The sequence below is a fragment of the Antechinus flavipes genome, chromosome 2 (assembly GCF_016432865.1).
Source record: "Antechinus flavipes isolate AdamAnt ecotype Samford, QLD, Australia chromosome 2, AdamAnt_v2, whole genome shotgun sequence".
Taxonomy (NCBI): domain Eukaryota; kingdom Metazoa; phylum Chordata; class Mammalia; order Dasyuromorphia; family Dasyuridae; genus Antechinus; species Antechinus flavipes.
Genome location: NC_067399.1, coordinates 60808042 through 61322943, shown reverse-complemented (window position 1 = coordinate 61322943; position 514902 = coordinate 60808042). Strand labels below are relative to the sequence as shown.

Genomic DNA, 514902 nt, shown 5'->3' with positions numbered 1-514902 from the left:
GGTGTGGAGGTGGGAGTTGGTAGAATGGAATCCTTTCGCCACCTGATGTGAAGACCGGGTCTTGTGAGCCTTGGGACTGCAGGGACGTGACCTCGCCTTTATGATCCCGCTCTCTCAGGTGCTGTACAAAGTGTATAACTCTTTCGTGGAGATGGGTTCCGTCAATGTTCAGGCCATTGACTACGTCAAAGGCGTCGGTCAGTACCTCCCTCCCCTTTGCCGCCCTCTTGGGTCCTCTGCCCGCTCCTCCCCCGGGGGGCCAGGCCCTTGCTCAGAGCCGGGACGCAGCGAAGCCTCTGCTCGGGTCCCTCCCCCTTTCCCGCGAGAGCCGCCCCCCTCAGCCTCTAGCCGCTGGCCAGCTCCCGAGGCCCTGAGCCCCCCGTGGAGGGCAGCGGCCGTGGCCCTTCCCCTCTTTGCTGCTGGTTTGGGGGGGGAGGAAGGGGGTCCATGCTGACAGCCCGGCCTCCTTCCCAGCCTCCCTCTTTGTGGTCAGTCTGGGCGGGGCAGCCGTGGGCTTAGTTTTTGCCTTCCTCCTGGCCCTGACCACACGGTTCACCAAGCGGGTCCGTATCATCGAGCCTCTGCTGGTCTTCCTCTTGGCGTACGCGGCTTACCTCACCGCGGAGATGGCCTCGCTCTCCGCCATCCTTGCGTGAGTCCTTGGGGCCCAAGGCGGAAGCCTGGGGGGGGGTCCCTGCCCTGGGGCTTCGGACAGCCTTCCTCTGCCCCCGGGAATGACAGCTCCGGGGCCGGGCCGGGGAGGGACGGGGGGAGCCGGAGGCGATGGCTCTGGCGGCTGCTGTCCAAGGTGAGCTGCAAGTGTCAAGGCTGGAGGGAGACGTCGCCGTTGCACGGGGGAGAAGCTCAGACTGGGTCTCGGGCGGAGTCGGGACAGTGGGACCAGTTGTTGAGGGAGGTCCCTTTAGACACCTTGAGGCAAAACTGCTTTCTGACCCCAAAGAGAAATGGGGTTGCTTCGGGAAGAAATAAGCTCCAGGTCACCAGAAGCTTCGGGCGGAAGCGCAGTGAGCGCCCGATGGAGATGCAGAAGGGCTTCCTCCTCAGTTATGGGCCGCGCCAGGTGGCCTTGGGGAGCCCAGCTAACTCTCCCACCCCTGAGCTCTACGATCCTGAAAACAACGTGGCGGGAGTCTTTTAAGTGGCCAGACCCTCTGCTGTGAGGCGGGGGCAACGTGAGCTGGCGGGCCTGGGGCTAGGAGAGACGGGTCCCTGCCCTGGGGCCACAGCCAAACTAGCTTCTGTCCTGGAGCCTCAGTTTTCTTATTTGTGAATTAGGGATAAGGGAGCTTGTGCTGCCTCAAAAGATTATTAATATCTCATTTGATCCTGGCAACAATCTATTGTTGTATTATCTATTATATGTATCTTATCTATTATATATATATATATCTATAATCTATTATTATCCTCATTTTATAGATGAGGAAACTGAGACAGACAGAGGCTAAGTGACTTGCCGAGGATGCTGCTGCTCATTAGATTTAAATTCAGTCTCTCCTGATTCCAGATCCACCATTCCTTCTACTGCTTCGCCTACCTGCCTTTTAAAACTTGGGGTACTCTAGAGATAGCCCTTATTGTTGCCATCATTATAATTTCTGTGGGAATAATAATAATCATTATTATTATATTTAGGAATAGCTGAGGCTTAGTTGGTACAGGAATGTGCTTCCTTGTTAACCTGTCCAGTTACAAATGAATATTCTGATAGGCCCAGGGAAAATTTGGTATCCCTGGACCAAAGCTGGCAGCTGTCTTTGGGATTTGTGCTGGTCCAGAGGATTCAGGGAATTCTGAGGTTTTGTGCTCATTGCTTTTGTTTAACTTTTCCCAGAAAACTTGAATTGTTGTCTGGGGGCACCCTCTAATTAGACCCTTTGGGGCTCCCTTGGTCTGATTGCTGTTTCCTTCTGATGGTGTAAGAAAAAAACTCTGACTTTAGGGTCAGGAGCCTGAGCTCTGTCGCCCACCCACTTGGGACTTGGAGGGAAATTCCTTCCCTTCTATGGGCCTTATTTTTCTGTCTTTATAAAATATTGGTGTGGATTGGGAGTTGATGTGTCTTTCAGCTTATGGACCCCTTCTCAGAAATATGTTTTTAAGTGAATAAAATAAAACACCTAGGATTACAGAGGCAACCGATTGTATTGAAATATAATTATCAAAATATTACTTATTTACTTAAAAATTTCAATAGTATTTTATTTTTCCAAATACATGTAAAGATACTTTTCAACATTCATTTTTTTGTAAAACTTTGTGTTCCAATTTTTTCTCCTTCCCTTCCTCACTTTCCCCCCTCCCCAAACCAGCAAGTAATCTAATATAGGTTAAATATATGCAATTGTTTTAAATATTTCCATATTTTTCATGTTGTACAACAAAAATCAGACCACAGGGAAAATGAGAAAGAAAAAGCAAACAACAACAATAACAAGAAAAAAGTGATAATGCTATGCTTTAATCCATTTCCAGTCTCCCTATTTCCCCCTCTGGATGCGGGTGGCATTTTCCATTGGAATTGCCTTGAATCACCACATTGAACAAAATATTTTAAAAAACCACACCAATCCAAGTTCATTGACCCCAGGCTAAGAACCAGGACCAGAGAATCTCAGGCTGCTCCAGTAATTATGACTCTTCCCCTTGAGGCCCAATTTCCTTCCTGCCAGCTCAAACCCCAGAGACTGTGGGAGAAGGATGCCCTAGCATTGTTCTCCTCGGCCCCTGAGGACAGATGTGGGACAAATGGGAGGAAGCTGCAGATGCGGCTCCCTAGGAAGTCCCCGCCATTGGAAGGTGGGCCAGTTGTTGGGGGCGGTGGGCCCCACTGCTGGGCTGGGGACGGCGGCCCACCCCTCCCGGGCGGGACGCCTCTGGTTTCTGGGGGGCCCGTCTAACATCCCCGTCCCCCTCAGAGTGACCATGTGCGGGGTGGGCTGTAAGAAGTACGTGGAGGCCAACATCTCACACAAGTCCCGCACGGCTGTCAAGTACACCATGAAGACTCTGGCCAGCTGCGCCGAGACCGTCATCTTCATGCTGCTGGGCATCTCGGCTGTGGACTCCTCCAAGTGGGCCTGGGACACCGGGCTGGTGCTTGGGACCCTGTTCTTCATCCTGCTCTTCCGGGCCCTCGGTACTGCCCTGTCCCTGGCCGCCTTCCCACATCACCCTGCCCCCGCCCCGCCCATCTCCCACTGCCTCCTTCCCTCGGTCAGTCCCCGTCCGGACCTTGCTTGCTCCTCACCCTTCTAGCCCTTGTCAGACCCTAACCTGGGCCCTTCCTCCCCTGCCCTGACCTCTCACTCCACCTGGCTTCCCCGCCCCCGCCCCTCCTCCCACCCGGCCTCCCTCCCCTGCAGGCGTAGTCCTGCAGACATGGGTGCTGAACCAGTTCCGGCTGGTCCCTTTGGACAAGATTGACCAGGTGGTGATGTCCTATGGGGGCCTGCGAGGGGCTGTGGCCTTTGCTCTCGTCATCCTTCTGGATAAGACCAAGGTCCCTGCCAAGGACTACTTTGTGGCTACGACCATTGTGGTGGTCTTCTTCACAGTCATCGTGCAGGTGGGAGGGGCTGCCGGGAAGGGAGGAGGGGGCTACGTAGGGGTAACCACAGAGTTTGTCCCAGAACTCCCAAAATGGGACCTCGTAGGGATCTAAGGTCAAGGACCCTGCTCTATAAGAGCCTCCCACAAACCCCACATCGAGGCTCCACTTGGAGCATTCCAGAGAGGGGAGCCCATCATTTCCTTAATCAGTGACTCCCATTTTTGAACAACTCTAATGGTTAGGAGAGTTTCCTGACAGTCATTCTAAATCTGTTTTTCTGTAGTGTCCATTCTCTTCTCCCTCCACTAAGCTCTGTTGCTTCCAATTCCATTCATCAGGGCTTCAGGAACCATCTAATTCATTGAGCTCATGGTGGGGAACTGGAAGTCAGGAGATGTGGATTCCAGTCCTGGTCCACTGTCCAGCTTGCTATGGGACTATGGGGAAAGTTCTTTTCTTTCTGGGCCTCCAAGCCCCTCCCATGAAAAATGGAAACTGGACTCAATGATCCATCTCCAGAACATTCAAACCTTGACATTTTGATTCATTGATTCTCTATCCAACTCTTTCCAATTCTCCCATGGCTATGAAGGGGAACTCTAGCATTATGTGAAGTCAGAGAAGAACTTAGTCTCATCCCATGGGGGAAAGGGGCAATATCAGGGCATAGTGAGGATAGTAAATGGCTTGCATTCCTAGTTGTACTTGTCTCCTCCTCATCTCTCTTCCTGTTCCCCAGGGTCTAACCATAAAGCCTCTCGTCAAGTGGCTGAAAGTGAAGCGAAGTGATCACCACAAGCCCACCTTAAACCAGGAACTACACGAACATGTGGGTATCAGAGACATTTGGGCCCCAAAGGAACAGTTCTTCTCCGGGACTAGAAGGGACTATGACCAGACTCTTCCAGATACAAAATTTTAATTTCATGTCCAAATTCTGGGCCTTCTTAAGCAGTAGGATCAGTGTCATGACTGTACTTTCCTGTCCCTTCTATAGACCTTTGACCATATTTTGGCAGCTGTGGAAGATGTAGTTGGCCACCATGGCTACCACTACTGGAGGGACAGGTGAGCATGTCTCCCTCTCCCCACTTTCTGAAAAGACCACCTCAGCAGCTTCCTAGGGGCAGAGATGGGCTGAATGCTATTATTCAGGCCTAGCAAGCTGGGAAGAGAGCTCCTAGAGAAGGAGAACACCTTATACTTTGAAGTTTACACATATCCCACATACCATTTTACAAATGAGGAAAATGAGGCTGATCTAGTGACTTGCTTAGCCAGTAAATGTAGGGGTCTAGATTTGAACTCAGATCTTCAGTTTAGACCAGTGCTTTTTATCCCAACCCTTATTGCCCAGAGACAGATCTTGAAAAGTCTTTCTAGAGCCCTTAGGGAATTTAAGGGGGGGGGGAAATCTATCCCCTTTCTAGGTGGGAACAATTTGACAAGAAATACCTGAGTCAACTATTGATGCGTCGATCTGCCTACCGTATCCGGGACCAGATCTGGGATGTGTACTATAAACTCAACATCCGAGATGCCATCAGTTTTGTGGATCAGGTAAGCCTTATCAGGGTGCATAAAACAAAATTGGGCTTGCAAGGGTTCTTAACCTGGGGTCTATGAACTTGTTTTTTTAATTTTATTTTTAATAATATTTTTTCTTTTCAAAATACATACAAAGATAGTTTTCAGCATTCACCTTGGCAAAACCTTGTATTCCAAATTTTTCTCCCTCTCTTCTTCCCACCTCCCTCTTCTAATCCAATATAGGTTAAACACGTGTAATTCTTCTAAATATATTTCCACATTTACCATGTTGCATTAAAAAATCAGATTAAAAAGGAAAAAATTGAGAAAGAAAAAAAAGCAAGCAAACAACAAAAAAGTTGAAAATATTATGTTGTGATCCCTATTCAATCCCCATAATTTTCTCTTTAGATGCAGATGGCTCTCTTCACAAGTTTATTGAAATTGACCTGAGTCATCTCATTGTTGATGAGAGCCACGTCTATCACAGTTAATCATCACATGATCTTGTTGTTGCTGGGTATAGTGTTTTCTTCATTTTACTCATTTCACTTAGCATTAATTTATGTCGGTCTTTCTAGGCCTTTCCGTTACATTCATATATCATAACTTTTTCAGCCATTCCTCAATTAATGGGCATCCACTCGGTTTCCATTTCCTTGGCACTATTAAAACAGTTGCTACAAACATTTTTGCACATGTGGGTCCTTTTCTCTCCCTTATAATCTTTCTGGGATACAGATACAGTAGAGATACTGCTGGATCAAAGGTATGCACAGTTTGATAGCCCTTTGGGCATATGAACTTTTAAAAAAAATTTTGATAACTGTATTTCATTATGTTCCACCAATTAGTAAGCATTTCTTAAGTGCCAACTATATGTCAGACCTTATGCTAAGCATTGGGAATACAAAGAAAAGTGAAAGACAACTCCTGCCCTCAAGGAGTTTACAATCTAATGTTGTATTATATATTACATATAAATATATATTATGCATAATAATTGGTTTTCTTGGCAATCCTGCGTATTTTATTTTTGTGCTTTTAAAAATATAATTCTGAGAAAGAGTCCACAGTTTTTACAAGACAGCCAAACAGAATCCACAATATATGTAAAAAAATTAAGAACTGTTAATCTGGTGCAATGGCTAGAACTAGAGTAGGTGATTGACAAGCTTTGGACCCTGGATGAATAATTCATGGTGTCTGGAAACTGTTGACTGTTTTTTAAAATAGTGTTTTATTTCTTCCAATTTTATGAAAACAACACAACAACAATATTTAACATTTATTTTTACAAAATTTTGAGTTCCAGATTTTTCTTTTTCCCTCTCCTCCCTTCTTTTTAAAACAGTAAACAATTTGGTATAGGCTGTGTATCATATGATCATGTAAAACATATTTCCATATTATTCGTGTTGTAAAAGAAAAAAACAAAAACAAAGGAAAAAACTCACACACAGAAAGGGAAAATGACAGTACTTTGCTTTGATTTGCATTCAGAGTCCATCAATCTGTTCTCTGGATGCAGGTTAACATTTTTTATTCCCAGTCCTTGGAAATTTTCCTGGATCATAGTATTGCTGAGAGGAGCTAAGCCATTTGTAGCTGATCATCATACAGTATTGCTTAAACTAGTAATTGTGATGGAGTGTTGGGGAAAGGATGTCCAGCATCTCTGGTCTTGGAGTTCAGAGTTGAAATATTTACTCTAGGCAGTAAGCGTCCATCTGAGATTCATCTTTATACCCTTAGGGAGGCCACATCTTATCCTCAGCAGGGCTCACTCTACCCTCGATGCCCAGCCGCAACTCTACAGCAGAGACCTCTGTCACCAACCTACTGTAAGTATCACAGTGCTTGCCTCCCCAAGCTAGGTTCCTTTTTATCCAAGTTAGCCTCTTCTCCCTCTCAAGGCTTCTCCATTTCTATATCAGGCTCTTTATCCAACCCCAACTTCCTTCTCTTCACTGTCCCCTGAAGAGTTGTACTAAGGTTATTGTGGTTCCCTCTGCAATTTACCCTCTTGGCTTACTTCCTTCCCATAGGCGGGAGAGTGGCAGTGGTGCCTGCCTGGATCTACAGGTGATCGACACAGTTCGAAGTGGCAGGGACCGAGAAGATGCCATCATGCACCATCTGCTCAGTGGAGGCCTCTACAAACCCCGTAGGAGGGTGAGATGCACATAGGTGGGGAGAGAGTCCTTCCTCAATGGCCTTTGGCCTGGAGGAAACCAAGATTCAGGGCTGGGGGGCAAATAATAAAAAGCAAAACCAAAATCATTTGCCAAGAGCTGCTATATGGGAGGCTACAGAGAGTAATGGGAAAAACATTGGACTTGGTACTAAAAAACCTGGATATCAATTCTGGCTCTCTTCTCTTAATCTGTAAATGCATAGAAAGGCCTTTTACTAATTACCTGAAATTTAGAACTGAAAGAGAGTAAGGCTCAAAGAGGAAAGATATGTTCAGGTAAGTAGCAAAGCTGGGATTTGAACTCAGGTTCTTTGACTACACTTTCCACTAAAGCATCATCATCATCATCATCATCATCATCATCATCGCAAATGAAAGCATTATATTTAGTGCTTTAAATTTTGAAAAGTGACTTACACATATTATTATTATTTTGCTGAGGCAATTGGGGTTAAGTGACTTACCCAGGGTCACAGCTAGGAAGTATTAAGTATCTGAGGCCCAATTTGAACACAGGTCCTTCTGACTTCAGGTTTGGTGCTATATCTACTGTGCCATCTACTGCCCCATTTTAAAAATGATTTTTTTTTTTTTTGGCTAGGCAGTTGGGATTAAGTGACTTGCCTAGGGTCACACAGCTAGGAAGTTTTAAATGTCTGAGGTCAAATTTGAATTCAGATCCTCCTGATTCCAGAACTAGCTACCCCAAATATCATCCCATTTGATCCTCATAACAATCCTGGGAGGTAGGTGTTATTAGTTATACATTATACATTATGAAATTATACATTATACAAATTAAAAAACTGAGGGCAGAGAAGAAATGACATACTCAGTCACATAGCTGGCAAGTATTTGTGGTCAATTTTGAATTCAGGTCTTCCTAATTCCTGCTCTAATGCTCTCTCCACTCTGCTATCTGATTTGCCACAAGGAAAACAATTTGTAAACCTGTAAATACTCTAGGCATGGTAAATTTTTATGATTCTGAATATATTCATAGCATTACACTGTAAGATGCAAAGGGGAAGGAAACAGCATGGTTCCTGCCTTGAGGAGTTCAGAATTTAGCTGAAGAGGTGCCATAAGTAGGTAGAAAATGAAGTGATTGAATTGGGCAACAGGTGACAAAAGCCAGATGGGCTGAAAAGCCAGCCAGTATGGTGAATGAGAACAAGGAGAACTCACTGGGAGGTGGAGTTCAAAACGAGGCCTTTGGAGCAGAGGTGAGAAAAGAGTATTTGATAGGGTAACTGATATTTGTAACAGGGCATTTTCAGTCCAGGAGCAAAAGAAAAAGAAATAGCAAATTTTAGATGAGGACCAGGAAAATAGAGATAATTTTCAACTTGAAACATCACAGAATGCTTCCTGAAGAAGGTGGCATTTGAAGACTAGGATGGTCAGGATTTTACCTGGGGGGAGGTGTGTGTGTGTGTGTGTGTGTGTGTGTGTGTGTGTGTGTGTAAGTTTTGTATGTGCATAAGGAAGGGAGGGGAAAATAGAGAAAAAATTTTAATTTTTGAAATATGAGAAAGAATAAGATATGTTTGATGCAAATAGTAAGCACTACATACATAAATGTTAGCTGTCTTTCTTATTATTTTGAAAGAAGGCAATCAGTGTCTGGAATAAAGTGGACATAATATAAAATGGGGCAATTAAGTTAGTCACAGAGTGATGAGTGTTTTGACCATGGCACTTTATGGAGATTATCCTGTAAGGCATAGAGAAACCATAATTTTCACTGGTGGAAGAAGTAGCTACCTAGAGAAAATCATAGATTCTTGAAGTACTAGATGAAGGATTTATAGATTTAGGGTTAGCTGAGACTTCAGAGGTCATCTCATCTAACTTTCTCTTTTTATATATGAGAAAACTGAGGTCATCTCATTTAACCCTCTCATTTTATAAATGAGAAAAGTGATGTCATCTCATTTAAATAGCTCATTTTATAGATGTGTAAACTGAGGTTTGGTGATATATAGCACTTGGAGACCTCATCTACATAGGCCTCCAGAAATGTTCCCCATATTTGAGGCATTTTGATGGTCAGCAAACTTCTAAGACTATCAGTCATGAGCCTCCATCCATGGGTTTACTTTTATTTGTCCAATCAGATTGCATATTAATTCAGAGCAAAAGATATTTGATCAAACAAGAAACAAAATCACGGAATCTGAAAATTTTTTTATTGAAGCTTTTTATTTACAAAACATATGCATAGGTAATTTTTCATCATTGACCTTTGCAAAACCTTCTGTTCCAAATTTTCCCCTCCTTTCCCCCACTCCCTCCCCTAGATGGCAGGTAGTTCAATACATGTTAACTATTTTACAATATATCTTAAATACAATATCTGTATACATAGTTATACAGTTATCTTGCTGCACAAGAAAAATCAGAACAAGAAAAAAACTCAGAAAAAAACCAAAAATGCAAGCAAACAACAACAAAAAGAATGAGAATGCTATGTTATGTTCTACCCTCAGTTCCCACAGTCCTCTCTCTAGGTGTAGATAGCTCTCTTCATCACTGAACATTTGGAACTAGTTTAAATCATCTCAGTGTTAAAGAGAGCCACGTCCACCAGAATTAATCATTGTAGTCTTGTTGTTGCTGTGTTTAATGATCTGGTTCTGCTCATTTCACTCAGCCTCAGTTCATGTAAGTCTCTCCAAGCCTCTCTGAAATCATCCTGCGGATTGTTTCTTATAGAACAATGATATTCCATAACATTCATATACCGTAACTTATTCAGCCATTCCCCAATTGATGGGCATCCATTCAGTTTTCACTTTCAGAATCTGAAAATTGTAAGGGAATTCAGAGACTGTATATTTCAACCAAAACACAAGAAGGATCTTTACTATACCACACCTGGTAAGGGGGAAAAGCTCATAAACTATTTAGTTTATAGCTATAGGGCTAACCTTAGTGCTTCTATACTGTCAACTGTATCCATTTAGCTAGAGAAGCCCTTGGGAATTTTAAAGTTTATCATCAGAAAAAGGAAAAACAAAAAACAAAAATAAAAAAATTAAGTTTACCATTTATTTGAATTATTTTTCCTTCTGATGAATTCAGGTTCCTTGCTCCTATCTTCCATCCTCTAGTTTGTGTTCTTTCAAAACATCCCTGGGGCTCCACTTAGTGAAAAGTGCAAAAGGAGTCACCATAACTGGTTCTTTTCAATCCCCATCATGGCCCTGCTTGCCATGCAAATCAACTTGGGACAAGATTGAAAAAGCCAAGTTGAAATCAGGATTGCTGGTGTTCTCTAACCCAGTTTCTATATTCTGGAATCTCTGGGCTCACTATCATTGATGTAGCCAAGGACACACAGGGAGTAAGTAGCAGGTATAGGATTGGAACTCAGGCCCACAGATTCCAGAGCCAGTTGTTTGTATCGCATCCTACTCCCTACTTTGAAAAGTTATGGTTAGTAAAAGGTGAGCGAAATGGGAATTATTATCAGAGAAAAAATACAAGAGATTGAAAGACTAATGAGCAACCTATTGTAGTAGCAGGAGATGTTTGTACCTATACCTACATGGTCAGGTATTAGAATAGAAAGCTGGGGACAGATATAATGTGATACAGGGAAAGAGCTTTCAATTTTGAATTAGATTATTTTACTTAACTTCACTTTGCCTTCTCAATGGGGGAGGAGGTGGGGAGGGAGGAAAAGAGAGGATCTGAAACTCAAAGTTTTAAAAACAAACATTACAATTTGTTTTGCATGTAACTGGGAAAAATAAAATATCAAATAAATATTTTAAATGAAGATCCAGATTTGAATCCTATTTCTCCTATTTAGTATGTATGGTTTTAGGCAAGTCACTTATGCCTCAACTCCTGGCTTCATTTTTATCCCCTGAAAAATAAAGGGTTTGAATTAGATCAGGGGCACTTAACTTAGGATCCATGAACTTCTAAAAAATATTTAGATTTTACATATGTGTGTATATTAGTATATTACATATACTAATATATAAGATATGTATAATATGTGTAATATATTATATTAGCCAATATATAGATATAAACATATATACTAATATATGTATATGCTAATATATAGTATGTATGCTTAAATACTATATATTAGTATATTAATTCTATCATGTATGTATGTATATATAATAGCATACATATAGATATATATGCATATGTAGTATATAGATACATATACATATACTAATATATATAAGCTATCTATTATACATATGTACACACCTATATATACGAATGTATAGGTCTTATGTATAACACATATACTTATATAAAACATATATGTTATACTTATATATTAGCATATATAAGTTTTATATAAATAGAGAGAGAGAGAGAGCATATAGGTATATGTATATATCTGTATCATGTATTGTATCATATTATATATACTCCAGTATATATACTATACTAATGTATAGTATAAATGTATATATACTAATATATGCTAATATAAATAGTATATATACTTATATTAGTATACTAATATACAAGTATAATATATAATATAAGCATTATACATTATATATAAATATATTTTATATGTAATTATATAATATATATAATTAAACAATTATCATATATAAGTATATGATAATATATTAATATACTATCATGTATGTGTGTGTATATATACATGGACTATATTTTAGTAGCATTTGTTTCCTTTGTAATTCTGTATATTTTATGCATTTAAAAACATGATTCTAAGAAGGGGTTCATCAGCTTCAGATTGCTGCCTGAGGCGTCCAGGATGCACAAAAAAGGTTAAGAATACCTGGCCTGGGCGAGATGACCCCTAAACTCCTTTCTAGCTCTAGTTCTGGGATCGTAGGACTTGGCAGCTGAGGGGGGAGAAGTGATGACCACAAGGGCTCTCATGGAGGCTTCGGGGTGGCGGTGACCAGAGCCTCACTGAGGGCCGTTGTTTGTAGTACAAGGCCAGCTGTAGCCGTCATTTTATCTCAGAGGATGCCCAGGCCCGTCAGGACAAGGAAGTATTTCAGCAGAACATGAAACGGAGATTGGAGTCTTTCAAGTCCACCAAACACAACGTGTGTCTCTCTAAGAGCAAGCTGCGGCTCCGGAAGGCCGGCCGGAAGGTGAGACCCTCCCTGGTTGTCTCTGTGCTCCGGATTCTCCCATCCCCTTTAGCGCGCCAGACATCATCCTTTCCCTTTGTGGCTTCTGGTTGAGGCTGATGCTTGTGGGGAGTTCTGGGCAATCCGCCCTTCCCTGCCTGGAGCCAGCCCCGGAGAGCCGGAGAGTCCTGGAAAACAGGCGATCCAGATTGGACCGCTGTGAGGAAATGACAGACCACGAAGTGCTATATAAATGTGTGATGATGATTTCGGGGACCCAGATGACCTCTTGGGCAGCCCTACTTTTTTTAAGGACTCCAGATTATAGCTTGTGTATGTATCCCCTTAACCCAAGGTCATCCCATAATCCATTCTCTAGTGGAGCTAGATGAATAGATGGACAGACAGACAGAAGGATAGGTAGAAGGATAAATAGAAAGATAGATGGAGAGACGATTGATACACTGATAGATGAGATCAATAAATGAGATAGATGGATTTACTTAGACATAGCTGGATGATAGTTACAAATAAATGTAAATAGATGATAGATAAGATTGAGGAAATGAATAGATGAGATAGTGGGGTTGATAACAGATTTAGATATAAATTGATATACAAATAGATATGAATAGATGATTGACATACATAAAATAGAGGGACTGATGATAGATTTAAATAGAAATAGATGATATATATATAAATAAAAATCAGTTATGGATAAGTAGATTGTAGATATTTGAGACTGATGACTGGTGATTGATTTACATATAATTTGGTAGTTATAAATAAATAGATGATAGATATAGATAGCTAGAGGACAGATAGATAGAGAGAACATTTATCAAATGTTTACAATGTGCCAAGAGATGTGCTAAGTACTAGGAATACAAACACAAGTAGAGACCAGACAGTTCCTGTCCTAAAGGAGGTGAATCTTCTAATAAGTGAAGACAATGCATAAAAGGGAGCTGCAAAGTAGAGGTTGTGTATGGAAGGGATGGAAGTGGAAAATCCAAGGCACAGACAAGGTGAAGAGGAATCCTGGCGATCATGGGCTGGGCTGGAGTTAAAGTCAGCCAGGCTGGCACCGGTGCTTCCTCAATGGCGATTCTGAGGAGTAGAAGGATGACAGCCAAGATGGCCAAGGGATGGAGGTGGAGAATTCATCTAGGGAGTCATAGGCTAAACTGGGTTGAAAACATTGGATTTGGGATCAAGGGTCTAGGAGTGAATTCCAATCCAGCTACTAGCTTGACTTTAGACCAATCCCTTACTCTCTGGACCTCAGTGTCCCTTATCTAATCATGAGATGATTAGAATAAATTACCCCTAAGGTTCCTTCCAGGTCCAAATCCTATGATCTTATTTATGATTGGGAGTAAATTGGGGATCTAGGAAGCAGCATACAACATCTTAGTTGTTAGCTATGGAATAAACATGCTTAAGTTCTGGAGACTGGGATTTGGGGAAAGAAAACCAGAGACCCTGATTATCTGCCCTCAGGCCAGAGCCATGTTTGCATCTTCGCCCACTTCGGCAGCACCCAGAGACCCAGGTGGGGACTTATTTCACACCTGAGAAGGTCACCCTCTGGGCTGAGGATATGGATTACTGCCTGCCATCTGCTTGCCTTGCAGCTTGGTACCCTACCAGGGTAGGAAATTGGAATTTGGGAGCCAAGTTCCAAGGGTGACTCGGGTTTTTTCCCTTTTTGTCTCCAGAAGGATGGTTCAGCAGACAAAGAGACTCCGAATGGGAAACCTCATCGAGCTGCAAATTTACCGGACACAGGCAAGCTGAGGGAAAAGGAAGTGGGTGGAGGGGAAATACAGTGCTGCCCAGTGAGGCAACTCATCAACCAACTTACTGTGTGCCCAGTTCTGTGCTAAGTGTAAGAGGAGCCTGGCATGTTGGGAAACTGCTGGATGTAAGGAGATTGGAAAAGGGGCCATGTCGAGAGGGGCTTTTAAAGCCAAACAGAGGCTTGGAGGTCACAGGGAGCCACTGAAATTTATTAAGTTGGGGGGAATGGCATGGTCATATCCACCCTTGGGGAATTTCCCTAGGATAGGTGAATGGAGGTTGGATTATGGTGGGGAGAGACTTGAGGCAGGGGGATGCGATCAGCAGCCTATTGCAGCAGTCCAGCTGTGGGATGATACAAGTCGGTGCCTGCCGTTATGAGGGGAGGAAGGGGACGTATACGAAAGATGCTATCAAGGTAGAAAAGACTTGACAACACATTGGTTACACTTTGAGAACTTGAGGGCGACCCTGAAGTCACAAGCCTGGGTAACTGGGTGGATGCTGCTGCCCTCTCCAGAAACATGGACATTTGGAAGCAGAGAAGATTTGGAAGGAAAAGACGGTAGGTTTTGTTTTGGGCTTGTTGAGTTTGAGACCTCTGCACCAGGATGCGGTGCCATGTTAGGAACTAGGACTCAGGCACGAGATGTCATGAAGGGAAAAATCATGGGATGACAACAGATTGGACAGGGTGGGGGATGAGACTGGACTGCCCAGTTGACACAGCGCAGAGCTGACATTGGAGACTCTTAATTGAGTGCCTTCCCATTGTGTCAAAGCTGCCTCTCATTTGATGGACTCATGTACCATGCCCTGCTGCCTTGCTGCCTCCTGGAAGAATGAAGCTCTTTCCATAATGCATTTATTTGTATCTTTTCTCCATGTGAGACCCAGGAGCGGTCCCAGGCTGACCCAGATTCCCCGGGGAGTTATCCTCGGGCTTTGGAGTAGAGAGGTTTTCATGACTAAAAGCTCAGTTTAAATTATGTGTGACACAGCATGCAGATCAGCTAATAATCACAGAGGGCATTAATGGGGGGACTGTCTACAGGAGGGAGATGCCTGCCCCAGCATCTTTGCCTCTGGGTTATCCACATGCAGACTCTCGTGTTCCTCTTTGGGTACCCAATTTTAGGGAGCATACCGGCGGGGGAAAGAGTATGGGATTTGAAATCAGATGTTAGAATAATAGCTTTATTCCTTTATTTACCTCTGTGACCTTCGGCACATTCCAGAAAAAACTAAGGGATGGGAATAGATGATGTTGGAGAATTTCTCTAGCTCTAAACTCTTGAATCCTATGGCAAGCTAGGACTCTTCCAGGAGATGGAGTGGGTGCAACAGCTAGGTGGTCCAGTGGATAGAGCACCAGCCCAGGTCAGAAGGACCTGCCTTAGATACTAGCTCTGTGACCCCAGGCAAGTCACTTAACCCCAATTGTCTCCCCCCAAAATGACGGGGAAAACAAACCAACTCACTGGTGGAAAAGAGTCCTTTGTGAGAGGAGGAGTTTAGCTGAACCAGCTTCCCAGAGACGATAAGACGCCACGCCCACTTCACAGCAGGCTTGGAATAGATGCCCACTGAGCGTCCCCTGCCCTGCTTCTGTCTGGCCAGCTGCAGTGATCTTAGCCGTGGAGTCCGAGGAGGAGAGCGACAGCTCGGACACAGAAAAGGAGGACGACGAGGGCATTGTCTTTGTGGCCCGGGCCACCAATGAGGTTTTCCAAGAACACAAGGTGCCAGGTAATGGGATGTCTCCCCTTTTCCCCAGGAAGTTCCAGGATGTATCCTCATTCCCTTCTCTTTTTAGGGAGCTGACCCCAATTGACTCTCTTTCCCCAAGCATGCCTGAGGCCGGATAGAGAGAGGGAGGGAGGCCAGTTTGGCTGAACAGAAGAACCTGGATCCACTGGGCCCCGATAATTTAATCTTTCACTTTCAGTAAATAAGCTGTCCTGCATGGGAGTCTGATAGATTTGGAACAGCACTGGACAAAGGGGGGCATGTAGGGTAGTGGGGAGATCCCTGGGCTTGGAGGCATAAATCCCTCCCCAGGCACTTATTAGTCATATGATCCTGGATAATGCATCACCTCTCTCAGTTTCTTCCCCTATAAAACAAAGAGGCTGGCTCCACGCCCCTGAGGTCCCTCCCCAGTTACAGGTGATGTGGGCATTGTTCCCAGCTCTGCAAATCGATACCCATCTCTGTGAAAGGAAAGAGTCGAGTCCAAGTAGCTAACGTCCCTTCTAAGTAACAATCTAAGATTCTGTGGCCGTCTACAGCCTTTTGGCCCAAATGCCAAATGTAATACCACTCTCAGCTTTTCGGCAGATGTAACATCACTTTTAATCATAGTGTCAAATCCACTGGGAACAGCCGTGGTTTTTCTTCCTGCTTGTCCAAGCGGCTGCTTATGGGTCAGTCATTTCACAAGTATGCACTGAGCCTCTGCTGTGTTCCAGGTACATGAGCTGGGCTTGGACAAGCTACACTGGTTCCAGCTCTCTGGGTGGGTTGGCTATTCCTCCCCAGGACTCACTCATTCCAGAACTATTGCTCATTTCATCTGTCATTTTCCCTCTTCTCAACCCACCTCAATTAATTCACAATTTGTCTCCATTGCAGCTCGCCCCAAAATAAACAGGGACAGAGAGTTAGAGAGAGACAGAGAGACAGAGATAGAGAGACAAGGACAGAGAGAGAGAGTGAGAGAGACAGAGAAACAGAGACAGAGAGAGACAGAGATAGAGACAGAGACAGAGAGAGACAGACAGAGAGAGAGACAGAGAGAGATAGAGACAGACAGAGAGAGAGAGAGATAGAGAGAGACAGAAAGAGAGACAGACAGAGAGACAGAGAGAGAGAGACAGAGAGACAGAAAGAGAGAGACAGAGAGACAGAGATAGAGAGACAAGGACAGAGAGAGAGAGTGAGAGAGACAGAGACAGAGAAACAGAGACAGAGACAGAGATAGAGACAGAGAGAGACAGAGAGAGAGAGAGAGACAGACAGAGAGAGAGAGAGAGACAGAGACAGAGAGAGAGAGAGAGACAGAGAGAGAGACAGACAGAGAGACACAGAGAGAGACAGAGAGAGATAGAGACAGACAGAGAGAGAGAGACAGAGAGACAGAGAAAGACAGAGAGAGATAGAGAGAGACAGAGAGAAAGAGAGAGAGAGACACAGAGACACAGAGAGGGAGACAGAGAGAGAGGGAGAAAGAGAGAGAGAGACAGAGAGACAGAGAGACAGACAGAGAGACAGAGAGAGAGAGACAGAGAGACAGAGAGAGAGAGAGATACAGAGAGAGAGACAGAGAGACAGACAGAGAGACAGAAAGAGACAGAGAGAGAGAGACAGACAGAGAGACAAACAGAGACAGAGAGAGAGAGAGAGAGACAGAGACAGAAATAGACAAAATAAATGGAGTTTTCCTTAAAACTACTTTTTTGTAGCATCTATTTAAAACCACCAGCAAGCATCATATCTAAAGGGGACAAACTAGAAGCATTTTCAGTAAGATCAGGGGTAATAGTTGCCCACTATCACCGTTACTATTCAATATTGTATTAGAAACATTAGCTTCGGCAATAAGAGTTGAGAAAGAGATTAAAGGAATTAGAGTAGGCAATGAGGAAACCAAATTGTCACTCTTTGCTGATGATATGATGGTATACTTAGAGAATCCTAGAGAATTAACTAAAATCCACAACTTTAGCAAAGTTGCAGGATACAAAATAAACCCACACAAGTCATCAGCATTTTTATATATTGCCAACAAAGTCCAACAGCAAGAGATACAAAGAGAAATTCCATTCAAAATAATCGTTGGTAATCTAAAATATTTGGGAGTCTACCTGCCAAGGTAAAGTCAGGAGCTATAGCAGCACAATTACAAAACACTTCCCACACAAAGGCAGATCGAATCAATTGGAAAAATATCAAGAGGCAGAAAGAGAAACACACACAGAGAGACAGAAAGACGGAGGTCTTAAAACGTTTATTATGTGCCAAAAGCAAATAAGGCCCCCCCTTAAGGCACCACTCCCATTTTACAGCTAGGAAAGCAGAGCTCAGAGGTGCGGGACTCCTGTGTGGTGACCCAGCTAAGTCAGCATCAGTGAAGAGATGACAAGGACAGAGTCTGGGTCACAGACTTTCTCCATTCTAAAGCCCTATTTAAGCAGCGAGGCATGAATCAGGCGGGGGGCAGCGCTCCCTCTGGGTTCGGTCCCCCCATCCAGGGCCGCCGGGGTCTAGGCCTGAGCCCCGGGGCCTGCGCTCTGTCCCCCCCACTCAGGCCGGGCCGGGCTCAGGGGCATTGCCCGCTACCGGGGAGCGCTTCCTGCCCCTGCCCCAGCTGGTCCCTCTGCCGGACCGGAGAACAGGGTCTGAGAGGGCCTGGTGCCACCTCATTTGATAGGGGAGAACCCGAGGCTCGGAGAGATGCCCCTTTAAGTCACACGGGGTTGAATGGTACCAGGCAAACTGCCACCTTTGCCCCAAGTCCCGCGTTCTTCTCTGGTCCCGCGCAGTAATGTGCTAGAACGCAGTCCGGGAAAATAGGCCCTTCCCAGGGACAGGTGACCTGGGCGTGGCTCCCAGCTGGCAAACGAGCCCCGCCGCTGGGCCAGACTAGCTAAGCCCCGCGGCCCCTTCTGGGGGAGGAGCCGGCGGCGGCGGTTGGGCCCAGGGCCGTCCCCTCCCTGGCGGAGCCCGAGCACCGGCCCTCCTGGCCTGCTGTCCCCAAGCCCCGGGGCCGGTGGGCGACGGGCGCGCGATCCTGAGCCGCCCACTGTGTCCCCAGGGAGCGTGGAGGTGTGCCCGAGCCCGCGGATCATCCCGCCCTCACCGACCTGCGCCGAGAAGGAGCTGCCCTGGAAGAGCGGGCAGGGGGACCTGGCGGTCTACGTGTCCTCGGAGACCACCAAGATCGTGCCTGTGGACATGCAGACGGGCTGGAATCAGAGCATCTCGTCCCTGGAGAGCCTGGCCTCCCCGCCCTGTGCCCAGGCCGCCCTGAGAGCTGCCCGCCCTCTGGCCTGCGCCCCGCCCCGGGCAAGCGAGCTCCGGGACCCGCTGGCCGCTCTGGTTACTCCGTCTCCCGAGCCCCACGCCGGCTTCACCTTCAACCCCAGTCTCGCCAAGGCCGGCCGCTCCCGCAGCGAGAGCAGCGCCGACGCCCCCGAGCAGCCGGAACTGCAGCCGCTGATGGCCCCCGAGGGCCACGGGTGCCCCAGTCCGGGCACTGCCAACGCCCGGTGGCTTATCCAGTTCAACCGATCCGGTCGGCTGTAGCCTTGAGACCCAGGGGTGAGAGGGAGGGGGAAGGGAGGGAAAGGAGAGAAGAAAGGGCGGTGTGGCGGCTGCTACTCAGGGTCCAGAGACCGCTCGGGCCAGGGTCAAGGTCACTGCCCAGCTTGCCCCCAGAGACGGGGAGCAGAGCGCAGGGAACCCTCCTCCCCCACCCTGACCTTCTCCATCACGGAGGCTAAGCGACTCTGCGGATGAAGACTACAAAAAGGAACGGGAAGCAGAGCATCCCGAGGCCTGGCGGATGGGAGCTTTCCCTCGTGTTCCCCTGGGTGATCCCTACCCGAGGGCTTCCGGTGGCTGCTCCCCACCAGCCGCCCTTTGCTTCTGTCCCTTCCTCCGGGGTCACCAGTATCCCCAAACCCGCTACCGAGGAGACCCGTGAAGAATCCTTCAACTCCCCGCCAGCTTGGGAGGGGTCAGAGGTGGGGCTGGGGACCCTCGCGCCCCTGCAGGTTGGGGTGTCTCAGCATCTGGGAACCGGAGGCCTCCTGCACCCGCCTTCATCCCCCTCAACTGCTTTGGACCGTGTGAGTGAGTGTGTGCTTGTACATGTGTGCACACGGCACATACATGTGCGTATGATGTGTTACTGTGTGTGTACATTTCTATGTGTGTATGTGGGGGGCCGAGGTGGAAGGGTGAAAGAGCTGCCCCCACCCCCTCCACAGCACAGACTGGCCCTGGTACCTAGAATAAGGGTCCCACCGTCTCTGAGAAGCCTGATGGGGACATTCCTCAGGTGGGCAAATGAGGAAACCCGAGGGGCCAGGGGTGGGGAGCTTGGTGCCGCCCTCACAGACACCTTGGTTCCCGAGACAAATAGCTGCTTCCTTCCCCTGCCTTCTTCCAGCCTGCTCCCCCCCCCCACCTTGTTTTTTTCTCTTTTCTACTTCTCTGCATTTGATTGCTGATGTACTCCCAGACCCTCTTGTACCCCAAGGCCTCCAGGCTGGGCCTAGGCCTTCGGCTGGGGCTGCCCCAGACACAGGATCACTCCTGCGAGGGAGAACAGGCTTTCTCTGTCCAAAGGGCCATTTGTCATCCCAGATCGGGGCTCTCTATGGGGGCATCTTCTCGAGGAGGTTCCGCCCATGAGGAAGGGAGCCCCCCCAGATTATTGTTTGGATCTGCTGCTGGGGGACGGTCTGGTTGTATAACAATTAAGTTGGGGCTGTCAGGCTGGACAGTCAGTGATCCTTCTTTTGGGCTAGTCTCTGCATTTTCTTCTGTCCCCTATTCAGTCTTTTGTATCTCAAACCTGAGAAACATTAAATCTCTCTCAGATGGATACGTAGCCTTTCTCCATGTGTCTGGTGGTCATCGGGGAAGGGAAAAGGGAGGCATCCTCAAGACTGTGTGAGGCTCCTTCCCATACAAAAGGTGGCAGAAATGAGGGGGGCATAGACTGAGGGGGGCAGCCCCTGTTGGGGAAAGGAGGCCACAGGTTGGGGGCACCCTGCAGTGTCTCATGCCTCCCCCCCCACTCCCAATGCTTCCAGGACCTCTGGTGAGGGTCTCTCCGTGGTAAGGACTGAGGTGGCTGTGGTGGATGCTAGGGAGTCTGGGCTCTTACAGCTGCTGGGGATCAAGAGCTAGGCCAGATGGGATATTCCCAGGATGTTCCTCATGGGGACTCCTTCCACCCCCATCCAAGATGGAAGCATCCTCAGCCTGCTCCCAATGTGTTCCAGAAAGAATTCAAAAGATGAGGGTGTGAAGGAAATAACTCCTAACTGGGGCCTAGATCCAAACTCAGAAAACTTCAAGGGACCCCCTGAAAACTGCTGGCAGGAGGCTTCCAGGGAGCCAAAGAGCCTTCTAAGCCAGAGTCTGAGCAGATCACTCCCTCCTCAGAAAACTTCTCAGAGGGCCTGTCGTCTTATTGGGGGGAGGGAGGGATGTCCAGACCTGTGATATTGTGCAAACTCCCAGTGTGGAAGTTCCTTCCTCTAATCTGATGTGAAGTAATTCACCTGTGGTTTACAGTAAGATTTGAACCCAGGTCTTCAGAAGGACAAATCCACCACCACAATGGGCTCTCTTGGAGCCCTGGATTGAGAATCAGAAAGATTTCTTTTTGGGCCCTGCCTTTGAGACTCAATAGTTGTGTGATCCTGGGCAGGTCATTTAACTACTCTCTGCCTCAGTTCCCTCATCTGCCAAATGGAACTGCCAACAACACTTCACAGGGCTGTTAGGAAAATTAAATGAAATAATGTTAATTATTACTATTTTTACATAAAAACCCAATCCTTAATCTGGCACTTAGGGACCTTTTTAATCAGTCTCCCACCTCCTTTTCTAGCCCTATTTCACTGCCCTATCTTCCACAGACACATTCTCTGTCTCTGTCTCTTTTTCTCTGTCTCTCTGCTCCTGTCTGTCTCTCTGTCCGAGGGAAGCCCCGTGTCTCTGGATCACCAGCATTGAGCACAAAGCCTTGCACAGTTAAAGAGTGTCACATTTTGGTTGGATTGAACAAAAGAGAGGGAGGTCTAGGAAGTAAACTTTAGGCCTTTGTTTTTCTAGGGAGTGATACATAATAAAAAGAAGGGGAATGTAGTAGGGTGATGAGACCTACAAAGTTAGATTATCTTATCAACTACTACAAATCAATTAGCCAATAAATACTTATTAAACATCTGCCACCTGCTGGGCCACCAGCTAAGCCCTGGAGACACAAAGAAAGATAAAAGACCATCTTTACTTTTGAGAAGTTTACAATTTTTGGGAGTGATAAGATGCAAACAGTAATTACCAGCAAAATGTTTTTATTTTATTTATAAACTCTTAGGGTTTTCTTGGCAAAGTGGTTTGCCATTTCCTTCTCCAGCTCATTTTACAGATAAGGAAACTGAGGCAGACAGGATGAAGTGACTTGCTCAGGGTCACATAGCTAGTAAATGCCTGAGGTAGGATTCGAACTCACTAAGATGAGATTTCCTGACTCCAGCCCCGGCACTCTATCCACTGTGCTCCTGCTAGCAGCTCAAAAGCCAGAATATACAGGATAAATTGGGAGATCATCTCAGAGGGAAGACACTAGAATTAAGTGGGATCAAGGAAGTCTTTAAAAGGAACATATGTCACAGAGGTCCCTGTTGTGATGACTAACTAAAAATATAACTAAATTTAGTCTGTTATCATCTCCTCTATATGATAACAAAGACTGCCCTGAACTTGCCTGCCCTACAAAAGTAACCTTAAAGATTGAGCTTAAAAAGAACTAATCTTCAGTGATCACTTCAATAGATCCAGTAGATTTAGGATCTGGGATGTCTTCAATACTTCCATTAGTTCCAATTTCAACCTGTCCATACCGTCCCACTAAGTTTGACTTTTGTCCATGGCCATTTACAAGTCTACTACTAGCAGTCCTCTCAATGAGCTTTAAGGCTTTCTGACATTCTTTTGAAATTAGGTAGATACCAATTGGAAACTGTGGGATATCTCTCATTATGTCTCACTCTTTCTACTATTTATAGATTTTCTCAATCACTATTTCTTTGATCACTTTTTTATGCAGATTTTTCTGTTCACATCCTCCTCTGTTAAGTGTTATAGTCTGCTCATGTCTAACATGCTTCTTTATTAAAACCCTTAAATAAATCTAAGTTGAGAGAAAATATAAAGTCCTCACAAAGACTATCTCTGAAAGTTTTAAATATATATATGTATTTTTATTATATTACTTCCAAATAACACATAAATTGTTTTTAACATTCTTTTTTTAATTTTGAATTCCAAATTCTTTCACTTCCTCCTGTTCCTTTCCCTTCTTTCTGAGAAGGCAAGGGATTTGATGTTGATAGTACATGTGACAATCATGGAAAATATTTCCATATTAGTCATGTTGCAAAAAAAGAAAAATAAAGAAATTTTATAAAGTATGTTTCAATCTGCATTCAAATTCATCTGAATCTGTTTTGCTTTATGCAGGTTTCTCTGGGTTATCTAAAAATTCATTGTTTAACAAAACTAATGCAACTAAGATTAGAAGAAAAGCAAAAAGCTGGAAAAAGAATTTTTATAGCCAGTGTTTCTGATAAAGGTCTCATTTCTAATATATATATATATAATATAGAGAGAATTGACTCAAATGTATAAGGATCCAATATAGAGAGAATTGACTCAAATGTATAAGGATCCAAGCCATTCACTAACTGATAAATTGTCAAAAGATATAAGCAATTTTCAGACAAAGACATTAGTTATTTCTAGTTATATGAAAAAATGCTCTAAATAACTATTGATTAGAGAAATGCAGATCAAGACAACTCTAAGGCAACACTTTTCACCTCTCAAATTGGCTAAGATGACAGGAAAAGATAATGATAAATGTTGGAAGGAATGTGGGAAAACTGGGATACTAATGCATTATTGGTGGAATAGTGTATGAATGGATCCAGCCAATCTGGAGAACAATTTGGAACTATGCCCAAAGGGCTATAAAATTGTCCAGAAATCCAGCAATGTTTCTACTGGACCTGTATCCCAAAGAGATCATAAAAGACAGAAAAGGACCTACATGTGCAAAAATGTTTGTAGCAGACTTTTTTTAAAGTGACAGGGAACTGGAAATTGAGTGGATGCCCATCAATTGGAGAATGATTGAGTAAGTTATGTTTATATGGATATTATTGTTCTATAAGAAATGATCAGGAGGATGATTTTAGAGAGGCCTGGAGAGATTTACATGAACTGATGCTGAGTGAAATGAGCAGAACTAAGAAATGCTTTATATGGCAACAACAGGATTGTGTGATAATCAACTGTGATAGACTTGGTTCTTTTTAACAATGATATGATTCAAGGCAATTCCAATAGACGTTTTGGAGAGAGCTATCTGCATCTAGAGAGACCAGAGGGACTGAATGTGGATCAAATCATAGTATTTTCACTTTTTTGTTGCTGCTATTGGTTTATTTGCTTGTTTTTTTCTTTCTCATATTTTTTCCCTTTTGATCTGATTTTTCTTATGCAGCATGACAAATATGGAAATATACTTAGAAGAATTGCCCATATGTAATCTATAGTGAATTGCTTGCTGTTTTGGGGAAATATGAGGGGGAAGAGGGAGAACAATTTGAAACACAAGGTTTTGCAAAGGTAAATATTTAATAACTCTCTTGGCATGTATTTATAAAAAGAAAATACTATTAAAATTCATTGCTTGTCATTAGAAATATTATATTCAACCATTGCATATTTTCAGCATAGAGTTTCTGCTTTACTTTGTTTTCTTAGGGGTGATTTGTGTATTCTTTTAATGAGGCTTTTGATTTCTATGTTCAGTCTTGAGTGGTTTTCTCATATTATTTATTGTATTATGGTAATCAGCTTCTTTGACTTAACATATTGTTCTTAGAGAACTGCAAAATCCTTAAGTTGCTCCATCTTAGAAATAAATATTTTGTTCAAAGCAATCGCAATAGACTTGCGACAGAAAATGCCATCTGCATCCAGAAAAAGAACTAAGGAGACTGAATGTAAATTAACACATGCTATGTTCATTTCTTTTTTCTGTTTTTTTTTTTAATCTCTCCCATGGTTTTTCCCTTTTGCTCTGATTTTTTTTTCTCCCAACATGATTTGTAAAGCAATGATTTAAGAAAAAGCAAAGAAAAGAAATAAGTATTTTGCTTGTATAGATTTTAAAAAGAAAGAAAGGCTTCTTGAAGAAGATGGAATTTTAAGGAAGTCACAGAAACTTGGAAGTGGAGATGAGGAGATAAAGCATTCCAGGCATGACATCATAGTCAGTGAAAATGACCAGAATCCAGAAATGCCTTGTATGAAAAATAGTGTGGAGGCTGATACATACACACACATTTAATCTATCTCTCCATCTCTCTCTGTGTGTCTATCATCTATCTCTCCACCTACTTTTTCTATCTCTTCCTCCATCTATATATCTATCTATTTTCTCTATCCATTTATCTCTCCACCTATCTCTATCTCTCCTTCCATATATCTCTATCTATCCATCCATCCATCATCTATCATCTATCTATCATCTCTATCCATTTATCTTTCCACCTATCTCTATCTCTTCTTCCATGTATCTCTCTCTCTGTCTCTCTTTCTCTGTCTCTCTCTGTCTCTTTCGTCTCTCTCTCTCTCTGTTTCTGTCTCTCTGTTTCTGTCTCTCTCCTTTCTCTCTCTCTGCCTCTCTGTCTGTCTGTCTCTGTCTGTCTCTGTCTCTGTCTCTCTGTCTCTGTCTCTCTGTCTGTCTGTCTGTCTCTCTCTCTCTTTCTCTCTGTCTCTCTCTCTTTCTCTCTGTCTCTGTCTCTGTCTCTGTCTCTGTCTCTCTCTGCAAGGCTATCCACAACAGATAAAATTTTTTAAAAGCTAAAATGTGCCTTAGAATTATCTGGTCCAAACCTCTTATTTTACAGATGGGGAAACTGAGACCCGGTCGACCTCCAGGAAGGAAAGAGCAAGCTCTCCTATGCTTGCTACCCGCCCGGGCCTCTTCCTCCCAGTACCCCCTCCTATATTCCATTCCTGAAGGAGGGACACTGGGGGCCTGTGCCCTATGTGAGGGCACACTCTTGCTCTGCAGCCCCCTGAAGGAGGTGGGAACACCAGCAGATTGCAGGGGAGAAAAGGGCCGAGATTTGGTGAAATTTCTCGGAAGGGCACAAAGGGTGGAAGGAGAAAAAGGACTCCCGGGGCGGGGAGAAGCGGGGGCTGAGGGGGCATGGGGAAAGCGCTCTCCTTAGCTGGCTGGGCTGCGGGCTGTGGTTGGAGATCCCGGCGCGGCTCCGGCGCTGCTGGGGTAGGGATGGAGAAGGAGGCCCAGCCCCACTTCTGTGGTCTCCGTGGAACATGCTGCCCCATGCAGACTCAGCTGCCAGCCCGGCCACAGCATCTGGCTCTCCTGAGTCATTGCTTAACTCTTCCCCATCTTCCCAACAGAAGCCGGCTCCCTGAGCGCTCCCCCCGGCCCCCCCTACCCCCTAGCTCCTGGGAGCCCCCGAAGCGTTTTCGGTGTTTTTGTCCCCACAAGCATTTTCCCGTCCTGTCTCTGCCCTTTTCCGTCCCTGCCTCTGCCTCTGTCCCGGTGCTCCTGGGACTGGAGCCCGGCAGGGCTGTGCTTGGAGCTGTGCCCCAGCTGTGCCCCATGTCTGCCTCCCCCTCGGGGGGCTAAGGCAGAGAAGGGACGCCCTGTGGGCTGGCCATGGCCCCCGGGAGGAAGGACAGAGGCCGGGACTGGCGGGCGATGGAGAAGCCACTGAAGGAGAGCAGAAGAGGAGGGAGAAGAGGGTGATGACTCATCTGGACGTCCTGGGACAAAGCCTGGGGGAAGGCTGGGCTGGAGGATGGAGAATGGGCAAGGCTGGGGGTCTGGGTAGGGAGAGCGAGCCGGCCCTGGTTCCCCCCAACCCCAACCCAAGGAGCTGGCAGGCAGCCTTTGGCCGGGTGAGTGTGCTCGGCTCCCCCAGGGCTGCTGGGGCGGACTCCGAGTCCGGGATTTGAGTTATCTATGTGGCAGCCGCACCCTCGGGGCAGAGGTGGAGGGTCCTGGCCAAGGGGTCCAGCAGAGCCGAGTGCTGGGCTCGGACTTCTTGATTCCCCATCATTTGAAAGGGTGAGAAAGGGGCTAGGAGAGGTCCTCTTCCGTTCCTCGCGGTCTAGTGCCCATTTAACGGGCCCCCTCCCCAGACTGGTTTCTCTAGGTGGGAGAGGGTGTGTGCATGTGGGGAGTTGCTCTGACTGACCCCCATCATTTGTCCCAATCACCCCCCCCGGTCCCAGATGACCCGTGGGCTCGGAAGCAGGAGACGTGTCAGCCCCCTCCCTGCCATGTTACTGCTTGGGTGACCGGCTCTCAGTCTCCTATCCCTGGGAAGTCCCTGCTCTCTACACCGTGGGCCCTGCTCCTGTCTTGGCTAAGTAAGGCTCTTCTTGTCTTCTGTGGGGGTTGTGGGGTCACCCATGGGGCCCCTTTGTCCTGCTCTGGTGCCAGCTTCCCTCCAGCTGCCCACGCAGTGATGGCTTAGGGAGGAACAAAGGGGAAGGCTGAGGAGACGGACCCTGGACCCGAGCATCCTCCCTGCCCTGTCTAGAACAGAGTTAAGGTGGGGGTGAGGTCAGGGGGACCTGGACACTCCAATCTCCAAATTTTTTCAATTGCTTAAACTTATTTTTTCAGTTAAATATTTATTTTCCCTCCTTCCTACTCTCTCCTGTTGGAAAAAGAAAAAAAAAATTATGAAAACTTGCATAGTCAAGCAAGACAGAGCCCACATCGGCCACGTCCAAAAACATGTGTCCCGCTCTGCTGGGGTCTCTCCGACGGGGAGGGGGGTGGGCACGGGAATGCTTCCTCCCTCCGGAGCCGCGGCCGGACGCTTTGTTGACCAGTTCTCGCCTTTATACGAGGTTTTCACTGCGTTACGTGGGCTCCAGGGGCTGCTGACGACCAGCCCCAGCCTCCTTTTGTCTGAGCATCCCCAGCCTTTACTCCACCTGGGATTTGGGGAAGGGGATTTCTGTGGGACCCGGAAGTCTGGAGGGGAAGGGGCAGGGCTCAGATATCTTGGGGAATGAGACGTAGGATCGCGGGATGGTGGAGAGAGAACCCAGGCTCAGGACTGGGGATGTGCCCATCCTCGGCCCTCGATCCCCCCGATGGAGAGCAATGGAAGACCGCACTTTGGGGGCTATAAGGGGCCCATGCAGGCCGGGGAACCCCATCTCTTAATTTTACAAATGAGGAAACTGAGGTTAAGTGGTTGAGTGACTTACCTGATGTCACACAGAGAGTGAATTGCAGAGGCCCGGCCCAGGCACCCTGAGACTGCCCCCCTCTGATGCAGGGGCCTCGGAGGTCTGGAGACAAGTGCCCACCATGTGCCAGGCTGGCGCTGTGCCAGCTCTCATTGCCCACAAACGGGCAACAATTCCCGTCCACGAGAAGTCTGCCTCCTAGGGGAGAGACATTGTCTCACAGAAATGCTGGATTAAAATCCCTGTCCTGGCATCTGCGCTCTGGGTTTACTTGGCTCTGGGTTAGGAGCTGGGACTCTGGATCTTTGGGGACTGGGCAGGAGAGTGTGTGTGTGTGTGTGAGGAAGGGGAGAAAGAGAGAGAGAGAGAGACAGAGAGACAGAGACAGAGACAGAGAAAAAGAGACAGAGAGAGACAGACAGAGACAGAGAGACAGAGACACAGAGAGACAGAGACACAGAGAGACAGAGACAGAGAGAGACAGAGAGACAGAGACAGAGAGAGACAGAGAGACAGAGACAGAGAGACAGAGAAAGACAGAGAGAGACAGAGAGAGACAGAGACAGAGAGAGACAGAGAGACAGAGACAGAGACAGAGACACAGAGAGAGACAGAGACAGAGAGACAGAGAAAGACAGAGACACACAGAGACACACAGAGAGAGACAGAGAAAGAGACACAGAGAGACAGAGACAGAGAGACAGAGACAGATAGAGAGACAGAGACAGAGACACAGAGAGACAGAGAGAGAGAGAGAGAGACAGAGACAGAGAGAGAGAGAGAGAAAGAGAAACAAAGACACACACACACAGAGGGAAGAGAGGGCAGGAGTGTGTTAGTAGCAGGCCCTGCCATGTCCAGACCCTCCTTCGGGATATAGCCTCCAGCCCCGCCCTGTCCCCACCAGGATCCTGGGGTATGAAGGGCCTGTCCCAGGGGGCCTGCAGCCTCTGCTTGGCTGGGATCATGGGGGCAGAGACACAGGCCCGCCCCCCCCCATCCCCTCAGAACCCTGGGCCCAGACCATCTGTTTCCGCTCTCCTTAAGCACTTTCTTTTCTTCCCCTTGTGGTAGAACAGGAGGAGTCCTGGGTTTGGAGCTTGAGCTCTGGATTCGAATCGCACCTTCTGCCTCTTACACTGAGGCTGCACGGCCCCCCTCTCCCCCAGCAGCATGGGGGGCGGCTGGATTTTCTGTGTAGACCCTGATCCCTGCGACTCCTCTCCTTTCTCCTCCCCTCCCCTGCCTCTCCTTCCCCTCCCTCCCTTCCCTCCCACCCACATTGCCCGTCAGCTGAGCCTGGTGGGCAGTGCCCAGAGTCTCCAGTTGGAGCTGGCCGGGCTGGGATCGCTCTGTGCTGGGGTGGGAGCGGGGGCTGCTGCCGGGGGTCTGTGCTGGTGGGGGCCGGGGCACCGGAGGCCAGAGAAGAGGACCCGACTCCGAGGGCTTTATGGTGAGTGGGGGTGGCTGGCGGATGCTCATTGGTCGTGCGCCCCTCCCACAGGGCACCGTCACCTTCCCAGCTATGGCAGGAGCAGCCCGTGCCAGCCTGGGGGGCGGGGTGGCAGGAGTCCCTCCCTCAGCTTCCAGAGCCTTCCTGGGGGGCAGCTTCCCCGGGGTGGGAAGGGGGCAGAGCCAGGCTCCTTGACAGCTGCAGGGAGGAAGGGGTTATTGTAGCCTCTTGCCCCCCTGCCCCCCCACTCCCCTGCGGTTGGTTCATGGGAAGGGGTTTCTTCTGTGTTCTCGGAAGCTGCCGCAGCTCCAGCCCTGAGTCCGTGATCAGGGAAGGGCAGCGGTTTGGGGTAGAGGAGCCTGAGAAGGGAGGCTTGGATGGGGCAGAGGAGCCCCCGAGAAAGGCGCCCTTTTCTGGGGGATCCGGACTTGCCTCCCCTCCTCCTTCCTGGGCAGGACCTCCAGGGCCCGCCTCCCTCTTCCTCTCTCCCTGCCCCCTGGGCCGGCGCACAATGCCCCTTTCACAGCTGCCAGGGACCCCGCCTGCCCGTTTGGGGACCTCGGGCATGTAGGAAACAATATATGGGGGCCCGTGGCAATCTGGTGGGGGTTGTCCCTGCTGGCTCTGAGGGAGGGCCTCGGGGAGACTGAGAGCCCAGAGCTTCCTCTTCCCCCCCCAGCCCGGGCCGCGGAGATCCGGAGTCAGTCACTGCCGCTGGGATCCCGGGCCCATCACCGGAGAAAGGCCGTGTGGGACCAAGCCGTCCCCAAGGCATCCCGGGCTAGAGCTCCGCCCCTCGGAGCCGGTACCCTTGGTCCGAGGGAGTGCTCCCTCCTCCTCCTGCCTCCTCCTCCTCCCCCCTCCCCCTCCCCCCGCCCCGGGACCCTTGGGAGACACAACGGGACCCGGCAGGAGAGAGCGCCGGCTCTGAAGCGCAGGGCGCTGGACCCGAGGCGAGGAGCGGGAGCAAATCCCATTCAGTACTTAGAAACTCAGGGCAACCTCCCAGTGCTTCAGTCCCAGTCTGTAAGGCGGGGGAGGGGCTCGGGGCCGGCGGCCTCCGGCCCTTTCTGACCAAACCGCCCTCCCGGGGCGGCGCGCCTGCCCTTGGGGTCCCGGGTGGTCACAGCCTAGGCGCTTCTCGGGGCCTGTTTCCCGACCTGTGAAACACACGGGCTGTCCCACGGTCTCCCCCCCCCCCCCCAGCGACACGTGACGGGGCAGAATCCTAGCGGCGCGGGCCTTGGCGGGGCTCCCGGCAGCTCTCGCGATAGCCGGCCGCAGAGGTACAAGCACGCGGCGGCGGGATTATACGGGGCCGCCACGTACGGCGAGGCGCGATTGGGCGCCTTGGAGAAGCCTGACGTCACCCCTGAAAATATGGTCCCTTATAAAAAGCAAGGGACCTGGCAATCTCTGAATTTCCCCTCCAGCCTAGTTGAACTACAAGGGTCCCCATTTCATAGACAGAGAAACTGAGGTCTAGCAATTAGAAGTGACCTTCTGAGGAAAGGGAAAAAATGGAAAGGGACGGAGGGCTGGAGAGAGTCCCGCCCTGAGTCAGGAGGAGCTCAGTCCAAATCCCGGCTCAGACACTTCTCAGCTCCCGGCGGTGGGACCCGGGGCAAGTCCCTTAACCCTGACTGCCTCAGGGGAAAAAGGGAAAAAAGAAAAGGGAAGGAAGGAAGGAAGGAAGGAAGGACGGACGGAAGGAAGGAAGGACGGAAGGAAGGAAGGAAGGACGGAAGGAAGGAAGGAAGGAAGGACGGAAGGAAGGAAGGAAGGACGGAAGGAAGGAAGGACGGAAGGAAGGAAGGAAGGACGGAAGGAAGGAAGGAAGGACGGAAGGAAGGAAGGAAGGAAGGACGGAAGGAAGGACGGAAGGATGGAAGGAAGGGAGGGAGGGAGGGAGGGAGGAAGGAAGGAAGGAAGGACGGAAGGAAGGAAGGAAGGAACGAAGGAAGGAAGGAAGGATGGAAGGAAGGAAGGACGGAAGGAAGGAAGGAAGGAAGGACGGAAGGAAGGAAGGACGGAAGGAAGGAAGGACGGAAGGAAGGACGGAAGGAAGGAAGGAAGGAAGGAAGGACGGAAGGAAGGAAGTAAGGACGGAAGGACGGAAGGAAGGAAGGACGGAAGGAAGGAAGGAAGGACGGAAGGAAGGAAGGAAGGAGGGAAGGAAGGAAGGATGGACGGAAGGAAGGAAGGAAGGAGGAAGGAAGGAAGGAAGGAAGGAAGGAAGGAAGGAAGGAAGGAAGGAAGGAAGGAAAGATAGAAGGACGGAAGGAAGGAAGGAAAGAAGGAAGGAAGGAAGGAAGGAGGGAAGGAAGGAGGGAAGGAAGGAGGGAAGGAAGGAAGAAAGGAAGGAAGGAAGGAGGGAAGGAAGGAAGGAGGAAGGAAGGAAGGAGGAAGGAAGGAAGGAAGGAAGGACGGAAGGAAGGACAGAAGCAAGGAAAGAAGGAAGGAAGGAAGAAGGAAGGAAGGAAGGAAGGAAGGAAGGAAAGATAGAAGGATGGAAGGAAGGAAGGAAGGAAGGAAGGAAGGAAGGAAGGAAGGAAGAAAAAGAGAGAGGGAGGGAGGAACAGAGAGAGGGAGGAAGGAACAGAGAGAGGGAGGGAGGAAGGAACAGAGAGAGAGGGAGGAGGAACAGAGAGAGGGAGGGAGGAAGGAACAGAGAGAGGGAGGGAGGAAGGAACAGAGAGAGGGAGGGAGGAACAGAGAGAGGGAGGAGGAAGGAACAGAGAGAGGGAGGGAGGAACAGAGAGAGGGAGGGAGGAACAGAGAGAGGGAGGGAGGAACAGAGAGAGGGAGGGAGGAAGGAACAGAGAGAGGAGGGAGGAAGGAACAGAGAGAGGGAGGGAGGAACAGAGAGAGGGAGGGAGGAGGAACAGAGAGAGGGAGGGAGGAACAGAGAGAGGGAGGGAGGAACAGAGAGAGGAGGGAGGAACAGAGAGAGGGAGGGAGGAACAGAGAGAGGGAGGGAGGAACAGAGAGAGGGAGGGAGGAAGGAACAGAGAGAGGGAGGGAGGAAGGAACAGAGAGAGGGAGGGAGGAACAGAGAGAGGGAGGGAGGAACAGAGAGAGGGAGGAAGAAAAAATGGGAGGCAGGGTGGGAGGAAGAAGGGAGAGAGGGAAAGGAAAAAGGGGGGGAGGGGGGAAAGGAGGGAAGGAAGGGGGGTGGGCTGACCTGCAGGTCCCAGGAGAGCCAGGCCCCTCCCCAGGTCAGGGGGTCAGAGGACAGAGGGCCGGTGCAGAGTGAGTGCACTCCAACCCCCGCCGCCCCCTCCCCCAGCGGGAGGCCATTTGCAGCAGGGCAGGGGAGCTGCAGGGCTGGGGGCCGGGCCTGAGCCGGGCTGCCTCCCGCAGGACTCGAGCTCCTTGGACACCTGCCTGCAGGCCACCCTGTCGGCCCTGTACCCGCCCTTCGGGGGCTCGGCGGGGGCGCTGCTGGGCCAGGTGCTGGCCGTGGTCGAGAGGGCCTACGCGGGCGACGGGCTGCGCTACCTGCTGGACTTCCTGCTGCCCGCCCGGCACATCCTGCACTGCGTCCAGCTGCACGCCTGTGTGAGGGACCCCGGGGGCCCCTGGGGGCAGTTGTGGGGTGGGGGGTGGGGCCAGGCAGCCCAGTCTCCTTCCTACTCCCCTCCCCCTCAGCCTGAGCCACCTGGGCAGTCGCTGGCCTCTCTAGGGGGCATCTGCAAGGTGAAAGGTTAGAGAGATGACCTCTAGGCCCTCTGACCTCTCTGGGGTCATCTGTAAGGTGAGGGGTTAGATCAGGTGACTTCCAAGTCCCTTCCTGCTCCCTTCCCCCCAGCCTGGGTATCCTGGGCAGCCACTGACCTTTCTGGAGGTTATCTGCAAGGTGAGAGGTTAGAGGAAATGACCTCTAGGCCCTTTGACCTCTCTGGGGTCATCTGTAAGGTGAGGGGTTAGGTGGGATGACCTCTAGACTACTTCCTGCTAGAATCTTCTCTGCTGGCCCAAGTCCCTCCAGCCTCCCGCGGTGAGGGGCCGGCTCGGGCCCCGCCTCAGGGCCGTTGCCCCTCCCGTTTCAGGCTCAGTACCCCGGCCGCCGCTTTGCCCACGCGGGGTGGTGCAGCTGGCCTCCCTGGACTGGCGGCTGCTGGAGCCCAGACTTCTACCTGCAGCTGGTGCCCTTCCTGCGGCGCCGGCCCCGCCTGGTGCTCACCTGCCTGGCGCCCGGCGGCTGCCCCTGCCCGAGGCCGGCCGCTCGGCCATCTTCACCGCCCGGCGGGTGCCCGGGCCCCGCGGGGGCTGCCATGGCTTCCGACCCGCCCCCAGGGGGCGCCCACGCCACCGACTGGAGGTACGCCGTGTGCAGCTTGGCCGACGCCTGGGCCGAGGAAGACCCCGCGGAGGCCCCCCCGGGCGCCTGTGCCCCAGAGCCCCCCGGGGCCGCTGAGCCTCCGCCGGAAGGGGGCCGGGGCCCGGAGGGGGGAGCTGGCCCCCGTGCCCACGAGGGCCCTCCGGCTCTGGGGCCACCCCCGGATGAGGGGGGAGAGGGGCGGCCCGGGGGCCCCGCTCCCTCTGCCCTGGAGGACGCCCAGAGGAGGAGAGGTGCCAGGGAGCCCGCCGAGGATCTGGGGCCGGTGCCCCCCCGGGGAGGTGAGCGGGGCCGCCGGGCAGAGGAAGCCCCGGGGACAGGGGGCTCATGGAGGTCCCCCGGGCTCAGATCTCCCCCCATGCCCCCGCCCTGAATTAGGAGTCCCGGGGCCCTGGCCCAATGTCCCCGGGGGCCCAGACCCCAGAGCTCGGGCTCCTTCCTCCAGCGGAGTGGAAGTAGCCCCCAAGCCCCTCTCCCCAGGTGAGCCCGAAGAGCCCGCGGCCTCCCAGGGCCCCCCCGCCCTGCCTGGGGCCCGGAGGCCCATCCTGGCCCAGGACTTGTCACCCCAGCTGCTGGCCAGCGGCATGGCAGCCTTGCCTGGTAAGGAGCCGGGGGCAGAGCAGGTGGGCGGGGGGGGGCAGGGCGGGGGCAGGGCGGGGGCAGGGGCCGGGGGCAGGGGCAGGGCGGGGGCAGGGGCCGGGGGGCAGGGCGGGGGCAGGGGCCGGGGGCAGGGCGGGGGCAGGGCCGGGGGCAGGGGCCGGGGGCAGGGCGGGGGCAGGGGCCGGGGGCAGGGCCGGGGGCAGGGCCGGGGGGCAGGGGCCAGGGGGCAGGAGTTGGGGGCAGGGGCCGAGGGGCAGGGCCGGGGGGCAGGGCCGGGGGGCAGGAGTTGGGGGCAGGGGCCGAGGGGCAGGGGCCGGGGGCAGGGCCAGGGGCAGGGGCCGGGGGCAGGGCCGGGGGCTGGCCGGCCACCGAGGAGGCAGGGTAGAGAGGAGCAGGGGAGCCCCATGGTGAGCCCTCCCTTCCTGCAGGGACCAGGGATGCCCAGGGCCGGGCGGTGCTGCTGGTCTGTACCCGGAACCTGGCCTGGCTGGGCCCTCACTGCAGCGTCCGGGAGCTTGCGGGCCTCTTCCTTTACCTGCACGGCATCCCCAGGTGGGAGCGGGGCCCTTCGGGAGGGGAGGAGCAGGGCTGGGGGAGAGGGTGCCCCGAGTCAGCCCCTCTCTGCTCCTACTTTGACAGGCCCGAGGACCAGGCCCGGGGACTGACTGTGCTGGTGGACGCCCGGCACTGCCTGCCCAGCCCCAGCCTCTTCCTGGGGCTCAGCCAGATGCAGGTGACCTGGGCCGGGAGAAGCCCCTCGGGGGAGGCCGGGCCCGCGAGGGAGGGCTCGGGGTTCAGGGCGAGGCCTGAGGGCCCCGGGAGGCGCTGGCGCTGAGGGCTGTGGCCGTGGCCGTTTCAGAAAATCGTCCCGGGCTCCGTGCACCAGGTGCTGCTGCTGGGGAAGATGGCGGGGACGCTCCCTCCAGGACTGAAGGTAGCGGGCTGGGCTGAGGGTGCCCGCTGGGGCCCTGCCCTCGGCGCTCCCCCTTCCCTCCCGGGCCCCCTCCGGCCCATGCCCTCCTTGCCGCCTGCCCCAGCTCCCTCTCCCTCCCCAGCTGGAGCTGCTGCCCTCCCGCCAAGCTCTGCTCTCCTTCATCCCGAGCTCCCAGCTGCCCCTCGCCCTGGAAGGCTGCCTGCCCTACAGCCACGGCGCCTGGCTGGCTTTCCGAAAGGTCAGTGGTGGGAGCGGGGGCGGCAGGGAGAGGGAGAGCCCCCCGAGGGCCGCCGGCCGACCGCGCTCCCTGTCCTTCAGCGGCTGGAAGCCTTGCAGCAGAGCTGCCTGGAGGCCTGCACCCTGCTCCGAGGGGCCATCAAGAGTGTAGCGGCTGCCCCTGAGCCAGAGGGCCGTGGGGTGAGTACGGCTGCCGGCGACCGGGAGCACGGGCACGGCCCCCCTCCAGCCTCCTCGCCCCGCTCACCCCCGTGTCTGTGCCCCGCAGGGAGCTGGGCAGGACCCCCGCGAGCTGATGCAGCAGGTGCTGGACTACCCTGTGCTGGCCCGGCTCCAGCGGGAGGGGGGCACGGCCCTGGCGCAGCTGCAGTGGGAAGATCCGGCTGTGACTCAGAGCCCGGATTACAGGTGGGCGCCGGGGAGCGGGCGCCGGGCTTGGCCCAGCTTCCCGCCCCGTGGCGCCCGGCTCAGGAGGGCCGCCTGTTTGTCGCGCCAGGTCGGCGGTGGACGAGGCGGGAAAGCTGTATGCTCAGGTGGACGGGCTGCTGCACCAGCTAGTCACTCTGTGCAACCAACGGATGCGCGCGCTGGAGCTGGGAAGGATGCTGGAGGCCCAGGCGGGAACGCTGAGCGAGGTGGGCGCGCCTCTCCCCTCCCTGCCCCTGCCCGTGCCCCAGACACCCCGGGTCACAGGTGCTGCTAGCGGGGGTGGCCGCCCTCCGCCCAAGGCCCCGGCTCCCACCCCCCCGGGCAGCTCCGCCCTCTCATCCCCTCCAGATTCAGGCCTGGCTGCAGAACGTGGGCTGGCCAGGACTGAAGGAGCCAGAGGAGCCTTCGCTGGACGCGCTGCTCCAGGCTCGGGACGCTTTCTGGGAGCTCGACCAGGCTGGCCAGGTGGGGGTGGGCCCAGGAAGGGGGGCGGCTTTGGGGGCTCACGGGAGGGGGAGGCCACTGGGCCAGAGGGGCCTCCTGGGCGGGGGGTGGCAGGGCGGCAGGCCTGGGGCCGGGCTTGAGCAGGCCCTTCCCCTCCCAGGAGCAGGCCCGTCGGGGCGAGGCGATTCTGGCTGGCTGGGAGGCCCCGGAGTTGGGCCGGCTGGGGGCTGCCGGGGCCCGCCTCCTCTCCCTGCGGGCCCAGCTGTCGGAGTTCTCGAGGGCGCTCTCGCGGCGCCGGCGGCAGCTCATGGATGCGCACCAGCTTTCTCAGCTGCTGGACCAGGTGCGCCCGGGGCTGGCCCGCACTCCGGCTTCTCCTGCAGAGGGCTCGGGCAGCGGGGCGGGCGGCCTGGGTGGTCCTGGCGTGCCCCCCGGGCCCCTCTTTTGGGAGAATGTTGGCGGCTCTTCCGGTTCTCAGTCCTGCGTTAGGCCCCAAAGGCTCCGGCTGCTGCTGAGCTCTTCGCTTCTCCACCGGGCCCTGCCCCGCTCCTCCCGGGCTCGCTGTGTCCCCTCCCCAGCCTAGGCCGGGGCCGGGCTGCAGCGGACCCTGGCGCCTCGCCCTCAGCGCTGCCGTGCTCACTGACCATCCTCCCCAGCGAGGTTGGCCCTGGCTGGGCATTGTGTCCTTCCTGCCAGCGTGTGCAGAGGGACCCTGGGGGGGACTGCTGGCAGAGCCGGGCCCCGTGCCCTCCGTCCCCTGGCACTTCCCGAGGCCTGGGCAGCCCGAGTCTTCGGCCCTGGGGTTTGTGTGGCCTGGGGGTGTGGGGAAGGCAGGGCCGGGGCAGAGAGGAAGCCAGGAGCCCTGAGAAGGGAGTGGGCGCTTGGGGTCAGCAAGTGACTGGGCAGGTCCCTCCCTCCTCTGCAGAAGAGGGGTAATGTCGACGCCCACTCTCGGGCCGTTCCCCACAGACAGGCGTGTCCCTGGGCGGGGGGGCACCGCTTTACCCAGAGAGTGCCGTTATTTGGGGGCAAACACGTCACGTCCCAGGACCCCGGGATGTAAGAGTCCGGCCGCCTCGTTTTATAGCCGGGGAAGCCGAGGCCCAGGGTCCAGACGGAGCCTCTCTGCTGTCTGGGAGCAAGCCCAGAGGCGGGCTCGGGAGCCTGTGACCCAGGGCCCCTCAGCTCCGCCGTCTGTGGGCCGGGGCCAGTGGGGCCCTCCCTCCTTTCCCTGAGCAGACCAGGGGAGGGGGATGCCCGCGGAGAAGAGCATCCTCTTGGCCCTCCTTAGCCCAGGTCTGGGGAGGGGAGTTTCCTTCTGAAAGCAAGCGGGTTTTCTCCCTCCGTTGCAGGCCCTGATATGGGCACGGGACGGGCAGAAGGCCCTGGCCACGCTCGCGGAGGAGGAGTGTGAGTCCCCAGAGGGGGTGCTGCGCCACCTGGAGGGGCACCGAGCCCTGCACCCCGACCTGGCGCCCTCCCACTTCCAGGAGATGCGGGCGCTGGCTGCGGGGCTGGGCTCCAGGCTCCCCGTCCAGCAGTGCCACCTGGTGTGGGCCCAGTGCCAGGACACCCAGCTGGCACTGGACAGGAAGCTGGAGGCCGCGCTCAGGGCCCGGCAGGTGCTGCCCGCCTTCGTGGTGGGCCCGCAGAGGTCTCCGGGCGGCGGCAGCAGCGGCAGCAGCTCCTCCGAACAGGCCTCCCAGGCCCCCGGCAGGAAGGTCAGAGAGAGGAGCCGGCACAGCGTCTCCTTGGGCTCCGTCGCCTCCCAGCCCCCGAAGAGGACGCACCCCGCCGAGATGAGGGTAAAGCAGAGCCTGTGGGGCTCGGTGTGCCGGCTCAGCCTGGGCGAGCCCTCGGCCGCGGCCTCCCCCCTGTCGCCCCCCCGTCGCCCCTCGGGCGCTTCCGTGGGGGCTGCCGGCAGCCAGGAGGCGGGGCCCCCCTCCCAGAGAGCCCCGGGGGCCCCGAAGGCATCGCCCAGCAGTCCCACCCTGGAGGCCAGCACCCAGAACAGGTAAAGGACATCTAGAGCTGGGCAGAAACCCTGGGCCGGGGCTTCCGCAGAGCGGTCCGAGCTTGCAGGCCCCCGGGGCTCAGCCTCTCCCTTCTGTGACTGGGAGGGTACCTCCTGCAGCCCCCAATGACAGGCTTGTTGCGGGATTCTCAGGTGGAAGGGGCGGGGTGCAGTGGGAGGGTGACCCGGCCGTCGGCGCAGAGACCAGAGGGCCCGGTGTGGGGCTGGCCCTGAGCCCCGCCCACTGGGCAGGCTGCACTTGATACTAGGCGAGATGGTGGCCACGGAGCAGGAGTACGTGCGGGCCCTGGACTACGTGGTGGAGAGCTACTTCCCCGAGCTGGAGCGGGCGGACGTGCCCCAGGGCCTGCGGGGACAGCGAGCCCGGCTCTTCGGCAACCTGGAGAAGCTCCGCGACTTCCACCGCCACTTTTTCCTGCGGGAGCTGGAGAGCTGCAGCCAGCACCCGCTCCGAGTCGCCCACGCTTTCCTGCGCCACGTGAGGCTCGCCCCCTCCCCTGGGCCTCGGCAGCCCCTCTCCGCTGCCCCCTTAGACAGGCTCTCCAGCCGGGGTGCCCGGACCGGGGGGCGAGCTCAGGGGGCCCCTCCCTTTCTTGGGGACAAGCCACCGCTTTGCCACGTGAATGCTTGGGGGCCGGCTGTGGGCGCGCCCCTGGTTAGCTGAGTCTGGAAGCGGGGCCTTGTGCTTCGGGTGGGTTTGAGTGTGCCCCTGTGCGCAGGCGCTCCTTGGGGGGCTTTAGCAGGAGTGGCTCCCGGGGAGGGCGCCTGGGAGAAGGGCCCTTTGTCTTCCTGGGACGGTCTGGCCTGTGGGGGCTGGGCAGCGCCAGCCCTGGGTGAGCCTTTTACCTCCACAGAGGGAGCAGTTTGCGATGTACGCCCTCTACAGCAAGAACAAGCCCCGATCGGACGCGCTGCTGGCCAGCCACGGCAACGCCTTCTTTAAGGTGGGCGCCCCTCGGCCCCTCGCACTTATTAGGGGCCCGAGGGGAGGGAGGTCCCTGCCCTGGCTCTCCCGCCTTGGACAAGAAGCTGGGGCTGGCGCACCAGCTCTGCCGCTCGCTGTGCTGGGCCGGCGCCGTCCTGCCCGTGGGCCTTAGTTTCCCAACCTCTAAAGGGAAGGGCTGAAAGACCAGTCTCAGAGGCCTTTCTCAGCCCCACAGCCCTCCCGGACTCCCAGTGGCCAAGGGGCGGGGCGGCCCTGCACGTGCAGCGCCAGCCTGCTCTCTGCTCTTCCTCCCTGGGGGACCCGGGCCGGCAGCCCCCGCCCGGGCCTCGCTTCCCCCTCACCTGGAACCTCGCTCTTCCCTGCCCCGGCCGGGCCCAGGACAAACAGCGGCGGCTGGGGGACCACCTGGACCTGGCTTCTTACCTGCTGAAGCCCATTCAGCGGATGAGCAAGTACGCGCTGCTGCTGCAGGAACTGTCCCGCACCTGCGAGGAAGGGCCGGGGCCGGGCTGGGCCCGAGAGCCTGACCTCGCCGCCCTGCACGCTGCCTGTCACCTCGTTCGCTTCCAGCTGAGACACGGCAACGACCTGCTGGCTATGGACGCCATCCGTGGCTGCGACGTGAGTGGGCACGGGGATGGGGTCTGGTGGCTCTGAGCTGGCACCTGCATGGCACAGGCAGGCTCGTGGGTATGGGCCGGTGCCCCATGGCACAGGCAGGCTCGTGGGTATGGACTGGTGCCCCGTGGCACGGGCGGGCTCATGGGTATGGGCCAGTGCCCGTGTGGCACAGGGTGTCTCCTGGCTCAGGGCTGGCCCTCTGGGAGTCTGCTGGTCCTGGGATGGTGCCTGCCAGGCATCCCTCACTAAAGCTGAGAAATCCGTGCCAGGTGAACCTCAAGGAGCAGGGCCAGCTGGTTCGCCAGGACGAGTTCACAGTGTGGTCCGGGCGGAAGAAGTGCCAGCGCCGCGTCTTCCTGTTCGAGGAGCTCATCCTCTTCAGTAAATCTCGGCACGGACCCAGGGGTGTTGACTCCTTCGTCTACAAGCACTCCTTTAAGGTAGGCCCTTCCCCCCGGGGGCCCGGCCAGACTGGGCTGCCACAGCCCACAGCCAGGTCCTTGCCCCCGTCCCGGTCCCGCCTGTGACCTTGGCTCTGCCTGCGGAGGCTGCCAGCTCTCAGCCTTTGCCCCGCCGCACATCCCTACTTACCCCGGCCCCGCCTGTCTCTCTGGGCAGACGGCAGACATCGGTCTCACGGAGAACTGCGGAGAGAGCGGGCTGCGCTTCGAGATCTGGTTCCGGCGCCGCAAGGCCGGCGACACGTTTGTGCTGCAGGCCCTCACCCCCGAGAACAAGCAGGCCTGGACGGCTGACATCGCCAGCCTGCTCTGGAGGCAGGCCACCCGCAATAAGGGTACCATCTGCCCCAGCACCCGTGCCGAGTGTCGGGGGGTCCGGACTCAGGGGGCCCCACGGGCCTGTTTTCTCAGCTGTAAAAGTCAGGGGGCTTGAGCCGGTCTCTCAAGTGCCTCCTAACCCCAAGCCTGCCGCCCTTTGTGGCCTCCCCATCCTCTGATAGACGCCCGTTAGCCTGCCAGCAGCCCCCGTGCAAAATGAAGACTCCCCAGGGACTATGGCTCTGAAGTTCGAGGGGCTGGGAAGGGGCGGGATGTGGTGCCTTTGGTTACCCCGGGCCTCTCTCCCCAGAGCTCCGGATGGCTGAGATGGTATCTATGGGGGTAGGGAACAAACCCTTCCTGGACATTACTCCCAGTGAAGCCGCCATCAATGACCGCGCCATCAACTATATCATGAAGGGGCGAGGTACTGGGGGGTGCAGGGGGTCCTGGACTGCTGGAAGCAGGGGTCCTTATTGGGAAGGGGAGAGGGAGAGAGATGGGGAAGCAGCAGAGAGGACAGAAGTCACCGCATACGCGGGCAGGTGGACGGGGTGTTGTGTGCTCCCCTCACGAGGCTGATCTCAAGTTGTCTGTCCGGGACAGGAGCTCGCACTCGGGCCTCCATTGCGGTGTCTCTGTTTGACCACGCCAACCCCTTTCCCGGGCCTCCAGCAACACTTTCCACTGGTCCTTCCTCCTGTTCCTTGCTGGGGCCTCTCAACCTGCACCTGTGCGGAGACCCAGCTCGACTGGGACTCTGCTGGCCCCTGTACCCCACTGCTTACTTGGAGGAGGAGCTGGATCCAGAGGCTGAGACAGGCAGCCAGCCTTCACTGAGTATGTCTGCCTCGAGGGTGGGGACGGGGGGACTAAGGGGGAAGTGGGGGGGGGGCCCTGGAGGAGGGTGGCTCACGGCCGCTTCCCTGTGGCTCCCTCAGCCCCCGAGAGCTCCGAGGCCTCCTCCCAGTGCCCATCAGCTAGCTCCAGTGGTTCGGATAGCGGCTGTGTGCCCAGCCCCAACCTGGCCGGCGGCTGCGAAGACCAGCCCGTGCCACCGGTGGAGGACAAGCCCCACTGTGGTCAGAGTCAGTACGTCTCCTCAGTGAGTATCCTGGGGTGTGTGCCAGGCCTTGCCATTCCCTTGGGGGGTCCTCATTTAGATCCTCTGGCTTGGGGAACTTGGGGAGCCTGGGCCTGACCTCTCTCGGGCTTCCACAGGTCTGAGCGCAGGGGCGCTGCTGGATGCTGGCCGCTGGGCCCCGGGGGCCTCCCCTCAGTCGGAGGCCTCGAGCTTGGGGAGTTCCCACCCTGGCCCAGGGCAGGGCCCGGGGTAGGGGGACCCCGTGTGGTTGCTCCAGTTATCCAAGCCGACGTCCTGCATCCTGACATTGTCAGCCCCACCTCGCTATCTTAACCATTTGGAATGTCTGGGTTAGCGCTATTTGCTCCTGCTAAGGGGGAAGAGGTGAGGAGGGGCAAAGAGATGCCTAATCTCCATGGTTGCTTTTGACAAAGGGCCCGTCCCAGGGTGGCCCAAAATGGCCGTGTAGTCTGAAGGGCTCCCTGCCTCTCTCCTGGCCATCTGCGTGGAGACTCTGAGGGACAGTTGGACAGCCAGCTGGGCCCAGCTTTTAAGTTATAATTAGACTAGAGGGAAGTGTGTTGTGTTTCATGTTTTATTTTAGCCAGACTGACAGAACTTGGAGATGTGCAGGAGTAGGTGGTGGGGTGGAGGGCGTTATTGGGCACAGAATTGGTGTCTCGCCTGCAGCAGTCAGTGACAAAGGTGGCAGTCCGTCAGTCTCCTGGGACTTGGGGAAAGGATTTCCGAGGATGTGCTTCCTCCTTTGGCTAGGTCCCACCAGTGTCCTAGGACTGGCCTGGCTCCTTAGCCTCCAATCTCAGGGACAAAGACCCCGGCGTGGTCTTGTGGCTTACCTGCCCTTTTCTATGTTTCTGAGTTCCCTTCTGGGATCTCAATAGTATTTTAGTTTCTACAACACCCGGGAAAGAATAAGTTGGGTGGCCCTGGGCATTTGGGGAGATAAGAGGCAGGGTGGAGTGGACAAGACTAGGCGGAAGCTGTCATCTTCTTCCCACTCCACCCCAAGCCTGCTGCAGATTGCCCTCCACGCCAACCAGGTCCTGAGCTCACCAGGATCCCACCCTAGCCTTCTTCCTGGATTCACATTGTAACCTTGACCTGGCGCCTTTTTTTGAACTGTTTCTCTAATAAAGGTTTATCTATTTGGATGTTACTTAGCCTTTTGCCTTCTTGAAGAGGGAAGCTTGCCACCTTGCTCTGCTTTAGAACTTTATTTGTTTACAAAAGGACAGGCTCTGCTGCACACATACACAAGCATGCCCACGTGGGCCCACAGGTTCTCGGGCACCCTCACGCACAAGGACCTATGCCCACGAGCTCTGGCCGTGGCTGGCTGCTGCACTCAACACTCCTGCAGGTACTTCCCCAGGACTGAGTAGGAGACAGACCTGGACAAACCTTTCTTGATGAGCAGGTCCACACAGCGGCTATATTTTCTGGCAAACGGCAGTGTGAGCTGAAAGGCAAGCCGGGCCAGTGCTGCCCTCAGTGCAGGCCCTTCTGAGGCCATGGGTGCTAGTCCCCAGGAGGCTCTGAGCTGGGCACGGGGCTGGGCTGGCCCTTTCTCACCTGGGGCTTGGACTTGCTGCCCCTCCCTTAGGAGTGCTTCTTCAAGGCTGATGGGGGAGGGCAGGGGAGCTAGGGTGACCGCAGAACCCCAGCATTGATGGGAAACTCACAGATCGTCTTGGGCAGGCCCTACTTGAAGAGGAATGACCTCTCTTGGGACTCCTGACTAGAGGTTTCCTTGACTTTGTTTGAAGGCCTCCTGTGATGGGAAAGCCATTTCATTTGAGGATCACTCATGGGGAGTGCTTTCTCCTAACTGGTCCATGATCTCCTAAAGTGGGTCCTCTCTCCTGTGATACCGATCACAACCATCCTTCGGAACTCTTGTCTGCTTTTCTAAAGAACTGGCCACAGATGACAATTCCGCTACCGACTAGAGGGCCTTCCTCTTTTTGATGTTGTGTGGACATTGCAGTAGCACCCGGGCTGTCTGCTGTTCACACCTGCCTGGCCCATCTTCTTCCTGATCAAACATATCTAGGCTGACATCCTTCCCACTGCTTTTTGTTAATTCCTCATCTGTAACGTGCTGCAGCCTGCTCACAGCAGCCCTCAAACTCGCCTTTCCACCCCTTTCTCTTGTTTCCAACTTCTCCTATGTGGGCACCCACCGAATTGTCCTTCACCATTCCACCTCTCCTCCAGGCTGACCTTTCCTACTTTCTTGAGCCAGACGTCACAAGGAATGGCCCTGTGAGGCCTCCCACCATCCTAATTGTCACAAGGCAACTTGCCAACACACTTTCAAGATACTGTGCCCAGAACATGGCCCAGTTCCCTAGTGTGATGCACAGGGAGACATGGGCCTTCTCTCACTTCATGCTCCTTGAACTCTGCAGCCTTTGGCCCTTAGCCACTCTCTCAATACTCTTCTTTCTAGCATTTATGAGTCTTTCTCTCCTGTTTCTTCTGTCTGGCAGCTCCTTCTTAGTCTCCTTTGCTCCAGATTATGCCCTCTAACCACAGGTGTCCCTTGGGGTTCTGTCATGGGCTCTCTGCCCTTCTCCCTCTCTACTACTTCACTTGGTGATATCAACTGGATTTAGTTACCATCTCTGTGCTGGTGATCTACTGATCTCCAATCTTATATTTTCAATTGATTTACAAATGTCAACTGGACATCCGGTGAACATCTCAAACCAAATATGTTTAGAGCAGAACTCATCATTTTCCCACCTAACTCCTCCCTACTTCGTACCTCCCATGTTACTCTAAAGAGTAACACTAGCCTCTCAGTTTCTCAGGCTTATAACTTAGGAGTCATCTCTCACTCTTTTCCAAGCTGTTGCCAAGACCTGCTGATTCTACCATTGCAACATCTGCCCCTTCTCTCCTCTGGCACAGCCTCCTTACCTCACACCCATGTGCCTGTCTCAGGTCTCTCCTCAGTCCAACCTGTCTTCCAGTCAGTCACCCAAGTGATTTTCCTAAAGCATAAGTCTAACCATGTTACCCCCTCCTCACTAAACTCCTGTGATTCCCTGTTGCCTCCAGGATCAAATACTAAATACTGACTTAACCTCCACCTACCTTTTCAGTCTTCTTGCGCCTTACTCCTTACCATATACTCTTCCATCCAATGATAACTGGTCTCGGCTGCTCCATCTTTCCACCCCAGGCATTTTCTCTGGCTGTTCCCCATGTCCAGAAAGCTCTTTCCTCAAGTCTACCTTCTGCAATACTTGGTTTCCTTTACATCACAACTAAGATTTCACTTCCTTCAGGAAGCCTTCCTCAACCTGTCAATTCCAATGCCTTCCCTGTGTTATTGTTTTCTATTTATTTTGTATATAGCTTGCTGGTACATATCTGTGTGTATGTTGTCTCCTCCATTAGATTTTAACTCCCTGAGGCAGGGCTTGTCCATTGTCTCTATGCATCCCTAGGACTCATTTAACCCAGTTCTCATATATAGAAGGTGCTTAATAAATGCTGACTATCATCTCATGCTGGACAGTTTTTCTATCGAGTCAAAGACCACATTAGCCTTCTTAGTTGCTATGCCCACTGTCAATTCACCCTAAGTTTTCTGTGCCTCTCTTTTCCCAAGTTTTTCCCAAAAAGGGTGGCCCAATTTCCTATTGGGCCACCCCTAGATCCAATGCTTGTGCAACTGTCTTTTTTGACCCAGTGTAGGACTTAATAATTTATTTTCTTATGTTTGGCCCATCATTTTAGTTCATTGAGATGCTTAGGAATTTTGACTATTGTTCAATGTATTGGCTATTCCAGCTTTTGCTGCTTTTTTCTGAGGTGACCACTTAAGTCAATTTGAGGGCTTTTCTGTCAGGTGAGGAGAACCAACTCCAATCACTTCCATCCCTAATAATCTACTCAAAGAACTTTGGGCATTTTAATTGAAAGAACACTCTCCTGTGCTAGGTTCTTCTAAGCCCAGGTACTCAAGTGGCTGTACTGCAAAGAAAATATAACCTGGGCCTTTACTCCTTCTGCTTCCCCTCCATTTCCTTCCTCTTCTCCACACAGTCCCCCCCTCCCCAATCCCTGTGGAGCTGTTTAATGTTAGTTTTGCTGACCCTCTGGAAGCTCAGCCCAGCAATGAACAAGAACCCACTGGGCTCTAAGCCAGAGAGAAATGTATTTTGCCAGCCAGGCCATCTTACTAGATTATGAACTCCTGAGGCCCATGACCTTGTCTTGTACCCATGGTGCCTCCAAAGCTGGAGTCTGAAGCCTGGCCCAGAACTACCAGATTTCAATATCTTAAGCAAGCACTCACCTGTAACTTAGAGAGATCATACCTGACCTAGAGAAGGCGCCATCTAGATAAGTGCTATTGGGGATTCAGAATGAGCGATGGCCAGGGCGCCTTAGTCCAGGACTTCTGGCTTTGCCCCAGGATGGAGCATTGCAAAGAAAATGCTGGAGGTGGAAGGGATCTTTAGAACAACTTTGTCCAACCGCCTCAGTTTGCAGAGGAAGAAAGTGAGGGTCAGTGACTTCATGCATGAAGTGGACAAGTGAATAGGTCTGGTCCTCCCATTCCACATCCAGCTATCTTTCCACCTTGTGAGGTTGCCTGTCCATTGTAGGCCCTTAATTTGTCTAATTAATATGCACCTAGAGGCCTGTCCCCCTGGAATGGCACAGGAGATGAGTGAGTGTGAGAGGAAGGCCCAGGATTCATGTCTGTGGCCATCCCGGACTCTCTCACTTGTTTCTATCCTGTGTGGATCTCAACTCCACTAGCCAGTAGAAATGGCAGGATGTCGATTCCTGCCCACTTGGACATTTCCCCTCAGCAGATGAGGGGCAGGGAAGTTACAGAGAACTCTCTCACACAGATGTTGATGGGTCCCCTTTGCCTACCTGCCCCTTCAGTGGTTTTTCAAAGCTTCCCTGGGGAGCCCCTAGCACGGCCTGGCCCAACTCTGGGAGAATCTTACCTCTACCCAGCTGTGCAGCCGCTCTTGGGTATGCCTGTCGTCCTTAAAGCCTGTGATGGTCAGCAAATCTGCCACAAACTGTTTGGGAGTGATGTGGAGGGTCTGCAAGAAAAGCACAGCTCAACATCTGTCCCTCACTCCCCATTACCACCAGGGAGCCATTCAGAGGGGGAGGGAGCACTGGGTTACCACCCTGAGGTCTGTGTTTCACTTCCTTTTAGAGCTAATGTTCCATCTTCTAAGGCTTACTATTCCCAGCTCACAGACACTCTGCTTCTTCCCTTTTCCTCCTTGCCAAGGAATCTCCTCCCTAATAAATGCTCCACTTGTTCTCCTACTCCCCTATTGCATGTCACATATTTCTCCCAGGCCCAAATGTGGTGTCCACTCCTGGCTTGGATTCTCTTACTGTTTCTGGGTAAAGAGGATAGAAAAATTAGAGATTTCTCAACCCAAGTGATCTCCCCAGACACTTCTCCCAGGACTATGGGTAACATTCCTAGACTAAAGCTAATAGAGATCCTAGACTTGCCTCTAGCCCTAGCCCAAGGTCCAAGGACAGAGGGAAGGTCACACATACCCACAGCCTGTTGGCCAGGGATACCACCTTGGCCGTCACTGCTTTGGGATCCTTCTGTCTAATGGAATCCAAGATGATATCGGTCAGGAAACAGTGGCATTTTCGGGCATAAAACATCTCCTCCCGGGACAGAGAGAAACTCAGGAAAGTCACCTCTACAGAAAAAGGTTAAGGCCAGTGTTAGATCATATGATAACCAACAGATTCTTATGCAGTCCCAGTCTTCATATGAAGCCTGGAATAAGGCTCTTTTAAGGGGGACCAGTTAGAAAAGACTGTGTGGCCATGTTTCCCAGCCCGTCTTCTGCCTGCCGTTTCTACTTAATATAATGGAACAAGGCTCCTAAACATGCCTCCCAAGTCCCAGGCTATACTTAGCCCTCTATCTACAAGTCTCCATCTCTAAAGGCCATTCTTTGTCCTGAAAGTTCTTGATCTCCAAGAAGAAACCTGGTATGGGAGGAGAAGAAGAGCACTGGACTTAGAGCAGAATAAGCTGGATGCGAACCCTGCTTCTGCTCAGTCCTATCTGTGCAACCCAGGACAAGTCACCAGACTTGTAATTGCCCAGTGTCCTCCTCTACAAAATGGGGAGGGGGCTCTGAGTCATTTCTACTTTTCAGCTTTGATTCCCTCCTAATGCAATCCTAGGACGAGGCTGGTCTCCCTGCCTGGGAGCGGACACGGGAAGGGCCCCGGCGGTCCTCTCCTCACCTCTGGACAGAGTGCTGGTCTTGGAGGGGGCCAGTCTGACATCCTCGAGCTGGGTGGTGTACACCACACTGTCCTCAAAGAAGGTGCAGGAGCCATCACTCCCAACCACGGGGGGGTGGGTCACTTGGAGAATGATCCCCACGTCGTCCAGCTCATCAGCTTCCAGGGCAGGTGGCTCAGAGAGGGAGGTTTCTGTGGAGGAAACAGAGGCCTTAGTTTCCACAGGGAAGTGAAGTATCACTGCTTGGAGATTCAACAATCTTTGTGGGAGCTAGTCCTGTTTTCTAAGGAAAAATAAACGGACAGTGTCTAGGAAACCAGGGTTCTCTTCCTGGCTAATCCCTTTCCTTCTTGGAGCTTCAGTTCCTTCATCTATACAATGAATATGTTGAACTAGGAGATTTCTAAGGTTCCTCCACCTTTATTATTACGTCAATGTATCCTACTGCTCGATTCACACAGGTTCCTATTAGCTCTAACACTTAATCTATGTCGATGAAGTGGAGACTCTCCTCCGGAGAGGCAGCCTCAAGGGGACAGACACTGTCAATATGCTCCCAGTTCTATGGCTGGCACCAGTTTCCCTCCCCTGGATTCCAGGGCCAACATTTCTTATAGATGCCAAAACGTGGGACTCTTAGATGCACTTTTGCTTCCACAGATGGCCAGACCACTATGGCGGATGTCTGGTTGAAACTCTGGCTATCTTGGAGACATGAATTTAGAGGCTGGGTAAAGTGGACCAGAAGCAAGAATTGAATAGAGGGAGAAATTATTTGGAAACATGTGAGGCACTGGAATGTGACGGGGAGGGAAGAGGGAAAAGCAAATCTCATTAAAAATTAGGGAACTAATGATGAATGTTGGAGGGGATGCGGAAAAACAGGGTCACTGATGCATTGTTGGTGGAGTTGTGAATGAATCTAACCATTCTGGAGAGCAATCTGGAATTATGTCCAAAAAATTATCAAATTGTGCATACCCTTTGATCCAGCAGTGTTTCTACTGGGCTTATACCCCAAAGAGATACTAAAAAAGGGAAAGGGACCTGTATGTGCCAAAATGTTTGTAGCAGCCCTGTTTGTAGTGGCTAGAAACTGGAAAATGAAAGGATATCCATCAATTGGAGAATGGCTGGGTAAATTGTGGTATATGAATGTTATGGAATATTATTGCTCTGTAAGGAATGACCAGCAAGATGAATACAGAGAGGACTGGAGAGACCTACATGGACTGATGCTAAGTGAGATGAGCAGAACCAGGAGGTCATTATACACTTCGACAACAATATTGTATGAGGATGTATTCTGATGGAAGTGGATTTCTATGACAAAGAGACCTGAGTTTCAATGGATAAATGATGGACAGAAACAGCTACACTTAAAGAAGGAATACTGGGAAATGAATGTGAACTATTTGCATTTTTGATTTTCTTCCTGAGTTATTTTTACCTTCTGAATCCAATTCTCCCTGTGCAGTGGGAGAACTGTTCGGTTCTGCAAATATGTATTGTATCTAGGATATACTGCAACATATTTAACATATATAGGACTGCTTGCCATCTTGGGGGGGGGTGGAGGGAGGGAGGGGAAAAAACGAAACATAAGCGAGTGCAAGGGATAATGTTGTAAAAAATTACCCTGGCATGGATTCTGTCAATACAAAGTTATTATTAAATAAAATAAAATTAAAATTAAAAAAAAAAAGAAAAAAAATTAGGGAACTAATGAGTGGAGAGCTTTTTGATATGGAGACATCTGGGTTGGGGTGAACTTAACCTTTCTTCCTGTGACTTCTGGCTACTTTGTATCTATCTTGCAGGGTTCATCTGACCATCTAACAGGATAATGTGGTAGAAAATAATAATATTGAATTGGGGATCAAGACACTTGGATTCTAATCTTGATTAGATTATCTTGATTTTTCCATTAACTTGTTATATAATTTTAGATAAGTCACTTCTTGCCCCGGGCCCTTATTCTTCCTCTATAGAAGACAGTTTGAAATATATGGGTGAGAACCAGAAATATTGATCCAGGAAGACATATTGTGAATACAGAGGAATTTGGGGGCTATTTGGACCAATATAGAAGTAAAGCTATTTTCATGCCCCATGTGCCAGCCTTCAGATGTAGAATTTCACATTTCATTGTTTGGGGGGTGATATGGCTGATGTTCCAGTTTCCTCAAGGACTCCTCTATCTCCATCTCCCATCTCCCAGAACCCTGTAGATCCACACAGTATTCTCTGGGTAATGCCTGAACAAAATGATTACTAAAGTTCCTTTTGGCTCTAACTTTCTGAAAACTCTTAACTGAGAGAATTCCTTGGTTACTCTCATTATATTTCCTAAGTTTTGCAAGAAAAGTATGCCTGAGGACCTTACTAAACTGTAAGCTTCTTGAGGGCTCATGTACATTTTGTGCCTCTGCCAATGCTCACTGAGTGTTCTATCTACAACAGACACTTTAATAAATTGTGGTTTTGTTGGTACTTGCCTTTCTCCTTTGCTCCCTGCCTTGCCCAGTCTTTCAAGGCAACTGCTCTTTTTATTGGGAGATATGGCCTGAATATTTGCTCTGAGCCCTTTTCCTTGGCAATGGTCACTGCCTGGGGACTCGGAGTCTTCTCTGTGGAAGTTGGTCGAGTTTTCCAAGAAGCAATGGCTGGACTGAGCTGACAAGCTGCCTCACTCCCTGAGAGGGGCCGTGGAGTGGGTTCCTCTAGGCTTGCACTTCTTGAAGGTGCCACGGGTGGGAATTCCCATTGCTTGCAGTTGACCATGTCCCATTCTCGAACTAGGGAGATCAGTTTCTGCATGGGGGTGACAGGAGGTTCTGTAGTTTCTGGTTTGGGGATGATATTGACTGTGGAGCACTTCTTCTTCGGAGGGCTCTCAGGATGGCTCCAGTGCCTGGGGTTGGCAAACAGGCCGGGACACTGAGGATACACCCCGGGGTTGCTGGCTCTCTTGACGCCTCTGCATAGAGACAAGTGGATTGTTCGGGTGTACTGCTCATTCTCCTCTGTCAGGGCTGGCCTGGCCGGCACTCCCTTCATTTTGCTCCACGGAGTCCCACAGCAGTCTCTAAATTCCACAGGCACACAGGGAGCAGTCTGGAAAAGGAAAAAGCAGACTAGTCTTGGTCTATTCCCAAGTTCACCAGAGTTTGAACAATGTAAGAGAACCAGTCCTGACTTGGAATCCCAAGCCTTGGGCTCAGACCTGGACTCAGATGTCCTGTAGATAACCCTAAGCAAGTTACCTCTCCTCTCACCATCATTTTCCTCATCCATAATGTGGTAGTGATGCTCCTTGTACTACCTGCTTCAGGGGGTATATCAGGAAACTTTGAAGACAATGCAGAACTCCTCTCGTTTTACAGAGGAGAAAGCTGAGGCCCTGAAACTTTACTGACTTATTCAGGGTAAGGGGGGGGGAAGCAAAGTGAGGATTTGAAACTGGGTCCTCTGACTTCAGATCCAGTGCTCACAAAGCATTCTAGAAGTGAGCCATTTGAGCCATTATTATTCCACAGTGCCTCTCAATCCAAGGACTAATGAATTGGTCCAGTCCCCCAAGGAGCTCATACTTGATAAGTTACCCTAATCTATGCTCTGGTCACTCATCTGGTTTTCTCCAACAGCGGCAGTGATATTAATAGGTATTATTCACAAGCACAGAGCAAATCTAAAAGGGTCCTTACCCAGAAATGATCCCTGTCCATAAGAGACAAAGTTTTCTGAAGTCTCTAATTAATCATAAATCACAATTTAGTCAAAATTGGAGGGACCTGCCAAAGAACAGGTGTTGCTGAGGCATTTAGGTGGACAGAGCTTGGGACTAGATTCAGGAAGACCTTGAGTCCAAACCTGGCCTTGGCTACTTACTAGCTCTGGGATCCCTGAACATGTCACTTAATCTTTCTTTGCCTCAGTTTCCTCATCAGTAAAATGGGGATAATAATACCTATCTCCAGGGCTTCTGGAACAAGTGAGCAGATAATTGTAAATCACTTAATACAATGTCTGGAACATAAATAGTAAGTGCTGTATAAATGTTAGCTATTGTTGTTATTGTGATAGTACTTTGCCAACCTTAAAGTGCTATATAAATTCTACCTGCTATGATGACAATAATGAATATTTTAATCCAAACAGGGTACTTTGCTTCTAGCATCTGTGAAATCTGTAGTGCACATATCTTTATTTCACACATGAAGACATTGAAACTCAGAAATTAAGTGACTGACCCAGAATTGCATAGCTGTCAGGCCCAGGAGCGGAAGGAGATCTCTGGCTCTCCATGGCTGGAAAGAACTCTGTGTGCCTCCCGTACTTACTTCCTTAGAGCCACGGTTGAGCTCAACAGGTGGACCTTCAGTCACTACATGCAGTCTCCGGATGGGAAAAGCTGCTTCACTCTCTGACTCCTTCTCCTGGGTCCAGGATCTGCAAAACCCAACTAGGGCCCAGTTAGTGAGCAGACGTCCCCCATCACCCCACCCATGAGAATGCCCACGGCACTCAAGAAGGTGAGAAGCAGGGATGGCAGAGGCCACATATGAGCCCAGGGCTGGCTGGTAGTGGGGCTGTGGGAGGCGTGGCAGACGTCACCACTATGGCAGCACTTGGCCAGAACCCGGTGAGGGGGGGAGCTCAAGGAATCTTAACAAGAATGAATCTGATCCAGACTTGACTGATTCAGACAAACATTTTTTCCATGGTATGTCCTACACTCTTGATTTCCTGATCTTGTCTAATTGCTGACTACTCAAGTGTCTTCAAAGCATGAGAATCCTAGGGCTGAGGCACTTGTGGGAGGGAGTCTCTTTAGGTCTTATCCCAGTTTCACTTTTTTTTTTTTTTGTGCTTGGTCTCCTTCCAGCTGGGATCTCATCTCCTTTTCCCTAAGTGGAAAATTGCAGTTCCTCTTTTCCAGGATGTTTGCTTACTCAATGGGCATGTGTTGAGCCTGGTCACACATAAGACTTTATGGTACAAAATAGCCTAAAGAGCACTGGATAAAGAATGTGAAGACAAAGGTTCTGGTCCTAGCTTTGCCTAAAGTCTCACTAGGTAAATCTGGGCACATGATTTACTCTGACTGGGACTCAGTTTCCATATCAGTCAAATGAAATAGATTGATTGTCTCTAAGTCCTCATCAATATAAGTGATTTACCACCTACCTCACAGGGTTTCTTTGAAGAAAGTGCTTTGTAAACCATAAAAATGCCAAAGGAATATGAGTTATTATTTTTAAACATGTTATAGAAGAATTTATTAGTATCTCAGCAGTATTGTTCCCCATTAGATATTTTTCTGCATTGGTTCTAGGTCTATATCATATAGAACAAATATGTTTTGGAGATTAGGGAACTCTGCCTAAAGGGACGCAATAGAAATCCCTCACTTCTATTTCCTGAAAAGATTTTCCTTACCTGTAAGCCTCACACTGAGAAAGGGCTTCTGATAGAGAGGGAATGTGGTACTCCTCAACCTCTTGACAGAAGAGAGGCCATTCTCTGAAAATAATAATAGGAGTGTCAGTTTGGCGATGGTTCCAATCCTAGGCTGGACAGGGACTGTGCTTATGAATTTTGAGTTCATTTTGGCACCTATGACACTAAGATCCTGATATGACAATCAAAGAAGCATTAAGTGCCCAGGGATTAAAGGTAAGATCCACATACAGGCTTTAGTCAAATTTGGAAAGGTAGATATTCTATCTCCCTGGTCTTTGATACAACTTTGCTCTTGGGGTTTCATATTTCACTATGGCTCCCTATCCAGACATTCCCCACCCCTACTCCATACTATCAATGCTACAGCATCAATAGCATTTTGTAGTAAACCCAATAGGGACCAAATGCCAGAAAATCTCATTTCTAATCTCAGTTCTCTGCATCTTATTATGTGGCCGTAGGTAAGTAAGTCTCTCAGTATCTGTTGGATTCAGAAGCATTCAGCTATAAAATAGAGATTTGATTATCTCTTTGGTCCCTTTTCGTTAGAAAAGTTTAAATTTTCCTACTATAATGAAACCAGAATGCTTATTTCATCTCTTTTAGAGACTACCTCAGTTCACATCTGAGAAAAAATTTATCCTTCCCAATGTCCTCTAAGAGATTGATTGCCTTTGGATAGAACCAATATCACTCTAGACAATCTTCTCTAGGTGCCTTTCCTTTTATTTCACTTACTTAAATTCAGTTGGTAAAAACAGTTTGCCAAGTCTAAGGAAGTTGAGAATATGTCTGAATATTTGTCCATCTCCATGAATTAGAAGTGTCTGTCCATATGTAATCCAATATGCTCTTTGTGGGTTAGACAGCAGTTCTGGATACTGGAGAAGGAAACCAACCTTAGTTCCAAGAGTTAGTTCTCTTAGTAAGACACAGATCTTTTCTGGGTTCCCTAGTTTCCCATGTCATGTTCCTGCATCATCCTCTACTAGAAGATACTTTAAGATCTTCTACTTATCCTTTCAGCCAGACTAGATTGGCAGGAAGACAAAGAGTCAAGAGATCTTTCCTACTAACATCTCAACGTGTTGTCTTTGTGGGGCTTCTAACTTTCTCCCTGTTCCCTAGATCAGCTCTTATTTGATGGTATCTGAAAATCACACTTGACCCAGTATTCTCAATCCTAAACCAAACACAGAGGGATCCTCCCTACTCAGTCCCTCATCCTACTTCTCAGTGCCACTGGATTTTGGCAGAAAAAGCATGTAGGTAGACTCTTGTTTATTATAATTGTCCATGAATGGCATAATGTGATAAGCAGTGTACTTAAGAGTCAGAAAACTTCAGTTTGAATCAGATATCTGGGATGAAGGGAGGAAAAGTTATTAGCCTCTAAGCCTTGTCTAGAAAATGGGAATAATAATAATATTTACAGAATCTATTTCAGTGTTGTAGAAATCAAATGAAATAATATAAAGTACTTTATGAACCTTAAAGCCCTTTGTAAAATTTAAACTATTATTATTATGAACCATAGTCATTGGTTCTAATGAAGTATGTAAACAAGTCGGAAAGGAAGAAGAGAAAGACAAAGCCATAGAGAGTGGTACCTTCAGAAGGGTCTGTAGGGAGGTTGCATACCAGTGACTTCCTACATAAACCTTCACAATCTGATGAGGTGAATAGACTGTGATCTCTGCTGTCCAAGCTTCATCTAAGGAAAACCAATTAAAATGGAGATATCATGGAACCTGAAGAAGAATGAGTTCAGGAACTTCTAGAATCTATACAGTGAGTACCCTGAGATACAGCCCACAGAATCAGTCACCATTGTAGAGGGCTGAAACTCTTGAGTCGATGCACTGAGATCAGAACTGCCGAGCACTTGAGGCTAATTACCGATTGGACAATATTCTATTTGCATATGTTTGGAAAATGGCCCTTCTCACTATTCTGTGCTGGTTCGGTGATTGGTGTATACAGAGGATTGTAGGAGGGATGAGGGGGTGGAATAAGACGAGCCAGAGTCACTTTGGCAGTGGATGAGGAAGGAGGAGGTGGAGATTCTGCCTCCATCCAATTCACTTCTACCCCTAAAGACCAAGAATAAAGACTGAGGACTTTTGCTTATCCTGACTCTGGCTGATTCTAAGATATCCTGGGTGCTAGCAGGTCATCACACACTTCTCTGCTTTCTAACATGCTACACATGCCATGGAGAGGGCATAGAAGCTAAGACTCTGAGGACCCGCACACAAACCCAGTCCACACACAAGTCATTTCATCTCTCTGTACTTTGGCTTCCTTATCCATTAAAGTGACCTTCGATGCTCCTCAGAGACAATGCTCCAGCCACATTTCTTTCTACAGATTTCTTTTAGTGAATAAGATTTGGATATATCAATATAGTGGACATTTGGTCATTTCTAATGTGTAAAATAGGGATATCTTCATATTTCATAGGGTTTATGTGAAAAAAGTGCTCTGTAAGTAATAAACATCAAACAAATGTGATTTAGTATTGTTTTGGAGAAAGTGGCAGGGAACTAAGGAGGCCTGGTCCCTTCAGAAAGCATTGTCTGTAAAGCAATCTACTCTATTCAAGTGGACATTTGAGGTAAATGGTTTTCCAACTTCATCTCAGGGGCTGAGTCTGTTTTTTTAAGTGGCTACTTTAAGTGTCTGGGACATTTCATAGGACTTGGTAAAAAGAAATCTAACTGTGAATGACTTAGAGTATTCTCAATAATATTATGATTCAAGACAGTTCTGCAGAACTTATGATGAAAAATGCTATCCACCTCTAGAGAAAGAACTGATGAATTTTGAATGCAGATCAAAGCATTCTTTTTTTTTAAAAACCTTTATATTTCCTTTTTTTGGTCTATGTTTCTTTCACAACATGACTCTATATGAAAATGCATTTTTTGTATGACTGCACTTACATAACCTATATCAAATAGCTTGCCTTACCAATGAAAAGAAAGGGGAAGGATAGCAGGAGGAGAGAAGGGAGAGAATTTGGAACTCAAAAATTTTTAAGATGTTAAAAATTGTTTTTGCATGTAATTGGTATTAACTAAAATATTAGATTTTTAAAAATTAAAAAATTAAAAAAAAAGAATAAGCATTATCTGAGGATTTGTGGTTGTAGTAACAGTTATGTTACTATATAACTAGAACCATCAAACTAGAGCCACTATAAAAATTTCTACAAAGAGAAGATATTTGGAGAATAGTAAATTCTTTATGGGCAGCTAGTTGGCACAATAGATAGGGCACAGATGTTAAGAGTCAGAAGATCCTAAGTTCGAATCTGACTTCAGATATGTGCTAGCTGTGTGATCTAGGCAAGTCATTTCTCCCTGTTAGCCTCAGCTTCCTCATCTATAAAATGAACTGGAGAAGGAAATGACAAACTATTCCAGTATCTTTGCCGAGAAAACCCCAAATGGGTTCATAAAGAGTTGGACACAACTGGTCAACTAAACAACAACCAAAAGTTTATTCCATAGAAATGAATGTATAACCCCTAGTTCTTGGGATAAGTGTATTAAGGTTCCATTTGCATGTTTGGAAACTAGTTTCAGTAGAATCTCCAGCTTTAATTGAGGAACAGATTGCACTAGATGTGTAAAAGAAATTGATGCATACATTTAATACAGCTGCAACCAAACTAAATTATTTACTTTACACTTGAGGTCAATTGGGGTGCTCAATAATATGAGGAAGGATAATATGAGCCTAAGAGCAGATATGGTTGCTTCCCATGTCCTCTAGTATGTCCAGGACCTTATGATTGCTTGACAGATGTTATTTTATAATAATATCAACTATTTGCTACCTGTAGTTGTTTGGGTAACATAGGGAGCTCTGACCTCAAGCTACACAGAGATTTTTATTTCTGATCAAAACACCAAGGGGTTTTTGTTTCTTTCATATACTGTCCTAGGCCCATCTGTGTTTCATATTACTTATCATATCTTTACAATCATTAACACTCTTACTCTTGCTGTTAAATTACAGATTCATTAATATACTCATTTACCAAGCAACTTATGAGTTGGAGTTTTGGGTTCAAGATGTGTTTTCAGAGCAACTTTCATAGGTTCATAGGTGATGTCTCTCTTGTCTAAGAAGGCACAGAGCTCATATACCTCTGAAATTGTCTCTGTTAGGGGCAGTCTGCAGGTTCCCAGCCAATTCCTATCCAAAAGAGAAACTTTGTCATGGAGAGCTTGAGCCCTTTCCCCTCTCCCCCAAACCCTCAATTTTGAGGATATTGATTCTTTAAACAAATAGCACTAAGAATATAGCACTAATTCTAATCTATTGTATCCAATATATTCTTCCCTGATTAAAATTTAAGAAATTCTGGTTATGTTTTTTATAAAAATACTCTAGAAATCAGGATCTCCTTCCAATTTCTTCCAATTCCTGACTCTCTGGTGCTGCTATTCTGAATATTATCCTTCTAAGAGTTTAGGGAGCTAGAAAGATAACATTAGAACCCATGTTAAAACAGAGGTCCTTTACATGATTCTAATGTTACATTGGCCAAACTTGTTAAAAGCAAGAAAATGGAAGTTATCTCATTCCTCTGCAGTTTAGGGACTCTTTCCTGGCAGCTTAAGGTTTTATTTGTAATAAAACTAAAAGCTAAAATCAGATTTTCAATGGTATACCTTTCTCAAAGGGGAAATCTTTAGGGATTTACCTGACATGCTGAAAGAGAACACCATTCCCTGTAATATACAGTTTGCTTCCATCTAAAGTGCTTTCAATATGGAGCTGTCCCAGTGCTGAATCAGGATATTTGACTAGCAGGCCAAGGGCCATCATATATAGGGGCTTCACAGATTCCAGGTTGGCTGCTCTTCCCCCCTTTCCAGGACTTGGAAGGTGACAGGTGGTTCGGGAACAGTTACCTGCATGGAAGAAAAATGTAAGGGAAGCATCCCTAAGTAGCTAATAGCAGCTTACTGAAGCTTCCATGAATTGAGTTTAGTTCTGCCATTTTTTTACTTGTCAGAGGACTCTAACCAAGTATTACTTGTTGACAAAATGTTATTGGATAAATGCTGTTTCCTGCGATAAACCCCAATTTGTTTAGTCACTCAATATTTACCAAATATTTACCACATATACGAACAGTGCATTTCCCTTATAATAACCATGTAAAGTCACACAGGTCAAAAAAGAATAATTGTCACCATTTTACAGATGAAGAATGAGGCTTATAGAAATGATGTCATTTGTCAATGGTTCTACAGCTACTAAGTACAATTCATTGTGTCTGAGACTAGAGGAAATACAGAATTAAATAAGACATTGTCCCTATCCTCAAGGAAGTTACAATCTAATGAAAGGAAGACATGTAAGCAAACAAATTAGAATATGACAAATTCATTAAAGAAGAATCAGTTCTGAGGTAAGATGGACCAATTAGAGGAACGAGATAGGAGTTCATAAAGGGTTCATATTTTAGCTCACCTATCACTATAGATAGCATATTATTTCAAATTAGAGACCAAAACTTTTTTTTACAACTTATTTTGTCAATTGTGTTTTTCACTCAGAAATGACCACAGAAAACACCTAGTTCCATCACTGCATTGTACCTTGTGCCTTCTAGTTCAACTCAAAACTTGAACTCAACAGTTTCCTAAGCAAAGCTGGATACCAATATTATCAGTTGACTCCTAACTCAGAAGCAGCCACTGTGAAAAATGGGAGCTCTCTGGATTCATATGATCTATCTGAGACACAGGTAGAAAATTCCAATGGAACATGATGCTCTTCTGTGGTAAAGATCAATATGGTTATTTGGGTTAAACTCCTTTCTGGGGCATATAGATCCCTCTTGCATACTGCTATTTAATAATTATGTGATTTGGAAAATGACTACCTCTCTGGGCTATAAGTTTCCTCAAATGTAAAAGAAGAGGTGGAGATTATCTGTTTTTTCAGCTCTATACTTTGATGATGAATCTATGATCAACATGATATAATTTCTCCAGGATGGTAGTTAAAATCTATTCTTCCCTTTTTCATCTAGTCCAACATTTGTCCATATCCTTCCCTAAATCTTCCATAATGGGTTCACCAAATGTGCCTGGGGCCTTTCTTTGGCTCTCTTGATATTGCTTGGATCCCAGTGAAGCAGATGGACTATCCATCCTTCAAATTTGATCCATGACCAACCACCTATTTTCAGTAATGCATTTGATTTTATACCATTTTTGCGTAATTTTTTTGTTAGTAATATTTTGTAGTCTGTTCATATCCACTTTGCGCCTTTCCATTTTCTTTTCTGTGACCTGAAACTTTTTGAAACTGTGGTACTTCATTACTAGAATACTGACTTTTTAAAATGATGGACCTATATTTCAAGAAAAAGCTTGGAGTCAATAAAAGTGCTACACAACTTTCCACATATAACCCAGTCTCATTTCTTCCTATTCAATTCTTCACCCAACTCATTATCTATCTGTAATGTCTGTCCAAGATGGATATACTGGTGGATCAGTTCTAACAGCTATCCATTCAATTATATATTACAGCCTGAACAACAGGTATTCGTCCTGTATTTCTCCCCTGAGTGGATAGTTAAGACTGAATTCTCTTGCATAATTATCTCACTTAGCAAGCTCTGCAGTGTTTCAGGGCTTGGTGCCATGAGCACATTCATATAGAAACAAGAGCATATGTGGAATATCATCATCTATCAGCAATGTGTCTTCTATTTTGGACTTTGTGGGAATCATTCATGACAGTGACAAGCACCCTTTTCAGACATACCTATTTTATGCTTTCCTTGATATTAATATCGCTGTTACAGAACAAAGTTCTGTAGTTGTGGTCATCTTTTAGTTGTGACATCTTTCCAGGAATCATCTATAATTATAACAGATGAGAGACATGGAAGATATCTCCTTGAAGGAGAGCATTTAAGGTAGTATTTTGCTATATTGAATCAAAAAATGTTATAGTACAAAACTAAATACAGAGGAGTCTTGCATTTGCTGCCCTTTTTAATTGTATGTCTTAAGACATAGTTTATTATAGAACACTGTATGAAAGGCTATAACCTTCTAAGACCATTTCAGTGACAACCTCTATTCGTGTGTTAATTATTTTCACAAGGATTTGTAGATGGGAAAGTAGGTAACGTGACATAATAAATAGAACAAGGAAAATCTGAGAATACACTTAGTAGCTGTGTAACTCTGGGTAAATTAATCTTTCTGGGCCTCAGTTTCCTCTTCTGTAAAATGGGGAGAATAATACTTGTGTTCTGCCAAAGCATTGTTGTAAAACTCACATTAGATAATCTATGAAAAGTACTTTGCAAATATTTAAAAGTAATACAAAAATGTCATTTATTCTACAGGTTAACAGTTATTAAATTTTCTTGATCTTTTTGTAATGAGTCATTATTTTTTTCTCCCAATACCTGTTATTATTACTTTTCAGATATATTTAAAATGATCCCTTAATGACAAAAAAAATTGATTGCCTCCAGCATAGGGCTCATTTGTGTGCTCTTGGCCTCGTCCAGCTATTTTTCCCATATTTATTTTTTTTAGCAAAATTTCCATTTCCTAATGCAGTATACCAGGGGGTATGTTAAGAATGCAATTAGGACAAGTAATTCCACTGTTCATTAATGGAGAACTTAATTTTTTGTAGAGATCATAACAGATACTTTTCATTTTTCATGTTGTCCTCTTGGCACTTTTTATCCTTCAATGATCTTGGTGATCTGCTTAATTGGGCCTCTTGTCAAGCTTTCTGTAAATCTGTTTTTTTTCCTTTACTGGCTCTATTTTATAAGGTGATACAGCTTATAACTTTTACCATCTTCTTCCATAAGATTCTATAAATGAAGTTTTATTCTAAATCATAGTTTTCTTTAGCTGCCAGTTATCTTTATTTGCCAAAAAATCATGTGCTTGTTGCCCAAGACAATTTTTGGGTTTTTTAAAAACTCCATATTATGGTAATTGATTTATATTGGTTAAGCATTTCAAGAAAATAGTAACAGCCTGAGTTATATCTGTTCTTTTAACCATTTTTAGTGTCAACAGCTTAAAAAATATAAAGAGTTAGAATTTCCTCAATTTTGATCCTTATTTTTATGGTATTATCTTTGCTTTAACAAGTTGTTGTACTGACTATACAAAGTTAATTTGAAAATGGCTCCTATACTGGTAACCAGTTGTTTCCTGTATGGTAGATTGTAATCACTTTCCTTTTTTTGTGATGTTATTAAGGTCCTTGCTGTGTCCAGTGCCCACCCCAATTCATGTGTGTATATATACATACACACACATACAAACATATTACATATGTATGCACACATATATACATATGAATTTATAAGTCTTTGGCCTGATTCATTTTTTTAAACTTATGAATCATGTTTTTAGCATGTTGTTTTTTTTTAGCTCCTTTGGCCCCACCTTAGCATCAAAGGTATAAAATATTAAAAGCATGATTTGGAAGATCATGTCGAGTTCTTCATGAAATTTCTCTAACTTCTCATACCCTGCAACAGATGTTGATATATAGGTTGCAATAATCTTTTTGTAAATACTTACCATAAGCACTGCAATAAAAGAAGACCAAGGATCTCATGGAATGAATGATGTTTCTTCTTGCCTTTGGAAACATGACAAAATCAGTTTCTTTATTTGCCTATCCAAGAAGAAGCTCTATGAAGATCATCTTTCCATGTAGCTGGACCTTCTTTTTTCTTTTCTGGTCTCATTTATAGTGAGAATGTCAAGGTCAACATGAATCATTTCCTTTAGGTCCATTTGTCCATTTTTGGGCCACTGGACAAAGATGTCACATATAGAGTATTAAGAGTTAAATTCTTGAGTATACTCAAGACAGTCCCAAAACTCTGTGATTCAAATTATTTGCTTCTCTACTACTTTGCCCTCATCACTGTAGAACTGAAAGAGGGATGGTTAGGTAGATCTGAAGGCCATTTAAATTTTTTCTTTGTTTCTAATATTGTCGTGATCAAAGAATTCATTACCAACCAGCAAGCCTACTAGTGATGAGCTTTCCTTTATTTAACTAAGTTCTAGCTTACAAGTTAGCTAGTGGACATAGTCTATTGTCTAGACTATACTTAAAGTATCTCAACTGGCATACTCCATACCATGATTAGTATTGGAGTAGAACTTTATTGAATCTTGAGACCCATTATTAGAGTTAATGCTCTAATTAAGGTAATAGAAAATATTTGTGGGATTGCTGCTCAGTATTTAGAGGTGAACTTTGTGAAATATTTATTAATAGCAACAATCTATTTACATAATGATTCAAAGATTAAATAAGATTTAGTACTCACTGTTGTGGAGCCCATGATATAGTAGAATACAAGACATACAAAAATAACTGTAACAGGGATTATATCTATGCACTAATGTCAAGGACTTAACTCCTTTTTAAATCAGTTTTTCTTGTAAAGCTTCCAAAAGTGACCATGCTCACCCAGTGCTGACTGATATGGAAAGAACCAAAAGGTGTGGCCTAGACACAACCTTGAAAAGGAGAAAGAGAGAGAGAAAAGGAAGATATCTGACACAAAGAACAGCTGCTTTTGGTTCTGCTTTTCTATTAGGAGATTAGGATGCCAAAGTTATGCCTCTGAGAAAGAGAATTATGAGTTGAGCAGTGATGTGGGAAAAATTGAAGGAGTGTCACTAGAAGAAAAATCAGATGACCAGGCTGCCCTTAAAGAGAAGACAAACTCCAGCTAAGGAACCCTGATTCCAAATTTCCCCAAGTGGACTTATTTTGGGAAACTCAATGGAAGACACTAGTAGATCTTGGTCTTAAGCACTTAGAATAGAATCAGAATTCCTGGGTTGTGAGCACACCTGTAAGTTGTGGGCTGATTAAATCTCAGAAAAATACATGGAAATATTGTAGTATTTATTTAATATATATTGTTTTATTACTTTTGATTCTATGGTAATAAGTAAAACACTGTAATATATATGTATGTAAAATGCCACATCATAATGTTTTGACTATATGTATGTATATATTTTATATATGCATACATGTATATATGTGTAATATATACATAAATGTATATATAGTCAAACCTGATCATACAATCAATTCTATTATGTCATATTCATAAGCTTAGAATCCTTTGAAATGTAACATAAAGGAAAAGAACTAGAAAACAAGTATTTATTATTGTTATATGTCAGATATTACATTCACCTCTGAGATACAAAGAAAAGAACGCACATGATTACTGCCTTCATAGAGTTCACATTCTAATGGAGGAGACAACATGTAAATATCTATGAATATACAAGACATATATAGGTAACTTCAGAAGGAAGGTCCTGGAGGAATATGGGGAAGTAGAGGAATGGGAGAGAGGGTTAGAAAAGACTTCCTACAGAAACTGAGATTTGACTTGTCTCTTGATAGAAGCCAAGGATGCCAGGAAGCAAAGGAAGGGAGGGACAGCATTCCAAGAATTGAGTGGGGGAGAGCTGTTAGTGAAAAGACAGTTGGAACAGTATTATGTGAAACAGTAAAACTAGTGTGGCTAAATTGTAAAATATTTAGAGGAGAGTAAAATGTAAGAAGACTAGAAAGATAAAAAGGGGCATATTGTGAGGGTCAGGGGATCTTAAATTTGATCCTGAAAGTGATAGGGAGTCACTGTAATTTATTGAATGAGGGAAAGGGTAATTAGGATGATGACATGTCCAGACCTGTGCTTTAGGAAGAGTGATTTCACAGCTAAGTGAAGGATGATTTGGAGTGAGGAGAGACTAGTGGCAGAGAGCTTCCCAGTAGACTATTTTAATAGTCTAAGTAGGAAGTCATAAGGACCTGTACCAGAATGCTGGCAATGTGTGAGGAGAGAAGGAGACATTTGTGACATGTTCCAGAGGTAAACCAACAGTTTTGGCAGCAGATTGGATGTGAGAGGTGAAAGAATGAGAAATTGAGGACAATGTCTACGTTGTAAGCCTGGGAAACTGAAAAGATGTTGGTACCCTTGATGATAATATGGAATTAGGACAAAAAGAGGTTTTGGAGAGAAAAAGAATTAGTTCAGTTTTGGATATGCAGAATTTAAGATATCTACTGGACAACCAACTCGGAGATGTCTGATGAACAGTTGGAAACATGAGACTGGAGTTCAGCAGAGACTTTGGGTTGTATAAATAGATTTCAGAATCATCACCATAACAAAGATAACTGAATGCATGGGAGCTGATGAGATCAGAAAGTAAAATGGTATATCAATGTAATGAAGGGCCAAAAAGAAGGTAACCAAAAGTAACAAAGGTTACAGAGAAGTCAAGATGGATAAGGATCAAGAAAGGGCCATGAGAAGAAATTAGGCATGGACCCACACTTAACACCATATACCAAGATAAGATCAAAATGGGTCCATGACCTAGGCATAAAGAATGAGATTATAAATAAATTAGAGGAACACAGGATAGTTTATCTCTCAGACTTGTGGAGGAGAAAGAAATTTGTGACCAAAGATGAACTAGAGACCATTACTGATCACAAAATAGAAAATTTTGATTACATCAAATTAAAAAGCCTTTGTACAAACAAAACTAATGCAAACAAGATTAGAAGGGAAGCAACAAACTGGGAAAACATCTTCACAGTTAAAGGTTCTGATAAAGGTCTCATTTCCAAAATATATAGAGAACTGACCCAAATTTATAAGAAATCAAGCCATTCTCCAATTGATAAATGGTCAAAGGATATGAACAGACAATTTTCAGAGGATGAAATTGAAACTATTACTACTCATATGAAAGAGTGTTCCAAATCATTATTGATCAGAGAAATGCAAATTAAGACAACTCTGAGATACCACTACACACCTGTCAGATTGGCTAAGATGACAGGAAAAAAATGATGAATGTTGGAGGGGATGCGGGAAAATTGGGACACTAATGCATTGTTGGTGGAGTTGTGAACGAATCCAACCATTCTGGAGAGCAATCTGGAATTATGCCCAAAAAGTTATCAAATTGTGCATACCCTTTGACCCAGCAGTGTTTCTATTGGGCTTATATCCCAAAGAAATACTAAAGAAGGGAAAGGGACCTGTATGTGCCAAAATGTTTGTGGCAGCCCTATTTGTAGTGGCTAGAAACTGGAAAATGAATGGATGCCCATCAATTGGAGAATGGCTGGGTAAATTGTGGTATATGAATGTTATGGAATATTATTGTTCTGTAAGGAATGACCAGCAGGATGAATACAGAGAGGACTGGCGAGACTTACATGAACTGATGCTAAGTGAAATGAGCAGAACCAGGAGATCATTATACACTTCGACAACGATATTGTATGAGGACATATTTTGATGGAAGTGGATTTCTTTGACAAAGAGACCTGAGTTTCAATTGATAAATGATGGACAGAAGCAGCTACACCCAAAGAAAGAACACTGGGAAACGAATATGAACTATTTGCATTTTTGTTTTTCTTCCCGGGTTATTTTTACCTTTTGAATCCAATTCTCCCTGTGCAACAAGAGAACTGTTCGGTTCTGCAAACATATATTGTATCTAGGATATACTGCAACATATCCAACATATATAGGACTGTTTGCCATCTAGGGGAGGGGGTGGAGGGAGGGAGGGGAAAAATCGGAACAGAAATGAGTGCAAGGGATAATGTTGTAAAAAAATTACCCTGACATGGATTCTGTCAATATAAAGTAATTATTAAATAAAAATTTAAAAAAAAAAAGAAAGAAAATGACATAAAATGGAAAAAAAAAAGGGCCATGAGAGTTTGCAATGATAACTAGGAGAGAGTATTTTCATTTGAATAAGGTCAAAAGCTAGTTTGGAGAGGGTCTAGAATTGAATAAGAACAGAAAGTAGAAGCCAGGGATTGTTTTCTCAAGAGTTTAATCAAGAAGGAGAGAATCAGTATAGGAGCTAACAAGGACAGTAGGTTTGAGAGTTTTTGTTTTGTTGTGTTTTTCTTAATGATGAGAGAGACATAGGCCTGTGTGTACACAGTAAGGAAGAAGCAGAGAAAGACACTGAAGACTGACGGGTGGATTTTTCCAGTTAGTGTCCAATTGAGACAAGAATTTAATTGCATAAATCCACATAGGCGATACTCCTCAATCAAGGGTTCTTGAAGGGATTCAGAAACTCTTCTCAAAGGATCCAAAAGTTTTTTAAACTTCACAATACTACAAAAATGTTATCTGCCTATTCTCTTTCTTTCTCAAATGTGTATCTGTATAAGGCTAGATTTCCTCCATATACTTAAACCAAAATAATATACTTCAACAGATTAAAAGCAGAAAGAGAGATGAGAATTTGTCTTCTATTAAACCAGAGACTAAAGAGATTTATAAAATATGTAAAACAATGCCAATCATCTCATCAAGTTTTTTTTTTTGTTGTTGTTGTTTTGGAAAATACAGCTTTTTCCTAAAACCATCTTATTTATGCTAAGATAATGGGCTTTTATTACTTTAAAATGAATTAATATTTTTAAAGTTATCAGTTATAATTTCCAATAAGGAAAATGTCAACAGTTATAAACCATGTAAACAAAAGCTCTTTGGCATTCTCAATAATTTTAAACAATGGTAAAGTTGTTCTGAGACCAAAAAAGTTTAAGAACCTTTGTTCTATACTAATGAAGAAGCCCATACATACACTTACAAAAGGGTGGAGATAGGTATAGAGGTCATTTTGTCTTTGAGAATTATTTGGTTTAGCATTTTTTCTGATTTCTCTTTGGTGTTGGGTGAAGTATATAACTGCTGGAGTAAAGACGAGACTGCCCACACGTAGAGTCTTCATTGCTAAAAAGGGTGAATCTCATTGAGTTGTAATGCCCTCTGGTGGTTAAATAACTACCTATCTAACGATCGGTACACACCCAAAGTTACCCCAACTGAGATTTGGACATCTTTGGTGACAGCCAGAGATAAGAGATGGCTTGATGAAGGAGGTGGCCTTTGAACAGGGCAATAGACCAGAAGGAGTAAGATATCAATTGGTGGAAGAGGGGCAGTGGAAGAGTGCTTATCATCCGGAATAAAGTGAGCCAAGTGAGATTTGTTTTGTGCATTTATAGGCTGGGAAATGCTGCTACAGGTATCTGGAGGAGAAGGCAAATCATCTTCACCAAACATCTTCAAGACGGAGACAAAACAAATAGAAATACGTTTGCTCAGCTTAGAATGGATAGTGGTGTGGTGGAAAGAGCACTAGACTGGGGGACCAGAGTTAGAATCTCAGTTTTGCTCCCTACTGCCTGTGGAACTTTGGGTAATCACTTCCCTTCTGGGCCTTGGTTTCCTTATTTGTAAAATGAAAGGGAAGAATGAGACAGTGTCTAAAGTTCCAGCCTCAAACCCATGATCTGACATCCTGGCAACCTTTTTTTCCATTAATGTATGTGTATTCATTATATATATATATAACTTATATCAAACTGCTTACCATCTTAAAGAAGGGGGAGGAAGAGAGATGGAGGGAGAAAATCTAGAATTCAAAATTTTACTTAAAAATATTTAAAACTGCTTTTACATAAAACTGGAAAAAATGAAATACTATTTTTAAAAGGGTATTGTATGCAAAACCTTATAAAGATGGAATGTTTACATCATTTCCAAATTAGATGGCTTTTTATATCACAAACTCCTTAAGAATAAAGACAATAAGTAGTTCCAATAACCCATGGCACCTGGGAGCTGGCATACTGAAGGCAGAGAGCTTAGAGCAGCAGCAAACTGGAATGGGAAGGGAATGAGAAGGTGATAGTGGGGCTGGAACTACATAAGAGTTGGGACCAGGTCAGGCAAGCAAATGAGAAAAAGGCCAGAGCCAGAGCACAGGAGGATAGACAGCAGATGTGGGAGGATCTGCCCCCAGTCATGTTGCTAGACCTAGGGGGAGAGGCACAAGTGAACTCATCAAACCTGCTTCTCTCCGAGTCACAAAGAAAGAAGGGGACAAGTTTCCTTTCACAACACACTTTTTCTAGACAGCTTTTCATCATTTGTCACTTGATCCCTAAAGACATTTAGCTCTGTTTCTGCTAGATTTTCCTTCAGTCTCTGGATCTTTTGTCTTATATCCATTCCTCATTCATTCATCCATGCATTTAACAAATAATTTTATTAAACACACTCTATGCTCATGTTAATATCCATCCACTACAAACTCTCCCATGGAAGAATCCTAGGATGGTGCTTAACATGCTCTGTATAGCACTGTGGGCATTTCTGGTATCCCAATACATGGCCAGTAACATGGATAGCACATTATGCTGAGTACGGTGGAAAGAAGAGAAAAGAAGGAGGGTTCCAAAGAAGTTTTTGATTGTTTAAATTTGACTTCTTCATTTGAGTCCAAGTCATGTTAGAATCCAGTTTCCCATTACCTAGTTTCTTCTTTTCACTCTTGCTTAAACCAAAGTGCCAGATGGCTATCTGGCATGTGGGAGAAAGGCAAACTTTTTAGTTCTTTTTTTCTCTTCTAATTAATAACAATTCATTTTTAATGCTTTGAGGTTTATGAAACCTTTTCTCACAATATGCAAATTAAGAAATGAAAATAACTTTATCCCCTATTTTACAGATAAAAAACCTGAGGCTCAAGGAAGTCATTGAACTTGTCTCTAGATCTACAGCTTGTAGAGCTGAAGGTTTATCTTCTGATTTTTAAGGCTAGCACTCTTTCCAAACACATGGTGTCTCTCATGTAACATTCGCAACTCCCAGCTATATAGCACTTGAAGGTTTAAAAAAATGCCCAAGCCTTTGTCATCCTAGAATGAGAGTGGGGAAGTGTTGGAATTTCCCCTGGAGGACATACCCATGTTCATCCTGTGTACCCTCACTGCCTCCGTGAGCTCTGGAATTTCCAAAATGTCCACTTCTGCTTCCAAAATATCAATGTTGGCAAAATTATCAGGTAACAAAATCTTCTGTGAGCGGAGAAAGTTCACTTGAAAAGCAAAAGAAAATATAGTGAGTTAATGAATTTGTTTTTAATCTTGTGTTTGTTCTTTTCATCTTCTATACTTTTCCCCAATTTTCTAATGTTGATGATTCTCCTAGATGAACCAATTTATGATTACTTTTGATCATATTTTAATTTTGAAGTTTTAAATGAGATAAATGTTCAAAATTACTTTCTTTTCCTGTGCAAAAGTATGATGGGCTGGGCCTAGTTTGGTCAGGTTTGGGGCTCCCAAGCCTATGCCTAACAGGGCATAACATATCCTGCCCTGGCACTTACCATTTTAATCCCTTGGCAAAAGGTTGGGTCATTCCAGAAAGAGGCAGTTCTCTTGCCAGTTAGAGAAGAGTTGGCTGGATGAGAAGCCTTGGTTGGCATGTTGTACTTGCAGGTTGCCCCTGCCTGAACTGGAATATGTTTGGCAGAAATGAAGTCAACTCTAAAATCCCATATGAATTAATCAGGAGGTTCGAAACATATAACTGATGGCTCTGTAATTGCTATATTGAATAATATCTGGAATTCTAATCATACTTTATACTACAACCGCAGTTCAACTATTATTTCATCTAACTATATATAATCAAGAAGCTAGATGAGTATTTATTTCACTTGTTTATATTCTCTAAGAATGCTGAATAGGATGGGGAAAGATGAGATTCCTATCAGATAGGAAGGGACATTCTTTTTTAAAACCCATGGGAAGGTGAATTCATCTTCTGCCAGCTAATCTCATAGGCAATCCTTCTCTTCTCTTCTGTGGAAAATGTTAAGAGTTGGACGAGATAATTGCTAAGGCATCTTGCAGCTCTAACATTCTCTGTTCTGAGGAGGTGGGATAGGACCTGAATGATCAGAGGAGTCACTGATCATTCAGTGAGCTCTTTAAATCAATTCCTATTTGATAAGGTTCCTCCCACCCTTATGTTCTATGATTCTAAAGATGACCCCTAGCCTTTATGTTCTATTATTCTATTTAACTCATTTTAATTTAAAGCCTCTTTTTCTCACTTAATCATTAGCAAAGGTTGAGAACAGCTTGCATATAATCATTTGAGACTCATCTCACAGTGAGAAAAATTGAGCAGCAAAAAACTTTCAAGTTCTGCTTCCAAGAAGACAGTAAGACCACTACAAAAGTGATAGTTCTTGACATTCAGAGTAAATTGTTTCTTGTTAAGCTGTTCTGCCTCTCCAGAAACACTTGACAACAAAACTCAGAGCTGCAACTTTTGTTCATGAAATAAAGCAATAAAGGCAATCACAAAATAAAGATGCAAAGAGAGTCTTTAGGACGACACACAGGGAGGCCAGTACTGAATCATTTCCAAATCACTGGGTTCTGCCATGACTTACATGCTCACTTCCACTGAATAAGGATATTGTATAACTTTGGCTACCATATTTTCAAAATGAACATTAAGTAGGATCAGAATCATAGAAATCTCAGAAATTCGAAGGGACTTCAGAAGTCGTCTTGTCTAAGTGAATTTGAATAGGAATACCTTCTGCATAATCCCAGATACTTGGTCACCCTCTTTAATATCTCAAATCCTGGAGAACTCTATTTCATTTTTAGGAAGTTATTCTTTTATCCTACCTGAATTTTCCTTTCTGAAAGTTAGACTTATTGTTTCCTATTCTGCTCTCAGGGGCCATTAGCTACTATGTGCCCTCTCTTTCATTTTGTGAGGTTTCTAAGGTTAGGAGTCTAATAAGGAGGGAAAGAAACAAAGAATTTAAAAAACAAAATACAAGTGACAGATGTGAAAAAATATGCAAATATGTTTGTAAATCTGGAGGAGTACAGCCCAGCCCAGCCCTTTTTGGCACTGCCTGAAAATCTTTCCAATCACCTATGAAACGGAACTCGCTACATTCGCACTCTATCAGAGCCACATTTTCAGCCAGCCACAGCAAATTGTCTTCTGTCACCAGTGTAGGGTACTTTGCAATCAAGTCCAGTGGCAGGAAGCAGTAATGTACTTCCTCTTCAGTGTCCAGGAGTGGGGTGTCCATGAGTCCCAGGGGAGCTTTATCATGTAGCCCTGGAGTAGAAAACACAAAGAAGAATTGGAACAGAAGTTAAGAAAAGACTATAAGTTTCTAGCATTGCTTTTACTCCTATACCAGAAGTCCTTGCAAAGCTTGGGAACTCAAGGGAACCAGTCCCTGCAAGGGAACTTTTTTCTCTCTGCAGATAAAACATAAGTAGCTCATTAATAGCCAGGTAATATGGCAAAGCTCAGCAATAGAATTGTCTTTACTTAGCAATCAATGAAAGATGATAGGACATCCTTTATTATGTCTTTGGACCCCAGTTACTGTTGTGAGTTTTCAGGTAAGTTTTGGGCTTAGCATTTTTTTAAGCTGTCAAAATAACTTATGACATAAAGATTCTTAGCCATTAATGTAGTTGTAATATTCCTAACTGATAATAACTATTCAGATTTCTATAGTTTTATATACTTTTAAGGTTTGTGAAACCTTTTGCTTTAAGCAACTACAAGAAGCAGGATATTACAAGTATTATTGTAGGGATGAATCATTTTACAGATGAGGAAACTGAGGCTTAGAGCAGTAAGAAGAAATGAATAGAAAAAAGGGGGACAGACACAAGAAATGTTATGGAGGTAGAATTGTTAAGATCCTAGAAGATGATAACCTAGACATCAGAGAAATGTGAAGTAAAGAAAACCTATAGGATTAACATAGGAATGGGGACAGTTGAAGATTGCATAGAAACTCTGATCAAGATAACAGCTGGGGAGAATATGACTGAACAACAAAACAGTCAGTTGCTTCCAAGGGGGTTATACCAGTGAAAGCTGGGCTTTTCATTGGAAACTCTGAAGGTTTGCTGATGCACTTCCAAGTCCTCCAGTAGTTGAGAGATGCTCTCTCAGCAACAGGGATATCTGCAGGCCTTACACGTAAATGGTGTTTCCCTTCCTTCAAATTATCTAGAGTCTGTTGGAAAGAAAAGATTATTGATTTGGTAATATTTAAGCATCGGAGTTCCCCTAATGTAAAAAAATAAAATAAATAAAATCCAACTTATTGGGGAAAGTGTTTTGATAATTATATCATCAAAAAGTAATAATTTCCAGGAATATAACATACCATGATGAGAGCATTCTAAAATACCTTTTCATCTCTTTATTTTTGATTTTTAAAAAATTTTATGCCATTTCCTACTAAGTAATATATTATTGATGAATAATAGTAATACATTTACAAAGTATTCTTACTAATTGGAGGCTGATTTATAGCCTCACTAAAAAAATTTGACTGGTTATTTACATAAGTGTGTATGTGTATATATACATATATGTGTCTAATGGTAGTCATTTCTAGAGTGGGAAGGAGGGAAAGAGAAAAAAGAAAGGAAATACAACATTATGTATTTCAAAGGAAAAGCAAGTTAAATATAATTAACTTGCAATTTTATGTGCAATTCTCTTTTTTCTGTTCTACTTTGTCATGGAAATGTGTGTTTTATTTCTTAAGTTCAGAATAAAAAAATAAAAAATAAAAAGATTTGGCATCTTCTCATTTTCCCTCAAAGAGTACATGAGAGTCCTGAGATATAGTCCACATTATATCTAAACTAACATTTCTAACTGAACTTGTATCTATTAAGTGAAATACTGTTTTTTTAAAGTTCTTTCAAATACAGTAATGTTATTTGATCATTTTTATTTGAATGTTAGTGATTTACTTTTTAGCTATCTGTGATTTCATTGGTATAGAAAACCTTTTTTTCGTATTATCTACAGTTATTTTATTTTTTTACTTTATAGTTTTTATTTTTTCTAATTATATGTAAAAATTATTTTCAACATTCTTTTTGTAAGATTTTGAATTCCAGATTTTTGTCCCTCTCTCCCTTCATTCCCCTCTCCCCAAGAGAACAAGTAATTTGACACAAGTATTACATGTACAATCATGTTGAAAATATTTCCATATTAATCACATTATAAGAGAAAATTCAGAACCAAAGGGAAAAACCACAAGCAAGAAGAGAAAATAATATGCTTTAATCTGCATTCAGTTTCCATAGTGCTGTGGATGTAAATGGCATCATACAATGTTGACAATGTTGCTATTACTATGTACAGCTCTTCTGGTTCTGCTAACTTCACTCAGTATCAGTTCACATAAATCTTTGCAGATTTTTCTGAAATCAGCCTGCTCATTATTTCTTACAGAACAATAATATTATTCCATTACATTCATATGTAACAATTTGTTCAATCATTCACCAATTGATAGGCATCTCCTCAATTTCCAATTTTTTGCTACCACAAAAAGAGCTGCTATAAATATTTTTGTACATATAGGTCCTTTCCCTTTCCCTTTTTGGGACACAGACCCAGTATTGGTATTGCTGGATCAAAGGGTATGCAGAATTTTATAGTCTTTTAGGCTACATAGTTTGAAAAATAATTCCAAATGGTCTCCAGAATGGCTGAATCAGTCCACAACTCTTTATCAACAATATACCAGTGTCTAAAGTTTTCCCACATTTATCCTTTAACATTTATCATTTTCTTTTTCTGTCATCTAAGAGGTATGAGGTTGTACCTCAAGAGTTGTTTTTAATTTGCATTTGTCTAATCAATAATGGTTTAGAACATTTTTCATATGTCATTTGGTCTTTATGACAGTTCTAAAATAGTCAGAATTGATATTGTTGTCCCCATTTTACAAATATGGAAATTAAGGCTCAACAAGATTATGAGTCTTGTGGGAATCAATTCTCTGGGTATCAATTTTCTCAAAGATAAAATGAAGGAGATGAATTAGATAACTTCTCAGACCCCTTCTATTTCTAAATCTATGACAGTGATGCTATGGTTAAGAATAGACCATTTGACCTACCAATTATGAAATCATGGGTAACTCTTGAAAGGTTTTGTTTTCCCCACCAAAGAAATTTACTCCCTGAGAACATCGAATGCTTTCTAGTAAATAATAATCTTTCCCCCAAAATCTGAACATAAAACAAATTTATCACAAATCATGTAAAGAATAGTAGATCACATCCTTATAGTTACACAGTTGACTAAAAGGTAGAAAAAACACAAAATCAAACCCTCCCCCATTTCTGAACTTCCCTGTTACTGCTGAAGTGTCACCTTCCACCTCTCACTCTCTATCATACTTCATATCTCATCTGTTATCAAGGCCCAGAGATCTCACCTTTACCACATCTTTTGAATATTCCCTTTCTCTTCTCTGATACCACCCCTCCTCCAGGGCAGGCCCCCATCACCTCCTACCTGTCTTATTGCAGGAGCCTGGTGTTAGGTCTGCCTGCCTCAAGTCTCTCCCTTTTTCAATCTGCACCCCCTCTGGGCTGTCAAGTTTATCTTTCTAGGGCTTAAGTCTGACCATGATCTCCACCTATTCAAAGATTCCAGTGGCTCCCTATCCCCTCCAGGATCAAATATAAATTCCTTTGGATTCAAAGCCTTTCACACTGTGGTCCCATTGACCTTCTCCATCTTCTCAGCCTTCCTCAACCCTATCCTCTGTGCTCTGATGACACTGGTCCCCTGCTGTTCCTCACACAAGCAGCACAAGATGTCCAATCTCCCAACTGCCTGTCTTTTTACTGACTGTGCCTAAAATTCGCTATCACCAGCTTCCTCCAAATCCCAGATAAAATCTCCCTTTCTATGGGAAAGGTTTTCTTTATTTCCCTTAATGTTAGTCCTTGTCTTTTGTTGATTATCTGCAATGTATCCTGTATAAGGCTTGTTTATACATAGTTGCCCATGGGTTCTCCCATTAGAGGAGCTCTGTGAGATACTCGAGGGCCGGTTTTTTGGTTTTTTTGTTTTTTGTATTCCGAGAAATTAAGAAGGAGAGAAAGGGGTAGAGAAGAATAATCTTTGCTTTGGTGTAGAGAGGGGCATTCTCTTTCTAAGGAGACTGGAACCTGAGAGAAAAGAAAGGAGAATTAAAGATTTGAAATTTTTGAGGTACAAACTGCAAAGGAAGAGTTCCCAACTGATGGTTTCTGTTTTCTCAGATAAGAATAAGAAAAAATCCTTTGTTGAGAAGGAGCAGGTTTTTAGGGGAAAATGAGAAGGTTTGCAACAGCTATTGTAGAGATTGTGATAAGGAGCTAGTTAAGAATAAAAGGATTCTGATGTGATAATGAGGGATCAGTAGACATTTGATAACATAACTTGGTCTTAGAACTAGCTGGCACTGTAGCATGCCTTTTTCCATTAGCAAATCAGTAGTATCTGGGTAGGATTGGAGAAGATGAGTAACCCAGGATTACGGACTGGCAATCTGTGAATAGTGATGACAAGGAACAAGAGATTCAAAGGTACAGAACAATGTATAGTTGAATTGATCAATCATAATTAAGACTGTGAAAGAAAAAAGTGAAGCTTCAGTAATGAGGGAGAACAGGGAGTTGTGGAGGGAACGTAGGTCACAATAAGACAAAGAATAATCTTAGAAAGGACATAGAAGATTCAAATGGAGGGTTTTCAGATTTCATGATCCTAGGGCTTTAGAATCATGGAGGTGGAACTGGAAAGAACGAAGCTGAGGTCTCAGAGTCACATAGGGACAAATTATTAAAATACCAATGCACATCATGATGGGATTTAAGATGTCACAATCTTTGTGAAGATTATGAGACTCAAGGAGACTGAGTACTAGGAGGCCCAAGGTGAAGACTCAAGGGCTGCTTCCACAATGAAGCCCTCCCTAGCTATCCTGGGATCCACCTGCCCCTCTCTACCTTGTATTCTTTGTGGCACCTTAGCTCTTCCAGGGCAGACCTGTTTGTTTCTGTATTTCCAGATCGCAATGACAATTTGTTGAATTGAAAAGCAGAAGCAGAATCAAAGCATGAAGGGATGAAGGAAATTTTACAGATCATCCAGTCCGATATATTCATATTATAGATGAAGAAACTGAGAGCTAGAGAAATTAAGTGACTTTTTCAATGCCCCATAGCTGGTAACACTAGTAAAGGATATGATAGAACCTTGGGCTTGAGTCAGGGCAACTTGAGTTCAAATCCAGCCTTGGATACTAGCTTCCTTAACAGGAAAATAGAGATAATAATAGCCCCTACCTTCTAGGTGTTTTGTAAAGATTGAATGAGAATATTCGTAAAGTGTCTGGCACATAATAGGTGCTTAATCAATCTTTGTTCTCTTGTTCCCCTGATAAGTGACAGAAACTATTTTTAATCTCAGGTCTTTGGACTCCAAATTCAATGTTCTTTCTACTACACCATTCTGCTTTACACCAAATACTTAAGGTTCATGGGGTCTGAGATTTAGAATTTGGAAAAAACTTTTAAGTGATCTAGCTCAACCTGAATTTTACATGAAAGGGAAAACTGTGTCCCTAAAATTTATTTCCCTTAGCCTAGATGTCAATCAGTCAAGATTTATTAAATGATTAGTAGGTGCCAAACACTGTGGCAAGTGTTGGGGATTCAAAGAAAAGCAAAAACATATTCTCTGCTTTTAAGGAATTCTTATTTTTAATGGGATGTCATGAATATAACTAGACAGTAGCATGTTAACAAAATAAAAAAATGTGTTAACACAATGTTATCATTTTGCAAAGGGTGAAAAAGCTCTGATTGAATTGGAAGAGAAGCCTGGCTGTTATCTGGGAAAAGATTTGCCATCATGGATGGCCCTTAAAAAGCTAGCTTGTAGACTCCGGAGTTATTCAGGCAGAAGCCTAAAGTTAAGGAAAAAGCTAGCTTCTGAGAGGAATCACTCCATGTTTTCCTATCTCCTTCTTCCATCACCCATGGCATCTGAACTGTGAAGCCACATTAATAGGTAAATATATTACATCTATTGATATTTGGGAAAGTGGGTAAAAGATCAGACAAATCAAATTCAAGGTATAATTGTCTTCACCTAGGAGCAGACGCACATACTCTATGAAGGCATAGACAGAGAGGAACAACATTCAAGTCAGGAGTAGCTGTCTGGCAACAGAGAAAAGAACCATGATTTCAAGAAAGCATTGGCCCAGACAGAGTTGAGGTGAAAAACAAAAACATAACCAGGGAGTCCAACAGAAATGTTGCATCCAATGGAGGAAAAAAAGTTTAGTTGGGAGCTGTCTTAGCTTTGTATACTCTCTACATATGTGCTATTGTACTTCACTCTTCTCACATGAGTGTGCCCTAAGTTTATGTATAAATCTGGGAACATTTGTTAACTAATTTCTCATGTTTTTGTCATGCTTTTGAACTAATTGTATCTGGCTAGCTGTTAAAGGAAATCTCCCTGATGGGAAAACTAATAAGTAACCTCTCTGAACTTGTAAGAATAGTCACTCTCTGAGGGAGCCAATGTTCAAGCTCAAGTATGACGTGGAGAGGTGCTGCAGAGGAGGTACTATACACTGATGAAGAAACTGAGATCCATAGGTGTGAAATGACTTTTTCTAAGTCACCCAGCTGGAAGAGCAGGGATTTGAGCCTAAATTTTCTAACTCCTAGTCCAATGCTCTCCCCCCCCCCCCCACCCCACATTATGCTGTAATGTTTGTTTTGGACTTTGTCCTCTAAGAAAAAGATGTTTGGTTACCATACTATATTTAAAATAAAACAAAATAAGATACATTTCAGTCCTTGTCTATTGGAATGTACCAATCAAAACAGTGAATTCTTAGCCATACTCAGGACTAACAAACTGGCTTTGCCTGCATGTTGCAGATTGGTTCTTTAAAACTGCTAGAGGGAGAATTCCTCAAAAAATTGCAAATTTGGGTTGGTGTGGCTAAATGTTAGTCTGAGGACTTACTACTTAGTTCTGAGTGGAATTATCCTTTATGATTCCAGCAGGCCAGAATCATTATCTTGAGCAGTTATGAATTTATGAAAATTCACAAACAAGTTATGTCAAAAGGGAAAAGATTTATTTTGGCTTTATTCATGAAATCTCATTGTATTTAAGAGCTAGAAGAGGGCTTGAAATGATCTCATTTTACAGGTGAAGAAATTGTGGCACAGAAAGGGAAGGGATCTTTGAAATCAGTTTCTTATATTAGAGTTGAAAGAATTAAAACCTAAGTGGGAAAATAACTGATCCAAAATCACGATGAGTAGTAAATCATAGTAGTCAATAGCAGAGAGAGTACTCAAACGTAGGTCACAATGGGAGTTGCAAAAATCTTGGAGGTTATTTACTCTCCCCCCTTCATTTTACAGAGAAATTGGAGCGGCAGAGCCAAATCTTTAGATTGCAAATCCTTTGCTCTTGGCACCATGTTATGCTGCTTCATTTCTAAGAAAAGCTTGGTTCCAACACCATGAAGGATGAGAGACTGCTGCTCATCTTTTCCCATGCTGGCATCCTTTATGATAAACACAAGAACAGGCTCCAATGAGCACATGGAAAGCAGGCGTATTTGGGCAGCTGGCTGATAGTGTATTGCTTGCTCACAAGTGCAGCAGTGACAGACTCCAAGCTTGGCATTCCTTAGGAGGCAGCAAGAAAGGAAATATAAGCTTTATATGGGCTATAAACACACTTTCCCTGTGGATTTCACAGGATGGCACAAGAGTTCCTCTGCTGTGACTCTTTGTTGGAGGCCAAAACTGTTTTGCAGTTAGTTTTAGTGGTCATTGTTTAGGCCCAGAGAGAAATGAATTGCCCAAGACCACATAGGCACAAAGTAGCAAAACCAGGATTCCAAGCCGGGTCCTCTGACTCCAAATCCACAACGATTTTCATCATGTCACACTGATTGTCCCAAATATTTTTGATAGTAGTGATGCTGAGAGATTCAATTGCAGACAGAAAAGAAATAGCTAAGGGATTTTTCCATGAATATATTCAAGTTTAGGAAATGTTGGGATTACAATGTAGAGTACCTAAGTAACTAAATTTTAGCTTACACGTGATATGCCAAGACCATAGTATTAGTTATTGTTAGCCCAATGAACTCAGAGAAAATGAATGCAAAATGGCCAATAGTAGTAATAATATACAGACATGCACACACACACACAACTTTTAAGATATTTTTGAACTGTGGCTGAGATTTCCTCAGTATTAGGAATGCCTTCTGTTAAGTCAGTCTGATATTTGTGGGATGGTTTCTGGCCTTGGAGAGTTGCTTGGGGTACTAAGAAATGAAGTGGCTTTCCTGAGGTCATGTAGCATGTGGTCTGAGGCATAACTCTTACCTGTTTTCCCAATTCCAAAACTGGCTCTCCATCTATTATGACTTGGTCCCTCCCCACTTATAAAGTATTTCCCCCTTCTTCCCATCCATTCCCTTTCTCAGCAGATTGCCCTCACGATTATCCTCACTCTTTCTCTTTCTTAGCTTTAATTCTTCTTATCCACTGTTTTTTTTCCCTTTGCTTTCTACAAACATACCTATCTCCCCCATTCTTAAAAAAAAACAAACAAAATCTCCCAATATTGTAATTTTACATCTCTCTTCTTCTTCAGCATTAAACTCCTTGAGAAAAACACCTACATTTAATGCCTTCACTTCCTTTCCTGACATTGGCTTCTAAACCTTTGTAATCTTGTATCACCAATTACCTTTTTGACACCTTAAACTGGACGTTTCATAAGCATTTTAAATTCAACATATTTGAAATAGAACTCATCTTACCCTCCCCCCAAAAAACTTCCCAAACTTTCCCTTTTCTGAATTTCTCTATTGGTATAGAAAACATTACTATTCTCTCAGTCATCCTGGCTCATAACCCATTCTAGTGTCATCCTCAACTTCCATTCTCACTCTTCTCACATTCAATCCAATCCAAATCCTGTCATTTGTTCCTTTACAAAGTATCTTAGATACATGTCCCATCTCTTGACCTATACAGCAGCCATACCATATAGTTCCTTATCACTCTTCTCCTGGAATATTGCAATAGCCTTCTAATTAATCTCTCTGCCTCAAGTCTTTTCCATTCAAATTCATTTTCAATTCAGTTGCCATAGTGATTTTTCTAAAATGTAAATTTAATGTTGCTGAACTGATCTCTAGATCTCTGGAGGCTGCCTGTTATCTCTAAGATCAACTATAAACTATGTTTGGTATTTAAAGCTCTTTGTAACCTGGGCCTTTCCTACCTTTTCAGTCTTCTTACACTTATTCTTTCCCAAATATCCTGTGATTTGACTATCCTGGCCCACTGACAGGAAACTCATTTCCTGTCTCTACATCTTCATACTGTCATCTCTTTCATGCTTCTTGCCCCTCATTTCTCTCTCTTAGTTTCCTTGACGTTTTCTGATATCTCTCCCCCTCCAGCTATGAATTTCTTTCCTAAAAAAATATTGTCTTCCATCTATTCTGTATATATCTTGTTTCATTTATTTAATGCTGTCTTCTCCATTAGAGCAGAAACTTCTTAGGGGTAGGAACTGTTTTTACCTTTTTATTACCAGTTCTTAGCATAGTGCCTGGAAACAGTAGTTAGTAAATGCTATGGAAAGACTGCTATCTAGAAATAGATTATCAAACCTAGATTGGAAATGGGGTTTAAGCTAAGTGTGTCTCTCACAGACAAATGAGGGAATGAGGAAAAGTATGTGGATTTTACAGGATTAAAAGAATTAAATAAGCAAATTTTATTGGATGCCATTCTTATGGTAGTTAGAAATGAAAAAAAAGTCAGTCTTCATTCTCATGGAGTTTACAATCTAGCATCTACCATCCCCCTTCATTCTACATATCTTTGTGAAAGATTTCTCTACATTGCATATACTCTTGATATGACATACTTACACTACATCCTGATAAACTAGGATCTTTAAAGAACGAAATGAGCCTGAAAGATGGAAGATTTTAACCATGGCGAGGGGAAGGGGGGGAGGGGGGAGAGGAAATGGAATTTCTTTAACTAGAAGCAAAAAAATCCTATCTTCATTGTTATTTGCTGAATTTGAGGGAAATTCACTGTTTTTAAAATAGAAACTCTAGATTCTCATCTCATCAGGGAGACTGATTCCTGCCAAAAGGAAAATTGGGAGGATGAGACCTGAGGATGGACTGCTTTTCTCAGAAAAAGGAGTTAGACTTATATTTATCTGCTCCTCATAATATAATCAAGTTTATGACAAATAGTTTAGATTAAAGCTGAGCTCCTGATCACTATCATTTTTTGGGGACAGAGGCAGTTGAGGTTAAGTGACTTACCCAGGATCACCCAGCTAGGAAGTAGTAAGTGTCTGAGGCTAGATTTGAACTCACTCCTCCTGACTCCAGGGCCAGTGTTCTATCCATCTAGCTGCTCTGATTACTATCTTTTAATAAGGGAATTAGTGCCTCAAGCTATATATATATATATATATATATATACACACACACACATCCATATCCATATCCTTATATATGACTCTATTCCCATCAAAGACCAGTTCTACAAAGAACATATGCGACAAATAGCAAATACACTCATTTATCCAAGCTGATAGCAAAGAGAAATCAGAGAAGTTTCAGAGATGAGCAATACTGACAATTCTGAATGAATAAGTTCTCCCATTGGGATCCAGATATCTTTGCTCAAAGAAGAGAATAGCAAATCTTACACAAGGAATAATTCCTTGAAATCTCTAGTGTAGTAAGCGCTGATTCCTCTATATGTCAGCTTCCTAGAGTCTTGATTTCCCTTTAAGGACCTAAAAATAATCTGGAACTATGTGTCTTTTATCTTGAAGCTAGAAGTCTGAAGATCAGTATCTTACTTCTTCCAGTTCTTGCTATCTTTGCCCCTTAAGCAGTGAGAAACATTGAGTAATCTAGCTCTACTTGTATGGACAACTTCATGCAAATGGGCTTTAAGCCACAGTCAAAGTGTCATGCTGCCACTAAGGTCACTTAATAAATCTAAGGCCAAGATTTGAAGCTGGTCCTCTGATTTCAGATATAGTTCCTTGTATTATAACATATTGTTTCTATTTGTGAGTTTTTTTTTCCCTTATGAGACTGTAATCAAATGATGACAGTGACCACATCTTATGAAATAATGGTGTTATAAATTTAGAATTGGAATATCAAATTCCAATTCCTCCTTTTCTTTTAGGATGGTGCCTGTTAAGAGCTTGTATGATTCTGATAGTGGTTCTTCAGAACTTGAATTCTTTCTAGTAGCTTGCAGTATTTTCTCCTTGAATTAAGAACTCTGAATTTTGCCTAAAGCATTCCTGAGAATTTTCATTTGCAAATTTCTTAGATGTGATCAGTGGGTTCTTTAAATTTCTACTTTGCCCGCTGGTTCCAAGATATTTGGGCAGTTTTCCTTTATAATGTATTGAAGTATGATATTTAGGCTCTTTTTTGTTGTTGTTCATAAGTTTCAAGTAGTCCAATGATTTTTAAAATATCTTTCCTTGATCTGTTTTTCAGGTCAATTGTTTTTCCTATATTTTAATTTTTTTTTTTTTTTTTTTTTTTTTTTAGTTTTTTGACCTTGTTTTATGACTTTTTTGTTGTCTTTGGAGTAATTACCTTCTATTTGGCCAATTCTAATTTTCAAAGGATTATTTTCTTTAAATAAGGTTTTCTACCTCTTTTACCAAGTTGTTCATTCTTCCATATTTTTAATATGGAATTAATTTAATTAATTATTTTCTTCCATTGTTCACTCTTGGTTTTTGAAATTATTTTTAGCTTCTTATTTAATTCTGATTATCCTTTCTGGAGGGGCTTTTCCCAATCTGCATTTTTCTTTTGAGGCTTTCCTTGCAGATGTTTCAAAGTCATTTTCTTCTTTTGTGTTTAAGTCTTGAGCCTCCCTGTCATCAGAGTAGTTTTTTATGGTTGGATTATTCCTTGACTTTGGACTTTAGTGTTAGGATCTGCTCACTTCTGGGGGAAAAGAAGGATATTTGACTTGGATTTTTGTCTTTTATGCCCTTTTGCAGCTCTCATAGCTCAGGATAGGGGTCTGCAAGTTTTGGTTATTTTTTAAGTGGTGTGATCTGGGGAGAGGCCTGTTTATGGCCTTCCTAGTCTGAGCTCTGCAAGTTGGGTCTGTTGGCTTGTGTATAGTTGAATTTCTGTAGATTGGTGTACTCAGTCACTATTAGCCAACTGGGAAGTTTTGGTTCTGAATGAATTGCAGGCTTAGTATTCTACCCTAGTTATTCTATTGAAGGTTTATGTGCTGAGCTAAAGTTTGGAATTGAATCACTTCCCTGCTCTTGGCTTCAGTCATACAGATATAGTTCTAGAACTTGTTTATTTCTTGCTCAGTATTCAGATAGATTTTGTGCTTACTTATGACCTCTCTTCTCTACCTTGCGTCTATAACCCAGAATTGGATAATAGGCAAAATATGGCACCTATTCCTGAACCCAGTGCTAGTCCAAGAATTTCCCAAGATCTCTTTCTGTCCTGATGCTTCCTGCCCTAGTGCTCTGTCTTGACTCTTTTTCTGAGTGTTAGAATGCTCTCCATCCCAACTGCTGCTACCTCCCTGTGCTACTGAACACAGATTTCTCAGTCTTCCTATGCTGTCCTGGAGTGGAAAGATGACTGAGTTTTGCTTGGCTTTCCTGATCAGAATTTGTGCTGGCACATTTTCTAGGTTGTTGTAGCTGGGCAAAATGGACAAACATGCTTCTTCTCATGTACCATTCTGACTTTGTAGCCTAGATAAAGAATTGGAAGAAACTTTAGAGGTGATCTTAATCCAATCTCCCCATTTTGCAAAGGAGGAAACTGAGGCCCACATGGGTTGTGACTTGATCAAAGTCACACAAGCAGGGAAGGGCAGAGGCAGAATTTGAACTTAGATCCTCAAAAATTCCAAATCTTGCACTTTCTCCTGTGCTGTGCATGCTGCCCCATTATTATTACTATTATTATTTCCCCTAAGTAGGCTATAGTTAAGCACAGATATATATATACACATACCCACATATAAACATGCACCTACACATACACATATCTACCCATATATAAACATTCATATAAAATAATATTTACTATGCCTGATATATAATGTAAATTTGTCTCTTGATTGAATCTTTTAAGTTTGATTTTGTCTAGGATCTGTGATTACTAGCCATACTTTTTTTCCTAATAAATTCAACTCCTAATCCTTGTAGTGTTTGTATATATCTCTTTATTATTTCTGCTAATTCTACTTTAATTTTGCTCTTTAACTTGCCTTGTTAATACTAAACTTCCCCATACCCATGGATCTCTTCTTATCTTCTGCCCCTACCCTTTGCTTCCTTCTCTGCCCAAACCTCCCCTTTTATTTCATTATAGATTCTGGAGGGTGCTATACCCTTCATAGTATCCCCTTGTTATTTTAAAGAGTATCATATGTACTGTGAAAGGAACTCAATAGTTGTTAAATTTCAATAAAAAATTGAAAGCAGCATTCTCTGATATTTTGTAGCATATAATTAGAATTACATTTTACCATAAGTGGAACAGAGCTCATAGATTACTTTAATGTGGAGGCCAAAATCTTGTTTAAAATATCATGAAGCGTGTTTAGGTTAATGAGAATAAAGAAGAAACAACACACATGTATGTTTATGTGTGTGTGTATGTATATTTGGAAGACTATAAAACAAGAGGGCAATGGGAAAGAGTGGGGAAGAAGGATAAAGAAAAGATTCTGGAAGGTAAGGCTAACTAAGGGTGGTTAAGGTAGCAGGCAGAAGTAATAGGAAATAAGAATACACAAATATAAAATAAAGATCAGGAGTAGTATTAGGTTAAAAAATTGAGTGGTAATCATAATCTTTGACAAAATTCAAAAATAGAGTTAATAATAATTAATAATAATAATTAATAATTAATTAATAGATTTAATCAAAAGGGAAAAATAGGGAAAGTACATTACATCAGCCATATTAGTCAATATTGTTTTAGACTATTTAAAATAACTAGACAATGTAAGGTTGGAATATTGCAGTGGTATAAGAAATGATGAGGTTTTGGATTTAGAAAAACATGAAAAGACTTGAACTTCTGAAAGAAGATGTTACCCATGTTCAGAGAAACAGGGGTTAAACAAACATAGTATGGTCTTACATATTTGTATATGATATATGATTATACAATTATACAGTGATTATAGATATTTATGTATATGTGTATGTATATGGTATATATGTGTGTGCATATACATACATGATTAATTGTAGGTTTTTTGGTGGAAGTGAGGAGAAAAAGGGAAAAAAAAGTGAAAAGTCTACAGCAGTGACAAAAGAAAACCTGTGAGGAATCAAAGAAAAGATGGATAGCTCTGAACACAATGTATAGTATTCTTTATATAGGCTTTCTTGAAATGGAAATTTATTATTTCATATTTTGAATTCTCTCATCTTCTGCTGTGCACATGACAATGGCTTTTAAAAATTCTTTTCTTATTTTGTATTTCAATTTTAAAAAATTAAAATTTTAATATTATAATTGGCTTCCATTGTAATTCCATGTATTTTGTTTTATATATTTAAAAACATTCTTTTGATAAGAGTCCCATTGGCTTCACTAGACTAGATTGTCCAAGATATTCATGACACAAAAAGGTAAAGAACTTCTGATATAAACCAACCCTCTCATTTTATACAAAGAAAAAGAAGCCCAAGAAAGGGACATGTGGGTATTCAGATTCATAATTTCTTTGGCACCACTATTCTATGAAATCAATCTATTTTCTTTCAGAGCCACAGAGCAAAGACAAAGCAAAGCTTCTGGATTTTTTTTTTTCCTGTTCTTACTGGTGAATGTTTTGTTAGAGGACTTAATTTCAATATTTTCAAAGACCTGTGATTTCATCAGTATGGACACTTCCAGTCACCAAAGCAGATTGTAATCCCTCTATGCCTCTATCTTTTAAAAAATATTATCATTTGATTTTATATCATCTTCCCGTCCCAAGCAGACAATCTTTATGAGTTTCTGTATCAAAATAAAATAAAATAAAACTCCACTTCCCTGCAGTCAACCTAGTAATAAGCCTTTCCAACCTAAGTAGGTTGGTTCTTGGATGACTGAGTTGTGGTGCACAGTTGAGGACTTTCTAGCTTGATAAAATATACCAGAATTCTGATTTTGTTGGCATAATCTTTGAAAATTCTTGAGTCTAATGAAACATTGGAGTAGATTATGGGGGTGGAAAGGAGCTATTGGAGGAAAATAAGTGAATTCTCAGTACAACTATCAAAGAAAAAAAATACTAGATGTGTGTATGATCCAATTCAATAAAAATTAAGTTCCAACTATGTTCAAGGCATTTAATTTACACAGCTTTGGCTGTGTAACATTACACAGCATAAAACAGTGTTAGTAAGTTTTACTAACGCCAAACTTTTCATTTTTTTAAAAAACAATTTTAGTTTCAGAAAAAAGCCTAATATAGCATTTGAGGGAGCTATCAGTGCCTTCTGAGATATCAGAATGGATGAGAAACAATGCTTGTCTTAAGGCCTTTACTGACTGTACTCATGGAACAAGATCGTATTTAATCAAGCAACTTGTAAGGAAAAAAATCCTACATCTTCTATATTAATTTCATGTAATGAATTATTCATCGCATTTTCCCATTAAGACATGTCAAATCATTGGCTTCTGCTCTGTTCTATGTAAAAATAATACACATAAACACATCTAGATGGAAACCCACATGTTAATTGAATGCTAATGTCTAAAGGGACTTACCTGTAATAAAGGTGTCAACTGCAAACCCAATGCTTGCTCATAAAGCAAATTTAATTCTGCACAACTGGAAAAGGAGAGTTTGGAGGTATGGAGGTAATAATGCACATGTCGAAATGTGAATCCATCTCTGTCGATGAATAACCGTTGGCTGTCTGAGGGCGTCAAAGCAGATGCCTCTTTCCACAGGAGGGAGTCTGGGAACTGAGCGAGTTTGCTTCTAGGAACTGAAAAGTGCCAACCCCCTACATTAAAATGAAACAAATCCTCTGCTGATTCATGAGACATCCCAGGTTCCTCCTAAATGGAAAATGAAGAGATTTATGACCTGGAGCACTGGAATACATTAAATTAATGCAAGCCTCTCTGGAGATCCTATCTATAAAGAAATGAGTTCATTGTTTGTTCTGCACTCTTTCAGTCCCATTGGTGGTTATTATTGTGGACCAAAGAACACTAAGCGATGAGCCCATTAAGTTAATAAACCCTACCATTAAAAACATAAGTTCACATTCATAATTCAATTTTCCTCTCTAACCCACTTTTTGCTTTATTAAACCTTGGACTGATGCAGCAAAGAAACAAGTTGGAAAAATAGGACATCTACAAATGCAAATGTTCAACTAAAAACACAAAATCGACTATTCATATAAAACAAGGTGAAAGAAGAAAAATCATCTTTCCCAAGTCTTACCATCAAAACTAATTACTCAGACCTGTCACTTTTCTTCCAGGGGCCTAGGACATCTCTTTGCATGATTTAAACCAAGGGGAATCCGGGGCTTTTGCTACATACAGTATTCTGTAGTGGGAAGAGTCTTGACCCTGAAGTGAGCAACCTGAGTCTGAATCCTGATTCTGACATTTCCTGTAAGATCACAGGCAAATCTCTGCATCTTTTTTTTTTTTTTTTTAATGTGTAAAATGAATGGGTTAAGTCTCTATTGTATTATCACAAGGCTGTGAAGAAATCATGTTGCAAACCTATTCTATTTCACAATTTAGCAATTTAACAGCTCAGTGCTCTGGAGAGCAATCTCAGATTTAAATGGCAGATATTGCCATTCTGCTTTGGGAGGGAAGCACCTTCCATCACTGAAATTTTGGTCAGATCTCTTCCAGAACAGCCCAGGTTACAAGAAGAAGTCCATACACAGGTGGACTAAGATAGTTTACGAGTAAGATCCGCATATTAGAAAAGAGTGTCCAAAGTGGAGATCATTCCATCATCTGCCTAAGCTATCAGGAACCATAAAATGGACACTTTCCACTCTTCTTCCCTTTCCCGTTCTGCAGTGATGGGATGGGGGGCGGGGTCCTGAGGGTAGCTTGCTGGGTGCCCAGGAGCAATGCCCCCCCAACTGGAGGGGGGTGGGGTGTGTTCCTTATTGCTCCCCTCCTTCCCTCGAAGGGCTAGAGCACTACCAGAGCGTCCGGTGGGTGGGGCCGCAAGGATGCGCTGCTCGGGGCGCCCCACTCCAGGCCTTCACCGTCAGGGGCACGCCATCGCTGTTAGCTGCAATGGGGAAACTGAGGCCCAGGGGCACGAGGCCACTCTTCCCACACATCCCACCCCAGGGCACCCTTTCCTCATCAAGCCTCCCTCCCTTCGTGGGTCCTGCCATCGCAGAGATGCTTCCCACCCAGAGGGTCGGGCCTTTCTCCACACGGATCTTCCAGTCACGGGGCGCCCCCCGCCAGGGCTGGCTCCATACCATGGTCGTGGCGGCCTCGGGGCGAGGGGCTGCCTACGACTAACGGCCCGCGAGAGCACGCGGAGCTGTGGGGGTTGGGGGTTGGGTCGAATGGGGTGGCAGGTGAGCAAGATCGGGGTAGGTGAGGGAGTGGGGCTAGGGGAGAGCAGCGCGTGGCGGCCCGGGAGGGAGCGCTGAAGTCACGGGGAAGAGTGTGTGAGATCAAAGGAGAGCAGCGCCGGCAGGTCTGGGAGGGGGCATAAAGGAAGGGGGGGAGGGAAACCTAAAGAGTGCAGCGCGTTCAAGTCTGGGAGGGGGCACGAGGTGATGGGGGAGGGGAACCTAAAGTGCAGTGCGTGCAGGTGTAGGAAGGGGGCACGAGGTGATGAGGGAGGGAACCTGGTGGATGAGATTAAAGGAGAGCAGCACGTGGGGTTCTCGGAGGGTGCTCGAGGTGATGAAGGTGCGATGTTAGGGGAGAGTAGCACGTGGCCCGGGAGGGTGTGCGAGGTGATGAGCTGGGGTGACAAGATAGAGGAGAGCACGCAAGGGGGCGCCAGAAGCAGAGACAAGGTGTGAGAGGAGATCAACCAGTAATGGTCTTTGCAGGGGCTTGAGATATCGGGAAAAGGGAGGGGGGGAAGATTAGAGGAGGAGCTCAAAGTGATGGGCTTGGGGGTGTTGGGGAAGGTCCAGATTGGCTGAGGGGAGACCGAGGACGTCGTCAAGTGCTGCGATACAAAGGTGTAAGGTGAGGGATTGAGGGAAAAGGCGGCTCCTGAGAGTAGGGGGAGGGGAGTGGGGAGCGGAGCTCGAGGCACTGGGGTGGGCGTCGGGAGGGGGAGGGGGCACAGGAGTCCCGGCGTCGGGGTGGGGGGAGGAGCTGGGGGGGAGACCTCGCCGGTTTCCCGGCATCCCCCGAGGCTGTCTCCTTGGCCTCGACAGCCAGGCCGGGGCCAGGCTGGACTGCCCTGGGATGGCGGAGCAGTGGAGCCTGGACGAGGAAGTGCTCCGCCGCATGGGGGCGCTGACCCAGGAGGAGCCGGGTGCGGCCCGAGAGAAGGGCGGGGCCGACAGAGGGTGGAGGGGGAGGCTCGGGTAGGAGAAACGGCAGCCCCCCTCGGGGAGCAGCAGGCAAGTCTGTGCGGTCCCTTATCAGCCTCCAATGTTTCCTTTTCGGGGGCTCTTTTAAGGCCCAGGGACATGGGGGAAGGGAAGCCGATTCTCCAGCGACTGATGGAGGCCTGCTGCTGCTCCCCTTGGAGTGGACATTTGGGTTTGAAGCTTGGGTTCTTCCCATTGAAGAAGGGCTGGGCTGCTAGCCCGAGCCCGCTGCTTGGGGTGAGGCGTGAATTAAAGTGCTGACCATGGGGTGGGCTCCTCTTAAACTTCATTTGTTTTCTTAATTTGTCAGATGCGGAGGGGGCGTGAATAGGGAGGATAGGAGATAGTGACCGCAGGACCTCTTTTTGGCGGGGAAAATAGAAAGTTACTACTTCCTGGAGTTTCCACTGCTACATTGAATATAGATATGGTTTGCTTTAGAAATTAATTGTCTAAGGGATCCTGGGATCACAGAATTGGTAGGGACTTAGTGCATCTTCTTCGTTTTTATAGATATGGCTCAAAAAAGTAAAGGGATCCACACAAATTATAAGTAGCAGCTCAGAACTAATCCAGGTCTCTTGGGTATCTGATGATAATTTAGAGATTCCGAATCGCTTTACTGTTATTCCCCATCTTCCCCCCCCCATTTTATAGGAATCCTCCCTCCCCATTTTATAGGAATAACTTTCTTGCTTTTTTCTGAAAGATGACATTATTATTGGTTGAATTTTGTAATCCATCCCTAAAGTGCAGTGTGCTTTTAAAAATAGTTGAAGTCAATTAAGATTTTGTTTTTAAAATTTTTGAAAAATTGTACATGATCTTTTGATGTTGTTTTCAAATAGCCATTTCACTTTGACGGGCTTCTCTCTCTTTGGACTTTAGAGACTTGATTGGAAGGGAACCTAGAGATCATTTGGTTCAATCCACTTATTTTACAGATGGAAAAATTGAAGCCCAAGAGAGGAAATTATTTGCTAAAAGTTACAACTTAAGCAAAAAAGCTGAAATTCGAACCCTCCAGCTCCAATTTAGTACCTTTTCCATTACAGCAACATTTCTCAAACTTTTTTGCTCTTGGGATCTCTCTATATACTTAAAAATTATTGGGGAGTTCAAAGAGTTTTCTTGTGTGAATTACCTATCTCAATAATTACCATATTTGAAATTAAAACTGATAAGATAAAAAAAAACAAATCTTTGAAAGAGAACTTTTTCAAAACAAAAAAAATTAGAAGACATGTTGTTGTTGCATATATTTTTTTAAACATTTTTTATTATAGCTTTTTATTTACAAGATATATACATAGGTAGTTTTTCAGCATTGACAGTTGCAAATCCTTTTGTTCCAACTTTTTCCCTCCTTCCCGCCATCCCTTTCCCCAGATGGCAGGTAGACCAATACATGTTAAATATGTTAAAGTTTAAGTTAAATACAATATGTGTATACATGTCCAAACAGTTATTTTGCTGTACGGATTTTGAAATAGTGTACAGTTAGCCTGTGAAGGAAATCAAAAATACAGGCGGACAAAAATAGAGGGATTGGGAATTCTATGTGGTCGTTCATAGTCATCTCCCAGAGTTCTTTCACTGGGTGTAGCTGGTTCAGTTCATTACTGCTCTGTTGGAACTGATTTGGTTCATCTCATTGTTGAAGATGGCCACGTCCATCAGAATTGATCATCATATAGTATTGTTGTTGAAGTATATAATGATCTTCTGGTCCTTTTGCATATTTTTCTAAGTATCTTTAATATCTGGCTAATAGAAGATATCTAGTTTCTCCTTATCTGAATCTATATTCAATATGTTGAATTATGTTGTTTTGAAGTATATAAAGAAAATCCAGCTTCACACAGATGTATAGTTGGAAAGGGGAAAACTATTTTAATAGTTAAATGATGTCTTAGTATTATTATGAAAATAATTTGACCTCACATGCACCTTGTCATTGTCTCAGGGATTCCCAGGGGTCCTCTTGCTACATTTCGATAATTGCTACATTATCCCCAGCTTCCTTTCTTGAAATTCTCAGGGAACACTCAAAACCATGGCTAAGAGCTAGGGGAGGAAGGAAGGTCCATTTTCACTAACTCAACTATTCATCTGAACATTTACTGAGAAAGAACATAATACATTTGCTAATGATCTCTTTTCAGAGTTGGTGGAGTCTCTTTCACTGCAGGGATCCTATGTAGGAAAAATTCATTCCATTGGTGAGACCTTCAAAAAATTTAAAAATCTCCGATCCTTAGATCTATCAAGAAATTTAATCTCTAGTCTGCAGGTAAGTTCTATGTGATAAGAGGATAGTAGACCATGCTGTAGACTTGTGTGCAAGACCTGAGTATAGTTAATCTTGAGAAAAAGGAAGGAGATAAGCATTTATATAACACCTATTGTATGCCACAGGTATTTTGCTAGGTAGGGGCTTTACTACAAATATTTTTTATGCCCTCACAACAGCTCTACAAGGTAGGTACTATTATCCATATTTTGACACTTGAGGAAACTGAGGCAAGCAGGTTAAATGACTTGCTCTGTTTGAGGTCAAATTCAAATTTAGATCTTCCTGACTCTAGGCTTAAGACTAATCTATAAATAGCTTTCTCTGAAGGCAGAAAAAACTTAAGGAGAGATATGGTTGTCTTCAAATATTTAAAGGACTGGCATATAGAAGAAGGTTCTGTATTCTTCTTGATATATTGTGTCTAGTGCCAGAAGACAGAAATAAGAGCATTCTGGGGAAGTTGCAAAGTAGCAGATTTTAACTCATTGTAGGTAAAAACCTCCTAATTATTAAAGATGCCTAAAGGTAGAATGAGCTGCTTCATGAAGCTGTGGATTCCTCATCATTGGAAGTATTCAAATAGAGGATGGATATCTGAAGATTCTGGAAAAAAAGATTCTTGATCAGATTTGAAGTTAGAGCTCTAAAGACCTATGCAACTCTGAGAATCTGATTTTGTGATATTCTGTGGCAAATGAGGAAAACATAGCAAATATTGAGCATCAACTTTATTTTTAGAAGTGTTTTTGAGAGGAAATAAAGCATAGAGAATGCCTGCTAAAAGAAGAGAAGGCCTTTTCGTTTTTGTCATTTAGATCTTGGATTTACTGGCATTTATTAATGTCTCTTCCTAATTAGGGGGAAAGTACATTGAGGCCTACAGGTTCCCCCTAAAAGATGAATTTCTAGGGGGATTTGAAAAAGTTAGGTGACAGGCTGGAAATCAGGAAAACATTCCAGACCTGGTAGTGTAGAAAAAAAAGCTTGGGCATGAAAGCAAAAAGGAGCAGGCCTGGACAGAGCAAAGGAAATAAGGATTAACTAATAAACACAAGAGTTCTCTAAATACACACACATACAGAATTTCTGTTCTTTCCCCTTGTGTCCAAAATGCCATACAAAAGGTAACATTTGCCCCACATATTCCCAATGCAAAAAACTTTTTCTCTGTACTTTTCCAGATACTCCCCAGTGTCTTCTCACTTTGATATTTCAGGGCATATCTGCTTACTTGAATAAATCATACTTTCAATCAGAGGTCTAAATAATTTCCAGGCTGTATCCTTAGTACATCTCTCTATTACCTCCTAAAACAAAGCCTACATAGGATCTAGTCAATCTGAAGCTTACCAGCTTAATTTTCTAGCCTCCTGTTGGAGGCTATCCAAGGAAACCTTCTGAAAAGAAAGACTAATTTTCTAACAGGAATCTTGCTTCTTTGATCTCAAAAAACTGTTGGATTAGATTTCTCATTGCTCTTATTTACTTTGCAATCATGATACTTACTTAATATTATTGTTCTGTATATATTCATCTCTCCAGTACCAAGAAGCACTTTACTTAATTGCTTTAGGGAAAACAAAATGACGTGATAATTGCTAATGCATCTTTAGGGAATACATGAACCATTAAGAGATAGAAAAGTAGAAAGAAGATGGAAACTATTCACTTGACATTCACAACATAAGGAATTAAAAGTTACCTGAGATTGAGCATAAAACTTGCCAAGTGATTGTAATACCCAAAAGGTATTGATAACAGACTCAGCAGTTGTAATTTTGGGATTATTCAGTGACAGTCAATGAAAAATTATTTTACTTCCCAAAAAACCCTCTTTATAGTAAATGTATTATTTGAGGTCAAAGGGGAAAGGATATTACTTTTTTTTTAATCTTTATTTAATAATTACTTTATATTGACACTCGTTTCTGTTCCGATTTTTTTTCCCTCCCTCCCTCCACCCCCTCCCCTAGATGGCAAGCAGTCCTTTATATGTTGGATATGTTGCAGTATATCCTAGATACAGTATATGTTTGCAGAACCGAACAGTTCTCTTGTTGCATAGGGAGAATTGGATTCAGAAGGTATAAATAACCCGGGAAGAATAACAAAAATGCAGATAGTTCACATTCGTTTCCCAGTGTTCTTTCTTTGGGTGTAGCTGCTTTTGTCTGTCATTTATCAATTGAAACTCAGGTCTCTTTGTCAAAGAAATCCACTTCCATCAAAATATGTCCTCATACAATATCGTTGTCGAAGTGTATAATGATCTCCTGGTTCTGCTCATTTCACTTAGCATCAGTTCATGTAAGTCTCGCCAGTCCTCTCTGTATTCATCCTGCTGGTCATTTCTTACAGAACAATAATATTCCATAACATTCATATATCACAATTTACCCAGCCATTCTCCAATTGATGGGCATCCATTCATTTTCCAGTTTCTAGCCACTACAAACAGGGCTGCTACAAACATTTTGGCACATATAGGTCCCTTTCCCTTCTTTAGTATTTCTTTGGGATATAAGCCCAATAGAAACACTGCTGGATCAAAGGGTATGCACAATTTGATAATTTTTTGGGCATAATTCCAGATTGCTCTCCAGAATGGTTGGATTCGTTCACAACTCCACCAACAATGCATTAGTGTCCCAGTTTTCCCGCATCCCCTCCAACATTCATCATTATTTTTTCCTGTCATCTTAGCCAATCTGACAGGTGTGTAGTGGTATCACAGAGTTGTCTTAATTTGCATTTCTCTGATCAATAATGATTTGGAACACTCTTTCATATGAGTGGTAATAGTTTCAATTTCATCCTCTGAAAATTGTCTGTTCGTATCCTTTGACCATTTATCAATTGGAGAATGGCTTGATTTCTTATAAATTTGAGTCAGTTCTCTATATATTTCGGAAATGAGGCCTTTATCAGAACCTTTAACTGTGAAAATGTTTCCCCAGTTTGTTGCTTCTCTTCTAATCTTGTTTGCATTAGTTTTATTTGTACAAAGGCTTTTTAATTTGATGTAATCAAAATTTTCTATTTTGTGATCAGTAATGGTCTCTAGTTCATCTTTGGTCACAAATTTCTTTCTCCTCCACAAGTCTGAGAGATAAACTATTCTATATTCCTCTAATTTATTTATAATCTCGTTCTTTATGCCTAGGTCATGGACCCATTTTGATCTTATCTTGGTATATGGTGTTAAGTGTGGGTCCATGCCTAATTTCTGCCATACTAATTTCCAATTATCCCAGCAGTTTTTATCAAATAATGAATTCTTTTCCCAGAAGTTAGGGGCTTTGGGTTTGTCAAACACTAGATTGCTATAGTTGACTATTCTGTCTTGTGAACCTAGCCTGGAAAGGATATTACTAATAAGAAAAATCAGGGAAAGTTTTAGGGCAGAAGACAGGATTTAAGATGAGTTTTACAGGAAGAATAGGAATAAAATAGATGAACAGGAGAGAACAATTCTAGTTGTAGGGAATAGCATGAGCTAAGGCAGGGAGGCTGGTGAAAAGCATCATTCTAGTTTGCTGGGTGAAGAAGAGGAATATGAAACAAGTCTGAAAAGGTATATTAATACCCAATTGTAGAGGGCTTTTATATAGATCTTGAAAAATTTTACACAAATGGGGCAAAATGCCTGATTTATTCAACAAATCTATATTAAGCACCTACTAAACCTGACCCTCTAATAAAATAGCTATGAAAAATTGAAAGCAGTTACAGTCAATTGTCTGCAGAGGAGAGAACTATTGCATTCAGAAGATATATATTCAAATTCCAATTCTGCCAAATATTACTTGGGTAATTTTGTTTTCTTAATTGTAAAATTGGTATAGATGTTCTCCTACATTGAAATTCCACAGTCCTTATGATCTCCATACTCGATAGATAGATGTTAAAGGTACTCATGAGAACTGACCTAGAAGGTAGTAGTTCTATTTTCCAGGCTTGGCTCTGCTCTCTCCTAGATGCATATCTTTGGTTTTTGGAATTGATTTAATCTCTCTGTGCCTCAATTTCTCCATCTATAAAATGAAGAAGTTTAAATTGGGTGGTCTCTAATGTCCCTTTCAGCTTTGTGGCTCACACTGTATATTAAAGAGTTTACCCCAGAACTAGTAGTTCTAGTAGTAGTAGTAATGCGAAAGTGGCAGTGATAAGGCATGTCTAAAAAGTTATAACTTCAGGAATAATACCATTCTGATAAATGGCAATAACAATTCTAAAAGGTAAAGGAACAACAATAGAGGAAAAAAACTGAAGTCCTGACTTAGGAAATTCATTTGTATCTTTTCATTTTAGTGAACTATTAAATTTATAAAGGATAATAACCTTATAGTTGTTAGCCCTGTAAATTAAAAGGATGGCCCAGGTACTATTCATATTAGATGCAATGGAAGTTGAAAGGTATTGAAGGCTTAAGATAAGCACTGAATGACCATATTAGAGATAAAGGTTATTTTATGCTTTAAAAATGCATAATCATAATGTAGTAATAATTTTATACCATTTTACCAATATCACAACCACAAAAAAGAATTGAGATAATTGTTAGGATCAGTTTTGCTGCTTTCTTTTCTTCTTTTTCTATTTCTTTCTTTTAAAAATATTCTTTTGCTGTATGATCCTAGGCAAGGATCACTTAATGATGACTAGGCAAGTCACTTAACCCCAATTGCCTCAGCAAAAAAAAAAAAAATTTTTGTTATGTGGGATAGAGAAAGGATAGCAGAAGAAATGTGAACCAAGTAAATAAAAATTTATTTTAAAAGACAGGAGAATTCCAGCCCTGAAGTCAGGAGGACCTGAGTTCAAATGTGGTCTCAGACATTTAACACTTCCTGGCTGTGTGACTCTGGGCAAGTCACTTAACCCCATTTACTTCAGAAAAAAAAAAAAAAAAGGAGTTTATGTATGTATGTGTGTATATGTGTGTGTATAAAACTTTCCCAGTTTCCTAGGGCATACAGCCATATATCCATTAAGAATTTTTTTTTAAATGTACCTTTCCACTAAAAGTGGAGTAGCAGTTAGAATTCAGGAATGCGGTTGGGACTAAATTATGATAGAAGGTGTGCTAAAGGTAATTTGTTTCCCTTCCACAAGGCAGGGTCGGAATGGAAACATAGAGATTGGGCATGACTGAAAAAGAGAAATTGACAACCTCCATTGGCAATTATTTATCCCAATTTAAATGTCAGATTTTATAAATTGCTTTGAGTTTCTTGAAAGAAACAAAATCTTTAAGTGATTTATTATAGGCTTAAAATCTTATAAGACTCTACCTGTAGCTTTTCAAGGAGAAAATAGTGTGAGAGAAAGAACGAGAAAGACTTGAGATAAATAAGATGAAATAATCATGAAGATGATTTGGAGGGCCTTAGAATTGTGGAGAAGGCCAGAGATTGAGTTAGGAAGATTTGAGAAGTTGAAAGCTAGAGGAGAATTCAATTTAAAGGAAAAAAGGGGAAAGGTTCATCTCAAAGAGAAGGATTTAGTGAAAAGGACCCATAGAGGAGCAGAAGGAAGAACAAAAGATAGGGCAGAGGAAGAAGTAGGAGGAGGAGAGGAAAAGGAAAAAGCAGTAAGAAAAGTTAAATTAAAGAAAAGAAGTTAGTGAGAGAAGGAAAAGAAAGTTCATGATAGATGTCAAGGTTTACTAAACAATTGAGAGTGACAACTTGAATTAATAATCTTCTAAACTTGAGGTGCTCATTGCTAATAACTAAGGAGAGCATGGTGAATTTTGCAGTGATTTGCATCAAGTACCCAAAATTTGTAATTTTTGCCACAGACATACTATTTACACTGCAAATGGTGCAAATCATGCTATTATTACTATAAGGCAGAGCTCCTTTCTAGGAAAAAAAGTGATATCTCCCATATCCCAGGTCATCAAGCTTAGTGAAACATTCCCTTAAAAGTAGAAAAAGAAAAACAAGTAAGCCTCCAGTGTAAAAACCAAGAAGGATCCAAAGAAGCAAAAATGAAGCCTGATCTGTGTCAGGAGATTGGAAGGTAAAAGAATGTTACAAAGAGAAGGAAGGGAAGGGAGGCCCATTGAACACTTGGAACTAAGAGAAAAATGAGGCTGTTTTTGAAGAGGGGAACATGGATACTCTGAAGAAGCAGCATCTGCATGTCCTCAGGGGAATGAAATAGTAGATCCATCAGAACTCTCTGGTGAGAATTTATCCATTAAGGATTAAAAGGAAAGAAAGGAAAGTTGTGGTGGTTGGTGTTTCCTCACCAAACTGTACTCCAGACTTCTTTGATCATGCCTTCATTCTCAAACCTCACTCCAGACTTAGAATTTATACATTAAAAGTATTCTCCACTGTTTCTGCCCCTCCCTCTGGAGGGATGATGTGATGGCTCTGCCAAGAAACTCCATTTATGGAGGGTATACAGGCCAGCCTAGTTGTCTTTCTTCCCAAGGTTGCACTTCAGATTTTCTGTTCTATCTAGTATAGTCCTCCCCCTTTTTCATTTTCATCTTCCTTCCTTAATGTAGTGGCTTCCTCCCTTGATGTGTTAAATTCTTGAGAGCAGGAATTGTTTTTCTTTATATTTGTAGTATTGTGCCTGGCCCATGGTAAGTATTTAATGAATACTTGTTGCTTGAATGAAGCCATTTGTCAACTTGATAATAGTAACAGAGAGGTCTATTGTCTTCCTGCTACATGTATCTAAACTGTGGCAGTGAATCTTCCAAAAGTTTTCTAAATGGATGATTAATACCAACTTCTGGTGATTTCACAAAGTACAAATGATACTGCCAGAAGGAATTTAGAAAGCATTGCCAAAGATTATGAAGTATTAGGCAAGAAACTGAAGACCTTTGAGGCATAAACAAGGGTGTTTTCATCACTGCTACCCATCAAGGATTAAGGACGAGAAGAGAAAAATTTGGGAAATGAAGCTGTTTAAGAAGATGGTGTTCTATTGGGCAGCTAGGTGGTGCAGTGGATAGAGCACCACCCCTGAATTCAGGAGGACCTGAGTTTAAATCTGATCTCAGACACTTAACACTTCCTAGCTTTGTGACCCTGAGCAAGTCTCTTCACCCCACTTGCCTCAGCAAAAAAAAAAAAAAAAAAAAAAAAAGGTGTTCTACTCAGCGCAATAGCAGCCCTTTCTTCTCCACAGTAGTCAGCTATGATTCCTGATTCCTCAGCAGTCATGTTGAAAGGACCCACAATTGGCATTGATCTTGGCACTACTTGTTCCTGTGTGGGAATCTTCCAACATGGAAAAGTGGAGATCATTGCTAATGAACAAGGAAACAGGACCACCCCCAGCTATGTTGTCTTCATTGACACAGAATGATTAATCCATGATGTTGCAAAGAATCAAGTTGCAACGGATCCTACCAACACAGTTTTTGATGCCAAATGTCTGATTGGTCAAAGATTTGATGATGCAGTTGTATAGTCATATATGAAGCATTAGCATTTTGTGGCAGGCCTCTGTACAAAAGGAAGACCAAAAGTTTCTATCCAAAAGAAGTATCTTCTATGGTCTTTTCAAAAATTAAAGAAATTGCTGAATCTTACCTTGGGAACAATGTTATAAATGCTGTGGTCACAGTATCAGCCTATTTCAATGATTCCCAATGACAGACCACAAAAGATGCTGACACCATGGCTGGTCTCAATGTGTTCTAATCATCAATGAGCCAACAGACGTTGCCATTGCTAATGCCTTGGACAAAAAGAGGGAAATATGTTGATATTTGATCTTGGAAATGGTAGTTCCGAGTTTCCATTTTTACTATTGAAGTTGGTATTTCTGAGGTCAGGTCCATGCTGGGGACACCCACTTGGGTGAGAAGGACTTTTGACAATCACACGGTCAACCACTCGTTTCATTGCTAAGTTCAAATGAAAGCACAAGAAGGACATCAGTGAAAACAAGAGATCTGTTTGTTGTCTGTGCACTGCTTGTGAATGTGCAAAGTATACCTTTTCTTCCAGTACCCAGACCAGTATTGAAATTGACTCCCTTTATGAAGGTGTTGACTTCTATACATCAATCACCTGAGCCTATTTTGAAGAGCTGAATGGTAATCTTTTCCATGGCAGACTGGATCCTGTGGAAAAGGCCTTAAGAGATGCCAACCTAGATAATTCACAGATTCATGACATCATCTTGGGAGGTCCATTAAAATCCCCAAAATCTAGAAGCTTCTGCAAGATTTCTTCCATGGCAAGAAGCTCCACAAGAGCATCAATCCTGATGAGGCTATTGCTTAGGGTGCACCTTCCAGGCTGCCATTTTGTCTGGAGATAAATCTAAAAATGTGCAGGACTTGCTGCTGTTGGCTGTTACTCCTCTTTTTCTTGGAATTGAAACTGCTGGAGGAGTTATGATAGTTCTGTTCAAGTATAATACCATCATCCCCATCAAGCAGACACAGACCTTTACAAAGCACTTAATCTAACAACAAGTCTGGTATGCTTATCCAGGTTTATGAAGATGAGAGAGCAATGACAAAAGATAACCTACTTGGCAAGTTTGACCTCATAGGAATCCCCCTAAAACCCAGAGATGTTCCTCAAATTAAAGTAACATTTGGCATTGATGCAAATAGCATCCTCAATGTTTCTGCTATGCATGAGAGCACAGGTAAGGAGAACAAGATCATCATCACCAATGACAAAGTTCATTTGATCAAAGAAGATATTGAATGTATGGTCCAAGAGGCTGAGAAATACAAGGCAGAATCTTAATCTTTCAACATGAAGGCTACTGTGAGGATGAAAAACTGCAGGGCAAAATTGGTGGTGAAGACAAAAGATCCTTGACAAATAAGAACCAGACTGCTTAAAAGGAAGAATTTTAACATCAGCAAAAAGAATTGGAGAAGGGCTACAACCCCATCATTACTGTTATATCTGAGTGCAGGGGATATATCAGGAGTTTTTATCCAGTGGGTTCCTAAGTGCTAAAGGAGCCCCATCTGGAGGTGCTTCTGGACCAACCATTGAAGAGATTGATTAAAGGCACCTGAAGGAAGAGCATTCCACACAGTCTTCCAAAAACTGAAGGATTCAAATTTGTAGCTGAGGCAGTAACAGTTCAAAAGTAACATTTAAGCTACTGTGTAAATGTGGGCATTCTGAATACATGAATGTGTGCAGAGAGAGAAAAGTAAACAACATTGTACTTTATCGATATTGTAATAAACAAGTGAAAATACAATTCTTGCCCGTAGAATAAAATTGTTTAAAATTGGCACCATATACAAAAGAAGATGGTATCTAAGAATGAAATTTTTTTTTGTACTACAGCTTATGACAGGCACTCCACAGATGGAGTGGAGTCTTAGAATTGCCTTTGCCTGGTATCTTTTTTCTTGCTATTCAAAGCTTTTAACCTGAAAAGAAAGCAAGAAACGAATTAGATACCATATGTAACAGTAATATAGAAGAATGGATCCAGAAGTTCATAGAAGACAAAATCCAAGAAAAAAGCAAGTGTTAAAAACCCATGACCTCAGGTATCTGCACGTAAATGTGCAAAGTGCAGCTGACAATCAAGAATTAGAAATCAGTCGACAAATATTTAAGCACATGTGACATTCTAGACACTGGGGATAGAAAGGAAAAAATGAAATATTTTCTCCACTTTCAAGGAACTTTAATTTTATTGGGGAAAAATGACATGTAGATCTATACTGAGAAGCGAAATATATTCAAATTAATATAAGGTAATTGAGAGAAGGGAGGCACTAGTAATTAAGCTATAAGAAAAACTTCAAGTAATAAAAAAAATAGGAGATGGAATTTGAACTGAACTTTGAAGGAAAGTAGAGAATTAGGGAGACAGGGAAAGGAAATATGTTGCAGGCCTGGAAAGCACATATATAAGCAAAGCATGATAATTGATGATCAACAAAAGGCAAGGATGCTTAATTATCATTTTGTTTCTGTTTTCTCTGCCTATGAGGATTATTTTTGGACTAGAAGGAACAGAATAAATATGTCTAATTGGAAATTGATAGCTAAAATAAGTAAGGAGATAAGAGCTCCTGGTGAATTCAGATCACTTGGCTCAGATGATTTACATCCTTGGGTAATGGAAGAATAGGCAAGATGAAGATACTGCCAAAGACCCTTGAAAAATTTTAGAGAATGAGAGAGAGATTGCAGTTTAAAGAAGGACAAATGTATCATGTTATCCAAAAGTGAAAGAGAATGAAATCTGTAGACCTTAGGTCAGGTAGCTTGACTTTGTTATCTGGCAAAATCCTGAAACATCAAAGGGATAGTTAGTGGGCATCAGAAAAGTGACCAGCATTGAGTTCATTAAGAATAGGTCAGGTGAGATTAAATTTATTTCTTTTTTTGATAAGATTACTAAGGTAGATAAGAGCAATGCTGTAAATATAGCTTATGAAGATTAAGATTCTTTTTAGTAATATTTTTTCTTCCAAATACATGCAAAGATAGTTTTCAACATTCACTTTTGCCAAGCCTTGTGTTCCAAATTTTTCTCCCTCTTTCCCTTCTACTTGCCCAAGACAGCAAGTAATCCAATATACATTAAACATGTGCAGTTCTTTTAAAGATATTTCCATATTCCTCGTGCTGCACAAGAAAAATCAGCTCAAAAAGAAAAAAAGAACATGAAAGAAAAAATAAGCAAATAATAACAAAAGGTGAAAAGAGATCAAGATTCTTAAACTGGGGGCTACAGATATGTCCATGGAGAGATTTTAACAAATCTCTAAACAAAAATTTGGCATTTCCTTTAAGAAGTTAAAAAAACCCCATTATTTTAAGAAGTTCACACACTTGTGTCAACAAATTGCCAGTGAGATTCAGGACCAAAGAAAGGTCAAGAGCCTTTGATCTAGATTTTATTTAGCAAAGCATTTGATAAACTATTTTATATTGTTCTTGTAGCAAAGATGAAGAGATTCAGGTTAGGCAATTAGATTCAGAACTGGTTCAATGAGGGGACCTAAAAGATCAATATAATCAGTTTAATAGCCTAGAAGGGGGATTTCTAGTGAGAAATCCCAGTTTAATCAGTGATTTAGATGAAAGCAGGCAAAGTGTACTTCTCTAGTTTGCAGATGACACAAAACTAAATTACATATTGGATGTCAGAATTCAAAAACATCTTTACAACTTGCATCAAATTGAATTAAACAAAATTTAATAAAAATTAAATGTAAATCCTTGCACATGACTTCAAAAAATCAACTTCACAAGTATGTGGCTGGACAAATTTATTTAGAAAAGATCTGAGGATTTGAATGGAGGGCTTAATGAGTGTAGCAGATGTCTGTTATAGCAGACCAGAAAACACATGTAATTATAGGCTGCATTAAGAGGCAGATAGGAGCTTCTTTGCCCTCTGCCTTTGCATGTCTAGTCAAAGTATATCTGGAATGTTGTATACAGTTCTAGATGCCTCATTTTAGGAAGAACACTGAGAAGCTCCAAAAGGTAAACTGTTTCAAGTTTATGCTGTAGGAAGAAGCTGCTGATGTAAGACCTGGGAATGTTTAAGATGTTAAAGATTTAAGAGCAGTCTGGTGTTTGTAATTAGGGATTAAAAGGGTTGTTGCAAGAAAAAGATGTGAGACTTGTTCTGATTGACCTAGAGCAAGAAATAGAAATAGATAATTGAAGTGTCATCTAAGGGAAAACTCTCTACCTGTGACCGCTGTGCAAAAGTGGGATGGACTGCCACGTGAGGGAGGGGCTTCTACTCTGTCCTTAGGGGTCCTAAGGCTGGATGACCAATTGCTAGGCATGTTGGAATCACATTATGTTTTGGATTAGATGATCATGGACATCTATTTCAATTCTGAAATCTGTGATCGTGACTTAGAACTAGGAAGAACCTTAGAGAACACAATGCCCAAGCTCCTTGTTTTATAAAGGAGAAAACTGAGACCTAGATGAGTGATTTGCCCAAGATGACAGCTGAACTAGAGAGGAGATTTGAAATGAGGGCCTTTGATTCCAAATTTAGAGTTCCTGCTACAACCTCAAGTGGTTAGGACAATTTAGCTCCTTCTGAAAGGCTGCTTTTTTTTGCTTCATCGTACAACTGAGTGGCATTCAAGCCCTGCCCTCTATTATATGATATGTAGCAAGTATATTCCCACTTTTAGCTGTGGGACTTAGCTCTTCCAATAGGCATCTTTTAACAGTTTTTTTTTTCCTTAATAGGGTATCGAATATTTATCTTCACTCCAAGATCTGAATTTATATTACAACAACATTCCTTCATTAGCAGAGGTGTCTCGCCTGCAGGCTTTACCTTGTCTAAAAGAGCTAGATTTGAGACTCAATCCTGTTGTCAGGAAAGATACAGACTATAGACTCTTTGCTGTACATGTACTACAAAATCTGGAAAAGTTGGGTGAGAGCTTCTCCCTCCCACATCCCATCCTTTCAAAGACCTTGCTTAACAGCAAAGTTTATTGTTAATTTATTGCCTTTTACTATCTCAGAAGCTGATTCAGGGTATAAAACTGTCAAGAGTGCATTATTTGTTGTATTTATATAGATTTTTTTTGGCAATATATAAGCTTTTTTTTTTTTAGTGTTTTTAATGATAATCTTTTATTTTTTTCTGTTACTTCATTCTCTCTAGTTTGACCTTATTTTATTGTTCAGGGAAAACCCCAACACATTTTAAAAAATGCTTCCAGGCTGATAAGACCTCTGGGACTTTTAGAGATCAATATCAAGAAAAATATATCTCTTCCAATATTGTACATCCTTATCCTTTAATTAATGAGTTAATTACATTGTCTTTTTTGTGGGAAAGGAATTTTTGAATCAGTAACATGGGCAAAACAAAAGTATTTGAGACAATTCTTTCCAAATAGGGTTCACTAATTTCAACCCTTAGACTTGGCTCTTTGGACCTCTAGACGTTAAGCACATGTCTTAACTGAGGACAGAATACTTTAGTTATTTACCATCCAAACTTCCTTTCCTTAGATTTGGTTGCACGTGTGTACTAATTGTTGTTGCTATGATATTCTTAGTGTCTCTAAGAGTTTCTGCTAGTCCCAGTGACAACATAATAGCGCTGTTCTGTTACCTGTCTCTGCCCACAGCACAAAAGAATATGAAATCTCTTCCTGGTATTCACTTTGTGAATTTGTGTTGATGTCATAGGAAATAATTAGCATGCTCAGATCATCTTTTTTGTCTTTAGATGACCGAGTAGTCCGGGACAGTGAGCGGAAAGCTGCCAAACTTCATTTTAGTCAACTGGGCAGCAATGAAAATTTCCTCTTTGATGTGGAAAATAAGAGGTAAGGAGTTTTATCTTATTTTATTTGGTTCTTGATTGTGTGAGCTTCCAATCAAAGTTCTTTAATTCCCAGCAGAAATCACAATCCCGAAATCTTGTTATTGGCATAAGTAGCTAAAGAATTATCTCACATGAGTATCTGGACCCTCCACGTGAACATTACTGTCATCTTGAACATTTGTGTCCCATGTGTAATATATTGTCATGGAAAGAGTGATAGATTTAAGTTTGAATCTAGGTTCTGGAATTTACTTGCTATATGACCTCAGTTTCATCGTCTATAAAATGGGGATATATTTGCAAATTAACTGACTTGTGATGGAGAAAACCATCTGCGTCCAGAAAGAAGATTATGGGGACTGAATATGGATCACAACAAGTATTTTCCCCTTTTTTATTGTTTGCTTGCTTGCTTTCTTCTCATTCTTTCTCTTTTTGATCTGATTTTTCTTGTGCAATATGATAAATGTGGAAATGTTAAGAAGATTTGCACATATTTAACTTAGATTACCTGCTGTGGGAGAAAAATATGGAACACAAGGTTTTGCAAGGGTCAATATTGAAAACTATCTTTGCATGTATTTTGAAAAATAAAAAGCTATATTAAAAATTTAAAAATCATTGAAAACTAGAAAAATTTTTGCATTAACCAGTAAAAAGCTGATGAAACATTTCTTTCCTCTCAATAGGGAAAAAGTAGGTTTGGACAGTTGCATATGCTTCTGTGAGGAAAAAAACAAAAACCAGGATCATTTCAATTTCATATATTGATGGGCTAAAAATGTAGAAATGCTTCAATCGTTTGGAGTCATAATAATGAAAAATAAAAAGAAATAAAACTTTATAAGGACAAAGATGAATAGTCTCACTTCAACAACTGCCAACCAATATTTAGAATTGTTTAACAATTTTTTATGAGAAAATGACTAGTATAAAAACAAAAGGTAGCAACAAAAGAAAAAAAAACACTTGCCATATCTCTTATATACTGTTGTAAAAGCTCTTTGTGAATTTTTTTTAATGTTACATAAAGTGGCTATTATTTTAGAATCAATTTTGATACAATCTATCATCTCTATTATCTCCTTGAAGAGAACATAATGGCCACATTTCTTTCTTCTTAGTTATTATCTTTATGTGGCTGTGAATCTGTGTGGCTGATAACTACTATTTAGTCAGGCAAGGCTATAAGTAAACTTTTCTGTCTAGTTTGGTATTAAAGAAAAAAAACCAAAGGAAAAATTATTTCTCCATGAAGCAAATAACTGACAAAGTTCCAAAGTTGTGAAGTCTAAATGGTCCAATCAATCTTCTTTTTTTAGTTAATATTTATGTTCAAATAGGTCTCATGCATTTTGTATCTCAACATGAAGCCTAAGAACTCAATCTTTAGAGTGGCTTTAAATAAATATTAGGCGACCGTAAGGTCAGGATTCAAAATACAATTTTCTTTTCTCTCAGATGCTTTTTTTTTTTTTTTTTTTTTTTTTGGTAATAGGATATACTTCTGCCCGGAAAACAGTGGTTCTTCAGTCAAATCTAGATCATCTAATGCCAAGGTTCCTATAGGAGTAAATAACCAAAAGAAATGGAATAGCTTGCTAAATCAAATTCTTCTTTCTGTCTCTGTCTCTGTCATACTGTCTCTCTGTCTCTCCCACTCCACACACATATATATTTTTGTCAAGGCAAAACTCTATGCTGGCTTTTTCCAAAGGAAATTTCACATATATGTCACTAATTTGCTGAATCCTACCCCTTAATCATTAAGTAAAATATTATTTATATTTCTTAGTAAATATATGACCCTGCTACTCTCTACTAGCTGATATAAATTGCCATCTGAGAGAATTTAGAGTTACACAATTTAAGCTTACTTTTATATAACTTTAAAAATTATGTTTGACCAAAACTTAGCAATTTTTTAAAGCAACGTTATAAAATGTTTTGACCATAAGATTAATTAGGGATTGGGGAACAATAACAAAATGTCACAATTATAGCAAGTTTCTGTTTAAATGGCATAAAATGAAATAGAGATTTGGCTGTTATTAATTTGATTATTGTAGATAATCAAATTAGTAATATGTCTAAAATGGACTTTTGGGGCCCAAATCATCTATTCCTTCATTCAGATTTGATTTCAAATAACAAAAGAATTAATGAAATAGTTGCCAAAGCTGTATTTTACTGTATATTATGAAAAGTTTGGGATTAGAAAATAGGAATTCTTATTTGAATGAGATTGCCTTTCTGACTGCAAAATGTAGAAGTTTTAGTACTTGAAGCTTTTGTAAGCTAGGTGCAGGTGACATCCAAAAAACTGTTATTTTCTTTTCATCCTGCTTCTTGTGACAGTAAGATAATTATCTTAAAAGTTCCAAATTATTAAAACAAGACAATACATTTTTACATTTGTATTTTCATGCTCACCATTTTTCACTGATAACCCTGCCACTTTTCTTACACTTTTCTCTGAATGTTGTCATGTGAAAATATTTTTATAAGCTTTATTCCATCCCATAACTATTGTCATTAAAATGCAATTGATCTAACAATCCCAATAGGAAAATTAACTGGACAGAGAATTCATATTATCCAGATAATGATATGGAATTGATAATGGACAATTCATTTAGTTTTATTACATTGGAAAATATACCTTGGATAAGCATGATAGATGGTGATAAACTGGGCTCAGAATGAAATAATCAGAAAAGTCTAAATCGCCTTCTATCAATTAATAAATTAACAAGCATTTAAAAGTACTTCCTAGATGCCAGTTACTGTGCTAGGAACTGGGTTACTTGGGAAACTGAGGTACTTTTCAGTGATAACATGCTGCTTGTTTGTTACCAAAGCTACATTCCCTCCCACTGCCTTTCTTTAAAAAAATTTCCCTATTATCTTGGTGATATTGTATAACATTGCTTGTGTCATGTGGAATACAAAGTCTCTGAGGTATACTAATCATAAATGATGCAGAAAGCAGTGATCACATTTTTATCCTAAGGCTATATAGCATATTGTCAGCAATTGCTAGTGGTGCATAAGAAATGTCATAGACACTATTACCAAGGACATGTAAACCCCAAAGCAGGGAGTTGAATATAGAAGTAATGAGAGATAACTGATGGAATGGCTGCCATGTTCAAAGGTGTCCATGAAATGGTAGAAAGCTGAAGGCTTCCAACATTTGAGTAGATTCTCCACAGAGGATTTATGGTTTCGCACAAGATGAGAAGATGTGAGGAAGGGCTGTAACACACCCTGGTAAGAGGGAGTCCCTAGATTTATGAGATGAAGGATCCATTGAAATAGCAGAACAGTTACAATTCCCAGATTTCTGTTTGTTGATCAGATTCTAATGGTTTCACCCTACAACAAGTCCATAGATGAAAAACACTATTCATTGTTTGGGGCTTCTAAATATGCAGCTTTGTAATGGCAGAATAAATCCCAAGAGAACAATTGTTGTCAGCTTTACTTCTCTGGGAAAAACTTTTCATTGCCAATTAAAAATTCCTGTAAATAGGAAAAAACTTGCACTGAGCAGAAATGTATCAGTGAATAAAATGAATATCAAAAAGATTGTCAATCATATTTCTGGGAGGGGCCAACACATGACACATATACATATCAATCCCTTCCTTTGGGTATGTTTGCAAAGTTTTGTTCAGACAGATAAGCTTCTCGTGGTTTTTTGGCTTGTGCATGTTCTAAGCATTTGTCAGTTTTCTACAGGTTGTGGACATTAAGTTCACTCCTCTCCTACTTCACTCTCTCCTGCTTTATCCTGGGATTTGGGGCTTTGCAATTTAAAAAAAAAAACATTCTGAATAACATATGCTTTTTTGTCTATTTCTGAAACCAGTAATTTTTTTTGAATTTGATAGGTTTGTTCCTGAAAACTTTTATGTATTTATATTTTTGTAAATAAAATCCCTGTGATGAATCTTTTTGTAAAATGATTTATCATCTTTTAGATTTATCTCTTTTGTGGATTCAGATTTTCATATCTGGGATTTATGTGAAGCAGGGATACATATACATTATAAAAAATTGCTTTCATTCCAATATCATAAGTGATTACAAAACATTTATCATGAGGGAAAAATATTATCCAGGTATAGGGTTATATTTAGAAATGATTTTATTAATGGACTTAAGAAATATTCACGGTATACATTAAAACGTAACTGGAGGTAGGAAATTTTCCCCCCAAAACCTTAGTGTCCCCAAATAGATAGTGCTCCTCCAAAATCCCAACCTGACTACATCCTTGGCCAGATGCTTAGTATTAATGTTAATATTAGCTTTCTAACATTCCCTTGCTTTTATTTTCATGAAAATACATGAAAAACAAAATATTTTCTTTATTTCTCTAAACTAATAACTACAAATTGTCTTTTCTTTGGATAATATTTCAGTTTTTAGACATCAACTCTTTTTCTTTCTATAAATTGAGTGTTTGTTTATATTCTAACTATACCACTCTTTTAGAACCTTTGTCTCTATAGCAGAACCATGGTGGAATGAAAAGAGGCTTGGAGACTTTGAGGTCTTGAACCCTGATTCTGCTAGTTGTTTGCATTACATACCACATAGGATAACTGCCTGCTTCTTAACTTCCTTATTTCTGTCAAGGGTGGCACCTAGTCCTTCAGGTTTGCCATACTAGAGCCTTCCTCCACTCCTCATACTTCCACATCCTGCCAATCTAGGCAGTTGCCAAGCTTTATTACTTTCACCTGTGCAGCCTTTCTCCCATTCATCCATCCATCCATGCATCCATCCATTCCCCTCTTCTTCAGCTATTAGAACACCATTCTAGTTCATGCCCTCATCACCTCTTATTGTTTCTACCTCTACAGCAAGGTATTGTGTGTGTGTGTGTGTGTGTGTGTGTGTGTGTGTGTGGGCGTGGGCATAAAATATATTTTGAAGGTAATCAGGGATTCCAAAAAGTTGAGATGTGGAAGGAGGGCATTCCAGACTTGGAAAATAGCCCGTGTCCAAGCATGGTGACAGAACATGAAGTGTAACAGCAAGAACATGGGTTTGGCTGGACTATAGAATTTATGGGAAGGGGGGGGGGGGAGAAAGAATACAGTTATCCCTTTCATATCTAGTGGGGGAAAGTCCATGTACAATTTTTTGACTCTCCCTTTGTACCAAAGAAATCTGAATTATTAAAGATGAATATGTTGATATGATATAGTACTATATCTATTTTTTATGTATTTCTGAATTTCTAAATTTTTTCTGTGTCATCTGATGACTTTTGAGTGCTGTCTGTGGCTTCTGCAACACCCCCTCTCCCCATAATTCTCATTTAATTTTCTATGTTGACTCACAATATATCAAAACTATGATAGGGAAAGTCTTGATGGGAAAAGGATAACTGAAATGTGTCCAAAGTGGAAAGACCAGGTAATGAAGTTTTAAAGGCCAAATAAATGTTTATGTTTGATCTTAGAAATCAGTAGAGACACTAGGTGGCGCCTTAAAGTGCCACAATATGTGATTGGTTAACCCTGTTTGCTTCCGTTTCCTCATCTATTGAATGAGCTGGAGGAGACAATGGCAATCCCTTCAGTATCTTTGCCAAGAAAACTCCAAATGCGGTCATGAAGAGTTGTACGTGACTGAAAAATGGCTCAAAAACAACAAAGAGGTCAATAAACTTCTGGTCTATATAACATAAGTGGATCTGGGTTTTTCAAAAACACTGGCAGCTGGGTAGAAGATAGATTAGAGAGGGGAGAAACTAATAAGAGCCAAAATTATAAAAGTGGGGAGGGGGGGGAAAGAGCAAAAAGATTATCTGTGAAAGATAGCCTCTGTAGGGAAATAGAAATAATATCTGATGACTGCATATGTGGAATGAGAGTGAGTTTTCAAAAATTTGATGATCATGAATTCATATGTATTTTTGTTAGAAATTCTTTTTTACTTTAGAAACCTCTTTTGTGATTTTTAAAGCATTATAATATGGCAACTCTAGGGAGAAAACCTTGAAAAACTGTGTGATGGATGAAAGGTCACCAACAAAACTTGAAACAGATGTTGATAACCGGATTGAAACAGGTATGTTTCTCTCTGAAGTTAAAAAGTAATAAATCTTATTTAGTTTGAATAGGTTTGGTTTTGAAAAGTTTGAAATTCTCAGTCTGTAACATATTTTTAATATTTCTTGCTGCCTGTTTGTCTGGGAAAATGGCCATGAATTGAAGTCAGTGAGCATCTAGCATCTTATTGTATAGTTTTGATTTCAAGTTCATAATATTTTATGCAAGATAAATCATATCTGATCTCTCCTGCTTTTAGGCTGATATGTGGAAAAAAATTTAGTGTATAGTCCTGGAAATTAGATTTCTATACATATTAAGATATAATGTAATTGCTTTTACTTGGCTGAGCTAAACTGCTGCTCTCAGAAATTTCCTCCATGAACTAATGAAGCATTCCAAAGTGCTCAAGCTATTGGGAAGTAATTGCTTTACTGGACAAAGTGCCATTTCTGGAGGCCCTGAGAAGCTTTAATTGTTGACTTGGTTTTACTTCTTTTAAACGAATTCACATTGTTGCTTTGAAAGGTTTTCTTTCCGCTGAAAATCATATTTGTGCCAAATCCCTGGAGTAGGCTCACTGCAAGCACTATTAGTAATCAGACATGGCTAACAAAGTTATAAACTATTACTGCCATGTCATAGAGTTAACAGTATTGTCTGGAGAATAGTTCTTGTTAGTCTGGTGGTTTCTATAGAGTTTTATTTCCCCCTACACTGCATAAGGAAGCACTGTGATCCTGGTTTATTTCTTGCTTTTCTTAAAGACTCACTTATTTTTATATCTATTGCTAATCCTGTCCTTTCTCCTAATGTCTCAGTATGCACACTTCATAGGAACTGGTTTTCAGATCTCTTCTCTCTCCACTCTTGTAACTTCAACTATGATTTCTGTGTGAATGATAGCCAAATCTCCCAAGCCCTGATCTCTCCTGAACTTTAGTGCCATATTCCTAATGGAATTTTCCCATATTCCTGCTGCATAACTCCAGTTCAACATCTTGTCAGCACTTTGGTGTTCAATGTACATAAAATCCAATCAATTTTTTCCAATCTGTACTATAAGAAGTTTACCCTGGGATGACCTATTATTTTTTTTAATTTAATAATACTTTATATTGACAGAATCCATGCCAGGGTAATTTTTTTACAACATTATCCCTTGCACTCATTTCTGTTCCGATTTTTCCCCTCCCTCCCTCCACCCCCTCCCCTAGATGGCAAGCAGTCCTATATATGTTGGATATGTTGCAGTATATCCTAGATACAATATATGTTTGCAGAACCGAACAGTTCTCTTGTTGCATAGGGAGAATTGGATTCAGAAGGTAAAAATAACCCGGGAAGAAAAACAAAAATGCAGATAGTTCACATTCGTTTCCCAGTGTTCTTTCTTTGGGTGTAGCTGCTTCTGTCCATCATTTATCAATTGAAACTCAGTTAGGTCTCTTTGTCTAAGAAATCCACTTCCATCAGAATACATCCTCATACAGTATCATTGTTTTTTTTTTTTTTTTTTTTTTTTTGTTGTCAATGTATTTTTTTTTTATTTTTTTTTTAAATTTTATTTTATTTAATAATAACTTTGTATTGACAGAATCCATGCCAGGATAATTTTTACACGACATTATCCCTTGCAATCACTTATGTTTCGTTTTTTCCCCTCCCTCCCTCCTCCCCCCCCCAAGATGGCAAGCAGTCCTATATATGTTAAATATGTTGCAGTATATCCTAGATACAATACATATTTGCAGAACCGAACAGTTCTCCCGTTGCACAGGGAGAATTGGATTCAGAAGGTAAAAATAACTCAGGAAGAAAATCAAAAATGCAAATAGTTCACATTCATTTCCCAGTATTCCTTCTTTGGGTGTAGCTGTTTCTGTCCATCATTTCTCCAATGAAACTCAGTTAAGTCTCTTTGTCAGAGAAATCCACTTCCATCAGAATACATCCTCATACAATATCGTTGTCAAAGTGTATAATGACCTCCTGGTTCTGCTCATCTCACTTAGCATCAGTCCATGTAGGTCTCTCCAAGCCTCTCTGTATTCATCCTGCTGGTCATTCCTTACAGAGCAATAATATTCCATAACATTCATATACCACAATTTACCCAGCCATTCTCCAATTGATGGGCATCCATTCATTTTCCAGTTTCTAGCCACTACAAACAGGGCTGCTACAAACATTTTGGCACATACAGGTCCCCTTCCCTTTTTTAGTATCTCTTTGGGGTATAAGCCCAATAGAAACACTGCTGGATCAAAGGGTATGTACAGTTTGATAACTTTTTGGGCATAATTCCAGATCGCTCTCCAGAATGGCTGGATTCGTTCACAACTCCACCAACAATGCATCAGTGTCCCCGTTTTCCCGCATCCCTTCCAACATTCATCATTATTTTTTCCTGTCATCTTAGCCAATCTGACAGGTGTGTAGTGATATCTCAGAGTTGTCTTAATTTGCATTTCTCTGATCAATAGTGATTTGGAACACTCTTTCATGTGAGTGGTAATAGTTTCAATTTCTTCATCTGAAAATTGTCTATTCATATCCTTTGACCATTTATCAATTGGAGAATGGCTTGATTTTTTATAAATTTGAGTCAGTTCTCTATATATTTTGGAAATGAGGCCTTTATCAGAACCTTTAATTGTAAAGATGTTTTCCCAGTTTGTTACTTCCCTACTAATCTTGTTTGCATTCGTTCTGTTTGTACAAAGGCTTTTTAATTTGATATAATCAAAATTTTCTATTTTGTGATCGGTAATGGTCTCTAGTTCATCTTTGGTCACAAATTTCTTTCTCCTCCACAAGTCTGAGAGATAAACTATCCTATGTTCCTCTAATTTATTTATAATCTCGTTCTTTATGCCTAGGTCATGGACCCATTTTGATCTTATCTTGGTATGTGGTGTTAAGTGTGGGTCCTTGCCTAATTTCTGCCATACTAATTTCCAGTTATCCCAGCAGTTTTTATCAAATAATGAAATCTTATCCCAAAATTTAGAATCTTTGGGTTTGTCAAACACTAGATTGCTATAGTTGACTATTCTGTCTTGTGAACCTAACCTTTTCCACTGATCAACTAATCTATTTCTAAGCCAATACCAAATGGTTTTGGTGACTGCTGCTTTATAATATAATTTTAGATCAGGTACAGCTAGACCACCTTCATTTGATTTTTTTTTCATTAATTCCCTTGAGATTCTCGACTTTTTATTGTTCCATATGAATTTTGTTGTTATTTTTTCTAAATCATTAAAATATTTTCTTGGAAGTCTGATTGGTATAGCACTAAATAAATAGATTAGTTTAGGGAGTATTGTCATCTTTATTATATTTGCTCGGCCTATCCAAGAGCACTTAATATTTTTCCAATTATTTAAGTCTGACTTTATTTGTGTGAAAACTTTTTTGTAATTTTGCTCATATAATTCCTGACTTTCCTTTGGTAGGTAGATTCCCAAATATTTTATGCTATCAACAGTTATTTTGAATGGAATTTCTCTTTGTATCTCTTGCTCTTGGATTTTGTTGGTGGTGTATAAGAATGCTGAGGATTTATGGGGATTTATTTTGTATCCTGCTACTTTGCTAAAATTATGAATTATTTCTAATAGCTTTTTAGTAGAATCTCTGGGGTTTTCTAGGATACAGTATCATTGTTGAAGTGTATAATGATCTCCTGGTTCTGCTCATTTCACTCAGCATCAGTTCATGTAAGTCTCGCCAGTCCTTTCTGTATTCATCCTGTTGGTCATTTCTTACAGAACAAAAATATTCCATAACATTCATATACCGCAATTTACCCAGCCATTCTCCAATTGATGGGCATGGGATGACCTATTATTAAGAAATTTTGCTGACTCTTTGTAATCACTTTTTATATTCTCATCAACCATTCTGTTCATTATAGAAACATAAATTTAGATATAAATTAGAGGTGGAAGGGATCTTACTTAAGTAAGCACCATCTAGTACAACTCTCTCTTCCAAAGTTGAGAGAGCACAGGCTGAGTTTAGTGACTTGCTTATGGTCACACAGCTAAAAAGTGTTTGAACCACTAGAATCAAAGTTTTGCTCACTGGCCAGTTAATACTACTTAGAACTATTCTTTTCCCTTTTTTTTTGTTGTTGAAGACTCTGGCTGTCTCTCCTCCTTTGATTTTGTGGTACCTCTCCCATATTCTAGGATCTTTTAGGTATTCTTGGAAGTAATTCAGTGTTCAAAAATGCAGCTCAACAGGTGATTAGCTTGTCATCCCTAAGTCATTCTCTTACTGTTCGTTTACTTGTCTTCGATCTCATGCCCCCAGTAACCATTTTTGTTCTGTCACCTTCCTGTCTTCCCAGAGCAGAAGTCCCTCCTTGATGTTCCTCTTCTTCCCCCTGCATTTCCCTCAGCCTTCTTTTCCAATCCCCATGCCCATTATTAGTCTTTTTCTGCACCCCACTGTGGGTTAATGTATTGTATCAGCATTGCTCCTGGGAGGATTGGTATTTGGGAGGGAGGTGAATACTGAAGCTTGGGAGTCTTCTGGAACTTTCTCTCTACAGGGTCTCACTCTTGTTTTCTATCCCTAAACATATCTTGTTATCTTCACAATCTGACACTTGTCTGCTTTTCCAGGCTCATTCCAGGCTTTTTACACATTCTGGGTTCCAATCAAACTGATCTATTGGTTGTTTTCCAGACTTGGCATCATTACAGTGATCTTTCATCTGCACGTCTGGACAGACAGCCCACTATACCTAGAATATACTTGCTCCTTTAAAGTTCTGCTCAACTCTACTAGCTACAGGAAATCTTTCTTGATCCCCTAGTTATCAATGCTCTATTGCTGCTCAATTAATCCTGTATAAACTTTTTGTCTGTTTACTTGAGTTATGTAGAATGCAGACCTTTTCAGGTCAGGGACTATTCCTCAGTTTTGCTGTTGAATCCCCAGCACCTGGCATAGTACTTCACAAGCAATCGGCAATCAATAAATACTTTGGAATTGGGTGAGAATATTGACCCGTTCTATCATAAGGCTGTGAAGAAAGCACTTTGTAATCCTTAAAACACTATGAAAATTAGTGTTATTTACTGAGTATCTACTATCTATCACCTGGCAGGATAAGTTACCAGACACTGACATCCTTTCTCTAATTAAACTACCAAGCATTCCAACTCTACTGCAGAGAGCACAACTCTACTGGACTGGCCACATTTTTCAAGTGACAAATGTCCATTTGTCAAAAAAGTATTTTATGAAGAACTCACACAGGGTAAGCACTCACAAGATGGTCAGAAAAAGTAATATAAGGACACTCTCAAAGTCTCTCTTAGAATTTTAGAATCAATTGGATGACATGGGAGACATCCAATATGGTGTACTCTCATTAGAGAAGGTGCTGTGCTCTATGAACAAAGCAGAATTGAATTAGCCCAAAAGAAAAGTGAGATGTGCACAATTAAAGAAGTTACCCCAAATGTTCAAAGGGTCTATTTGTGTCCAACCTGAGGTGGAGCATTCCAAGCTAATGTTGGTCTAATCAGCCACAGTCAGACACTGTAACTCAACTGCGGCCTCAGAGATGTCCTTGGGTTGCTGCCAGGCTCATTCCTTGTGCTCTTGATTCCATCCTTCTCTTGTTACCTTTGAGAGTTTTTCCAGTAGATCATTCCCCTCTCATCTTCTGTCTCTTTCTGTCTTTTGGTTTCTTCCCTCTAGCCTGTGAACACACTTAAGTCTTCTACATCCTTTAAAAAAGACAGACCACTTCATCTGAGCCTGCTGTCCTCTCAAGCTATTGTCTTTTCTCTTTCATCATTTATTTTTAGAAACAGGCCATCTCTCTGCCTTCACTTACCCATTACCTACTTCCTTCTTAACTTCCTGAAAACTGCCTTACCTCTTTTCTCCATTATAAAGTCTGAAAAGTAACCAAAGAGCTCTATTGCTAAATACAAAGGCCCTGTCTTATTGGCCCTTGGCATTGTTGAGGCCAGTGGCCTCCTCCTCTTCCTGGCCACTTTCTTGTACTGAGACGTCTATAATATTCTTCTAGATTCTGCTGCTAGTCACATCCTATTTCTTTGCATCCCTGATACACAGTGCCCTGAACATAGTAGATAATTAATGTTATTTATATTGAATACCAAACCATTATGGGGGGAAAAAGCAGCAGAACAATATGCACAAGCTTGAGTCAGTTGAATGACACAGATGTCAAGAGTGGTTCAGAAAGTTAAATGTGTTGGAATCTTTACAAAGTGTTAACTCATTAGAGTTGGTAGAGACAATAATTATCTAATTTAGCATAGTTCGATATCATTGATCTGATCTTACAAGGAGGTGTTATGGGCCAGAACTTGAAACAAGATACTAAGTGGAACTGATAGAAACAATGCTTGTGTTCACACCTTTAGAGAGCTCATATAAGCAAGAAGCTCTTAGGGCCAAAGAGCACTCTGGGACAGACACAGAGCACTCTGGGAGGAAGCCCACAAGCCCACTCTTGGAGGTGGAATCAGATTCATTCCAACTTTCACCTTGGTGCTGACTGGAGACGTTCGGAGTTGAGCTAGAGGCAAAAGACTAGCAAAGAGAGCTCTCAGAACCAAGGAAAGCTGAGGCCTCTAAGAAAGCTACCCGGACCCAAGGAAAGAGAAAATAAACGTTTGGATTTTATCAGCTGGCTGCATTTGGAGTTATTATACTCTGAGCTGAAACAAAGGCTGCCTCCAGAAAACCTCCCCAAGAAACCTGCTCTCAGAGAGAACCATCTTATATTTTAAAAAAGAAGAGAACACCACATAAATGGGTGGGAAAGGTCTCTAAGAGGAGGTGAGACTGGAGCTGGGTATTGGAAGGCTGCCAGGCAGGTCTTGGACAGAAAGGAGGGATGAACAAGGGATATAGGGGGAAGGAGTCCAGAAGGTCAAGGGCAAAGTTTTACAGATACCTAGAAGGTAACATATAATAATTCTTGTAAGAAATTATTAGGAGATGAGAAATGTTGACTGGAGTCAGGGTCTTGGGATGTCTCAAACACCAAGCTAAGGAGTGTGGAACAAGAATTTGTAAAGATGATGAAAAGTTAACCAATGTTTTGGTGTAATCTCTTGAGTTTAAAAGGAGTTTAGGTGGCTCTTATTTCCTCATTTCTAAATATTACCACTTCAGCCATCTTAGAAAACAAAGATGCCCTACATGCTTACTCAGTAACTCATTCCCAAGTCTGATCTTTATTATCAGAGAATTATTCCTTTATTTTGAAATCTAAATGCCTTTTTCTATAATTTGTATGTTTTCCCCGATATATATACGAAACACTATTTGTAAGCTTCTAAACGCTTAGAATAACCAGTGGTTGCTATCCTGCTTTTTTTCTTCATTTCTTTCCTTAGGTAGTAGAGTTCAGTGACAGTTTATACTGATAGACAGGACAAGGAAACAATTCATTTTTTTCTTTAGCTGATTCCCTAATCTTGAACTAAAATGTTAGGCAACTGAAAGATTTAGTTCTTCTCCCTATAAGAATAGATCTTGATTATTCTTAATATTAGTGACCCAGGATTATTAAGTGAATCAAGGTTTATATATATATATATATATTGTTATAGATTATTTCCATGTTTCTCACCCAACCACTATTTGTGTCTAGAGGCCTCCTACTTGGCAGTCAAAATTTATAGCATATTTTCTTGGGAATGGTGCTTTTGAAGTGTGGTCAGTGTTTCACTGGGTGCCTTTCCTTTTAACACAGAATTAAGCAAAGGGCTTTTTCTTCCTCTCCCCAACCGGGAAATAAAGGATTCACTAACAAGTGTTTCTTCAATTCAAGCCAGTGATCAAGATGATCAGAAGCTAGACACTTTCCCACTGGGAACCCAGGTAATGTGTTCATCTTTCTGTTCTAATAAATTAATCACTGCAAACTCAAATATTAAAATATCTCAAATATCTATGAAGGAGCTGAGAGATAAATGAATCATTTTTATCAGGCATTTATTTCTGAAAGCAGTTCATGTCAAACTGTGAGTCAGCATTGTGATGCAGCTGCCAAGAAAGATAACATGATCATAAATTACCATAACAGAAATCTGATATTCAAGACAAGAGAGGTGATTCTCCCACCAGTATGCTACTCCAGTCAGATCACTAGGGTTCATCTCTGAGCACCACACTGGAAGGGGGATGTTGTTAAGTTGTACTGCAACCAGGTCATCAGGGACTCAAAACCATGACTTAAGAGGGATTGTGGGGGAAAACTTGGGGTATATAATCTTGGAAAGGCATAATAGTTTTAAGTTGGGAGCATGTTAGCTTTATGTAGTTGTAGGATTATGATGTATACAGAATGATGCAAGAAGACACAAGAATCTGAGACTGATTCAGTATAAGAACTTCCCAATATTTAGAACTCTCAAAGTGTTTGTTGCTTTCTGAGATAGTTACTTCCTTAGAAGACTATAAGGCTGGCTGTAAAAGATACTTATAGAAAAATATTCCAACAGATGGTTCCAACTTTTAAGATTGATTCTATGATTCTTGTAGATGGAAAAGATAGTAGTATCACATCTGTTCATCTCAACCTTTCATCACCTAACCTGCCACTAGAGCCACAAGCTTCATGAACATAACTAGTACTTTTATAAGTTAGTTCCTACATCTTGCTTTTCACCTCATCTCCAGTTCTTTTCAATTCCAATCTTCTGGGTCCTTATGGTAAAAACTACTCTAGGTCTTTCTGTAATGGAGCAGAGAAAGAGAAAAAAGAAGATGGTATATGTGGTGAGCAAAAGGTAGTGACCATATGAGATTGAAGAGAAGAAAAGTCACTATTTTCCTTTGAGCAGTGAGGAGGGGGGTGAGGAGGCAATCATTAAGTGATACGCTTGAACAAATATGGTAAAAGGGTCAGTGTTTACTCAAGTGGGTTTGAAGTTCTCTCTTTGTTTATATTCCCTTAGGTATTGATGAGTTGAATGGTCAACTCCTGATGAATCAAAATGGATTGTAATAATAATATTTTTTCTCAGTTTGAGGATGGCATCTCATTAGACTTACAGCTGGACAGAACCTTAAAGATCATCTACTTCAATTTATTTTTTAGATGAGGAAACAGAGGCTTGCCCATAATCACACAGGTAGCAGGTTGCAGAACTTAAGATTCAAACCCAAGATCTTTGACTTGAAAGCCTAAGGTCCTTCCTACAATAACACATGACTTCCTTAGTGGTGATTGATAGAAAAGTACATATTTGGTATCATCTCTGAGGAAATCTTTGAAGATTTTAATTGGAAACTCTGGGAAATGTCTTTAACATTTGTTTTACCTTTGAATTGACTTTGTATTAAGAAATTGACTTAAAAGACTTCAAAATTTTCACTTTAGAATTTAATTTCAATTTCAAAGTCAGAGTTAGAATTTGAATTAGAATTGAGGAAACAGGAAGGAATTGAGGAATTTGAAGTAATATTACTTCAAATTGATAAATAGATTATGTTAAGTTTATCCACCATTCATCCTTGGAAGGAAGCTGTGTGGTTTCAGATTCTCCCAAAAAGAAGTAAGATGATATATCCCAACCTTATCTTGCCTCACTTCAGTCTACCTCAGTAGATTTCAAGTCACTTTGGAAGATGATAAAATTTATGTGTGTCCCTCCTCCCACCTTTTTTTTTTTTCTTTTTTCTTTTTGGTCAAGAGAAGCATTTCATGCCTTATCTCTATGCTAAAGTATTCAAAACAAAGAATATATGTTTTTCGCAGCTTTATTAACACATTCTTACCTTTTCTAATACTTTTTAACTTATTAATATTTATTTAACTTTTGTCTTCACTGAAACAGTTCTTTGAATTTCTTGTAGACTTAAAACTGGACCTTTACCTCGATCTGTTTCTTTTCAAGTATTTCTTCTTTAACAAAGGGTACTTAACTAATATATGTACTTTATATTCTTTTGCTTTCTATAACCTTCCATGTCTCACGTTTACCTTTTCAAAATTTTTTAGCTACAAGAGGTGGCAAGAAGGGAGCTACCGGGTGATGGTCACCAGGAAGATGGTAAATATTTTGCATTCAGAGTCTACAGGTCATGAAGTTTCAAAAGAATTGGATGATAATTCTCAATCCTAGATGCCTACATTGGAAATCCTTTTGTGGGGGATTCTTATTAGTACTTGGGGTAGTTCCTTCTTTAAGATGGAATATTTCTAATCTCTTTGGTTATGCTTAGATTTTTGTTATGTTCATTCAAAAATATTATCACTTATATGTAATGAATACATCATGTTTGAAACTAGGAAGGTACAAAGATAAATAAGGAAAAATTCTCTTTATTATTGAAATGTGCCATAACGTCATGACTTGCCTGTATTATTCTAGGCTAAAAACTTATGAATAAGTACAAATACAATATCTACTTAATAATATTTGCCTCAAAGGATATACTTCCAGTGCTTTGAGTTCCATTTTCAATATTCAACATGTCTAATTGAGTTGTTGCATCTTTTGCATTTGCTAAAGAGATCTTTTGAGTCTTGGAATTCCTGAAAATATCTAACTGAATAGAGACTGTGTCTTTTGTGCTCTCATGGCCTTAAAAAGTTGTTCCCATTGTTGGTCTTAGCTTTTATTTCTAGAGGAGAGCCACAGTTCTCTTAGTAAAGAATTTCTCTAAATCTGAGCAAATGGGATAATCCAAGCCTGGCTGTCCCACCAGAGATGAGAGAGTAGATATTATGATGTAGGAGGAAAAGGGCACAATTTGGAATTAGAAGACCTGAGCCTGAATCTTGACTATCACACATTTGATGTGGGATTATGGGCAAATCACTTGATCTGTATGAGTGTCAGTAATTTCACCCATAAATTGAGGATAATACCATTGGTGCTATCCAAGGAAGTCCCTGATAAATCAAATAGAAGTTGGTTCCCATCTGGCCTATGGCAAATTCTTTTCACAGGCCCTTAGCATGGTTTGATGGCACTATAGTGGAGGGACAAATACAACAAGCTTGGGGTTAGAAGACTTGGGTGTGAGTTTTATTTCTGTTACTGAGTGAATTATTGCTCTCTTCTCTGTCTCTATTTCCTTATCAGTAAAATGGAATAAAGAGATAAGGACTGGATAAGATAACCATCTTTCTATCTATTAATATTCTATTATTGTAATTCCTTTTGCTAAAAACCTCAGTTTCCTCATCTGTGAAATGAGAGTAGTCATTCTAGAGAATCCCTAAGCTCCCTTTCAACTCTTAATATTATGACCCTCTAATTTTTGAGTCCTTTGATTCTGTGTTCCCTTCCATCTAAACCTCCTTAACTTGATAGCCTTCTCTGCTAAAGAGGAAATGTGCCCTGGGCACAGTGATACTCCTCTGGTCCATGAGAAATTCTCATTCTTGTTTTTCTTTTCTTTGCCATGGTTGTATTATTAGAATTCAGATGCTACCCATCTCTCCAATCTTCAGTCCGATCTCCAGACAAGATGGCTAAAGAAGCATACCGACTAACATTTTCAGATGATAAATCTATAGGTTCTTCTCCAGAAAAAGAGTTGATATCAAAGACTGATGTTTATCAGCTTAGCCATGAAGCCTTATCAAGTAAACGCTTGGATGTGGGTGATTCAAGCCAGATCCATCCCTACCAGTTACCTAAAGATATTAATCTAGATAATTATAATAGTCACTATCCTCATTCCATAACCTCACATGGAAGTTATAGCAAGAAATCCCAGACTCATCATAGAAGCAAGAATTACCAAGATTATAGTACAAAATCTTTGAATGACACAAAGTCCCCTTCATCCTATTCCTGTGGAGATATAATGACTTCTTTGAGTGACTCAGATTCTGCCACTGGAAGACTGCTGAAGCTTAGTTCAGGTAATAAACCTTTTGATTTGTATAAGAGCCCTTTTCAAAGCAGGGAGAGTAGAGGTCTACATCAAGGAAATTTTGAACATCTAGAACAATATATCTTGAGTTGTGATTCAGGGATCATCAGTGATCCATGGAATCTCTAGCTTAGAATGATTGTGAATTGGTACATAATATGGTTTAAAAAAGTAGTTTTCATTGTTGAAATTTGGGATCCCTGATCATATAATTTTGTAATTCACCAATTAAAATCTAGTAGAAATAATGCCAGCAGCTTTCTGGTAATCCTAAACCTTCAAAGATGATAACTGACAAGTTCTAGTTGGGTCTGTCAGGCTATGGATATGGGTACACACACACATACACTGGCTGAGGGTGAGGGTCATCACCAACAAATTGTCCATATTAATAGACCCCGAGTTCTGGTTGTCGAATAAGTGATGGATCCTGCTCCTGAAAGTTTTCATTTTCTGGTATGTTCCTTCCACAGATCTGTACAACACAAGCCATTTTAACAATGAGTCATCTCTGCTGGCCAGCATTGAACAGCAGTTATCTATGGGTCTTGCTGATTTAACACAAACACATGGTTCCTTTACAAGTAATGCTGCTATGGGAAATTCTCTACGGACATTTCTGTCTCAAGGGACTCAAGAAGACAGGGGACTTTTGGCCAAAAGGTCCATAAGCCCAACTAGAAGAGGATTTAAGAGGAAGGACAATCTTCTTTCAAGCATGGTGCCAAATCATGGTCTTAAAGATGTTACCAACAATGAGGCAAGTGTTTGTTTGTTTGTGCTCTTAATAAAAACTCTTCATTAGGACCATGTTCCTTTTTATAGGGATAAATTCTTAAATAGTGTAACCAGAAACATACAGGTGACTTTGATGTCAGAAGTTAAAGAGGAAAGGCCAAAGTTTGTGAATTTTCCTGTGATCTCTCTTTGTCTCAGGTAGTTCTTTCAGCCCTTTAGTGGAGTGAATTCTACTGATTCTTCCACTACAAATGTGGGAGAAAAAAACAGGAAACAGTGGGGAAGCTACTCTGGGGCTAGACTTGTTAATGTAGTATAAAGGGGAGAACACTAGATTTGAAATCATAGCTGAGTAGATTGAAATCTCAGTTTTACTACTAACTTCCTCCTTGTGTTAATTTGGGCAAAGCACTTTCCTCTCCCATACTTTTTTCCTTTGACATAAAATGAAGGCATCAGATTGGAGTTTAATTAAGTCCCCATTGAATTGAGTCTTCTTGGCTCTAGTCTTGCTTATCTCCAGACTATTCTTTCTATGGTTGTGCCCTACCACTCCTTTTCTCAGAAATCTTCAGTGGGTAAAATATAAACTTTTTAGCTTTGCATTTAAGGCCTTCCAAGCCTAAGTCCCAACTTATTTTAAATCTATAGTGTATTTCACATTAATCTCATTTTTTGTTGCTTTAAAAGTGGAATTTGACACAGCCGAATTTAAAATATGCCTTCTCTCATTTAAAATGGGTTCAAATTCAGTCTCTGTCACTTATATCTCTGAGACCACCTTGGGCAAGTCTGTCTCAGTTTCCTTATCTGTACAATGAGGGGCTTGACTGAATTCTATCTCTAACTCTATAATCCTCTGACTTTATGTATTTGTTCATGACACCCTCCATGCCAAGTATGGCTATTCCCTCTACCTCTGCCTTTCAGAACTCTTATCTTCCAGACCTAGGTCAGATGCCACTCTCCTTATAACTTGTCATTGATTCTTGCCAGCTGCTTTTTCTCCCTATTCACATTTCCCCTGGAGCTTTTCTGATCACTTCTTTGCATTCATCACTTTCTACTCTTCCTTGTACTTAATCTGTTGATGAGTCATATTCTGCATGTAGATTGAGACTGGAACCTCTGTAAGGGAAGGCACTGGGTAATTTTTATCTTTTTTTCATCAGTGCCAAGCACCCTTGATAAATATCTATTGAATAAATATGTAGGCCACTGTGACCAACACACACAAGAGATAAAAAGTGGCATAAAAGGCAGCCAGGAGACAGAGATGAGGAAAAGTATCCTAGATATGGGAGAGAGTCAGGAAAAAAAAAAACAAAAACCTGTGTATTAGGGAGTTTTGGAATATCTTGCATTTTCAAGGACAGTGTGGGGGGTAAGGTAAAAAAAAGATTGGAAAAGAAGAAAATTATGACGAACTTTAAAAACTGAATGGAGGTTCATGTATGTGATCTTGTATGTGATAGGAAGCTACTGGAGGACTTATGTGGTCAGGCGTGTACTTTTATAGGCAAATGGAGGATGGACACAAAATGACTACCCAGAAAAACCATCATCCAGGTATAAAGTGAGCAGAACCTGTATCAGGGTGATGGTAGTGTCAAAGGAAACACAGGGTGCTGCTTAGATGATAAAAAGGTAGAATTGGCAGAATCTGGCAACAAATTAAATGGAGAGTGAGAAGTTAAGTCTGAAATCTCAGCTATGAACCTGGTACTTGGCAGCATGGTGGTTTTCTCCCCAGTGTTAGGTGAGTTAGAGAAGGAAGAAGTACTAAAGAAAAGATAATGAGTTCAGTTTTGGACATGTTGAGTTTAAGATGCTTACTGTTCATCTAGTTTAAAATGTGCAATCAGCAATTGGAGATGCAAGACTGGAGGTCTGATGCAAGGTTAAGACTGGACAGATAGAATTGAGATCAGTTGCAGAGAGCTGATGAAAGCACCAAGCTAAATAAGAAGAGAAGAGAAGAGGACCTAGGACAGAACCCTGCAGAACATGCATGTAAGCAGGAGAATGGAGCAAAGGAGAAGGGGAAAGTATTGCTAAATGGGTCAGAGGAGAACTAGGAGAGAGTGGGGCAATGAAAACTTGGACAATAGAGTCAAAAGCAAGAGAGCTTAAGAAGGATGAGGACTGAAAAAAATATTTGTCAAGCAAGAAATCAATGGTAACTTTGGAAGGAGCAGATTTGGTACACGATGAGGTCAGAGACCAGATTGTAAAGAACTAAAAAACTGTGAAAGAAAAGAAGTGGAGGCACTGGTATAGACAGCTTAATCAAGGAGCTGAACCATAAAAGATTGAGGGATTTCAATGTAAGGAGCTACAGGATGATAGATTGGGGGCTAGGGGCTGGATTTTGTGAGAATGGGAGAAACATGTCATCATATGCTTTTGGGTTTTTTGGTTTTTTCTGCCTATTTCCTCATCTGCTACTCCTGAATACTGCGCCTCTTGAATACAGTGTCACTTGCTTTCTGGAGCTCACCTCCTGAACTGCTTGGCTTCTGTTTTCCCTCTCTTCCAAAGGCCTTTCTCACTTTTTCTTCATTGTCAAACCTCTCCTGTCACCACACATCTGAATCTGGTCCTCCAGGCTCCCTACAATCTCCATAGTCTCCAATGTTATGTCACACTGTTTGTCATCTGATCTGTCTTTTCCCATAATGTACTTTTCTTACATTTTTGTGCTCTTGACTTTGCTTGCACCTCAGTTTCTCATATCTTCAACCTTCTTCACATTCTTCAAGGCTAATTTTTAGTCCTATCTCCTCCAGTTTTCTCTTGAGTTCTCCAACCCACAGAAATTGCTCCTTATTTCTGAATCCCTGCAGCACTTTTCATTGACACTGATTTTAGACTCAATCACATACTGCTCTGTATCAGTTCAATTTTTCATATGTGTTTTGCTTTGACTTCCTATTGATTTTCTATTCCTATTACTATTTCTGTAACTTCCATACACTCCTCAAGAACAGGAACTGTGACGTCTATTTCCTTGTATCTCTTCAGTTCCTAGCATGGTGCATTTTCTATAGAAATGTTGCTCAAGGATTATTACTGAAATAATAATAATGTCAGTTTTCTTGTACCTATCACTCTAGTATATGTATAGTGTAGGTCACAGATGCAAAACAATGTGGAAGGCACAGGATGTAGAAAGAGCCCTGGAATTGGGGGTGGGAGAGCTAGCTCTGACACTAAGTGGGTGACATTCTTTCCTAGTCAATAACTTCTCAGGATCTATTTGTTCATTGCCCTGAGGATAATGATTCTGACATTAACTTCCTAAGCATGGTTATCATAATAAAAGTGCTTTATAAATTTCAGTTGCTGTAAATTGTAGTTTTTGTCTTATATAGTCATTATTGTTTTTTTCCTTAATTTTTTTTAGGTATGATAGGTTTAGAGCTTATGATCTATAGTTTAAAAAAGTATTATAGACTGAAAAATTTATGGGAGTGGTCAGCAGGATATTGAACTAAAAAGGTATATTTTTTTCCTTGAAAACTATCCAAAGGTATCAGTATAGCAGATAGTGAATTGTATCTTTGCATCTTTCCTAGAACAGTGATTCTTATACCTGAGTTATTGATAAATGTAATATATTGGATCTTGACTTGAAAAATAAGGCCACAGATTCTGTGATGGTGCGTCTTTAACCTCTGGATCTTTGCTGCCCCTTCTGAGTAAGAATGACATTGGTTGGTATGCTTTCTTCCTTTCTTGAGCCTCTCTCTAGTGACCTGGGCAGTTTGCATGGTTTGCAAGGAAACCATAGTCCCCCACCTATTGCCAGGACTTCCCATGTGGCCAGGGTGCTCCGGCAGCTGTTGGAACTAGTAGACAAGCACTGGAACGGCTCAGGGTCTCTGATTATCAACAAGAAGTTCCTGGGTGAGTGATCATTTCTCCTTTCAGTCCAAGAATGGCTCTACTCTGGCATCTGAGCCCTTCCCAATAGAATCTGTATGCTCAGATACCACAGGATCTCTTTTCCCCATTCCACTTCAGCAGGGGTTTTGAAAAACTCTAGGGAGACAAGTGAACTACAAACCCAGTGTGGGTCATGATGGGATATGGTACCCTTCAAAATCTACAGCAGTGGTTCTCAAGCCTTTGTTCTCAGTATTTTTATGTTGTTAAAAAAAACTATCGAGGATCCATTCAAAGAGTTTTTGTTCACTTGGGTTATATTTATAGCTATTTATTATATTAGAAATAAAAAATAATTTTGAATTTGTAGACTCTCTAAAAGGGTTTCAGAGACCCCAACAATTCTTTGGACTACACTTTGAGGACCACTGGTCTACAGGATGCAGCTTCAGATGCTTTGGGTAGGCCGAGGACTAGGGAGCTGATGGTGCTGTTTGACATAGCCCAGTAAGAGTTCATTAGGGACCTTGTGTTTCATTCTGGGTGTCGTATCTTAGGAAAGATGTTCCTTTCTGAAAGAAGCTGGAAGGGCAACCAGAGTGGTGAAAGGCCTCAGATGTCATGCTGCATTAATGGAGGATGATTTAAGGGGAAACCCAAGTTGTTCAATTTAGAGAAGGGAAAACTTAGGAAAGGGGATGTGAGAACTGTTCTGTAGAAAAGGAATTGCATTCCTTTATTTCTAGAGATCAAAGCTGGGCTGAGTCGATGAAGATTTCATCAAGACAAATATACAGGCATCCTAAAAGCTTGGGTATAGTTTTGAGTATTAAACTTTAACCCTGTAGAGGCCTTCTGTGAGGAAAAGCTTTCTGACAAGGAGGGCTGTCCAAAAGAAGGAAGGGTGTGCATTTCCTGGAAGGGTTGGGCTCCTCTTCCCTTACTTAAAGAAAAGGTTGGATGACCAATTGTGGGTTAAATTATAGACAGAACTCTTGTTCATAGAACTCAAAAGTTGGGAGGGAGGGGAGAGAGTGCCCTGCTCAGTCTGTGCCTGATCTCCAGTGAAGAGGAGGAAAACTGTTAATTTCGGAGCATTCAATGAACTCAAATCTGTTTCAACCTAGAGAAAGCTGTTTTCACAATTTTTTAACCAGTCCTCTTCTGGAACACTATTGTTAACAAATCTCTGAGTTTCTTTTTTTATATGAATTTTACTAGGTCATAGTGGTGTAATAGAAAGAAATGAATTAAAAATCAGAAAAAATAGATGCAACACTAGCCCTACTATTTAAAAGATAGTATGATGATGGATGGATGAATCACAAGAGCCATCTGGTGTAATGGAGAGAGTGCTAAAGTACCAGTGAGAAAAACTCAGTTTCAAATTCTTCCTTACATGTGATAGCTGTATGACCCAATCAACATGTCCATGCCTCAGTCTTTTCATCTGTAAAATGGCAATAATAATAGGACCTACTTTTCATAGTTGTTGTAGTAAATCAGATAACAATACAAAGTGTTTTGTTAACTTTGAAGTTCTATATAAATTATATTCTATATAAATTATTACTATAGTCATTATTGTTACTATTACTACCACTCAGTTCTCTTTTTAGGGGAGAGAATAATGTCTGTACCATTCACCACACAGGTTGTTTTGGTATAAGTGCTTTGTAAACCTTAAAAAGGTATTATTATAAATGTGAATTATTTATTTTACTTTCTGACTTTCTTCATCTATGTTATGCTGAATATATTACATAATATATAATATATTCCATCTACCTCATAGGATGATTGAGAAAATCAAATAATATATATGAAAGTACTTTATGAAATTCAAGATGCCATGTAATTATCAGTTGTTATTATTATCATGATTTTCCTCAGATATCTAGATAATGCATTCTTTCCTACTGATATGGTTGTTTATTCATAAAATAACATTATTTTTCATTCCTAATGCTTAGTTTTATATAGGAAATCATCAGGTTTACAAAATGGAGAAAGTTGATTATGGGAGTCAAAAGATAATTTGCATAAATGTTGCAGCATTATGCAGCTGTTAACTAGTATACTTGTTAGCTACTCTCAGGACCTTTAAAAAGGTACAAAGAATAAGTATTATCCTGTTCCCAATACCATAAATCTGGGATATCTTACAAAACACTATAGTTTGTGAAAAATAGAAGAGCAAAAACATTCTTCAAAGAGTTTTTTGGTTCCTGTTAGTTGGAAAAAGGAGACAATTAATTACTTACCAATATCCCACTAAGACTTGTTGAAATCATGGGATTAAGTCTTTAAAGGGGAATATGTATTTGATGACTTTACAAAACAAATTGTAAGTCAGTGCTGCTGCTTGTAGGCCTTAATCTTTCTTCCCTACTCAATTTTCTGTAGGTCCTGCCCGAGATATGCTTCTGAGTTTGGTGGTTCCCAATCCTTCTCCACAGTGGACCCGTTCACTGCCTGAAGAAAGCCTGAAAGCCTCACGAAGAAGAGACCTTGACTTAAAGGATATAGGGCAGTTCCCTGGTATCCCGAATGATCTGGTATACTTCCCATCCCTCTTTTGTGCCTTGGTAGTGAAGGATAAAGTATGGAACATAGAACAGCTTTATAACCAAAGAGAAAAGTCAGACCAAATCTCTGATACTAACTTTTCCCAAAGCTACCTGGTAGATAAGGTACATTTGACCTTGAGACCTGTCTAAAAGCACAATAACCCTGAAGCAGGGCAGAAAAATCCTCCAGTGGACAAAGTGAGATGCTGTTCAGGAGAGGTTGGTGTCTGATGAGAGGAGGAAGATCTCTAAATTCTTTCTCCTTCTGTTGGATCCAGGAATCCTGGTGGAATTATTAAGGCCTTAAGCTCTCATCTGTAGGTTTAGTTAAGAACCATTTCTAACTCTTCCTAGGGTTTTCTCCATTGAGAATTCTATCATGTCAAGGAAACTTCAGTCATCGTGGGGTTTTTAAGGGTTTTAATTGTAGAAACTTCAGAGAAATGCTTCAGATTATCATGTTTCCAGACAAAAGATAGAAATGGAAACTCATTTGTTCTTTGCCAGCTCTTGCCTATAACCAGAAATTGTCAAGCAAGAAACTGAATAACTATTTGTCAAGGATATTGTAGAGGACAGTGGTAACTCTTTGTTTCTGTTTTTGTTTTTTAACCTAAGGAAGCATTGAAGCAGAAGATGGTCAGGGTACTGGAGGAAAATCTCTTTTTGTCTGAAAAAGTACAGCTGTTGGAGGAAAATGCATCCAACTCTGGTGTGGGTGGGCACCAGTCTCACAGTTATGGTAAGTCCATCCATATGTTTATACAGATTCAGATGTATCTGTCTAGAAGCCTCTCCCCCTCCCCAGCTACTTTAACTCTTAATAAGCCCTAGCATTTAAGAGTCAAAGCAAGCATTGTCTTTCCCTACCACCATACACAGTTTATTTCTTAGAGAATTCATCAACTAGCATTTTTCATAGAGCTTTTCATTTATCTTAATCCTGAAGGCCCAATACCCTCCCTGTGTTTGATTTCAGGAGACAGTTACTTTTTTCTTTTCTTATTTTTTTTATTTTATTTTTTGTTGAGGCAATTGGGGTTAAGTGACTTTCCCAGAGTCACACAGCCAGGAAGTGCTAAGTGTCTGAGGTCAGATTTGAACTCAGGTCCTCCTGACTTCAAGACTGGTGCTATCTACTGGATCACTAACCCAACAGTTACTTTTTTCTTTTTTTTTTTTTTTTTTTTTTAATTTTTTATTTAATAATTACATTATATTGACACTCATTTCTGTTCCGATTTTTTTTTTCCCCTCCCTCCCTCCACCCCCTCCCCTAGATGGCAAGCAGTCCTTTATATGTTGGATATGTTGCAGTATATCCTAGATACAATATATGTTTGCAGAACCGAACAGTTCTCTTGTTGCGTAGGGAGAATTGGATTCAGAAGGTATAAATAATCCGGGAAGAAAAAACAAAAATGCAGATAGATCACATTCGTTTCCCAGTGTTCTTTCTTTGGGTGTAGCTGCTTTTGTCCGTCATTTATCAATTGAAACTCAGGTCTCTTTGTCAAAGAAATCCACTTCCATCAAAATATGTCCTCATACAATATCGTTGTCGAAGTGTATAATGATCTCCTGGTTCTGCTCATTTCACTTAGCATCAGTTCATGTAGGTCTCTCCAAGCCTCTCTGTATTCATCCTGCTGGTCATTTCTTACAGAACAATAATATTCCATAACATTCATATACCACAATTTACCCAGCCATTCTCCAATTGATGGGCATCCATTCATTTTCCAGTTTCTAGCCACTACAAACAGGGCTGCTACAAACATTTTGGCACATACAGGTCCCTTTCCCTTCTTTAGTATTTCTTTGGGATATAAGCCCAATAGAAGCACTGCTGGGTCAAAGGATATGCACATTTTGATAATTTTTTGGGCATAATTCCAGATTGCTCTCCAGAATGGTTGGATTCGTTCACAACTCCACCAACAATGCATTAGTGTCCCAGTTTTCCCGCATCCCCTCCAACATTCATCATTATTTTTTCCTGTCATCTTAGCCAATCTGACAGGTGTGTAGTGGTATCTCAGAGTTGTCTTAATTTGCATTTCTCTGATCAATAATGATTTGGAACACTCTTTCATATGAGTGGTAATAGTTTCAATCTCATCCTCTGAAAATTGTCTGTTCATATCCTTTGACCATTTATCAATTGGAGAATGGCTTGATTTCTTATAAATTTGAGTCAGTTCTCTATATATTTTGGAAATGAGGCCTTTATCAGAACCTTTAACTGTGAAAATGTTTTCCCAGTTTGTTGCTTCCCTTCTAATCTTGTTTGCATTAGTTTTATTTGTACAAAGGCTTTTTAATTTGATGTAATCGAAATTTTCTATTCTGTGATCAGTAATGGTCTCTAGTTCATCTTTGGTCACAAATTTCTTTCTCCTCCACAAGTCTGAGAGATAAATTATTCTATGTTCCTCTAATTTATTTATAATCTCGTTCTTTATGCCTAGGTCATAGACCCATTTTGATCTTATCTTGGTATATGGTGTTAAGTGTGGGTCCATGCCTAATTTCTGCCATACTAATTTCCAATTATCCCAGCAGTTTTTATCAAATAATGAATTCTTTTCCCAGAAGTTAGGGGCTTTGGGTTTGTCAAACACTAGATTGCTATAATTGACTATTCTGTCTTGTGAGCCTAGCCTTTTCCACTGATCCACTAATCTATTTCTTAGCCAATACCAAATGGTTTTGGTGACTGCTGCTTTATAATATAATTTTAGATCAGGTACAGCTAGGCCACCTTCATTTGATTTTTTTTTCATTAATTCCCTTGAGATTCTCGACTTTTTATTGTTCCATATGAATTTTGTTGTTATTTTTTCTAGATCAATAAAATATTTTCTTGGAAGTCTGATTGGTATAGCACTAAATAAATAGATTAGTTTAGGGAGTATTGTCATCTTTATTATGTTCGCTCGGCCGATCCAAGAGCACTTAATATTTTTCCAATTATTTAAGTCTGACTTTATTTGTGTGGAGACTTTTTTATAATTTTGCTCATATAATTCCTGACTTTCCTTTGGTAGATAGATTCCCAAATATTTTATGGTATCAACAGTTATTCTGAATGGAATTTCTCTTTGTATCTCTTGCTGTTGGGTTTTGTTGGTGATGTATAAAAATGCTGAGGATTTATGGGGATTTATTTTGTAGCCAGCTACTTTGCTAAAATTATGAATTATTTCCAATAGCTTTTTGGTAGAATCTCTGGGGTTCTCTAGGTATACCATCATATCATCTGCAAAGAGTGATAGTTTGGTTTCCTCATTGCCTACTCTAATTCCTTTTATATCTTTCTCGACTCTTATTGCCGAGGCTAGTGTTTCTAATACGATATTAAATAATAATGGTGATAGTGGGCAACCTTGCTTCACTCCAGATCTTACTGGGAAAGGTTCCAGTTTTTCCCCATTGCATATGATGCTTACTGATGGTTTTAAATATATGCTCCTGACTATTTTAAGGAAAAGTCCATTTATTCCTATGCTCTCAAGTGTTTTTATTAGGAATGGATGTTGGATTTTATCAAATGCTTTTTCTGCATCTATTGAGATGATCATGTGGTTTTTGTTTGTTTGGTTATTGATATAGTCAATTATGCTAATAGTTTTCCTAATATTGAACCAGCCCTGCATTCCTGGTATAAATCCTACTTGGTCATAGTGTATTATCCTGGTGACAATTTTCTGTAATCTTTTTGCTAATATTTTATTTAAGATTTTAGCATCAATATTCATTAGGGAGATTGGTCTATAATTTTCTTTCTCTGTTTTCAGCCTACCTGGTTTAGGTATCAGTACCATATCTGTGTCATAAAAGGAGTTTGGTAGGACTCCTTCAATCCCTATTTTTTCAAATAGTTTATATAACATTGGAGTTAATTGTTCTTTAAATGTTTGGTAGAATTCACATGTAAATCCATCTGGTCCTGGGGATTTTTTCTTAGGGAGTTGATTGATAGTTTGTTCTATTTCTTTTTCTGAGATGGGACTGTTTAGGATATTTACTTCTTCCTCTGTTAGTTTGGGCAAGCTGTATTTTTGGAGGTATTTTTCTATTTCATTTAAGTTGTCGAATTTATTGGCATAAAGTTGGGCAAAGTAACTCCTAATTATTGCTCTAATTTCCTCTTCGTTAGTGGTGAGTTCTCCCTTTTCATTTTTAAGACTAACAATTTGATTTTCCTCTTTCCTTTTTTTAATCAGATTTACTAAGGGTTTGTCTATTTTGTTGGTTTTTTCATAGAACCAACTCTTAGTTTTATTAATCAATTCAATAGTTTTTTTACTTTCAATTTTATTGATCTCACCTTTTACTTTTAGAATTTCAAGTTTAGTGTTTGACTGGGGGTTTTTAATTTGTTCCTTTTCTAGCATTTTTAATTGCAAACCCAATTCATTGACCTTCTCTTTCTCTATTTTATACAAATAGGCCTCTAGAGATATGAAATTTCCCCTTATTACCGCTTTGGCTGCATCCCATACATTTTGGTATGATGTCTCATTATTATCGTTTTCTTGGGTGAAGTTATTAATTATGTCTATGATTTGCTGTTTTACCCAATCATTCTTTAGTATGAGATTATTTAGTTTCCAATTATTTTTTGGTCTACTTCCCCCTGCTTTTTTGTTGAACGTAATTTTCATTGCATCGTGGTCTGAAAAGGATGCATTTACTATTTCTGCCTTACTACATTTGAGTTTGAGGTTTTTATGTCCTAATATATGGTCAATTTTTGTATAGGTTCCATGAACTGCTGAAAAGAAAGTGTATTCCTTTCTGTCTCCATTACATTTTCTCCAGAGATCTATCATATCTAGCTTTTCTAGTATTCTGTTTACCTCTTTGACTTCTTTCTTATTTATTTTCTGGTTTGATTTATCTAATTCTGAGAGTGCAAGGTTAAGATCTCCCACTATTATAGTTTTACTGTCTATTTCTTCTTGCAGCTCTCTTAGTTTCTCTTTTAAGAATTTAGATGCTACTCCACTTGGTGCATATATGTTTAATATAGATAGTGCTTCATTATCCATGCTACCCTTTAGCAAGATATAGTGTCCTTCCTTATCTCTTTTAATTAGGTCAATTTTTGCTTTAGCTTGATCTGAGATCAGGATGGCTACCCCTGCTTTTTTGACTTCACCTGAAGCATAGTAGATTTTGCTCCAACCTTTTACCTTTAACCTGCATGTATCTCCCCGCTTCAGGTGTGTTTCCTGTAAACAACATATTGTAGGATTCTGGCTTTTAATCCATTCTGCTAACCGCTTCCTCTTTATGGGGGAGTTTACCCCGTTCACGTTTATGGTTAGAATGACCAATTCTGTATTACTTGCCATCTTGTTAACCCCGGTTTATGCTTTTCTCCCTTCTTTCCCCTTTCCCCCCCTTCCAAGTATTAAGCTTGTGAGCACCCCTTGCTTCTCACAGCCCTCCCTTTTTAGTGTCCCTCCCCCCGCCTTAGAGTTCCTCCCCCTATCTTACCCCTTTCCCTCCCAGTTCCCGTATTCCCTTCCGCTTAGCTTATTCCTTCCCTTTCCACTTTTCCCTTCTCACTTTTCAATGAGATGGGAGAAGTTTCACCATAGATTGAATATGTCTTAAGATTTTTCACTTAAAGCCAATTCTGAAGGCAGTAAGATACCCACTATATTCATCCCCCTCCATTCTTTCTCTCAGATATAATAGGTTTCCTATGCCTCTTCATGAGATGTACTACCCCCACTTTACCCTTTTTCTGGTACAATGTCCTTTCCACATCAATTTCTAGAACAAGGTATACATGTATTCTTTATACATCTATATAGTCAAAATATAGTTCCCAAGATTAATCTTTACCTTTTTAGATTTCTCTTGAGTTCTATATTTGTAGATCAAACTTTTTGTTAAGTTCTGGTTTTTTCATCAGAAATAGATGAAATTCGCTTACTTCGTTGAATGTCCATCTTCTTCCCTGGAAAAAGATGCTCATTCTCGCTGGGTAAGTTATTTTTGGTTGCATACCAAGTTCCTTAGCCTTTCGGAATATCATATTCCAGGCCCTTCGATCTTTTAATGTGGATGCTGCCAGATCCTGGGTGATCCTTATTGTGGCTCCTTGATACTTGAATTGGGTTTTTCTAGCCGCTTGCAATATTTTTTCTTTCATCTGAGGGTTCTGGCATTTGGCCACTATATTCCTTGGTGTTTTGATTTTAGGATCCCTTTCAGTGGGTGATCGATGAATCCTTTCAATGTTTATTTTTTCCTCTGTTCCTATGACTTCTGGGCAGTTCTCTTTGATTATTTCCTGGAAGACAGTGTCCAGGCTCTTTTTTTCATCATGTTTTTCTGGGAGTCCAATGATTCTCAGATTGTCTCTCCTGGATCTGTTTTCCAGGTCTGTTGTCTTCCCCAGAAGGTATTTCACATTTTTCTCCATTGTTTGATTTTTTTGGATTTGCTTGACTGATTCTTCTTGTCTCCTCGAGTCATTCAATTCCACTTGTTCAATTCTGATTTTCAGTGAAGTATTCTCTTCACTCACTTTTTTAAAATCTTTCTCTAATTGTCCAATTGAGTTCTTTTGTTCTGTGGAATTTTTTTCCATTTCGCCAATTTTGTTTTTTAGAGAGCTGTTTTCTGTTTCCAGTTCACTAATCCTATTTTTCAAGGATTTTACTTCTTTATCCACTCTCTCTTTAACTTTCTCCAGGCTCTTTTCCCATTTTTCTTCTAGCTCCCTTGTGAGAGCCTTTTTAATCACTTCTATGAGGTTCATCTGTGCTGAGGAACAGACAATCTCCTCCTTTGGGGAATCACCTGGGGACTGCCTGTTTTTAGTCTCCTCAGGATTTAGAGTCTGCTCTCTATCTGTATAGAAGCTGTCAAGGGTTAAAGTCCTCTTCAGCTTCTTGCTCATTCTGTCTATTAATCAGAGACAAACTACCAAAGAAAAACAGAAAAAACTGGAGTCTTTCTTTGGGGGGGGGGGGGCTGGGTGTGTTATCGAGCTTCCTCTACAGACTGCAGGGGGCAGCAGTGAGGCACTAGCAGGACTGTGCTGCGCCTGCGCTCTGAGATCCCAAAGCGTGCTGAGTCACTGAGGGGGGGGAAGGGGGGGGTGGCCAAGTCCTGAGAGACTCCAGCTGTTTGGGGTTGTATTCTTCAGCCCCGGTGTTTTTAGCTTCTCTGCTGGGTTGTTGACTGGCTGCAGGTTCCAAACCTGTAGCGAAGCTCTCCCCGCAGAGACGGCTGCGATCACTCTCCACCCCCTCTCCAGTCTGCTCCCGTGCTCTCACTGCTGCTGCCCGCCGCCTGCGCCCGATCTAAAACCGCCCCAGCCCTCCAGTAAAGACAGACCTTTCTTGGCGGATCTCAAGGATGGCTTCTCTTGGTAACTATTTGTGGGTTTTTTTCAGTCAAGCATTGATTCAGAGGCTTGTAATGAAGTGGATAGTGAGAGAAAGCGCGGAGCTTATGCAACTGTGAGCCTCCTCTCCGCCATCTTAACCGGAAGTCCCCAGTTACTTTTTCAAAGGGAATCTTGGAACAACATAATAACAAAATCAATATAAAATAGAGACTCAGGGCCCTGCTTATTTGTCATGAAAATGAAAAGGTTCTACTTAACATTCACATTTTGTCACTCATCTACTTTGGGGCCAGATAGAGTATGTCTCAACTAAAATATTGACCCCTTCTAAACTGATGTCTTATCATTTTTTTCATATCTGTATTGGTAAGCAGCAGAAAAACATTAAGATAGGCTAACTCTAGGATGTTAGATGTGAGTACAAGGGCCACAGCACTGAATGGTAGGTGGCCAGAGACCTACTTATCCCTATGAATTAAAAGGAAGGACAGGTGAGAGAGGACAGTTCCTTTCTGGCTCTCTAAGATCTATCATCTTAGTTAAAGCAAGAGCACATACTCATTTGTCATTTTTGGTGGAATGCTGCTAACCTAGAAATATTATGTCCCTTATAGATGAATTACTTCGTAAAAATCAACAGCTGAATTTGCAGGTGGCTTGTCTAAATCAGGAACTTAACCAGCTGAAGAAAGTAGAGGAGACAGTGCACCTTCTTCAGGAAAGTCAGAGGTAAAGGAGAACGCCATGTCTTCTGAAGGGGGAGGGAGGAGAACCTTTTACTGTCTTTTAGTGAAGCAGCACAGTATATTGTAAAGAACACACCCACACTAGAGCACACTAACGTCGGGAACTGAGTCTTTGTTCATCTATAGATCTCTAGCATCTAGCACCACAAGCTTTTCAACCTAGAAGAAGGTGCTTTGTTGAAAGAATAAATGAGGATATCCTAAGATCATTGTCATATTTCAAAATAAATTCTCGTGATTATGATTTACAAAATAACTTTGGTGAGAATGTAAGGGATAACAGCTGTGTGGCAGCACACTGTAAGGTCTTTCTTATACCCTCTCTTAGAAATATTAATAAATATTTCACCTGTCTGAAGTTCTTTCCAGCCTTATCTGAATGAAGAAAATTTTATCAGTACTTAATCAGATTTCTAGGAAGAAAAAATGTCCTGCACCAAATCTTTTCCCCAGCCCTTACCAAAGGGGACGGGAACAAATATTTATTAAGTACCCACTATGTGCTAGGTTACTGAGTTAAGTACTTTACAAATATTATCTCAATCATAATGCAATAAAAACTATATTCAATAAAAAGCCTTGGCAGTGTAGACTAAAAATTAATTGGAAACTAAATCTAATTCTAAAGAATGAGTGGATCAAAGAACTAATTATAGAAACAATTATTTCGTTAAAGATAAATGACAACAATAAGACAACATACCAACATAGGGGAAAATTTATATCTCTAAACCCATCAGTGAAAAAGAAAAAGAGCGAATTAATGAATTGGGCAATTAAAAAAACCAGGAAAAGAACAAATTAAAACTCATCAAATATCAAAATAGAAAGTCAAAATATCACAGGAAAGATTAATAAAATTGAAAGTTCTAAAAAGTCATTGAATTAATAAAGCTAGGAGATTATTTTATTTTTAAAAATCAATAAAATAAACCATAGGTTAAATTGATTAAGAAAAAGAAAGAGGAAAACACAGTTATCAGTATCTAAAATGAAAGAGATGAATATACCATTAGTGAAATTGAAAAAGATTATATCAAAACATTTATGAGGAACTATTTTGTCCAATTATATGCCAATAAATATGATAATCTGAGTTAAATTGATGAATATTTACAAAAATATAAATTACAAATATTAATAGAAGAGGGAATAGAATACTTAAGTAAATCCTATCATAGAAAAAAAATTAAATTATAAGTGAATGTAAAAAAAATCTCCAAGACCAGATGGATTTATAAGTGAATTCTATAAAATGTTTAAAAACAATTTCAATATTTGGGGTAAATATAAGCTATATATATATAATTTATTCATTTATTTATTTATTTATATTTATATATAAACTATTTGGAAAAATAGGTAAAGAAAGAGTCCTATCAAATTCCTTCTGTGACATAAATAACAGATTTGATACCTAAACCAGGAAGAACAAAAACAGAGAAAGAAAACTATAAACCAATTTCCATAATATTGATGCAAAAATGCTAAAATAAAATACTAACAAGGAGATTACAGAAATATATTAGAAAGATCATATACTATGACCAGGTGGGATTTTTCTCAGGAATGCAGAACTGATTATTGATCATTTCAATAATAAAATCAATAAAAATTATGATTATCTCAATAGATAAGAGAAATATGTAGAATAGAATAGAAAAGTCTTTTTGGCAAAACACAATATTAATTGCTATTAAAAACACTAGAAAGCATAGAAATAAATGGAGCTTTCCTTAAAATGATAGTGTCTACCTAAAATCAAGAGCAAGCATTATCGATAGTGGGAATAAACTTGAAGCCTTCCCAATAAGATCAGTAGTGAAGCAAGGAAGTCCATTATTATCTGTTATTCAGGTAATTGTGCTAGAAATGCTAGCGGTAGCAATAAGACAAAAAAAAAGAAAAGAAAAGAAAAAGAAATCAAAGGAATAAGAATAGACATATTGAGGAAACAATATTATCACTCTGCAGATAATATTGTGGTATACTTAGAAAATCAACTAAAAAAACTATTTAAAACAGTCAACTTTAGCAAAATTGCAGCTACTCCAAAAAGTAATGTTAAATAGCTCTCTGCTCAGAGAAAATTTATAAAATAACAAAGTTGCAGGATATAAAATAAATCCATATAAATCATTAGCATTTTTATATATTGTCAACAACATGCAGGAGAAAGATATAAAGAAATTCCATTTAAACCAACACAGAAAACTGAGTCTGTCTACCAAGATATACTGAGGAACTATACGAACAAAATTACAAAACACTCTTCACACATATGAAGATATATTTAAAACAATCAGAGAAATCATGAGGAGGTTGAGCCAATATAAATGACATTTCTACCTAAATTAATTTATTCAAATAATTATTTTATGGAACTTAAAAAAAGCTCACAAAATTCATCTGGATGAACAAAAGATCAAGAATATCAAGGTAATCAATGAATAAAATGTAAAAGAAAGAAGCCTGATAGTATCAGATTTCAAGTTATGATACAAAGTGATAATCATTAAAAGAATCTGGCACTAGCCAAGAAACAGAGTGGTGGATCAGTGGAATAGATTAAGTACATAATATATAGTAGTAAATGATAAATCCAAAGATCCACATTTGTGGGGCAAGAACTCACTATTTGACAAAAATTACTGGAAAAATTGAAAATCGGTGTGGCAGAAACTAGGTATGGAACAATATCTCACATTTTATAACAAGATAAGGTCAAAATAATTATGTAATTTACACATAAAGGGTGATATAAGCTAATTAAAAACCATGGAAAATCTTACCTGTCAGATCTATGGGTAAAGGATTAGAAGAAAAGTAGAAAACTGGGGAAAAATTTATAGCAACTTACTCTTATTCTTCAAATACATAATGTTTATATTCAAATATCAACAATAAGAACCTTGGAGGATTCTGGGAAGATAGTGGAGTAGGTTAGTAAATTTCAAGTTTTCCCTTACAAATAGAACAAATTTGTGCCTAACATAAACTGGTGAAAAATCAAGTAGACTTGGGGCAGAACAGGGATCCTGCTGGGACAACTGGAGAAGATTGGGAGAAAGACCCTGAGCTGGGAATTAATCCAAGAGAAGTGCAAATACCTCCAGGCTAGCTCTGCAGAAACATCAAGTGGGGAGGCCAGAGGGCTGAGCTGGGCTTGGTTGTAGCCTCAGCAGGAACCACAGAAACTTTCATCTCCTGGACAGTGTGAAGTTGGGGTCTGACTCTGGGAAGACTGGGTGAACCTTGGCTGATTGGAAACCCAGACCCAGCTGTGCTACAGGGACTCAGTCCTGGGTAAGAAGAAGCCATCACACCTGTGAGTGCAGAAGCAGGGGGGCAGAAATGCTGCTGGCTACGGGCACTTGCGGGAGGGTTGGTCTTTTGGAGGTTCCAATCAGAGAGGAGAGATGAAAGAAGTCAAAGGCACCAACCCTCCACCCCAGGATTAGAGGTGCTTATTATAATACCCCTTATTTAAAAAATGAACTGGCAAAGAAGAATGAACCCCACCATAGAAACACTATGGGAACAAGGAAGACCCGGGAGTTCATCTTCAGAGGAACACACTGAAGTGAAAAAAAAAAAAAAAAAGCTTCTATCCCAAAGAATAATGTGAAATGGCTTCCTGCTTAGAGAGAATTTATAGAAGAACTCAAAAAAGAATTTTTAAATCAAATGAGAGTCAATGAGGGGAAAAAAAATTAAAATCATCTAAAACTATTAATCCTAAGAGAAACATACTGCAAGCCGTTGGACAAAAACAATTCAAATATCAAGGAGCAACAGTCAGGATCAAGATCTGGCAACTTCTACAGAATACCTATTTCATATGGCCTAGAATACCATATTTCAGAAGGCATTGGAGGTTACAACCAAGAATTAACCACCCACAGAGACTCAGCATCTTTCAGGAGAGGTGATGGAACTTCAATAAAATAAGATATTTTCAATCATTTTTATTGAAAAAAACAGAACTAAACAGAATTTTTTTTAACATTTTATTTTTTTTATTATAACTTTTTATTGACAGAGCCCATGCCTGGGTAATTTTTTTACATTACACCTTGCACTCACTTCTGTTTCAACTTCCCCTCCTTCCCTTCACTCCCTCCCCCAGATGGCAAGCAGTCCTATACAAGTTAAATATGTCAATGTGTATCCTAGATACAATATATATGTGTGCAGAACCGAATAGTTCTCTTTAAACAGAAAATTTTAATCCTAAATCACAGATCACAGTACTCAAGAGAAGGGGGGGGAAATATATATATATAATATTTAAAGGTAAAGCTAGTTATATCCCTAGATAGGAAAAGTATATCTGTAACTCTTGAGAATTGTATCTGTCAACTGGAGCAGACATGGACTCTGATGTGATGACATTAAAGAAAAAGATATTACAGGATGGAAGATTGACATAAAATAGGACAGTTCAAAAGAAAGAGTTAAGATAAAAATATGTTCTACAAATGAGATGCAGAGGAAGAATAGACACATAGACATTAGAGAGGGGAAATGGGCTCATAGTTCTGAAAACCTCCTCACATTGGTAATGGGTTAAATAGGCAATACTACATATATACCGTGAAGGATATAGCACCCTCCAAAATCTATAAAGAAATAATGGGCGGACAGGGAAGCAAAGGGTGAGGGAAGAAGACGAGAAAGATTCATGGGTAGGAGGAGGTTAAGTAATAGCAAATAATAAGTAATAGCAAGGATATACACATAGTTTTCAGAAGAAGAAATCAAAGCTATCAATAGTCACATAAAAATGCTCTAAATCACTACTGAGTACAAATACAAATACAATACAAATTAAAACAACTCAGAGGTACCATCTCATACTTATCAGACATGTCAAGTGCTGGAGGGGATGTGGAAAAATAGGGACACCAATACACTATTAATGAAGTTGTGAACTTGTCTAACCAAATTGGAGAACAATTAAAACTCGCCCCAAAGGGGAGATACAAGAAAAAAAAAAGGAAAATATATGTACAAATATATTTGTGGTGGCAAAGATTGGGAATTGAGGGGATGACTATCAATTGAGGAATGGTTGAACAAGTTGTGGCATATGATAGTGATGGAATACTGTTATGCTCTAAGAAATTACAAGCAAGATGTCTTCAGCAAAACCCAAAGACTTATGTGAACTGATGCAAAGTGAAGTGAGCCCAAGAGAACACCGTACACAGTAATAGCAATATTGTAATAATTATCAACTGTGAAAGCCTTAGTCATTCTAATCAAGAAAATGATCTAAGACAATGCTAATGCTGTCTACCTCCAGAAAGAGAACAGACAAACTCTGAGTGTAGATGAAGTGTCATTTTTCACTTTAATTTTCTTGGGTTTTTTTGTAATGTGACTAATATGGAAATATATTGTGTATGGATTAACATGTATAATTGATAACATATTGCTTACTTTCTCAATGGGCTGGGGAGAAAATAGGGGAGAGAGAGAATTTGGAACTCAAATTAAAAAAATAATAATAAAAAATTTAAAAAAATAAGTATTATCTCACTTGATCCTTATGACAACTCTGTGAGGTAGGTGCTTTCTGGCAGTTGAAGAAATCAAATCAGAGATTAAGTGACTTGCCCAGGATCTCACAGCTAGGAAATGTCTCAGGCCACATGTGAACTGAATTCAAGTGTAACACTCTATTCACTATCTACCCAAGCTATTTCTAAACTATTTTTTTTTGTTTTTAAATTCAATATTTTACTTTTTCCCCCAATTACATGTAAAAACAATTTTTAACATTGGTTTTCTAAAATGTTTGAGTTCAGATTCTTTCCCTCCCTCCTTCCTTCCTCCTTTCATTGAGAAAAAGCAATTCTATATAAATTATAATTGTATAGTTATGCAAAACATATATCCATGTAAACTAACTACTCTCTAAAAAGAAACTAAATTCAAGTTGAAAGAGGAATTCTGTTATCCTAAAAGACAAAAATTATGTCAGGGACATGAGAAAGCCAGGGAAATCTTGGCTAATCCACTTTCAAGCAGACCTCTCCCCATTTCTTGACAGGATTAAGGTGATGATCATACAAAAAGGAAGAGTCTTTGATTAATTAATTTTTAATAGGGTTATCTCTCACATTTACCTTGACCAGGAAGAAAAGAGAATTCTTAGAAGTAGTGATTAAAGAAGGTTTGAATGATTTAAGGAAATTATTCCCCAAAGTGTGTCAATTCTCTGAATATCTATTATTCTGTTTAATGTATAAAAATATTACTTGAATTTTGTTATTATATTTTTATCTGACTGTAGAATTTTTGCCTGTTATTTGGGAATATTGCTATCATAATTCAAAAGTGGATTAGTCAGAGTTCTTCAAAGGCAAGATTTCTTTCACTTTGGAAACTCTAAGCAGAGATGTTAAGAATTAGAATAATTTAATTAATAAATATGTTTGTCAGGCTTAGGCTTTAAATGCCTAAGATTTTTTTTTCTTTGACATGTGAGAACTACACTCCCAAAACTCCAAAACTTAATCTTGTATTTCCTATTAGTGGGAAATCTGCAAACTCAGAACTACATTCCAGTTCTATTTGGATTTTAATGGCCAGGCAAGAGTACCATAAAAATTATCAGGACATTTCCTCCTCATATTTCACCGGCATGAATTCTAGGGGCAGATTAGCCAGTGGAACAGCATTATAGTTTAGCAGGAATACTGAATTCGTGTTAGAAAAACTGATTTCAAATCACTTAACCTCTTTGGGCTTCTTTTTCCACTAGAAAATGAGAGACTTGGGCTCAGTGGCCTTAAAGCAGTGGTAAACCCAGATCTAAATCCATAATTTAACCCATACTCAAAGTTTTTCTAGTTTGAGAGGATCTGAAAGCTTAAATTATTTTCCTTAGCCATTAGGGCACACCCATGAGGTACTTTCAGGATACCACAAAGCACAAGAGGAGGACTTTAACTTTTGCTGGCCTAATTATATAATTGATGATGACTTTCCCTTATAATTTAGGTCCCTGGTTACAACCAATGAGTATCTGCTACAACAATTGAATAAAGAACAAAAAAATTATCCGGGAAAAGCAGTCCTGCCTCCTGAGAAGAGTCACCGAGTAGGGAGAACATCACCTTTTGGGAAAACCTTACAGTCTTCCTTATCTCAGACAACTCATGATGGCGGTCAGTACTGTTACCCCAAATGATCTGGTAGATGATTTCCTCAGGGCTGGTAGCTCCAGCAGGGCTGCTCAGCTGTGTTCCTGTACTACTGTCAGTAATAGTACCACCATTGCTTTTTATAGTTGATTAAACTAGTTGGGATTATAGTTGGGATATATTGTGATGATTTGTTTTTTTTTTTTTAAGACTAGTTTTTTTTTAAATTTTAAACAATTGTATTTCTATGCCTTTCACTTTCTTACGACAAGAAAAGTTCTGTCCTTAGAAATTCAATTTAATTTAACAAACATTAAGAAGTTTCTATGTATAAGGTGCTATGCCAGAGGCTGGGTAAAGAAAATAAAAAAGAAAAATCCCCTTCCTTTGGTGAGTTTACATTCTACTGAGAAGGTACAGATGTGCACAGTAAAGGCATCAAGTGAAGGAGACCAATGTTAGACAGAGAGGCTTAGGAATATTTGAAGTGGGGAGAGAAGAGGGACCTCTGAGAAACCAAATTGTCAGACCATATGCTGGGTATCAAGACAAAAACAAAACAGTACATGTAATAATTAAAAGGTTAGGAAGACAATTTCTGGATTATTAGTCATTTTAATAATAATGCCGGCATTTTAATAAAAGAAATCAGCAGTGCTGTCAGATGCCAAAAATCCCTCATGTTAGAAGAGTGGATATTCCTGAGGTTATCAATCAATTCTGATTAATTAACAGTTAATGAAAGAATGAATATTATAATGAGAGATGGGCTATATTCCCTTGAAGGTCTTGAGGGGAACTTGGATCACCCCAGCCTTGGTCAAAGAGACTTATCATTTCTATATCACCTGTCTGACAAAGGCACATTTTCCTGGATCTATTTGAGCAGGAATCCACCCATTAGAGAATACTAAGCAAAACAAAACAAAAAAACAACTTGTTTGTAATGCAATAATTAGTTATTAAATATCAGAAAGAAATAATCATTTTTCTCATTGTCTTCCAGTTTAAATTCTGAGGAGACAAAATACATTTTAATGTACATATATGCATGTACATACATATTGAGCTATATTTGTGTACATAGACAAAAAACATAACAAAACAATTATTATAAGATCACCTTGGAAGGGAAATGAGGATACAAGGAATGACCTCATGTAGAAAGTGGTACTTGAACTGAATCTTGGAGAAAACTGAGGATTCTGAGAGGCAGATGTGAAGGAATAGGGGAGGGAGAAACATTCCAGGATTCATAGAGGAAGTAGCACCTTATCTGAACCTTGAACTAAGAGAAGAAGTTGTGAAAGGCAGAGATGAGGAGAATGTGTATTCCCAGACATAGGAATGGCTTGCACAAAAGCATGGAGGTAGGAAATGATATGTTCTCAAGTTTGGGTAATAGTTGGTAGTTCAGTTTGGCTGGATAGAAAGGTACTTGAAGAGTATCATCAGCATTGTAGACATCTGGTCTTACATGCCAAATCAAGAAGTTAGTATTTTCCCGTAGAAGTAATGGAAAGTTTTTAAACAGTCAAGGAACATGAGTCAGACCAGTGCCATAAATACTTTGGCTGTATTGTGGAGTAATGATTAAAAAAAAAAAGACTAGAGCTTGGGGGACCTGTTAGGAAGCTATTAAAATTATCCAGGTAAGTAGTGATGAGGGCCCAAATAATAATATAGATGAAAAAAATGATGTGGAAGTAGAATTGATGACATGGCAGCTAGTTGGATGTGGGAGGTGAAGGAGAGTAGAAAAATCCAGGGTATCCTATATGACTTGAGAAGATACTGAGCATGAGCTGGGCAGAAATAAGGGGATGTGGAGCTGGGCAGATTGGGGGTATGGGACAGTGAGAGCTGATTCGACTTGTCCACTCTTCAGAGTGGGATTAAAGTTTAGAAGAGAGATTAGGAAATCTCCTACATAAAGATAACTGAAGATAATCTTGAAGCATGTGAGCAGATGAAATCATGAAGGGAAAGAATATAGAGAGGAAGGAATCACAAGCAGAACCTGGTGGACCCAAGGAGATGGAGAGAAGATGGAGGATGGGAAAAAGAAACAAGGAAGGAGAGAAGCAGGAGATGCAGAGTAATGGGCAATGCTCAGGCAGATGAAGTGTCTAGCATGGCCAAAAGGAGGTCATTTGAAATGTGAAGGAAGGAAAAAATGACTAAGGCCAGCTGGTCTCTCTTTGGGTTGATGCTGAGTAATCTTTGAGGGAAAAATTATTTACAAAGTGTCAGGAGTGTGTGAGGGGGTTGAATTTTTACCTGAGGATGCTAGTTTTGGGCTCTGACTATCTTTTGGGCTCTATTGAAAATACAGGAAAAATTCTCTCTCCCAGCTCCTGAATTAACTTGATACTTCGCTAGCTTTGAATAATGAAGGGAAGATTAATGGGGAATGACAGAAATGAGGGGGGAAAAAGAACATCAATCAAGCATTCAGGAAAACAAAAGAAGGAGGGATCACAGCCCCCATGGCCTGGCTGCCCCATCCCAGCTGTTAAAGCCTCTAACTCTGTAGGGCCCATTGTGTCTCAGCCAGGCAGGGGCAGGGACAGAAGAGGCGCTTGCTTCAAAGGCTCTGGGGCTGAGGAGTTGTTTTAGTTTAACATGGTTTTCATTGTCTTTTCCTTAATCTTCAGAGTCAAGTCAAAGAGAAAGGCTTAGCGAAGGATTAGAAACTTACATGCTTCGCTGATTTGGAGGCAGCCTGTGTGGAAGAGAAAGGAAAGCAGTGGCAGTAAAGAAGAAGATCGCACCCCAGATACAATGTATTTGAGTTATAAATAAATCCATGGACCACTTTGGGCGTTATGCTGGATCGGATTGTCACTTGAGTTCCCAGAGTGCTTAAGACAGAAGCCAAAGGTTATCTGGTACCAGCTGCAACTGAGTCTTCAGTAAGGTCTTCTAACCATGAAGGTTTGGACTCTGTTAGGAAAACCTTTCCCTTAATTAGAGCTGGCCTGAAGAGGAATACACTGTCATGAGACATAAGGAGTTTACTGCCAGTGGAGGGCATCAGGCAGAGACTTGATGACCATTATGGGGTATGTTGTAGAAGGAATTTGTGCTTCAGATATGGGTTGCACTTGATGGCTTCTGAAGTCCCATCCAGCTTTGGAATTTTGTGATTCTGTGGCTGATTGGAAACCTAAACCAAATTAGGAGATGCATCCATCTACAACTCTTTGTGTACTGTCATGTGGTCCAGTTGAGGATAGACTCCTGTCCATAAGATTGACATTGGTCTTGTAGTAGACACTGGTTGCAAGGGACCTTAGAAAAGCTACTAACCCCACTCATTTTATATCTGAAAAACAGACCTGGAGAAGTTCAGGGATTTGTACTTGGTTAAGTAGTTAATGAGTAGCAGAGCTGGAATCTGCACTTAGCTCCCTGATGCTCAGTTCACCACTCTTTTCCCTGTACTACAATGCCTCCTATCTGTACCTTCCATTTTAGAGATGTCTCAATGTCCTTGGTCCAAACTCTGGCCAGCTTCTCTCCTTCTTGCTGATAGACCTCTTCCTGTCCTGTGATTTTATGAGTTCCTAAACACCACCTGGGAGCTTTGGCAGTGGGTGAAATGGCTTAGTCCTACTGTGAGCTTGTGGTTTCCTGCCAGCTATAAGAATCTGTTGTTTGTGAGAATTTCTGTGAGAATTTCCAAGCAGATTGATTAACGGCTTCCAGAGGAACCATGAGAGCAATACCAGACTGTTTCCTTGGAGAAGAGCATTCTTTCCTCCCAGGAATGCTCAGAAGGGGGCAGTGGATTGATGGTAAGAAGACCTGTTCCTGGCCTACCTCCTCTATTACCTGTATGCCTAAAGCCACTCTTCTCCTGGCTCCAGTGTCCTCTCCTCCAAAGAGGAGAAAGGTGGATTGACATGTGATCTCTAAGAGTCCATCCAACTTTTAAATCGTTGAACTCTTTTTATGGTATGAATAACACCCAGATGTGTAGAGACCAATGTGAATGGGAAAGGAGCCTTGCCCACGATCTGATAGCTCACCACTTGTAGGGGTGGGATTTTGCGGCAGCCCTTTGCTGGGGGCAGCAGGGAAAGGGGATAATGAGGCCTCCAAATCTCTCAGCTCATTCCCCTCCCTCCAACTGTGCAGATTCCCATTCCCCCTTTGCACCGGCTGCCAAGCATTTATGCAGCACTCACCTTGTGCCTGGCATTGTGCTAGGCCCCGGGAATACATAGAGCAAAATGAATCTGCTTCCTAGGAGCGTATAGTCTTGGGAGATGTAGCATGTACCCAAATAGCCATATGGAAAATAAATTCAAGGCAGTAAATGGGCTGCCAGGGCAGGGAGGCCTGCTGGAGCTGAGCTGTAGAGAAAAGCTGGGCTCTGAGAAGGGGAGGTGAACAGGATGGTAGAGACAGGTTCTTGTTGGAGAAGCGCCGTTGGAGGGAAATACTGAGACTGCAATAGAGATTGGAGAATCCCCAAGAGCCAATGAGGTCCCCCAGCAAAATAGTGTAGCCCTGAGGACCCGAGAAGCTCCATGCGCCGGTTTCCTGCTAAACACTCAGACCCAAGACCGTAGGGGTCCCTGTTCTCACCAAGCTTCCTCTCTTGATAGGGAAAAGGAGAAGGAAAAGGAGGAAGAGGGAGAAGGGAGGAGGAGGAAGAGGGAGAAGGGAGGAAGAGGAAGGAGGGGAAGGAGGAAGATAAGGGGGAGGGGGAAGAGGAAGGAGGGGGAGGAGAGAATGAGGAGGAGGGGAACAAGATCGAGGAAGGGAATCATGAGAGCCGTGGTCACACCCAAGGGGGTTCATCGAAAATGAGCCCTGAGACAAAGCTCCTAATGACAGCTCAGGCTTCAGGAATTCAAAAGTGGAGCCCCAGGGGAGCCTGTTTAAGATAGGAAGGCGCTGAGAAAAGGCACTCTTCAAAACTTAGCCCCAGCGGTCCGAAAGAGGCACCGACTGGATGTGAGCAAGTGTTTTGTCTTCAAGGAACCCTGAGTGACAGCTTGTCAGCACAGTGACCCTGCTGGGTGTCTTCCCAAAGAAGTGGCTCAGTACCATCCCCAGAAATCTTGGGCTGGCTCCATCTTCACAAGACTTTAGGAGCAGCCCTGAGGAATTGAGGGGAGGCGGTATTCTCGAATGTTACAAGCTCCTGTCTAGCCTCTTCATGCTCCCACTGTCATTATCATTCCCCAATGTATGCATTTTAACATTAGGAATACTTACTGAAAAACCTAGCATACAAACATCCCTCCATCACTTGAGTCCCAAGAGAGTGTAGCACTCAAATCTAAAAAGCATTTGCCTCACTGAGGTCATTTGCAAATGCCAATAATGCTGAAGGAGGGGCTCCATTCCGATTCTATCCTTGGATTCGGTGGGCAGCAAACTCTGGCGTGGAGCCCATCCCCAGTTCTCTGGCTGCTCGCTTGGACTTTCAGATTTTGCAGGCTTGAAGCCTCTTCTGTTCTCTCTTCAATATGCCCTCATCTAGGACAGGAAGAATTGGTATAATGGGATTATTCACATTATATATAGGGCCAAGTGCCCATGGCTTCATATCAGCCATGGTAGGGAAAGTGAGCCCGGGGAACCTGCCACAGGCAGAGTATACCATGCCTGATCTGGGAAGGGGGCTCCTATTGGGCAGTTCCCTGTTCTAGAGAGAAAACCCTTGTCTAGAAGCCCGGATTCCCACTACTAGAGGCTACATTGCCATTAGTCTTTATGACTACTATTTCAGAAAGTACTTTGACCTACTATTAGCAATGGCAGGTGTTTGCCATCTCTGTTGAACACACTTTTCTGAAATAGCATAATCATGAATACATTTTAACATAATTATGTGATACATATGTTTAATATTAAAACATGGTTCATTGTTAAGAAATGGATGAATTAGAATCATTGTGTTCATGGTAGTACATATGTACATATATCTCAGATGCCTCCATTAAGAATTTCCACGAAAATTCTGAAGGGAAGATATATAAGCTATCTTTAGCCATATTGCTTGGTACCATTACTCTGGAAAGTCCATTGGAACTATGCCCCTAAAGTTAGCAAACTCGGCATACCCTTTGACTCACTGTTACTACTAGGACTATATACATCAAAGAAAAAAAAGATCTAAGTATGAAAATATATCTGCTCTTTTGGTGGTGACTAAACCAGAAACCAAGGAGGCGCCCACCAGTTAGGTAATTCATTGTCATTGTTCAGTCATGTCCAACACTTCATGACCCCATTCTGGGTTTTCTTGGCAAACGTTTGACAAAAATGGTTTGCCATTTCCTTCTCCAGCTCATTTTACAAATGAGACAGTTCAGGCAAACAGGTGATTTGCCCAGGGTCACATAGCTAGTCAGGGTCTGGGGAGTCCAAGTCCAGCATTCTTTCCATTGGGCTACCTAGAACAAATTGTAGTATATAAATGTAATAGAACACCATTATGCTGTAAGAAATAAAAAGGATAGTTTCAAAGGAAAGACTGGTATGCAATAATGCAGAATGAAGTGAGCAGAACTAGGAAAAATTTATACTGTAACAGCACATTATTTTTAAAAGATTTTTGAAAGATTTAATAATTGATTTATGTAGGCACCAACCATAATTACAGAGGGTTGACGAGACATTCTCTTCCTCCTGGCAGAGAGGTGATTGAGGAAACACAACGCATTTCTGGACATAGGATGGGAATTTGTTTTGCTTTATTGTGCAAATTTGTTAACAAAAAATGACTTTTTGTTTATAACAGTGAGAGTGGGAGAGAGAACAAACACTTGTTAATGGGAAAAAATAAAATTTAGTTTAGAAGAGAAACAGATTAAGATGATGTTGCCAAAATTTCATGTGCTGAGATCTTTTTCATACTGAACTGTTAATAAAGGGAAATGTATTGATAGATAAGGTAAGGAAATATTTTTGTTTACACGAGAATGGTGCCATACCAAGAGTGCAATGAAGTCACTGATTAGCATTGTTCTGCATTTGGCCAAAGATGGAGACCATCCTGGGATTTATAGTGGGGAAAAAAAGCTGACAATTTTGAGAAAGGTTTATAAATCTAGTCAATATGCTCTAAAGTGTGATTATGTAATAGCAAAATGTGTGGCAATTTACTCAAGAGTAATCACATTCCAAAATGGTCTTGCACCTAGTAGGCACTTAATAAACAGTAACTGATTGACCAAAAAAAAAAAAAAAAAAAAGATCGTGTCTCTACTCAATGGAAAAATACTTGCAAAAATGGCCAATGACACTTCTGTGGACACCTTAAGGAGATTATTGCAATGAGACATTTTGACAATGAAAAAAACTCAGTTAAACCTTCTGTCTCTGTTCATAAACTAGGAATAATAGAGTTGATTTTTGACCAGTTTAGCATTCAAAAAATAGACTGCTCATAGCACATCTACCCTGTTTGAATGGAGCACTGAAATCCAAATGAAGTGTTTAACAACAGAGAAAGAAAAAAAGAAAGTAAGAGAAAGGAGGGAGGGAGGGAAGAAAGAAGGAAGGAAGGAAGGAAATAACTGCCATATGGATTCTCAGAGCAAAAGAATGGCTGCCATAAAATGGAACTACTACAATCCCCACTCAGACTGTCATTTCCACTTCTCCGTGTTTGCCACATTATCCTCTATAATAATGATTTAATGAGGTACCACCTCACATTTAACAGAATTGCTAATATGACAAAAAAGGAAAATGACTGATGTTGGAGGGCATGTGGGAAAATAGGGACACTAATGTGTTGTTACTGGAGTTGTGAACTGATCCAACAATTCTGGAGAGCAGTTTGGAATCCTGCCCAAAGTGCTATAGAATTATGCATACCCTTTGATTCAGTAATACTACTGCTAAATATATCCCCAAAACATCAAAAACAAGGGGAAAGAACCTATTTATATAAAAATCTTTATAGCAGCTCTTTTTGTAGTGACTAAAAATTGTAAATCAAAGAGAAGTCCATCAACTGGAGAATATCTGAACAAGCTGTGGTATATGATTGTAATGGAATGTTATTGTGCTATAAGAAATCCCAAACAGAATGGTTTCAGAAAAACCTGGAAAGACTTAACATAAGCTGATGCATAGTGAAATGAACAGAATGAGAACATTGGACACAGGAACAGCAATATTGTTCAATGAAGCACTGTGAATGATTGGGCCATTCTCAGCAATACAATGACCCAAGACCACGACAAAGTTCTAATGAGGAAGCATACTATCTGCCTCTAGACAAAGAACTGATATTGTTTGAATATAGACTGAAGCATGCTATTTTTCACTTTCTTTGAGTCTTCTGGTACAAAATGACTAATGTGGAAATAGTTTACATGACTGCACATGTGTAACCTATATCTGATTGATTACCATCTTAAGAAAGGGGGAGGGGAAGGAGAGAATTTAAAACTCATGACTTTTAAAAGTAACCTAAATGTTTAAAATTATTTTAGGATGTAATGGGGGAGAATATATATACACATACACCCATGTATATCTATATAACTATATATATATATATATATATATATATATATATATATATATATATATATATGTATGTATGTATAGACAGAGAGATAGTGACTTCGAGAAGAGAGACAGAATATTCCAAGTTTTCATTACCCAGCTGGTTCTCCTCCTGCCTAACATCTCCAAACAGCCTCCTTGACTGGATTCTCCTGATAACAGTGGGTGTTCCCTGGGGCTCTGTCCTGGGCTATCCTTTTCTATAATATTTAGTGCTCTCATCAGCTTCTCAGGAAGCCCTCATTCGTAGGGCTGTGAATCTCTTGGATTCAGTGACAATCTCTCTACAATCGATCCTCAGATCTATTTATTTAGCCCTAACTTCTCTCCTGACCTCTAGTCTTGCATCTCAAATTGCTCATTGGGCATCCCAAGATGGATATTCTGTAGACAGATGTCTTAAATTCAACATGTCTAAAATAGAACTTATTTTCTTCACCCAAATCAACTCCTCTTCCTAACTTCCCTATTGCTGTGAGGGGACCACCATCTTCCTAGTCACTCAGGCTTAACAACCTCACTCTCCCTACTTGCCAATATCTAATCCATTGCCAAGTCCGCTTAATTCTACCTTTGAAAAGTCTTTTGAATAGGACCCTTTCCCTCCTCTGCCTCTGCCATCATCCAGGTTAAGCCCCTCTCCAATTCTATCTGATTCATCTCTCCTTATCCCAATCTTTCATCCACACAGCTGTTAAAGTGACCTTAAAGCACAAGTCTGACTTTACTCCCCTCAACCCCATTCCTATTCAACAAACTTGCTGTCACTTCCAGCATCAAATGTAAAATGCTGTTTGATTTCTTAAGCCCTTCATAATCGAATTCCCCCCCTGACTTTTCCAGTCTTCTTTTCCTTTGCTCCCCCACCATGTGTTCTTGGATCCAATAACTCAGCTGGTCCCCATGCTGTTGCTTAAAGAAGACACTGTTGGTTCCCTCTGTCTCTGTCTCCTTCTCTCTGTCTCTCCTTTTATCTCTTTCTCCCTCTCTCTCCCCCCTCTTTCTAAGAAATAGCTTACTAATGCTAAAATAAAAGCTATGGGCATTGCCCATGAACTAAATTTGTTGCAGTTCAACTTCATCTTACATAAGATACCCTATTCTCTCCAGACGGTGGTAAAAGTGAGTGTCAGGCTCTTCTGCCCTCAACTTGCTAAGGTCATGAAGAGTCAGACATGAAGTGAAACAACTGAACAACAACATTATATGGTTAAAAAGAAAAACCTTTTTATGCTCCTAGTTATGACTACAAGCAAATATTTGGAATTTTGTATTTCATTTTAAAGGTAAACCTTAGTTGGTAGAAAGTTTTAGCTTGGTGAATAAAACAATCTTATGACTAAGTATTTAACAAATGTTCACCCCTAAAAAAATTTCCCTGGGGGCTCACCCTAATGAAGTATGCTGCTAACCCTTTTATTCAGTCATCTCCAGTCTCCCTACTGTTCTCAGGATCAATATATAGTGCTCTATTTAGCTTTCAAAGCCCTCCATGACCTTTTCACTTTACTAGTGTTCTTGTATCTTAGGCTACCCCACCCTGTGGATCTACCATCCAGGGACCTGGCCTCCTTGCTGCTCCCCTTACAAGCTATTGCATCTGCCAACTCCAGATGTTCTCCCAGACCGCCTGGAATGACTTCCCTCATTTCTGCTTTCTGGCTTTCTTCAAGACTTAGCCAAAGTTTTATTCCTTTTCTTCCTCAATCATAATGCCTTTTCTCTGAGAGTATCTCCAAATTTTATATATGTATAAATAAGATCTGTATTTGTAAGTATATTTTATACCTTTCTATTTGTATTATAAATATATTTTATATTCATATCTGTATATATCTGCTGTGTTTATATGAATATATACATACACATATATATGCATATATACATACATATTATTATAATATATATGTATACACCCCAGTCCCAAAGCTTTCGAGTATGGGATGTTCTCTTTATTGGAGACCCGTACCCTCAGAGTTGTTGAAGAAAAGAAAGAAGGAGCTCTCTTCATTTCTCCCCAAGCTTTGAGTTGCTTCAAGTTGCTTTGGGCACTTCCAGCTTTAAAAGGGAAAAGGCCAGGCCCACTTCAGGTTGCTGAGACTCTGAGAAGAGGGCCGGGAAGTGTCCATCACACCCCTCCCCATGACTTGCTGCACTGGAGACTTGGAGAATTTTCCTCTGGGTGAGACTGGGGACTCTTTCCTGAGCTGAATTAGCTGGCTCTGAATGGGAGAGCTCCTTCCCTCTGGATGGTCTGCTAGATATCCTCCTCTGTTCTAATTTTACTCATTTATGTTTTGCTACCAATTTGGATAAATGGGTTTCTTGGCTAAATGTGCTACATATTTATTACGGACTGGAATTTAGTGGGAACAGAGTCACGTGTCGGCCATAAAACATAGCATCCTGCTTCCTCAATAATGTAACTGCAAGCAGAAGTTAAAGTGAACCTGAAAATCACATCTCCAAGCTGACAGTTCCAAGGGAGGCTGTCCTACTCTTGTGCTACTCTTTAGGCCGTCATTCGGGTTTTCTTGGCAAAGATACTAGAGTGATTTTCCACATCCTTCTCTGGCTCATTTAGCAGATAAGAAAATTAAGGCAAACAGAGAACATACAGCTAGAAAGCTTCTGGAACCTCATTTGATCTCAGGTCTTCCTTACTTCAGCCCAGCACTCTATCTGCTCACGGCACCACCTTGTTGCCCATCCAAGGGGACAGAAACAGTTCCAGCCCAGGACCCCTCTCTGAGAACCAAGTGCTGGCCCCTGGCCAACGCTCTGCGCCCCCCCTTTCATTCATAAGAATGAAAATCTCTCTTAGAACCACGTAATAACTCTCCCATGCAACATGCGGGGTCTCCGTGAGTATACACACACCAACCCTATCTGTCCATAGTTGTTTGCATGTTGTTGCCCCGATAAGTTAGGAGCTTCTTGAAGTCAAGCTGTCTTTTGCCTTGTTCCCTGTATCCCAGTACTTAGCAAAGAGCCCTGAACACAATAGATGCTTAAAATGTTTTCTAGCTGACTAACCCCTTTTTCAGGTGTGATGAGATAAGGAACTTATCTGGTTAGATATCACATTGACAGCTGCAAAGTACCTTAACTACCATTCTGTGAACTCTGGGCCTGCTTTCTCATCAATGAAATGTGAATTGGGGGTTGGATTTAAAGATTTCCCTCCCTTTCTTCCTCCCTCCCTCCCCTCTTTTCCTTCCCTCCTTCCTTCCTTGTAAAGGGCCGAAGATAGTAGGGGAATTCTGGGTGAGATATAAGACCCTTCAGCCCAGAGGAAACTTGCTGACAATGTCTGGTTTGACTCCCCATCTCCCTCTAGTGCTCTCACTGAGAAGTCAGGGAGGATGTGACTACCTGGGTTCTACTTGAAGCAAGGGACACTTACAGTAAGGGGAATTTACATATCAATAGCAGGGTGCTTCTAGTTAGCACTTGTGTGCTGGGATGCTGTGGGGATGTAATGCTACTACAGTTAGGACATGTTCAGTGTGCTGTGATGATGTAAGCATACTAAGGTATTTAGGAGCTGAGAGGACTGGAAATAAAGGACTCCATCTTTGACCAGCCTTGTGGGTCTCACTCCCCCACTAAGACCAAGGATTCCAGCTGGCCCCGAGGTCCTCCAGAAGCTAGCCTGTAGAGCTGGGGTACATTTTGGCATCCTAGCGTGGGGGCTCTAGAAAGCACACTACACTTCCTTCCCTTCCTTCTTCCCTCCTTTTCTCCCTTTCTTTCTTCCCTGATACTTGACTTATCCAAGATATGTGGGCCATTTCTAATTTTTAAAAAGATGGGCCCAATGTCCTGGATTGGGAGTCAGGAACCCTAGCTACAATCGTAGCTTTGCTTCTAATCAGCTGGATGGCCTCAAATGGTTTTACCTCCTGGATCTCGGTTTCCTTCTATATAAAGGGGAGGGCTAAATAGTAGAGTGGTGGAGAAATGAGTTCAGATTTGGCCTTGGACATTTAGTAGCTGTGTAACTCTGGGCACTTAAGCCATCTGGCCTCAGTTTCTTTATCTGTTAAATAGGATAATAGTAGCACTTACTTCCCAGAGTTTTTAAAAGAAAATGAGATAACATTGATAGAGTGCTTTTCAATCCTTAAAGCGCTTTTATAAACACCAGCTATAAGGCTTGGGTTGAGAAAGAATTCAATATGTGATTCATAAAGAAATGTGTATTAACAGAAATTAATGCACATGTATAACCAGAAAAAAGAAAACAAAAAAGGAAAAAATAATAAATCATCCTGCTGAAAAAAAGCTATCTTTTAAAAAACATTTTCTGGTTTTATTTATTACTTAAATGGGTGTTTTTGTTTTATTTTGTTTTGAATTTTGTTCATCTCTTTAATTTTCAAAATTACTACCTTAGTGGTTACTGTATGTAGGTGTGTTAATTTCTTGATTTTCTAGTTTTTAAATAAAGTTGCATGGTATAATATTTCTCTTTTATTCATGAAAGTGATTTGAAATTTTAATTTTCTTTAAAGAATGCTTTTACTGTATCTAAAATATTGTGATGATGTCTTATTGTTGTCATTATCTTTAATGAAATGATTGGTTCTAGCTTTGACTTTTTTTTTTGACCATCCCTCAAATTCTTTAGGATTAAATTTAGTCTCCAATTAATTTTAATCATTTCTTCCATATTCCTTTTTTGGATGTGTTTTTATTTATTTCAACCTTGTTCATAAGAGATATGTTTGATATTTCTACTTTAATGCCTTTGGTTTTTTTTCAATTAATGCCCAAGTATATGATTTAAAAAAAAATAAACATGACATATGCAGTTAGGAAAAAAAATTCAATGTGAATTAGGATGAAGCTTTCCACTAGGACTTGTGGTTTGTTCTTATTCTAACACAGTAAGTCTCAAATTTAATAAATCATCACCTGCCATGTGCAAAGTCCTGTTCATGGGAAGGGCCTTAAGGTCATTAGGTCCAGTCCAGGACTGTTTGTTTAGTGCGTTTGGCCTGACTTCAGTCACTGGGGCACTGCGGATGGGACAGAGTTGGCCATTTATAAGGAAATCCCCAAGGTGAGGGTGTTTTAGTATAGTCCCTCCCTAGGATTCCTCCAGCCTCCATGGTCCTAGGGGCTGGAGGGCCCTGCCAGCCAGAGCAGAAGAGCAGCAGCCACCTCCCAGCCTAACCCTGAGGGCTGAGGGCTGAGGGCTGTAGGGAAGCTGGTGGTTCCACCCTATTTCCAGCAGCCTCCTGGACCTTCAGCTGTCAAACCCACAGGATGAGCTAGGATTGGGAGTTGTTTTGAAGGGGATCCGATGTAAGGGCTCACGGAAGGCCTTCTCAGCAGACAATGGGGAGGATTATCAACTCATTCGCTCCTGGTTTCTAAAGATGGGGGCTCCCAATGGGGCAAGGAAACACTGGCAAGCCAGAGAGGACCCTGTGAAAGTGAAATGACTGGGACTCCCACTTGAGACAAATTATCCCCCTCACTCCCTCAAGGCTCCAAGCCAAGGTGAGTACAAAAGGCTTTCTTTATTGGGTTCTGAGTACAGAGCAGGTACTGATCCAGGGTCAGCGGTTTAAATATGGGGTAAGCTGATGAGGGGCGGCCGGACGGGCCAGTCATTTCCCTTTGGGTTGGGAATCTTGCTACAGGGCCTGGGCCCCATGCTTTGCCCAGAAGGTTAGTGAGGAGGGGGCAATGGGACCAGCCTGGGTTAGGGCCCTGGCAGGCCCACGGGGCGCCCCACACCTGGGCAGGAAATGGAAGGCACGGGACACAAAGTCAGGGCAGCCTGGGGCGTGCTGGGGGCGGGGCCTGGCCACGGAGGCGGGAGACAGGTGGTCAGCGCCTCCCTCCCGCCTTTCCTGTGCCCTTCGGGCCTGGGCCTGGCCCCTCAGGCAGGGGGGAGGCAGCGCGGGACCTCACTTTTTCACCTTGGAGTCGTAGGTTCCCGCGTGCTTGTAGGCGCTGACGTAGCCACTGTCATCGAGGATGTCCTGGCGGCCCGCGATGCCCTTTCCTTTGCCGCTCTCGTCGAAGCGCTCCTTGTGGGAGCCCGTGTACTTGCTGGTGTCCGTCAGCCGTTCCACGGCCCCTCCCGTTTTGGCTTTCTACCCAGAGTCAAACACGAGGTGCTCAGTGCAGGTGACGGGGAGGGGAGCACCCCCGAGCTCCGGCCAAACCCTCCCCTCCCCCCCTCCCGGCCCCCCAGGCCCGAGGGCGCCTGACCCCCAGCCCGGAGGCCTCTCGGGCCCCCAGGGAAGGCAGCCTTCCCCTCAGGCAGCACACTCACAGTCACGCCCACGTTGGCCGGCTCTTTGCCCGCCACCAGCTTGCAGATGGCGTCGAACGCCTCCTCCTTGGGCTTGCCCTTAAATCTCTTTGCGGCCAGCTCCTCCAGGGCCTTCTTAAACTCCTCGTAATTGATGACTCGGGCAGTCTTCCCCCTGATGGCAACACAAGACATCGTGAGTCCCTCCCTTCCTCATCCTTTTCCACCTACTGGACAGCCTCTCTTGAAGCCCCCTCACGCCCACACGCCACAGGATTGGGGAGGGGTCAGGAGAAGCCCGAGAAGAGCCTTGTCTGTACCCGACTGCCCCCCAAAGTAGCTGTCTGGCCTCCGCCTAAGGACCCAGGGCACCCCCACTGCCCACAGATGGCGTGCCCCTCGTTCCCATGCAACAAAGCGAGATCTCGCCTCTATTCCTCTTCAGGGGAGACCAAGTGGAAGGACTCGAATCCCTCTTCCGAGGGAAGCCCCTGCCCCAACTTCTCTGAAAACGCCTCCTCAAGGGCTCGCGGGGCGTGGCGGTCTCCCCATTCCGCTGTGAGCAGCTGGGGGCGGGGCGCCTTCTACCTGCCCTTGTATCCCCAGGGCCGGCCCCCCCTGAGCGTTTCCACTCACTAACTTCTGCCCTTCAAAACACTTGAGTTCAGCTACAATCCCCCATAAAGCTTCTCCCCGCTGAGTCAGAACAGCCCGTCCCCCTCCAACAGTGACTGTCCTCCGAGGGCTTCTCGGAGCTGCTCTCATTTAGTCGTTCTTCAGTTCCGCCCGACTCTTCACGAGGTTTCCTTGGCAGACACTGGACAGGTTGGCCATGTCCTTCCCCAGGGTGGAGTGACCTGCCCAGAGTCACGCGGTGGAAGTGTCGCGGGCGGCGTTTGAACTTGGGAAGACTGAGTTGGCCTGGCTCTCTCAGCCCACGTGCCCCCCAATCTGTCAGTATTCTCCCTAAACACTCTTCTCAGCAGGACCACTGCCGCCCCCTCTTCTGCAGCACTTTGCAGCCCCATGGAGCTTCAGCTCCGGTTAGTTTGGGGACCACCCAATACACTGAGTTTGATTCATGCAGAGATTGTGGTCCCCTAAATCCCCCAGATCTTTTTTCCCACAGGAATTGTGGAATCACTCCCCATCCTGTTCTTGTGAATCCTGATGTGGGCTAGGTAGGAAAGAAGGAACCCCACTCCTACCTGTCGCATGGAATAACCGCAGGCCCCCTTCTCTCCCCTTCCCCTCCTCCTCCTCCCTCTCCCTCCCCCCCCCACGCCCTCAGGCTCACTTGACTTTAGAGAAGACGATGTCGACATCTGTGCCGGTGACATTCTTGCCATCGGCAACCTTGCAGTCCTTACAGAGTTTGGCCCAGTTCTTGCCATTCATCTCCTGCCCCGTGGCCTTGGTGTCTCCATGGATGGCAAACTTTCGGAAGCTCTCCTCCAGGCCTTCCACGTCTGGGTGCTCCGCCATGCTGACCTGAAGAGCACCACACACACGGCTCACTCTGGGGCCCTTCCAGCTGGGCCCAGCTAAGGTGCCAACCCAGGGACATCAAGCCCACCCCTCCCCCTGCCATGACTGCCCCCAGCTGCCAAATAGCAGCCCCATGTGCTGGGAAGGAACTGGGCGACGGGCACACCTACTGGCCGGGCGTCCCTGGGTGGGCAGTCAGTCCATTTCTCCTCTGCCCTCATCCGCCCTACCACTGAGGTCCTTCTAGCTCTGAACTTGTGATGCTGTTAATGCCAGGCCCGGGAGGGACTAGCACATGGAATGCCAGGCCCGGGATGGGCTTAGAACGAGGAATGCCAGAGTTGGGAGGGACATTAGAACAGGGAATACCAGGCTGGGAGGAGCCTTCGATGTTTTCTGGTACTGAAGCTACCCATCGTAGTCGGTGCTGGGCTGAGGAGCTATCCACTTTGGCAAATCCCTTGTTGCCGTGCCAGTTCCTTCCAGCTCCTCTCCCTTGTCTCCTCAGGGAATATGGACCACCTTCCTAGTAAGCTACAGGAACCCAAGGTCTACTGTCTATGTATCACTGGAGATGGCACTGGCCGTGCCGGGCTCCCTATTGTTCTGAAAAGGCTCCTCACAATCTGACTGTGACCAACTTTCCCAGCCTCATTTCTCCTTTATACACTCAGCCTTCTGGCCAAACTGGACTCCTGGATATTCCAGGATAGGGGGTCTCCCTTCCTACCTTCACGCTGTGACTCAAGCTGTGCTCCCTACCTGGAACACTATCCTCTCCTGAATTCTGACTCTAACTCAGGGGTCTTAACTTATGGTCTTCGGACTCGTTTTTTAATGGTGTCTTACATCTTTTGTTTCATGCCTTTAAAAGTCATATTCTGAGAAGGGGGCGGGGCCCTCATCAGCCATCTTGACTGCTGCCTTGCCCCTGGACTCAGATGACCCTGGAGGAGAGAGGAGGGCTGATGACTTTGCACAGTTCTGCCTCACTTAAATCTAATTCGCAGGAAAGTCAGGTCATCACCCTTATGATGTCATCGATCCTTCTTCCAGAAGAAAAGAACAACAATAACAATCTGAGAAGGGAGCTGCGGGCTTCAGCAGACTGACAGCTAAAGAGGTCCCTGGCAGAAAAAAAGGTTAAGAACCCTACATCTCCCACAGTGACTTCTTGTTTTTCCCCACCCTCATCCCCCCATTAAGGAGAGAAGTAGGAGGGAAAACAATCAAATACTTGATAATTACATTTTTTTGCAATTATTTTCAACTAAAAATAACACTTGTTCTAAATCTTTATCTTCATTTGAGGCTTAGCTTAGGAAGGGCCTTCTAATTGTTAGCCCTTCATTCTATTCAAATTCCTGTACAGTTCTTTATGGATGTATGTTGTCTTCTTCCCAGGAGAGTAAACTCCTTAAAGGCAAGAAATAATTGATGTCTGACTGAGTCCTGGGCTAGGCTTTTTGCACAGAGTAAGCATTTAACACATTTTGTGAAGTGGATTGAAGTAAATTGGATTTATACAACATTTAGAATCCTCCAGTCTGAGTTAAAATTTTGAGTCTGCTATTTATGACCTGACTGACTAGGGGTAAGTTTTTGAGGGTCTCAGTTTACTTATCTCTAAAATGGAAGGATCTCCCTGGGTCATCTCTGAGGTCCTTCCCAGGGCTGCCCCTGCCCCCCTCGAGTGCCACCCTCTGACCTGTCCCTGCAACATCTGATCAGGAGGGGCCACGGGTGTCGCTGCCCTGCGTAAGGACCCCTTGGTGCAGCCCTACCCTTTTGCCAGGCTGCAGCAGTGCCATACTTAGGGCCTGGGCGCTGTCAGTAGGCATGGGGGAGGGGTGAGGCATGGGGACTGTGGCTGATGAGAGAAGCAGAAGACCCTTCCCTCTGGACCTGACCAGTGCTGCCCCCTACTGGGCTTCCAGCTGGGTGGCTACCCCTAGTTTGGGTGGAACACCCTTGTTACTATTAAACAAAAACACAAGGGGTGGGCGGGGAGGCGGGGATTGGCCCTAGGCTGGCCACAGTTTGTACTACTAGGAGACAGTTGCCAAGGGAGGGTGGTGCTGCTTGGAGATGGTTGCTAAGGGAGGGATGGTGTCTGGGCAGCTTTGAGAGAAGTTCTCGATGCTGCTGGGCTAGGCTGGGCTGGGCTGGGCTGGGCTTGGCTGGGCTGGGCTGGGCTGGGCTGGGCTGGGCTGGGGGCAGAGCTGGATTGGGTGAGGGGCTGAGATGGGCTGGCCCAAGTGAATTGGCAACCAGGTTAAGAACTCAAGGAGTGAGGTTGCTGTTGGAGTCCCAGGCACAAGTCAATATCCCCCCCCCCAATAAATAAAAGTCAATAACCAGAATGTCGGGGTCTCGGGGGCTGTGGGATGGGAGGTTGGAGTAAGACAGGGCTGCTGAGGGAGGAGGGGGACAGACATGGAGCAGCAAGGCTGAGTGTGAGGGATGTCTGACCCACTCTGCAGTACATGTCCCGGGTCTGAGACTGCAGTGGGCCGCACCCTTTTAGGCTGGGAGGAAGGTGACTGCCCAAGGGAGGCAGTTCTGAGACCCTGCAAAACCAGCCACCCAGTCCCCGCCCAAGCTCAGGCTAGGGGACGAAGGACAAAGAAAGGACTGGGATCCTTGCTCCCCCTGACTAGACTAACGGGTCCTTCGGTGGACTGTTGGCCACTTGTCATCCCTCCGGCTTCTCGAGGCCTTCCTCTTGTTCTCCTAAGACACCACCATCTCCACTCCGACCAGTGAACACCCCAGGGGTGGGCAGAGGGGCATTAGTAAGAAGGACTGCAGAGACCCTCCCCTCAATATGGGACTGAGCACTAACATCAAGGGCCCTGGTTCTCTGGGGACACGGAGAAAGGGACAGGGTGGGGCTGGTCACTCCCAGTTGGCCATGTCCACTGGCTCGATGGCAGTGCAGACAGCTGGAGTCATTAATCAGCTGGAGGACAGGCCTTTCCCTGCCCCCTTCCCAACCCAGATCGGGGACTGGGGAGGGGGAAGATCTTGGGAACGGCAGCCTAGACTGGTCCGTGTCCACTGGAAGGGCAGGCATTGTTCGCAGGGCGGCCCCGAGTTTCGATCTCTGCAGCAATCTCGAAGCTGCGGACTAGCCCCCGGGCTGCCCACTCCATCACCGAAGCCGGGCAATAAATGACCTTTGCCAGCGCCGGAGGCAGCCTGTCACTACTTGGGCACGGTCCTACTTCCTGCCCCATGCCCGCTCCGCACCCTCTGCCTCGGCCCCGGGTTCCCCCCGCAGAAGCGAGGCTGTAGGAACGGGCACGGGGCAGTTACAGGACCGAGGAGCCCCCATAGTGCCACTCCCCGTCCGATCGGAGGCAGGGCGGTGCTCTGCCAGGGAAGCCCTTCAATCCCTGCCCCCCCCCCCCAGGTCCCGGTCCGTTCCCAGCCTCCGGTCCCTGCCCTGGGACGGACTAGGATGCGGCTGTGCAGTCGGGGGCCGGCCCCGGTCAGTCCCCGAAGCTCCCACCTCACCTCTGGGGCTGTCCCTGCTGCGCGCAGATCGGGCTGAGCGGAGGGCGCCGGCACAGACGGACGGACGGACGGACGCACGGACCGGGCGGCGGCTCCCCTGCTCCGCTCCCTGCCGGCAGCTCGGCGGGAATGCGCTCGGGCGGCGCTGGCTTATTATCCCTTGTTTCTCCGGGTCTCCATAGAGACATCCTGTCCCACCCCCGGGGCGGGGGGGGGGGGGAAGAGGGGGGATGTTCTTTTGCTGAGAGTGACCAAGGTCACAGGGAAGTCCCACCCCTCGCAGGGCTCCGCCCCCGGGACAAGTGTTCCTCGTCCGGACCCCAGGCCCTGGCTCCCCCTCACGCCCTTTTTCTGCAGCTCCGCTCCTGCGCGCGCCAGAACCCCCTAGTCCTCGCCACTGCACCCCAACTTCACAGCCCCAGTCGAGCCAAGAAGGAGCAGGGTGGAGCACGGCGAGGATGCGGCGGCCTCCTCTTCCTCCGCTCCTCCTCGGCCAGCCACACCCAGCATCCCCAAGCCCTAAGCCCCCTCCCCCGAATACCCCCCGCCCCTCCCCAGCCGCGTCCGGAAGGCTCCGGAACAAATGAACCAACTCGGGAGGCGGCGAGATTGGGAAGCAAGAGCGGGTGAGGACCCCGCAGGATGGCGCCGAGCTCCCTGTCGTCCCCTCCCTCTACATCCCTTTTGCACTCCCCGTCAGATCCCCCCAGACTCTCCGACCCTGGTACCCCTAAATGCCTAGGTCTTTGTGTGCGCACGCCAGGAGGCATCCCACACGCACCGTGTCCCCACGGGTTCTGCATTGGGAAGCTTCGGACACCAAGCTTCCCTCTTCGGGGCAGTCGGGACTCAGGAGCGGCCAGGGAGCTGCCCGGGTGCTCCCGGGGTAGACGCCTCCCCTCCTGCCGATCTCCCCACTAATAGCAGACGGCTTGCTGGCCTTGGGGTTCCGGCGAATTACCCGTCAGACCCTACACCTTGGGGAAGCGCATTCCGCCGCTTTTCCACTCCCCATCATCCCCGATCCCGGGATCCCCGGGGGCTTGGGCGGACCTCGGCTATTGGCCGCTTCCCATCATCATCATCTCCCCAGCCCCTTAGCACCCCCCCCCATAATCTTCCCACTCCTCTTATAACCCGCTTTTAGATAACTCGGGATTGGTCCAGCCGGGAAAAGGTTAGCCTAGGTTAGCCCTGTGGCCAGTTTGAGAAAGAAAGCCATAACAAGCATTAGCAAAGGCATAAAAAATTTATATTGTGACATGATTAATTCACAGGAGAAAGGATGCTGCTGCTCATGATTAAAGGGGGGAGGAGTACAGCCCCAGGAAAGGGGGAGAAAGGAGGGTTGAAGTCCCAAGTGCTCACCCACCCCATCCCATCCCCGGGGGCATCCCCCTAAAGTGAATTCTGTGCTGTTGTAAGGTGCTGGGCTAGCCTGGCCTTCATGGGTGTGGCTCCTGGGATCTCCCTCCCTTCCTGGGGGCCTCGCTGGCCAGCTTCCCAGCAGCCCTGCAGTCTTTTCCCGAAGGTGGAAACAGTTCGTGGCCCTGGGCTCAGCTCTCCATTGGGGAGGAGGTTGCATAGACTGGAGGTGGGAATGGTGGGGATAGGTAGCTACATGGCTGCCAGGGAGCTTTGGCCAGGAGCTCAGGGAACCAGGGTCCCATCAGCCCACCCCCCACAAGGAACCGCTAGCTCCTCTGGGGGGGGGGCGCGCTGCTTGGCTTAGTGTGGGAAGTTACCCACTCGGTGGGATCAGCCTTAAGACCTGGCTCCCCCTGCACTTGGGGAGAGCAAGCTTGGCTCGCTCACCCCCCTCCCCATTTAGAGGGGAGAGCAGGGGTCTGCCAGCCCCCCAGCCCTCACTAGCATGGTTCAGCGCAGGCTTTGCCTCAGATATCCCTTTGGGGGAGCCACTCACTTCACCATTTGCCTCAGTCCTTCTAGGGTGAGGTGGCCAAGTCTGGGGCGGGTGCTGTGGTGGGCCCAAACCCCAGTCCTTGGAGAGCCCAATCCTTGGAGAGTCCTTGCAGGCAGGGTGGCCTCCTGCAGCCACTGCACCTCTGCCCTGCCCTCCATTCTACCCCTCACTCCACTGCGTTTGCCTCAGGCCCAGTTTCAGCCAGTCAGGCCCGGTTTCAGCCAGTCAGGCCGGTTTCAGCTTGTCAGGCCCAGGCCAGTCTCCCAGGGCAGAAGGCAAAGCCCGGTTCGAGGCCCTGGGCTAGCGCCCCTTTTGTCAGCCGTGGCAGCAGCAGGGCTCCTAGGCCATGCTCACCTCCGGCCGGGGCTCCAGCCTGGCACCACTGCACTGCTGCCCCCTGGAGGGCCCGGGGGGCTCCCCACTGCTTTGGCTCACAAACACAGTGGTCACCTTGGCCACGATTTCCAGCTCCTGCTCATAGTCCCGGACCTCAGGGCAGCTCTTGCCCAGGCTGGGAGCCTGGGGGAGGTGATGGCGGGAAAGGCCTAGGCCGCTGTAAGGGGGCGGCCGGCCAGCTTCGGCCGGGGTGCTGCTGCCCAGGCGAGTCTGGGCCACGGGGATCTCCTCCATGGACTCGGCCGACTCAGAGTGGTATTCGGCGGGAGGGCCGGCTGCCTGGACGGAACTGGCGGGGCCCAGGAAGGCCGGCACGGGGAGGTGAAGGCTGGAGTTGGAGGAGTGGGATGAGGAGCTCGCAGCGCCAGCCTCGGGGAGCTCTGCAGGAAGGGGGGAGGGTCAGAATTTGCTGGGGGGCCCCCAGGACTGGCGTGTCTGGGGAGGGCAGGCAGACCTGCCTTAGTGGTTATAACATTTCCCTTTCCCACTCTGAAATTAGGCTGAGATGACCGGGGGGTGGGGCTAGGCAGGAGAAAGGGGGTGGCGGAATGGTTGGGGGGAGGCAACAGGAACTGTGACCCTACTGAAAGAAAGGCTCAGGCTGAGGAAAATGGCCGTCTTTGGGCCCCTCCGCCTGGGACAGAGAGATCTTACCGGCGTGGGGGGCGGGCAGCCCGGGCCGGGGTGGGGGGCGGCTCTGAGACTTGTCACTGGCCACCAGGGCTGGCACCTTGTACACTTTCCTCTTCTTCTTCTTCCTCTTCTGTCAAGATAAGAAAAGAAGGCTCCTGGTGCCTCCTCCGACTCCCCTTGCCCTCCCCCATGAGGCCGGCCAGAGTGAGGGATGAGATGGGAGGACCTTGTGGCTCGAGGTCACAGGTTCAAGCAGTGAAGGCTGGGCAGGAAGTGCAGGGTCCCAGGGCTCTTAGGGCCCTCCCAGGGAGGGAGGGCGGGACTCGAGGAGAGCACAAGGGCCGGGGTGGCCAGCAGCCTTGGGGGGGGGGGGGCGGACACTGCCCAGTGCCTACCTGGGGCTGGATCTTGGGGGGCAGCACTGGGGTGTCCGGCTTGGAGGACAGCGCAGCCTCTGCACTGGTGACGAAGAGTGAAGAATGGCTTCGAGCAGAAGGAAGGGGACGAATGTCAATGCTGGCCCCAGGCCTTCTCCCCTCCCCTTCCCCAATCTCTGGCCAGAGGTCAGCTACGAGGGCCGACTAGCGGTGGGGGTGCCCTCCGGAGCCCTTTGCTATATCTCAGAAACCCTCCAAGCCTCAGGTTCTTTTTCTGTAAGAGGGGATCAGTAAGCCTGGCACTCCGCAGCTCCTGGGGCTGTGGGAGGGAAGAAGCTCTGGCAACTTTAGGGCACCTCACAGGCGGGCCTCATTATTACTGCTGATAGTCCTTCCTCCTAGAGGGCCCGGCCTCTGGAGGACCCTTCCCGCTCCCTGCTGTCTCGGGGCACCTCAGCCCAAGCTGCAGAGAAAACCTGCCCAGTCAGAGCTCTGCCCGGCGGAGGTGACCGCTCCGTGCCAGATGGAGCCTCAGGCCCGGGCACTCCGTCCGTCAGCCTTGATTCACCTTGGTTCAAGGAAGCTTCCCAGCTCCGAGCCCTGCTTTTGATTCCTCCTGAATCCCCCTGCCCTTTAAGCTGACCCCTCCATCCCTGGCTTCCCTAGCCGGTCCCAGGCCCCAGCCTCGCCCTGGAGCCGAGCAGAGGCTTTATCTCAAGGAATCGAGGCAGACCAGATGGGTTGCCCAGGAGATCCCATCTTCCCAGAGACAGCCCCCTGGCCCTGGGCCCGACGGGGGCCATCGAGCCTCCCCCTCCTTTCTCCCCTCCCCTTGGCACCCTGGCTGCTCCTTCAGGAGGTGCTCTGCTAATCTCCCGAGCCACCTCAGGCCCGCTCTGGTTGGCACACCAGAGGCCAGCCCCTCCCAGGCCTCGGGGTCCGGTAGCCCCACCTCTCCCCTCCTCCTTTCCTTTGCCCTGTCCCCCTAAGGGCTCCCAGGGCACGTCAGGGCCCAGACCCCCCAGTACTTACTCAGTCTTGGAAGCTGCCACTGCCAAGCCCTCTGGCTGGGGCTCTGAATTGGTGTAACTGAAGCTTCGAACATAGAATTCCACCTCCTAGGGAGGAAGACCAGGGAGACTTAGGAGAGCAAAACTGAGAAGCCAAGAGGGGGAAAAAGGACTGAGGCCCAAGGCCAGGGTTCTACCAACAAAAAAGGCCAGCCCTCCTCAGATCTGGGGCTGAGTTCTGTGAGTTGGGGTAAAAGAAATCTAATTAAAAAAAACCCCAACAATTCAATTAAACAACAATTAAACAAATACTGTATCTCCACACCATCTGCTAAGTAAGCTTCTGGGGATAAAAAAGTTCTCGAGGAACTTTTTCTGAGAAAACTGGAAGCAGTGAAATACAATTGTGACTGTGGCTTGTGTGAGGCTTCAGGAAGGGCTGGGGGGGGACCTCTAAACTGAATCTGAGCAGGGAGGGAGGAGGGAGTACTGGGCAAGGGGAGCAAGGAAGGCAAAAGCATGGAGGTGGGACATGGCATTCACCTTTGGGGGTTAGCTGGTAGGCTAATCTGACACGTACAAAGTGCGTGTGTAGGGGGGGCCTTAAATGCTAAGCTGAGGAGTTTCTATTTGAACCAGAAAAGCAGTATATGATTGAGTACAAAAGCATGTGACCTAGTCACCTGTGCTTCAGGCTACAGGGAGCAGTGAGTTAGAGTGGTTGGAAGGGTCTTGGGAGGAAAAGGAATTGAGCTGGCTGCTGAAGGAGGGATGGGAATTCAATAGAAAAGAGGAGAGGGGAGAAAACTTGAGAATCTTTTGGGTGTTGTAGAAACAAGATTGATTTAGAGTACCAGCCCTGAAGTCAGGAGGACCCGAGTTCAAATGTGATCTCAGACACTTAACACTTCTTGGCTGTGTGACCCTGGGCAAGTCACTTAACCCTAATTGCCTCAGGAAGGAAGGAAGGAAGGAAGGAAGGAAGGAAGGAAGGAAGGAAAGAAGGAAGGAAGGAAGGAAGGAAGGAAAGAAGAAAGGGGATTGATTTTTTTAATGTTAGGAGACAGAAACTTTGACATTTTGGATTGGCTCCATTTCTGCCCCCTTAATAATCTTAGAGAGCTACCTAGGACAGACATGGAGAGTGACTCACACAGCCAGGATTTTAATCTGCATCTCCCCGGCTTTGAGATCAGCTTTTTATTTACTCCTGCATCTACTGTCTAAGGCTCAACTTCTTTTCTTTCTTAATAGTATTTTATTTTTCCAAATTTATATAAAGATAGTTTGCACCATTTTTGTAAAACTTTGTTGTCTAAACTTTTCCTCTTTCCTTCTCTATCTCTTCCCTCCTCAAAAAAGCAAATAATCTGATATAGCTTAAATATGTGCTCTTTTACACATATTTCCATATTTATCATGTTGTGCAAGAAAAAATCAGACCAAAAGGGAAAAAAAACCATGAGAAAGAAGAAAACAAACAAAAAGGTAAGAATACTATGCTCTGATCCACCTTCAGTCTCCATAATTCTCTCTCTTGGATGCAGATGGCATTTTCTATTGGAATTGTTAAGGCCCAACTTCTTAAACTGCTTGGAACCCCATATGGGGTCTCATAACTGAAAGTGGGGGTTACAAAATTATGATTATCAGTAAAAATTTTACTTCTATACCTATTTTATTTATTTATATATCTGGGGTCACATAAAATTTCTTGGGAGAAAAGGATCTTAAGTAGAAAAAGTTTAAGCAGACCTACTTTTAAGGTTTGCAAAGCACTCTGTATTCATTCTCTTTTCACTGAGTTAATTGCCCTGTGAGATAAGTCAGAGGAGTTAGAAGTAATGGCTTGGTCATCAGGGGAAGGAAGTACCATCAATGAGGCCATCAGGAGACTGATTAGAGGCCATCTACCTGGAATTGCAGAATGGTCCGTGAGCCTTACTAAGCCCAGCCAGGCAGGCCGGTCCACTCAGTTTGGGAAGTCTTTGGAGATGAGAAGTTACTAGGGAAGGGCTCTACTCAAAAAAAGTTCATGAACAGTAACATTTATAATATTTTCTCAGTCTCCTCCCTCATCTCCCAGCCTGACCCTATAGTCAAATTGGAGACTCCTCTGTCCCCAACACAGGGGTCTCTTTTTCCTCCTTTGGGCCTAGATCTTTTAATGCCAGTTCCACAGGTCCCCTGACTTTCCAGCACTTTTGTTTTTGAAGCCCCTAAGGCTTCAATCTATCTATATGGTCTAAAAATGGCCTTGATCCCCCTCCCAGCTACACAAGGACAGGGAAGGTAACTTGTCTCCCATTTGTGATCCCAGAGAACCAAATCCCTCCCATGGGGCTGCAGCTCATGGGGCTGCAGAGTGAGGGTTCGCAGGGCTCAACATGGACCCGGACTCTTTCATATGCACATCAGTGGTCTTGTCTCAGTGTATCATGTTTAATTTCTATGTTCTTGTAAATAAAAGTACAGGAAAGATACTTGTGTGGTCCAGACACTGTGGAGACAGAGTAGAACCGAGAGAGTTCTAGATTCTAGATTGATTCTAATTGATACCAAAAGCTGGTACCACTCTTGGGGTGGCCCACGGCTTCCCTTCTCCCTGGGCCCTTCTAGGCCCTTCCATGCACTGGGTGGTTCCCAAAGGAATGCCTCCATCCCCCACCTGGCCTCCCCCAGGTCAGGGGGCAGGAGAGGCACCCCAACTGTCCACAGATCCTCATCAAGGAGACAGGGCCGGTGCAGCAGCCCAGAGAAGCCCAGTGTCTGTTGACTTGCTGTGCCGACAGCATTTACCCCAGGATTTCCATGGAGACCAAGGGCATCCTGACTAATGCTGACACAACAGAATGAATTCCGTCTCTAAAACAAGCCAGTGTTTAGGGGCAACATGGACACAAGAACTCCAAAACTATGCTCCTGTCTCCACAGAGGGCCCCTCCTGTGTTCCTGCCTTCCCCTAGGGGCTCAGTCAGGTAGAAAGGGAGGGGCCTCCTATCACAGACTCAGAGAGAGCTGAAGGTGAAAGGGACCTTAGAACACAGAAAGAGAGCTAGAACCGAAATGTTACAACAGGTCACTTTTTTCATAACCTCTCAGGAGGAAGCTAGTCTGTTTTATCAAAGAGTCCTCTGGACCATGGTTGGTTCACTGATTTGATCACTTCCTACAGCTTTCAAAGATGATTATCTTTGCAATACTTGTTATTGCACAAAATGGAGAACATAAAATGTTAAGAATTGGAAGAGACCTTAGAACATAGAACCACAAGACGTCAGGGCCGGAAAAGAATCTTTTTTGCTTAGTCATTTTTTCACTTGTGTCTGACTTTCAGTGACCCCGCTTGAAGCTTTCTTGGGAGAGATATTGGAAGGTTTGCCATCGCCTTCTCTGGTTCATTTGACAGATAAAGAAACTGGGGCAGAGTTAAGTGACTTACACCCAGCTAATAAATATCTAAAGCTGGACTTGCACTCTGGTGTTCTGACTCCAGGCCCAGTGCTCTGTCCACTGTGTCACCCAGCTGCCCGCAGAAGAGACCTGAGAGCAAGGAAAGCTTAAAGAAAGAAAACAGACTGCTGGATCTGAAAGGAGTCCTACAGAATTTGAGAACCAGAAGGGACATTAAAAACTTAAGACTGTCTAGAACAGAAGGAACCTTGGCCCCTTGATTTTACAGAAGAGAAAACAGAGGGACTGCGGTCACACAAGCGAGTGGCAGAGGCAGAGCCAGACCCCAGGTCTTCTGACACCCCCGTTCCCCTCCCTCCCTCCCCATTAATCATTCTGCTACAGCCCTTCTCCTGGGCCCAGGACTGCTGGGGAAAAGGTGGTCCCTATAAGGTCTCCCTTCTGGAAACTAATGGCCAAAGCTTCATCTAGCCCCAACTGCCATGGGGGATGGCCTCATATCTTAGAGCAGGTTTAGAACTATCCAAAATTTCCTCTTATCTTTATTCACTTTTTCCATTTTTATTTTTCTTCTCTGAAATCCCAGGAAACTATAAGAAAGAACCTGATATACTAGAGGGATTGCCAGGGTGAGAGTCTGAATGTGATGCTATCTTGGGCATCATGGCTTTGTGGAAAGAACCCTGGATTTGGAGTTGAAGGAACTTGGTTTGAATTTCAAGTTGAATTTCAAAACTTTATGACTATGGGCAGGTCAGCTCACCTCTCAGGCCTTTAACCTTTGACCTTTGTCAAAGGAGAGGATTGGAATACTAGGCCTATGCTCCAAAGGGAAGAGTCCAATTTATACAAAATTATTTAGAGTAACACTTTTATTATTGTAAAAAACATACCCAGCTGGGGAACACAGGGGAGAGAGTCCTTTTCCTGGAGTCAGGAGGTCCTGAGTTCAAATCTAGACTCAGACACTTACTGGCTGTGTAACTTAAACCACTTAACCCCAACTGCCTAACAAAATTAAAAATATGTTAATTAGAAAAAAGGGACTGCCCATCCATTAGGGAATGGCTGAACAAAGTATGGTATATGACTACAATGATACTGCCACACATAGGAAAATGATGAAAATAACAAATTTAGACAACTTGGGGGGGAGGTATGTATGGACTGCTTTGGAGCCAAGGAAGTAGAACCAAGAAAACTGCTTGCCCAGTGACCATAATACTTAAAGGAAAACAACTATGAAAGATGCCCCATCCAAGCGGTGGGGACCGTTTGAGATTTCACAAGCCAAATGGGCCAGCTGGCCTCCTCCTGACAGAGAGGCACAGGGGCTCAGGCTCAGTATGTCCTATGAACTAGAGACACAGGAAAGGAGACAGTCCTTCCCCTCAAGGAGCTCACAACTGAACGAGGCAGGCGACACGCTGATGATTATGTGCAATCTGTATATAAGATAAATCGGGGGTGGGGGGTGGATCAGTAGAAGGAAGGCTACAGAATCAAAAAGGATTGGGAAAGGCTTCCTGTAAAAGGTGGAATTTTAGCAGGAACTAAAGGGGTTCCAATAAATTCTCCATAAATAACTAAAATTCTTCCTTGAGCAACTAGAAGCGGCCTTAGCTCACCAGATCAAATCTGCCCATTCGCAAAACATGCCCCCAAGCCAGCAGGACAAGGAACAGCCTTTTCCCGGGCCTCCATTTCCTTAACTGTAAAATAAGTTGCTTTGCTTGGGTGACCTGTTTCTGTTCCATACAAAGTTGGGGAAAAACCCCAAACGTGGCACCTCATCTTCTCCCTCAGGTCTCTGCAGTCAGAGCCAGTGAAGCCAGAGGCTGAGGGAGGCCAGTCCTATCAGCCTGAGAGCCCCAATCAGGGGCCAGAGGGCAGAGTACTGGACTTGGATTCAGGGAGACCTGAGTTCAAAGCCAACCTCAGACACTCACTAGCTGGGTGATCCTGGACCAGCCCCTTCACTTCCCGGTGCCACACTCCCTCCCAGGTAGCCGCGAGGACTAAGGGAGATACAATTTGTATCACTTTTCAAACCTTAAAGCCTGCTGGAAATGCTCTTAGTGCTGGCTACACACACTGACCTCAGGAGATGCTATCTGCCCAGGGTCAGAGCTAGAATCAGAGCCAGGCCTTGGCAGGCCCGTGGTTCTTTTCCTGGGGCCCTGCTCTGTGCTGAGGGTTCCTTCCCCGCTCTGAGGAGCCAAAGCCTCCCGGGGCAGTCTGTCCCACCATTTAGCCTCAGCCTTTTGGCCAAGGTCTGCCTTAGCTCTCGGTTCTGTGTCTAGCACCAGAATGTTCCTTCTTGCACGTCATCCCTTCAAGCTCCTCTCCAACTTCTCCAAACTAAGCATTCCAACTTCCCTCAGCTGCTCTTCTTGTAGGGATCTTCCTGGTCATTTCCAAACCATGCATTCTGGCCACCGTCCCCACCCCTCATCCTTATCTCCCTCCTACCAAAACCTTGGATCCTACTCCTGGAGCCATTCTGAGCTCTGGAAGATGAGTTTTTGCCTTGTGTTACCTATCACCAGGTCATCACATCACTTCCCAATTTAATCTTTCTGGCTTCCCTTTAAATATATTCTCTTCCCCCATTAAATTCTACAGGTTGTGTGAGCAACAACATGAAGCACTAGACATTTTCTCTGATCCCTATAACCTCTCAAACCTCCCTAAACCAGAAATTATGCATCAAAGATAAAGCTACTTCAGTGCCTCTATAGTCTAGGACGACCAGAATCCAAAAGAAGGTTAAAAAAAACTCCTAGGAGCAGCTAGGTGGTGAGTGGATAGAGCACCAGCCCTGAAGTCAGGAGAATCTAAGTTCAAATCCTGTCTCAGACAATTAACACATCCTAGATGTATGACCCTGGGCAAGTCACTTATCCCCAACTGACTCGGCAAAAAACAAAAAAACAAAAAAACTCCTAAACCCCCTAAGTTTACTGACCTTCCATAGCCCTCTCCAACTCTCCTGGTGAACATCAGCAAACCTAAGGACATGACGATGCCTTACAAAACCCACTGCACCTTCCCTTTCCAGAACTGTGGAGATCCTGGCTCCAGGCGGCAGAAATTGTCTGCGACAGACAGCTAGCACTGCTGCAACCCTTCTGGAGAAAAATCCACCTCCACAGCAACGGTGCTGCACAGTTCAGACTTGCTGGAGCCGGGGCACACAACCCCACAGAAGCACTGCTGCAAAGCCCTGAGCTGGGCCAAAGAATAAAAAACTGAGGGAGGGGGACAGGAGACAATGGGAATGGGGTGGGGTGGGAAACTGCACAATTCTACTAAGCCTGAGAAAAAGGACATAGCATCCAGTTATGGCCAGATCTGATCACCCAAAAAGCCAGTCTCCAAAGAAACCACAATCAGAGGCGAAGAAGTTATGAAGTGGGCAGGAGGGGAAAGTAAGGGAGGCCAAATAGGCTGAAACTACCAAAGATTTCAGGAAGAAGAAAAGTCAAAAACCTTAAAAATAAACAGATAAAAGCAAACAAGGAAAATAGCAACAACAGAAAAAAATATGGCTTCTAGACTCAGTAAACAAGTTCAGGCATATATGAATAAATAATGCAAAACAAAGGAAAATTATCCCATACTTGATGAGACAGAGGAACTCGTGGAATTTGAGAATATGAAACCACAACAAACTGTTCCTGAGTGCCTCAACAGAGAAATGAGAATTATAAAAACAGAATTGAAGTTCTCAACACCAAAAATGTGGGTAGAACAGAAAAAACTTGAATCTGCAATGGCAAGCCTCACCAAAAAAACAAAAGAGAGAGCAATTGATTGGGAATGCAAATACTCAGGAGTGAAAAGGCAATCTAGAAGAAAAGAAACAAAAACAACATTAAAAGAAAATACGCTCACTATACAAACAAAGCATATGATGTAGAGAGACAACCTAAAGATTATAGGTCTCCCAGAAGAATGAAATATCTTAACACTACAATGAGAATACAATAAAAAGAGAATTTCCCTGAACTTCAGAACAAAGAAAATGAAATATCAATCAAAAGAATTCATAGATAGTCTCTAGGGAAAAAAGAAACGCAAATCCAAGACTACAAATTCCAAGAGAAATAGTGGCTAAATTTAAGAATGAAATTCAGAAATAAGTTCTGCAAGTGATTAGAAGACCTTCAAATGCAAAGGAAAGGAAATTCAAATAACATAAGATTTTTCTGTAACCATTAGGGAAAGGAAAAGGGAATAGAATGATTACATTCCAAAGGGTAGCCAGTGCAGCTCAGGATGCAGCTCACAGTTACCTACTCTGAAAATCTGAGCTTAACCATATCTACAAAAGATGGTCACTGTTTGAGGGAGGTGATGATCAGAAGCAAAATTCTGGGGAGGAGGGAAAGGGGAAAGGAAAGAGAAAAGAAGGTCAGACATTCAATAATAAAGAAACATTTGAAACATCTTTAGAAAGAAAACTAGAACTGAAGAGATGATTTACTTCTTGAATACCCCAAACAACAGATATGCACAAGAAGTGAATAAATGCAGTAGATAAGGACATCAACAGTTACAGAGCAACATCAGAAGAGCAAGAGATTTCTTTCAAAATGTACATAAAGAAACAGGGGTGAAGGCAGAAATTTGGTAGAGGTACAATGAAGAGGCAGGCAGAGGCCATTGTGGACACAACCTAAGAATCCCCTGCTTGTAGATGAATCAGGGTTTTCTGTGGTACCACATTACAACACAGGAGGACACCATGAACCAAGGGAGGGACCAGGGAGATGGACAAGAAGGTGTGAGGGGCAGAAGTCAAATAAAGGGCTGTGAGAGGAAGATAACCCCTGTGGTTTGTGTGCAGAGAAGTGGTTAAGGATGAAGGGGGAAGACCAAACAAGGGGTAAAGGAGGAGGCCCAGTTTGGTTGGAGGAGGGGTTCAATGTTTAAAGGCATCTAGGACTAGAGAGAGATTGTCTAGAAGACAATTGGGGATCTTATGCTAGGTAAGACCTGAGGGATTTTATATTTGAAAATCTGCTCATCTTACATGGGGATGGGGGGAGTTGGAACCCTTGGAGGCAACTGGCACCTGGGGGAGTTGGATAATAAGGATGCAGGAAGATTTTGAGACAAATGTGGGGGGGAGAAAGGTAAGTAAGGAGGATATAAGATCAGCAGCATAGGGCTGCCTCATCAGAGACATGATGAAGAAAAGGTCCTGCTATTGAGCAGTGTTCTCTTTGACATCTGCAAAAGCTGGCACTATTCTGGGAGTGAGGCACATGGAAAAGGGGAGTCAAATAGGCAAGCTCTACAGGACAATGGCAGAAACCACCTAGAGGGAAGTTCCTAGACTGCATAACTTGGAAGCTTTGATTGTGTGAGGAATACGGAGAAAAGATACAGATAATTATAAGGGTCATGAATCAGAGAATGAGGGTCTAGAGTACACAGAAAGACAGAATGGGTAATGAAAAGAGAAATCTTTTTTGGAAAGGAGGGCAAAAAATGAAACTTAAAAAACTAATAAACAGGATGATCTAAATGGGGAGGAAAGGAAGGAAGAATATATTTGACAGAGGAAGAAGCAAAGAATTATATAACCAGATAAAAGCAAGAGAGAAAAAAGAACTAACAATAAGTAAAACTCCAAAGGTAAAAAAAAAAAAAAAAAAAAAAAAAGTTATAAGGAGAGAATCAGGGATGAGGTGAACAGAACCACCTTAAAAAATGATTAAAATAACTGAAGGAATATAGTACTGCATTTACAGGAGAAGAAATCATAACTTGAAGAAAATTTTAAAGATAGATGGAGAAAAATAGAAACCAAATTCTCATAACTTTAAATATGAATGCATTAAACAATCAAAAAAAGTTAGGCGAAGCCAAGGTGATATTGTAAAGGCAGGAACTTGTCCAACCTCTCCCTCAAACAGCTCTAAATTCCTTTAATAAAATGACTCTAACCAATCAAAAAAAGTGACAGTCTGAATAAGAAAACAAAACTCTATAATAATCTATTGCTTACAAAAAACCCATTTCAAAACAGAAGGCATACACAAAATAAAACTGAGGAGATATAAAAAAAATTACTATGCATCAAGTAAATCCAAGAAAAGCAGGAGTCATAACAAAGCAAAAAAAAAAAAAAAATCAAAAAATAAAAAGCAATAAATAAGGAAACTGTGTTAAAAGAAAGCACAGACACTAATATCATTAATAAATTTGTATACTCCAAATGCATTAAGCATCCAAATTCATAAATAAAACATTATCTGAGCAACAAAACATAAATAATAACACAATAGTAATGGGAGACTTTAAATTCTCCCTCTCAGTTTTGGATATGTAACAGAAAGACAAACAAAAAGGAAAATATGGAATTTAAAATTTTTTTTGAAGAAATTGAAGTTAAATGACTTATATAGCATCTTCTAAATGGGACAGCAAAAGAATATACATATTTCTAAGCATCACATGGAATTTGTACAAAAACAGACTATGTACTAGGGCACTAAGATATTGCAAACAAATGTAAAACAGAAGAAAAAGTCCATATAACCTTTATAGACATGATTCAATAAAAGTAACTGATTCAAGGAACATAAATACAAGATCCAGATCCAAGTAGAAACTTAATGAAATCCTAAATAATGAATGGGTCAAAGAACAAATAAGAGAAATAATCAATGACTGCATAAAAAAAGATGATGAAACAACATACCAAATTTTGGGGGATGTAGCTCAGGAGAAAATCATATTTTTTCAAACATAATTAACAAAATAGAACATCACCTGGCAGGATAAGATATCAGACACTGTGAGATCCCTTCTCAAACTAAACTGCCAAGCATTCAAATCCATCGCAGAGAGTGCAATGCCGTTGGGATGGCCATGTTATTTGAATCCAAACATATACTTGCCAAAAAGACTATTTTACCAAGATCTCACACAGGGAAAGTGCTCACATGGTGTTCAAAAAATGCTATACAAGTTCACTCTCAAAGTCTCTCTTAAGAACTCTGGAACTGATTGCATTACATAGGAGACACTGGCACAGAACTGCCCACTATGACATGCCTTCATCAGAGAAGGTGCTGTGCTCTATGAGCAAAACAGAATTGAAATCGTTCAAAAGAAATGTGAAATCACAAAGTTATAGAGAATCCACCCCAAATATTCATGTGGATGTTTGTGCCCAATCTGTGGTGTAGTATTTGGAGCTCATATTGTTCTGAATAACCACAGTTGGACACACCGTAACTTGACTCTAAGGTAGTGATGTTACATTGTTCCTCTTTGAGAACAAAAGACCAACCAACCAAACAACCACCAACAAAATAGGAAGAGAAGATTAATGAATTGAATATTTATTTTTAAAAATTAGAAAGCCAACAAATAAACCTAAAAAAATCACAAAAAAAGAAATGTTTTAAAAAATTAGAAAGGAAATATATAAATTGAAAATAAAAAACCCCATAGAAATAATAAAACTATAAGCTGATGCTCTGAAAAAATTAATAAAATGGATAAACTTTAGCTAACCTGATTAAAAATAATGGAGTAGAAAATCAAATCAATAAAATAGTAAACAAGCTAGGCAAAAATCACAGCAAAACCAAAAGAAATAAAAATAATATGGGTAGTTATATGCTAACAAAACTGAGAATAGAAAATAGAGGAATACCTTCAAAAACATAAAATAATCAAATAATCAAGAGAGTAGATAGAGATCTTAAATAACCCAATCTCAGAAAAAGAAATAGATCTAGCTGTAAAAGAACAGAGTGAACAGAGGGGGAGAAAGTAAACAAACTTCTGACCTGAAAAATTTGCAGGAGAATTCTATCAAACTTTAAAAAAACAGTACCCATACTTCTCAAATTATTATCAAAAATTAAGGATTCCTTTATGAGACCTTTTATGAGACAAATACAGTCCTAGTACATAAAATAGGAAAGGATAAAATGCAGAAAGAAAACTTTAGGCCAGTATTATTAATGATCGATCGTTGACTCCAAAATTTTAAATAAAATCCTATCAAACAGACTACAGAGATTTATCTAAGAAATCATTCATCATGATCAAATAGGATTTGTATGAGGAATGCAATGCCCAACTTAAGGACAACAGCAATCAATATGATTAATCAATTTAAAAACTGAAATATCCCAAACTACTTGATTATCTCAAGATGCAGAAAAAGCCTTTGAAAAAGTATAACTTTATGCTAAAAGCCCTACAAAGTACAGAGAGGCCTTTTTAAAAAATATCATAAAAATATCTAAAAACAAAAGCAAGCATTACATGCAATGGGAACACACTAGAACTCTTTCCAATGAATCTGACAAGCAAGGATGCCCATTTCCCCCACTATTATTTGATATAGTTCTGAAAATGCCAACAACAATAGAACAAGATAAAGAAATTAATGGAATAAAGATAAAGAGGAAATAAAATTATCCCTATTTGTTAAGGCTTTACTTAGAAAATCCAGATTCAGCAATGATACTTGAGACATTAGCTACAGCAAATCTGCAGATTACAAAATAAATTCTTAAAAATCAATATCATTTCTATATAATAACAAAACAATAAAAACATAATATAAAGGGAAATAGTCCAAATAATTACAAAATGCATAATAATCTGAGACTTACCAAGCATACAAAGCTTTGTATAGATTCAATGACAAAGAGCTTCTTAAAAAAATACTTGCATAGATTCAATTATAAAGTGTTCCTTAAAGATATAAGGAACAATATAAATAACCAGTGCTCATGGCTATCCCATGACAATATAATAAAAATGACAAAATTACCCAAATTAATTTATACTTTTAATGTTAAGCCAATCAAATTAGGAAGGGGATACTTTATAGAATTTGATAATAAAATTAATTTGGAAAACAAAAGATCTAGAACATCAAGGGAAATGATGTAAGAACAAAGGGTGAATAGCACTTCCAGATCCCAAACTATATTATAAAGCAGCAGTCATCAAAACCATCTGGCATTAGTTAAAAAAAAAAGAAAAAGAAAAAGAAATAGATTACATAAAAGAGATTCAGAAACAATAGAATTCAACAATTCAGCATTCAATAAGGTGAAAAACATAAAATTACCTGGGACAAAACTCCTTGATACAAACTTCTGGGAAAATTGGAAAACAGTCTGGCAAAAATTAGGCTCAGACCAATACCTCACACCACATTTCATAATACAATCTCAATGTATACACAACTTAAATGCGAAATACTATACCCTAAAAAAGTTAGAAGAGAAACACATGACATACCTCTCATAGCTATGAGCTGTAAATATATTCTTAACCAGAGGCAATTACCAAAGATAAAACGATAATTTTGAACAATAACACACCAAAAAATCAAATATATAAAAATCGAGCAGGACTTAAAGAAATTTGAGAGGACACCCCTACTTAGCCGTTAATGGAAGTGAAAAGTCCACAGACAATATATACAAATTGCACATGTTCCTGGACTTTTTCAATATAGCAATCAGTTATGTTGATTTTTTTTCCTTCTCTACAGAATATGATTTGTCACATGGGATAGCTCTCTGTGAAGCAGGCAGAGAGATACTTGAAATAACTATAATGATATAAGAAACAGAAAGTATCAATTTAAAACTTATTTTAAAAAATGCAAACTCCTTGAGGGCAGAGATTGTATTGATGTCTCCTATTTCTATCTCCAATGGTTGGCCCACAGTAAGTGCTTGATAAATGGCTTTTAATTCATTCATTTCTTCATTCATTCGTTCGACATGAAATATACTTATCAAGGTCCTTTATCATCCTGGGGCACTCGGCAATCTCCAGCTTATTAATGTCTTTAAGCTGTGATGGTCAGAATTGAACACCAGAGCCTAAACAAAGGCAAAGCATAGAGGGAGGACCATCAACTTCTGATTCTAAGACAGCTAGAGCACCTGGCTTGGGAGTGAAGAAGAGTTGAATTCAAATCCTGCCTTCTACACTCTTCTGACCCTGGGCAATTCACTCAACCCTTGTTTGCCTCAATTTCCTCATCTGTAAAGAGGGGATCATAACAGCACAGACCTTAAATACAACATTTCATCTCCCATCTCTATGCTGTCTCTCATGCTTGGAATGACTTACTCCCTCAATTTTGCCTCTTAAATTTCCCTGGCTTCCTTCAAGACTCAGCTCAAATCCCATCTCCTACAGGAGGCCTTCCTTTGAAATGTATTTTTATGCATTTAAAAATCTCATACCAAGAAGGGAGTTCAGAGGCATCACCACATTATCAGCAGAGTCTATGATGCAAAAAACCCCCAAACTATAAAATCATCTATTCTGTATGCATCTTCTATGTATCTGTTATTTACATGTTGTCTCCCCAATCAAAATTTCAGTGCCTTGAGGACAAGAGCTGTTACTGCCTTTCTTTGCATCATTCCAAATGAAAAATTACAATCCATCTTTATAAAAAATGCTATCCACCTTTAGAGAGAGAGAATGAGGTCTAAATGCAAATCAAAGCAAACCATCTTGTACTTCATTTTTTTGGTGGGGTTTTTTTTTGGTGTGTATTTTCTCTCATAACATGATTAATTAGAAATATGTTTTGCATGACTGCACATATATACCTATATCAAATTGCTTACAATCAGAAAGGAGAAGAGAGAAAGAATTTGGAACTCAAAATTTTTAAAAATGAATATGAAAAAATTGTTTTTTCATGTAACTGGGAAAAACTATAAAAGTTTACTGCTTGTCTGCCTTCAAAGAATTATTCAGAGGATTAAAGAAGATGATGTGTTCAAAGCACTTTGAATATCTTGAAGTGCCACATAATTGTCAACTCTTGTCATTACTGTATTATCCTGGAAATTGGGTCTCTCTCAGTCTAGCCTAAGCTCCCTTTTTGGGATGCCAGCACTCTCTACTAACCCCAGATCTTCAAATTCCTCTACAAGACAGAATATCCCCAAAGTCTTAGCATCGGTTTAAGCCTCCGGGAACACCCTCCCTCACTAGCTGAATGACAAACACCTTTCCAGTTGTTTTTGCTTTGCAGTCAAGTCTGACTCGGCATGACTTCATGGGGATTTTCTTGACAAAATATTGGTTCGCCACTTCCTTCTCCAGCTCATTTTACAGAGGAGCAAAGTGAGACAAGAGGGTGAAGTGCCTTGTCCAGGGGCACACGGCTCTCTCCCTCTGAAGGCAGATCGGGACTTCAGGCCAGCGCCCTGGGCTCTGTGGTGCCCCAGCTTCCTCCCTTCACTCTACAGGGTCTTCTTTATAAATGAAATCCTGGGGCACCTGAAGAGGATTCCAGTCTCACTTGGACAGAGGGAGCAGATGCTGAGGAGAGCTCGAGCTCCGGAGCGCAGCCCTCGCCAAACCTCTCGGGCCATGCAGGGCCCAGGCTGTCCTGTCCCACAGAGATCCCAGCCCGGCTCTGTAACCATGCTGAGGGCAAGCCCAGACAATCCTGCAGCTGGGCACACCCTGCCTTCAGAAATGTCACACCTGAGAGCATCCGGCTCAGCCCATTCAAGTTTAGACAAGGAAAAGGGTAAGATGGCAGCCTGGGACAAGTCCCAGCAGCGGGGCTGGTCACCATTTACTGTCCCTACACTAGGAGAGGAGGGGGCCCTGTGTGCACAGGATCCAGCAGTCTCATGAGAGCTCCTCTGGGGGAGGGGGAGAAAGGTGCCTCTCCAGGAAGACCCCAAGGTAACAGGAAGAGTGATCCTGGCCTGTGCTCCTCAGCCATGCCTCTGACACAAGTCTCCTTCAGATCCTAGATGAAACACTAGGGGAAAGAAGAAATTCTTTCACACCATCAGGAGGGAGTCCCTTTAGATTCTTATTTCATGGGAGACTTGAATGGACTCTTCCTTGTCCCCAAAGGTCTACTTTTCCCAACTGACACTGTCTTTGGTTGGGGTGACCTCTGGGGTCCAGGATAAGTTGGTCCTTACCTTTCCTCCAGTTCAATCCTTCACTTCTCCATTGGATTTTTGTGATTCAGGGCTAACTGATTTCCCTACCTCCAGCCTAGTTCTGTTGAATCCCTGAACACTCTCCTGCTGGCATACATTCCTAAAAACCCCTTTCAACATATCACTCCCACAGGAAAACGACATCTGTTGGCTCCCCAATGTCTGCAGGACAAAGTTCCACTTTCTCAAAGCCCTCTATGTTCTTATGACTCCAGCAACCTAATCCTATTCACTATTCCTGCCCTCCTTCTAAATAGTCTCTTTATAATGGTCTGAGTGGTCTTCTACTTTCCCACTCCCACATTTTGGTACCCTCTTCTCCCTGTTCCTGAAATGCCTGACTCTTCTCTAACCATGGAAATTCTTGTCACTTTTTCAGTTGCAGATCATACAGGAAAAAACCGTGGTCTCCCTTGGCCCATAATGATGTCTCCCTCCTCAAGTCTCTTCCACCACTAATTATCAATCATTCAAATTTGGCCTTGTCTTGTTAGACAGTTATCTGTTTGTATGTGTTAAGTTGTCTCTTCAACCAGTTTGCAAACCCCTTAAAAGCTTTAAATTTCCCAAAGGTCTAGCACACAGTTGATGCTCAAAATGTTTTTGCTCCTTGAGAAAGCGGGTGATAGTGAAATAGCAATGACCTTGGGTCAGGAGACTTGGGGTCAAATCTAAGTTCTAACCCCATTATGAGATCAATGATAAGGATTGAGCATATTTCCTCAATGGCCACTTTTCAGTCTAATCCATAAGGTCATCTATAATTCTGAAGCAGAACAGACTAAGAAAGCAGGACAGGCAAGTCCTTATATTGGGTTTGCATCTGAATGTGATAATAGGGACCTGATATGCAGGGCTGGATCTGCTCTCCATAAGGTTGGTTTAACAATCACAGTAAAAACATGAAAATAGGAAGACTTAGCTTACATAATAGCACTAGTTTCAGGGGTTTTTTAAATCATGAGCCAACCTATCCCTTCAGGGAGGAGCATAAGGAGACTGGAGTTCTCTAACATAAAAGAAGAAGAGGAAAGGGGGGTATTCCTGGGGTGTAGAAGGTGTGGCCAACCACTGAACCCACTCTCACTTATGCTAGGGTATTTAGAGGACCCACACAGCAAGACCAAACCTTGGATCAGATTGGCCCCTACATGGCATGAAAATGTGACGAGAGTAAGGGGCAAGAGGGAAGCCAGTTGAGGCTGGGGGTCTGCTGCCAAAGCCTGGATCTTCTTGTGTCTGTTGTGGTGAATGGAAGCATCCACAGAAAGAATGGGCTCCTGGGTCATAGAGATGACTTTATTTTTGCCTTTTACTCCCCAGAAACCTAGCACTTGGTAAATACTTGGTAATATCAGTTGAAGCATGTGCCCACCTAGCTTCATAGCTTGTGTTGTTCTAGAAGATGCACAGAATTCATGACTGCTAGAGGACAGGAAGCAATAAAGCTTCGTTTCAGAGATACTCTAGGTCTGCTTATCTGAAGTATAGGAACCAAGCTACTTCTCAGAGAAGGGACAGACATCAGGAATGGGACAGCCAAACTCTTCCAAACCTCAGAGGCTGATCAATAAGACTGTGTTGGAGACTACTGACTCAAAAAAGACGTTGTGTGTGTGTGTGTGTGTGTGTGTGTGTGTGTTAAGCATGAGAGGTTTGGGGAAATTCCAACCACAAAGAGCTAGAGGGTAGACTAATTCACGTAAGGGATGCTGCCTGGTCTAAGACCAAATGCAGAAGTGACACCAGTGAATGCATGCCAGCAGAGCATTTTTTTTTGAAGAAGGGTTTTCTCCCAGCGTGGGAGGTGGATGCACTTCTGAGGACAATCAAGCTCTCTGGGAAACCTACTTCCCATACTCTCTTCTGAACTGTCCCTATCTCATGTAGCACATGTGCTTCAAAATCTGCTTCATCACTTGCCCAAAGGCCTACACAAACTCTGCTGGCAGCAAAAGACTTCCTGATGTGAAGATACAATACCCTCCCTTTCCCAGCTCTCCTAGTGGGGCTAGAAAGGTTCAGTTCACCAGAACTTCTCATTTCTGTGTTTGGTGGCAAAGAATTACGGAATATTGGAATCCTGGAAAGGATCATGGAATGTGAAGGTTACAGAACAGAATATTGACCCTTAGAATATGGACTGTTAAGAATTAAGAAGGGCTTTAAGACATAAGAGTGCTACAACTGCGAGGGGCCTTGGGGTGTAGAGAGCTAGAACTGAAGGAACTTAGGAGATGGAATTGGAAAACTATCAGAAAGAACTATTAGAGCTAAAAGAGACCTGAGAGATCACCTAGTGCTTTAAAGCCCTATCAAATACATGGAAGCTGAGGGAGTGGGGGGGGGGGGGGGGGTAGAGGGTGGGGGAAAGGGACTCAACAAAGAAAAGAGTCCATGGATAGTGAATGGTAAGCCTGGAATTGTGATTCCAGCCCAGAGTTCTCAGCTACACTATGGTACTGAAGAAAAAGAGAATACCCAGAACAAACTTTGGCAGAGAGCTCTAAGGGTCCCCGGTGGGATAGGTGCCCTGATCTCTATCTGCAGGCAGGAAGTCACTTCCAGGAGCCACACATCTGGGAGTGAGCCCACCCCTAGCCAAGGCTGCTTGTGTCTGCCCACTTAAACAGAGTCACTGATTTAGGGCTAGGGAGACTTAGGGACTTTGGCTTGCGCCCAATACAGGCCTGAAGGATGCGTTTTCTCCATGGTAGGGAAGAAATCTTGTTCCTTCCTTCCTGAGAACAGAAGACCTGTTGTAAGTTAGGGGTGGGGAAGCTGGGAAGACAAGGGCAAGTTAACAGTATTCTTTCGTGATGGGTCAACCTCAGCTCGTATGCAGAGGGAGGGAAGCTACAGAGGCTGCTCTGAGACCAGGGCCTCCTAGCCTGTTTGTGTTTGTATCTGGTTGCTATGAGGGGGAGCTTGAAGAATCTGGTGGGTTAGCGTTTCTCATGACAACTTAACTGGGCATCTTCTCAGCTTTATTACTCCCTGAGGGGATCCACGGAATACAGGCATTCAGGACTCCCCCACCCCACACTCCCCTGGCTTCTGGCCCCAAATGTGCTCTGATTTCCAGAAAGCACCCAGACATGGGAATGGGAACAAGGCTGGCCTACAACACCCTACACACATTTCTATCGGGCTAGGCTGGGGGTGGGGGTGGCCAGAGGGAGGAGAGAGGGGAGCAGGGAACAGCTGTGTGTGGATTCTCCAGCTGGAAACTCCACCTCCAGCTCCAGAAAAGACTTGCAGGCTCCCAGGGGACTATTCCTTGTTCGTTTCCATGCTTTAACTCTTCCTGTCCCAGCTGGCTGGTCTGGAGGAAAGGTAAATGACCCTGAGGAAATTTAGCCAGAGACCAACTACAGGCAGGCAGAACTACCCCTTCAAATCCCCACAAGCTTTGGTTACCTTTCCAGAGACTCGGTGCTCCCACTATGAGAGACCAGAAGACAGAAATTATATGCTAAACTGGGGACATCACTGGAATAAGAATCAAAAGATTATGGCTTCAAATTATGGCTACTGCTGGTTACCTGGATGACCCTGGTTGAGCCATTTATGGTTCTCAGTTTCCTCATTCATTTAAAAAAAAAAAAAAAAGAAGATTGGACTAGATAACTTTTTAGGTTGTTTCCAGCTTTAATATTCCGTGAATGTATAACACTATCCAACTACAGAATGTCAGAACTAATCAGGACCTATAGAGATCATGGAGTTCAAATATCCCATTTTACAGAAGAAGAAACTGAGACCAAGCAGGGTAACCAAGCCTCCCATCAGCCAAGTCCATGATTCTGCTGGTTTTGGAGCTAACGTCCCAATGGATTCTGCATAAGTCATCACCAATGACACAAGCAGGAAGCAGTATGATGTAGTGGAAAGACCTTCAGATCAGGAACTCTTCTGTAAAGTGGAAAGGATCCTACTCAGGATGTAACTTCCCAGAGCTGTTGCAAGGAAGTAACTTGGTAAAACTGGAGGCACTACAGATTTATAGTATCATTATAGGATTACAGGATCATGGAATGTGAAGGTTACAGAACAGAATATTGAACCTTAGAATATGGACGGTTAAGAATTGAGAAGGGCTTTAGGACATAAGAATGCTACAACTGCGAGGGGCCTTGAGGTGTAGAGAGCTAGAACTGAAGGAACTTAAGAGATGGAATTGGAGAACTATCAGAAAGAACTATTAGAGCTAAAAGAGACCTGAGAGATCACCTAATGCTTTAAAGCCCTGTCAAATACATGGAAGCTGGGGGGGGGGGGGTATGCATACCTACCTTGAACTCCCTCCCACTTTCTCCAATTTCAGACCATTTCTTACACTTCTATTGTCAGTCAGTAGAAATGAAATGGCCATTAAAGACCCTAAACTTCAAACTCTAGTGACCCCAGGTCTCTGCATTCTCAGATGCACTCTTAGTTTTTTCCTAAACTTTGAGAGTTCCCTCCAGGTTGTGGCAGTCTTTAGAAATGAGCCCTGCAGAGCTGGAGCAGGGGATTCAGGGGGATTCAGGCCCTTGGGCCTGAATCATCTGGTGCTCCTGTGCTCTCTTGGATTTCCCCATGCTTTTCACATAGCTCTGGCCCGTCCTGCTTCCTACTTCTTACACTTCATACCTTCTGGCATTATGCTGAAAGCCCCAACTGTCTTCAGTCCAGGGCAAATCCCAACAAGATTCCAAGATTACAGAATCATGGAATCTCCAAGCTAGAAAGACCTCAGGTCACCTGGTCCAACTCCTACAAGAAGCAGGAATCTTCCCTATAATAGCAACAAGGTGGTTTCCCAACCTCTACTTGAACAAATATATCTAGTGACAATGAATTCATTATTTCCTAAGTAAAACTATGCAATTATTTAGCAGCTCTAATAGTTAAGAAGTCCCTATCTCTCCTGAGCTTTCATTCACTGGTCCTAGTTTTTTTTTTTTTTTCTTTAGTCCAGCAGAAAACATTTAATTCTCTTCCACACAATGGTCCCCTTCAGCTAACTTCAAGTCATCTCATCATCCCGGATGCCCTTTTCTGGATGCATTCCACCCTGGTGATACCCTCTTACAGTGAGATGCCTAGAAATCACAAAATGCTTCAGGTGTGGCCTGATCAGCACAAAGTTATAAGGCTATGAAACTTTAGCCTGGACACAAGACTTTTATTATTAAATCATCATAAGACGTGAGCTTTATTGGCTGCCATTTCTCTCTGCTGACTAACATTAAGCTTTTAGTCAATTCACACATTCTAGTCTTCTTCATTCCCCAGAGATACTTGCTTGGCCATCTCTTCTTCATCTTTAGTTAGTATAGTTGATTTTTTTACCCTAAGATTAGAACTCTACACTTATCCCTATTACGTTTAATTTTGTTAAACTCAATTGCCAGTCACCAAGTCCAGTTCTCTAAGCAGCAAAACACTTTTTAAGAGTTCATAGGATCAAACCACCAAAGAGATACTTTGTAGGGCTACACTAAATAATAGCAAAATTCACTTGGAGAAATAAGAGACTTAGAATACCTAAGAAAAAATGAAAGATGGTAAGAATGAAAAAGAAATAGTACTTCTAGAGCTACATCTATTACAAAGTAACAATTATCAAAACTTTGTCTAAAAAAGAAAAAAGATCAAAAGAACAGATGACACAAGGAAGAATCTGATATAATAATTCAGTAACAGTATTTGACAAACACAAAAATGTAAATTGCCTAGGAAAACTGTAATTTATCATGCCAATAATCTCACTGTATAACAAATTCAAAATAAATATGTAGTCTGAATATTATACCATATAACATCACACATACAACATCATATATATGTGTATGTATATATACACAGTACCTTTCATAGGTTTGGCTAGGAAGTGTCTTGTATAACAGAGGTGATTAAAAAATATATTAAATAGGAAATTTTTCCTATATGAAATCAAAAAGCTTTTGCATGAAAAAAATTTATGCAAATACTGCACTTAGCAGGTAAATACTTGACAATAAAAACATCCAAATATCAGGTATTTCTGACAAGAGTCTAATATTCAACATAATTTTTGTTGTTTAAATTGTGTCTGACTTTATGTGACCCCATTTGGGGGATTTTCTTAATAAAGATACTGGAGTAGTTTGATGTTTCCTTCTCAGATCATTTTACAGGTGACTAAAAGAAGCAAAAAAAGGTAAAGTGACTTGACTGGTTAGTATGTGAAGCTACATTTGAACTTAGGAAGATCAGTCTTTCTGACTCCAGGCCAGGCATGCTATCCACTGAGCCACCTACACCAAGATACATAGATAAGTAACAGAATATAAACCCAAAGACAAACTATCAAAGGAAAAGCACAGTCCTCAAAAGAACTACAAAGTGTTAATAAACATGTGAAAGAATGCTCCACATTACCAATAGTAAGAGAAATGCAAATATAAAAGAACAGTGAAGTTTCACCTTAAACCCAAATTGGCAAAAGTAACAAGAGGTGGGAATTGTAAATTTTGGAGGGGTTGGAAAAAGCCAAGATCACTAATACACTGCTGAACAAACTATGAACTGGTCCAACCAGTCGAGAAAGAAATTCAAAGAGAATGAGTAACAGATCTACACCCTTTGACCTGGAAATCCTGCTATTAGGGATATACCCATTGGCCAAAAGAAAGATCTAATATGCAACAAAATGTTTATAATGGCACTTTTTGTGGCAACAAAAAACTGGAAATAAACTGGATGCCCACTGAGAATGGGAAGCGGCTAAATAAATGGAGGTCCATGAATGTAGTCAAATATCATTGTGTTGTAAGAAGTGTTGAATGTGATGACGACAGACATAGGAAGACATGAGTCAATGCAAAATGAAATTAGGCAGATTTCTGAAAACAAAATATCCAATGACTACAACAATATAAATGGAAAAAACAACAACATAATCAAAACTGAAGGCTGGAAAAACCTGGGAAAACTTACATGAACTGATGCACAGGGAAATAAACAGAACCAGGAGAATGTTGTACAGCAATACTTCTCAATGAAAAACTTGGCTATTCTCAGCAATACAATGATCCAAGACAATCTCAAAGACCTCATGATAAAAAAAAATGCTACCTACCTCTAGAGAAAGAACTAACATTGACTGAATACAAACTTAATCATGCTATTTTTTACTTTTTTCTTTTTTTTCTTTTGAGTCTTCTTCTATAAAATGACTAATATTTCACATGACTGCAATGTATAATCTATATCTGAATACGCACCATCTCAGAGAGGGAGAGAATTTGGAACTCAAAATTTTAAATAAAAATGTTAACAAATTTTTAAAAAGGAATGCTATGAAATCATAATGATCAAACTTAGTCAGTCCCAGAGAAGAAACAGAAGGCCCTTCTTTCTAAATTTTGTTTTACAAAAGTGGGAGACTATGGATATGAAACACTGCAATTATGAATCTTTTCTAATGTGAGCTAATATTACTGAATCTTTTCCTCTCTTCTTTTTATTTCTTATTTTAAGGGACGATTCTCTGGGATGGATACAGGGAAGGGATACATTGGAAAGTGTAGGTGATAAAAAAAAAACCAAAAGATATAAGTAAAAGGTATTTTTAAATTTTATGAGATCATAGGACCATAAATCTTAAACAAGAAAGAATTGCCAAAGCCGTGCAGTCTAACCCCTTCCTTTTATAAATAAGGAACCTGAATCTTATGGTGAGTAAATCATTGGGCATCACAGATAGAGTCTGCTCCCCCCCTGCCTTTGAATTGGCCACAGAAGTGAGGAGGAGAGCTTCTTCTTGACCTGCTCCCTACCCCACAACCTCCCCAGGCCCGACTTCCTCCCTGAGCCCCGGGTACCTGCATGGGCCGCATCTTGGGCTCCTTTTGGGTCTCCTTCACCTCCTTTGGGGGCCGCTGCTGCACGATGTACTCATAGGTGGTTAGTTTGTGCCATACTGGAGAAGTGGAGAGAGGACACGGGACAAGCTGATGGCTCCCTCCCAATTGCAGAGGGCTTGGGCTGCCTACTGGGCTATGGAATGACTCGGGGAAGGAAAAGTCAGGCAGTGTGTCCTGCACTGAGAGTCCACCCAGTGGAATGAAGGAGGCCCAGAAGTTCAGGAGGAACCTTAGAGCCACACCTGGTGTTACTGACCCCGAAAAGCTTGGTTTCCCCTTCAGTTCAGACGGCATGGGAGTGAGGACATGTAGAAAGGGTGAGATCTGCCCTGGCACAGGGGGCAGGAGGGGGATGGTGGCCTGTGTCCATGGAAGCCCATCCCTGGGCCTTTCTCTTTTTTAAATTCCTCCCCACCTCCACCCCAACACATCCTCAGTATCCAGGAAAATGGGAGCCTGTGGGACACCCCCTGCTCTGCACCTTGGAGATGGCTTTGCCCGTGAGAAACAGGCCCAAGCAATGGTTGTTGGTGGGCAGCGAGGAGAAGCCCTGGCTGTGTCACAGTCCAAGGCCCCTGCAGACCTCTGGGCCCAGGAACCCCCTCGGGGGCTCCTGATGGATGGCAGGCTGCTGGGAGGCTCACACTCTGCATCCTGCAGAAGGGGGTGCCACCGTGTGGGGAGCAGCGTAACTGCAGCAGAGACACAGCTTGGGGAGCAGACAGGGAGGATGTGGGCCTCCGAGAGGAAGGGGCCTGGGGACCCAGACCAATGTGGCAGAGCAACTCTCAGAGCCGGAGGGCAGGGGGTGTCTGCCTGGGGTCTGGGGAGCAACAGCGCTGGGTCCACCTACAGAGCCAGGGGTCTTTCTACTCAGTATGCTGGGGGTGCTGTGGGGAGGATGGGAACCTCTTCAGCTCCCCCCACTCAAGGCAGGCCAGCTGGGTGAGGGGGGCCGGGGCCCAGGGAGATACTAGGTTACGCACTGAGATAGATGTGGAAGCAGAGAAGATGTCCCAGCAACACCACAGAGAGCAGGCCCAGCAGGATCAGCAGGGCAGCCAAGGCGAGGATGGCAGGGGCCTGGGTCTCCACGGGGGCCGCGGGGAGAAACACGAACCAAACATCGGTGTGATTCTTCAGGACTAAAAGATGAACAGGGCAGGCTGCAGTCTCAGCTCCTGAGTTGGCTCAGGGAACAGCAGGGAGGGAGGGCAGGCTGCAGCCGGAGCGTCCCCACCAAGGCTCCCAGGGGTCAGCCCGCTCCCTGCCAGACCTGTCTTAGCCGGTGCCTGACACCCAGTAAGCCTGCCCTTTGCAGGAGGAGAGGGAAGGGAGGCCGGCCCACCAGGAAGAGCATCTCACCTTCAAAGTGTTTGTTGGTCCGAAGCCGCATGGGGTTGATAAAGAACTCCACGAAGATGTAGAAGGCGATGAGCACCACCAGCAGGACCCCCAACAGGGCCGACACCACACTGTTCAGGAAGAGCCTGAGGGAAACACAAGCCAAGGTTGCCCCAGCCCTGGCCCACACCCCACGGCCTGCACCAGGATGACCCATTCCGGAGTCAGGGAGTCATCCCCCCCCAGAGATATGGGGTTTGGGCCAGGCCAGCACCAGTCGGCAGCCTGGCCCGCAGGGGAAGGAGCCGAGAGTGATGAGACTGCCTGGGGGAGTACTGAACCTGGAGGCAGCCTGGCCTGAACCCTGGCCTCAAACACTCACCAGCTGGGGGACCCTAGGAAAGCCACTTCGTCACTGCCACTCGGTTTCCTCAACTGTACAATGGGGGCAATTCTAGCTCCCAGGGTGGACATGATGTTGTGAAACTCTTAGTGCAGTGCCTGACACACAGCAGTGTTGTGCTGGGGAGGAAGAGGAGGAGGAGGAGGAGGAGGAGGAGGAGGAGGAGGAGAAGGAGGAGGAGGAGGAGAAGAGGAGGGGGGGAGGAGGATCAAGAAGAGGTGGAGAAGGAGGAGGAGGTGGAGGAAGAGGAAGAAGAGGAAGAGGAGGAGGAGGAAAAGGAGGAGGAAGAGGAGGAGGAGGAGGAGAAGAAGGAGGAGGAGGAGGAAGGTCATAGGATCTCAGAGAAGATAGGCCAGAAGGAACCTCAGCAATCTGGTCCGATCCCCTCCTCTTGCAGATGAGCCAACTGAGGCTCTGACAGGTGACAACTTCTCTGCAATTCCAGAGTGGTGAGCGAGCGGCTGACCACAGGGCAGCGGCCACCAGCCAAGCCCACAGGCAGAAAAGATCAGCACGGAATAAGTAAGAGATTTGTGCGGTTAAGTGTTAAAACTCAGAGTGGAACTGGAGATGACAAAGGCAGGAGCAGCCTCCTCAGGAAACAGGGGTTCGAGTCTCTTAGGGAGGAGAGAGAAAATGTAAGGGGAGAGGCCTGGTGACTCTTAGTGAGGAGCCCCCAGACAGCAGAAAACCGTGAGTGTTAGAAGCTGCCTCATCCAAGCCCTACCTGTAAGGAAAGAACACTCTTCCACAGAGCTAATGAGCAGCCATTCTGCCTTTGCTGGAGGTGCTCAGGGCTCAGAGCCATGAAAATTGCATGTCCGACACACTTGCTGTGTGGTCCTGGACAAGCCACTTAACTTGCCTCTGCTGGGCTTGGACTTGTTGGCTTTCTAAGGTCCCTTCCAACTCCAGAACTAGCACTCTGTGAGTGGGAGTCTCCCTTAAGTCAGCTGGGAAGGCTTGAGCTGTTGTCAAGGATAAACTATATCTCCAGGATAATTTGTTATTGTTGTTCAGTTGTTTTTCAGCTGTGTCCCACTCTCCGTGATCCCATTTGGGGTCATTTTGGCAAAGATATTGGAAATCTCCAGATCATTTGACAGATGAGGAAACTGAGGCAAATAGGATTAAGTGACTTGTCTAGGATCACACAGCTAGTCAGTGGCTGAGCCCAGATTTGAACTCGTGAAGATGAATCTTCCTGATTCCAGGTCCAGTTTCCATCCACTGTGCCACCTGCAGAACACTGCTACTCTAGCAACCCTGTTCAAGAACCCTCTGTTGCCTGGAACAGGGTTTTTATGTGGAGTAATTTTCATTCTTCCCTAAGTGGGAAAGAAAAGAAGGGAGACCTAAAGACTGAGGACACCAGAATAATCAAGTAGGATTCTGTGCCACTTCAATGACAGTATCTCATTCTTTCCTTTGCCTTGTTCCATGCAGAACATAAAGTTCTTCAGCCAAACAGAAGTGTCTGGGATACCCACGCTGTATCATTCTTCCTGCCCCCCCCCACTTCCCGCTGGCCCAAACAGAAGGGCTGATTCTCAAGGAACAGAATTTATACTAATATGAACTCAAAGGTTCATCTAGGAGCCAAATGAGGGTCACTCTTTTCAAGATAGACTTCAAGGGAAGCAGTGAGGTAGAGTGGGAAGAGCTACGGCTTCAATTCAGGGGACCTTTGTTCAAAATCACCCGGCACTTCCTTCCTTTAAGGGAAAAAAGAGGCTGGACCAGTGACCTCTGATGCTTCTTTCAGCCCTAATTCTAACCCATGGTCTCAAAAAAATTATTCCAACCATGGCTAGATTTCAGAGTCTTTTTTAAGTCTTTACCCTGGGGCCAGGAGAGTGGAAGGTCCAGGGAGCAAGGAGTCTTATCAGGAAGGGATGGCTGTGCTTGCCCCAAAGGACTTATAACTTAAGGACAGTCATGACCCTCCTCTGCACTGCCTCCACCTCTGACACTGGGGGTTTTAAGGTACCTTCTGGACATGTTTAGGTCCTTCCTAAGACCAGGTGGGAGGGAAGGCCAGTTCCGCCAGTTCTTGGAGTGGAAAGGCACCCAGGGGGTACACCTGAGGGGCTAGAAGGACTCCTCTTACCAGTAATTTCTCTCCCCCACGCAGTTGTTGAGCCATTTGCAGTGATGATCAAAACCACAGACACATTTGTTGCAGGCGCTACAGTGCTTCGATCGGGAGCTCCTGCCAACAAAAGCTCCAGGTTAGTCTGAGGAGCATTTGCCTGGCTCCCAACCCCATCTCAGTCCAGGAAGAAACGCAGGGAAAAGTGCATCTGGGAGAGGGGAGGGGGAAGCACAGTGGATAAAGCAAAGGGCTTGAAGTCAGGAAAACCTGAGCTCCAATCCTCCCTTGGACATCCTCTAGGGCACAAATCCCTTCACCTCTCTGTGCCTCAGTTTCCTCATCTGTAAAATGGGGAAAATAACAGCAACTACCTCTTGGGGTTGTTGTGAGCAGCAAAAGAGTTAACCTATGTAAAGCTTTTGCAAACCTCAACTCCAGCTTTTTGGGGCCACAGATGGACACCACCAGAGGTGGATGAGAAGCCCTCATACCAGAGATGCTCATGCTCCCTGAGGACCCCATCCAACCCTGTTGTTATTATTATGATACAGTAGTACTACTACTGTGTTGTTGTTATTACATATTTTTGGGTGGATTGACCAAGTGGGGTATAAAGGCATTCTTGGATGGTAGAAAGAACCCTGGACCCCTGGGACCTGGATTGCAGGGTTATAGATTTACAGCTGGAAGAGACCTTAGAGACCATCTAGTTCAAACCCCTCAATTTGGAGGTAAGGACCCTGAGGGAGAAAATAAGCATTTACAAATGCCTACAATGTGCCAGATACAAAGATAAACTCATTTGATCCTCACAACAACCCTGTAAGGAAGGTGCTTTTTATTTCTACATTACAGTTGAGGATACTAAGGGAGACACATTAAGTGACTTGCCTAGGGTCCCTCAACTAGTAAGCCAAAAGGCCAGATTTGAACATGGGTCCTTCTGAGTCCAGACTCAGAATCACAATTAGCAAATGTTTGGGGCAGGACTTGAATGGATCTTCCAAGCCTGTGTACTTCCCTGTCAGAATCTCTATCGCTAAGTCACTAGTTCCATGATTGAAGGAAATTCACTTGTTTGCTTTCTCCAGATCTCATTCTCCTATCTGTAACATGAGGAGGTTATACTACATGAAGTCTTAAGACCCTTTCCAGCTCTAATATTCCACATCCCATCTCCCTTCCAACTCTGCCATTTTATATCCTGAGGTCCCTTCCAGAGCTGACTTCTCTATAATCTAAGGTCCCTCCCAATTCTGACATCATTAATTGGTTCTGGAAAATATTAAAGGAAACAGACAGCTCCAAAGGAACATGATAATGGAGCAATCAACTAAGTGATATAACATGTCTGGCTGTGACAGTATTAGGTGGGGGACAACATACAAAAAAGGGAAATGTGTCCGAGCATCACAGAATCTCAAAGGAGAAAAAATATCTCAGAAGTCTTGTTGTCCAAACTCTACCAAAGAAGCTCTTCTCCAAGGTCACTGACAAGTTGAGCTTGTCTGAAGATCTGATGAGAGAGTCACTACCTAATGTTTGCTGACTGATCCCGTTTCCCACCTTCCAAAGCGGCACATACTCTTTCACCTTCTATTAAAGCTCCCTTCCTTTGGCTGAACCCAGTCTCTCTCGAAAGCTCTTTCATTCGCAGGGAATTCTTCCATTTTCCCTCTGATCTCTGCTTGTCAGCTGCCCTGACACACAATCCCTGCATTGATATCTGGGCCATTCTGCAGTGCCCAGACATACAGGGAAGAACCACCTCATCCCTCTTGCTACAGAGCTGACAGTTGAACCATCCACTATGAAGATCACAGACAGCTTTATCCCCAGGGTTGGTCTGGAAAGTATATCAGCTGCTCCTGGAGCCAAAGCTGCTAGGACCTCACTCAGTTTCCCAAGAGAAGCTGTCAGTTTGAACTTAGAAAAATCCATCTGCCTTATCCATGTTCCTACTCAGGAGACTTAAGTGGCCCAGCCAATGTGTAGCTAGCCAGGCAGGCAGCTATGCACTTTGGGCCTGAAGCCAATTTGGTTTCTTGATTTCTTCTCTACTTGGCAGCAAGCTCATTTGTGAACAGCTTGAATTTAAGTGTCTAAGCTGGTTTTGCCTTTTTAAGTTATGAAAATGAGAGAGGGGGAGAGGGGAGGAAGGAAGAAGAAAGAGAGACAGAGATAGAGAGACACAAAGACACAAAAAAATTGAGACACAAAGAGACAGAAACAGAATGATACAAAGACACATAAACAGAGAAACATAAGAGGGGGGAGAGACACACACACACACACACAGAAACAAAGAGACAGAGAGACACAAAGACAGACAGAAACAGAGAAACACAAAGAGACAGAGAGACACACAGAGAAAAACAGAGACAGAGAGACATAAAGACACACAAAAAGACAGAGACAGAGACAAAGAGAGACAGACATCAGAAGGAAACAAAGAGATGGAGAAACATAGAGACACAGACACACAAAGAGATACAGAGACAGAGACACACAGAGAGAAATAGACAGAGAGATACAAAGATACACGAAAAGACAGAAACAGAAACAGACACAAATAGACACACAAATAGACAAAGAAACAGAGACAGAGAGACACACAGAGAGAGACAGAGAGACACACAGAGAGAGACAGAGAGAAAAAGGAGAGACAGACACATCAGAAAGAAACAGATGGAGAAACAGAGACATAAAGACACAGAGAGAGACACACATACACACATACGGTGAGAAACAAGAGACAGAGAGATACAAAGACACAAGAAGACAGAAACAGAAACAGACACAAATAGACACACAAATAGACAAAGAAACAGAGACAGAGACACAAAGACACACAAAAAGAGAGAGACAGAGAGATAGAAATAGAGACACGAAGTCTAAGAGACAGAGCCAAAGACAGAGAGAGAAGAAAGAGATAGACAAAGAGACACACACATAGACACAAAGACACACAAAGAGAGATACAAAGAGACAGAGAGAGGAAGAAGAAGAAGAAGAAGAAGAAGAAGAAGAAGAACAACAACAACAACAACAACAACAACAACAACAACAACAATAACAAGAAGTAATTACTAGGTGCATATTATGTATGTCCTGAGATACTGGGTAAAATGTTTCACATACATTATCTCATTGAATTCTCATAACAATCTGGGAGCTAAGTGCTTTTAGCACCTAGGAAACTGAAGCCAACAGAGAGATTAAATGACTTGGCCAGAATCATCCGGCGACTAAGTATTGGAGGCAGCATTTATACTTAAGTCTTCCTGACGCCACTGTGTTATCTAACTGGGAAAGTTCAGAAAAGGGAACTGATGCTGATGTAAGAGGGAGAGAAGAAGAAAGAGAAGGAAAAAAGAGAGGGAAGCAGGAAGGAAAATGGCAGAGGGAAATTGTTTCCTCTTAACCACAGAAAGAACACTTAAAGCTTTTTACCCAGAAGGCCTGAATTTGAATCTTGGTTTGGATCTGTAAAAGTTATATGATCTTAAATAAATTTCATCACTACCCTGGTTTAAATTTCCTCATATGTTAAATAGGGATAATATCTTAAACTTGCTTCTTAGAGGATTTTTTTTTTAAAGATGCAACTAAATAACAGTGCATATAATGCTTTGTTAACCATAAAGCGTTTTTAGAGGAAAAAATTCAAGCTATCAAACATCATATTAAAAAGTGCTCCAAATCAACAATATTTAGACAAATGCAAATTAAAACAACTTTGAGATTCCACTTCATACACATCAGATTGGTAAAGTTAATCACAAAATAGGAAAAACCATAAAGTACCACAGAAATGCCAATCATAGTTATTATTATTGTTATCATTATTGTTATTACTACTACTACTAAATCCAAATTACCTGACTCCTATGCTTCCAAACCCTACATATCATTTCTGATCTGGCTGACTCATTTCAGGACTAGAAAGAACCCAGAAATATCAAATAAAACCACCCTGAAGTTAGCAATGCTGACTCTGAGTCTAGATATCCCAATGGGCTGATAAGAATGATAGCTCAGTGTCTTGATTACATCAAAGTAACAGTTTAATTTGGCCCAACAAAAAATCCACAAAATAGCTAGTTCAAGCACTCTCCAGTACTTCCAAAGCTCCATATATGTACTTTCGCTCATGGAGGTATAGGTATCCCTGCCTCTCCTGGGAACCTGTACTCTAGGCAGCCTCTGAGGCTGATCCATTACCAACAGGCACTACTCTCAAGTCCACGCTTGGATCCTTCCAGCCTGGTCAGATATGTCCAAATTTGCAGATCATTGGTATAAACTTTATGCTCCATGAGACACTGGGAGTTAGGCAATGTAGGAGTGCACTATCTAAATTTAACAGAGAAAGAAAATGAAGTTCAGGGAGTCCAAAAATCTTGGCACTAATTAGTCTTATGGATAATAGTCATATCAGTAATAAATAGCAGTGTTTAAACTAGAACCCAAGATTTGTTTTGACTCCAAATCCAGCAGACTCTCCACTATAACAGAGACTTTTCCTCTGACTCTTCTATTTGGAATGATATTTCCCTTTATATTATGTTTTTATTCCCATGGAAGAACATATGTGGATCACTGTGGGCACATGTACATCATCAAGCATCAAAAAGTATTGAGAGTTGCTCATCTACTCCATCATCCCCAGAAATACCCAGTGTGTCTCCAGGTAGCTGAGAACTTCCCAAGTCCAGATTATCAGTTAGAAGGAAGTGCAGCAATGATCTCATCAGGTCTTTCACTGGACCAAAGAGAAAGATAGACCCAAAGACAATTAGCCACTTACCAAGATCACAAAGCCAGATGTTAAGTGGCAGAACTCAGACACAAACCAGCTCTTGACTCCTAGTCTCAAGAGTCAGTCCTTATGTGAAATGTTTGATTTCCATCAAACTCTTTTGGAAGTGAGAGTTTTGCGTCAATGGTCTGTGAGCTTTTTTTTTTTTTTTAAATCAGAAATTGTATTTCAGTATAACATGGCTTCCCAGTTGTATTTATAAGGTCAAGGTACTGGAAACTGAGTGGATGCCCATCATTTGGGGAATGGCTGAATAAGTTATGGTATATGAAGGTAATGGAATAGTACTGTTCTATAAGAAATGATAAGCAGGCTGATTTCACAAAAGACTGGAAACTGCTTTCTGAGTGAAGTGAGGAGAACCAGGAGAACACTGTACACAGTAACAAGATTATGAAATGACCAGCTGTGATGGACTTGGCTCTTCTCAATAAAGCAGTGATTTTAGGCAATTAGACTTGGGATAGAAATTGGCAATCACATCCAGATAGAGAATTATGGAGAATGAATGTGGATCAAAGCATAGTATTTTCACCTTTTTGTTTGTTTGGGTTTTTTCCTCATGTTTTTCCCCCTTTTGGTCTGTTTTTTCTTACACAACATAATAAATATGGAAATATGTTTAAAAGGACTGCACACATGTAAAATATCAATTTGCTCACTGTCTTGAGGAGGGAGTAGGTAAGGAAAGGAGGAAGAAAATTTAGAATACAAAGTTTTATAAAAATTGAAAACTATATGTGTACTTTGAAAAATAAAATATACTCTTAAAAGATATAACATGATTTCTTTGCAATCCTATGTGTTCAATTTTATGCATAAATAAACATGATTCTAAAAAGGGGCTCCTTGGCTTCTCCAAATGGCCAGAAGGATCCATAGCACAAACAGGAGAAGAACTGCTAGGATTCTCAATGTTCACATCGTGAGAATACAAATACATGCTCACATGGACAGGTAAGTTTTTGTAACATAGTGTTAGCAACAAATATGAGGACCTAACCTGGGATGTTAGCAATGAGTCAGAAATCAGAGACCAGATGGGGCAGTGCACTGGATCAGAGGCTACACCCACATTCAATAGGGCAGGACCATGGTTTTTGGGCTGCCTTTGTGTTGCTTTCCATGCTCGTGTGATGTTGTGTGAAGTCTAGGAAGACAGCAGGGAAGTAGCTGGGCCTTGAGTCTCAGGAGAAGAGTCTAAGTCTGGAATGGCTCCAGTGTGGGACTTAGGGTTTGCTCCTTGCACTTTTTGTCTGGCACAGTCATGTGTGACTATGGATACTATGCCTCCAGGGATGGCAGACATTCAAGAGCTCCTGGGACAAGTCTGTGTTTCCCTAGATGACCTATATGGCCTGTGATTGCATCCTCTACTGCTTGGGCATCAGGAGATGGAGTTCATCAAGAGGGATTCTGGTAGGGGCAATCATGTGTCCCATAGATCCAGCCAAATGCCTTGAACCTTTCACTACTGAGCTCAGTACTCCATGCTTGTTACTAAAAGAGATTTCCAGCAGCCCCATTTGTTATACTAGAATTCCATTAAGGTATTTTTCAAGAAGTCTTAAGTTCCAATTATTTTTGTGAAGCTACTCAATTTTTTGATATCTCAAGTTTATGTGAGGAAGTTATGTCTGAATCTATATTTTCATTCTTCTAAATAACAGTAAATATGATATAATGTAACATAGTAACATCATATATACAATATATGATAGTATATAGTTATATTACATATTACAATATCTATTACATTAACATCTTATCATGTTATCATATTACATTATATAATTATATATATTACATTATGCATATAATATATACGATATATATTACATTACGTTAACATAATATTATATTATACTGTGTGGAAAGAGCACTAAATTTAGTATCAAAACACCTGAATAACTGCTAACTGTGAGGCTGTGGGCAAAGCACTTAATCTCTCTGTGCTTTAGTTAGTCCAGTTGTACAATGAAAGGGTTGGACTAGATGATCTCTAAGGTCTTAGAGATGATCTCTTCTCCAGATTATATTTTCCTCTTTACCCTGTAGCAGTGCAACTAGTCCCACATACACTCCAGACCTTTACCACAAAGTGAACCCTGTAACTTTGCTACTAAGATTTCATGAATATTCTTAAACATAATTCTGTGACTTTAGGAAATGTGAAGATCCTTGGCTTAAGAGAATTAACTCTTCTATAGTTAAAAGAATATTGGACTTAGGATCAGAAGTGGGTTCGCGGAACCACAGAATCTCAGGACATTCACAAAGGACTTCTGAGGTCAAGTACTCTGAATGGACCTGAACAAAAATCCTCTACAACAGGCTCAACAAGTGGTCCTGCACGCCAGTGAATACTGGTCTTTCCACTTGCTAGCTCTGTGACACCAGAATAGTCACAATATTCCGGAGTCAGTTTCCTCCTCCACAAAATGGGGATAATTATTGGCAGGACCATAGGGACATATACTATTATACTTTTATTTCACACACGGGAAAAGAGAAGACCGGAGAGCTGAGAATGCAAACACACGGGGAGTCAGAAGCCTGAACAAGCACTGGGGGGAGGGGAGGGATGCTCCTGGGGAAGGAGCTGCCTCCTCTTCATTAAAGGAATCTGGGAGCACAGATCGTTACCCCCTTTCTGGGCCCAGGCACTGAATGCCCCCCCTGTTGTCGCCCTTCCCCGCCCCTGGGACAACTCACACGTCCACGTCGCAGAGATTACAGTGCAGGTCCTCGATGACGTGAGCGTGCTGGCTGCGGTTGAAGATGGGCAGAGGCCCCGCGTAGCTCTTGTCCCGGACATTGGCATCTGCTGGATCGATGGAGACCGCAGTCAGGTGGACGACGAGATGGCAGAGAAAGACAATTCCCATACACTGAGCCCGATGGTTAAAGACACTCTGCACGTAAAGTCGGTCAACGGCCACAGGCCGCGGGGCTGTCCCCCACAGCTTCCTCTTCCAGCCTGGGGCCCGTGTGATCCCCTGCCCCTGGAGGCCTGATGTGGCAGCTGGTCAGTGACCATTATGGAGGGAACAGGCCCTTGTCCCCACGCCTTTAAGAGTGCCTCCATTCTGGGAAACCAGAAAACTGCTGCTCCCACATATCGGGGGAGCCGGGGAAGGAAGCTGCCCTCACAGACCGGCCGGGAGCCGGAGCGGGTATTTGATGGTGAGGGGGCAGCTTTCCCGGGTCTCCGTTTTCTCGTTTCTAAGATGGAGGTGCTTGCACTCCCTGGCACGGGGGGGAGCGAGGGATCCCAAAAGCTTTCTCAGCATTCTGATGCTGTTATTACTGATGGGAAGCAGCCTGGTGCTGCAGAAGGGATGGAGGAGGGATCAGGAGATGGGAGGTCTCTGTGCTCATGCTTGGCTCCGTGACTCTGGGAAGGTCACGTAATGTCTCAGAGCCCAAGTTTCCTCATTTGTAACATGACAGACCGGAAAGGCCCCCCAGTTCTAAACACTAGGAAGCCATGTGCTGAGGGCAGGCCCCACACTTCTCCTTGCTCCTCAGCACAATGCACAGGGAAACGCCGAAGGAAGGACGGAGCACAATCGTCCGCCCGGCTCTCCCGGCCCCTAGAATGTTGGCAGAGGTTCTGCCAAATGCACGAGGGAGGGAGGATGGCGTAATGCAAAGATGATGTGATTTGGCATCGGGGGATCTGATTTGAATACTGGCTCCCCCATTGAGCTTGTCTTCTTGGGCCAGTTCCTTCTCTGGCCCTCAGCTCCTCATTTGTAAATAGAGAAAAGGTCCTTTCCGGTTGTAAATCTACAGTCGGAGATACTAAGAGCAGGAACACTTCCCTGGGCCCTGTCACCTTTTCTGATCTGACTAAAGCACTGAATGCCGTTAGCAGAGGGAGCTCTGGGGACTTGCAGCAAACTCTGAGGCCTCTGGGACTCAGTTTCTCCATGGCTGGAAGGTTATGGTGGGTGATGATATTTGGTATGTGCTACTCTTATTATAATGATTCCTGGGTCCAACCACAGCTTCTCTATGCCAGAGAGCAAAAGAAGGAGCCAATCTTGAGATCAGTCCACCTCAGGGCACTAGGTGTATGGGGGGGGGGGGGTGCTTTGTAAAGTCCTATTAAAGTCAATCAATACAACACGTTAGCACTGTATGGTGCTTTTTCTACATCCAGTTTGGTAATGGATGGCCTCACTTGGAGATAACCAAGTTTTACTAAGCTATACTCAGAAGACTTTACATTCCAAAAAAAAGTTTCTCTATAGCACCCAGAACCAACACAGGAATCACTGGATTCCTGTGGCAAGCCTCAAGTTTCCTGATCTGTAAAATGAAAATAAACCTAGCTCATATTAGGAGGAGGAAAGAAGAGAAAAAAGAGAAAGGGAAAGAGGGGCGAGGGAGAGAGAAGGGAGAAAGTTGTTAAGTGTTTATTTGGTACCAGGAATTGTGAAAAATGCTAAGAAAACAAACACATTCAAAAAAGAAAGTCCCTACCCTGGAAAAGCTTATGTTTTACAGTACACACAGCATGGTATATAGGAAACATCACTGGTCTTAAAAGAGATGGTCACTACATAATTCTGGTGATTCATGTGATTCGGTGTTATTGCCAAAAGGAATTTAGTAAGCATTGCTAAAGACTATAACATTTTGGACAAGAAATGGAAAGACAAAAAGGGAAAAGGATCCATTTGTACAAAACATGTATAGCAGCTCTTTTTGTGAAGAATTTAAAATTGAAAGAATGCACATGAATTGGGGAATGACTGAACAAATTGTGGTATATGAATGTAATGGAATACTATTGTGCTATATGAAATGATGAGCAATTGGACTTCAGAAAAAAAAAAAAACTGGACTTACATGAACTGATGCAAAGTGAAGAGAGCAGAACCAGGAGTACATTGTACACAGAAACTGGGATTGACTTATTATTCTCAGCAATACAATGATCTAAGATAATTCAAAGAACTCATGACAAATAATTCTATCCACCTTCAGAAAAAGAACTGATGGAGTCAGTTTTTGACTCTTTTTTCATGTTTTTTTTTAATCTGTTTTCTTCCTCAATGTGACTAATATGAAAATGTTTTATATAATTGCACATGTATAACCTATGAGTGCCCAAGGTCAGAATGAACTAAGGCTGGCATAAAAAGTCAAGGATAAGAAAAAGGGAAGTAATGGTTGCTGTTTTAAAGCTCTATGAGAAAAAAAAAAAGTAGCTTCAAAGAAGGAAGCAGGTCAAGATAAAGAAGATGTGGACAAAAGGCATCTGGGGAAGAGGGCCACTCATTTCCTTCTGTTTCTAATTACTGGAAAGAACAAAAGTAGCATTAACAATTCTGATTACAGAAGTAAGCAGGTGATAAGACCTACCTTAAGGAGTTCAAGTCTTGAGGCCCAAATGAGGCTCAAACATCCCAGGATCATATTTATTCTAAGAATGGGTAGATGTGAATGCTGAGCAATTTCCCACAATTGCTGAAAGGTCACAGAGAATGAGAGAATACTACAAGCCTAGAAAAGAGCAGATGTCCTGATTTTTTAAAAGGAAAAGAATGGAATCTAAACTTTAGGTCAATGAGTTTTCATTTAAATTTCTGACAAAATTATAGGCATGATTATTAAAGGCACTGAACTTCCAGAAAAGGGAACAATGATAACCAAGAGCCAACAAGGCTTTATGAAGAACAGTTCAGGTGAAAAGTTAATTCATTTACTTTTCTGACAAGGTTTCAAGACTCCAGAATGATGTAAAATCTGAGCTGGGTGATGGACCAGGCACCGAGGAGTCACTGGGCCTTCAATGCCATTGTGCAAAGAGATCTAAATCGGGGTGCTCGGGGAGCTCTGCTTTTATCTGCTGCGTGCCTCGTCTTTACCAAGAACTTGGAGAATATACGTGGTACCAAAAAGCAAGAAACTGGTGGAGAACACAAAAGACACCAGTCAAAATCCAGAAAACTTCACAGACTAGAAGACTATGACTAAGTATGAAAGAAGCATAGAGAGAGAGAGAGAGAAACATCAAGTTTCATACTTAAACTGGGAGTGAATTGACTAGGTAATAGTTTAAAAAAGAGCAGCATGCTTTTGTAGTCTGCAACAGGAGCCAACAATATGACATGGAGGTCAGAAAAACTAATGGGATCTTAGGCTTTGAAAACGCTAATATTCAGTGTCAATGTAAGGAGAGAAAATGATGATCTTCGGGTTTCCTATTTAAATATGAGGCTGCAGAGGCACAAACACAGTGAAGCCTCATGGCACCGTCATACAGAATGGACTCAGAACAACTATCTCACATGGCTCCATACTGTCACACAACATATACAACAATCCATAACCTACATGTGTACCTCCAGGTCACCTTCACATGGGAGAGAAAAGGAGCAACATCAGTGAGACTAATAGTCTCCTCTTCTCAATAGTATATACCTGGCTGATTAGAAAAGATATATTTGTAAAGTAGGAGAAGCTGGCAGAGCCCAAAAAGATCTCTTCAGGAGCTGGAAGGATTTAGGGCAGCTGTACCTTAAGAAAAACCTGGGAAAAACAATAGCTGAAGAGTGTTGAACAAAGAAGGCTCTTATTCAGTTATACCCTGACTTAAAAGACAAACATGTTCATAAAAATATCTAAACTTTTCAGCAAATTAAAGTCAGTTCAATTCATAAATACATTAAGCTCTTACTGTCTAGCATGGGATTATGGAAAGAGTATTTAACTAAGAGTCAGAGAACCTGGACTGAAATTCCAACTCTACTATTTACTACCTATATGAATGACCTTGAAGAAAGAATATTTCACTTCATTGGCCTTCATTTTCCTCCTCCGTAGAATAAAGAAAATAGACTTGAGGATTGCTAAGATTTTGCCTAGCTCTAAACCCTATTACCTTCTGATTAGAACTATAACAATAATGGTGATATCATGCCAGGCCCAGAAGTTGCAAAAGTAAAAAAATGTCCCAGTCCCCTTAGGGACAATGAGACATATACAAATATCACCAATACAATTAAGGATTCATTATTTCATTAATATCAATATTTCCTCCAGAGACTGCTATCCCTTTTTGATTAGTTAAATTATTTTTCTGAGTTGCTACGGAAAGGAAGGAAGGAAAGAAGGAAGGAAGGAAGGAAGGAAGGAAGGAAGGAAGGAAGGAAGGAAGGAAGGAAGGAAGGAAGGAAGGAAGGAAGGAAGGCAGGAAGGCAGGAAGGCAGGAAGGCAGGCAGGCAGGCAGGCATCTCAGGCTCATCATCCTTCTGGTGATATGAAAGTCTCTCCATGCTTAGCTGGCTGGTCCCCAGATGTTCCAAATCCCTTTGTCAAGGCTGTCCTTGAAGATTTCCTGATTTACAACCTGCCAAAGCATGCATTCTACAGACATAACTAGGGTTACCTCTATGGAGGAATTCTGATACACAACTAATCTTAAATCAAATCACATTTAAAATTCCCTGAGGCATTTGGTATTTAAGGGAACTCTACAGCAATTCTTTATTATGCTCACTCTGTCATTTACATTTTGTGCAAATGCTGAGTCTACTTAAATTGATTTGCACCTATAAAAATCTGGTTAATATTTCTTCTCTTTTAATAGTATTTAGTGATTTTTTTTGTCTATGTCATGATAGTAGAATTTCATAAAAACTTAGTGAATTGATTCTATTACTAACATTTTTACATATGAGGAAACAGGCTCAAAGAGATTATGAAGCATTGAACATCATCACCAAGGGAAAAGTTGAGAGCCTTTGGTTGCTCTCTCCTCATGGCTTCCTGTTGGAATCCACAGCTTCCTTCCCCACAACCCAGCTGCCATCTCCTACAAGGGGCCTCCCATTTGCTTACTAACTCTCTCCCTCTCAAGATTATGTTGTGTACACTCTACATTTACTTATGCAGAGACATGCATATCATGCCAGTAAAATGAAACCTTCTTGAGGTCAGAACTGTCTCATTGTTGTCTTTGAATGGCTGGCACCCAGGATGGTGGGTGCCTTGCACAAGATGGAAGATGAATAAGCACTTGTTGAAGAGGGCCCCTTCATTTTACAAATGAGGAAATGAAGGCCCTGAGGAAGAAGTGCTGGCTCCCAGCCTTGGTGGCAGAGCTGGGACTTGCCAGTGCTTCCCGATCCTAACCCCTTCCTCTTAAGTCCCTCCAGAGGCTGACCCCCCCCTCCCCAAAACTGCCAGCACACCTCACCATCTTCCAAGGATACAACGTAGCCAGCAGGCACCCACGGGTGAGGCAGGAGGGGGACGAGGATCCCAAAGCCGATCAGAGCAAAGAAGAGGTACAGCAGCCAAGCCACGATCTGGAACGGGTGAGGGGGCCAACTCCAACCATTTCTCCGAGAACGCTGACCACAGATCTCAGGGGATGGCCCACTGCTCTTGTCTGAAGTGGTCCACTCAGATTTCTCTGGAGCTGTCTTGTTAGAGGGCTTGTTGCAGATGTTCATCTCCAGAGAAAAGAGAACAAGGAAAATCCGATTAGCATTAATTCCAATAGACTCTGGTCCCAAAGCCCAGAACTCCAGTCAAAGCCTTAGGGAATATGGTTTCTCTGTATTTGTTTTGCAAGTAGGTAAATTAAGGTGTGAACAATGGGAGTGGGAACAGGGGTCGGGGCAGAGAATGCTCTTAAAGTGAGCTGAAATCAAAGAGGAGTTTTCAGAAGTCTATATCCCAGTGATTTGTTACTTTTAAGTGTTTTCTCTTTATATTTGTCCAAGTGTAAACCAAGTCGGGCATGTAATCATTCGGTAATGGTATCAGCTGTTGTGCCAATAATAATGAGAACACACACTGGCTGACTCTTGTTAAGCTCAGTTAGTCATCTCCTATTAGTGAGCTATTACTTTAAATCTGAGGTCCCCAAATAGCCTGTCAGAAAGGGCTTCTCTACCCCCGGTTAATCTAACAGCATTTCAGGGGCAAGGGGCAATTCCTGGCAGTGCAGGAATTGTGTGTGACAGCAGGGCCTCTGTCTCTGATCTCTGTCTAGACTACCAATTTAGGGTAGAAAGGCAAGTTTTATCATCACCATTATTCCTTTCACCTAGGCCATACTACATCATGTGTTTCTTTTGGTTTAGGAGAGCCAGGAAAAACTTAAAGACAAGGGACCCCAAATCATTACTGTTATAATTATATACTATATATAATTACTGTAGCTTGTTGCTAGAGAATTTAATGAAGCACCTTCTCCACAGCTCTTTGACATATAGGTAACGTAGCATTGCCTCCATTTTTTTTTTTTTTAAGGAAAATTAAAGCTCAGAGAATTCACACAAATACAGAGTGGAAGGTGATCATTCTATTCCAATCCATTCTCAAGAATCCTTGTCTATGTCGCAGCAGCAATTGGTTGGTTATCTAGCACCTGCCTGAAGTCCCCCCTGAAGGGGACCCATGACCACACAAGGCAGATGACTTTGGTTCAAGTCTTGCCCACAATGACACAGCTAATGAGAGTCATGTATACGCAGAACTTTTCTGACTCTTAGTTCAGTGTTATCCAGCATACTATGCTAGAGAGTAAATGCCAGGTGGGCTAGCTTTGTCTAGCCCTAGATCTCAGTGGCCTGAAGCTAAAAGTTGAGATCCCATTTCCCTCTATCAGACACTTCCCCACTTCATGGTATTTTATATGTTTCTAGCTCTATTCCATTGTTAATTTTTTAGAATCCATTGGACAATTATAAAGTGACTAAATCCTATGCCGAAAGCTCTTTGATTCAGCTATCCAATGCTGAGGAAAAGTCCAGTTGGTTGGTCCACAATGCCATTGATGGGGCAGTTCTCAGATGGCAGTTAGCCACATATAGGCCTGCTGCTACTAGGAGAAAACAACTTCTGAAAAGTTTACCTAACAAACAATCCTTTCAAGAGATAGCCACTGTGACACACACATTAATAGGGGTAAGACTGTCACTGAGAGAAAGAGAATCCTACTGTGACCGGCACCAGACAATCACAAAAGAACGGAGGAAGGGAAGTCTCATTAGTGATAGGATAGCTCCTGATAGCTCAAGAGGCTGTGTTCTGATGCCTCGAAAGCCCAGCCCCACATGTACAAGAGAGAGTCTGCTGTGATCTATACATTTGTCCCTGGGCCTTCAACAAATCATTCTCTTTTGCTGCAGCTTCATTTCTCCACCTAAAATGAGGGGGATGGCCTAGTGAGATTCTCAGGCCTAAACAGCTCCTAATATATGATCCTACAAGTGTTATAGCTTTTATAATTTCTCATAAACACCATTTATAAGCTTCTTATACATAATCTCATGCATTCCTGCTCAAATTAAAGCCATTTCCTCAATTCCTTATAGTGCTGATGTATAATAGCTGGTCACAATTTTCCTAAATAACAATCTTTCATATATATGAATTTCATCAAGACATTTAGAATCACAAACTATCAGACTTAAAAGGGACCATCTAGTCCAAGGTAAAAGAATCCCATTTACTCCTTATACTTCTCTTCTTGAGGCTAAATCTAACTTTCTTAACATCTTTGTAAAATTCCTGGTTTCATTCAATTATTAGACACTTCCCCACTTCATGGTATTTTATATGTCTCTAGTTCTATTCCATTGTTATTTTTTAGAATCCATTGGACAATTATAAAGTGACTCTTTCTAGTTTCTTCATATTTCCTTAGCTGTGGTGAGCCTCTAACTGGGAAACTAAATGAAATACAACAACAAAGTTAAGATTTCAGTTTTCAAAAATAAAAGGAGAAGAATGTATTCATAGAAATGACTGTTACCTATTAAAATGGTCATATTGGGATAATATAACCTTATCAAAAAAATTTAATTATTTTTAGGTATTCACATCAAAGTCTGAGTCACTATATATGAATTCATGAGTAAATAAAAATGCATTTATTAAACACTTACTGTGTTCCTAGTCCATTTCAATGTTGGAAAGGGGAAACAACCCTCCCCCTCAGACTTATAAAAATGCAAAGATAGTACGAAGTTATTGCACTTCACTGTTCCCTGGGCCACCAACCCTACAGCCAGTGTCAAGGCCAGAGCCAAGAATGTCCAAGTTCCAGCAGCTGCCATGGCTGATCCTCCCTACAACTGAGGCAGCTGAAGGGGAGAAGAGGCTGGACTTCCCTAGCTCATCCAGGAGCTGAGGTCAAACTGTCATGGAGCAGCTGTTTTAACTCTGACCTGGCACCTTCTCTGGGATATCCTCAGTGTTTGCAAATCTTCATTGTCAGAGAGAAAACTGTATTTCTGGACTTAGCCAAAAGATATTTTGATCAAATTAAATTTTTAAATGCTAATTTGTAACGAGGTTGATTGTGTGAAACTCCTTTTCTCTTTCTCTAGGTCTCAGTTTATTTTTTGGTAAAGAGATGGGGTTGGACCCAATAATGTCCTTTTCTGCTCTGGTAATAGCTGTGTGAATGTGGGCAAGTTTTGTCACTTCCTGAGGCCTCCTAATCAGCAAAATGATTATAATCTTAATTGCACTATTTACTTTGTACAGTTGTGAGGATCAAATAAGATAATATAGGTAAAATACTTTGTAAACTGTAAGGCAACATTTATATGTTAGCCATTATGATGATGTAGTTTTTTGATATGACTTGTTAGTAATGTCTTCAATGTTGATACAAAGTAACATTTAAATACCACTTTGAGTTTTACAAAAGGCTTTTTTGCTAACATCCTCTTCCACCTTTAGTCCTGTTCCTCCAGAGGCAACGAACTAACTACCATTTTCACTTACAGCTGGCTTTTGTTCCACAAGGGAACATCATCAGAATAACTAGATAAAGCCTCCAAAGAGAGTAATTTGAAGGACAATATTTATTTGAATGGCATAAATTCATATCTATCTGTTGCCCTGTTGTATTTAGCCATACAAATAGAGGGAATCCATTTCTTGAAGAGCCAGCTAACGGGGCTACGCTAGGAGCCACAGAATGGTTCGAGAGTCATCCATGCCCAAGGCACGGCAATGCCCAATGTCTAGGTGCCTTTAGCAGCAAGCCATCAATAGTGGGAAATGTCTCTCGATTAGAGACCACTGTTTGGCCCAGGATGATGTTGTCTAAGGTTCTTGAGGCCAGTGGGGGAAAGGAGGTGGGCGGGGGGGAGGATCATGACTGACAGGGATTAGCCAAGACTGACTCTAACAGGGCCCCTGAATAATTCACCAGAAACTGAAGCCAGTTGGCCAAGAAACAAAGCCTGCCCTCAAAATCCAGGGCCAGCTTTTAACAACTTGTGACAATTTCATTGAAGGAGTTTATGGCCATGAATTCCTTCGACAGGGATGATTTTGATTTTGAAAAAGGGGGAGGGAGCAAAGCCAGACACAAAAGCCCCACATCTGGGGTACAAGATGTACCAATGAAATCCAGATGAGCTCCCCAGGCAGCTCCTCCCCTTTCAGCACTTCCCTGGGAGACCGAGCCTGAAAAGAAACTGCTCTGCTCTGGGACACAACAGTGCCAGCTACACGCCAGTTGTTCAGGGCCAGAGCCAAGCGTGGCCCAGAAAAGAGTTGGGCCACATGGGGGGCACTCCCCCACTGGAACATCATTAGCAAACACCCACTGGCCTTCACCATATCCTGCACAACTCTACAGAAGGGAATGTGAAAGACACACTCTCGTTCCTTTGGGAAAAGGTCAGTGACAGTGTTTAGTGTTTACCACACAAAGTGCAGTCTATGTGGTAAACACTAAACACTCAAAATACTGACCACAATTTTTTTTCTTAATTTCTTTTCCTAAGCCCAGGGCCTAGCACACAGTAAGCACTTGATATATGTTTGTTTCCTTTCTTAAACTTAATATGGCCTGACCTTGTGAAAAAAAAAAATAGAGAAGGAAAGATAAGGGGAGAAGGAGACAAAATGTACTATTTTCAAGCTTAATGAGGAAGCCAGGAGAGATCAGATCCAGTAGGATTTCTATTTTGCCTTCTCCAGTGACCTCATTTAAAGTTCCCATTCATATATGTGTCAAGGAGTCTTAGATATTACTCTGGAAGAAAAGCCAAGAGCACCCATGGTGATGGAGATAGGGAAGGAAGTAAAATCTATCTGAGAGTAACTTATCCTTCCTTCTCTAAAGATGTAAATAACTCTAGACTATATACTACACACACACACCTAGCACCCTTTGCTAATTTCAGTAATTCTCTAACTCCTTCAATCTGTCCCACTAGCCCACTAGCTCATCTCCCTTAACCAGGGACAGAAATCTAGTCCCTTATTCCTTCTTACCACCCCAAAGCCCAATCCCTCAAGACAGACTCCCTGTCCCTCACTATGTCTCATCCCTGTCACCTTTTATGCTACCTACAACTTTACATATCCTTACCCCAAGTCTCACCTTGGCTACAAGTCTTCTTAACCCTATTAACTTACTGTTTTGCTACTCCAAGCCTCACATACCCATTCCCTCCACCCCGGAACCCTAATCTAAGTTCTTGTCATATTGCAAAAGAGAGACTTCTCATAAGCAGACACTCTATACTCTGCAACCTCTGGCTTCATGCCCCTCTATCTCCTCCATCATCTTTCTACTCTATAGCCTGTGGATTGTTCCCAGCCTACCCCCATCCTTTGATCCCACTCCATGCCCCGACTCTCAGTCTCTGCCTCTCTCCCATCACATCCATCAGATCCTGTCCCTTCCCTCTCCCCTGCACTTTTCTCCCTTCCTCGCCATTCCAAAGCACATTTCACACCAAGAAGTCCTTGTTTCAGAGCCTCTCTCTGTGGCTTACTATCTGGATGACCTTGGGTAAATGTTAGGCTTCAGTTTCTCAGCAAGAAGATGAGGACCTTACAAGAGGCCTCTGGGATTCTGCCCAGCCCCACTTCTGTGACCTTTCCCCAAATCCCAGAGTCCTCTCAACATTCCCTTGTGCTCTCCAATTCTGAATTCCACCTAGTGTCTTCCCCAGTTTCCCCTTGTCCTCTGTGTCCTGACATGCCCCCCATGTCCACTATCCCCTCAAGCTCCCCATCCCCACTGCTGTCCGGGAGCCTTGCACCCCCTCCTCCACCTCTCCCTGGTGCAGTACCCCTTTAGGCCGGCTCCTTCAGCCTCCTGTTCTTTCCTTCTCCCTGTTTCCCCTCTGGTCTCCTGGGCAACATGACCTGCGCAGCTTCCATGTCCCATCCGGCTAGCTGTGTCCCCCAGCTCTCTCCATACCCACCCCAGTCTGGGCTCCCAGCTCACCTGTGCCCATGTCAGATTTACTAGTTTCATCCTGGCCTCCCATGTTCCAGCTGGCACTCCCCACCCTGGGCAGCTGGCCCTTTGTCAGCCCCTACTCTGCAGCCAGGATGGGGGAAGGGAGGGAGGGAACAAGTGAGGCCCGAGGAGATGGGGGGTGGAGAAAGGCAAGAAAGGGAAAGGCCCCAGAGCTGCGTTAGGACAGCTCTGGAATGTCTTCTGATGCACCCCACCTTCTCCTTGCCATAATCACCCAATGTCGGAATCCAGGCTGGCCTGTGGCAAGTCCTCCCCTCCCCCACGCCCCCTCCTTCTGCCCTGGTGCTCCTCCTCTTCCTCAAGAGCCCCAACCCTTCGAGTCCTTGAGACGTTACTCTCCCCCACACTTCCCTCCATCCTAGTCCCCCCGCTCTTACTCTAGGGCCCCTCCTGGTCCGCTGGGCTTTATCCTCCTCCACGCTTCACTCCATCCTAGTCCCCCCTTTCTTCGGGCCCCGGGCTTTACGTACCCCCTCCATCCTCCGGCTGTGGTCCCCCTTCCCGCCCGCCCTCTTTTCCGGCCCCCTTCCCTCTATCCTCCGGACCCGTCCCCTCCCCGCCTCTTGCGTCCCGTGTGCCCAGCCCCGCTCTCACCTTCTCCCGCCGCCCGGCCCGGCCGGGGACCTCTCCGCCCCGAGACCGCCAAGGAGCGTCAGACCCTCCTTGCCTCGGCGGCCACGGCGCCCGGGCGCCAGGCCCGCGACCCCCGCGTCCCCTTCCCCAGGGGCCCCATCGCATCCCTGGAGCCGGCGAGGAGCCGGGGAGGAGGCCAGAAGGCGGCGGCTGAGGCGCGGACGGGAGCGGCCTGGGCCGCCGAAGCGAGGCCTCCCCTGGCTCGCAGGCGCGGGGCCCGTTCCCCCGGCAACCACCCGGGACTACGGCGCCGCGCAGCGGCCAAAGCGCGCCAGACGCGTTCGTGCGGCTGCCAGGTCACGGCCCCCCTCCCGCCTGCGGCCCTGCCCCCTTCCATCACCCGCCCTCTGGAGACTCGCCCCCCACCTACGGGAAGTGGAACTAGCTCACCTGGCAGCGTGGGTCTTGCTAAAGAAGGGGGATTCTGACGATCTAAGAAAGAGATCCTCGAGGACAGAGCTTTCTAAAGGGAAGGGACTGCAGTGTCCGAACCATTGTGGCATTTTCTTGGAAAAGAGAGTCTGCAGAGAATTCCCATTTTACAGATGAGGCAAATAGGGGTCATGTCACTTAATCACTGGGGATTCTCCCATAATCACGCTGCTAATAAATGTCTGAGGCCGAATTTGAATTCAGATCTTCCAGACTTCAGGCCCAGAGCTCATTACCTAGCTGTCTCCCCTTAGCCCCAGACAGTCTTTCCCTTTTAAACAGACCCAATCTTGCACTCTGTCGCCCCTTTTCCTTGCACTCACCTTAGATATTCTACTTCCTTCTCTTGCCGCCTCAAATTCCACCATCATGGACATCCCAAACCCCTTCCCTTTAGACATCCAGCCTAAAGTGCCCTAAATCCCACTCCCTTAGATAATCCTGCCCTAGCCCTCCCCCCAAAGACTCCGGCCCTCCCTTATTCTAGGATATCCCGAGCTCATCTGTTTTAGAAAACCCTGCCTTAAGACCCCCTCTGGAAAGACCCTCCTCAGCAGACAATGCATCCTTAAATCTTCCAGCTCTTCTGTTTCATTCCTACCCTTAAACACTTCCATCCTTCACAGAACCCCCAAATCTGGGCACCTTGGAGCTGGAAGGTTTCTGAAAAGGCACTTTAGTTCAGCCTATTCCAGAAAAGAAATCCCCATGTAGCAAACAGAAAAGGCGGTGGTCCACTCTTTGAGGAAGGAGAGCCCATGTGGTCAGCTCTAACTATGAGCAAACTTTTCCCCATCAAGATATCAAGCTGAAAGTCGTGGAGTCCACCCATGGCTCCTACTTCTGCCCCTTTGGACCAAAGTGCCTTCTCCCAAGGATCAGTGACAGGAATCCAAGGCTTTTGACTATATGGGTTGCTCTTCTCTTTATTTTCTTCAGCTTATCGATGGCTTTCATTTCAGATATGATGTTACCCAGGCAGAGTACAGCAGAGCTATCAGCTCTTTCTTATCTTTCCTTTACCCTCATCTTAAGACACTCCTGTCCCTCCTCTTTAGAAATGATCAACTCATAACCTCCTCTTAGTCCCACCCCTTCCCCTTTCAGAGGATCTCATGCTTAAATTCTCAGAGTCCCTCTTTTTGAAGAAGTCTCCAGCTGCCTTTGGATGGACCAAGCTTCCAGGTAAGGTAGTTCCATTTCATGTTCTGTCTCTGCAAAGGTTGTGTCAGGGATCCTGAAGAGGCTGTTTTTTTGTGGGAGAACCCAGAACAGTGTATCCAGAAGAAATTGCCATATTCTCTGGGCTTTGGTCCACTAACTACATATTAAAAGTTCCCCACCTGTGTTTCACCAGTCTATGTAGAGCTGACCAGGGAAGAACACTTTGGAAGTATGTATAATCAAAATTTTAAGAAAAATGCTGAGAAGAAAAAGTACAAGTGAGAAGACAAGTGGAAATTGGGGAGGTGGGAATATGACCTTTGCTCTTTCTTATCCAAGGGCTGTTGGAACAGGGGAAGTAACCTCTTAACCTAAGGTGTGTGGTGGACCTCACCCACAATTCTTGGATAGATTTTAGGGAGTATGTGAATTAAAAAAAATTATGATAACTATTTTAATATATTTTGTTTCCTTTATAATCCTTCTTTAAATTTTATTGATTTAAAAATTATTTCAAGAAAGGATCCATAGGCTTCATTAGTCTCCAAGACATTAAAAAAAATTAAGAATGCCTGTTTTAGGGTCTGGGGGTTTCCTGACCGGGAACTGCCAAGAATGAAAGGTTTATGTAACTATAAACTACAAAGAAAACACTGTGTTCCATAAGCAAAGCAGAATTAAAGTAGCTCAAAAGAAACTGGAGGTGCACAAATCTAGAGACATCTTCATCCCAAATGTCCATACACATGGACTGTTTGATCCAACCTGCGGAAGAGCTTTTTGAGCCCTTCAATTGGTTTTATCAGCCACAGTGAACACATTGTACATTGAACCTGACCTAGCAATGTCATCTTGGTCCTCTTCCAGTATGAAAGACAACAACCAACTAATAGTAATTGCAGACATATAGCAACTCTATTTTTAATAGGATTTTATTTTTCCAATTACATGTAAAAATAGTTTTCGACATTGATTTTTGTAAGATTTTGAATTCCAATTTTTTTTCTCCCATCTTCCCTTATCTCCCCATTCTCCAAGATAGCAGGCAATCTAATATGGTTATATCATGTTAGATATATTTCCATATTTGTCATATTGTGAAAGAAAAATCATAACAAAAGGAAAAAACTGTGAGAAAGAAAAAACAAAAAAAGGTTAAAATAGTATGCTTTCATTCTCATTCAATCTCCATAGTTTTTTCTCTGGTTGTGAATGACAGTTTCCATCCCAAATCTGATGGAATTGTCTTGGATCAATATATTGCTGAGAAGAGCTAAGCCTATCATAGTTGATCATAACACAATCTTGCTGTTACTATAGATGATATTCTCATGGTGCTGCTCACTTCACTCAGAATCAGTTGGTATAAATCTTTCCAGACTTGCCTAATAAACAGCAGAGGCCAAACTTGAACCCCAGCCTTCCTGGATCCAAGTTGAGTTCTGGAACTGTTATAACTGACCAGAATACCTCTCCTGTTGCTTAAGAATCAGAATTTTAGAGCTGGATTGATGCTCAGCAATCATGATTCTACTCATAGTAACTATCATCCACATTTACAGAGCACTTTAAAATTTACAAAATATTTTCTCACAATAATCTTGTGTAGGAAATGCAAATATTATTATCCCCATTTTATAAATAAGGATAATTGAGGCTTAGGCTAAATGACGATTCTGTGGTCATACAACTAAGCAAGTACATAAGTTAAAATTTGAACTCAAGACTTTAGGTCCCCAATTCAGTTTTTTCTGCTCTATCTAAATCAAAAGTCATCTAGTCTAACTGCCCCCTGACCCATAAAAAGAGTGGTGCAGCTCCTTATAATATCTAAGAGTCCCTAGTTTACAGATTAGTAAACTGTAGCCCTAAGAGTGAAATTGATTTATTTCCAATTGCTCCAGCAGAGCCTTTACTCTGAGGGGAACCTTGTGTTTTTCTATATGTTTTTGTCTTTTTTAATGCATAATTAGACTTTAAATCAGAAAATAAATATAACTAGGTCTCCAAATAGGTAACATTTTTGTATACAGATTTTATTTTATTAATAAAAAGTATTGCTCCAACCCTCCACAACAATAGGGATCCTCAGGACTCTTTCCCACCAAAAGCCATGCTCCAAAATGAACTCCAGCTCTAGGGATCTCACTCTGCACACAGATGGAGCATAATGAATATTTGTTATTGAATTTATTTTGTGGTTGAAGATCGGGCTAAAGGGCCCTAACTGAGAGCATATTTCCTGGGGCAGAAGAAAGGGGAGGTGGATTGCCATAGAGATACCCATAGAGATAAGCAGATGGGATAAAGAAGGAAAGCAAAGGGCTTCGGAGTATGCTGAGAGTCTATCAGCCATACCACAGTACATAACTTATCTCTCTGGAGTCAACCGCAGGGATGGAAGGGCAGAAAGCTCACTGAAAACAGAGACCTGCTAAGAGAATGTAAGCCCCAAAGAGGGAGAGACAGATAAGAATAATCCAACACCTGATCTTCACCTAGAAAAAGGCACTTGTGAGAAAGAGTTATTCTGGATATTGGGGGAGGAAGGCTGGAACTTTCCCTTCTCAGTCCTACCAATCTGATCACAGTTCCTGCTCTCTTTCGATTTCTCTTTCTAAGCACCATAACCTGAGACTTCAATAAGGTCCCTGAGTCACAGTATTCCATACCAAGGCACCCACATCTAGAACCTAATGGGAAAGGTACTGATTCCTCCGTCCTAGAATAACCTTGGAAGTTACAGGCAGGCAGCTTTCAGCTCAATTTAAGTTAAAAAAAACCTGCCTTACAAACACAAGCATATTTTGGAGATATTGTGGTTTGGTTCCAGACCACCGCAATAAAGCAAATATCACAATAAAGTCAGTCATGTGAGGTTTTTGGCTTCCCAGTGCATATAAAAATTATGTTTGTACTATGACGTCTAAAAAAACAATGTTGTTGTTGTTCAGTCACGTCTGACTCTTTGTGACCCCATTTGGGGTTTTCTTGGCAAAGATACTGGAGTGGTCCTCCATTTTCTTCTTCAGCTTAATTTACAGATGAGGAAACTGAGGCACACAGAGTGAAGTGACTTGCCCAGGGCCACATAGCTGGTAAAAGTCAGAGGCTGGAGTTGAATTCGGGAAGATGAAGTTTGCCACTCTGTCCACTGCCTCACCCATCAATAAAATGAGATATGCTTGTAAGGCTATCCAGCCTGGAAAGTAGTGAGTTCCCAGTCACTGGAGGGCTTTGCCCCCTTGTTGAGATAATGGGAAGGAGATTCAGTACTTCAGGTAGAGTAGGGATTCAGTAACCTTTGTGGTCTTGCAGATGATGAGTAAAATCCCGATTCCACGAACGCTCTTTACCAGTCCCACAGCCAGACGTGGAATAAGGCACCGGGACACCCTTCGTGCTGCAGCCGGGGCTCTGCCGAGTGAGCTGATTCCCCCAACCCACTTTCTATCCATCAGTTCTCCACCTTGTCTGCCCTCCTTTCCGTCCTGAGGTTCAGAGATCTCAGTGAGACCAGCAGGTGGAGCCAGCGAGCCATTCATCAACCTCATCTTGGGGTCAGTTCAGCTCTTAGACTGAACTAGCCCCAAGAGTCCCTGTTCTCCTTAGCTTGGGCCATGCTGATGACGTGTCCAACGCTAGAGTGCCAGAGGGCAAAGGTAGGATGGATGCCCTAGAGTAGGGGGAGTGTCCTGGGGCAAAAGTAAGATGGATGCTCGAGGGTAAGGGGAAGGTCGGAAGAGGGAGGTGATGTTGGGGGATGAGGTTCGTTGGTTAAGGAAAGAGGGCTTTGGAGGGGAGAGAATGGGTGCCGTGGATCATTGCCAAGTTTACACTGGAAAGAGAACTTAGATACCATCTAATCCAAGCCCTTCATTTTATAGATGGGGAAACAGAGCCAGAGGAAAGTCACGGGGCACTAAAGAGCAGAGATCATAGATTTATAGCTGGAAAGAACCTAATTTTGAGGTTACCTGATTCAACCCCCTCAATGTGCATGTGAGGAAGCTGAGACCCAGAGACATTAAATAACTCTCCCCAAAGTCTCACAGGTGGTAAATAATTGAGCCAGGATCCAATTCCAGTTAAGTAGATGAGTCAATATTTTAACTCAGCTTGTCCGACTCCAAATTTAATGGACTTCACATTATACCCCCAAGAGACCTCAGGAATTTGGGGATTCTGAGTTGGAGAGGAGCTCTCAAAGGGAATGGGGAGATTTGAGAGGGAGATGATATGGATAAGGCCTCTTTGGGGAGCACTGAGATAGCAGGAGGGAGCAGCCAGTCCCAGGAACAGAGGCTTGCTAGGCACTCTGGAGCCTTGAGAAAAAAAGTACCACCAATCTATGTAACAATGCCTTTTATTATAGGTGTCCCACCTGCCCCCCTCCATTTCCCACAATTCCCAGGACTAGGCACTGTCAGAGAGCTATGTTTCTGCTAATTAGTTCTAATAGGATTACTGAGGTGGGGGTGAGGGTGAAGAGAACAGAAGACTCCCCATTAGAGTCTCCAAATTAGAGAGTCTCCTTTTCTGAGCTATCTCTATCACTTGGATAAATCCTCATTCTCATCTCGAGTTCTTTCTCCATCTGACCCTATCTTTCTCTGGGGGCCTCTGGAAGATAAGGGGGCCAGAGCCAGTTATAGCTGACCATCGTGACCTGGTGATATCTAACATATTGTGATTATCAAGAGTTCCAAAAGGAGATGGAAGAAAGGAGGAAGTAAGAAGACCGAAGAAAGAGTTATTTGTCCACGGGGGATAGACAGAGGATGGAGAAGAGGGGAGTAGGATTGTTGGAAGGGAAGGAGGAGAGAATGTGGGACTTGTGTGTTTGGGGAGAAGGTTTATAAAATTGGGTGGAGGCAAGATAAATGGTATACTCTTTGTCCCTAAGATGTTGGGAGAAACTGCATCTGCTCCACCCTGACCACCCTACTCTACCAGCCAAGACTGGCCCTTCACCATTCTTCATCAGATATAGAAAGATCAAAGTTTTAAGACAGAAGAGAATCCCCATAGTTCCAGTGTTTCGGTCCGTCCAAGTTTGAATTTCGGTTCTGCAATTTTATACCTTTATGACTTCAGAGAAGACATTTAACTGCTGTGTTATAAAATGAGGGTATTGGACTAGGTAATCTCTAAGATTCCTTCCAGCTATAAACCCTATGATACTATAATTCACTTCTCACACTGGAGAGAGGGGGCCATGTGGTCCTTTCCTTTATACAGGCCTCTGGAGTGACAAAAGTAGGAAAAGAGACAGGAAGACACTATCTGAAGGCACTTGGAGGACCTTAGGTCCAAGCAAACACACTAAGTTGCCTGCTCTAAGCCTCTACGTGGGATGGGTTCCTCCTCAATTCTCCTCCACCTCCATTAAATTCTAGTAGAGAAAGGCAAGGGAAGAGAGAAGCTCTCTGCTGGATCAAAGACAAGGGAACACTTCTTGAGGAAGCTTAGCCAGGTAGGGCTGGGAGTAGGACCATAAAGACCCCTTTCCTAAAGTTCCAGTCTGACAGGGCAGACTAACTGGGCATGGGGGCAGCCGTGGGCAGGGAAGGATTAAGGGTGGCCTTAAATAAACTCTTTCTGTTTTGTGTGCTAGAGAAAGAAGACTGGTGACTTGATCAGACTCTGCTCACCTAGACTCCCCAACCCAGGGGTAGGGCTAGGGCGAACATAGGTACAGACGCACTCTCTCATCAAATGCCCAGGGACTGGTAAAGTTCCCTCGGAGTCTGATGCAGAGCAATGAACACTGACCTGTGAATCAGGAGGACTGGGCTCTCTAATTCCGCACCTGTACCTCAGTTTTCTCACCTGGAAAAGAAAGGGATTAGCCTGTGAATACCAATGTCCAGTATGTCTCTCACAGCTTAAAACTATCAAAATAGCCTCCAAATTAGTCAGGTTCTGTCCCCTCCAACCCACCCTACACACTGCTACCAAACTGGTTTTCTGAAGTCCCAGACCTGAATCCTATCAATCCCTGGCTCTAGTGACCCTAACTTCCCCACTATTTCATCTTTCTCCAATGGTCTATTTTTTTTTTAATAAACCTTTGCTTTCCTAAGTTTGGACAGATAAGTGGCACAGGGGCTAGAGCACTGGCTCTATCTACATACTTAATAGCTGTGTGACCCTGGGCAAGTCACTTAATCCCTATCTGCCTCAGTTTCCTCATCTGTAAGATGAGCTGGAGAAGGAAATGGCAACCCATTCCAGTATCTTTGCCAAGAGAATCCCAAAAAGGGGTCGTGAAGAGTCAGACATCACTGAAAATTTCTGAACATCCCTGACTGTTCTCTTCCAATACCTTCTCTTTTCTCTAACTTTGTAAATACTCTGCATCCTTCTATGCCCAATTCATATTCTACTTTCTCTGCAAAGGCTTCTTTGCTCATCCCAACCCACAGTCATAGATTCAATAAGATCAATCATTTATTAAGCAACTACTAACTATAAGGGTCTATGCTAGGTTCCAGAGATGCAAAGCCAAAAATAAAATAGTCACTTCTCTCGGTTAGCTTCCTGGAGGGTATATACTATACACAAGTATGTACAAAAAAAAAATACAGGGTAATCTCAAGAGGGAGATAGCACTAGCAATGGAAGTAATAAGGAAATCCCCAATTCAATAATTAATTAAACTCTCATCATGTGTCAGGTACTGAGGATACAAAGAAATAGCATGGACTCATGAATAAATAAAAATATATACAACTTTTTTTTTTGGCGGGGGGGAACAAATCTAATAGGAAGAGCAATTTGTTACCAATAGAATAGGTGTTCCACCAGGAGATCATTATATACCTCAGCAACAATACTGTATGAAGATGTATTCTGATGGAAGTGGATTTCTTTGACAAAGAGACCTAACTGTGTTTCAATTGATCAAAGATGGACAGAAGCAGCTACACCCAAAGAAAAAACACTGGGAAATGAATATAAACTGCTTGCATTTTTGTTTTTCTTCCCAGGTTATTTCTATCTTCTGAATCCAATTCTCCCTGTGTAACAAGAAAACTGTTCGGTTCTGCACATATATATTGTACCTAGGATATACTGTGATATATTTAACATGTAAAGGACTGCTTGCCATCGGGGGAGGGGAAAAATCGGAACAGAAGTGAATGCAAGGGATAATGTTGTAAAAAATTACCCTGGCATGGGTTCTGTCAATAAAAAGTTATTATAAAAAAAAAAAGAATAAGTGTTCCAGAGGGCACCAGTCTTAGGCACAATGAAAAGGTAAAGAAGAGGGGGATGGGGCTGACATAAGTAAGGAGGAGGTAAGGGTAGGCTCCTTTAGGAAGCATAGGATGGGGATCAGGAAAGAGAGCCTTGACCTGAGCAGCCTACACTCAGAAGCTCCGGCACTCTAAGTGAAACCAGGAGAAAGGAGATTGGGGCACCTTTCATGGTAGCAAAAGTAATGTTGATTTTATTATTAAAACCAAAGGGCAGGCCCAGCTAGTTGGGTAAAGCACCAGCCCTGAAGTCAGGAGGGCCCGAGTTCAAATTTGATGTAAGACACTTAACACATCCTAGCTGTATGATCTTGGGCAAGTCACTCAATCCCAATTGCCTCAGCGATAATAATAATAATAAAGACAGATGTTTAGGTCCTGGTCTTGCTAGTGGTCAAGTTGCAGAGAGATGATGCAGAAGACAGAGTGCTGAACCTGGAATCAGGAAAATCTGAGTTCAAATCTACCTTCGGACACTATCTTTGTGATCTTGGGTAAGCCATTTAAATGTTGTCTGCCTCAATTTCCTCAACTGTAATATGGGATTAATAATAGCATTTCTATCTCCCAGGGTTATTGTGAGTCTCAAAAGAGATATTTGTAAAGCACTTAGAACAGTGCCTGGAGCTTCATAAATGCTTGTTTCCCCTCACCCTCCCTTTCTCCCTCAAAGTTAGTTACAGAGGCAACGAGGCTTGTTTGAATTCTGACCTCCAGCCAGGACAGTCCTTGCTCCAGGACTCACTGGCTCTAAAGTTGATTAGAGTAACCCTTGGGGAAAAGGGAGAGTGGATGGTAGATTGACAGATAGGCAGGTAGGTAACCTATATGGCATGGGAAGTATCATGTAGCAGGTGGCGTTTAATTCGAATCCTGAAGGAAGCTGCTGGTCCTAAAAGGCAGAGGTGATGAGAGAGAGTCCATACAGGACATGGGGACGTCCATTTGTGAAAGGCTGTAGAGGCAGATGAAATGTCACCTATGGGGAACAACAATAGACGAGTTTTTTTTGAAACAGAGGGAACGTGAAGAGTCTTTGATGAAATAATACCAGAATAGTAGCTGGGAGCCAAGCTACAGAGGGCTGTCATTGGGCTTCTGGGACGTTTTACCTTAAGGGACAATAGGTTTGTGAGTGTGGGGAATGACATAACCACGTGTGTGTTTAGGAAGGTCAGTTCGATAGCTCGGTGATGTGGACAGGAAAATCCGAGTTCAGATTCTAGCTCAGACACTCTCAAGTCACAGCAGTCTGGGCAACTTGATAAGGCTATAGATTGAAGAAAAGATCTGCATTGGAAGACAGTTTCTTTACTTGGGAATTGCCTATTACAATAAAATCACAGGTCCAATATCTGTCACTATTCTCCCTTCTTTTAGAAGATGACCTGGAAAATGGAAACTGGAAGCTGGGAGACCAAGTTAGGGAGTATTTTGATGAGAAACGATGAGCTAAAGTAGAGACTAGTAGAGACTTATGCAAGAGTTGTTGTAGATGAGGTTCAGCAACTAAATTGGAGAATGAAGGAAAGGGGGAGTGAAAGGAGCAGGCATTTATTAAGCACCTACTATGTGTTTAATAAATGTGCAAATTTTATCTCATTTGATCCTCACACTAACCCTTCGAGCGCTGCTATTATCCTTATTTTATAGTTGAGAACACTGGAGACAGACATTAAGTGACTTGCCAAGGTCACACAGCTATTAAAAGTTTGAGGTGGGATTTAAACTCAGATTTTCCTGATACCAGGCCCAGTCCTTACCCACTGTATTAAGGCGAAGGAATAGCCTTGATTGTTGTGAACCTGGATACTTGGAAGGTAGATGATCTCCTTAACAAAAAATAGAGAAGTTTGGAGAAGGGATGAATTTTGGAGAAATAAAAAGAATTCCAGATATCATAGACATTTAAAATTCAACAACTTAAATTCCAAAACTGAACTCATTGTCTTTCTTCCCAATCATTCCTTCTTCCCAACTTTCCTATCATCATCTTGGATACCATCATCTTCCTATTCTCATAGACCTAAAATCTAGGTGTCATTCTTTACTTCTTCCTCTCATACCCTAATTCAAGCTGTTTCCGTATAACCCACCAATTTTGCCTCCATGACTTCTCTCATAAATATCCCCTTCTTTCCTCTAATCCTGCCCTCACCTTGGTGCAGGTCCCTATCACCTCACACCTGGACTAGGCAATAACTACTGACTGCTGACTACTGCAGTAACTTGCTGGCTAGTCTTCCTGCCTCGAGTCCTTCATTCAACTTGTCCTATTGAGCTTCCTAAAATGTAGGTCTGATTATATCATCCCCTAAACTCAAGGGGCTCTCTATTATTTCCAGAATCAAATACAAAATGTTCTTTTGAGATTCATAGCCTTTTATAACCTAGTCCCCTCCTATCTGTGCAGTCTCCTTACTCCCCTCTCTATAACCTTTGATCCAGGGACACTGATCTCTTTGCAGGTCTGTCTCTTGCCTCTGAACATTTTGATTATTTGTTTCTCATGTTTAGAACTTTCTTCTTCTTCATTTCTGCCTCCTAGATTCCCTGTCACAGATTACTTACTAGTAATCTAGTGGGTGATCCTGGGCAAGTCATTTAATTCTGCTTGCCTCAATTTCCCCATTTGTAAAATGAGCTAAAGAAGGAAATGGCAAAGCACTCCAGTATCTTTGCCCCCCAAAAAACTCTAAAGTGGCCACAAAGAGTTAGATGTGACTGAAAAATGACTGAACAACAAAATGTAGATTTGGGAGTCATCTACATAGAGACACGAATTGAATACATGGAAACTGATAAGAGAAACAGGATGGAAAGTGTGCTGAGAAAAGAGAAAGTGTCCCAAGTCAGAGTATCCATCCTTAGGCAGCAGAGGGATACTGAAAATAGACAGGTAGGAGAAGGACGGAGGATGTTGTTGTTTGTCCTTCATTCTGGATCCAGGTGATACTATGGCATGCAAGTGAATTGGCTATAAGTGAGGGAGGGCTGTGGATGGAGGAATAGTATCACGGAAAGCAGAGAGAATTTGGAAAAAGGAAATAATCAACAGGGTTTAAAGCTTCAGAAAGACCAAGTCAAATGATGCCTGAGAAAAGGACGTTGGATTTAGGAGTTGAGGTCATTGGTTACCTTGGAGAGAGTTGTTTCAGTTGAGTGGTGAGGTCAAAAGTCAGATTGCAAGATTGAAAATTGAGAAGTGAGAGAGAGAGACCTAAGGAAATGCCGCAATCAACACAGATGACCCTTTCTAGGAATTTGGTTGTGAAAGAGAGAAGAGGTGAAGGACAATAAATAGCTTCAGGGGCTGCTAGGGTCAAATTAAGTGGGTTTTTTCTCTTTCCTCCTTTTTTTTAAATTTGGAAGGAAAGAGGAGATCTGGGAGAGTTTGGGGGTGGGGGCAGGAAGGAGCCTTCAGATAAGGGAAGATTGAAGATAAGAGAGAAAGACAAATTGAGAAAGAAAGTTCCCAGAAGAGAGTTTAGGGACCTTAGTCCTAGACCTTTATTTCACAGATGTGATCTCTCCCTCCATACATAATAGGTATAATCAGGGAAACTTCCCTACACATCGACTCTGGCTCGAGTACATCCCATGGAGCATGCCTGGGGCTGGGGCCCCTTCCAGGGAAACATTTACCCCGGCCCTTTCTGCGTTGGTAAAAGACATGTGGGACAAGGGTGGGAGATGTGTCACCTTTCCCCCACCCCCACTCCAGCCACAGGGCTGGGGAACTACATTAAAACTTCTTCAAAGAGGCTTGGACACTGAGCCAGGAAGAACCTCCCTTCCACCCCCACCCCTACCAGATCATAAAAAGGACTGACTCCATCCTCTGGTGTTCCTTCCCATCTCCAAAATGTGGTCTTTCTCTCTGGCTGTGTCTTTCTCTGTTTCTCTCTCTGTCTCTCTTCATCTATCTGTGTGTGTGTGTGTGTGTGTGTGTGTGTGTGTGTGTGTGTGTGTGTGTATAAGAGAGAGAGAGAGAGAGAGACAGACAGACAGAGAGAAATAAAGAAAGAAAGGGGGGGAGGAAGGAAGAGAGGGAAAGGGAGAGAGGGAAAAAGAATCCTAGTGTGTTTATCTCTTTCTCTTTCTCTCCTTACCACTCTCCCTCTCTCTTTCTCCTCCTCTTCCTCCTTCTTCTTTTGCTCCTCCTTCTTTTCTCTAACACACACTCTCTCTCTCTCTCTCTCTCTGTCTCTCTCTCTCTCTCTCTCTCTCTCTCTCTCTCTCTCTCTCTCTCTCCCCCCTCACTCCCTCTCCTCTCTGTGCATGTTTGTCTTTCTGCCTGTCTTAGTCTATCTCTTTCTCTTCCCACCATTCCCTTCTCCTCCCCCCTACCTCTCCATCTCCATCTATCTCTATCATTCTGTGGGTGTCCTCCCCTCTCTGTTTACTTCTCTCCTCCTCTCTCTCTCCTCTCCTCTTTCTCGCTGCCTCTTTAGTGACCTGAAAGTTATGGTGGGTTTGAATATGTGTGGGGCTTAGAGGAGCCTGGGCTGGGGCTCTTGGCTGGCACTTTTGATTTTTGTTTCTTTTCCCTCAGCATAGGTGACCAAATGGTGGTTTTGAAATGGATATTTCTTGCCTTTCTTGTGAGTTTGATCTTATAAGTTTGAGGGTCTAGTGTTCCTGGGTTCCCCAATTGCTGTTTGCACTGCTGAAGATACCCCCTTCAGCTACCATAGTTTTTGGTAGGAAGAGACAACCATTGACAGCAGAGTAAGCATGACATTCGGCCTGGCTTGCCAGAAGACATTACACTTTGAAGGTGATTCTGAGCAGTCCTGTAAAATGTTTCAAATTTTGAAGTTTTAGGTATCGACCTCCTGGAAAAGGATAATGGGAGCTAGTATGTTGCTATTTCATGTTTAAGTCTGTATCAATGCCATTTTCTAAGCCCTGTTTTGTTTATTGAAAATAAATAGCAGTCCTCTACCTGGTCTATAATTGTATGCTGAATGCCTCTTGGATAAACTACCTATATCAGGGAGGCAGATCAGCCAAACCTAAACTTAAATACAGTTCTCCTTGGAGCTCCAGGATAGGGCTGTAAAGAGCCAGAGAGTTTAAGACAAGAGTCTGACTCTTCTCTTTGAAAGCCAGGTTCTCTCAGGGCTAAATTTAGTCTATACTTGGACTCCCTGGGGTCTCCAGATAGGGATCCCTTTAAAGAGGGAAAAGATGAGAGGTCTTGCCAAGTAGTCTCTACTATGGCTGCATACTATAGATTCTATGCTGTTCTTTACTTGCTCTAGTATTGTTAGCTATGACAGCTTCTTCAACTTTTTCACTCAAAAAACTTCTATGTAACCCTGGGTATATAAGTATATAAACTAGGTATACAAATCAAACATTTGCTGTTAATAAGTTGTAATTAACTCCCACATTTAGTTTGTGGGGGTTTAGAATCACAATTGAAGCAGTTGGGAGTTACAGGAGGGCAACTAGTTGGTGAAGTGGTTAAGAGTACTGGTCCTGGGAATAGGAAGACCTGAGTCTCAGACACTTACTGGTTGTGTGACTCTGGGCAAATCATTCAACCCCTATTTGCCCCCCCCCGACAAAAAGTCCCTCTTAAATCACTGCCTTGTTGTGGCAGAGGGGCTTGCATAATAATAGCTTACTCCAACTATGAGCTATGTTGTGCAAGGTTACCCTAGATGGTCAGGTCATAGTAGAGAGCTCTGACCAAAAAATGGTGATCCACTGGAGAATGACAGATTACTCTTGCCAAAAAAAAATCCATGGAAAAAAATTTGTTCATGATAGGAGTTGGACAGGACTAAACAACAACTGTTAGTTATATTTTCGTGGATACAGATCATATATAGATAGAGGAAAAGAGAGGAGAGGAGAGGAAAGAAGGGAGGAGAGAAGAATGGATGAGAGGGAGAGAAAGAGAAGAGAAGAGAAGGGAGAAGAGGAGAGGGAGAAGAAGAGAAGAGAAAAGGAGAGAAGAGGAGAATGGAGAGGAGAGAGAAGAGAAGAGAAGAGAAGAGAAGAGAAGAGAAGAGAAGAGAAGAGAAGAGAAGAGAAGAGAAGAGAAGAGAAGAGAAGAGAAGAGAAGAGAAGAGGGAGTGGAGTAGAGTAGAGAAGAATTCTAGGAAAGGGTCTTAGGGGATACCCATATTTAGTGGGAGGGTAAAGGATGATAATTCAGTAGAGGGAACTGAGGACTGATTAGACAAGAGAAAGGAGACCCAAGATAGAATGGGATTACTGATGCCAAGGGAAGAGAGATAATCCAAGAGGAGAAAACTATTGACGATGTCAAAATCTGAAGAGAAGTCAAGTGGAATGGAAACCAAGAAAAAGCTTTGGATTTAGTAGTTAGGATCTTACTGGTAACCTTGAGAATGGTGCTGTTAGAGGTCAGATTCCAATCCTGAAGACTGAGAAGTGAGTGGGAAATAAGGAAATGGAAATAATGAGTATATGTTGGATGACCCTTTCTCAGATAAACCCATAAAAAGAACCAATGATACCAGGTCATCTACATAAACATTCAGAGGAAGAAGAAATCATATCTGTAAAATTATGATTTTGAACTAAATCTTTCAGGTCCAGAAGCTTTCCTTGAGAGTTTATCTTTCAATCATTCCTTTTCTTTCTTTCATCCTGAAACTCTATTGACTCTATCTTACCCCATAACTGACATACAGTGTTTTGATTCATTTTTAAAATTTACATCATCTTCATTTACAAATCTATTGTGGACTCTTTACTTCTCTGAACAGTTATTCCCTGCAATGAAGAATAAAAGAGAAAAAAATCAGAAAAACTAGCCAGCATAGCCACCACATCTGATGTGTAGCAGGTAAGCTCTGGCCACATTCCCACAGTAGGAGGTAGGCTGCATCTCCCTTTGCTTCAGGACTTAGGGATGCCTTCTTTTGCCATTGGCTCCAACCCCCAGCAGCTCTGTTCCCCCCCCCAATTTTCTACAAGTCTATGACTAATGTCTTTTCCATTTACCCATTTAAAGTCTTGTAGCTTTTATAAAGGGATATTATTATTATTATTATTTTTTTTTTGCTGAGGCAATTGAGATTAAGTGACTTGCCCAGGGTTCCACAGCTAGGAAGAGTTAAGTGTCTGAGACCAGATTTGGACTCAGGTCCTCCTGACTTCAGGGCTGGTGCTCTATCCACTGTGCTATTTAGCTGCTCCAGGATATTATTTTTGAAGACAGAAAAAATAGAGTACCAAAGCTCCCCTTTCCTTCCCCTCCACCAATAAAATTCCTACCCCACTGGGCCCCAGAGGGCGGACTCAACTTAGCCCAGTCTCTTCTGTCCCACCGAGGCACATCCCACCTCCATGGGTATCACTGATGTAGAGTGAGTCTGTCTCAGATGCTCCTTGGCCGGGGTCTTGAAAGTCATTTCCAAAGTTCATTCTTTGTTCCTCAAGGCATCGAGGCTTCAAATCCTAATGACCAAATGTCACGGAGCTCTCAGTCTTTTGAATACATAAGGCTCTCCTTCCTTCATGGGTCCCCAAGTTCCTCCAAGAGACTAGAGGCAAAGACATAGTAGCTAACGGTGATGGGGCTTTTTGGATGCTCCTTCAAGATTCTCTCCCTCAAACACGTTGTTGATGGAGTGAAACCAGCTGAGCAATGTTGACATGCTCGGGGCTGTTTCTCTAAAGCACTGCTCTTATGTTGGACTACTGTCCCAGAAGCTCTATACATGCACTACACCCCCATTGTAAGTGCTACATTCTGCACCCGTAGTCCCCCACTTTTGCAAAGAAGGAAAAGGGGAGGGTGTTTTAGAACTGAATAGGGCTTTAATTTTCACCAACCACTTTACACTGCATCATCTGGTCCTCACAGTAACCCTGTGAGATGGGTAGGAAGCTAACGCTCAGAGACACTTATTGATCACGGAGATGGCGAGTGTCAGAGTCAAGATTCCAACCAAGATCTCTCCCCACTCCCCATCCCTCTTTCTACTCTATTGTGTTGCAGTGTTCTAGAGAAAGGGGAAGCCAGCTGGTCCAGTGGATAGGACGCCGGACTTGGAATTGGGAAGATCTGACCTTAAATCTGACACCAGGCACATGGTAGCTATTCGCCTCAGTCCTCACCTGGAACAGAAATGGCAAACCTTTCCAGATGTCTTTGCCAAGAAAACCTCATGGACAAGTTCAGGAATCACAAAGACTCAGATGCAACTAAATGATTAAACAACCACAAATTCTAGACCTTATGCTCCTCGAGGGAGGAACGGTGTCTTCTACGTGGGCTTTTGAAGTTGGAAGAGAAATCAGAATAGACTCTTCAGGTCCTAGATAGGTTTGGGTCCTGGGTCCTTTTCTGAGAAAAGAAGCTTGGAGACCGAGGAGAGAGACAAGAACAGACAGTCTCCTCAGCAGGAACTGACCTCCCCGATCTCTGGTTCAATGTTGTTCTTGCCCTTTGATTTTGCCACAAGGGCTGAGGGCACCATGCCCCTGCTATTGGGCATAGGAATCCAGCCCCCAGTGCCAAGGAACCTGGTGAGCCACAGAGAAGGGAATGTTCCCCGGTGCCTTCCTGAAACAGGGTGAGCCAGTCACACACACAGAGGGCACGGAGACACACACAGACAGGCAGACTTACATCAGACACTCACAGGGAGACGGCTCGAGACGCCTGCACTTCCCACGGACCTCACAGCCACGCTTTTAGCCCAGAGAACGTGGAGGCTTGGGGGCACACACAAAGCCTCTCAGAGACGGCCCCATTCACAGAGTGCACACGCAGCCACGCAAGGCACGAGGCCTCTCTCCCTGATACTCACGCCCTGCCAGCACTCACCTGGGCACCCTCGCAAAGTCACTAACAGGAGAGACCTTTGTCAGCACAAACACACACAGACAGGCAGTTCTCTCCCCTTTATCCTGCCTGTAACCTTTTGTGTGTTCTGTTCTTTGTTACAGACTGTGAGCTCCTTGAGGGTAGCGCTTGGTTTGACTTTCTTATACTCCCTTGGAACCGTGTCTGACGCCCGGTAGAGGCAGCTAGCTGGGAAGTCAGGTGGCCCTGACCTTGGGAGAACCGAGTTTGGCATTTGCTGGCGGCAGAAATCCTGGGCAGATCACTGAATCTCTGCCTCAGTTTCCCCCTTTGTAAAAGGGGATAGTGATAGCGCCTTTTGTGGCAAGGATCGAATGAGTTCGTATGTAAAGTGTTTTACAAACAACATGTACATGCTAGACTAGACCTGCTCAACACAGATCCACAAGCACACCAATAGACATGGGATAGTGCACACTTGCAGGTGCAGACCTGGATACCCAGGCTCACATACATGCAGCCTCAGGCAGAAACGCTGCCAGCCCCGAGCACACGGAGGTGTGTGTGAGTGTGTGTGTGAGTGTGTGTGTGTGTGAATGAGTGTGAGTGTGTGTGTGAGTGTGAGTGTGTGTGAGGTGTGAGTGTGTGTGAGTATGTGTGTGTGAGTGTGTGTGTGAATGAGTGTGAGTGTGTGTGAGTGTGAGAGTGTGTGTGTGTGTGTGTGTGTGTGTGGCTGAGGTCCCGGGAGATCTGCGGAAGAGATTACTCTGGATCTCTCCTTTGGGGAGGGGTTGTCTCCCAGCCTATTTACAACCAACCTGGGAACCTCCCAAATCCCCATGAAAGAGAAAGGACCCACCCACTGACCTCAGGTTCCCTGCCGGTCTCTGGGGCTCTGCTGCTCCCTGGCAGGCATCTGTTCGTGTTCCTTATAATCTGATCTGGGAGTGGGGGGCGGGGAGAACCCACTGGGACTCACCTGGTTCTGGAGGAGCGGCGCTCGTGCTAAGAACCCCCAGTGGATGATCTGAGATCTGGATCTGATTTGGCCTGGAAGGTCCGGAATAAACCCTTCCTTTTATAGACGAGGAGCCTGAGACCCGGGATGGGGGGTTACAGGAGATTGGCTCCCCCACTATGAGGCTTGTTCCCTGGTCACTATGTGATGCTGTCTCCCTCCAACGTGCCCGTCATGCCGCCTTCCCTCACACCCGTGACAACGAGGAAATGAGACCTCGCCTCTTCCAAGGCCTGAGGATTAATTCCTGCCCTTCCTCCCATGCTCCAAGCTCTCTCCCTCTTCTGGGTGGGAGCCCCTTCCCCAGGACCCGGTGCCAGGGAGGAAGCTGCCTTGGGTGGCACGGGAGCATGCGGGGGAGGTGCTGCGGGTGGGCCTGGCAGAGAGCCTTGGCACCCTGGAAGCTGGGCCAGGAGGAGGAAGAGGGGGCTGGGGCCTGGAGAGGCGAAACCTGGGACCGCCACTGGGGCGGCAGCACCGACGGGAGACCATGGAGGCAGAAAGAAGCCTCTTGCCCTAGTCAGGAAGCAAAAGAGATCATGGTCACGGGGCATCCGGCAGTGCCCGCCGAGCCTGCCTTTGTCTCTAGGGCCCCGGCTAAGAGCAGAGTGAGCCTAGTGAGGGGGAGGATCTTCTGGGCTCTGTATCAGATTAGGTGCTGCCAATGTGCCCCAAGGACTACCCCCCTTCATGTCTGCACCCAGTCCTCTCAGCAAGAAGCCTGGCAGGCGCTTGTTGGCACAGATGCCCAGGTCCTTGGCAGAGTTCTGCCATGATGGGAGCAGGGAGCATGGGGGGAGTGGCGTATTTACGCTTAGGGCAAGGGCCGCAGCAGATTCATAGGAACATACGGGCGAGAATTCGCGCATAGAGACACAAACACATAAACTTACACAAACACTCACACAGTCAGTCCAACAAACATTAGTTAGCAGGCGTTATAAGGAGCACGAGGGCTAGAGATGCTCAAGGAGACTATAATATGTCCACATATAAATGCCAGATAGGAATAAAGTCACATCGAGGGGAGAGCAAAAGCTTCCCGTGAAGGGGACTTGGTTAAGAGTTGGACAAAGTTAACTTAGACTTTGACATATTTAACATGTATTGGTCAACTTGCCATCTGGGGGAGGGGGTGGGGGGAAGGAGGGGAAATATTGGAACAAAGGGTTTTGGCAATTGTCAATGCTGAAAAATTACCCATGCATATATCTTGTAAATGAAAAGCTATAATTTAAAAAAAAAAAAAAAGAGTTGGACAAGGGTTTCAGAAAACTCAGTGCAAAGGTGGAGAAGAATGAGAGGGGTGGGGCTGACTTGAATAGGTATGAGGGGGGTGGGTAACCAGGAAAGGCTACTGCCTAGACAGTAAATCAGAAGCCCAGGGATCCAAGTACCGCCATAGGGCAATTAGTGGTTATACCCCTCAGCCGCAAAGGTAAAGGTGATATAGTGAGCTCAAATCCCACCTTCTGCAAGGGCATCCTTCTCAGCCCCCTTTTCCTCCCCCTCCTTCATTATTTCTGGCTTACGCTGTATTTTGCTTCTACATTATAGTTTGCATGTTACTAGAATGTAAGCTTTTTGAGGCTAGGGACTGTTGTGGCTTTTCTTCGTACGCCTGGTACTTAACATAGTGTCCTTAATAAATGCTTGTTAACTATCAGTCTGAAACAGAGATGGAAAATGTGGGGAGTGGGTGTACTTATGTAAACATGTTTTCATAAACATACCCACAAACCCACCCCTCCACACTCACCCAGAGACATTCACTCAGCCTGTGCCATCCAGCAATATACAGTGAATGCACGTAAAGCATAAAATAAGCCAGACCCACCAAGTTGATGTGTCCATACCCAGACTCCTCTAAGCTGGCGCTGAAGTCCGGTGTTTGTCCCTCTTTCCATTCCTTCCCCCCCCCCCCAACCCCTTCTTATCCAACTAAGTGATGAAGGAAATAGGGCACTGGCCTGGAGTCGAGGAGACCTGTTCTCAGGCAGTTTTGTGACTGGGAAAGTTAGTTAACTTCTCCCGTCCTCGGTTTCCTTAAGCGTAAAATTGGGATAATTATAGCAGCCACCTCATTAGGAATATTGTAGGGATCAAATGAGATCCTTTTAAAGTGCCTCTCCCTATTGTGAACACATCCAGCCATTCTGGAGAGCAGTTTGGAACTATGCTCAAAAAGTTATCAAACTGTGCATACCCTTTGATCCAATAGTGTTTCTACTGGGCTTATACCCCAAAGAGATACCAAAGAAGGGAAAGGGACCTATATGTGCCAAAATGTTTGTGGCAGCCCTGTTTGTAGTGGCTAGAAACTAGAAACTGAGTCCATGTCCATCAATTGGAGAATGGCTGGGTAAATTGTGGTATATGAATATTAGGGAATATTATTGTTCTATAAGAAATGACCAGCAGGATGATTTCAGAAAGGCCTGGAGAGACTTACATGAACTGATGCTGAGTGAAATGAGCAGGGCCAGGAGATCATTATATACTTCAACAACAATACTATATGATGATCAATTCTGATGGACGTGGCCATCTTCAGCAATGAGATGAACCAAATCAGCTCTAAGGGAGCAGTAATGAACTGAACCAGCTACACTCAGGGAAAGAACTCTGGGAGATGACTATGAACCACTACATAGAATTCCCAATCCCTCTATTTTTGTCCGCCTGCATTTTTGATTTCCTTCACAGGCTAATTGTACACTATTTCAGAGTCTGATTCTTCTTGTGCAGCAAAATAACTGTTTGGACATGCATACATATATTGTATTTAACTTATACTTTGACATATTTAACATGTATTGGTCAACCTGCCATCTGGGGGAAGGAGTGGGGGGAAGGAGGGGAAAAATTGGAACAAAAGGTTTGGCCATTGTCAATGCTGTAAAACTACCCATGCATATAACTTGTAAATAAAAAACTATAATACTTAAAAAAAAAAAAAAAGTGCCTCTCCCTGACAAAAGTTCATTGGGTTTTCTTGGCAAAGTTACTAGTGACTTTACATTTCCTTCTCCAGTGTCCCCATTTTATAGTTGAGGAACTGAGGTAATTAGGGGTGACTTGTCCAGCATCACACAGCTAATTTCTGAGGTAGGATTTGAACTCAGATCTTCCCAATTCCAAACCTAGTGCTTCTATTTAGTGCACCAACTAGCTGACCCATCTACTACATAACAGGCATCATGTAATGCTTCTTCCCTTTCTTTCTCTCTTATAAAAATAAGAGGGCTTCCTGACTTTAATAGGCACAGCAGGACACAGCAGAGTGTAGCCCAAGTGCTCCTCTTTTAATCGTTTCTGTGCAGAGCACAAACATAGGTATCAAACTCTACAGAAAGTCTGATTCATAAAGTAGTGGTAGCTGTCCTGGAACATCCCCCCCACCCCAAATCCCGTATCCTTGATGTCTGAAGCTAGCAGCATTCTTCCCCTTTGGGACTAAACTCAAGAAGGTGTCCTGAGCTAGAAAAGACCTGGATACAAAGTTTGTAAGGTTCCCTCAGATTTTGCCATTTTGTGTGACTGGAAGGGGAGGAGGTCCAAGGATGGAGTTATCTGAAGTCAGGGAAGGAGGGAGAAGATTGGAGTTCTGAAGGTCCCTTCCTTCTCACCCCCTGTCTTGACTGTTGACCACTTGTCCCTTTCCAACCACTCTCCAACTTCCCTGAAGATATTCTAGTCCAGAATTGTGCAATCTAGGGGAGTGTGAATTAGAGGAAGGAGGCTAAAGGGTTCAGTTAAAGTGGGGCTGTGGGCACCTCATAGAGTCACACAAAGTCAAAACTAGAATGACCCTTAGAATATTGAATATTAGTCCTGGAAGAGACCCTAGAACATCAAATGAGATAATATATGCAAAGTGTCTTGTAAACTCCAAAGTGCTATATAAATGTCAGCTATTTTTATTATTAATGGCAGAAGTAGAAGGCATTTTAGGACGCAGAACATGGTATGTCAAAGCCAGAGGGGACCTTCAAGATTTCTAGTCCAAAAAATATAGATCACAAACCTAGAAAGGATGTTAGGACTTATGGGAAGACATACCCTCCTTAGTCCTGAGCAGTTTTTTTTTTTTTTAAGGGAGCAGAGATCTAAGATCAGTTCCAGTTGTGTCCAAGGGGCTTTGTCTTTCTCCCCTTTTCCTCTGCATTGTTCTGATTCAGAGGGAGACTCCAGTCCCAGGCTCTGAGAAGATGCATGAGCTGTAAGTGCCTGGATTTAGACGAGGGGCCACACCAGGGCTCAGGATGCCCTCCTGTCACAATCCTGCTTTTTCTCAGGAGTCTTGGGGTGGGGCTGGGGCGCCCGATAGTGTAAGTAGTGTACTTCTGTGTACTAACCGTGTGTACAAGTGTGATGCTGTGGCGCTGCGGGTCATATGTTTGTGCTCATGTAAGTCTGTACCTGTGCCTTTCCAAGAAAAGAAAAGGGAGGGGAAGGAAAAAAAAAAAAAACTCAGAGAGATAGAAAGACGGAGAGAAGAGACAGAGACAAGAGAGACATTCAGACAGAGAAAAGAAAGACAAAGGAAAGAAGAGAGGGAAAGTGAAAGGGGGGAAGAAAGAAGAGAAAGGCGCAAGGAAAGAGGAAAGGCACAGGACACACAGATAGGAGGGAGAAAAAGAGATGAAAGAGTAGAGGGAGCGAGAATGTGCGTGAGCGCTGTGGGTGTGTGCGAGTGTAACTGTGTGTGAGTGAAAGTGTGTGTACTGGGGGGGTGGGGAAGAAAGATCGTATGGGGACCCCGGTAAAGGAAGCGGGGGATGGGGGAGAACTCCACGCTGGGCTCAGAGCAACATCCTGACCAGCGCCCGGGGCGCTCCGAATACAAAAGGTGGTGCTGGGAGCCTGGATGCCAGGGTCCCCCAGCCTCGAGGTCCGCATGCTAGGTGCTGTGGACAGATCCCTCCCGCCTGCACTCCCGGCAGTCCGGAGCGCCAGGTGCCCACGGACGGCCACGGCGGCAGGCGGAGCGCGAAGGGCGAGAAGCTCGGAGAAAGCGGTGGCCCAACAGCTCGGGTCGGGCTGGGCCGGGTTGGGCCCGGTGGGACAGCTAACTCCTCCAGTCAACTTTGTTCCGGCTTCTTCGAAAGCCGAGCCGAGCCCTGCGGGCGGAGGCGGGGCCGGCTGGGAGCGGGAGGGAGGCGGCCGGGCGGGCGGGCTGGGGCGCAGGGCCGGGGGCGGGCTCGGCCACCAGCTCCTAGGCTGGGAGGGGAAAGGAGCCAGGGGAAGGGGAGGGGGGCACCTGCCCGGGCTCGGTCCGCCCGCCGGGGGCTGGAGGGGGGGCAGGGGAGGCGGGCCCGCGGCCCCGGGCGTCCGAGGCCGCCCGGGTGGGGGGTCGGATGGCCCGGGCCGCTCCGCCCCTCGGCCCCGCCCCCTCTGTCCTTTATAAAGCTCTGGGGGAGCGGGCGAGGGCGAGTTGAGAGAGAGAGAGGGACTGAGTGCGTCCTGCCGCCTGGCTGGACCCTCCGGCCCTCAGTCCTCCCCCTCCCTCCCTCCCTCTCTCTCTCCCCGTCTCTCCCTCGCGCCCTCGCTCCCTTTCTTTCCCCTCCCTCCCTTCTCTCCCTTTGCCAGTGCAGCTCGGACCCGACGCACCCCCGGGCCATGGAGCGCTGGCCCTACAGCTGCGCGTGGCTCCTGGTGGCCAGCCGCGCGCTGCTCCAGATGCTCCGCTCCGACCTGCGCCTGAGCCGCGCGCTGCTCGGGGCCCTGGCAATGCTAGCCCTGCTGGACTGGCTGTGTCGCCGCCTGCTGCCCACGCTGCCCGGGGTGGCCGTGGTCGCCTGCGCGGGCTGGTTGGTGTTGTCCCGACTGGCTCGGCGGCCCAGGCTGCCCGTAGCGGGGAAGGTGGTCTTCATCACTGGTGAGTGGGAGGTGCGGGAGTGGGTGTGGCGCTCGGGGGCGCATGCTGTCCTCCCCCTCCCCACTGGGGACCCGGCGGTAGCCAAGTGGCTAGGTCCCCGGAGGGGCCCGAAACAGGAGGGGGAGCAACTGACCGCTTGCCAGGGAGACAGTGGTGTTTTGGAAATTTGGAGTCAAAAAATCTGGATTCTAATCCTGAACTTTGTTACTTTAGTAGGTGTGAACTTGGGCGAGGCACGACAACTCTTTGTGCCTCAGTTTCCTCATTTGTAAGGTAAGAGGATTAAAATAGATGACGAGAAGTCCTTTGCAGGTCTAAAGACCACGATCCTAATGCTTTCTCTAGACCAGTGGACACAACTCACCAGAGGTATCCAGAGCTTCTCTGCCCGTGTCTCTGGAGTGGATGAGAGAGATTCCACTCCACGAAGTGCTCTCTCGGATCTCTTTAAATCCCTACTTGCTGGGGAGGGGGCGGGGAGCAGGAAAGTTGGAAAGTGATTGAGGTGCTTTGGTTAGAGAGCCTGTTGTCCCAATGACGGGATGCTGAGTCGTGGTGGGTGCCCTAATGCCAAACTTTCTGCTCTGGCTTAATGGACACTGAAACTATCATTGGGTGGAGTGAACTTTGGGGGAGGGGGTCCGGTTTCAGTCTCCACACACTAAGTCTTGGTGAGCATGGAACCAGTGACTCCCTTTCATTTGGTAGTGCCCACGATCAAGAAAAATAGTGCTGAGAGTGGTGCCTTCTGAATCAGAAGTTGCATGTGAATGGTATTGCTTCCAGGCTGGCAAATGAAAGAAAACAAGGGAAACTAAGTTCACGGAAATATTGGAATTGGAGTCAGCCTTTTGCTGTTTACCACCTGTGTGTATCTCACTTCCCTTCACCTGGGATTCAGTTTCCTCATCTGTAAATTAAGGGCTGGATTTCTGCTAGTTTGAATATAACAGGAGCTCACATGAGGAGCAGTTTGGACACCAAAACTAAGGGTCTCACTTTCTTAACACTTAGCTCTCCAGCATTTCTGGAGTGACCTAAGTCTGTTAGATCTTGTCCATAAAGAGGGAAACATGGAGAGATGGACAGACAGAGTAAGCTAGATGTTTGGGAAAGGAATCTGGGTTACATGTGTGGATGTATCTGCATGCATACATATACATTCTTCTGAGTATTTTTGGACCCCATAAGAATCATAGATTGGAAGGGCCCTTAGGACATAGAATTTTGGAACTGGATGGGTCTGGAAAGTTGGCTTGTTTATCCCCTCCATTCAGTGACCTATGGGAAGAGAAGGGGAGGCAAGGGATCATAGGTTGCCTAGATGTGAGTGGAAGAGTGAGGAGAACTCTTAGGTTCATGCTACTCCTGCCTAGCACATGGGGCTCTGACCCCCAGACTACCAAAGACACTTTTTGATGTTCACATCACTGGGTGCTGTTTCTTCTGTTCTCTGGGGTGCTCAGCCTTCTTAGGAAGTGAGGTGGGAGGGGAATGTAGAGGGCAAATCCAAGGTGGAGGAAGCAGAAGAATTAGTGATGTCTCGCTTGGCTTTGTAGCTGACGGTGAGAAAGCTGAAGCTTCATAGGATTTAGAACATCATAGCTGAGGAAAGGAAACTACTTGCTTAGGTTCACCTGAGTTTTTTGGTGGAAGGTGGGATTTACACCTAGTTTTCCAACTCTCCATGTTTCTCCCAGTCCTGCCTGGTGCCCAGACTTGAGGGGGAGGGCCGCTGGGATGACAGCTGCAGGATTCTTGGTTGTCTCAGTGATACCTTATCGTGAGTGAGGACTGAGGAGCAGTGGGGAGAGATGGGTCAGGGATTTGTGTGGGAGAAATAAGAACTGCACCTCAACCCCCAAGGCCATCAGGGACAGTGTTTGTGGCCAAGAGTGGGCAGAGGCCTGGGAGGAGGTTGAGCAGGGGGCTCAGGTGCCTCCTAGATTCCGGGCTGAGCTGAGCTTCCTTTGTTTGGAGATGGGAATAAATCTATCCACAGAAAGGGGGGAGTAGACACGGAAGGGGAGAGGGCCCAAGGGACTTTTCTTCTTCCTGTCAGACTGGCACTGGCTGTCAATGCCTGAGGTGATGAGAAGGACTATGGAGAACCAGCTCACAGTGTCCCTCATCCTTGACTAGGATTGGGGGTGGGTGGATGGAGGAAGATGACAAAGGAGAGGGCTCTCCAGTTGGCCTCAGACTCCTGGAGCAAGGAGGCTACTTCTTCCTTTCAAGTGCTGCCTGATTTACCAGCTGCTCTCCTATGCTTCCTGGGTACCTTTCTCCAGTGACTCAGGTCTTAGTGGGGCAAAGGGTACTTGATCTGTTGTGAGGGGAAGAAGGAAGCCATATTGTGTGGTGGAAAGAGTACTGGGCTTTGAGTCAGAGAAGGGTTCAAGTTTGACTTGCATTGGATGAATTCTAAGGTTCATTCTATCCATAAATCTTATGATTCTGGGAATAAGCAGTTGCGAGATTGGGTTGTGGCTGAGGATTTTAGGAGAGGAGAAATATTCTACAAGGTTGAAAAGACACAGAATGTAGACAGTCCCGAAAGCCCGGTGAAAAGAAAAGACACAGAATGTAGACAGTCCCGAAAGCCCAGTGAAAAGATTTGAACTTTATCTTTTAGGCAGAGGGGAGCCATTGAAAGATTTGGAGCAGAAGCTTGAAAATGGGATGTAAGCTCCCTGAAAGCAAGTAGTATTAATTTGTTTTTGCATCCTCAGCAGCAAGCACCCTGCCTTTGTACATGATAGATACGTAATAAATGTTTGTTAATTGAATGGAATTGAAGTGGAGTGTGCTCTGGAATAGGTGGGGAGAAGGAGGGCTGGAGGCAAGGATGCTGGTAAGACTTTGGGGTCCTAAAGATTGGAGCTGTCCTAAAATGGCGTCTTGCTAAGTAGTGATTTGCTTGTCAAGGGAGATACTTAAGTAGAGGGGGTGGTTGCTTGTTGAAGATGTTGTAAAAGGCCTATTCAGAAAAGATTTCTGGTGTCCTTTCTAATTCAACATTACCAGATGCTAGCAGCCTCTTCAGGAGGGGAATGAGTGAGAGAAAAGGAGAAGTGAGGAGAAAGAGTCTGCACATTTGGAAGGTCTTGGTGGACTGAGGTGGTCCTATGAGTTTGGGTAGAGATGGTGACCTCCAGAAACTCTGGCTTGGCTAGGATTCCCAATAAAGATCAGCAGCATGGATGGGGGTGGGGTGGGGATGGATTGCTTGCTTCTAGAAATCTAGCCCCGGAGGTTGAGTTTATGTACAGGGAGATCCACTGATACCCACTTACTCTCTTCCTTGGGAGTCCATTCCTATGAGATCTTCTGCACCAACCCTGCATCCTACTTAAAAAAAAAAAAAAAAAGCTTTTTACTATTTCATATTTTCCAATTACATGTAAAAATCTTTTAATAACCATTTTTTAAAATTGAGTTCCAAATTCCCTCTCTCCCATGCCTCCCTGATCCGAGAAGGTAAGCAACTTGATTTCAATTATATGTATAAAGTCATGCAAAACATATTTCCACCTTAGCCATGTTGCAAAAGAAAACCCAAACGAAAGAAAACAATAAAAATAAAGATAGGAAAAGAAGTATGCATTTAATCTGCATCCAGAGTTCATCAGATCTCTCTCTGGATAGCTTTTTTCATCATGGGTCCTTGGAATTGTCTTGGATCATTGTCTTAAGTAGAGTGGCTGAGTCTTTCACAATTGACTGAAACCTATTTTGAGAGCCTCCTGGATAGAAGCCCTACCTCATGGACTGGCAGCGTAGTCGGGAAGTTTGCCCTTAAATCCCCTTTGCTGCTGCAATTAATTTTTTCTTTGCTCAGGAAAAAGTAGGGAGGGAATCTCTTCATCCGTATCCAAACCAGACCCCCTTTCTCTGCCCATATATTTCCCAGGCTGTATGGAGGGCATCATAAAGTTTTCCTTCCGCCCCTTTTTCCCTTCTGGGGACTCATCCCTATGGGAAACCAACTTTGCCTGTCTGTGGAACCTGGAGCTGGTGTAATGTGGAATCAGTAGGTCTGGCTTAAACCACAAAACAGCAATCCCATTGATTGCTTGGGGGTAATAATGGCGAGCTTCCTTAGGGGCTTGACGAGTGTTGTGTACCATGATATTCCCCAGGGGGCTGGACAACTCTCAGACTCAGAGTTGGAGTGGAGGTGATGATCTGTGGTAGCGAAGGGAATTTTCCCAGAGGGAATTCCTTACTCCAAGGAATTTCTGGTCCAAACAAATACCTAGAGATGTGGAAGGTTTAAGAGAAGTCCAGCAGACCTGGAAGAGCCACAGACATCCGGGAACTCATCTGATCCCTTACACGACTAGATGGTATGGTATGGAGCACTTATCCCTCATCCTTTCCAGCTAGTTTCCTTTCAGGTCAGTGAGAAACAAGCCTCAGAGGCCTCTTTGTTGTTGTTCAGTCATTTTTTAAGTTCTGTCTGACTCTTCCTGACCCCACTTGGGGTTTTTCTTGGCAAAGATACTGGAGTAGTCGCCGCTTCTTTCTCCAGCTCATTATACAGATAAGGAAACTGAGGCAAACAGGGTTAAGTGACTTGCCCACAGTCACCGAGCCTAAGGAGGGCCCGAGGTCAGTTTGAACTCGGGAAGGCTCATCTTCCTGACTCCAGGCTTGGTACTGTCTGCGTTAGCTGCCTACCTAGCTGCCCCTGGGCATCTCTAAGTTTGTCTCCGTGGTTCCAGGGTGGTGGGTATTAGAGACGCCAGGCTCATCGGTGTCCCAGCTGGGGGAACGGAGGCTGCGGGGAGCGAGGGAAGGTCTTGGGAACGGGGAGCTCTGGTGCACATGGGAGGAGTCCCCTGGCACGGGGGCTGGCTACCCTAGGTGACATCCTGCTTCCCTGCTCTGGACCTCCCTTCCCTTTCATGACCAAAGTGAGGAGGCTGAAGTGGACGTTTCTAAAAGTCCTTTCTCTCTGCTTTACAATTCCGATTCTATCTTCTCGCTTACCTGGGCTCCTGAAAGAGACCTCCCCGAGCCAGGTAACTCCTCCCAGCGCTAGAGGAGAAGAGAAAGGGGTCCGCTCTTCCTCCCTCTGGCAGGGCTCCCCACAACCTCAGTTGTACACCACGACCAATCGGCCAGGCACACAAACATCAGGCAAGGATGGATTAGGCGCCAGCTGCCCCTTTGCTCGGCCAAATGGGCCAGGGGTGAGGGCTTGGGGAGAGGAGCCTCGGTTTGAGGGGTGAGGGCATGAACCGGGAGGTCGCGGATGCCCCCCTTTGGAGAGGAGGGGAGCCTGGCCCTCCGCAGGGAGCGGTTCCATTCCTGCACACCCGTATTCTGCCCCCGGACAGTTGGACCCTCTCCCAGACACACACATGCTCACTCCTACGTGGACATTTGGGCGGAAGCCCACGGAGAGGGACCCTTGGGCTTGTGTGCCCCCCCCAGCGGAGGCGGAGGCAGGAGGGGCTGTGGAGGAGCTCGGAGCGGCCCTGGTGGGGATCTGCTCCCGCGCCTCCCAGCCGCCGACACCGGGGAAGTGACTCGCCTCTCTGGGCCCCGTCCCCTGGCTCTAAGACGCAGGGTGCGGACGGGATGGGCCAGGTCCCCCTGCGTCCATGTTCCTCTCAGCCTCATGCCCCTGGATACGCGGACGGCGCGTCCCGCAACGTCTGCACACGGGGAGAGAGACCCCCACACAGCGGGCCGCGGACAGACCCAGCTTCACGCGCGCCGTGGGGGCCGCGGCCGGGGGGCCGCAGGTTCCCAGGGGGCGGGGTGGCAGCCCCGCACGCTGCTGGGCCCCAGACAAAGCTCTGGGTAACCCTGAGCCTGGCTTTGTTCTCCCGAGGTAACGGGAGGGGGCGGGGCCGGGAGCCAGACGGAGCCTGGCCGGGAGGCGGGGCCAGACGGTGGCGGGAGGCAGAGAGAGGCGGGGCCGAGAGGGCCAAGTCGGGAGCGGGGTCAAGGCTGAAAGGTTTCAGCCCTGCCGTGAGGGAAAAGAGGCGGGCTGGGTCACCCTGTCGGAACCCCAGGGGGGGCTGAGAGACCCGTCCCCCCTCCCTCCCCGAGCCTCTCGGGGCTGGTTCCCAAAGTGGGACACATTCCTTTCTCAGATCTAAGGGACCCCCCCGTGTCCAGCCGCACTCCGCCCCCTCCTCTCCCCTCCCTTCCTCCTTCCTCCTCTTCCTTGCTGGCTGTCCTTGCGCCTTCTCTCCCCTCCCTCCCTTCCTCCGTCCCGGCCAAGTCCCGAGCTGGACATCGGCCCGGAGAGGCCCCTTAGGACTCAGCCGGGACCAGCTGGACCAGAGCAGGGAACCAAAGAGACCAGGCCCAAGACCCACGCTTTCACCTCCGCTCCGAGGAGGCTGCGCCCCGAGCGCCGCGGAGCGGGGAGAGGGCCGCCTCCAAAGAACTCATTCACTGCATTTTCCGTAGGGAAGGAAATTTAAAGACCCTCTCAGGTTCAACCGCCTCATCTTAGAGACCGGAATCGCGGCTCTGGAAAGTGCCTCGTTCCGGGGCATTCTGGTCGCAGAGCGGAGATTCAAATCCAGCACCTCTGGCTTTGGGCCCCGGTTCTGTGACTCTAGAGTAACTCTGGTTGATAATGAATTGGGGGGAAAGGGGGGCGCTGAAAGGCTAGGATGCGCTCAGACTGGGGAAGTTTCAATGCAAAGCTGAGATAATTACACTTTATCCTCTGAGCAATGGGGAACCCCAGAAAGGATTTGAGCAGGAGTGACACGATTAAAACTGTACATTAGGAAGACCCACAAGCATTTATTAAGCATCTTTGTTCCAGGCATTGTCCCCAGGGGCTGGGGGGGGGGAAGGGGGGAGAAAGACCCCAGGAGAATAATTTGGCAGCTTATTCTGAATACACAGGGACAGGAAGACCAATTAGGAAGCAATTATGTCTGAAGTTGGGTCTAGCTCTTGGTGGTGGTGGAGAGTGTATGTGGACGTGTGTGTACACGTGCTGAGGTACAAATAAATGTGTTGAGTTGCTGAGTTGTGTGTGGTTCACAGAAGCCCTTGGATATGTGTGAGCTCTCAGCCCTACACGGTTTGGCCAGACTTTGTCCCTGGGCCCCAGGGATCATGTACTTGGCTAGGCTCTTCTGGGGAGGGGGTGGAAGGCCTACACTGAGGGGATCCAGAAGAGTGGGGGCTCCTTTGGTCAGGAACCATGGAGGGTGCTCTATGTAGAGGAGGGTCCGGCGGTTTGGGGCCAGCACAGTGGCTCCTAAGCTCTCCACTCTCCCATTTCCATGGCCATGGCCGAGGGTGACACAGGCCAGAGCTGAAGTCTTTAGATCTCCAGGGGAAAACCGTCAGGGTGGCCTGGGACTTTTTAATGAGTGCCTTCCCGCCTCCCTACCAAGACCTTCTCTCTGCTTCCCATCCCGCCCTGCTTCTGGTCAGTGAGGGGCAGGAGGAGGAATTCAGAATGTCTAGTTCTCCTTTGGATACAGGGAGAAGGGAAAGAGAGACTGGCCTGGTTCTGGCAGGAAGACATTGTTTTCCTGGGGATAGTGTTATACAGACATAAGAGCGCTGAATTGAAACTCTTTCTCCTCCTTGTGACTCAGTTTCCTCATCTGTAGAGGAAGGGATAGATGATGTCTAAGGTGCCTTCCAGCTCTGACTTGCTATTGGGTGTAAAAAGACTTTATTAAGTACCTGGTCTGACCAGATACTATGCTGGGCACTGGGGAATATAATGACCAAAAGAAAAAATGGCTGGCCCAGGGTTACACAGCGTGATGTTAACTCTGGTCTTCCTGACCACAGGCCTGGCACTCGTATGATCCTAGATAAAGAAATACAACATATGAGACCCAAATTTTGGCGGAGGAGAATAGGGGCAGCTGAGGGGATGGGGAAGGTGACATGACTTGAGGGAAGCCCGGGTGAGGGCAGAGGGCATTCCAGGAAGGGCTTGTGACCAATGCAAGTCATGGCAGGTGGAGATGGAATGCCACTTATAGAGAACAGCAAGAGAACAGCATGGCAAGGAATGTTGGAGCTTTCAATGCCGAGCCAAGAACCTGGTACTTTATTCTAAAGGCCATAGTCACAGAAGCAGGGCAACTGACATAGTCCCCTCTGTGCTTCAGGGATCTGCATTGGTAGTAGGGGGTTTGGCCACAGCAGCAGTGCAATGGATAGAGCACTGGCCCTGGAGTTAGGAGGGCCTGAGTTCAAGTCCAGCCTTGGATCCAGCTCTTCTAGGGAGGGGGTGGAAAACCTACACTGTGGGGACCCAGAAGAGTGGGTGCTCCTTTGATCAGGAACCATGGAGAGTGCTATAGGGGAGGGTCCTGGGGCAAATCATGTCACTGCTGCCTACCTCAGTTTCCTCATTGTAATGTGGGGATAATAATTGCACCTCTCTCGGAGTGATTGTGAAGATCAAATAAAATGTTTGTAAAGTGCTCTATAGATCTTGGACTGTCATAAATGCTATCTTTTGCTGTGGAGAAGACTGCTGGGGATGGGGGCCAGTGGACACCAGAGCCATATGTCCTACACCCATATAAACCTTGAATGCCAGAAGCTGCCGGCTCTGCCCCTTCAGTAATAATTCTTTCCTTGCCCCACAGGCTGTGACTCAGGCTTTGGGAAGGAGACAGCCAAAAGGCTGGATGCCATGGGCTTCACCGTGCTGGCTACAGTATTGGATCCAGAGGGCAAAGGAGCCCAGGAGCTTCGGGCCTCCTGTTCCTCCCGCCTGACCCTATTGCAGATGGACCTGACCAAACCTGGGGACATCACCCGTGCCCTGGAACTCACTAAGGCCCAAACTACCCGCTCTGGTCAGTCTTTCCCTTTTGTGATCTTGAGAGAAAAGAAAATGAAGGGTGGAGGGCAGGTGGAGAAGAGGGAGGGGTCAGGAGTGGGCTCACCAGTGAAGGGGCTTAATTAGGGAATGTTAAACCCATCAATCAGCCAGCGTTCATGAAATACCTACTATGTCTTGGATATAGAGAATATAGAGATAGTGCTCGGGGATATGGATTCAAATACAACAGTGAGATGGTCCCCACGTTCAGAGCTTACCCTTTCCTGGAAGTGGTTGTACAGTATGTTCACAGATGCAGTAAATGCAGGACATATGCGAAATAAATACAAAGTAATGGGGGGGGGGCATTCACAGCTAAAGCAATCCAGGGAAGGCCTCCCGAATGACTTTGGCTTAGCCTTGAAAGGAGTTGTGGGTTCTAGGAATTGGAGGTAAAGAGGAAAACCATTTCAAGCTGGGAAAAATAGCCTCTGCAAAGGGATCAAAGAAGGAAGTGGAAGAGCAGATCAATTTGACTAGAATGGAGAGACTGTGAAGGGATGTTCCAAAAGTCTTAGTGTAGCTTTAGGCTCTTAAACCTTAAAACTATTCTAAGTCACGGGATCCGGGAAAGATAAGCCAGAGCTAGCTGGGGAGGGTTTTAAATGACAAATAGAAAAGTTATGTCTGATCCTAGAGGCAATGGAGAGCCACTGGAGATACTTGAGCAAGACAGTGACACGGTCAGATTCCAGCTACAGAAAGATTAGTTTGGTAGCTGTGTAGAAGTCGGGGGACCAAGTCGGAAGCGATTGTAATAGCGCAGGTGAGGAGAGAAGTTAGGACGGATGAACTAGGATGGTTGTAGCGTGACTAGAGAGAAGGGACAGACTCCAGGGATGCTGAGGAGGCAGCGCGGACAGCCCCAGACCAGGTAAAAGCTGGGAGGGGAAGAGAGGAGGAGAGAACTGGGAGGTTAGGAACCCGGGCGCCTGCAAGGGTAACTCGGGACAGTGAGTCGGAGAGGAAGATGCGCATCCCAACTTGGACAGTTAGTTGGAGATGCCAGTGGGACTCTAGGAGTGCTTGTCTGGGGAGGCGGGGAAGGGGGCCTCAGGAGGAAGGTGGAGTGCTGATCATCGAATCTATGGGAGCGCGGGTGCGATCCACAAGCGAGAGGGTCCAGAAAATGCGGAGGATGTGTGGTGTGGTGGCTTTGCGCAGGCGCACCATCGAGCGCTTATGGCGACTCCGGCAGATAAGCATCGGGGAAGGGAAGGGCCCCCCAGGTGGGCCGGAACCTGTGAGGTGGCTGAGGGGGAGAGGCGGGGCGCAGGAAGGACGGAGGCCGGGCTGGCCGTGACCCTCCTCCTCCCGTGCAGGGCTTTGGGGACTGGTGAACAACGCGGGCTACAATGACATAGTGGCCGATGTGGAGCTGTCCCCAGTGGCCACCTTCCGCAGCTGCATGGAGATCAACTTCTTCGGCGCTCTGGAGCTGACCAAAGGGCTGCTACCGCTGCTGCGCCGCTCCCGGGGCCGCATCGTCACCGTGGGCAGCCCGGCAGGTGGGGAGGGCCCCCGCGGGGGGCGGGAGGGCCGGGAGGGTCACCGTGGGCAGCCCGGCAGGTAGGGAGGGCCCCCGCGGGGGGCGGGAGGGCCGGGAGGAGGGGACGGTGTCCCGCGCCTGCCTTCCCGCTCGGAGACACGCGGGTCCTTTCCCACCAGGAGACATGCCGTATCCTTGCCTGGCCGCCTACGGGGCCTCCAAGGCAGCTATGGCTTTGCTCATGGACACGTTCCGCAGCGAGCTCCTCCCCTGGGGGGTGAAGGTCAGCGTCATCCAGCCGGGCTGCTTCAGGACAGGTGCGGAGCCCAGGATGGGTGAGGGCGGGGCCGGGCTGGCAGAGTCCGCTCCTGGAGGAGGGCTGCTCAGTTACGCGGTGGGGAGGGGGGTCTGGGAGGTCTCGGGGACCCCGGACAGGGCTGGGCCCCCCCCCTGCCCCTTCACCGATGGCTGTCTGCGGGCTCAGGGATGTTCCTGGGGGGGAGGGGTCGGCCTGGGGGACCTCTGGGGGCCTTCCAGCACCGCCCATCTGACGCCAGGGGGTGGCTCTGCGTGGGGGGGAGGTCAGGGAGGAGCCCGGCCCAACCCCTGCCGCGGCCCCCGCAGCGCCCATGGAGGACCCCGGCCTCTGGGAGCGGCGGAAGCGGCTGCTGGTGGCCAGCCTGCCCGGGGAGCTGCTGCAGGCCTACGGCGAGGACTACATCGAGCACACGCACGGCCAGTTCCTGCGCGTCTTGCGTCTGGCCGTGGCCGACCTGAGCCCCGTGGTGGAGGCCATCACCGACGCGCTGCTGGCCACCCGGCCCCAGGGCCGCTACTACCTGGGCCGCGGCCTGGGGCTCATGTACTTCATTCACTACTATCTGCCCGAGGGGATGCGGCGCCGCTTCCTGCAGGAGTTCTTTATCAACCACTCCCTGCCCCGGGCCCTGCGGCCGCCGGCCCTCACCCAGACCCAGCCCAAATCCCAGTGACCCCGGGACAGTGGCCAGGGCCCGCGGGGGGACCGCCTGCCCCGGACCCAGCGGGGGACGAGTGAAAGCTCGGGAGAGAGCGGGAGTCAGAAGGTCGGGTGTGAAGCTCAGCCTTCCTTCTTCTCCCCGCGGGACCTCGGACGCTGCATCCCCCTCCGAGCCCCTTCCTTCTAATAAAGGAGCCGCTTTGGAGCCAATGACCTCCCAGGAAGGTCCCTTCCGACTCTCCCTCCTTTCGCCTCCCGACTCAGCGTGTGGGCACGGCCGGCAGATCCAGATGTTGCCTTGTCTCCCGCCGAGTGTGTCTCCAGAGCCTTCTTCCCTGCCCAGCCCTCAGAACTGCCGGAGGGACCCCAAGGGCTGGGCCCGGCCAAATCTCCACCAAAGGAAGGTTTTCCTATGTGCTGGGATCTGAAGGGTTAATTCCAACCACATCTTGGCTGGCTCAAGAATTAGAATCCTTCCTTAGAGCTGCAGGCTCGGCTGTATCCTCTCTATCACCCCCTCCCAACTGATTGTCACTTTGAAAATACATGAATAAACTGGAATTTTTATTTCTCCTACAAGTGGTCCAAGCATTTTTTATTTCTTTCTCTCCTCTCCATTCCCTCCCTCCTTCCCTCCCTCTCTTTCCTTCCCTCCTTCCTGGCAATCAGGAGGAAGCGGCTTGCCCAGGGAGCGGCTGCTGTGTCCGCTTTTGATGGTGCTGTCCCGGCAGGGGTTGTGAGTGTCGCTGAGGCTGTCGCTGGGTGGACAGGAGGGACTAGGGTTCTAATGGCCGGGATTTGTGGGGGTGCTGGCTAGCTTGCAGGAAGGCAGGGATTCTCCCATCTCCCCTAGCACCTCATTGCGCAGTCTTTAGCGGGACTTGTGTCTTTAGGGGATCAGCCTCTCCCTGGACTTAGGCAGGCTGGGACTGCCCTTCTGGTCGTAATCTGACTAAGCTCAGCCTCTTGTGGGACAGCCTTCCACAGAACAGATGAGACGGGAGGAAGGCGGCATCAGAAGACCCTTTCACTGATCTGTTCAGATCTGTGAGTCCTCAGCAGCCGGCGGGGCACTTTGTGGTCGTGGTGCTCTGTGCATCAGGGAGAGGACCAGACCCAAACGTTCTGGCCCTGCACCCTGCCTACCTATCCCTTGGCAGCTGGTGCACTCGGTAAATCTCACTGGCAGGGAATCCCAGAGCCTCCCTGTATTCTGTCCAAGTGTAACTGGGCAAGCCTGATGCTCCTGCTCTGGGGGGTCTGACGTGGCAGGTGCTGTGGGATACTGGTGATTGGTGCCTGAGGACATCCAGGGTCTGGGTGACCCCTTAACTAAGGGTGCTTGGGAAGGTGTATGTGACACTAAGGGACACAGGGAATGTGGCTCTTGTAGAGGGTGGGGGAAAATGGGGGTTAGCTAGATTCTTTCCCATTAAGATTGTGGAAGGTTCTCTATCAGCCTTGCTCTTAACTCAGGTGCCCAGCTCTTTGTGGGCATCAGGGCCCTTTTGGGAGAGCTTGTACCCGGCTCGATGCCAGGTGAGGTGTTTTCAGGGTGGAGAGGACAGAGCCAGACTGACAGGTCTTTCCTGTCTCTATCTCCTAGCAGGGGAGGTGCTCCAGTCCTTGCCCTTGGCCAGCCACTGACAACCCTGCTCCCCAGGCCAGAGGCAGGGCCTGCCCCCCACCCCTAGCCCACAGCTTCCTGAGACCTTTGGTCGGTTGCTCCAGGCACAGGAGGTGAGCATTTGCTTCAGGACAAACCACAGCAGTGAAATGGTCCTGGCTCTGGGGAAAAAGCCCTTTCTCCCTGTATGGGACAAAGTGTGATGGCAGATGAGGGAATCTCCATCTTAAACTGGTTTGGGCAGGGAGGTAAGGAGGCTCCTTTAGAGGTAGACACCTTTCCCTCCTCGATATCCCATGGACTCAGAACCTTCAGAAAGGAGGCTGGGGTGCCCAACGGGATGTCTCAGATCCTCGGGCCAGGGACCACGATGGAGTGCAGTACTTACATTGAGCCCACATGCCTTGGCAGAGCTAAAGAACAAGACACTGGACTCACAGAACGGGCAGCTTTATTGTTAGGAGAAACACAAAAACTCAGGGTGAATTGGAGAAGAGAGATACCCCAGTGGGTAGAGGAAGGCCCGAACAGCCCCCGACCTCTGTATCAAAGCCTCCTGGCTGAGGGAGAGGGAAAGGCTCCTTAGTGTCCAGAGCCAGTGCCCTGGCTTGTGCTGGTGGGGAGGCCTGGGTACGGGTGTCTATATGCACAGGTTCGTGTATGTTGGGGAGGGGGATGGCGATGCAGAGTACTCCCCTGCCTCTGACACCTACTACCACTTTTCCATGGGGGATGGGGAAAGGGGCTGGCAGAGCCATCTAACCTGTGGGGCAGTCGAGATGGCTTTCCTGAAGGAGGGGGAAGAAGAGGGTATCAAAGTGACCACATGCTTCTCAGACGCCTTTAACAGCTGTAAACATCAGCACGGGGTACCTCTGTATCATCTCTCTCAGGACAGGGGTTTTTAACAACACAGAAGTTACCGAGGCTACTTGTGGGAAGTGGGGGCTCAGCTTTGATGACCAGGCTCCTAGGTCCCACCATTCCAGCCCTGACATAGTTCCCGAGGCCAAAGTCGGGGGCAAGGGTGGGGGGAGGGAAAGAAGGGGGAGCCCTGCTTCATCAGCATTAGGTGCATATGGAACAAGCCAGGACAGTGACAGATACACCCTCCCAGTACCAAGGGCCCACAAGGGCCCATACACACAGAGCCCCACTGTGCTTCCCCAGGGGGCCTCACGGAATGGCCAAAGACTAGTAAACGGATCAGAAGAGGGAGCTAGAAGATGGGGATGTAGTTGTCGATCTTGGCCCGGTGGCGCTGGGCGATGCACTCGGCGATCCAGACGATGTTCCGGCACTCCTGCTCCTTGAGCTTCACGAAGGCGTAGAAGACGCCAAAGTGGAACTGGTTGAGGAAGGCCAGCTTGTTCAGCTTCACCTGACAGGGCAGAGGCAGGGGTGAGCCCGAGGCGCTGGCCCAGGCAGGTACCCCCGACTGAGACTAATGGAGGTCATGAACAGGAAAGGCAGAGGCTCCCAGCTCAAACGGCCACCCGGCCCTGGGCCGGCGCCTTCCCCTCGGCCAGGAAAACTGTATTTTGGTGGAGAGGGAAGGGGGATGGGCCACAGAACATCCTTTTACCTCATGCTCAAAGAATCGGTCCTCTAAGGTCTTATCTCCAGGATTGCTGCCAGCCCCTTCAAAGAGCAGTTTGTATTCCTAGAAGGGGAATAATGAGGGTTATGTGAAGGCTGGAAATCACAGTGGGGGGAGGTGGAGAAGGGCGATAGGCAGGGGCTGACCCTGGTTGCAAGATAGGAAGGAGGAAGCTGTGGCAGAGGAAGCCAGTGAAGGTCAGAACCAGGCCTTGAGTGATAGGGCCCAATGGCATAGGAAGATAGGAAAGGGAGAGAAGGAAAGGTGATGAAATAAAAAGGGGGTTTCACTGTTTTCTCAGGGTGGAGGCGTGGGGAAGGAGCTGGGGCCCCTGGCACTGGTGGGAGGCAGTTGCTCCCCTACCCCTACTCACCGGGTAGTAGTCAGCTACAGTCTTGACCTGCTCGTAGTCATCAGCCCGGGCCAGCTGGGCCAGGCCTTCAGGGTAGAGCTTCCCACAGTGTGGGAACAGCTTGGCTCGGTCCTCCTTGGAGAGCTCAGTGCCAAAGGAGTTGATGGTGATGATGAAGGCTCTGCGGTCAGCTTCAAACTGGCATGGACAAACATACACTGGGAGTGAGGTTGGAATGGCAAACTCGTGAGCACTGGACCAGACTGTTTTAGTAAATCTGGTCTCCCAACGGGGGCTAGCCAGGCTCCCCTACTCCCCTTCCCTCTGGGATGATTCCCTGACGTTGGGGGGTGGCCTTGAGGGGAAAGGCAGGGCTTAAGTATAGAGGCTTCCCTGTGGCCACGGAATAGAGAGCTGGGGGAGGCGGGGAGGCACTCACCTCCAGGATGGGACACATGGCATCTGCAGTGGTGCCCCCCAGCAAAGCACAGAACTTGTAGAAAGACTCTAGGTAGGCCTAGAAACAGAACATCAGAGGGGGGGGAGAGATAAGCTGATCATTCTCTTCCATTGTTCCATCCCTACTGGCCCGCCTCACATTTGGGGAGTGCTTGGGGGCCATGGAGCGGGGCCCTTCTGGTCTGAGCTCAGGGCATCTGAGTAGCAACCTTCCTCCTCAAACCCAAGTCTCCTCTTTCGATGGTCACTTTGGACTGCTTCCTCTGGTGAATACTCCAAATGGTTCCCCCTAATCCCCCATCACAGCTTTGCCACCTCTTCTCATGTGGGGGATGGGATGGAGTATGTAATCTTTAGGGCTCCTCCCTGGTCTTTCTCAGCATGGGCTGAGTATTCCTTCAGGCCTGCCGGACGGGGTCAGCCGAGTTTCCTGAAGCCGAGGGCGCTCTATTCTTGTTGCCCGGTTGCCACAGAGCCTTGGTCTTATTCCTGGTCCAGCGTGCTGCTCCAACATGAGCTTGGGCGGGTGGATCCGGGAACTACCCCAGAGAAAAGACCTGGGCGGCAGTGTCAGAATGACAGTGTGTGGGAGAATGAGGACGTGGGAAAATCCTAGAAAGCAGCTGTCTCATCTAAGGAGCTCAGCTCGCTCCTGTTCTAGCCTGTGCTCTGGACTTAATCTCTTACTCTCCTACCCTTTCCTCGAGTTAGGGAAGACTTTAGAAATCATTTAATTCTACCCAGGGCTTTTAGAAATGAGAAGATTTGAGGCTCAGAGACATTATGGGGCCAAGTGTGAAGGGACTTTATAATCACGGAATTCAACCCACCTGAGGTCCCACAATGATGAACAGTGACATCAAGGGATGTGGACTTCACACCCCAGAGAACAACCATCCCATTTTGCAAAAGGGAAAACTGAGGACATCCAGCCTGCTCAGTTATACCCCAGCTTCCCTTCTCCCCTCTCCGCCCCCGCTGCTTGCTGCTTTCCACAGCCAGATGCCCAGGTTCCTCCAAAGCCCAGGGGAAAGAGGGCCCAGAAGGACCAGGGAACTTTCTCACCCAGGCGAGGCCAGTCTGCAGACCCCAGGAAAGCAGGGAAAGAGCCCTCGGCAGGGCAGACCCCGCCATGGCAACTGGTACACGGAGGCCGCAGGAGCCACTGTTCCCAGTATGGCCAAGCTTCCCCAGGAATGGCCTGGAGGAGGAGCCCTGAGGTGGGGTTAGCCCAGACGGAGCCTGACCCAAGCGGGCTGCTCTCCATGAGAGTATGTTCCATGCGGACCCTCCCCAGAACAGAGAGCAGCCAAGCGTGGCAGTGAGTATAAACCTGTTGTCTCTTGGTGATGAGTCCCCTTCCTCCCTCTGTCTCCCTTGCTGGGTCTGCAGGCAGGTCCTGCCAGCTAAGCATGGCTGGGGGCCCCTCATCTCCTTTCCCACCATCCTCTCCTTTGGGGAATCTCCTCTACCCCTCTGGGTCCGGTGATGCTCAATTTGAAAAAGAAACTGGAAAAGGCAAGGGTTAAATGTCTTCCCTAGAGTCCCACCAAGGTCTTCCTAACTGTTCTGACCTGTGGCCTCAAACCTTTATCTGCTGGACATCTCATTCCTGTCTGCTCCCCCCCACTCTCCCCATCTTCACTCCTGTGTCACTGTTGAGGGTACTGCCCAGGTTGGCATCCTGGAGTCTCTCACCCCACAGAGAACAGCTGCCAAAGCCAGGCATGCAATGGGTGCATCCTGGCCTTCTCAGAAGCCCGTCAGTCGCCAACCTTCCAAAAATCTCTCTTCAATCCCTTTCTCTGTCTCTGCTGAAGGCCTGGATGAGTGCAACAGCCTCTGCTGGGTCTCCCTGCCTCAAGTGTCTCCCCACTCTAGTCCACCCTCCACTAGATGTTAAATAGATCTTGCTAAAACAAAGATATAACCAAGTTACTCCTTTTTTCAATCAATTCTATAACTTCCAGGATCCATTGTAAAATCTTCTCTTCAGAGTCTTTCCCATCCCCTCAGCTTTTTAACCCTCTCCTCCCCCTCATTCTCTGGCCTCCTCCTTGCTGGGCTTTGTACAAGACGCTCTCTCCTGACTTGCTATTTTTGCTGGTTGTCCCTTTTGCCAGGAACCATTTCCTTCTTCATCTCTACCTCCTAGTTCCCAGGCTTCCTTGAGTCTAAAAGTCACATCTTGTGCAGGAAGCCTTTCCCTAGTTCCCCTTAAGCTGAATGCCTTAATAAATGCTTGCTGAGATAATTGTATAAATATATATACATATATTGTGTTTAACATATTTAACAAGTATGGGACTACCTGCCATCTAGGGGAGGGGGTGGAGGGAAGGAGAGGAAAAGTTGGAACACAAGGTTTTGCAAGGGTCAATGTTGAAAAATTACCCATGCATATGTTTTGTCAATAAAAAGCTATAATAATAATAATAAAAAATATTAGTAGTACCTCAGATCTGGGCCTAATCCTGATGCTAGGCCACCTGCTGTTCTGCCCGAAAAGCAACCACCCAGGTGCCTTTTCCTGATTATGCCAGTCTGGGTTCCTCCTCCAGTCCAAAGTGGGTGCCCTTTCTTAGGCCTATCTACTCATTTCTGACCTAGTCCATTTTCTCTGGGGGCGAGCCTTTCTAGATTCTCAGGAAGACTGGTTCTCCTATTAATTCCCCCTTCACCACTGAAGGAAGCACCTTACAGATTTCTTACCTGCTAACTACAATAATATGATCACTTAAGACTTCAATACTTAAGTCATTCTGTGACTTCATCACTGGAGCATTCTCTTCAAAGGTGAAGATTGCAATCAAATCATTACTTTTCAGCTGTTAAAACTTTTGCCTATGTTTTTTCTATAAATCCTCCACTATAGTCTACACTACAGGAGATCTTTTCCTAAGTTTCTTAGTATTATGCATATATATAAAATATATATATATATATGTGTGTGTGTGTGTGTATTCCCCCTGAGGCAATTGGGGTAAAGTGACTTGCCCAGGATCACACAGCTAGGAACTATTTAGTGTTGAGGCTCGATTTGAATTCAGGTCCTTCTGATTTCAAGGCCAGTTTTCTATCCACTGAACCATCTAGCTGCCCCTTTTATGCATATTATTAAAACAGTTTAGAGTTGCCTCAGCTGTATATCATATATTAGTTTTATTCTTTCTTCCATTTTGGAATTGATAAAAAATGTTTTTACTGATATAATTTGTTTTTGCATTGGGTAAACTTCCCCCTATATCCCCCCCTCTACTTCTCTCTCAAAGAGTCATCCCCTATAACAGAAGTTTTTTAAAAGAAAAAAGAAGAAAAAAATCATAAAACTGATCAATGCAATGAAAAACATGACAATATATGCAATGTTGCACATCTGTGGACTATCCTTCCCCCCAACTAGAAAGTATGAGGAAGATGTATGGCCAAGCTTTTCTTTTAGAATTTTGCAATATTCATTTCTGTTTTGTGGTGGCTGTTTTATCTGTTTACATTGCTGTAATCACTGTGTATGTTTTCTTCACTCTTCATTTTGCATCATTATTTTATTTTGCATCTGTTCATATAGTCTTTCCTTTTATTCTCTTAAAATATTTCTTATTTCTTATAGCAAGTAAGACTCCATGATATTCCTTATATTTGTTTAGCCAACCCCTAGCAGAGGACTAAATAGAAAACAACGTCCAGTGCTGTTATCAATATTGAGGCGTATATAGGGCCTTTCTTTTTTTTTCTTTTTTCTTATTGATTTTGGTATTGGTATTGATCTTTGTTCTACTATGTCAAGGCTGGGGCAGTGACTGGGAAATGACATTCATTCTGACAACCAGTTGCTTCCTATCTCTCTCTTCACATGTAATCAGTGTCCATTTTGACTTAAATTACTGAGCTCTTCCAATGAATGGCCAGTACCTCCAAACACTCTTCTGAAAGCAGACAGTGATGACATACAGATAGGCAGTTCTAATTCTTGACCTCTTGCAGGATCCCTAAGCAGCATACTGCAACATCTGAGCACTATTACGCTGGCCCGTTTCCCCGAGCATGCTTGATGAAGACCGGCCCCTTCCCTGCCGGGTCTCCTGAGCAGAACTGGGCACTTCTGGCTCCCAGACAGTGACATGGCCTCTCCTAATCCTCTGCCACTGTTCCTAGCCAAAAAGGTCATTTCTTTTCCTTGACCTGCCAGAGTGTAGAATGTCACTAAGTATCAAAGTATATAGTGATTTAATTTGGAATAGCTTATCAAGACTTTTATTTTTTACACAGAATCAAGAAATTCTTCATAGAATTTCTTGATTTCTTCTTTCTCTGCAAAAGATGATGGCGCATAAGCTGTAGTAACCTTCATGGCCCTCTCTCCACTGTGTTCTCACATCAAGAGCCCTACAAAGCCTGATTCCAAGTGCTCCATGACATGGTCTTGGGATTCATGATAAAGCACAGTCTCCTCCCTATGTTGTTCTCCTATCCTGTTTATCTTCAACTTCCCTATAGATTCAGGCCCCAGCATATAATCCTGCCTCAATCTTTATGTGACATGAATGACTTTACTGCCTCCCAGGGAGGTCACCAGGAAAGTGCTTTGGGGTTCCTCATTCCCTTTGGGGATCCTTTCCACGGGTGGGAACTCCTCTGTCCCTCTGAGGTACAGTGCCCCGCTCATGGCAAAAGGCTAGTGTCATGTCACACCCCGTTTTCTGGAGCCCCAGAATGCACTTCTATTCAGCATGTCAACAGAGTTGTGGTTACTGAATAATTTGTCCAAGTTCACATTCTGGATCCACACTGAGCCCCTTGGACTCTGTATTCATTTATAGTGAAGATAACATGAACAGGATTCAATTTCCCCACTAATACTGATTTGGTCAAGGGACAAGGTTCTCACACGATTAGAATCCCAAAGGTTATTAATGTTTATAAGTGCCTGAAAACTTCAATTCTTGGATCTTTTTCTTGATTATTACTACAAAAAGGGACCATAGAGCATTAAGGGCTATTTTCAATTCTTTTTTTGTTTCACAGATTGTTACAGCAAAGTGATTCTTTCCTTAATGGCTAGTCTACTGGTTCTGAGCTTCTCCTTACTAATTTCATCCTTGGACAGCAAAATCTGTTGCTGAGACTACTCAAAATTTGGGGGGCATGACAAAACCTACCAGAGCTTATGTTCCACTGCCAGCCTTCAAGATCTGATTATCATCTTCATACTATGAAGAAAGAGCGGGACTTTTGTGGCAGGGTAGGATCTAGAGACACACACAATAAGGGAAGGGGTTCGTTTCTTCCTCAGGGGCTTGAATGGACTCCCAGATGAGGCTCAGCTCAAGGTGGGAGGGGCACACTGCAGCAGTCGAACCCTGGCCTGGGGAGGAACCTCAAAGAAAAAGTGATTGGGATCGCTGCCCTGCTTCATTTGCCCACAATCTGACTACACTGGGAGTGAGATAATTCTAAGTTCCTGAAAACCTGTCAGTTCTAATGTACAGGAACACCTGGGTTTATGGAATCAGAGTCAGGAAAAGCTCACCCCCTAGTCTCATCTGTTCAAAGAATTGAAGGCTGGAAGGGACTTCAGCCATACTAAATACTATTTCCAAAAGTGAGGAAACTCTCAAGGGTTAAGTCACTTGCTTCTGGTCACATCCCTAGTAAATGTCACAGCTGGGATGGGAGTCAAGGCTGCAGTTTCTTCCTAGTCTAGGGCAGTGATCAAGCGCACCCCCACTCTGAATTCCCCCCATCTTAGAAGATGAGCAAACAGAGGCCTAGAAAAGTGAAATAACTTGTCCACAATCACAAGACAGCCTTGCACCACGATGCAAACCTGGGTCCTTCACATACAAATTCATTGCTATTTTGCTGGCCCATTTCCCTGAGCAGCCTCAGAGAAGACCAGCCCCTCCCCTGCTGAGCCTCCTGAGCAGAAGCCGGGCACTTCTGTTCCATGGCCTCTCCTAATTCTCCGCCACTGGTCCCAGGCAAAAAGGCCATTTCTTTTCCTTGACTTGCTAGAGTAGAAAACAGTCTCCTGCTCATCCCCATCTTATACATCACAGGCCAAATTGTCAGCTCCATCTCTGCTGAAGGATCGTTAGTGCCAGTGTGAACGTCAGAAGCACACGGGGTCTGGATATTTGGGGGCATAGAAGGAACAAACTACTGCTCAGTGGACAAATTGGATTGCCAACCCAATTTTGTTCTCTCCCCGCCCTGGCCATTTCCCAGAATGGCCCAGTTTCTGCTCAGGAGACCTGGCAGGAGAGAGGCTGAAAGGAGGAGTGATGAGTGGCGAAGAGGTGTGGGGAGGAAGGAAGGAACCGATCCAGCATGGTCACCATAGCCTTCCTTGGGGCTGGCAGTTCGCCTTGCCACTGACTCCTGAACTCAGGGGACAGCGAACTCACAATCTTTTTAGAAGGCTTTGGTAGAATCACTATTCCACATTAATTCCTATTTATTCCATAAAACCCCGAACTTCTGCAAGGAATCTAGGCCGTCCAACTTCAAAGTCCCTCAGGAACCCTCAGTGCTGGGGAGAAGCAGCAGAGATCTCATTCCGACTGAGTCTGTGTCTTGTACATGAGCCTAGACTCTCATGCTATGTCTGTACAAGTTCACATGCTCTGATCACCTGTGGCCAGGTTTGCAGTCCCCCACCAAGGGTGCACCTGATGGCATGTTCCCCAGTGCTCTGGCACTATTAGCAGATGATCGAAGTCAGTGGTTACTTCTTCCCAGGGAAGACAATGGCATGTGCAACATGGATCTGAGCCAGAAATTCTGGACCCTGTGGGTTGGAAAGGATAGTCCAGATGATATCTGAAGAGGAATCCTTCCCACTACATGCTGGACAAGGAAGCAGCTCCCCCCACCCCCCCAGGGTCTACCTGAAGACCTCCAAGAGTTAACGAGAGGTCTGGCTACTCAGGATGGTTGCTCCTGGAAGTCATGGTGAGGAACAGGGCAGGGTCTCAAATCCAAACTTCCTTCCAGCCCGGTGACCTCGGTGACCTGTATGGCATTATATGCATTCTGCCCACTCCCCGGAGACATCCAGGGGATGCCAGAAGCTGGTGACCAGAAGGGCATGAGTGATGGTATCATGGAGGACATGTCATTAACGCCAGGAGACTCTTGGAAGGGCTAGATCCTGAGGTTATCGGAACGAGCAGCAAAGCCCTTCTCCTGGCTGGGAGCAGTCTCACAGAGCACCATCGCGCCACTTTGACCACAAAACTGATTCTGCCAACAGAGAAACTAGAGGGCCAGGCTGGTGGGAAATGGCCAGGGCGGGGAGAGAACAAAGAATCCGAGTCTCCTGGGATTTAGAGCTGGGAAGGACCAGCTGTTTCATCTGGAAGAAAAAGAAACTAGCCCAGAAAGGAAATGACTCTTCCAAAGCCATTCAAGCCGAGCGATACAGATGTCAGAGGCAGCTATGCCTAAGTGTTCGTGTCCTCGCATGACCCTTTTGCATTCAGATGAACTGTTTACTCCCCACTCAGAACCTGGCAGCTTTGCCACGGTGGGATCTCTGGCTCATCAAAAGACCGGGGCTCTCACAGCTCCCCAAGCAGGAATGGCGCTTCTGGCAGATCACCGAGGCCATCAGCCTTCCTGGCCCCCCGGATCAAACACAGGTTCTCCACTCTTTCCTCCTCTCTAGAACAGATGCGGCCAGTCTCGCTAGGCAGGGGAGTGCCCCCTGCAAACTGGGCCCAGGCTAGCTGGCTGGGGAGACCTTCCCTACCTGCCTACACCTAGGGAGCCTTTCCAGACCCAAGGGTGTCCAGATGTGCCGGGGACTGGACCCCAGTCTCTCAGTCTTACTGTTGACTTAGTTCAGGACTGGAGCTTCTTGTTGCTTGATCTGTTCAGATGAAAGCGCCGTCCTGGCCGGCGGCCCCTGCTCTGCTTTCTCTAAGTCGAGCGCTTGCCCAAGAAGCCGCTCAGGAGTCGGGCAGACGGATGGGCCTTCCTCACACAATGACCTAACCCCAGAAGGTAAGGAAGGAAGACCTCAGGAGAAGCAACAGAAACCTTCCGCAGTGTCCCTGAGCCGCCTGCACTGAGGGGAAGAAGAGTCCCAGAAGGACTGCGGCCTCCCTCCCTCCCTCCCAAATTCCTTGGAATTCTGAGGGGCCCAGCTGGCTGCTCCAGTCTCCATCAGCTGCCCACCATTGCCATTCATTCTGGGGCAGAGGGCTCGGCTAATCTCCCATCTGTGGCCACAGGGACGGGGATGGAGCCAAGCAGGCAGGCCTCCCCGGCATCAGCCCCGCAGGGTCTTTATGTTTACAGTCGATCCCGTGGCCAGAGAGGGCTTGGGTTAGTGCTTTCTCCTCCCCACCCCCTCAGGGCAGAACAAGCTGATGGCTCCAGCTTGAGCCAGTCTTGGTAAGGCTGCGGGGTGTGGGCCCGGGTGAAGGCAGAGAGTGTGTTCCTAGCTCCAGCCTCCTCCGGGGGCAGAAACGTCGCGGCCGGGCCGCCAGGGCCGGGAGCTGGGGGAGCCAGGAGGCACACACATCTCCCCGGGGACACGGGTTCAGGCCTTTGTGGAACTAATCCAGGCCAGGCCTGAAGCCTGGGCGGGAAAGGAGGCAGGAGGAGGGGCACCAGCCATGAAAGCAGCCTGGGAGTCAGGAGAACTGAGTTCAAATCCCAGCTCGACCACTAACTTAGATTTGAACATGATTTCCCTCTCTGGGTCTGCAGAAGTCAGGGGAGGAAAGGGGAAGGGGAGGGAAAGGTGCCCACTAGAAAGAAGCTTCTGGAAACTAGTCACCCATCCCTGTAAGCCTGCAGGTCCCTCTCTTGCAAGAAGGGCTGGGGAAGACTGTTGCCCATCTAGCCCCACAGGTGACTGGGCACCGAGTTCACTGTGTGAGTGAGGGGTTCTGCTGCCCTGAGAGCTGGGGCCTGGGGACAAGAGTGGGTGAGGAAGGCAAGAAGAGAAAGAAGGCAGCCTCAACAACTGGAACTAAGCACTCAGGGTGGGGCGGGGTCTGCAGGAGGGGAGAAGCGTCCAGCTGGCAGTGGAGAACGGGGAGGAAGAGATGTTCATGTTAATAAAATCAGCAGATGGCTCCCCCGGTGCCTGAGGTCGGCCTGTTGAGTCAGCAGGGGTCATTCCCCCCTCCCAACAGCTGGCCACTATTATTCTGTCTCAGCCCCCCTCCTGTTTTGGGGGAGATGGGGGTTCCCAGCTTCTGGCTCCGGTGCCCTCAAAGATCAGAGCCATTTCAGATACATGCTGAAGCCAAGTGTTTGGGGTCTAAATTCTCTCCACTCCATAGATGAACGGGAGGAGTGGGAAGATGGACCACTTAGTTCAATCTCTTCCTGTCGGGTTCCAGAGGAGGCGAAGGCCCCAAGAAGTCAGCTGGTGTGAGAGCGAGGGTCAAGCTTGGAATCAGGACCCGGCATATAATCCTGCCTCGGTCTTTGTGCGACATGGCTGACTTTACTGCCTCCCAAGGAGGTCACCAGGAAAGTGCTTTGGGGTTCCTCATTCCCTTTGGGGATCCTTTCCACGGGTGGGATCAGGAACTCCCCTGTCCCTCTGAAGTACAGTACCCCACTCATGGCCACAAGGCTAGTGTCATGTAACACCCCGTTTTCTGGAGCCCCAGAATGCACTTCTATTCAGTGTGTCAGGACAGTTGTGGTTATTGAATAATCTGTCCAATTATCCGGATCCACACTGAGCCCCTTGGACTTAGCCTCTGTGAGTTTTCCTCTGTCCCTGTGGCCTCTTTTGAGTCCTTCGGCCTCAGCCAAGGACCCACAGCCCCTCCTGTGGGCCTAGCCCCCCACTCTGGCCACCCCCTCCACCACCCCTCCTCAGACTGCCAGGACCAGGAGAATGGCCTTCCCTGTGGGATCTGTCAGTGGGGGCAGGCTGGTCTCCCGGGGAACTGCCTTCTTGGAGCGCTTCTTGGCTGGTGCTGTTTCAGAGGCTGGCCTGTCAGGGCTCAAGGGCTACATCTTGAGCTTGAGAGAGCCAGCAGCCTCTCCGTTTACCTTTGCTTGCTCACCCCAAACCAGCCCAAACCTCCGCTACAAAGCCAGCGAGAGAAGGGGAAGCCAGCAGTTTCCTGGAGAGGAGGGGCATCTCTGGACAGTCACAAACTCCGCTCCTCACCCCCCGTCCTGCCCTCCCTGGGCACTCAGAATCCCAGACAGCAGCAGAGGAGGTCAGAGCTGAAAGGGGCCCTGGAGGCCAGGAAGAAGAACCAGGCTATTAAGGGGCTTGCCAAGCATCAGAGCTGGGATTTGAACCTGGGTCTTCCGATTTCAAGAGCGGGCCTCTTTCCATTCCAAGATCCTGTCTCTGCTATTCAGCAGGCTGGAGTAGGCTGCAAAGGCCAGGCCCTTGCTGGATGCCTCCGAGGCCAATGGGGAACTGAGCCTGACAGCAGCAGCCCCTTCAGAATCCCTCTCTCCCCTTCCCTTCCGTGAGGACCTGGTCCCAGCACTGAAAAGCCTGAGATCCTTCCTCGGCCCAGCTGAGACCACATGAAAGGACCCCGTGGCGGGGGGGCCGACGTGTGCGTGTAGCACTCTGCACTGAGGCTGGCACACGAGCCTTGCCCTCAGAGGGTCTGAGAGGTCACGTTTGCCCAGGGCCCTGCCTTGGCTTTAAGGGAAAGACGACTTCCAAGAGGGGAGGGACCCACCTAGAGAAGCTAGGGCAGAGAGCAGGTGGGACGCCCTCCTCCCAGTTCTACAGCACTTGTCCTTGTCTTGTCCCTGGTGAAGTTCAGGGAAAAGGGACCAAGTTCTGTGACCTTCCCTGCCCGGGCCTGGGTGCCCACTCCCTGGAGAGGGGGCGTGTATAAGGAGGGTGGGAGCGGTCCCAAGCCAGCTCCAACAGGCCAGAGCACATGGCAGTGCTCGAGCTGATCTTATCTGGGCCCCACCGAGGGTGCCCCGGGGATGGAGAACCTGTTCCCAGCCAGGTCTTCACGCTGCACTGAGCCCCTGGGAGCAGCACCTGGCTCAGCCCGAGCTCCAATGTGCTGCATAAATCACCCCCCCCCCCACATTCCGATCCGCCAGCAGCTGGCCAGACCCCTGTGGAGGCCGAGAAGCCCACACCGCCATGGCGGGGAGGCTCCCTGCTCATCCTTCCACCAGTGCCACAGATGAGTTCTAGGGGGGAAGGGTACCTTGTACAGAGTGTTGCGGATGATCTCGATATTCATCTCGTCGAGGTCCTGCTCAGAGATGCAGTCTTGGAAGAATGCAGCTGAAAATGGAGAGACAGGCAGGGTAGGGAAGAATTTGGCAGGCTACGGCATCTCTCCTTGGGGCCAGGCTCCTTGTGAGGGAGGCCTGGGGGAGAGGAGAGATGGAAGGAGCGAGGACAGGCTCAGAGAAGCCCAGGGAAGGGACTTGACAATGCAGCTGGAGCTCAGGCAAGGATCCAGCTCAGGGTAGGAGAGGACAGAGGGCCCCCTTTTCCCTCTTCCCCCCACCAAGAGTTCCAGGAGTCAGCCCCCCCTGCTCCAGGATTCACTTTAGGGAAATCAAGAGCCTTCTCCAGGCATCCTCTCCATGATTCTCTCTTGGATTTCCAAACTGCTTGGAAGTGGTGAGGCAGAGATTCGGTAACACGTTTGGGCTGATTTAGGGCTTCTTCCTTGCACTTTTATTTTCTAGAACTGATTTATAAATAAGAAAACTGGCAAGTGTTGGGGCCATAACATGATCTAATCGCCTCTGGTATTGACCCAAAAGCATACAATGCCAAGGACATGCTTGCATAAGAGGCCATAACTCCCCCTTCTCCCCAATGCACACACTCTCGCCTCAGTGTCCACTGACTGGGGCTGACTCAGTGTCACCACTGGTTTCTGTGACTTTTTTCTAAGCCCTGCTTGAAGGCCTGGGAAGAGAGGTAGTGAGGACCCAAGGGAATATGGGGACTTCCAATATACCTTTAATGCTTTTCTTTTCCTTCCCTTCCTCCCTCCCTCCGTCCTCCCTTCCTCCCTCCCTCCTCCCTCTCTCCCTTCCTTCCTTCCTTCCTTCCTTCCCTCCCTCCTTCTTTATTATTATTTATTCTTCCTGAAAATGTCCAACTGTGTGGATTCATTTTGCTAGGCTACAATTATTTGTTGCAAGGGTTTTTCTTTTCTCTCTCCATTCTCTCTGTCTGTCTCTCTCCCCTTTCTTCTCTTTCCGTTTCAACTGAGAGAAGGGAGAATTCAAGGCAGGGTGGGGATTAGCAATAGTGATGTCCAAAAAAAGAGGGCCACTAGAATTTTTTAAAAAGCACGGTGGGTGGAGATAAAAGTGCACAAAAGAGAACACAACAACGTTCAGGGAGAAGCACAGAGAAGCAAGACAGTTTTGAAAGTAGCACATGGAACTTATATATTAAAAAAAAAAAAAAGCAAGTGGTTTGACTTGGAAACTCATGATTTCATATTCAATCCTCTTTTTATACTCTATGCTACATAAGGAAATTTTCTTAAACAATATTTAAGCTTATAATTTAAAAAAATTTGACTCTCTCTTCAAGACTACTGTATTTCCTATGCATATGTCAAAATCAAACAATAATCCATGAGCAGCTGTCATGGATTGCTCAAAAGTTCATACACACAAAAGACATACATGTTATATGTTCATTAGATCTGCAGATGACATAAAGTTGGATAGGACAACTAGTTAACATATGGGACAATACAATTAGCATCCAAATGAAATTTCAACTGTCTAGAAGATTGGGCTGAATCTTCTTAGATATGATAGGGAAAAATATGAAGTCTTACACGAGGATCTAAAAAATCAAGTTTGTAAGCAGAAAAGACTGGGGGAAGGGGAAAAGGGAAGAGCACACTAAAAATTCATCTGAAGAAGATTTACAGGTTTTAGTAGACTGAAAGCTCAATATAAATCAAGGATATGATATGGTAGGTTGGGGGAAAAAGGCAAACACAAACCCCCCAAATGACATTTGACTAGTTTAAGAGAAACAGCCCATGCAGGACCCTAGTGGCTAATAATTCCCCTGGACGCTATTCTTGTCATTTGACATATGGAGTAATGCTGTAGGAAGCCATTTTAGAACAAGTACTGGCAAGCTGGAGACCTTCCAAAAGTGGGCAAACCTGGTATTGGCAAAAGGCCTCAAGATCCTGCCAAACAAGTTGAAAGAACTAGAGATGTTTCATTTGGAGAAAAGAAGTCTTGGGAGAAACAGTAGTTATTTTCAAGTATTTTAAGGATTCATCACATGTAGAAGCCAGATTAGGCTTATTCTGGCCCAGAAGTCAGGAAAAATATCGGGACATGAGGAAGACCTTCTAACAGTGGAACTGCCCCAAAGAGGAATGGATACCCCATGAGGTGAAGTATATTTGGGAGCCATGTTGTATGGGAAATCTTCTTTCTGAAGGAGTTCAACTAGCTGCCTCAAAGGTCCCTTCCCAACTCTTAAAGGCTCTGCCTCTGTGAAACATGAGCTAACACAGGCCCAGAAAAATGCCACAACCTTCCCCAAATCACACAGTGAGACAGTCTCCATCCCTTGTTCTGAAAGCAAGCATGGAAATGGGCAGGAAACCAAGTCCTGTGTAAACTAATGAGAAAGACTAGGAAGGGCCCAGGGTAATCACTACTTACCAAGAGGAGTGTCCACTAAGATAGCGCTGTATAACTCTGCGGGTGTCTGGGCAATGTTCACGGCCTCCATCTGCTCAAAGCTGCCTAGAGGGTGGCACTTGGGCACAAGCTCAGCAATGGAACGCTGGTGCAAGGTCCCTGTTATCAGCAGGATGACATTGTCGATCATGTAGCTATAGCTGGAAGGGAAAAAGATTCACCAGGCATCAGGAAATGCAGACAGAGATGGGAGATGGCTGGGATCTTTTCTGCTCCATAGAAAGAAACTTCCTGCCTAGGCAAGGGGACCTCAGTGAAGGCTCCTCCAGTGCCTACTTCTACCACTCCCTTGTAGTTCCAGTGCCACAGTATAGAAGGTGGAGTGGAATGGAAATATTGTGGGAATTAGAATCTCAATCTCACATTTCAGCTCTTACTAGAATAATCATTTCCCTACCGCACCCCACCCCGTGCCTCAGTCTTTCCTTCTGTACCCTGAGAATACTTTTGGTAGATAATGAAAAAAATATTAGGATCCTATGTGGTGTTGAAACATAAGTAAAATACTACTAGAAAATAACTTTACTTTTGTACACTAAAGACAAATTTAAGATTACTACACTAAAACAATTTTTACTTTAAGTTTTAAAATTTTAACCTAATAAAATACAAAAGGAGATGTTTTAATCATTCCTTTTTTTGGTGAGACTTTCACTGTTCCAGACTCCCCAAGATAATGAAGTCATCTTACTTCACTTACTTACTTAGAACAAATTTAGAGACCACAGAGACAAGTTTTATGCAAGTCAATTTTAGGGGAAAGCGTGGGCCTGTGTTTGGACACATATTATCAATGTGAGTTATTATTATAGTGAACTCGGGCTCTTCCCAGAACAAGTTGTGTGGAAGGGAGTAAGTATATGGTAGCAGAGACTCCCTAGTCAGGCCTAATGTTTTGAGGCCATGTTGTCCTGGGGAAAAGCAAAGGTGGGAATTACTAGCCGGTGCTAAGAAGGAAAAAAAAAAAAACCAAAAGAAACAAACAAAACAACTCAAAAATCTCAAACCTGGGCTCTACTGCCAACATGGTAGAGAGGCCTGAAGCAAGAAACCCCAGGCCCCGCTCCTGTCCTTTCTCATTGTCTGTTACCTTTTGGTAAGGTAACAGGAATCTAGTATCCTAGAGGGGAAAGGATGACAACAGTCTTTGTTTCAGAGAGCAGAAGAGCCCAAGTGGGCTGCTTTAAACAAATGTCTCAGCTGTGTGCCATTTATCATTTTTAGAAAGGTACAGATGGCATAGCTATCCAATTTTCCGAAGACACAAATCTGGAAGGGGTAGCTAACATGCTGGAAGACAAAATCAGGATCCAAAGAAATACCAACAGGTGGAATATAAGAAGAAGGGATTTTGTAAGGCTAAATGAAATCCCTTGCATTTGGATTAAAAAAAGATAACTTTACAAGAATACAGTGAGGGGAAGTCTGGTTAACCATGCATTTGTCTGAAAAAGATCTGATAGCCATGAGGGGCTACAACCTCCACAGGAATATACATGGAAAACAAAACAAAAAAAAAAAACCTAATGTGATTTTAGGTTATATTAAGAGAGGCCTTGGTCAGACCACATCAGAAGAAGGATCATGAGATCACTGATCAATCAAGAGCTGCCAGGAACTGCAAGATCATCTTAGTCAAGGCCAAAAACAAAGCAGTTGCATTTTAGGGAGGTTCAATGAATTGCCCAGTGTCTCATTGGGAACATCAAAGATAGTATTTAAATTTAGGCCCCCTGACATTCAAGCCAGTATTCCATCCACTGGTCTATGCTGCCTCCTCACACATTAGGTCCAATGTAGGTTCCACATTTTAGGAGAGACATTGCTAAGCTGGAGGGTGTACAGAAGAGAGCAAAACAGGGTGGTGAAGAATCTCAAGATAATGCCTTATAACAAATGAAAGACTTAGTAATATTTAATCTGGAAAAAAGACTTTGGGAAAACACTACTTCCAACCCAGCTCTCACAGCCACTGTGGGGTGAGGGGTGGAGAGACAACTCTGCGAAAGAAAGGGGTCCCCTCATCAATTGCCAACTTACTGCCACTCATGGGGCTGGCACCCCGAGGGAGACAGAAGACAGATAAATCAAGTGACCACCTCGACTTTGACCACAATTTCCCTGCAGACCCTGATGGAGATCATCCGGGATCCTGAATTCAAGAATCTTAGGAATAGCATCCCCAAACCACAACACTTGCTTCCAGTCCAGTCCACATTAACCATCACTGAGAGAAAAAAATCATTAGAGAGAAGGGCCTATCTTCTTTATCACTAATAACACTGCTGGCCAAATGTCACCCATAGGTAGATGAGTGTAAGAGCCCTGGGACTGTCCCCCTTCTCAACCACACCACCAGCTTCCAGCCTGGCCCCCAAAGCCACCATCCAAGAGACCAACTTCTAAAGAGAGCCTGGGAGCCCAACTGCGCTCACAAGGCACTTGAACGGAGAGAATGGAGACTGCACATGCCCCATCACTCCCACCACCCTTGGTTCAGGAGCCCTACACTCAAGCCTCGGAGGTGATTCTGACATGGTTTTCATGGTCTATCTGTATCCTCAGGGCTTGCTTAATGAAAGGCTCCATTCCTTTATCATGGTTGGGGTCCAAATGTTTGAAGAGCAATTGCTTGGAAGAGGGACAAGCTATGTTGTACTCTGCCCTTGATGGAAGACTAGGAGCAATAGAAGTAAGTGGCAAAGGGGCACAATTAGGCATGACGTAGGGGAAACCTTCCTTACCCAGGGAGCTGTCCAAAACAAAGTATAAAGCTGGGAGACAGAGGGCGCTCCCCCTGGCTTTAAGCAAAAACTGGACAACCATTTGTTGAGTTATAGAGGGGATCCTCTGTCAGATATTAGTTGGGTCAGATGGCCCTGAGGTCCCTTTTCATTCTGAAATTATGTAATTCGCTGTAGTATAAACATCACATTTTAAAGAAAAGGAAAATGAGGCTGAAAGAGGTTAAATTCAAGGTCATAAGGTTCAAAAACAGTGGAGTCAAAACTAGAATCCAAGTCTCCTGCTTGCTAGCTTGAGGCCCTTTCATTACTGTCCTGTCCTCCAACACAGACTAAGAGATATAAGGGAAGGGTCTATGAGAGAGAACTGGCAATGCTTAGCCTGGAGAAGAGAAAATGTAGGGAATAAACAATAGCCCACGGAATAGGAATTAGACTAATTCTGGTTGGCCCCAGAGGGTCGAACTAGAAACCGTGGTTGGAAACTGCAGAGGCAAAAAACCTTTCTAACAATTACAGTTCTCTCAAAGTGGAATGGGCCACCTCGGGAGAAACCACACAATATAGCACAATAAACAAGTATCCGTTGCACTGATTTGCACCAATCTGTACAAAGCACTAAGGGGCTGAGGAAACAGAGGTTCTGTGGGACAGGAGTTCTTCCCCCAAGGATTCTAGTAGGATTCTAATGTATGCATTATGACCTGCCATAATGTATACATCCTTTAGAGCAAAGGGCTTTGTGAGGGGTGAAGGGGAAGGCCGCCACGAGTGACGTAAAGCAGAAACTGGAGGGGGTCCATAGAAAAGGTAGCATTGGTGCTGACCTGTAAAAACAGCTTAAGAGTTCCATGGTGGAAGAGAGGGAAGGAAGCATCCAGTCCTTTGAATCTCTAGTGCCATCTTTTATATTCTCTGTATTTATCCTGTATGTTCTGATGTATGTACACGTGGCCTCCTCAATTAGAAGTAAAAACTTAATAAATGACTGACTGACAAAAAACACTCTGAACAAATGCCTGGAGACAGGAAAAAGTAGAGCATTGCGAGGGCCCAGTTTGAAACATAAAAAAACTAATAATAATTACAGCTAGCATGTAGTGCTTTAAAGTTTATAAAGTGCTTTACAAATATTATCTTATTTGAGCCTCACAACAACCCTGACAGGTAGATACTGTTATCACACATTTGTGTGTAAGTCCTCCAGACAAATTTTACAAATGAGAATACAGAGGCAGGAGAGACCAAGTGACTTACCTAGAGTCACACAGCTATTAAGTGTCTGAGGAAGGATTTGAACTCAGCTCCAGCTCTCTATCCACTGTACCACCAAACTGCTACAAAATAAGACTGAAAAGGTAGGATGCTGATAAAATATAAGGGACCTCTGACACCAAGCAAAACTTTAAATTTACTGGAAAGGCAACCGAAAACTAGTTAAGAATTTGAGCAGAAGAATGTCATAACTATATCCACACCCAAGCTAGATTATTCTAGCATATTCAAGACCATGTGGTGTAATGGGTACAGGGCTGCCCTGAATGCTAGGAATGCATGAGTTCAAATCCCAATGTTCCCACAGAATGGCTTGTATGACCCTGGGCACTGGACCTCAAAGCTTCAGGACCATTAGTTGCAACTGAGCAGGTGTGGAAATGGTATTAGAAGGGGCTGTTTCCTCACCAGGAAATCCCCATATTGATGAAATCACAGGTGTGGTCTCAAAGGTAAGTTAGAAGGTGAAAAGGCTGGGTGTGTCTGAAGGAGGGACTTGGGAATAAGCAGGAGGTGTTCGGAGTTGTGTGGAGACCAAAGGGTGGAATAGGGATAAGTGAGGTCACTGCAGAGGACAGCCAAGAATTCTTCGGTGACCACAATCACCTCCTGATGGAGATGGGCCCTAGACAGGAAACATCATGGAAACAGACTCCAGGCTAGTGGAAGGATAAAATTGTCACAAAGATGGATTAAGATATTTTGACCAAATGAGAGAATCCCAGAAGAAAAAAGCCTTGCAATTAAAATCAGAAGGGAAACAGACCAGAACTTTCTCAGACAGCAACTTTCTCTGACAAAGGCCTGCTATCAAATATATCTAGGGAATGACTAGAAATATAGAAGTCTTATTCTCCACTAAAAAGTGTCCAAAGGGAAGAAGCAGAATGTTCTTTAGGGAAGAACTGCCAACAGCCATGTCTTTAAAAATGTTCTGAATCATTTATTAGCAGTAAGGAAAATGCAAATTAAAATAATTCCATGATTCTACCTTCTTCCCTATGAGGTTGGCAAGTATGACCAAAAAAGGAGTAGAGGTGCTATTGGAGAACAGACACACAAATGCACTGCTTGTTCAGTGATGAATTGGCCCAAGAATTCTGAAAGCAATTTGGAATTATACTCCAAATATCTTGAAGCTCTGAATATTCTTTGACCCACCACTAAGCCAAATATTCCCCTAAGAAACATAAAAGAAAGAGGAAAGGACTCATATGTACAAAAGTATTTACAATATCACTTTAGGCTATAGCAAAGAACTAGAAACAATTAGAAACATTAATTGAGGAATGGCTAAAAAATTGTGGTATATATTGACAAAAAAAAAATTTAGGGAAACCTAAAAAAGTATATGAACTGATGCATCATTAAAAGTAAGTAGCATTCAGAGAACTATTTCTACAATAATAACAGTGTTGTAAATATGGAAAAACTTTTAAAGATTTAATAAATTATTATGGTTCCTTTCTAATTTTAGCTGCATTGTAATTGGATCAATGCAATGACCAAGCAGTTTTTTTTTTTTTCCAGAAGATTGATGATGAAGCATTTCTGCCACCCATCTTTTCCTGTAAAGGACAGCTGGTACAGAATGAGACATACATTTTCAGACATGACCATTAGAATCCATATTTGCTTTGCTTGTCTATATTTTTGGTAGAAAGAAGAGTTTTGAAGGGAGTATTGTGAGGACTTGGAAGGGATGACAGTGATGTGGGAAAAAGAAGAAAAGAATCCAATAAAACATTTGAAAAATACAATAGAAGAGATTCTGAAATTTGGAAGAGGATTCAAACAGAACAATGTTAGTACTACTACACTAATTTTAATCTATACATTTTTTTAAAGTCATAATATGTAGTTCCAGAAACAACCCTTTTTTCTGGCCTTTGCAGATAGAAATGTTATATTTGTTGATGATTTGTTGTTCATAATTTTCAAAAAAAATTTTTTTAAGATTTCATAAGTGATCATAGAGGACAGTTTTAGTGAAATGGTCAAATCAGTCAAGGAGCACCTACTAGGTGCAAGACACTAGGCTAAAGTGCTGAACACACAAAAATAAAACTGAGACAAGTTTACTATGGGTCAGGCACTGACTTGGAGTCGGAAACTTGATTTCAAGGGATTGAGGAGACAGTGAATATAGAGGAAAAAGTGGAGCACAGGATATAAAGATATATTTTTTAATTAAAAAAAAATAATCAGCAAAATCTGCCTTTTCTTCCCTAAATGAAAAGCAAAGAAAAACAAAACCCTTATTACAAACATATATGGTCAACGGTCATGTTTTTAAAAAAATCATTTTTATTTTTAGTCTTTCATCTTTCTATCTAGGGAGCATATTTTGTCATTATATCTCTGAAATTGTAGTTGGTTATTGCACTTCAGTTTTTCTAGAGTTATTTATCTTTACCATATTGTGGTCTTTGTATAAATTGTTTTCCTGGTTCAGCTCACTTTACTGCATCATTTCATACAAATCTTTCCAGACTTCATCAAAACCTTCCATTTCTTAGAGCACAACAGTACACCATCACATCTGTATACCATAACTTGTTCAGTCATCGCCCAGTTGATGGGCACCCACCTCATTTTCCAATTCTTTGCTACAACCAAAGTAGCTGCTATAAATATTCTGGGATATCTTTGCTTAGAGTTTGTTTTGCCTAGGATTCATCCCATTCTTAATCCACTTTCCCTCTTATTTCTCTTCCCACTTGCTTCTCTCCTTCTTGTTTTCCTTTTGAATGAAATGCATGTGTATGTTTGTGTCTTCTTGTGTCCTTTTAACTATTTCAGATGAGAGTAAGGTTCAAGTGTCACCCATATCCCCTTCCTATCCTTCACTGTTTGTATGATCAGTTTCTGTATGTTTGGCACCCTGATTCTGTGAGGTTTTCTCCAATCTTTCTCTCTCTTCTCCTAATGTATTTCATTCTCCTTCCTTTTTTCATAACAAAAGGCAAAAACCACAAGAAAAAACAAACTAAAAAAAAAAAAAAGTTAAACTAATATGCATTTATACTCTACAATTCTTTCTCTGGATGTGGATGGCATTTTCCAGTCCATGTCTGTTGGAATTGTCTTGGATCATTATATTGCTGAGAGGAACTGAGTTTATCTTAGTTGATCATTGCATAATCTTGCTGTTATTGTGTAAAATGTTCTCCTGGTTCTGCTCGCTTCACTCAACATTAGTAGTTTTATTCTTCCAAGATCATCAAAACATAACAAAACCACTCCCTCTAATTAGATTCCCTCTATAACTCCAAATGATGATAGGGCTGAAAAGGGACACATATATCATCTCCCCACATTTGAATAAAAACAGTTTAAGTCCCTTATGATTGTTCACTCATGTTTACCTTTTATGCTTATCTTGACTTTTGTGTTTGCACTTCCAAGGTTCTATGCAGTTCTGGTCTTTGCATCAAGAATGCTTTGAAGTCTTCTGTTCCATTTTTCCCCTTGTAGAATTCTATTTAGTTTTTCTAGATAAGTTTTTCCTTGGTTATAAGCTTAAAACTTTTTGTTTTCTGGAAAACATGGATATCTTTACTCCTTTACAGTGTTGGCTGCTAAATCATATGTGATCCTGATTATAGTTTTGAAGTTTCTGAATTCTTTCTGGCAACTTGAAAATTTGTTTGCTTTTTAAATTTTAGTTTGAGCTGGAAAGTCTAGATTTTTGTAATAATGCTCCTGGAATTTTTCGTTTTGGGTTATTTTCAAGAAGTAAACATAAGATTTTCTATTTCAGTTTTAAGAATTCTTGAAATAGGAGGCTCTAGGATCTTTCTTTTTTTTTGGTCATTAACTTTAGGTACTCCAGTGATTCTTAAATGATCTCCCCTTGATCTGTTTTCTAGTTTAATTTCTTTCTTTCTTTTTTAAACAATAAGACATTTTGGAAACTGAGTGGATACCCATCAACTGGAGAATGGCTGAATAAGTTATGTTATATGAATGTTATGGAATATTATTGTTCTATAAGAAACGATCAGCAGGATGATTTCAGAAAGGCCTAGGGAGACTTACATGAACTGATGCTGAGTGAGATGAGCAGAACCAGGAGATGATTGGACATCGCAACAACAAGATTATACAATGATCAATACTGATGGACGTGGCTCTTTTCAACAATGAGATGACTGAGGCTGGCTCCAATGATCTTGTGATGAAGTCATCTGCACCCAGAAAGAGGACTATGGGAATTGAGTGTGGGCCACAACATAGCATTTTCACTCTTTTTGTTGTTGTTTGCTTGCATTTTGTTTTCTTTCTCATTTTTTTTTCCTTTTTGATCTGATTTTTCTTGTGCAGCTAGATAATTGTGTAAATATGTATACATATATTAGATTTAATGTATATTTTAATATGTTTAACATATATTAGATTACTTATCTAGCGGGGGAGGTAGGGAAAAGGGGGGGGGAATTGGAACACAAGGTTTTTGCAAGGGTCCATTTTGAAAAATTATCCATGCATATATTTTGAATATAAAAAGGCTTTAATAAAAAAAAAGAATTTAAGAAATAAACAACAACAACAACAACAAAAACCCAATAAGTCAGTTTACATTTTCTTACTCTTTTCCTCCCAGTTTTTTGACTTTGTGTTTAATATTTCTGGTTGTCTCATGGAGTAACAACATTCTTGGTCATTCTATTTTCCAGGAATTATTTGTGGCTTCAGCAATATTTTGTACCTCCTTTGTACCTGTTAATGTCCTTCCAATTTTTTTTTTTCAATAACTCTCATTTCTTTTCTAGTTTTTTCCCATAGTACTCTCATTTTATTTATAAAAACATCTTTAACTCCTTTTTTCGTTTCTTTCAGAAATTTTAGTTGAATTTGTATCTGAACTATGTTTTTGTTTGAGGCTTTCTTATAGATTTTGGAGTCTTTTTCTTCTGTGTTTGCCTTTTGAGGGTCTCTGTCACCATTTTAATGGTGGGATTCTTTGTTTGTTCATTCTTTCAGACTACTTGTTGACTCTGGAACTGACTCTTGGGCTGGGCTCTGCATACTTCTGGAAGGAACATCTGGGCTGGTCCACCTGTTGCTCTCTTGGGAGTATCCTGTCTTGTGTTATTCCAGGATCTCAGGGACTGCTCAGGGTGGGGACCTGCAAGCTTTCAATGTTCCCAGAGTGGTCTAATCTGGGGCAGTCTGGATTTGGGTTTAAACAATATGCCTCTGAGTGTACCTTATTTGGATATTCAGTAAGCTCCTGGTGGACTCAGCCACTATCAGTCAGTTGGAAAGCTTTGCTTTCTCAGTGACAGTGATTTTGGTCTGAGACCTCAATCACATTGCTGCTGCTTAGTTCTGAACTTTCTCCTTGCTCAGTACATAGATGAGGGCCCTTGACAGAGGTCCCTCTGGGACCTCACTGGGGTTCTCAGTCCCCTCTGGATCTGGGCCCAAGAATTAGACAGTGAATGAAAGAGTCAAGATTTGGCATTTATCCGTGCAACCTGCACAAGATTAGGTCCCTCCAAGCTGGATTTGGGCCTTTTTGCCCTGGTGCACAGCCTCTCCCTGCAGTGGAATGTTCTGCAGCTTGCTCCTGGCTAGACCCTGACTGCAGACCTCTGTCTTTTTATGCCAACTTGGGCTGAAAATATGACTCATTGTGATTTTTTTCTTGGATTACCTGATCAAGATTCAGTCTGGCAAGTTTCTAAGATCTATTTGGAGAAGGTGTATGTTGGGGATTGGGGAGAGCTCAAGGTATTTCTTCTTACTCGGCAATCTTCTAGAAATACTCTTTTTAAAAAGTTAACAGAAAAGGAAAAGAGAAAGATGGAGGTAGTGTGAAGAACTAGAAGAATCAAAGTGGGAGGGGTGGGGCTTGGGGAGGGCAATCAGGGAGAACTGATGAAGTCCGTAGGCCCACAGAAACCAATTGTGTGGGAGAAAATGCACATAAGGAGGGCATGACTGCTAAATACAGTAATGCCCTGGGGGAGTTAGGAGGCAATGGGATCAAGAGTGCTGTTAAAGGGATCAGCTCCAATGAACAGTATTGCTCTCTCTTCCTCTATGACCAAATTAAAGGCGTAAGGAAGGGTCTTGAAGCAGGAAGGTCACATTTTAAGCAACTGATGCTCTTCAAGAGGAGAATGATTCCTTATCAAGAGCACTGTAGTTGGAATTTCTGTTCAGGTTCAGTTTGAACTCCATACCTTACAACTTAGATTTTAAAGTTCTAGGATTCTGCAAAGGAAGAGCAGAAGGAAACTAGTGCTAGGGACAAAAAAGAAAAGTGCTTATTCAGAAAGAGTATAACCGGGACACACCATCGTTTCTCCTAAAGATTCTGATAACATTCTGATAAAAATGATAACATGCAGAATCTGGAAAATGTCACAGGCACAAAGCCAGGCACAATGGAGCCTGGGTAGCTGGGGATGGAGAGTGCTTTATAGAAAGTCTTTCAGCCCTAGGAATCACCAGCAGGTCAGTGGTGGTAGAGCTGACTTGTGGACTGACTGATCCCCAGGACTAAGTATCAGCTGCTTGGGAATGGGGAGAACTACAGTGTTAGATGGCAGAGGAGTGATGGAATCAAGATGGAGAACATGACACTGTGGACTCAGTTTTTTCAACTGTAAAAAGGGGATAATAATAGCATCTGAGAACTGAGGATCAAATGAAATACTTGACAAGTATTTAGCACAGCCTGGCAAAGAGTAGACACTATATAAATAATAACTACTATCACCATTGTTTGCTGTTATCAATTGATCAAAAGGGGGGGGGGATTAGACCAACATCTTATGGGCCATAACACAATAAACTCAACTTAAATATAAAAAGTCACATCACAGTCTAACCCCTAGGGCAGGAGCTTCTTATCCTCTGACAAAGAGCATCATGGACCCCTTTTGGTAGCAATCAAGTGAGGTCTATGGACCCCTTTCAGAATAATGTTTTTAAAATGCATAAAATAACACATATTGGATTGGTTAAAAAAATTTTTTTTTGCATAAATGCAGTCATCCATTTTTAAATTCAAGGACTCTAGGTTAAAAACCACGATTAGAAAGGGTCCAAGGTAGAGACTAGCTTTGAGGGTTTCCAATCTGAGTTTTCCTCCATAGGCCTAGAGAGTTAACTTTTCTAGGGTCCCCACAGACTTAACAGGAGAACTGAGATTCAAACTCGGGTCTTCATAGTTCAAATGGAATGCTCTTGCTGCTATATTAGGCTGCCTCATTATTAATGTTTTTATTTGGCTTTCTCACATTCATATAGCAGGATGCCTGACTCTGGAAGCTGATAGCTCTGCCATGGTCAGGGTACTTTTGTCTTTGTCTCAAAGATCCAGGTCCCTAGGCTGGGGAAATCCTCTTCGTTGCAAGTGATCTGAGCCGTCAGCATACACCCTTCCCCATCCCACTGATGGGCTCCCTCAGCTTTCCTCACTTCTAGCTACCACCAGTCCCTCTCTGCCCGTTGGCAGCTTGGCCGAATGGATTTGCTCCCAACACCAAGCCATCCTACTAAGGAGAGGGTGGAGAAGGGTAGATTAATGGCAGCTATAAAAGAGAAACTGCCCCAGTGCATCTGGGAGGATGACAGTCTATTGGAAAATAAAGCACCTCAAAGAATGTTCTGGTGCTCAGCTGAGACTGCTGTCCTTTTTTCCCTCTTGGGAATTAATGAGTCTGCCCAAGTAGACCTTTTACCCTAGGAAATTGTACTTGTAGGCAGGAGGATTGAAAATGAGAGATGGCCGGCTGTCTGGGCTCTTGTCCACTTGGTTCCTGGTACGTGCCCAGGTTCCTGCTCTCTGAGTTCCATCTGAATCTTTAACCTTGATTTCTGAGCAAGCTCTAGGTTTACAGGTGCAAACCACTCCTGACCACTACCACGTGTGTGTGCTGCACATGTACATCCCACAGAGCCTAACCCAAAGTTGAACACACAGTAGGTACTCAGGAAATACCTGTTTTGTTGAATCAACCAATAACTACACCCAGAAGTCTTCTGTTCTAGGGGAAACACACCTCTCTCTCTTCAGGTACCATAAACAGATATGGCACCCAAAAGTTTGGGAAGATTTTTTAAAAATAGACTCTCTCTTTCCCTCAAGCTGGGCTCAGTGGACATATAAATCTCCCACAAGGCTCTCCAAATTGAAACTTCCTTGTAATAAAAAACTAAACCTGACTTGGGGAGAAAAAAAAAAAAAGACAAACTTTGGCCCAAGTGTACATCTCAAAAGGAAGTAAGCAACTGTGGAGTCGAGATACTTGCTTCCCTAGGCCCCTGTCTTCAATGAGGGCTCCCACAAGGCTCTGCGAGGAGCTGCTCTTATAGGGCTGAACTCAGCCTTAGACTCCAGACTGTGGGAAGACACTGCGGTCTGCCTTTAATTTTACCATTTTGTTAGCTATCATCAGAAGAGGGAACACAAATCACTTTTAAAGCTATCGTGATTATCAGGGCCTGGAAATTCCAGTGCCTGAGAATTGCACAGACAATACACAAATTATTAAGTACTCGCCAAGTACTAGGCACTGTGCTGCGTACTGGGGATCCAAAGAATGACCAAAAAAACTAGTCCTTGCTCCCAAGGAACCCAACCTAATAAAGAAGACAACACGTAACCAGACACATCTGGGATAAATTGGGGGCATTCCCCCAGGGAAGGCACGGAGATGAAGGAGGTCTAATCAGGCATCCCAGAGAAGGTAGGCCTTGAAGGGAGCCGGGAGGGGGAAGCCAGGAGGCATGGGGGCCTGCCAGCAGCTACAGAGTCTGCACCTGAAGGATCTTCTGCAGCGAACAGCAAGGAGGCATGTCAGAGTTGCAAAATCCTGGGAGGGAAGAGGAGTCAGCAGGCTGGGCAGGGGGGCCAGATTATGAAGGGCTCGAAAGGCCGAGAGAAGGATTTATAAGCAATCCTAGAGGAAGTAGGGGGCCAGGGGACTTTACTGAATGGGGGGATGACGTGGTCAGACTTGTGCCTCAGGAAGATCAGTCTGACAGCTGAATGGAGGATGGGCCTGAGTTTGGAGAACGACTAGACACTATTGGAATAGTCCCGGGGAGAGCTGAGGTGAGGAGGGCCTGCATCAGGCTGGGAGAGAGAGAGGGAGGGGCGTACATAAGAGAGTGACCAGATGTGGGAGGAGGGAGAGAGGGAGAAGGACAGGTTACAAGCCTCCCTTTGGCCCCTGACTGCACCTGGAGGGTGAGCCAGCAGGAAGACTCAAAGATGTGGCCTGGGGAGTTGCAGGGGAGTTAGGAGGGACAGCGGGGGAGACACGCCAAGTTGTGCATGGTAGAAGGCGTCTCGCTCAAACTGTCCAACAGGCAAGCAGAAATGTGAGACACGGTGTTAGGAGAGAGCTTAGGGCTGGACCGAGACAGGTGAGCATCATCTGTATAGAGATGATGACCAGATACAGAGCGGTAGAGGAGATCCCCAAGGGAGAGGATGGTGGGAAAGGAGATGAGGGGCCCCCAGCCATGCTTAGCTGGCAGGACCTGCCTGCAGACCCAGCAAGGGAGACAGAGGGAGGAAGGGGACTCATCACCAAGAGACAACAGGTTTATACTCGGGTCTGGCACTGCCACGCTTGGCTGCTCTCTGTTCTGGGGAGGGTCTGCATGGAACATACTCTCATGGAGAGCAGCCCGCTTGAGTCAGGCTCTGTCTGGGCTAACCCCACCTCAGGGCTCCTCCTCCAGGCCATTCCTGGGGAAGCTTGGCCACACTAGGAACAGTGGCCCCTGAGGCCTCCGTGTACCAGTTGCCATGGCGGGGTCTGCCCTGCCGAGGGCTCTTTCCCTGATTTCCTGGGGTCTGCAGACTGGTCTCGCCTGGGTGAGAAAGTTCCCTGGTCCTTCTGGGCTCTCTTTCCCCCGGACTTTGGAGGAACCTGGGCATCTGGCTGTGGAAAGCAGCAAGCAGCGGGGGCGGAGAGGGGAGAAGGGAAGCTGGGGTATAACTGAGCAGGCTGGACAGCTTGGGCACCCTAAGTTTCCCCTTTTGCAAAATAAAATAGTTGTTCTCTGGGGTGTGAAGTCCACATCCCTGACATCACCGTTCAGCATTGTGGGACCTTGGGTGGGTTGCATTAAATAATTGTCACTGGTCATAACAACAATCACAACCACAACCACAACAAAAACAACAACTTTTATATCGTGCTTGCTTTGTGGCAGGCACTGAGCTAAGCACTTTACGAATATCATTTCATTTAATCTCACAACAACCCTGGGAGCTAGTTGCTATTAACACCCCCATTTTAGAGTTGAGAAAACTGAGGCAGAGGTTAAGTGACCAGTCCGAGGTCATACAACTGTAAGTGTCTGAGGCCAGATTTGAATTCAGATCTTTCTGTTGCCAGGCCCAGCAGTCTGTGCTCTACAGTGCCACCAACTGCCTTGTTACCTCTCTGGACCTCTGTTTTCGCATCTTTGAAATGACTGAGTACCATTAGATGAGGTCTAAAGTTCTTCCCAACTCAAAAATAATCTCCCCCGGATTCCATAAATGTTAACAATATCCACAAAATGAAGGGTAAGATCTTTTTCAGAATATGATTTCTATGTGAAGCTGAAAGAACCCACCCATGCTTCTGTTTATTAGCTAAGTATGGATTTAGCCTATTTTGTATAGACTTTAAAAATTCATATCTAAATTTATCTAAAACTACTATGTGGTGGATTAATGGTTTTTCTTGTGAAATCAGCTCTGAAAATGTAGCTCTACATTCAGAAATCGTCTCCAACTTGATTCAGTTGTGATCTTTATTTCTCTATTGTAAAAAATAAATTTTTATGTTCACTTCCCTAAATGAACAAAATTAACTCCTGACCTTTTTTATATTAAAAGAACAATAACAAAAACCACATAGGAACTGTTGTGCAGTACCTAGCTCATAAGGGAGATGTGAGCAAAGTACTTTGTAAACTTTAGAAGGCTAAAAAATATGAATTCTTAGAAGCAGGAGTTTAAGCAAATCTTGTGGGACATGATCTGCTCATCAATAAAACATTTATGGGGATAAAGGCAGGAGGGAGGTAAAAGGAAGAACTATAATGTAACCAAGACTCCTTCTAGCATTAAAATTCTGTGATTCTAACCACCAAGAGAATTATCTAGAGACTGGAGAGACCCAAGAAGAGAGGAGACACACAAAAAGATAAATCCATTGAGCCCTGGCCAAGATTGGAGGAGCCGAAACACAAATGGGGAAGGCTGTACAAACAAAGATCACCCAAGCTGTGGCTGACTTGAAGGCCCTAGAGAGATGTGGGTAGATTCCACTGGCCTTAGTTTTTCTGTCTCCCCATCTACAATGGGCATTTTATACAATAATCAGAGACCTGGGGAACCTCTGCCCTAAAAGAAAGAATAGAGCAGACTAAGTATCTTACTCTTCTTTTAAGCTGAAAATGGGTGTAGGGAGAAAGCAGGCAAGTCTAATACCACAGAAAGTAGCAGATATAAACTAAGAAAAAGAATGTAAGGATCAGTAATTCACAGTAAGTTGTATCCAAGAAGAAAGACAGAAATACATGAAATATGGGTAATTAACACAGAGAGAAAAAAGTGGCTTCAGATAATTTGATAGAATGAGACTTAGATTTCCCCCCAATTTTATGCTTTCCTTCTCATTTTGATTACAATGATTTTATTTGTACAAAACTTTTTAAATTTAATGTAATCAAAGTTATCCATTTTACATCTCACAGTACTCTCTTATTTATTCATAAGTTCTTCTCCTGTCCATATATGTTTCTATAAAGATAATACATTTTTCAAAAGAAACACCTTTAGAAGGGTGGTGGAGCAAGACTGATTTTTAAGATGACACACTCATACAAGGAAAGCCAGGAATCAGGGACACTGAGAGCAAGCTGAGGATCAACAAAGAAACCGAAGTGATATGCACTATAGACCACCTGGGCATGTTGTTTTTGACCTTTTTTCTCAAAGAGGATCAGGACATCAGGGAAGTAGTGCCATGACATATAAGTGAATTGGATTTAAGGGAGGGAGGCTATGTAAGGTCACCTGCCTTACTTTTCCACTTCAGAGTCATCCGAGTCTAGTGGCAAAAAAAAAAAAAAAAAAAAAAAAAAAAAAACGACCTGGGCATACAAAAGAAATAGATAAAGAATATGGGAAACAGATCAAAAATCCCTGAGAGAGGGACCCAAAGCTTCACTACCACAACCAAAAAATGGTGACTTGGTCTTCTACAAACGAGGGATTTAAATTATTTGGTAAATGTTATGTGTGCCTAAACCAGAGCAACTGCTAGATTCTTTACTTGTTTCAATTATAATTTCCAAAAGGTAGAGGGAATAATGAGAGGAGCACATAAAACAGACTTGATCTGACCAAAAAGGAGGTAGTTACTGAAGAAAAATCAGTGGGCTGCTTGGATTAAGTGACGATGGCATCTTAGAATTTGTGAAAGAGGAAAGAAAAGCTGTGTATAATCTGGAAAATACTTGTAAATTTTAAGAAAATGGATTTCTAAGGCTTCATAGAAAAGATAGATTGGAATCCATAGACAGAGAAAGTCAACTAAAGAGGAATGATCCACAAGCCAATGAGAATAAAGTTTTGGTATTTTATACATGCTTACCATCTCTGGAAGAGGAGTCAGGGAGACAGGAAAGGAGGGACAGAATTTGGAATTCAAAACTTAAAAAAAAAAAATACGCTAAAAATTGCTCTAACCATGTAATTGGGGAAAAAATAAAAAGTATATATATAGAAATAAAGAACCATTAAAACAAATAAATTTTTAAAAATGTCATTTTGGACCTGAGTTTTTCTAGCTAGTTGGCTACACTAAGCTCCCTCCTTTCTCTGCTGTCCTGGTGCTGCTCCTCCAACTGTCTTAAGGGTTATAAACCCCCTTCAAAGGTTGCCATGGACTATGGCAGTGCTGTTCTTATTCCTAACGATGGTTCCGAAATGTGCTTTGTAGGAGATGATGTCTCTCAGAGTGGGATAACACATATAGGCCAAAAAGGCAGATGTGTGGGAATTGAGGCCCAGAGGAAAAAAAGGTCTGCTTGACACTGAATTCAATTCCATTGAATGTGGTATTGCTACCAGCTGGGGAACATGGAGAAAATAGAGCACCACTTTTTGTTTTTTGTTTTGTTTTTTTGAGACAATGAGCTCTGGGTATCTCCTGAGGGGTATCCTGTGCTGTCCACAGAAGCTATTTTGAACTCTAAAGCCAGAAGAGAAAAGAGGACACAGACCGTGTTTGAGGCCTTGGAGAGCCCAGCCGTGTACACCATCCAGCTGTGGTGCCCCTCTATGGTTCTCCTTGTATCACTGGTATGTAACGGTGTGACCCAAACTATGCTCATCTCTAAAGGCTTTTGGCTTTCTTATTCCACCCTCTATCTGTCTGCCTGGGACCTGCTCGGCTGTCATGAAGATCCACTGAGAGAGGGACCTGAGGCTTCACTACCACTGGGAAGGGAAAGGAAACTGGGCGTGACAGAAGGGAGATGCTGTGGGATACTGCTCTCGACTTAGCTAGCAGATGGTCACTGCCGTGTCTGACTCCTTGTCCATCCCTCCCTTGGCAATGAGCCTGGGGTCCCCAGAAGCCCTCTCTAACCATCATTCTTAGGCACAGACTTTGTTGTAGCCAAACCAGCAGCAGCTCTGCTGTGACGGGTGAAAATCTGGACATCGGTCTGGGTGCCTGAGGGTACTGCCACTTACCCAGGCATGGCTGGAAGGATGTGGCTGTAGGCTTAATGAAAAGTAAGCTCACTGCCCTGCCAAAGGCCAGCCCTCTGCCTCCAGCAGACAGAGATCATGGGGCAGGAGAACTGACAAACCTGCCCCTCCACTGCCTACCACAAAGGCTTCTTAAGGGAGCAGGGCTTGTTTTTTTGTCGGGGGAGGGGACGGGATGAGGGGGTGGGGGAGTGGGAGGGGTGATGACATGATAATTACTCTCCAAAAAAGGAGACTGGCATGGCCTTAATTGTTTTGGGGAGGGGGGAGAACTGATGTTGAAATACTGAAGGTGACAAACAGCCTAAAGCTACAGGCTCCTCCTTTTTCTTCCCTATCTCCTAATATAGGCTTCTCTCCCTGGGAGTTCAATGAAATTGGTACCAGTATTTGGGACAGGGAAAGAGTATTATCTATACCCTAACAATTCAATAAAAATGCCTAGTTTAAAGAAAAATAATTATATTCTGGGTAACCCCTCATATCTCAGCAAAGACAGGATTATGGGTGTGTAGCACTGCATTTACTGTCAAACTCAGATGATAAACTGCTTAGTTTTGTCAAACTGCTTTTTCCGCTTCCTTTTTTATTCTTTGCTCTAAAAACAAGCTCTGTGGACATTAGGAAATAAAGGTAGTATAGAAACACAGATAAATAAAACTGAGTGATGGTCTAGTCAAACTTGCAAAACTTTTTTTCTTTTCTTTTTTTATTCTGTGACCAAGGATGGCTTATTAGGAAGGGGAAAGGGATCGATATATTGGTAAATAGTGATATAACAAGAAATAAGTATCAATATAATTATTTATTTAAAAACAATTAAATTCTGAAGTCAAAAATAGATAATTCTCACAAGGAAATAAATGGGAAGCTGTTTCAAGAGACTGATGTGGTCAAATGGATGAACTTCCAAGCTCATAGCTGGTTAGACCTGAGAATTCCTCAAATTCAATCCCTTCGTTTTACAGAAGATGAAGTGATTTGTCCATTCTAGAGTCACAAGTGCCAAAAATGAAATTCAAACCCAAGTCTATTGAGACTGAGCCAGGGCTCTTTCCAAACTGACTTAAAAGAAACAATGGGGAAGGATAGGTAAGTAAGAATGAATACATGAGAATAGCATGATCTGGGAAAAAGCATGTTGGGAGAGCTAAAACTCAGGATAAACAAGGCTGGCAGCAAAGGTGAAGGATGACAAAAAAAGGATTTTTAAAAATCTATGCCAGAGAATCAATCAACCAGCATATTGTCAAGTGCCTCAAGTGGGCTAGGTGCTTTGCTAGGGTTTGAGGGTCTACCTACATGGCACGCCCAGATCAAAGAAGGCACTGTGCTTCCTGAGCAAATCAGAACTCCAATAGTTCACAGAAACATGATATGCACACATTCAGAGTCATCTCCATTCCAAATATTTACTATAGATATGGACTATTTTATGCTCCGCCTGGGGTAAAGCGTTCTGAGCTCACACTGGTCTGAGCAGCCACAGCTGGATGTCCACACTGGATACCTGGTCCCTGACATAGTGATGCTATTTTGGTCTTTTGTTAAGGACAACAACCGGGAAAAGATAGACAAGAATGGGGCCATTTCTTCCCTCAAGGAGCTTATTTCCTCTTTTTTTTTTTTTTAAATTAAGAAAATTTAATTTTTCAAAGTTAGATCTAGTTTTCTCCTTCCCATTTGAGAAAGCAAGAATACAAAATTCCTGTCATAAACAAATAGTCAAACAGAAAGCGTCCTTCCCAAATCGCCTCCATTTGCCTGCCCTGTGCCCATGCCCTCTTCATAAAGGGGCGGCTGACCTGTTTCACTAGAAGGCAAAGGGAATCAGAAGCAGGTACAGGATGATCACAGAAACTGGCAGTCTTTACAATGTTTTTGCCGCCAGTTCTTCTCCTGGTGTTGCTCACTTTGCTCTAAAGAGTTAATATTTTACAAGAACTTTATCTGCTACAAATCAGCATCTATATATAACTATCCAAATGTTTGTAAAGTAAATACAGGGTGGGTGAGAGGAAATTATGAAAAGTTTCCTGTAGAAGAAGATGTAAGAGTTAAAAAAAAATTTTTTTTTAAAAGAAAACTAGGGATCCTAGGAGACAGAATTGAGGAAGGCAAATAATCCTGACATAAGGGACAGGAAACACAAAGACTGGGAAGATGGAGTAACAATGATGAGTTTGACTGATGGTATACTTGAAGAGGGACAACAACAATGATAATCTGTAATAATAATAATAATAAAGACCAACATGCAAAGAGAACTTTAGTGTTTATAAAACATCACAAATAATATCTCATTTGGAAAAACAAGTTTGAATCAGGTTGTGAAGGCCTTTGATAGCAGAGATAATACAGGATGCACTGGAGTTGGTAGGGGGCTGAAATGGTCAGACTTAAGCACTCTGGAATTTTTATGCAAGATGAACAGGAACTAGAAGGTCCAGAGGTAGGGATGGTACTATTTCTCAGGTTTGATGATCCTATAATGGACTTTACAGGGATAAGTATAAAACATTTGGACTAAAAAAAAATTCAGACTCAGTATAACATAGGAAAGATGCGACTGGATAACCATTTGTGCAAAAAAGCAAATCAAACTAAACCTGAGAGATTTTTTGTGGGCTTTGGTGGCTTTTGTAGGTTTTAATAGTCAACAGGGTGACATGGCAGCCCTCAAAGCCACTGTGATCTCAAGCTTAAAAGAAATCACAAACAAGGGAGGAGATATTCATTCACGGTCAAACCACTAACTCATCCAAGTTCAGGTTAGTTCTAAGTGTCATGTTTTGAGAAAGATGTTAATAAGATGGAGCACATCCAGAGAAAGCCACTTGTGATAAGAAGGGAACTGATACTGCTATTCAGGATCAACTGAAGGAACCAGGGATATTTACTCTAAAGAAAAAATGTAGTAAACTCATTTTTATTATCTTCAAATCTCTGATGGCCCAAAACAGAATAGCTCCCTTAAAGGGGAGGGCTTTCCATTATGGACAGTTGAAGAAGGGATTTCTGTTCTTTACTTAAGCACTCCAATTCTCGATCCTTCTTGGCACTGGGCAGATGAGCCCTTAATAATTGAAGGCAAGGGTGCAGATGAGGGTGGGCAGGGCAGGAGTAACTGATTGCAAGGTACTTCCTGTTTACCTTGCAAACTACACATTCATTCTTTTACATGGGAAGAATATAAACAAGCATTCCAGCATGTCTGTGAGGACCAGAGAGCCCTGACTTCAGTGACTCTTGGCTACATGGCAGTCAAACTGCTTGGGATCTGCTCCTTCCTCCCACTCCTTCCTTCGATACTGTAAAAGAAGTGAAGTCTTACCTTCCCTTAATAGTTTTCCCTAATGACACTGGTCTCTACCAGACTTTCTACCTGACAGCTTATTGTCAGTACTGCCAGCGTCCAGCATTTCCCCCTCATATATTTCAGAGGAACTTTTACAGTTCTTAAAAACTGCCCTCTCTATACCCTGTATCTGGGCTATTGATGGAACCTAAGCCTGGGCTCTGCCCTTTGACCTTTGGAATTTCTAGGCCCTTTCATCTGCCCCAAAACAGATGTATGGATTCTTCTTTGTATGGATTGTCTTCCCCTGTCAGAGTTTCCACTCCTTAAGAGCACTGACTGATTGGCTTGCTTTATGTGGTCTGTGTCCCTAGCACTTAGCACAGTGCTTGGTGCAGTTAGTGCTTTTTAAATGGTTTTGCATTCATTTATTAGAAGTTCATTTCATCCAACCCCTTCATTTTATAAAAATTCAGGCCCCAAGAAAAATGACTGGACCAAGGTAGCACGCTCTGAGTAAGACTTTGAATCCAGGGCATGATGTAGTAGTAGACTTTGAGTCAGAAGGCTGAGGTTCAAATCCTGACTCAGACTATACTAGATGTGAGATTACAACATTTTATAGATTCATTTCCTAGTGTGTAAAATAGGGGAAGTATCCCTTGCACAATCCAATTTACAGATTTCTGAGGAAAGCACTCTGCAAATCTTGAAGCACTATACAAATGTGTCTTCTCTTTTTATCTTATCATGCCTACTCATCTATAAGTTATCTGAGACTAGGATCTGGCTTTATGCTGACTTTAACCCCTACAAAACCCAAAGGAGGCCGAATACATGGTGAGTCACTGTGGACCAACTGGTTGGCTAATGTCAAGCGGGGCTAGAAGCAGGAGTATGGGGGCAGCTGGGTGGTGCAGTGGATAGAGCACCGGCCCTAAGTCAGGAGGACCTAAATTCAAATCTGGTCTTAGACACTGAACACTTCCTGGCTGTGTGACCCTGGGCAAGTCACTTAACCCCAATTGCCTCAGGAAAAAAAGAAGAAGAAGGACTATAGCTCCCACTGAATAGCCCAGGAAACACAAGTCAGCCAGCCAGCCAAGGGACTGCAGAAATGAGTCACTGGAGCCTCCTCGAACCTTCTCTGCTCTCCAGGACTCCCACAGAACCCCAGCCAAGCTGCCCAGAAACAGCTGTTGCGGCCAGTGAGGCACAGAGAAGCTGAGGGAAACCCAATCCGGGATCCCAGCCTACAGCAATTCCTTCCAAATCCGGGGTGGGAAGGAGGGACCCTATATGACCCTCAGGAGTGACAGAGGCACCTGGCTCAGAGAAGGAGTGCAAATCCTCCCACACCCAGTCCTGGAAGACTGCAATCAAAATCTCCCTGGGGAGCAGAACTGGCTGCTTCACTCAGTGGATGGCCACACTGAAGGGAAAGGAGAGGGGCCGGGCCTTGGCAACAGCTACCCAAGAGGGCTGGGCTGGCTCCCTAGTTGGGCCCTGCATGGCTCCCATCTGACTGGAGCCCTGTGTGTCTTCCCTCCTCTCAATCCTTTGTCCTCTAGAACAACGTTCTTGATTTCTGTGTGTGTTAAGGACCTCTTTGGTAATCTAGTGAAACTTATGGATCCTTTCTCAGAATGGTTTTAAATGCAAAAAAACACACAGGATTGCAAAGAAAACTAATTATACTAAAAAAAAAAAAGTTAACAAACTATTTTGAAAAAACGAGTTTGTGGACCTCAGGTTAAGGTCTGCTCCTCTAGACCTTGCCATTAAAGTCCTATAGTGTGGTGGGAAGAAAGACAGCTGGGCTCGTTCCATTGTTCCTGGCCCATGACCTTGTCCTCTTGGACACAACCAACCCACTTATGCCTTCCACAGTTTCCCAAGGCTCCTGAGGCAGAACTTCCCCCTGAGCCTCCTAGCACCAGCTTGGCTAGATTCTGTGGTCGCTGGGTGTGTGTGTGGAGGGGGGAAGATGGGGGAGTGATGAGGGGAATCACAATCTGCTGACTAAGTAACTTGGTTGCTGGGCCAGAAGCTGCCCGGCTGATTTGGCAACACCAGGGCACTCTGGGCATCTCTGGAGTCAGAGGGGGGTGACTCACCATCTCACAGCCTGAAGCCAACTATTCTCAGCTATGTTACACAGGACAGTCGTTGGTGAGCAGAAGAAGGCAAAGCAAGCCTTGTGAACCAGCTGCTACCTTCAATGTGGCCTGCAGACTCCAAGACAAAGACACTTCCTGCTGATTCTGCCCAAGGCTGGGCAGGGCTTTAGGGGAAGCTGGGGGAGGAACTTCAGTTCCCACGTAATGGTCAGTGCTGACAGAACCTCAAGGGACCCATGACAGCTGGTCGCCAGGCCTTCCTCCAGAGGTCTGCCAGGGTAGCAATATTCAGTAATTATTTCTTAGAATTATAGAATGTTTTAGACTTGGAAGAGATATGAAGATTATCTAAAACTGGTGACTAACTGCTCCCTTCTCTGAACTTCTATACTACACGTAAGGCAAAACCACACCGTGTCTTGTGTTGGACTGTATTTTTCCCAACTCATCTTCCTGGTTCTCCTTTCTGGAGCCTAATTTCGGACCCAGAGCCCTGTTTGCTCCCTGTGCCCTACTTGTGCTTTTGACACTTCTGGTCAGTGCCAAAGCCCAGGCTGAGACTTCTCTGAAAAAAAAAAAAACCTTTCATTTATCTCTCGGCCAAGAGACAAGTACACAGCTTTGTCTATACTTTGCAGTATGCACACTATTATGAATCTATATATAACTCGCAGGAGAAGCAAGCTATGACATCCTCTGTGGAGTCTTGCAAATGCGCCGCAATCAAACATGAAAAGCTAGTGGCTAATATTTACACTGTACTATAAGGTTTGCACTCGTGTGATCTTTACAAAAGCCCTGTAACATAACGACTTTTCTTATTCACATTTTACAGAGAAAGAAACTGAAGCTGAGAAAAGCTATGTGACTTGGCCTGGGTATCCATCTAGTGTCTTTGGGCTTTCTAACCTTTACATCAGCCCGTGGTCCATACTCACTGAATGGTTGATGCTTTCAGACAAATGTCACTAATGGGTAAATGATTTCATTTTTCTGAGTCTTAAACCTCCTCTGTAACAAAAAGGACTTTGATGACATAAGGCTTCCAAAGTTTCTTTTCAGCTCTTAATGATTAATGATAGGCAGGAAGGCAGGTACTGAGACCTGAAGAAGACTTGCTCAAAATCTAAAAAGTAGTAATGAACAGCGGTGTGATTCGAAAATGGGGTCTCGGATCCCAAATCTAAGGACTGCATTTCTTTCTGAGGAGAAGAGAGAAGAGAGAAAAGGGGAAGACAGAAGGCTATCTAGACTAGACCAGGCAGGTATTAGATGCAATGTGAGGAAAATACAGAAGGCATCCCAGTCCAGTTGTTGCATTGTCCTAGCCAGTGAAGTCTACTCAGAGAGGGAAAAAGGGAGGAAAACCCGAAGGTGGCACAAGCACTGAACTAGACATTCTGCTAGGCTCCTTCTGGTCTGAGGCCCCACAGGTACCACTGGGAGCTGGAATTCTGCCTTGAGAGAGCCTGAGAGCCAAAGATTATCACCTAGAAAGTCAGGAAATGATGGTCTTGACTTAAGGTAAGGGATACTTCAAAGGTCTTCAGTGAATATGATGTGACCCTCGAGCCAGCAAAGAATAACGGCAATGAGAAAGCCCACTTTGCCAAGGCATTTGGGAAATAAACTTGTATGGATAGTCTTGTTGGCAGGGAGGCCCTGGAAAACACTTGAGTATCAACCAAGGGATCCAAGAAAATATAAAAGAACCAGGATACATCTAGGAAAATATGGCACAGTGGAAAGAATAAGAAGTTTAGTCAGAAGATGTGGGTTCAAATCCAAAGGCAATTCATTTGTTAAAAAATTTTTTAGCTTTGATTTCCTCATCTATGAAATCAGGATGGTAATACCTATACTGATTACCTTCTAGAAATGCTATAGGGAAACTAGTTGTCAATCTTAAAGATCTATCTGTGTAACTATATTAGACAGTAGTGAAATATTATCCCCATGCAGGCCACCAATCTCACGTTAATGAAGAAACTAAAGCTCAGAGAAGGGGTGTCTTGTGTCTAAGGTCAAAATGCCGGCCAGTGGCAAGGTAATCTACATAAAACCAGAGAACAAGAATGCTTCCTCAGAAACCCCTGCCATAAGATGAAGCAGCTGCCGTTCAAATATTTCCACTCATAGAGAACTCATTAACCACCCCCATGAAGCAGCAAGGTCTATTGCTGGACAGCTCTCATTTTTCAAAATCTCTTCCTTAGGTTGAGCCACAATTCTTAAGTTTCATTCTCTCTGGTTCTAAGCCTTATCTTTTAGAAGTGACTCAGAAAAGGCCGATTACTTTTTCTTCAAGACAGCGCTATGTACTATCTTAAAATAGCTGCCCTATCTTTTAGGCTAACTTTCCCAATGTGACATGATTTCTAGACCCTTTACTATTACCTTATTGCTGTCTTCTGGACATGTTCCAGTTTATCAATGTTCTTTTTCACCCAGACCTGAACACAATATTCCAGACATAGTCTTGAGTGCAAAGTACAATGGCACAGTCACTTCCTGTGATCAGGACACTATATTTGTATTAATGCTGCCCAAGATTAGGTTAGCTTTATTAGCAGCCATATCACACTGGTCTAAGATTGAGTTAGGGTTTTTTTCTTCAAGCAACTGTACCACTTAACTGCCAGAGTCTTAGTCAAGAGTCCCCATGGGGAGAAACAGGTGATAAAAAACAGTGGGCAAATGTGAGAAGGATCTCTGTGGGGCTCCTTGACTCCCACAGTTCTCCATCCTGAACCAGTTATTTTTCCTTACTTAACCCCCTTTTGACAAATGTCCCTCTTTTCTTTAGCTGTCCCTCTATGAAGGAAGATGATGAAAACTCATCACTCTTCTGTCACAAGGCTCACCATGAATAAACCCAAGGATGAGAATGATATGAATCCAGGAACTAATGACAGGAAGGAAGGTTACCACTATTTGCAGGCTTGTGGTGTCACAAGGGTTGTATTGTTGTTATGGTTTGGTCCTGTCCAACTCTTCATGACCCTATTTGGGATTTTCTTAGCAAAGATACTGGAGCTAGTTTGCCATTTCCTTCTGTAGCTCATTTTACAGATAAGGAAACTGAGGCAAACAGGGTAAAGTGCCTTGCCTAGAGTCACATTGCCAGGAATTCTCTGAGACCCAATTTGAACTCAGGAAGATGAGTCTTCCTGCCTCCAGGCCTGGCATTCTATCCACTGCACCACCTAGCTGCCCCAAAGGTTATATCAGCACTTAGCATTTTTCAAAGGACTTTCCAACCCTTTTCTCAATTTGTTCCATACATGATACTATGGAGTTTGAAGGAACAGAATGCTGTAGCAGAAAATAAATTGGATCTCTTCCTAGCCTCGTAGCTATTACTCTAAAAGACATCAGGAACTCTGCTCAGACAGATAAGGAGATTGAGGTTCAGAGGGCAGACAGCCAGCACTCTAGCCTCTAGATGCCCGCCTGTTCTCCAGTTTTATTTCCCATGGAGCCCTTGGGGAGAAGATGTGGCCCCTGCCACCACAGAGGCCAGATGAGCCTTTCCTCCAGGCCATCAGTCCCTTCGGCGCCCCTTTGGGGCCAGCTCAGGCCATTCCTTCCAGTCTCACTCTGGGCTGATGCTCAAACAGGCAGATTTTAGCAGAGACATAATCCACTAAGCAGCTGGGGAAGAAATAAGGACAGAGAGTTCTATCCCCCAGGGCAAACTCCACAGGAGTGCAGTTCATCTGAGAGTGAACAAGAGAAGTAGAAGGGAGTGACGAGCTCAGGCAGAACTTCTTCTTTTCCCCCAAGTCCTTCTACATCCCTGCTGATGAAGGAAGTGATTTTTGCCATTTCGATTACATTTAATTCCCAATTCCCACTCCTCCATAGGTACAAAAGTGGTCACAGAAGGAAGAGCTGCTCCTCCACAAGGAGTCTGTTTTGGCCCACTGAGAACACCAAAGGAAGGCCTGCTCCCCACAGGAGCTCAGGCAGTGAAGAAAGGTCCTGAGGGGCACTGACCCTGTGGAAGAGACTCAGAAGGGAAAGGTAGGGCAAGAATCAAGTCCAAAGACATTAGTCTTATCTCAAGTCTCAAGCAGGTTTCCTAAGCCTCTTTTAATTGACTCCATAAACGTATAAGGAGAATGCCCAGAAAACCAATCCATAGGCCTCACAAACATGGAACTACATTGGGCATAAGAACAGCAAAAGGAACAATGAGAAGGGAAGGGACTCAGTTACCAGTAGCACAGACTAGGGAATCGAGAGACAGGAAGCCAAGTTATAACCGAACCTAGTCCAGCTGGAAGGCAACAGATTCTTACTGATGAGCTGAAAGTCATCACCTCAAGGAAGGCAGGACAGAAGTCAGCCCCACTTCTGCTGGATCATCCTAACTCTCCAGCCAACCAATATAGCAGTAAGGAGTAACTACACCAGCCATTCTCCCCAGTTCTCTGGGATAGTAGGCCAGCTCCATTTTCTCCTTTCCGCACATCCCTTCCCCCCTTTTCCCATCCTCCGTCCCCTAGAAAGCTGCCCGATCATACACTGAAGAACTCTGCACTGTAAATGAGTCCCAGAAAATGTTCACTGGGAGCTTGACCTTGAGATTCTTTAGGTAACACCCTGGGGGTACTGTTGCTCAACTCCTTTAGTCATAGCAAGGGATGCTCCTTAGCTCTCAGACTTTTGGGGAAGGGAGTGAACTAAATAGCAAGTTCCTTTTTGAGAAAGAAGCCCTCTCTGATCCAGTAAAGATCCCACTCCAAGGAGGGCAGAGTGAAATGGACCTGCTGCTTCCAGCTCTCTCTCTGCAAGAACCAGACCCATCCAACCTAAAACAGATTTCCAGGGCTGGCTCAGGTGTCCCACTTTGGGCTCTGGAGGACAAAGCTCTTGCTGCTGTGAGCTTGTGTAAGTGGCCACTCCCTGTGGGAGAGGGAGGGAGAAATAAGAAGCATTAAGGACAGGAAGCCCAAGCTCAGTAACAGGCAGACAGCCATGTTCCTTTCAAAGACCTCCTAAGGGAATGGACTGCTATCACTGGGGCACACCTGTTTGCCACACCAGCCCAGAAAACTCAGTATTTTTACAGGTAACTAAGGAACAGAAGAGGACCAAACATAGCTCCTGGAATGAGTAGCTCCCTAATAAGAGGGGATGGGCTATGTAGACCAGGGTTATAAAGAACCATCAAAACTGGTCTCACCCTCTCCAGATGTTCTATTAATTCAGAGTACACTCATAAAAGCTGGAAAGTCACATGTCTGACTATAGGGCCGCCCTCTCCCTCTTCTCTCCCCACATCCCCATAAGGGTTACAGTTCCTTTTGGCTAGATAATCATAGCCAGGAGGCAGACAGGTTGCTTTTCAAACTCTGGACAGAGTGAGAGAGTCCATTCTAAGACAAGGAACAGCTCTTTTCAAAGCAGCCAGAGGACCATGGTTGAAACAGGACTTTAAAAATCAGAGGACAAAAGAATACAGTTATTTACTGAAAAATCACACATCTAAGAAGTCTCAGAGTTGGAGCTAAAAGCTGGTTCTCAGACCCCCAAGATGGTAATCCATTATAACACCCTTCATCTCTAACCAGTTCATAAGGCTAACCCAAGCTGTTCGTTGTCCTACTCCAATGTGCTACAAGGACCAAGCTCCCTACAACTTTAGGAGAAGGGATCTAATCCTTACGTGATGAAGTCCAGGAAGCTGGCCAGTGGTTCATAGGCATGATTCCTCATGTGGCGGAACTCTACCACCATCTTCTCCTTGAGTTTGTCGTCAATGACTGACACAGTGAGTGGGGATGCCTCATTTGCCAGGAAGTTCCCATAGTCTGTGCTCTGGAGGTGTAGTTTCAGATCTAGAACCCAAAGGGGTATGGGAAAGAGGAAGAATATGTCAAAAGAAGTATGATATCTCATTTAAAGACACTAGCCTATCCTCAAATCCCTTTATTGTCTTGTTCTATCCCCAAAACATAGTTCCTGGCTAATAAAATGGTAATATTTGCTAACTTAGGAGTTCATGAAGTCCAAAATTTTCATTTTATAAAGAAATTAGATGATTTTTCCAAAACTACATGAAAGCCAAACTGAAATTAGAATCCAGGTTTTCTGATTCCCAGGGAAGTCCTTGTTATATTACACTATACAACAGTAGGCCATGAAAACTCAGGCCCATTATTCCCAAAAAACAACCCTCCTTAAAGAACTAACAGCACCCTTGACCTTCCTTACCTCTACCCCCAAAATGCTAAAATTCTTTGTATCTCCCTTTCCTATGCATCTTAGAGAACACAGGACTAGGATGCCAGAGAGATCTTGCAAATACAAATAAGGAATAGCCAAACAAACTAGACCTAGCACAAGATCGCTCCAGCTACCCAACAGTTGAAATCCATTGCCGAGTCCTTAAGATTGGACAGGAAAGATCTGGCTTATCTTCTGAATAAGATCTTCTTCTTATAGAACTAGCTCAATTTCAGGTATATATAACCACCACCACCACCCCCCTTTGTAAATAGCTGGAGGGGAGAAAATGGAATGACCCATAAAGCCCATAGTTACATACACTGTTGCTCACACTTGATCCCCAAATTTCCAGCCCTTGGTCAATAGGAGAGGTTAGATTATCATAATTGATAAGCCCACCCCAGTCAGAAGCAATGGAAGACAAGTTAAAGAGACAAACAGAACCTTAGAGATAAAGGGAAACCTCACCTCTAGGGCTGACCACACTCATACTACCCAGAATCCCTTTCTGTTAGTCGAAAGCTCATAATCAGAACTTTAGTCTCCTGAGACTTAACACGAAGTCCTCCTATCAGTTCTCTCCAGTCCTCTACATCATATCCCCTCAAATTGTACCCTTCCTCCACTCCGCTCACAAGGTTTTAGAATCTGGGGGAAGAAGTCAAATCAGAGGCCTTCATCCCAATAACAGACACTGATCTGGCCTTCAAATAAAGCTAGTACCAGGATGAGGATGGGAGTTAAATGTGAATCTGTCCTGTTTCTTTTTATCTTTCCCTATAGATATGTCATCAAGCCTTTTTCTACTTCCCAAAGGTGATACACGAGTCAATCCCTTCCCTTCCTTCTTATGCTTCAAGCCCTAAGCAAAATACAACCCTAGAATCTGAAGTCCCAAGTACAGAGAAAAAATAAGGTTTTCTTACAAATAAGTTTCCTCCTTCTAATTAAATAAACATTCTTAAAACACACACTTTTGTTGTAAAGTACTGGACTAGACAATATGAAGACAAAACCAAAAATCTAGTTCCCACCCTCAAGGAACTTATTATTTTACCTAGCACCAGGAATTAAGGATTTAAAATAAAACTATCTGAAATTAGTTGATGATAGGCTAGAAATGGTAAAGAGGATGAATGTGAGAATGAAGACAAAAGAGGAAAACACAACTTCTATTGATAAAGGAGAACACAACAGGTCATTCAAGCAGATGGAAAAAAGGATGACAGATCTCAACACAGATCTTATAGGAGCAGTATGTAATAATAACAATATTAACAGCTAGTATTTATATAGGCCTTTAAGATTTTATAAAGTACTTTTGAAAAGTTTTTCATTTGATCCTCACGATGACTTTGTAGACAGAAGAAAGGGAAAGGGAATAATAAGCATGTATGTAGTATCCATTATATGCCAGGACTGGGCTATGCATTTTACAAATATATTTCATTTGATCTTCATAACAACTCTGCAAGGCAGATACTGTTATGATTCCCATTTTATAGTTAAACAAAGTGAGGAAGGCAGAAGGTAGGTGACTTCCCAGGGCAGTCAGGCGTTCCTGAATAGTCAGTCAATATCTGAGGCCAGATTTACAGATTATGCCCCTTTACTTCTAAAATATATTAAATAGGTGCTATTATTACTCTCAACCTACAGTTGAGGGAATTGAGACTCAGTTAAAAGTGACCAAGATCATACAGTCTAAGAAAATGCTTGAGGCAGGACTCCTGTTCCCCTAATTCTAAGCCTAACACTATACACTGACCCTTTAACTGCACAGGAGATAGGGGATTTCAGCTATCTGATCGCCTGTTAGTAGTTTCTATTAATTAAAAATAAAGCAACTAATAAATTCTTGATATACCAAGAAATCAAATATTTAATGTACCAGAGGCAAAACTGCCACAGATGGACAGGACAGCTCTTTAGCTCAGGTATTTATTTCTAAGCCCAAGTTTCCTTCTTGGGAGGGACGGGGCCTGGGGCAGAGAGCAATGCTGTTACCTTTAGAAAACAGGAGGTTTTATCTATACCTGTCTGGACATCCATCGTAACAGATTTATAACAAGGAAAAGCCAGCCTAGGAGTCAGGAAAGGTTAATCCCTTGGCAGATAGCCACAGAATAGAATCTACAAGTTGACAACATGGTATAGAAGAAGAACACTGGGCTTAAAGTAAAAGCACTTGTAGCTGAACATGGCTCTCTCTATGACTTTGGATAAATCATAGAATCCCAGAATTTCGGAACCAGAAGAGGCCATAGTGGCCATTGAGTCCAACCAAATATTTACAACACACTCAACAAGTGGCCACTCTTTGCTTGGATATAGAAGCCTCCACCTCCCCAGTCAGCCCCTTAGAGTCTTACCAAAGCCCTAATTGTTGGGCAATTTATCAATCTGGAAAGTTGGAAGAAGCAAACAAATCTCAATTCTGTCCTTTCCCTTCTCTGGGGCTCTTTCTTCTGTGAGATGATCCCTAAATTTCCTTTTAGCTGTAGATTTTCTCTATCCTAGGGCCTAGAGTGCCTTCCCTGTAGGGAGAGCTAGGGAGAGGGAGAGCCATGGTGGGTGAGAAGTGAAGATAAGAACACCGTGTTCTCTTCTCTAGCATAATTAATCCAAGCCAGTCCAACAGCTGCTAGCCCAAGACTGCCTATTTGTCCATCACATTCATTACGCTGATAAAAATCAACAGTGATAGCTTATCTTTAGGGCTAGGGCTACTTCCTCCACATTCGCCACACCATGGTTCGTAACAGAACAAACTATTCCCAAAGATCATTGGGTAGTCAGATAAAATACTGTCACTTCTCAAAAAGAGGGCACAGCTTGGTTCTAAACACAGAGAGGGTAGGAGAGATGGTGGTGTGACCTCTGCATTTGGCTTAGAATCCAAGGCTTGCCACTAAATACCTGTGTGACTATGAGCAAATTAATTTCCCAAGTCTCAATTGCCTTATCAAAAAAAAAAAAAAGAAAGAAAAAGATTTAGACCAGATGATTTTGAAGTTTCCTTAATTAATTCAATCTAATTTAATCAAACATTGTTTTGAAGGGATGTTCAAGCATCTACACCAGCTTGTTATTTCCTAGTCCATCCAATTTTAAGTTCTACCTGGAATTCAAGATCCCTTCACAAACTAGTTCCCAACTATTTCATATGATCTTGGTTTCCACTATTTCTTAAAGTTATTCTATTCCAATCAGATTAGTCTCCTTACCATTCCACAACCCTAATTCCATTCCTGCCTCTTTGGTATTGCTCATTCATTCTTCCTCAACAATCTAATCTTATCTATTGGAAGACATCTTTACTAAGTACTCCAGACCATAGTATATAGTCTCTCCCCTTCTTGACATCCAAGAGCACTTAGCTAGAACCATACACTCTAGATTGGTTTACACACACACACACACACATTTTATTGTTCTTTAATTTATTGCTTTCATGTAGCTAAATTTTAGCTGGGATTGTTTTCTCTCATGTCCCACAGTATGTAGCATAAAACTAGTCACAATATTCACTCAATGAATATCTGATTTTTTGAGTGCGGCAGACAGATCTCTCATCTCTGATTACGCTATGAGAACCAGATAGACATAAGGAAAACTTGCACCATAAGCTCTGTTCTGAGGGCAAATAGCAGATACTTACTACAAAGACCCTTTGGCAAATAATTTCTAATTTCTGGAATTCAGTTTCCTCATCTGTAAAATGTGAAGGTTGGATAGACTATGATCTCCAGGGACCCTCTAGAGAGCTTGCACATTTCTCTGATGACATGATTCTAAACCTTGACCCAAGATAAGACAATGAGCAACAATGAGTACAAATGGTATCCATCTGTAGCTCCTATACTTTGTTTCCCCAAGGATTTTCTGAGCCTTGGAAGGCACCCCCCACACACACATATACACACACACCATCTGATTGCAGAAGATGGAGCTGGCACATAGAGGGAAGGCGATTTGGACACCTTGGGAGTCTGCATCCAGGCAGGATGTTATACAGGGAAAAACTTCTGTAATACAGCCCCAATTTTACCAGCAGGCTTGGAAATAGATACTTCCCCTTTTGGAACTTCTACCCTTAGAATCCTGAGGTAAGGCTAAAATGAAAGAATAATAACAGAACAGTTCCTGGGTCAACACTAAATTCCTAAGTGCAAGGTTATCTTGTCTTCCCCCATGATATCCAGCTCAAGACTCAGTATATGCATGCAGTAGGTATTTCATAAATGCTTTTGCTGAGTGAAAGTCTGTGCTGTGCTGACATGGAACATTCTGAAGCTTACAGTGCCAAGACTTTCTGGAATAAGGGACAGGGATGAGATCTGCCTCGTGGTTTCTACTTGGAGCAAAGGAAATCCAAAGGGACTTTGCCGAGAATTATTCTAAAAGCCCATGAAGTTTTTGTTACCAGGAAATTAATTTTAAAAAGCCACTGGGGGAGCTGTGGAGGGGCCTTTCCAGACCATTCTCCCTGGCAGGGTCCCATTTATCCCCATGAACTGGAGAGAGGTGACAGCTTCCCAGTCATTGAGGCGACCCAGAGAGGGATCTGGGGAATGTGACTCTCAGAGCCAGGGCCAGCTAATCCCTCTGCATGTTCTAGGGGGTGGCTTTCCCTAGTCCAAGAACAGCTAGACAGAGACCACACAGGGATTCTGAACTAGCTCTGACCCTCTTCTAGAAACCCAGCCACCCAGAGACAAGGCAAGAGAATCACTTCACATCTTCACTTTTGATTGACGCTGTAACCCTTGAGCAGAGAGCCTGGGGGAGCCCGAGGGTCCAGTGAGCTCCTGCAGGCTGCATTCTATCCCGAATTCAAGTTGCTGCTCCTCAGAGGGACTCCTGCAGAGTTCTGCTCTGCATGAGGAGGGTTATGTGACTGGGCTACAGAGAGAGATCCAAGAGCTCCGGGAGGAGGGGAAGTCTGGAACTCATTGTGGGCTTCGTGGGAGACCTCGCCATACGGTGCTGCTCCCAGGTCCCCTGTCCAGTGGATATTCAGGAGCAGCCACAGACCATGTGGAACCTTGAAGGCCACAAGGATGAACATAGCTTGGTACCTTGGGGCTCCATTCTGGGTGGTATGATGACAGCATGCTAGGTTGGGCAGATTGCCTCAACATCCCAGTGATAACAGACACTGTTGGCAGAGAGCTTTGGTGACACAAAGCATCTCAAACATGCTTAAGGCTGCAGCAAAGTCAGCAATTCTGCTTTGTGCAAAATCCCAGGGACAACAGTGTCCCCGGCTCACTTTTTCTAATTCATCCATCAACCCTCCCCTCCCCTCTGCTCAACACATTCTAAAATAAGGGGTTGGAGGAAGGAGAAGGGTTCGAGAAAATCACAGAGTAACAGATTTAGACCAGAAGGCCACCGAGTTCAACCTTCTTATTTCATAGTTAAGGAAATGAAGGCCCAGAGTCACCTAATTAGTTAACATCTGAAGAGAGAGCTAAAGCCAGCTCTTCCCTTATCCACACCAGAGGAATCTCTACTCTCCATGGAAGGTACTTTTTCCACATCATGGACTATTTGAATGCCAATAAAATAGTTTAGCAAAAGTTCTTCCTGTAATCTGGCCCAAATTTTTAACTGCAGTATCAGCCCACATATTAAGCAGGGGCGTAAAAGCACTGGGAGCAACATGCCCCAAACTTTGAGATTTTTGTTTCTCATGGTCCAGATGTATGATTTCATGGGTACAGAAATTCATGATGAAGAAACTGGATGTAAGTGGTCTTCAAGAGCCCCCTAGAGAACTTAAGAGGTTAAGTGCCACCATGTCAGGGATAGGACTTGAAGCTAGGTTTTCCAGTCTCAGAAATTAACTCTCTATTCACTCCAACAACATGCTGCTTTCCTATGAGATTGTTCAGGAAATTAAGAGTCATATCAACCAATCAATCAATTATTTAAGTGCTATTATGTGCCAACCACTAGAGATATAAGGAAAGAGAGCAAAAACAGCTCCTGTCCTCAAGGAACTTGCATTCTAATGAGGGAGACAATACATATATAAATAAAAACATATAACATACAACATAAAAACACATACAGAGTAGATAGAAGGTAGAGGGGAAGGCATTAGCAGCTAAAGGGATCGGGTAAAAGCTTCTGGAAGGAGGAAGGGTTTATTTAAGCAGTCATAGAGAAAGCTGGAGATTCTAGGAAGAAGAGCATTCTGGGCATGGACGAGATGGAGAGTGGTCAGTGCAAAGGCCTGGAGACAGGAGATGCACGACTTTGTGTGGGAAGAAGCAATGTATAAGGACAGACAGTTGAGGAGAGGCCAGATTATTAAGCACTTTAAATGCCAAAGCGAGGCTATGTTTGATTATGACAGTAACAGGAAGCCATTGGAGTTTAGAATGGGTCAGATATGTATGTTAGGTCAAGATGGGACAGGGAGTAACCGTGGTAGAGATTACAGTCATCAGACCTGACCTGAAGAATCTGCAAAATATCTGCAAAATATTGACTGAGGAATGGTCTGACCATTCCTCATGCCATAGGAGGTGAACCAGGAGAATAGAGTCCACAGGAGGTAAAGATGGGGAATGGTGTCAAATGATATGAGGTCAAGAAGGAAGATTAAGAAGATATGGCAATTAAGAAATTATAGGTAATGTCAGACCAGTAGTTTGGAACCTTTTTTGTGTCATAGATTTTTTTTTCAGTCTGGAATAACTCAAAGACCCCTTTTAAACTCATAATTGAAGGAAATACAATTTCAGTTAGAGGTTAGTAAAAACAAAGATGTAAGAGGTTTTTTCCTCACCAAAGTTCATGAACCTCCTGAAATCTATCCACAAGTCCTCTTAAAATCCACTGCTTTAGACAGAGCAATTTCAAATGAATAATGAGGTGAGAATCCAGATTATAAGAGTTTAGAAGAGAGTGAAATGAGAAGAAGTGGAGTCCCAGAGTACAGACATCTTTTTAAACTTCAGCTGAGAAGAGATGAGAGATATAGAACTATAGCTAGCGAGGTTGGTAGGATCAAGTGAGTTTTGTTTGCTTTTCTTTTAAAGGATAGTGTTTGTAGGCAGTGGGGAAGGAACCAGTAAAGGAGGAGAAAGTGAAGATTCAAGAGAGAAATAAGTGAGTGGCAATCTTGTGAAAATATGGGGGAAGAAAGGACAAAGGTACCTGGAGAAAGGCAAGTCTTGGGAAGGAGTTTGGCCATTGGAGTTAAGGGGGGTAATGAGGAATGAAGCCAATGGGATGAGAAATGAGGAGGGGAAAAGAGGGACCTTATGGCAAGTGGTTTGAATGTTTTAGAAGAATAAGGTGAGGGGCTTAGCTGCAAGAGTCCTAGAGGTAGGGGGGAATTATTAGGAAAGGGGAATGGTATGGAAGGTTTAATGAGAAAAGAGGTTTGGAAAGCTACTCTGGTGAGAAGGAAAATCAATCACTTAGGGAGGAGTAAAACTTTCTTGTTTCCTGGACTCCCTTCAGGGTCCAGGTAAGATTAGATAGCAGAAAACCGTAGTGAACCTGGTCAGCATGGTTTTATATTTCCTTCAATCTGATTCAGAAGGATGTGAATGGAAGTAAAGAAAGCAAAGAGTAAAAGTCATTCAAGGGGTCTGGCAAGAGGTAATTGGTGACAACAAGAAAACCAGGGATTTGAGAGTAAAGAACAATGAAATGGATCATCAAGGCATTGTGTCATGGACCCTTTTTTCAGCATGAACTACAGACTCCTTTTAAATTCATAACTGAAGGAGATAATATATATATATAATATCTGAAGCATGTGATCCTCACAAGAATTATTCCCATTTTACAGATGAGAAAACTGAGGCCATTGGAATTTAAATTTCCAGATTACCCAGCTGGTAAGTGATGGCTGTCAAATTTGAACACAGGTCTTCCTGACTCCAGGCTCAGTGATCTATGTACTACGCTACTGCTCCATCTAGCTGTCTTTAGGGTTGGGGGAAGGAAGGCACAAGGAGAAATAAAAAGAAAAAAGATTATCATCTGATACAGGAATTATAGAGTTTCCTGAAGATGGAAGTGGAGTACTTGTGAGTAATGGCAAGATCAAAAATCCGACCATCTTGGTGTGTGGCTGTATTAAGGTAAAAGTAGGCCCTGGGAACTAAGTAGAGTGAGGAACAAGCAAGTCATGGTTTTGAAAGGACATTAATTTATATATTGACATTCTGTATTATAAGTACAAGGGCTGAGAGAGAGAAAAACTATCAATTAGGTGCAGAACTCATTCAGAAAGGAGGGAGAAAGGAGTCTTTAGGAGTTAGTGTATAATGGCTACCTAGATTGGGTGTTATTAAGAATAAGGGAAAATAAACTTATTGAAAGTAACACACATGCAAGCATATCCTATTTATTATGAAATATTGGTCCCCATTTAGAAGATTTACTTTATGTGGTCTTTTCCTGGTATCAATTATAACTGAATAAATAAATGGATAAGCAAAACAACTAAAAGACAACCCAAATCCCAGTAGCCTTTCTTCAAGAGTTCTCATTTCCTTAAGTAAGCACCCTCAGGCAAGGCTTGGGATGGCAGCAAATGCCCTCCAATCCTGATTACCACCCCCTCCCTCATTTCCTCTCTTCCCAAACTGATAATAACTATAACTACTAGGGTTAAATCCCAAGTCTTGGTGAAGTACCCTTACTTAAGGAAACTCAAGACACAAACAGAAATGAAAAGAATGATCTCCCCCCAAAAAAATCCACAAGCAAAGTCTCAAAGATAAATGCAACTCAGAATCAAATGCAATAAGAATTTCTAGAAGAGTTAATAAAGGAACTTAAATGTAATTTAAAAAACAAATCTTAAAAATCATTCATCTATATATTTTGAAAATAAAAAGCTTTAAAAAAAATCAAATGCGAGGAATACTGAAAATAATGGGAAAAGAGGTAAGAGCTAGGGAAGAAAGATATGAAAACAAAAATTAATAGCTTGGAAAAAGAAGTACAAAATCTTACTGAAGAAAATAATTCTTTGAAAATTAAAATTGGCCAAATGGAAGCTAATGACTCCATAACACAGTAGGAAATATTTAAAGTCAAAATATAGAAGAAAATGTTAATTATCTCATAAGAAAAACAACTCACCTAGAAAACTAAGAAGTTATTTTAAGAATCAGTGGACTATCAAAAGCTATAATTAAAAAAGAGCCTAGAGGCTGAATAGACCTCTTAGAATCAGAAAGAAGGCAAAATATAGTGAAAAATCCATCAGCCAGCCACCTTCTGAAAGAAACCCCAAAATAAAATCTTCCAGAAATTTTAAAACTAACATACAGATCATCAAAGAACAACTAGTATAAGCGTCTAGGAAGAAAATAATTCACATAACAAGGAGGTACAATCAGGATCACACAAGATTTAGTAGCCAACATTATAAAAGAGGAAAGAGGAAAGAGATTGGAATATTTTCCAGAAGGCAAAGGGCCAAGAAAATCCATTAGAAATAAGTATAATCACATAGGGAGGGAAATAGATCTTTAAAGGAAAAGAAAGCTTCCAAACATTCCTGAGAAAAAGACCAAAACTGAATAAAAAATCCAACATACAAATGAAGAAATCAAGAAAAGCATGAAAATATAAACATGAGTGAGAAAATTTTGGGGTTTTTTTCACTTTTGTTTTTTTGATAAATATTTTGAGTTTTTTTCCCCAATTACATATAAAAACTATTTTAAATTCATTTTGGTTAATAGCAAATTGGTTTTTTTCATTCTTTTTTTATATTAGCTAATCTATTTTATTTGTTTAAATTTCTTCAAAACTAATGAAGAAATAAAAACCAATTATTAGAAGCTATTTTGCCAAGCATATGATAACAGAACTCATAATATAAATGAAATGGATGAATATTAACACAAATATAAATTACCTAGATTAAAAGAACAGAAATAGGATACTTAATACTTAGAATATTTTCTATCTTAGAAAAAGAAATTGAACAAAGTATAAATTAACTCCCTCCTCCTCTGCCAAAAAATGTCTGGATCAGGTGGATTTACAAGTGAATTCTATCAAATATACAAAAAAAATTAATTCTAATATTAAGTATATTGTTTGAAAAAATAGGTAAAGAAAGGATTCTATTAAATTACTCCTTAACTAAGGAGTAAAGCAAAGAAAGAAAATTATAGAACAATTCCTCTAAATAATATTGTGCAAAATTTTAAAATAAAATATAATTAGCAAGATTACATCAGCAATGCCACAAAAATCATACATTATGACCAGGCTGGATTTAAATCAGGAGGACAGGAAAAGCTGTAAACATAACTGACCATTATAATAACAAAGCCGATAAAAATTGCATAATTATTTCAATAGATACAGAAAAGGCCTTTGGACAAAATATAATACCTATTCTTGTTTAAGAAAAACAAAACACCAGAAAGTAAACTCTAGAAATAAACAGAGTTTTCCTTAAAAAATAAGTAAGATGTATTACCTAAACCAAGAACATTATCTGTAATGGAAGACAGGAATTTTTCCTGTTTGTAAAATTTGTAATGCAAAGCTTTCTATTATCTCTATTATAATTCAAAGTTATACTAAAAATGTTAGGTATAACATTTATCTCATTGATAATAAGCATAAGACAAAATAATAAGAATAAGCATAAACAAAGAGGAAACCAAATTATTGCGTTAGTGAATGATAACAGAAATGGTTTCAGTGAATGATTTAATTAGAGAACTCTAGATAATTAACTATAGAAGTCATCAAAACAATTAACTTCAGCAAAATTGTAGAATATTTTTTTTAAAAGCCATACAAATCATCTACATTTCTGCATATTACTAACAACATCCAGCAGGATGAGACAGAAAGAGAAATTTCATTTAAAATAGTTACAGACAATATAAAACACTTGGGAATCTACCTATCAAGACATAAACAGATGTTTAGAATAATTGCACATGGTTAACAATATTGGGATTAGGGGATGGAAGGAAGAGGAGAAAAAATTGGCACACAAGGTTTTGGAAGGGTGAAATGTTGAGAACTATCTTAGCATGTATTTTGAAAATAAAAAACTATTATCAAAAAAAATTTTTAAAGACATAAATAGGAATTATATGACATAACTACAGAATATTTTTTCATAGAAATATAGAACTAAATAAATGAAATATTAATTGCTCACAAGTAATCTGAGACAATATAATAAAAATTATATCATTTAACTAAATTTATTCAATGCCATGCCAATTAAACTACCAAAGAATTACTTTATAAAACTAAAAAAAAAAAATTTTTTTTAAAGAATAGGACTTTTTAGTGCCCAATTTCAAAGTACTTCAGATCTGTAATAATGAAAACATTTTGGCACTGGTAAGAAACAGAGAAGTTGTTTGGTGGAAAAAATTAAGCATACACAATTTATAGGAACAAATGAGCCAATAACCTAGTATTTGATAAACTGAAAGATCTCAAAGAAGTCATTATTCAATAAAAAATACTGAGAAAACTGAAAAGTAGTCTAGCAGAAACAAGGTATAATCTGATATCTCATACTATATAACAAGGTAACTCAAACCATATACATGACTTAGACATACAAGGTAACATCAAAAGCAAATTAGAGGAAGATGGAAGGAATTATTTGTATATGGATAAGTTCACAACTATTTAAGAGGAAAATTTGCAAGAGCTAAAATGGAATTTTGGCTACATAAAATTAAGTTTTTACACAAACAAAACCAATGCAGTTAAAATTAGGAGAAAAGAAGAAACTGGGGGGAGGGGAGGGTAGAGCTGAAGGAAATTTCTCTGATAAAAATCTCATTTCAAAGATGTATAGAGAGCTGAATCGTTATTTACAAGAAAATTTACCAAAAAAAAAAAAAAAGTCAATTAATAAATGGCCAAGGCAAGTGAAAAGGTAGTTTTCAGAAAAAGAAATCCAAGCTATCAATAGCTATATGAAAAAAAAAATGCTCTAAATCACTAATAATTACAAATTGTAAATTAAAACAACTACTTCATATCTATTAGATTGGCTAAGATGATAAAAAAGGAAAATGACAAATGCTTATTGGGGTTATGAGAAAACAGATACTAATGGATTATTAGTAGAGCTGTGAAATACTCCAACTATTCTGGAAAACAATTTGGAACACTGCCCAAAAAGCTATTAAATTGTGCATCTCCTTTGGCCCAACTATACTGATACTAAGTTTATATCTCTAATGATATCAAAAAAAGAGGAAATGGACTCCTATGAATACAACTGGAAACTGAGGATATGTATAAATTGGGGAATGGCTGAACAAGTTATGGTATATAAATGTACTGGAATATTATTGAGCAATAAGAAGTGATGAAGAGGATGATTTCAGAGAAACCTGTAAAGACTTGTATGAACTGATTAGTGCAGAGCAAAGTGGCATAACCAAGAGTATAGAGTAATAACACTATTGTAAAGATAAATCACTTTGAAAAACCCTAAATTCTAATCCACACAATGACAAGCACAATTCCAAAGGACTAATGATGAAACATGCTATCAACCTCCAAGTTGAAAGCTGATAGAATCAAATTACGAAGTGAAGCATATTTTGCTCTCTCTTTCTTTTTTTTCTTTCCTTCCTTCCTTGACATGGCTAATACAAGAGGAATGTATTTTGCATGACTATACATATTTGCAATGGATTTGATTGTTCTTGTCTTCTCAATAGGTAAAAAAGTGGAAGGAGAAACAGAATTCAAAATTGAAAATCCAAAAACTGAATTTCTTTTTTAAAAGACATCCTTGCTGGTGAAAGCTCAAAATCTAATGGAGGGCTGGGAGGAGGAATAATAGGCACATAACTATGTGCAAACAAGGCAAATACAGGATAAATTGGAAGTAATCAACAGAAGGAAGGAACTTGAATTAAGAGCGATTGAGAAAGACTTCCTAAACAATGTGAGATTTTAGATCAGAAGATTTGAACTGCTGTCATTCATTAGCTGTGCTATTAGGCAAGTAGTTTTATCTTGCTGAGCTTTCCTTTCCTCATGTGTAAATAATAATACTTGCATCACCTATCTCACAAAAGTGTTGTTAAGAAAGTACTTGGTAAACTGTAAAATAATCCAGGACCAGCCAAGATGAGAAAGTAGGAGGAGGAAGCAGCACAGCCCAGCTCCTCTTACAAGTTCTCCAACAATAATCTAAGAATGCCAAACCTGGTACTGATTTCCCTAGAAAGAAAACCAAAGGAGAAATTAGAGTAATATGTCTTTCCAGCCTAAGAATGCAAATTCACTGTGTAAGCTAATGACCAGGAAAGGAGCTTTAAATAGGGGTGAGCTGTGATTATGGACTCGATGCTCAGAGCTCTGAGCCAGTCCAGCAAGCCAGAGTATGAATTTAGGCTTGAAGTTCTGGAGGCTCAGAACTAATCAAGGACTCAGTATCTATGCCAGCTTAGCAGGTCTCCCAGAAGGACTTAGTGACCAGAGTGCTGATAAAGGGATCATCCAAGGCAAGTCATAACCTCGATTTCCTACCCCCAAATAGAATTGCAGCTCTCCCAGAGACATCAGGATCACAGACAGCCCCCAGAACACCCAGCTAGGTCATCGATAGGGGGCTGCCAAGAGCAGGAAAGGAACCAGAACCAGTCTGGATCAGCAGCACTATTTCTCCACAGAGTGGATCCTGGACTTAGCCCGAGGATCAAAACAGTATCAGGCAAGTAATAACCCCAGAATAGATCAAGGCTCAGGCCCAAGCCTGTAAAGAGAGGAAGGTAGGCAATGGGGTTGTTCTGAACCTGCTGAGCTTTCCAGTTAGCTGAAAGGGATTGGAGCCAACAAGTGGTGGCTGGGACCACCCAGGGACATGTCTGCAGTTGTGGTGGCCAGATCCAAACTGAGGCCTGGAACCTGGAAAGCTGAGGAGCATCATGATCTGACCACAACCTTCATCTGACTGCACAGGATATGCACAAAGTTTGCAACTCCTTGGATCAAACTGACCCTTGTGATCCTTGTAGACCATGGCAATCAATACTCCAAGAACATAGTGGCAGGACATCAGACAAAAAAAAACCGAGGCCATACAAGGCCACAAGAGGCCTGCCAGAAGTGCATAGAGTCTGGCCGTAACACAAAATACTAATTGGGGAAACAAGAGTAGAAGAATGAGTAAACAAAAAAAGATAAAGAGCTATTATGATGCCAGGAACACCCAAGAAACAAACCAAGAAGAGAAAAGCTCCAAAAACCCTTTAAGAAAAACCTCAAAGCAAAACTGAGCTTGGCCACAAGATCAATTAGAATTCCTAGAAGAAATGAAAGAAGAGTTTTAAAAAGAAGTTTAAAATGATATTATTAATGAAATGAAAATGACAGAAGAGAGAATTTGTAAAAGAAATTAGGGTTTTGGAAAAAATACTTAAGAGAATGAACAGTTCACTTTAGCACAAGAAGTATGAAAGTATAAAATAATACCTATGTATTATCACCTATGTAAGCTTCTTTAAAAATTAGAACAAAATAGAAATTAATGGCTTTATGAGCTAACAGAAATACTAAAACAAAATCAAAACAAGAAAATAAAAAATATGCCACTGAAAAAACAACTGATCTGGAAAACAAATCAAGAAAAAATAATTTAGGAATCACTAGACAGACTGGATCTGTATTTCAAAGAGATCATAAAAAAGGGAAAAGGACCCACATGTAGCAGCCCTTTTTGTAGTGGCAAGGAACTGGAAACTAAGTGGATGCCCATCAATTGGGTAATGGCTGAATAAGTTATGGTATATGAATGCTATGGAATATTCTTATTCTATAAGAAATGATCAGCAGGATGATTTCAGAGAGCCGGGAGAGACTTAAATTGATGCTAAGTGAAGTAAGTAGAATACTGTACACAGAAACAAGAAGATTATGTTATGATCAACTGTGACGGACTTGGCTCTTTCCAAAAATGAGGTGATTCAGGGCATTTCCAATAGATTTGTAAATGGAGAGAGCCATCTCCATCCAGAGAGAAGATTATGGGGACTAAATGTGGATCTCAACATAGCATTTTCACCTTTTCTTGTTGTTTGCTTGCTTTTTTTCTTTTTCATTTTTCCTCTTTGTGATCTGATATTTCTTGTGCAGCCTGATAAATGTGAAAATATATTTGGAAATATAATTTGCATTTCTTCCAATCTATATCGGATTACTTGTTGTTCAGGAAGAGGGTAGGGAGAAGAAAAGGAGAAAAAATTGGAATACAAGGTTTTGCAAGGGTGAATGTTGAAAACTATTTTTGCATATATTTTGAAAATAAAAAGCTATTATTAAAAATAAATAAATAAATAGATTTCCTCATGATCACTGTGGCCAAAACAAAAAAGAATCACTAGGCAAAAAGGAGACCAATGAAAAGAAAACTGCTCAAATCTCGAACTATGCCCCAAGGGCTATAACAAATACTGTGCCTACCCTTTGACTCATCAGTGCCATTATTGGATCTGTATCACAAAGGAGAGAAAAGGACCCACATGAGCAAAAATATTTGTAGCAGCTCTTTTTGTGGAGGCAAAGAATAGGAAAAGGAATGGGGAATGACTGAAAAGCTGATTTTAGAAAGGTCTGGAAAGATTTATATGAACTGATGCTGAGTAAAACAAGCAGAACAGGAATACATTGTACACAATGACAGTAAGAATGTGCAATGATCAACAATGAAAGGCTTGGTTCTTCTCAACAGGTCAGTGATCCAAAGCAATTCCAATGGACTGAAAATGTCATCTGCAACCAGAGAAAGAACTAAGAAGACTGAATGTAAATCAACACATGCTATTATCACTGTTTTTTCTTTTTTGTTTTTTTTCTCTCATGGTTTTTCCTTTTTGTTCTGATTTTTCTTTCCCAATATGAATTACAGAGAAATATGTACTTTAAAAAATTAATGTACATGAATAACCTGGAAAAGAAAAAAAAGGAAAACAGTTCAGACATATGAAAAAGCACCTTTAGGGGAAAGTGAAGACGGCAAGAATCCATCAATGGGTTCCTAAAAGAAATCCCAAAGTGAGAAGTCTCAGGAATATAATACCTAAAATCCAGAGCTTCCTGTTCAAAGAAAAAAAAAATTACTGCAAAAAGCCAGAAAGTATCAAGGAATAACAGTCAGAAAGACATAAGACTTAAAAGCTACTACTACAAGAGAATGGAGAGCACGAAATACGGCATTGCAAAGGCAATAGATATAAGCTTATAAGCAAGAACTTGGCAAAACTTCATATGATTTTACAAGGAAAATGGGCCTTTACTAAAATATAAGACTCTCAAACATTCCTGATCAAAAGACTAGGAGTTGAGCTAGGCAGAAAACTGAAAAATACATGGAAGTTTAGAGAAACACAAAAAAATTAAACAAAACAGTGAGAAATTAGAAAAGACTTCATAAAAATGAGATGTTTGATTGTTGGTGGAATTGTGAACACATCCAGCCATTCTGGAGAGCAATTTGGAACTATGCTCAAAAAGCTATCAAACTGTGCATACCCTTTGATCCAGCAGTGTTTCTACTGGGCTTATACCCCAAAGAGATACTAAAGAAGGGAAAGGGACCTGTATGTGTTTGTGGCAGCCTTGTTTGTAGTGGCTAGAAGCTGGAAAATGAATGGATGTCCATCAATTGGAGAATGGTTGAGTAAATTGTGGTATATGAACGTTATGGAATATTATTGTTCTGTAAAAAATGACCAGGAGGATGAATACAGAGAGGACTGGCGAGACTTACATGAACTGATGCTAAGTGAAATGAGCAGAACCAGGAGATCATTATATATCTCAACAATGATACTGTTTGAGGATGTATTCCGATGGAAGTGGATCTCTTCAATAAAGAGAGTTAATTCAGTTTCAATTGATCAAGGATGGACAGAAGCAGTTACACCCAAAGAAAGAACATTGGAAAATGAATATAAACTGCTTGCATTTTTGTTTTTTTTTCCCGGATTATTTATACCTTCTGAATCCAATTCTCCCTGTGCAACAAGAGAACTGTTCGGTTCTGCACACATAAATTATATCTAGGATATACTGTAACCTATTTAACATGGAAAGGACTGCTTGCCATCTGGGGGAGGGGATGGAGGAAGAGAGGGGAAAAATCGGAACAGAAGTGAGTGCAAGGGATGATGTTGTAAAAAATTACCCTGGCATAGGTTCTATCAATAAAAAGTTATTAAAAAAATGAAATGTTTGTATTCAAATGGGGAGGGGGAATAATATAAGCATCTACTAAACATGTCATCAGAGATCATAGAGGGAGTCAAATAAGTTAAAAGTAGTGATTTTTGTTATGTTTTGTTCATCTTAAAAAAAGAGGAGGGGGGAAGAAAGGTATGTGTGTGTAGGAATTCATCTCATATAATCAAGCATAATTATAAGTCTATACAAATATGGAAGGTTATATGGAGAGAGGTTATCTCGAACCATCTGAAATGGTCAAAGGAGAGTATATCATATAAAATCCATAAATTTACCCATGAATTTGACTTATTTCTTCACTACCAATAAAGATCCCTTAGGATTTTTCACTATATTTTATTGATGTCAAAATTAAGGTTAGGACTTTCCTGGAGATACAGAAAGTAATAGGACAATAACCATTGTCCAAACAGTCAGTGAATGTGAATTTATTAAGCATTTACTATGTATCAAGCACCATGTTAATTGCTGGTATAAAGTTCCTGTTATCCAAGAGCTCACAATCTAATGAGGGAGATAATATAAAAGCAACTATGTAAAAAAATACACACACACACACACACACACACACACACACACACACACCAGATTAGAAATAAGCAACAAAAGGAAAGAACCAGCATTAAAAGGGACCAGAAGTCTCTTATAGAATGTACGATTTTAGCTGGAATTTGCAGGACACCAGAGAAGCAGACATAGAAGGAGAGCATTCAAGGCATGGAGATGATCAGTGAAAATGCTCTGAGTCTGCATACATAATTATTCAAGGAGAACTAAGAAAGTTAGTGTTACTGAAGTGAATATGTATGGGTAGTGTAGAATTTAAAGTGTAAGGTAACTGGAAGAGAGAAGAGGATAGGTTGTGAAAGTCTCTGAATGCTAGAGGATTTTATATTTGATCTTGGAGGTGATAAAGAGTTAGTGAAGTTTACTATTAGGAAGGGGAACTAATGAGAATGTGTGTGACCTGGTCAGACCTGAGCTTTAGGAAGACTGATGGGTGAAAAAAATGAGCCAGGAAGGACATCACTTTTAGTGGCTGTGACCTTGATGAAGATCATAGCAAAGGAGAATGAGAAAGACAGTCAGAAAGGTACAAAGAGAATGAGGACAGAGTTGTGTCACAAAAACCCAGATGAAAGAAAAAAAAAAAAAAGCCATTAGATCTGGCAATTAAAGAGATCAAGGGTAACTTCAGAGAGAGCAGTTTCCATGAATGAATGAGGCTGGAAGCCAGACTGTTGAGAATTAAGAGAGTGAGAAGGAAAGTATGGGGAGGTGAGATCATAACAAAAGAGATAAGAGATATGGGACACTAATTATTGGGGATTAAGAGAGCAAGTATAGGGTTTTTTGTGGATGGAGAAGACATGATGTTTGTAGGCAGTTAAGAAGCAACCAGTAAACAAGATTAAAGATTAATAAGAGATAAAGATAACTGAATGGGAATGACATAGGTGGCAACAGAAACAGACTGGAATAGGGTGATTTATGCAGACAGAGAGATTTATGGTGAGGAGGAGAAGTGAGAGAAATAAAGGAAGAGACAGTGGTGGAAGACATCTGGTTGATATAAAATAAGGAAGAGAGAAGAGAGGGCTCTGTGAATGGCCTCAATTTTTTCAGCAAAATATAAGGCAAGATTTTCTGCTGAGAAAAAAAGAGTAGGGGGGTACCCATGGTTGATTTGAGGAAGGATCAAAAGGTTTGGAAAAACTAATGAGGTAAGATAATGAGCTAATTAGGGATTGCTTTGCTATGACAAAGTAGAAGCTATCTAATATGAATTTGTAGTGGATGGGCCTAATTAGTACACTTTCTTGATTTTCTCCAGCTCTTTTCAATAGCACAAGAGTAGGAGTGAAGGAGGATAGTGGGAGTAATGCAGGCTGAGGCTAAGTAATGCAGGGCATGATCAGCAAAATGATAAAGGGGGTTAGGAACTGAGTGAAGTGGACTGTGTAAGGTTGAACCGTTTTATGAAGGGATTAAGATGGGGAAGGGAGGAAATGCAGCTAGTGCAGGGGTAATGGCCTGGGAAAGAACTGAGGGGGAAAAAGATTGGAAGTGGTCAAGTGGATGAAGAATAGGATATGGAATTGCAAAGAGTTGTATTACAATACACTCTGGTCAGAAAAGGGAATTTCAGAGTTCATGTTCATGAAAAGTAATATATCTATGGGAAATAGTAAGATCAAGAGTGTGACCATCTTTGGTGTAGCTGAGGGGGGACAGAGGAGTAGGTCATATGAATAAATCAGTTAAGAACTGAGAAGTTCTGTATAAACAATATATATACTGAAGTCCCCTAGTATGACAGCAGGAATTGGAGAGAAGAGAAAGACTCTGAGCAGGCACCAGACTCTCTGAAGAAAGAAGGTGTCCTGAAGGTCAGTATAAAGAGCTACAGGAATTCTGATTGAGAGACAGATATGCACTGAGCGATCCTCAAAGGAGGAGAGGTCACTGAGGGGTAGCGGTAGAGAGAATTTGGGAGACCTGGCCTGGTGGAAAGGTGTTTTCTGCCCTTTTTCCAAAAACATAACACTGGTGTTCAGTCAGTCATTAAATATTTCTTAAGTACCTCCCCTGCTCCCAGTACTGTGCCAAAGACTGGGGATAGAAAAGACAAGACAATCCATATCCTCAAGGAGCTCACAGTCTAAACAACTCACAAATAGGCATATACAAACTGGAGCTCAGTATTATTACTGGGCTTATATCCCAAAGAGATTTTAAAGAAGGGAAAGGGACCTGTATGTGCAAGAATGTTTGTGGCAGCCCTATTTGTAGTGGCTAGAAACTGGAAACTGAGTGGATGCCCATCAATTGGAGAATGGCTGAATAAATCGTGGTATATGAACATTATGGAATGTTATTGTTCTGTAAGAAACGACCAACAGGATGAATACAGAGAGGCTTGGAGAGACTTACATGAACTGATGCTGAGTGAAATAAGCAGGACTAGGAGATCATTATATACTTCAACAACAATACTATATGATGATCAATTCTGATGGACGTGGCCATCTCCAGCAATGAGATGAACCAAATCAGCTCCAATAGAGTACTAATGAACTGAACCAGCTACACCCAGCGAAAGAACTCTGAGAGATGACTATGAACCACTACATAGAATTCCCAATCCCTCTATTTTTGTCCACCTGCATTTTGGATTTCCTTCACATTCTAATTGTACACTATGTCAAAGTCTGATTCTTTTTGTACAGCAAAATAACTGTTTGGACATGTATACATATATTGTATTTAACTTATACTTTGACATATTTAACATGTATTGGTCAACCTGCCATCTAGGGGAAAGGATGGGGGAAAGGGTGAGGGGAAGGAGGGGAAAAGTTGGAACAAAAGGTTTTGTAATTGTCAATGCCAAAAAATTACCCATGCATATATCTTGTAAATAAAAAGCTATAATAAAAAAGAAAAAAAAAACACATTTTTAAAAAATGAAGAAGGCATTCTTAACTCCAAAAACAAACAAACAAACAAACTGGAGCTTATTAGAAGGCATTGGAATTAAGGAAGGGAGGACATGAAAGGCCCCCTGGAGAGAACAGGCTTTTACTTGAGCCTTGGCAGAAGTGGTAAGAGAAAGAGTGTCTCATTTTCTCAATGACATGTCAGGCTGGCACTTACATTTATACTCTTTCATGCAAGGTGGACCTATTTTTCCAGTTTCTGAAGCTAGGATTTTGTATCTCATCCCATGTAGTACCTGCACAGTCGGTGTTCTATCTAATACTTTTTGTTTGGATATGGAGGGGATCCAGGCAAGTAACAGAATCCTTAAGTCCTTATGGCCCATCTCCAAAGAAAACAAAGTCCAAACAGGGAAAGCCAACTGTCCAAGATCAAATAGTTTCAAGAAGAGTAGGGCCTGGAAATGGGATACCAACTAAGACAAAACTGGAAAGGACCTCAAAAGTCTAGCCTCAACCCCAAAGCACGGATCTCCTCTACATCCTCCTCCTATTGGTGTCTTGCTGGAACCAGTTTATTCTCTCTGCTTTGCTTAGTTGCCTAAAAAATTAATTTAAAAACAACAAAAAATTACACCCAGTACAAATTCCCTCCCCCTAAAAGGATTCCAACAAGATTCACCCCCATTTATAAAGGGTATTAGGGTTATAAAGCATTGGCCATAGATTGCCGTGTTTGATCCTCACCATAGCTTTGGCGAGGAACTTTATTTCTACAACTATGACCACCATTTTATACATGCCTAAGGTCATCCAGCCAGACAGCACCAATTCTTCAGTTCAGAGCTCCTTCGTGCCCATCACTCCAAGATTCCTTCGATATTGGCAGCTAGCCTTGGATGGACAGATCACTACGGGAACAGTCTAGTCCCTTATGAGATTTTTAATCTTTATCAGCAGAATTCTCTATAATCCCAAGAAATGATTCAGTGACCAGATGATGGTACACATTGGGAGAAGCGCACAGCTGGGTTGGAAACCTGGAATCTGGATGGAAAATTCCCTCAGAAGCAAAGGACACCACTATAGATTGTGACCTGGCTCTGGCTTTGCTGGGACCCACATATACTTAGAAAATGTTTAGAAGCCCATGACTAAAGAGGAATTCCATGGAACTGGACCAACGTGTGGGTAGAAAAGTGGCCATTCTGACCTTGAGTGTGATGAAAGGAAGCAAGGTCACAGCTGGAGGGTGTGTCAAAGGTCCAGTGGACCAGAGCTAAAGCAGCCACATCCATGATGTCACCTTTAATGCTTGGTCATTTAGGATTTCTCCAAACTTAGTTATGCTGAGAATGCTGCTGCTGCTCTTTACACAAAACCTGCTCACCCTAGATTTGACTACAATGAACTTCCCATGTACTGGCCCTCTCCGGGCTAACCCGGGACAGGCTGGAATGAAGGCCCAGAGCCAAATGGCTTCTCAATGCTTCTGCTTTTTTAACTGGGACTCAGCGGTCCCATTAAAATTTCTTATGACTTGGCTCTGGAAAAGTCAGGTAGAAGGCAGTATGGGAAAAGAATCACAGACTTTCAAAGGGAAAAGGACATTTAGTCCAACTCAGACCTGAATACAAATCTCTTTTAAGCTTCGGCTCCAGTGATAGGGAACTCACCGTTTCCCAAGAGCAGACCAGAGAGATTTCAATTTCCATGCATTTGGCAGCTGGTTTCCCAAAGCAGCAAAAGATAGTAGTAGCTATTGCCTACTACTCAGCCCTGTTCTATCTTGGGAAGCCACCAGATTCTGGCAAGCTCCCCAAGTTGAAATGTATTCCCCAATTAATATTTCTACAAATCCATATGCCCTGAAATGGCCTTGAGCTGTGTGTGCATTCCCAGACCATAGGCAGAACTTGGGAATTACCCCCTTTTAATGCAGCTGATTCCCAAAGAGGCCTCTAAATATTTAGAAAGAAAAAAATTCAGGTCCAAATCTGAAAGCCAAGGATGTGCCAGAAATGAAGCTGGCAAAGGGAACATACCAGATACTACCTATCTACAACAGCTCCAACTGCCCAATATGGCTTGGCCACAGTCTACTTGTGGCTGAGGGGGCCAGAGCTTGGGGTAGGGAGGACCAGCCTCTGGATCTTTCCAGGATCACTAACTGGGTCCCACAGCTAAGTTAATGAGCCCCTCTGGCCAGTTGGCTGCTGGCTGAGAATAATACAATGTAAGAGAGGACAATGTGTTCCCGAGACTTTCACTTCTGCTTTTTTTTTTCAGAGGTCGCTCAAAAACTCTAGGGGATTCCAGGGGCTTTCAGGAAAAGGGGATTGTTTAGTGGAACCAGATGTGGGGAAGAACAACTCGAGGGGCTTCTCTCAGGTTTCCTCAGCCCTCAAGTGCCAGCTCAGGCAATGCTGGCCCCACAACAAATGAAAACTGGAGGTACTGATAAGAAGTGGTATGCCTCACGATAAATCATGACTCAGGTTGGGGTGATGAGAAATAGGGAAGGCTGAGCCCCAGACCTCTCTACTTTGCTCCTAACACAGCCTTGTTTTCTGTAGCCTCCCCACTACCACTAGGCAGCCAAAGCCTCTGGCTTTCGTCCTTGTTGGGCTTCCCTCTTCTGGGAAGGAAAGGAGAAAGCTGGGAACGTGCCTGGGATTGGCATCCTGGGGCCCCACATTAGCAAGCCTCTTACCGAAACCCAAGTTCTCATCTTGGAGGTCACTTAGGGGCCATCTAGTCCACAACATGCATACCTGAAGACCCTTTACATCCTGGACAAATGACCAAGTCACTTTTTGAGTCAGAAGAGACCCATCAAAGCTTCTGGTTCAATGAGTTGAACTGCAAAAATCACTAAGCATTTAGGCATCTGTGCTTCTCAAGTTAGGAGGCTCCCTAGAGGAGGGGAAGGGGCTTGAGCTCCCTAGAAAATCCAACCTGCACCTACCTCAGGTCAGCCTGACACGCAAGGCCCAGCAGCTAACCCTTCTGACCTTCTTTCCCATGCTACCCACTCCAGCAAAAGTCTGTGGACGTTGTCCGGCACTGTCCTGCTGCTCTTGCCTTCACATGGGCACCCCGTGCCTGAAGTGTACTGGCTCCTCGCCTCTACTCTGTCTTCCTTCAAGGCTCAGCAAACATGCCTCCTCCTTCTCTGGGAAGCTTCTCAAGAACCCCTTCTCACAAAGTCAGGGGGCACTCTGAAATGTTCCTCCAGTTCTTTGCCTGTGTCCCTTCTTTGTCCAATCAAATGTTCAGTAGCGTGCTACCTATTTGGGGATGCATTCTCCCCTCCTGCCCACCAGAGTCAGGCTGTGGACTTGCTGCATCGTGATCCAGGTCTGGGGCTTCACCTGTGGATGGAGCTCCCAGGGGTGACCTCCTAATACCAGAGCACACTGGGGCAGGCTCTGCACCTTCAAGGCTTGGAGAGTTCGTGAGCCATTTGGGGCAAAGAGAGGTAGAAGGACTTAGTCCAGGGTAACAGACAATATATATCGGGTACTGGGTCTTGAACCCAAGTCTCCTGAAATCAGAAGTCAGCTCTCTTTCTACCATATTGTCTCTTGCTTTGATTATAGTTCAAGATTGTGGAGTCATTTTTGCTATACTGATGAAATGGTCTGGATTTATTTTTCTATCAGTTTCAAGGAAGATGTAGTGTTCTTTGGTGCTGAGATAGTTCTGACTGCCAAATCTAGGATCCCTGGTCAGGGAGTAAAAACTGAGAAACTCTTGATCTCATGTTCATCTGGTCCCTTTCTTTGCTATCACAATGGGTTCTCCATATGAGTCAGTATAGAATCCCTGATTAAAAGTCCATTATTAACCTTAAGCTTTGTCTTTTCTTACTCCTTCCTTTCCTATAGCTAGTCAGTCACTACCTCTGATTTATCTTTCCTTCAAAATCTCTTTGCTACTCCCCTCTCCAGTGACTGGTCTCCTGGCTTATCCTTGCACAGACAGGGTACTCCATCTACCAATTTTGGGCCTTCATGCCCACTGTCTCCTATGTCTGCCACTCTCTCCCTCCTCATCTCCAAAACCTGTCTTCCTTCAAGTCTCAACAAAAAGCATACCTTTGGCAAGAAGCCTTTTCCAATTCCCTCTTAATGCTAATGACTTTTTCTAAGGTTATGTCTAATTTATCCTGTATATATGTTTGCAAATAGCTGTTTGCAAGTTCTGTCTCCTAGTAGGCAACTAGGTGGGGACAGTGGATAGGGTACTAAGGCTGGAGTCAAAAAGACAAGTTCAAATGGGGCCTCATAGACATTTACTAGCTGTTAAGACCTATGGATATCACTCGTTTGCCTCAGTTTCCTCATCTGTAAAATGGAGATAACAGTAGAAGAGTTGCTGTGAAGATCAAATGAGATATTTATAAAGCACTTACCAAAGTGCCTGGAACATAGTAGGCATCATATAAAATGCTTGATATTATTATTATACTTAGATTGGGAGCTTCTTGATAGCAAGGACTTTTACCTTTCCTTGTATTCCTAGCAGTTGATCCACTTAAGAGCTTATTTCCTTGACTTGACTATCATTTCTTTTCCATTCTCCCCAATACCCACATACCCTAGCCCACCATCACTCCATGTCAGTACAATTTCTACAATCCTTGCCCAGGCTTCCAGGCCTCTATTATCCTCCTTCTAAGTACTCTCATGCATGCTGATTTTCTTTAAACATCCTTTTTATTAACCCATTCTCCTACTTAAAAAACTTCTACAGCTACCTACTGATTACAGAATGAAACTGAAATTCCTTGGTTTGGTGCTCAAGATTTATTTCACCTATCCAACATCCAAGACCTATCCAACATCTGATCTGCCAAGATTTCTCAAAGTCTTCTACTCTAGCCAAGTCAGTCTCTTTGCTCTTTGGCCCTCAAATATATGATACTATTCCTGACAACATATTTATACTTGGGTTATTTCCTTTGCTTCTAATAATTCTTCCCTTTCTTCTCAATCTGACCAAAGATCTATCCATTCTTCAAGGCTCAACCTGACCTACGTACTCACAAAAAATGTTTTCCAAACATGCATGCAATTCTGGATACATCTCCATTTATCTACAATTTATATAATTCTTATTGGAAATACATAACCATACTGTCACTAAAAGATTTCATGTGTGTGAATAATGTTCCATCTGCAATTTAGATCACCATTTTGAGGCATGAAGTTAACTAGATACCTAATTCTACTCCTCTCAAAAGAAAGGAGAGTGGTCTTTACAAACACCAGGAAAGTGAAAGAGTACTGGAAAGAGAAAAGGGTATTAGATTTGGGATGAGGAGACCTTGGGATGAGGATAAAAGCCTGGTTCTTAAACTTGTTAGTTGTATGATGTAGAGGCCCATAGAGACCAAGTAATTTGCCTAAATTTACTAATCTGTAAAATGAGCAGCTTGCATTAAATGATCTCTAAAGTTCCCTTCTACCTTCAACAGTTTATGATTAAAAAAAAAAAATTTAATCCAAATCTGTCATTTCACTAGGGTAGTTTGTGGACAGTGCCTCTACCAAACCTGAGAGCAGCTCTCCAACTACTTCAGTTACTTGAGGCACTTAAGCGTTAAATGGCTTGCCCATGGTCATATGGTACTAAGGGACAGAAAAGCAGGATTTATCTTCTCCTACTTGGTCCCCAGTCTAGCCTTCTATCTGTTCTGCCATTTTACTTCTCATCATTCTATGATTAATTATTATTATCAGTCTACCCCTGTACCACCCTGCTCTGTAGTTAAGAAAACTGAAAACCAAGCTGAGAGTTCTTTCCTACTTGTCAAATTTGGCATTCAGATGTGTCCCTACGGTATGGTAATTTACCCCATATAACCTCTGCCCTCCAATGTGACACCTCCTATGACAGTTTTTGGCACAGAAGCCAGGAGGAAGAGGGTTTCAGAGGATTATTTGCCTTACTCCATGCCCCATGAGACAGTCCTGGCCCCGTCTTTCTGTCAGGGAATAGGTAAAGAGGAGGGAAGTTGAGAGCTGAACAGCTGCTCAAGCCAGCTGAGAAAATGCCAAAGCAAAGAAGAGGTGGTTGGAGGGGAGCAAAGGGTCAGACAGGGCAGAGCTTAGGGACTGAGCCTCCCTCTCACATGGAGCTTTCTGGGTTTTCTGTCTATAGGACTCTGAACACAGCAGGCCCAACGCTTGCTCAGTGGGAAGCCCCAGGATTGGCTGGGGCTGATGAGCCTTTGGAAAAACCTGGAAACAGCCCTTGGCACCTCTGCCTGCACATTACTAGGTTTCATTTGGCACAGAGCAGAGCCAGCACAGCCCTTGTTGGAGAGGACACCGAGTTCTCATTCTTTGGTCACTGCATTGGGCATTTTATTTCACATTATAGGATATATTAAGAGAGGTGAGGAGTATGGAAAATTGGTATGAGCTGCCATGAAAGGGAGCCTCGGGTCAATTCTGAGGGGATGCTCAGGAGCTCGTATGAGGTCTCTGACCCTAAGGGACGGGTCACCTGCAAAGAAGCCAGGCCACATCGATTCCAAATGGCACAAGCCAGTGCCGCGTACTCTGCCGGCAATCAGTGAATGGCCTGCTAATTACACTCAGATTTCTAACAGGGAAGACCTAGAAGCCAACTGCTCCAGGAGAGATCCATTATTAGAGCCAAAACCCCTCCCTGAGCCCATTCCTTAAAAGCCCCTTGAAACTTCATCTTTTGCTTCTCCTTTTCCCTCCAACTTCATTCCCTTTCCTCTCCATTTCCATCACATTCCTGCTTTCTCATTGTTCGGACTCTCTCCGAGAGCCACTACCCCCCTCCCCTGACTTGGCGTTTCTGAACTCTGACCCAAGAGGTTGGGAGGTAACTAAAGCACAGTGGGTAGTAAAAGAACCATCCCAATTACCACCTGAGCTACAAGGAACACCCAGTCCCAAGGTGTGGGAGCCTGCGCACAAGAGTGTGTAGGGAATAAAGGCATCTCCTGCATCCTATGGGGAAATCGCCTGTGTGACAGTCAGAGGGGTGGTGTGAAGGACTGTCTGTGCCAGCAGGGAGGGGCAGAACTGGTTACTACTACACCCAGGGCAAGTTCCAAGAACAGCTCCCTAGGCCCGAGGTGGCACCTATCACCCCCTCCTCACCTGTGCCTGAAAGGCACAAACCAAAGGGGGAAATCTGGGCAGGGAGTTCATAACCTGGCTTCTTTTACTTCCCACTGCTTAGCTCCTTCTTGCTTTTTCCCGAGAGGGGTCTGGCACTGCTGCAGACCAGAAGCTTCTTCCCAAGTAGTCTGGGAGAAGAGAACTCCGAGGAACATGAGCCCTGGGTTCAAGGCCAGCCCTGCTGTCTCTCAAGCCAGAGGGAGGCCGATCACTTCATCTCCAGGCCTGGATTTCACCGTGTCTATGAGGGCGTTAGACGAGAAGAGCCGCAGTCCTTTCCAGCTCTAACTCTGTGACCAAGTGGGAAAGGTCCTAGACGCACTAGTGGGAGAGACTCGAGTCCAAGGGCCCATATTCCTGGGTCACTTAAATTTTATGAGCTGCAGTTTCCTCATTTGGAACATGGAGGTAATAACAGCACCTGTACAGGGCTGTGAGAGGATCTGTGTAGATACATACACACACACACACACACACACACACATGCACATGCACATACATATACACTATACATTCACACACATGCCTATACGCATGCACATACATGCATGCACACACACACACATCTCTTTGCAGACCTTACAGTCTTATTTCAGTGTCAGGTATGGCATCATTACTGTTGTTAAAGAATGGAGGTGCTGGGGCAGCTAGAAGGCATAATGGATAGAGCACATGCCTTGAAGTCAGCAAGACCTGAGTTCAAATCCCGTCTTAAACACTTAATGCTTCCTAGCCGTGTGGACCCGTGCATGTCACTTAACCCCAATTGCCTCAACTAGCTATCTAGCTAAATAAATAAAGTGAGGAGCTTCTCATCACTAAAAGATGCTGAATAAATAAACAAATAATGGAGGTGCCTAACTAAAAAACAAAACAAAACATGCTTTTTATTTTTAACTACTTTATTCAACTGAAGAGCATTTACTGTCACTCCCTTCTACCACTGAGCAATCCTTGTAACAAATATGCAAAATCAAGCAAAAAAAAAAAAAATTTCCATCCAAAAACATGTCACCTTCTGGATATTGATCCATCACATCTCTGTGGGGACGAAGAGAGTAGCATGCTTCATCCTTGGTCTTGAGAATAAGAATGATCAATGTTTTGTTGTTGCTTTTAAATACTGAGATGACAGAAGGGGAGATCAGGGCAGATACTGATTGATCCACCCCTAAACTTCACAATTGGGGAGGATGCAAATTAAAGAGAGAAAGGGGGCAGGAGGAGAACTCTCTCATAGAAGTTCCTGATTTGGAAGCTGTCCCAAAGGAACTCAATAGCCCATAACTGCCAGCCAGATGGGATCTCTAGCCAAATCACCTCTGAAGAAAATTGTAGCTCTTCAGTCCTAGCCTCTGTGTACAGAGCCCATCCTACCTGGTATGGACCGGTGGGCAGGAACCATGGAGGCCCATAACGCCTCTTCCATACCCTATAGGACATTTAGCCTTAGCTGAAGAGACTGACCATATGTGAAGTAATGACAGGACATACTGGCCAAGAAGCACATTTACATAGGCTCTGGAGCTCCCTGGGAGAGGTCTTGAGCCAGGTTTGTGTTGGGTAACAGCTGGAGTGTTCAGCCAGCTACATAACATTTGGAGCAAGACCCAAGGTGGGGGAAAGTGGGCCCAATATTTTTGGAAGCTTTAAATCTGCTCTTCAGAGTTGGCTTCAGTGGACAGGCTCCTTGGATCACTCACTCGCAGTGGGACTGCTCTGATGATCCATTTCTCACTTCTTTCCTTTGGTGGGCAACCACTGGGTCCAGGGGAGGGGATCATACCCCCGAGACCGAGTTTCCAGGATAATACATGGCAACAAGCTGCAAAGACCATGACCAACCACACCACACTTGGAAGAAGAGGAATTATCTTTTTGCAGCATAGTCCTTAACAGGAAGGGACATCTGAGACCTGGGCTCTCTGTATGAAAATCAGTCAGGTAGAAAGGATTACTCTTCAGAACTGCTCCCTGCACTTTGCCTCCTAAATTTCCTACCCAAGTTTCTCAGCTCAGTTGGCTACTTTAGGGGATTATTACCTCACAGGAAAAGAGGATGTAGGAGTTAAAAGTTGATGAAAATGCCCTTTGGGATGATCTAGACCTATTGTTCTAGTTCACAGAGAAAAAATCCAAGACTGAGAGGGGCTGTGACTTGCCCTTCCAAGCCTTGATCAAAACTAGGCCCCAAACTCAGATTCTCTGACTCCTACTGCTACACTTTTTTCACTAAATCATACTGATTTTTGTTTTTAAAAAGGGGTCCTTGCCTCAAAGGCAATGGGAAAGGGAATTCATTCCCCAAATGAGCACTGGATTTGGAGTAAAGAATCTGGGTTCATTACATCAGTACAGTTAGGGTGATTTGGGGCAAGTAATTTAATTTCACTGGGCCTCAGTTTCTTTGTTTGCAAAAAGAAGTCGAAACACATCACCTCCAAAGTCCCTCCCACATCTAAGTTGCATTTACAATGAACAGAGTCACATCTTGAGTGCCTGCATTCAGTAGACAGGGACAGTGTGGGGCAAAAGATCAGGGTGAAAAGAGGCATTAAGCAAAGTCCTTTCCTCACAGAAGACCCTCTTGCTGAGGCAGTTATGTTTTTAGATACTTATGTGTCCCAAAATGCCAAACAGAGTCTAAGTGAGTTCAAGGGAAAGGGGTTGGAGGGAAGAGGTTATAAGCATTTATATAGTGCCTACTGTATGCCAGGCCCCATGGTAAATACTTTTATTCTTATGATCTTACTTGATTCTCAGAACAGCCCTGTGAAGTCGGTGCTGTTATTATTCCCATCTTACAGCTGAGGAAACAGGCAAGCAGAGGTTGAGTGACTTGCCCATGACTACAGAACTCACACGTATCTGAGGCTGGCTTTGAACTCCAAGTTCAAATAAGGCAGGGCTGAAACCTGGACTTTGCTTGTCCTGTCCTGCGGCTCCCCGGGAGGGCACCCCCACTGGAGGAGAAGCCCTGCCTTTCGGGGCTGGGACACAGGGCTGGCAGAGTGCCCCATTCATGACCTCTCTGTTCCAGAGGACGTGCCTTTAAGAGCAGCTCCCCAGCACCTGGCTGGCCCTCTTCCCGCCAGCTCTCTTCTGACTCCTCTCTGCCCAAGGGTAGACTAGGTGAAGCAGGAATGGCCACGCGCCACCCACCCCGCCCTCCTAGATGTAGTGATGGGTTCCAGGCTTAGGGCTGGAGTCTCAGAGGCTCTGGTCCAACCCCATCTTTTGTCAGTGAAGAAACTGTGGCCTGGGGAGGCCAAATGATTCGCCTACAGTGACACAGGGAGGGAGCCTCCGAGGCAGCATCTGAATCCAGGTCCTCCGACTTCCAAAGCCAGCTTCCTCTCCACCGAGCCGCCCAGATTCAAATCCCAGCACAGGTGCCTACCTGCATGCCTTTGGGCTCATTATTGCCCTTCGGGCTGCAATTTTTCTCTGTAAAATGAACAGGTCAGACTGAAGAGCATAAGGTCAAAGCCTTGTGACCCTAACTAGCTCAAAGGTCAGAGGCCAGGGAGCCATGACAGCACAAAGTGCTCGAGGAAAGAGCTCCAGGCTGCCTGGAGCTGAGGCCGGTGCTTAGGGATGATGGGAGAAAGCTGGGCGCCAGGCCCCAGTTCCGGAGGCTTTCCCGGGCACCCGGCACTGCCCCATCTTAAAGTGAAGCAGCAGAAGGGATGGGGCCCACACAAAGGCCCGGGCAGAGGGCAGGAGTTCTGGGGCCCGCAGAGAGTGGGGAGGGGAGGGGAGATCCGAGGGGCGCAGGCAGACTGCTGGCCGCGGCTCCCTGGGGGAGGGGGAGCGGAGAAGCTGCAGCGAGAACGGCCCTTTGGAAAGGCTGAGCTCGAACAGCTGCTGCGAGCCCGGCCAGCTCCTCAGCGTTTGCGGCCAGCCCCACACTCCAAAGCCTCTACTGCTCTCCAAAGAGCTAAGTCATCTCAGAAATCCCAGGCGATGCGGGAGCCCCCGACCTGCCGCTTCCCATCTGCCAGGAAACAGCAGAACGCCGGAGTTCTGACTGCACAAAGAACACTCTGGAAATTGAGGTCTGGGACCCCAGTCCAGAGGAACGCGGTCCAAGTCTCTCTCCCCACCCCTGGCCTCCCGGCTCCGGGTCTGTGAGGGGAGCTGAGGTCATGCAGGGCGCTCCTGGAGCGGAGGCTGAGGACTTCGCAGGCTGAGCCAGCAGCGGGAAAGCCTCACCAAGGCAGGAGGAGCCAGGTTCCTCAGGGCCCCACGCGGGCCTTCCGCAGGGCCCTGGGCGGCAGGAGCAGAACATCAGAAGGCCCCTACTGCGTGCCGGGCACTGCGCTCTCCTTTGATTCTGGAGGAGAGCCGGGGCCTTCAACGAGCCAACCTGTTCCCAGGGAGTTCTAGCAGTTCCCCCTCCTAGTGCCATCCTCGGGGTGGGTGGGGACAAGGGGCTAACACACCAGTGGGAGAGAGAAAGGCACAGGTGGGGAGGAGAGTGTGGGTTCGACTTCTGCCTCTGACATCTACTGTGGGACCCTGGGCAAGTCACTTCCCACGGAGCAGTGGCGGGTCCTCACCTGTGACCCCTAAGACCCTGCCATTCTCCATCTACGACCCTATGCACAAGTGGGGAGTTAAAGAGCCCAAAGTAACACGGGGGTCTTGGGGAGCAAGAACCGTCTCCCAGAGCCCTGGCAGGGCCTCTTCCACAGTAGAGGCTTGTCCCTTGGATTCATGATTCTTCCCTGTCATGGCCTTCCCACCCTGGAGGGTGCAGAACGGGAAGGGCCCGGGGAGAGCAGTGGCAGACCTTTGAGTGCCCGTCTCTCAGTCTGCAGGGAGAGTTGGTGGCCCTGTGCCCAGACAGGGTGAGGGCTGAGGCTGGGCCCCGTCTTCACATGATGGATCCTGGCTCTTCCCCTGTCTCTGCCATCGAGGCCGGCCCTCAGGGCAGCAACAGTGCTGACAAAGGGGCAGAAAGCTACCCTCGCGGGGCCTGGTGCCCTTTCTGGGGAAAGGCGACACACACCTCAAAAACCAAGCATGTGGAGCATGAAAAGTGACATCACCCAACCTTGGAGTGGAAAGGACTTTGGAAGCTCTCCGGTGGAATTTCGGGTCCAACGGCCACCCTGTTTCTCAGACTCCTACTGTCGGGACTCTTCCACCTTTTAAGTCAAATGACTCCACCCATGGGTAGCTCTCTCGTGCCTGAGCTTGCTCCCTAATGTCCACCCTGAAATCTACCTCCTGCAGCCCCTTCCAGGTTAAGGAGAACAACTCCAAACCATCTACCCCCTGATCATCCTTCACTACCTGAAGACCATGATCACATCCACTCCTAAGTCTTTTCTTCTTCAGGAAAACATCCCAAAGTCCTGCCAGCAATATTCAATTAACAATCCACTTGCTCTCTTGTCTGCAGAAGGACATATGTTAGTCAACATTCTTCCTCCACTGATTATGATCCTCCAGGCAGAGGCTCAAGACCAGAACTTCCCTGGCTGTGGACTTTCTGAGCTGTATGCTCTCAGGTCACCAAAGTTCTTATATCATGTTTTTTGTTGGTTTTTTTTTCTTTGTATCACTTGCATTTCCAGATATATCTACCTACCTCCAGATATATCCAGATATATCTATATCTGCATTTTCTTTCTCAAAGTATCTATGTGCTTTTCTTTCTTAAATTTTTTTTTTTTTAAGCAAAGGGTTTGCAAAGTATCTAGAACATTAGCGGTTCAGCTTGTAGACCTTGTCCTACTCAAGAGTCAACATTATGGATGATGGAATTCAGTATTCAAAAAGATGTTGAAAGTGAGATGGTTCATTGGGTGGGGGAGAGGTAGGATATATTCAGAAATAAAGATACTTTGCAAACCCTTTGCTTAAAAAAAAAATTTTTAAGAAAGAAAAGCACAATCCAGCAAAACCAAAACATTGACAATCTGATAGAATATAAAATATTCCATATGCACTGTTCCTAACATCTATAATGAAGGGAGGCACATTTTCTTAATACTCTCAGATTTTCATATGAATAAGGTTAGGACATAAAGAAATGAGATTATACCTCTTCTTGTAAATTTTTTTTTATGCAAATATAAAATTTCACCTATATCTCTAATAAATTTCAAATTAATAGATTCAATGCACCTTCTAGTCTGTCTGGATTTTTTTAACTTCAGGGGAAAAAAAAGCTCTGTCTTGTTTCTTTAAATCTTTATTTCTGAATATATCCTACCTCTCCCCCACCCAATGAACCATCTCACTTTCAACATCTTTTTGAATACTGAATTCCATCATCCATAATGTTGACTCTTGAGTAGGACAAGGTCTACAAGCTGAACCGCTAATGTTCTAGCCTCCTCCTTGGCGTATCTCTGTGAAGGTGACCTATCCAGGCCAAGTAAAACCAACCTTTGGCAGTGAGAACTGGGAACAATGAGCTGAAGGTGTAAAAGTGCACTTTTACACCACAAGGTCACTATTCCTAAGAGTATAACTCCAAGAACCATTCAATGGGCATATCACCTCTGGTCAGGTCTGAAGGAACAATCCCCCAAGGAGCCCTCCAATTGATTTTCAATTTTTTCCCCCTTACTCTAATCCCTTCATTGCCATTCTCCTGGGCCTGGAGTCAAAATAACTGGGTCCAATTATGTTCTCAAATACTTCCTAGCTGTGTGATCCTGGACATGTCACTTAACCACTGCCTACCTCAGTTTTCTTAGCTGCAAAATGGAGATCACAGAATCAAATGAGATATTTGTGAAATGCTTTAGCACAATAACCCACATAAAGTAATAAATCTCCCCCACAACTTCTTCCTACTCTCTAAGCCCACTCTCAGCCCTAGCTTTTGAGGTTATCTCCCAAAATCATTAAATTCAGCCACGTAGCCCTCTTTGTAGTGGCCAGAAACTGGACACTGAGTGGATGCCCATCAATTGGAGAATGGCTGAATAAACTGTGGTATATGAATGTTGTGGAATATTATTTTTTTGTAAAAAAATGACCAACAGGATGATTTCAGAAAGGCCTGGAGAGATTTACATGAACTGATGCTAAGTGAGATGAGCAGGAGATCATTATACACTTCAACAAGAAGATTATATGATGATCAATTCTGATGGACGTGGCCCTCTCCAGCAATGAGATGAACCAAATCAGTTCTAATAGAGCAGTAATGAACTGAACTAGCTACGCCCAGGGAAAGAACTCTGGGAGATGACTATGAACCACTACATAGAATTCCCAATCTCTCTGTTTTAGTCCGCATGCATTTTTGATTTCCTTCACAGGCTAAACAGTACACTATTTCAAAGTCCGATTTTTTTTTTTGTACAGCAAAATAACAGTTTGGACATGTATATTTACTGTGTATCTAATTTATACTTTAATATATTTAACATCTACTGGTCATCCTGCCATCTAGGGGAGGGGGTGGGGGGAAGGAGGGAAAAAATTGGAACAAAAGGTTTGGCAATTGTCAATGCTGAAAAATTATCCATGCATATAATTATATAAGAAATAAAAAGCTATAATAATAAAAAAAAATCAGCCAAGCATTTTCTTGTTTTTTTCACAGCTCATTCTGTCTGGTGAACACCAACTATAATCTCCCTTCAGAATCCTCTGCATCTACATCAAGGAGGTTCACTAAGAAAGAGAAATAAAATAAGGGACAGAGTCAAAAAATTCCTGCTAGAGAACATGTTGCTCAGGGCACTGAGAGGGCCTCCCCATAACTGGCAGTAATGCCAAAACCTTGCCTGGCTGGGAAATGGGCATCACTAACCCCCTGTGGCACTCCTCTTTGGTCGTGAGCTCCTTCTGGAGGAAGGCCATTGGGTCCCATCAAGCTCTGAGAAATAGTAATCACAGATAAGGACCCAGGTCAGATCCCCACTCTCATGAGCCCCTGAGGAACAAGTGCAAGGCAAAAGGGAAAAACTCTAGGTGTTGCTCACTCTCAGGTCCCATCTCTGAGACAAGTTCCTCCTCTTCCTTTCATTCCCTCCGGGCACCTAAGTCCCTAGCTGAAGCTGCTCTCCTTGGCCACCCTGCAATTCCTGTAAATGCGAGAACATATGGATCTGACCTACTTCCACATGGAGGCGGTCCCACATAGCCCTGCTTTATGGTTTTATGTCAGACCTCCAAGGTTATTCCACAAACAATCTAGGAGTTTATGGCTAAGCAAACACTGTTGAGTTTGCCCAGTTATCTCCCCCTGAAGCTACAAAGGTGTCAACAGTAGTTAGGGGGAGGGACAGAAGGGAAGGCAGTTCCTTTTGAGGTCCTTCAGGGCTAACAACAAAAGGAAAAGGGACCCAGCTTTGCTGGGAGGATTGCAAGATCCAAGGGCAGAAAAGAATAGATCAATCTCACAAATAAGCATGTGTTAGGTTCAGAGCATTGTGTCAGGCACTAAGGAAGAGATATGATTTCAAGAAGGCATCAGCTAGTTTCCCTCATGGAGTTTACAGTCCCATTGGATATGAAGATTGGCAAAACAGAGATCTGCACCTGAAGATCTCTAAAATCCCTTCTAGGATTTCAAGAAATGCAAAACCAAAGTGCTTTATGAGGTCCCGGGGGAGTGGAAGGCTTTCCCAAATGCTAGGAACAGGCCATGGTTTCCTTGAAGAGATGTTTGAGTTCATAAGGACCTCCATACATGAGGGAAGACCTTTTGGGCAAATCAAACAGTAAGAGCAAAGGCACAGAGACCCAACACCCAATCGGGGAAAAGAGCAATCCAGTTTGGCTAGGATGGACTGCATGTGCAAGACAGAAGAATAAGGAAAGGTGTGTGTCTTGGGGCAGGGGTAAGGTCCCCAGAATGTGGAGAGCCTCAAACATCCGTCTAAAACAGACGGCAATACTGAGTCACTGATGATTTTCTGAGTATGGTAGTGATGGAATCACACCTACCCTTATGGAAAATAGTTTGGGAAAGAGTAAAGAATGGATTAGAGGGGAGAAAGAACAGAGACAGAAAAATGTTACCTTCTAATCTAAAAAAGGAGCCCATTACTCGCTGTCTCAAAGCAGCAGATCTCAGTAGGTGAAGAATAGGCAGGGATAAGATGGAAACATAGATTCTTCAACTAGAAAAGGTTGGCCTTGGAGCAAGAGGCAGGCTGGGCACATTGACCTCTCTTCCACCCTTATGGAACTCCCACTGCTGCCTCCCCTGTGACCAAAGAAAAGAAGGGGTGGGCAGGGGAGGGCCCAAACAAGCTGATGGGAGTTAGGAGGAGCAAGTCAGGTGGGAGACCTCAGTTCCTCCTCGGCTAGAAGGGCCCACTGAGGAAGAGGAGGAAGGGGGAAAATCCCAGAGAAAGCTTTGGCTCCAGCTCTCTCTCCAAGGACCTCTAGTGGCCAGAGGAAGGAGAAGTCAGGAAGGAGGAGGAAAGGCTAAGGGACGGTCCTTCTCTGCCATCTGGTGTTGGAAGGGAGAATACCGCGGATGCCTGTGGCCTGGGAGCTGGCTAAAAGCCTCCTGGTCAAGAGTCTGACCTAAGACACCTGGAGCACAAAGACAGAGTGGAAGAAAATCTGGAGATGGAGTTTATAGATGGAAAAGCTCGACAGAAAGGAGCACAAGCTCACAACTCTCCTCGAGGCCGGAGGACAAGTATGTCATTAAATACCTGAAGGAGGTTCTGTGGACAAACTAACAAGGCCCTGCCTTCGAGGGGCGCCCACCCCCCACAGTAAGTGGCCATCACCTCGGCACCCTGCTGGCCATGGCAGGGCCGGGTCCAGAACCCAGGCTTCTCAGGCACCAGGTAAGGATTCTTCTTAAGTCAGATAAGAAGTGGAGGCGAGTTCTGTTCTGAGTTTCACAAGAGGAAGCAATGAGGAGTTAAAAAGGAATAAACTCCTCCACAAAAGGAGGAAAGGAGGGTGAAGGGGGCAAAACTTACCATCCCTCATAAGGGAGTATTGGAGAAAAAGGGACAAACATGGAGGAAAAAGTGGGGGGTAGCCAGCAGATGAACATTATTCAGGCAGAGCGGACAAAAGAGGGCACCACACACACATACACGCACACATTTGGTGTAGAAGTATATTCAACTCAACAGAAATATTTTTCTTTTGAAGGAGAAGGGAAGATTAAGTGGGAGGAAAATAGCATAGAGGAACAGTCATCAAGAACAACAATATTAAAAAAAACACTTCAGGACAGATCTTAAAGTGGGAGGATTTTAAAAGGAAATAAAAAGAAGAAAATAACTGGGAACTAAGAGGATGTCTCTCCCTTGGGAGAGGGCAGGGATCACCCTTGCTTTGTTTTCCCCTTGGTGGGGTCAGAGAAAGTTAGCTAGCTAGAGGAACCAAAAAATCACTTTTAGGACTAACCCCACTTATTTGAACTCACAATGTCCCAAACTGAGCTCATGCTGTCTTGTGAGCCTGCTGCTCCTCCTGATTTCACTACAGCAACACCATTTACTCTGTTTCTCATATTCCTCAACTTGGTTTTATTCTTTGGAAACTGCTATGGTATAATGAAAAGAACATTAGATTTAGGAGTCAGAAGAGCTTTATTTAAATTCCACTTCTGTCTGAGATTTTATCTACTCTATAATCTTAGAACTCTTGTTCTCTCTGTGCCTCAGTTTTCTCATCTATAAAATATGTTGTTCTGATTTCTAAGGTCCCTCTCAGCTCTAAATATTGTGACCTACGTACCTGACTATACAAATTGACTCCAATTCTTCTGCCCTCAGAAGTCCGAGGATGACCATCTTCTCTGTCACATCATCAACTCAACTGTCAACTTGTACAAGCCCTATCTCTCCAGTGCTGGACCTTCTATCTGCACTTAGCCAATGCTTATGAGCATTCCTCACCTGGCTATCTTAAGCCTTTCCGGATCCCTGCTACAACCTCAAACGGCATTATTCAAGCAGGTCCTATTTTGATTTTGCCTTTCTGTACCTCACTGTGTGAGTGTAACTCACTTTTTAAAATTACCATTTTTCCTGTCATTCAGACTTAATCGCTTCTGGATATAGGGAGAGAAGAACAACATGACAGAACTGGTCATAGGAATAGGGCAGCCAAGAGAAGATGTCTGGGGATGGGTGTGATAAGGATCAACTATCAATCAACTAGCATTGGTTATAGGCAATCTTACTGTGTTTCTAGCACTGTATATTGGGAAGGGGAGGGACAAAGAAAAAAGTAAAAAACATTCTTGCCTTCAAAAAACTTAAATTTGAATGAGGGAGATAGCATGTATACAAATTCAATTCATGCATCTAAGATAAATACAAAATAGAGTAAATACAGTAAAGATACCTCAGAGGGAAAGGCACCAGCAGCTTCAGTCCTCAAACCATTATCTTGAAAAGGATTCTAAGTGACAGCAGAGGCTTGAGAGTGTTTTACAGATCCAGAGGGTGAGCACAATGTGTGGATGCAAAAAATAAAGCATCTTGTGTAATGAAATGGAGTATGGCTGAGCCACAGAATGAGTGAAAGGGAGTAAAATGACTTGAAGTATGAGAAGTGCATAGAATTTGAAGAGTTTTAAAGACCAGAAAGATTCTATTTGATCCTAAAGATAAAAGGGAGTTACTGGAGTTTATCCAGTAGGGCAACGATAAGGTCATATCTGCACTTTAGGAAAATCACCTTGGCAGTTGTGCGGAGGATGGATTAAAGGGGAGGAGAAACCCAAGACAGGCAGACCTACTAGGAGAAACTCATACTCTAGGATCAGGGGTCCTCAAACTATGGCCCAGGCCAGATGCGGCAGCTGAGGACGATTATCCCCCTCACCCAGGGTTATGAAGTTTCTTTATTTAAAGGCCCACAAAACAAAGTTTTTGTTTTTACTATAGTCTGGCCCTCCAACAGTCTGAGGGACAGTGAACTGGCCCCCTACTTAAAAAGTTTGAGGACCCCTGGTCTAGGTTAAAGCTCCAAGGGCCTGCACTAGAGTGGTAGTTGTGCAAGAAGAATAAAAGGGCTGATGACAGATTTGACAATCAGGTCTCTGGGACACTGTGCATCTGCTGTCCTGCCTGATTTTCATCCATCCTTTCTAAATGTATGGACATGTTGCTAAAGTGAGCCTTCCTTCAGCCTCCTTTCCCCTCCTGCCCAGCTCTTTTTGATGCTATCCTTTACAAAGGGCAGAACCTGGACTCTCAGGTCATGCCACTTTGCATCTGCTACCCTCCCTGGATTCCACTCCATAGACCCAGATGGCCCCTGAGTCTCTTCCTGGTGATCCATGTCTCTCCCAATTTCCTGCCCCACTTCCCTGTCTCATTTTGTATGTTGTCATTCCCTTAAACTATAAGGTCCTTGAGGGCAGGAACTACTTTTTTCTTTTTATCACATTCCTAGCACTTAGCACATATTTTATGGGATTGAATGGGTCATAGCATCAAATAGAGAATTCCCCATCTCTTTCAAAAAGAGTCCAGCAGGGGGAACCAAGTTCCAACCAGGATTTCCTACCAAAGCAGAAATGGTGGAAGTTATTGGTCAGGAAGAAAAGTGGATAGCCAAAGCTTCCATGACAACAGGTCAGTGACCAAGCAAAGACTAGCACAGAGTCTCCTGATGTTAGACATTTTTCACTGTATTAGAAACATAATTCAAAAATATTGCTACATTTGGTATATTATTTTTAAGGAGAAGTGAGTGAGATTTAGAAAGATTGATGTCCAGTTTTTAAAAGGGGGAAAGTCTCAGTTTGAAAATGTGTTCATTTAGAAAGTCTTGACTGGAAATAAATCAATTTGGCCTTCAGCTTCCTCATCTGTAAGATAAAGAGGTTGGACTCAGAGATCAATCTCTAAGAGCTCTTTTAACTATCCAACAATTCACAGATTTATGAATTCACTCCTGAGGGTTCTGGAGGAACAAGGTTTGAAAGTACATAAAATGGGTTGATGTAATTAAAAGAATACTGAATTGAGTCAGAGGGGCCAAGCATTATTTATGCAAGTGACTTAATTTTTCTGGGACTCGGTTTCATTATCTGTAAAATGGGGAAAAGCTCTTTTCTCTCCAGCTCTTAACCTTATGATCCTATAATTTTCTGTTTTCATCAGTAAATTATAGGGCTCTGGTACAACATCAGAAACCAGGCCAAAGGAAAGAAGGCAAAAAAAAAGACTGAATAGAGAAAGTTTATGTTCATAACAATCAGTGCCCATTCCAACACTGGATCCCTACTATAAACATTGTGAAACAGGAGTTCTGTAACCAAAATAGAATGTGGATTGTTGCTGACATTACTATAAACAACTTAGCGATACAAATCTGTGTAAAATAGAAACTGGAACAAGATGTAATCAACTGAAGAGATGGAAATGCTAACAATGTGAAAGACAGGAAAATAAATCAAGAAACAAAATGGGTTGAGCTCTAATATGGAAACAGGGAGTTAACCAAAGGGGTCTCTGGACCAAAAGCAACAAGCAAGGCATGTTCTCTGCCACCTTGGTGACAGTAACATAAACTTCATGGGTAGAGGCAGCAAAGTAGAGAGGAGAGATTTCAACCGTGAGTCAAAAGACAAGTATTCCAGTTCTAGTTTGGACACTCATTACCTGCTGAATCTCAGCTAAATCAGTTTTCTCTGAGCCTCAACATCCCTATCCATAAGTTAGAAGAACTGGACTAGAAAACCTCTCTAATTCCAGCTAATTCTGAGATTAAAATTGAAAAAGCATGTAGCAAGCCAGAAAGATTATGATCTGGAGAAGAAAAAGCCCTCAGGCCTTCACTGAAATCCTGCCAATATTTATTAGTGCTCAGCGTTTTGTTTTACAGCTACTGTAGTACACTGATTTGGTATATGGAATAGACCTAGAATAAATCTTTGCTATTTCATAAACTCTACCAGCATTTCCTTTCACCTCCACACCACTAAGATCCTGTCCCTTTTGGGCCTGCACTCTGACTACTACTCTTAATATGTCTGGAATAGGCCTCCCTTGAAAGATCTCCCTGATCTTTTCCTTCAAATCCTTTTCTTTCTGTGAGGTCCAAATTAAAGACCATCTCCCAGAAGTTGTCCCTGATACCATGTGCTGAGGGTCCTGCCCCTTCCCCATATATTACATACTTGCTTTGGACAAGACCAGAAGACCACCAACTCTCTGAGGGCAGAGACTGTCCTCTCTTTGTTGCTGTTTCACTAGCATCTTGTACATATGAGGAAGCATTTAATACACTAGAAATAATATCTCTGATATGTGCCTTTATTGGTCATTGGACAAAGATTCCACATTTAGCATACTCACTAATTGAAGTTTTACTGACAATTGTAAAAGAAATTCTGTGATTCTGAACCTTCTGCTCCCTTTCCTGCCATCGTCACTGCAACAGGAGAATGGAGCCAGAGGACTGAAAGCCATGTTTAAAGTTTGTTTCATGTTTCATGCTTAATTCCCCCCTCCAACTTCATCAATAGGTGGGCCATTATATAAGCACCTACTATGGAACAGGCACTATGCAGAGTAGCTCACAAATATCTCATTTGATCCTCACAACCTTGTGAAGTAGGTACTATGATTACCCCCAATTTATAGCTGAGGAAATTGAGGCAAACAGCTAGTAAAATGTCTGAAGCCAGAACTGAACTCAGGGTCTTCTTGACCCCATATCCAGCACTCAATCCACTGTGCCAGCAGCTGTCTCTACTGGCGATGTGCCAGCCCCAAATTAGCTTGTTTAGTTCTTAGAAAACAATCTGCTGGTATTGGAGTCAGACATCAAAGTTTTCCAGCAGGTAGGAGTGCCAGAGTTTGTGTTCTCCTGGCAAAGCTTTTGAGAACCAGGAGTCATGACCAAAGCCAGAGAGGCATCCCAGGGGGAGTTCACAGGTATGAGGAGTCTAAGAATGTGAGTGAATGATATCATCATAGGTGGGAAGAGCTGATGGGCTGGTCACGTGAGAGGTCAAGCAGGGTCTCAACATCAGGAGAAAGCAGGACTCTAGGGCATTGGATGGACATCCTAGGACATACATGTGGGGAGCAAGTGGACAAGATGCACACTGAGCTGATGGACATGAGGGACCATGATCCATTATCCTTAGAGGGAACTCCCTCAGCCAATAGTTGCCAGACCCATCTGAGAAATGTCTGTAAACTACAGAGGAAGATTCAGGCTCAATGCTAGGAAGATATCCTAACAAAAGGGGAAGGAGCTGCCCGTTCACTTCAAGTACAGACTTCTTGAGGATATTGGGGTGGCGAGTCCTGCTCAAACATGGAATGGAAAAAATAAGATTCCTTCTAAGTCTGATCTTCTATAAATCTAATCCCTTGATTCACTAATTCAGAGCCTTGACCTTAATTTATCTTTTAGATTAGTAGTCTCTACTACGCACTTGGTCACATGGTTATAATTTTAATTCCCTGCCAGGATACTGCTAGAACTTTCAAACTCTCATAAACTGCTGCTAGTGGCTCTCAAACTTTGTGGACTCAACATCCCATTCTACTCTCAAAATAATAAGGATCTCCTTCCCCCAAAGAGCTTTCCTAAATGTGAATTATACCTACCAATATTTACTGCATTAGACAATAAAATATCATAATTACTAAAAAAAAGTTTTGACCCCTCTCTCTCTATCCTCTTAGCTCCCCATTCCCCCAAAGGGGATCTCTGGACCATACTTTGAAAGTTACCATACTAGAGAAAAGAAACTGACTATGGAGTCTCTTTCTCAGTCAGACTGTACTCTTATGGTAAACTGATACAACTGAATACTTGTTTGGGATTTAAGGATCAGTGAATCTGAGATTTTACTTTGTCTTCATTAGTTTGATCTATGGTTGAGGGTCTGCTAACTAGGAGAAAGAACATGCATGAACATTAAATCCAGAGAACTATGATGAAGAAAATAGCTGATGGCACTAAGGGAGGTCCATTCGGGTAATCTGGGCCAAACCTCTCACTGTACAAATGAAAGAGACTCTGAGAGAGGTTATGGTTTGGCCATGTCATACAGATGAGGACCTGAATCCTCTGAGTCTGAATCCAGGCTCCTCCTACTACACTATGCTGCATATTACAACTACTATTCAATAGATGGACTACCCAGAAGAAATGGGATATTTTATTTAGATTCTGGAAGGGTAACAGTTAACTTACACAGCACTTTGTAAATCTTAAAGTATTTTAGTTGAAACACCCTATGTGATAAACAGTGCAAGTATTCACCTAATTATAGGTTTTAGGGATGGAAGGTTCTTTAAAAGTCATCTATTCTAAGATCCTTATTCTAAAAAGGAGAAAACAGATCAAGGGAAAGTAACTTATCAGGATGACATGGGAGAATGGCCCAGCAAAGGACCAAACCTAGCTCCTTTAATGCTGAGATCATTACTCTTGCTTATTCCTATTTAAAAGATGACAAAACCAAAGCTCAGAGAAATTAGCTAACTAGCCCAGAGTCATATGGCTGGTAAGCATGTCAACTGGAATTCTTAATGAGGTCTTCAGCAATGTCTTTTTTTTTTTTTTTTAAACTACAGCATATTATCAACCGATCTACTCAAATATCCCCCAGCATCCTAAGGATGGAATTATATTCAATACCCATAAGACCAAACATGATGCTACTCAAAGGTTTACTGAAAAGAGCATTAAAATCACCAATCAGAAAAAAGGCTTTTCAGCTTCTCACAACTTCATGCTAGATAACCTCAATTAAAAAAAAAAAAAAAAAAACTCTAATGGAGGAGAATGAGGGCTTAACCCAAAAATAAAATAAAATCCCAAATTTAGTAAACAAGACAAAATTTCAGCTAGGCAGCTGCTGGTGGGATGATGAAACCAACTAAGATGCAAAGAAGAATTCACCCACCCTGAAGGAAATTCCAGTAAAAACCTGTCCTCAGGTCCCCGATTTCAATTAGCCTGAAGCAAGTTTCCAAAACTAGCAGGTACCTCTTCACCCATTATTAAAAGGGAGGAAGAGAACAAGAGTCTTTTAAAACCCATAAATCACCAGACTTGTGAAAATACAACTTAACTTTGAAAGCTAAACATGATGGGCGTGTTTCTCCATCAGAGAACTTTCCTTCATAAGAGCTTTATTCTGTGAATCTCCAGATAACAATGATCAGTATAAAATTGGAGAATGTTATGGAAAGGACCATGAAGATTATACAATTCAATAACCCCTCGCGGAGGAGCAAAATTAAAGAGTAGTTTAACAGCATATTACAGCAGGAAAAACAAAATATATATGTGATGTAGTTATTCAATTTTAGAAAAAGGAATTATAATTTAATATGCTATTTTAAAAAACAAAAGGGAGAAGTAGTATGAATAACCCAGTTTAGAAGAATATTTAAAAAGATAGCAGCTCAGAGAAAATATAGTCTAAGAATCAAGAAAACCAAGCACTTGAAGAAAACCCTAGTATTAGTAATAGGCCACACTAGTACTGCCTACAAAAAACAGGGAAACTTTCATAAAAAAGAAATCTTCCCTGAGCAAAAACAGGGAAAAACGCCACAGTATATAAGAAGTCAGGTGAGGATTCAAAAGTGAAAGGATCAAAAAAATAAATAAAATGTGTGAGACACTTGCAAGAAATTCCAAAGAAGACAATAAGAGCTTCAAAACATGAAAGGAAGTCAGCCAAAAAGAGAGTAGATCCCTTTTGTTAGAATAGGAAGGGAAAGATCAATGATTCTACATCAATTATGCAAAGGAGAAATAAGATTTCTTTGCCAAAGTAAGGGTTTGGATGATGAAAATTTTAAGAAGTCGGGCAAAAGGAAATCCTTGGCAAGATTTTGGGTAAGATAGGAAACTGGGTCATTAAAATAGAAAACTGGAAATGCAGAAGTTATGAAAGCTGGGGATAGGGGAACAAGAGTTGCTAATCTCTCTCACTTTTAATATTTCTTATCTTTTTCCTCTTCCTGCCTTTCTTACTCCTAGATGTTTTTAATTCTATCTCTGGACATATCTTTCTCTGCTTTTGCATAGAGTAGATACTTAATAAATATTATGTTTGACCATTTTTATTGCACTCTGATTAATGAAGTATTTTGTTTTCTCCTATTAATTTTCTAAGTGGGTGAGATATCATATAGCATAATAAATTCCAATTATTCAATCTAAAATTTAAAGATGTCATAAATAGAAGAATGGGAGGAGGTTGTTGCAAATAGATCAAAGTCTATGAATGGTTTTCAAAAAAAGAAATTCAAACTGTTAACTTCAGAAAAAATTATTCAAATATCTAATAAGCAAAATGCAAATTACAACTCAGGTTCATTTCACATGTATCTATTTACTAAAGATGATAAAAAACAGATAGTCACTGATAGAAGGAATGTGGAAATACACTGTTGATCGAACTGCTTGATTGAACAGCTAGATAGCTCAGGGAATTGAGTGCTGAGGCTGAAGCCAGGAAGACCTGAGTTCAAATTCAGTCCTAGCTGCGTGACCCTGGGCAAGTCATTTAAACTCCATTTGCCTCAGTTTCCTCATCAGAAAAATGACCTGGAGAAAGAAATGGCAAACCACTTCAGTATCTCGCAAAGAGGCAGATGTGACCAAAAACAACAACTAGAGCTGCTAACTGCTCTAACCCTAGAATAAACGGGAGAAAAGTCACTAAACTTTTCAGGCCCTTTGACCCATTGATGTTATTACTAGATAAAAGCCCCTAAAGAGGTAAAGACAGAAAAAAGATCTAAAATTACTAAAATATTCACAGTAACACTTTTTATATGGAAAACAAATATTGTGGTATATAAATGTAATGGAATGTTATATTTACAAAATAAGAATTCAAAGATTTACAAAATAAGATTCAAAGAAGATGGAACATGAATTCTGAGAAACATAAGAACTGATACAGAGTGAAGTGAGCAGAACCAGCAGAAAAATATCCACAAGGATTACAATAGTACAAATATAAAACAATACTAAGAGGCAGTTAAAGACAGATTAATTGCAATGAACAACTGTGGCCCTGGAGACCAGATAGGGAAACATATTTCCTTTCCCTCAGGAGAAATATGAGGGACTACAGGTGCAAACTATGGAATACAATGTCTGATAAAGTTGCTTTGTTGTTCACTTTTGCCGTTTTTGTTTGTAACAAATGAAGAATAAAGTAAGAAAAAATTATGGGATAAAAAGTAAAAGACATGAATCAAACAATTAAAAAATGTAAAGATAAAAAAAGGTGATGAGCTATGTTTCTTTAAATGTATACATTGAATAAAATGAAGACCATAAATAAAAAGAAATTTAATTGAGATAGTACGGTGCAGTAGAAAGCATACTAGACTTAGAATCAGGATTAAATCCTGACTTAGCCTTTATGACCTCTATGACTTTGGGCAAAAACATCATCCATGACTCAGTTTTCCCTCTTGTAAAATGAAAGTACTGAACTAGATGACCCTAAGGTTCCTTACAGCTCTATGATGCTTATGATTTGTTTTTGATTTTTTTGTTTCTCTTGTAGATCTATAGGTTTTCATAGAGGTAGAGAAAAGGTTCCTTGCTCTTGGATTATAACTACTGCTCTTCATACCAAGTAGAGGCAGTCAGGACCTTGAACCCAAAAGCCCTGAGAAGGCTTTGCCCCCTACCTTCAACTATTGGTTCTGCTGCCAGCCCAGCCCCTGTAGCTAACATCCAAAGAAGGGTCTGGCTGTCCCCATTACCTGCAAACAAATTGCTACTTATGAGGCAGGTAAGCCAGCCTAGCTGAAACAGCAAAATAGCCTGAGGAAAAGACATAAAAGCAGCAGATGCCACAGTAAATCAAACCATTGGTATCATCTTAACTCTCAGCTCCTTTCAGACCCCACTGAAGAAAGATCAGGACCATGTAAGAGATCAGAGAACAGTATACCTCACAGAGCACTAGCCCATCTTCCAGCTTTGGGCCCTACAGATACCAGTGAGGAGAACAATCACTCTGAAGAAGAAGCTCCTCTTTGCTCTCAGCCTACCAACCAATGACCAACTGCCACTCATGGAAAAGTTAAGTTCAAGAGTTTGGGGAACACCAAGATCCCCCAGATCACAGACTTCTAGCCAAAACTCCCAGGAGTCATTACTCTGGGAGGCAAAACCTGTAGAGACTGAACCAAAAAACCATTTCTGCAGCTGGGGCAGACCCCACCTCCTTAGAAACCACAACTGATAGCCTAGAAAAGAAAGTTCTAGCCTACAAAATCCATAACAATGTTAAATGGCTCAATGCCAGGAACAGAGATTTTTATTAGTGGAAATTCATTAAAGAAAAGGCATTGACATCTGCTCTGCTGTTCACCCCTATTTTTCACAGGGCCCGTATATCTAACATCTCTTGTATGGTTTTCTTCCATTAGAATGTGAGCTCTGAGAGCAAGTCTTGTTACTAGCTCTGCTTTTCTCTTTGCATCCCCAGCATTTAGCACAGTAAGGGCTTAATAAATGTTTTCCCATCCATTCACAAGGAATCTTCTCAGAAATGATCCATTTTGCAATATGGAGATAAATGGCTGAGGAATTTTCCATTTTTTTTTTTCAAAATTACTTTCAAAAATAGTCAACAGACAGTAAAATCAATATAAAATTGTAAAGTTATGCTTTAGTCCTTAGGTAAAATCACGTCCCTGCTCTGGGCTCCCTTCTCTGTAAAATGAAGGATTTCAGACAAAATAGTCCCTAAATTTCTTTCTTACTTGTAAGATGATATAATAATTACGAAAATGTGTCATTTCAACATATGCCTTCCTTATTTCAAGAAAATACAAACAGAAAGGAGATAGAAGAAGTCAGGAAGGAAAAAGGAAAAAACTGAATGAGGAATAAAAATGATAGCCTCACTATTAGGGCTGGACACATTTTGGGACTGCCTTGTTTAACCCCCTTATTTTATTGATGGAGAAACTCAGTCCCAGAGATAAAGCATGACTGCATCCTTCAGGGTCAGAGAGTACACCCCACCCAGCCAGACTGACATATTATTCCAGTAATGGAGGAGTGACTTGTCAACCGGATAGAAATAACCCTTGAGACCACCCCACTCAAATAGCTATTACGTAACCCTGCTTCTAAACTTCAGAAGGGTTGACCAGAGCCCCAGGAGATGTATCTATCGACATAACTGAAGAAACTGTTGGTAACAACCTTCCTGCATTATGCACCAACATATCAGTGTATTGTGGACACCTGGATGGTACAAGGGATAGAGCTCTGGACCTGGAGACAAGAAGACTCACCTCCCTGAGTTCAAATGTGCCCTCAGACATTTCCCAGATGTGTGACCCTTGAGTAAGGCACTTCCCCATTTGTCTCCGTTTCCTCATCTGTAAAATGAGCTGGAGAAGGAAATGGCAAACCACTCCTGTATCTCTGCCAAGAAAACCCCAGATGGGGTCACAGTCAGAGATGACTGAACAACAACAAATCACTTTGTATTAAAGATATCCTTATTTCTGCCTGTCTTTTTCCTAGGTAAACTTCAGAGGAGTAGGGATCATCTAAACTCTGTACATGTTCTACAAAGTTCTGGGAGCATACTGTTGGGATGAGCCACTTTAACAAGGACTGATTACTCCTCATCATAAAGGTTCCAGAAATACAGAACTCAAATACTAGCGTCTGGAGCCCTGATGATCAAGCCACAGTATGGTCATTTAACACTTGGCCTCACTGTCCCAGGTCACAGCTTAAGGATCAAAAAGGTCAGAGCGGAGAGGGAACATAAAGATTACATAATCCAACTCCCTAACTTTACTGAGACATAGCAAAGTAACTTGCCCCAGACCACACTGCTAATTACTGGCAAAGTCAGGATTCAAGCCTATAACTGCATGGCCACATACACATAGAAGCAAATGTTCAATCATATGAATTATTCCAATTCTGTTACTAGGCCAACAAAGCCAATTCTTGGACTTACTTGGCACTTATGACCTATTTTCTTAAATATCAATACCTCTAGGACCAAAGACTAAGAGCAATAAACTTTATTACTTGGAGGTATCGGGAATCTCCTCCAGAATGGAGATCAAAGCATGCAGAGCTTTAGATCTTTAGAGATCATCTAGTCTAAGAAAATACAATTTACAATCTTTAGCCTAGCATTCCAGTCCTTCCAAAAGCTGGGGCTACCTTGACTTTCCAACTATGTCTCATACTACTTTCTCTAAACACATTCTATAGTCTAGCCAAAATGGACTGTTTTCAGTTCCTAGAGCACAACTAGGGAAGCTCTGCCTCTACTCATGTCTGGAACATTCTCAATCATTCTAGATCAACTGCCATCTCTTCTTTGAGACTTCTCCCAACCTTGTTCAGCAATGATACTTCTCCCACTTAACTTCTAAGGTAGAACTTATGCATATAGCAAAACCCTCCAGACCCAGACTGTTTTTGCTTAAAGGAACTCTGCCTTAAAGGAACAGCTACCATCAGCAGCTATTGTTAAGAGGTGGGGTCTGATGGAGAGGAACTATCTATGTGATAGTATTTTTTTTTAAGTATTCATAAATAGTTAGAGCCAAAAGAGATCTTAGAGATCACTGACTTCAATCTCTTTATTATACAGGTGAATAAAAGAGGTCCAGAGTGAGGAAGTGATTTATTCCTCCATACCATGTTGCTTATCAATAACAAGACTGTCTCTAGTGATTTTTCAATAGTATGGTGCTACTTAAGACCCTGAAGCTAGAAGCTAAAGTGTTAAAAGATTCTAAAAGTGGGATCTGTATCCATAAGCATTCAGCAAATACTTCATATTTTCCAGGACATAGATAAGTCTCCAGGCCACTGTGGTATCAGAAGCTTTATCATTGCCAGAGTTGAAGAAAACAGAGGGGAAAAAAAAGATCTAACAGTCTTTGATGTTGCTCAGCAATGGCAGTATGAGATTTGGTGTGAGAAAAGGCTAATGATAAGGGTATCTCCATCATGGTTATCTGTGATAGATAGAAAAGGAAAGTAAACTCTTTACCCCTACCCAAAGCAAAGAGAAAAGGTGCTAAAGTAAGTGGTTGTGGGTCTAGAAGGAATGTTTTAGAGGCATGGAAGGGTCCATCTATTGTAGGATAGTGCTGGCCATTAAGATCTTTCAGGAAGTCCAAGAATTTCTCCTGAGCTGAGAATATAATGATAGCACAATTATACAATGATTATATGTTTCAAAGCTTTGCATTAATTCTGTAAGGAACATGGCACAACTCTACTCTCCATTTCACAGGTGAGGAAATTAAGATATGGAGAGGTTAATTTGCCAGCAAAAATTCTGCCCAGAAAACTGGAACTATCACTTGACTCCAAACCCAGCTCTTTCTACCAAACCACATGGGCGATGTTCAACAGTTCAGACATTTTATTAATTATCTACAACAAACAATAAGTGCCTATTGTGTGCAAAGTGGCATTCTAGCATTGAGGATACAAAGACAAATACAATCCCTGTCCTCAAGGACCCTGTATTGGACTGGGGGGAAACATGTATACAGGTAAGTACAAAGTAATTTGGGGATGGGAACTGCAGGAGGAAAGAAGCATAAAGAAAGGATTCATCTAGGATGCAGAATCTAAGCTGAGCCTTATGGAGAATTAGGGATAGCAAGAAGTAGAGGTGCCCCCAAGAAGGGAGCACATTAACAAGCTTAGAGGATAGGCAGGGCAAAAGTACCAAAGGTACATAAAATATGAGTACAAGGAACAAACAAGCACCAATGTGGCCAGAAAAGTGTGACAGGAAGTACTTACTGTACCACAATTTCAGGAAAGGCAGGTTGGAGCTGCATTGTAAATGGCTCTAAATGCCAAAGAGAATAAACGGCAATTCTGTGATTCTGTGGAGATGGAATCTAGGAGATCTGAAAAGTGGCTGGATTGGGGGAGGTCAAGAGTTCAGGGTGACTCACTAAAAAGATGTGTAAAGCATTACTGGATGCTAGACAGTATGTGCTTGTGGAAAACAAGAGACAAACACGATGCAGTCGGTTCTTGTCCTCAGGAAGCTTGCATCCCACTGTAGTTACAGCGTGTATACAGATAAGTAAATATCAGGTAATCTGAAGAGGGAGTAGGGGGAAGGCATTAAATATCGATAAAGCATCTATTATGTGCTACCCTAAACACTATATAAATATTATTTCATCTATTACCACTCACATGAAAGAGTGTTCCAAATCATTATTGATCAGAGAAATGCAAATTAAGACAACTCTGAGATACCACTACACACCTGTCAGATTGGCTAAGATGACAGGAAAAAATAATGATGAATGTTGGAGGGGATGCGGGAAAACTGGGACACTGATGCATTGTTGGTGGAACTGTGAACGAATCCAACCATTCTGGAGAGCAATCTGGAATTATGCCCAAAAAGTTATCAAATTGTGCATACCCTTTGATCCAGCAGTGTTTCTATTGGGCTTATATCCCAAAGAAATACTAAAGAAGGGAAAGGGACTTGTATGTGCCAAAATGTTTGTGGCAGCCCTTTTTGTAGTGTCTAGAAACTGGAAAATGAATAGATGCCCATCAATTGAAGAATGGTTGGGTAAATTGTGGTATATGAATGTTATGGAATATTATTGTTCTGTAAGAAATGACCAGCAGGATGAATACAGAGAGGCTTGGAGAGACTTACATGAACTGATGCTAAGTAAAATGAGCAGAACCAGGAGATCACTTTATACTTCAACAACGATATTGTATGAGGATGTATTCTGATGGAAGTGGATTTCTTTGACAAAGACTCAGTTTCAATTGATAAATGATGGACAGAAGAAGCTACACACAAAGAAAGAACACTGGGAAACGAATGTGAACTATTTGCATTTTTGTTTTTCTTTCCGAGTTGTTTTTACCTTCTGAATCCAATTCTCCCTGTGCAACAAGAGAACTATTCGGTTCTGCAAACATATATTGTATCTAGGATATACTGCAACATATCTAACATATATAGGACTGCTTGCCATCTAGGGGAGGGGGTGGAGGGAGGGAGGGGAAAAATCGGAACAGAAGCGAGTGCAAGGGATAATGTTGTAAAAAAAAAATTACCCTGGCATGGGTTCTGTCAATATAAAGTTATTATAAAATAAAATAAAATATTAAAAAAATAAAATAAAATAAATATTATTTCATTTGATCTTCACAACCATCCTTGTGATGTAAGAATTCTTATTATCCCCATTTTAGTTAAGAAAATTGAGGCAAGCAGAGTTTAAGAGACTGGCTAGTGAATGTCTGAGTCTTAGACTCAGGTCTTCCAAACTTGGGGCAAAGTGCTCTAATCCAGTAACACAGAGCTGCCTCTACAGTTAGGGAGTCAAACTGTTACTGAGAGAATCCCAAAGGATGATGGAAAAAAAAGGCTTCCTTAAGAAGTGGTAACTGAGCTGAATCTTGAGGAACCCCAAGGATTGGAAGGTGAAGGCAAGAAAGCTGTAAATTTCAGGCCCCAGAGAGGATCCTTGTGCAAAAGCAAGATATGGGAGATGGAACACCGAGTTCAAGGAATAATTAGTACAGCTCAAACAGGGCAGGAAAGAGTAGATAGAGACTAGAAAGGTTATCACCAGATTTTGAAGGTCCATAAATGCCAGACTATCCCTATTACATTTTGTTCTGGAAATAATACTGAGTCGTTGAAGATGTTTGTTCCCTTTGTGGTTCATCAAGAATTCTTTTCAAAAAAGGATCTTAATGAAAAGGACTAAAGAGATGGAAAATCCCTAGATAAATATGGACACAAATACTCTGCTTATCCTACTTCCAATCTTATCTAGATAAAATCTAATTAAAATAGTTACAAGACAAAGTAGAAAGAAATCACAAAATAATCCACCTTGGAGGTGAGTGTGAAGGGCTAGGAGAGGCAGATTCATTCGTGTGCACTGGCAATGGGAGAGGTATGGAAATTACTTGCACATGTGCCTGAAGGTCTTTATATTTTTTTAGAACAATATTAGCAGGAGCAGACAAGCAGCCTCCCTCTCTCGGCAGCCTACTCCAGAAACTCTGCTGTCACCAGGGAGTGTCTCCGCACACCGCCACCCCCCGCAGGAGAGCCCCACGGAACCACCTCCGGTTACAGGCACTGGGATCGCCCTTTGAAGGACGTCTCCCATTCTCCAGGGGCTCCAACCCCCAAGTCAGGCTCGCGCAGCAACCCCCAACATGGCTCACAGCCTTCCCCGCGGGATGCCACCAACACAGCTCCTTCCGTGCAAACTCCTCCCACTTCCCGTCCCTCGCACTCCGGTGCTGGACAGCGGCCTCCCGCTAAGGTGCTCCAGCCCAGTTTTACACAGGAGGATGGCGGGTTGGAATGAGAACTGCACAGGCCAAAGAAAGAGAGGCTTGGGGAAACCCAGAGAATGGAGGGAGGGAGGAGGAAGTTGCTGGGGACGGGGGCGGGGGACGATGCAACGGCCAGCCCAGCGCAGAAGGAACTCTTCCACCTGCTGGGCAGAGATGGCCCGAGGAGCAGGAAGGAAGCTGCCTGGACCGAGCAGTCGGGTGGCAGCGGAGTCCCAGCTCCAGAGCACTGCCGCCCTTTCCTCTCTGGTCCAGGGGAGAAGCTCCAGTTGGCCCTCACTCTCCTCCGTGACCTTCCGGGTCTCCCCCAAACCCCTTCCCTGTAGTCCACCCCAGAGCTCTCTAAATCTGAGTGTGCCCCCCTCCGGGGCCCCGGCGCCTCCCCTTCTTCCCCGATCCGACTCCCTAGAGCTTCCGAGCAGAGAGTGGGCACCGCGGCCTGTACTCCGCGTGGGGCCGAGCTAGCCCTTGCCTTCCCCCCTCCTTCCCAGCGGCGGGATCAGCCTCGCGCTCCCCCCGGGCCGGGCGGGCCTCGCTCACCCTCGAGCGTCTCGCACTGCACCAGGTTGACGTAATCCGACTGGCTCAGCACCCCGGCCTTGAGACCCCGGACCAAGCCCTCCAGGTAGCCATTGTCCACATTGAAGTAGAGCTCGGGGAAAGCCGACATCATGGCTGAGGCGGCTCCGGGAGTTGGGGAGTTTAAAGGGGGAACTACAGCCGAACCGGAACCGGACCGGGCATGTGATCCCACCCCCAAGGATCAGGTGACGCGTCGCCAGGGCGGCGGCACTGACAGCTGAGTCAGATGACAATCCCTCCGCCCAGATCACATGATCCAGGGTCGAAGAGAACTATTGGCTTACGGTGACTCCTGGCTTCACGGGAAACATTGCGCATGAGCGGCATGACTGTTTCATTGCGCGTGCGCAAAAGTGTTCTAGTTCCCAGGGGGAGAGAAGTGGGAATGGATTTTGGAAGGTAGTTTGGGCTCGGGATGTTTGGGGGGTCTCTGCCTCGCGACCTACGCGGCACTTCCTTGCGAGACATTGTCTTTTGAAGGATCATAATCGCCTTCCCGAGGAAAGGGGGGGGGGCCCTAGTTAGATTAATTCTCTTCCTCCCCCACACTCCATTTCCCCCAGGAGACGGGGAAAGATCGAAGGGCTATTAGGGAACTTTGCCTCTAAAATTACTAGCTGTGCGGCCTAGGGCAACGTCCCCTCCCCTCCCCGAGCCTCAGGATCCTTGGTGGTAAAATGGGAGGGTTGGGCAAGAAAGATGTTCTTTCTGGCTCTGCCTTTCCCCATATCTTAAGGATCCTTCCCAGATGAAACCGTCGAAGGTCCAGCTCAGCTGTGATACTGATTCTGTAGAGAAAGGTCACTTTTCTCTATAGTGTTTTCCTAATCGCCTCCTTCCCCCTCGGAAATAAAACAGCGCTTTCCAGATACCATCACATTATTTAAAGAACTGTCTTAATAGCAAAGCACTTTGTCACTATTGTTTCATTTTGGACATACGACAACTCTGCGAGTTATTATTTTCCCCATTTAACAGCTGAGTCAACTGAGGCAGAGAGCTGCCGTGCCCGTGGTCACACGCAGCCGAGGACTGTCCGAGACTGATTCCCAAGTCCGGCGTTCTATTTATGTGCCGCTCGGCCGTAAGCAAGGGCTGGGTGACAAACAACCACTTGTCTAGGATGTTGGCGAGGGGATTAGGAGTTGGATTAGCTAGCCTCTGAGATACGTCCCAAATCTACAATACGGTAGTTTCTATAGATCGGGGTCAGTGCTTGTTTGTCCCATCTCACCTAATGCAATTATTGGTCTAAATCCAAGGTTCTTAATAAATACTTAGAAATACTTTTTCTTTAAATGCTGGGAAGAGAAGTTCCCCAGTGCTGATGGGCTGAATTATTTTTTTTTTTTTGGGGGGGGGGGCGGGGAGATGAGATAAAGGGCCAAGTGTGCATTTGGGGAAAATACTAGAAGAGATCCTGGGTTTGGAGTGGAATAAGCTTGGGTTCGAATGTCACCCAGCTGGCAAACTAACTTCCCTGAACTTTATCCTTCTTATTGGTAAAATGGGGGTGATATCTACCCTTCCCAAAGGTGTTTGTGGTTTTTGGTGGATTGTTTTGTAAGCCTTCGAAGCAATTTAAGTAATTGTGATAGGCTAAATCAGAAGGCAAAGGCAAGGATAAGTGTGCGGACCGGATAAGTTTCGGGAACGTTCCCGCTCGGCGGTGCTTGCCCCGCGTCTCCCCATCCCCAGTCCTATTTTGCCAAGCACGAAAACTCCGGCCGGCGCCCTGCCTCTGTCCGAGTCTAGGATTACCCAGCCCAGGGCCCGGGTTTGCTCCTGTTTGGGGCGGAATCCTGGGGTGGAGAATAAGGAAAAGCCGCACAGCCACGGGTTTCCTGCTTTGCTCTCGGGAGCCTTTATTGGCGCTCATACACGTCGGGCTTCCCGCTGCCCTCAGCCTAGCCCAGCTAATTGCGGCTGCAAGGGTAGTTGGTGCTGAGCTTGCGGCAGTAGCAGAAGGAGTTAAAGAAGCGGCAGTAACAGGTGGCGCACGGGTCGCAGCAGGGGACTTGGTGGCCCAGGCAGGACTCGAGAAGGCGGACACAGCGGCGGGGCGAGCGATCTTCGCGGCTCATGGGGCCGGGCATCTGGGGAGGTCGGAGAGGGGAGGGTTCAGAGGCTCAGACCACCGGCCTGGCAGTTAACTCACTGTTCTCAAGTCCCGAGAGGGGGCCGGAGCCACCACACGATCTTCTCAAATTTCGGAAGGAAGAAAAAAGGGGAGATCCCCATATTTCTAGGTTGGGAGATTGAGAACCGGAAGGGACCTCATCGCGATCAGAACTTCCTCTGCCCTCATTTCACAACGGGAGGGTGATTTACAGGAGGCAAAACAGCTAGTAAGTTTCTGAGAGAGTACAGCCCAGGAGGACCTTTGACTCCGTGTTATACCTGAAAGGGGGTTGGGGGTGGGGGAGTAATCGAGCCTTGGTTTAGCTCTGAAATTTCCTGATTCTAAGAAAAAGCCTCGTGGAATGTGCCTGTTGCCCCAAGGGAGCTCCACCAACCTTTTTCCTTTGTTGAAGACTTTCTCTCAGATCCTGAATTCGATACTTTACAGAGCACTTTTAAGATTTATAAAATACTTGCCTTGCATTGACATTTGTATCTTCCAACAAAGCCGTGAGGTAGCCATTACTGGATACAATTCAATTCAGCAAGAACTAAATTATTAGGGTCCTACTATGTGCTTAATAGATATGGAAGGAAAGATTTCAACTCAGTGTGATTCCTGACCCAAGCACTTTTTTCCCATCACACTGTCTTTTCTCTTACTACCTGTACAAACTCAGGCAAAGTGTTCAGTCTCTTTGAGACCATTTCCTCACCTAGACAGTCTCTTAAGATCTTTTCTTGTTCTAAGTTCTGTGACCTTAGGAGGAGATAGGAGCTTGAAGAAACTAAATGTTTTCTCCTTTCTGCCAGGAGCTTACACCTTGTGACTTTGTTTCTTCCCTGCAGGGATACTTACCCCAGGTGCCAGAGCCTCAGTGTCTTGCAGGAGGGATTCTTCTGCCAGCTCTGATGCCATCTGCTTCAGTTCTGGTTGTATCCCAGGGCCTGGCAGGAGAGAAGAGGTGAAGGGAAGGTAGTAGCCTACCTAGTCCAGTCCAACCCAGCCTGCCAGAAAATCCCTGGAGGGGGAGATTGGGCAAAGAAAAAAAAGAAAAAAAAAAAAAAAACACTAAGGAGAATGAAAAGGAGTGTGTAAGGGAGAAGATATAATCCAGTCCCAGGAGGACTTAGTTCTAAAGATGGGCTGCAGCCCCTAATTCCAATGTGGTTCAGAGGAAGAATACTGGGTTTGGGGACAGGCGGAACCTGGATTCAATTCCTGTTGAACAATATCAGAGCTGAGAAGGTCCTTCAAAGGTTTCATCTGGGAAGAAGCCTTAAGAAAGGGAAAAGGCAGAGCCAGAAGGAACATCTTTCTTGCTCAACCCTCCCATGTTACAGTGGATTACAGCGTAGGACTCTGAGTTGCATTAAATGATCTTAGAGATCTTTTCTAGCTTCTTAAGTGGGTAGACATGAGCCTTGAGAAAAAGGGGGAAAATCCTTAAATTTGATCTTTGTGGGCCTCAGAGGGAAATCTTTGTTCTCTTGGTTGTCCACAATCCTCAGGTTTCAGTACTGACCTGAGAGTCCCAGAGAGGTATCAGGAGCTGAGTGCAGGAGTCCAGGGTACAGAGCTTGACTTGACCTACTCAGTCTGGAGCCGATGGCATCTGGGTATTGCCGAGAGCTCTGGGCACCCAGGGTGATGGGAAATCCCTGCAGCAGCACAGCCCAACTCAGCAGCAAAGCATTCAACATGGTCTGGCATAGACATTGTGAAAACATGGACTCACCCTGTGCTGCAAGGGCTCCTGTGTCTCATAATGTTGTGCCACAGTTCCCTTTTATTGTCCTGACTCAATTTCCCTAAATTCTTCTGTCTCACTCCCTTTAGTTGCAAAACCCCCCTCCAGTTCATTAAGACTGATATAACTCAGAGCTAGTTACTCTAAAGTTATAAATTATAAATGTGTAATCTCAAGATAAGGGGGAGTTCAGACTTCCTGGCTCCTAATTCCTCCTAAATCATCAAGAATTTATGGTCCTATCCCAGACCCTGTCAGAACCCGATTGATAGTCTGTTCTAGCTCTCAGTGCTCTGCCTTCACCCCTGCCCCTGGAAGCTTGGAGCCATGTGCATATATATGTCATTGAGAACTCACATTGGCTGCTGGTTGCTTTGGACATCAACCCTGGGGGCATCGTACTCCCAGCACAATTTCCCTTTCAAATAAAATATGAAAACTCTCTAATCTCTATCTAGCTTCAGTTCCTCCAGCATTACAATAACTCTCTCCAAATCCCTAGTCTGCATTACTTAATACCCAGGACTCATACCCTCATCCCTGTAACTTCCCAGACATTAACCTTATGCCCCCACTACTGTCCCTGATCTTTACCATGAGTGGAATTCTTCTCTTTGAAGAAGTCACCACTGTTTCCCAGATAGCAATAATGGGGCTGGGGTCCCAAAGACCATTCCCCCCCCCCCATGTTGAATTTTAGAGGCTCAAGCCCAGGGGTCTCACCGCCTATGAATTTGTCCTTGTCCCTTTCTTTGTCCTTGGAGATATCCTCTTCCATCTGCCCTCCCAGCGGCCCCCCGTTTATATATCCAGGCCCTAATGAAGAGGCAGGCCACATGACTCCTTGGTGGGGTGGGGGAACGGAGGGGTCATGCGTGAGCCAGAGACAATGTGCCCTGAAGTTCCCACCCTCTCTGTCCTCAGAATGGGGGTGGGGTATTGTCCTAGGGTGGGCTGTACATGGGCTAGGGCTAGGAGCTACTCCCTTGGAGTCTGAAGCCTCTGCCCTTTGACCTCTCTCATCCTTGCTTTCAAAGCTGAATCAAAGCTAATTTGGGGTTCAGCCTAAGAACCTATGACAAAGAGGAGTCCGGGGTCCCCCATTCTTATGGATGTAAAAGGGGGCTGGTTAAATAGGGAATGGTCATGTTTCTCTGGACTGGGAGGAGGGAACAGGAAAGGAAGCAAAATAGTAGAATGAGGGGTATAGGCGTGATTAGGAGTAACAAGGCAGGCAGGCAGCAAAGAGCTTTTTAATTTGTGGCCACAATGCTATCCACCCACTCTACTTCAGAGCTTAGTAATCAAGGCCCTGGGCAACCTGTTCTATTTCCTCAGCTTCCAGGAAAACAGAATGAGAGAAAACTGTTGTCCCACACTGGGAGAGAGAAAAACCTTGGGGGAAATTGGAGGAGGGGTTTGTTGTGATGAAGGATCAATTGTTTGCTAGGGAACATACCCTGCTGCCATCCTCATTAACTACTAGCATGCTCCCTTGTCCCCCAACTCAGGTTTTCCTGGAAGCTAGGAAATGGAAAATAGAACAGGACATGCCATCCATGATTGAATATCCTGGAGCTGAGGCCTGCAACCCTAGATTAAAAAGCTTTCAGGGCTGCCTGTCTCATTGCTGCTAATGGACCCTAACCATTTGTTGTTAGCCACACCTTGAGCAGATCTTCAGAAGGGGGCTGGGGATCCAGGGCCCTCCCAGTTTCCAAGACTGACTGAAACCCTCACTCAGAGATCCTTGGGATATAAAGGAGTCCCACATTGTCAAAAATATTTCTCTTTGTACATAGATTTACCCATTCATGAAATAGGACCACAGAAAGCCTGGAGCTATTTTCAGCCCCAAGAGAAATAGGAAGAGAAGTTGGGGAGTAGTTTAAGAAGGGCGTATGAAGGTTTAGATGCTTTTTCCAAAAGTTCTATGTTTTTTGGAACAGACCCAATTTCAAATATCCAGTCCCATTATCACAATGAAAAAACTTCAAAAATACCACATTTCAGCAAATAGTAACTGGAAAAATAATAACACACACACACACACGTAGACATATAGGGTCAGCTAGGTGGTACAGTTGTTAGAGCTCAAACCTGGAGTCATAAAGACCAGAGTTCAAATTCTGCCTCATGAAACTTACTAACTTACTTGTTAAGTACTCTGCCTCACTTTTATTCTTCTGTTAAATAGGGATAATAATAGCATTCAACAATAGCTGTAAAAATCAAATGATATAATCATTATAAAGTGTTTGGGCACATCATAAATATTATATTAATATTAGGTATTATTATTAAGGGGCTGATCAGGAGAATTCCTGATTACTTTGACTAGTTGCCCCAATCAACCTAAGAGTTTATAAAGTTTGAGCTTTTGGAGCCATCCAAGGGATACCTCCTTAAGGAGAATGAAGCCATTACTATCTGTATCTTGTGGAAAGGACATAGACAATTCCTGATTGATTTTTAGTGATTCATGTGGCCTTCAAAGATGATCAGCCTTGAGTGATTCTGTAGGATCATCTCCTTTATAGTAGCCTGTGAAAGAAATCAGCAGTGTGGCCCTGGGCCTTGGTATCTAGAAGACAAAAGCATTTATTTATTTTATTTATTTATTATAGCTTTTTATTTACAAGATATAGGCATGGGTAATTTTACAGCATTGACAATTGCCAAACCTTTTGTTCCAATATTTCCCTTCCCCTTCCCCCTCCCCCAGATAGCAGGTTGACCAATACATGTTAAATATGTTAAAGTATAAATTAAATACAATATAAGTATACATGTCCTAACAGTTATTTTGCTATTCAAAAAGAATCGGACTTTGGAATAGTGTACAATTAACCTGTGAAGGAAATCAAAAATGCAGGCGGACAAAAATAGAGGGATTGGGAATTCTATGTAGTGGTTTATAGTCATCTCCCAGAGTTCTTTAGCTGGATGTAGCTGGTTCAGTTCATTACTGCTCTATTGGAACTGATTTGGTTCCTCTCATTGTTGAAGAGTCACATCCATCAGAATTGATCATCATATAGTATTGTTGCTATATATAGTATATAATGATCTCCTGGTCCTGCTCATTTCACTCAGCATCAGTTCATGTAAGTCTCTCCAGGCCTGACAAAAGCATTTAAGAACTTCTAAAGACCAAGCCCTAAGGATGCAAATAAAAGGGAAAAGAAAGGCAAGCACTGCCCTCAAAAAGCTTACATTCTAATCCAGAAAAGCCTAAAAGGGAGCTGAATAGCATAGCCTAGAAAGAAATGAAAATGGATCAGGTTGGGCCCCTCTCCTAAATGAAAGAACTGGGAGGATCTGGCCTTTGGGAGAACAGAGAGAGGCTAAGAAAGCCGCAGGGAATAATGGATGCTCCAGGGTGAGACTGTGGTTGAGACAGGATGGCTGCAAAGTCTAGAAAGTCAGAAGAGACTTGGATTCGAGAGGAGACTTAGATTTACATCCTGATACATCACTCAATATGTCCACGTCCCCAGGCAATGCTCTGATACCACAAGTGAGAAATATGAAATCTCTGTCAGGACAAAGACAAAAAACAAATAAAAGAGATCAATGATCAGTTTTCTACCCTTTTCTCCTCTTGCCCCTTTCTCGGTGTGCTGTGCATGTTTTATAGGGATAATCAGGTACCATATTGTAATTTGAGTTACATACATAAAGTCTTTACCCTTACTCCCCTTCCCTGCTGCTAGTACCCTCTCCCACAGTTAACTTGTATTTGTTTTGCATGTATTCATATTTATGGGGGCTGGCCAATGAAGACTCAGACCTAGAGTGAGCCTGCTTATGAAATAATAATGTTGATATGAAATAGGCGGACTAGGCTCTTAGAGGATCCCAGTCTCCAGAATACCTCCAGAGCTGGTATTCTCCTACTATTTCTGTTTCCCCGGGTGCTGGCCCCTTTAATTGGCTGCCATGCTAGAACTGAGTGTTCTTATTTAATACTCCCATGGGGGAACTTTGACCTTTCTCTTTCCAGGCTGTAATTAAGAGTAGGACTACTGTAAGCCTCTGGATGGAGAGAGAAAGAAAGGTAGAAGCAGTAGTGACCTTCTGCTACCCCACACGGTCTCAAGCAGGGTACCTCCTTCTGGTTCGGGGTCCATTAATTCTTGATCTTAGGTTGAGTCCAGGATATAAACTCTGACTAGAAGATAACCTTTTGAATTTCCAGAGGTCAAGGTGCACCAGAGATCCGCATAGTTTGCCAGTAGCTGAGCCCCATGAGGAATTGCTCAACTCACCGAGGCAGTGTATTAATGGTTGCCCAAGTAAACAAGGTGTCTTTTGGTTGTACCTCATGAGAGCAAAGGCTTTGTGACAAGCACCATAAGTCGAAGCCCATTGTCCCTAGCTAGGGTAGTCTGGGAGGTGGAAGCCAGACTTGTTATTCTGTTCTTTGTGTCTCTTCTGTTCTTGGTATATCTTCTCAGTAAATATCCCTTTGTAAAATCTAATTGATTTTAATTGGTTAAGTGATATTAGAGTGTTAATCACTCAATTAAATAATGATGTAAGGGAGATATTAACTTGATTAAAATGATACTGGAATGCTAATCACTTAGTGATATAAGGAAGATATTACTTGGCACTAGTGATTACTATTTGGGAAAATGCACTAGAACAGGAGCTTGAGCCAAAAGAATTAGAAAGATATAGCTGGAAAAACCTGGGAAGACTTAAATGAACTGATGAAAAGTAAAATGTCATTCATTCATGTCTGATTGTATATGCCTGCTGCAAGTCTCAACCTATTGCTCCTTGTTGGAGCAGGTTAAAAGGCCTTAGCACAAAAAAAAAAAAAAAAAAAAAAAGCAATGACAAAGGAAGAATATATTAAGCACCTATTATGTGCAGGTATTTTGCTAAATATGTGGATAGATACAAAGACAAAAAAGAAATGGTTCCTGCCCTCAAAGTCTTACATTCTATTAAAGGAGCTATGGATTGGTAAAAACATTTTGAAAAGCAATTTGTAACAAGTCCTAAATGTTCTGAAATTGTGTATTCTCTTTGACCCAAATATGTCTCTACTTCTCTATATCCTAAAGAGATCAAAGAAAGAAAGGACTCATGTACAAAATATATTTACAGCTGCTCTTTTTCGTCATAACCACAAACTGGAAAACAAGTTGGAGTGGGAGGGGTAGAGGCAAGGGGATAATCAAATTAGCAAGAATTTATCAAACACTTACTATATGCCAAGTACTGTGCAGCTATATGATGCAGTAGATAGGTGACAGGCCAACAGTCAGAAGATCTAAATTTAAATCCAGCCTCAGATACTTATTAATTGTGTGACCCTGGGCACGTCACTTAACTTTTGTTTGCTTCAGTTTCTTTATCTATAAAATGAACTGCAGAAGAAAATAATAAATCACTTCAGTATCTTTGCCAAGAAAACCCTAACTGGAGTTAAGCTCTGAGGATACAAAGAAAAGTAAAAACCAAAAACCATAAAACCTCCAAGTTATTCCATACTCTGAAAGACTTGACATTCTAGTGAACAAAACTAGGACAGTATTTATTGACCACACCACTATAAAGAAAAACAATTTTGAAAGACATTAGAACTCTGAATAATGCAATGATAAACCAGGGATCCAGAGGACTAAAGATGAATCATACCACCCACCTCCTACCAGAAAGCTGATGGACTTAAAATGCAGAATGAGGCATATTATTAGGGATGGTTCATGTGGAAATTTGTTTTCCTGGACTATATGTATTTGTCATGAGGGTTTTGTTTTTTCTTCTCTTATTTATTGTTCAATTGAGAGAAGGGACAATGGAACAGTCTTTTTAAAAAATAATATTTTATTCCCCCGAATTATATGTAATAACATTTTAAAATATATTTTTAAGTTTTGAGTTCTAAATTCTAACTCTCTCTTTCTTCTTCCCCCCCCCAAAATGGTAAACAATATGATTCACAATGTACAATCTGATATACAATGTACAATCATGTAAGACTCCATATCATTCATCTTGTGCAAAAAGACTTGAGCAATAAAAAAAGAAAGGAAAGAAGGAAGAAATGAAGGGAGAAGAGAGAGAGGAAGGAGGGAAAGAAGGAAGGAAAGAAGGAAGAAAGAAGAAAGGAAGGAAGGAAGGAAGGAAGGAAGGAAGGAAGGAAGGAAGGAAGGAAGAAAAGAAGGAAGGAAAGAAGAAGAAAAGGATGGGAGGGAGGGAGACAGAGAGGGAAGGAAGGAGAGAGGGAGGAAGGAAGAAAGAGAGAACGGAAGAAAAAAGAAAGGAAGGAAGGAAGAAAGGAAGGAAGGAAATGGTATGATTCAATCTGTATTCCGATACCATCAGTTCTCTCTCTGGAAGTGGATAAGATTTTTCATCATGAGTCCTTTAGGATTGTCTTGGATCATTGTATTGCTAAGATTATCCTAGTTATTCACAATTCTTTATTATGCAATATTGCTGTTACTGTATACAAAGTTCTGTTGGTTCTGCTCACTTCACTTTGTATCAGTTCATATATAAAATCAGTTCCAGGATTTTTTGAAATCATTCTGTTCTTCATGTCTTATAGCACAATAATATTCCATAATATCATATACCACAACTTACTCAACTATTCCTCAATTGATGGGCATCCCCTCAATTACCAATTCTTAACTATTACATAAAGAGCTACTATAAATATTTTTGTATAAAAAGATCCTTTCCCCCCTTTTTAAAAATTTCTTTGGGGTGAAGACCTAGCAGTGGTATTGCTGAATCAAAAGGTATATACAATTTTATAGCCCTTTGGGTATAGATCCAAATTGTTCTCCAGAATGATTGGATCAGTTTAGTATTCTACCAGCAATTCATTAATGTCCTAGTTTTTCCACATTCTCAATAACATTTATCATTTTTATTTTCTGTAACATTAGCCAGTCTGAGAGGTGTGAGGTAGTACCTCAAAAATATTTTAATTTGCTTCTGTCTAATCAATAGTGATTTAGAGTATTTTTGCATAACTATAAATAGTTTTAATTTCTTTATCTGAACGTTATCTGTTCATATACTTCAACTATTTATCAATTGAGAAATGATTTATATTCTTATAAATCTAACAGTTATATATTTGATAAATAATGACTTCATCAGAGATACTCTGAATTTTTTCCAAGTTTTTTTTGTTTTTCTTCTATTTTGATTGTATTGATTTTGTTTATGCAACATCTTTAACATTTTATATAATTAAAATAATTAAATTTTTACATTTCATAATGCTTTCTATATCATGATAGTTTGGTCCTAAATGCTTTCCTTATTCACAGAATTGACAGGTAAAATATCCTATGCTGTCCTAATTTACTTATGGTATCACCCCTTATGTGCAAATCATGTACTCATTTTGACCTTATCTTGGTATGTGGTGTGAAACTTTAGTCTATATTTGATTTCTGCCATGTTGTTTTCCAATTTTCCCAACAATTTTTGTCAAATAATGAGCTCTTTTTTTTTTTCAAAAGCTTGGATTTTAGGGTTTAATCAAACATTGGATTACTATGGTCATTTTGTTTATTTAAATTATTCCACTGATTCACAACTCTATTTCTTAGACAAACCAATTTCTTAGTTTTGATAATTACCACTTTATAATATAGTTTGAGATGTAGTACAAAAAATAATAAATTCTAATAAAATAATTTTAAGAAAAATCTAAATAAAAATAAAGTTATTCCCATAATGTATGGGACAGTGAACCCAAATTAAAATCAGAGACTTTCAGAGTAAGAAAAAGTTAAAAAAAAAAAAAGGGGGGGGGGAGGGTATTATGATTTCTTGAGAAAGGGCATCTTCCAGTGGACAGAGTATCAGTTAAAGGAGTACAAAGCAAAAACTGCAAAACACAAGAGTAAATAGTTCCCTGAAACAGAGGTGCCCCTCTCTTTTCCACCATTATTTGGGGGAGTCTGGGCTTATATTCTAAAAGTGGAAATCTATCCCAGAAACAAAAGAATAAATTGCTTTTAAAAGAAGTACTTAAATGCTAATTAAGAGTTGGGGGAAACAGGAGAGGAATGTTCATTCAAGACAATCCAACACCTGCAGCTTTTTAGCTATAGCTCAACTTGTTATTGCTAAAGTCTCAAGTCAACTTATTAAGGCATAAGTTAAGGCCATATTCCCATGAAAGGGTCTTCCCTTAATTCATCCCATACACACAATAAGCAAGGTGTGCTTTATCCATTCCATAAGTTCACTTTAATAGTATCATCATCAAGCCCAGAAGGAGGAGTAAAGGCAGGGACTCATCCAAGTTTTCTCCCAAACCCTTCTAAAAACCTTTAAATAATGACCCTAAACAAATTCTAGAGCATCAGAACCCACAAAAGATGGCATTTTCCAGCCCAGAATAACTTAGAGATTCAGCAGGAAAAGTGTGTCACATCAGGGTGAGAATGGAGCGCAGTCTGGCATAGACCCCCACAATGAAGTCTCCCAAACTAGTAAAAATCCTTGGGGCCTCTGATTCAGTAGAAGTTTCTAGACTTCTTAACCCACAGACACCAAAGACAACTTAGAAGACTAAAAGAAAAGATTTGGTGCCCTAAACTGAGAGTGGAGCACAGTCTAGCATAGACCATACCAGCCTAACCCCAGCCCCAGCACATTAGGAACAACCTTGGGAGCCTTTGAATTAGTAGGGGCTGCTTCCAGAGATCTTCCTATACAGATGGTAAGGAGGTCAAATAGCTGGTCAGAAGAATATTACAGGAGACTTTTTGCTAGCACTGAGGCAGTTCTCTATTGATTAGCCCATACTCAGATCCAGGATACAGTCCTGCCTCACAGTCTGCAAGAAGGAACTAGTACACTAGAACGTATAGCCACAGTGGAGTGGGAATCCTCCTCACAATTCCAGGGCAAAAAAGGGTGCACATGGTTGCTCATAGACCAGAGCACAGGCCAGGAGAATAGTAAAAAAAAAAAAAAAAAAAAAAAAAAAACTCTTTTTAGATCATACCCCCTTGGAAAAACTAAAAACCTACAAGTCCCTAGAAGGATCTTTGAAAACACTTGCATAAAATTCCTGAAGCCTGGGACATTGCACCCTTCACCCTGGAAACAGAGTCCTATTTTAAGAAAGACTTAATTAGTCTAAGTAATAGGCTGAAAAAATGAGTAAACAACAGAAAACTATTCTGACCATAGTTACTGTGGTGACGAAGTAGATCAAAAAACATACTTAAAAGAAGATAACAAGGTCAAAATCCCTATATCTGAAACCTCCAAGAAAAATAAGAATTGGTCTCAGACCATGGAAGAGCTCAGGAGGAAATTTAAACATCAAATAAGATAGAAGAAAAACTGGGAAAAGAAATGAGAGTGATACAAAAGGAAATGTAAAAAGCCAATGAGAGGAAGAATGCCTAAAAAAGAAAAATTGACCAAATGGAAAAGGAAATTGACCAAATATAAAAGTTCACCAAAGAATATAATCCTTAAAAATTAGCATTGAGCAAATAGAAGCTAATGACTTTATGAGAAATCAAGAAACAATAAAACAAAATCCCAAAAATTAAAAAATAGAGAACAATGTGAAATATCTCATTGAAAAAACAACTGACCTGGAAAAGAGATCCAGGAGATGTAATTTTTAAATTATTGGACTATTGAAGGCCATGATCAAAAAAAGAGTTAGACATCATCTTTCAAGAAATTATCAAGGAAAACTATCCTAATATTCTAAAACAAGTTGATAAAATAGAAATCGAAAGAATTCACTGATCGCCTCCTGAAAGAGATCCCTAAATGAATACTCCCAGGAATATTATAGCCAAATTCCAGATCTCCCAGATCAAGCAGAAGATATTGCAAGTATTCAGAAAGAAACAATTGGAGTAGAGTGGAGCCAAAGTCAGAATAACACAAGATTTAGTAGCTTCTATATTAAAGGATCAGAGTGCTAGGGATATGATATTCTGGAGAGCAAAAAAGCTAGAATTGCAACTAAGAATCACCTACCCAGAAAAACTGAGTATAATCCTTCAGGGAAAAGTGGATATTCAATGAAATAGAGAAATGTCAAGCATTCATGGTGAAAATACCAGAGCTGAATAGAAAATTTGACTTTCAAATACAAGACATAAGAGAAGCATAAAAAGGTATCCAGGAGAGGGACATCATAAGAGATTTAATAAGGATAATCTGTTTACAATTCTACATGGGAAGATGATACTTGTGAGTCATAAAAACTTTCTCATTTTTAGGGCAGTTAGAAGGAGTGTACATAGAAGGCACGGATGTGAGTTGAATATGAAGGGATAATATATTTTTTAAAATTAAGGTTGAGAGAAGATTGTAGTGGGAAAAAGGGAAAGGGAAAGTAGAATGCTATAAATTATCTGCCATAAAACAGTCAAAAAAAAAAAAAAAAAGCTTTTACAAGGGAAGAGGAGAGAGGGAGCGGGAGTGAGTTAACCTATTCTCATCAGAATTGGCTCAATGAATAACATACTAAATTGGATATAGAAATCTCTTACCTTAGCAGTTCTTTTTATGGTGGCAAAGAATTGGAAAATGAGGAGATGCCCATCAATTAGAGAATGGCTGAATAAGTCATAGTATGTGTGTGTAATAGAATATTATTGTTCTATAAAAAATTATGAAGAAGCTGATTTTAGAAAGACCTGAAAAGATTTACACGAACTGATGTTAAATGAAACAAATAGAACCAGAAAAACAGTGAACACAGTAACAGCAAGATTGTACAATAATCAACTATGAAAGACTTGGTTCTTCTCAGCAGCTCTGTGATCCAAGGAAATCCCAATAAACTTTGGATAGAAAATGTCATCTGCATCCAGAGAAAACACTATAGAGAATGAATGTAAATCAACACATGCCATTTCACTTTTCTTTTCTTTTTCTTCTGTTTTCCCTCCTCATTGTTTTTCCCTTTGTTTCTGATTTTTTTTCTCCCAACATGATTCCATAAAGAAATGTGTATTTAAAAAAAATCAATGCCCATGTATAACCAGAAAAAAAAGAAAACAATAATTTTTTTTTTAAAAAATCTCTTATTCTGCAGGAAAGTAGAAGGAGGTGAAAAGCATTGGGGAAACAAAGATATAAAAATACAGTCCTTATTCTCAAGGATTTCACAGTCTAGTGGGAGTAACAACACACAAGTAACATGAACATGCAGCATAAATACAACCTAATTTCAGGAGGAAGGTACAAGTGTTATATATTGCACATATTTACAGACTTTTTAAATATATCAATCAGTTATGTTAATTTTATTCTTTTACATTAAAAATGTTTTAAAAAATATGAGATAGTTCTCTGGGAAGGTTTAGGGGAGGAACATGGCAGGAGAGAGTTATGGTAATATAAGAAAAATTTAAAAACAGCAATATGACACATAAAATTTAAGTTACATTACATTTATGCAGGAGTTCCAGAAAAACTAATTTAAAAATTAATATTTTTAAAAGTGTTGAGCCATACAGCTTCATACTATTGTAACAGAAGATAGTATGAAGCTGTATAGCTCAATACATTTTTAAATTAATTTTTTCTCAATTGCATATAAAAATAATTTTTAACATTCATGTTTTTTAAATTTTTAGTTGTAAATTCTCTCTCTCTTCTTCTCCTACCTCTCCATTGAGAAGGGAAGCAATTTAATATAGGTTATACATACTGAGTATACTCAGTATGTATAACTGAGTCATGAAAAAAATATTTCTATATTGGTGACATTGTAGAAGAAAACAACAATAAAAGAAAAATAAAAATTTTTTTAAAAATTGTTTTGATCTGAATTCAGACTCCATCAGTTCTTTTTCTGGAGATGAATGGGATTTTTCATCATGAGTTCTTTGGAATTATCTTGGATAAGTTTATTGCTGAGAACAGCTAAATCATTTACAATTGATCACTTTACAATAATGTTGTTACTATAAATACTCTTCTCCTGATTCTGCTCACTTCACTGTGCATCATATCATGTAAGTCTTTGTAAGTTTTTCTAGAAGCATCCTGCTTGTCATTTTTTGTTAGCCCAATAATATTCCATCACAAACATATATCACAACTTGTTTAGTCACTACCAAATTGATGGGCATCCCTTCAATTTCTGATTTTTTGACACCATGAAAAGAGATGCTATAAATATTTTTATACATGAAGATACTTTTCCACTTAAAAAAAATCACTTTGAGATATAAAGCTAGTAGTGGTATTGCTGGGTTAAAGGGTATGATTTTATATCCCTTTGGCAAAGTTCCAAATTGCTTTCCAAGATGACTGAATCTGTTTACAACTCCACCAACAATGCTTTAATGTTTTGCTTTTCCACATCCCCTCCAACATTTGTCATTTTTCCTTTCTATGTCATATTAGCCAATCTGAAAGATTTGAACTGGTATCTCAGAGTTGTTTTATTTGTATTTCTCTAATCAATAACTATTTTTTTATATGACTATATATAACTTGATTTCTTGTGAAAACTACTTTTTTGTATTCATTGGTCATTTATCAATTGGGAAATGACTTATTTTTATAAATTTGACTTAGTTCTCTATATATCTGAGAAATGGGATCTTTATCAGAGAAATTTGCTATGAAATTTTTTCCATAGTTATTATTTCAATGTATTTCTCTCTAGCCTATTCCCCCGTTTATTTTTCTATTTCTCCTTTCATCCTATTCCTCTTCAAAAGTGTTTTGCTTCTGACCTCCCCAAAACTTACCTTTCTTTTATTAGGACAGCCCTCTTCTCTTTACCCCCTTGTTTTCATATTTTCCTAGAGAGTGAGATAAATTTCTATATCCAACTGAAGGTGTATATTATTCCCTCTGAGCCAATTCTGATCAGAGTAAGTTTCAAGTTTTGTCTACTTCTCCCCACCCCCAACTTCCATTTAATTTAAAAACTCTTTTGTGCCTTTTTTATGTGAGATCATTTATTCCATTCTACCTCTCCCTCTGGATCCCTCTTTCTTTCCCCTGATTTCATTTTTTAGATATCATCCCAACATATTCAACTTACACCCATGCTTTTGTCTATGAATACCCTTAATTGCCCCAATAATGGGAAAGTTCTTAAGAGTTACATGTATCATTTTCCCATCTAGGAATGTAAACAATTTAACTTTATTGAATCTCTTGTGCTTTCTCTTTGCTATTTATCTTTTCATGCTTCTTTTGAGTCTTCTGTTTGCATGTCAGATATTCTATTTAGCTCTGGTCTTTTCATCAGGAATTCTCAAAAGTCCTCTATTTAAATATCCACTTTTTCCCCTGAAGAATTATATTTAGTTTTGCTGGATAAGTGATTCTTGTTTGTAATTCTTGCTCTTTAGCCTTCCAGAATATCATATTCTAAGCATCCCATTCCTTTATTATAGAACCTGATAAATCTTGTATGATCCTGACTATGGCTCCATAATATTTGGTATTTCTTTCTAGCTGTTTAAAATATTTTCTCTTTGATCTAGAAGATCTGAAATTTAACTATGATATTTCCGGGAGTTTTCATTTTGGGATCTCTTTTAGGAGGTGATCAATGAATCCTTTCATGATCGAAGATACTAGAGCAGTTTTCCCTGATAATTTCTTGAAATATTGTTTAGGCTCTTGATCAAAGAATATCATAGTTTTCAGGCAGTCCAATGATTCTTAAATTCTGTCTCCTTGTCTATTTTCTATGCCAGTTGTTTTTCTGATGACACATTTCATATGCTCTTCTATTTTTCATTCTTTTGATTTTGTTTTATTGTTTTTTGATGTCTCATGTAGTCACTAGCTCCCACTTGGCCAATTTCAATTTTTAAGGAGTTACTTTCTTCAGTGAAATTTTAAGTCTTTTCTTCAATGAGTTTTTTGTATCTCCATTCCCATTTGAGCTATTCTCCTTTTTTTTTTGTTTATTAAAGCTTTTTATTTTCAAAACATATGCATAGATAATTTTTCAACATTGACCCTTGCAAAACCTTGTGTTTTAAATCCCCCCCTTCTTCTCACCCCCTCTCCTAGATGGCAAGTAATCCAATATATGTTAAACATGTGTAATTCTTCTGTACATATTTTTTAAATAATTATCATGCTGCACAAGAAAAATCAGATCAAAAAGGGGGAAATGAGAAAAAAATGCAAGCAAACAACCACAAAAAGAGTGAAAATACTATGTTGTGATCCTCAATCAGTTCCCCCAGTCTTCTCTCTGGTGCAAATGGCATTCTTCATCACAAGACCATTGGAACTGGCCTGAATCATCTCATTGTTGAAAAGAGCCATGTTCATCACAATTGATCATCATATAATCTTGTTGCTGCCATGTACAATGATCTCCTGATTTTGTTTGTTTCACTTAACATCAGTTCATGTAAGTCTCTCCAGGCCTCTCTGAAATTATCTTGTTGATCATTTCTTCTAGAACAATAATATTCCATAACATTCATATATCATAACTTATTCAGCCATTCTCCAACTGATGGCCATCCACTCAGTTTCCAGTTTCTTGCCACTTAAAAAGGGCTGCCACAAACATTTTTGCATATGTGGATCCCTTTCCCTCCTTTATGATTTCTTTGGGATACAAGCCCAGTAGAAACACTTCTAGATCACAGGGTATGCATAGTTTGATAACCCTTTGGGCATAATTCCAAATTGCTCTCCAGTATGGTTGAATCAGTTCACAATTCCACCAACTAAAGTATTAGTGTCCCGGTTTTCCCACATTTCCTCCAACATTTGTCATTATCTTTTCCTTTCATATTAGCCAATCAGAGGTATGTAGTGGTACCTCAGAGTTGTCTTAATTTACATTTCTCTGATCAATGGTGATTTAGAGTACCTTTTCATATGACTAGAAATGATTTCCATTTCTTCACATGAAAATTGTCTGTTCATATCCTTTGACTATTTATCATTTGGACAATGGGTTGAATTCTTATAAATCTGAGTCAATTCTTTATATATTTTAGAAAGGAGGCCTCTATCAGAAACCTTGGATGTAAAAATTTTTACCAGTTTATTGCTTCCCTTCTACTCTTGTCTGCATTGGTTTTGTTTGTACAAAAACTTTTTAACTTAGCATAATTAAAATTATCTATTTTGCATTCAATAATGTACTTCAGTTCTTCTTTGGCCACAAATTCCTTCCTTCTCCACAGATCTGAGAGGTAAACTATCCTTTGTGCTTCTAATTTGCTTATGATATCACTCTTCATGTCTAAACCATGAACTCATTTTGACCTTATCTTAGTAAATGGTAGTAGATGTGGGTCAAACTCTAGTTTCTGCCATACTAATTTCCAATTTTTCCCAGCAGCTTTTATCAAATAATGAGTTCTTATTCCCAATACTGGGGTCTTTGAGTTTGTCAAACACTAGATTACTATAGTCACTGACTATTTTGTCCTGTGAAACCTAACCTATTCCATTGATTGACTATGCTATTTCTTAGCCAGTATCAAATGGTTTTGATGATCGTTACTTTATAATATAGTTTTAGGTCTGGTACAATTAGGCCACCTTCATTTGCATTTTTTTCATTAATTCCCTTGAAATTCTTGACCTTTTGTTCTCCCAGATGAAGTTTGTTATTATTTCTTCTAGATCTGTAAAATAATTTCTTGGGAGTTTGATTTATATGGCACTGAATAAGTAGATTAATTTAGGTAGTACTGATATTTTTATTATATTTGCTTGGCCTGCCCATGAGCACTTGATATTTTTGTAATTGATTAGATCTAACTTTATTTGTGGGGAAAGTATTTTGTAATTGTATTCATAGTCTCTGACTTTGTCTTGGCAGATAGACTCCCAAATAGTTTATATTATTTACAGTTATTTTAAATGGAATTTCTCTTTTTATCTCTTGCTGCTGAACTTTATAGGTAATGTATAAAAATGCTGATGATTTATATGAATTTATTTTGTATCCTGCAATGTTGCTAAAGTTGTGAATTGTTTCTAGTAATTTTTTATTTGATTCTGTAGGGTTCTTTAAGTATACCATCATATCATCTGCAAAAGAGTGATAATTTGGTTTACTCATTACATACGCTAATTCCTTTAATCTCATTTTACTTGGTGATGGTTTTACATAGATGCTACTGATCATTTTAAGGAAAGCTCCATTTATTCCTATACTTTCTAGTGTTTTTAATAATAATGGGTATTGGATTTTGCCAAATGCTTTTTCTGCATCTATTGAGATAATCATATGATTTTTGTTAGTTTGGTTATTAATATAATCAATTATGTTAGGAGTTTTCCTAACATTGAACCTGCCCTGAATTCCTGGTGTAAATCCTACTTGGTCATGGTGTATTATCCTGGGGATGACTTGCTGTAATTTCTTTGCTAATATTTTAAATAAGATTTTTGCAACAAGATTCATTAGGGAAATTGGTCTTTGGAACAATTTTTCTTTCTCTATTTTGACACTACCTGGTTTTGGTACAGCACCATATCTATGTCATAAAATGAATTTTGTAGGACTTCTTCATTCTGTACTTTTTCAAATAGTTTGCATAGTATTAAAATTAATCATTCTTTAAATGTTTGGTAGAATTCCCATGTAAATCCATCTGGCCCTGAAGATTTTTTCTTAGGGAGTTGATTAATAGCTTGTTCAATTTCTTTTTTTTTTTTTTAAGTAATTTATTTATATAAATAATTTATTTCCTCTTCTGTTAATCTGGGCAATCTATATTTTTGCAAGTATTCCTCCATTTCATTTAGATTACCAGATTTATTGACATATCGTTGGGCAAAATAATTCCTAATTATTGCTCTAATTTCCTCTTCATTGGTGGAAGTTCTACCTTTCATTTTTGATAATAATAATTTGATTTTCTTCTTTCCTTTTTCTAATCAAATTAACTAAAGTTTTATCTATTTTGTTGTTTTTTTAAATTAAAACCAACTCTTAGTTTTGTTTATTAATTCAATAGTTTTCTTACTTTCAATTTTATTAATCTCTCCTTTTATTTTAAGAATTTCAAATTTGGCATTTACTTGGGGTTTTTAATTTGTTCTTTTTCTAACTTCTTTAGTTGCAAGCCTAATTCATTGATCTTCTCTTTCTCTATTTTATGCAAGTAAGCATCTAGAGATATAAAATTTCCCCTAATAGTTGCTTTGGCTTCTTCCCCTAAATTTTGGTATGTTGTCTCATTATTGTCATTTTCTTGAATGAAATTATTGTGTTTACTATTTGTTGTTTCACCCACTCATTCTTTAGGATTAGATTATTTAGTTTCCAATTAATTTTTGGTCTATTTTCCCTTGGCCTTTTATTACATGTAATTTTTATTGGATCATCATCTGGAAAAATTCATTTATAATTTCTGCCTTTTTGCATTTTATTTTATCTTATGCTTTAATACATAATCAATTTTTGTATAGGTTCCATGTACTGTCTCCATTCAATTTTCTCCAGGAATCTTATCATATTTAACTTTTCTAGAATTCTATTTACCTCCTTAACTTCTTTCTTATTTATTTTGTGGTTCAATTTGTCTAGTTCTGAGAGAGCAAGGTTCAGTTTCCCCCACTAGTATAGTTTTGCTGTCTAATTTTTCTTGCAGCTCTCTTAATTTCTCCTCTAGGAATTTGGATACTATACCACTTGGTACATATATGTTTAGTATTGATACTACTTCATTATCGATGGTACCTTTTAATAGGATGTAAGTTCCTTTCTAGTCTCTTTTAATTAGAGCTATTTTTGCTTTTGTTCAATCTGAAATCAAGATCATTACCCCTGCTTTTTTTTTTTTTTTACTTAAGTTAAAGCATAATAGATTCTGCTCCAATCTTTTATCTTTACTCTGAATGTATCACTCTACTTTAAATGTGTTTCTTGTAAACAACAAATTGGAGGATTCTGGTTTTTAATCCAGTCAGTTATCTGCTTCTGTTTTATGGGAGAGTTTGTCCCATGCACATTCACATCTAAAATTACTAATTCTGTATTTCCTGCCATCTTGTTTTCCCCCAGTAAATTTCTCTTTCCTTTCCCCCTTTCCTTTCTCTCCAATGATACTTCTGACCACCCCCTTCCTGAAACAGCTCTCTCCTTTTACAGCCCCTCCCCCTTTCTTGTACTTTTCTCCTTCTGGTCTCCCTTCTATTAGCCTCCCCCTATTAGCCTCCCCTTTTTTTCTCCCTTCTACCCTCTTAGGGATTTCCTCTTAGGATGAGACAAGCTTCTCTATGAAGATAAATGTGTTTGATATTATCTCTTTGAGTCAAATCTGATGAGAGTAAGATTTACACAATGCTCACTCCCTCCCTTCTTTTCTTCAATTGTAATAGGTACTTTTTGCCCCTTCATGAGATATAATTTATCCCAGTCTAACAATGTTTTCCTTTTCTTCCAATAGAATCACTTTTCCTTCTCTAGTTTTTTTTATATCGCCATAATAAAATCAAATTATACCTGTACTCTTTAAGTATATCCATAACAGAGATATAGATCTCAAGAGTCAAACATCATCTTCCCATATAGGGATATCAGCTTTTTAACTTTTAAAAGAAAGTCCTTTTTTTCCCTTTTTACCATTTTATGTTCTCTAGAGTACTGTATTTGAAGATCAAATTTTTTATTTACCTCTGGTCTTTTTATCAGAAATAAATGAAATTCATCTGTTTCATTGAATGTCTATCTTTTTCCCTGAAAGATAATGCTCAATTTTGCTGGATAGTTAATTCTTGGTTGAAATTCAAGTTCCTTTGCCTTTTGGAATATCAGATTTCATGGCCTTCAATCCTTTAAAGTGGAAGCTGCTAGATCCTAGGTAATCCTGATTGTGGCTCCTCGATATTTGAATTGTTTCCTTCTGGCTGCTTGTAATATTTTCTCCTTGATTTGATAGTTCTGAAATTTAGCTACAATGTTCTTTGGAGTTTTCATTTTGGGGTCTCTTTCAGGAGCTAATCAGTGAATTCTTTCAATAGCTATTTTACCTTCTGATTCTAGGACATTAGAGAAGTTTTCCTTGATGATTTTCTGAAAGATGATATCTAGGCTCTTTTTTTCATCTGTTTTCAGGAAGTCCAATAATTCTTGTATTGTCTTTTCTTTTCCAGGTAAGTTATTTTTCCAGTGAGGTATTTTACATTTTCTTCCATTTTTGGAGGGTTTTTTTTTTTGTTTTGTTTGCCTGATTCTCGAAGTCTCATTGAGTCATTTACTTCCATTTGTTCAATTCTAATTTTTAGTGAAGTATTTTCTTCAGTTAGCTTTTTTTATCACTTTTGTATTTGGCCAATTGAACTTTTAAATGAGGCCTTTTGTTTATTGCATTTTTTTTCCATTTCACAAATTCTTTTTCAATGAATTGGTTTCTTTTTCATATCTATTTTGTAAAGAGTTATATGGTTTTTTTTCACCATTTAATCAAATCTATTTTTTAAGGAGCTTTCTTCAGATAATTTCTGTGTTTCCTTTTCCAAATTCTCTTGCAAAGTTCCCATCTCCCCATTTTTCTTCTAACTTTCTTTTTAAGATCCTTTTTTTTATTTTTCCAAGAGAGCTTTGTGAGATGGGGAGGAGGAAGAGAGCAACTCATATCACCCTTTGGAACTTCATCAGGAGATGATTTGCCTTTAGAATCCTCAAGGTTTGAGATATGTTCTTCTCTTTCTTCATAAAAGTTATCTATGGTCAGATTTTGCTTTTTTGCTTATTTTTTTAAAGGCTGGGTTCTGCTCTTAGGACAAAGGGGAGATTGTCTCAAGCTTCCTCTATGGGCAACAGCTTCTTTAGGTCTTGGGGCCAATGCTGCTGACTGACTTCTGGGGCTGGATAGGCATGGCTAGGTCCCAAAGTTTTCTGGGGTTCAGAGGGTCACTATTTGCCTTTTGTATTTGCTTTGGATGTCTCACAGTTAATCTGCTGACCCACTGGCTTGTAACTAGAACAGAATAGCTAATGCAGCTGTATTTTGTCTAAAAGCCTCCCAGTAGATTCCCAGCTCACAGACACTACAATGCCTTGTCTCTATATGCTGCATCTGTGCTCAGCCATTTCACCCTCTGACTGATTATAATAAACCTTTTCTGAAGTTTTTTTCAAAATATCTTCTCTGGAAATTTGTTACTCCCCAAATATTTGTGGGTCCTGTCACTCCAAAACCAGTTCAGAGGCTTGATTTGGTGTTGACCTGAGAGATACTAGGAGGAGCTCAGATAAAAATGTGTCTACTCTCTGACATCTTGGCTCTATCCCCCTCTCCCATTCTTCTTTTTGTGGACTTCTTTTCTCCAGTGAATTATTGTGCCTCTTTTACCATTAGGCCAATTCTATTTTTAAGGTGTTTTCTTTAAGACTTTTTTTTTTTTTTTTTGCCTCTTTTACTAAGCTTTATGATTCTCTTTTTTTTTTTTTTTTCAATTTTTTTTTTTCCTGAGGCAATTGGGGTTAAGTGACTTGCTCAGGGTCACACAGCTAGGAAGTATTAAGTGTTTGAGGTCAGATTTGAACTCAGGTCCTCCTGACTTCAGGACTGGTGCTCTATCTACTGTGCCACATAGCTGCCCCTATGATTCTCTCTTTTTTTTTTTTTTTTTAAATTTTATTTTATTTAATAATAACTTTGTATTGACAGAATCCATGCCAGGATAATTTTTACACGACATTATCCCTTGCAATCACTTATGTTTCGTTTTTTTCCCCTCCCTCCCTCCTCCCCCCCCCCCAAGATGGCAAGCAGTCCTATATATGTTAAATATGTTGCAGTATATATGATTCTCTTTTAATAATTTTTTGCATCCCTCATTTCTTTTCTCAATTTTTCCTCTATTCAGGTTGAGATTGTATTCAATTAACTTTTTTTTTCTTTGAGGCTTTGCTTGTAGCTGTTTTCATTTGGTGTCTTCTCAGTTTCTTTTGGTCTTCCCTACCACAGAAGCTTTTTTAACTACTTTCTTAAAACACTCTTGTTAAAAGGTGATCTATTATTATCCCCATTTTCATAAAATGGAGAAGGAAGTAAAGTGATTTCCAAATGGTAACATAGTCAATCTACATGTTAGTGAGGGAATTTGAGCACAAGTTTTCTGATTCCAAATTCAGAGTTTATCCCACTATACTACATTGTCAAAATGAGACTGCAGTTTGGTAGGTTAGAAAAGAGGAAAATAAGATGATTATCCCTGAAGTTGGAAGACATACCTGTGTTGGACCTAGGTTTCAAGTTGAGAAGCACTTATTAAGTACCTACTTAAATGCTTTATGTGCCTAGCAAAGTACTCCACTATCTTTGACAAAATCTCAAAAGGGGTGATGAAGAGTCATAACATGAAATGACTTAACAGCAACAACTTGTTATATTAATGTTGGTTGAAACTTTCTGGTTCCTCCAGGAGATCATTATACACTTCGACAACGATATTGTATGAGGACATATTTTGATGGAAGTGGATTTCTTTGACAAAGAGACCTAACTGAGTTTCAATTGATAAATGACGGACAAAAGCAGCTACACCCAAAGAAAGAACACTGGGAAACGAATGTGAACTATCTGCATTTTTGTTTTTCTTCCCGGGTTATTTATACCTTCTGAATCCAATTCTCCCTATGAAACAAGAGAACTGTTCAGTTCTGCAAACATATATTGTATCTAGGATATACTGCAACATATCCAACATATAAAGGACTGCTTGCCATCTAGGGGAGGGGGTGGAGGGAGGGACAGGAAAAAAATTGGAACAGAAACGAGTACAAAGGATAATGTTGTAAAAAAAAAAAAATTACCCTGACATGGATTCTGTCAATATAAAGTAATTATTAAATAAAAATTAAAAAAAAAAAAAAGGATAATATATCACAACCATGCAGAGTTTATATAGGAACTCAGGATTGGGTCAATATTAGGAAAACTATATGCATCATTGTTTATATCAATAACCAAAATAATAAAAATCATTCTCTCAGTAACAAAAAAAAAAAAAAAAAAGAAAGAAACTTTCTGGTTCCTGATTTGAGTGCATAGTAGACTCGTATATTCTCACTGAAATGCTCTGTCACTCTTACATTTTTCTGTCTCCTTCTAAAGATGAAGATCCTGGACAACAGCTCCAAAGGCTTACTGATACTCATAAAATGTATGAACAAGAAAGAAAAAAACAATTCATTAAGCCCAACATGGTGATTTACCTCCTTTCTGTTCCTCACATAAGATACTCCATTTTTAAACTCTAGGCATTTTCTCTGCCTGTCCACATTGCCTGAAATTCTCTGTCTCCTCAAGTCCCAACTAAAATTTAACTTTTTACAGGGAGTCTCTTCGAATCTTCCTTTATCCTAGGACTTCCCTTCTATAGGCTGTCTCTAGTTTATCCTCTATATAGCTTATTTGTACATAATTGTCTCCCCCATTAGAATGAATTCCTTGAGAGTAGGAATTATCTTTTGCCTTTCTTTGTATCACCAGCTCTTAATATAATGCCGGGCACAAAGTAAGCACTTACTAAATGTCTGTCAATTGGTTAACTGGCACACCAACTGATACCTTTTTCAGGTAGAGAATATATGGAGGTTGAAATGACTCTTCTAAAACAGGAGAGTACAGCCCAAGGGAGTAAAAGAACGGGTCAAACTTGAGTTCCTGAATAGATAAGTTAGAATTGCCAAGATGTTTGGGCTTCTCCCTTTCCTCTTGCCCATGAATATTCAATATATTCAATATCTCTCTGCATGAGTTACCCATTCCAACCCTGATAATACTATCTCCCTAAGGTTACCCCAGGAGAATATGTTCTCTTCTTGTTGAAGTGTCAAGAATGATATCTCTTTAAGTATTTTTTAAAAGCCATCAAAACTTTGTTGGATGATTGTCCTCTGGTGAACCAAAGCACAGCCCCCACCATCAGCTCTTCTTTCACTGGAAAGAGATAAGATTTGTGTGGTGGTGGTGGAAGGAAAAGGGCTTATGAGGAAGGTAACCAAAGGGAAAGGAATGAACAATGGGAGAAGGAAGAGTAACCAAAGTAATGTGTTAGTTAACACAGAGAAAAATGACTAATAGAGAAGAAGCTGTTGCAAGCAGAAGTGTCCTATGAGAAAGGTGATCAGTGCATGCAAGGGGAGAATCCCATGGAGAGTGACTAATAGAAGTCATCCATGAGAAAAGAATGACTGAAGACAAGAGAAGCCCTTTGATGAATTTTCTAGGTCCCCAAGGCCCTCTGCTCTTCTGGTGCTTCCCATCTTGTGCCTAAGAGAGAAATAAGGGGTAGAGGAAGAGTGACCTCTTTCTCAGAAAAGAAAGATGTACAGTCAGGACATTCTAGATAGAAGTGAAACCTCTTTACATTGAGTGTGGGCAGTGGAACAGGAGAATAGAAACAAGGCTGGAGGTCAGGAATTCCCCTGGTGGCCCAGAAGGGAGGCTGGGATTGAAACATCTCCATTCTTCATTTCTGAGTGTATGAATTTCCTTTTTATCCTAAACTTAACAGACATAAAATAATATAACAGTTTCCAATATGTAGAAGAATAGAAAAGGAGCATTATACATGAAACTGTGAATATCTATTAGGTAAAGTTTGCTTTTCATTTAAAGTATACAATGAATAAATGCACACATAAATATAACTATGCTTAACTGTAACCTGCTTGAGGAAGATGGAATGAGGAAAGGAAAAGGAAAAAAAGAATAAAGTAAAAAATGCACAGTAGAGAGCAAAAGAAAATTCACAAAGAAGCAAAGATGGACAATTATGAATACAATGTTTTCTATTACTATATGTGCTTTCTTGAAATAGAAATTTATTGTTACATATTTTGAATCCTCTCTGATATTCTGCTGGGAATATGACAATAAGTTTTTTTTTTCTATTTTGTATTTGTTTTAAATAAGTGAATACATTAAACATAAAGTATCTAATAAATTCAATATGTAATACATTTTCAAAGCTGTTCTGCTTGTTTGTGATTCCTTCTGTTGTCTTATTTACATTTAAAAAAGTTTTCAATAGTTCTTTTTTCTTTCTTTTCTCTTCTTTTCTTAACACATGCTTTGGAGTTACTCTCCCAATCACTCCCTTTGCTAGCAGAATGGGTCCCCACAGTATATTTCCCCGCCTGGTCCTAGAGATAATCTAATAGAATGACGTTTCTAGTGCAGTAGCTCACAAGCCCCTACTCAGATGCTTTTGCCCCAACAATCACCTATTGATATTTAAACAACTTTTAGAAAGATATATTTACTAGGTTCATATAATAAGAACATTTGATATAAAACATCTCTCAGTGGGGTGTTGGAGCCTTTTTTTTTTTTAATGTATGGAAAAGTATCATTCTTGAGCAACAACAGATCACACTCTGCTGGGCAAACCTTAAGCAGATACAGATATGGAGTGAGCAATGTGGAGTGGATGATTTATGAGTGGTTGTTTTAGATGGTTTTCTGAGGTTCCTGCCAACTTAAATCCAAACCCAGGTCTTCTGATTCCAAATTCAATATTTTTTCTAGAATGACACAAACTCTCTAATAAATCCTTACTCTAATGTTATTGGGGATGGTAACTTCTTCTTCTCTGACCCCTATAATTCTTGCTGGACTCTAATCTCAATACCCGGATTCCACTAGTTTAAGTAGGAACACTCCCTTCTTTTCCCTTTCCCACTTATATCTATGTACTGTGCCTGGGGAAACATCTTATCTACCCCTTCTCCTCCATCCCCATCATGGCTAGCATTCTCTCACAGACTTTGGTTAATGAAATGCTACCTAAGCTCTTCACTTCCCATTACCCAAATTTGCCAAAAAGATTTTAAGGGCTTCTGCTGATAAAATATCCAGGGCCTTCCTTCTTGGGCCTTGTTGCTCAGGCTCTCTCATGTTTCCTGCCTCCCAAGAGGTGACTTCTTGTCTCCCAGGCCCTAGGTTCAATATTAGCTACTGGATATGTCCAAACAAGTTGCTCACAGTTTAGTTTAGGAACTTGGACACACAAGCATGAAAAGGCAAATAACAATTCAAGGAGATATAAAGGAAAAACTGGTTTAGATCCTGGGACTTCTACTTATCTCTATGTCCTTGGCAAAAATCATATTTTTCTCCCAGATTTCAGTTTTCTTATTTTCTGAGACCCAAGGACACAGATCAAGAGGGACATGTAACTCACTCAAATGCCATCTGGGATGTAGAATTGTTAAGGGGGGACTAGAGTCTCTGGTGTGAGGGCTGCCAAGCTCTTTTAGGGGCTATTCATTCACCTTTGGTGTTCACCCAACTCTCACCTGTGGAGAGCTTCTTAAAGCTATAGCATACCCAGTATCTATACCCTGATAAAACCATCTCAGCAGATGGACTAAACCAGGAAAAGTGCCTGAATCTCCCCACATTTCTATAGTGCAGTATATATATAGTTCAGTTATACTAGCAATTAACAATGTTATTGTTCTCTTTTTACATTTACATCACCTAAATTTCTCTCTGTATCTCTATCCCCCCAATCCTAATCCTGCCCCCAGCCATCCCATATAACAAATATAATAGATGAATTCCTCCCTGGACACTTCATTTGAGAAAATGCCCATGGCTCCCAAGTTCTCCTCTCTCTCTGTTCAGCTCTGGATTTCTCCACACTCTCCTAACTCTCCTCAGCTCCTTTTTAAGTGTTATTTTCCTCTTTAGAAAGCAAGCTCCTTGAAAGCAGGGACTTTTTTGCTTTTCATCCAATTCACTTGCATATTATGTTATCACTTCCCTGGTGTCATGGTCCTCTTCTATAAAGGACAAACAACAAAAATAACATCATTTGTATTTGTATTACCAGCCCTAAGCACAGTACCTGGCACAAAGTAAGTGCTTAATACATATGCTCTCCTTTCTCTCTACCTCTCTCTGTCTCTTTCCTCCCTCTGTCTTTCAGTCTCTGTCTCTCTTTCTCTCTATCTCTTTCCTTTCTATGTGTGTCTCTCTCTCCTCCTTCTATCCTCCTCTACTCTCATTCTACCCTTTTCTCTCGCTCTCTTTTATCTCTGCGTTTCTGTCATTCTCCCTTTTTCTCTCAGGCATCTCTCTTTCATTCTCCTTTGTCTCTGTCTCTCTCCTCCCTCTATCTTTCAGTCTCTGTCTCTCTCACCCTTCCTTCCTCTCTTCCTCTCTTCTCTCTGTCTCTGACTGTTTCTGTGTGTGTGTGTGTCTCTGTCTTTCCCTCCCTTTTTTCTCCAGCCTCTCTCCTTCCTCTATGTCTCTCTCATGCTTTCTTAGTATCTTATTTCTTTCTGTCTGTCTCTCCTCCTATTCCTCTATCTTCCTCTACTCTCATTCTACTCTTTTCTCTCTCTCTCCCTTTTATCTCTGTGCTTCTGCCATTCTCCCTTTTTCTCTCAGGCATCTCTCTCTCATTCTTCTTTGTCTCTGTCTTCCCTCCCCACTTCTTTCTTTCCAAGCAAATACCCTCCAAAGCCTAAACAATTGTGTTTAAAAGTCCAAATTACAAAAATGGGCTTTGAAACATAATTCTTTCCTAAATTGGGTATTGTTGCAAATAAGTAAGGACTCAGCAGGAAGAATACAGACAAAATTAATCAACAAAAGAGGAACAGATTTTTGGAAGAAAAACAATAAGTCATCCTGACCCAAACTCAAGGCTGAGCTGACCTTAGCAAAGCAATAAAAGCAAATAAATAGTAAAGCAATAAAAGATGATCTGGATGAAAGAGTCCGAAAAACCAGCCAAAGGCCTTGGTCAATTACCCAAAGCAGGTCTGAAAATATCCTGCTATAGTTCCTGGAAAGAACCTTGGGTGAAAACTTGGGCGAACCTGAGTTCAGGTCCTAGATTGTCCCTTTTCAGCTGTGTGACACTGAACAAGTCATTGCACTCCTTTTAATTCAATTTCTTCATCTGTAAAATGAGGGTAATAATTCTTGCATTGTCATAATTACTTCATAATGTTCTTGTGAGGAACAAACAAGATATTATATTTAAAGTTCTCCATAAATCTTAAAACACAAAGTAAATGCCAGATGTAATTATTATTTATCCCTTTATTAATTTATTCAATACATATTTATTAGGCACTGGGGATATAAAAAAAACCCACAACAGGTCACAAAAATTTTGATATATGGAAAAATGAGATAATTGCAAAGGAGAGGTCCAATAAAGTGTTAGGAGAAATTTAAGGGGGAAAAGATGGTTTTTAGCTGGAGAATAAGGACAGGAGTGGCGGCCTGATGCTAGGGATCAGGAAGAGCTAAGTAGGCAAGTTCATTTGAGGTGAAGAGACACAGTCCTGGGAGAATAGAGAGAGCATGGAGAAAGGACAGGAAGAGCAGACAACTGGATGAGGAAGCTCCATTAGAAAATGGGGAAAAAGTAATTAGGCAGAAGAACCAAAGCACTTGGCATTTGATGCATTTTGTTTCTAAAATGGGGCCTTGTTTTTTCAGCTTCATCTGCAGTTCTATGTGAAGATTGATAAATCAGTTTTTACCTGTTTTTTTAATAAAACCTGATTTGGATATCTTGAGTTGATGGTTTTGTGATTTAGATGGGCAAACTGCCTTTGTAACAGATAAGTTATTTATAAAAATTTAAAAAATTATATTCAAAGAAGAAGAAGATGGGGAGAAGTGGTGGCCATTACCAAAAGAGTCTCACTGAGATGGTTGTACCTCTAATTCCAGAGACCCGGGAGTGAAGTACAAGGATGATTGTCATCTTAGAGAGAAAATGGGGTCATCCACACAATGCTATGCCACAGTTTTCTTTAACTGTCCTGATTCAGTTTCCCTGTCTCAGTTACCTGATAAGGATTGTTCGCTCTTGGGTTATGAATTAGCAAGATAAAAGAGTAGATCTCCTGACTCTTTTAGGGATTTACAATATCCCTTAAAATATTCCAAGATTAACCCATGATATCTTCTTTGTCTCTGGAATTTTTAGGTTTTATGGCTTCCCCTCCCTGATAAAAAAACTTTTCCCTTTCTCTTTGTCTCCAAAAAGGTATTTAAGAAGTTGGGGTTCCTCCATTCATGGCTGGAGAATGGCGTCTGGCAGCTGTATGCTGGACGCTGGATTCTTTGGGTCCTCCAGCCCTGGGACCAATATGGATTCCTTGGTCCCAGTATACTTATCTCTGTCTGACTGGATAATCTGAGACGAGAGTCCTGTCCAGTCAATTTTACTCTCCCATTAATAAAAATATTAAAACTCTCTAATCTCTCTCCTGCCTCAGTTTCTCCGGCATTACAACACCAATCTCCTTAGTCAAAATGCCTCTTGACTCAGGCTAATTATTGTTCTGGGGTGAAAGAAGACTTCATGGAAAAATTGGCACCTCTGTGGGATCTTGAAGGAAATTCAAGATTTCACAGCTTGAAGATAGGGAAGCAACAGCAGTCTATACCAAGCAAGGGAAGCTATGGGAACAAAGACATCAACACTGGAGAAGACAGGAAAAAAGGAGGATGGGAAGGGAATTGTGCTAATAAAATGGCACATAGATGGAGAGAGCCATTTGCACTCAGAGAAAGAATTGTGGGGACTGAGTGTGGATCACAACATAGTATTTTTACCTTTTTTGTTGTTTGCTTCTTTTTTTTTCTTTCTCATTTTTTTTTTTCCTTTTTGATCTGATTTTTCTCGAGCAGCATGATAATTATAGAAATATGTATGGACTAATTGCACATGTTTAACATATAATGGATTGCTGAAGGGGGTGAGGGGAAGGGAGGGAGAAAAATTTGGAACACAAGATTTTGCAAGAGTGGATGCTGAAAACTATCTTTGCCTGTATCTTGAAAATAAAAAGCTATTATTTTTAAAAAATGGCACATAGAGTCATGTAGAATAATACAAGGGAAGGATGGAGGTAAGTTTCTCAGAAGGCATGTAATAACATAGCAATCTATTATTTCATCCACGTATTGAACTTCTGATAAGAAAATTCTTTTGGTGCAATTGAAACTTGCTGAGGCAGAAGATTGGCAATACTTTCACCTCTATCTACAATCTCGCATTACTTGCTAGTTTACTGACTGACTGCTCTGATTAGTGAGCTCATGACTCCTTTCCCTTACCCATTGTTAAGTGTCTGAGGTCACCTTTGAACTCAGGTCCTCCTGATTTCAAGGCTAGTGCTCCATCACTACACCAACTAGCTGCCTAAAACTTTGAGAGTGACTTTTCTGGGGTCAGGTATCCAGTATATATCAGAGGAGGGATTCTTGACTTTGAGGTCAGCTCTCTACCCAAGATAACAGGGTTGCCTCTCAGTACAATTATCCTTTTTATAAATGAGAGAGTTAAGGGGGAGGGAGGAGAGCAGTTCAGCAAAAATAATTGACAAACCAACTGAATCTGTTGGTATATGCAATGTTCCACCGTCATAGTCCTCAGCACAAATTCTATGATCCTATGGCTCCTGAATAAATGAAAAAGGAAGATGTATTTTCATTCTTATTCTATAGAATTCAATTGAAGATCTTTTTTTGGTTATTATTGTTATTTTCTTCATTTCTATTGTTGTAAGTCTTGTATATAATTTACTTGGTATTGCTTACTTAACCTTGAATCAGTTCATTTAAGTCTTCCCAGGCTTTTCTGAAATTTTTCCTGTTCCTCCTTTCTTAGAGTGAAAAAATAATATATTATGAATTATTTCATTCTTATTGAGAGAATCCTGAGGTCACTTGTAGCATGGATAAGAGTGGCTACCTGAGAGCCAGCAGAATATTTGACCTTTCTTAGGAAGAATATCAGGAATTAGAATCTGAGAAGGGAAGAGCCCTTTGGGTGATTTCTCTACCCTATCCAGATAAGATGATTCTTATCTAACTAAATTCCTCTTGGGGCCTGGAATAACAGTCACAAAGAAGAGGTCATAAACCTTCAGGTGGTACAAGGAATGATCAGCCAGTACTTTGAAATCTGATATATATGATTGAAAAAAAAAAAGGTATTTGACTTGCCTTCAAAAACCTAGGTTTAAGTCCTGGCTGCCATGACTAGCTGCTTGTTCAAAGAGGAGTTATTTCTCCTCTCTACCCCTCATCTATAAAAAAGGAATGATGATCTTGATGCTCTCTGCTCACAGAGGGTTCTTGTGAGGAAATCTCTTTGACAGCCTTAAAGCAAGACATAAAAATGTGAGTTGTCCTTATTGTCCTGCGGCAGGCAGCCAGCTGCTGTGTTATTCATCCAGTGCCTTAGTTTGTAAATCACATTCTTAAGAGAGCAGCCAACAGTCAGATATAGTCGATCTCTTTGCCAGCAGAAGTTTAGGGAGTGGGAAGAGAAATAGCAGTGAGAACTGAGGGGAAAGGCTTTGAGTCTAAAACAAATGGGAAGGGAGTAGACAACTCCTCCAAGATGAATACTAGCAGCTCACATTGATAATATGCTTCAGAGTTTCCAAAGCAGTGACCCAGTGAAAGGAGATTGTTGAGATTCAGAGTCCAGCAAGAAGAAGGGAAGAGGAGATTCAGAGAGGTGGAGAGAACTAGCATCTAGGGAAAAGATATTTGCTCAGATAGCTACATGTAAGCCCAAATAGCCAGGAGAAGGAAAGGGGGCATATTCTTGCCCCTTCATGCCTTCTGGTCTAGGGAAATATATTGTTAGTAATGGTTTACACTTGAATGATAGAACTAAGAGTACTAATTCATTTATTCTTCTGTTTGTTGAAGGACAGTGGTGATTTCTCCCCATTTTATAGAAGGAGATGATGGAGACCAAAGAGATTATTCAAAGTCACAGTTTGTAGCAGAACTAAGATTCTTACCTCCTAATGAGCTCTTCCCCATTGCCTACACTGAGATCTACATCGTGCTTGACCTTACACAAATAGGGTTGTTTTCAGTCTCAGAACCCAAATGGGATCCTAATGAGAAGGCAGGAGGATGGGTGGGACCATATAGAGGTAGAATGATCTGACCCTATTCCTCCAGTCTTCCTACTTGATCCAGTCTCTTACCCCTGCATCCAAAACCCATCCAGATTCCAGAAGAGGGCAAGCATTTAAGACAGAAAGCTGATTCTATGCATCTAGAATTTCCATTCTCCTCCATTGTCATGAGTTTGGTCAACTATGCCATTCTTAAACCTGTTGGAAGTACCAGGCAAAGAGAGCCTAGAGAAGAGAACTCAGATGCCTAGCCATGGCCAGGGTCCATGGGCAGCCTCCCTTTTCTGAAGAACCAGGGTCAGTCTGAGTGCTAAGAGTTGCTGCAACAGAAGAGAGATGCCCAAGAGGCTGAAGATATGGCAAAGAAACCAGCAAATGGAAAAGGGAACAATGACCACAGGAACTAGCCTCGAGAAGCGTGTTTTCATCAGAATTCTTGGCTAGTGGACTTTGTGTATTAAGTGGAATGGTGACATCCAGTAGCACCTCAGCCACACTGATAATCAACCATTGTTCTCCTAGACTTGCTTAAACAAGGATGGCTTCCTATGCTGGGCACTTAGAGTGCCTCTATGCCAGGTCCTTACCCATCTGATCTGCCTTACCATGAGAGTATTCAGTGTCTCCTTCATCACCTGCAGCATCTGCTGCATGTTGGATACTCTGAGACCTTGATTTCCAATAGAAACACAGCTGGATAAAAGCGTATGCATAGTTTGATAACTTTTTGAGCACAATTTCAATTTGCTCTCCAGAATGACTGGATCCATTCACAGATCCACCAACAATGTATCAGTGTCCCAGTTTTCCCACATCAAAGGGACAACTTTTAATAAATGAATTCAAGATTTTGAACTGGAACATACTTTAGAAGTTATCTAGCTCAAAGCTTCTTAAATTGTGGGGAACCAAATGTGGGGATCACAAAATTGAGATTTACTATAGGTAAATGTTTGATTTTTATATTTATTATACATGTATATATATGTCCAGAGTTGTATAAAAGTTTCTCAGGCAAAAAGGGGTCATGAGTGGAAAAAGTTAAAGAAATGCTGATCTACCTTTATTTACAGATGAAGTGTCTGAGATCTGGTAAAGTTAAGCAACATTTTTTAAACTAAACATAAAAATTTATTTTTAAATAAATAACATAATACACATTTGTTAAATAAAGATTTATTAAACACCTACTGTGTGCCAGACATTGCACTAAGTGCTACAGATACAAAAAGAAACAAAAGACAATCCATTGGCCTCAAGAAGCTTTTAATCTAATGGGGGAGACAAAATGCAAACATAGATAAAACATGCTATATTCAGGATAAGTAGGAGATAATTCATTTAACCTTGGTTCCCTTGGTTTCCTCATCTATAAAATAATCTGGAGGAGGAAATGGCAAATCATTCCTGTATCTTTGCTAAGAAAACACCAAATGGGGTTATGAAGTCAGCCGTGACTGAAATGAGTGAACAACAAGGAGATAATTAACAGAAGGAAGGCACTGGAATTAGGAGGGGCTGAGGAAGATTTCCAGACACAAGATCTGAACTAAATAACTCTGATTTGGACCCAGCACTTTTCTGTCACAACAAGATGGAACATGCTCTGAAAGAGACAAATTGTCCTCAATAGCTGGTAACTTTGTTCACAGCTTGATTTAATTTTCCTCGGGTTTCCTGTTCCCTTGGCTCAACCTAATGCCATGTTTTTGGTCCCGGACTCATCCCAGCTACCCACACATAAGATCATAGATTTGGAACCAGAAGGAATTTTCAAGGTCATTTAGTTCACCCCTTCCTTTTTATAGATGAAGAAACCAGGGTTAAGAGAGGTTAAGGGCCTGGTCCACAGCTTGGTCTGAGGTAGAATTTGAATTCTAGTAAACCCTGTTCTATCCACTGAGCCATTTAGCTGTCTCTCCAACCAACTTCATTTCTACTGTCTCTCTCATCTCTCCGGTTTGACTTGGTAGGCTGATCATGGTCACTTTATTATCTTTAAATTCCCACACTCCCCTGTACCTGGCAGTTAACTCCTGTTGTCTGATCAAGGATGACTTTCTGGCCCCGATACTCAGCTTGTGTCCATCTGAAAAGAGCACTGAAGTATGGTCGGGGGGAAGCCAGAGTCACTTTGCTATCACCTCCCTATGGGTTTCTTCTCCAAAGCCTGGTGCAGGAGAAAGAGGACCAAGTTTGAAGCTAGAACACCTTTGTTCAAATCCTGACTCTACCCCTTTTTGAACCGAACTTGCACTTGGATCAAGTCCCTTTGTTGCCCTGAGCTTTAGTTTTCTCATCTGTAAAATGGAGACAATAAAACTTTCCCCATTTACTTCCTAAGATTGATATTGAAGAAGCCACTTTTAAAACTTCTCCTTAGAGGAACTTATACCAAAGAAGAACTAGAAAACATTATGAAATGTCTTTGGTTACATTAAATTTAAAAGGTTTTGCATAAACAAAAGCAAAAGAAACAAGATTAAAAGGGAAATACAAAGCTAGGGGAAATTTTTTACAAACAGTGTTTCTAATAAAAGTCTCATTTCTAAAATATATAAAGAACTGTATCAAATTTATAAGAACATTCCTCATTCCTCAATTGATAAGTGATCAAAAGATATGAAAATTTTCAGATGATGAAATTAAAGCCATCTATAGTCATATGAAAAATTGCTCTAAATCACTCTTGATTAGAGAAATGCAAATTAAAACAATGCTGAGGTACCACCTCACACCTCTCAGATTGGCTAAAATGACAGGAAAAGATAATGATAAATGTTGGAGGGAATGTGGGAAAACTGGGACACTTACATTGTTGGTGGAATTGTGACATGATGCCACCATTGTGGGAAACAATTTGGAATTATGCCCAAAGGGCTGTAAAACTGCATGCCTTTTGACCCAGCAGTGCCAATAGTAGGTCTGTAGCCCAAGGAAATCATAAAGGAGGGGAAAGGACCCACATGTATAAAAATATATGTAGCAGCTCTTTTTGTGGTAGCAAAGAATTGGAAAATGAGTAGATGCCCATCAATTTCGGAATGGTTGGATAAGTTATGGTATATGAAGGTAATAGAATATTATTGTTCCATAAAAAATGATGAAGTTGATTTTAGAAAGGCCTGGAAAGATTTACATGAACTGATGCTGAGTGAAACAAGCAGAACCAGAAACATATTGTATATAGTAACAGAAAGATCATGTGATGATCAGTTATGAAAAACTTCGTTGTTGTTAATAATTCAATCATCCTAGGCAATCTCAATGAACTTTGGATAGAAAACATCATCTGCATCCAGAAAGAGAACTGTAGAGATTGAATATAAATTAACACATGCTATGTTCACTTCTTTTTTCTCTTTTTTTCTCTCCTGTGGTTTTTTCCCTTTTGTTTTGATTTTTCTCTCTCAACATGATTCATAAAGAAATATGTATTTTAAAAGTTAATATATTGGTTGTATCATCAGAAACATGTTGAAAAAAATTTTTTTAATGTTTTTAAGCATAAAAAATTTACAAAATCAACCTCCCCTTAAAAACATTCATTGCTTTTAGGATAAGATATTCAGTCCTTAACCCCACCATTTTGGCTCCAGACTGCCTCTTCAACATAGTTTCTTTTGCATTACTCATATAGTCTCTGTATTAACCAAATCAGTCTATTAGCTGCTCTCCAAATTTTACATGACATCCCATTGTCCTATGCATTCCCATAAGTCATCCCTCATTTCTAGAACACGTTCCACCTTCAGTTCTACCTCTAAAAATCATCATCTTTTTTCTAGCCTCAGATCAAATGTCACCTTGTCTATAAAGTATCCTGAAATCCCCATCTCCCCCATCCCAGACAGTATATTTTTTTCTCTCCTCAAATTTTCCTTGAGCATTTTTATTTTTTTGGAGATAAGGACTCCATCTCACCTAGACTAGAAGATCAATGACCTGTGAGGACCACTGCAGATCTGCTTGGGAGTTTTGATTAGCTCCATTTCTGACCTGAACTACTCAACCCCAACTTAGGCATTCAGGTGTCTCATTCCCACTTCAGTCTTGGGCTTACCCAGCTACTGTCAGAGAGTGGGCACTCAATTGACCCATCAGCCTCAACCTCTCTAGAAGTAAGAATTACAGGCATGTGCTGCCCTGGATTCAGTAAGTCAATGAACATTAATTAAGCACCTACTGTATGTCTAGCAGTGCATTAAGTGGGAGGGATATAAATAAAATCCAAAGACCTTGGCCAATGGACTTAATATTCAAGAAGTTCACAATCTAATGGGGGAGACAACATTCAAATAACTTGTTGTTCAGTTGTTCCAATTGTTCCTGACTCTTCATGACACTATTGGGAATTTTCTGAGCAAAGTTATTGAAGTAACTTCTCTAGTTTATTTTACAGATTAGGAAACTGAGGCAAACAGAGTTAAATTATTTGCCTAGGATCATACAGTTAGTAAGTATCTGAGATTGTATTTGAACTCAAGTCCTCTTGATTCCAAGAATGGTGCCCTATCCATTATGCCACCTTATTGCTATATTAAAGATAGATAAGAAATAATCAACAGAAGAAAGGCACAAGAATTAAAGCAGAATTGAGAAAGACTTTCCATAAAAAAAGGGTTTTAATTGGGACTTGAAGAAAGTGAGGAAACTCAAGAGACAGAGGAAGAAAGAGAAAAATAGAGATGGAGAGAGAGACAGAGAGAGAAAGGACAGGAGGGGAGAAAGGAGAGATAGAGAGAGAAACATACACAGAGACAGAGGACAAGAGAGAAAGACAGAGACACAGAAAGAAGTATACCCTCCATCCCCTGCCAGAGCAGAGCACCTTTCCACTCTACTCCTAAGAGAAAAGCACAAGGTGCCCACAGACACTGCAGTCTAAGGAAAACCAACCAATGGGAGCCCAGCTTGAGTCCCAACCACCATAATATTCAGCAGTGGTTATCAAAGGGCCACTAAGCCTTTAATATGTGATGATCACTACTTAGAGAACCTTGTATATTCATCTAACGAGACATTCCATCTCCTAACTCAGAATATTTTCAGTGGTTTTCCCCTTTGCCTAAAATGTTCTCTCTCCCCGGAATTGTATCAAAGACTGTCCTCCATATATGGTAAGGGAGGGAAGAATAAACATCTATCTCTGGCTTCTTTCCCCCTTCCCCACCACCTCCTCTAACAGAGTCCATTTCCTTCCAGGAGGGAAAGCAGGTGCTTGGGACCAGAAGCTTTGGTCACTCTGTTATCCTTAGAGAGAAAAGGCACTGGGTTAGAACTATATCTCTCTATTCCTTGAATATTATTCATCTATGGGATATGATTTTCAGGATCAAGATAATTTCTGATCCTTGATTCTTAATGGGAGAATTAGTAGGATCCCAGTTTTATATCCCAAGCTTAACTCCCTTCCCATCAATACCAGTTCCACAATGAGCAGACATAACAAAGAAACTAATTTACGCAAATCAATAGCAATACAGGAATCAGAGAAAATATACATAGGAGAATATAAAGCAGACAGTGCAATGAAGAATGAAGGAGTTCTTTTATTGGGTCTGAAGTAATTCAGCTCAGCCAAGAGAAATAGTCCCAGATCTCACACACAGAGAAGTTTCCTAAATCTCCAGTGTAGTAAGTTTGGCATAGGGACATGATGGAGACTGCCTGCTCTTTCTACATCTTCCAAGAATATTTTTGTTCAGTAATCTTAAATAGGGCTGGCCTTGGCCATCTTTTCTTCCTAGCTCTCTTTTGAAGCTAGAAGCCCAAAGCAAATTTTGGGACTTTGGAACTCAGGTGACATTCTCTCCTTAGACTGAAGCTCTGTGAGGTCCTTTGCAAAGATCAAAGGATATAAGTTCAAAACCTGTAAAGATACAGTTTAAACACAAGCATCATCTGCAGTACAGCAAGAATGACTGTCCTGGTATTGGAGGTAATTCAGCTTGGGTATCATTGAAATGGAAATAAAACAAAAAGTACATGCAGTAGACATGGCAGTACGTAGAGCATCACAGGGGAGGATGCTACCCTGAGAGTGCCCCTAACTGCACACATATTAGATAACACACGCTCATTTTGGAAGTACATTTATATCTAATCCCCAGCCATCAATCAAAAACAATAAACATGGATTACCAAGCAAAACTCTCTAGCTACACTGAGAATTCTATCAATAGGACTGTATATAAGATACAACTTAATTATAAACATGAGCAAACACATAAGGCAAATAAATAGACATCGCTATAGCATGAGCATGACACAAAACAGTCAAATGGACATAATAGGGAAATAAGAAATTAAGATAGTTGTTCAATTTTTTTTTAGTCCTGTCTAACTCTTTCTGACCCGGCTTGGAGGTTTTCTTGGCAAAGATACTAGAATGGTTTGCTATTTTCTTTCTCAGCTCATTTTACAGATGAGAAAACTGAGGCAAACAAGATTTGTGACTTGCCCAAAGTCACACAACTGGTAAATATCTGAAGCCAGATTTGAACTCAGGGAGATGAGGTTTCCAAACTCTAAGCCTTGGGCTCTGTGCATTATGGCTCCCCCTAGCGGCCCATATGGGCACTCACCCATGCAGTAATCATAAGATATTACATGGTACATTTCACACAGTCATTCTCCAGTATTGATACCTACCTGTAACTGGTCTAGTTCTCCTGCCATTGATTGCTCTCTCAGTTCCTATATCTGAGCTACCACCAGGATTAATATAGACGTGTGTGTCTATACCTGGCTTGCAGCCCTGCCACGGATGTTCAAGGTCTGTGAGTTGAATGTGTCCCTTGGAGTCTTTGTAGTGGTTTTAAGCAGGGAAAGATTTGCCTCTGGGTTCAGTTCTCCTCCCCTGTAATGTTCAGTCTCCTTTACTGAATGAATCCCTTTCAGAGGCACAGGGGACAGAGCTCTGGGCTTGGAATCAGGGAGAACTGAATTCAAACCCAGCCTCAGACATTTACTAGCTGCGTGAGTAACTTAGTATCCATCCGTTTGATACAGTTTCCTCAAAAATGGATCTACTGGGGCTTCTAAGTAGTGCAGTGGATAGAGCACCAGCCCTGAAGTCACAGGACCTGAGTTCAAATCTGAACTCAGACACTTAATACTTTTTAGCTGTGTGAGCCTGGGCAAGTCACTTAACCCCAATTGCCTCCGCAAAATATATATCTACCAAGCAGAGCTGTTGTACTAAGACATCTTAAATTAACACATCCAAAATTAATGTCACTCTCTCTCTGCCAATCTTTTCCTCTTCCTAATTTCCCTATTACTGCTGAGGGCCCTACCACCCTCCCAATCAGACAGCTTTGCAACTTCAGTCTCATCCTCAATTCCTCATTCTCTCTCCCATGCCTCATATATAATCTGATCCCAAGTCCTATCAATTCTGCCTTCAAAATATCTCTGATTTTGTCACCATTTTGGTGCTGGAGGAGGTCCTCATCCTCTCATTCCTGGATTACTGCCATAGCATGGAGGCTATTCTCCCTGATTCTATTTCCTCCTCACTCCCCTTGGCTATCAAAGAATTCTTCCTAAAATGCAGGTATGTTCATGTTTTCCCTTCTTCCATAAACTTCAATAGCTTTCTATTACTCTGGGAACAAATATAAAATCCTCCATTTTGACTTTTAAAGGTCTCCATCATCCCTTTCCAGTTTTCTTATACGCACTAACTCTCTTCATCTACTCAAGACAAGAAGCCACAATTACCAACTGACAGTGATTCTCAATAAATATCTTTAATCTAACCATAAGCTTCAAACTAGACTACTTCTCCATTATCTTCATCCCTGTAGCTCTGTACGTTGCATGGTCTATCCTAGAATTCTCAACATGATATATACACACAGACCCTAACATCCACTGCTTCTTTCTCTCCTTTTGTGAAATCTATTTTTAGTGATCATGGCCTCTTTGCTGTTCGTTGCACAAAATGCCCCATCTCCTAACTCTAAAGATCCTTCTTGCTACACATTTATGCTCCTAATGAAGGTAGTCTGGCTCTGCTTTAACAGTTTTCCCCATTTGAGAACTATTTCTGCAAGTTCCCCTGATGGATGGCAGAGGGCACCAAAGAGGCATCTTCTCTACTCCTATCCACTCAAAAAGACCTCAGAAGCAGGAAAGAGAGTCCAGAAAAAAGATCAAATGTCCTACTGGACAGGAGGCAGCTATGCTATTAGACTTTGGAGTTAGAAGGAGTACAGGGGGCTCTAAGTAATCTTATGGGCCAAGACAAATACTCAGCCTCTTTGCATTTCACTCTCTATTCCCCAATCAAATTCTCAAAATTGAATCAATTTTACTTCCTTTCCTTTATTTGATAATGGAAAGCTAGTTAATGGAAAGCTAGTTAAAGTTAATGCAAAGAAGTACTGAGGAGGATTAAGGAACAATGATGGATCTCCTATTTGCTGCCTGTGGGACTCTGGGCAATCACTTTCCTTCTCTGGGCCTCAGCTTCTCCATCTGTAAAGTAAAAAACTAGGTAACCTCTGAGGTTCTTCCCAGCATTAATGTTTTATGTTTTAAATTCCTATCAATTAATTAATATGCACTGATTTATGCTTATTACCAACTGCCTCAGCAAAATAAATGAATAAGCATAAATAATAAATTGTTTTATTTAATAATATTTAAATTAATTCAAATTTATCTAATTAATTTATTTAATTATTAAATTGATCATATTTATTTACTACATTAATAAACATAAATAATTATTATTAATTAATAAGCATTTATTTACCTACTATGCTGGAAACTGTCTGGCTCTAATAGTCTGTGATGTATTGTCCTTCCCAGATTCATTGTCTAAGGTAATTTAGGGCTGGATGGACTCACTAGGATTCTGGATTGAGCAGACCTTTTTCTAATTTTTCCTTTATATCATCATTTGTCTGCAACAAGAGCTTGGTAAAGTTCATTCCCTGAATGTACCCTTGGAAACTACGGGTAGCAAAGGCACATCACAGGATAAGGTTGAGGTAGCAGCTGAAGAAAACCAAGGCAATGGCAATGGGTCCAACAGAATCCAATGCCGTCCACAGTGCCTGGTAGCAGTCCTTATTCAATAACTTGAGTATGGGCAGACACAGTGTCAATATTGAGGAGGTGCACTGGGGTCCAGCAGACAGATAAGACGGGGATCACAGTGGCCATCAGCTTTCTTCCAACCCACACAGGATCTCCATCAGATTCTCTGGGATGAACTGCTTTTCAAGGTCATCCACAAAATTGGGGCAAACCAAACACCCATACATCTCTATGATGGGAACAGGAGAACGGGGTATGGTATATCATAGAGTCAACAACCAAAATTACCCATGATCCCATAAACAATACAGGCACTGACTGGTATCAGCTGATCAAAGCAATGAAATTGAAGTTTAAGAATTGGAAAATGAGTGGCTGCCCATCAAGTAGGAAATAAGTTATAATATATGAATGTAATAGATTATTATTGTTCTACAAGAAATGATGAACAAGCTGATTTCAGAAAAGTCTGGAAAGATTTATATGAACTGCTGCTGAGTGAAGCAAGTGGAACCATGGAAACACTGTACACAGCAATGGCAAGGTTGTATGTTGATCAACTTTGTCAGATTTAGCTCTTCTCAGCAATTCAGCGATCTAAGACGATTCCAATAAACTTTGGGTGGAAAATGCCATTTGCATCCAGACAGAAAACTATAGAGACTGAGTATGATTCAAAGCATACTATTTTCATGGGTTTTTTTCTTTCTTGTGGTTTTTCTTTTTTGTTCTGATTTTTCTTTCCCAACATGACACATATGGAAATGAATCTACACATATAACCAGAATGCTTGCTCCCTTGGGAAAGGGTGGAAGTAGACGGAGAGAAAAAAAACTCCGAACTCAAAATATTACAAAAAAATGAATATAGAAGACCATACTTACAGGTAATTGGAAAATAATATAGTATTAAAATAAAATTTTAATGTTTGTATATATGGTGAAATAGATGACATAGATGAAGAACTTGCAGATGTTTCAGCTACCGAATGGATGAGGAAAGACAAGGTGAACAAGGCTGGGAAGCTGGCCACCATCAAGGTTCAAGATGAGCAGGAGGGTGACAGAATGGTAGTGGATCTTAATCAAGATGGTCCATATCAAATTTGTATAGAAGAATCACACATCAACATACATTGGATTACTTGCCATCTAAGGGAGGGTGTGGGGGGAAGGGAGGGAAAAAAACTTGGAACACAAGTTTTTACAAGGGTGAATGTTGAAAATTATCAATGCATATGTTTTTAAAAGTAAAAAACTTTAATAAAGAAATGGTCTGGCAATATGGACCATCTTTGGGGGGAGGGTTATTAGTATTTTTCTTTTTTTAATTATAAAGCTTTTTATTTTCAAAATATATACATAGATAATTTTTAATATTCACCTTTGCAAAACCTTTTGTTCCAAATTTTTTTTCTCCCTTTCTTCCCCCTACCCTTCCCCTAACTTGCCAACCCATTTTTGAGAATCTTGACCAGGAGACAAATGGGCAGGCACCAGAACTGGTTCAGTCTAACCAATTTCTATTGCCACCAAAGTATCTGTGAAGTTGGTCCCATTATCTAAGGAATTGGTCAAATGAGCTATAAAACTGAGTGGCTGAAATGCCATTGTCCACATCCCATGTTAAGTCATCCCATGGCAAGAAGAGAGGGTCTCCTTGGAGGAGGGTAGCCTGTGGATGTCTTGGAGTCTTGGAAGTGAAAAGAAATCTCTCTGGGATAGGTGCTAGAGCTGACTCCTCCTCTTCCTTCTCTACCGCTTCTCCTGTTTCAAGCCTCACTTCCCCAGTGGAATTGAAAGTTTTCATCATTATCTGGAGAGATATCTTCCCAATACCCCTGGGCAGCAGCTCTCTACTCAGGCTTCTATCTGTTTTGGATCCTTTGCTGACTTCTGTTGAGGTCTTCTAACTGGTATCTTCTCCCAACCATCCCGGTCCTCTCTAGCTCCCCTGAACACCTTAGATATTATCAGTAGAGACTTTGGGTTTCCTTCCTGACCTAGCCAGGAAATTCAGCTCTTCTGGCAGAGCCCATAGCTCTACCCATAGGGCAGATTAGAGATTCACTCTTCTAGGCTCCCAGTCATAGTATAGATTTCAAGCTAAAAGAGATTGGGAAAATTGAGTGACTGACACTTAGGGTCACCTAAGTAGTAAGTGTCAAAGCTAGAATTTGAACCCAGATTCTCTTGAATATTTTCTGTTTTACCCTGCTTCCTTTCAAGACTTAATCCAGGAATGTTTGCTGCTCCACTGCAGCCAACCAGTACTAACCCTGATCACTGTTGCTGTTTCTGGAGCAGAGGGTTCTCCTGGAGAGCAAAGATATACACGCCAGTATGATAAATGTGGAAATACATTTAGAAGAACTGCATATGTTTAGCCTATACTGGATTGCTTGCTGTCTAGAGGAAGAGGAACATGGAGAGTGAGGAAGAAAAATATGAAATACAAGATTTTGAAAAGGTGAATGTTGAAAACTGTCTGCATGTATTTTAAAAAGTAAAAAAAAGGCTATTATTTTAAAAGAGAGAGAGAGAGATGCACAAGCTATATCTCTCAGGGACAGAATCTGCTCTCCTGGAAGAGATTCTAAACCCTTCTTGTGTCCTAAGGATTCCTTCTCAGAACAATGCTGTTCGGTGCATAAAATAAGAAACAAAAGATTACATAGCAAAGAAATCTTACTAAAATACAGTAATCAAATTAAAAAAAAAATTCATGAAGCCCAGGGTAATCAGTTTGGTAGTCCCCTTCTTGGTTCTGATTTCAATTTCCTTCCCCCCAGGATCATAAACATATGTTTATGATGCTTTAAGACTGCTAGAGTGCTTTACAGCAGGACTTCTTAAACTTTTTTCATTTGTGACCCCTTAGGTATGTAGGTATAGAAAATAGGCATACAAGTCAAACATTTACTGAGAATAAATTATAATTCCATGAGCCCCACATTCAGTTATGGTTGCCACCCAGTTTCAAAAGCTTTGTTTTTTACATAACCTCTACAAAACTACGATCAGAACTGGGAGAGACCTTAGAACATAGAATGTCAGAGCTGGGAGGGACCTTAGGACATAAAGAAATTGTATAGTCCATACATATTTCTTTTCCGAACAGATAAAATGCAGCCTTTAGAGGTCCACATAAAAATAATATACATAATTCATGTTTGTTTCCAATCCAGGCATGCCCTAAGAATATCTGAAGTTGACTATTTCTCTCCTAGGAGTATTCATTCTCCACTTGCTCACATCTGATCCCAATTGTTATTCAGTGTTTTTGGTCTTGTCCAACTCTTCATGACCCCATTTGGAGTTTTCTTTTCAGAAATCAGTATCAGCATATGAGTGATCTCCCACTTCCTTTTCCACTTCATTTTATAGATTAGGGAAACTGAGATAAGTAGGGTTAAATGACTTGCCCAGGATCATACAGCTAATAAGTGTCTAGGACTGGATTTGAACTCAGGAAGATAAGAATTCTTAACTTGGGCACTATTACTCTATCCACTCCACCACCTAACTTCCCCAAGTAGCAAGTACCTAATAAACATTAAAAAATAGTACAAGACAGGAAAGACAGTAGCAACCAAACCTGGCTGACAAAGAAATAGTTGTATTTCTTTAGTCCTTGTTCCAGGAGATCGGTCCTAGTTGGATCTAGTTGGAAACCAAATAAGAGATACAGAGGGCAAGTAGAGCTGGAATCAGAGTTCCATCCAGCTCTGACATTCTATGTTCTAAGGTCCCTTAGATTGACTGAAGAAAAGATCCCAGCAAAGAGAAGGAAAAGGAAGTCCTTCTCTCACTATTTCTATTCATAATGTCTTCATTATAGGTGAAGTCTGATCATCACCCTCTGGAAAACTTGTTGTAAAGTACACTTTGCAAAGTTTGGAAGAAAGATAAGCATCTGTCTGGCCTATTCTGGCCAGTTTTAAAAATACAGTCTGTTCTAGCTATAAAACCAATCAAAGGAGACTACCCCCACTCACGTGGTAGTAAAATATGGGATATAAAGTGCTTCCACATTAGGCTATTTGGGCATGTACAGGAGAAGCCCTTTCCATTCATATTTTTAATGCCTTATGGAAAAAAAAAACAAAAAATTTGATTACATTCATAATTTGTTTAGTCATTCCCTAATTTCTAGGCACATGTATTGTTTCCAGTTTTTTTATAATTAAAAAAACAACTACTACAAACATACACATTGATCCCTAATTTCCCTGTTTCTGAACCCTTTGGGCTCTATTTCCAATCGTGGTTTTTATAGGTCATAGGACATTCAAAATTTAGTGACTTTTTGGATAAAGCTCCAAATGATATTCCAGAATGGTTGGATTAATTCACAGCCCTATCAATAATGCTCTTGCGTACTTGTCCTCTCATATTTGCTTTTTGTCATTTTTTCCAATCCAAGGGGTGTGAGGTAAAACTTAAATGTGGTTTTAATTTACATTTCTTATTATTAGTGATGTGGAGCATTTTTTTATATGATTGTTGATAGCTTTCATTTCTTCTTTTGAAAACCACTTATTCATGTCCTTCAACAACTAATCTCTATGGGAATCATTCTTGATTCCTTTTCGTAGGAGCCTCAGCTTCTTTCATCAGCATATTTCACTACGCTTAGTACAGAGTAGAACTAGAAGAGACCTTGCAGTCTAACCACTCCACCCTCTATTTAGGAAATGGCCCCAAGAGGATATCCATTTTGCCCAAAATTCACACCATGACCTATTTATGGGTCCCAGACCTAAAGCTCTTAATTCCAAGCTTAGGACTTGCGTTGTTCTCTGATTGTAGGCCAGTTGGATCTGTATACACAGAATCACCCAGGAGTCTTGCATCTACTTACAAAACCTCTAAAAGACTTCAGATTGTGTTGTTTAGTCCTCTGATCTATGGGACAGCTGTCTGTGTTTACCCTATTGGCAGAGTTCATAGCTATGGATTCATAGCTATGCTGTAGATATTCTGTTGTGTATTATTTATTTCTTTTCTTAATTCTATAGAAAAAAGTTAAATATTGTATACAATATCCAAGCATGACTGTCTATTTCCTTGAGGGGAATGAAGGGGAGACTGAGTCTATTCTACTGAGATTACATGATTGGGCATGAATGAAATACATTAAATGTGGGGAAGATGTGGGGATTTTGGAAGGTGAAGGTTCAAAGCTAATTTCAGTTGGGTAAATCAACACTAAAAACACCTCTTAAACTAACAAGATGGTACTGTTTTCCAGGGACAACCACAGCAAGAGGACAGAAGGTCATTTGCTCTATGAAAACTATTAAAAACATAGCATTTTGCTGCATGTTGGAGGGGATGTGGGAAAACTGAGACACTGATACATTGTTGGTGGAATTGTGAATACATCCAGCCATTCTGGAGAATGATTTGGAACTATGCTCAAAAAGTTATCAAACTGTGCATACGCTTTGATCCAACAGTGTTACTACTGGGCTTATAAACCAAAGAGATCTTAAAGTAGGGAAAGGGACCTATATGTGCAAAAATGTTTGTGGCAGCCCTGTTTATAGTGGCAAGAAACTGGAAACTGAGTGGATACCCATCAGTTGGAGAATGGCTAAATAAATTGTGGTATATGAATGTTATGGAATATTATTGTTCTGTAAGAAATGACCAGCAGGATGATTTCAGAGAGTCTTGGAGAGACTTGCATGAACTGATGCTGAGTAAAATGAACAGGACCAGGAGATCATTATATACTTCAACAACGATACTGTATGAGGATGTATTCTGATGGACGTGGCCCTCTTCAACAATGAGATCAACCAAATCAGTTCCATTTGTTCAATAATGAAGAGAACCAGCTACATCCAGCAAAAGAACTGTGAGAAATGAGTGTGAACCACAACATAGCATTTCCACTCCTTCTGCTTTTGTCCACCTGCATTTTTGATTTCCATCTCAGGTTATTTTTACCTTATTTCTAATTTCGATTTTTCTTGTACAGCAAAATAACTGTATGGACATGTGTACATATATTGTATTTAACATATACTTTAACATATTTAACATGTATTGGTCTACCTGCTATCTAGGGGAAGGGGTAGGGGGAAGGAGGGGAAAAGTTGGAACAGAAGGTTTTGGAAGGGTCAATGCTGAAAAATTGTCCATGCATATATCTTGTAAATAAAAAGCTACAATAAATTTTTTTTAAAAAAACTATAGCATTTCTTCAGTGCTGATTCTCAGTGGGATGAAATGCCTAATTTCTAGGTAGGTATGAAACTTCCCAAGGCTTGATCCTTTTTAGCAAGTAAAATCAGGTTAGTGGATAGTTATACCACTGAATGATTAAGCTAAAATAAAGCTGGGAATTCTCAGGTTACATCTGGAAAAAACCTGAAAAGATGAATACCCCAGAGAAGAAACTTCTATTCTTTCACTTATGATTTGGGGGAGAGATAATCGGCTCTGCATAAGCAAAGCTTTGTTAGTAGAGCTCAAAGCATCAGTTAAATTTAGAGTTGAAAGGGATGTCAGGTCCTTTATTTTACAGATAATAAAACAGGTTCAGGGAAGTGAAATGATCATAGAAGAGAGTGTGGGAAAAGTAAGGGATTAAATACCAAATGCTTTGAGTCAATCTCAACTCTACCACTTCCAACCTGTTTGTCCTACAAGTCAACTCACCTCTTTCTGCCTCAATTGCTTTATTTGTAAAATAGAAGTAGCTGGACTAAATAGACCCCCATGACAGCTTCCAGTACTGAAAATCTTGATCATATGAACAAACAGTTTCTCCTAGTTTTAAATCCTTTGACTCAGTGGCAGAAAGTGGCAGATCCAGGATCTTTTGTTCTAGATACAACACTTTCCCCAGTACCCTACACTGCTCCTTTGTTCAGAGATAAATAAGACATGCTACTTATCTATCAGAAGTAGTTTGTCTTCTAAAGGTGAGATAAAACTTAATTGTTGCTTTGGTCATCACCAACTCTTTGTGATCTTAGTTGGAGATTTCTTGGTGAAAATATTGGAGTGTTTTGCCCTTTCTTTCTCCAATTCATTTTACAGATGAGAAACTGAGGCAAACAAGGTTAAATGACTTGCTCAGGGTCACATAGCTTACAAGTATCTGAGGCTAGATTTGAGATGAAACTAAGATTTTTAAAAATGGCAATATCTAATCCAGTTCCAAACTGCATGAAGTGATGTCTTTCAGAGGAGAAGAGATCCTTAACTGGAATAACTGAGACAGGCAACCTAGGAGTAGCAAGGTGGCATAAGAGATAGAACACTAGCCCTGAAAGAAATCTGACCTGAGATATTTGATAATTATTAGCTGTGTAAACCTGAGCAAAAAAGGCTACCTAGAGGAACTAGGGGTTTGAATATGTAGATAGTTAGAAAATAATATGCCAGGAGATCAGAGAATAGTCAGGTCATCCAAAGTCCACAAATGATGGGGAAAAGCTTTTTCCATAGTTCTCCCTACTTCAATAATCAGCAGGAAAGAGGAACACTGTAATTTTGAATGAAGATGTTAGGGCTGCCAAGAAGAAGGAAAGCTGCTAGTATGTGTAGAATTAGTGGAGTCATATTATATAGTATAATATAGAGCCTATCATCAGAAAATGAGCTATGAGAGAGAGACAATTGATCATGGGTGAGAGGTCTTTGAAGTATAAAGTGGGTAAGGGAAGAGAACAAGTGTCTAGTGACCAAGACAAAATGGAACAAGCTACCTTGTTAAGGTAATTAGCTCCCCATCACTGGCAGCATTCAAGCAGAGAGGCTAGATAACTGCTTTGTCAGAAAATTTGGCATTAGCAGATTATATGGTGTCAGTCAGAGAAATGGATTCAAAGAATACATCCCAGACTCCTCTTCCTTGAGACCATTTCTGATTCCCCCACCTATTAGTATACTCTCCCTTTTGAAATTACTTAGTATTTGCTTATTAGTGTGCTCCAGTAGAATTTAAGCTTCTTGGTCATTGATAAAAAAGAAAATCCCCACATACATCAGAATATTTATAGCACTTTTTTGTGGTAGCACTGGAACAAAATATATACCCATCATTTGAGGAATGGCTCTATGAATTATGGTACATGAATATCTCACAACACTGTCTGGCACAGAGTAGGCATGTAACTTCTTGTTGAAAGAATTTCTAGATAGGACCAAATTTGGGAGAAGAGTTGACAGGATAGTTTGGTTATAGCTCAACTCAGCCAGGATGCTCTCTGAGTTACCTTCATTAGCTAATGCAAGAATGTCTCTATCTAGAAAACACAGTCCTCTCCATTCAAGGTGCCTTCCTTGTTCTTTCTCCTCATTCCCCATTTTAGTGATTATCCTTACTTCCTCCTGAAAGATGAGGGAGGGAAATTACAAGAAGATCATCCTGAATTTTTCTATTCAAATCACTATCTCCCAATTCTTCTTAATCCTAAGGAGTCTACTGCTAATTTTTCTTCTCCTAATTCTTCAGACTTCAGGCTAAGTCACTTTCTTCCTTTGGACCTCAGTTTTTTATCTATAAAATGTGAATGTTGGACTAGATAATTTCCAAAATAACATCTCTGAATCCTAGAATCATATTATTAGTCTTAGGAGCTAAATGGTACAGGTGCTGGATGTGGAATCAGGAAGAGCTGAATTTGAATCCTACGTTGGACCCTTACTAGTTGTGTAACCTGACCAAGTCATTTAACCTCTCAGCCTCAGTTTTCTTATGTATTAAATGGGAATAATAATAGCACTTGCTTCAAAATGCTATTGTAAAGGCCATTGAGATAACACATGTAAAGCATCTTGCCAGTCTTAAAAGACAATATAAATGCTAGTTATTATCAGAAAAGTGGGAAGGGGAAGAAAAAGAAGAAGGAAATAAGTATTTATATAATACCTAATTTGTTCTAAGCATTGTGACAAGCACTTTTTACAAAGGTCATCTCATTTGATCCTTACGACAACTCTGGGAAGATAGATGCTATTTTACTTTGAGGAAATTGAGACAAATAGAAATTAAATGATTTGTTTTCAGGATCCCATAGCTAGTAAGTATAAAAAGCTAGATTTGAACTCCACACTTCTTGACTCCAGTCTCAGCACTTTATCTCTGTGCCAACTAGCTATACTATTTACCATCATCATCATCATCTTTCATTCCCCTCCTTATCCTTGACCACAGTCCATACATCCATATGCCCTGCCCATTCATAGTATTCGTACACTTGGAAGTGACAAAATCCATTATATTGTAAATTCCTTAAGAACAGGATCCATCTCATCCCTGGTGTTGTATTCCAAATATCATTTTGCTTTTAATCCTGAATTATAATTCCTCTGTGTAGGACAATGATCTTTGAACTTTTTTGATCGTGTACCTCATTTGTAGTTATTTTTCCTTGGTGGTTAGGTTGGGGCTGAGGAAGCATTTTCTCAATGACAACTAAACACATGCTCCTATTGATGAGGTTTGGATTTAAGGAACCAAAATGAGATTAGAGTTTTTGGTAGTCAGGGAGTTAAATGATAAGGTCTAGTGGCAGATTTGGGGTTCAAGGAACCTAATGGAGAGGTTTGGCTCCCCTGCAACCCCTTGGGATTTGGCACAAAGTTAGGGAGTTTTGGGGACCCTTTCTGGTGGTACAGAGGTTTTCTGTAAAGGAATTTACAGACTCGAAAACCTCGATTGCTAAAAGAGGTTTATTATGGGGATTGGAAGCATGAAGTCTAATTAAGGAAATAGGTGAGGATAAAGAGAGTATGGCACTGGAAAAGAATATTATTCCAGTGGGCAGATCTATGGAAAATGGAGTTTTGCACTGAGAATGCAGTTCTCAGTGGACAGAAGATCCTAGCAGTAAAGGGAACTGCCAAGGTCCATGTGCAAAGACCTTAGTTGATAGAAACTCATTATATTGCTTGTCTTGGTGGGTGTTGGGAAACCCGAGCAGATCATCAGAATAGGGGTTGGGACAACCAGAGCAGATCAGAACCCGTGGGGGCTGGGAGAGCCCAAGTTGGCTCAGATTCGGTGGGGGCTGAGAGAAGCCCAGCTCTCCCATTGGAATTCAAAGGGATGCTTTTGACCAAGATTTGTGAATCAAAGGCCCTGGCTTCCTGGACTGAAATGCCTCAGCCAGGAGGGCCTGGGAATCTGAAAGGAATCACAAATCAATAGGAAATACAGTTTCTTAAAGGGACCACAACCTGCTTCACTATGAGTGTTCCAGATGGAGTTAGGTTAAGACTGATTGTGGGCTGATTTTAGGCTCAAAGGGGGGGGGGGGGGCAAAGAATATTGAAATCCTACACAGCACTGGAAGGGGGAAGAATAGTTGGGCTAAAATGGGTAAATAGTAGGTGTAATTATGCTGGAATCAAACTCTATGAGTGTCATTTGTGGCAATACTAGGATGTTATCCATCTTCCTACCCTCAGACTTTTCAATTATACATTCCTTGGATTCATCAATTGCATATTCATTTGAATCATTCCATGGTTCCCTAGAAGACCTCAGACCCTACTTCATAGATCTTTGTAGGTGTAATGCTGGAGAAACTGAGGCAAGATAGAGATTAGAGAGTTTTTGATATTTCATTAATTGGAGTGTATAATTGACTGGACAGGACCCTTGTCTCAAAGTATCCGGTGGTGAATTCAAGTTCTCAATGACATATATACCCACATGGCTCAGCAACAGGGGTAGACCAAGGCAGGGGCGGAGTCAGAACATTGATAATGGGAATGGACTATCAATCTGGTTCTGACAGGGGGGGAAAACGAGGGAGCCAGAGTCAGGAAGTCTGAATAAACAGAAGTAAAGATGTCAAAGAGGTATCCCAGATAGTCTTATCTTTGTGGAATATTTAGAGGAGGGTAGTGCCATAAATTATTGAGGACAGAAGGAATTAGGAGCCAGGGAGTCTGATCTCCCCCTTATCTTGAGTCTCACATTGATAATTTATAACCTTAGAGCAAGTGGTCCTCATTCTTAATGAACCAGAGGGGATTTTGCAACTAAGTGTATTGAGGCAGAACAGTTAAGGAAACTGAGGCAGAATAATTTAGGGAAATGGAGGCAGAACCAATTAGGGAAACTGAGTCAGGACAATAAAAGAGAACTGTGGCACAACATAGGAAACTTCCAGTGAAGAAAGTCCCTCTGCCAATACAAGTTGTCAACTGGTTTGCAACTTTGAGTTTTTGCGAGGTGCTCAGGACCTTCAGAGATTAAGTGATTTTCCCTAGAATCAAACAGCCAATATATAAATACTTGATGAATTGAATTTTGAGTTGAATTAACTGTGACACTTATATGTTCTCTGACCCAAATCCTTTTTCTGAATCCCTGTTTCTTGTCTACTGAAAATAAAGAATAGGGATAGTCATATCTGGGGGCATACTTGTGAGTCTTTAGATGATAAGTCATATATAGCTGGAAGGTAGCTCCAAAGCTCCCCTGCTTTTAGTTAGCTAAAATCAGGAAAAGAAGTTCTGAGTTCTTATAAATAAAGGTCTTATCACAGAATTGTGGTGCAGGAATTTGGAGGCCGAGGAACTGTGGCCCAGGAAAATTCTGATCCTGTCCCATCTTACTTCTGGGCATGCAACTTTCCCATTTTTTCCCTCTCTCCATTCTGGAATCATGACTGAATCAGTAGAAGGGGTGTGCCAGTCTCATCCCTTATGGTCTCACTCAACATCCCAATAGCATAGGGGTCTAGACAATGGGGGTTCAGTCTCCAGAGAGCATAAGCCAGCTCCTACAAAGGAGCCAGGACACTTCAAAAAAGTACAGGCATCTATTGCTATTTCTATTGGATTACTGTGTGATAAAGGCTTTTCAGCTAACATCTGAGTTAAAAATAAGAAGGCTAATGGCCCCAATGACTCAGCTTTGTTTTCTCTATGTGTTTTCTAGATATGTTTTTTAGTATTTCATTCATTATTGCTGTTGTTCATTTTCAATCACGTCCAACTGTTCTTGATCGCAGTTGGTATTTTCTTGGCAGAGACACTGGAGTAGTTTGCCATTTTCTTCTCCAAATCATTTTGCAGATAAGGAAATTGAGGCAAAGAGAGTAAAGTGACTTGGTCAGGATTACAGTTAGGAAGTGTCTGAGATCTGATTTGACCTCAGTAAAATAAAGTCTTCCTGACTCCAGATCTGGCACTCTGTGCACTATGGCACCAGTTAGTTGACCTCATTTTTAATAAGAAGGGAAGCATTATTGCAAGTGTTCAGATAGAGAAAGTGCCAGCAGCCTATTTACACCCAACTCAGGTAACATGAAACCACAAGTTCATTATTTTCTGTTGCTTCTGTCTATGGTGTATATACACCTTCCTACCTTAGGTGAAGAAGTATCAAAAACAGAATGGATAAGGTAGATAAGTCTTGTGAGTTTCAAAAGCCCTAGCCCATGATGGGAGATTGTGCCAACTTTTGTCACCAAGGTGAGCCCAAGCAGTGACCTGCAGGACCAGCCCACCAGTAAACTGTACATGGCAATCAAGACACCATTTCCCAAAGTGAATTTATCCATTGACCTTGCACATTAAAAGTGAACTTGAGTCAGATAAGTGATACAGTGAATCAGCCCTGGAATCAGGAGAATCTGAGTTCAAATTAGCTTCAGACACTAGTTGTGTGACCCTGAACAAGTCAGTTAAGCCCAGGTTTCAGAAAGTGAATTTGGTGGGGTGAATGCTTTGTATCAAATGCTTTAAGTTTCAACCCTCTTGATAAAATCCAAATGGTTCTTTACATCTTTATACAGGGATTGTAGGAAAATCAGGGCATTCTCAGACAGAGGAGTCCAGATCTTGCTCAACCCAACTCCCAAACACCCCAGTGAGACTTAGAAATACACCATTCTAAAAAGAAATAAAAAGAAGAGTATCTAATAGTATCCAACACAGAATATCTAATAGTATCCAACATAGAATATCTAATAGTATCCAACATAGAATTCTAAGAGTATCCAACATAGTTTAATATTAAGCTATACAAAATATCAGATACCATAGTAAGCACTGAAAATAAAACTGATAAAAAGAAAGACAATTATTTTCCCTCAAGGCACTAATAATCTAATTGGAAAAACAACATATAAAAGTAGCCAGGAAAGGGCCAAGGATAGAAGAGATGGGACTACAAGGGGTACCCAGTCCTGGGAGTATCTTGTTCTGTGGAATTTAAATTAGTTATTGTTTCAATCATTCAGTCCTATGTAACTCTTTGTGACCTCATGGACCATAATAGGCCAGGTCCTTTAATTCTCCACTATCTCCTGTGCAAGCTCCACAACACTATCTCCCTATCTTATCCTTTGCCATCCCTCTTTTCTTTTGCCTTCAATCTTTCCCAACATGAGGATCTTTTCCAATGAATCCTGTTTTCACGTTATGTGGCTAAAACATTTAAGCTTCAGTTTCAGTAATTATCCTTCCAACGAATAATCTGAATTAATTTCTTTTAAATATTGATTGATTTGATCTTCTTGCTGCACAAGGAACTGTCAAAAGACTTCTCCAGCACCACAGTTTGAAAGCTTCTGTGAAATTCTGTGGTGCTCAGCTATTCATACAGTCCGACTTTCACAGCTATGTATTGCTACTGGAAAAACCATGGCTTTGACTATGTGGACCTTAATTGGTGTCAAGATATTTGGAGATTTCCTGTTCCCCAGAGCTAAAGTCCAGCAAGCAGGCTGTGCTCTGCGCTTGGAACAGAACAATCCTTTGCACAATGGATGATCTCACCCTTTGGCAAAGTGTAACCAGCATTGGATGTTCACTGAGGGATTTATGATTTTGCATACTCACACTTCCTGCCAAGTAAACCAAACCAGGTCTTGCAATTTGTTCCTCCCATACTAACTCTGGTTCTGTGCCCCACTGAATGATTGATCATAAAGCTCAATGACCCTCGAGATGTGAAACAATCCCATAGTATCCATTGTCCATGCATGAATCTGCTATGGGAACTGCTACTCAACACCTAAGAAGGATTATATCTTGGTCCAGACCACTGGTGGTTTTTCATGCATGTAAGTGCTGCTTTGCCTCAGCGTGTTAAGCTTTCCTTCTTAGGAGGTAGGGTTTCCATTTGAAAGCATTTTCCTCATTATGAAATTAATTAATCTTTTGTTTGATCCCTGACTCTCCTGTCTATATCTTGTTCTGTTTGGCTCTGGCCATTCAGAGTTTAGAGACCTGTCTTGGCTGATTGACATTAATTGGTATCAGAAGTGGGATTGGATGGAAGGGGACCAAGTGGACTTTCTGGTACCAGTAGGAGTGGGTTAGACACTGCTAGCGATTTCTCTGAAGTCGCATCCCCCCACTAGGGAGTCCTCTCCCCTTTGTTCTGCTCCAGTTTCCTGGGCTCACCCTTTGATTGAGTCTCTGTGATGAAAATTCCATGGCCCCTCCCTTCACCCTGTTCTGGTAAGGGTATCTATCCTATGCACTTCTGTATTGCTGCTGTAGCCTCTGGGTCATTATTTTTTTCTTCAAAACTCTGATTAATTGGTCCTTCTGTGTGCTTCAAGTTCAAGTGAATTTGGTGGGGTGAATGCTTTGTATCAAATGCTTTAAGTTTCAATCCACTTGACAAAATCCAAATGGTTCTTTACATTTTTTATACAGGGATTGTGGGAAGATCAGGGCATTCTCAGACAGAGGATAAATCATATTTTCATGCTTCACCTTCTATTTGGAGGTGTCTTATCTTTTTCTCTGTGTTTGTATCTCAGCTGTGGGAATTAATAACAAAACCATTATAGCCCATGTCTCTCTGTTAGCCCCTCTCATCTCAGATCAGATTAAGAAAAGAGAATGCTGGAGAATTGTAGGGAAACTTGAATTACATTCTGTTTTAGCAAGTGGAAGGTAGGGCAGCAGACCCATACTGGCAATGGTTCCAGTGGTCCTGTGCTCTGGGCATCCTGCAATCCACCCCTCTAGGCAAGCCCGGGAGCATCACCCAGATGCACTACATTCCTGTCTAGCAGCTTCCTGGGACAGTCTAGCTGTTCCTGGCAGAACCTTGCATGGCAATACGGAGTCAGGGGAGCCAGCCAATCTCTGCCCTTGATGAGCCCACCCTTCTCTGTTTATTGCAGGAACTTTTTAGCTGTAACATTTAAGGCAAGTTTATCTTATCTCTGCTTGCCCCAGTTTTCTGATCTATAAAGAGAAAAATAATGACACTCATCTCCCAGGCTTGTTGTGTGATCAAAATGACATGATTGTAAAGTGCATAAGAAATGATTATCATATGCTGAGCATTACATTATTCTTTAATTGAATTTAATTGTTACATACTTAATAACTCTAGAATAATTTCAAAATACCAAAGATAATAAGATCAATGATTTTTATATGTGATAATTTGAAAATACAATTGATACCATCTGAAGTTTATCATTTGTGTTATTATATTTCTAAATTATAGATGCCATTATATTTTGAACTGGGCTTTTAAAAGTATGCAATTGAAAACTGGATATTTGAAAACTGTTAAATATTGAAGTATATTAAATAATGAGTTATATTCTGTTATAAATCAGGTGATAATAATATCACTAATAATAATATTTACCATAATAACAAATTTTCATTTGAAAATCTTAGCTATTATGAAAATGTATCAGGTAGTTTAAAGATATAGCATCAATATATTAATGATGAATCAACTATCAGATATTTATTATATGTCTGAACCCCAGAATATGATTAGTTTTAATTTATAAGTAAAGAATTGACAAAAATGTTTACTGCTAGGGAAACATCAGGAAAGATATTCAAACCCTAAGTTGTGGCTAGTGAAATTTTACTATTTAAGGAAAAATTCCCAGGAATGTAACTTACTACTGTTTTGAGATTTTATTACAGGAATGGTTGTCTGGATTGTCATTAGGCCAAGAGTAGAAAATGTGCTGTGATCTAGGAGCTGCTAAAAGTGGATGTCTGTGCCTGGAAAAGTTTTGGGAATGACCTCACACATGGCCTAGGTATGATCCTCCTGACTCTGTTTCCTCACTGTGCTATTTCCATTCTGAAAAGGAAAATTCCCACCTGGTTAATTCTGAGTCTTACTTTTAACACTCTATGACTACATACCTGACTGTCAGATGTGACTCATGCCTGGAATCAAGCAAAGCTAATGGAGTTCTCCCCACTCCCCCTTTATAGCATCGTTATAACCATGTCCTTCTTTTCCCTTTTATAGCTAATTTCTATTATCAAAATTTTTTGTAAGTACAACACTAAATCTATTAAATAATAGATTGAAACTGAAACATCTCTGAGTTACTTTAATGTGTTGTAAGCATGAACATGGTACAATTTCAACCAGTATTTCTGATTAAATTATAATTTAGAAATGATATTCTCCTAAAGGGGAAATGATTAGATAAGGTAATAAGACAAAGATATAATGTAAACTTTTTCTAATTAAATAGAATAGTAAAATTTGAGAAAAACAACAGGACTCGACTGTTTGCTCTAAGAACTATTTATACTTGTCTATGATTGACTTCCAAATTTATCTATCATGGAAATTCAGGCTTTATATATGTTTTGGTAATAAGTTCTAAGATTTATTAATTAAGAATTAATTGGGTTTATGTATAATTTGTACTGATAATAGTAAATAATGTGGAATTATTTTCCCATTTTAAAGTATTTGATCATTTTAAAAAGCAGAAAATTTCATTTTACACTTGAATTCTCATAAACTTTTAAAAGTTTCTTATATCAAGTACAAGATTTAGGTAAGGAGATAAGCAGAAAATACATGTAAACTAAAATCCTTTGGTTTCAAAATTGGAGAGCCAGAATTATCTAGGAACCTCTAGATTTAGAACCAGAGAAACCCCTTTTAGAGCTGTCCTGAGAATAAAGCCTATCGTTCAAGAAAAGATATTTAGGTACCAGATAACTATGTGAGATATCTGGGACTAGGCTTTCTTCATTCTCTGTTCCCCTAACCAATTATTCCCACTTGTTTTCTTTAGATCCAGTCTCCACAGGCCAGAAGGCTCTTACCATCTATGTTTTGGTTTTGGCACCCTCACCCCCACTTCCATCCCTGTAGGCTAAAAGAATGTTCAGTTAGCTGGACTTCTGTTAGATGGGACTTGATGTTAATGTTTACATTTTTTTGTTTACCTTGGTGACCTTGGTCCTTTCTTAGAACAAGTTCATTGTGAGCCCTCTCAATAGTTTTTGTTGGCTACCTGACTTAATGCAATTGTGAATTATCAGAATTGCATAAAATAACCAACTTTATTGCTTTGCTTGAATTTAGCTCTATGTGGATGAGAAAATGGGCCATCTGTATATGCTATTTAAGGACATTATGCTAACCAGAATCTCAGATCCAAAAGTTGATGAAAGGAGTTTTTTCACACGTGTACATCCCCAGCAACCCAAATATCATGCTTAAAACTGGCTCCATATTGATCAATCAATTATTGTTTTTAAGAGCCTCTATCAGGTTCTTCTGATTACTCCCCCAGCTGCCAAACTTGTGGGTGTGTAGTTATGTACCCAACCATCAAGGCCCTGATTCAAGTGTTGACATTTTCTCTCTCTGCATTCTTGCCTCCTCTTCTTTCTTTTTGCAAACAAACAATAGCTAGTTATGATATCTAGGATAGATTCCTCCCAAGGAATTAACCCCCTGGGCAACATCTCATCCTGGCCCAACTGGCCCTTTGGATTATATTTATCTTTTCTTAATTTGCTGTTAGAGATGGAATTCTTTCAGATCTTCTCCCTTTGACCAAAGGGGAAATTTTCCAGATATTTGGAGATACTCTGTCTCCCAGAACTAAGGAGTAGCAAGCAGGCTATGCCCTGAGGTCAGCATTATAACAATCTTTGCACCTTGGAAGATCTCACCTGGCAAAATTGATTGCTTTGACCAGCCAAGTATTCCCTGGGGAATTTATGATTTTACATGCTCACCATTTCTGCCAAGTGAACCAAACTAGGTACTACACTCCTGTTCCCACCATGCTAACTCTGATTTTGTACCCCACCAGACAATCATAAAATTCAATGACCCTTAAGACTTAAAATAGTCAAATTGGAAACTGGGTCCCACAGGATCCAGGAATGCCTGCAATGTGCATATCTGAGCCTGCTGTGGGAGCTTCTACTCAGATCTCGGAATAATTGTGTCTTGGTCCAGCCCATTTGTAGTTTTGCATGTATATAAGTTCTGCCTTTGCCCCAGTGTGTTAAGTTTTTTTTTTTCTCAGAGCAGTGGGGTGAGGTGGGGTTCCATTTGAAAGCATTTTCCTCATTCTGAAATTAATTAATCTTCTGTTTGGTCCCTGACTCTCCTGTCTCTAGGTTGTTCTGTTTGGCTCTGGCTATTCACAAATTGGAGGCTGGCTCTGGTCCAGTTGACATTAGCAAAGTAATACATTTGTTTTTTAGTATGTTGTTCAGATTTGCCATAGCTTTTTTTTTTTCCAAGGGGCAAGTGTCTTTTCATTTCGTGGCTATAGCCACTATCTTCAGTGATCTCTAAGTCCAAGAATATAAAATCTGACACTGCTTCCATTTCTTCTCTATCTGCTAAGAAGGGATAGAATCAGTTGCCAAAAACTTAGGGTTTGGGGGGTTTTTTGTTTCATTTTGTTTTTGGTAGTAAGCTACAAGTCAGCTTTTATACTCTCTCCTTTCCTGTCATCAAGTTAATTATGTAGGGCAGCAGATGCAAAGTGGAAAGAAATGAAAATTCAGTTTCTGTCCTCTCTAAAGGAAAGTATCAGGAAGAGTAGAGTTCTTCAACTTCCATCCTTCCAATGAGAGGGGAGAGGAAGCTGAGGGAAATGATGGCAATCACGTTAACTGCATGATATTGAGTTTAGAAATGATGAACTTATTCTGGAAGGAAAAGAGTTTATCAGTACTAATTCTGAAACAAATTAGCAAACATTAAAACTACTATTTGCTACTGGTGGGTGAGTGAATGGAGAGAGAGATTTATCAGTAGGACCAATTAGGTACATAACAAACATGGTAACAGTGCTTGATAAACCCAAAGACCTTATTTATCAAGGGAAAGAAATCACTCTTTGACATTGATGGGATATTTGGATAGTTCTACAGATTGCAGAGATTAAGTTTAGATCAATTCAAACACACTCCAAGATAAACTTCCAATAAATACATGACCTAAACATAAAAGGTTGCTTCATCAAAAATTAAGAAGGAAGAAATTACTTTTAGGATCTAAGAATTGAGAAAGAGTATATAACTAAACAAGAGAGAGAGGGGTTCACATAAGATAAATTGAAACATTTTGATTAGATGAAATTAAAATGTTTGCGTAAAAAAATCTAGTGTGGTTGAAATTAGAAGGGAAATGAAATTGGCTGCCTTTACTATTCACTTCCTCTTTCCACCACTTGGCACTGATACCTCCAGCCACTGACTTTTAGATATCTCCTATGAGAGCTTTCAGTGGACAACAATAAAAATAGACTCACAATAAGAGCTATTATTTCCTGGAGGACACTGTAATAGCTCCCTAAGGTACATGTTAGTAGTATCCCACCTGAAAAGAGTCGCTGAGAATACCAAAAGCCTAAAGGTTTTAATGAAATTCTTTGAAGGTTTTTGTTTTCACTCCAACAAAATAGCTGACTTTTAGGTCATCTTTTCCAGGACAAGAATCAAACATCTCATTGATCTCAATATTTCAGGTATCTGGGTAAACTGAGAGTGTATGCTTCTCATTGTTTCCTTCCTTATTTTATCAGGGAGCAATCAACACTTCCTTTCATAAAAGCTGTTTATCCAGCTGTGCCCTCTGAAGCCCTTTAAGCATCCTGCTGGGGCTGAGAATCACCTGCCACTTTCCCAAACTCAAGGTTTTAGGGGCTTCACATCCCAGAGGTTATTGTTATTCGTTCTCAGAAAGGACATAATAGCAGGGAGATGATGCCATGTCATGCAAGTGAATTGGATTTTAAGTGAGGGAGAGCTGTGCAAAAAAATCACCAGCCTTACTTTCTCCCCCAGAGCCATCTGGGACCAGGGGTAAATATAGATCAGGACAACTAGAGATGGCCCCAGATACAGTAGGGGACCTTGGCCTTTTTAAGCGAAGAGTCTCATTTTGACACCAAAAGCAAATGAAAGAAGCATTTCTTTGGTGGCCTTTCCATAATAGTTGTCTTTTTGTAAGTGAAGTCAACCATAGTTTCCTCCTATTTTGAGTGGTTTATTTCTTTGGATATTGAGTTGATCACTTATAATTGTCAGCCCATCTAAAACCAAGGTTTGAAATGAAAGGCATCTACTTATAGTTCATTTGTCAGATTACTTAGTCCCATGTGTTTAAATTTTTGACATTTCAAACTACTGACATTTGGCTCTTGAAAATTAATTTTGTGTTACACTAACTTTATTTTTTTAATATTTCATACACACATACACATTATTATAGCTGTTCTGAGGATACTTCTAAGATACCTATGTGCTAGTATGGACCACAACATAACATTTCCATTCTTTCTGTTACTATTTGCTTGCATTTTTGGTTTTTTTCTTCTCAGGTTATTTTTACCTTCTTTCTAAACCTGATCTTTCCTGTGCAAGAAGATGACTGTATAAATACATATACATATATTGCATTTAACATATACTTTACCATATTTAACATGTATGGAACTACCTGCCATCTAGGGGAGGGAGTAGGGAGAAGGAGGGGAAAAGTTGGAACAGAAGGTTTTACAAGGGTCATTGTTGAAAAATTACCCATGCATATATTTTATATATAAGAAGCTATAATAAAAAATAAAATAAAAAAAGATACTTATGTGCATTCAATCCTCTGAAGTTCCTGAGGTCCTTCTGCAGCCAAGGTGAAGGGATAAGATAGAGGCTGAGACAATTTTACCCCTTTTTCCAAGTGATTTTCCCTCAGGGGTTTGAATAAAACTGTTTTCTATATTCAAATGCTTGGTTCAGAATTGACTGTTTCATAAAAGATACTTTAGTTTAATGCCATTGATTAATCTAAGGCAATTAGGAGGCTGCCTTATAGAACAGAGTGCTGTGTCTGGGAAGACCTGAGTTCAACTATAACTGTCTTTTACCCCAGCTCCAAAAATGGGGCTGGGAGAAGAAGGGGTTCTTTTCTGTGTTGTTTGTCCTCACTTACAGGTAACTGAAATCATCCCTCACATCTCTTAACCAAGGGAGTTAAGCCTCTCTTGTAAAAGTTAAACTGACTGTTAGTGGCCAAATAGAGTTGCAGTGCAAAGAACCCTACTCCCCAAATATATTTGGGGGAATTAGTAGAGTTTGGAACCATTTACAGAAAACCTAAACATTGCCCAGATTCCCTTAAAGGTCCTGATTAAAGGCACCAGGTTCTGGGAGAGTGATTCAGAATGAGAAAAACTCACAAAGATGGTATCGTAGCCACAAGCCACACAGCCACATTGTCATAAAAAGAAAGGTTTATCAAAATGATTAAGCTGTGGGCTATGAGTGAAGGGGGCCATTTAAAGTCAGAGTTGAAAAGTAAGGGCAGGGTCTCCAAATTAAGGAGGAATAAGGAAGGGTTCTAGTTAAGAACAACTCACATGCACATTAGGTCTACCTCAGCAGTTGTATGGTAGGATACCAGGAAGCAATGTATTCTGATACAAAATAATGGAGGTGCTTTGGTCCCAAAGGTTATTTGTAGGACGAAAATGTCTCCAGTGCACCTGCTCAGGATAAAAAGGGTCCCTTATCTTCAGGATCTTTTGAGTTGAGCAAGCCTTAGACTCCTAACAAAATAAAACTGCCCCAGGAATTTGGCCTTCTTTTATGTGTGAGATAAAGTTGTCAATGGGAACTGAATGGATTTTTCACATAAGACTACAACAGATTAGTACCAGAGAACCCTGAGGGACTGAAAAAAAATCTAACTCGCCTAGCTTTCAATCAGTGAGGGCCAAAGTAGCCACTGCTACATAAATTATTCTCCTATTTCTACTCACTTCACTTTGCATCAGTTCACAAAGGTCTTCTTGGTTTCTTCTCATATTGTCCATTTTGAAATTTCTTGTGACATAGTAATATTCTATTGCATTAATATACCCACAGTTTTTAGCTACTCCCCAATAGGAGGACATTTGTTCTAAATTTCAAATTTTGGGCTACTAAGAAAAGAGTTGCTATAAATATGTTTATACATTTAAGTCCTTTTTCTTTTTAATTTCTTTGGGATATAAGCCTAGCCATGGTCTATTTGCAATTTGGTAACTTTCTGTGCAGAGTTCCAAACTGATTTCCAGAACTGACGCAATATAGCCGGATTTATTCACATCTAGCCCCTCCAACATTTGTCATTTTCTTGTTTGTCATTTTTGCCAGTCTGAAAAGTATGAGGTGGAACCAAAATTGTTTGAATTTGCATTTCTCTAATTTTTAATGATTAAGAATATTTTTCACATAATTCTTGATAGCTTGGATTTATTTTATTGAAAAGTACCTATTTATATCCTTTGATCATTTATCTGTTGGAGAATGGATATTAGTCTTATAAATTTGAATCAGTTCCTTATATATCTTGTAAATGAAATAGTAATTGGAAAAACTTGCTGCAAAGATTTCTTCCTTACTTACCTGCTTCCTTTAAAAAAAATTTTAATGTTAACATTGTGCAAAAAGCTTTAAACTTTAAAAAAAAATCAAAATTATCATCCTTTGACCTACCACTACCACTCTAGGCATGAATACCAAAAGAGATTTGTTTTAAAAAGGAACTATATGCACAAAAATATTTGTAGCAGCTCTTTTCTCAGCACAAAAAAAAAAAAAAATGGAAATTGAGGGGATGCCCATCAATTGGGGGATAACTGAATAAATTGTGGTATGTGATTGTCACAGAATATTATTGTTCATTGGGAAATGATGAACAGTATGGTCTCAGAAAAAAACACCTTGAAAGTCCTCCATGAACTCAAGCAAAGTGAAATGTACTGTATACAAAGTAATAGCAATGTTCTGGGATGAGCAGCTGTAAATGACTTTGCTATTCTCAGCACTACAATGATCTGGGACTATTACGAAGGACTTATGATGGAAAATTTTATCCATTCCCAGAGAAGAAGCAAATGTGTCTAAAATAAAGACTGAAGCATTCTCTCTTTCTCTCTTTTTTAACTTTATTTTTCTTGAGGTTTTTTTTTTTTTTTTTTTTTAATTAGGTTGAGAGATCTATGTTTTCTTTCACATGACTTGTGGAAATGTTTTGCATTGAAAAAAATAAAATAAATAAAAATTGCCGAAATTGCTTGTTTAGTTTAGTTTAGTTTAGTTATGTTTAGTCATGAATAAGAGATCACCATGAGAAGTAGCATAAAAAGAAATGAGAAGTCTTTGGGAAAAACCTAAAATTAGTGAATGCTACCTGGATGAATATTCAGCAAAGGATACTAAGAAGAAGCTGTCATACTAGAAGAAAGAAAACTAAGAGACAGTAGTCACATTAGAAATAAATCAAAGGAAAGTAGGAATTACTTTTTAGATCTATGCACTATCACCAGATTGGTGATCTCTTCCTGACTGAGGGAGTCTTTGTCAGGGATTCATTTGGAATTGACATATCATATGAGGTATTGGTCTAAACCTAACATACCAGACTGCTGTTGAGTTTTCTCAACAGTTTTTGCCAAATAGTGAATCCTTACTGAGATCTTTGGGTTTTCTACTCCTGAATATTTTATACCTAATCTCTCTCTCTCTCTCTCTCTCTTTCTCTCTCTCTCTCTCTCTCTCTCTCTCTCTCTCTCTCTCTCTCTCTCTCTCTCTCTCCCCTGAAATTTTTAATCATTTCAATTTATTTTTGGTTGACTCTACATTTCTCCAAGTACACATGATATTAACTGTCAAAAATAAAGTTTTATTTCCTCTTTGCCTATGTTTATTCCCATGTTTCTTTTTCTTATCTTATTGTTAGAGCTAGCATTTATAGAACTACATCAAACAGTAGTGGTGATAATGGACATCCATTATATATACTGTTTGCTCTTGGATTTAGTTAGATATTATTTACTATATGTAGGGTTTTTAATAAAAAAGGATTTTAGATTTTTGTTCAAAAGCTTTTGCATCCTTTATTGATATGCTTTTTATTATTATTTATGTTATTAACACAGCTCATTAAATTTATGGGCTTTCTTATGCTGAACCAATCTGGTATTCCAAGTTTAAACCCAACCTAGTCATATTGTATAATCTTTCTAATACCTCTTGTAGTCTACTTGCTAATTTTTTATTAAAATTTTTTATATCATTGTTCATTAGGAATATTGGTCTATTTTTTTTCCCCTCTGCCTTATTTTTAGATTAGGGCCATAGTTATATCATAAAAATATTTTTGAAGTGTCTTCTTTTTCTGGGTCTTCTTCTTCTGATTTTTTTTTATTACAACCAGTTTATGTTTTACAACCAGTTGAAATTAACTATTCTTTGAATGTTTAAATCACTACTGATTCCATCTGTAAATATAGCTTTTTTACTATAATTTTATTTAGGACTTCAACTTTTTTATTCTGATACTAGATTACTTAAATGTCTATTTCTTCTTTTGTTAAATGGAGTATTTTGTATTTTTGTTGTATTCATCTGTTTTGTCTAAGTTATCTGTTTTCTTTGTACAGAATTGACCAAAAGTTTTTATAATTTCCTTTACTTTTCTCCAACTGTTGTTAAGCTCTCCTTTTAAATTTTTTAAATAAATAATTTGGTTTTCCTCCCTCTTTTGAAAAAATTGGATTAGCTAACTGTTTGTAAATCTTATTAGTTTTTTTCCCAACAAAACAGTTCCTGGTTTTAATTTTAATGATGTTTAAATTCAATGTTCCTGCTTTTAATTTTATTAATTCTTCTTTAATTTTCATAATTTCTACTTTATTCTTTAGTTGGAGAATTTTGATTTGCTGTTGAAGTTTTTTTAATTACATATCCAGTTTATTTCTTTTTCTTTCTCTCTTCTGTTGATGAAAGTGTTTAGAAATATTTAATTTCCTCCCAGAACTGTTTTAGTTGTATCTCATAACTTTTAGAATGTTGTCTCATTGTCATTCTGACTGATGCTTTTTCTATTGTTTCTATAATTGTTTTTTGACACAATATTTCTTTAGAATTATGTTATTGGGGGGAAAGAGAAAAAAGGATTATGTTATTGAGTTTCCAATTATTTTTCATTTTCTCTTTAAAGACCTTTTATTGATTCTGATTTGATTACATTATAGTCAGTAAACAATGCCTTGAGTATTTCAACTTTTTTCCATTTTTTAAATCAGCTATTTATGCAATCCTATGGTCAATTTTTAAGAAAATGTCATCTATAGTTAAGATTTAATAATTACCACAGAGCCATCAGCTTCAATTTTCCTAAAGTTCTAGTCATGTCCTTAACATCTTTCTTTTTCATCCTTTGTTTGAATTAATGTAGATTTCAAAGGCATACATCAAGGTCAATTTCTATTAAAGTTTTGTTATTTCTTTCTTATTTCATTCTCAGATAAAATCTCATTTGCTGAAGTCTTTCTTGATCTCTCTTAATGCCAGTGCCCTTTTCTTAATATTACCTCCAGTTTATCCTCTTATGTATGTACACCCACAAATCTATATGCATGTATATATGTACACACATATATGTACATTTATATTACTGTTGGCATGTTGTCTCTTGTTAGACTGTTAACTGTTGGAGAGTGGAACTGTTTTTGCCTTTTCTTTGTATCCTTAACATTTAGCACATTGACTACTATATAGTAGATAAATAATAAATGTTTATTGATTTGATTTAACTTTTTCTTTAAATATTTAAATGCATATTACTAGTTGCATATGAATTAAATTTTCATATTGATTTCTTAGTTATTATACCTTAAAACATAACATGATTTTTCTTTTTATCTCTATCATATCTGCACTTATCTAAAAATCATGATTATTAGTTTTGCTTTTTTGAGTTCAGCTAAAACATAATAGATTTTGCCCTAAATTTTCATTTTAACTCCATGTGAATCTGTTTGTTTTTCTTGTAAAAACAAAACAAAACAAACACCATACTGTCAGATTATTCTTTCTAATTCATTCTGTCATCTATTTCCATTTCAGGAATAAGTTCATCCCATTCCCCACATTTATGATTGTTAACTAGGTCTTTGTCTCTATCTTGTCCTCTTGTACTTTACTTTCTTCATAAATCATCAGGTGATAAAAGGGAATGAGTTTTCCCAAATCTTATATTCATATAAGTGAAATAATCTCTTTCCTCTCTGTTGTAGCTCTTCTCCCCTCCTTTACCCATGCTTGGTCCAAGGTTTTTACTTTGTTCCTTTCTTTATGATTCTCCTTCAATTTGGAATTTGTTTTGTTTATGACTATTCTTTTATCTATTCTGCCATCCTTCTTAGACCCTTTTCTACATCTTCTTTTTCCATCTCCCTTTCTATCTTCCTTTTGAGTTTAATATACTTCTATACTGAAATCTCTGTGTGTGCAATTGTGCTCAACCTTTAAAAAATTTTTATTAAAGCCGTTTACTTTTAAAACATATGCATAGATAATTTTCAACATTCACCCTTGCAAAACCTTCCCTCCTCACTCCATCCCCTCCCTTAGATGGCAAGTAATCCAATACAGGTTAAACATGTGCAGTTCTTCTATACATATTTCCACAATTATCATGCTGCACAAGAATAACCAGATCAAAAAAGGAAAAAAAGGAGAAAGAAAACAAAATGCAAGCCAACAATAATAAAAAAAAAAGTGAAAATACTATGTTGTGATCCACACTCAGTCCCCACAGTCCTCTCTCTGTGTTGTGCTCAAACTTTTTATCTGATTAAAATGAAAGTAGTATTCATGGGATATCTGTTTCTCTTCCTCCTTCCTCTGTGACTATATATTCTTTATCTCCTATACCACTATTATGCAATAGTAATTTCTCTCCTCTTCTTGCTTTTTTCTTCTACAATATATTCCCCAATTTTTATCTTCTCTGAAGACCATTAAAACAAACTAAAATCACCCTCTACCCTTTTAACCTTTCTTTATAACACTTAAAAATATCAGGGCTCTGAGAGGACACATTTTTTATCCCCTTACTAACATATATAATTCATCCCCACATATTCTCTTACATTCAAACAAATGTACCCTTTCTATGTTTCTCTTGGCACTTGCATTTCCATTTCAAAATATCTTCTCAGCCTGAACTTTTCATCAGGAATACTTGGAAATCCTCTAGCTGGTAAAAAAAAAAAAAAACCAAAAAAAAAAAAACTTGTTTTTCCTTTTAGGCTTATATTTAATTTTACTGTATAGGTTATTCTTAGTTATAAAACTTCATCTCTTGCCTTTTGGAATATCATATTTTTAAGCTCTCCTTTCTCTTATGGTGTCAACTTCAAAGTCTTATGTAATCCTTATTGTGGCTTCATAGTAATTTGAATTCCTTTTTGGTCATTTGCACTATTTTTTTTTCTTTGATCTGCCACCTCTAGATTTGGGGTATGCTATTGTTGGTCATTTTCATTCCTTCTTCCCAAGAAGAAAGTATATATCTTTTCTATTTTCACTTTGCTCTCTGGTTCTAACAGTCCTGTGAAGTTTTTATTTACAATATTGTAAAATATGATATCCAAACTTTTTTTCCATCCCCAATTTACATACTATCCATTAATTCTTAGATTGTTTCTCTTTGATCTGTTTTCCAGGTCAGTGGTTTTTGATGTATCTTAGGTCATCTGTTAAGTTTTTTGATACTTCTTTTAGGTTTATTGAGTAATTATATTCATTTTGGTCCATTTTCATTTTCAGGGCATTCAGTTCTTCATTGAGATTTTCTACTGTCTGTTCTATGGTACCAATTAGCCTTGCCATTTTTATCTCCCTAACTTTTCCATTCTGTATCTCTTATTTCATTGCCTGTAGGTACTACTGTGGCCAATACATTTTTTTCTCTGAAGCCTTGTCTGAACTTTTTGTAGGATTACTATCCTCTTCAGGCTTTATCTCCAGGTGTCTCTATCAAGGTATTATAGTATTCAGAATTTTTTTCAGTTTGTTTATGGAAGTGTCCGCATTTGATTCACACTCCACAATTAAAATCATATTGATTTCTTAGCTAATATGCCTTTAAATATAATATGATTTTCCTGCTTATGCCTTATCTATGAGAGAGCAGAATGAGTCCTGCTTGGTTCTAAGTATGGCAAGCCAGAATAGTTTCTTTCTTCAAAGAACTCAGAGGCCACTTTGGTGTTGGGCTCTACCAGGGGCTTTCCTACATCCCAGGGCTCCTGTAGTAGTATTTGCCTGGTCTTCCCCTTTCTCTTTGTGGGGCTCCTGCCAAGTCTTCGGGGACGGCTCAGGCTTGCTGGGGGTCTTCTCACTCAGCTTACCTATCCTATTCTGAACTCTGTCTGGATCTATAGAAAACTGTTCTCTTTGCCAAATTAGGACTGAGTTTGGGTGCTTTGGGAAATGAGCTGGTTTCGGGTTCTATTTGGTTCAGACTCAGAGGAGTGCCTTGTTTCAAACCAAATAGCTTAATAGTTGTTCTTTCTGGAATTAGGTTCAGGGCTTGGGAAAAGTTCAGGTTTGGTGCCCAAGAGGTAATGCTATAATAGACTCAGTCAATCTTTTGCAGCTCTAATCATGTTTGGGGGAAGTTTGTGTTTAGCTAGACACCAGCACTGCCAAATTCAGACAGGGAACACTGGACTTGCTCATCTGCCCTCTGTACTTAGCCCTCAACTTTCCCTTGGTTATTTCCTCTAGGATTGCTGCAGGATTCTGGAGGATGGAGGGAGGGAGGTGGTCTCTCTATGGATTCCTGGTTTGGGTGGAAGAGTCTAGAAAGGAGTCAGTCTTTTAGTAGAGAAGTACATCTGTAAGTCTAAGGAAAATTTTTATGGAGGAGTTGTCATCTTCTGCACACTACAATCTTCCTTCCTATTTCTATATATTGCCAAGAAAGCCCAGTAGTAGGAAGAGCTAGAAAGAGAAGCTTCATTTATAATAACTACAGAATGTGTAAAAGTAAACTACCTACCAAATTACAAGCAGGAACTCTGAATACAACTCCAAAACACCGTTTACAAATATATAAACAAACCTAAAAATAAAAGGAAAAACATTAATTCCTCATGTAATATGATTTTTAAATGACAGCAATCAATAAATTAACTGATTTATTCAGTGACATACCAATCAAACTACCAATGGGTAATATTATAGAACTATAAAAAATAACGAAATTCATCTGGAGAAACCAAAGGTCAAGAATCGCAATGCTTTTTTAAAAAGTGCCTAGAAATAATCAATCTCAAACTATACTACAAAGTAATAATCATCAAACCATTTACTATTGATTAAAAAATAGAAATGTTGATCATTGAAAAAAAGTTAGGTTCACAATAATGCAAAGCAAACCTATCTGGTAGCCTAATGTTCAATAATCTAAATATGACAATTACTGAGGGGGAAGGATTCATTGCTTGACAAAAACTTCTGGGAAAATTCGACAGCATCCTTATGGCAGAACCTAGGTTTAAATCAGAGGGCTATTCCCAGTCATCTTGATATCTATCTTGTCACTGGAAAAAATGACTATGAACGAGAAAGTAAGGCTAGTGACTTTGTACAGCCCTTCCTCACTTAAATACAATTCACTTGCTTGTCATGGCATCACAACCCTGTTCCTTTTCTAGAATTAAGGACAAAACAAACAAGGTTTATATCAATACTTTATTCCATATATCAAGATAAACTCCAAAGGAATGCATGATTAAATATTTAAAGTCACTCCATAAACAAATTAGAAAAACAAAGAAGAAATTATCTTTCAGTAAGGGAATGAGTAAGGGAAGAGTCCATGACCAAATGAGAGATGAAGAAGATTACAGAAAATAATGTGGCTAACTTGGAGTATATAAAATTTAAAGGTTTTTGCACAAACATAGCCAATGAAACTAAGATTAAAAGAGAAACAGGCAAATGGAAGGGGAAAATAATCTTTGCATTAAGTTCCTTTGATAAAGGTCTCATTTCTAAGACATAAGAAACTGTTACACATTTATAAGAATAAGAGTCCCTTCTTATTTGATTAACAGTCAAAGGATTTGAACGATCAGGGAAGAAATCCAAGCTCTCTATAATCATATGAAAAAAGGATCCAAAAATCATTAGTTAGAGAAATACTAACTAAAGAAACTCTGAAGTTCTATGTCATATCCACCAGATTGACTAAGTTACAAAAAAAGAAAAGCACACGTGTTAGAAGGGCTTTCAGGAGTGCTGATACATTGGTCCTAGACCTGTGAGTTGTTTCAACTATTCTGGAAAGTAATTTGGAAGTTTACTTCAAAAGTTACCAAATTGTCAATACTTTTTGATCCTGCAACCTCACTACTTCCTCTATACCTCAAAGAGATTAAAGAAAAAGGGAAAAGTCCTATTTATACAAAAATACCCATAGCAGTTCTTTTTATAGGGACAAAGAACTGGAATCTAAGGAAGTACCAATCAATTGGGAAATAAATTATGGTATATGAATCTAATAGGACACTATTAAACTATAAGAAATTATGAAAAGGACAGTTTTAGAGAAATCTGGGAAGAATTATATGAACTGACATAAACTGAGAAGAACCAGGAGAAAAAAAATATGATAACAACATTATAAAAACAAATCACTTTGAAAAACTTACAGTTGTTAAAAGACAGTGACTAACCACAATTCCAAATAAGCAAATAGCAACTATCTACTTCCTGGCAGAGAGGTAAGTGTACTAATATGCAGAATAAGACACACATGTTTGCCGTGGCCAATATAAGAATTTATTTTCCTTAACTCTGCAAATTTGTCAAAAAGGCTTTTTTTTTTCTTTTTCTTTTTTATAGGGGGAGAAGTGAAATGAAAGAAAATAAATACTTGTTAACTGAAATTTTTTAATTAAAAAATTGATTTGGGGATTGCAATTTGATATTAATCAATGGTGATATGAAAGTCAAAAGAATTGAATGGAAATTTAGATACTATAATCTAAGCTATATCTCATGAGTAAAGCAGAAAATGACTCACAAGAGTAACTTATATGTAATAATACATAGGGGATAGGTTACATACCTTTCACATATAAGGGAGAGATTATAGGAAATTTTCCTAAATTAGAGGCCGCCTACCTATTCCTGTACTTTGGTCTAAGTTCTCAGCTCAGCCTAGAACTTGGAATGTAAAAATCATTTCAGAAATAAATTTGTGCAGATTATTTATTTATTTAAGTAAAAAATAAATTTATCTGAAACTATCTTATGTTTGGCCTCTCACCTGAAACTCCAGGAAAATGTCCAAATACATGTTTCCTTTCTCATTAAGAGACTCTGTATGACCCAACTTACAATGTAAATAAAGTTGAAGAAGATATTTATTCTTCCTATATAATGCCAAACATAAAAGGCTTTCACAAACAGTGACAAAAAATTTAAAAATGAGAGAAATGATGATTAATAACTGATGATTTGGGGAGATTCAGAATTCCTCCTTTTTCAATAATCCTCACTTCAAAAGTTCAATCTCGAAAGACATTACTGATGAGATTGAATGAATTCTCTTTAAATCTGATTAGACTCCACTCAATCTTCTATCCAGGTTTGGGTGAGGATGAATTCTCTGAAGAGATCACAGAGAAATAGGTAATTTAGAAGTAAATGACATAGCCAAAGTTTATTAGAATTGATACAGCCCTCATTGTAATGCTTATTACAATGATTAATTGATTGTAATGATAATTACAATAATTTATTGCATATATTACAAATTAAACAATAATTAATTGTTAATTGATGAAAGTTTATTGCTACCTTCAGGAACACCTCTTTTCCATGGCATATAAGCCTTGAGCCTGCTGCCACAAAGGGTCTTTGTCATGCAGGACTGTCATTGACCCCTTTCATTAAAATTCTGGCATTATTACCAAGATGACTAAGTACCCAAAATGTCTTGAATTTTTTAAATTTTGCCACAACAAGCAACAAGTAATAATAACCACAGCTATGCCCTCCTGCAAGGTTATCACTTGAACACTTGAACACGCTACACAATCTCCCTTCAAAATCCACATTTTTGATGGATATAGAAATATATTTAAAAGAATTGCACATGTTTAATTTATATTGGATTACTTGCTGTCTGGAGAGTTGGGAGGGTGCAGAAAGGGAGGGAGAAAAGTTTGGAACATAAGGTTTTGAAAAGTTAAATGCATGTATTTGGATAAATTAAATACTATTAAAAATGTTTTAAAATTGTCTTTGGGCCAACCAAGCCATGGTTGAATCTAATCCCCTTTCCTATGTTGGCCGTTCTCCAATGCAGACACTCTCCTTGCTGCCAATCCCTTCCAAAGATGATCCTGTGACCTCTGACTTCTCAGACTCAGAAGGTCACTTACTTCCAAGTTTGGAAGTGTCCATTTTAGGATTGCTGACTAGTCAACTAATGCTATTCTAAACAAAGCCAAATAGTCCTCCAGCAGTGGGGGGTTTGAATTCCCTTAGTTAAGTCTCCCTAACCAAGTTACTATGTGAGAAGAGTCCTCAAGCTAAGGGGGTGAGAAGCACCCTCCAGGCAGAACCTCAAACAGTTCTGTTGTGAATTCCGAGTTGACTGAATCAGTATTTCCTGTCCCTTGTAGTATTTAAACCAATTCCTTGGAGAATAGAGAATTTCTGCAGTACTCTCACTGGACAGTGTACTGGAATAGAAATAATAATTGGACAAAAGATAGAAGATCTGGGTTCTAATCTTGCTTTTAATTTTCTTGGGACTAATCAGCTTGGCTCTCTAGGGCTCAGTTTCATCATCTATAAAATGAGAGGGTTGAGGTCCCTTCCAGTTCTAACTTTCTTAGATTCCTGGAATTTCGAGTTGTGCCTAAATTTACAAAGAACTAACTACACCCTGCCCCACAGGAAGAGCCTAGTAATAAATGTTTATTGTTTTTGTTGTAATTCTGGGAAAGTAGGAAGCCTTGCTTCTTAGAATCCTCCCAGATCCTGGCCCCATGGAACTCTGAGCTAATGCCAGATGCCTTCATCGAGTTCAGGGAATCATTGGCCTTTGAGGATGTTTTGGGATGCAGCTTGTCCTAGTAAAGCCAGAAACATTCCTTCCTGCTCACATCATCTTTCTTCAGAATTTTGGGAGATGGTTGGAGTGGACATGTAGCACAGAGTTAATACTTTTGGCCTCTTTCCAGGACATCTCCACTCTGTCATCACAACGATCATCTCAAATTCCCTCTGCCTTGGGACTCAGTCTTGCCTGGGGGCTGAGAGAAGGGAAAGGTGGCTATGTGAATAGTAGAAAATATCCACCGTCAAACACTTACTAACTTCTGTTTGTCTCAGTTTCCTCATTTGTAAAATGGAAATAATAATTGCATATAGCCCCCTAGAGTTGTTATGAGGATCAGATGAAGTAACAATTTTAAGGTGCTTACAATGATGTCTGATATATAGTAAGTGCTAGATAAATGTTAGCTATTATGAGGATGATGATGGCCACTGGCCTCTTCTACTCTTAATATTAGCTTGACCTAAGTGATCTTTGGACAAATAACTAAATTCTCCGGTTCTCAGTTTCTTATGAAATCTTTAATTTAAAGATAGATAAAATATTGGATCTAGTTCAATCTCCTCATCTTACAGATGTGGAAACTGAGGCATGGAGAAGTTAAACTACTTGCCAGAAATCACACAGGTAGCCAGTGCCTTGGGCAGAAGTTGAACTCGGGCCCTCTAACTCCAAAAATCCAGGGCTTTCTCAATTGAACCACTGATTCTTTCATTCGGCTCAATTCCACAAACATTTGATAGTGCAAATCATTGTGTTGTGTGTTAGAAATACAGATCCAGAAGCAAGGTCTTACCCATGTCATCAAGGGGAGATAGAAAGAAGCATAAGAAAAAGGATATGACAGTTAAGAAAATACCGAGATCAGGGGGATCCGGGGGGATCCTGATAAATATATAAGAACCTCTCCAGGTTTTTTGAAAAAAACATCCAGGATACACTTTGAAGATTATTCTGTATTCTTAGCCATTTTTCCATCATTTGGGCAAGTCTGGGCAATCAACACAACAGTGATCAAGCCCAATGTTGTAGCATTTTCTGATTTCCAATACTCATCCTGAACATTCTATTGTTAGTTCTCATGATTAGAGCTGCCTCCAAAAAGGCAATTAGAAGCCACTATGGTAGATTGAATGGTGGGGGAGGAGAGTGTCAGGGTAGTGACATCATATTTCTTTTTTAGGAAGATCAGTTGGGTAGTGGAGTGGAAGGTGGACCGGAGTGGAGAGAGTCTTGCAGCAGGCAGAACGAACAGCAGGTTTATGCAATAATAATGCCAGTTCTTGTATCGTGTGCCTCAAATGTGGTTGCATATACTCATAGATGCATGTGGTTGTTTTTTAACATGCTTCTTAGATTTCTGTGTCATGGTTTTTGCTTTGTATTTGCATGATGCACATTTTGCAACTCCATTTGTTTATTAATCTTGTTTAATTTGCTATGGTCATCATGCAGTTTACAAGGTCCACCCTTGTTATTTCTATGCTTATTTGCTTTTATTTTATGCATATGTTATTGTGGTATAATAATTCATTTTTTTCTAGTAAATTTATTTCTTTTTAATATACATTGCTTTAGGAATCATGTTGGGAGAGAAAAATCAGAGCAAAAGGGAAAAATCATGGGAGAGATTAAAAAAAAAAAAAAAAAAACAGAGGCAGCTAGATGTTGCAGTGGATAGAGCACCAGCCCTGAAGTCAGGAGGACCTGAGTTCAAATCTGGACTCAGACATTTAACACGTTCCAGCTGTGTGACATTCAGTCTCTCTGAATGTAAATCAACACATGCTATGTTCACTTCTTTTTCTAAAATATGATCATTCTCTGGGTGCACGTTTCTCGGGGAGGTTTTCTGGAGGCAGCCTTCATTTCAGTTCCAAGTAATAATCACTCCAAATACAGCCAGGAGTTAAAATCCAATCTTTTTTTGTCTCTTCCAAAATGGCCCAGTTAGCTTTCTTTGGTTCTGAGAGCTCTTGTTGCTAGTCTTTTGCCTCGGCCAGCTTTTGCCTCTAGCTCAACTCTGACGCCTGACAATTTTCCAAACTCACTGACTTCTGGCTTTCAATCTTTTTCAACTCACTTCTCCTGATTGAGATCAACTCTTTTTATGCTCTTTTAGAGGTGTAAACTCAAAGGTTGACTCCTCCTCCGAGAATGGGATTATGGGAGGTGTAAATTCACAAAGTTACAGAGTTAACTTTGTGTATCTCCAGTACTTATAAACTCCAATGTGTGAGAGTTAATGTGTAAACTCTCTTAAAAGTATGAGCTCTAATGTGTAAACTCTTAAAGGTATAAGGATTGTTTCTATCAACTCCATTGAGTTATCACTAGGATTCTAACACTCTCCTTAGTTCTTTTTCTAGATGCAGATGGCATTTTCTGTGCAAAGTCTATTGGGAATTGCTTTGGATCACTGAACCACTGAGTAGAACCAAGTTGATCATCGCACATTCTTGCTGTTATTGTGTACAATGTACTCTTATTCTGCTTGTTTTGCTCATCATCAGTTCATGTAAATCTTTCTGGCCTTTCTAAAATCAGCTTATTCATCATTTTTTATACAACAATAATATTCCATTTGCTTCCTATACCACAACTTGTTCAGCCATTCCGTAATTGATGAGCATCTGCTCATTTTCCAATTCTTTGCTTATGGTATGAAATAGAAGCAAAATGCCAAAGCATGGTGCTATGTCTCTTTGTGTATTATTGCTGGCGGGGTGGGAGGATTGCTATGAAGAGTGTTCTTAGGTGATTTTCTAGGATATTAGTTAATAACTCTTATTGTGATATTTGATGCTATGTTGGAGCCAAATCTATGATGCTTCAGTTGAACTCACAACCGTAGGAGTAATTATAATTACAGACTTGACAACTATAACAATAGATTCAAGGAAAAGATGAACAGGGAAATGACATTTCCCTGCAAGGTGCCACAGGCAATGAATTAATTTCAATGCTTTCCATATATCCACTGAATGGCGTGCCATCTCAGTATTTACAGAAAGTTAAATGAGTCATAGGGAGAAATATACAGTAAGCATAGAATAGTAGGGGAACCCAATGTATATCTTTCAGAAAGAGATAAACATAACCAAAAAATAAATAAGAAAGAAGCTAAGTCTGGACCAGAGTTGAACTCAGGCAATAAGTCTTCCTAGCTCAAAGCCAGGTAGTCAATTCACTGCACCACTTAGCTACTTACTTGTCTTGTTCAGACCTAAATTCAGATCAGGAATGTCCAGAATCCAAATCAGGAAGATAGAAGTCAGATTTTACTCTGCATCAGAATATTGAAAACTTGTAAGTACTCACCTGGACTTACATATGAATCAACGGAATGCATTTAATGTAATGTATACCCCAAGAAAGCAATAGCAGGACCCAAGAGAACAAAAATAAGACCAATCATGTAGTCCTCCACAGAACCTGATCCCAACACAAAATATCCAGGTGGTTTGTCATTTCCCTCTCCTGCTCATTTAACAGATGAAGACATTGAGGCAAATAGGATTAAGTGACTTGCCCAGGCTCACACAGCTAGTATTTGAAGATAGATTAGAACAGATAAATTTTCCTAACTCCAGGGCCAGCATTCTATGTACTGTACCATCTACCTGCTTGAATAGAAGATTGGATTAAAACGGAAGCTAATGAGACAACAAGAAATATTAAAAATAAAGTCAAAGAATTGAAAAAATAGAAGAAAATGTAAATTGTCTCATTTAAAAAGAAAAAAACACTAATCTGGAAAACAGATCAAAGAGGGATAATTTAAGAATTATCAGAATACTTGAGAGCCATGACTATACTTAAAAACATCCTAAAAACAAAAATCTGGCCAGGTGCCCAGATGTCTTAGAACCAGACTGCAAAGTGATAATAAAAAGAATTAGTTGTTCACTTCTGTAAAGAAATCCTAAAATAAAAACTTCCATCAACATTATAGTCAAAATTCAGAGATCCTAGGTTAAATAAAAACATGACAACAAATGTCCAAAAAAGAAAGAATCCAAGTATCAAAAAGCCACAATCAAGTGCAATATTAGCTGAATCAACTATAAAGAACACAAAATCTTGGAATATGATATTCCATAAGGCAAAAGATATGGGTTTATAACCAAAAATAGCATACCCAGCAAAAAAAGAATGAATAATAGACCTTTTATCAAATAAATGACATCTAAGTTTTTATGAGAGACAAGCTGTTTAGGTATTTAGAAATAAAAACACAGGATTCAAGAGAAATAGAAAAAGATAAATATGAGTGAGCAATCATAAGCTACCAACCAAGAATGAAATGCATACTTCCTGATATGAGAAAATGAGACATGTTTCCCTTCAGAACCCTATCATCACCAGTTTTTATTGTCACAGAGGAAGTCTAATAAGACACAAGGCATAGAAGATTTGGCTTGAGGTTTTTTTTTTTTTTTTTTTTTTTTAATCTTTAAAAAAAAAAAGAAAGAAAGGAAAAGGAGGAAAGAATACATTAAGGGGAAAGTGAAATGAAAAATGGGGGAAATTATCTCAAAAATCAGTATATCAAGTACAAAAACTCCACTGAGAAGGAAGAAGAAGTCGGAGGAGCAGGCTAAACTTGAACCTCATGAACTGGTTAAAGAAAGAAAGAATCCCCACAAATCCACCGTTGTGTGCAAATATACATTTCACTCAACAAGGAAACAGGAGGGAAATGGGACAAGGAAGAATGCTAATAAGAGAAGGATCAGTCCTAAGCAAAACAAACTAACCACAGAGAGTATCTATTGAAGAGGAATTTAAAAGGACAGAAAGAAAGATTTCAGATCTGGGCTGTGAGCCAGGGAGAGAGAAGAGAGAAAAAAGGCAGAAACTGCTAACAATAAAGCTAAGCAGTAGTGCTGAGTACACCTTTTCTCTTTATAAAGAGGAGGTGGGAAACTCTAATCAATGAAATGACTAACCAGGATTCTGCTCACCTCCTGACAGAAACTTGATGGACTTGAGTGGAGGAAGGTACAGATTAAGGCATCTTTTATGGACATGATCAATGCAGGAATCTGTTTTGCTTGATTATGAATATTTGTCACCAAGGTTTTACTTTTCTTTCTTTTAAAAAAATATTTTGTTTTTCCCCAGTTACATATAAAAGCAATTTTTAATATTCGTTTTAAAAACTTTTGAGTTCCAGATTACTTCTTTTTCTCCCTCTTCACACTCTTCCCCCAATTGAGAATGCAAGCAATTCAGTATAGGTTATATTTTTGTAGTCATGCAAAACATTTCTGTAATAGTCATGTTGTAAAAGAAAAAATAGCCCTCCTCCCTCCAAAAAAAATTCCCAAAAATAATAAAGTTTTTTTTAAACGTATGCTTCAATTTTCATTCAGACACCATCAATTCCTTCTCTGATATGGATAGTAATTGTCTTCATAACTCTTTCAGAGATGTCTTGGATTATTGTATGCCTGAGAATAGTTGTATTATTCATAGCAGATCATCTTAGAATATTGCTGTTGTTTTGTACACAGCACAATTCACTTTGCACCAACTCATGGAAGTCTATTCAGGATTTTCTGAGAGCATTCTGTTCGTCATTTCTTATAGCACAATAGTATTCTATCATAATCACATGCCCCAATTTATTCAACTATTCCCCAATTGATGGACAACCTCTCAATTTTCAATCTTTTGCCTCCAGAAAAGAGCTGCTATAAATATTTTTATACATATAGGTCCTTTTCCTTTTTTTAAATCTCTTTTGGGATACAGACTTAGTAGAAGTATTGCTAGGTCAAAGATATACATGGTTTTATAGCCTTTGGGGCATTTTTCTTTCTTTTTCAGTGATGGATATGTAGAGTTTGAGGGGAATACTAGAAGAGAGAGGAGATGGATTTTCATTCATTGAAAAAACAAAATTAAGTTTAAAAAAGAATATAGGTTCAAAGGAGGAATGAATTAGAAAGGGTAAAGGTAGGAGTATCTTTGAGGCAAGTTCCTCTGATAAAGGGATGATTTCTAAAGGGTAGATAAGGAAATAACTCAAATTTTTAAGAGTAAGAATCATTACCCTTTTGATTCATGATCAAAGGGTATGAAATAAACGATTTTCCAAAGGGAAAAAAAATCCAAGGCATTTATAGTCATATTTTTAAAAATGTTCCATATCCCTAAAAACTAAAGAAATGTAAATTAAAATAGTTTCTACTTCACATCCATCAGATTGGCAAATATGATCCAAAAAAAGAAAACGACAATTTTTGAAGGGTCTTGGAGATGGAGTGGTGGGAAAGGCATGTTAGTAGACCTGTAAACTGATCTAACAAGCAATTTGGAAATACGCCTCAAATTTTTTAAACTACATAAATCCTTTGATCTACAATATCACTATTAGTCCTAAATCCCAAAGAGATCAAAGAAAGAGAGAAAAGAGTCATAAGTACAAACACACACTCACGTATGTAAATGTATATAATTTAATGGGCTGAAGCTCGAGTTGATGCACTGAGGTCCCAAGCATGTGAGGCTAAATAGTAATTGGACCATACTCTATTAATATATATGCTTGGAGAAAGAATGGCCCCCATCCATTCTTTGTGTAAGTCCTGATGTGTTGTATAGGAAATGAGGATTTTGGTGGGTGGAGGCAGAGGGGCTGAGAGAGAGGTGGAAAGAGGCTGCTGGCTGGTTCCTGTCACAGCTGCTCACATTGCTAATCCCCCTTCACCTCCAAAAAGAATAAAGATTGAAGATTTTCCCTTAACTTGAATTCCTGACTCTGGCTGATTTTAAACTACGCAGTCATCACAATATAAAAACTCATTTTATGATGGGGAAGAACTAAAAGCTAAGGGAGTACCTATAAATTGAACAATGAATGAACAAATATAAGTAGTGAAGCTGTCCCTGCCATGTAGCATGGGTGTATTCTTGTGGAGCTCAGAGGGAGACAGAATAGACATCTCTAACTTGTTTTTCCCTGACTTTTCTCCAAAGGAGACTTTCCCTCCCTTCTTCCTTTCTTCCCACTCCACTTTCTCTCTTTATTCTCTCTCTCTGTTTCCTTTCTCTCTCCCTTTCTTTTCCTTCCTCCCACTCTTCCCTCTATCTCTTTCCCTCCCTAACCTTTCTCTCTTCTTCTTCCTCCTCCTTTTTCCCCTACCACTCCTGACCTCTTTTTCCCCACTGCCTCACCCAGTCTGTCTCCCAGTAATAGGACTTCTAGTAGTCAATTATAATTTCAGCCTTGGGATTCCTGCTCTTGCAGGTTCTGACGTGTTCATCTAAGACACTCTATGAGAGACAGAGTTTATTGTTATGACTAATCCCAATCTTCTATCCTCTCTATCCCAGATCTGGGACAGTGCTTCCTATTCAGTCCATGGGTCTGGAAGCCCAACACCCCAATATCTCCCCTAATTTCTTCCAATATCCTGAGATTTTTCCCAGGGCAGTTTGACAGTATTACTCAAGTTAATCAAGGATGCTCCCTGATGCATCTAAGGGAAGCTGCCATGACTCTTCATCAATCTCTGAATCATGTCGATATTTTTATTTCCATTGAAACTGCAATATCTTGCCTCCGCATCTTTGCTTCTCAGAATCCATCCAAGTTTACTTCAGGGGTCAGCCTCCTCCATTAAACCTCCTTTAATCCCCCAACTCAAAGTATTCTCTTTAAGTAGCATTGTATTATAATTTCTTATGTACATGTATACCACCTCCCTCAAATAGAATGTAATCTCTTTTGAGGACAGTTTTTTATCTTCCTAATCCCAGACTTAGTAGCATGTCTTTCATATAGAAAGCTTTTAATGGATGTATTGAGCTGAATTCCATAATTCCAAATTTACTCTGGGCCAATCAGAAGGCTCTGGTTTACATGGCTTGTTACAGATATTTTGACCATATTTTTGTGGTTATTTACACTGAGGTAAATAACTTCCTCCTTTCCACCCTCCCCCTCCTCTATTTAGGAATGGAAAATAGGAAAAATAAAAGGAAGGTAAACATCTCCACAAAAACAAAACAAAACCACAAATAAAAATTCAACCCAAGTCATCCCATAAAATCACAAGGAGCAACTCCTTATTTTATCAATTTTTTTTTTTTCACAGCATGGACTTCTACATTTTCCCTAACTCCGAGATTACAAATGTTAACATAAATGCCCTGACCCACTCTATCAAGGTCAAATCTGCTGAATTTCCCTGCAGAATTCTATGGTCATCTAAGGTATTTATGAGGATGCCAACAATAAATATTCACAGTGCTGTGCTTATGATTTGCTGAACTCTGGATTACGTTCTAGATGTCTCTTTGCTATTATCATTGGCTCAAGCTCCCACTTATTGTCTCTCTCTTCCAGATTTAAGAGATCTGTGACTGACTCCACTTCTATTTAACCATTTAACATTGGGTAGTTTTTAAAGGGGGCTATTTCCTTCTAATATATAGCAAGCACAAAATATAATTTTCCCCTCCCCCATGTTTTGGGGGCACACTCTTCCCTATACCTCCTCAGTCTCTAATGAAATTAGTTCAGTGCCTACATGGGAACTTGGTCCCATCAAGTTCATGTCCACAGTCAACATCATCTGCTACTGGGCTAAGATTTCAAATTTTAGTCCCAAAAGTCAGTCCTTGATTTTTTTAAAGCACCATTACTTACCACTGCTAGGTCTATATCCCAAAGACACCCCCCCAAAAAAGGGTGGAAGAACCTATTTGTAAAAAAAAAATGCAGCAGTTCTTTTTATAGTGGCTAAGAATTGGAAATCCAGGGGATGCCCATCAATCGGGGAATGACTAAACAAGCTGTGGATCATAATGGAATATTATTGTGCTATAAAAAATCACAAGCAAGATGATTTCAGAAAGACCTGAAAAGACTTATATGAACTTAAGTATAGTGAAGTGAGCAGAACGAGGAGAACACTGTAAACATTAACAGCAACATTATGTGATAAAGAATTGGGAATAACTTAGTTATTCTTAACAATGCAATGATCCAAGATAATCCTAAAGGACTAATGATGAAGCATACTATCCATCTGCAGAGAAAGAGCTGATATTGATTGAATACATTCTGAAACATGCTATTTTTGGCTTTCTTTTTTTTTCATTCTTTTATTTCAGTCTTCTTGTATATGATAGCTAATAGGGAAATGTTTTACATAATTACACATATATAAACTATATCTGATTGCTTACTATATCAGGGAGGGGGGAAGGGATGGAGGTAAAGAGGGAAGGATAGAATTTGGAACTTAGAACTTTAAATAAAATTATTTTGTGTTTTTTTTAAAGAACCATTGTTGAGCTGTCTATAAACCTGAACTCTGGGCTGTCAGGATGATGAAGAAGATTCCACTTAAATTTCATATTAGCTAAATTTTAAAACCTATATCTCATTCTACATCTTGAATCAATCACCTTTCTGTCAAAAGATGGGTAGCATGCTTCATGATCAGTCTTCTGAAATTGTGATGGGTCACTGCACTGATCAGAGTTCTTGTCTTTCAAACCTGTTTGTCTTTACAGGGTTATAGTTATTGAATGACTTGTTCTGTTTCTCTCTGTGTGTCTCTATCTCTATCTCAATTTTTATTTTATATGAATCTGTTTCTATCTTTCTCTGTCTCTATATTTCTCTCTATCTCTTTGTCTCTGTCTCTTTCTGTCCCTGTTTCTCTGTCTCTTCTGTCTTTCTCCATTTTTGTTTTTTTTTCTTTTTATCTATTTCTATCTCTGTTTCTGTCATTCTTTGTCTCTTCTCTGGCTCTATCTTTGTTTCTCTCTCTCTCTCTCTCTCTCTCTCTCTCTCTCTCTCTCTCTCTCTCCCTCCTAAATCTCAAGAGCCTACATGGGACAAACTGTGAAGGCTGGAGTGGACTTAAATGAGTTGATTCCTTCTCTTTCTCCTGGAGATTTTAATCATGGGCAACAAAACTCTGGTCAATGCCAGTATCAATGTCCACTAATTCAAGTTAAAGGAAGCAGACTGGTTCAAGGATGGCTGCATCTTCAATCACAAGACATAAGGGGAGTCCTGGCTCTGCCAGTTACTACCTGTCAGAACTTGGGCGAGTATGGCCTCAGTTCTCTCATCTGTGAAATAAAGAAGTTGGAATAGATGCCCTCTGAAGCCCCTTCTAGGTCTAGGTCTATGATTTCATGATTTTATATTCAATGATTGATTAACATTTTATTTAACATACTTTGTAAGGGAGTCTGCTCATTTGTCAGGAAACAATTCTCTTGCCAAAATAAAATATGCCAATAATTTAAAAGCTAAATTTGGAACCAAAGGATCTTGATTTTTTTTCCTCATTTATTATCTGTGTGATCCTGAAGAAGCCACATTGCCCTTCTGGGTCTCATTTTTCACATCTAAAAACTGCAGGGTTGGACAACATCAAAGATTCTCAACCTTTTTGTGCCCCAGACCCTTTGATAGAGTGGCCAAACCAAGTTGTGCTAGCATCTAGCTAGGAAAGCATCAACCACACACATAATCTAGCAGTAATAACTATCATAATTTCAAAGTGGTGATGAATATAAACAATAATGAAGGTATAAAAGGCACCAGAAAGGGTATAGAGAAATAGATTTGGGAGAACAATAAATTGAAAAAAAAGATTATGCAAAAATATCATAATTGATTCAGTTCACAATATGGAAAAACCATAACAAGACATCCATCACAGATTGCAAAGTTATACTATTTATTATGTAATTAACAAAGGGAAAGATGAGTTCTATGTGGGATTCAAAATCAAGTTTGGTCCAATATTTTTTGAGCTTTCTGGTGGACTCAAATAATGAACTTAGTTCATTCTTAGTTACAAGAAGAGAAGGAGGAGATTGTTTCTAGCCATTATTCCCAACTTCCAACCAATCATATTATTCCCTACACCTCAGCTATGTAGCCAGTCATGCTGTCTTCAATTTTATAATGTCTTCTATTCAGGTCTGTTCTTTGTCCTAATCTTATAAAAATGTGTCAGTCTTCATTTCATGATCTATGATCTAGAAACTGAGGCAGTTAATGACCTATTTTGTTCACAAACTTGTGCCCTACTAATAAAAAACTATCTTGCTCAAAGAAATTTGCCTCGGTTTACCTTTGCTGAATTTTACTTGAGATAGTTAGGTGGTAGTTGGGAGAGTGGAGGAGAAAAATCAATCCTCCTTAAGTCCCCTGGAGAATCATCCCTTTCTTGAGAGAGCCCTGGTGAGATTTTTTTTCCACCTGGAAGAAAGCTTCTCTTGAAGCTACAACTTTGCTTCTCTATGAAGGAAGAGATCTATGAAGGAAGGACTGGCTCTCACCTCAGTCTCAAATTCCAATTTTGATTCCAAGTTTGAGATAAGCATCCTTTTTTGAGGAAAGCTGCAGCTTTTTGTCTGTGTCTAATTGAACTGTTATTTTGTATTCAATGAGATAATTTGAGAATAAGTTTGTATTTTTTTGGTTTTACTTTACGTTGAGTATTAATGGTTGTAATTTATTTATTTGAAAAAAGAATTGGCAATGTTTAAAACCCAGGTATATTTCCATGTATCTATATCCTTTATAGGGATTTTATTCCCTTAAAAAAGATTTCTCCAAATAGGATTAGGAGATGTCCTTTGAAGGCGTGTGTGTGAGATTAGAACTCTTGAATCTTTGGCAAAGAAGATAGTGGGTCTTGTGCTATAAAATGTTTAGCTCTTTTGTAAAGTAAATGAATAATATACTTCAAACTTAATTGTTATTGGCTTTGCCTTCAAAGAAGACCTCCAAAAAATCATGATCTTCTAACTTGAGAGGCAGATGATATCCAATTGTCTTATTATAAAGCAGATACTAAGTAACTTTGAGGCTGTGGGCTTTTCTTGCTTATGGGATTAAGGATCCTAGTGAAATATTGTTACCTGCTTCCCCTGTTTAGAGTCCTAGAAAAAATATATGGATCAAATTGCTTTTTAATTGATTCCTGAATGATTTTTTTTTTTTACTTTTCTCTCCCATAGGATGGGATATGTGAGATAGTATGGTCTCTGGTGACATCTAGTGAGCAAATTAAGAATAATAATACTCTTTATTTTAGTCTCTGTGGTATTGGATATCAATGTCTCTATAATTGGTTTAGACAGACTTCATAGTATCAACAGTAAGGAAACATTATAGCACTATCTCACCTGTGTTTGTTTATTTTTCTGTGTCTGTTTGTATCTATCTATATGTGTATGTATGTGAATATGTACATATATGTATATATATTATATGTATATAATATATATACCAAGTTGATAGGCAGACAAAAGACACAGATAAGAGGGATGAGTTCTTTCCCTTATTTAGCAGAATTTTATAGCATTTTTTCAAGATTGCTTTTTAGAAAATTGTGCATGCAGAGCTTAGAAAGAAAAATCTCTCTCACCTAGTTTTGTGACCTAATTTTTGTTGCTGAAGATCTCTAAGTCTTCAGAAAGACTCTTTCACTTTACATTCTGGAACTATGGCCAAGTCTGGGGAGCAGAGAGAGAAAGACAGATAAGAAGAAAGAAAATCACTACACTGTGACATTGTAAGCTAATTAGAAACTGAGTCTGTGACTAATATGTAAGTTCTCCAAAATATGATTTGAATGCTTTTCATAAATGCTGAAATATTTTGGTGAATTTCAGGTTAACATCTTCGGAATCTGTTTTGAGGAAATTGAGAACACAAAAATTACAGTTCTTTTATTACTCTGCCTAATGGTTGACAATTTTATTGTTTTACAGCTAAGAGAAAGTTTTGCTGATTAGAAAGAAGATAGTTTAGAAATGGTATCAGTGAAGTTTTAAAGCCAAAAAAAAAAAGCTGCAGCTTATAGTTTAAATAGATCTATAGCTTAAAACTACTTATTTATTATTAATCCTTCTGGTTCATGAAAAAAAAAATAGTTATGTAAATCAGGGAACAACCAAAAAGTAGATGTTTTCTTAGAACATCTAACTAGATATTTGGGAGTTTTTCAGATTAAAGTTAAGTACAAGACAATTTACATAGGGAAGTTACTTTGGCTGATTTTAAAGCATGTTTAAAATTTGAAGTTTTAAAACTATTTTGTTTTCTCTCTATAAAAAGAAAAGCTTATTTAAAGAGAGAAACTTGGATGAAAATTAAATTTATTTGGAAAAACGCTTAGGGGACAGGTAGATGGTATGGTGGACAGAGTACCAGCTCTGGAGTCAAAAAGGTCTGAGTTCAAATTCAGCCTTAAACACTTAACTAATCATGAAACAAGTCACTTAACCTTAATTGGCTCCAGAAAAAAAAAATAAAACTTCTTTGTGTTGCTTCTGTGAATAATATAGCAGAACTTAATTGTTATTTGGATAGAACAGGTTCTTGCAAGCTATTAAATGTTTTTTATAATTGCTAAGAATGTCTTAATGGATTTTAGGTGTTTTCATTTTTAGAGAATAACAGAATTGGAATTAATTAACAATAATTCAACAAAGTTATAGATAACTTTATGGCAAAGTAATCTGAGCTGAAATTAACATATAACTAAATTATAAAGGAAGAATTCAGTGAAGTAAAGATTAGTGTTGCAAATAATCTGGCATACAACTGGAACATACAGAATTTATGAATTGAGCAAATAAAAGAAAGTTTGGGAAAAGAATATAAAAGATATAAGCAAGGTGTGGTTTTTGTAACCACAAGAGAAAAAAGGAAAGAGAGAGAGAGAGAGAGAAGGAGAGAGAGAAAGAGAGATCTTGGTTTAAATATGTTAAAATGAAAGATTTGAGAGAAGTTATTGATCTCATTAAAATACAAAGGATATGAGAAACTTTATGAGGTTGTTCTTTATGATATGGGGACTACAGTACTATATTTGCAACATGAATAAGGAGGTAATATACTAAACTTCTGATCTTGTACCATAGCTCCTTCAAATAATTTTCATATGGCATGAACCAGAAGCTCTTTATCATCCTGGTTACCCTCTTCTATAAACTATCCAGTTTATAATGCCCTTCTTAAAATACAGTGACCAGAGTTGAGTACAATGGGACTATTACTTCCCTAGACTTGTGGATGATGTCTCTCTAAACAAGTTTGTTTCACCATCCCATTGTTTCCTCATATCAAACCTGTTATCCATCCCAACATCTAATTCCTCCTTGTAAAGCTTCCACAGGGCTTGGATCCAGATAGGGAATATGAATAAGGTTAACCTCACCCACATAGAATTGTTCAATCCTATATACACAAACTATCTTCTCATTATTTTACTTTCCTCAATTTAGAACATCAGAAACATTTGAAAAGTATATTTTAGTTATTATGTAAGGAATAGAAAATTCTCTTGAATCCTAAAGACGTGTTTCAGAATATAAGAATGCCACTTTAAATCTTTGGCAATAGAGTATCTAAGATTGGTGGACCTTGTAATGTGAAGTTCTGAGAGTACATGGCTCTTGGGAAAACTAGGATTTTGATTTTGTGATAATAAATCCAGATTTGCTAGGATCAGATTTTATCCTAAACATTATAATGCTATTTCCTAAAAATGCTATGTCCTAAAAATTATAATGCTATTTCGCATTAAGGCAAAATAATGAAAGATCTCCAATTCTGATGGAAGTAGCTATCTTTAACAATGAGAGGATCCAAATCAGTTCCAACTGATCAGTAATGAACAGAACCAGCTACACCCAGTGAAAGAACACTGGGAAGTGAATGTGGACCACAACATAGCATTTACAGTCTTTCTGTTATTGTTTGCTTGCATTTTTGTTTTTCTTCCCAGGTTATTTTTACCTTCTTTCCAAATCTGATTTTTCTTGTTCAGCAAGACAACTGTATAAATATATATATACATATATTATATTTAACATATATTTTAACATATTTAATATGTGTGGGACTATCTGCCATCTAGGGGAGAGGATGGAGGGAAGGAGAGGAAAAGTTAGAACAGAAGTTTTTGCAAGAATCAATGTGGAAAAATTATCCATGATATGTTTTGTCAATAAAAAGCTATAATAAAAAAAATACTGAAAGATCTTGGCTCTGAAGCATGAGTTAAAAAGCTGTTTTCAGTAATGTTGATAACTGTGATTTTAGGCAAGCTGTTTCCTTCAGCTTATTAATCTCTACAAGAAATTTTTAAAATACCCCCTATCTCCCAGGATTTGTTGTAAAGATCAAAAATGACATAACTGCAAAGTGCTCAACACAAGACCAGGAAGATGATAAGCACTGTGTATTTGTTCATTATTGTTATTTGTTTGATTGAATGCAATTATTCTATACTGGATAAGTATATTGGGTTTTACATGTGATTGATAAAAAATGCTACAGTTGATTAAATGAGTGATTTTCTATATATCCTCAACCCCATGATTTCTCCTAACCTATTCTATTCTTTGTTCTAACCTTATAAAAATAAATTGTCTTCTCTGTGTCTTTAATTTAGAAATTGAAGCAAAGACCTATTCTGTTGGTGGCTTGACCCTATTAATAAAATGTTATCTTAATCATAGAAACTTGCCTTAGTCTTCCTTTGTTGAATTTTCCTCCTCACAGGGTTTTCTTCAGAAAAGATACTGAAGTGGTTTGTCATTTCCTTTTCTAGCTCATATTACATATGAGGAACCTGAGTCAAACAGGATTAAGTCACTTGCCCAGAGTCACGGTGTTAATCTCTAAAGCCAGATTTGAACTCAGGAAGTCTCATCTTTATACCAAAGGTTCCTTATCATCCTGGTTACTTTCTTCTGGACACTATTCAGTTCATAATATCGTTCCTAAGATATACTGCCCACAGTGAGTATAATGGGAATATTGCTTCCCTGGACTTGTGGATGCTATGTCTCTCAACACATTTGTTTTTTGTTTTGTTTTTTTTCATTTCGCCATCACGTTGTTGCCTCATATCAAACTTGTAGTTCACCCCAGCCCCTAATTTTTCTTTATAAAGCTTCTGCATGGCTTGAATTCAGATAGGGCATATGATACATGCTAACATCCTCACCCACATAGAATTGCTTAACACAATATACACAAACCATCTTCCCATTCTTTTATTTTCTTCCATTTTCTGGAGAAATTTCTAGCCTAATCAACTGATACTCTTCAACTGTTTCTCAGGGAAGCCCTCTCTTCCACCTCCATTACTCCTTATTCCCTATAACCAAAATGGGGACTGATCAAGATAAAGAAATTGTTAACTGGGTTAGGAAGGCAGGCCAATTGCTTGGGTAACAAGGAAGCAGCTGTTGTTGCCTGGAACCCTGAAGAGAAAACCAACCTCTCTTCCCTTTGTGAAGGCTACTGATAGGTGGCTTTGAGAACAATTAGCCTCAGATTCCTGTCCCACCTTTCCTAACTTAGTCCTTAGACTGCACAGTTGATTGAGTTGACATTATCACAAATAAGAGAACAGCTGAGACTTCTGTGTCTCTGGGGAGAGTGGGCGACGGTAATAGCTTTCCTTTTGTTTGTGGTTGCCTTCCTCTGTGTCTTGTGTCCTTAGGGAAGAGTGCTTGGTAAATGAACTGATTTGTGAACTGCTGGAGATCTTAAGGCACATCCTGCAAAGGATGAACCAGTGACATCGCAAGATCCATCACAGCTTCATCAGTGACAGTACCTTCCCTGGAGAGGCAATGAGATGCAAAAGTGTGTCACACCAGATCTGATTGAGGAAATTGCCTTGTAGTTTAAGTTTAATGTTGAAATGAAATGAGGTGCTCATCGATAGTTCAACAGGTAACACAAAGAGGTCTCTCCTTGGCCACAGTACAGAAAAAACATTCGACACTCAGACTGGATAGTTGCATCAGGACAATAGCATAAGTCAAGACGGCTCATGGGATATTTATTTGATATCCAAGATATCATATTTGATATCTAAGAACATTGCCTAACCTCAACAAGGCTAGTTTTTTGCTTTTGTTTTTTCTTCCATAGAACCATGCTAATATGGTTTGAAGCAACTAGGCAGCTAAATAAATAATTGGGAAGCTTAAATCTTAGTTCCCTAGATCAATCAAGTTTGGGAACAGCTCCCTTGGCTTTTAGGAAAAGATCTAGCTTAATGTAAATAAGGGAAAAGGGAACATACCCTGGACTAGTGCAATTGGTTCTGGATTCAGAGGACTGTTTCTTATTCCACCTCTTGATACTGAATACCCGTACTTGATAAATCAGCACTTTCTTGCAACGTATTTTACTCATTTCTATATAGCAATATGAAGAAGCCAGACAGTTCAGAAGTTATGGGCCTAGAATCAGAAAGGCCTGAATTCAAATCCAACCTCAGACACTTATTAGCTTTATGATGGAAGTCACTTAATTTGTTTACCCTTCATCCACAGGAGAAAGAAATAACCAAACATTTCATGATCTTTGCCAAGGGACTATTTGTACTCGACCTTCAGGAGAGCCTTCTAAGCTCATACTGATCTGATCAATCATAGTCATAATCGTACACACTGTACCTTAACATAATTATTCATTTTGGTCCTCTTTGAGCATAAAGAACAACAAATAATGCTTGGAACACATGTTCCTAGCTCACCAGCTGCTGGAGGCCCTTCAGTTTCCTCAACCTGGTTTAGCCAAATGGCAGAACAGTTTCTGGGGGTGTAGTGATTGTACACAGTACAACTTCTTAGAGTCACAGGTGAAAGTGACTTTAGTCACTTTTAGTATTTTTATACTAAAGTTTAGTTTTAGCATTTTTATATTAAAACTGGATGACCAGCCCTGAAAAGGGCTCAGCAAACCTTCATACCATAGGTATTTATTAATCTTCCCTTTTTAAAAAAATGTTCATACTTAAAGCAAATATTTTTCATTCTGTTTTATTATAAAGATCAACATTTAATTTGTTATAATTCTGCTTACTGTAATAATCAAAAAGGGCATTTATATAAGCTGTTTGTTTTTAAAGTTTACATAATATGTATATGAACATAATAGATACTTTATAAATATTGATTAATTTGATTGATTGCAGTTCTTCCAATCATAGATTTGTGATTGTATGTGTATACCAGAAGTTATGGGACCCTGATAGGCAGAAGTTATAAAAAATGCAAGAATTCAAGAATGACCATGATTATCCATCCCGTCCCCACTGGGAAATATTTCCTCAAGGTGTCAAAGTTAGTTTTCCTTCATAACTTTAAGCTATGCAGGAAAAAAAAGCCTGGAAAGTCCTCCATTGAACTCAAGCAAAGTGCAACGTACTGTGTACAAAGTAAGAGCAATATTCTGGGATGACCAGCTGTGAATAACTTTGCTATTTTCAGTAGTGCAATGATCCATGACTACTCTGAAGGACTTATGATAAAAAATCCTACCCTTACCCAGAGAAGGAACTGATTATGTCCAAGTACAGATTGAAGTATTCTTTCTTAAAAAGAAATTAATTAATTAATTAATGACTTTAAGCTACAAGGAGGGAGTTACCAATAAAAATTTAACAACTGGTTTTCATGGCACACTTTTAAATTTAATCTGCGTTTTTAATATTTCCTCCATCACTTTCTTAAAACTAGATCACTCACACCACCCTTGACTACAACTAGGAAAATAAGAACAGTTTAATAAGGCAGTTAAATAAATTTTATAGGAAACTAGAGTTCAGGGAAGTGATCAATGAAGATGAGATGGTCATTGCTGAGCTGCTGTGGAAGATAATTGAAGTCAGATGTCTATCCCACTTGCTGTCACTTCACCAAGACAATGTCTTTCCCTCCCAACTATAGAAACCTCCTGAATTCTCCTCTGAAAGTGTAGAAAAGACCTTCAGCATGCCTTGCACTGATTCTTCTTTCTTCAAAGGAGGCTGTGGAGCACACAACAGGTTTAGAGAGGCCAGGAGCAGAGTGAACTTACTAAGATAACTTTTGGATGTAGTGAGGAAATAACAGACTCAGAAAGAAGGGAGGAAGTTCCTAGAGGCTCAGGGACATTGTAAAGGTTGCCAGTGAATCAATGTCCCCAGGACATGACACAGGTCAAAGCCATAGGGTAGAGATGGAAAGAAGGGGCAAGGAAAAGGAATTAAATATGAACCTGGTACAAGTTAGTTTTACTTTCTTCTCATGGAGATCAGATTTATGCTGACTCCCTTCCTCCCAAGAAACTGCCTCCCTAACTCCCTTATCCTATAATATTTTCCCTGTAAAAGTCAGCTAAGTGCTTATTTTCTGTCCCAAATGGGCTTAAACTGAGGGAGATGCAAGCGGGAGGTATACTTGCCGTAAAGGTTGATCTAGTTCCCATATCAGTCTGAACCCAGCCAGGGTGAATAGCAGCACACAGAATGCCTTCTTCTTTAAGGGCCAGACCTAGGCACCGGGTGAGCATGTTCAGGGCAGCCTGGTAGAAGGGAATAGGGCAAAGAGGAGAGAGAAGGCCATACCTATGACATACCAAGGAAGCCCTATAGCACCACCCACCCTGACTCTTCTTCTTTCCCCCCACCCAGGGCCCAACTTCCTTCCCCATCCACCCAGGACCCAATTGCCATACCTTACTGCAGCGATAGGACAGACAAGGACCAAGTTCCCAGCCTAAAAGTTCTGAAATGGAGCCTGCAATACTAGAAATGTTGATGATAGCAGCCCGGCTACAGCTGAGAGCATCCTGAGGACCTGTTTGAGCAGCCTTCTTCAACAAGGGCAGGAATGTCTAGCAAGGATGAGGAAAGACATGAGAAAAGAGACTTTTATTATCATCAGAAATCTAAAAGGACAGAGCTCTTGCATGACCTCCATTTTCTTTCCACTATAATTCAATTCAACAGCTTTTTGTGAAACTCAGAATATGCGCAACATTGTGAATGGCCTTGGAGGAGACACAAGGTTTAGCTATTTAGGTCCTTGCCCTCTTGGAGCCTACAGAAATACATGCGGTTCAACAGTCATTAGGAGGGAGGAGAGGTTAAAGGAGAGAGTAACTCTAAGCAACACAAACTCTAATGGAGGGTGGATCTCAAAGAGGGACTTAACCAAAGGGCTAACAAACTGTGTATACCCTTTGATCCAGCAGTGTTACTACTGGGCTTATATCCCAAAGAAATCTTAAAGAAGGGAAAGGGACCTGTATGTGCAAGAATGTTTGTAGCAGCCCTCTTTGTAGTGGCTAGAAACTGGAAACTGAATGGATGCCCATCAATTGGAGAATGGCCGAATAAGTTGTGGTATATGAATGTTATGGAATATTATTGTTCTATAAGAAAGAATCAGCAGGAAGATTTCAGAAAGGCTGAGGGAGGCGTACGTGAACTGATGCTGAGTGAAGTGAGCAGAACCAGGAGAACATTATACACGGCAACAACAAAATTATCCAATGATCAATTCTAATGAACGTGGCTCTTCTCAACAATGAGATGAATCAGGGTAGTTCCAATAATCTTGTGATGGAGAGAGCCATCTACATCCAGAAAGAGGACTGTGGGAACTGAGTATGGGTCACAACATAGCATTTTCACTCTTTTTGTTGTTTGCTTGCATTTTGTTTTCTTTCTCGTTTTTTCCTTTTTGATCTGATATTTCTTATGCAGCAGGATAATTGTGGAAATATGTATAGAAGAATTGTATATGTGTAACATAAATTGGATTACTTGCATCTAGGGGAGAGGGTAGGGGAAAGGGAGGGAAAAAATTTAGAATACAAGATTTTGCAAGACTGAATATTGAAAATTATACATGCATATGTCTTGAAAATAAAAGGCTTTAATAAAAAGGGGGCTTAAAAGGAAAAAAGTTAAGAAACTATATTAAAAAATTATATGTAACTATACATTAATAAATTATTTAATAATTAGTTAATAAATTATAACTAGGCTCTTGGTCAGAGAAAGAGAAAAGGGGTAGAGAACAAATTGCTTCAAAATTGGAGCTAAGCATAATTCTTTTTCTGCAAACTTTAAAAAAAAAAAAACAAAGAGGTAGAAAACAAAGAGAAGGAAAAGTATGAGAATAAGATTTCAGGAAATCCATAATTCACTATCATAACTGGGAATGGGATAAACTAACTAAAAAATGAAAGTGGATAGAAAATTTGATTAGAAATCAGAATCTAACAATATAACAAGAAAGAGAAACTTAAAGGGGAAAGTATAAGTAAAAAGGAAAGAAAATTATTGCTTTTTGAAGATTATACAATGATTTACTTCAAGAACTTGAAGAGAAATGAAAAACTTATGAAACAATGAGCAACTTAAACAAGGTTGCAAGACATAAAATAAAGCCACATAAATCATGAGTATTTCTGTATATTATTCACAAAATTCATCAAGAAAAGATGGAAAAAGAAATCCATGGTAGTTTTCCTTTATACCATGGTACATTTCCTTCCACCATGGCAGCTGGGTTGCACAGTAGATAGAGCACTGGCCCTGAAGTCAGGAGGACCTGAGTTCAAATCCAGCCTCACACATTTAATACTAGCTGGGTGACCTTGGGCAAATCTATTAACCCCAATTGCCTTGCAAAAAACTTTTAATAAATAAATGTTTAAAAATGAAATATAACTATAAACAGCATAAAACATTTGGAAAAACTATATAAATAAAATTATAAAGCATTCCTCACACAAAGACAAATCTAAATAGTTGGAGAAATATCAATTGCTTATTAATATGTTGAACCCATATAATAAAAATGACAATGCTACCTAGATTAATTTACTTTTTCAGTTCCATACCAATCAAGCTACAAAAAGATTGTTCTACAAAACTAATTTTAAAAAATAACAAAATTCAGTTGGAAGAACAAAAGGTCAAAAATCTCAAAGGAATTAATGAAAAAATTGGGACAGATACAAGTCCAGCAGTATCAGATTTCAAACTCAAAGCCATAATTATCAAAGCAATTTGGTACTGATTTAAAATAGAGAAGTTGATCAGTAGAATAGATTAGGTACAAAATACAAAAATAAATGAGCATAGTAGCCTAATATTTGATAAATCTAGAGATAATAATAGCAAACTATTTGACAAAAACTGCTGGGAAAACTGGAAAGCAGTTTGGTAGAAACTAAGTATAGATCATTATCAAAAACAGTACATCAAAATAAGCTCCAAATGGGTATATGATTGAGACAGAGAGGATATCATAAACAAATTAAGAGGAACAAAGAAGAAACTACCTTTGAAATTTATGGATAGGAGAAGAATCATAACCAAGTTACAAAGAGGGTGACAGACAATAAAGTAAACAAATTTAATTACATAAATTTTAAAGGTCTTTGCACAAACAAAAGTAATGTAAGTAAATGTACAGGATAATAGATAAATGGGAGAAATCTCTGCAGAAAATTTCTCTGATAAAGGTCTTATTTCTGAGATAGAAGCATTATATATATATATATTACACACACACATACATATGGAATAGTTCAAATTTGTATAATAAAAACCATTCCCTAATTGATAAATGGCTGAAGGATTGAACAGGCAGTATTCAGAAGCAGAAATTCAAAAGAGCCATATTGGGGGGGGGGGCGGGGAGAATGCCCCAAATCACTAATAATTTGGGAAATTCAAACAAAAGTAGACTAAGTTTCCATTTACACCAACCAGATTGGCAAAGTTGACAAAAAAAAAGAAAAATGACCAGTTTTGGAAGGATTATAGGAAAATGGGTACATTAATATGCCATTGTTGAAGCAGCAAATTGGTCTAAATATTCTAGAAAACAATTTGAAACTGTGTCTCAAAAGTTATTAAGTTGTAGATTCCCTTTGAACCAGTGATACCACTACTAAAAGACCATTACTAAGAGATCAAAGAAAGGAAAAGAGTCAATATGTACAAAAATGTTTATACAGCTCATTTTGTAATGACAAAGAATTGAAAACTGAACAAGTTATGCTATGTGAATGTGATGAAATATTACTGTGCTTTGAGAAATGATGAAGGGAATAACCAAATAAACAATTTTACAATGCAATGCAAAACCAGTTCTAGGAGAGCCTAGACTGGCAACTGCTCTGAAATTTCAACTGCTATAAAAGTCAACTTAGGAGATAAATACCCATTCCTAGCTCTCCCCTTTGTTTTTGTCAGGTGTTTGTTGAAGCAAATTTGGTTAATATGCACTACATACATTTTTTGTCCCCATTTCTCCAGAACATAGATGTTAGTCTAATGAATCATTAGGAAACAACCAAGTAAAGCTATTTCTATATAGTCAGTGATTTTCGTTTAATAAATCATATGAGCACTTAAAAGTCAATCATTGTCTGAGTCATATGGAAGAGGTTCATCAGCCAAGAGCAGGAAATTGCCCAAACATAGAGCAAAAGAGAAACAAATTGAAATTTCCATAATTTTAATATTTCATCACAATTTTCCATTTTTTCCATATCCCTAGGTAAATGTCAAATTGAGACCAAGAGCAACATTCTTTGTTGACTAGGGGGCTTGAGTAGAGGCATAGAAATGAAAATAGTCTAAAAGTTAAAAGTTTATAGGGGAGTATCTCTGGTAAAAGAGGTTTGGGGGTAAGACAGAGTACAGAATACCCTCTGACCAAGCCACTTAACTGATAGTTGGGGGTGATCATAACCTGGTATGTAGACATCACCTTGCTAATTAGTTAACTTATGATTAATCAATAGCTTATTTTTCTGTAGATTGAAAAAAGCAAAGAGACTAGATAGGTGGGAGCTATTATTACAACTATTTGTTGTTGTTTGTTTAGTTTTTCAGTTGTGTCCAATCTTTGTAACTCCTTTTTGTGGTTTTCTTGGCAGAAACACTGGAGGTGGTTTGCCATTTCCTTCTCCAGCTCATTTTACAGTTGAGGAAGCTGAAGCAAACAGGGTTAAGTGACTTCCCCAGACCTACACATCTAGTAAGTGTTTTAGGGAAGATTTGAACTCATGAAGATGAGTCTTAGTACCAGGCTAAGCACTCTGTGCACTATGGCACCACCTAGACAACCTGCTGCAACTGTACATCTAAAATTACTGTCCCTCACATGGAAGTTGAAGTGAATGAGGAAACTGAGGGTGGGGGATTAACTTTTCCCAAAATCTAATTCTTAGGGAATTCTTCCCTATAATGAGCTGAAATCCTCCACCCTGTAATTTCTAAACATTATTTGCTCTGGACCCAAGCAGAACAGGTTGCCCCTCTCTCCCACTTAACAACCTGTTAAATTCATGAGGACGACTTGCTTTAAATGGAGTAAAAGATGAGGGAAGCAGCCAGATTGAGAATTGTCTTCAAAGGGAGGCAGGGAGTAGAAAAGAGAGCTATTGACAAACTTCCCCTCCTCATTCTATGACAGTGGATAGAGGTGGTCACTCATGCCCAGGTGGGAATTGAAGCTCTCTTTGAGAATCCCAGAAAGAAGATTCTTACCTGGCACATCTTTAGGTTACTAGAGACGTGGATCTGGTACAGCATGTGCATATTTTCTTCAGACTCTGTGTGGATTGAATCAGAAAAGGCCCTGCCAGCATTGTTGATGAGTAAGTTCAGCCCCAAACCTTTCAGTTGATCTGTGACAGAGAGGAAGGCCTCTTGGATAGAAGCAACATTCTCCATATCTGTCAAGATGGAATATTCAATCAATAAAAAAATGTTTATGCTAAGCACTATACTAGGCATTTGGGGTAGAAAACAAAGAATGAAGCAGTTTCTATCATCAAGGAATTAACATTGTAATGGGAGAGATAGATACATGAACAAGTTGTTTAGTTGATTTTTCCTATCTGATTCTTTGTTAACACATTTGGGGTTTTCTTAACAAAGGAACTAGAATGATTTGCCATTCCCTTCTGCAGCTCATTTTACTGATGAGAAAACTGAGGTAACTGGTTTGCCTAAGGTCACATAGCTAGTTAAGTCCCTGAGGCCAGATTTGAACTTGTGTTCTCCCTCCTGACTCCAGGTCCAGTACTCTATCCATAATACAACCTAGCTGACTTAGAAGGACACACACACACACACACACACACACACACATATAAGAGGGAGGGGTGTATGTAGATTAGATAGGCAGACAGATAGATAAGTATCTGTATATATGTATGTGTATTTGTGTGTATAAACACACTTATATATGTAAATTATACATATATATATATATATATATATATATACACACTTGTGTAGGTATATGTACCCATACATAGAAATATATATATTAGTATATACAGAATAATATAAAGAGAAGATATAGAGAATATTTTGTATTTATTAAAAAGTAGTCAAATAAGAAGAGGTCAGAAAAGGCTTCATATAAAAGATAATGCTTGAGCTGACTGAGTCACAAAGGAGAGTGATTCTATTAAGTGAAAGTGAAGAGGTAATGAATTTCAGGCATGGGGCCATGGAAATGAGAGCTGGATTGTGACCAGTAGGAAAAAGTCAATTGGATTGGATCAAAGAATTAAGTGATATAAAATGAGACTGAAAAGACAGACTGGGGCCAAAATTGTAAAGAGCTTTAGAAACTAAACAGAGGCATCTTTGAATTCTTCTAAAGGTAATAGGGAGCCAGTGCAGTTTATTGAGCAGGAGAGTGATATTCTCAGATGGTCATTTAAGAAATTTTTATTTTTTCATAAGCGTGGAGAATGGATTGAAATAACAGGTAAAGCAATTGGAGATTGTGCTAATCCAGGCACAAGAGGATGAAGATTGAATGTGAGAAATGTGGACATAAAAATATTAAGATTTGGAAACGAATTGGATATGTAAGGCAGAAAATAATAGAAAGTCAAGAATAGTATTGAGAATATGTATGAACTTAGAAGAATGATGCTAGATTTATAATCTGTGAGTTAACTTCATAATATATGATAATTGTACAAATTTAGAGAAATTTCCACTTCAAATGTTCATGTGGACTGCCACTATGTTCCTAGCTTGTATTGAGCCACAGCTTAGCACGCAGTACTTTAACCTTGATGTAGTCATGCTGGCAAGGCAAAGGACAATAACAACCACATGATGGTTAATTATAAACTATAACTAAACCAAAAGGCACGGGTGAATCACCTAGAGAGTATAGAAAGAGAAGACAGGGGATATCGGGCAAGATATTTGTGATAAACCGGCAGAGTCTGAGAAAGATTGTTCAGATGAGTAGGAGGAGAAGCAAGAGAAAGTGCACTGGAAGAGGGGATTTGTTACATAGCAGATAGATTAGGAAAGCTCTAAGCTCTATTAGGGAAGGGGGAAGAAGAAAAGAAAGAAGGCACATTTGAGGAAATACAGCTGACCTGAGTGAATCCAGGGTAGGAAGTTGGTAAAATCTTTGTCACTGTCTTACCTTCCCTTTAGTCCAAGTATCTCCCTCCCACAATGTTTTTCTATTGTCTGTTGACATGTGTGAGTAACACCTGACTGTCTGCCTGTTAAGTCCCCAATACCAATTGGGACTTAATACAAGAGTTTCTAACGGTCCGTTCTTCTACCAGGAGTACTGTTAGAAAAAGAGAGCAGTGAACCTCTGAAGAAATGTCAACTGATAAAAGCTTCAGGTGTCTCTGGCTCCCAGAAATATTTTTACACTTTAATATAGCACTGTCTAGGACTGAGATGACTTCCAAATCCAAAGAAACAACCCATTCATGACAAAATTGTTGCTGCTAGGACAAACTGGCAGAAGAGCTTTTGGGAGGTGGGGGTCCTGTTCTATATCCCTCAGACCAGTCCCACTATCTCTGACAGTGTCTTTTGATTTTCACACAAAAAGGCAGAGTACCTAATGTCTAATATCTCTAATGTGTTCTAGAGACAAGACTTAAATCCTAACTAAACAAGATGGGGAGACAAGGTATAAATCACCCTAAGACAGGGTAGGCAAGCCTACAAAGGAGCTGCCTTTGGACTATTTATTTACTCACTTTTATTAGCTTTAATCCTTCTGTTACTAAAATGTAGTATCAGTAAAATCTGATTTTACTAAAAAAAAAAAAAAAGGACCAGAGTTAAAATTTGACTGCTATTTCCTAGTTATGTGACCATCAGCAAGTCACCTCTCTGTCTCATTTTTCTCAGCTCTAAATCCTACTATCCTAAATCTCCCTGGAAAACCCCAAACACTCACTTTCTCTCTCTCTCTCTCTCTCTCTCTCTCTCTCTCTCTCTCTCTCTCTCTCTCTCTCTCTCTCTTTCTCTCTCTCTCTCTCTCTCTCTCTCTCTCTCTCCCCCTCCTTCCCTCACTCCTTCCCTCCCTCCCCACCCCTCCCCTCTCCTCTCTCTCTAGGATGAAGGCAACATGTAGGAAGTGCCAGTGGGAAGAAGTCTGGAGCTGAGGCAAAGCTCCACAACTGGGAAATGAGTGGGGCAGGGAGGGAGAGGGATTGTGTCCTGTAGAGAGGCTCACCCAAGGGGAGGATCCGAACATTGGAGTGCTGAGCCGCGAGCTTTTGAAGTTCCTTTAGCAACAAGAGAGGGAAGACCCCGTGAGCCCTCTTGAGATCTCCTATCCCGTTGTGGGGCTGGGGAACATGCTCAATGTCCCCCCCTCCCCGGATCGCGCGCAAGCTTTAAGCCCAAAGTCCCAAGGACACCCCCTCCTCCCACTAGACGCTCCGAGAGATGGCATCCCCGTCGTCCCGCATCCCAGATCTGGACCCCGAAAGAGACTGCCTCTTTGCAAAAGTTTATCCCCAAAGACCCAGCACTCGGAAGTAACTAAGGTATCAGTTGACAGCCATGGCTCTAGAAAGAAGCCTGGATTCCCCGAAGACATCCCGCAGAAACTCAGCCCCAAGCCTCCCGGCATCCCTCGGTCTCAAAGTCGGCAAATGGAAAGCACTTCATTTTTGGGACAGCTCCCGGGTCGGGTAGGATGAAGAGAGAGGGGGTGAGAGTCTTCTCACCTGGGCGCCGGAGGGATTCCTGCAGGTTGCAAACAGCATCTGGGGCGGGTGAGGCAGCTGCAGCAATTGCCTGATAAACTCCAGCCCCAGCCCGCGGTTGCTACCGGTCACCAGCACACTGGAAGGACTTAGAGTTGCCATTAAGGGTTCTCTTTTATCAAAAGATATTTCTAAAACCAGTGACCAAATTGGTTCTATCTTCTGGTCCCAACTTTATGCCCCGGACAATAAAGGAATAGAAAGGAAGAATCACTTCATTCCCAATCTCTTCCTTCAGGTTTTTAAAGAGTTTAAGGGCTACACCAAGGATCCTCCTCCCCTTCAGAAATCTTTGGACCAATCTAATCATTTCCAGATCTGGCCTTGGGCCAAACTCCCCACCCCTTCCACCTAAGCGTCTAAACCTTCCTTCGTTCCCTAATTTCCTTGTATTTCTTTGAACTGGGATTGCAAGCCTCTCCAAAATCAATAGGAGACAGAGATTTCTAGTGGGCATCAGGATTCTATGGACTGAAACCTCTTGTTTTCACAGGGAAAGAAATAGAGGCACCGTTAAATCATGAATATATATGCCTTTGTAAGGCAGGGGTCATTGTAGGGCTGATGGACGCTCAGCATACTAGGATCTAGACCTTATGCTAGAATCACGTCTGCCTTTCCCCAACACTAGCCAATTTCCATCATCCCCAGAGACTAAACCCTAGAATTTATCCCCAAGTTGCTGTTGAGGCTCCAGGATTCGATTACAAATAATAAATGAGACACTTTGGGAATCAGAGAGACACTTGTCCTGATCTTGACTGAATTCTGTTAGAAAAACAATAGTAAACCTCCTTTCTAAATGTTTTTCCCCCTCCTTTACCTTCCAACCCAGAGTCTCAGGAAACTTCCCCAAAATAAACAAGAAGGTGAAAATACTTTCCTAGTGAATTTCAAAAAAGAAAAATGTCAAATAAAGAGTAATTGTTTATTCTGTTCTCTGCTGTCTGAGAGCTAAGTATGTTACATTTCACCCCTCTCCCAGTATCCCAGTACTGTTAAAGGGGTAAGAATCTAGTTTATGTCACTAGCTCAAGCCCCTAATAATGTTCCCCTACCCATAGAGGATCCTCCATACTCCAGTTCTCTTTAATCTCTTAATAATCAGATTAGTTTTACAAAGAAATAGTTACTTCAAAGAGATAGCAAGAATAAACATAAAAATATTCTCCTCTAAGGAAGGGAAAGCATAATTTCCCCTATATCACCTTAGAATCTGGAGAGAGGAATTAGGTTCACAACTTCACTCCATTCCCATATAAGATAGTCCCAGCAATTCCAAGTTTAAAGTCCCCGTGGAGTTTTGCCTCAGCACTCAAGCTTCTCAGGATCTGCTTTCATCCAATCTGGAATCCTGACTCCCAGGTCCCTGAGGCTCAAGCTTTCAAGGCCAGGAACTCTATACCTGTGCAAAGAACTGGAAAAAAACAGATAAAAAGAGGACTAGAAGTCCAAGTCTATCTGGATTATAAGATCTAAGGAAAGAAAAAAAGTTGCCCCTACCCACCCACTCATCCAAAGCTTAGTATGTGATGTTCATGCTATGGGCGAACAAGACCTAAAGACAAAGATTGTGTTCAAAAAACACCCTTGTCTATTTGCTAGAGGGAAATATTTTGAATGGGGACAAGGGTTAAGAAGGAGAGAGAGTATAATGGGGCTTTATGCATCCACATAGGAGACAGTTGGGACCTGATTCTAGGAACAGACACCTACCAGGTGAGTAGGAGCAACTTCTTTCCATTGGGTGTATAGCTTGCACTGGCTTCTATTTAGCTGACACTACAATGGATTAAGTGTGGGCTCTGGAGTCAGGAAGACCAAAGTTTAATTTGTCCACAAAGATTTGCCCAAATCATTTAATCTCTGTTTGCTTCAGTTTCCTCAACTTAAATGGGGATAATAGTAACCGCCTATTTCACAGGAATGTTGTGAAAATTGAATGAGATAATATTTGGCAGGTACCTAGCACACAACATGTGATATGTAAATGCATATTCAGTCTTTAAGACCATCAGGCTGGGATTCTTTCCATCTCTCTCAAGCCACTGAAATCTTGGAAGCAGAATAATAGGCTTGATGTTTCCGCCAGTCCGGAAGGCCCGTCACCAGCTGTCTTGATTTTTGTCCTGTGACTGGAAGTTAGAGATTCTGGAAGAGAGATTTTGTGCAAGTCTGCCTCTATTGATTTGAAATCACAAGACCCAGAGGGGACCATTTTCCTCAGCATGGATATTATTAGACAATCTGCAGAAATTAGCCTCGGGCCCGCAAACTTCCCAGACTCAACTGTTAGAAACAGCTTTTGTAGTCTTTAATAATAGGGACCACTGCAGCAGAGGAGGAAGACCACAGAGTCAGAACAAGAAACAAAGAACAAAGTCCAAATGTTAGGGCTACCCTTTGAGAACCATAGGGGTTCATGCTTTGGGTACGATGGACAGGACCATCGGGCTCACAACTGTGCTTGGAGGAAACCCCCTGGCCCCTGCCCCAAGTGCAACCAGGAGGGGCACTGGGCAAGAGACTGCCGGAGAGGGGTAGAGCTGCCACCACCCCATGCCTTATCCTTGGGCATCCTCAAGACCTGGAGTGACAGGACCCAGGGTTCAGCCAGGCTCCCCCTTGCTCCATCATGACAGCCAAACCCTGGGTATCTTTAGATGTGGCCGTAAGAATGTTGAATTTCTTTTTGATACGGGGCCTCTCTTTCTGTCTTGCTTCAACAATCTGGTCTCAGAGACCAGAATAATGAGGATGAAGGGAAACTTATGATTTGTTTTGAGACCTTCCCTCTGCCTTGACAGTTTGGTGACCTGTTATTTAAACACTCCTTTCTTATTATTTCCTCCTCTCCTGCTCCCTTATTGGGGCATGATTTAATGGTGAAATTGGGACCCAATTTTCCCTTCTCAGACCTCAGGTGACCTTTCTGTGCTTCTATCAAAGCCCTCCCATGTTCCCTCTGAAATCTAGGAGGAAATAGATTCCTCTGTCTGGGCAAGCTACTCATACTGTCCCAGTCTTAATCCATACTCAGATCCCAGGGCACACAAAGTGATTTTCCACTCTAGATCTTCAAGATGCCTTCTTTTGTATACCTTTGCATAAAAATTCACAATTTTTTTTGGCTTTTGAATGCGCAAAGCCAGAAGAACATCCCCACCAATTAAAGTGGACAGTTTTGCCGCAGGGCTTCCAAGATAGTCCACATGTATTCAGACAGGCCCTGGCTAAAGATTTAAGGGATTTGGAGTTGCTTAACAGCAGTCTCATCCAGTATGTGGATGATATTTTGATCTGCAGCCCCACCCGAGAGGCTGCCCTAGATGCAGCCATAAAACTCTTAATTTTCTGGCCTCTAAGAGCCACAGGGTCTCCTTACCCAAAGCCCACATTGCCTGCCAGTCTGTCAAATATTTGGGCCATGAATTAATTCCCACCTCCTATTCTCTCACAGAGGAGAGGAGACAATCTAACCTCTCCCAGAACCTGCCTCGAAGAAACAGCTATGCACTTTCCTGGACGTGGCTGGTTTCAGCAGAATTTGGATTCCTAATTTGGGGATTATTGCCAAGCCCCTCTAAGATTCTATTCAGGGGCCTGATCAGGCCAAGGCTTTTAAGACCCTGAAAACCAAACTGGCTTCTGCCCTGGCTCTTTCACTCTGTATATAGATGAAAGACAGGGCCAGACCCTGATGGTCTTAACTCAGGCTCTTGGAGCTGACCTCAGACTGATCACCTACTTCTCAGAGAGACTGGAGCAGTAGCTGCTACAGTCCTTCTAATTGAAGAAGCTTCAAAACTCACCCTCGGGCATCCATTGGATGTTCTAACCCCGCACTGGGTTCAGAGAATTTTGGAAGCCAAAGGGCATCAGTGGCTTGCTGGTGGGAGGCTTGGCAGGTATCAGGCTCTCCTGCTAGACATCCCTGACCTGAAACTCTGGGTGTGTCCCACCCTTACCCCAGTCACTCTGCTCCCAGATAACATTCATCATTCATCAGACATCAGACATCATTCATAACTGTGAGGAAGCTTTAGATTCTGTACTCCAGTCGACCTGCCTTGAGGGACATTCCTCAATGCCACCTGCAAGGATGTGGGACTCATGAGAGGGAGTACAGGGTCACCTCGACCCTTGATGCACAATAAGCCGTTGCAGAAATGCCCTTGTTGAGATCATGGGAACGAGTGGAAGCCCAAGGGTCCCAGCCAGTGGCTCAGTGAGCCAGGTATGCCTGAACAGGGCCCCTCACCTGTGATAGAGCTGCTGAATTGCTGGATGGGCTCTCCTCCCATTGGCAAATACCATGCATATACAAAGCCCACAGGCTGCTTCTCTGAATGGTGATTGGGGGTTGCCAACTGCCCACGTGCTTGCAAAAATGTGTATCAACAGGACTGTGCTGCATCATAAACTGGAGCCCCATTCATCTCGCCTCTGAGATCAAAGGATCATATGCCATGAGCTCTTAAAAGATGGCCACAACAGCCACCCAACTTTTAACCTGCTCATGAGATTTGTTTTCTCCAGACTCTAAGCTACGAACTTCCAACTATTCGTTCAGTCTGAAGGTCATGTTATCTATAATTATGAAAAAAAAAAGTCTAAATCACTACTGCGAGATCTATATCCAAAAAGAGATTTTTTAAAAAGAAAAAGGACCTATACTTACAAAAATATTTATAGCAGTGCTCTTTTGGTGACAAAGAACTGGAAATTAAGGGGTGCCCATCAACTGGGAAATGCCTAAACAAATAGTTCTATGTGGTTGTGATAGAACACTATTGTGCTGTGAGAAATGATGAGCAGGATAGCTTCAGAAAAACTTGGAAAGATTTAAATGAGCTGAAACAAAATGAAATACACTATGTACAAGCAATAGAAATATTGTAAGATGATCAGCTATGAATGATTTAGATATTCTCATCAATACAATGATCCAAGACAACTCTTAAGGACTAATGATGAAAAAATGCTATCCAGAGAAAGAATCGATCATGTCTGAACATAGATGGAAGCATACTTTTTAAACTTTCTCTATTTTTCTTGAGTTTTCTTTTTGTCTACTTTTTTTTACAATATGACCAATGTGGAAATATGTTTAGTATGATTGTACATGTATAACCTATAAGATTGATTGCTGTCTTGGGATGGAGAGAAGAAGAGAGAGGGGGAGAAAAAACAGAAATTAAAATATTATAAAAGTAAATGTTGAAAACCAATAAATAAATTTTAAAATGTTTTCATATGTAATTGGAGAAAATAAAATACTAGTTAAAGGGAAAAAATTAAAAAATAAAATTATTCATCACCTACACATAATGAAAAAAAAGGGTTTTTAAAAATTCATTTCTCTCATAAAAATAACCAGAAAACTTGGTGCTCACCTGTGTAGGATTGTAGTTAAATACTTATCCTCAGTTATCTTCATAAGGAGCATCATCTCCAGTTATCCTAATGTGAGGGATGTAGAAGACCCTTACCCAAAATGACTACTCAGAGATCACTCAGTAGAAAGCAGAAAAGTTATTTATTAATAAATTCTCATGAGAATGAGCAATTCCATGGCGAGAAGGGAAAGAGAGAAAGCTCGCAGTAGAAGGGCTAAAGATTTAGGAAAGATATACAGTTTTTATAGGTTTGGTTACAAAGGATTACATCATAGGTTGGGGAGCATTGAGAAATAGGGGCCTTCTCCCCTAATTGAATGTTAAACATTGGTGCCAAAAGCAGATTAGAATGGAATGTTTTGTTTCCCTGATTCCGAGAGGAATCATCAATTAGACCTTCAAACTTCAGATTACTGAGCTGACGCATTTAATAATCTAAATATTGATAACATTGAACAAGAATAAATGTCATCATTTCTGGTGAAGTAAATAAATCCAAGTTTTAAGTAAATATTGGCTTGCACATACTGTACTTATGCAGGTCACAGAGACATAGAAATAATAAAAAATATAGAAAAAGAATTTAAACATTCCCGTAAGTTTGTCACTTTATCTCTCTATTCCACACAACTCCCCCTTTCTAATATGTAAATGATTTTTATCATATTTCTATGAAGAACTTATACATTGCTCAAAATCAGTTATTATATTTATACATTGCTTATCAAGTTCACCACCAAGATCATCCCTCTCTAATATATTCCAGCCTTTTCTCTAAAGAATCATCATTTTAATAGCATCTTCTGTATGCAATATTTTGATAGGGACCTTTGAACTATTCTGGTTACTAAATGTAATTACACAGGATAAACATAGTGGCAACAGGATAATACCACTGATTGCAATAAGTTCATATCATAACAATTGCTTCCACCAACCAAGTGTTGAAAACATTTATCACAGGACAGATTAGCATTTGGCAAACATAAGAATACACAGATAAATTAACAAAGATGCCAGTCTAAGGAAACTGAGGCACAAAATTACACACTCTCCTTCTGAATATTTGAATTATTGAATTACCTCCCCATGATACCAGGGAGGTCTAAGAACCATAATTTTGACCAACCCAATGTAAAGTAAATAAATCAAAATGAAACTAGAAGATGCAAGGACTTATGGCAAGGGCAAGTCTCTTCCTGACAACCCCAAAGGCCCTCATCCCAGCCAGAGAATTCAGTTTGAGATGAACAGTTCACTGTGTTAGGTGGTCTTCAGTCATTTGGGCACTTAACTCAGCTTCTGCTTATATAGGGAGTAGCAGGGCTCGAGATAGTCATGCTACCCATTCAGAGGGGCACCCCACTCTAGGGGAGAAGGATGAGGCTTGGAGTAGCTCCACCTGTCCCCATTCAGAGGAACAGACAGGGCTGCTACTAGAATACCAATTTCTGAGCAGAGCTATTGGAGCACACACAGTTAGAACACCAAGGCAGGCAAACCTTGAACTTTAAAGGGTTGATCTCGAAACTGCAATGTTATTGAAAATGCTGAGATGCCAATTAGGAAACTGGGGTTACAGGGATAGAGACTGCCAGTCCCAAGACAGGTGTCTATATCTTGGAGATTTCCTAAAAACAAAATAGTCCCAAAAACTGAGTCTGCCAGGGCAGTTTCACAGAATAAGGGGTTTCAAAGCTAATTCAATCTGAACTGGTGATATAGGGGGTAGGGCAGAAGTACCTAAGGCAAAGCGAACAGAAAACTAAAGGTTCCTACTCTTTTAGGTATTTTGAGAAAAATCCACCAGTTTCCCTTTATCTCTTCCTCTCCTTTTTTTTTCTCATGGAGAGGAATCATCCAAAAAAAAGTAAATAGTCAAATAGCCATCCCACATATAAATCCTAAGAGTGAATTAAAGTTTCTATACATAACAGACTAGTACAGGAGGAGTTTCCTCAAAAAAAAAAAATCTCTCAAACAATTATATATTCTGAAATGAATATACATAGATATTATAAACATATTATAACTTCCTTAACAGCAACAGTTACCAATTTTAACAATTCCCATCCCAAATCTTAAACACACAGTAATACAGTTGTAATTTTAACAATAATTTATCAATCGCTTTCCCACTTCCCCCATAGCACTCCAAATTACATCAGGAGCATGGGCGATGGTCTCAATCTTAGCTGCTTCAGGCTGAGAAATGGGCAAAGGCTCTCAATCTATACAGAGATGTGGGTATGGTGTTAATCTAAGCTTCAGATGAGCTGTCTCAGAAGAGGTTCAATAATCTGTAATTTGATGAAAATCTAGAACAAAAAACCAAATCTAACAGATAAAGATTAGAACAGTCTGGAACTGTAACAACATATGGGGAGGCCAGGATAGATTGTCCAGCAGTTCCTATGTGAAAAAATAAGCTTGCTTTATAGGACAGGCAGACGGCTATAGTTCCAATAAATCGCAGTTGGGTTTCACAGACCACTGTGCTAATTGTCCCCTCATTATTTAGAAACATTTTTAACAACCTGAATATTCACAGACACAAATATCCAGTAACAGATAGATGACCAGGGTAAATACTCATTTACCTAAGCATTTAGGATATAATGGTTATATATAACCAGATTGGAAACAGCAAGGTATGACATATTTGAATTGCATTAACAACTTATTAACTAACTATTGCTCTGATCATAGAAATCAGTCACAGGAAGAAAAAAATGCAGGGACATGACTATAACATAATATAAGCAGTTAAAACTCAACCTTCACCACATAAGAGAGTGGAGCTTTAAAATTCCCAAATAGCATTAACTATAAGCCCAAAGAATTTTATCTCCAAAGTTTCAGATTTACCATGACTTTATATCAGTAACAGTAAGAAATTTATCCCAGAAAATTTATACAATGCTTACATACCCAAGTAGGTGTTGAATCTTGAATAAGTTGAATATTATACCAATCATTTTGCTTTTAAAATACCCAATACACAGAAAAATTCCAAACTACATATTGTTCACAACAAAAACATCTTCAAAAGGAAGAAACAAAAACTATTATTCTTGGAGTCCCTTTCAGATAATTGGCATCAATACAGTTAATTAAAACTTTCTATTTTCACATGAAAAGTTCTTGAAAACTTCAATTAAACTTTTTGAAATAACCCTTTCAAGTTATAGATCACATTTCTGATCATATTCTTTAATATTCATAATCATTATGTATCTAAAGAAACAAATAATTAATATCTTGCAAGAGCAGCCTGCCCCTTTAAACCACAGTTTGTTTTCTTCAGTTTCAAAAGAGGCTGCTGCTTTCCACTGTCACTCTGCTGCTCTCCCCCAGCAAAAACAGATCTCTTCTCACAGACTGTGACTATCTTTCCAACCACTTCCTTCTTTTTCCCTCTGATTTCTTCTTGAAATCATTTGCTCTTACTAATCAATCCTTCTTAAATCACCTTCATTCTCCTGTCCCATCTCTCTGTCTCTTTCCTCCCAATGCCTACTTGCTCAAACCTTATCACATACTTTAAACACTCCAAACCAATAACGCTTCTGACTAGATGCTCCATTTAAACTATTAATTGCTTTTGTAAATCAATCTCTCTTTAAATCACCTTTTTTTTTAACTTTAGACTTCAAGATTCACAATTAATTTTGAACCAAATTTCATAAAACTTATAATATAACTATATTATTATAAATTACCCAATACTTCTAGAAAGCAACATACCATTTAATTAGAGAGATACAACTACTACCCCCCGCCTAAGGTAAGCTACTAGCATTTTGTTTAATAACCTATATTTCAATTTGAAGTCCAACCAAATAATAAAAAAAAAAGAAAAGTTTTTCTTTTCAATTGTAAAGGCCACAATATTCAAACAATTCTTAAGATTTTATCCTCTTAATAAATCTGACATGTGCAAGGCAATAATAAAATTATTTCAAAATTATAATACCTCTTTAAAATATAGTAAGCTCCCAAACTCTTAATCAAATGTTGCAGACAAATACCCAGTTTAGCCTTCTTAAACTCTCTGTTCTCTAATTCCATGAAAGCAAACTTGCTGATAATGATTTTTCTTTCTTCTCCTGGCACATTTTCAGAAACATGCCTAGTTTTCCCATAGGTCCAACAGTTCTGAGAGCCCCCGTGTTCAACTATTTACCTCTCTTACTCTATTTTTATTCCTCCCTTCAAATATTTGCAGTTTTTTGTTTCCAATCTTAACACACATACTAATTTAAAGTTATTTTAAAATTAACTAGTACTTTAGTTTGTGAAATTTCCTAAAATCTACCTAAATATTCCATTCAAACTTCTTTTCTTTAGTAAGTCAGGAAAGAGTTAAGCACCAATTCTTGCTTTACCTTGAGAATTTTTTCCTCTGGCAGGAATCCACAAGTCTGAGTTATCGGTAACAGGGTTCCTTGTTTACAGGAGTGATAGCCACTGTTCTATTTTCTCAAAATTTTCCAAACTTTCAATCTATGTTTTTATTTTTTCCCTTTCTCTCCCGCTTCCTGCAAAGCTACTGCCAGAAACAGAGGGAGAGAAAGAGAAAAAAGATTTTCTTTTCTTGAGAAGCCCAAAACTACCTAATTACCAATACATGTTGAGCCATTCTGAAACCATTACTATTTCCAGTTCCCACAATTCAGCCTGATATTTTAAACACAGAGACAGAATTCTTATCTCTTACGAGTTTCCTAACTTTTAACACAGAACAAAGGCAATGCAAAGCAGACATACACACACAGACACACACAGAACTCTATTTTCACCTTTTACATACACCTTTACATACCATTTACAGTCTGATATACCCAAATAGTCCTGGGATATACATCCTCCCAGTTTTTTTCTCTTTTATATCTGGGAGGTTCATTACAGTGTTGAATTCCCTAGCTAACGTCCTGATACAAATTTTTGGACTGCTTCTATACCACCCTGGACCCGGTCCAAGTGTCGGTGGAGGTCCTACATTACCCTCACACCCACGCAGCCTCCTTAAGAAAAGTCTTTTATCGTTGGGGTCAACAGCAGTCCACACCAAAAATAAATTTAGGAGGGCTAATCCCTCAGGGTCTCCCTTGACCCAGCCAATAGGCCCCCCAGACTTCCCAAGAGCTTTTCCTCGAGAACACGTGTTTTTTTCAGACTATTGCCAGCCATCAGGATTCTACTTCCTTCAATCTTCAATTCTGCATTCCACTGAGTATCCCTGCCTCAGGTCATTGTCTAAGAGAAGAGAGAGGCTGCTCACCCAGAGCCAGAAACCATGGAGAAAACTACTCTGTGGGCACCTATCCCTGTTCGGGGGTGCACATAGCCATCTCCCCCAAAGACCCCATCCCGGACGAACCCCCAACTGTGAGGGATGTAGAAGACCTTACCCAAAATGACTATTCAGAGATCACTCAGTAGAAAGCAGAAAAGTTATTTATTAATAAATTCTCATGAAAATGAGCAATTCCACTGTGAGGAAGGAAAGAGAGAAAGCTCGCAGTAGAAGGGCTAAAGATTTAGGAAAGATATACAGTTTTTATAGGTATGATTACAAAGGATTACATCATAGGTTGGGGAACATTGAGAAATAGGGGCCTTCTCCCCTAATTGAATGTTAAACATTGGTGCCAAAGGCATATTAGAACGGAATGCTTTGTTTCCTGGATTCCAAGAAGAATCATCAGTCAGACCTTCAAATTTCAGATTACTGAACTGACAGCATTTAATAATCTAAATATTGATAACATTGAACAAGAATAAATGTCATCATTTCTGATTAAGTAAATAAATCTAAAGTTTTAAGTAAGTATTGGCTTGCACACGCTGTACTTAAGCAGGTGACAGAGACATAGAAATAATAAAAATAAAGAAAAAGAATTTAAACATTCCTATAAGTTCTTCACTTTATCTCTCCATTCCACACACTAATCTATACCTGGTCACTGGACCCAGATGGCTGTAGAGGAAAAAGTGAGGCTAGTGATTTTTGCATAGTACCTCCCTCCCAAAATCACCTCCTTGATATCATGGTCCTTTTCAAGCACAAAAGACAAACAACCTCTGGGACTAGGAGTAGGAACTGCGTCACTGGGGACCTGATTAGAACTGACTGGTTGAACAACACAGCTCTTTTCTTTTCTATTCTTTTTTTTCTTCTTCCCCTTCCCTTTCCTCTATTTACATAGGGTATCATATCCTTACTTTTGAGTACTCTGCCAAAGGAAAGTAAATTTTGATCTCTGAAATCCGGCAAGATATCTTGGGGTCTATGGGTTAGAACCAAACGTTAAACCCAAATCACTCTAGTTATCTTTGAACAATAGGTCCCAGGTCAGATCCCAATTGGTCATTGGTTCCTGGTTGGCTTAGAATGAAGATAAATAATAATTGTTTCTGTTTTGACAGAAGGTCTTCCCCTCTCAGATTAAATTTTTTTCTTAATTAGGTTTTTTTAAAAAGAAGCCATTCTCTGCCTGATTTCTTACTTACTTACTTAGACTTAATCAGGGATTGAGCACTGCCTCTGTAAAACTACAACCTGTTAAAGACTTTAGCTTTAAAAGGCCATTCAGGGCCATCTCCAGATGGTTCTGGAGGAGAAAAAGAAGCTGGTATTGTACACATCCCTCTCTCACTTGAATCCAATTCACTTGCTTATCATAGCATCACTTTCTTGATGTCATGGACAGAAAGGAAGGATCAATAACAATGGCTTCAAAGATGGTCTAAGTAAGGAAGTCCATTAGGAACTTTTAATGCAGGTATTTCTGGGATATAGGTGAGAACACTCAATTAGTCAAGAAGCATTTACTAATTGCCTATTTTATACCTAGGCTAAGTACTGGGGCTAGAAATAAAGGCAAAAAACAATGCCTGCTTCTGAGAATGGGGGAAACCTGGAATCACACATCTGGAATGTTGTAAAAAATTTAAATGGTTTCACAGACCAGGCCAAAAGGTTGACATGACATTTGTTGTTAAGTTTAATGATGTCGTTTAACATGTATAGGACTGCTTGCCATCTAGGGGAGAGGGTGAAGGGAGGGAGGGAAAAAATCTAAACTGAAGTGAATGCAAGGGATAATGTAAAAAATTACCCAGGCATGGGTTCTGTCAATAAAAAGTTATAATTGTTTTTTTTAAAAAGTTTAATGATGTCACTCAGCAGAAAGGGGAATGCCTTCCAAACTTGGGATTCAAATAGCCCTGGACTTTTATTGAAATGGATAGGAATGAATAATAATAATGATACTGATGGGATTCTAATTGTTGTCCCTAGCCCACTCCAGTCTAAACCTGCCCCAAGAACCGCACAGAAATCATTCATTTTGAATCTCACTAGAACAATGAGCAGGCCAGGATATTCTGTAACTATATCACCAGATTCCCACATAATGGTTACCACAAAACATACAGAAATCAGGCAATAAGAAAGTAGCTTCAGTAGGATGTAGAACAGGACTTTGGACTGAAAACTTCAATAAATCTTTCTCTCAACATAGTGCCTGTGTCGTTCCTAATCTTTGCTGTCCTTGGGTAAAGCTGTGCTAGTTATAATGTCATTACTATTTTAATTTATATTATTAATTAATACTCCCCTAAGTGGACTTTTCTATATGCAAGGTTCTCATTTCTCAAATATTTTTTTTAAAAACTGAGTCAAATTTACAAAAATGAGAGCCATTCCTCAAATAATAAATGACCAAAAGATATGTTTTCAGATAAAGTTTTCAGTCATCTATAACTATGAAAATAGTTACTGCATGTACAATTCTGATGGGAACTATGATGCTGGAGTGTTTTCTTTCCTTATTGGGAGGTGCTGGAAGGACTTTCTCTTGCTCCTTTAGTCATCAGTTTTCCAGACTGTCCTGTTTGCATAGAACGATGAAAAAAGAAAAGTTGGAACTCCTCCGTTCTTTATTGCTAGTACTTCAATATTGATGGGAACCCAAGCTTCCCCAGACTTTGTTGGCATCTTTAAGACAGTCTCAACATTTCGATACACAGCTTTGTCACTCCCAAGATTTTTCTTTTATCTCCCCTTTCTCCCTCTAAGCTAAAAAAGTCCCCCATTTTTAAAAGCATGTCACAAAATCTTTCTTGTATTTTGTCCAGCTTTTTCTTGTGAATAAAAGTACCTTTTGGCAACGACAATACTATTGTGATTGCATGTCACTTGCGCCTGTGTGGAATAGAGAGATAAGGTGAAGAACATACAAGAATGTGTGAAATCTTTTTCTGTATTTTATTTTCATTATTTCTGTGTTTCCCCTATGACCTGTATAATATGTGCAGGCCCATATTTACTTGTGCCTTGGCCAGCTACAAACATATTTACTTAATCTGAACTGATGACATTTATCAATATTTAGTCTATCAGCTTGACCACTGTCTGTTTAATTATCTAAAAGCCTGAAGGCCTGATTTTCTGCTTCCTAGAAATAAGGTGATTTTGGGGAAACAGAAACCTTCCATTCCAATCTCTCTGAATAGCAACAACCAATTAGATGCCTCCCCTTCTCAATGCTCTCTTATTTGTGATGTAATCTCTTGTATAAAAGATATGTAGCTTTACTACTTCTTTAGCTCTCCTACCATGAGCTTTCTCTTTCCTTTATCTTGTGATGGGACGGCTCATCCTCTGGAGGATTCATAAACAACCTTTCTGCTTTCTACTTTGAGTGATCTCTGAGTAGTCATTTTGGGTAAGGGCCTTCTACATCCCACCTGTCCAGCTTCACAAAGCTAGTAAGTGTCTGAGATGGAACTAAACTTAGAGCTTGCCTCCTCTAAATCCATTGCTCTTAGCTGCTGTGACACACATGTAATTTCTACCCTCCCTGGTGTTTTCAGCTGCAATTATCATGATGCCCTTCTCGGGTTAAACTCATTACCTCTATTCTCATCACCATTGACTTATCACCTTCCCCTAAATTTCTTCTCTTCCCCCCAACATTGAATGCCTACAGGATAAAATATCACCACTGAACGAGATGAGGTGAGATCTTTCAAGACAGTTGTGAAAATCGAGTAAGGCTTCATCTATTTCAGAGTTTGCGGAGGCCTGAAGGACATTGAGCATTGAGTCAAGGGCATACCTAAGTCCTCTTCCTGCTATCCTCCTATAACATCAGCGGCTCCCTATTTCAGTCAAATATGGGCAACTGTGTACTTATTGGTCAAGTTCAATTTCTTGGGTAGTTCCCTAGTTTAGAATGTAAGATCCTCAGTCAATTAAGGATGAGGGTCAGTGGTGGGAGGGGAATTTGCGTTAGGGATTAAAAGTGTTGACCCTGCCCCCTACGGGGCTTCCTCCCTTCCATTGTCTGCTCAATGGGTGGGACGCCCTTCTCCAGAGAATGTATAATAAACTGCTTTGCTTCCAGAGATCTTTCCAGCTTTTTTATTAAATGGTGACCCCTAATCATTTCTGAATCACAGTTTTGGGGGCTCATCTGGATCACACTACTAGGTGAGTAGGCAAACTCTTGGGATATTAGGGGGATGGCGCCCAGCCCTGATTTAGGCAGCCCACCAGTTTACAGGACTTCTCCTTACTCCCCAAGGTAAAGTGGGCCCGAGGTGGAGAAACTCAGAGCAAAGCAAAGGGAAAAACTCTGCAGTAAAATCCCGACCAGTTCAGTGGAGGACAAACCAGTCAAGTAATGTGCTGTGCATCAACCCAGAGGTAAGCCCTCTGTGAGGCCCTTGAGTCTTATAGACTCTTGGGGGTCTCTGGCCTCCTGTGAGGCCCTTGAGTCAAGTTACAGACTCTGGAGGGGTCTCTGGACAGGATGGCTAGGCCAGGCCTTCTTGGGTGACTGGGGTAAATTGGTGTGTTTGGGCGTTTTAGAATTTAGTCTATCCAAATTCAATGGGTGTGGCCCAGTCCCAACCAAAAATGAGAAAAATGAGAGTCCCTTGGGAGATAAATTAAGTAATTGGAACAAACTGCCAAAATATGTAAGGAAAAAGCAAGAGAAAAAAAGGAAAAGAAAAGAAAAAGATGATAAGATATTGTTGTTTTGTTTGGGGTGACAAAGATATTGGGGAAGGCACTATTGAACACTGGGTGTGCCAAAGACTGAATTTGTACCTGAAAGAGAAGGAAAGGATTTAATTCCATCAGCCCCTCCAGGGGTCCTCAGGCCGGGAGGAGAACTTAGATCTATTTTGAATTCTCTCTTCTCACAAGAGGAGAGGGGACTAATTAGAGGTGCTGCTAGGAAGGAGTGGGACAGGAGAAACCCTCCAGAGTAGTTTCAGCTGACCAGACATACCCTTTAGTAGATCCCAATTGGGATCACAATAACCCTATACATCAGGGGAGTATGTGGGATCCAGAAAGTGAAGATGGTGGCTTCTTTCCTTTCCCTCCCACATGTCCTGACCTGCAGCAGGGCCATGTGGGACCAGGAAAAAGAAACTGCTATTTGGTGAAATTCATTATTTTAAATATGATGGCAAAAGTGGTTTTATATTAATGGGAATTTAAAGCTGTATTTGGGATTTTAAGTTAAAATGCAGGTTATTAAAACAAAATGCTGACAGTTTACTTTAGGGGAGGTTGGGGTTGTATCTCCCTACTTAGATGGTATGTTGTTTTCTAAAGATATTGGGTAATTTGTAATTGAGTTATGCCTTAAAAATTTGTCATCTCTGTTGGGCAATTATAATTTTATGAAATTTGGTTCAGTTATTTGTGAACCTTGAAGTTTAAAGTTTTTTTTTTTTGACTTAAAAACAAGGGACAAGAAAGATTGCTTTGCAAAAGCTATTAATAGTTTAAACAGAGCATCTAGTATTGGTTTGGGAGTGTTTAATATGTCAAAGAAGATTTGAACAAGTAAGCTTTGGGAGGAGAAAGAGAGATGGGACAGGAAGAGATGGTGTGAGAGGAAGAAGAGAGGAAAATAGCTTTCCAGAAATGGGGAAGAAAAAGGCACAATTACCTAGTGAATCTGCCATTTGCCATGGGAAAAGGAGATATATCCCATGAGGTTGAGGCCTGTCTTGAGCTGACAAATTGGATCCTGGGGAAATGGCACCCTAAAAAAGTTAATTGTGATAAGTTAGGGTTGGGAAGCATGGTGGAATGGGGGAAGGGTGGCCACGTGGAGAGGGACCTTGTTAGGTGATCTAATCCCCCTCCCCCCATTAAGTATGGTGGCTTTTTCACAACTGCAGCTCTTTGCTGGTTAGGATATTAATTGCTTCTACTGTTTAAAGGAAGAGCCTACATTTATATGGTGTTAATAACTGAATGTTTTATTTTTATTTTTCAAGTCTATAGCTGCTCTAAGAAGTTTGTTGGAACTGTAAGTTATTTGAAAGCGATTTATTTCTACTAAGATTCCATCTGTCTAAAGCAAATTTATTTAATGTTTATTTATGTGCATGATAGTCTTCTTGTTTAAGGAAGATGATTAAAAAAAAGAAAAAAAAAGAAAAAACCTAAAGCAGGATTTTAATCAGATCTGATAATTTGATAGGGTTATTTCCAAAAATTTAACTCTTTTTTTTTTTGAATGAAGAGAGTATTAATGTTAAATCTGAAAGTTTCTTTTACATGGAAACAGAATGAACAACATGCAACTTAGAATTTTTCTTTGTATTGAGTATTTTAAAGGCAAAATGATCTGTGTAATGTTAAACTTAGAACTATCTACTTAGATAAGAAAGATAAGCTGTACAAACTGTGAACTTTGTAGGATGAATCCTTTACTGTGATTATTGAACTAGATTCATCTGAAGCCTTGATTAAGGATAATTTCTGTAGGAGATACAAATCTTTTGGGGCTGCAGCTAATATTTACTGGGAGTTTTAAATTCAGGTATGACTGTATAGGTCATAAGGTGGAATGGTTAAAACTTAGGACAGTTACCTGAAGTAAAACTGCCTTAAATAAATCATGTCCCTGATTTTTCCTCTTACAGCAAATGTCTGTAATCAGAGCAAGTGGTCAGTGATATATACAAGTATGTAGATTTAATTTGCAGCCCAGACTTTGGTTGCTGCTATTAATATCTTTTTTACCCTTTTACTTCCTGGGGCTAGAGTTTCTTTATCTAAAGGCTTACTTGCCCAAATACTTGGGGCCACTCCCACCTTGCCTTTTGTTCTTTGAGAGAAAGCTGGGAATCTCATCATGCCCTGATTAGGCTAAGGGTTTTTTAGTACCCTAAAAGTTAAACTAATCGGCCTAGAGCCTTTTACACTGTGTATTGATGGAAGCAGAGCTATCTCTGCAACTCCAATCCTAGGCCCCTGACTTACTTATTAAAGATCTATATTGTCTTCAGATGCATTTTTCATGTTTTGCCCGGTCATGGGGGGGCTATATGAGAAGAGAACTTTTGACACCCAAATGATTCTCCATTAAATACGCAGAGAAAATGAAATGAAGGGGAATTCACTCCAGGTGAAGGGAAGGAGGCTTATAGAATCAGCTGTCCATGTTGCATTGCTGGAGCAAAGGCTCCTGACCCACTGGTCTGGTGGCCAAAGGATGGCTGATCTGTGTACAAGCAGTAGCTGCTACCACTCTGTTAGTAGAAGAGAGTAGGAAGCCCACCTTTGGAGGCAGTGTTATAGTAAGTGTCCCACACCAAGTAAGAACTATATTAAATCAGAGGTCTGGGAAATAGCTCACAGATTTCAGAATGTTGCTAATCTTAATCCTGCCTCCTTTTTGTCCCCGGTACAGAACCATCCCCCAGAGAGGAACATTGTTGTTTAGAGTTAATTGATTTTCAAACAAAAGTAAGAGAGGATTTACAAGAATCCCCAAAACCTGAGGGAGTGAATTGGTTTATAGATGGTTCTTCTAGGATGGCAGATGGGAAAAGGAAAAATAGGTTTGCTATTGTGGATGGAGATAAAACTTCCAGTGTTACCAAGGGCAGTCTCCTTGCCCGTTAGTTGGCTCAAACTTGTGAACTGTATGCCTTAAATCAAGCATTGAAGTCATTGAGGGACAAGATGAGAATACATACTGATTTGAAATATGCCTAGGGTGTGGTGCATGTATTTGGAAGGATTTGGGAGGAAAGAGGGTTTGTAAATAGTAAGAGTGAAGAACTGGCCCATCATACACTAGTCAGAGAGATATAGAAAATATGCTGGCTCTTCGGAATGTAGCAGTAATACATGTAAAGGGACATGGGATGGGAAACTCTTTTGAGGCAAGGGGATAATAGATGAGCAGATGAGGAGGCTGAGGGAGCTGGAGACCAGGAGATTGCTCCTATAATGGCCTTGATACCTATACTTCCCCCTAGTGTGCCCTCTCCCAGTTTTACCCTGAAGGAAAAGAGAGGGCCTCGACTCTCGGAGCAGTTGGGAACTCGGAAGGACGATGGCTCTTACCTGATGGCAGAGAGGTACTGACCAAAGCAAGCATGAGGCAGGTCCTTCAGCAGCTGCCCCAGGGCAGTCTCTGGGATGTCCAAAACCTGCATGATGCTGTACTGACAAGGGATGTTACCCCTGGCCTATATACTATGGCCCGACAACTGGTGGACGGCTGTCTCATTTGTTGAAGGACTAACAAGGCTGCTCAACGCCAGATCCCAAAAGGGGGACAAGCTCCGGGAATCGGACCATTCCAAAGCATCCGGGTGGACTTCACTGAGCTGCCACCAGTGGGTCACCTCAGATACTTGCTGGTCATAGTGGAGCATCTGACCTCATGGATGGGGGCATGCTCAGGCCAAGCAACTGTGTCAACAGTAAATAAGGTCTTATTAGAACAAATTGTTCCCAGATATGGAGAGCGGAGAGGACAGACTCGGATCAGGGAACACATTTTTCTGCCCAAGTATTGCAGAATCTGATTGGGGCCTTAGAAATCACTCGGGATTTCCACACCCCTTGGCATCCTCCCTCTTCTGGGAAAGTGGAAAGGATGAATCAGGAAATAAAACAGCGACAGACTAAATTAGCTCTAGAGACCCAACTACCTTGGACTAAATGTCTTCCTCTCGCTGTGGTCAGAATCAGAACCAAGCCACGTAGAGATATTGGGCTTTCACCTTATGAATTATTGTACGGTCATCCTCTCCAGGCTTATCATATGGGAAACTGAGACCCTATCTTAGAGACAGAGAATTTATTTCTTAAAAGGTGTTAAATCATTGCTAAGACATTTACAAGAACTTCAACAAAAGGTTAATAGCTCGGACTCCTCTAGGTTTCCCTGTTCATAGAATTCAGGTGGAGACGGGGGTTGATCCATTCCTGGAAGGATGAGAAGCTGACTCTGTGCTGGGACGGACCCTACCAGATAATACTGACCTCTCAGACACTGCTATTCACACCCCCGGATGAGGCTGGACACACCACACTAGACCAAAAGGACCTGTGGCGCCACCTTTATCCGAGTGGACAGTTGAAGATGGGGAGACCTCAACTTACATTTGAGGAGGGGACCTCCACTGAATGGGACACAAATTCTGAATCCAGTGTATTGTAACTGTATGACTTTTCTTAGATTAATTACTTTGGGAAACTCTCATGGGGCTTTCCCTGAGCTTTGGGTTTGCCTATTTCCTCATGATAGCCATAGAAACCAGACCTTTATCTTCCAGAGATGAGAACCAGCTCCTCCTGCTCATGCAGAATATAGGGAGAACTTTTACTTATCAAACTGTGGTGGATCCCAACGACTGAGCTAATGGCCATGGGTACTTGTCCCCTTAAGCCCAGCCTGGATCCTTGGTAACTGATCCCAAATTCATAATGGGGCTAATTTCTGGAACTTAGAAGAGAAATATCAGTGGCCATTGACAGAAGATAGGAAAGGGAAATACTGCTTAAATCAGACAGGGTAAAGTTTGAAGCTGGGAAATAGTGTATGTGAATGGACTTATTCGAGAACAAACCTAAAGCCAAAGACAATTGATTGTATGAAAATGTCTAAATATTGGTGGGACGTAGGGAGGAATCCTCAATTGAAATGTGGGGAGGATTGGAAAAGTTGTATCTTGGATGTTCTCCCAGAGACAGGAGAAGAGCAAGGATATTGCTACTGATAAGTTACTATGGCTGAGTATAATGAAATAGAGTGAGATGTATTAAGTTGTATAAAAGAGAATTAAGAGGAAACATATACATTGGGTACAGTTATCAATGGGGTTGGTACAATGTCACCCCAGAGACACCTGGGAAACATGGGACTCTGTTTCCCACATTTTGGAATACCTCTAACCTAATAGGTCAATGGCCAGTTGCCAATTGTAGTTGGAGGAAGGATCGGGGTTTATGGAAATGTTAGCATGTCACCTTTGTAAGGGGAAGTCCCCTAGGGACAAGAGACCAGCAATATTACCCTTTTACAAGGAATAATTCAGACATATTTTTCAAGGGAACAACCTGCTCTAAAGGGTCATTATTGGATCTGTGGCTTAACTGCCTATACTCACCTATCTCTTAATTGGACAGGGATTTGCTATATTGTACTAATAAGGCCAAAATGTTTCTTTCTTCCTGAACAGGCAAACCAATAGTTAGGGATTCAGTCGTATGATGATTTGGGAAGAGGGAAACGGGGTTCGATACCTCCATTACTCAGACTGGAGATGCAAATGGTTGGGGTGACACCTGGCCTCCAGAAAGAATAAAGAGTATGGGCCAGCCACCTGGGCTCAAGATGGAAGTTGGGGATATAGAACATATATATATATATATATTGAATAGGATAATTAGGCTTCCTGGTTTGGAAAAGCTAGTAGAAGCAGCTCCTTTGGTTTGGCCCTATAGCTCTTAGTGGTATTATATTACTCTCTATCTGCATACCTTGTTTGATCCGATTGATAACCAGAATAGTCCCAAACTCATTATCTAGAATGATTAGGTTGAAAGAGAAAGAGTCTGTTAGATTAATGGTGTTAAAAGGACAAGGATGGGAGCCGGTGGTCCAAGAGGACCAACAGGAGCCAGAAGGGAATGAGGAATTCTATAGAGAATGTGAAGTTATGTTACAAAAATTTGAAGAGATCTCAGTGTACAAATAAGAGGGAAAACTGAATGAGATAAAGTGAGATCTTTCAAGACAGTTGTGAAAATAGAGTAAGGCTTCATCTACTTCAGAGTTTGCCGAGGCCTGAAGGACTTTGAGCAATGAGTCAAGGGCATACCTAAGTCCCCTTCAGGCTATATTCCCATGACATCATTTTCTCCCTCTTTTAGTCAAGTATGGGCAACTATGTACTTATTGGTCAAGTTCAATTTCTTGGGTAGTTCCTGGGTTTAGAATGTAAGATCTTCAGCCAATAAGGATGAGGGTCAGTGGTGGGAGGGGATATTGATGTTAGGGATTAAAAGTGTTAACCCTGCCCCAGAAGGTGCTTCCTCCCTTCTGATTGTCTGCTCGATTGGTGGGACTCCCTTCTCGGAGAATGTATAATAAACTTTGCTTTGCTTCTAGAGATCTCTCCTGCTTTTTTTTAATTAAATGGTGACCCCTCACCATTTCTGAACCATACACTACTCCTAATACCCTCACTAGTAGAGTACATGAACTGGTTTGAGGGATTCACTCCATTTTGTATCAGCTGCCCTGATTCATTTTTCCTACTCCAGGGAACAAGATAATCTTGGTATCCATTCCCCACCTCCTTTCTTGTCTTATGTTCTCTCCCATACTATGTTATAAACTTCTTGAAGGGAGGGCTTATCTTTTTAAAAATTATTTTCATTTATTATTTAAATAGAATAGCACAACACTTAGCACAGACTCTGGCACATAGTAAGTGCCTAATAAACATTTATTAGATTATTGGAGATGTACAGGCGATCAGGGAAAACTTGTACCTTTGACATGAGGGCCACGAAGTCCTTTTCAGAGCTGCTCATCCACCTTTGGTGTCCTCCTGCCATCAAACTCTCACCTACAGTTTTGAGAAACTGTAGTATGTAGAGTGACCATGATGTGATCTGTGATGGGGATTTGGCACCAAATGATGGAAGGCATCCAAAGTTGGGGTTCATGAGAAGAATTACACATGAAGAATTCAATGGCCATTCTCTTTGGCAAAAGGTAGATTTCTTTAGGGGAATAGGTTACAGACAGAAGGAAGAGATACAATGGACAAGTTCCTCAGGGGAACTCACAATTAACCAATAGAAAGGGAGCACCCCATGAAGTTGGTGATGTTCTTATCTGGCAGACTACATCCTGAAAGGGATTCAGCACCCTAAAAGAGTTAGCTTTGTAAGGTGGAGAAGTGGGGTTGGGAAGCATAGTGGAGTTAGGGAAGATACCACGCAACATGCAGGAGAGAGGTCAGGAGAAAGATACCATGAGGCAGAGTGTTAGGGCAGACTGACTCAAAGGAGGGTAGCAGCCATGAGACGTCCCATAAGTAGATTTTATAGGGAAAATTTTACCTCAGGGACATGACTAGGATTTCTACAGAGGGTGGGTCTCAGGAGTTTGACATAGCTTGGATTTCAGACTGGACCACCTCCCCTTGGGACCATGGAGCTAAAGTGATCTATATCAGAGCCTTCTGTCTGCTTGCGTCAGGGATCAATTCTTTAGTTTCGCTTGGTCCAAAACACCATTCAGGACCTCATCGATCATACTTCTGTAAACCTTCTCAGCAGGTGACTAAACCAGATTGATGGAAACTGAAGAACCTTGAACAATTGGTGACTTAAGGAGAATATCTACCCCAACCAAGTGAAGGGGAAATAGACAGATATGAACAATTTGTACCAACAGCAATGAAGGTGCAGAAGCAGGTTCTAAGGGCTCTTCAGAACTTGTTAGACATTGAAGTTGACAAGGTCATCCTCTGTATACCTGACCATTGCCAGTCATCTTGACTTTTGTCTTGCCACTGGACTTTGTCTTTGCCACCCTGGAAGAGAAAGTGAGGCTTTTCCCCACTTTGTGTAACTTTTCCCCACTTAAATGTAATTTATGTGCAATTCAAGAGACATCACCCATAGCATTTTACCATTTTGTTTTGTGAGATAATTGGGGTGCAAGTGACTTGCAGGTTCACACAGCTAGTAAGTGTTAAATGTCTGAGAATCAATTTGAATTCTAGTCCTACTGACTTCAAGGCTGATACTCTGTCCACTGCACCATCTAGTTGCCCCCCCCATTTTACTATTTTTATCTACTTTAAAGTCATGTGGTAATGAGCAAATGAGGATACACTACAGGTGTGTGTATACAGTAGGTATACACAGTAATATACAGCACGTGGGGATATATTGAGAGCTGTTGTCACAACTTTGCACATAAGTAGTCCAGGCCATAGGGCTATCTTCTTGATTGACTGAAAGAACAGTGGGATATGAAAGCCTTGTGGGTGTCTGAGCAGCCTTTTAAAAAATTTTATATTTTTCCCCAGTTAGATTTAGAACAATTTTTTTTATATCTTTTTTTTTAATTTTGAATTCTAGGTTCTCTCCCTTATCCCCACCCACAATTAAGAAACTATAATTATTCAAAACATTTCCATAGAAGTCAGAAAGAAACCTAAAGAAAATAAAAACCCTCAAGATAAAATGAAGTTTAAAAAGAGAGAGAATTCTTCAATCTGTATTCAGACACAATCAGTGCCTTCTCTGGATATGGATAGCATTTTTCATCATAAGTCCTTCAGAGTAATTGTGAAACATTGGACTGCTGAGAATAGCAAAGTCATTTACATCTGGTCATCCCAGAACATTGCTATTGCTTTGTATGTAGTACATTTCACTTTGCCTGAGTTCATGGAAGACTTTCCAATTTTTTTTTTTTCTGAGAGCATCCTGTTTATCATTTCCCATAGGACAATTATATTCTATCACAAACATTACCTCATTTTATTGAGTCATTTCCCAATTGGTGAGCATCCCATCAATTTCCAATTTTTTTTTGCTCTGAGAAGAGAGCTATGCTATTTTGTACACATTAGTCTTTTTCCTTTTTTAAAAATCTCTTTTGGTATTCATGCCTTGTAATGGTATTATTAAGTCAAAGGACATGAATGAATTTACAGATCATATCTTTTGATAATTTATGAATTGGGTCATGCATTTTTGAAGGATTACAGTGTTCACCTTCTGGCATGAGGTAGAAAACAATTGTTGGCTTCACCTAATCCTGGCAAGCTTATTGTGGCAGGCAAGGATCTTATTCTGTGGTCAAAACACAGACACACACACACACATACTGTACAAAAACTTTTACAAAGATGATTTCATTCACCATTGGTACATGGAATGTGCACATGTTTATGAACAACACAAAATTCAGTAGACCTGAAAGATCAACAGCTCTTGTGGCAAGAGAACTCAATAGATATCAATCCAAATAGTAGCCCTGAGTAAAACAAAGCTGCAAAATAAAACTTACCAAAGTCAAAGCTGGATACACATTTTTCTAGTGTGGCTGTAGTGATGGGGAGTGCCAAGAAGCTAACATAAGTTTCACAATCAAAACTAATCTAGTCTGCTACCTGGGGGAAGGGGGGGGGGGGGGAAGAAGGGGAAAATCTGAAACACAAGGCTATGTAAGGGTCAGTGTTGAAAAATTATCCATGCAGTTGTTTTGAAAATAAAAAAACTTCAACCAAAAAAAAAAAAAAACAATTAATCTAGTCTACACATGCAAAAATGTTTGTAGCAGCTTTTTTTTGTGGTGGCAAAGGATTGGAAAATAAGTAGATGCTCATCAACTGGAGAATGGCTGAATAAGTTACAGCATATAAAAATAATAGAATATTATTGTTCTATAGAAAATTATGAACAAGCCTATTTCAGAAAGATCTGGAAAGATTTACATGAACTGATGTGTGAAACAAACAGGAATACATTGTACACAGTAACAGAAAGATTGTGCACGATCAACTATGAAAGATTTGGTTCTTCTCAGTGCTTCAGTGATCCAAGGCAATCCCAATAAACTTTGAATAGAAAGCACCATCTGCATCCAGAGAGAAAACTATGGAGATTGAATATAAATCAACACATGCTATGTTCATTTTTTCACTCTTTTTCTTCTATTTTTTTCCTCTCACGGTTTTTTCCTTTTGTTCTGATTTTTCTCTCCCAACACAATTCATAAATGTGTATTTAAAAAATTAATGTATGTTGATCAGAGAAATGCAAATTAAGACAACTCTGAGATACTGCTACACACCTCTCAGATTGTATAAGATGACAGGAAAAGATAATGACAAATGTTGGAGGGGATGTAGGAAAACTAGGACACTGATGCATTGTTGGTGGAATTGTGAATACATCCAACCATTCTGGCGAACAATTTGGAACTATGCTCAAAAAGTTATCAACCTGTGCATACCCTTTGATCCAGCAGTGTTACTACTGGGCTTATATCTCAAAAAGATCTTAAAGAAGGAAAGGGACCTGTATATGCAGAAATGTTTGTGGCAGCCCTCTTTGTAGTGGCAAGAAACTGGACATTGAGTGGATGCCCATCAGTTGGAGAATGGCTGAATAAATTGTGGTATATGAAAGTTATGGAATATTATTGTTCTATAAGAAATGACCAACAGGATGAATACAGAGAGGATTGGAGAGACATACATGAACTGATGTTGAGTGAAATGAGCAGAACTAGGAGATCATTATATACTTCAACAACAATATTATATGAGGATTAATTCTGATGGACATGGCTCGATTCAACAATGAGATGATCCAAATCAGTTCCAAGGGAGCAGTAATGAACTGAACCAGCTACACCCAGAGAAAAAACCCTGGAAATAAGTATGGCCCACAACATAACAGTTCCACTCTTTCTGTTATTGTTTGCTTGCATTTTTGTTTTTTTCTTCTCAGGTTATTTTTATCTTCTTTCAAAATTCGAGGTTTCTTATGCTACAAGATAACTGTATAAATATGTGTATATTGTACTTAATGCATATATACATTATGTATGTATATATACAATATATACATATGCATATGTATATATTGTATTTAACATATACTTTAACATATTTAACATTTATTGGACTACCTGCCATCTAGGGAAGGGGGTGAGGGGAAGGAGGGAAAGAGTTGGAACAGAAGATTTTGCAAGGGTCAATGATCAAAAATTAACCATGCGTATGTTTTATATATAAGCTATAATAAAAAATAAAATTTTAAAAATTAATGTACATATATAACCAGAAAATAATAAAATAAAAAGAATTATAGTATTAAACTGCTGGACTAATATCAATTGATAGGTTTTATTTGGGTTCCTTGAAAAACACAAAATTATTCAATAAAATATGATTAAATCATTTTTAAAAAACTAATCTAGTCAACAGGCTTATATACTTCCCAGAAGGCATGAATAAGAGACAACTGTCACTTGCAGGAAAGTGTCAAGTTAGCATCATCAGTGCATATGCTCCCACCATGATGAACCCTGATGAGTATAATGGGCTGAGGCTTGAGTTGATGCACTGAGGTCCCAAGCACATGAGGCTAAATAGTAATTGGACCATACTCTATTAATATATATGCTTGGAGAAAGAATAGCCCCCACCCACTCTTTGTGCAAGTCCTAATATATTGTATAGGAAATGACGATTTTGGTGGGTGGAGACAGGGGAGTGGAAAGGGAAGCGGAAAGAGAGACTGCTGACTGGCATCTTGTCATGGCTGCTTACATTGCTATCGCAACCACCCTTCACCTCCGATCCCCTTTTCACCTGCAATCCCCCTTCACCTCTGCTGGCTGGCTTCCTGTCGCAGCTGCCCATATTGCTATCCCAATCCTTCTTCACCTCTACTGAGAATAAAGATTGAAGATTTTTCCCTTAATCTGAATTCCTGACTCCGGCTGATTTTAAATATGCGGTCATCACATTTGGTGCCCAACATGGGGCCCAAGGACCCTACTTTCACTGAAGAAGTCTTCAGTGACCAGGAACTTAGATGAGTATAATAGACAAACAGGGAATTTATTTTCTTAAAGACTAAACTAGTAACCTTTTTGGCTGAAATGGGATAGGTGCTAGCTAAAGATTCTCCATCCCCCACCTCAACCCTCCCACCCCCATCCAGGAGTGGTGCTATAGAAAGCCTGCTTAAGCTGATAGAAGATCAAGGGCTACTTATAACTTGGGAACAGACAGCTAGACTTCTGGGTACATTAAATCGCACCTCCCCTTGATTCTTAGAGGAAAAGCAAATCTCTCCAGATGATTGGACATTAATTGGGCAACAGTTCTCCACATATTACAATGAAAACAGTCCTTATTCAATTTCCATGGAGGCATTCTATTTATACAATATAATTCAGTTGGCCTTAAGAAGTCATAAGTTATAGAAGAAAGGGAAAAAGCTCTAGGAATAGCCAAATGGGGAAGCCTGAGAGAAAGAAGGAAGACAAAGAACAGATTAATGACCATATCCCCACAGGGCATGGAGACTTAAGTGAGGCTCAAGGGCGTGGTGAATCTGAGGCAGCTTCACCCCCACCTAAGGAGCAGGTAATTGACTCTCCTCCATCAACTCCACCCTCTGGGATGAAGGGAGAAGAGGTAGTGGGGGGGTGGAGGGAGGAAAGGGGGAGTGACAGCACCAGCACCTCTTCCCCAGTATCCAGCCACTCCTATGACTAGATTGCAAAAGGGACTAATTAAGGCCAAAGTGGAAGGGAGAGATATATCGGAATTTCAACACCACATTTTTCCTGTAATTCAACAGTTTAATTTTTCAGGTCAAGAAAGTAAAAAATATGCTCCTTTTGATATAGAAATCTTCAAAGACCTGAAAAGAGCTTGCACTTTTTATGGGGCTACATCAGCTTATGTTAAGATGTTATTACAGGGCCTCAGTGCTCCGCAGTCTGGGATTGGCATCATTCTCAGCTCGCTGGAGCCGCTGCCCCAGAAGCCCCCTCCAGCATCTCCCCCCAGGGCCCCTCTCCTCTCCCTCATATAGTTTCCACGTCTTCTGGGACTTTTGAACTAATTTTTCAGGGTGAGGAGAGGACAGGCCCCGGGGGGGAGGCCTGCTACAGAAGAAGAGCTGCCGCGAGGAGCTCAAGATGATAGAAGCACTAGTAACAACTGAAGCTCAGAAACTGCTGCACCAGCTGAATGTTCTGTTGGAACAGGAGTCCAGATGTCAGCCAAAGGTCTGTGGCTTGAGACTAATTGAATCTGCTCATGATAATGGCCTTCGGATGACTGCAAGACTGAGAGACTTTGAAGTGAAAGACTTTCTTAGCCTAACACAGTTCTTTGGTTTTGACACAGAGACCTTTTCTCTAGCTGTGAATTTACTGGACAGATTTCTATCCAAAATGAAGGTACAGCCCAAACATCTTGGGTATGTGGGATTAAGTTGCTTCTATCTGGCTGTGAAATCAACAGAGGAAGAGAGAAATGTCCCATTAGCCACTGATTTGATCCGAACAAGCCAATATAAATTCACAGTTTCTGACCTAATGAGAATGGAAAAGATTGTATTAGAGAAGGTGTGTTGGAAAGTCAAAGCTACTACTGCCTTTCAGTTTCTACAACTTTATTATTCACTCATTCATGAAAACTTATCATTTGAAAGGAGAAAGAATCTGAGTTTTGAAAGACTGGAAACTCAGCTTAAAGCATGCCATTGTAGGATTATGTTTTCTAAAGCAAAGCCATCTGTATTGGCCTTGTCTATAATTGCACTGGAGATTCAAGCACAGAAATTTATAGAATTGACAGAAGGAATAAAATGTCTTCAGAAACATTCCAAGATAAATGGCAGAGATCTGACCTTCTGGCAGGAACTTGTAGCAAAGTGCCTAACTAAATACTCATCAAACAAGTGTTCTAAACCAAATGTTCAGAAGTTGAAGTGGATTGTGTCTGGGCATACTGCACATCAGTTGAAACAGTTATTAAAAAATCGCTTATCTTCCAACAATCTCTGAAATGGGGTCTTAATAGGATTCTCATGGTGAAGAAATTTTGAAGGCTCACTTCACATCAGAATTGTGGACTCCAGTATTAGAATGGATTTAAGCTGTGAAGCCTGAAACATAGCAACTAGGTTCACATTGATGTTTTCAGACTTGAAGAGAAAACAGGCTATAGTTGGAAATTGATTATGTGTTCTGCAGTTGGAAATGTGTTCAGGACTAAATTATGATCTTCTTTGAAGCATGTTTATAAAAACTAAAACTCAAATGTGAAAACTTAAATGTAGAGTAAGGATGGGAGACTATATTGTGAATTGAAAGTTAATATTGATCCAATCTAATAGTATCTGGATCATTATATTGATTATAGGTAGTATTGACGGCAAGGTATGATTGAGGTTATTTGAATTGTGATACAAGTTCACATCAAAACAGATCAACTTCAGAAAAATATGATGCACTTTAGTATAGTTAGGGTTACTAGTTTTTGAGGCAGTATAAACAACCTTGTTAAAGCCTTATACAACTAGATAATCTAATAAGTCTAAAGGTTTATTTTTGTTTGGCATATTATTTAAATTTGATTTATAAAATTCTATTACAGTTGTAGACTGATATATTAAATTTTAAGTGATCTTCAACATTATCCTAGGGAACAAGTGATATGATATACAAAGTTTTGTACAGAATGATTTTTATCTAAATATCTAGCCCCTAAGGAAAAAAATTTTAGTATAAAAGCAATTCTCATAGTCTACCAATCTGAAACCTCAGCTGAGCCCTTCTAAAGCAATGTATGCTAACACTAACACTCCAGAACTTTTAAATAAGAATTATTGTTGATATAAAGCTGAATTGTTAGTATAGAGCTTTGTTTTTAAAAGCAATACATATGGTGTATGCTATTGTTATAATGCTGCTGTAACAATTCAACTTAGATTAAAGTGAGTTGTCTATCCAGATTCAAATAAGTAGCAATTTAATAGACAAATTATGTGGTAGTTGGCGCATTTAAGGCTAGTTGTAGGTTAATGAATCTAAATTAACACACACACACACACACACACACACACACACACACACACACACACATATATATATATAGGGTTGGGAAAGCATATAATCAGTGCAATATAAAGCTTAACTTCCACAATAGCTGTAACTAGTTCCAATTTCCCTTTGACATCATGTTGTGGAAAAATCAAAACCGGGGGGGGGGGGGGGGGGGGGAACCTTTAAAGAGAAACCAAAGAAACACACAGTATGTCTCATGTCTTATGCTTCATTTTGTAAAGCATTTTGCAGATGCACTCTTCAGTTACTCCTAAACACCTGATTCATTGAAGAATTTCCTTTCTAATTCATCAATGCAAACTAAAGTTAGCTGAAGTAACCTAACAAAGTACCATTATGTTCTGGTACTAAGAAAGTGACCTTTCAATAAAACTATTGAAATGCAAAAAAAAAAAAAAAAAAAAAAAAAAAAAAGATGTTATTACAGAATTTGGCTTTTGAAATCTTGACCCCTAATGACTGGAAATGTATAGCAAGGGTATGCCTAGAACCTGGACAAAACTACGTGTGGCTTTCTGAACATAGTGAACTCTGTAGGATACAAGCCCAACAAAATAGTCAAAGTGGAGTTAATCCTCCAATCACCTGTGACCTACTAACAGGTGTAGGTTCCTATGCAGACGGCGCAGTACAGATTAATTATTCCATAGCAGCATATGAGCAAATTGCTGCTTATGCTATCAAAGCATGGGCTTCTCTCCCCAATAAAGATGACAAAGGTGAGGGCTTCACAAAAATAACACAAGGGCCAAATGAACCCTTTGCTGATTTTGTGGGACATTTGCAGACAGCTATCACAAGAACTAATGGGGAAAATGCAGTAACAGACATTTTGATAAGGCAACTTGCTAAGGAAAATGCTAATGAGGTTTGCAGAAGAATTATACTAGGATTACACAAGGATGCTCCTTTAGAGGAGCTCATAAGACACTGTGCCACAGTGGACACAAATGCCTTTTATAGCCAGGCTATAATGCAAGACTTTCCAAAATCCAAACATGGGGAGACAGGGTCCCTTTTGGCAAGGGACTTTCAGAAGGACTCATCAGTGCTTTCGGTGTGGAAAAGTAGGGCATATGAAAGCTCAATATTGGTATAGAGACAAAATGAAAAAAGAGGGTGGAAGAACAAGACCCAATACCCCATGTACAAAATGCAACAGAGGCTTCCATTGGGCCTCAGAATGTAGACAGATTCAGGGAAACAGGATGAGAGGCCCAAGGCAAAAAACACTTGGGCCATGATGGCAGCCAATGGTACACCCAGAGAGTGCTTACAAGTCCAGTACCCAGACATGACCAATCAGCCAGAAAGCCATATGATGGGAGAAGGGGATTACACAATCAACCAGCCAGGAAGCAACCTGATTGGAGAAAGGAATTACAGTTGGGGAGAATAGAGCTATATGCAACTGGGACAACCGAGATACCCCCTAGAGAGGTGAAATCTGTTCTTCTCCAGCCTATGGATCCCTTGCCTCCAGGCACAGTAGGCTTGATCATTTCACCTCCTTTTTGTATGTGCAAAACAGTGTCCATCTACACACTGATGTGGGAAATTGGGGAATGTGTAGATAATATCCCAGTCATTAATACAGGTAGACAATGTGTGACTTATCACCCTGGAAAAGTAGTAGCATTAGGTTTACTCATACAGAATCCTAATAAGCAACCTGGTGATAGTCACCCAGATTCTGACTCCTGACCACAAAATCCAGGAATATACTGGACAGCAGCTGTAACAGCTGACCGACCTATGCTCATGATCTATATAAATGGCCTACCATTAGAAGTATTGGTAGACACAGGTGCAGATCGTACAGTCATTAGAGGTGCCAACTGGCCAAGTAACTGGCCAAAGATTAAAGCAGACACCTACATGTCTGGCATAGGAGGATTTTTAGCAGCTGAAGTTAGTGCTACCCCTATGAGATGGACTTTTGAAGACAAAACAGGAGTTTTTACTCCTTTTATAGTTGAAAAAATCCCCATCAATCTGTGGGTAAGAGATGTTTTACAGCAATTAAGGTTAAAAATGAGTACTTCCGTTTTTTAAGCAGGGCTGCTGTTAAAGGCCTGCCAACATTTTCACCTGTTCCTGTCCCATGGAAAACTGATACACCAGTGTGGATAGGACAGTGGCCCTTAGCTAGCAATAAAATTCAGGCCTTATTAGATATAGTACAGGAGCAGCTTGACCAAGGGCACTTACAACCTTCTCTAAGTCCTTGGAATTCCCCAGTGTTCGTTGTAAAAAAGAAATCTGGAAAATGGAGGATGCTCACTGATTTAAGAAAAGTGAATGAACAGATGGAAACTATGGGAACTCTTCAGCCTGGACTGCCATCTCCTACTCAATTGCCTAGAGAATGGCCTCTTTAGGTCATAGATATTAAGGATTGTTTCTATTCTATCCCTCTGGATAAGGAGGATATGAAAAGATTTGCCTTTTCAGTGCCCAGCGTTAACTTAGCTGAGCCATATAAAAGATATGAATGGACAGTTTTGCCACAGGGAATGAAAAACAGCCCCACTATGTGTCAAATGTATGTTGCTACTGCTCTTGCTCCAGTAAGAAAACCATTTCCAAAAGTTATGCTATTACATTATATGGATGATATATTGGGATGTGCACCTAAGGAACAAATGTTAGAAGCATGTCTACAAAAGACCATAGAAACACTAAGGAATTACAAATTGTACATAGCTGAAGAAAAAATTCAAAGACATGCTCCTTTTCAATATTTAGGATATGAAGTATACCCTAAGATGCTTACAGTACAAAAACTGTCCTTAAGAACAGAGAAGCTAAACATCTTAAATGATTTTCAGAAATCGATAGGAGATATCCAATGGATGCAACCAGTGTTAGGCTTGACTATCTATCAGTTACAACCATTATATGACATTTTAAGGGGAGACAGTGCTTTAAATTCACCATGCCAGCTTACAAAAGAAACTCAAGAGGCTTTGAGAAAAGTTGAACTGGTTTTATCCAATGTGGTTGAAAGAGTCACTCAAAAACCCTTGGAAATATCAGTTTTTGCCACACAAGAGGCACCCACAGCAGAACTTCATCAAGGATACAGTGTGATAGAGTGGGTGAACCTCCCGGTACAACCAGAACAAAGCTTACTCCTTATCCAGTGCTTGTGGCTAGAATTTTATTAAAGGCCATTAAGCGAGCAGTCCAATTATCTGGGACAAGACCTGACAAGATATACAACTTTTATACTAATCCACAAATTAATGTATGCTGTAAAACCATCCCAGAGTGGCAAATTTTATTGGCCACAGCGCCAAATTTTACACATGGATCTCCATTAAAGATAACCAGACTTTTACATAATTGGCAATGGATTCTCGAAGAAAAGTTTCTAAAGTTCCTCTTAAAGGACCAACTATCTTTACAGATGCATACAAGCATAATATTTGTGCTGTATACTCTCCTGACTTAACTATAGAGTAGTCAGAACTCCTTTTCAGTCCACTCAGCAGAATGGATTGTATGCGATCATTCTAGCTCTTACTTATTATCCAGGAGACATAAATATAACATCTGATTCAGCTTATTCAGTAGGTGTGGTACAAAGAATTGCCACAGCCCAAATAAAATTTGCATCCTCTAATATATATCAGCTCTATAAGAAACTTCAAGAGCAAGTGAGAAAGCATTCAAGTAAGATTTATATCTTTCATGTCCACTCACATAGTGGACTTTCAGGTCCCATTTTTGATGGGAATTCAAAGGCAGATAGCCTTCTAACTATGTTGGTCAATACTCCTTTATTCCAAGAAGCCCAAGAGTCTCATTCTAAATACCATCAGGCTGCTCGAGCCTTATGTTTACAATTTGGAATAACAAAAGAGGAAGCAAGGAGCATAGTAAAAAGCTGTATGGCTTGCCTTCCTTCCATGCTCCTATACTACCTCCAGGGAAGAACCCTCGTGGTTTGAGACCCAATGAAATCTGGCAAATGGATGTGACCCATTATAAATCTTTTGGTTGTCTGTCTTTTATCCATGTTGTGGTAGACACCTTTCAGGATTCACTTTTGCAATACCAGCAGCAAAAGAGAGCCTGAGTGGTCACTGAATTCCTCACACAAGCATTTGTCATTATGGGTGTGCCACAAGCAATAAAAATAGACAATGGATCTGCATATAACTCCAAAAATTTTGCACACTTTTGTGCACAGTATAAGATTTTACACACCACTGACATACCTTTTAATCCTCAAGGACAGGCACTAATAGAGAGGAGAAACAGACATTAAGACGCTACTCCAAAAAACAAAAGAAAGGGGGAGCCACAGGTAACCCTAAAGAACTTCTAAATCTAACCCTTTATACTATTAACTTCTTGATTTTTGACAAAAATGCACTGGCTCCAGCAGACAGGTTTTATAACCCACCAGAAGGTCAGTGTCCAGTGCGAGCAGCTCCACTATCTTTAGATAATCGCCAGGTGATGTGAAGAGACCCAGAAAGTGGTAAATGGAAGGGACCAGATAAGCTAACTGCTTGGGGGAGAGGGTTTGCTTGTATCTCCACAGGTGGAGAAGGAATCAGATGGGTGCCAACGAGCCATATTCGCCTTGTCTATCGCAGAGAGACGGAGCAGACCCTTGAAATGAAGGAGAAGATCCAAGAAACATCAGGTGGTTCTGTTGCTGATTGTGCTCACCATTGAAAGAGCGTGGCAGTTATGGCATTTGACTCATGGACATAGAAAATTGTTGGACTTCAAAACTCTCAGGAATCATTGGATTCTCTGAGACATGATAAGATTGTTGTAGAACTTGAAAACCCTCAGGAATCATTGGATTCTTTGAGACATAAGACTTGAAAGCCCTCAGGAATCATTATCATTTTCTGAGAAATGATAAGACTGCTACAGGATTTCAAAATCTGCTGGAATCATTGGATTCCCTAACACATAAAAAAAACTGTTGCAGGACTTCAAAAACTTGGGGGGATCATTGGATTCCCTGATATGTCAAGCAATGGACAATAGATTGGTTTTGGACTATCTCTTGGCTGCTGAAGAAGGCATATGTGTGACTGCTGTTTACATACAACACCATGTTGATTTATATTTTTTGTTATACCATTACTTGTGTGTACAATTCATGTTTGTTACACCAATCAAGCCTGCATTGAATGTGGAGAGAGTCATCACTAATAGCCTCTGCGTTATTGCTGTGTGCTTGTGTAATATCTCCCATGCTGATGGGTTTGTGCATAATAAGACCCTTCAGCCCAGAAACCTGCTAGCAACTCCCACTTCTCTTTGGTGCTTTTCGTCTCCCTTCCTGAGATGTCAGGGAGAGTGTGATTATCTCCTTGTTAGTGCTTTCACCTCCCTTCCTGAGAAGTCAGGGGGGTCGTGACCCCCTCCTTTTTGGTGCTTTCATCTCCTTTCCTGAGAAGTCAGGGAAGGTATGATCACCTCCCCTTGGGGGCTCTGACCTCCCTGAGGAGTCAGGGATGGCATGACCACCTGTGTTCTAAAACAAAAAAAAGCGGGAGATGTAATGAGTTGAGGCTTGAGTTGATGCACTGAGGTCCCAAGCACGTGAGGCTAAATAGTAATTGGACCATACTCTATTAATATATATGCTTGGAGAAAGAATGTCCTCCGCCCATTCTTTGTGCAAGTCCTTATGTGTTGTATGGGAAATGACGATTTTGATGGGTGGAGGCAGGGGAGTGGAAAGGGAACTGGAAAGAGAGACTGCTGGCTGGCGTCTTGTCACGGCTGCTCACATTGCTATCGCGACCATCCTTCACCTCTGATCCCCTTTTCACCTGCAATCCCCCTTCACCTCTGCTAGCTGGCTTCCTGTCGCAGCTGCCCATATTGTTATCACAATCCTTCTTCACCTCTACTGAGAATAAAGATTGAAGATTTTTCCCTTAATCTGAATTCCTGACTCCGGCTGATTTTAAATACGCAATCATTACAGATGAGAGTCAAAGAAAAAAATTTATGAAAACCTAGAGACTCTCATCATCAATGCACCAAAAGAGGATAACCCTATGATTCTGGGTGACTTTAATACCAGAGTAGGCACAGACATAGCAGAGAGTCCTTGGAAATGGAGCTGAATTGAGTCAGAAACAGTAACAGAAGTGGTCCCTTACTATTGAAGACTTGTGTGTCTCATGACCTCATCACCAGCACTGTCTTCCATTTACCTAAGTGCAATAAAACTTTGTGAATGCACTGTCACAGAGCAAGTTGGCATTTAATAGACTATATCATCATCATAAGAAGAGACAGACAGGATATGAGATTGATGAACACAATGTGTGATGCAGAATGCTGGGTGGATCACAGACTTATCCTTTCCAAGCCTTAGCTTTTATTCAACAAAAGTGGTTGCTCCAAGGCAAGACTTCCAAAGACTTAAAGTTAACAGATTAGAGTGCTTCTCCAAGTAGGAACAGTTTGTTCCAACTGTTGTTGGCAAGAGAAGAGCAGAAAAAGGAATGGACAGCTTTCAATGACTTGGTATACAGCACTGTATTTATTCATTTGGCCAGAACACTCACAAACATCAATTGGTCTGACAAAAAAAAATAGGAAATTCAGAACTGCTAAATGAAAAATGACAACTCTACAAGGTGTGCCAGTAGAATAATGTATTCATCTCTAAGAACTTAGTGTCTAAGTCCATCAAAAGTTAAGAGCAAGTAAAGCTTTGAGAGATGCATTATTCTGCATCTGCTCAGTAAGAAGGTAAATTAAATTAAATTTTATACTATTAATAACAATCCAAGATGCTTTTATGAAATCCTAAAGGTTATTTATGGGTCAAAGACCTGTGGTCTATCTCATCTACTCAGTGATCATGGAGCCACATTGATTGGTGTGAAAATTGAATGAATGATGAGTTTACTTAATCACCTTGACTTGCTTGAGATTCCTTATTATCCAAGAGATGCCAAAATAATTCTGGAATTGAAATCAGCCAATTAAAAGGCAGAATAAGTGTTACTTGAGTTTGACATACCAATGATCCCTTGTAGTGTTCACTAGATGAACCTAGAATACATCTATTGTACCAGCAACTACAGAATTTTTCCAATCTGGTTCATACTAGCCCCAAATAGAGCTTGCACAAACATCTCTGCATTCCTCCTATTCTTCACTCAGCTCCTGAAACTTTCTTCCCCAGATGTCCTCAGAATTCTAGATTCCTCCAGACCCTCCCCATATTCTGCCTTTCTTTGTTGTAAAACCAAATAAACCATTGCCTAAAGCCCAATTTTTGTGCAGGTCTACTGTTTCCCTGTATATGTGCCATTCTCATACAATAAAAACTTTTGGGTTTTTCACAGTTTGAGTGCTTCCTAAATACCTCCACTCCCTCAGTTCAGGCAAACACCTTGCCCAAATTAATCATTAGTGATAAGGATATGATCCTGGAGAAACTTCTAAAACTTTTGTTATATGGATAAGACATTTTTAAAAATGCAGAGTAAGTTAAATGTAAGGTTTGAGAATAGGTATAGTAAGTATAGATCTCTTAGAAAGATTTGGAATCAGGAATCTTAAACCATGAGGAAAGTCAAGAATTTAAGATTAATTATAGATACCAATGCCTAAGTAGCATTGGTAAAGAATTCTGTAAAGAGTCTGAACAAAATAATCTCAATACCTGTGCTATTGATTGCCCCATCATCTATGATACCATTTCTTTTGTGCATGGAGAACCTGAGAACTAAAGGAACACATGTGCACTTATCCAATCTGGCTATTCCTTCTACCCTGGCATTCAAAGACCAAATTGGGAAGAATTAAATCAAAGGTAATACCTCGTAGATTCAAGACTAGAAATCCAGTTAGTTCCAAATCTGAGTCATTTCTACTTTGGCAGGTAACTATCATTGAATAAATTACACTGGGGAGACAGTAAAGGTTATTGCTGACCATTAGGATATTAGAAGCAGGATATATAAATCATGAAATTGTTTTACAAGGTAAACCGTTGTATTGAGCAATTTGCAAATGAAATTGACTGACGTTTATAGAACTTCCGAGAACTTCTAGGTCCTTAGCTTATGTTATCCTTATCAGTCAAATAGTCTTAGATTATTTATTAGTTGCAGAAGGAGGAGTGTGCATGATCATGAATACCTCACGTTTTATTTATGTTAATAAAGCAAGTGCCATTGAATGTGCATAATATTTATGATATTGCACTTTGGATGCATGAGACCTGAGAGCAATTGCTTCCTCGATATCAGGATGGGACTAATGTGGAAACACTTATCATATCTATACCTTATCATTTTAATATGTTTGTTCTCTGTTTTGGACTTTCAACTATGGTTTCTTGTAGACTACAAGTTTTTACTACATATAATGACTGTGTGTGTGATTATAAACTGAAACCCTGTTGTTTTATTTGCTGTGCATAATTATCAGTTGAAGCCCCGTTGTTTTCTTTGACCAGACTTGGGATATGCCTGATCCTAGGATTGAATTGTAAGGAATTCTAGTGAGGCATCCCAGTGAGTCTTGGACATGCCTTTGTGTAAATTTGTATGCTGAGAACTTTGAAACGTGCTCCCAGTTATTTCATAGAATCTCAGGAAGTATTATGGGGATTGACTGTCCCTCTTGGTGCCTTATTTAATAAATATCCTTTATGGCAGGCCTGTGTTTATCTTGGAAAGCTTTTCCAGTTTCTGGAGTAAACTTAATCCTCTACAGGAATAAACAAATATTTTCTTTTGTTGGGTCTCTTGTGATAAAACATCCTTGTACCTGAGGAGGGCTACTCTGTTTCAAGGGTCGTGTATCAAATGAGAATATTTAGCATAGTGCCTTCTTTGTTCTCAGCCTATAAAAATTCTTTAGTGGAAAGGGACTTGGAGGATTTGGGCTAGGAAGTGTGGTGCAAACTTACTTGGCAATGGATCCCACTTGAGACTCTGAATAATTGTACTGTCTTCCCAGCTAAGGAATTCAGATGTTGGTGCTTCCTTGGAGTGATATGTGTGTTGTATGTTGTTTATAACATACATACAACATGTTGTTTACAACATACATACAACAACAAACACTGTTGTTAATTGTGTACTACTTTTGTGCTATTAGTTTTCTCTTCTCTTATGTCTTGTTTAAATTAAGATTCTGGACAACAATAAACTTGTTCACATCTTCTATAAGATTATGCCAATGAATGTGAATTCCAAACCTAGATAATTTTATAAGTTTTTTGTTACTAAGTTGGCTCAAAGATGTAATTTCAACATAGACAATTTATTATTAATGCAATTTTATAATTTTATAAGTTATAACTAAATAATTTATCAGACAAAATGTTCTTTTTAAGTAAATTTGCAACTCCTCCTTCCCTGAACCCCCATTTTAGCTGGGAATAGTTCTATTTTCTCAAACCCCTTACTGTAGAATTTTACAACATGCACTCAGGAGGGCGGATAAGATCTTACAACTCTATCCAACCAGAAAATCCCAAAATGTTATCCATTTTAAAGTACAATATACCCAATTAAATGCTTAACAATTTTCAAACATTGTGTCCACATTCTTTTAACAGTTCAATTTCATAATCTATCAATAACTATATTTAAGGGAAATTACTTTCTTAATGATACAATTGCAATACTGGCTATAACTTTTCAAGATAATATTGCCTATAAAATGATTTCTTAAAATTCACAATACAAGAAAATTTAGAAGTCTAAAAATAATGTAAGCAACATCACGGATTTTAAAACAGCATACAAACAAGAATACACAGAGAATGTCTATACTGAATGTGTCTCTTTTGGGACTAATTCTCAAGATATGTAACAATAAAAAAAGATGTTACAATTTTTAAAAACACCATAGCACAGGCTTTTTGTCAGTTAAATAATATCCATTCATTTGAATGTATTTCTGATTCCTCCCATATAGAAAATTACTATATCAATTCAGCATTTCACTTCAGTATAGAGTAGGACACTTTTTAAATCTCAGTACACTTTAAGGTTCATTAAATTAAATGCAAGCTAACATTTATATTTTGCTTATAATATGTTAGGCACTGTGCTAATCTCATGGTAATCTTGGAAGACAGGTGCTATTATCATCCCTTTTATGGATGAGGAAACTCAGGTAAACAAAGGCAAAGTACTTTACTAAGGTCACACAACAAATAAAGTTCTGAGCCTATATTTAAATCCAGTTTTCCCAAACTAGAAGTTTTCTAAGCTAACAAATGAATTCTGCATTAAGTTCTGATTCACTACAATTATCCTTATGTAATACCAATTAACTGGAGTTGCACAGTCTCTTTCAATTTAGGTGACTTTGCTATTAATTTATCTAAAAATTAAATTCCATTGAATCATTTCAAATTAGTTTCAGTTCTTTTTATCCTCTAGGAAACTGTCATCTTCTACTAGGAAAAATACTTCTATAATCCTCCAGAAAGAGGAGAGAGGCAAGTGCTAATTTCACTTAATCTTCATCCTAGCTGAAAACCTAAAAAAAAAAAAAAAAAAAAATTCACAAAGGTTTTAGCGGTTAGAAAAATTTTTAAACCATACTTTGGACATTTACAGAATAGATATTACATTTAGATACAAATTTTAGTTTCTAATTAGTTTAGGATGCCACAAATTTCTATGAACCAGAAAAAGGGAAATAAAATAGTTTCCTTCCTTTATATCTGTCTTTATTCTACAATCTCCAACCTGAGGGGGAATTGTAAAGACAGAGAGAAATAAAATTCACAGTTTTCTTCCTTATCTTTCATTGAAAATCTCATCAAAAGTCAGTGAGAGGAAATTCCTAAAGTATTCCTGAGAACTGGAAGACCTATTTTGAGATTTCATTAGTCTTCTGTACTTTTCTAAGTTCCTTTCCTGTCTGCCTTGCAACAGCTTCTATAGGTGATGAGATGCTCCCCTTCAAAGTTTTCCAAGGTAAATAAGATCTTGTGCTTCCTAGAGAACTTCTGAATTGGAAGTCCCCATCAAAATATACTTCGCTGACTACCAAATACAAGTTTCCCTCACTAAACCAGGCTTGATTGACTTCACAAGCTCTGCTTCTGTGAGGTTTCGTACCTACAAAGTGGAGGGTAGGTTTTGAAATAAGGAAGGCAAATCAGACTCTAAAGGTCCCACAAACCGTTTTTGTTCCTTTAAAATCACCCAAAGAGCAAATCAATACCTTTGTCTTCCAACTTAAACCCTCCAAGATCACAGTGAATAATGGTCTCAGTTTACATAATAGGTTTCCCACACACACATGCCTAATGAGGAAGGAGGAAGGAGGTAATTTAGATAGAAATTAACAAAACTTCCAATAGCTACTTCATGAGGATGGATAAAGTACATTTCTTTCTCCCTACCCCACAGAAACCTATTAGGAAGCCCTCTTCCCCTCCCCCTAATTTCTCCTCCTACCCTTTTGTCTCTTCTCTATCTTTCTGAATAATCCTCCTTCTAGAACTTCACAAAAATCTTCACATCCTTTCCTTCTCTCTCTTTTTGTTAAAATCCCTTCTTCATTGCTTATGCCTTACAAAGTAATTCTTAAAGGTTAGGGTCTTTGTTTCTAAAGGGGAAAAATTTTTTATGGTTCATGGTAATTAAGGGCAGTTCCAGTTTCAGATTTCCACCACACAACACCAATAATTTATTTACCTAAGGCTATAAGTGTTCAAGTCTAGTATTTTTTTTTTTGCACGTGCAGCTGACAATAATTAATTGTCTTTATTTGGACAAATTTGTTTTTAGGATTATTTTGAACATTCTTGGTTGAATGGGCAGATTTCTCTAATCAAAAATTGACCTAAGCAGCAGCAGGCAGGAAGTGTAGTCTGTGCCAACCCCATGTAGATACCAGTATCCCTTTGCCTTGTGGTCACTTAATGTTGGGAAGACCATCTGCTTACTACTGCCTCTTTTCTATACCTTTTCTGTATGTACCACTCTTTTCCTACCTGCACAAATGAGAAAATTGGTTTTGGGTTCAGGGAAGGTTTTTCAATATATTTCCTGGATGTGAGAAGTTAAATTCTCCAACCAGTTCACAGATGATTAACCACAGTCAGTTTTCTCCTATTCACAAATAGAAAAAAGTCTGAGTGTCCATTGTGGAGTTGAATGGTGAGCTCACGCATTAATAGGCATGGAAGTTATTGCTAAAAGAGACAGCTAGATGGTGAAGTAAATAGAGAATAGCCCTGAAGTCAGGAGGACCTGAGTTCAAATGCAGCCTCAGATATTTAACACTTGCTTGCTGTGTGACTCTGGATAAGTCACTTAACCCTAATTGCCTAGCCAAAGAAAAGAAAAAATGGTTTGGATCTTGTCCTGGTCAATTAAAGCAAACTCAGGAAATAAGGCAAAAGGAGTTTATTAGTGACAGGAATTCTAAACCTGGTCTATCTAAATCTAAAGTCTAAAGTGGTCTATCAACCATTGTTGACTCTCCAGAGTGTCAGGGATCAAATCTGGTATACAAATCTTATTTTAAAAAATTAAGGCCCCCTCGAGGATGAGAGCATCTCAGTTTATGAAGATCTGAGGTATCCTTCACTAGAGGGGACCATAGAACCTTTACTATAGCGCCATTGGCTCAGGGTTCTGCCTCAGTTTCCTTTATTGTGAGAGGGACAATTTTAAACTATACATTATTGATTCCCCAGTTGGAACAATGATGCGTTGACCTCAACTTTGTTAGATTGACCCCTTCAAGGGACCCAAAAAGGAATCACATACAAGGACAAGTTTTTGCTGATGATTCCCCGGATAGGCACAGGCCCTGGGAGTCTGGAATCCTCTTACTGATCTGTACCCAAATTTCCTGAGCCTAAAATAAGCTTCTCCAAGCTGAATATTGGTGAGTCTGCTTTGATTTACCTTAAATTCTTTAAGAAAGATCCCCAAGACCTATATGTGCAAAAATGTTTATGACAGCCCTTTTTGTAGTAGCAAGAAACTGGAAATGAGTAAAAGCCCATCAGTTGGAGGATGGCTGAATAAATTATGGCATATGAATGTTATGGAATATTATTGTTATATAAGAAATGATCAGCAGGATGATTTCAGAAAGGCCTAGAGAGATTTACATAAGTGATTCTGAGTGAAGTGAGCAGAACCAAGAGAGCATTGTACATGGCAACAACAAGACTATCAATTCTGATGGATGTGGCCCTCTTCAACAATGAGATGATTCAAACCAGTTCTAATTGTTCAGTGATGAAGAGAGCCATCTACATCCAGAGAGAGGACTATGGGAACTGAGATAATTGTATAAATATGTATGCATATATTGGAATTAACATATTTCTATCATGTTTAACACATATTAGACTACTTGCTATCTAGGGGAGAGGCTGGAAGAAAGGAAGTAAATTAGAACATAAGGTTTTGCAAGGGCTAATGTTGAAAATTATCGATGTATATGTTTTGAAAATAAAAATATATTGTGATGAGCTTAAGGGAGACTACTGAACTGTTTAATGTTTAATGGTTAATGTTTAATGTTTAATAATGTTTAACGTTTTATAAATGTTTAATGTTTAATAAAAACAAGAACAAAAACAAACATTCCCAGATCAGTTATCTATTTAAAAGGGACCTTTACAATGACTAAAGATTTATTTAAAGCTGTAGTTTGTATTTTGAGAATTGTTGTATTAGTTATGAGATGTGTTTAGGAGAGATTCAGTGAATTAGGAATTAAAGGAAGTGCCAAAATAAGAGAAACTTAGGTAATAGTGTAGGAAAAATTAGATTAAAACTTTTGTGAGCTTAAATAATTCCAAAACTCAAAATTTTAAAAGAAAACAAATTTGCTAAACCTGGAGACAGGGAATAGCAAAGTTTGGGAATATCAGCCTGTGAAATTGATTTTAATTTTAGTGTAGAATAAAAGTATATTTTAAAATCCTATTTATTACAGAAAGGAATTTTTATTATCAGAAGGCAGAATAAAGAAATTTCAAACCATCTTTAGAAAAAAATAAAAGTGGGCAGAATTGGAGTTCATTTTGTTCTTGTTATTGTGTGTCCTTCATTTTCATGATATCAGGGAGGTGATGCCACGACAAGCAAGAAAATTGTATTTAAGTGAGGAGGGGCTATGCAAATTCATCAGCTTAATGTTCTCCCCCAGAGCCATCTGGGTTCACTAGCAATATACAGATCAAGATGACTACAAACGGCTCTGGATACAGTGAGAGAATTTCACCATTTAAAACTAAGGTCTTTAACATGTTTCAGTTTGACTGAGGCAATGCTCAGTCAGTGATTAAGATTAGGTAAGAAATGAGGCAGAGAATGGCCTCTTTTACCTAGTCAAAAAAAGAAATGCACACATGTATGTACACAAGTGTGTATGGATCAGTCTGGAAGGGAAAGACCCTTAGAGTTTCTGGCCAAAACAAAAATATTTGCTATTTATATTCACTCTGAGCTAATCAGAGCCCAAACAATGATCAAGTGAGTCTTGACTTGGGACCAATTTTTGGTCAATCAATAAGAGTTACAGTGACTTGGGTTTGTTCTTTTTTTTTTTTTTTAAGAGTTTATTAACCCTTCTGTTATTTACTGCTTTTAAACATCCAACCCAACCTGATGGCACCAAGCAAAACCTTGATTAGAGCTACCAGATTAAAAATTAATCCCAAAGTGCTCTCATGCTAAATTATGGATCCCCCAGAGGAAGTCCTGGGGCCACCTTGAGCTTTGCTACCCAGTAAGTTTTCTGCCACATTGCAGAAATGCCCTTGTTAAGCAAGGAGCAATGATTTGTGATCATGGGAAGGGGTGTCCAAGGGTCACAGCTAGTTGCTCCTGAGCAGGGATGCCTTGACAAATCCTCTCACCTGTGATAGAGCTGCTGAATTGCTGGATCAGCTCTCCTCCCATTGGCAGATGCCATGCATACACAAAGCTCAGGAGCTGCTTCTCTGAATGGTGACTGGGTATACTCACTGATCACACTTGCAAAAATGTGTAACAAGGCTGTATGGCATAGTAAACTCGAGCTATTTTCACACTCTATGAGTCTCCCGCCTCATTCATCTAGCCTCTAAGATCAAAGGGCTCATATGCTTTGAGCTCTTAAAAGACGGTAGCAACGCTCTCAGAAAAAGGAAAACTGGTTTCGAAATCAGATGGCAAGTGAAATTTAATGATACTACTGCATGTGGTTTTTATCAATTGTTTAGGTAAATTAAAAAAGAGTAAAACTTGTTTTGAAATAAATTATTTAATGAAAATAAGTTCAAATTATATAAATAAAGTTATAGTAAGTTAAGAAAAAATTTATTGAAGATAGAATTAAACAAGAATTTTTTTAAAAAATATATGAATAAATTAAGTGTATGTGAATTAGTATTTAAAAAATACCAGGAATAGTATGAATAGATGGAAATAGGTTTGGGAGAACAATAGTTGTAAAGAATATTATATAAAAATAGAATCATGGAGATTCAGTTTGTAGCATAAAGAAACTGTCATAAGCATCCATCACAGATTACAAAGGATTGCTACTTTATTTACATGAAAATAGTTTCCACAGGCTCAAGCAGATGCAACACAGAAGGCAGATACTGAATGAGCAATCTGAGTATAATCTTTTATAGCTCAAGGAAGATGGAAGGGCGGTATCTAGGAAGTATTGAGATGCTGAGATAGTCCTAAAGACAAATCTGGGAAACTTAAATTTACATCAAGGTTGAAGTACTAACAATGAAAAAGCCAGAGGAGTTCCAGTTTCTCAACATTCTATGCAGTCTGGAAAGTTTCCAAAAGGATGTTGTGACTGTCTCTAAAAAGGCTAACTAGAGAGTCTAGGATATTGATCTGATTATGCTTAATAAAGGAATAGGATTCACATCACATGCACACTTCATAGAGGGTACTTATATTACAAAAGATCAAATTAAAATGAGTATATGACTTATTAAAGTATAAAATAATGAAATTTTGAGAGGGAAAAGCAGAGCTTGCAAATTATTTCAGGACAAACATTTTATAGAATAAAATAGGGAAATAATGTAAAACAAATTATCAGTCAGAATATGTAAGTTAATAAAACAAACCACAGTGCTTTAGAATCTCTACTAAATGATACAATAGGTTGAATTAAGAAAAACAAAATAAATATACTTAATTTTTGAATGATTTGAAAGGAAATAAGGAAAAAGTTGTTCCCTGAGTCCTTCAGACGAATTTTTATCTTGTCTCTCCCACTACCACCGCTCCCCTCAATAGAATAACTTTTGAAAGGGAAAAAGTAAAATCATCATAACAAATATGAAGTCCAGCAAAAAAAAAAAAAAAAAAACCTCTCACATGAGCCATGTCAAAAGTGATTTGATTGTGGTACCAAACGATGTGGTTTGTAGGTGCCAAATGATGAAATTGGCGTACACCCAAAATGTGGGGTTCAATCATGTGAAGAATTCACAATGGCCATTCTCTTTGGCAAAAGGTAGGTTTATTTAGGAGAAGAGGTTACAGACAAAATGAAGAGATACAATAGATACCAGCAATGGTAAATATAAAATAGAGTTGGGAGAGCACATTGGGAAAAAAAAGGGTTTTAATAATTAATGAGGAAAGGACAAGTTCCCTATTGGAACTTGCCATTAACAAGGAGAAAAAAAACATTTCATAAGGTTGGAGCATGCTCTTAGATGGCAGACTACATTTCATAAGGTTGGAGCATGCTCTTAGATGGCAGACTAAATCCTAAAAAGAATTTAGCACCCTAAAACATTCTGTTAGATTCAGTTTTTACCACCATAAAAAGAATATAGATAGATAGATAAAAAAATAGATAGATAGTGATAGATATAAATAGATAGATATAGATAAGTATATAAATATATCTCCTTTTCCTTTTTCTTTCATTTCTCTGGAGTATAGGCCTAACAGTGATATCACTGAGTCAAAGGATTTACATATAGTTCCAAATGATTTTCCAGACTGGCTATAGCAATTCCAATCTCCTCCAACAATGCAAAAGTCTATCTCTTTTACCATCATTCCTGCAATGTTTGTCATTGTCATTGTTTCTCATCTTTGCCAATATGATAGGAATGATTTGAAATTCTCTAATAGAGCACTTATTAATCATTAACACATAAAAGGGCTGAAAAGTGCAGGATAAAGGCGAGTAAGATCCAGGGAATCATGAGATAAGCAGGGTATGAAGTGAAGATGACTTACCAGTCTACTTTCTAAATAGATGTTCTAAGGAGGAATTGATCAAACAGAAAAGGAGATAGCTATAGGGGTGGAGGTATTCATAATAAATTATTTGGAACACTTTAAAATGATTGTTAATAATTTACATTTCTTCCTTTGTAAATTTCTATTCATATCTTTTGACCACCAGAATTACTTTGAGGAGAGGGGGGAGAATGGACAGAGTCAATATGGAGGAAAAAGGGACTAACCTGAGTTTTCCCAAATTCCCCTACAAACAACATTAACACCTCAAAATGAATTCTGGAGCAGTGGAACCCACCTATATGGAATCATGGATAATTATTGTATTGGTCATAGCTCTTTTAGCTTTCAAAGCTGTTTGTCTTCACAATTCCATAGTTAATCTATAAATCATTTCTCTGGTTCAGCTAATTTCATTCTTCATCAGTTTATACAAGTCTTCAAAATTTATCTTTTTTATAAAAAAGTTAATCTCATATTATAAATTGTTCTCTGATTCTGCTAACTTCACTCTGTATCAGTTTCTATAATTCTTTCCATGCCTGTCTGAGATCACCTATTTCCTCATTTCTTATAGAATAGTAATACTTTATCACACACACACACACACACACACACACACACACACACACACACACACACATACACACACCTAAATAGACAAAATCATTCTTCTTAGAAAAATAAAGAAACAAGGGAATGAAAATCATAATAACCTACCAGATATATAAATAGAATTCAACCAAAGAAGTAGGTCCATCTTCTATTCCAGATGTGAATTAAATGGTTATTGGTAACACACACACACACACACACACATATGCACACACACATACTCACACACACATTTATGTATGTATGATGATTGGAGTTAAATGACTTGCCCAAGGTTACACAGCTAGTATCTAATTTGAATTCAAGTCTATCTTAACTCTGTGACAGATGCTCCATCCAATGTACCACCCAACTGCCTTTACTGAGAGACATTCACAAGAATGGATGAAAAAGAAAGACCTACAGACAGAGACAGAGAGACAGAGACAGAGAAACAGAGAGAGAAATAAGAGAACCAGAAACAGAGAGAAAAATAGAGAAACAGAGAGAAAGAGAGAGAGACAGAGAGAGACAGAGAGAGAGATTTATTAGTGGAGTAGATTAAACTTGCAAAAACAAACACAGCTATATAATATTTCATACATGAAAATTTCATATTTCAAAGACCCCAATTATTAGTTTTGTTGTTCAGTCATTTTCAGTCATATCTGATTCTACATGACCCCATCTGGGATCTTTATGTCAGAGATACTAGGTTTCCTTCACCCGCTCACTTTACAGAGGAGAAAACTGAGGCAAACAGGGTGAAGTGAATTCCCCAGGGTCACACATTAGTAAGCATCTGAGGCTAGACTTGAATCCTGACTCTAAGCCCAGCACTCTATCCAGTGAGCCATCGAGGTGCCCAATTACTGGAGTAAAGACTCATTATTTGACAAAAACTACTAGGAAAACTGAAAATTAGTCGGGCAGAAATTAGACTTATACCAACACTTCATTCCCTATAGGATATATAACTTAGATATAAAAGACCATGACACATGTAAAGCTAGGAAAAAATTACTTTTCATATCTATAGACAAGGAATGACCTGAATGAAAAACCAAAAAAGGAAATGGAGAAAGAGCAATTAGGCTGGCAGGAGGAGAACCATGATAGAACAATGCCAATGAAACCTACAGAAAATAAAGTATCAAGAGCATAATTAATAATGTTATTAGCTATAGAAGGTAAAGAAGTATGAGGATTGAGAAAAAGCCATTGGATTTGACAATTAAGAGGTCATTGATAACCTTATAGAAAACAATTTTCATTGAATGATGAGGTAAGAAACCAGATTGCAAAGAGTTAAGAAGAGAGAAGACATCATTTGTAGACAGTCTTCTCAAGGATCTTAGTCCCCAAAAAGGAAAAAAAGATATAGACAACTGTGGACAGGAATGGGCAGAAATGAGAACTTTTTGAGGATAGAAGAGACATGGTCATGTTTGTAGGTAGCAGGGAAAGGTAAATAAGAAGTGAGTGAAGATTAAGAATAATGTTAGAGGGAGAAATCTACTGAAGATGATAAAATGGAATAGGGTTACTTGTACATTCAGAGGGTTTTGCATTAGCAAGAAGGGTTATTTCTTCATGTGAAATGAGTGAAATGGGAAATAGGGGAAGAAAATATCTCAGTGTCGAGATAAGGAACAGAGAAGAAAGGATAGCTGTTTATGAATGGTTTTAATTCTTCAGTGAAATATGAAGCAAAATTCTCTGCTGAGCAGTATGAGAAAAGGGGAGTTGTAGGAGGTTTTAAGAAGGCTGAAAATATTTGGAAACGCTGCTATCATGAGCAGAATAGTGAATCAATTAGGAGATGCAAAAGAACTGCCTTCCTGCAATGAGAGTCCAATTAAAATTATGTAACATAAACTGGTAGTAGACTCAGTTCACTCATTTTTGTGATTGGCTCCAATTTCATTCAGTTTCCTATCTAATCAACTCAATTTTGTGATTTGCTCCAGCTTCATTCAGTCTTATATCCAAGATATATAAGAAACGAATTTAAACTGATAACACTAAGAGCCATTCTCCAATAAAAAAAATGATCAAAGGACATGAACAGGTCATTTTCAAAGTAAGGAATAATCAACTATATAAAAATATTCTAAATCATGAATACAGAATACAAATTAAAACAACTTTGAGGTTCCACATCACACTGCAAAGATGACAAAAGAGGAAAACGGCAAATAATAAAGGGGCTATGGAAAGCAAGACATATCAGTCCAATAATTATGATATAGTTGAACTATGATACAGTTCCAAATTGCTATGCCCAAAAATTTATTAAATTATTCCTTTCTAATATTATCATTCAAGTATGATCTTTATGTATGTGTAGATTGTTTTTAGGTAGCTCTTAGTATGGCTCAATCCCCAATTTTACTCTCTGAGCTGTCGTACCTATTCTATCCTCATGCTAAAAGATCTAGGTTTCCACTGTTACCAGTGGAACAACCACCACATTACTATGACTCAAAAATGCAAGAATAATTATTATTTCAGAAGTACTCAAAATAAAACAAATTCAGTACTCAACAAAACATTATGATCCACCCAAAGACATGTTACATTCTTCCACCAATACACAATGTTTCATGAAGGAAACTGGACAGATGCATATGAGTGGGGCATATGAATGTGGAAAACCAATGTCAAGGCAACTGCAACTCACAGCTTTGGACAGTAGGCTTTGATGTCCTTGATGCCATTAAGAACAACCTATATCATACCAGGTCTCTTTTCTGCTAACTTCTCCACTTCTTTTACCCACCATCTTCTTCTTGATAAATCCATTCTTCTGCTTTCAAGCTGAAGAAGTAATGACAAACTGTTTTAATGCACAATCATCCTTTACCAAAAAAGGTTATTATAGTAACAAGCAGCTTTCTTAAGGCAGAGTACCACATAGCTCTCTGGTTCTGTTTTATCCAATCAGCTTCAAGCTTTTTATGGAGAAGCAAATGTGAATCCTATCTTTTCACCTGTGTTTGTCCTTCTCAAATCAGAAAAGATTATAAAGAGGAACTAGAAATGTCTACTAGGAGTCACCTCTCTCAAGTCATCTGTCATTTAGAAGAGCAATAGCTCAAACTGCCTCAAAGTTCTGTTTCCTCTAAAGAGCTTTTCAGCAATTGTTCTTTTTTCATTGGCTACTTTGCAAAACTGGTCCTCTTTTTCAATCTGTGGGTTCTCAACACATCTTTTAAAGCCTTTCCATCAGCTGCTTCTACTTTTAGCTTCTTTAAATCATACCTTTCATAGGTGGCTTTCTCCTGACTCCCATCCTCTCAGGGCCTCAGATCTACAGGTGATCAATGACATGTTTCTCCTTCTACATTTCCATCCTGCATAAAACCAATGGTATTTATTTACTTTTCTGATAGTCCCCAAATAGTTATTTGTCTAAACACTTTATGAGTTAAAATCTTCCAAACTCTAAAAAGCCACATGCCATAAAACAAGAGATCACAATGCCTTTCAACCTCAATCATTTTTCTTGTTCCAAACAAATCTTCTCATTGCATTCCTCAGAGGAAAAGCTTTCTATTTAATCTTCCTAAAATATGTTTCTCATTCAAAATTTATGTGAGAAATTGTGTTTCTTTACAAGTAGACTATTTGTTTTGATTGTCTTTTCTACAACCAAATTGCTCACACTCTAGACAGACAATACCTTAAACTCATAAATTTAATTTGATTTATTTAATGTAAATTTAATTTAACCCTAATGATACTGTAATCGAGATTTGGTAGAGCCAGAAGGTAATAATGTAGGTATTTTCCACTTTTCCACTTTCCAAGGCTTTTAATTTTAGAAGGAATTTCCCTTCACCAAGAAGGAAGATGGAGGCTTCCTAGTTGCTCTAATTCTTCTGTAGAGCCATCAAAGAGTGAGGGAACTGCCCTCAGAAAGCAGGGAAAGCAAGCAAAGATATCACCTCGAGGTGTGATGAAGTGGGCAAGAAAGTAGGGTAAGATGCAATTGAATAGACCAAGCTGGTCTACTAAAATTCAATCCATAGTAGATATTCTTCCTTCACTTCCTTGGAGCACAGCACAAGAAAAATCCTAGCAACCCTTTACTTGTCTATCTATTTCAATATTGGTTTCCTCTTTGATCAGTGGTAGGAAGGGATGAACTGAAAGAGATTCAATCTATTGCCTACAGTCATCACGCACTTAGATTAGGCCATCTTCAACATTCCTTCCATTCTAAATCCTTCAGTGTTATCTTCACTATACTTTGCAGTTTTCCACAGTTCAAAGAGTTGACTGGAGTTACCCTTCAGAAAAGTGACTCGGTTCCCTCAGTTTGTAAAATATTTAGACTATTTGATACTCTAAATTCCCATCTCGGTTTAGACTCTATAATCTTCATTTCTTAGCTTCTTGATTTATATTAGGGATAAAGGCAAAAGATAAAAAAAAAAGATAAAAAAGTCTAAACATCAATCTTTATAAAATCTTTATAAAAGAACCTGGAGATTGATTTTTTTTAGACTAGGATTCCATGAAAGGAAAGGAATGGGGATTAAAGTGTAGAGAGATTTGATTTCTATGAGAAAGAGAGTGGAGCAGTAAAGGGAGGAGGCTATTTGAGACACCAGAACCTATGAAATCATAAGAGGTCCATAGTATTTTGTTTGACTAACCAATGACATGCCAGCTTTCCCTGAACAGCTCCCTCCTACCCATTCCTCATTTCTCAAGCCTCCTTGGCCACCCAACAGCTGGCCTAGCCTTGAGGTTCATTAGAAATCTAGAAGGTATACAGTAGAATATACTCAAAAGTATTCAAAAAAAATTTAAACCTCTATCTCACATGAGCTCCCATTTCTAATGTTCTGACTTCACTTCTTCAATCCCAACTCCCAACTTATAACTTTCAGAAATTTTCTCTTCTCCAGTAATTTTTTATTGATATCTTTTGTCACCTTAGTTTCTTCCCATATCCTATATCGCTTCTCTTCCCATTCCTTATGACAAAGAATTTTATTTAATGAGGAAATGAAAAAAAATCTGCAAAATCAGTTAAGATATTTTAAAAACCTGATGCAATGTTCTGTACAATATACCCTGACCTCTGCAAAGGATTAGAAGGAGAGATCTTCATATATGTCATTGAGACCAGATTGCAACAATTGTCGTCGTCATTGTCGTCGTCGTCGTCTTCTTCTTCTTCTTCTTCTTCTTCTTCTTCTTCTTCTTCTTCTTCTTCTTCTTCTTCTTTCTTCTTCTTCTTCTTTCTTCTTCTTCTTTCTTCTTCTTCTTCCTTCTTCTTTCTTCTTCTTTCTTCTTCTTTTTCTTTCTTCTTCTTCTTCCTGAAGCAATTGGGGTTTCAACTTGCCCTGGATCACACACCCAGGAAGTCTTAAGAGTCTGAGGCTAGATTTAAACTTAGGTCCTCCTGACTTCAGGGCTGGTGAACAGTTCACTTTTAATGGTCATGTGGTTTATTAACATACTTAGATAACATAAGAACACTCAAATAAACAATCAAAACAATGCTTCAAATAGCAGGCTACAATGTTGAAGCTTGGGTTGATTTTGCTTTCCTTCCTTTCCCACCCTTCCTCCCAGATGGTTTGAGGGGAATGAAAAGGAAAAGAATTAAGCAGACTTAAAAGTAGTAGGAGCTTCATGCCATCTGAGGAAGCAGGAGGAGGACCGTTGGCCTAGAATTTTGCTTGTTCTCACCCAGTGGCAGCTGCTGGTTTCATCTCAATTTAGGCCAGACCACATGGCTGGGCTGGGCTGCTCTCTGCTTCCTGGGGCTGTTTTCAGTCAGTTCTGATGTGATGATAATATGTTATAGTAACTACTTGCTATTATTCACCACCCCGCTTCTGTTTGTCCTTTGATTTCCCACGCTCAAAGCCATGGCCAGCCTACTCCATTCCCTATACATTAGGAAGAGCCTTAATTTCTCAATGGAATTCTCTCCTTCACCATCTATCTCAACCCATGGGGAAAGAAACAACAACATTCCTTTTCAATGTAGCTCTAAGGAATCTAGAACTCAAAATTTTTAAAACAAATGTATAGAAAAATTTGCTTTGAATGTAATGGGGGAAAAAAAGAAAGAAAGAAAGAAAGAAAGAAAGAAAGAAAGAAAGAAAGAAAGAAAGAAAGAAAGAAAGAAAGAAAGAAAGAAAGAAAGAAAGAAAGAAAGAAAGAAAGAAAGAAAAGAAATGTAGCTCCAAGAAGAAAAGAATTCTGAGGAATATGTACCTGTACACAAACTTCCAGTTTATTCCATCTCTATAATTTCTTGTGACCTAGTCCTCCTGGAAGAAACCAAGTTAGGTTTAAATAAAGGGAATTTATTCATGCTCCTTATAAAATGTGGCTTAGAAGAGAAGGTAGTCCTCCACATGGGATCTGACCATGAAAGAAGATAAGAGATTTTTCAGATTTCCCCTTCCTGGACAGCATGCATCCCAAATGTGCATTAAATAGCACAGTGGAGGATTCAACCACAGAGCTGTTAACTCCAAAATCAATTCTTTCTTCACTATCCATTAGCCTCTCTGGGAAAGACTCAGAGCAGGATTGCTCAAATACATCAAAATAACTTTTTTGTAAAAAGGACCTTTCAGAAAGCCAAGACAGAAGGTAGGGCAAGAGAG

The 514902-nt window shown here is 41.8% G+C and overlaps 11 protein-coding genes, 2 long non-coding RNA genes and 1 pseudogene across 18 annotated transcripts in view; 6 read left to right on the top strand and 8 right to left on the bottom strand.

Annotated features, from left to right (window-relative positions):
* SLC9A5 (solute carrier family 9 member A5) overlaps positions 1–20816 on the top strand; it is a 36151-nt gene extending 15335 nt beyond the window's left edge. Inside the window, exons 4-16 of one of the 2 annotated variants that reach the window (XM_051975024.1) lie at positions 119–197; positions 475–652; positions 2940–3160; positions 3387–3589; positions 4314–4403; positions 4572–4642; positions 5005–5134; positions 6860–6948; positions 7153–7279; positions 12251–12418; positions 14122–14191; positions 15824–15952; positions 19020–20816. In XM_051975024.1, coding sequence (XP_051830984.1) covers positions 119–197; positions 475–652; positions 2940–3160; positions 3387–3589; positions 4314–4403; positions 4572–4642; positions 5005–5134; positions 6860–6948; positions 7153–7279; positions 12251–12418; positions 14122–14191; positions 15824–15952; positions 19020–19510 — 2046 coding nt within the window. In that variant the 3' untranslated portion in view covers positions 19511–20816. The remainder of the gene's footprint in view (positions 1–118; positions 198–474; positions 653–2939; positions 3161–3386; positions 3590–4313; positions 4404–4571; positions 4643–5004; positions 5135–6859; positions 6949–7152; positions 7280–12250; positions 12419–14121; positions 14192–15823; positions 15953–19019) is intronic. The other variant, XM_051975025.1, reaches the window with a different exon arrangement.
* Positions 20817–27674: 6858 nt separating this feature from the next.
* Positions 27675–28497, bottom strand: LOC127552368 (uncharacterized). The gene is made up of 2 exons (XR_007951345.1): positions 28283–28497; positions 27675–28003 (listed from the first exon to the last, which is right to left on the bottom strand). It is a non-coding gene; the product is annotated as an uncharacterized LOC127552368 (long non-coding RNA).
* Positions 28498–34223: 5726 nt separating this feature from the next.
* Positions 34224–43345, top strand: PLEKHG4 (pleckstrin homology and RhoGEF domain containing G4). Its single transcript, XM_051973539.1, has 20 exons — positions 34224–34659; positions 35088–35211; positions 35299–35392; positions 35519–35593; positions 35715–35831; positions 35912–36005; positions 36103–36238; positions 36327–36465; positions 36608–36719; positions 36793–37046; positions 38056–38717; positions 38919–39216; positions 39593–39682; positions 40063–40305; positions 40575–40745; positions 40924–41101; positions 41395–41511; positions 41691–41924; positions 42026–42189; positions 42306–43345. Exons 1-20 carry the CDS (start codon positions 34224–34226, stop codon positions 42309–42311), a joined length of 3744 nt encoding a protein of 1247 aa, XP_051829499.1. The 3' UTR covers positions 42312–43345.
* A 43-nt stretch (positions 43346–43388) lies between these two features.
* KCTD19 (potassium channel tetramerization domain containing 19) lies at positions 43389–89431 on the bottom strand. Of its 2 annotated transcripts, none has more exons than XM_051975023.1 (16): positions 89331–89431; positions 87619–87915; positions 72777–72927; positions 71814–72005; positions 69811–69942; positions 58647–58857; positions 57978–58135; positions 55540–55643; positions 54668–54810; positions 53906–53989; positions 52807–52915; positions 50962–51580; positions 48463–48654; positions 47749–47903; positions 47169–47270; positions 43389–43648 (listed from the first exon to the last, which is right to left on the bottom strand). In XM_051975023.1, exons 1-16 carry the CDS (start codon positions 89331–89333, stop codon positions 43535–43537), a joined length of 2766 nt encoding a protein of 921 aa, XP_051830983.1. In that variant the 5' UTR covers positions 89334–89431; the 3' UTR covers positions 43389–43534. The 2 variants fall into 2 exon arrangements, with proteins under 2 accessions (XP_051830983.1, XP_051830982.1); XM_051975022.1 differs by having other exon boundaries at positions 89259–89336.
* Positions 89432–90250: 819 nt separating this feature from the next.
* Positions 90251–149293, top strand: LRRC36 (leucine rich repeat containing 36). Its single transcript, XM_051975008.1, has 15 exons — positions 90251–90355; positions 92579–92706; positions 104910–105102; positions 105910–106009; positions 112016–112098; positions 119842–119969; positions 122095–122146; positions 123523–123972; positions 124457–124743; positions 128465–128630; positions 131016–131167; positions 131798–131921; positions 139172–139286; positions 146315–146481; positions 149115–149293. Exons 1-15 carry the CDS (start codon positions 90286–90288, stop codon positions 149168–149170), a joined length of 2271 nt encoding a protein of 756 aa, XP_051830968.1. The 5' UTR covers positions 90251–90285; the 3' UTR covers positions 149171–149293.
* LOC127547900 (heat shock cognate 71 kDa protein-like) lies at positions 99523–101721 on the top strand (annotated as a pseudogene).
* LOC127547910 (uncharacterized) lies at positions 113626–465342 on the bottom strand. 2 transcript variants are annotated; one of them, XR_007950291.1, is made up of 4 exons: positions 464331–465342; positions 462035–462220; positions 461278–461486; positions 113626–114149 (listed from the first exon to the last, which is right to left on the bottom strand). It is a non-coding gene; the product is annotated as an uncharacterized LOC127547910 (long non-coding RNA). The 2 variants fall into 2 exon arrangements; XR_007950290.1 differs by lacking the exon at positions 464331–465342 and having other exon boundaries at positions 462035–463831.
* On the bottom strand, positions 160514–166438 carry TPPP3 (tubulin polymerization promoting protein family member 3). Of its 2 annotated transcripts, XM_051975019.1 has the most exons (5): positions 166283–166438; positions 163613–163710; positions 162573–162766; positions 161297–161450; positions 160514–161114 (listed from the first exon to the last, which is right to left on the bottom strand). In XM_051975019.1, exons 3-5 carry the CDS (start codon positions 162758–162760, stop codon positions 160926–160928), a joined length of 531 nt encoding a protein of 176 aa, XP_051830979.1. In that variant the 5' UTR covers positions 162761–162766; positions 163613–163710; positions 166283–166438; the 3' UTR covers positions 160514–160925. The 2 variants fall into 2 exon arrangements, with proteins under 2 accessions (XP_051830979.1, XP_051830978.1); XM_051975018.1 differs by lacking the exon at positions 163613–163710 and having other exon boundaries at positions 166283–166437.
* On the bottom strand, positions 167513–217686 carry ZDHHC1 (zinc finger DHHC-type containing 1). The gene is made up of 11 exons (XM_051975012.1): positions 217452–217686; positions 210817–211059; positions 205301–205476; positions 197779–197880; positions 195287–195411; positions 194908–195066; positions 193880–193977; positions 170645–170730; positions 169631–169718; positions 169257–169365; positions 167513–168982 (listed from the first exon to the last, which is right to left on the bottom strand). Exons 1-11 carry the CDS (start codon positions 217593–217595, stop codon positions 168546–168548), a joined length of 1767 nt encoding a protein of 588 aa, XP_051830972.1. The 5' UTR covers positions 217596–217686; the 3' UTR covers positions 167513–168545.
* HSD11B2 (hydroxysteroid 11-beta dehydrogenase 2) lies at positions 241593–253933 on the top strand. Its single transcript, XM_051975013.1, has 5 exons — positions 241593–242044; positions 250648–250860; positions 252209–252394; positions 252555–252692; positions 253000–253933. The coding sequence occupies exons 1-5, from the start codon at positions 241786–241788 to the stop codon at positions 253365–253367; spliced, it is 1164 nt and encodes a 387-aa protein (XP_051830973.1). The 5' UTR covers positions 241593–241785; the 3' UTR covers positions 253368–253933.
* ATP6V0D1 (ATPase H+ transporting V0 subunit d1) lies at positions 255416–355400 on the bottom strand. Its single transcript, XM_051975014.1, has 8 exons — positions 355170–355400; positions 299931–300102; positions 271031–271209; positions 268567–268646; positions 257373–257450; positions 256955–257131; positions 256567–256644; positions 255416–256362 (listed from the first exon to the last, which is right to left on the bottom strand). Exons 1-8 carry the CDS (start codon positions 355300–355302, stop codon positions 256201–256203), a joined length of 1059 nt encoding a protein of 352 aa, XP_051830974.1. The 5' UTR covers positions 355303–355400; the 3' UTR covers positions 255416–256200.
* AGRP (agouti related neuropeptide) lies at positions 357052–359490 on the bottom strand. Its single transcript, XM_051975020.1, has 3 exons — positions 358859–359490; positions 358192–358280; positions 357052–357307 (listed from the first exon to the last, which is right to left on the bottom strand). The coding sequence occupies exons 1-3, from the start codon at positions 359061–359063 to the stop codon at positions 357128–357130; spliced, it is 474 nt and encodes a 157-aa protein (XP_051830980.1). The 5' UTR covers positions 359064–359490; the 3' UTR covers positions 357052–357127.
* LOC127547905 (C-factor-like) lies at positions 445322–461244 on the bottom strand. 2 transcript variants are annotated; one of them, XM_051975017.1, is made up of 6 exons: positions 460031–461244; positions 459532–459583; positions 456555–456742; positions 451712–451870; positions 451439–451558; positions 445322–448822 (listed from the first exon to the last, which is right to left on the bottom strand). In XM_051975017.1, exons 1-6 carry the CDS (start codon positions 460169–460171, stop codon positions 448805–448807), a joined length of 678 nt encoding a protein of 225 aa, XP_051830977.1. In that variant the 5' UTR covers positions 460172–461244; the 3' UTR covers positions 445322–448804. The 2 variants fall into 2 exon arrangements, with proteins under 2 accessions (XP_051830977.1, XP_051830976.1); XM_051975016.1 differs by lacking the exon at positions 445322–448822 and adding an exon at positions 450018–451022 and having other exon boundaries at positions 460031–460974.
* A 22973-nt stretch (positions 465343–488315) lies between the features above and the next one.
* LOC127547904 (cyclin-G1-like) lies at positions 488316–489383 on the top strand. Its single transcript, XM_051975015.1, has one exon. The coding sequence runs from the start codon at positions 488511–488513 to the stop codon at positions 489381–489383; it is 873 nt and encodes a 290-aa protein (XP_051830975.1). The 5' UTR covers positions 488316–488510.
* Positions 489384–514902: the final 25519 nt, after the last annotated feature.

What these genes read in the sequence shown, in the direction of transcription:
- PLEKHG4 (XM_051973539.1), top strand. Translation starts at nt 34,224, where the DNA reads ATGAGGGGGGAGAGGGGCGGCCCGGGGGCCCCGCTCCCTCTGCCCTGG. An exon ending in TGGGGCTCAGCCAGATGCAG is followed by an intron (nt 35,393 to 35,518) that starts GTGACCTGGGCC and finishes TGGCCGTTTCAG; the next exon opens with AAAATCGTCCCGGGCTCCGT. An exon ending in CCCACGCTTTCCTGCGCCAC is followed by an intron (nt 39,217 to 39,592) that starts GTGAGGCTCGCC and finishes TTACCTCCACAG; the next exon opens with AGGGAGCAGTTTGCGATGTA.
- KCTD19 (XM_051975022.1), bottom strand. Translation starts at nt 89,333, where the DNA reads ATGGTATGGAGCCAGCCCTGGCGGGGGGCGCCCCGTGACTGGAAGATC. An exon ending in GGTACACAGGATGAACATGG is followed by an intron (nt 58,858 to 69,810) that starts GTATGTCCTCCA and finishes TCTTCCATGCAG; the next exon opens with GTAACTGTTCCCGAACCACC. An exon ending in GGCTGCACAGCTGGGTAGAG is followed by an intron (nt 43,649 to 47,168) that starts GTAAGATTCTCC and finishes CTTGCCTTTCAG; the next exon opens with CTCACACTGCCGTTTGCCAG.
- LRRC36 (XM_051975008.1), top strand. Translation starts at nt 90,286, where the DNA reads ATGGCGGAGCAGTGGAGCCTGGACGAGGAAGTGCTCCGCCGCATGGGG. An exon ending in ACAAAATCTGGAAAAGTTGG is followed by an intron (nt 105,103 to 105,909) that starts GTGAGAGCTTCT and finishes TTTTGTCTTTAG; the next exon opens with ATGACCGAGTAGTCCGGGAC. An exon ending in CTGGTATCCCGAATGATCTG is followed by an intron (nt 131,168 to 131,797) that starts GTATACTTCCCA and finishes TTTTAACCTAAG; the next exon opens with GAAGCATTGAAGCAGAAGAT.
- TPPP3 (XM_051975019.1), bottom strand. Translation starts at nt 162,760, where the DNA reads ATGGCGGAGCACCCAGACGTGGAAGGCCTGGAGGAGAGCTTCCGAAAG. An exon ending in ATCGTCTTCTCTAAAGTCAA is followed by an intron (nt 161,451 to 162,572) that starts GTGAGCCTGAGG and finishes TGTTGCCATCAG; the next exon opens with GGGGAAGACTGCCCGAGTCA. An exon ending in CGGCCAACGTGGGCGTGACT is followed by an intron (nt 161,115 to 161,296) that starts GTGAGTGTGCTG and finishes GACTCTGGGTAG; the next exon opens with AAAGCCAAAACGGGAGGGGC.
- ZDHHC1 (XM_051975012.1), bottom strand. Translation starts at nt 217,595, where the DNA reads ATGCGATGGGGCCCCTGGGGAAGGGGACGCGGGGGTCGCGGGCCTGGC. An exon ending in AATCTCTGCGACGTGGACGT is followed by an intron (nt 197,881 to 205,300) that starts GTGAGTTGTCCC and finishes TTTTGTTGGCAG; the next exon opens with GAGCTCCCGATCGAAGCACT. An exon ending in GTGGCAGCTTCCAAGACTGA is followed by an intron (nt 169,719 to 170,644) that starts GTAAGTACTGGG and finishes TTCTGCTCGAAG; the next exon opens with CCATTCTTCACTCTTCGTCA.
- HSD11B2 (XM_051975013.1), top strand. Translation starts at nt 241,786, where the DNA reads ATGGAGCGCTGGCCCTACAGCTGCGCGTGGCTCCTGGTGGCCAGCCGC. An exon ending in GAAGGTGGTCTTCATCACTG is followed by an intron (nt 242,045 to 250,647) that starts GTGAGTGGGAGG and finishes CTTGCCCCACAG; the next exon opens with GCTGTGACTCAGGCTTTGGG. An exon ending in CACCGTGGGCAGCCCGGCAG is followed by an intron (nt 252,395 to 252,554) that starts GTGGGGAGGGCC and finishes CTTTCCCACCAG; the next exon opens with GAGACATGCCGTATCCTTGC.
- ATP6V0D1 (XM_051975014.1), bottom strand. Translation starts at nt 355,302, where the DNA reads ATGATGTCGGCTTTCCCCGAGCTCTACTTCAATGTGGACAATGGCTAC. An exon ending in TCCGCAACACTCTGTACAAG is followed by an intron (nt 257,451 to 268,566) that starts GTACCCTTCCCC and finishes TTCTGTTTCTAG; the next exon opens with GCCTACCTAGAGTCTTTCTA. An exon ending in ACCGATTCTTTGAGCATGAG is followed by an intron (nt 256,363 to 256,566) that starts GTAAAAGGATGT and finishes CTGCCCTGTCAG; the next exon opens with GTGAAGCTGAACAAGCTGGC.
- AGRP (XM_051975020.1), bottom strand. Translation starts at nt 359,063, where the DNA reads ATGTTTTCACAATGTCTATGCCAGACCATGTTGAATGCTTTGCTGCTG. An exon ending in TACCTCTCTGGGACTCTCAG is followed by an intron (nt 358,281 to 358,858) that starts GTCAGTACTGAA and finishes CTCTCCTGCCAG; the next exon opens with GCCCTGGGATACAACCAGAA. An exon ending in CTGAGGCTCTGGCACCTGGG is followed by an intron (nt 357,308 to 358,191) that starts GTAAGTATCCCT and finishes CGACCTCCCCAG; the next exon opens with ATGCCCGGCCCCATGAGCCG.
- LOC127547905 (XM_051975016.1), bottom strand. Translation starts at nt 460,171, where the DNA reads ATGGCAACTCTAAGTCCTTCCAGTGTGCTGGTGACCGGTAGCAACCGC. An exon ending in GTAACCTAAAGATGTGCCAG is followed by an intron (nt 451,871 to 456,554) that starts GTAAGAATCTTC and finishes CATCCTTGCTAG; the next exon opens with ACATTCCTGCCCTTGTTGAA. An exon ending in TGTCCTATCGCTGCAGTAAG is followed by an intron (nt 451,559 to 451,711) that starts GTATGGCAATTG and finishes CCCTTCTACCAG; the next exon opens with GCTGCCCTGAACATGCTCAC.
- LOC127547904 (XM_051975015.1), top strand. Translation starts at nt 488,511, where the DNA reads ATGATAGAAGCACTAGTAACAACTGAAGCTCAGAAACTGCTGCACCAG.